At 37.9% G+C, this 561,275-nt stretch overlaps 56 protein-coding genes, 3 long non-coding RNA genes, 1 other non-coding gene and 3 pseudogenes across 93 annotated transcripts in view; 40 read left to right on the plus strand and 23 right to left on the minus strand.

Annotated features, from left to right (window-relative positions):
• The first annotated feature begins 3,739 nt into the window (after positions 1-3,739).
• Positions 3,740-31,745, plus strand: LOC131789682 (uncharacterized). Of its 5 annotated transcripts, none has more exons than XM_059106836.2 (23): positions 3,740-3,793; positions 5,593-5,786; positions 12,582-15,361; positions 15,761-17,007; positions 19,471-19,548; positions 22,031-22,213; positions 22,921-23,037; positions 23,129-23,221; positions 23,458-23,634; positions 24,342-24,392; positions 24,494-24,603; positions 25,209-25,288; positions 25,383-25,501; positions 25,888-26,006; positions 26,399-26,499; positions 26,580-26,653; positions 27,325-27,462; positions 27,988-28,574; positions 29,242-29,325; positions 29,451-29,518; positions 29,764-29,909; positions 30,269-30,443; positions 30,594-31,745. In XM_059106836.2, the coding sequence occupies exons 3-23, from the start codon at positions 12,880-12,882 to the stop codon at positions 31,040-31,042; spliced, it is 6,678 nt and encodes a 2,225-aa protein (XP_058962819.2). In that variant the 5' UTR covers positions 3,740-3,793; positions 5,593-5,786; positions 12,582-12,879; the 3' UTR covers positions 31,043-31,745. The 5 variants fall into 5 exon arrangements, with proteins under 5 accessions (XP_058962819.2, XP_058962820.2, XP_066017162.1 ...); XM_066161065.1 differs by lacking the exons at positions 3,740-3,793; positions 5,593-5,786 and adding exons at positions 9,535-9,691; positions 10,501-10,568; XM_059106837.2 differs by lacking the exons at positions 3,740-3,793; positions 5,593-5,786 and adding an exon at positions 9,534-9,691.
• Positions 31,746-32,094: 349 nt separating this feature from the next.
• Positions 32,095-46,419, minus strand: LOC131789703 (polycystin-2-like protein 1). 2 transcript variants are annotated; one of them, XM_059106875.2, is made up of 19 exons: positions 46,301-46,419; positions 45,433-45,773; positions 43,254-43,367; positions 42,233-42,286; positions 42,046-42,119; positions 40,961-41,115; positions 40,582-40,680; positions 40,174-40,309; positions 39,554-39,642; positions 38,903-39,302; positions 38,652-38,711; positions 38,438-38,559; positions 37,765-37,984; positions 35,708-35,841; positions 34,727-34,844; positions 34,251-34,453; positions 33,762-33,909; positions 33,391-33,594; positions 32,095-33,194 (listed from the first exon to the last, which is right to left on the minus strand). In XM_059106875.2, exons 2-19 carry the CDS (start codon positions 45,755-45,757, stop codon positions 33,141-33,143), a joined length of 2,709 nt encoding a protein of 902 aa, XP_058962858.1. In that variant the 5' UTR covers positions 45,758-45,773; positions 46,301-46,419; the 3' UTR covers positions 32,095-33,140. The 2 variants fall into 2 exon arrangements, with proteins under 2 accessions (XP_058962858.1, XP_066017265.1); XM_066161168.1 differs by lacking the exon at positions 46,301-46,419 and having other exon boundaries at positions 45,433-45,913.
• Positions 46,420-52,101: 5,682 nt separating this feature from the next.
• Positions 52,102-61,191, minus strand: LOC131789692 (V-type proton ATPase subunit S1). The gene is made up of 10 exons (XM_059106854.2): positions 61,064-61,191; positions 60,007-60,130; positions 59,381-59,594; positions 58,156-58,243; positions 57,583-57,611; positions 57,399-57,484; positions 55,913-56,196; positions 54,973-55,023; positions 54,445-54,649; positions 52,102-53,749 (listed from the first exon to the last, which is right to left on the minus strand). The coding sequence occupies exons 1-10, from the start codon at positions 61,171-61,173 to the stop codon at positions 53,543-53,545; spliced, it is 1,398 nt and encodes a 465-aa protein (XP_058962837.2). The 5' UTR covers positions 61,174-61,191; the 3' UTR covers positions 52,102-53,542.
• A 710-nt stretch (positions 61,192-61,901) lies between these two features.
• On the minus strand, positions 61,902-64,131 carry LOC131789723 (trichohyalin-like). Its single transcript, XM_059106896.2, has one exon. The coding sequence runs from the start codon at positions 64,012-64,014 to the stop codon at positions 61,969-61,971; it is 2,046 nt and encodes a 681-aa protein (XP_058962879.2). The 5' UTR covers positions 64,015-64,131; the 3' UTR covers positions 61,902-61,968.
• Positions 64,132-67,648: 3,517 nt separating this feature from the next.
• LOC131789738 (uncharacterized) lies at positions 67,649-70,109 on the minus strand (annotated as a pseudogene).
• A 615-nt stretch (positions 70,110-70,724) lies between these two features.
• Positions 70,725-121,977, minus strand: LOC131789730 (synapsin-2). 3 transcript variants are annotated; one of them, XM_059106905.2, is made up of 12 exons: positions 121,440-121,977; positions 120,889-120,949; positions 119,450-119,541; positions 118,906-119,062; positions 118,520-118,609; positions 76,858-76,920; positions 76,112-76,254; positions 75,499-75,573; positions 74,820-74,925; positions 74,159-74,300; positions 73,425-73,448; positions 70,725-72,055 (listed from the first exon to the last, which is right to left on the minus strand). In XM_059106905.2, exons 1-12 carry the CDS (start codon positions 121,658-121,660, stop codon positions 71,952-71,954), a joined length of 1,278 nt encoding a protein of 425 aa, XP_058962888.2. In that variant the 5' UTR covers positions 121,661-121,977; the 3' UTR covers positions 70,725-71,951. The 3 variants fall into 3 exon arrangements, with proteins under 3 accessions (XP_058962888.2, XP_058962890.2, XP_058962889.2); XM_059106907.2 differs by having other exon boundaries at positions 73,415-73,448; XM_059106906.2 differs by lacking the exon at positions 73,425-73,448.
• On the plus strand, positions 83,147-88,466 carry LOC131789731 (metalloproteinase inhibitor 3). The gene is made up of 2 exons (XM_059106908.2): positions 83,147-83,425; positions 86,988-88,466. Exons 1-2 carry the CDS (start codon positions 83,314-83,316, stop codon positions 87,575-87,577), a joined length of 702 nt encoding a protein of 233 aa, XP_058962891.1. The 5' UTR covers positions 83,147-83,313; the 3' UTR covers positions 87,578-88,466.
• LOC131789732 (metalloproteinase inhibitor 4-like) lies at positions 91,098-94,580 on the plus strand. The gene is made up of 2 exons (XM_059106909.2): positions 91,098-91,303; positions 93,766-94,580. Exons 1-2 carry the CDS (start codon positions 91,171-91,173, stop codon positions 94,302-94,304), a joined length of 672 nt encoding a protein of 223 aa, XP_058962892.1. The 5' UTR covers positions 91,098-91,170; the 3' UTR covers positions 94,305-94,580.
• On the plus strand, positions 95,632-98,981 carry LOC131789734 (metalloproteinase inhibitor 3). The gene is made up of 2 exons (XM_059106911.2): positions 95,632-95,793; positions 98,272-98,981. Exons 1-2 carry the CDS (start codon positions 95,679-95,681, stop codon positions 98,808-98,810), a joined length of 654 nt encoding a protein of 217 aa, XP_058962894.2. The 5' UTR covers positions 95,632-95,678; the 3' UTR covers positions 98,811-98,981.
• On the plus strand, positions 100,571-104,403 carry LOC131789736 (metalloproteinase inhibitor 3-like). The gene is made up of 2 exons (XM_059106912.2): positions 100,571-100,795; positions 102,840-104,403. The coding sequence occupies exons 1-2, from the start codon at positions 100,687-100,689 to the stop codon at positions 103,376-103,378; spliced, it is 648 nt and encodes a 215-aa protein (XP_058962895.2). The 5' UTR covers positions 100,571-100,686; the 3' UTR covers positions 103,379-104,403.
• On the plus strand, positions 106,373-107,076 carry LOC136278029 (metalloproteinase inhibitor 3-like; annotated as a pseudogene).
• Positions 108,383-112,292, plus strand: LOC131789737 (metalloproteinase inhibitor 3-like). Its single transcript, XM_059106913.2, has 2 exons — positions 108,383-108,593; positions 110,737-112,292. The coding sequence occupies exons 1-2, from the start codon at positions 108,485-108,487 to the stop codon at positions 111,270-111,272; spliced, it is 645 nt and encodes a 214-aa protein (XP_058962896.1). The 5' UTR covers positions 108,383-108,484; the 3' UTR covers positions 111,273-112,292.
• Positions 115,282-118,174, plus strand: LOC131789733 (metalloproteinase inhibitor 3). The gene is made up of 2 exons (XM_059106910.2): positions 115,282-115,467; positions 117,541-118,174. Exons 1-2 carry the CDS (start codon positions 115,356-115,358, stop codon positions 118,098-118,100), a joined length of 672 nt encoding a protein of 223 aa, XP_058962893.1. The 5' UTR covers positions 115,282-115,355; the 3' UTR covers positions 118,101-118,174.
• A 2,128-nt stretch (positions 121,978-124,105) lies between the features above and the next one.
• On the plus strand, positions 124,106-140,365 carry LOC131789724 (uncharacterized). Of its 4 annotated transcripts, XM_066161616.1 has the most exons (15): positions 124,106-124,179; positions 124,567-124,770; positions 125,984-126,110; positions 126,254-126,337; positions 127,173-127,294; positions 127,691-127,776; positions 131,317-131,468; positions 132,592-132,747; positions 133,188-133,329; positions 134,523-135,642; positions 136,141-136,515; positions 137,030-137,115; positions 137,692-137,772; positions 138,076-138,148; positions 138,867-140,365. In XM_066161616.1, the coding sequence occupies exons 2-15, from the start codon at positions 124,618-124,620 to the stop codon at positions 138,978-138,980; spliced, it is 2,871 nt and encodes a 956-aa protein (XP_066017713.1). In that variant the 5' UTR covers positions 124,106-124,179; positions 124,567-124,617; the 3' UTR covers positions 138,981-140,365. The 4 variants fall into 4 exon arrangements, with proteins under 4 accessions (XP_066017713.1, XP_066017711.1, XP_058962880.2 ...); XM_066161614.1 differs by having other exon boundaries at positions 134,523-136,515; XM_066161615.1 differs by having other exon boundaries at positions 124,127-124,204; positions 134,523-136,515.
• LOC131789725 (uncharacterized) lies at positions 128,221-130,700 on the minus strand. The gene has a single exon (XM_059106899.2). It carries the CDS (start codon positions 130,552-130,554, stop codon positions 129,739-129,741), a length of 816 nt encoding a protein of 271 aa, XP_058962882.1. The 5' UTR covers positions 130,555-130,700; the 3' UTR covers positions 128,221-129,738.
• A 1,222-nt stretch (positions 140,366-141,587) lies between the features above and the next one.
• LOC131789711 (major facilitator superfamily domain-containing protein 12) lies at positions 141,588-148,534 on the plus strand. Its single transcript, XM_059106883.2, has 10 exons — positions 141,588-142,201; positions 142,828-142,936; positions 143,323-143,434; positions 143,909-144,027; positions 144,311-144,403; positions 144,807-144,899; positions 145,594-145,767; positions 145,936-146,039; positions 146,469-146,602; positions 147,183-148,534. Exons 1-10 carry the CDS (start codon positions 141,672-141,674, stop codon positions 147,275-147,277), a joined length of 1,563 nt encoding a protein of 520 aa, XP_058962866.1. The 5' UTR covers positions 141,588-141,671; the 3' UTR covers positions 147,278-148,534.
• A 1,674-nt stretch (positions 148,535-150,208) lies between these two features.
• On the plus strand, positions 150,209-160,493 carry LOC131789696 (major facilitator superfamily domain-containing protein 12-like). 2 transcript variants are annotated; one of them, XM_059106857.2, is made up of 10 exons: positions 150,209-150,860; positions 155,578-155,686; positions 155,865-155,949; positions 156,126-156,298; positions 156,697-156,789; positions 157,252-157,344; positions 157,770-157,943; positions 158,575-158,675; positions 158,859-158,995; positions 159,766-160,493. In XM_059106857.2, exons 1-10 carry the CDS (start codon positions 150,334-150,336, stop codon positions 159,837-159,839), a joined length of 1,566 nt encoding a protein of 521 aa, XP_058962840.1. In that variant the 5' UTR covers positions 150,209-150,333; the 3' UTR covers positions 159,840-160,493. The 2 variants fall into 2 exon arrangements, with proteins under 2 accessions (XP_058962840.1, XP_058962841.1); XM_059106858.2 differs by having other exon boundaries at positions 155,865-155,943.
• Positions 160,494-178,099: 17,606 nt separating this feature from the next.
• LOC131774098 (metalloproteinase inhibitor 3-like) lies at positions 178,100-179,037 on the minus strand. Its single transcript, XM_059090114.1, has 2 exons — positions 178,887-179,037; positions 178,100-178,419 (listed from the first exon to the last, which is right to left on the minus strand). Exons 1-2 carry the CDS (start codon positions 179,035-179,037, stop codon positions 178,100-178,102), a joined length of 471 nt encoding a protein of 156 aa, XP_058946097.1.
• Positions 179,038-186,842: 7,805 nt separating this feature from the next.
• Positions 186,843-187,780, minus strand: LOC136278237 (metalloproteinase inhibitor 3-like). Its single transcript, XM_066161727.1, has 2 exons — positions 187,630-187,780; positions 186,843-187,162 (listed from the first exon to the last, which is right to left on the minus strand). The coding sequence occupies exons 1-2, from the start codon at positions 187,778-187,780 to the stop codon at positions 186,843-186,845; spliced, it is 471 nt and encodes a 156-aa protein (XP_066017824.1).
• A 5,163-nt stretch (positions 187,781-192,943) lies between these two features.
• Positions 192,944-194,069, plus strand: LOC131789654 (metalloproteinase inhibitor 3-like). Its single transcript, XM_059106806.1, has 2 exons — positions 192,944-193,094; positions 193,768-194,069. The coding sequence occupies exons 1-2, from the start codon at positions 192,944-192,946 to the stop codon at positions 194,067-194,069; spliced, it is 453 nt and encodes a 150-aa protein (XP_058962789.1).
• A 5,964-nt stretch (positions 194,070-200,033) lies between these two features.
• LOC131789744 (metalloproteinase inhibitor 2-like) lies at positions 200,034-202,895 on the minus strand. The gene is made up of 3 exons (XM_059106921.2): positions 202,802-202,895; positions 202,510-202,636; positions 200,034-200,473 (listed from the first exon to the last, which is right to left on the minus strand). The coding sequence occupies exons 2-3, from the start codon at positions 202,619-202,621 to the stop codon at positions 200,112-200,114; spliced, it is 474 nt and encodes a 157-aa protein (XP_058962904.2). The 5' UTR covers positions 202,622-202,636; positions 202,802-202,895; the 3' UTR covers positions 200,034-200,111.
• A 3,545-nt stretch (positions 202,896-206,440) lies between these two features.
• On the plus strand, positions 206,441-216,100 carry LOC131789721 (major facilitator superfamily domain-containing protein 12). The gene is made up of 13 exons (XM_059106893.2): positions 206,441-207,398; positions 208,185-208,290; positions 208,449-208,554; positions 209,053-209,183; positions 209,716-209,808; positions 210,940-211,038; positions 211,675-211,848; positions 212,426-212,529; positions 213,221-213,330; positions 213,616-213,708; positions 214,124-214,198; positions 214,287-214,361; positions 214,863-216,100. Exons 1-13 carry the CDS (start codon positions 206,848-206,850, stop codon positions 214,922-214,924), a joined length of 1,779 nt encoding a protein of 592 aa, XP_058962876.2. The 5' UTR covers positions 206,441-206,847; the 3' UTR covers positions 214,925-216,100.
• Positions 216,101-216,174: 74 nt separating this feature from the next.
• On the minus strand, positions 216,175-218,245 carry LOC131789704 (metalloproteinase inhibitor 3). The gene is made up of 2 exons (XM_059106876.2): positions 218,071-218,245; positions 216,175-217,046 (listed from the first exon to the last, which is right to left on the minus strand). The coding sequence occupies exons 1-2, from the start codon at positions 218,180-218,182 to the stop codon at positions 216,523-216,525; spliced, it is 636 nt and encodes a 211-aa protein (XP_058962859.2). The 5' UTR covers positions 218,183-218,245; the 3' UTR covers positions 216,175-216,522.
• A 3,266-nt stretch (positions 218,246-221,511) lies between these two features.
• Positions 221,512-231,952, minus strand: LOC131789700 (beta-2 adrenergic receptor-like). 12 transcript variants are annotated; one of them, XM_059106867.2, is made up of 4 exons: positions 227,156-227,379; positions 226,329-226,514; positions 223,509-223,618; positions 221,512-222,916 (listed from the first exon to the last, which is right to left on the minus strand). In XM_059106867.2, exons 3-4 carry the CDS (start codon positions 223,565-223,567, stop codon positions 221,989-221,991), a joined length of 987 nt encoding a protein of 328 aa, XP_058962850.2. In that variant the 5' UTR covers positions 223,568-223,618; positions 226,329-226,514; positions 227,156-227,379; the 3' UTR covers positions 221,512-221,988. The 12 variants fall into 12 exon arrangements, with proteins under 12 accessions (XP_058962850.2, XP_058962848.2, XP_058962849.2 ...); XM_059106865.2 differs by having other exon boundaries at positions 226,329-226,653; XM_059106866.2 differs by lacking the exon at positions 227,156-227,379 and adding an exon at positions 226,770-226,873 and having other exon boundaries at positions 226,329-226,653.
• A 4,654-nt stretch (positions 231,953-236,606) lies between these two features.
• LOC131789698 (metalloproteinase inhibitor 1-like) lies at positions 236,607-238,280 on the plus strand. Its single transcript, XM_059106861.2, has 2 exons — positions 236,607-236,877; positions 237,504-238,280. The coding sequence occupies exons 1-2, from the start codon at positions 236,760-236,762 to the stop codon at positions 238,070-238,072; spliced, it is 687 nt and encodes a 228-aa protein (XP_058962844.1). The 5' UTR covers positions 236,607-236,759; the 3' UTR covers positions 238,073-238,280.
• Positions 238,281-240,514: 2,234 nt separating this feature from the next.
• LOC131789709 (metalloproteinase inhibitor 1) lies at positions 240,515-242,240 on the plus strand. Its single transcript, XM_059106881.2, has 2 exons — positions 240,515-240,808; positions 241,191-242,240. Exons 1-2 carry the CDS (start codon positions 240,700-240,702, stop codon positions 241,790-241,792), a joined length of 711 nt encoding a protein of 236 aa, XP_058962864.1. The 5' UTR covers positions 240,515-240,699; the 3' UTR covers positions 241,793-242,240.
• A 1,591-nt stretch (positions 242,241-243,831) lies between these two features.
• On the minus strand, positions 243,832-250,928 carry LOC131789714 (major facilitator superfamily domain-containing protein 12). The gene is made up of 9 exons (XM_059106887.2): positions 250,270-250,928; positions 248,561-248,672; positions 248,238-248,334; positions 246,913-247,802; positions 246,628-246,720; positions 246,085-246,177; positions 245,691-245,962; positions 245,107-245,222; positions 243,832-244,355 (listed from the first exon to the last, which is right to left on the minus strand). The coding sequence occupies exons 1-9, from the start codon at positions 250,815-250,817 to the stop codon at positions 244,201-244,203; spliced, it is 2,376 nt and encodes a 791-aa protein (XP_058962870.2). The 5' UTR covers positions 250,818-250,928; the 3' UTR covers positions 243,832-244,200.
• A 1,089-nt stretch (positions 250,929-252,017) lies between these two features.
• On the plus strand, positions 252,018-252,089 carry Trnae-uuc (transfer RNA glutamic acid (anticodon UUC)). Its single transcript has one exon. It is a non-coding gene; the product is annotated as a tRNA-Glu (tRNA).
• Positions 252,090-252,885: 796 nt separating this feature from the next.
• LOC131789720 (sister chromatid cohesion protein PDS5 homolog B-like) lies at positions 252,886-273,525 on the minus strand. Of its 2 annotated transcripts, none has more exons than XM_066161378.1 (37): positions 273,243-273,525; positions 272,452-272,646; positions 271,351-271,437; positions 271,172-271,266; positions 270,688-270,814; positions 269,864-269,944; positions 269,077-269,217; positions 268,315-268,430; positions 267,735-267,829; positions 267,176-267,282; positions 266,900-266,938; positions 266,244-266,305; positions 266,045-266,134; positions 265,353-265,466; positions 264,930-264,962; positions 264,770-264,818; positions 264,233-264,281; positions 263,761-263,897; positions 263,160-263,387; positions 261,769-262,053; positions 260,910-261,280; positions 260,538-260,661; positions 259,906-260,040; positions 259,717-259,786; positions 259,520-259,631; positions 258,747-258,873; positions 258,193-258,240; positions 257,935-258,006; positions 257,430-257,489; positions 256,710-256,816; positions 256,029-256,151; positions 255,423-255,638; positions 254,943-255,065; positions 254,781-254,835; positions 254,523-254,555; positions 254,337-254,423; positions 252,886-254,222 (listed from the first exon to the last, which is right to left on the minus strand). In XM_066161378.1, exons 1-37 carry the CDS (start codon positions 273,339-273,341, stop codon positions 254,193-254,195), a joined length of 4,122 nt encoding a protein of 1,373 aa, XP_066017475.1. In that variant the 5' UTR covers positions 273,342-273,525; the 3' UTR covers positions 252,886-254,192. The 2 variants fall into 2 exon arrangements, with proteins under 2 accessions (XP_066017475.1, XP_058962875.2); XM_059106892.2 differs by having other exon boundaries at positions 254,337-254,426.
• A 1,714-nt stretch (positions 273,526-275,239) lies between these two features.
• On the plus strand, positions 275,240-284,146 carry LOC131789749 (DCN1-like protein 4). Its single transcript, XM_059106925.2, has 9 exons — positions 275,240-275,354; positions 277,216-277,336; positions 278,009-278,091; positions 278,186-278,262; positions 278,903-278,994; positions 279,724-279,832; positions 280,967-281,071; positions 282,411-282,513; positions 283,190-284,146. Exons 2-9 carry the CDS (start codon positions 277,257-277,259, stop codon positions 283,258-283,260), a joined length of 720 nt encoding a protein of 239 aa, XP_058962908.1. The 5' UTR covers positions 275,240-275,354; positions 277,216-277,256; the 3' UTR covers positions 283,261-284,146.
• Positions 284,147-284,444: 298 nt separating this feature from the next.
• Positions 284,445-298,250, minus strand: LOC131789748 (SWI/SNF-related matrix-associated actin-dependent regulator of chromatin subfamily A member 5). Its single transcript, XM_059106924.2, has 23 exons — positions 298,118-298,250; positions 297,135-297,227; positions 296,259-296,419; positions 295,931-296,031; positions 295,243-295,343; positions 294,882-295,061; positions 294,309-294,464; positions 294,074-294,205; positions 292,837-292,905; positions 292,279-292,388; positions 291,695-291,831; positions 290,549-290,913; positions 290,168-290,300; positions 289,611-289,756; positions 289,313-289,435; positions 288,526-288,639; positions 288,191-288,304; positions 287,842-287,964; positions 286,767-287,018; positions 286,166-286,258; positions 285,623-285,742; positions 285,279-285,398; positions 284,445-284,872 (listed from the first exon to the last, which is right to left on the minus strand). The coding sequence occupies exons 1-23, from the start codon at positions 298,172-298,174 to the stop codon at positions 284,789-284,791; spliced, it is 3,084 nt and encodes a 1,027-aa protein (XP_058962907.2). The 5' UTR covers positions 298,175-298,250; the 3' UTR covers positions 284,445-284,788.
• A 118-nt stretch (positions 298,251-298,368) lies between these two features.
• Positions 298,369-303,222, plus strand: LOC131789750 (uncharacterized). 3 transcript variants are annotated; one of them, XR_010716126.1, is made up of 4 exons: positions 298,369-298,634; positions 298,834-298,963; positions 300,697-301,301; positions 301,426-303,222. It is a non-coding gene; the product is annotated as an uncharacterized lncRNA (long non-coding RNA). The 3 variants fall into 3 exon arrangements; XR_010716125.1 differs by having other exon boundaries at positions 300,697-300,964; positions 301,198-303,222; XR_010716124.1 differs by having other exon boundaries at positions 300,697-303,222.
• Positions 303,223-303,708: 486 nt separating this feature from the next.
• LOC131798780 (NACHT, LRR and PYD domains-containing protein 12-like) lies at positions 303,709-349,849 on the minus strand. 3 transcript variants are annotated; one of them, XM_066160947.1, is made up of 2 exons: positions 346,691-349,849; positions 303,709-304,649 (listed from the first exon to the last, which is right to left on the minus strand). In XM_066160947.1, the coding sequence occupies exons 1-2, from the start codon at positions 349,796-349,798 to the stop codon at positions 304,557-304,559; spliced, it is 3,201 nt and encodes a 1,066-aa protein (XP_066017044.1). In that variant the 5' UTR covers positions 349,799-349,849; the 3' UTR covers positions 303,709-304,556. The 3 variants fall into 3 exon arrangements, with proteins under 3 accessions (XP_066017044.1, XP_066017045.1, XP_066017043.1); XM_066160948.1 differs by lacking the exon at positions 346,691-349,849 and adding an exon at positions 328,005-331,345; XM_066160946.1 differs by lacking the exons at positions 303,709-304,649; positions 346,691-349,849 and adding an exon at positions 326,601-331,352.
• Positions 311,768-319,705, minus strand: LOC136276944 (SWI/SNF-related matrix-associated actin-dependent regulator of chromatin subfamily A member 5-like; annotated as a pseudogene).
• On the plus strand, positions 321,690-324,493 carry LOC131798782 (uncharacterized). 2 transcript variants are annotated; one of them, XR_010716127.1, is made up of 4 exons: positions 321,690-321,925; positions 322,127-322,256; positions 323,761-323,835; positions 324,071-324,493. It is a non-coding gene; the product is annotated as an uncharacterized lncRNA (long non-coding RNA). The 2 variants fall into 2 exon arrangements; XR_010716128.1 differs by lacking the exons at positions 323,761-323,835; positions 324,071-324,493 and having other exon boundaries at positions 322,127-323,505.
• Positions 332,588-341,283, minus strand: LOC131798781 (SWI/SNF-related matrix-associated actin-dependent regulator of chromatin subfamily A member 5-like). Of its 2 annotated transcripts, XR_010716123.1 has the most exons (10): positions 341,131-341,283; positions 339,283-339,441; positions 338,948-339,054; positions 338,276-338,376; positions 337,339-337,470; positions 337,067-337,134; positions 336,417-336,526; positions 335,815-335,951; positions 334,811-335,077; positions 332,588-334,185 (listed from the first exon to the last, which is right to left on the minus strand). XR_010716123.1 is itself a non-coding variant. In XM_066160949.1 (4 exons), the coding sequence occupies exons 1-3, from the start codon at positions 341,185-341,187 to the stop codon at positions 338,356-338,358; spliced, it is 237 nt and encodes a 78-aa protein (XP_066017046.1). In that variant the 5' UTR covers positions 341,188-341,283; the 3' UTR covers positions 337,580-338,088; positions 338,276-338,355. The 2 variants fall into 2 exon arrangements, 1 of the variants encoding a protein (XP_066017046.1); XM_066160949.1 differs by lacking the exons at positions 332,588-334,185; positions 334,811-335,077; positions 335,815-335,951; ... (2 more) ...; positions 337,339-337,470; positions 338,948-339,054 and adding an exon at positions 337,580-338,088.
• Positions 341,375-345,243, plus strand: LOC136278194 (uncharacterized). Its single transcript, XR_010716240.1, has 3 exons — positions 341,375-341,632; positions 341,834-343,520; positions 343,757-345,243. It is a non-coding gene; the product is annotated as an uncharacterized lncRNA (long non-coding RNA).
• Positions 349,850-351,815: 1,966 nt separating the features above from the next.
• On the minus strand, positions 351,816-353,252 carry LOC131789659 (enoyl-CoA delta isomerase 2-like; the record flags this gene model as incomplete). The annotated part of the gene is made up of 3 exons (XM_059106808.2): positions 351,816-352,390; positions 352,886-352,999; positions 353,118-353,252. Coding segments are annotated over 3 exons (405 nt in total), but the record flags the coding sequence as incomplete, so codon positions are not given.
• A 1,943-nt stretch (positions 353,253-355,195) lies between these two features.
• LOC131789650 (RNA-binding protein 26) lies at positions 355,196-367,823 on the plus strand. Its single transcript, XM_059106803.2, has 18 exons — positions 355,196-355,514; positions 356,706-356,824; positions 356,941-357,149; positions 357,932-358,454; positions 359,073-359,513; positions 359,806-359,982; positions 360,833-361,143; positions 361,344-361,493; positions 361,605-361,697; positions 362,326-362,463; positions 362,859-362,933; positions 363,121-363,183; positions 363,328-363,432; positions 364,151-364,255; positions 365,224-365,439; positions 365,542-365,628; positions 365,874-366,056; positions 366,614-367,823. The coding sequence occupies exons 1-18, from the start codon at positions 355,456-355,458 to the stop codon at positions 366,713-366,715; spliced, it is 3,156 nt and encodes a 1,051-aa protein (XP_058962786.2). The 5' UTR covers positions 355,196-355,455; the 3' UTR covers positions 366,716-367,823.
• Positions 367,801-373,781, minus strand: LOC131789651 (tumor suppressor candidate 3). Its single transcript, XM_059106804.2, has 11 exons — positions 373,680-373,781; positions 372,569-372,738; positions 371,431-371,548; positions 371,226-371,308; positions 370,843-370,900; positions 370,480-370,620; positions 370,186-370,275; positions 369,981-370,044; positions 369,395-369,469; positions 368,736-368,826; positions 367,801-368,012 (listed from the first exon to the last, which is right to left on the minus strand). The coding sequence occupies exons 1-11, from the start codon at positions 373,761-373,763 to the stop codon at positions 367,997-367,999; spliced, it is 990 nt and encodes a 329-aa protein (XP_058962787.1). The 5' UTR covers positions 373,764-373,781; the 3' UTR covers positions 367,801-367,996.
• A 440-nt stretch (positions 373,782-374,221) lies between these two features.
• LOC131789710 (zeta-sarcoglycan) lies at positions 374,222-380,940 on the minus strand. The gene is made up of 6 exons (XM_059106882.2): positions 380,786-380,940; positions 377,909-378,130; positions 377,677-377,778; positions 377,385-377,592; positions 376,424-376,620; positions 374,222-376,114 (listed from the first exon to the last, which is right to left on the minus strand). The coding sequence occupies exons 2-6, from the start codon at positions 378,092-378,094 to the stop codon at positions 375,947-375,949; spliced, it is 861 nt and encodes a 286-aa protein (XP_058962865.1). The 5' UTR covers positions 378,095-378,130; positions 380,786-380,940; the 3' UTR covers positions 374,222-375,946.
• Positions 380,941-382,154: 1,214 nt separating this feature from the next.
• On the plus strand, positions 382,155-391,529 carry LOC131789660 (protein qui-1-like). Of its 2 annotated transcripts, none has more exons than XM_066161497.1 (7): positions 382,155-382,465; positions 384,058-384,542; positions 384,733-384,935; positions 385,011-385,341; positions 385,861-386,594; positions 387,141-387,353; positions 387,477-391,529. In XM_066161497.1, exons 2-7 carry the CDS (start codon positions 384,068-384,070, stop codon positions 390,924-390,926), a joined length of 5,406 nt encoding a protein of 1,801 aa, XP_066017594.1. In that variant the 5' UTR covers positions 382,155-382,465; positions 384,058-384,067; the 3' UTR covers positions 390,927-391,529. The 2 variants fall into 2 exon arrangements, with proteins under 2 accessions (XP_066017594.1, XP_066017593.1); XM_066161496.1 differs by having other exon boundaries at positions 382,155-382,399.
• A 507-nt stretch (positions 391,530-392,036) lies between these two features.
• Positions 392,037-401,497, plus strand: LOC131789739 (NACHT domain- and WD repeat-containing protein 1). Of its 2 annotated transcripts, none has more exons than XM_059106915.2 (7): positions 392,037-392,257; positions 393,859-394,364; positions 394,993-395,195; positions 395,399-395,732; positions 396,332-397,059; positions 397,283-397,495; positions 397,968-401,497. In XM_059106915.2, exons 2-7 carry the CDS (start codon positions 393,917-393,919, stop codon positions 401,274-401,276), a joined length of 5,235 nt encoding a protein of 1,744 aa, XP_058962898.2. In that variant the 5' UTR covers positions 392,037-392,257; positions 393,859-393,916; the 3' UTR covers positions 401,277-401,497. The 2 variants fall into 2 exon arrangements, with proteins under 2 accessions (XP_058962898.2, XP_066017554.1); XM_066161457.1 differs by lacking the exon at positions 392,037-392,257 and adding an exon at positions 392,301-392,476.
• Positions 401,498-403,934: 2,437 nt separating this feature from the next.
• Positions 403,935-415,239, plus strand: LOC131789661 (NACHT domain- and WD repeat-containing protein 1). Its single transcript, XM_059106811.2, has 10 exons — positions 403,935-403,954; positions 405,500-405,608; positions 405,835-406,327; positions 406,766-406,968; positions 407,059-407,392; positions 408,147-408,871; positions 409,308-409,520; positions 409,823-411,523; positions 412,443-413,267; positions 413,863-415,239. Exons 2-10 carry the CDS (start codon positions 405,558-405,560, stop codon positions 414,658-414,660), a joined length of 5,343 nt encoding a protein of 1,780 aa, XP_058962794.2. The 5' UTR covers positions 403,935-403,954; positions 405,500-405,557; the 3' UTR covers positions 414,661-415,239.
• Positions 415,240-416,596: 1,357 nt separating this feature from the next.
• LOC131789679 (protein diaphanous homolog 2) lies at positions 416,597-435,512 on the plus strand. Its single transcript, XM_066161122.1, has 27 exons — positions 416,597-416,771; positions 416,908-417,099; positions 418,479-418,586; positions 419,428-419,558; positions 420,214-420,352; positions 420,942-421,066; positions 421,310-421,415; positions 421,599-421,709; positions 422,098-422,216; positions 422,706-422,822; positions 423,310-423,425; positions 424,330-424,394; positions 424,616-424,732; positions 424,815-424,839; positions 426,386-426,744; positions 427,270-427,486; positions 427,727-427,854; positions 428,242-428,310; positions 428,694-428,780; positions 429,084-429,236; positions 430,149-430,278; positions 431,464-431,588; positions 431,923-432,087; positions 432,563-432,631; positions 433,113-433,188; positions 433,741-433,848; positions 433,949-435,512. Exons 1-27 carry the CDS (start codon positions 416,724-416,726, stop codon positions 434,185-434,187), a joined length of 3,444 nt encoding a protein of 1,147 aa, XP_066017219.1. The 5' UTR covers positions 416,597-416,723; the 3' UTR covers positions 434,188-435,512.
• Positions 435,513-436,978: 1,466 nt separating this feature from the next.
• On the plus strand, positions 436,979-438,477 carry LOC131789678 (uncharacterized). The gene is made up of 2 exons (XM_059106830.1): positions 436,979-437,204; positions 437,795-438,477. Exons 1-2 carry the CDS (start codon positions 436,979-436,981, stop codon positions 438,475-438,477), a joined length of 909 nt encoding a protein of 302 aa, XP_058962813.1.
• Positions 438,478-439,322: 845 nt separating this feature from the next.
• LOC131789690 (solute carrier family 25 member 43-like) lies at positions 439,323-443,470 on the plus strand. The gene is made up of 6 exons (XM_059106851.2): positions 439,323-439,687; positions 440,051-440,297; positions 440,474-440,604; positions 441,079-441,120; positions 441,684-441,818; positions 442,572-443,470. Exons 1-6 carry the CDS (start codon positions 439,409-439,411, stop codon positions 442,749-442,751), a joined length of 1,014 nt encoding a protein of 337 aa, XP_058962834.1. The 5' UTR covers positions 439,323-439,408; the 3' UTR covers positions 442,752-443,470.
• Positions 443,471-444,755: 1,285 nt separating this feature from the next.
• On the minus strand, positions 444,756-447,926 carry LOC131789691 (ubiquitin-conjugating enzyme E2 A). The gene is made up of 6 exons (XM_059106853.2): positions 447,774-447,926; positions 447,554-447,634; positions 447,448-447,473; positions 447,246-447,335; positions 445,924-446,012; positions 444,756-445,277 (listed from the first exon to the last, which is right to left on the minus strand). Exons 1-6 carry the CDS (start codon positions 447,815-447,817, stop codon positions 445,149-445,151), a joined length of 459 nt encoding a protein of 152 aa, XP_058962836.1. The 5' UTR covers positions 447,818-447,926; the 3' UTR covers positions 444,756-445,148.
• Positions 447,927-449,219: 1,293 nt separating this feature from the next.
• LOC131789689 (cyclic GMP-AMP synthase-like receptor 1) lies at positions 449,220-450,560 on the plus strand. Its single transcript, XM_059106850.2, has one exon. The coding sequence runs from the start codon at positions 449,270-449,272 to the stop codon at positions 450,542-450,544; it is 1,275 nt and encodes a 424-aa protein (XP_058962833.2). The 5' UTR covers positions 449,220-449,269; the 3' UTR covers positions 450,545-450,560.
• Positions 450,561-450,825: 265 nt separating this feature from the next.
• LOC136277999 (uncharacterized) lies at positions 450,826-458,366 on the plus strand. Of its 2 annotated transcripts, none has more exons than XM_066161057.1 (3): positions 450,826-450,911; positions 452,631-453,514; positions 454,282-458,366. In XM_066161057.1, exons 2-3 carry the CDS (start codon positions 452,728-452,730, stop codon positions 457,635-457,637), a joined length of 4,143 nt encoding a protein of 1,380 aa, XP_066017154.1. In that variant the 5' UTR covers positions 450,826-450,911; positions 452,631-452,727; the 3' UTR covers positions 457,638-458,366. The 2 variants fall into 2 exon arrangements, with proteins under 2 accessions (XP_066017154.1, XP_066017153.1); XM_066161056.1 differs by having other exon boundaries at positions 450,837-450,911; positions 452,590-453,514.
• Positions 458,367-460,800: 2,434 nt separating this feature from the next.
• Positions 460,801-469,016, plus strand: LOC136278084 (uncharacterized). Its single transcript, XM_066161317.1, has 4 exons — positions 460,801-460,889; positions 464,276-465,278; positions 466,212-466,271; positions 466,610-469,016. The coding sequence occupies exons 2-4, from the start codon at positions 464,330-464,332 to the stop codon at positions 466,642-466,644; spliced, it is 1,044 nt and encodes a 347-aa protein (XP_066017414.1). The 5' UTR covers positions 460,801-460,889; positions 464,276-464,329; the 3' UTR covers positions 466,645-469,016.
• A 5,460-nt stretch (positions 469,017-474,476) lies between these two features.
• LOC136278175 (cyclic GMP-AMP synthase-like receptor 1) lies at positions 474,477-475,725 on the plus strand. Its single transcript, XM_066161573.1, has one exon. The coding sequence runs from the start codon at positions 474,568-474,570 to the stop codon at positions 475,723-475,725; it is 1,158 nt and encodes a 385-aa protein (XP_066017670.1). The 5' UTR covers positions 474,477-474,567.
• Positions 475,726-476,000: 275 nt separating this feature from the next.
• Positions 476,001-483,962, plus strand: LOC136278174 (uncharacterized). The gene is made up of 3 exons (XM_066161572.1): positions 476,001-476,099; positions 477,742-478,820; positions 479,348-483,962. Exons 2-3 carry the CDS (start codon positions 477,839-477,841, stop codon positions 482,584-482,586), a joined length of 4,221 nt encoding a protein of 1,406 aa, XP_066017669.1. The 5' UTR covers positions 476,001-476,099; positions 477,742-477,838; the 3' UTR covers positions 482,587-483,962.
• A 1,144-nt stretch (positions 483,963-485,106) lies between these two features.
• LOC131789681 (cyclic GMP-AMP synthase-like receptor 1) lies at positions 485,107-488,979 on the plus strand. The gene is made up of 2 exons (XM_059106833.2): positions 485,107-486,810; positions 488,277-488,979. Exon 1 carries the CDS (start codon positions 485,436-485,438, stop codon positions 486,798-486,800), a length of 1,365 nt encoding a protein of 454 aa, XP_058962816.1. The 5' UTR covers positions 485,107-485,435; the 3' UTR covers positions 486,801-486,810; positions 488,277-488,979.
• On the minus strand, positions 488,951-498,077 carry LOC131789680 (ufm1-specific protease 2). Its single transcript, XM_059106832.2, has 15 exons — positions 498,000-498,077; positions 497,698-497,902; positions 496,340-496,434; positions 495,512-495,725; positions 494,572-494,831; positions 494,382-494,469; positions 493,755-493,906; positions 492,877-492,997; positions 492,287-492,388; positions 491,516-491,554; positions 491,337-491,413; positions 490,165-490,468; positions 489,805-489,868; positions 489,208-489,268; positions 488,951-489,089 (listed from the first exon to the last, which is right to left on the minus strand). The coding sequence occupies exons 1-15, from the start codon at positions 498,039-498,041 to the stop codon at positions 489,003-489,005; spliced, it is 1,911 nt and encodes a 636-aa protein (XP_058962815.2). The 5' UTR covers positions 498,042-498,077; the 3' UTR covers positions 488,951-489,002.
• Positions 498,078-498,128: 51 nt separating this feature from the next.
• Positions 498,129-500,156, plus strand: LOC131789729 (uncharacterized). Its single transcript, XM_059106903.2, has one exon. It carries the CDS (start codon positions 498,144-498,146, stop codon positions 499,740-499,742), a length of 1,599 nt encoding a protein of 532 aa, XP_058962886.2. The 5' UTR covers positions 498,129-498,143; the 3' UTR covers positions 499,743-500,156.
• Positions 500,157-503,778: 3,622 nt separating this feature from the next.
• On the plus strand, positions 503,779-510,361 carry LOC131789702 (iduronate 2-sulfatase). The gene is made up of 6 exons (XM_059106874.2): positions 503,779-504,212; positions 505,386-505,474; positions 505,868-506,375; positions 507,479-507,676; positions 507,990-508,107; positions 509,492-510,361. The coding sequence occupies exons 1-6, from the start codon at positions 503,792-503,794 to the stop codon at positions 509,784-509,786; spliced, it is 1,629 nt and encodes a 542-aa protein (XP_058962857.2). The 5' UTR covers positions 503,779-503,791; the 3' UTR covers positions 509,787-510,361.
• A 3,697-nt stretch (positions 510,362-514,058) lies between these two features.
• LOC131789713 (iduronate 2-sulfatase-like) lies at positions 514,059-519,838 on the plus strand. The gene is made up of 6 exons (XM_059106886.2): positions 514,059-514,487; positions 515,495-515,583; positions 516,039-516,546; positions 517,429-517,626; positions 518,113-518,230; positions 518,895-519,838. Exons 1-6 carry the CDS (start codon positions 514,082-514,084, stop codon positions 519,166-519,168), a joined length of 1,593 nt encoding a protein of 530 aa, XP_058962869.2. The 5' UTR covers positions 514,059-514,081; the 3' UTR covers positions 519,169-519,838.
• A 4,551-nt stretch (positions 519,839-524,389) lies between these two features.
• On the minus strand, positions 524,390-529,629 carry LOC131789707 (espin-like). Its single transcript, XM_059106880.2, has 6 exons — positions 529,177-529,629; positions 527,057-527,209; positions 526,859-526,950; positions 526,474-526,571; positions 526,066-526,140; positions 524,390-525,733 (listed from the first exon to the last, which is right to left on the minus strand). Exons 1-6 carry the CDS (start codon positions 529,507-529,509, stop codon positions 525,435-525,437), a joined length of 1,050 nt encoding a protein of 349 aa, XP_058962863.2. The 5' UTR covers positions 529,510-529,629; the 3' UTR covers positions 524,390-525,434.
• Positions 529,630-529,694: 65 nt separating this feature from the next.
• LOC131789722 (uncharacterized) lies at positions 529,695-535,140 on the plus strand. The gene is made up of 2 exons (XM_059106894.2): positions 529,695-529,866; positions 532,778-535,140. The coding sequence occupies exons 1-2, from the start codon at positions 529,811-529,813 to the stop codon at positions 533,238-533,240; spliced, it is 519 nt and encodes a 172-aa protein (XP_058962877.2). The 5' UTR covers positions 529,695-529,810; the 3' UTR covers positions 533,241-535,140.
• Positions 535,141-536,457: 1,317 nt separating this feature from the next.
• On the plus strand, positions 536,458-556,615 carry LOC131789728 (inositol polyphosphate-4-phosphatase type I A). 2 transcript variants are annotated; one of them, XM_059106901.2, is made up of 35 exons: positions 536,462-536,796; positions 537,404-537,468; positions 537,890-537,977; positions 538,483-538,573; positions 538,740-538,803; positions 539,076-539,114; positions 539,838-539,919; positions 540,404-540,522; positions 541,465-541,578; positions 541,680-541,759; positions 541,857-541,908; positions 542,926-542,967; positions 543,047-543,084; positions 543,698-543,751; positions 543,874-543,951; positions 544,665-544,722; positions 545,016-545,118; positions 545,421-545,525; positions 546,108-546,216; positions 546,387-546,433; positions 546,749-546,803; positions 547,163-547,223; positions 547,898-548,006; positions 548,516-548,565; positions 549,206-549,290; positions 549,415-549,521; positions 549,748-549,816; positions 550,313-550,436; positions 551,767-551,834; positions 552,156-552,205; positions 552,849-552,989; positions 553,452-553,549; positions 553,876-553,988; positions 554,642-554,796; positions 555,450-556,615. In XM_059106901.2, the coding sequence occupies exons 1-35, from the start codon at positions 536,679-536,681 to the stop codon at positions 555,583-555,585; spliced, it is 2,967 nt and encodes a 988-aa protein (XP_058962884.2). In that variant the 5' UTR covers positions 536,462-536,678; the 3' UTR covers positions 555,586-556,615. The 2 variants fall into 2 exon arrangements, with proteins under 2 accessions (XP_058962885.2, XP_058962884.2); XM_059106902.2 differs by lacking the exon at positions 545,421-545,525 and having other exon boundaries at positions 536,458-536,796.
• Positions 556,616-556,973: 358 nt separating this feature from the next.
• On the plus strand, positions 556,974-559,515 carry LOC131789717 (E3 ubiquitin-protein ligase RNF14). Its single transcript, XM_059106890.2, has 2 exons — positions 556,974-557,327; positions 558,108-559,515. Exons 1-2 carry the CDS (start codon positions 556,974-556,976, stop codon positions 559,161-559,163), a joined length of 1,410 nt encoding a protein of 469 aa, XP_058962873.2. The 3' UTR covers positions 559,164-559,515.
• A 630-nt stretch (positions 559,516-560,145) lies between these two features.
• The window catches only part of LOC131789718 (uncharacterized), a 6,186-nt gene continuing 5,056 nt past the window's right edge, over positions 560,146-561,275 (plus strand). The window contains exons 1-2 of the mRNA XM_059106891.2: positions 560,146-560,551; positions 561,061-561,239. Of these exons, the coding sequence (XP_058962874.2) occupies positions 560,188-560,551; positions 561,061-561,239 (543 nt within the window). The 5' untranslated portion in view covers positions 560,146-560,187. The remainder of the gene's footprint in view (positions 560,552-561,060; positions 561,240-561,275) is intronic.

Below are 561,275 nucleotides of genomic sequence, written 5' to 3' on the forward strand. Positions count from 1 at the left end.
ATGACAATTATCTAACCTGCGTCACATTCCACTCTGCTTGATCCGTCTAAAACTTTTTTTATCTCCTGGTTCTAAGTGATAACATTGCTCTGCCATTTAGAAACTTTGAATCTTATTCTATAAGTTAAACCCGGTGTAAAATATTCTTTTTAGCTCCGCGCATTTTTTACCAAGAATTTGCAAATCAATTGTAGTTAGTTCCACGATTAAGTTCATATTGCAAAAGCGAATAGTAAAAATTTCCCCCCGACTTCGCCTGCTCTGCCTCACATCCTTGATCAAGAATAGATCCAAGGGTGAAAAAAAAAATGATTTCTTTCGCAAATTATTACAACCTCTTGCTCCCAAAATGAGAGTACAAGGCAACTGTGTGCCCGGTTTGGGGCTCTAGACATCTTTAGCTGATCAGCCACTACAACTATATAACAAAAGACGTGCCTCGTAGTGGTAAAGCAACGTATGTCCGGTCCGTTTAGCGGTTTGTTATCACCATTTTCAGCGGTAAACGACGATTAAGATAAAACTCTTTAAACAGCGCATTAAGCTCGACCTCTGCCTACACACGCAACTCCTATCAAAAACCACACAGCTGCATCAGGCCTGAGGTAGTCAATCAATTCAAAAAAAGTCCATTAAACAATCAGATTACGAACTCGAGATTTCTATCGCCTTATAGTTGATGAGGGAGAAGCTCGACTCGACCATCACGCAAGGAAATCAAGGTGAATAATCTAATTGTTTTAGTAGAAAATGATTATACAGTGTTTCATAACTTTACAACAAGACAGACTCGTGTTTACCTTTATTTTGTTTACAACCGCGCGCACACTTTTAAGCGACTCTCCCAACTCATGAGCCACCATGGAATAGATAGCGAGAGGGGCAGCTAATTAGACTGCAGTATTTGTGAAAGAACGTGATTTGATTTATACCAAAAGAGTATAGGTGAGTCGATTAACATTTTCACCGAGATTAAAAGCTTATGACTTCAGGAATAACTGCGTGAACATGTAACTGAAAAAAAATCAGGTCTAAAGTGAAAATTTGTGATTGCAGTATCCGTAGAAGTAGGAGGGTCATTTTCCATGTGTTTCCTATTTTCATGATGCTCACATAAAAAGATTGCAAATGATTAGAGTGCACCCTTAATCGTGTTAACGAGAAAACAAAGCTAAAGCTATTGAGTTTGCCGCCATGTATTTGACCCCACTTCCGGGTTTCAACTGTATTCTTGGAGTAGACTGCGTGTTGTATTTTATCACATAAATGAATCACGCTCTAAATCATGCAAAGTGTCCATTTTAAGATCGCGGTAAAGCTGTGTCTGTCGTCGATTACGGGAGTTGAGGAGCTGGTGATTAGGAGAGTGCATCGCGTTCAAAACATATATTCCTAGTACTTTCTCCTAGACAACTCGACATTTCGTGGTGGGAGTGAATTGGTTGCATGGTGAATGGCAAAAAAGAGGGCCGTTTACGATTCAGTGATATGAACGATATTATCAACCAGTAAATACGTATAAACATATTCAACCAACAGCAAGACCTTGAATAAGACAACCCTGTTTCGTGTAAGTTCGGCTACTTTTCATTGCCATTCTCTACAGAAAACAACAAGAAATAGCCAGTTTTTTTAAAAATATCTTGGAGAATGTGAACATAGAGGGTAGAAAACTTGTTTTCCTTTCTGGAATCCTAAATTTCCTCCCTTCAAATATTTAGCGTAAGATATTTCTGACGCCGTACGGCACACTTTTGTAAATGCATTCAGGCCATGGTACTATAGCAAACTTTCACGTTGCAATACACTAACAACGTTGTGAGAATCTAGCTGCCAATCAATTTGGTATTTGACTAATTACCAGGCCATCCAAAGAAGCGTGCCTGGCTCAAAGAGACCGATAAGCTGTAATCACTGTGACAACACGGAAATGACCCAATTGAAAGTAGATTTATTGAGCTGTTACAGTTACAGGATTAGTTCTGAAGATGTTATGCGGTGCGAGTGATGATATGCAATGATACCGTAAAGTTATTTGCGGGGAATGCACATGAATGCCTGTACAGGAATAATTATAGTAACATATCGAAGGTTCGAGCAAGACGGTCAATGTAGATTAACACCGAAGACTGATTTTGATGAATGTTGCATGCAGTTTCTATCACGAAAAGACCTTAAAGTCAAGTGTGTCTAAAATTGTAATTGAATTAACTCATCTATATAAAAACCCACACCTGGGCATGGTTTCGGCTCAAACCGCCTTCGTCTACGCTGCGAGAGGAAACCATTTCCTTTACGTGTGGAATCTAACGGCAGTCTGCAAAAAGATATCGTAGCAATTGACCAGTTTGGCTCAGAAGATGTGAAGCAATCAGTCAGTAAGTGAATTGTGTGTATTCCCAATGGTGTGTATGCGTGTGTGTGTGTGTACGGCCGGCGCTTTAAGAGTGCTGTCTTGAAATTATACGTTGCAGAGCAAAACAGTCCAAATCGATATTTCTTCGCATACGGCGACGATAAAACGTATCGGTGACTGCTCCGATCGATTTTTTCTAGCCTTTGAATTTTGGGAAGCCTTAGATTCTAATATATACACAGAAACAATCCAAAGGAAAGTCATTACGTTGCAGTCTTTATACAAAAAGGTCAGAAAACCCTGAAAAAAAATAAACGGTACATGCACCAGAGCTACTTATAGTAGACTTAAAGTCCATACTCATCGAAAAAAAATTGTGCGACTAAATTTTTTTAACTATTGAAAGTCAAGGAGCATTGTAAGCAGTACAAATAACTTTATGTAAATGCTTACAACGCGCAAACTTTAAGTTGAGGTTCAAAAACAGGGTTGCCATGTCGACAGAGTGGAAAATTGAAACCAACTCTTGTAGCATGTCAAACAAGATCATGTGAAAGTAGTTTTTGTTTAGAGCCTGAAAATTTAGTGCCATCTCGAACAGCATGATAAACGGTAACACGACAACATACGGCTGCCTTAGAATGGTCACACGACTCTAAGATTGTATCAACAGCTTTACAACTTAAAGCAATCTCGGACAGCATGAACAACAAAACCACATTGGATAACAACTCAGTAGCTCATATCTGAAAGGTTCCAACCGAGGTTTTATATCCAGACTTGAAATTTGAACTTTTTTTTGTACAGTTTAATCAGGGATTTTAATAATATTTTCCCATAAGCGGCTCCTAATGGAGTTAAAGGTGGCTCTGCCCGAAAAACGGGCCGTATCGTGGGCTAAAGTAGTCTGCAAACATACTTATGTCCCGTTATATCGCCTTAAATTTTGAACCCATTACCCCAGCTCGCTATCCAGTTCTGGAAAGAGACATTTGATGATCGTTCTATGGCTAATAAGACTTTTATCTTTACAAGTACATCGCTCAAAGGCCTATTGATATTATGTTAGTTTTTATGCGGAAGTATTTTACGCAAGAAATTGCTTTCCGGATTGTTGTAAGATCTCCGAACACATGGTGGCAGAGATGTGCCAGTTTTGGTTAAATCCCTACTTCTTTTTAATTTTTTCGGAATAAGTCATGGCGTACCATTACACTTACGTCATTATGACGTCATGTAAGCCTTTTATTTGTTCCTTAAAAATCCCTGTGATGCATCACAATCACAAGCAGAGATCTGTCAGTAACTTCAATCTGGTCAGTCTGTGTAAACCTGTGTATACCCTAGGAGTCTAAAAACATTCCTTCGCTTTATTAAGCTTCTAGCAAAGTGTTTGGCCACAATCACGACTTCATCAGTATCGGCTGAAAATATCCGGTAAGTAACTTGAATGCAATTTAGTTCAAGCAACAAAAACAATGGAAAGTTATTGTAATGTAATTTGTTAGGTTGGGTATCTTCTAATGAGAGTAAATTAATCGCAATGACTGTTGCCACTGGAGTCTCTAGTGGCTGACATGAGCTTGTTACAAGTTTGTTTGGACAAAACGGGAGCAGAAAACTGTTTTCTTCCAGCTAAACTCCATCTCTTCAAGTGTTGCGTAGAGTTGAACTTAAAAATATGCGGAATTCGACTTTACTCACGAACTAATGATGCGCACGTTTCTCATACAACAAAGTTTGGTGGAACAGGCGATATTACACTTATAGGGCAAATACTAATTTAACTGATGAACCCTGAAGAGTGCGTATGTTGTGCTGCTGGCGTTTAAAATGATAAAGGGACTGGTTCGTGGGATCCCTCTTATGACACATTGTACTGCACACATGTCAACGACTAGCCATATTGCTTTTTCGTGGGAACGACCATAAGTTAAGCAATTAAGAAGTTACATCCAAAGAATATAGGCTCAGAACTACCTTCTAAAGCAAAGTTTTAAAACAGTTACTCGCTAAAGCACTGCTTAACAACAGCTTAACTGTGTGATTGGTGGTACAATAGGATTTTATCCAAAGACTTAGCTAAGCATAATAAGCAGTACTACACAGACGTGCTATGTATTTGATTCCAATGACGTGTAACGCCCAGTTGGTGCAGCATTTATAGACTTTCGACTGGTGACATATGAAAGAATTGTTCCGATATGGTTTTCACTGAGATACCGAAATCAGAGGGGCTTAAGTGAGAACCATCTTGCACAGCGTGGTGAAAAAAGCAATTGGGAAAGCAGTGCTTAGGAACTTTTAGTAATTCAACCCTCAGTTTGATTTCACTGTGCAGCGCATTTTGATTTTCCGTGAAAGCGCAGTATTTTTTCCCACAAACTTTGTACCCAAGACCTGCCATGATATCTTCCCAGGGGACTGCTCCAAGTTTACAAACTCTCTTTATAACAGTACACCTCTCATAGCTCCAGAAAAACCTTTTAGTAAGTTATTAGCTCCTGAATATGTTCTAGACCTTAGCTATTGGCATAACTTAGTATACATGCTTTTTCACTGTGGTCGATAACTTGGCCTGACCAATGTTTCGTGTTGGCAACCAGGATTGTTTACGCGAAAGCCATTGTCTGGTTAGACGTTAGTCTGCTTCCTTTCCTTTGTCTTGTGGAAGAATAAACACTTTGATAATACGATTAGCGCTTTTAAATTGTGGCGTGACGTGGTCTCCAACTAAACGAAAAGCCTTTTTTTATTTCAGGGATTTTTATTCTTGACTCGCCGTTGTGATCAGAGCTATGCGAAAAAGATCGGCAAACAAAAACAATTCTTTCATGCTTTGGTCTAAGTTAAAGAAGCTATTCAAACAGAGAGATTGAACTAATAACAAGATTTCAAACTGATTTTAAATTAACTTAGCGCTGTGGAAAATCCGATTGAAGATTCGTAATTAATTCTTCTCTTTTGATGAGACGCCTGAAACATGAATGATCGTGGGTAATTGGTAGCGCTTTACACGAAAGTGGAATTTGTTTCAAATGTGTGCTGGCGACAGCGTTGAAATCAACACGCTGAGCCAAAAAAACAAACACATTTGCCTCTGGTGACAATTTCCTTTCTATTACACCTTGTTTACAATCAAGACTTGTTAAGAATCGTGGTGTTGGTCACCAATAGCGATAACAGGATTTAAAGTTCGTAAGCTGTTTATAATTTACACGTTTTTTTTCTTTCAGCACGCGTTAATTTTCGACAACAGTTCTAAGAAGCACACGTATATTTTTTTGGACGTGAAGATCTAAGGAAGGAGGGAAGGTTGCGCGTTGCTTAATCGGAGTGGGGAGAGGGACTGCCTTGTTGCACAAACGGCCGCAGTGTTATGTCGTGCGACCTGATGGTTTAAGAATTTGCAACGGAAACACGTTTGTTGGTAAGCGCGCGCGTGTAGGTTTGAAATAATCCACGCATTACCGGCTAAGTGAAGGGCATAAATTGTAATCCTTTGAAATCGCGAATTCAATGAAACATCCTGATCACGTTCTACAAGAAAGTTATGACATAACAACTCCTTAACGTACCGAAAAACTGGAAGCCTTTCTCTGCAGTGTTTCACAAGTGAATTATTACAAAAAGAGGTTTTAAAGATTGAGGATCAAAACGTGTTTCTTAAGAAACATTCAGTCCTGTTCTGTATGTTCCCAAACGTGGCCACCAGCCAACGTCAATAAGCATCTACCTTGTTGGCAGGGCAAGGGATATTGTCAAAGAAATTAACATGCGTGCCCAGGTTTTTACCTGATTGGTTATTTAGCCTTTAAGCCTTTAAACCGAAAATTAGTAACTGTTTCTAAAGGTTTCGATTCCGAGTCAGTCGGGGAGAACGTTATTTCTTGGAGTGTTCTCGTTTGGCTTTCTTTGATGTACAGTGCGAGTCAGTCAAGTTTTTTTCTCGTGCCTGGAAGTATTTATTTAAAACTTTTGGGCCTAAAATGTCTGGTTTTAAGCTGGTTAAAAATGTTTACCAAGAGAATTGACTTATCTTTTCAATCGGTGTTATGTCTGTTGATATTACCAGCTTGAGCTTCGAAAGTGTCTAGGGTCGCTTTGTTTAGTGATTGGTAAGACTCGTTACAAATGTGTCTCTTTCTCAACCAGTGACCATCGCGACTTAGTTGCACATGTTTTCCCGCCCTTGAGCCCTTTGGGTTCTTTCGAGGTCTCATCTGATCGGTCCCTTGTCGTAGCTTGACCCAAATCTTCATTTTGAATGACTTAATCGACACGCTCACTATATGTATTTACCAAAAAGATAATAGGGCCGCGAGGATAGGGTCATGGGATGAGAGAGGCTTATGAATTTGATTGGTTAAGAAAGTGGCTCGAGTTTCTTGACTAATCACATAACGGAGTAAAGCGAATCCGAAGCGTTCTAGGCCGATTACTTTTTTGAACTCTTGAAATAGCTCAGTCCATTTGTGTACCATCTTACCCATCCTTGATGTTTTTCGACTTACGTATCATAGAACTCAGCTTAATTTTTCAACATCAAACAACGTCAAAACAAGCTGAAATAGAAGTGTTCAAGATACCTTTTCGAAACATTTACCGCATTGGGTCAGCAAAGCATTAGAAAAATTTAAGACCAAGTACAACACAGATCTGAAAATTACTGGGAACTTCATTTGTGATAAGGCTTGTTGATAGAGTACCATTAAAAAAGCCTGAACCTCGAATTGCTGTACCGTTATAGAATTCAGGGGAGCTCTTACGAAGATAAGAGTATTCACACATGAGCAGAATTCCGATCGAAGCGGCACGATGCGCTTAATTCTGGCAAATTCGACTGCGAAACCGATGACTAATTCGTTATTTTGGTACGCTGCTTGACGAAGTCCAACAACTGAAGAGTGCTTGTTCTAATCCGAGTGCTTTATCCAATTTTGTTGGTATTTGTCTTCTTATTTAGGCGATTCCCTCTTACAGCAATTTTTTTTAATTCTAAACCTTTTTTAATCTACTTTCTGAGATAATTCAATCATTTTAGAACGAAGTGTTTGTCTTTCATGATACTTCCAAGTAAGTAAACAACAAAATGTTTTTTTATGCATTGTTATGGCTGGTTTCGCTTCAGATTTGTATCGCAGGGAAATGAAATAAAGACAAAAGGCTTCTAAATTTAGACTGATACAACTTGAAAGTGGATTACTCGCAAGTTAGAGGCAAATTGAGCTTAAAACATGTTAACTCTTCAACAGTATTTTGCACTGACATGGAATCAAGTCATCTCTTTGGTAATGTAATCATCGGCACAAGGAAATTGGAGAAACAATCTTTTTGCAAAACAGATTATTGTAAAGCTGCGCATGACAAAGTCTGGAAAGTAATTTGTTTATTTAGCTTGCCGGTTTACGGATTATTTTCATCAGAACAAAACTACTTAAGGCGATAATCCGTACGCGATGTTAGACAATGACTGTCGGGGAAACGCAAAATTTGTTTTGTCCAAATCCCACTTATAGGGGCAAAAGTGTGTCCTTGACTATAAACGAACAAGCTTTGTAGAATAAGCAATTAATTTGCTGGCTTTAAGAGGTGGGATGGCGTAAAAAAAAAAAAATTCAGGCCTCAGCAACTATCTGAAGTACTTGAAATGTAACCGCAACCGAGATGAGCGCCCTGATACTAATGTTTGCGTACATCTAGTGGCTTGAAGCCCGTTTTGGAAGTCTTAACTTCGTACGTACATAGTTGAGGTCTTTGATGCGACTTTATGTTGGGTTCAGAAACTATGATTCCTCCTGAAGTCTGCGGGAAATCACCACGCTCTGAGTGGAGCTTTCTTGTTACATGAAAAAATAAAGAAAAAATTCCGCAAGGCTTTCACATGTTTTGTAAAAGATCAAGAAAATTTAAACTGTGTCATTTTTGCCATTTAATCTCTAAAAGCGTTGCATCAAAGGGTGTAAGTCCGGAGTTTGTGACATATCCTTCCATTCAATTTTTTTTTGGATCCCTTCCATCTATTTAATCAAACACTTCCTGGTTTTCATACTTTTGACAAGAATCTGTGGTCATGGTCACATTTCAAGGAGTATGAAGTTCCTGCCATTTCTCGAATTTGTACAAACTAAGACGGTTTTTTTTTGGCTTTTCCTGCCCTGATATCTCCAATCTTCTCCTGCACTGTCTGAAGTCGCGCTCAAAATAGACAACTTCAGTGCCCTGTTACATCTCTAAGTTCCGAAGATATCAATTCCCCGTTTCATGCAAAACATAAGTGTCACTGCGCAACAAAGTTTCCTTAGACGGTAGTTTTGTTTCAGCGGTTTATCAGCTGTGAGTTCATAAAGCACTACGACGAATTCTTTATAACTCTAAGATTTGAGCAAATAGCCGTGGAAATAAAGACGTGTAAGCTACGAAATTCTGTTGAACATCGTTGCAATTCCCTTGACTTGTTATCTGATTGGCTGGCTGCCATCCAGAAAACTATAATAAGACAAACACTGTCATGAACGAAATAGTTCAGTGTACCCAGAATTTTTTTTTTCTATCATTTTTTTATAATTACGTTGTAGGGGAGAAAAGATTGGTAATTTAACTCAAGAAAATTCTCGAAATTTTAGCTGAATTGCCTAAAGGATTATATGTGATGCATACAAGGCTCTACTTAGAACGTGATTTTAGTGTCATCTCTTGCGGAAACTAAGGAAATTGCCTTCAAACTCGATAAACAGAGTAAAGCCCTAAAGTAATCAGTCGTTACAGCAGAAAAACAACAAATAAGTAAGGATGAATCTGAAGGAAGAAAATTGTTCATGACGACGAGAATTAGGATGTACTGTGAATAGCCAGTAGCAAAAAAAGTAATGCTAACTTTTTAAGAGGAGGAGACAAAGACATGGGTTACAAAATACTCCTCCGCATTTGGGCCGTTTTTTTTCCGGTTTATCAGAGTTTCATCTATCTTCTCATCAGGACTTTCCTATTATTAGTCTGTGATCTTCTGTCGCAACACACGTTTTCAATTATCTGTTGCTATTTTAAGTGCTAGAGAACTTTCCGAGCTATCAGCAATTTGATATTGTTTCAATCAACGACCTGATTCTTGAATTGTCTCATGCGAGGGGGTCGTTCGCCTACACAAAACACAGACACCAGCAAAAAGTATGTTTGAAACGCTTATTTGGCGACTACAAAAACGTTTTCAACACGAGAGCCTTTTTGCGGGAAGGTGGAGCGCTGTTGCTTCTTGCAAGACTGGAACACTTTCGTTACCTTAGATTTACCACCGAAGCCATCAGATCAGTGGGTTTTAACTCATATTGGAAAGAGGTAAATAGTAGATCTTGGATTTTATTCGATTTGTCGCCAGCTTGGCTATTTTCAGCTTTCGCATTAGCATCTCATTTGACCTAAAGAACTTGAGACGTTTAACCATATTTAACAAAGGTATGCTTTGAATTTGCATGGTTTTGTGCCAAAGAAGAGCTAGAACTTTCCAGCTGAAGAGGCTGTTGCTTAACAATAGTAGGTTTCATTTGCGCATTTGATTTCTCACCTTCGTTCATAGGTGCCTTAAAATGATACCGTTTAGCTTTTTTCCCAATCAAGAAACAGCCACGCTTGCGATGAGATCTGTCCATGGCTCATCAATTTAAGTTTTTAACAACTCACCTCGTCCCCTCCGTAAAATGTCAATTGTGTTGCAGCCTGTCTTTAAATGGTTATCGCTTTCAACTGACAACAACTCGTTCAAAGGCTGAAGCGTGTTCTTTGGACATCTTTATCTTGAAAGTTAAGAGATGGAAGGAAATCTTGTCCATGGGGGAAAAAATATCGCAATGAAGACGCCATGAATTTAAAATTCTGAGCGCGAGCTTTATTTAGACGAGAACATTTCGACTTTTCTATCATATCGTTAAGGGAAAGTTCAGCTACGTAGTCAGAAATTTGCCTCGCAGAAATCGGATGTATGTATAACACTATCTATCTATCATTCGCGAAAATCCTGTTTGTCGATTATTCACTCTCATTTCAAAAATATATCAAGAATTATTTGTTCTGCCTTAAACGCTTAATCTTAATGGAATATCTAGATTACGTGCTCGATATAAAGATGTTTTTACCCCATTTTGTTTTAGTTGGCGTAGAAATCTCAGAAAAAACAACATCGGATGTTTAGCTGATGAAGAGCGCGGAAAAATAAATGGTCGGTAAAAACGCTGTTTCAAAGTAACCATGATTGTTTCCTAATTGTTAAAACGTTTTTAGAAAGTTATATCTTATGATTCACGTTTTATCTCTCAATCTAACTACTGTTGTCGGATTAAACAATTATTTGAAAGGAAGAAAAAAGGACAAGAAAGACGAAACGGGCAGATACAATCAATTGAAACGTCTGGTGAATTCGCGCAAGTTTTTACGTTTGGTCAAATTACCATCACGTAGATGAACGAATCTAGATTTGATTAACAACTCGCGTTCGCGGGTGACCTACGGAAAGTGACTTCCACGCGTCTTCCACGCAAGCGTTCGCGCACGTGTCCAGAAGTATTTTAGCTATCTGGCAATGTTTTTCGAATGTTTCCGTTTTCAATGGCTCACTGTTGAGCTGGTTAAAAAAAAACTATCGCTCAAGTCACGGATAAGCCAAGTGCGCAAGGTCACCGCACGAGTAATTATGCAATCTCTTGTTAATAAATTAACAAAGGGAAAACCACAGGGAGGAAGTTTAAAGAAAACAAATATAGTAAAACAAATAAATTCCCAAGTGTGGCTGTACTTTAGGTGGTTTAGTAAATTTAGCGTCACGCTAGCATTGCGGTGGTGGTGGTTTCACTCACATTTTTTTCACAACTCGAGAAGCATCAGTGGCTGAGAGAAAGACAAAATATGCATGTTAATTTTGTGTAATCAGCGGGCTAGCAACGCGAAACTTAATACTGACGCGACAGCTAACGAAAGAAACACAAGCTGTCCAGGGTCACTTTACTCGATCGATAACACTTTGAGTTAAAGTTTAACCTTCATTTGGCGGGAATTTTTTTTTTTCCTGAAATGAAGTTTAGGAATTCTGCGCAAGATATGACTGACGGTCTATCTCTGCAGCGAGTATGTTGAGTGAAAAGTACGTAGTGGTTAGACTAAGGTCTTCGCTCTGCTTTCTCTTAAGTAACCTCTCGGAAGTGGGAAGCCTTGTCAATAGCATTTTTACTTAACTAATGTTTTGGTTTGACGCCTACTAAAGGAAAATAATTGGTGCGTCGCTTCATTGCATTTTTCTGCCACACGAGAAAAACTCAATGACTGCAGTAACAGCTATATAGCAATTTTCCTGTGCATTCGCACTAACTGTAATTTTTTTCTTTCTATTTCTGCCAACGTATTGGTCTCGGGTATACTTTTGTTTTGCGTCTGTGTCCTTTTCTGTCCCTCATGAAAAGTTTAAGCCACTTAGAAGAAGGGTCGCGGTTAAGAATCCACAAGAATTTCCGGAAGACGAAGACCCTTCAATAAATAGTGATTGATTAATAATAAATCCTCTAATTAGCTCAGCTTTTGGGCCTGCCGAGCAATCAGGACGAAGAATAACCTTTTAATTAAGTTATAATGCAGCATAGAACTTCAATTGTAATGAAAGGAGAATTCGGTTTTTTTCTTTAATAAATCTTTAATCAGGGCAGCAAGAGAGAGCGATTGGTCTTTAGAAACAATACTCAGCGCTTTAAGTGAGACCCAATGAAAACAAAGTACCTTTGTCTTTCAATAATAATAGCTTTGACACCTTTCTTAAATGCTGCAAGTGAACAACTACAACTGAGTCAGTCAAAACATTGTTTGGTCGGATAAAACACTCTTGGCAGTTGTTTGCATTTAGGCGCCTGAATGCTAGCTTAGCTGGCTGAAACTTTTGGGAGATTGTCTGTGTCTGCATTTCCGGTGGAACTTTTGCACCCATGATTAACTCGCGAGTCATTAAACTTGCCGAATTAACTTGGTAAATCTGTTGAGTTGTTAAGTCTTCGGTTGAGCAGATCGGGCGCGCACACAGTCTGTGTTCACGGTTGTCAATCAAATCGCGTTCGAGGCTGGTGTCGTGTTACAGTCGGCCCGTAGCTAATTTTAGCGTAGATAACTTCACCATTAAGGGTAATTTTGTGTATGCGTGAGTGCATCTTGCCCTTTAAGATTGTGACATATATTTTTTTTGTTTCCCTCGAAGGTTCCTGACGTCGAGGGAGCGATTTACATGACGTTGGAGTGCGTGGAAGTTCGATCTTTAAAGACGTTTTGTTGGTTTACCTGTCGAATCGTTTCGCAAACCTGTTTGATTTAAATATGCGAGGGAAGGAAGTGTAATGTCTCGGAATCTTGAGCATTGTTGGTCGAATCATTGCGTGTCGCTCCGCAGATCTGTTACTGGGAAATATTGCAGTGTTTGGAATCTGTGTGCAACGAATTTTACCAACTTTCGCTAACATCTGACGGTGCAATTGACGATCTATAGACTGTAAACGATCATGTCTTCTCGCGCGACACAATTTGACGCCGAAACAGGGAGACCGGGTGCACGGAGCGCGAGCCAGACGCGCTCTAGAACTGAAGGAAGGTACGAAAACAGCAGAGAAGGGCGAGGGTCTCACAGAGCTCTGATAGGAACTAGTGATGTGGAACCAACGGAAGTGGGCATTTCGCACAAAAAAGCTTACGGGAAGACAAGTGAAAAGACTCAACTGCGAATCTCTAAGGCGCGCACCCATGGTAGTCATGTTCCTACTTCAACGCTAAATGAGAGCTCGCAGCAAACTGTGGACTATGTTGCACCGCTCTTATCGGGAAGAAGCACGCAGGATCATTCTCTCAAATCGAGCTCGAGTCCTTACGCTAGTTCGGGAGCAGAAAGAACGAAGTTTATGGATAACATTCCAGGGATACCAGCAAATGAACAGTTGACTCAGCGAGTCGACCGGGCCGGCCGCACGCTATTTCCGCCCCCTTCAGTCTCCAACTATGGACAAAATGTTTCTTATCCCCCTGGTCTTTCATCTGACGTGAAAAGTTTGTCTAGGGACCCGAACAACACAAGTGATTTGGTTTTCAGCAAAGCTCCAACGAACAGACACTCCAAGTCGGCCCGTATTAAAAGCCAAGAGGAAACAGAAATGCAATGGAATGCGACCCAGGAAAATAGCTATCGTCCTCGAGACGATCAGAGAGACAGACCTGCCGTGAACGAATTCCATTATCCGCGAACGTCGCGTGGAAGGCGTAATAAAGATGGCGCTAGTGTTGTTTACAACGATTTAAAATTTTCGGGATCGAACCGGCAAAATATTTCGCGACGATCGAACTCTACCTCTTATTCTGAGTCACCTACGGACAGCCAGGGATCTTCTACAGAATCTGAAAGCGATATTAGTTCATCTCCCGACACTTCGCTTAAACGCAGACGGCGCATTAGGCGAAAGCCGTCCAATAAGTCGATTGGTTCAAGTATGTACGGCGAAGACAATACCAGCGAGTCAGAAAACCAGAGCATCAGTGAATTTTCGGACACGAACAGTGGAGCGCACTCTCGTGGAAAAAGACGAGCGCAGTATGCGTCCGAAGAGCTAATTCCTTCGTCTTTTGTTAGCTACAAAGAGCAGCGAAGTGCTTCTGGCAACAAAATCCGATCGAGTAGTTTAACATCTGTAAGTTCTCTTGAGGGAGCAGGGATTACAGGGGATTTTTCTAGAATCCAGTCACCGCTGATGTCCCCGAAAGGGACGGGCATTGCCAAAGTGAGAAAGGTCCAAATCCGCTCATTTACTTCATTTGCCGATAGTCATCTTTGTAATAAAGAAAACCAACCGCAGAGGAGAAGATCCCTTGAAGAAAGGGATCCTAGCTCAAAGAGCAAAGGAAGAGCACAGACTGAGGCATCTGAGAGAGAACAGGCTAGGGTAAGACCCTCCATGACCAGGCAAGGATCAGAGTCACCGTCTCTATCCAGAAACCCATTCTGTCTCAAATCAAAGCCGTTAGGGCGGAAAACAAGTAAAGATTCACTCTTAAGTGATAGTGAAAGTAACCATAGTTATGATAAAGGGAATGTGAATTCTACTTTTGATTCAGGTGTTTCAAAGGAGGAAGAAGAGAGGTGCAATTCAGCACCTCCAGCACCTTCAGAAATTGTTACAAGGGACACTAGAGAATCCAGATTACATTCTAGTGTACCTGACAGTGGGCTACCTTCATCAAAAAGTGCATTTGTTCCTATTAAACCCAGCAAAAGAACTCACATGGACCATGAACAAGATCCATCATCAGGGACACCTGTCACATTTGCGGACTTGAGGCCAGAGAAAGGTGTTTTGAATAACAAAGATGTTATATTGCAGCCTGTGCCACGGCATGGTAATCGACCACTCTCCATTGTCCAAGAAACAGATGAATTTGTGAACCTTCAAAATGAGGATGCTTATGTTGCTGAAAATGTTGAAAAACTTTCCAAAAAGTCACATCTAACCAGGAGCCCCCCTATAAGGACTTCTCAGGACCATGCAAGAACATCGTCACCATCTCATGACGACAACCTGTCAAAGTTGCGGAGATTGTCCTATGTAAGGGCGCAGAAAAATGCTGCAGAACTTCCTATCCACTGTCCAGATTTAACTACCATGCAGCCACCAGACATTGATTCTAATTTGGATTCATCTCCTCTTTTAGAGAATTTTCAGTCTGCTGCTCAGTCTGTACAGAGGTTTAACACCTATCCAAATAATGATACAAGAAAAGCTCTAAAAGAGTTTGATCCAAGTGACCCTCATGAGATCATGCAAAGTACTAGTTCTCCTGTGGTGGCAGAAGGGGATTTGATTACTTTTGATGATGAAAACGGTGATGTAAAAGAACCAGTGAAAAAGAGAAAGAAAAAAATTTCTCGACCTAAAATACCAACTATTTTAAGTGGTGAAGCAAGAGGTATGGTTGAGGAGAGTGATATGTCTTACAAGAAAGGTATGTCCAATGTAATTTTATCAATACCAAGTTATTGATTTATGATTTATGTCACATCTTTCCACAATTTAAATGCATTAGCAAGAAGGGACAATCACTAGTTAAATTCCCAGAATTAAAAGGGAGCACCAAACTAGATAACCAGTAATTTTAGCTGATGATGCCACCAATCATTACTGTGATGAATGTATGAATGAAGAAATTTAAAAATGGATTGATATCCTTTAATTACAATTTGGGACACGACCACTTCAACTCTCTTCATGAGAGATCCTCAACTTGATTTTAGCAGTTCTAAGCATATTTGCATTGAGAAATCTTCAATGGTGTGGTTTGCATAATATTGAATAACACAGTAATGTAGCAGTCATTATCACTGACCTCTCCTTTCTTGCACAGAACTTTCAGACCTGTTTGATGGGTCAAACAGAGATACCATTGTGGCCCATGAAAGTGAAGAAGACAGTACTCCCAGGGCAGCTTCTGATGCAGAGGGAAATGAAGCTGTAGATTCACTTCACTTCCCAGGCAGCAAAAAGCTTGACAAAGGATTACCTGGTTCTTTGTATGACACCAAGAACACTGTTTTTGATGATGGCAGCCAAAAAGTTCCACCACATAGGAGACAATTGAAGAAAAGGGCATCTCTTCCGTTGATCAAAACAGAATTCTACCAGGATGAAGTGAACATTGTTGAAGAAGCACCCAAACTTGATGTGGTGCAAGAATCACCTAGTTTACGGAAAGCAGAAACAATCACTGATCTTAGTTTGGACCAGATGCCACAGCACCTTGGGGTAATCTCATTCAACAGTGCTGATATGACTGAGTTTCAAGAAGGCAAGGGTTTAGAGAGCTGCAGTCCTCCCCTAGGGTCTGTACCATCACCGAGTCCCAGCCAAATAAGTTTTGATGCACTTTCTTTGACGACCAGTGGCTTCAGTGAAACACATTCTGACCAAGTTAGTACGGGGGATCTGAATGTTGTGGACACCTTTCTAGGCATGGATGCTACAGGCAATATGAAGTCCCTGGATTCCTGGCGGTCCCAGAGTGACCCTAGCCATGGCACCCAGTTGGAAGACACAATTGCTGAGGCAGAGCTGCAGGCACATCGTAATAGCAACAGTGAACCTAATCTTTCTGCAGAGAAATTAAAGGAGGAGGCTGAGAAGTTGGCTAAAAGGGTAAATGGTGGAAGCCAGGGTGAAACCATCCCTAAGACGCATGTCATGACAGAAGGTGATGATGATGATAATGATGATGATAAAGACACTTTGTTGGCGGAATTGAGTCCAGATGATGGATGCTATGATCTGGAAAAACCTGAACGTCATACTAAACTAGTACCGAGAACAAAATCTGTGACAGGGCCAACCCCACATGCTTCACCAAGGCCACAAAGAGCAGCAAATTCTTTAGCTGTGGAAAAGGCTCAGGTGAAACTCAACAAACTCTCAGCAATGGAAACAATTATGGAAATGCCACATGCAGAACCCGCCATAGAAAAACCCAAAGTTGACAAGAAGCGAAGCCCATCAGTTGAAGGGAGCTGCATCTCCCCCAATTCTCCAGGGGTTCAAAAAGAGGACAAAAGAAAACTGTCAGTACCAAAAGAACCAGGAAAGTCCCAAAAGTCTAAACATGTGAGTACTGTGTTAATGGTTTTTGTTGTACATTGTGCACTGTTTCTCAGTATTTATGTTTTAAAATGCATTGGTTTGTTTTTGTTTGTTTGTTTTTCATGGAAAATTTGAATAGAGGAAACATTTTCCCATTAAAACAACCAGTACTGTGCTCAAGCACAGCCTAGCAGCCACAAGAGACCAACTTTTGTCAACTGATAAACTTTGCTTTCTCAAAGTGGTAACATTTGGGAACCTAAGATTTATCTGATGAAAGCCTTTCAATACTCAGTGATTTTTCTAAGAGTGCAGTCTTGGCCATTCAGGAATAGCCTGTTTAAATGAAGTTTTTGCAAGTTTTAGTTAGCCCTTTATTTATTGAGTTTGGTTTTTATGGGATTTGGGAAGTTGCATGCCAATCTTTTAAGTTCAGCATGTGAGGAAATTTACATTTCAGTAGTATTTTCTGATGCAGTTCGCAGTGTATGTTATGATGATTTTAGTTTTCAATCTTTCCCCTTTGACGTCATATGCCAGTCAAATGTTTATCTGTTTCCATGGCAATGGACAAATGAAAGGTGCAAATGTCAATTAGACAACTGACAATTTTTAAAGACTTTTGTAGTATAGACATGTCATTTTTCATGATGTTCTCTATAGATCACTTAAAAATATTTATCATCACTAATTTTTGTCTACAATGAAGGTTTCTCCTAAGTTATCCTCCACCAGTGTTACTACTCATTATAATGTACACTTCATATCTGTGATTTGTCTGAAAGGCAGGAATTTGTGAGCTTTTGATTACAATTTGAAGGTCAAAAGGAAGCAGGTTTAACCTGACAGAATGACAATGCAGATTTCTGCATTAGTTTTGTCATCTGTTGTGGCAAACTGATTAGTTTGTGTTTTTCCACGGTAATTTGTTGATGGTATTGTTACCCAAAACATATCAACACATTGTTGAATTAAAAGTGAATTTAGTCTTAAAATGGTCGGGAACACTTCTTCAGCTGCAGTTCATTTGATGTAGATTTGATGAACTGAATCTTCATACTCCAAAAATGTTAGTTATTTCATAACTTTACCTCATCTTTTTTGTTGCCAACTTTTCAATACAATCCAGGGGGTACAAGATTAGCCAACACTCATTCAAGCATGAAACAAACACAGTTGATAAAGACAGCAAAAAAGGGAAGAGGGCTTTCAAATGAAAAGGCTGCTCTAAATTTAGAACAGAACTTTGTCTGCACACTTCAATTAAGAACTTAATAGCTCAAATTAAGACACTGTTGACTGTGTGAATGAGTTGAAATTAAATTGGATCTTAAGTGATGGGAGGGTTTGGACCATTTGTGAGTGGGAGCTAGATACATTGAGATGATAACGTGGCCTGTTTTTGAAGTCGTGCTGATTAGTCATCAAATATTGTATGAATTTTGATTGATGATGTTGATATTGATTTCCATAATGATTAAATATCTCCTTTCTGTGGTTAGGGTCTTTGTGTCAGCAAATAATAAAATTTTGTCTGTATCTTTTCTGTGTCCTGCATGTGAAGAGGTGGATTAAACCACTGGTATGAAATTGAAATTAAAAACTGTAACTGTTGAAATAAGGTTTTACCATTAACCCTTGGGATATGATCGGTTTCATGTCAATGTTGTCACAATGGACACTTTGCTGATACCTTCTAGGCTGGATGAATATTGTACAAAGTTTGTAATGTTAACAAAATTAATGCAGATAATGAATGGATGCATATGATATTCCTACAGGGGTTTCCATTCAAATACAGTTTAACAAAGCTCTGACTGAGAAAATGCCTCTCATTCATGTGGAGTGCATATAAACCCTAACTAGCTCCCTGACTGAAGAGTTCACATGCCTGGATCCTGCTGGTATTCCAGAATAGTCTCTGAAAAAAAGAACAAAAAAATAAAACACTCAGAGCAGCTGCATTTTCTCTCATTAATTGTTTCTCTTTTCCTCAGAAACATCTTTATTTTTGAAGAGGTGATTTGTAGCAAGATATGGCACAACCTTTTTTTGTTTGGAAAGCACAGATCCTAATGATCACTTGCACAACTGTACTTTCTATTAATCATAAATATCTCATGTATGAGAACATACAATGTCATGTAGTTTGGAATCATAGCTGTTTCACAGAAAAACCTTCCAGGACAAAAGCTTTTGATTGATCTAGGTTAACTTACTTGTACATCACATTTATCGTACAAAACCTGACAAATCAAGCAGACAAATAAACAAACAAATGATAACAAAGACAACAACATGAAAACAGTTTTTACATCACTGAATATTGCTTTCTTTGATTTCTCAGACTAGCTCAACTTCATAACAAATCCACAAGAAAGATTTTTAAATGAAAGAGTTGTCTTGAAGGCATGTTATGGAAAGAGTTAAAGGGAAGAATAACCATAAACAGTAGTAATAGTTTATCACTTTTGAATTTCTTTTCAGGATCTGAGAGCCCATGTACTGAAGAACTTGGTTGATACTGAGATGTCCTATGTACAAAACCTTCAGTTTCTTGTTTTGGTAAGTTGACTTTTTGTTTGCTTCTCTGCCATATGTTAATGTTAGAAGTATACATTGATACATTTTCACTATGTTGAATTAGGATTTGCTTTTATCTTCCCAACATTGAAAAGCCTTAGTATCAAAGCTACTGAGTTGTTTTGAATTCTCTTTTCGTCTCATTTTCATTTTTCACACTTCTGTGTACTACCTTGTAAGAATCCATGGGTGTAAAATTCTTTCTTTGTACACTTTCTACTCTTACAATTTTTAACCCTTAAACTCCTAGAAGCGATTAACATGTAACATCTTCCTATAACATCCAGACATTATCCAGCCAATAAGTAATGAGAATACTGAAATTTATCAGGTAGAAATTGTTAACTTGATTCACACCAAATTCTTGAAACTAATTTACAAAGAAAATTGTAGCAATGGGGAGAATTAAAAATTAGATCCTAGGAGTTAAAGGGCATTAACTATGGGTTTCAGGCTTTTTATGGAGTTGATCCATGGCGATGAAAAATAATTTTAATTCAACAACAAATATTGTTCACTTGCACTGAGTCATATCACTAGTAATTAGTACTTTTTTGTCCTGAAAGAAAAAATTGATGGATTTTACAGCTAAGTCTTTGGAAAGTATGGTATTTACATGTTTGTAAATGCATTTCCTGCATGGGCCATTTTGAGAAATTAATTTGCAACAAATGTACACGATGCAACAAATGAAGTTTTGAATAGAGTGAATTGCATGAAAAGAAAAGAGTTTTTCCTCGAATTTTAAGTTTTACAAGTCTGGGTATTCTTTGAGATAAACAAATCATGAGAAGAGAATGGTGCTTCTTTAGTTGGCCTTTTGAACCTACAAACAGATTATAGTTTAATTAAGACAATTTAACATCTAAATAATGCCTCTGTGCAAAGAGATATCACAAAACAAGTACCAAACTCTCCTAAAGTATGTGTGTGTGTTTGTATTAAATAATGGGATACTCATAATCTTATGATTATCCGGTCTTTATGAATCCGCTAATTGCACTTATCATGGGATGCGTTTCAAGTAATTTTACTAAGAAGGTCATGATGGGTCTGAAGTGTGTTACCCTATTTTTAGATAGCAAGTTGTATTCCAAGGCATAATTAGTTCTTATAATTGACTTTGCTGAAAATTTTTCTGCAATTGCAGAACTTTTGGGCGCATGAAATAACCGTAACTGATGTCTAAATATAATCTTAAAGTTTGAATCAAATGACTTTGAATTGATTCCAAGTGGGCCAAAATACCACAGATGCCATTCATTGTCGAACACTTCAGAAGATGAAAGAAAAATAGTATTGTATTGCAAATGGACCAAAATTGAAAAGATTGTTAATGTGTGCATCAATTAGTCGAATCTCTTTTTACTTAAGTGGTCATGCAATCATTCTTAAGAATTCTACTCCTTTTGAGAAGTTTATCAAATAAATGGAAACAGTAGATCTTCATATTGGTGAACTAGAAGAATAATATTGTTTTCTTGTTATGTAGGTACCAAAGCTATAATGGTTTATTGTCTATTCTGCCCAGTGCATATAACTTTCTCTCTGTTTACAGAGAGAGATCATTGTCTCGTTTGTTTCCCCGCATGTTTTAATTTCCTGTTGACATTAACAATCCATCTTTGAATTTGTTTTGAATTGTTTTTTCTGTCATCTGTTGAAACAACAAGCTGGAGAGTGCTAAAATGTCTAAATCAATGAAAGGTGCTGAAACAAGGAGAATGGATGGATGAGAAAGTGTTGCCATTTATTCAACAAGTTCGTTTGATTGAAGTATTGTTAGATACGAATAAACTCATTGAGGGCCAGTAATGAAAAATGCACATGGGAGCTTGCATGCTTTGGATATTTTCTCATGTAGATGTTGAAATTTGTACAGATCTTTTCTGTGAATGTGTGTTACTTTTGTGAAGCTATATTTGCTCTTTTTTTGTTTTTTGTTTTCTGGCTTGTAAGCATTGATAGCTATGTTAGCCACTATAAGTTTATACAAAAGATCTAGAAAAGGATGCAGGAAGATTTTTCTCATGAGTAGAGTGTGACGTGACAACAAATTACAAACCTGAACATGCCCTTCCTTGTTAACACTCTGCTGTTTGAACAAAATATGTTTAAGAAATTTGATATTTCAAAAAATGCAAACACAACAAAATTATTAATTTGCAAAATAAACTCCCACAAAATTTTCATACAGCAAAGCCTGTAATTTGATCTGTGAATAGCTACCCTTGGTTTTGACCTTGAAGAGTGAGTGAAGACATACACAGACCTAATTGAAATGTCATAATTATGTCAAGTTTCATGTAGCATTATTAATTAGTGGCAAAGCATCTGATAGTGGTTATGGATTTGAAAACTTAAAGTCAAGGCCCTCTTTCCTTTTCACTTCACTTGTCACATTGAAGTTGTTTTAAATACTGACCTCCTTCAACAGTCTGCATTTGTTCTTTTTTGACAACAGAGCTATTACAAGGCATTAAAGAAGCAAGAAAACTCTGGGATTGTAGAGCCAGCACAAGTTGATGAAATGTTCTATCAAATCCCTGAAATCCTGTTGTGTCACGAGTTTTTCCTTCAGCAACTGCAGGCCAGAGTTTCTGAGTGGCATGACAAGCAGAAGATTGGTGATATATTTGTTTCATCTGTAAGTACCTCAACTGACCAAAACACTTATGGGAATCAATATTTTATGGCTTACAAGTTAAACCAATTCAGTTGCAAAGGGTATATAAAGATATGTAGGCATATTAGACTTTGCCAAGGTCCCACCAGAGTCTCTCTATGAGAAAGCCAGAAACATCAAGTTTACCAGGGAAACCTGAAGTCAAGTAAAGTGAGGGGCAACTTGCAACTTTTCAGGAAGAGCAGTAATACAATGTACATCTCGCCACTTAATGTAATAAGGGAACAAGGATAGTGCAGTTAGAACACTTGCCTCCCTCTGCTTTGACTCATGGCATCACATGCTGGTTAAGTTCATTGTTGCTTCTTGTCCCAGCTCTGGGAGGTTTTCTCTGACTTTTCTGGTTTTCCTCCATAAACAAAAACAACTCTCCAACTCCAATTCAACCTGTAAACAGTCACTGGTTAGAGCTGCTAGTTTATATTTATGCCACATATGCAGTTGTACCTGGGTGAACCCCTTCCCCGTGTGTTGGCATAAATCCTGGCAGTGTTGGCCAGACTTTTGCTCAGTTGTACACTATTACTTTCTTGGTTGTACACTTGTGATGACTTCTTAACTCTTCCTCTTTTGAATTGAACAATTTGTATCAAAATAATTGTAATTAAATCATCTATTTTTAAGTAACTGAACACTTACAAGTATCTAATTTGTTGGTTTATTTTCAGTTTACCAAGTGTTTCCTGGTTGATGCATACAGTGCATTCATCAATCACTTCCTTCAAGCAAGAGCTGCAGTGAGAGTAGCAACAGTAACCAGACCAGCCTTTGTGCGGTACATGGAGGTACTATAAATTTTTTTTTTTTTGTTACCAAGTGTTTTCATCATGAATCATGTCATTGTTGTTGAAAGAGAAACTTTTTTTTTCATTACAGCAATGCTCACGTGAGCATAAAGAAAAGCTGACCCTTCAAGACCTGATGATCATGCCTGTTCAGCGAATTCCACGATACGAACTTATACTCAAGGTAAGTACGTAGAGACTCTTTAAAAATGTGTGTATTATACATGTCATGACATGCAGTAGCTAGAGTTTTGTTCTCCAGGTCTTTGTAGAAGAGTGCGTAAACAGGGATCAAATTTAAATATAATTATTTAGCTGTCAAGATTGTTTATCAAACAAGCATTTCAGGGTTAGGGCTTAGTCCAAACATTCTGCATTCATTTAGGTCCATGAGAAACATCTTTTCATTTGCTGTTACAGGATATGATAAAGCATACACCACATGATCATCCTGATCATGGAAGTCTTCAGCTTGCCCTGGGTGAGATAAAGACACTAGCAGACAGAATGAATCGAGGAGAAAAAGAGGTTGATCAAGCTGAAAGGGAAGCTGAGAGACTCCGTGATCTTGAGGCAACTATTGAAGGGATGACAAATGTAATTAACTGGCTTTGTTTTCATTCATGGCAATATAATGCATTCTATGCAACACACTATCATTATTTTGCTTCTTTAGTCCTTGTGTTAATGCTTTTATAGCCCCCCTTTCAGTTAAGCTTCTTGTTTGACTAAAGCCTTAATGTTCTAAAAAGCTCTCCCCTTTTGATCAGCCCCCCTCTCTTTTCCCTTTCTAGATAAACAACCCATAATAAATAAACACAAGGCAATATCATAATACTGCTATAATGACATGCAAATGGGTATACCATAATATTGCTGTTGAGAAGCTTATTAGAGTGTTTGTGGCATTGTTGTCTGAGATGTGGTGCCCTTGTGGCTAATGGACTGGACTTGGGATTGAAAGATCTTGGTTTGAACTCCTGAAGGATGTTGTGTTGTGTTCTTGAACAAAAGGCATTTCTTTCAAAGTGCTTCTCTTCACCTGGGGTTTGTTTTATAAATTGGTCATGGCAAGCTGTGAGGTAATCTTGATAAAATGCAGGGGTAGGGAAGGTGGGTGTAACTTGTGATGAACTAGTTTTCCATCCAAGAAGAGAAGTAATACCTTTAGTTGTTCCATGCTACAGAAACCAGGATCTTCTCTGGGCACCTTTTTAAGATGTAAGGACTGAAATATTTTTTGTGTGAGATAGTTGTACTGTGAAGTGTACCCAACTTGACAAAAAATATTATTCTTTTTGCAGTTGGTGACCCCAACTCGTCGCTTAATAAGGCAAGACTTGGTGGCTGAGGTGGTGAGTAAATTATTCCAGACTTTTTGTCCTTTTTAGCAATAAGTATTCACCATGTTGAATACAGTACTTCTTCAATTTACAATCTGTTATTATCTTAACAGAAAGGCACAATAACAAAGAAAGACAGGTGTTTGTTTCTTTTCAATGACCTGTTGGTATGTGCAACAGTCAAGCGGAAGGCAAATGCTCTCAGGAGAGGCTCACTAAGCATGTAAGTAGACAAACTACTTCTTTATGACACATGTAATAGATCAATGTGTGCTTGGTTATCAGCTGTGTAGGAGTCATACCTGTACCTATAATTAACCCTGTAACCCTTAAGAGTGACTGGCATCTGATATCTCCTTACCATATCACCCCTGAATCAAACATTAAGGTCAGGAGAATGAATGAGCTGATCACCCACCAAAGAAGATCTTGATTGTTAGACAAATTCTCAACGTCAGCATCTTAGGAAATGATTAGAGAATAGTATGGAGAATATGCATACTGATTTTAGGGTGTTAAGGGCTTAAACCATTTTTATTGGACAGTTATGTGTTATGCCTATGCAATTGGACTACTATTCAAGTGTCATGCTTGTGAAATTTGACCACAAGTGTCATGTGCACAAGCTCTCATCTAAACCATTTGGTTCACTATGGCTAGAAAAGCAACTTTTGTGTTCCTTTTTCTGATTATGTTTACTGAAAGGTATTTTTCCTGAAAATTTTGTCATGGGTAAGAAGAGTTTGAACAACTGGACAGAATATTAATTTATTAAGTTTTTCAGCTTATTTTATTTGTTCAACTTGCACTGCTATTATTGTTTGTTAGATTTTCAGGTTCTGGTACTGAATTTAACAAGTACAAACTACTCTGGAAAGTTCACCTTGATGATGTTGAGATCTACAAATGTAAGTGATCAGTTAACCACCAAATACATTTGATATTCATAACTTTTCGGACCATGTTTTTTAACATTATTTGTTTGTTTAAACTTTTATGTAGCATCTCCAGAAGCACAGAGACGGAACAGTCTGGAGAGGCAATTGGAGAAGCTTGACAATGATATGTCATCGCTTAGTAGAATCAGCTCCATAGCAGACACCCTGACAATCGCACACACAGTAAGTGCAGTCACATATTAAGTTTATGAAAATCAGGGAGATTTCCAGTCAAACTATAGCAGACATATCAGAACATTGATGGTCAACACATTTACTTTGTAGCTGATGTAAGAGACACAGTAACCTTTACTCCCAAGATCTGATTGTTGATTCTTCCCACTAGCTGCTATAAATTTCTCTTTAAATTGGTTACAAAAATTTGATATTGAATCAAGATGAGTTTGAGTAGTCTTGTTAATTGTTTTATGGATAATGTGTGGATATTATAGGGAGAAGTTACATGTCACTCACTTCTGAGAGTTAAAGGGCCAAACAATGTAGACCTTAGTTGGAAAGGTTTACATGTTAGTTGTACTAATTATTTATTTTTCTTTTGTGCCTCATAGGTTTTGGATGGGGCTATTAGAGAACTCATGAATGAAGTAAACCGGCAGATTTCAGAGAAGCAAATTCCACTGCAACCTCCAACTTCTACCAAGCTGGAGTTACATGTCACACGAGCAGAGTCAGTGAAAAGTTAACTTTCTTTATGTAACTGTGTGAATGATAAAAACTTTGTAAATAATTTAATGTATGACGTTTCTACACCTTGAAAAAAAATTGGCAGTATACTTTGCTCTGCAAGAACCTTTCATATTTTTACAACTTACAAAATTTTGCGAAGTTTATTGACCTTGTGGATAGCTCAGTACTTCTTGGAGTTGTATTATCAAATGCTGTACTTTAGCTTGGTCAGTTGCTTAAATTTTTTTGAGTCTTCCTTTTCAATTTTTTTTTACATTTGATTTCATTTTTCTCCTGTTTAGGGTTTTAAATAATTTCTTCTAGATATTTTAATATGTAATTTTAATTTGCTTTACCATTTTAGTACTCAAGACAGTTCTTTCTTTTGTATAGGGACGATGGACCTGAGGAGAAAGATTTTCAGTTCTTGTTCTTGGAAACAGAGATAAAGAATTCTTGGGAAGCATACTTTGAGGATGCAAAACAGAAACTTGGTAAGACCCTCTAAAAGGAAGGACTTTTCAATGGGAACACACTGACTAATTCTTTTGGATATATATATATTTTTTTTCAGCATATGCCAAAGACACATTTCCCCCAGAGTTTCAGTATTGTATTCCCATCAATAAAACAAGGAGTGGGATGCAGGTCAGAGTTAACACATTTCTTTGAAGATTTTTTTTTTCAAAATCTTTGTAACTCTCACATCCTAGAGGGATAGTTGATTGTTGTTTTTGTTTTTTACCTCTTTTCGTTGTTTTTGCAATTTTGTAAGACATAGTTTGATGCTACACTGGTTTGCAGATTTAGTGAATCTGCAAACCAGTGTAGCATCAAACTATGTCTGATTGTCCACCTGGTTGCCGTGTGAACTTTAATATATTTTAATTTTGTAAGAGTTGTGCAGAAGGTTATTGGTTTAAATCCAGTTTGGAGAGCTGGATTCTTTCTTTTGTCTCACTAGGCAGCTGTAAGTTGGTGGTCAGGAGTTGAGCTTGTTTGCTGCCGGCTGCAAGTCCTCTGCCCTACAACTTGATGCATTTTATTCAGTTGTATCAGTTCAATGTCTTGACTGCATTTTGTGGGGAGTGGTCAATTAAAATTATGACTATCCTAATTAACCAGTTTCCACAAAACAGACAGATCACATCAAACTGACAAGTACCTCATCACTTGCCAATGATGTTGATTATAATGATTTGTGCTCTGGTTGTTAGAGACTGTCACTTGAGCTGACAACAGTGCTTTTCAACACTGAACTCATGTCAACAGTCACGCCACACGAGAGACTGAGATTTTTTTACAATTATTTGTTCTAGTTCACTTGTTCATCACCAAGCCAGGTACCTCACATGCTGGACAGAGGAAATCACAACGGCTCTGGAGATGTGTGGGTTTGTAACAGTGATGGTTATGTTGGACAAGTCTGTATACTCAGAATGGGTACGCAGATTCAGGTGAGGTCCTTAGCCTAACTTCAGTACTCTAATTAAAACATTTACTTCTTTGGTATAAAACAAATATTGTAACTAATTTTTTTTGTGGGATTTTTTCTGACTGTGTGGTAAAATCGAAGGGAACGAACTATGATTTTGAAAACTGTTAGTAAAAGTAGTAAACTTGAAGTTTGCGTTATTTTAACAAGCTACATTATTGTTAATTAGTGACTCAGACACTATTCATAATGTAAGGGCTCTTTTTAGGCGGGCTTTTGAATGAGCCGCGTCACAATTTCAAACATTTTGATAAAATTTAACAATGTTGCAATTCGCAATCCGGTTCAATCTGCTTAATCCTCGACCATTCGGGCCCATTTCAAATTAATTCTTTTCATAGCCGCATTTTTATATCTTACCAAATTAATATTTTGTAATTCCCTTCACGATGAATTTTTATATTAATCATTGCAGCAAACGGCTCATAATGTCAGTTTAAAAGTGTTTAACATAGCTCACCTGTTATTACTGTGTTACATTCTACAGCCGTTTGGTTCAATCACTGTGTGCATGTCGAGAATTCTCTGCATCTCTCCTGTGTCTGGGACGAAGTTCAGCGGCTTAGAAGCTCTCCAGTCTGAAAGCGACACAAAATCCGACACTCATTCTATCTCTATGGGAAGCGAAAAGAGCAGCAAAGCGAACACAACGCCAAAAATTTCTCGTGCCGGTTATGCGAGCGACGAAGATGTCACAGGACCTCAGAGCATCATGGCTTTTGACAGCAGTTCCGAAGACGAGGAGGGGCTGGGGCAGGAGAGTTTTCTTGGCGGGAAATTCAACGACGCAAGCTCTCCGTTTGACGTCGACGGCCGACTCAGTCCCGAAGGAAGCAGTCTAGGAACTACCGGAAGTGCGGACGGGTTGGACAGCAGTCAGGATGAAAATGTGTTTGAGTTTGAGGAAAATTACTCGAGTGGTGACGAAATAAAGGAGAAAGGATCCCGAAAACAATCGAAGCGAAGAATGGGTTCATCTCGTACCAGCGAAGATCTCAAAGACAGCTTGTCTGATATTGTGAATTTTGACACCGATGAACCATGTACAGTTTGGCTTGGTACAGAAGATGGATGGTTAGTCTCCAGACCTTTTTCATAGCCTTCTCTGTCTGAAATTTATAGCTCATTTTATTTACTAGATTAAAATAAGGAAAAAAAGAAGTTGTCACGGAATTTCACTGCTTGGAATGTCACTTAGGGCATTTTCATATCGTTTCTATCATACTTCTGATGATGAGAGGTTTTGAGAAACACTTTAGAATAAAGAGTAGCGATATAAAAACATGACGTTTCGGCGACGACATGTCACCATTATCAAATGCAAATTATAACAAGATAGTGAACGTTATATATACAATAGTAAGTGACAAATTACATTAGAATAAACGAGGCGGGAATAAACAAAAGAATGGGAAAATATTTTAAATAAACAGTTTCGCTGGAATGGAGTCATTTTGAGTGTTCAGAGTCGGTCTCTTTTTCCTTATCAAAAGCATCTCGTAAATAAGGCACTCAAATTTTCCGTGGCATTTCTTTAAGATGGTAAAAAGGAGACGGACAGGAGGAGGCAGTCACAAAAACAACGGATCGACAGGCAGACAAAGGATAAACAGAAAAACTTTCACAAGCACACATCATCATCATCAACAGCGACACCCAAACAACAACTGAGACTTATGAGAAATACAAATTATCATCTAGGTGTTATCCGATTGATTCTTTCTTATGTTCTTTCTCCCAGTGTTTTCGTGTATCCGGCGAAGGAAGCTCAGAATAAGAAGTCGAAATTAAAGCTACAGCATTCCGGATCAATTCAGTGCATTTTGTAAGTACTTTGACTTTTTTTCGTACCATCGAAAATTCATACTGAGTTAGTCTTGATATCAAGTTGGGTGCATACTGTATCAAAATGATTTGGAATACAAAAAAAATGCGTCATTTGTCTTTTAGGTATGTTGATAATCAAGTCTTCATTTCACTGTCAACGGGTGACTTGTACATTTACAGAAGACAACCTGGTAAGATTTTTAGTGGTTGGTAATTCCACTTACAAAGCATGATTTAAACAGGCTGCGGGTTAAAATTGATAACCAGAAATAACTGGAAAACATGAACACTCTGTCAAGCGCCGGAAAAGATGCGGCCGGTTTTATAGGGCGGGAAAATATGAAATCAGAGAAAGGACGCGTTTGTTTGTGATGTCTCTCTACACGACCCTTTAGAAAGGGAGACAAATCTAAATACGCGTCTTTTTTTTCTACAGGCTGTGCATGGGAGGTTGGTTCTCCTGTAATGCTTCATATTGGGGAGGCGGTAGGAGTCTCATGTATGACGGCCATCCATGGTCGATTGTGGTGCGGTCTGGGATGTAATGCTGTCATTGTCAACACAACCACTTTGGAAGTCGAGGTAGGACCTAGTTCGCTTTTAAGTACTCAGAATTTTGTACTCAGGTCAATTTTTTGGGGGCTAAACTGTTAATTTATAGACTCACTAAAGCCGTGCGTCTGTGTATAGAGATGAATGCAAGTGGTCAGTGTTTCCTTGAGCCAATCATGCGTACTGTCTCGTTAAACGGTTCCAGGGATCCTTGCTTGTTGAGGTCTGACCTTCCCGAAGATTGTTTAGATAAGTTTTTAACAAGACTGCTGTAAAGAGCTTAATACTCTACATAATATTTTGTGTGAGACTCGGGAATTTTTGTTACTCTTCATAACCCTCAGACAATTAAAAATCGCGAAACTCGTTTTCTTTGGACCTTTTTGCAGACTTCTTTCAACTGTAGCCTGGATAAGGACCGCAGTGTGTACCGGATGGCAAGCTCTGGTATGGGTGTGTGGATTTCACTCCAAAGCTCCGCTGCCGTCAGGTTGTTCCACGCCACACGCTACGAGTGTTTAGCTGATGTTGATGTGGCTCCACCCGTGCACAAAATGCTTCAAGGTAAATTGTGTTTGAGTTAAGGACAATTTTCAATGGGGTGTCGAAAGTAATCTGGGATTTCTTCGGTTCTCCTTTAATTCGCTTCATGTTGTTTGGTAAAGCCTCTAAAACGATCAGCGGTGAAAACTTTTCTGTATTTCTACACGCTAGGTTCCGATGCAATCATCCGTCAGCACAAAGCAGCTTGTTTGCGTGTTACCGCACTCCTTGCTTGCAAGGACCTTTTGTGGATTGGCACTAGTGCAGGCGTAGTTTTAACATTACCGCTGCCAACAATAACCGCTAGCACGGCTTCTCTTCGTAACTGCCCATCGGCGACAGCCTCCTTCCATGGACATACGGGACATGTGCGTTTTCTCACTGCTGTTGAGGCTCCAAAGGAAGGAGGACAAGACAACACCAATGATAAAAGTTCCAACAATACCATAGGCACTTCTCCATCGAAAACAAATGGTGCGCTTCCACCTGGCACTTCCGCTGGTCGAGAAGTGTTGATAATAAGCGGCGGTGACGGTTATGAGGACTTCAGGACAAGCTCCGCTAGTGAATCCGCTGGACGAGATGACAGCACGAACCATCTCCTTATTTGGCGTGTGTAATCAGTTCGGATGGAAGTCGTGATACCTAGCCCTTTCGTTCGACAGGATGTAGTGATGTATCGCTGGCTAATTAGACTTGACTTAATTAGTCAACAAGAATGGAGGATTATTGCTTCCTTTCAGGAATTATTAAAACCCAAAGAGGCGCTTTCTCAAAGCCAAATTTTTGCCACATGCGTCCAAAATTTGAACGTTATCTTCTCAAAAGAGAATTCAGAGAATATCAAAAAAGTTTTTCAATAGATGACTTAAAAGTAATTTAAATTTTATTTTAGATGGTTGTAATCATCGAGTTTTAATTTTTCTGCCAATTTTTCATGAGATTTGTTTTCGGTAAATTATAGACGCATTAGATTTCTTGCGTGTTGATGAATCTTGCGTATTTGTCGAAAGTAGCTGAACCGTGGACAGAAGAGTGTTACTCAGGTAGTTCGAAACCGGGACTTCTTAAAATAATTCAAAAGACACCGGATCACAGCGACAGAAGTATTTTTATAAGGCAGTTAATATTCTGTCAACTTGTACATAGCTTATCGTAAAATTTTGTGCAACTAAAGTGAACTTTTCCTGGTAACTGACGAGAAGAGGTCGTAGTAATGTTATTGGAGGCTGATTTTGTATATTTGTGCCAATTTTTCCCGCGGGGACAATTATGTAAAAGTATTTAGATGCAGCTGTGAATAAAAATTTTGATCAAGAGGAAGCTGAGCGTAGATGTCCTCTGCCAATTTGAAAGTGTCACGATTTCCTAAACAGACTTACGTCTAAGACTATGCGTTTGTGGAGAATCATAGAAAATACTAACACCCGACCCCCCCGCACCCTAGCTATTTTCGGAGCAAACAGCAACCGCTTTGCCATGGGAGGACTGGGTACGAGACTAGTATACACCCTCCGTGGATTACCTCTCCTGAACATTGAGTTTAGGAACTGATTGGGTGAGAAGCGCAAGTTTTCTTAACCAATAAGACAGCGCAGTTCGGCAAAAATCAAATTACCTTCGATACTTGTAAGAGAGGCAAAGACAAATAAATCAACGAACCATAAACCGCGACATTTAAAGCTCCTTTAATGAGCAATTTAATATGTGTTGAAGTTTAAGAAAGACGTCCAGCCTATAAACTATTTTCAATCAGCTGAGAAAGGCTACTCCTACACTGCCTGCAGGTGGGTGCAGTTTATTGCGATAAATGGCGTCATCAGTTAACTGTTATAGATTATTAACGGATCAATAAACCCAATCAAAACCCGTCAAGTCAATCTTTCAAGATGAAACCCTTTTCTGAACATGTACGAGACAACGGCAAATCTTCTTTTTCTAAAACAGTCTCCAAAGACGACTTCATGTGAAATATTCAAAGCCCTTCATGCAAAAGAGTTACTTGCTTGAGTGTAACAAAACAACCAACTCGTTAAACCTTCGTTTCTTAGTAATGTTTGACTTAGTCACTTCTACGCACAGAAGTTTGTCTTTAAAAGCCAATCCCACGTGCAAACCTCGTGGCAACAATATAACACCAAAGTGAAGAGAACATTCGACCTTCGTGACCCTTCCTCTATGTTTTAACCTATATACAAATCTACTGGAATTAAATTACCCTCGATGACGATCCTAAAGTTCATATGGCTCTTACGAATATAATTCATTTTAGTCACAATTTCACACTTTTAATTCTCTGTGTAGGATAAGAATTGAGCGGAAGATGAATGAGGGAAGCCTAGGGAGAGATTCGTGACCACCTTTACAGAGAAGAGGATCAAAAAAAAATTATTGTGGAGACAAATAAATATTACGAGACCAAATCTTTCACTGAAAGGCATGTCATTTTGGTTACAGAGAAAACTTTCCAATTAGAATCGTGTGAAATTGTGACTGTTAAGATCGATGCATGAATTGCACCGGAACACATATGGCAAATGAAAGCGAAGACAAAAACAAAAAGCTCTTCATTGTGAAAACAAAAACGATGCTTGAATAGCGGATGAGCTTTTAGTGACAAATAATTAAATCTATACTCTATACATAAGGGTTATCTTAATATTTAAAGACTCATCGAACAAGCTTCCTTAGTGGTAAACGCTTCGTTCCTTGGGAACTCTACACATTTGTGTGTTCGTTGAACACGGGTGGGACTCCATCGCGATCGCGGTCCTGTAACGATAGAATCAAACAGTTAGTGATCAACATTGCAATTCCTTTCACTACGTCAAAACGATACCAAACAAACTGCTAAGAGTAGATGTAAATTAATCTCCGAGAGATATCAATTCGTTGCAATACCACTATCGTAGAAAAATATTTAAGGAAAATTCTGAGGACAAACATGAGTGAGAGCTCAACTACTTACATGCATCCTTGAGCCAGCGGAGGCCTGGGAAGCTCGGGACAAGGATCCACGGCTCGATTTTGCCGTGGGAGCCCGGGAACCAGTGGGGCTGGTCTCGCCGCGGTTCATGGATGCCTCGCTGTCCCAGCGTTCCAACTCCTCTCGTACCAGTCTTTCCATCTGATCTCGTTTCAAGTCGCGGTCACTGCGCTCACTACGATCGCTCTGTAGTAAGTAAAAGTGCGGTGCATCAGTGAAAAAAGTTACAATAGGAAGAAAGTTATTAAAAATTAACTATTCTCAACTAGAAAGACTCTAAAATACGTAACTTCAGTAAGGTATAAAACACAAAACAAGTTACTTTGGGGAAAACTGACTCGATTTCTACTTACATCAGCGATCGAGTCAAGCAGTTTAGCCATGGTTTCCCGTCGTTTGAGCTTGGCTTTCTCCATGGCCTCGAGTTTGACGAGGACTGCGTCAATCTTGGACACGATGCTGCCAATGGAATGTTCCATTCGGTCCACTCGGCGGCTAAGACTGAAACACAAGTAAAAGCAGGTTTGTTACTGACAAATCTTCCGAAACGTACTAGGTTTGGAAAGTTTGACATTTGGGCCGAAGTATTCTTGCTTACTACGCTTGCCACCACAATTGGGAATAATCTTTACGACATGTTGGGCAAAATAGAAAAGATTTCCAACGGCCAACCATGGAAGACTTTTAATGATGCAAATCACAAAACATAAAGCAGATCCTCAAAGGCAATCCTTGTTTTGAAAGGGATGTTTCCCCGGTAGCTCTTTACTCCCCTATATCGTAAACGTTTCCCCTAACACTCGTAGCTTCCAGTACGAAACCTTGGAGGCTCAAAAACTTACACATTGAATTCCTCATAAGACACTCCGCCTCCTCCAGCACTGGGTCGAGCGATAGCTGAGCCTGCGCGCGCACTCAATCCACCAGTGGATCCCTCATCATCGTCGCTGTCATCGCTGCTCACATTGCTGTTTGCACTCTTTGGTCTTCCACTCTTTGTTTCCTTGGCCCGCTCCATTTCCTCGATTTCTTCGTTCAGTTCAGCCTGCCAGCGAGAATAAATTAATACAAAATAACAACCATAAACCCTTTTCGCAGTGGTTGCGTAAACGATATTTCGATTGAGTCGCGAGATCGGAATATCTGAGCAGTAAAATAGGCCAATGAGCCAACGGAAATCCGTAAAATTAAAAAGCGCAGGAAAACGCGTGGGTCTCAGTACCCATGGGTTCTAGTCTTGCATCTGATTGGTGGAAACGCAAACTTTTACAAAATATTGCTTCAAAGTGCGTTAATCCTTCACAATTGAGTTTCTGACCTTCTGTCCTTCCAGATCTTCTTGCATCTTCCTCTGTTCTTCTTCATCCAGGATTCTGTCGCCGTCTAAATCGTACTTGGCAAACACCGCTTCGATTTCTGCATCAGCATGGCCACGGCTAAGAAAAGACGACACAACAAAAATCTATCTAACATTTCTGGTATAAAAGTTGGGTGAATTAGGATGTTACCCCTCATTTCAACCTTTGTAGTGACTTTCGTTCTGTTCTTCGATTCACACTGTCTTAAGTGTAAGCATTGGTGAGATAGCATTTCGAGAGTTGCAAGGCGATATTTTTTCTTTACGTAAAATACACTTCACTAGTTATATTAACCTCGTGACATTTTTGGAGAATCTTTCAAATTTCAATTTACAAATTACGAATTTACAGTCAAAACAAACACGTATTTGACATATTGCGAGAATAGGACATATGGCTGGAGAATTCTAGACCTGTTCTCATAGTAACCCCGTTTAATTGAGAAAGGAATTCTAAAGAGGTGGTGTTTTCTTGAACCGTTTCCATAGGGAAAGAAATGATTCATTACAAAAGAAATGAAAGCAGTTAAAAAGGAACTTGAAAATATAACTAAAATAAGATAGTCAAGATTCCAATTGCTTCACAACTTCAATCAAAGAGGGCGATCTTAATGACTGTTAGAGCAATAAAAATTTCACGGCATAAATGCGGCATAAATAACCCTAAGCAACTTTGAACATTTTCACAATTCTTAAGCCTGTCGAAATAACGTGTAAAGAAATTACGTAATTTTACATGTACATGTTGTACAGAACGTAAGAGGTTTGATGTTGACACCTGTAACAGAACCCCGCTTACTTGGATATTGTAAAGTAATTTTAGAATATTCATGAAGAGCTTCCAGCGAGGCTCTACATAAATAACTATCCACAGAAAATAAATATTAGTGTCCACTGCAGAAGATACAAATTATCAAGGCGTTAAACATCGGTTGTGCTTACGATTTCAAGTTTGCTCTCCACTCTTCGAAATCGAGCTTGTTGTCTTGGTTTACATCGGCAGACTTCAGTGCTTTCTGGATGTCGAGGATCTTCTCGCGTTTGAAGGACAATTTGTCCAACATCTTCTGGTATCCCTGAGATAAAAATAAACAAAAAATTTAGAAAGCTGAAACCACTGCTCGTTTTGTACTCCTCAGCACTCGCAATATCTACCAACCACGACTCGCGGAAAAACTAAACGGCTACAGAAAGTTGTGGCTGTCGAATTGGTCCTGAAGCATAATTTCGGACAAAAACAGGCCACCGGGCAGTCATTGATGGCGGCAACCCGGGGTGAAAAGGAGGCGCATGTTAAGCGTCCAATAATAAACAAGAAACATTTTACCGTTTACTTAAAAAAAGCCAATAAAAGCCGACTTGCTCTACGGTTGCTCGGGAACGCTGCACGCTTGACTACTCTGTCAAAAGTATGACATGCATAAAAAATGACATTATTTACAGAAAGTTACACTTCTAAACACCTGTGCCTCTTTATTCCCGTTAATGTTTTACCATTTGCAGGGGATAGCGTAATGAAAATATTCTTACCGAGGCCATTCAGTTTCGTGTTGAGCCAACCCAAAATTACATAAAAAGACGCGAAATTCATAATTCTCTCTTTTTTGGTTACAGTCACGGAATAGAAAAACAAAAACTTGATTTATAACTCGCCATAGAAGTTATTGTGCGTCGGAAAAATCTCTCACGGCGCCAAACAAAAAGAAGCAAAATACACAATAAATGAACGAAATAAATAATCTTTTAGGAAGCAGTGCATTCAACGAGAAAGCCAGACAGCTTTATTTATTATTAACAAAATGTCTATAACCCTTGGTTGAAATCGATAAACTGTAGACGAGTGGATCTGCTTGTAAAAGGAAAGGGAAAAAACGAAGGAAAAAGAAAAAACAGAACCAAAAAAAAACAAAAAATCGAGGGAAACAAAAGAAGCTTGATACGTCCTTAGATGTTCTCATAGTTTTTTTTTTTAAATCACAAACGGAAATTTAACCTACGCCAGAACCACATTTACGTATGATTACGTAACCATTCTTCAATCGTTCAATCGCGCATTAGTTTTTATGAAATAACCGCTATTTTTACAGTTTGTATCGTGTGCATAACCGGATAAAATTACAACCAAGTCAAAATATCAGAAAAAGCAAGGAATGGCAATATTAGGAATGTTGTACAGAATACTTCTAATTGATTCTTCAAAATGATTTGCGATTTGCAAAATTTAAAGTACTTCACCGATTATTTTCTCTCTTTAACTTTTCTTACGAGGAAAGAGGACAGGAAGAAAAAAATTACTCTTCGAATTCAGTTCACTCACCCTAAAGCAAAATGCAGAAAACGAAATCTTACGGACCATAATCGTAGAGTACCCACGAGTTCAACTTTGAAGTATTAATTTGACGACAAGAGAAAATAGACCCATTTAAAGCATCCAATTATGTGCATTTAGAGTAAGTATAGTCACCTTAGCACAATCTCTTAATCTTTTCCGGAGAATTTTGCTTTTCATCCCTATATTGAAACGCCTCCAAGTGTTCCTTTCTCTTATCATTTGCAAGAGATGTAATATTACATAATCAAACGGACTAACGTTATATACGCTGATTTGCTTTTTTTTTTTTTTCGCGGGTTCCCAGCGCCGCCAAAACGATAGTGCAATACGAGAAACTCAAAATATTTGGTTCATTCTCGGCCTAGCAACCTGCTATTAGCACGAGTGACTTAGAGCAGAGGAAACAAACAGTCAAAATAATAGCTTTAAACAAAGAAAAAACTTCACAGGTTCTTATACCGTGGTAAACCCCAAAACAGGAACAGGGGAATACAGACAAATACCACAAAATCCCCGGCAAGCAAGTATCTAAGGATGGGGTAGTTGAAAAATTTAAGCTACATCACTCACGATGCGAAGGAGGTGAGTAAACTTTTAGGTGTCAAATTATGATAAATAATTATCGGCTACCACAAAAAAAAAAAAAAAGAAATTGTGCACCATTTACCTTCTTGAAGTAGTCACCGATCTCGAACTCGCTCTTCTGGTTGGCGATGTTTGACTTGACTTCAGCGTAAGTATCATTGATGATGGCCAAGAACATGTTCAGCAGGACGAAGAACACGAAGAACACGTAGGTGATGAAGAAAATCGGTCCAAGTACGCGGTTGGCTGCCTCGAGGGCGTGGAAGTCAAAGTCACCAAGGATAATACGGAACAGCGTAAAACTAAAATAAAAATTCAGAAAAAGCCTTGCGTTGATTCAAAACCGTCTCAAAACACAAATTCTTAGAGAAAAAAAAAGTGGTAATTCGCTTGTGTGACGTTAAAAAGTGCATCAGATCATAGAAAGTATTAGTGCGCGTAGGAGATTGCATCTATAGTTGCCCATCACTAAATACGCTTTTCCCAGTTTCAGTGGCACGATTGCGACTCCCCATGGAAGGGATGCTCATCCATCACATCACCCTTTTGGGTGGAGAGGGGAACTGTAAGCGTTAAATGTCATGCTCAAGAACACAACATAATTTACTGCCCTGTGCTCAAGCCCAGACCTCTGGATCCAGAGCCCTGCACACCAACCACAAGGCAATCGTGGCTTCCGCGTCGCACTTTATGGTAAGGAAATGTTTCTCGCGCGCCCGCCCAGTGGAAATTTGGCAAAGAAAATCATATCTTACATGGCGTCCTCGAAGGTGCTGAAGTCCCGAACTTGAGTACCAAAGACCAGGTAACCCAGCTGCGCGTAGGCGAGAAAGATGATGAAGAACATGACAGCAAAGCCACCAACGTCTTTGGCGCACTGATGGAAAGAAGAAATGTTTAGAGTCAAGGTCTACGAGATAGGTTTCGCTGTGAATGAAGTAGTAAAACTACAAAAGAATATCACCATACATTGTTTAGCGTTGCTGACAACTGAGTCATGGTCTTGTTGAAGCTGATGTACTTGAAGACCTGTCAAAAAGATACAAAAAAAAAATCAACTTAAGAAAAGGTTGCAGGTATTATTTACAAGAAAATGCTGACCAAAGCGTTAAGCCCAGGAAACTACAATGTCGACAGAAAGGGCGAGAAAATGCGTCGCCGGAGCAATGTGAGGCATAAAATTGCACTTTGCTTTCGGAAGCCATCACGAAAGCACCCACCTTGATCCAGGCGAAAAACACAGCCACGGCGACCATGTTGTTGAACTGTGTCTGCCAGAAGCCGAGAGATTCAAAGTTTGCATACTGATTGTTGTTTGCCAAGAGCGTCTCCAACAAGTCGCCCACTTTGATTGCTCGGTAGACGTTGAAGACAACTGCTACGTATCCAAGGAAGATCACAATTACATCCAGCACGTTCCAGAAACTCTTGAAGTACTGCAATTTGTGTTTCGTGATCTCAAGGATTTCTTCTATGGTGTAGTATACGATAAAAAGGATGAAGATTCCCTCGCAGGCCATCACAAAGTAATCGAAATCGGTGACGTAACGAATCAGCTTCACTGTGCGGAAGTTGAATGATGGGATCACACCTCCTGTGGCTGGGAACTCCAATACCAATCTGGGAGGGGCGAAAGGGGAAAAACTTGTTATTGGTGTGGGTGATAAAATAAAATTTCGAGCGCAATGTGGAATAAGTAAGCACTAGTATATTTTTCAGAGACTAGCGTGTATCGAGATAACGCCCTCTTTCTAACGGATATTTCTTCGCTTTTCATAACCTGCTTGCTAGATAGTATATTAGCGAATTCGAGTCTAAATCACTCATGGGACTGAAAGGATTAAAAACCTTCAAGGGCAGAAACAACTTACTTAATGATGCAGAACAAATTGATGTTGGCATTGTAAACGGTGAAGTCCATAAACACCGCTCTTGTTCCGCGGTCAAGCCACAGGTTTTGCTGGAAGAAAATTTCAATTTTAGAGCTCATTTCGATTGCTTGTTGTGAACTAACACCAAAGTAATTACTACAGCCAATCAGATTAAAAGAAATATCACAAGGAACCGATGAAAACTCAAAGTAGAAACAAGCAATCTACTTGAAGCGCGGGAAAACACACGTGACCAGGTAGCATTTGTTTTTTTAAATTGCATCTGATTAGCTAAGAGGTGGTGCGTGTTTTCTGGACCAATCATAGAGCTAAAGGAAGCCAACCGAAGCATCGCTACTCTCCCCTTGATGAGCTGCTGATTCACTGCAGCCAAGTTTTTGGCCAAGGTTGTTTTTATATAATTCCTCTTTCTTACATATGTCTAACTCAACAATCAGGCACCTCTGACTTCCAGACATGAGCAAACCTCTCCATTTTTGTCAAAACTTCATCTATACTTCCGATACCTTTTCCAGGATTTGAAACTAAGTTACTTTCAAAATTTCCTTGCACTTTCAAGAGTTCGACTGTTTTTAAAAACTCTGTTTGTGACTGCTTACCTTTAAGTCGGCAATCTTCGATTTTGTGGCTGCCCTTTTTGGTTCCAAAAGCATTGTGAACCCACCTCCACTGTACGAGGTAATTCTCCCCCAGTGTGATCGACCGTCTAGTTCTTTCTCTGTCTTGTATTCCCATCTGTGTTAGAGAAGAGGATGTTTGATTCTACCTGTAAGGGCTATCTTTCTCAAAGCTTTACCACTTCCTTCTTAAAATTGTGATTGTATACTAAATAAATACTATGTTATTGATTGATAAATAACTTAGAATTTAGCTATAGCTCTTTGCCTACCCTTGTCTAAGTGGAAATTAAAATTTGGAATGTTGGTTTTTGGAAAGGAAAATGTGAGAACCCATTAGGAAAAGGATGTTCACGTCCTACATTCACTGTACAAGAAGAGATCACTTACGCAGATCCATTCCCCACACCAAACGGGTCTTGGTCTTCTATCCCAGGGGCGTAGGGTGCATAACAGTCCTTGATAACACTCTTGAAATCATCATGAACACTGAAATCAATAAACACAAGAAAATTGCACAATCTGATGAAGTACACATTTCCAATTCAAAACATTGTTCCCGAATTGAACACACCTTCAAAGGTATAAAACTTATGATGATTGTGGCACAATCATCATATGTTAATCACAATCTTATATGGTTAAAAAAATATTCTTAAAATGTGATCTTAATTGTTCTGATTTGGGAAATATATGGTACGATCATTAGATATTTTATCATTTACAATTTTATTGCAAAGTGATAATAAATAAAATGCACTGCACTTACACACAAGAATCGTTCTTCACTCGGAGTTGTCTCAGGCGTGGTCGTCCAAGGATTTTATTCTCAAAGTAAATAAAACCGAGATCTTCTTGTGATACATTTTTGCCATTGTAGTACTGTTCCCAGTACAATCCATCTGCTAGAGGGCCATCTGCATACTACAACAATGGAACAAAGAACAACTTAACCCTGACTAAAACCTAACTTCTCTTAACAACATCACCCAAGGTGGGTTAAGATAACCCAGGGTTAGTGTGAAATCTGATTTCAGATTTGAAAGCTTAAATAAAAAAAAAAATTCAGTACCATTCCTTTTGTCTACAATTTGACAATTGGAAGTATGCCTTACATGAATTTAAGAACTTATCCAAAAAAGGCTTTTGAACAAAAGGAATAACAAAACTCAATTAAAATTTAACCCTGGGTTAGTGCTAATTGGACCAGGCCCTGAATCACACAGAAAGGTAATGAGAATAAAGGAAATGATGACCAAGTAAAGAAGCTCTTGAAGTTTATACAAATTCTCCTTACCAGCACCTTAGGAAATATATGAAGAAGATTATGCAGAATATGCATACTGATGTTAAGGTGTAAAGAGTTGTAGGCTGGGGCAAGGAATTCATAAGTAATTACCTTTGATATAACACATGGAATCAAATCATGGAAGGTGACTACAATAATCTATAATTTTGGACAAACTGTTGAGACAACTAAGTCAAATACAAATTTATTTTCAATCCAGACTCATGCATCCCATTATTCCTGTAAACTTTCCTCTTTCAATGTTGTTTCAGCATGCCTTTCCTTCCAAAGCATATTTTCATGACAGATATAGCAACATTATCTGGTGTTGGGGATTTTAAATTGTGCCCCTTCAACAACACTGCTTAGTAAAACATTTCTCTCTTGAGTTCATTGATTCCATAGTAAATAACACAAGCCATGAGGAAAATAAACAAACTGATATGGAGAGAGAAACCAAAAAAACATGTGAAGTAGTAGAATTACACATCAGAGTGAGGAGAGATCAGAATTGACGGCATGTAATAAGATTGGGAAAGGAAGGAAAAAGAATTGAAATTATTTACCATCCAGAACTCCTTCATGGTTGTAATGTCCTTGAATGTATTTCTGTTTGACATTGTGGTCTCAACAAACAAATCTGTGTAAAAGATTGTATATAAAACACATTAAATTTTTCACAGACTTGAGTCAGCCAACAACAAAATTATTTGAAATTCAGGAAATCTCTACCACGTACACAAAATGACTCACCTCTCATGACCTTGGTGAAGTAGTACATCGTTGAGCTTGTCATTCCAAAGGTCACTGAAAGACAAGAACACTTTTCTGTAAGTTTTGACCCCTTCCCATTCAGATTGAAAATATAAAGGCATACATGCATGTGAAACAAAACAGATTGGACCAAAGGATGAGAAAACGAATAAGGAGTTGATCTTTCTGATCATCAGTAATTAGACTTATTGCAGAAAGAGAGGTTGCAAAGGATGCAGATTCTAGTTTAGGAACTGCTCTCCTTCCATCAGCCTCCCCAGTTTGAAGTAGCGATAAAAGAGGTAAAGGCTCAGTCCCTGTCAGAGTCTGTGATTGCATTAAACCCACGAAGATCAATTCCTCACAAGTTCAGATATAGTAAATTGCCTTTTAACCTTTTAAACAGAGAGTGATAAACATCAGTATCATCCCTGAATCAAACATTAAGGTCATGTTCATAAAGAAAATGAAAGAGAGGTTAAGAAGCTCTTGATTGTAAAGCAAATTCTCCTTGTAAGTAACATAGGACAAATATAAAGGATGGTAAGGAGAACTTGTCAACTGATCATGGGGTGTTGAGGGTGAAAGCCTTTCCAACATCTGACTTGATATCCTGTTGAGAATTTGTTTTCCAACTTGAGTTGACAATTTAACTTTGTGATCAGATCAATACATGATTCTCCATTCCAGCTCTTTTACATTTCCTAGTAAATTATTTGATAGAATTTCAATTCATGTTAAGAAAACACACTCTAACTGATCTGTTTGTCAGTTCTCCTTGCCAACAGTTATATAATGTATTGACAATGCAAGAAGAACATGCACGCTAATTAATCACTTCAGAGTGTCAGTGAGCTAACATGCAAGCACTGGTCAACAGATCTCACCAAAAAGCAAAAGGTTATACTCAAAAAGTCAGTGATAAAACAAAATTTCTCAGATGATCAATATTTGTGAAAGGAAACTTGACCAGCCATCATAATAAAAATTACAAGCCACACAATTTTATTTTTCAACTCACAGATGCAGAGGATGGTGATGAAGACTAAATAGATGACCAGTTCTCGCAAGGTTGTTTTCACATGTGCCTCTGAGCCAGAATCAGTATCCTCAGTCTGTCTGGTTCTCCACAAACCTAAAAGACAACAAAAGAAGGGCTAAAATTAACATCAAAATTCTACTGACAAGTTGGCCATGCACAGCTGCCTGAACACATCCACATCTAGCATGTTAAAAAAATATCGACTTTCTGTTTTCTGCCAGAACCATTGCTGAGCTTTGCAGGATGCATTTGGCTTTAAAACCAGTTATTTAGATATATATAGGTAGTATTAAGATTATTTTTTTTTATCACTCCTTGATGCAAAAAGCCCAAAATTATTAAAAAACCTGTTCTGTGTCATTTCAAACAAATGCAAATTTCTGTCATATCTGTCTTTAAGTGGTAATGATCAAGAAAGGACTCCTTGAAAAGAAAATATTTCAAACAAAAAAACAGCAAATATTGAGGAAATGTTGCTCTCTGAATTAAATGAAACAATTTTGTGTAACTGTTAGAACATGAGAAGACAACCTGCTGTAGCTGTTTAACCATTCCAAACTAGTTCTTATGTCAAGACAGCTGCTGCATTTTTACATATTGGCGAAATCGGGAAAAAATACAAAAATAAACATTTTTAATTAACTTGACAAAAAAGCTCTGACTATTTTCATATCAATAACCTTCCCGATAACTTTGAATGGATTCTTTTACATCTCCAAGCCTTGTTATGTATTTCAATTCCCTTTAAAATTTCCCACATAATACAAAAATGGTAACTACAATAGATTATTATTATTTGTTATTTTCATTACAAACAAAAACTAGAGTTCCCGTATTGATTCATACAAACTGCTGATTCAAAAACAAACAAAGTAAAGTCCTATTTTAGAGTAATATTTGGAAATATTTCCTCTGGCAGTTTTCCCTCTGACCTACAAGGTTAGGTATAATGTGGCGATCGTACTTGGAATTCATAATAAATAGATCTGCGAAGTAAACATCACGGGCTCAATGTTCAAGGCAGTCTGTGTTCTAAGTAATGTTTATCTTAGACTACCGTTTAAATGCAGAAAACCCGAATTTTAACCTCTTCGCGGAAAATTCCAGACTTTCGTGGAACAAAGTTTATTAGATTGCAATTAATTCTTTTAAGCAACGGAAAATGGGAGCTTTTTGTTGAGCTCATCAACGGTTATCACTGAAAATCGAACACTGATCTCTGTTAGGTAAAATCAATCCGCGCGAGAGCACGATGTCCAAAACACAATCAGTTTCAAACGGATAAAACGGGATCTTAATTCAAAGCCACAAAATTTGACCAAACGAGTGCGATTTTACGGAAAATCAAGTACCATAAATAATTAATTGCAGAGAAAATTGCCGCTGAAATATGAAAACCTATCAGCGAGGTATTTGACACAACAGGATCTAGATTCTGATCGCAAACTGCGAAAAATGTTTCGGGCCTTTGAAATATTCCAATTCGTCTAAATTACGATAAAAGTTTGTACAGATTATAGTGGAAACCTCAGTCGCCATAAATAAACGTGGATATAACTTACAGAAACGTGTCTCTCTATACTTTTACAAAACGAAGATTTTAATTTAAATTGGCATGAATATCATTTGCAGTCTAAACACCTGTCCCCAATCTTCATTAAAATTTTACGTTCTGGCGAACCGAATATGCGACGAAACGAGTTAGACCCTTTCAGGGCTTTTCTAAAATGAGAGGGACTAATCGAAGAAACAACCAAAATCTAATAAACAGCAAAAAAAAACCGAGACAACAACTTCTCAAGAGATTGTGTGCTGCAACGAATGTCGATTGATCGCAAGCCGCGCAACCTAATTCCAACTCGAATTTTCTGCAATTTTTTAACTACAGTTCTCATCTTCCACTTGTCTTCCCCTGGGAAAACTCCTTTTAATATCGAAACAAGACTGAAGTACAACATACTTGACAAATGTCCCCAAGAGAAAAGAAAAATACTAGATGAAATCAACCATGGAAAATTACCAAATTACGTGACATTAAAAGTGCAGAGCTCGTAGCGGGCAGATCGATCAAATCTTAAAACCATACAAGTTTCGGAGAAAGATATGATCACTTTGGCGAAAGAACATCACGTTTCATGCTTTAAAAAACATTCCTTACCTCGGACAATCCTTTTAAACCTTGTCCAACAACCGACAGGGACGTTTTTCGTACCAGGAGCCCGTACATCCGTTGGGACACGACCTTGATGGTTTACAGGTTCGTGCTCCATAGCTGAAGGAAGATCGACGGCTGCGGAGGCCGGCGCGCGAGGGGAGAAATCAATCTCATCGTGTCCTCCGCTCAGTAGATCGTCAGACCATGCGTTTCGAGAATGAGAAGATGGCGGCCTGTTGTTCTTCTCGTGCATTTCCAGTTCATCTCCAAGACTAGCTTGCGATCCTATTCCGCTACGATTCCGGCGCTTTGCAGAGCCTCCACTCATGTTTAAGTTCGTTTACCTTTTAATATCAAAAGGATAGGGAAATCTGTTGAAATAACGCTGTGATACAGCGCGAATTCAACTAACGAGCGCTTCCTCTCGCGAATTAACGCCAAATGCAGATCTAGCAACCTTCCAACCGTTCGCCGATAAGGGCGATAAATATTTCATGTTCTACGCAAGTGAAGGAAAGTATGTCAATCAAGCGTGCTAATTAGGTTTCTATAGTTACGGCTCAGGAGAAAATTTTCGCAAAATTTACTAAAATTGCGCAGTTTGTAGAATTATGTAATAAAAACTTCCCTGCTTTACAAATTGGCTCGTTCAATTTTCAAATCGGAAGCACTATTTTTAATTTTTTTCCGATGACTGAGATAAAAGTTTAATTTTGCACGGTTTTCAATCGAGTGGTCGAAAATACGGAAAGACCACACAAAGGCCGACAAAAAACAACAAGATGAAATAAGAAACCACACGAAGAAATCATAACAGATAAGGAAACCCTTTAAATGTTCACGTATATAAGACCAAAAATGGTGACCTTACCGAATCTTTAAAAGGCAAACCCAAGTGATGAAGATGTAAAAAAGGAACGATTTTCGTTACCGAATTCACCTGTGTCGCAGCTCAAATAAGGCAAATATTCCTGTGTTTTAAAGCAAATAATGAATATTTTATGAAGGCAGCGAAATGGGAGTAACCGATTGGTTGTTTATGCTGACAACTTTGGACAACAAGGACTTCTCACACCATTGCGAAATAAGACGACTTTTTAAACAAAAGTATTATTTTTTGAATAAACCAGTGCGATCAAAATATGATGTTATCTGATAAACTGGAACGTTCTAAAACTTTTTTAAAGCCCTGAAACAATGAGATTTTACTCATAACAAGCCGTATTTTCTTCGAACAAGAATATCGTTAAGGCTACCGTTATTATCAGAGTAATAATAGTAACAATGAAAATAATTTTTCCTTTCCGGTATCTAGTTTTAGCGAAAAACAGGACAATATTACAAAGTGAAATTGTCAGATACAAAAGCTTGGTTTGACAGACGCCATGACTATGGATAATTCTGTTTTAATTTTTGTCTTTCTTTTTGTTTCATAAAATTCCTTTTTTTGCCCCTATGTAAGCATGATCGAAGGATTATAAAAAAAAACAAGTTCAATGGAAGTTATTAGCGAGCGAGTTTCCCACAGATTTAACCGCAAACACGAAACTTGGAAGAAACATGAGCTATTATGATAACTACGCACACACTCTTGATTCCATCCTTGCGAAAGCTTATCGGAAGGAGGAGATCCTATTTCATTGTCTTAGTTACTCGACAAAGCATTGACGTATTTGGGAAAATTTCAGCTGAATAAGAAATTAGATTCGTTCGTCACTAAAACGTTGAATTGACACTCCCCTTCTGCCAAACTATCTCCGAAAAAAAAAAAAGCATTGCTGAAGGGTGGTTTTTTATCGCTTATGTCTGGCAGCATTTCACATTTTATCACTTCTTTTTAATCTTTTAGGCACGACCCTGGGATTCCTGGGAGTTTCAGTGAAATATTACGAGCGGGCGGTAAGAACCCATTCTTCTTGAGAACAAGAAAATCCCCAGTTCGCATGGAAATAATAAATAAACCAGGCTGGCAGAAATTAAGAATTATAAAAATGTGAACAACATGCAATCAATAAACTCTTCAGATAAGCTTCAAGTGAAACAGGCAAAAAGGAAATCGCTTTAAAATTTCGAATTCTGAGGAAAACACACCATAACTTCGTCCATTTACAACGGAATTGTGGGCGATAATTCATTCCTGCGGTCGATAAATTGATCCGACGAACTTTTCGCTGTGGGTGAAAAATGATGGCATAGTGAGCCCTCATTATGCTGGAAGGCGGAATACCTCCCCTCCAGATGGTGTCAAGACTGAACTCAAGTACAGAGAACTGAATACGATTCAAGATTCTCATAAGCTGGAAATAACAACACAACGAATAACTTTGTAGTTTACGCCCGTCCTCTACTTTAGCAATACGGTTCAACAGCTCTTTATTACTTAAACACTTTGAAACGTATACAGGTGTGATTGGCAATTTTAATTTCGACAACTTTGAGCCACGCCACAGCCTTTCTAAAATTTAAAATAATCAATAGCAAGTCCTTCAACTACGTTTGTAATTTCCAATCCATCTTTTAAAATAAAGAAAACCGCACGTATTGTTCGGTGAGGCGCGGAAAAACTCTAAACAATGTAGCGGGTCCGAACGATTACGACATCATACACATATAAATAGAAAAAAAAAATAGCCTTTGAATCGGCAATCACCTCTCATACAAATTGTTAAGGAAAACTAAAACGCAAACAAATCAGAAGAGTGTAGGTGTCTTTACAACCTCAACAACACAAGTAACATAAAATTTGGAATGGTTTCAAATTCAAGTTCATATGAGGTCATGTTGTTTCGGGAACAAGATTTTCCTTTAATGTTCTTAACGGCAGCCCAACTCAGCAATTTTCTTTGACATACCACCTGCTAACCAGAGCTAGAATATTAATTGACGCACTGTTTAGCTTAGCTTTTAATTAAGGCGAAGAGAAAATTTTTGACAGTAATTTTCAGCTTTAAATATTTCAGCGCAGTCATGCTGGTCGTTGAAATGCGTACTTGCGTCGCGATTATATCTGTCAAACCAAGCGCTTCGTTCAAACTCACGTCCAAGATTAAATTTAAATCTTTCTGCTATGTGGGCTTGTACAGGGAAGTAACATCTTGAGTCTGGCCACAATTTTCACTTCAGAAAGAAATTAACAGCTTGACAGGAACATCAGATGTAAACTGGACGTGTTTCTCGCCTCCAGAAATATGAATAAATTAAAAGGATTAGATTCAAATGCGTATGAAAAAATAGCACGTAGATTGTAGGTAAACCCTTATATCCTTTCCATAATGTAATGAACACTTTCCAGAAAACGTTTTTGTGATAAAATGTGAGTTTTATATTTAGGACGGGAAATGTTTAGGGAGACTTAAGTTTGGTTTGAAGCTCTCTACCTAAAAAACTAAAAGGTTTTTCTAAATGGGTCGCATTTTGCATTCAAATCCACCACTTTGATATCATATGACACATGAAAACGATCATTTTAACTGAAAACATAGAAATGTGCCTAACTTCATGTTTTAAATTTAGGAGTGTGTTAGATTAAAAAAACGACATGTGCTTGAGTTTCAAATGAATGGAAGCTTCAAAATTAAACATTTGTTGATCTAAAAATATTGAGATGAGACTATTTGCATATGTCACTGAAAATTCAGGTTGGAAAAAAAAGTACAAAAAATTGTCAAACAAAATATGTGAACGTCCACACCATAAAAAAAATTCTTGTAGATGTTATTTTTTGAGGACAAAATTTGTTCTTATCATCCAGTGGCTTTCCAATCTAGCTAAACCTGTTTCAATTAATAAATGTCAAGGTTTGCATACAGATTAATCAAACTCATGTGTTTATTTTTTTGCCAAACTTTATGATGACATAGACATTTACACATTGCAGATCCTTATAGCTTCATAAATACCGTTTGATAGACTGAATTTAAGAAAACGGAATCCTGTAATGCCTCCCTAGTACCTAGCTTCTTTGCCTACTCTGGCCACAAAATATAGGCCAATGGATGAACAGACCTGACGGAAAGGTGACTGCAGAAATTTAGTGTGTCTACTGATAGAAAATTTAAGAGATTTGGTGAGGTTAAGACTAAAGGCATCACCAGGCTCCAACCTGCAATTGCTTTGGTCACCATGACAAGTAGAAAAAAACTTCTGGTCATTTAAAATTTACAACTTATGTTTCTTCAGGGATTATGTTGGAAGCTGCGGTATTTTGTTTAATTAAAGTTTATAGTCTTAAGGAAAAAGAAGATAAACATTTCCATAAAATAACATATACTTTTGAGCAAACTGGGCTATTAAATTTTAATTTTAATTTTTTTTAATTTTTCCTTTTTGGCCTAGTAAAATTATATTTCTAGCCATGGTTTTATGATCTTTGGTTACTGCTACTTGGAAAACTTGTGCATGCTGTCCTTTAGCAACCTAAACCAACAACACACCATCCAAATGTCCTTCCAGGTTCAAGTCTGAGCCACAAACCAAAGATATGAGATGTAGTTAGATATTTGTCACTGAGATGACCAAAAGTTAAGTTGATGAGTAAACAATTTTTAGGGAAAAATTAAAAGCTTTGTAAGCTAATGATAATGTGGCTCTCAGCTGTCTATGCCCACAGCCAAAATATTTTTTGGACATGATTTTACAACACAGTAAGCACAAAATGAATTGGGCAACAACCAAAATATTTCATTAAACAGATGTGACAGTTCAAAACTTGGTCACAAATAGTTGTCCTTAATGTTTTGAGATATCAAAACACAATCAAATTGTTGTTAACAACATTAGAACTCCCACTTACCTGCATTTCTTGGCCAATGAATAGTAAAAAACTAAATTCGAATTCTGTATTCACTAGGGTTTGATTTTTTTGCCGATACCTCAGATGCCGATCCACAGGTATGGAGTCATGACCTGTTGTTAACAGACAAAATGGTTAAGAGAATTGCTTTGAAGCTCTCTGCCTGAAAAAAGCATACTACTTTAAAACGAGCGTAAAATAGATCTCGAAACTCTCATCAAATTATCTAACCCACTAGACAATATAGTGAATTTTCAGAGGGAAAGAAACTACCAGAAATACAGAAATATTAAAATTTCCCACCTCTAAGATGGCCGCCATACTTTCTCTCAATAAAGATACTGGACTCTACTGATTGTTAGCCTCGATATGAAGACACCACCTGATATGAGCCCACGGTTTAATTATCCGCCCCATTCCCACTCATTACGACATTCATCTCAAGAACCTTAGTAAGAGTACTCTATTGGAAGAAGGACTGAGGTTAGAAACAGCTAGCCTGCAGAACAGGCGCAATTTTTGGCGTTTTTGAGGCGAACGGAGGCAAGTGCAAGGCAAGCATGAAGTCCAAGTCACTCACAAGGGAGGAGCAAAAAGAAATATATTTAAGGAATTCTGTGTCCTAAAGCAAAGGAGCATAGTCAAATAGTTCTGGAAACTGACGAGATAAATTCATAATGGGGAGAAAATTTAAAAATAGGTTGTGTAGGGTAGTCTGAATCAGCAAGAGGAGGTATCCAATGACAGTGGTCAAAATCCACATTTTGTCTGCAATCCACCTGAATATGGCCGTAGAGGTCACTGGGACATAAGCCAGATTAATGCTGGACCATGCTGGAATTCCACTTAAATCCCAAATAGGCTGTGGATATATAAAAGGAGACACTCATGAAACCCAGTTAGACACAATACAAATTGGTTTTATCCAACAATCTGTTTCCGGTACTCATGTTATTTCCAGGTGCCGTCGACCCTTTGACCCAGAAGAGTACCTAGCATCTGATACCTCCTTCCAATGTGGACTGCAATGTTAGCCAAGAATGACACATTAAGGTCATGAGAATAAAGTAAATGATCACTCAGTAAAGAAGTTCTTAACCCTTTAACTCCCAAGATCTGGTTGTCAATTTTCCCCTCTAACTGCTACACATTTCCTTGTAAATAAGTTACAAGAATTTGGTGTTAGATCGAGATAACAACTCCTACCTAATAAGTTTGAGTATTCTCATGACCTGTTTGCAAGATAATGTTTAGATATTACAGGGAGAAGTTACATGTTAATCACTCTTGGGAGTTAAAGGGTTAATTGTTAAAAAAATTCTCCTCATCAACACTTTAGGAAAAATATAGAGAATGGTATGTAGAATATGCATGCTGATGTTAGGGTATAAAAGGGTTAACTGGATTGGTCCATGGGAGCTTAAACCAATTTAAATACTATAAATTTTCTACGATGTGAAAGAGCAATAATAATGGAAAAAATGACACCTGAGCAATACTTAGCTTGGTCATATGACAAGAAACTTTTGGAGGGCTTTTCATTTACGTGTTGTTGGACAAATCCAACCTAATCACAAATGAGATTGGAACTAGTTACTGCACTTTTCATTTAAGTGATGTAGGATCAAACCAAACTGATCACCACTGCAACTAGAACTGGTTATTTTGGAAAAAAAAATTATAGGAAGCCAAAGAGAGCTGTCACAATTTGTATAGTTTTGCATCTATTTGATGGTGAGGATGCCACAAGTTTTCAGAACCAATTTCAGGGTAGAGAAAAGGAAAAAAAGAACAATCAGTGCAATCCCACATAAAAGTCAACACTAAATTTAAAAAAATTTCTCTCATTCTACACAGAGATGGTAAGAAACAAACCAAAACACTGCAATAGTCCTTTTATTTTTTATCCTCATTTCATGCAATCATCATAGGAAAGTTAGATACAATGCTGATTTGAAAAGCACAACTACATGGACAAAACTGATAGAAACTCATCAAGCAAATAGCTCACTTGAATTAACACATTCACTTTAAATTTATATTTAGCATGAATGCTTATGTTGATAAGTCATTGATTGTAAATTAAGAGCTAGAAATATCCAAATATAATTACTCAGTAATCCAGATTACCACAAGGGAGAAAACATTTTTTGTAATACAAAACATTAATTCAAAATATAATGCAAACTTCTCAAGCTACCTGTTTGAAAACTTTTGATTAAATTATTTTTGTCATAGATCCTTACGATGACCTTTTAACCAATTACTAATGTGACCAAAAAACTATCAGTCACCAAAAGTCATGAATAAAGGAACTTTTAAAACAATATTCCTCATCGCTACTGTTATTTGACATGACAAACAAATTTCCACTATTTGGAAAGCAAAATATTGGCAGATGAAATATTTTTCCCACAAAAAGCTTCTCACCATCTCCCATCATTGCACATTGTTAATTGAATAATTGAATTAATCATTAATGTCTCAGTTACTTTATTTAACATTTGCCAAAATTATGACAAAAAGTAAAATTCTGAGCCACTCAAGAATATTTCAGCCTTAGCCTGGGTCATGTACACAGACCTTCCACAGCCAAGCAGTTAAGGTAGGACCTGGGTACAAGATAACCTTAAACCTTCCCATTCCATGATCTGATGGACACTTCATAATGATATTTTGGGGGGGGGGAAGGTTGAGAAAATTTTGTCAAGGAGGAAGGGGGGAGGGGTGGGGGTCAATACTTTGATTAGGAAAAGACAACTTAATTAATTTTTCAGGCTAGGGCCTAAATAAGCTGAGAAATATTTCAAGATAACTTAATTTTAAATACTTATATTAACTTGAGTAGTAATATGTGATCATGTCATTTTGGTTTCAGACAAGTACCTACTGTAGTTAAAAAAAACAAAACCCATGTCTGATGGGGTGGGGGGTTTTGTGTTTTGCCCCCCTAGACTGACCCCCCCCCCTGATCTGCCAAGAGATTGCCGCAAACACTTAGCATGATTCATGTTCATGATCATGATTGTTTAAACATTTCTCTCTTCCCACTTGCCCAAGTTATTAAAAAAAAGAACTTGACTGCACAATGCAAGACTCACAATTAAGAAGTGACCAGAACATTTCCACAAGACTCAACTAGAAATGCAGCACCTCAAAAATTTAAATTTAATAATTGAAAATGTAGTACCTAAAGTTGAAAATTTTGTTCAACCAACAAAAGTCTGTCAAATAATTCATCACACTATTATCAAGAGGGAACAGTAAACTGCATTTCAAACTATCAGCTGATCTAATCCACGTCAATGACTTCAATTTTGTCTAACCAGTTGCAACGTGGATGGTAGGACCTTTGGGATCATCAAATCGGTCCATTGTAGTCAAGCTGAACATGACAAGCACTGCGATAAAGAGGATGATCAGAAGAACACCCGTCGTGATCAGCCCCATAAGAATAGGGATGTTGAAGAACCCTGTACAATCGTAGGCATAGGAAAAGGTGCCGTTCTTAACATTAATTGGCTGAACCTGTAGGGAATGAAACAAAATGTTTGGTTGACAGATAGGTTCACATTTACTGGAAAAATACATGGTAACTTGGATTTTTACAAGGTGGCTCTTTGTGCACCACCAAGTGTTGATTTCATTGTATGAGGAAAACTGGAGAGCTCATTCATTTATTAACAACAAAACCAACTCCATTTATATTTCTGTGTTTAATCATCATTTTTCTTCCAGAAGTGATAGTAGACTACCTTCCTTTAGCAGTGCAGAATGAAAACAAAGCACATCAATTGAAAGCCCATCAACACCTGATCATTTTTTTAAGGCTTCTTTATAGCAATTGTTAACATTGAATTAAAGCAAATCAAGTGGTGACAAAAGTCAAATTCATTTTAACAACGTAAAGGATGTCACCTTAAAAGAACAAATTCTCACAACTAACAGAGAAAAAAAAGGAACATCAGCTGTCTGGAAGTGATTCAGGAATCAAAGAGTTCACAGATGACAGTAAAACCCTGTTAATACATGTAAATGCCATGAAAGTAAGGGGGCACCTGGATTGACAATGTTCATAAAAAAATGATCCTTCATGGATGGTGTTTAAATTCCATTGGGCAAAAAAAGTGGTCATACTGCATTAGGTAGGTGGTAATATTGCACAGTGCATGGCTATCCATAATTGGACTGTTTTTTAAGCTAGAACAAGTCATCAATCTTACCTGAAAGTTTTTGAAGCTGATTAGGGTCTTGTTGTGTTTCATTGTCACACTGACACAACTGTATGAATATTCACTAGGAGCTGTCAATACTCCACTTGAATTGAATGTGAAGGTTCCCTTAATTTCTTGACCACTTAATGTACCATCAATTTTTAAGGTTGCATCAGTGCATTTCCATTCAGATGCATTTGTAGTAAAGGTAAAGCTTAGAACAAAGAAACACATGAAACAAGTGTTAGAGGTTCAATGTACTACAAATACACTCTGCTGACCATTTCACCACCAGGAATGACTAACAATTACATTCTCCCAACAATTCATTCAACTAAACTGTCAAACAGATAGTGCTTGTAAATAAAAATTGTGTAATACATCAAATAGGAGGTAGTGTTTGAATTCAGAATAAAATTCTCAAGATACTTAACATCAGAAAATAGGAGACAATTATCTTTAAACGTTAAGAATTGATTCCTCTCATCCCCAGGAATGATTTCAAATCTCAAGAACGAGTATTTATGTTCTTCTTACCTCAGATCTAATGTTTTAACTCCTTTAATACCTTTGAAAATGATTGTGATACTGTTAACAGAAAGAAAAACACTTTTTGTCACTATAAAAAATTTACTTAACTGCCCACAAACAAGCAACACAGCAACACAAAAATACCGTAAGTTGCAAATGGCTTACAGACAAACTGAACTATTCAAAGGTAATTTGATATTATCAACTGAGTTAATAGCATAAATTGGCCACCATAAAGAGCTTTTTAAAGCTGACATTTAGAGTGTTAGCCCTTCATCAGAGCAAAGAGCACTGACCAAGGGCTAACACCTGAAATGTTACCTTTAAAGCTCTTTATAGTGGCCAATTTATGCTATTAACTCAGTTGATGATATTAAATTACCTTCTTAAACTCTCCAACCAATGCAGTACCACAGTTTCTTAAAAAACTTACCCCCTTTATTCATTTGAACTATGTGACAACTGCAAAGAGTTTACTTGCATCAAAAAAGACTATGCAAAGGGCAAAGGATTTCAAAACACTCCACCAGAAAAAACTCCACCACCTCTGAACAATCCTCTTAGGACTAGTACATGTAACTGTAACTACACTATCAAATTACACAGTGAAATAACTATATCATTAAAAAATTTTGGCTAAAAGGACCATTATAACATAGCTAGTAAATTTGTGTAATCAAATTCAATTGCACGAGCATGCTTCATATTCCTATTGTACACACTCATGACGTCAGCAAACAAATCCCTTGAGAAAAAAATTTTCCATCAGGTTGAAAATGTTATAAAACAATTGGTTCATACGTCAGCATGCGTTCATCAAGATATGAAGCACGTGGAAAGTTTGGAGAGCATGAAAGATGCATAAGAGTTGTTCGTGGCGTAGCCGAGAGCAACTCTAGCTTCCAATTGTTAATTAATAGACACAAAAGTTTATAACGCATCATACCTATCACTTGTATTAGCCGCAGTACAATCCTTTTGAACATCAAAAGTTAAGTCCTCTGTAGCATTGCTGAAAACGTTGTGAGTGGTGCGATTCACCAATATTTCAAATCCTTTGAAGTACAATAAAATGCAACCAGCATCAGCAAAAAGACTCCCATTTATAAGTTTATTCTTTCCGGCTGCTTCAGGTACACTTCCCAAATCTTCCACCTCCAAAGCTCGTCGGAATCTGTCGTGTGATTCCTGTTGCCACTGTTTCTCTAATAAAAGTCTTTCATGAATAACCTTGAAAGAAACAAAATCATTACAATGTTGACCCATTGATGTTGCTGTTTAATTTAAAAGTGTTTTTAGAGCATTTTCAAATGAATAGCAAATTCAAAGTAATCCCCAATTACTTTGGTTTTGCTTCACTTCACTCTATAATTGGTCTAAAAAAGTTAATCTTATACCAATCCCAAGGTGTTGGCTAAACTTTTCCTATACTTTAGGCAGTCTGGTAGGTTTTACTTTGAATTTTTGTAAGCTACCAAAGATATTTCCCTTTCTTCTAATTGCCAGTTGTTATTAACTTTAGTTTTGGTTTAACATCACTCAATCAAAAAGCGCTATAATTGTTTCAAACCAGTGTCATTTCTAGTTGACTCTGTTCTATCTGTGTCTTGTGTCAGTCCCTTTGGGAAAATAAGATAAGGGTTTATCTTAAGATCTCTCAACCCTTTAGCTCCCAGGAGTGATTAACATGTAACTTCTCCCTATAATTTCCAAACATTTTCTAGCAAAACAGGAGATGAGAATATTCAAACTTATCAGGTAGAAGTCATCAACCTGATTGAACACCAAACTCTTGCCACTAATTTGCAGGGAAATGTATAGCAGCCATAAAGGAGAATTAACAACGATATCTTGAAAGTTAAAGGATGTAGATTACTGAATTCTGTGAAAGACCTGTAATAATTGGATTGAGATGTACCTCTACAACCACAAAGAGTTGAAATTATTACATTCCCTTCATTTTTATTGTTTGGCTGCTCACTAGGAACTTTGTAAAACTTATTTACCTATAGAAATTTTGGTCATGACAAACCACAAACATTTGTTTGGACTACAAAAGACAAAAAGCCGCAGCCAGTTTGTACATTGCATTAAAAAAATTTTTTAGCATATTCGTGTTGCTTCTCTTGAGTGGATTAAAAGGCACCCTCTTGGACTGGCTGATCACAGGCCTCAATTTCATGCAAGAGCCTTGAATCCTGTTGGCTTATTGAAGTCCCACAGGCTGACTTGCTTAGGTCTGGATGCCATGGGAAGATTTGTAGTTAAAGAGTGACCACTTGATCAAAGCAAAATGCGTTAATACAAATAAGAACTGTGGGCAAAACCTTGTTTCAACAATGGATTTTGTTACCCCATGACAAATATCCGTTCCTAAGATCGATTGAACACACTTAAATTGTCGACTGTTATTACTAGTTATTTAGTCTTACCTCATTTGGAGAACCTGCAGTCATAACACATGTATATGGCAAATCTGTGGATGACATCTGACCACTAATGGCCCCAATCAGCTTATCTGAAAAAAGAAAAGGCAGAAAAGTTCTCAAACTTAACATCTAACAGTTACACTTCACCAAAAAGTGAAAATGTAAAGAAATACATGTATTGACTTACCATTCTGTATAAACATCTTTGCAGGTTCACTGGGGATGAGAGAAAAACATGACATGTTGAACAGATATCTACAGTGAGTATGTAATGATAAATGTATGCATGTGGATGTACAATAACTGTTTTTAATCTCAAATGTACTCCAAATATATCCAAATGTGTAATAATTGTAAATTGCAATGATGATAACAATGTTTGACCCCTTGGAGCAACTTGCATCAAATTTCTCCTCATAAATATCACCCCTGAGTAAAGGAAATGATCACCAACTAAAGAAGCCCTTGATTGTTAGACAAATTCTCCTAGTTAGCACTTCAAGAAATGCATGGAGAACAGTAAGGAGAATAAACATACTGATGTTAGAGTGTAAAGGGTTAAGTAAATAACTAAATAACTTCAGAGAAAAGTGAACAATTTATTAGATGTAGTTACCAAAGGTATAGCAGTTTTTTTTTTTTTTTTTAGACAGATTGATAAATTGTATAAAATCTTCATAAAGCAAGTTGTCTTAGAAGATGAACTGGGGAACAGTAAAGTGCAAGGGAAAGGGGGAAAGTTTAAATAAGATAGACAAACCTTGAAGATGTTGGCATCAAATGAAAGATGAAAACATTGGTCTTTTCCTTATCCAGTGAAAATTCTGTAATATCAAACTTTCCTGTTTCTGTTTGAGAGATAAGAGGTCAAGGAACCATCAGAGAACTCATTAATAGAATAGATCAACCTTTTAACCCTTTAACTCCCAGGATCTGATCCTTAATTCTCCCCTCTATCTGCTACACATTTACTCATAAATTAGTTAGGAGAATTTAGCATTAGATCAAGTTAACAACTTCTACCTGATAAGTTTCAGTATTCTCATCACCTGTTTGCTGGATAGTGTAAGGATGTTATAGGGAGAAGTTTCAAGTTGATCACTTCTGGGAGTTAAAGGGTTAAATGCAAACTGTATCATCCACACCATACAAGGACAAAGACTACAGACAGATATCCATCACATTAGAAGGAGATTGGTTCAAAGCCCAAATTCCTTTACCTTCTTCTTTCCATGAATGACCAAGACAAATTTTTTTCCTTAGACTACAGATCGATGTTCATTAACTTGCAATGAGAATGGTTCAAAGCCTAACTTACTTTATCCTTTCTTTCCATGAATGACCAAGACAAAATTTTTTCCTTACAATTAATATCAATACAATATCTAGCAGACAAATGATGATAAGAAAGAAAATGTCAAGTAGGAGATTATTAGTTGATCCAATACCAAATTCTCTGACTTGACATAATAAGAGTTGTATGGCAGACAGTAAGGAGAATTACTACACATAGAGTAAAAAGGTTAAATTCAAGTTACCATTTCCCCACCACCATAACTGCCAGAAATAAAATTAAAATTGCCAGAAAAATAGGGAACAGCTAGTTCATAACCTGAATATTTTTTTTCAACATTTAATTGCTTTAAAAAAATATCTGACCCAATTAAACTCAACAAAAAAAGCAATTAAGAAAAAGTTAAAGCTTTCTAAATTACAGCTAAACACAAGTTATCAAATCACCAACCTTAGCTGCAAATTTAGCCCACAAAACTTTTCAATGCCCCATGGCAACCAAAATGGTTGCAGCTCAGATGTAAACACACCCTCTTCATTTGTTTTTCATTTAATAAGTCAAATACCCACTCAATGCTATACCATGACAATTTATATCTAACCATTGGTAAGGCAGCACATGACAAAAAGGTTGGAAATGGGAGAAAATAAATTAAAACATGGGCAGACACATTCCAACCCATTAACTTTACCTTCTGGATTTAACTCCTTCACCAAACCACTTGCCATTTTTCTGATCAGGTGAAGCAACTCATCATTATTCCCACTTGATGAGGAAAGATCTACTGATGGTAAGACAGCTGATGAGTTGGCAGCTTCCATGGCAACTTTAAGGTTGTAAAATGCTGTGCCTTGGTTTCCAGTGCTGTACGCATCACCATAGTGACTAAGATCATCTATACTCAACTGAAAAAATATAAAGAAATTATTTGTATGAGAATTATGCATATACATACATACATACATATGGTTGTATCTACACCCATTTTCAAAAACATTGTAAAAAATATATGAAATATATGCACCTTTGTTTTCTCATCAAAAAGTCTCTTTCTGATGAGAAAACAAAAGATATTTATATTTCATGTATATTTTCAAATTGCAACATTTTTGAAAATGGGTGTATGTGTATATACCGCTTAACAATTTAACAACATATGTTTAACAATATAATTAGTTTAACAATTAAGAGCGTTTCCAGTTGGTGATCATTTCCTATACTCTCAAGACCATAATGTTTGACTCAAGGGGGATAACAAAGGGAGAAATCGAATGCTAGTCAGTCTTAGAGGTTAAAAAAGCCTAATGATCCACTTACCCTATCCTGTAGAAAGACACAAATGATTTGCGGGGTGTTGAATAGTTTCTTGAGATATTTATCTTGAAAATCACTTTGCTTTACTGTGTGCCCTGCCAGTACAGGTGAAGAACTAATAACCCCTCTGTTGGCAAGATAACAAAGACACATAATTTGCAACTGCTTTGAGACCATTCAACTTTAAAAAAAGCACTCTAGGCTGACATCATTTTGAATACTGTGGCAAGTGGAAAGAACTCAATAAGTTAAATAATTAGAAGCAAATAATTAGCTCAATAATTAGAAGCAAAAGTTGCTGATTTTACAACCTGTCTTCTTGCAGTCAAGCATCAAACTGTTACATTTTGACTATTTCAGTGCTGTTAATAATGTAAAGTTTAAGTAAGACAACAATTTGTGTACAAAGCTTTCAAATCTTTTTCTTTTAATAAGCTTTTCAACCAAAACATAAATTCATGCGGCCATATCTCATTTTTATGGTTACCAAATCTCAAATTTGAAAAAGTTGGGTTGCAAGGCCTACATAACCAGTATAGCTCTACGTGCATATAGGCTACCGTAAGAAGGTTCTTAATGATGCAAGATTTATCCAACACTTATGTAATTGCAAACGATGTAGAAAGTTACAAAGTGAACTTGCCTGTCTCAAGAGACTGATTCAGAGAGCTCTCAATTTGATTCTGTTAATATTTTTTAATTTCCTAAATGCACTTGTTCGCTAAAATTTCTTACCACAAATTAATCATGTATTTAATTTACAGGAAAACACTCATAAATACAATCTACATTCTAAATTGAGTTTTGTCTCATCAATCTTAAACAAGACAAAGAAATGACTCAGTAAAGTTTCCTCATATCAAATCCAACTCAAAAGTCATAGCATACATCTCAAATTTCCCAAACGATTTCGTTTTGATCCAAACACATGTCTATTCTGCCAAAATTTGTCAAGTTTGAGTTTCAATTTTCCAAATTATAGAAATTCGATCGAAAAGCCCCTTTTGAAAATTGAATGGATACGGTGCAATCGGTAAATAATGTTCTTTCGATTCCTTACCTATCTTTAGACCATATAAAAACGGGAACTGGTAAGGAAGAATCAGCACATAAACATCCTAAAAACGAAATAAAAACACTCCACAGCCAGAGGGACGACGAAGCCGCCATCTTGCCTGTCTCATTGAAGGCACGTGATCTTATTAGCTCATCGCGCTTCCGCTGACCAATATTTCAGTTTTTTTTTCTATTTTTTATTTCCAATTTTGGGGTTCGGGGGGGGGGGGGGTTGGTGGTGAAAAAATTATTGATTAATGTGTACAGAAGAGGCTTTCTGCGGAAATAAGCTATTCTCATACGTACCTTTCGGCTGTATTCAATCGGTGACGTCCACTTACGTTAGCGCAATTCTCAATTCGAAATTGTTTAAGTAAAACGACATTATGGAGCACAACAAGTGGGTTAAGTATCTATTGCGCATTTGCAGGGCTGAATCAATGTCAGTATCAGAGAAACTGTGCAAATACCCCTCTCCTAGCTTTACATCAACCCTAACTTATTATCAGTTGACTGTTATTGGATATTGGATTAGGGGAGGAGTAGGTGAACATTTGCTCAGATAGTGATATTGGTCCGCAGGACTTCAAGTCCGTGTTTAGAGCTGAAAAGCGAGTTGAGTTAACGGCTTCTCCTTTGCACTCCATATCTAGTAACTGTGGAGTAACAATTTCGGCCGGGATCCCTTTGGAAATTTAAAGGCTATAAAAGTTTAAAAATGTGAGGACGCCAGACAAAAGACAAAGACAAGAAAGGAAAAAAAGACAACGAAATCCGGAAAAACATATTATTTAAGAAATTTATTTAAAAGAAAAAAAAGGAACCGCAAGCATCTGATCTGAAAAATGTATTTTCTTCCCATAAAAGAGAGCTCCAAACATTCATTAACAACGTACCGAGCCTGACATGTCAATAAGGCGTAAAAATGTGGCGTACTCGGGCATTCGGATCGCAAATGCGTTCCAAATTCATCGCTTGCCAAAGCAACCGCGACGCTTCCCGCCTTAAAATGGCGGCTTCGCCAGCAGCTTTTTCTCGATATTTCATTTCTGCTTCTATGTCCTCTGCAGCCATAAATGCGTCAGATAAATCAAACGCATTCTCTTCTTGAGACCTCTTTTGTTCTAATTCCTGATAATAACGCAATTTTACCGATAAAGGCTGTTCTCCTGAAGGAGGTTCGTTTGGACTAGACTGCAAATTTTGTGAAAATGGATTTCGCCCTTGTCCTCGTTTTCCAGGCGGCAGCATGTAGTCGAACCTTGCACTGTGATTCTGACTCACAGCTTCAGTGCTACGAATTCCTTCCATTTTTTCCGGTTTTTCTTGACGGTGTTTATTCGTTGGCGGATCTTTGAATTCCATTGACTTGAGAGGTTTTGCTTCCCCGCTCCGCGGCTCGGATGCAGTTGAAACGCGTTTCTGTCGCATGGGGCGCCTCTGCTTTCTTCTAAACGCGTCAGTGCGCGTCAGACTTGAAGCTGATTCTGAACGCATTAAAGAGTTTCCTTTAGCGTTCTTTTTCTTTAACGAGTTTATGCCTGAGGTCGAAGGAATGGCTTCTTTAGCTAATTCAGGAATGTAGTATTCCTCGGAATCTGTTTCACTTGCTGACCCCATGTTGTAAAACGAATCACCACGAGTCTTGAAGTCTTTATCATTTTCGTTTCTCATTGGTACATCAGGTGTTGCTACTTTACGCTCAACTTCATTTTCAGAAAATTTTTCCCCTTGCGACAGCTTTTTCCACAGATCTGCGGCTAAATCGGCCAATTTACGTTCTCTTCTCGTCTTTTCGGGATCGCTGAGGCGAAAATTCTGGCTTTTTGTTTTCCCTTCTGCCTGCTGAGGAAGTTTTTCGGACACTTTTCGCTGAAGTAGTCTTTCGACTTTCGTCTCATTTACTGACTCTATTCGCTCGTGGATTTCTTCGTCTCTTTGAGAAGCTACTCTAGGGGGAACATTAGGTAGTTTTCGATTTTGTTCAAGTTGCATACCTCTAAGCTGTTCAATTGATAATTGCATGTCTAAATCACCTCTGGAACTTATCCTTCTCTCCGAGTTGTACTTTTCATTTCGATAGTGAATGCCGGGCGATATTTTCCACCTTTCACTTTCCTCTGTTGACATGGTGCGTGCAACCGAAGCATTGCTGCGTAAAATGCTCAACTCTTGTTCCAGTTTGGCTCTCTCTTCCAGAGCGCACGATAGGCGCATGGAATATTCGTCCAGCTTTCTATTTTCTTGCTCGACAGAGTTACATAAACTGTCCATGGAAAATACCCTGTCAGCCTTATTTAATCTAGGCCTTTCTCGATAAGGTACTTCTTGATACTCGTTTTCAATTCTATCCATCGGTGGATTTTGGTGGAACACTTCGTCTTTAGGTCTTTCTTGATTAGTCATTTCCTGATGTCCATTTTCAACACTAGTCATTGGTAGGTTTTGGTAAAACATCTCGTCTTCCACACTAGTATCGACTTCATAAGAAGGCAGCTGGCTGGAACTTGAAACTCGGCGAAGCCGCATCGAGTTGAAACAAGCTCTTCGTCTTAAATCTTCATCAGCGCTTGAACGCCGCCGAGTGGAGCCTCTTTCTTTCTGTGCGGCAGCGCTTTCATGAGAGGGTTTTGTGGTATCATCCAGCACTGATATTCTTCCCGTATCGCTATGTCGCCGTTTATCTTGCGTTGTCAACTTTCGTGCTTTGCTTTCGCTTGATGCCCGATGAACTTGAATCTTATGTTTGGTACTTGTGTCTGTTTGTTCAGTATCGGCTTCGAAACCTTTGTTTTCCAAGCCCAAATTTTTGCCAGACTCTTTTTTCTTGCTGCTTTTTTTGCTTTTGTGTTTCGGAAGAGGCAGACCGTTATCTGTTCCTTCGGATTTATAGCCTGACTCTAAACTGCTCGTGAACTTCCCAGCGTCTTCAAATAGATTTTCTGTCGATGACATTGTGAATATCACAGTGAAACAAAACTTTCCTTCATCACTTCGTGCAACGGCTGAAAAACAGGAGCTGGTTTTCAAAAAATAATTTTTTTTCTTGAAGAATTATCTCATAAATCATTTAAAAACATAAAACTACGGCTCACTTTTGCAAAAACGTGCGGTTAAACCATTTACCGGTACCTGCTGTCTTTATCGACATCAGCTATTTGGTATTTCACTGTTTAATGTGTATATGCCAAGATTGTGTATACGTCACAAGTTATAATCTGTGATATCAAAGCAAATCAGCCAGTTTAATCAACATATCTTTTTCAGAGAGCCATTTTAGTGCCAGCGAGTCACGACGCAAGACTCTTTCATTGCGCGCCAAAACCATATTGTTCGAGAAATGATAAATCTAAAAATAAGATTTTAAGGAAAATTCAGATGTTTTTTTAACCACCTGCTAACCTGAGCTAATAAGGCCTGTCAGGCGATTAAAATTAAAACTCTACTGTAGTTTGTCTTTGTATTTTAATAGAAAAAGTGTAACTATCGTTTCGAAAGCTGGGATTATTGAGCAGTTTCATGCTCAAATTACTTTCCTTTACATGAAAATCCTCTTTAGGTACAGGTTGAATTTGGCCATGAAAATCGACGAGCACACCCGAATGAAAGGAAGGAGAAATGGAAAAGGGGAGAAATTTCAGTTTATGGGTAACTGGAGATAGCCACGACAGAAACTATGAAAAACTACTGACAATGGTAATCTCTTCCTCAGAAAGATATGCCTCCTCTATTTAAATGAAAAACTATGGGACGCGGGCGAACGAGGCGAACTGGGGACTGAGTCAAAAGGAGGCGGTCGCCTTTTCACTCCTTTCCCATCATCCTTCAGTTATGATGGGAAATGCTGGTCATCATGAACGAAGGGATGCTGGGATATGACCAGGATGAACGAAAGAATACCATGTAAGGGCGACGCTTGATTTTAAGTTTGGACGCGAGCCAGAAAAAAAAGACTGGGCCAAGATCATAGAGTAGAGGCTTGCGTTTAACTTTCTCAGTAAATGAAGTAGAAAGTTACATATATAAACGTATAAACGTATTGGACTTGTCCTGTTCGTCTTTTCTTTCTATTAAAAAAGTTCCTGACAGTTTTTGTTTCGAGTCGTGCAATAGGATTTATTGAAAACAGCATTTAATGTTATTTCCCTTAAATTACCCAATGATTTCCGACAATACTAGATCCAGTCTACTCTCGTTCAAAGATATCAAATGCATGTGCTTCACTGTTGCGCTTTTCGCTCGTTCATCAAAGTACGTAAAATTTTGAGGTGTGACTGAATGCTACATATAAAACAAAACTGGAAGGATTTCTGTAACATGTAATTATGTTACAAACCACTCAACTCAATGAGTTCAATTGAATAAAAGGAGAGGAAAGGGCCACTAAGTCAGGCTTTAGTTCCTTCTTAATCCGATCAATTTATCTCTGTCGTTCCCCCTGTCATTTTAAATGGATACGCACAGCATCCATGTGACTCAAAGGGTGGATTTCTGTTGATCCTCTATTGAAAATATTCACACCCTGAAAATGCAATACATAAGAAAACCTCAATCAGGATCAAAATTGTTGTACAATCGATGGACGATTGCGAATTAAATTTGTTTTTTCACTATGCTTTTTAATTACTCCAACAAAAAACATGAGATTAAAAAGGACATTAGTAACATAACGATAAATTTGCAAATGAAACTCATCTTAGGCCATATTCTGTCTGGAAAGCTAGAGGCTTTTTTTAAAGAAATAACACCAATTCATCGGGCCAATTAATTTAAGTATTTCTTCACACCTAACGTTGGCTATGATTGGCGTCCTTTGTTGTAAATCTACGTTTCCACCGGCCAAGTCTGACAGGTGCATGTCTTGTTTACAGTTTTGGAAATTATTCCCAACATAGCCAAATAACTCTAAGCTGTTTTATTTTTGTTCTCCTTTAGCAAATTTTTACCAACCGTGATAAAACTTTGGACGCTTTAGTAAGTGCATGTGATTCCACGAAGAGAAATCATTTAAATCCATCGTCGATTTGAACTTCACCAGTTGTAAGTTTACGTCTAGTACGGTCGCTATGGTGTCAGTGATTCTCTATTTTCTTAAACGCCAAGATATCGAGATCAACGTAAACTGACATTTTCACCTGGTTGGTAATCAGTTGTTGAAAGCTCCGAGAGCTCACGGTACCTAACAGGGGCTTTGTAACGGCACGAAAAGGTGAGGAGATTAAATAACAACTTCTGTGAGCAACGCACTGAAATATTCAGTGCATCATGACCGACCAGGAACTTGAACTAGATGACACTCAACTCAAGCTTCCACATTTGATATCCCGAGAATCTGAATGCGATCGGCGTTTTGATACTTATAAGGAGGAGGAGATGGTGAACAGATCTGAAGACACCAGTAAACTGAAGGCATTACCTGAACTCGACTTTGGTGTGAAGAAATATGCGAAGGTGGTTACATTTGAAGATGAAAAAAAAGTAAGAGAAAATCCTGAAGTTGCAGATTTGGCAGTTTTTAAGTTACCAAAACTTCATCTCTCCGCAGGATCAAATACAGGTCTTCAAACCGGAGAAGAAATTGAAGAAAATCCTCATTTGAATAAAGACGAATTTTACACTTCAGACATTAGAGGAGACACAGAGAACCACCATCCCAAAACAGATGAAGCTAAAAATTTAAATGAAAGTTTTCCGCGATTGCTGAAAAACTACGAATTCCAACGGGATCTTAGATATACGCAGTGCTCGCAAAAACTCTCACGCATGAAGTATTCCTATTTTCAAAGGTTCCCTTCGCCTCCGCCTTTAAATAAGAGAGAGAGATTGAAAATGGAATTGGAAAAGATGAAACCGAAAAAAAAGGAAAAAGCCCTCGAGCCGGGGAGCCTGAGAACGAGGGAGGAATACACCAAGATTTTTATATCACTGAAAAAGGTTCAGAAGATGTTTGTGGAAAAGCATCACCTCTCGTGTCGCCCTTTAGCTAATTCTCCGTTTTTTATGGATTGATTGACAGAATGCAGAAATCTCATGTGCAGCCGAGTAAAAATTTACCATTAAATAGAAGAGGGATGCTCCGTCCAGCTACCGTTCAGCAAACACAGCGGTAAAACGTCGGGCATGCGCGAGGGATCAACGTTAACTGCCCGCGCCAATTTCCCGCGGAAAAATTTCAAAGGAAACAACAGCTTTCTCGCAAATTAAGCGATAGATGATTGAAATGTTTACAGATATCTATAAAAGGAAGCAAAAGTAGGTAGTAGGTAGAAGGATAATTCGATACTTTTCAAACAGAAAGCTGATCTAAGTATGGGTATCTTGTTGATTTACCATTCTGTTTAGAGCTTTACCTGAAAAGACCAAAAAGGTTTTACACTTCTAAAACACCGTACCTTACTGGCTTGAGTAGTTGTTTGTTATTCGTGTGAGAAAACTTGGTTCTGACAGGCGTGATAGCCCTGAAAGCTTTCTAGAAAGCCCACATTATGGATGTTACAAAATCCGCACATGCGCAGATGTTTGATCGCTGTGTTCGTTTCAGTGTGAAGCATGCTGACTGAGGATAAACTATCACATGCTGAGCTTTGTGAATTTATTGAAATAAAGTTTTAATAAAAGTTTACTTGTCGCTCTGAAGGCGTCTATTATTTGAAAACTTAAAATATATAAATTAAAAAAGATTTTGATCATTTGTTCCTAGTAATTAACATGTACAAGTTTCCAGACTAAATATAGATGAAAAACAGGAAACATAGGTGGCACCTATGTGTAAACAATCGAGATCCTGTAAATTGTTCGTTCCCTTGACAACCTACGGTGCAAATCGTGGCCTTTTTTCCTAGACAAATGCACTTAGTTTCCTCATTTTAATTTTGTTTTACGCTTGGGATGTGAATGGCGATGCTTAAACGCTTTCATTTTCCTTTGAATCTCAAGTTCCTGTTGATTCATTAGCTCTCGATTTTTATTTTCTGGTGATCGACACGGCTTCAAGGGCGATCCCGGACGCTCAATTGATGGCTCTGTTAGCGAAGGAAAGTAGGAGAATTTTGGTCGAGCAGTATGTTGCAATGAAAGTCCAAAAGAAGAGAGTTTTCGCTTGTCCGTAGACTCGCTCAATTGCCTAGATATTATCCTCGTTTCTCTGATCTGCTTTAACATAGCTTCTTCTCTCAAGAGTCGATCGATTCTGAGCACCTCGTTGGTAAGTTTATTCAAGAAACCACGAGGAATCTCAAAGCTCTCCCGTAAACCTAACGCAGCACTCCAACTTTCCACTGGCCGAGCGTTTCCGGCTGGCTTTAAAGATAGCGGGGGTAAATGAAAATGGGTTCCTCGCTTTTTGTCTGTCCTTGTTTTGATCGCTTTGCCTCGTCCACTCTTACATATGTCGTTTTTTTGAGAAGTTTTGTTTGATGATGAATCTTTCCTCGCGGTTGTTTTAGACGATTCGTTCATGTCCTCAGAAAATTCTATTCGTCGATTCAAGTCCTCTACGTCGGCGCGGATTTCTGCGCTATGTCTGTGCTTTTCTTTATTACATATTGATGGCAGGAAGGGTTGTTCCTTGTTGGCAGAAGTTGAACACAAAGCCATCCCTCTTTCTGACGAAAATCCGGTCTGATAGCTTGCTGTTCAAAGTACGTTTTAATCCTCTGTGAAGAGAAAACACATACCGACAAGTCTTGGTTTACTGTAAGTTAAGTGTCGTAGCAACTCCAACTTTAATTTCTGGCGTATTCTTAGTGTGCTTAACATATGTCACATAGTTTTTACGCGAAAATAATATATGGCAGTTTATGAAACGAACGCAGCAGTCTGCAATTTAACTCCGCGCTCGAATTCATTGCCTTCAGTAGAATTTTATATTTTGCGAGCTTTACATGCCGCTTTTTTCGTTTCGTGTGACTATAAACATGTCAAACTACAATGAAATAAATTAGTTCAACCATTACCTCCTGTAGTTTCACCTGCCTCTGACGTTCTAAATCTATAGTTAAGTTCAGTATTCGAATTCAAGTTGTTTACGTTCAGTTTGATCGACTGACAATATTTTTATCAGTTTTAAACTTGAAGACCCAAACACGAACTGCTATCACAGGCTTAAGTCCGCCCTAACATTTCCACACCACCGAACAATTGATTTGTAAATTGGTCGCCTGAAAGCACCGCCTTTTTATAATCCATTTGCATTAAAGAAAGGATAATTCTATCGTCATGAAAAATTCATGAAAGTAATGACAGATTTCACCAAACTAAACCAGTTGAATGTTTTGTTAGATTAAGTCTTCAGCCAGTTTTCTCTTTCATTTGCAAAATGCTTAACCCTAACCATAATATTTACTCTTCGTGAAACATCTTTTCTAATGAAAGCCAGCCATAAAAGTCTTAATAAAAACAAACGATTTATGTTACGAAAACAAAACGTTTATTCAATGCGGAAAAAAAGCCCTTCAAAGTTCTTTGCATATTGCATTTCAAACAGACTGGTGAATTTTGAAGTAAGACATGTATCATCTTCCTAAAAGGGTTAACGATAAAGTTAAATTTCCTCCAGACACACAGTCCTTCAATACGTGACCATTTTTAATTTGAGTGAAGAAAGCATTTCAATAACTTGCAACGTAAGTCTGTTAATTAAAAACAGAGATCGCCAGTTTATAATTCTATTGTTGATAGACGATTCTAGCCTAGACATTTTTAATTCGTAATAGAAAACAATGGCCTGCGTTTTCAAGCCATTATTGAAGAAAACAGGACTGTTAATAACTACATCTATTTGCCTTCATCTAAGCTACATCACCGGCGAAATTGTCAGTCATACATAAAACCCCTAAATAAATTAAACCCCGAGGCGGTCGTAAGCTGGTGTTGACAAACACCAAAAGGGAAAACCATGGAGATGCGAGTTGTCGTACCTCATATATTCACATTTCCCAGAGGACTTGACAGTGGATGGAAAAACTGAGTCTTCTAGTCTATGTTTGGTACCTGTAAATGCTCTTTTTAACAGCACTCATCCACAAATTTTTCATCAAAAATTAATGACGTATAATGATATCCTCTTAAACATTTGTCACGAGATTTCCATTCAGATTCCTCTTCGCTGTCTATCACCAGAAGAGCTGAATCGAAATGCGCTGCTGAAAGATGACATTTCGTTATATATTTTACGGGCTGACTATTGATCCTCGTGTTACAGTGAATATGTGAAGACTAACAAAAGTTTGTATCTAGTTATGATCACACCATTCCAAAGAGTAATTCAAGCTTTTTCCGGCATGAAACATTTAATAAAGGGTTAGGTTTTTCAAATTTTGTAAAGTGACATTTTTCGTCAACAGATTGTCAAAATTCTCGGAGGACGCCAATTCACTTGAATACAATCACTAAACATCTTATCAGTACCTCGAATCTGATCAGTAAGTTCCATTATTCATCTGCATTTGCGGAAACTTTCATCACCCTGTTTTTGTGCAAACTTTGTTGATTGTTTATTTCGGAATCATCTTAGTTTTCAGGCATCCGCGTTCTCAGGCTAAGGAACCCGTCCTCTCTCGCGGGAAGAGGAGAGGAGAACCTGGGAACGAGGTTGGGTTTTCAGGGTTATCAAGCAATTAGTGGATGAGGTTCAGCATGATATCTGCAAACACTACACATGCAGCACGGGAATATGCAATTTATTGACTTATTGAGTCGTTTGAAATGAATATATTTATTTCAAACTCCCATCAAACCTACGAACTGACTTGTCCTAGCATTATGAGTTATTGAATTATATAAATAACAAGAATAAAAATCCTAAAGGTCAAATAAATTTATAAAAATTATACATTATTCAAATTTCGATTCGTATGCCTAGCAACTTTCGATACATTTTATTTTTACAATAGTGTCCTCAACAAGATATCATCACTATGAATAAACGTTCTAGAAATAATTACAGTCAAATTCAGCGAAAAGGAATTTTCACTTTCTCTCAGACTAAGAGCTAAAAAGAGGAGAAAAGTTTCAATCGAGTTTCATTAAAACAATTACCAAAATGATCACGACGGCCGGTCAGGACTAATGAAAATATTACGACGGCCAATCAGGACTAATGAAAATATCACAAGGAGCCAATCAGAAGTAAGACCCCACCTAAAGCGCGGGAAAACGCGGATGACCAAGCATCAATGGTTTAGTTTTTGAGTCTGATTGATTGGAAAAGTGGCGCGAGTAGTCGGGACTAACCACGAAGCAAAGTAAAGCAAAAACTAAGCAATCCTGGATTTTTATCCAAAGCCAATAGAAATCTTTGTTATGAGAATAGGACTGAGTGGATACAATTTAGCAATTAACCTTACGAGTGAATTCAAATTGGCCGAGCTCGAGCGCTCCGCTAATTTAAAATCATTACGAGCTCTATTATATGTGTACTGTTCAAAAGAAATGAGCCGATTGAAATTTTTTGAAATCACTAATTTCTAACTGGATTTGCTGTTTTTCAAATTTAGGCAATTCTATTAATTTCCTTGTAGCTCTTTAAAAAAGTGATGTGATCTTGTCAATAAGTGTTAGATTGTTTAGTAAATTGCCAAGATAGCCATACGTCCTGACCAGAAAGTTTCATCCACTTCTGTTTTAAAGCTGAAGCGGAAAAGTCTGCTTTGTTAGACGCATTCTATTATTTTGATTGGTTAGCATTGATTGTTAGTTAAATCCGATTGGCCGTGCACACTCAGCTACTACGTTAGGAATTCATCACGCATTGGCCAGTGGCACCATCGTTAGGAACATTTATAACAGCCTAACAATCCGAGTTGAACAACCGATGTGCCGGTATACATAAATTGAGTTAAGTAAAACTCTTTACACACATAGCTGCGGCTAAATTCAAACAATAAATAATCCTAATCAATAAAACCACTGAACAGTCCATTTTTCTTTTTTTCCGTCTTTGTTGCCCCTTCTGAAACTGTCGGCGCGCCGGGACCCCCGATAACTTTAAAAGCACCTGCAACAGAAAAAAATTTCACTAAAAAAAATCTATTCATTCCCAAACAAAAAGTAAAACAACCCCTGAGATTAACACCTGTTTTTCTTGTTTTTACTCGATTCTGGGCCGAAATACACCACGGTAATTATTACACCTATATTCCAAAAGTTATTTTAATTTTTAAGACTAATCATCATAGCCAGATTGCGTTCCAATTGTGTAGCATCGAGAGGGGACTGAATCGACAGAGAAAGTGACGTCGTAGTCTCCTCTTCAAATTTGGGTTGTGCGAGCCGAACTGAATTATTATTTGAAACAGCTTGTACTGAACAAGCTTGCTTCATAGATAAAAAAAAAAAAAGCTTCTCTCTCTTTTTTTTTAAGTCCGCTACTCTTTATCTTGGTCGAGCTTTCTCTTCTGGTATACAATAATCTTGTAACGGTAAACAGTTCTAACGATGAAACGTTGCTAAAATGATCAGACGTACTTGAAGTAGAGGGGCAATATTTTAAATGATGCAATTTCGCCAAAATTATAGGAATTGAATGAAAACAAGGACAACGTTTTTTACTTGTCCAGGACTTTTTAGGGGAAAAAAATTGTCCTTGCGAGGTGCGTCGACATTCTTAGTGCATCAAATGAAAAAAATCATTTGGTTTTGTGGTCTTAGAGGTTTACGCATGCATGTACAATGCCAAAAGAAAAAAGCTCAACAATCATAAGAAATGTAACATTTCCATGATGTATTAGCTCGTTCATCAAACTAAAACCTCCTAAAAGTAAGTGAAGCAGTCAGGGAAGTGAACAAGAAGTGAATGATAGTGATGTTAGCATAGGAAGGGAGGAGAAACAAAAGAATAACAGTCGATTGCTTGTGAATCATCCATTCAGTTCTAACAGAATCAAGACAACCGAAGATTAATGGAAAGCTCTACCGCTCGAACAAATTGCCTTTTAATTGAACAAAGAGTTGGGTAAAGTCAATTCTCTTTCTCTGTAAAATAAAGGAAATTAACATAACAGCATAACAAAAGTCGAAAAAATAAAACATGTCAGTCATATTGGTGCTTTTGAGTCCCACTCAGCGACACGTTGGACTATGTGACGTCACATAAACTAACGATCTCGTTCATAAGGATTCCAAAGGGACAACATAGTTTAGCTACATTGGCAAGCGTATGACATGACTTCCAAAATAACGGTGCTGTTAAAACTCGCCAGCTATGAGTATATATCTGATTCCATATTTCCATCAACCAACTTTACATTTAAAAAACTCTTTAGTTCAACAATCAGTTAAAATGGCAATTTTTCCCGCAGCGCAGATGTTTTGAAAGAGAAATAGAACAGATTTAGTGAAAGGAAAAGATTCTCACCGCTACTTACAGGTACCGTCACTTGCCCGTTCGCCTGAGAGCCAGGAAGTAAAAGGAAGAGAGAAAAGAAGGAATGCAAAAGCAAAAATGTTAGATAAACAAATTACTTCGCTCTACATAAGAAAAGAAAAGATGAGAATTGCACCCCAAGTAAATATTAATGATAAATCACTTCACAAAAAGGGTCACGTCATTCCAGAGGAAAATAAACAAAGGAGAAAGAAGCAAGAATTAACATGTAGAAGAAATTTCAAGTAAAAGTTCGTCATTACTCTCAGACACATCTTGAGACACAACAAGAAAACCGCTAGCAAACTGAGAGGTCAACTTCTTTTTAAGAATCCTTACCAATTTTTAAACTAGATGTATTATGCTTTGAGTGATGGGCATAGCATTCGCACTTGAAAAAAATTTTTTCATGCCTTGCACGCTAAAGGAGTTTTCTCACGCTTCCCTACGGCCTACACGATTTCCTTCCACTTGTTCGAGACTTCGTGTCTGCTACATGTCGTGATTTGCAGTGGTTACGTGCTGTCCCGCGTTGAACACAGCTTGTTGATACTTTCCCGCTCTTAGCACGGGTTATGTGACTTTCACCTTTTAACATATGCTGCACGTTTCCTGCCCTTGTATTTTTTCCTCTTCTTAGATTTAGATTAGATTTTCCGCGGTTGGGGGTGTGACCAGTCGACTTTGCTATTAATTAAAGTTGTACGCTAATTAAAAGACAAGATGTAAAAGCACCTGTAAGCGCGGCGCCCGTGGCGGTACTGGGTTCTAGAGTAGGTGGATACTCTTTCTCCATTCGCGCGATCACCAGGTCAGCGATCCTCCTCTGGTCTTCATCTTGTGTGTCACTGAAGAGTCGCATGGCGGTGTCATTCACCTTACAGAAAATTTCAATAGAGTGAGAATCGAGTGCAGTGTGTTCAATACGTAGCACATTAGATTATCCTGGTTTCTGTAACATGAAGGATGTTTATAAAAACTCGATTTCATCGCGGTTATTCATAGTAGTTTTTTAATGAACTTCTGTGCTGCATCAGCGGGCAAGTGAAGCACTTAGTTAGATATCAACAGCAAACTGGGTCCATTTCTTTCTGCATCATTACTTACCACTGCTGATTCTAGCGGTAAGATGCAGGATGTGTTTTATATTCGTACCTTATAATGGCCCAGCTAGCTGCAGACTCTCTGTTGCTCTATGGCAGAGCATCGGAACGCAGAACCAAAGATCTAAGCTTCGATTTATCATGGGGACTTATAATTTTTATGTCTTGTGCTCGTGACAAGACGAAGAAAATAACCACAAGAGCTGACAACCCGATTCTCCTCGACAGAAACACACTTACAAACCACAATCCATAGAGCTCGAAACGTCAGCTTTTCAAATTTCTCAAGTTACCTCGATGATGTAGTCCTTGTTGTCCTTTCCTACAATAACCTCCACACACATAATGTCCAGGCCACCTCCAAACAGCTGACTACATTCGTCAACCCACTTCTTATACCTGCAGCAAAAAGATGAAAATTAAGAAAACTTTTGTAGAAAAACCTTGCGAGCAACAGTACATGTTGTTGCGTTTAGAAACGTCTGAAAGAGGAAAATCTTTCAGACAAAGACTGAGGCGCAAAACGAGTTTACTCCGGTACACGCCCCTGCCCTGAATCGAAAGTATATCCACAAAATTTCTTTCTAGTCATCGGGCACGAATATGATGATTGCCAACGACGTCCGAGCGTGTTACGAAAATCTCCAAGGTCATCCCGAAGAGTTTTGACCTGACCTCGTCTCCAGTGCTCTCCCCATTAAAATCGAGAGTTTTTGGGAGAAAACAGGATCATTTAAAAAACTTCTTTCTTCTCCAAATGTAGGGCCTTTTCCTAGTTTTCACAAATGTTAAATAGGTTCATCAGTCCAGGCTTAAATCGCGCTACTTTTCTCGTAGGAGTCAGAAAATGACCAGCGAGCGTGAGCTGGGGTGATTTTTTGAGCGGCAGGAAAAAGAATCACGCTCGAAGGGCGAAGGATAGCAACACTACCCAAGAAAGCAAGATTGACCTAAGGTCATTACAAATGATACCTGTCGGTGATAGCTATTTCCTCAAGGACAGCGGACCCTGTGTTGGTCTTCCAATTGTCCGAAATGGATGTTCGTCTTTAGGCAGAATATAAAATAAACACGAGTTAACTGCTGATCTGTGGTGATATAGTGTCGGTAACATTCTGTTAGCGTTACATAATGTACTATTTGTACTCTCAAGTTCAATTTCAGTTACCAATGAAACCTGTCGTTTAAAGCAACGGCAATCAGCACAGGTGATACTGATTTTTTTTCCCTCAAATCCAATGTTCGTCATGCATTTCCTTTCTTCACACCCGGTGCTAGTATTTTCACCTTAGTGCACAAAGGTACAATTTTTACGGTTTCACGTTTGCCCTAACATAACGCAACGCAAAACAAAACCTACATTAATCTCGTTCCCAGGACTCACGGCTTCTCTGGTGGCAAAGACTTGGTAACGCAGACAGCGAAAACGGCGCGCAGTTTTGGCGGGAAACATTCAGCTGGTCCGAATACCGTTGAATTTGACAAATACTCCGCACTTCTTTACGCTCCAGTACAAAACAAATATCATTGTCAAACTTGAAATAGCTGAAATAAAGAAGCTAAACAACAAACCAAAAAGACTTACTTAAAAGCTCGGTAGTGGGTACCAATTTTCTGAATTCTAACGTCGCATTTGCCTGCAATAAAAGGTTCAGTTGTGGCGTACGTATCCGTCAAGGCTACAATACTCGCGATATCCTGGAAGCTGCGGTGGTTGTGAACACAAACCTAAACAGGAATATGATGAACTCAGCTGGTTTCATCATAAGATGAGCGAAAAAGTCCGGCCATATCGGACAATATTTATGTCGTATCCACAGCCTGGGGTTTGTATCTCATTGGTGGCAAAACGGAAGGTACGTGGGGACAGGGGTGGGGGGAAAGAGCAGACTACTGTATAGGAGTCTGGGGTCTACTGAGGTAGCGTTAATCAGCGTTACAAACTCTCGAATGGTTAGCTGAGCCATAGTGTTTGATTTTTTTATTTCGGTAACGGTTGGAAAAAAGGTGTTAACCATCTCCACCTCTTCCTTTCTTTCGCCAGTGACCATTCCATAACTTCCAAATATTTATTATTCAATCAAAACAATCTAAAACGAACAAATAAAAAAATATTGGGAAATTTTTGGAGGCGTCATAATCTGGAAAGGATCTGTCACTCGTAGGACTGGTGCCCACAGATTTAAGGATTTGTCTGGCAGACAGACAGTCTAGCAGACTGGTGGTACGTGGTTAAATGACTGATTGCGAAATACATGATGATGAAAAATTGTCTAGTTTGTCTAAGTTTGATGAATTATGACAACACTTTTAAGAAAAAACCTTCCTTACCTTGCCATATCCACCATTCGCATGGCCAACCTTCACCACGACGGGAAATTTCGGAGTTATTAACTGCAAGCAGAAGGAAAAACGTCGAAAAACAGTTTTATCAATCTTTAACCAATAAATAGTCACTATTTAGTCACTATTTTTAGTCTGTAAAAATTAATCAATATTGCAAATCTCCCAACTAAATTAACAACACACCAAACGAATATTAGGGAGTGAAAAAAAAGCAGTGAAAAAATTTTTAACGCTGATGATATGTTAATATGAAAGTAAAACTATAAGTTTATAATTTTTTGATGGATCATCCATCATGCTACAACACTTTCCGCACTTAACTCGCCACTGACCACTGATCCGATGGTGCTAATTTAAGAGTGCTAACGTAAGCCCTCTTATCTGCCGACGCCTAGCTTCGCTTTTGGTCATTTTATCCCAAGCTCAGCTCCTTAGCTTATCTTCACCTCAATATCCATCGATCTGCCTTTTTCCCGTGTGAATTTTTATTTTTTTTTAAGGTTTTAAGCTAATTTCAGATATTTGTTTTCATAAGCGTCAACCGCTCACTAGACTTCTAGAAGCTGTAAATCAGCTCTCATCTTTGGACGTGGACGCACAAGAAAAATCTGAAACAGCCCACCCTGACTTTTCGCTAAATTTATCTTGGAAAGAGCTGTGAATAGAATGTCTGGGTAGTTGAAGATTCAATGTTCTTCAGATTCTATGAACTGAAAGCCGACCGGAATTTTCGTTAGCACAAAAGAAATGTATACATATCTATAGATTGCACTTTAACAGCCGATAATGTTATCGCAAACTGCCTTCTAATCGTGAACGGAAACTTGCTCTACCGCACGTTTCTATAAGCCTGTCAACATTGTAAGCCTCTTTCATAGCAAACAACTTAAATAACTTGGGGTGTCGAAATGGGTGGTCGGATATACAGACAAAGAAGGTATGGCGATAAAGCTTCTAATATTGAATTTCCTAGCTGTGCTGAAAAAAGAACTCTGTAAAGCAAATTTCAGAGGAAACTGGGGTAATCCTGAAAATCTGGTGAAATTCTGTGAGTTTCTAAACATGTGTTTTCTGATGTTACTTCACGTGTTTTTACCACACGCTTAGAACAGCGTATAGACAACAAAAGAACCTTCTCCTTTTTTTTATCCTCTAATAACATTGAAAATAGCTTATACTTTAATCCTGTTCGCTTATCACTTAAACAATGGTTATTCTATATCGGTGTTTCATATTTGCAAAGAAAATAATTTGTTTATATAATGTGCGTTAAAAAAAAAATTAATGCATTTTTACGTCTGAGTTTACACATCAGGTACACGAAGCGCGTTGAAGCATGCATGCATATTAGTTTAAGTCCGTTAATGTATTTAAAAGATTTTGTCTTGGTTTTCATAAGCGTCAACCGCTCACTAGACTTCTAGAAGCTGTAAATCAGCTCTCATCTTTGGACGTGGACGCACAAGAGAAATCTGAAACATCTGCATGCATATTAGTTTAAGTCCGTTAATGTATTTAAAAGATTTTGTCTTGGTTTTTTAGACTATTATATTTTGTATGAAGTAGCCATTTTGAATTTGGTTAAACCATACAGCAGCATCGCGCACGCATGCAGTGAATCCCAAAATTATCGAACAGAACGAGCAAATATTTCCTCCTACCCCCCCCTCCCATTTGGAAAGAGGGAGGGGGGTGGGGAGTGGGGAGTCGGTTCAAAGCGAAGGATTAAGCCTACTGTAAAATACCAACATCAAAGTTTATTTAGTATGACTGCGTAAAATTCATTGAAATCGAATTGCACTTAACTGTGTTTTAAAATCCTCACCGCGATAACGTTATAACCTTTTCAAGTTCTGCAAAATATGGCCTACAGCGCACAATTTCAACAAACAAGCTAAATTCAAAACACTTCTGTATGTCTTATGCAGGAGGCCAACACAACGATTTAAGTTCTCTTAACAACTTTGACTTAATTAATAGTAAGCAGATGGAAGAATTCAGCTTTTGATCATCGTTTCACTCCTAGTTCAAAATTTATAACATGAGATCCAAAGAATCGAACGCGGAAATTATATTCACCTGGAAACGGTTTGCCGGGACAGGTCAATTACACGTATTAGAGCTCTGTTTTCAAAACCTTTCATGCGCTATTTCGAAACCAAATGTTGCCATTCTTGTCAAGTTTCGAATATTTCATCAATACACAAACCCTTATTTCATGATCAGTTTGCGGTGGTATTTAAAACTTTCGTGGAAACAAAATTACGCCATGCTAAGATTCACCAGAGCTTTTTTTCAATTCTGTAACTCGCTGTCATAACAAACCCTTGCCTGTAACCAAAAACAGCCCCAAACGCTCTTTGGAAAGGCTGTAAAGTTAAGCGGGATTGTGATCAACACAGTTTACTACCGATTTCCCAACGACTATATTGTGCGGATGTCTATCATGGAAAATCATTCCACTCCCGTAAGAGTCATCTTTTAGAGATGAGCTCATTAGAAATAGTGATTAACTTTATTTTAATCGAATTAAAATGACGCTTAATTTTAAATTTAATCAAAAAACACATTTTGTAAGAAACACTTGGATTTGACTCATGCTACGGGCAAACTTAGGATTTTCTTTGTATTGTGCACGTGAAAAAAATTAAATTTCTTTAATATTCAGATGTAAATAAAATTATGAGATGATTATAATGTTTGAACTGCTGGCCTGAGTACAAATATCACTATCTGCAGGGAGTTTCAGTGGTAGGAACTTTCCGTTGTATTATTGCCTACCGTGATTCTGTCCTAAATGTGGTTTACATGCGGTTTGAACGCGGTTTGCTCGCGGTTTACGCGAGCAGGCGTCTTCTTTCTCGGTCTGACTATCATATCCGCCCAAAATTTGAGGCACGTTTCATGGATGGAAAAGTTTCAAGCGAAACCTAAAAGATTGGTTTCTTACAGCGTCAATTCCACAAAACAATGAAGGGAGATTTCTTGCATTCAGCATTCATAGCGTCACTTTAAAAAGACATGGAGAAAGCTTTATTTCAACAGAAATGTTATCATAACAACGTGGCCGATTTGAAACAAATCTCCATTAAGAAAGAGCCAGTAAATCTTCGGCAAGAATGTCAATAAATCCGAGGAATTCTCGTCATTGTGAGTAGTGCACAAAATACTTAAGTTGTCATGTTGGAGTTCACCAGAGTTTGTCTTCAAATGGTTTTTTGTCGTGCGGTGGAGCATGGTAATGGTCAAAAAAGGGCGTGACCGGACAATAGGATTCTTAGCTGTCTAACTGACCTTGGCTATTTGGCTGAATTTTTTCATTTATCTTGTAAGAATTAAGTTTAGATTTAGCTTAAGCTTATCGGCCCAATACTATACGATTAATTAATCACATTTATAGGTATTAAAAATCAGGAAGTTTTAGATGGCAAACCTTCTTGAGGTTATAAGAGCTGTCGTAAGACAATGAAATGACGTGAGTTTCTTAATTTGAAAAACAACCACGTTTTGAAAACTAGAATACATTCCCTCAACTCTCTTACAATTTTGTAACGAAATTTCTGGATGATACAGCGCATGAAACATTTCAGTTCTTGCAGTTTTGCACCCCTCTTTCAAAGTGGCGGACGAAACATACCAAAAAAACGTGACTATAGAAATGGTATGCAAAAAGTATTCAGCGGCAACAATCATTGCCCACTGGAAATCACAGACTATCTTCATGTCACAAAAACTTAAAATCAATAATTTGGAAAGGAAATATCTTCTTAAGATTATGAAATACGACAATATATACTAACACAGCTTGGCATAAATTTTAGTTGATAAACAGAGGAATGTAACTCATCTCTAAGCCTTAAGCTTCTTGAAAAAAATAAGCCCTACGCTTCTAGAATAATTACAGTGACTTCATGCAAGCACACAAAGATATATCACAATACTTTAACGATTTGGTTTTGACTTGAAACGATAAAAAGAGGAGACTTACTTATCTCTAAACCTTAAGCTTCTTGAAAAAATAAGCTTAAAACTTCTAGAACAATTCTAACAACTTCATGCAAGCGTATATCCATTTGCTGGTGGGCAGTTGGATTCAATTACATCAGCGACGAAGTAGCCATTTTCATATGTTTTAAACGGTTTCTCTCGCATGTTTACTTAGTAAATAATTGGCACGATTTTGACATGATATATTTCACTCATGCCTTGTGCATTTGTTTTGAGAGAGTGGATATTAGAGCAAATACGGATAGAGCTAATTGGCTCACATGTATATTCGATTGTTCTAATTTCATTTCAAACTGCAACATTAGATAAGACTTGAAGTAAAAATTTAAGAGTGTCATGGGAGCCAATGGTTTACCGCAAACAAGTTTCAATAAAGATAACTTTAGATAAGAAAACAGATCTAATTAAAGGTGGTTAGGATACAAACACCGAAAAATTCAGAGTTTAAAGCCAAAAAATGCGCGATATTAGCAAAGAGTGTATAATATTCATCTTTGTTAACAGCCGTTGAAAACAGCAGTTACGCGCTTCTTTCAAACACAACATTTCACTTTATCACCCCGACAGTCTTAAAATAATCATCGTTATTATAAATAAATCAAATATTTGGCATGGGGTCTGATACTCCTTACAACTCATTGAGCTAAAAATTGAAATTGTTTTGAATTATTGTGAAGCTATCTTTTGGCTGTAAAAAACGGAAGCATTATCAATGCTACATTTAGAATGAAACAAAAGCGAATCAACTTATACAAATCTATTTGGAGACGATATAATGCAGTAATTTCGAAGAGGAAAATTGACCAAAAGCGGGTAGAGGTGGACAAGTATGTGACCTAGTTTAAAACACAACAAAAAATTAACTAGAATCGTCTCAGAGCAAATATGTCACATCAAAATCTTTTTCAATATCTAAGTGTGATTTATAGCATAATACAACATATAAGCTGCACTGAAATGATATCGTTTACGCCAAAGGATTCATTATCGGTTTATAAGGCTGCCAAATTTTTCTATTTCCTTATTTACAATCAGGTTTCCACCAATTTCTGTCCTAAGCCATCCATGAATTTCCCCTCGTTTTACTCTGGTCGCTTCTATAATTTTCCATCCCATGAAACTAATATTTAGTTGTCTCCTCTGAACGGAAGGTAATATTGTTCGGAGCAGTGACTAATTCAAATTAGTATGATTAAAAAAAAAAAAAAGAAGAAAAAAAAAAGAAAAAAGAGCCTTTTTCCGCTTTGCGGCACTAAAGACTCTTAAAAAGTTCCGTTCAGTGGGGTTATCACTTTAAACAGATTACAAAGTTCAAACGAAAACATTCCGTGGAATCACTCTCGGAAAAAAACCGCTAGAGTAGTTCATGGTTCGACCGCCCAAATTGCTCCAATGAAATAGGGCTGAACACCACACGCAAAGATGTAATGTTTTTCGCCTTCCTCCAATTACTTTCGCTATCATTATACAACTAATGGTCTTGATAATGTGTTGATGCACGAGCCAGTTTGAATAATTCCAGGTTTTAAACACATTTCACGTTTTTGGTCTGTTGTTTGAAAGAAAATATCAAGGAATGATCATATTCTGTTCCAAACAAATTGAAATTAGGCCGTAAGCGAATGACACGTGTTTTCCAAGTTAGAAGATGATCGATTGGAGTAACAAATCCCGAAGCGAGAGAGCGATAAATTCCCATTACAGTTTTCTAACATCACACCAAAGTGAAAATCTTGTGAAAACGTGATAAATTTCAATTAGTAAACGCGCTGGCTACCAAATAACCACTCGGAAACCTCCTTGGAAAATGCGAAATATGTTATCAGCTACAAATACTTTCAATGCTTAAGGAAAAATTAATCTAAACAAGTCCTTAGCAAGGGGTCACGAGAATCCGTCTTTAAAATTCCACAGCTATATGTAAATAACTACCTATGCCATCAGATGCTACAATAATAATTGAAAAGAATACAACATATTTAGGAAAAAACAGAACTGTTAGGATTGAGCGAAAATAATAAATCGCGTTATATTGTAGATTGCTAATAGGAAACTACTTGATATTGGTCATGTTTTTGGCTCTATTTTCTCATAAATTTGGCTGGAAATTTTGTCCGGAAAAAGAAAATACGAAAAAAGCCATCTCAGTGCGAGACAGCCCCGTGTGGTCGATGAGGCGTGACTTTGTCCTGTTCGCTGAAAAGTATTTTTAATGCCCAGTGACATCATGAGTTCTCGAAGAGGGCTGAATTTTTTTGTCTTCATAGACGCCCTATATCCGGTTACCGTACGACTCAAAGCGAAGTTTGCCGCTTGCAAAGGAAACAGCTCAAATAAGTCGTTATCGGCTGGGAATATATAGCTTTTAGCGGACAAACAACTTATTTACAGACACCGGTCGGGGTTTGGAAGCACGCTCTGGAGAATTTAACGATGGGGTACCTTCTTATACTATTTTTCCTCAGCAACGCATTTATTTCTGTGTGTCGTGCTTGCTCGTGTTTGCCGAGTCATCCTCAAAATGAATATTGCAACTCTGCTTTCGGTGAGTAATGAATATTTTCTGTCATTAGTAGGGTTACATGTCGTGTGCAAAAGCCTGCATGAAAAAGCTTTTGAAAACGTCAGCAAATTTTTGCAGAAGCACGCTGATAAAATTCAACATTTCGGCCATTTGACTTCTCCACTTGTTTCAAACTACGTATTCATGCATCGTGATTTTATAGGAAGAAAACGTTTCTCTGTCCGCAGTCGGCTACCTTTAAAGATGAAATCCAAGATGAAAGTAAAGATGAATGAACGGCTTTATTGAAATGAAATGGAAAGATGTCAGTGAAGTCACTTACGGGTGTTTATTACTTTCAAGATTCACAATACATTTGATTGCGTGCAAAATATCATTACACGTTTGTCATTTCTTTTCTGTGCAAAACATAGCAGAGCGGTTTTTAAGGTATTAGCTATGAGGTAATAATCAGGTTATGAAAAACGAGTGGACCTTCTTTAAGAGATTTTAATACCACTATTATCGCTAATACCATTGACGAGGAAATTAAAGAATTCAGGTGGTCGGTTACGTTTTCTTCCGGTGTTGATTCCGTCGGCCTCGTTGATTCGCTATCATATTTGATATTGAATCTCAACTCGACTTTTTCTATCTCTCTCTCTCTCTCTCTCTCTCTCTCTCTCTCTCAGACTATGATGGATAAGAGTTTTACGAACGGAAAATTGTCACTACGGAGGTATCTCTGAAAAAATTCATCCAGGGCATGACATAGCGATAAATCCCAAGATAAGTTTTGACAAACCCAAAATATTTGTCATGGATACACGAGCGGCGAAGGTTAAACTCGTTAATCTGAACATTCTTGTTTTTACGACGAAACCGCAACGTTGGCAACGACGAAATCTTCACACTAAGAACAGCTTGAACACAGTCCCAGACGGCAGACAAAACAAACAGAAATATTCACGGCCGAGGTTTTTTTTTTTTGAAAAAGGACCTTCTGCCCTGATTCACTGAGAGCTACTTAACGCAATACAGGAAACTCACGCAGGTTTGGGGTTGTTGAAAAAAAACAAATCACGAATCTTTGAAATGTTTTTAAAGAATTGAGGAAAATTTTATTCAGGATGGCTCTCTACGAATGACGATTGTGAAGGAGAAAATTTTATAGAGGATGAATAATGACAAATATTTCTATTTAAACATCAAAGTTTTTTTTTTTTAGTCACGCAAAAATTCGCATGTCACGTTAGCCTGTAAAACCCGTGGGTAGTGAGTTTTATATTGAAACAGGCGAGCCAGGAAAAAAAAAAGCGTGTTTACAAAAAAGATGAAAAAGCCGGTAACGATCCGTGCTGTGAGACTGTGATCATGCGCCAAATCCTCCCCTTTTCCTCTGGGTATTGTGTAATCTAATTTGAACCTTCTATTAAGTCAGATGTCGCGTCGTTGATGATAGGAACTGTGAAAAAAAAAAGCTCTCACACTTCGACACATGAAAGGAAATGATTGATAAAAAGAAGTATAACTCTTTTTGAAATCGCTCTTTTAGTTTTTTGAACCCAAATGCAGACAGTTTTCTCTGGATTCATTATCCAACATACAGCGTACATTTCCATAAAGTATGTCAGAGGGTGGCCAATTAATTTAATTGAAAAAGTGTTTCACCTTAGCCCGTTCGTGTTTCGCGTATCTTGTGTTTTCAAATTCCGTAATCTCCATTCAAGATCGGATTGTGCAATCTACTAATAAATTGGATTTACATTGTAAAGTATGGCTACTAAAGCACTAAACTCCTTGATGCAAATTAAAAACTAACACAAGGGTGGCTGTAAGGTGTTTTAAACATTACATAATGGCCGTAGACTATCCATGTTTCAAGACAATTCACCTTTCTTCTACGTTTATCAAATATCTTCGGTCACAGTTAAAAGACTAAACCTTACCAAAGGAATTAAACAAAACATTAAAATCGTTTTCGACGAAAGAAATTCATACCACTTGGAAGACAAGAGGGCTCAATTTTCAAGCTAGGAATTAATAACCGTTTGCGAGTTGGCACTGCACTAGTTGCGAAAGATTAAAACTTAATACTATTCCTGAGACTTAATCCCCAATATTAAAGTTAGCATTATATCTGGTATAGTTCAAGACGAGCTATTGTGATTCACGTCGGTTTGTGTCACCTGCTGCTAAGAGAAAGTTCTGCTCTATTTTTCATCACAATGTCAAATCTCATTTAATTGCATCAGTGAAGTTTTCTCAAATACGGTAACTGCATATCAGCTTGAAAAGTATTGATAAGTCTTAAATTCTGGCTTAAGTGTAATGTCTACCAATCTTTGACAAAATGCTCAGAGTCGGCAGATTCTCGGACTTTTTTTAGAGGTTCATTTTAGTTTGCCTCACGACGTTTCATTCAATAGATTGACCTTTCAGAAAGAGTTATGCGCATGTGACGATGATGTGCTTAAGCATGTTCACGAAAAGAGTCCATTCGGGGGTTTACATTTAGGTGTATGACCATCTTCAAATCCTTCAGCATTCTAGACTGTTAACATGCACAAAGCGGTTTGAACTCTGTGGTTTAGGATTTGATATCAAAAGCTGCTCAGGAGGTGCATTTCCAAATGGTGCTGTTTGTTATGTTCTGCATGGTAGTTCTAACCTTCTGCAACATTCACTTGGAAGCTTCTGAGCAGTAATTCGATATGACTGCGTGTTGTGCTGTTCAACTGCAGTAGCTCTAGCTTATGGCGTCTGTAAACTGTGGAACCCTGGTGTTTAGGTGAAAGCAACTAAACAGTACTCTCATTGTTTTTGGTTCTGTGACTGTGTGTTGTGCTGTTCAACTGAAGTAGCTCTAGCTTACAGCGTCTGTAAACTGTGTTCTCATTGTTTTTGGTGATGTGACTGTGTTGTGCTGTTCAACTGAAGTAGCACTAGCTTATAGCGTCTGTAAACTGTAGAACTCTGGAGTTTAAGTAAAAGCAACTAAACAGTGCTCTCATTGTTTTTCGTGCGATTAAAAGGGATTTTAACTTTTTTAGTTTGCGTTTGGAACCTAGTGAGCTCTTCTTTCAAGTAAAACTGTTTATTACGTTGCACAAAGTGTTCTCACTTTTCAGTTTGTGGGTGAAACCCAGAGTGTGACCATTTGAATCAAGGTTAATGGGTAGTACTATCATGTGGCGAAAGTTATAATGTAGAGTAAGGCAGTTATAAAGATATAGATTAGATATGTAATATGTAAAACAATGAAAGTTTGAACCGACCATGAAGCAAGCAACCACTGCATGTGATCATTTATGACTAGCTGTCGTTTCCATATGGACATTCAACTGCGCAAAAATTTTTAAGGGTGCACAATACATTGCGGGCAATCAAAGGTCTTCAACGTTCCATCACTTGCCGCGGGTCAAGGTGATGGGTTCTCGACCTTGCCCCCGAGGGCTTTCCTCTAGGTTTTCCGCTTTTCCATATCCAACCAAACCCTGCACGAAAAATACAGCTGGGCCTGGAGGCAGGAGATAAGGAGCCATTTTGTGGCTGTGCCGTGGCTGAAATACACTGAGTTGCTATTTTTGTTTTGTTTCGACAGTTATTCGAGCCAAAGTCCTTTCCGAGTCCACAGAGCAACCTCTTCAGACAGAACCACCAGAGACAGCCATTGAGGAGGACATCCCAGCAGAATTCATCCAAGAACAAGTGTACACTTTGAGGATACTCAAGATATACAAAGGAGCTCGAGAAATCAATAAAACAGAGGGTGTGGAAGTGTACGGCTCACGGCGTCGAACTCTGCGTGCAAAGCTGTACACGCCGGCACGCGCGTCGTCGTGCCACGTGCCATTGCGCAACCGCACCGTGTACCTTTTGACGGGGCAGATACTCCACAATAGGCTGCGGACTGGAGGTTGCAAATGGAGGACGGAGTGGTCGCTGATAACGCGCAAACAAAGAGCTGGAATCAGACGCTTTTATGGAGAGAACTGCATGTGTCAAGTGGGGATGTGTTTCGGTAGCAACTGCGATAAAATGCTCAGTGGCTGTGAAAAAGTCGAATGGAAGGCACCAATGAAAGAACATTGTAAAAGTAAACACTCCTACTGCATGAGGGACTGGAGCGGTGACGCATGCGCCTGGCGGGTATCGGATGAGTATAAAAGATGCCTAAAGAAAATACCATGATGCATTGCAACCTGAGGACAAATGTTCGTCAACTGGAAAAGGAAACTCAAACTAATCATATTGCTTCAGTGTCTTCAATAAGAGCAATGGTTTCAGTTAACATAATTTACTGTTAAGCGTTCAGTTGACTTCCACATCCCTGTCATGCGTCGAGCATTGCAAGTAGCACTTTGTCTGTACATAAAATTGTGTATTTTTAAATGGTTCACTTTGTATTCGCGTATGAAACGCATATGCCAAGACCATCGTCTGGGTCTGGGGCGAATCGCGAAGGTGATTTCGCTGTTAATTTACGTTAACATATCTCTTCAGCACAAAGAAAGTTCAGAAACTGCTCAAAAATAGTACTTTGCTTCCAGTTGGTCATCGTTGTCCAAAATTCGATCCGTCGTATCTCCTACTCGTTAGGTAATAAAACCAGTGTTTGACAAAACATCTTTTTCATCGACGCGATCCAGGAAAATTGGGTTTAGCGCGTACAAGCACAACTAGAGGCATGCATTCAGATAATTGCGTATTTCAATTGAGCGTCGTGAACACAAAGAAAAACAAAAAACAAGTAGCTACAATGACCAATCAGATCAAAGGAAATTTTTATAGGAGCCGATGAGAAATCAAAGCAAAGTTTTCGGGACCAATCACAAAGCGAAGAAAGCAAAACCACTTGCAATCCCACACTGCCTTCGGCGCTCAATTGAAAATTGCATTTTATTCTTTGTTTACCGAATACATGTTAAGAATGAGTTCATTTATGAACGCTTACTGTACGTCGTTTAAAAGACGAATAAACGCTTTTGGTCATGTAAATTAGTCAATAAAAAAGATTTAGTAAAGTCCAACTGTATTGCATAGTCTGAATATATAAAATAAATTCGGCGAGTATAAAACACATTGAGGAACGATATGAGCGTAGGGATATCGATTTTTATCTAGAAATGAAGCGTTTGAAAGTGAATTTCAATTTCCTCGAGAGAGGAATTTGGCGAGAAGACGAGGACAGGCAAGTTTATAGGTTATTTTCAAATGCCTGCGGAATTCAGAAAATCTTCAGTTGAAAGACAGAGGATGGGAATAGTCGTGTTTTTAAAGTCAGATGTTGACAAACTTTGACTCCCACATGTCGGGAATTCTGGCCAGCAGACAAAAACGTGTACGTAAGAAGTTTGGATTTCTTCATAATCCTATCAACAACACCACACTAATAATAAAAAAAACATAAGCTTAAAGTATTTCAGTGCCTAAACCCAAAAACCTTCAAGCCCTAAAAATTTCTTGAAATAGCAATGCTAATGTTCACTGATGGTGTGCCCCATCTGTTGAGCCTTGGAAGAAATCGTACTCATTCCGATAGTTTAGCGTTTTTCCAAACCTCTGATTCACACCAAATCAGCTTCTTGAGCTTTTCGACAAAGAGAAAAGCTGTGCCAAAGTCAGAGGGCTTAGTGTTTACCCAAAATTTATCCGCTGTTTAGCAAAACCGAGTCATAATTCAATTTAAACTTTTATTTACTACCAATCATTTGCGTTAACAAGACTAGTTTACAATTAAATTATGCGGCAGACACTCCATTCTAGACTAAACACAGTTGGATGACACCATTTACATGCTTCTGATGACACCCAATACCAAACTATTTGTTGTGTCTTTTAGAGTTTCCTTTTATAAAATAAAGTAAACAAATTAAGTAAGCCGGAGGGCAATTCAAGGTCACTGTTGGCCCAAAAATCGTGTTACCTTTCCAATGGAATCTCAAAACTTGACACCAACTTTGAAGATACGACTAGAGACGGTCATTTGGAGCCATCTCCAGCGATACAGATGGAAAAAAAGTCGAAAATTGAGGAATTGGGAGATATAAAAACACTTTTAGTTTCTTGTGATGAAATATTTCATCTTACAAGCTTAGAAGTACTGACCCACACTTTCGGAGCTTAACACGGAACGACTAGGAGCGTTCAAGGAAGTGATTTGTCTTACAAGGAGCGTGGGAAAAAGAAAAAAATTGAGTTCCCAGGAAAGATGGAACCCCAAACCTTTGGGGTTCCATGATGCTCATGTGGCATGGAGGGTGGAATCCGAGGGTCTGGGGTCCGATTTCTCGTGAGCACTCGGGATTTTTCCTTTGTCATACGCTCGTTACGAGACAAATAACATCTTTCTTCATTCCACTACCGAGATCAAAATGTTCCATTGTTCTTAACCCTTTAACCTTCAAGAGTGACAAGCATCGTATTTTTCCAAACAATATCTCCCCCTAAATCACACATCGAGATCACGAGAAAAATGGAAATAATGCAAACTAAATAAGCCCTTGTTTTTTTAAACAAATTCTCCTCGTCAGCACGTTAAGAAATGTAGAGAGAACAGTATGGAGAATATAAATACTGATGTTACTGCATTAGGGGTTAATCTATTGCCTAGAAGTATTGCGGCTATTTCTGAATGTGGTGCTATTGTCTTCCTCATGAAACACCCTCGTGAAGTTTTCCAGACACTGAACTAGTTCTTAGTTGTATTCCTGGATGGAGAGAGACTCATGGAAAGCTACCGTAAATCCATGAATAAGCGCCCCTCCTGTAGCCCAAAAAAGTGCGTCCTCTCTTCGAATGAACGCCACCCATCCTCCTTTCCCTTTTTTATAGACAAATGATCACGTTCGTCAGTCTAGTTGAGCGTGTAATTGCAATATTGGAAATGCAAATGTATACAATACTTCTTTCAGTTTGCAAACACGCCGGTTTTGGAAAATAAGAAAGGGTCCCAACTGTGCCGCTGTATAATTAAGTAAGTATAACCAGATAACTCAAGATGATGTAAATTGCCACCATAAAGAGTTTCTGGAGAGTTTCAAGATGTTTTATCACGAAAAAAAATAGCATCGGGCTTCGATTTGCGAGAATTTAAATTACCGTTTCCTCCCTACCCCGTCCCTACCCCTCACCCCTTCCCTCCTCCCCCCCCCCCTTCTGAACTCAAATTCGAAATAAGCACCCTTAGCGCTAATTCAAGGATTTACGGTAAGACTTATCCAGTAAATAAAAGGTAAAGAGTGCTATTAAAAATACAAGAAAACTTTGAAATCATAGTTTAAATGATAGACATGCAGCATCAATCACCAAACATGGTCAATAGTCAAGACAATTAACGAGGGTTGCAAAAAGCGCCAATCTCAGAGATAAATTCAAGTTTCTTAAAAACTTTGAGATTGTAGTTCACCTTCACCAAAATAAGCAGAATTGGGTCACTCAAGGTTGTCCTCAAGGTTGCTTAACAACGTACGTGCAGAGCTGACACTGTAAATGTTTGCATGGCGGCCGCCTAACTGTGTGTCAACACCTACCGGGACAGGAAATACGTGAAAAAAAAACACGTCTTTTCAGTCACCCAGTATCTTTACGGAATTCGAACGTGCAACTTCACTGATTTTTTTAGAACATGAGCAGCACTAATCATCCAGTTTGACAGTTTAAGTAATTTGATCGCATTACGTCACATGCAGACGTGATTTCACGATGTTCCTACGACTATATGAAGCAGTACCTCTCAGCTCCTCGAAGCAATTCTAAGGTCCAGTTTTCCACACCAGATCAGTATGCACTCGACTATTCATCGCGTCATTTTATTCTCGTGCGCCGCTTTACTTTGTACAGCAGGCCCCATTGAAAAAGAAGACACTGCAGTCTTTCTGAGACATCCACAAGAACAGTTTTGCTCAGCTGATTTTGGTAAGTCAAGATGTTTCATAGAAAAAAAAGTTGTCGAATACATGTAAAAAAATAGTTCGTGGCTCGTATGACGAGGCCTTTTGTTTGGGCCGAGGAACTCATCAAATACCTTTCAGAATTTTCAAGTGAATCCGTTGGGCACCGTGCTCAAAGTCTCGAAATGGTAATAGTATGGCTATCTACCACAGACGAACTCCAAACCGCACGTTCCCGAGTTACATTTATATACACACAGAGAAAAAGAATTGTTGAAATAAACAAGTATCTGTAAATTATTTGATAGCGAAACAACGCAGAAAGGGTTCTCCGTCTAAACGAAGTAACGTTGCGATCTTTCAAGGCCAACTTTATTTTTACAACAGGGAAATTTGCCTATAAACAAAATGAAGCTTTGATATAACACTGTTTTAGGCTATAAAAATACAAAACAGATAAGACCAAATCTGTTAAGGATGGCAAAGATTAAAAGGATTGTAAATGATGACTTTGAAAAGATGCACAATTCTTTTAAATTTCTTTCTTGATGAATCCTAGTTTGCCCGAGCAATGGGAGTTCGTCAGAAGGGTCAATTTAGTTCACACAATGATTGTGCATGATCTCTCATGTAATCTAAAGCGGATACACGACGAATACGTGATTTTTGAAAAAAGTGTTAAGCGGAGCGTACATTTTCTCGGAAGTATCGCCCTTAAACGTTGCGTATTTTGTTAAGAAACAATATTTAAGATATGCATTTGGAAATTATTATTTACAATTGATGGAAGTAAAAATATTTGTACTCGTTGGAGGCCGGAAACAATTTTTTACGACGTTAATTTCTGTAATCTTTCGTGACTTGTGCATGGGGGGAAGGAACTTCACAGTACAATAGAAGGTTCGCCCAAAATGACGCCAAAACTAAACCCAGAACAAAAGCTATGAGCCAGACGTTGAGCGCAAAAGTGGAGTAAGCATACATTTAGCAGCATATCTTAATCACAACTGTACAATTAGCATTTTTCTTTTAACCCTTTAACTCCTAAGAGTGACTAACATCTAATTTCTCCTTTCAATATTTCGTTCTTGTATCAAACCGTTGAGAAACGTTGATCATTTAACGCTTGATACCCCTTTCAGCAGGACTGACGTCTTTAAGAATTCTTTTTTTGTTCGAATCTGTCGCCTGTGGAATAAACTACCCCTTAGTTTAAGGGAGTCAAATACCTTGTCGATCGTTCGTAAGAATTTGATGGCCTTTTATCATGATAAATTTAACGTAGATTTTTTTAAATTTTACACTGTACTTTACTAAATCATTAGTCCACTTATAATAATTTTATTTTAATATTTTTAAGGAGTCTTGTATTCTGTTTTAAGCCTACCTCAGATTTGTCATTTTACTTGTAAATCAGAAACTTGATTAAATATCACCCCTGAATCACACAGTAAGGAAACAAGAACACAGGAAATGATCACGAACTAAACAGGCTCTTGATTGTTACACAAATTTTCCCTGTCAGCACCTTAGGAAGTGTATAGAGAACAGTATTTAGGATATGCATGCTATTGTTAGGATGTAAAGGATGTTCGGAAAATTCACTGTTTATCAGTAAAGTTGCGCATAATAGATTTTAAGATTCTTCTTATCACATCTAAAATACTTCAAAGCTTAGTTCCAAACTATCGTGAGAATTTAATTTCTATCTTGCCTGTTTCACATTATCAATTCCGTCGCAATAATAATGGCACATTGCTTGAATCTCCACGATTCATAATGGAAAAGACTATGGGGGACCGATCATTTACAGTAGTGGCCCCGGTCCTATGGAAAGGCCATCCCTTGCCAATACGGCAGACTAAAAGCGTTGATTCTTTTAAACGTTTACTTGAGACTTATTCGTTTACTTGAGACTTATTCGTTTTCCAAGGCATTTTTGGTCTCTTTAATTCTTTAACTTATGTATACTTAGCTCTGCTACCACAGCATTGAGCACTTTATGCCAAGGTAGACTCTACCCCCACATTCATAGATATATATATATATATATATATATATATATATATATACACATATATATAATTTATTAAGTTATTATTATTTGTATTATAGTTGTTGTAACGCACTTTTGATAATTTATATAGAAAAGACACACTATAAGTAATAAATGTTGTTGTTTTTGTTGTAGAGGGTTAAGATATCTGCTTAGGATTTAAAATTTCTTCAATTCTTCTTCTTGAATGATTCGTCGAACCTTGTAGAGTCGGTGTTTCAGAAGTAAACCAAACGCGATATGTTTGTTAGACATACTTATCACCCAGGCCACTTGCACCCTGGGAAGTTCTCTCGGGTAATCCCCGAGGAAGTTTCCGTTGGGTGCGATCAGAGAGTTCTGCAGTAGACAAACGAAGGAAAACGCACAAAGTTTATATGAGAACAATATGAAGTGTCAATGAGAACTGAAAGACATTCTTTGCTTTGCAGCGGTTCGAGCCGAGGTCTTGCCGAAGAACCAGTCAAGAGAAGAGAACCACAAACAAAGTATATTCGAACACGATCTTAAAATTTATCAAATTTACAAAGGGCAGGAGAAATTCCCGGACATCACCATCAACATCACTGCAGATAATGGTTCTTTCGTAAAAGCCTACAGTGTTCACGTTGGGCTTCGAAGCAGCACTGAGTATTTCCTCGCTGGAAGTATCAAGAAAGGGAAGATTCTGCTGAATCAGCGTAGCTGGATTCAACCGTGGAAAGAACTTACTAGCGAACAGCGTGAGGGAATTGAGAGATTTTACGGTCGAAACTGCGAGTGCCATATTACACCGGCTTGCTTTGGAGCAACTGACTGCTTTCAGCCCTTGAAAGGATGCCAGGTCTCCCACGATTATCACACAATGCAACAATTCTACCAGGGCTGCGAATGGCGTTACTCTTACTGTATGAAAAACAGGGAGGCAACCGCATGCTCATGGCAAGAAACCGCTGAGTATAGAAACTGCAGAGACAAAGTTTTACCTTGAAAACTGACAGCAAACAAACAAATTAAAGATTTAAAAAAGAACAATGATGTAGGTAATTGAGGAACCATCAAAGGTTTCTCGTTGAAAAAGTATAAATATTATCTAACATATGGCCGTCTTGAATCAATATGACTTTTTTTCCACCTACAAAGAATGTTAATCATATGCAGCTTTGCTGATGTTAGCTGTGAGCAAATAATAAATGAAAATGCTGATATTAATAGTAAACACACCAGTAGCTTTCTTGCTCAACACACGAAATGCCTGACAACTGAATAAATTCAAAATTCTACGCAGAAAGTACGGATTTCATTAAAAAAAAAAAAGCGGGGACAGGAGTTGATTTTTCTCTACTGTGTGTGGTAACCTGGTAAACTCTTCCAGAATTCTCCCCAGATGCCTAAAAAAATTTTGACCCTGGTTTATTTACGATTACGCTCGTATTACTCAAAGGCCGCCCCGAGAATTTTCCAGCATTTCCATCAACATTATGATCAAGTTTTCTAGAAACCCAAAACAGTTTCGAACAGTCATGCACCCGGTTTTGTTTTCATTGCAGTCTGGAGTAAATTACGCTGTTTGTTTAGAGTTATATCCGTCTAGACTTTTAATAGTTCATGGTTCAATATTGCGGTCTCACATTTGGAAGATAAGATTTTAATGAGTTCTTCCTACATCATGATGCACGGTCGATGGTCTGGCAAAAGGCATGAAAATTTTCATTTTAATCGATCATAAATTCGTTCCGTTATCAAAAATCGGAATTTGAGACCGTTTATTGGTAGTGTCGACAAGAATTGATCCTCGTTATCGGATTTCTCACGCAATATGGCAGATATTCTAATTTTAAGCTATAAATCCCTTTATTGAAGGATCAGTTTTCAAAAGAATATATATCAAGGATTGAAAAGCCGGAAAATCGTCTTAAAACCATCTATTTTGAAATAGTATTGGAATTGCTATTTTTATTGCTACTTTACCGAGATCTGGTCAAGAGTTTGTTGACATTTGGGTGACTGTCGTCAGCAAAGAAGCATTGAAATCAGCACAATTGAATTCACATGTTGTACTTAGGCTATTTTCTCCTCTAATGGTATTGACAAAAATTCGCACTCATTTTATTCTTTCCTACATTAAAATTGAAATAAATGGACTAATGGGCGTTTTTTCTCCCAGTCATCGACGCGGCACACGGCTTTGCGGCGTGGCGCCAAGTACAACATGCTCCAATTTCAGCCAAAAAAATTATGGCTTCATGCTGGTTCAACTTGCTATATAAGTGGCAAGACAATTTTCAGACGCAGTAATTGGTCATTGAGGCCTCGGAGTGTCAGCAGGAGTTTGCGTTCCTCGATTGAGAAATTAGAAAGAGACATGTCTCATCTATTTTATATCGTTTTGCTACTTGGTGCAGTGAACACAGTTGATACGTTACCATGTTCTTGCCCCGAGAGACATCCACAAGAGGTTTTTTGTAGTGCGCATTTTGGTAAGTAAAGCCCTTACTCTTGAAATGTTTTGAGAACTCGGACATTTTACAAGAGTGATGATTGTTCCTCCTAACTAGTTGAGACTAATAGGATTTAAGGTTTTGATCATCTTGATTGTTCTATGGTTTTCTGGACTCTTCGTGGTCTCTACCTTGGTTTTCATTCGGTTTTATTGACTTGCTTTTCTTCCTCCTGGGTTAACTATTTCTCCTCTTTTTGAATTTATCTTGGTAACGGTTTTCAGTTTTGTCCAGTTGTTTTTAGTTTTCGTCGAGTCTTTCTATTCAGATGAAAATTTCTATGAGAAACTCTTATGTCCCACGTATAAACTTGATTATCTTGAAAAGTCAATGGTCGAGTTTTGTTAAAACTGCAGTGCTGCGGAGCCCTTTTTTTGCGCCGATTCCCAAGCCTTTCTTCCTCACGGGAGTCCAGACAGCTAAAGTCAACCTATTTTCGGGGCGACTTCTTCGAGCGGTTGACTCATCAAATTCAAAGTAACGAAAAAAAGGTACTATTATTGGAAATCTTGAGAACCTTTTGGTAAACCTGTCTCGACTTTAAAAAACGTTTTGTTTTGTTTTTTTATTTTTTTTGCATAGAGAACTGGTAAGACCGCTAGTTCGAAACAAAAATCCTTGGTAAAACGATTTCAAACTTCTTTTATGTACCGCGACCACAAAACTTAAAAAGCCAAGAGCAGTCCTGTAGTTACCCAACTGATTCTTAAAAACCAGGAGCCTTAACATACGAACTGCTTTAGTTTCGAAGTACAACAAAAAAAAACCCCGACAAGGGTTTACGTCATGTCTGGGTTTAAGGGTAAAAACGACATTTTCAAAGACTTATTTCGCACGCCATATCTGTTTTATTTTGTAACTAGTGTATATGACCATCTGTACTTCTTGCAGCTACATGCACACTTGAAACAATCCAATAACTTCAGTTTTTAAAAGAAATGATGAAACCTCTAAAGTTATTTTTCAGTTTACGTTATGAAGGTAATAACCTGGGGTGTGTTAGAGCAAATTTTAATCAGTAAGTCTTTACAAGTCGAAAGCACTCGTCATCGATGAAGCTCTTACTTAGCAGAATGACTGCCTTACTTGAACTTTTTCCAAGACTTCTCTTGAGCTTATTAAAGCACGCCCTTTAAATCAATGATATTGTATCCAACAGCGAAATCGGAACTTTTTCTAGGATTTCAATCTTCAAAAGGGACTAATATTTTTTGTTAACCCCAAGCTCGCCACAAAACAAGCCTTCTGCATGTTTTCGACGGAATACCCAATTTCACCTCAAGCTGCATTCGCTTTCAACGTGCAAACTGGTGAATTTTAACAGGAAGGTATTACCAAAACACTAAAAATCAAATGAATAATCACATTGAAACAACAAAAAAACTGTCAGAGATTCGTAAAAACTCTATTACAAACGGGGAATGAGGACGAATTTTAAATAAATGAGGTCATTGGCCACAACAGCCACCTTCTTTAAGCTTCAGGTTTGGAAACCAAATCAAATCCTTTCCTGTTCACACTTACTTGAGAAAATATTTGCAGGGCTTTTCCAAACAAAGTTAATTTATCGTTTACTATCACATTATTTTTGGCCGGAAAGAGCATTTGTTTAATTAGTGAGGTTAGGTCACATGTTATCCTTAGCAATTCTCTTAATTTCCTCCGTATTAATGTACTCTTAAAAATTCCTGAAGGCATAAATCAACAGAAATTCCACCCAGACAACAAAAGTTGATTTAAGAGCATTGGAGCAAAGTTTTTAATATTGGAATGTCGAAAGTATTCCGGATTAAATCGGAAAAAATAAATGTCTATGCTCCGTTATTCGAAAAGGAAACTCGGTGCTCCCCATCAAACATCAAACGCGACACTACAACACTGCGATTTGGTCACTCGCGTTTTCCCGCGCTTTGGGCTGCTGCAGTTTGCTTGTTTTAACTGTGAGTTCTGATCGGCTCTTCGTAACATTTTTACCTTGTTCTGATTGGCAGCTGTGGTTACTTTCTTTCGTTTGAAGTACACTGTGTAAGACTCTTGGTCGAAAAAGCGAGTGTGCGAAAATAAAATGGTGGGGTCAGCGTTTGTGGGACAACCGCGCGTGCCGTTTGTCTAATGCCCGCCCGCCCTACGCTTCTTATGTAGTAAACCTTGCCTGACAATCCAAAGAGTGGCTGCGAAGGCGAAAGCGCGAAGGAGACTGACTGTTTCTGGAGAGAAAAAGAAACTGTGGTGCTGTGTCTGCGGGGGTTATTACAAGATCATTTGATTTTATCACTTGTATTGAGATTCTAAGGATAACATTTCGAGCTTAAGCCCTTCATCCAAGCGAGTGGAGGAATTGTGGGCTGTGTGTGGTTCATATACAGAAAGATGGCGCTACAATAAAAAAAATAGTTTCCTAGTTACGGTGTACTAGAAAACATTGTTACTATCTGTATTTTTCCTTCCCATGTCTAGTTATCCGAGCGAAGGTTTTGTTTCAAGAGGAATACCTCGACAATTTTACTCGTATCTTCGACCTCCGCATCCTGAAAACATATAAAGGAGAACACCGACTCCATGAGATGGACAGCGTCAATGTTTACGGCTCGAGACAGCGAAGCCTTTTTGCCAAAGCTTACACCTTTACTCTTGATAGCCTGTGCGGGGTCAAACTGAATAACAACAAAGTGTATCTCATCTCAGGCCACGTCAGGAAAAGAAAGCTAGAGCTCAATCAGTGCCACTGGAACCAGGAATGGCCTCAAATCACTGTGCGCCAGCGTCTTGGGGTACGGCGGTTTTACCGAGGAAACTGCGCTTGTCAGATCTCGCCGTGTTACACTGTGTTTTGTGACAAGAAGCCGAAACTAAAGGGGTGTGGTAAGCCTTCTGGAATCGATCACAACAGCTGCGAATGGGGTCATTCCTACTGCATCCAAAATGCTGAGAAAACCGCATGCTCTTGGCGTAAAACCAGTCACTACAAGAGCTGCATCACCAAAGTGAAACCATAGGAACTGAACAAAGAACATACTATTTGCAGAAAAACTACAACGTTAGTTTTAGACTTTTAGAAAAAAAATAACGCACAAAATGCCGAGTGTGGCTGATAGATATTTTCATTAACCTAATGACGTTTTTCTCGATCTTTGTATCATGAATGGCAAATTTTTGCCAAGATTAAACCAAACATTTTTAAAGGAAATCTGATTGAAAAAGTCCTCCCAAAAATGTTTTCCAAAACAATAACTGCCAACGTGAAAACCACGGCCAAGGCAGGAACTGATACTATGAAGAGAGGTCTAGGTAAGGTCTTTACTGGAGCTTACACGTTGACCTGCCAGGTCTCGAACCAGGACCTCTCGACCCGGGACCTCTCGACCCGGGACCTCTCGACCCGGAGTCCAGTGCAATGAGCATTAAGCCACTTCGTCTCTTACTGATACTATGAAGAGGTGAGGGTTTATCCTCTGGTCCTCCTTCTGTCTTTATGTTTCTACGTTTCTCTTTCCATCCGTTCTTTTGTCCGTGTATTCCTCTGTTCCTTTGTATATTTGTTCCTATTTTTCCTCTCAGTTTAACCGTTCCTCGTTTTCTATTGTCCTTGTATACTTTTAATCCTCTGTTCATTTCGTCCGAGCTCTTTTTATACCTTATCATGTTCCTCTGTTCTTCTCTTGCCCTATTCTCATGTTCCTCTGTTCCTTTGTTTCACTGTTCCACCATTCCAGTGTTTTACTATTCCAATCTTCCACTATTCCAGTGTTCTACTATTCCAATCTTCCACTATTCCAATCTTTTACTATTCCAATCTTCCACTATTCCAATATTTTACTATTCCAATCTTCCACTATTCCAATCTTCCACTATTCCAATATTTTACTATTCCAATCTTCCACTATTCCAATCTTCCACTATTCCAATATTTTACTATTCCAATCTTCCACTATTCCAATATTTTACTATTCCAATCTTCCACTGTTCCTACTGAATTTGTTCTACTTCTACTTCCATACTCCTCTGGTCTAAAAAATGTTCCTCTTCTCTTTAACTTCCGTGTAACTCTGCTCCAACTATTTCCCTTTCCCACTAGACTTCTCACCATTTTTATCGCTGTTCCTAATATTCTTCTGTCGCTCTGATCCAAACAGTCAAACTGTATGCTCACTGTCCCTTTTCCACTAGACTTCTCACCATTTTTATCGCTGTTCCTAATATTCTTCCGTCGCTCTGATCCAAACAGTCAAACTGTATGCTCACTGTCCCTTTTCCACTAGACTTCTCACCATTTTTATCCCTGTTCCTAATATTCTTCTGTCGCTCTGATCCAAACAGTCAAACTGTATGCTCACTGTCCCTTCATAACAATTTTCTTCTCTTCTCTACTTCGGTGTAACTCTCTTCCAACTCTTCCTCTAGACTTCTTACCGTTCTTACCGAAGGCCGAAAGAAAAGTCTTACTAAGGGACCGGTAGACAGGTCATTATTTATCACCTGTGTAGGGGGGGCTCGGAAGATTTTCGGTCAATTTCTATAGCACCCTCTTTGTATTCTGTTGGCGACGACTTACCTCCTCCCGCCGCCGCCGCCCCCCCTCCCCCCCGAAAACCGTGTGATCCCCTTCCCAGAATCCTCCGAGTTCACACTTTCAGAGGAAATACTGTTTCGTAACACATATTTCTGCTTGCTTACACGTTTCAGTGACGCATGGCATGGAGCTTTCGTCCGCTGCACCTGGCTCTGCGGGATATCACCTTTGACACGCGCTGATGATGTCAGTATATAAGCAGAAACTGAGCCAGCTATCAGATACACGAATCACTCTTTTTAATCCTCAACAAGCGAGGCAAAGTAGAGAGTTGCAGTGTACAACAACGACACAAGGAGAGAATGTCCTTTATCGTTCATGCTGCTTTGTTCCTGGGTTTCGTGGCTTTAAGCCAGGCCTGTACTTGTAGGCCGCAACATCCCCAGGAAGCCTTCTGTAATGCGGGATTTGGTAAGTTGCGAATCATTCACTAGACTGTAAGACAAAGGTGTTTGAAATTCCATGGTAAAATGTAACTCACGGCGCCCTCGCCTTTTCTTGCTCGCGCACACATGGTGCACTTCTCAAACAAAATATTGACTTCCTAGTAGTAAAAGAACTGTTTTAAGGGCGTCCTTGAAGAGTATATTTTATTTGGGCAGAGTTTTATGCAGAATCTAATCGTCCGCCGAGTTCATTTAGCGGGTCAACTTTTCGACTTTCGAGTTGGCATGAAACAGTTGTATTTCTTTTGGATTCTTCACCGGTATATATACCGCGAAAAAACGCTATAAATTAGCAAAACTCGACCATTGACTTTTCAAGATAATCAAGTTTATACGTGGGACATAAGAGTTTCTCATAGAAATTTTCATCGGAATAGGAAGACTCGATTAAAACTAAAAACAACTGGATGAAACTGAAAACCGTTACTCAAGAAGCTAGAGTTGCCCTCGGCTATTGCCTCGGGCAAGTCTCACGCTTCTTTCGTGCTCTCCAAACTTCCCACGTGCTCCATAACTCGATAGCGCACGCTAAAACATGAACCAATTGTTAATTGGCGTTTCAACATTTCTTCTATGTATCATCGACACTTCCTGTCGAAGATGTGTACTTTCATCTCAAGATAAAACAAACAGCCCATTTGTTTGCACAAACAACCTCTAACGTCCTTTCTGATTGCTTTTTGGGCTTTGTAGATTGTTCAAAATATTTATCCACTTATGAACAAAGCACATAATCCTTCCGTTGATGTCACAATATCACGAATACGTACTCGCATTTTAGAAAGAGTAGCATCCTTGAGTAAATTGAAGCTCAGATCGGAGCGCTCACACAGCAGTCCGTACAAGCATCATTGTAATTGATCGGTTCAGAGACCGAGAGAAAGAATCTTGTGAAGAACTTGAATTACTCCGCAGGAAAGGAGAAAACCAAACAAGGAAAAATCACTCGATTTCCTATTGAAATATGAACCGAATATTGGAGTTGTTTTAGCAGGCTTTGCGGGTTGCTTTGATCTCCACTTTATCAATCATTATCTTCACCGGGTACGTAGCTTGCGTGCTGCGCAGAGGGAACTTTTATGTTTTTACAAAAGCACTGATAGTGTGGTCAGATATGACGTGCATGCTATGTTCCCGCCTTAGAAATAGCTCCGATTCTTCGTTTTGCTCTGTTTAACGCAGTCACCATTTTTCGCTTCGATTTAAACGCTGATATTACCCGCATAATTTGAACTATTGGTTTGTTCTTGGGACAAAATAACGTTTCTAATCATGCGTTTTGTGAGGCTTCCTCCAGTGCTGGCAACTTCTGTAAAGGTACTTCAAGTTTAGCTGCGATAGCCTCCACTGAGAACGGAAATTGTTTTAGAGTTTGAGGTTTGGAATTTTTTGCGAGACCTAAATTTCTCATGTCGAGGTCAAATCACGAGAAACACTGATCCACATAGTTCAACTTTTAAATATCCAGTTAGTAGAACAAGAGCTAAAGGAATCATTTCCATTTGCCGCAAGGCACGTTCTTCTGAACTACATTATCAATCCTGGTTCCTGGTCATGTTCACCTATTCAAGCTCCTAACAATACACTGATACGAACAGAGACATTTGCACTACCAACTACTTTGGCTGGTGCACATTTTCGTTGAAAGAATTTCGTGATTTGATTTTTTTCTCCCAAGTTTCCGAATTCTTATTACTAGTTTGCCAAGGCAGATCGAAAGACTCCTGAACATGTTGCATTCTCATATACTGACCCAGTTTCACCCAGCCCCCTTATGATACGGCAGAATGTTAGTCGCTAACCATTACAGCTGAAGACTTTTCTTATTAAACATATCTTTGGATGAATTTTTCGTGTTTAGAATTGTGCTTAAAGATAGTTTACTGAAACTGTTTTATATAAAATACTTCTAATATCCTAATAATCACTATTTCTATTTTGACTGGAAGTAATTGTGTTCATTCGGTAAAAAGAAGATACGATGAACCTAATTCTTGTTTCGTTTTCAGTGATACGTGCGAAGATTTTGTCCCAAGAAGTAGAGGGGCACAAAAAAATAATCGGTATGCGAATCCTGAAGACTTACAAGGGAGCGACAGCACTAAACAAAACCGAGGGAGTTCGGTCTTATGGGTCCAACCAGGGAAGTCTTTTTGCCAAGGTCTACACTTTCAAAAGTAGTGCCACGAGGTGTGGTCTTATCGGGATTCAGAACGGCAAAAGGTACGTCATGTTCGGGTGGTTTGCCAACGGTAAACTTTGGGTGAGCTTATGCAATTTTGTACAAGATTGGTCCCAAGTCCTCAAGCGCCAGGCTGTACGTGTGGGAATCAAGCGCTTCTATGGGCAAAACTGTGATTGTCAGCTTACACCGTGTCACGGCAGAGACTGTGGAAAGCTCAAAGGATGTGCTTCAAACTATCTGTCTCCTTACAGGAACCCTTGTGAGTGGGACCACTCCTATTGTGTGAAAAACTCCAAAGGGACCGCGTGCTCCTGGTACGAAACACCAAAGTACAAGGAATGCATGGCTAACCCCCGGCCCTAGTTAGACTACTCAAAATTTTTGTGCGAAAAACGATAACGACCTCGAGACTAATAACTCATCTTTAAATAGAGAGCATGTGTAACAAAACATAGAACATAAAAATTTACCCTAACCTTTATCTCCCAAGATCTGATTGTTACTTCTCTCTTCCAGCTGCTTGTGAATTAGTTATGAGATTTTGGTGCTAGATCATCTTAACAACTTCAACCTAATAAGTCTTAGTGTTCTCATCATTTGTTTGCTAGATAATGTGTGGTAATTATCAGGAGAAATATCTTGTTTATCACTTTTGGGAGTTAAAGGGTTAATGATTTCGAGTCTTCCGCGAAGATTACTACCTTTGTAATTAGATCATTTGATCCGCAGGCTGTATTTCTAACATAAAACAGTATTTTTCTCTTTTAATTGTTCCTAAAAACCAGGTGTTGATAATTTTTTTATTTTCTAACAATAGACATATATATATAATTTTAGAGACAAATTTGAGCACTGATTACCCATAAAAATGAGAGAAGATATGCTTTCAAAGTCAAAGATTTAAAAACACAATGAATACTTGTTTACAAGCAGTTTCGACGACAATAGGGAAAGACAAAATTAACAATCATGTTTCCCTTCCAGTTTTCATGACATAAAAGCGAATTTTCTCAGAAGAACAACCAACTAGAATTAACTAACGTAGTATTTGTTAACTATGAGACCAATTTAGGTTTATTTTTAACATGTTTCATCAATACTCGATGACAGTTGCCATTTTATATGTGCAATGTATAAGTTAGTTCGACGCGTGAATGATACATCGCAAATTCATGCTCAAAGGTTTTTCTGATTTTAAATAATTGAATTAGTCCTAAGTCTTTCAAAATATTGTAAAATTATCTCCTGATAATATCCATACATTATCCATCTCTATTTAAAGATGAGTTATTTTCGGGGCGACTTCTTCGAACGATTGACTCATCAAATTCAAAGTAACGAAAAAAAAAATATACTATTATTAAAAATCTTGAGAATCTTTTGGTAAACCTGTCTCGACTTTAAAAAACGTTTTGTTTTGTTTTGTCTTTTTTTGCATAGAGAACTGGTAAGACTGCTAGTTCGAAACAAAAATCCTTGGTAAAACAATATCAAACTTCTTTTATGTACCGCGACCACAAAACTTAAAAAGCCAAGAGCAATCCTGTAATTACCCAACTGATTCTTAAAAACCAGGTGCCTCAACATACGAACTGCTTTAGTTTCGAAGTACAACAAAAAAAAACACGACAAGGGTTTACCTCATGTCTGTGTTTAAGAGTAAAAACGACATTTTCAAAGACTTATTTCGCACGCCATATCTGTTTTATTTTGTAACTAGTGTATATGACCATCTGTACTTCTTGCAGCTACATGCACACTTGAAACAATCCAATAACTTCAGTTTTTAAAAGAAATGATGAAACGTCTAAAGTTATTTTTCATTTTACGTTATGAAGATAATAACCTGGAGTGTGTTAGAGCAAATTTTAATCAATAAGTCTTTACAAGTCGAAAGCATTCGTCATCGATGAAGCTCTTACTTGGCAGAATGACTGCCTTATTTGAACTTATTCCAAGACCTCTCTTGAGCTTATTAAAGCACGCCCTTTAAATCAATGATATTGTATCCAACAGCGAAATCGGAACTTTTTTTAAGGATTTCAATCTTCAAAAGGGGACTAATATTTCTGTTAACCCCAAGCTCGCGACAAAACAAGCCTTCTGCATATTTTCGACGGTATACCCAATTTCACCCCAAGCTGCAGTCGCTTTCAACGTGCAAACTGGTGAATTTTAACAGGAAGGTATCCATCCCCAAAACACAAAAAATTAAATGAATTTACCACATTGAAACAACAAGAAACTGTCAAAGATTCTTAAAAACGTTCGTACAAACGAGGACTCAGGGCGAATTTTTAATAAATGAGGTCATTGGCCACAACAGCCATCTTCTTTAAGCTTCAGGTTTGGAAACCAAATCAAATCCTTTCCTGTTCACACTTACTTAAAAAAATATTTGCAGGGCTTTTCCAAACAAAGTTAATTTATCGCTTATTATCACGATGGGACTCCAATTCAATTTTTGGCCGGAAAGAGCATTTGTTTAATTAATGAGGTTAGGTCACATGTTATCCTTAGCAGTTCTCTTAATTTCCTCCGTATTAATGAACTCTTAAAAATTCCTGAAGGTATCAATCAACAGAAATTTCACCCAGACAACAAAAGTTGATTTAAGCATTGGAGCAAAGTTTTTAATATTGGAATGTCGAAAGTATTCCGGAATAAATCGGAAAAAATATATGTCTATGCTCCATTATTCGAAAAGGAAACTCGGTGCCTCCCCATCAAACATCAAACGCGACACTACAACACTGCGATTGGTCACTCGCGTTTTCCCGCGCTTTAGGCTGCTGCAGTTTGCTTGTTTTAACTGTGAGTTCTGATTGGCTCTTCGTAACATTTTTACCTTGTTCTGATTGGCAGCTGTGGTTTCTTTCTTTCGTTTGAAGTACACTGCGTAAGACTCTTAGTCGGAAAAGCGAGTGTGCGAAAATAAAATGGTGGGGTCAGCGTTTATTGGACAACCGCGCGCGCCGTTTGACTAATGCCCACCCGCCCTTCCGCTCATCACGGTGGCCAAGTCGGTGTCTGTGGGATTTGAACCCTTTTCATAAGTAAACAGTTTCTTTTGTTCCAGTTAATGTACAATGTTGCTCAACAAGTGCTTGAATAAGTCTTATTTTAAACCTGGAACTCAATAAATCTCAGTCATCCCTAGCGATGTTGCTCAACGCTTTCTTGGGAAGTAACGCGTCTTATGTAGGAAACCTTGCGTGACAATCCAAAGGGTGGCCGCGAAGGCGAAAGCGCGAAGGAGACTGACTGTTTCTAAAGAGAAAAAGGAACTGTGGTGCTGTGTCTGCGGCGCTTATAACATGATCATTTGATTTTATAAGTTGAATTGGGATTCTAAGGATGGCATTTCGAGCGTTAGCCCTTCATCCAAGCGAGTGGAGGAATTGTGGGATGTGTGTGGTTGATATACAGAAAGATGGCGCTACAATAAAAAAAAATAGTTTCCTAGTTACGGTGTACTAGAAAACATTGTTACAATCTGTATTTTTCCTTCCCATGTCTAGTTATCCGAGCGAAGGTTTTGTTTCTGGAGAAATACCTCGACAATTTTACTCGTATCTTCGACCTCCGCATCCTGAAAACATATAAAGGAGAACACCGACTCCATGAGATGGAAAGCGTCAACGTTCACGGCTCCAGACAGCGAAGCCTTTCTGCCAAAGCTTACACCTTTACTCTTGATAGCCTGTGCGGGGTCAAACTGAATAACAACAAAGTGTACCTCATCTCAGGCTAAGTCAAGAAAAGCAAGCTAGAGCTCAATCAGTGCCACTGGAACCAGGAATGGCCTCAAATCACTGTGCGCTAGCGTCTTGGGGGTGCGGCGGTTTTACCGAGGAAACTGCGCCTGTCAGATCTCGCCGTGTTACACTGTGTTTTGTGACAAGAAGCCGAAGCTAAAGGGGTTTGGTAAGCCTTCTGGAATCGATCACAACAGCTGCGAATGGGGTCATTCCTACTGCATTCAAAATGCTGAGAAAACCGCATGCTCTTGGCGTAAAACCAGTCACTACAAGAGCTGCATCACCAAAGTGAAACCATAGGAACTGAACAAAGAACATGCAAAAAAAAACTAAAACGAAAGAGAGGGAGAGAGAGACAAGAGTAAAACACTTTAATATCAGCCAATTCACTTCGTTAGTTTTAGACTTTTAGAAAAAAAAAACACAGACAAAATGCCGAGTATGGCTGATAGATATTTTCATTAACCTAATGACGTTTTTCTCGATCTTTGTATCATGAATGGCAAATTTTTGCCAAGATTAAACCAAACGTTTTTAAAAGGAAATTTGATTGAAAAAGTCGTTCCAGAAGTGTTTTCTAAACCAATAACTGCCAACGTGAAAACCACGGCCAAGTCAGGAACTGATACTATGAAGAGAGGTAAGGTCCTTTTCGCCCACCCACCTCCCCTCGGCATTTCATCAGGCTTCCCTGAGAATTCAAGGTAGAGAGGTACTGTGAGATGAGAGTGTTTTGCCCAAGAACACAACTCTATGCCAGGTCTCGAACCAGGACCTCTCGACCCGGGACCTCTCGACCCGGAACCTCTCGACCCAGGACCTCTCGACCCGGAGTCCAGTGCAATGAGCATTAAGCCACTTCGTCTCTTACTGATACTATGAAGAGGTGAGGGTTTATCCTCTGGTCCTCCTTCTGTCTTTATGTTTCTACGTTTCTCTTTCCATCTGTTCTTTTGTCCGTCTATTCCTCTGTTCCTTTGTATATTTGTTCCTATTTTTCCTCTCAGTTTAACCGTTCCTCGTTTTCTATTGTCCTTGTATACTTTTAATCCTCTGTTCATTTCGTCCGAGCTCTTTTTATACCTTATCATGTTCCTCTGTTCTTCTCTTGCCCTATTCTCGTGTTCCTCTGTTCCTTTGTTTCACTGTTCCACTATTCCAGTGTTCTACTATTCCAATATTCCATTATTCCAATATTTTACTATTCCAATCTTCCACTATTCCAATCTTCCACTATTCCAATTTTTTACTATTCCAATCTTCCACTGTTCCTACTGAATTTGTTCTACTTCTACTTCCATACTCCTCTGGTCTAAAAAAATCCTACGAGTCCCCTCAAGCGTTAAAAAAAAAATGGCCCCTGACGTTTCAGCACAAAACATGCACGGCAGATGACATGACAGGAATGTGACAATTAACTTCATGTTTTATAAAGGAAGTGAGAAATAGGACGCTTATTTCACACTTTCAGAGGAAATACGGTTTCGTAACACATATTTCTGCTGCTTACGCGTTTCAGCGACGCATGGCACGGAGCTTTCGTCAGCTGCACCCGGCTCTGCGGGATATCACATTTGACACGCGCTGATGATGTCAGTATATAAGCTGCAACTGAGCCAGCTATCAGATACAGCAATCACTCTTTTTAATCCTCAACAAGCGAGGCAAAGTAGAGAGTTGAAGTGTACAACAACGACACAAGGAGAGAATGTCCTTTATCGTTCACGCTGCTTTGTTCCTGGGTTTCGTGGCTTTGAGCCAGGCCTGCAGTTGTATGTCGCAACATCCCCAGGAAGCCTTCTGTAATGCGGGATTTGGTAAGTTGCGAATCATTCACTAGACTGTAAGACAAAGGTGTTTGAAATTCCATGGTAAAATGTAACTCACGGCGCCCTCGCTTTTGTTTGCTCGCGCATACATGGTGCACTTCTCAAACAAAACATTGACTTCCTGGTAGTAAAAGAACTGTTTTAAGGGTGTCTTTGAAGAGCATATTTTATTTGGGCAGAGTTTAATGCAGAATCTAATCGTCCGCCGAGTTCATTTAGCGGGTCAACTTTTCGACTTGAGTTGGCAAGAAACAGTTGTATTTATTTTACATTCTTAACCGATATAAATACTGGGAAAAAACGTTATGAATTTTCAGAATGCTCATAGAATCTAAGTGAAGAATCAACAAGCTCCACAGTTTCATGATTTAAGCCATAATAACACCAGAGTACAAGCGTTATCTAGGCCTGTTTGTGATAGACTGTGCACCTACTGAATTACAGCAGTTCTGAAAATTGTGTAACCTGCAGTCGAACTCAGTAGTTTCAGTTAGGCGATGCATTCAAAGCCACCCAAAAAGCTAACCCATCAGCAGCCTTCATCACTTCAAACGCGCGAAGCATTCGATACTTAAAAGAGGAAATTGGCGTTTCAACATTTCTTCTATGTATCATCGACACTTCCTGTCGAAGATGTGTGCTTTCATCTCAAGATAAAACAAACAGCCCATTTATTTGCACAAACAACCACTAATGTCCCTTCTGTTTACTTTTTTTGTTATGATATGCGGTCGCTTTGTAGATTGTTCCAAACATTTATCCACTTATGAACAAAGCACATAATCCTCCCGTTGATATCACGGATACGTACTCGTGTTTTTAAAAGTGTAGCATCCTTGAGTAAATTGAAGCTCAGATCGGAGCGCACGCTCAGCAGTCCGTATATGCATCATTGTACTTGATCGGTTCAGAGACCGAGAGAAAGAATCTTGTGAAGAACTTGAATTACTCCGCAGGAAAGGAGAAAAACCAAACAAGGAAAAAAACAATAACTAGATTTCCTATTGAAATATGAACCGGATATTGGAGTTGTTTTAGCTGGCTTTGCGGGGAGTTTTGATCTTCACTTTATCAGCCATTATCTTCACCGGGCACGTAGCTCGCGTGCTGCGCAAAGGGAACTTTAATGTTTTTACAATAGCACCGATAATGTGGTCAGATATGGCTGTAAAAACGTGCGTGCAATGTTCCCACCTTAGAAATAGCTCCGATTCCTCGTTTTACTCTGTTTAACGCAGTCACCATTTTTCGCTTTAAACGCTGATATTACCCGCATAATTTGAACTATTGGTTTGTTCTTGGGACAAGATAACGTTTCTAATCTAGCGTTTTGTGAGGCTTCCTCTAGTGCTTGCAACTTCCGTAAAGATACTTCAAGTTCAGCTTCGATAGCCTCCACTGAGAACGGAAATTGTTTTAGAGTTTGTACTCTGCTATCACTCTTTGTGTTGGTCATTGCGAAGGTTGAGGTGAAATTTTTTGCGAGACCTAAATTTCTCATGTTAAGGTCAAATTACGAGAAATACTTATCCACATAGTTCAACTTTTAAACATCCAGTTAGTAGAACAAGAGCTAAATGAATCATTTCCATTTGCCGCAAGGCACGTTCTTCTGAACTACATTATCAATCCTGGTTCCTGGTCATGTTCACCTATTCAAGCTCCTAACAATACACTGATACGAACGGAGACATTTGTATTACTAAGACTAAGATCTCATAAGCGATTCTCCTTTTTGGCTGGTGCACATTTTCGTTGAAAGAATTTCGTGGTTTGATTTTTTTCCCCCAAGTTTCCGAATTCTTATTACTAGTTTGCCAAGGCAGATCGAAAGACTCCTGAACATGTTGCATTCTCATATACTGACCCAGTTTCACCCAGCCCCCTTATGATACAGCGGAATGTTAGTCACTAATCATTACAGCTGAAGACTTTTCTTACTAAACATATCTTTAGATGAATTTGTTTTTCGTGTTTAGAATTGTGCTTAAAGATAGTTTACTGAAACTGTTTTACATGAAATACTTCTAATATCGTTGCTTATAATCATTATTCCTATTTCAGCTGGAAGTAATTGTGTTCATTCGGTAAGAGGAAGATACGATGAACCTAATTCTTGTTTCTTTTTCAGTGATACGTGCGAAGGTTTTGTCTCAAGAAGTGGAAGGGTACGACAGAGTAATTGGTATGCGAATCCTGAAGACTTACAAGGGAGCGACAGCACTAAACAAAACCGAGGGAGTTAGGTTTTATGGGTCCAACCAGGGAAGTCTTTTTGCCAAGGTCTATACTTCCAAAGATGGTGCCAGCTGTGGCCTTGACTGGATTAAGAACGACACAAGGTACGTCATCTTCGGAAGGTTTCGCAAGGGTAAACTTTGGGTGAGCTTATGCAATTTTGTACAAGATTGGTCCCAAGTCCTCAAGCGCCAGGCTGTACGTGTTGGTATCAGGCGCTTCTATGGGCAAAACTGTGATTGTCAGCTTGCACCGTGTCACGGCAGAGACTGCGGAAAGCTCAAAGGATGTGCTTCAACCCATCTATCTCCTCGCAAGAACCCTTGTGAGTGGGACCACTCCTATTGTGTGAAAAACTCCAAAGGGACCGCGTGCTCTTGGTACGAAACACCAAAGTACAAGGAGTGCATGGCTAACCACCAGCCCTAGTTAGACTACTCAAAATTTCTGTGCTAAAAACGATAACGACCACGAGACTAATAACTCATTTTTGAACAGAGAGCATGTGTAACGAAACATAGAACATAAAAATTTGCCCTAACCTTTATCTCCCAAGATCTGATTGTTACTTCTCCCTTCCAGCTGCTTGGAAATTAGTTATGAGATTTTGGTTCTAGATCATCTTCACAACTTCAACCTAATAAGTCTTAGTGTTCTCATCACTTGTTTGCTGGATAATGTATGGTAATTATCAGGAGAAATATCTTGTTTATCACTTCTGGGAGTTAAAGGGTTGATGATTTCGAGTCTTCCGCGAAGATTACTACCTCTGTAATTAGATCATTTGATCCGCAGGCTGTATTTCTAATATAGAACAGTATTTTTCTCTTTTGGTTGTTCCTAAAAACTAGGTGTTGATAATTTTTTTTGTGTTTTCTAACAATATATATATGTATAATTTTAAAGAGAAATTTGAGCGCTGATCACCCATAAAAATGAGAGAAAATATCTTTTCAAAGTCATAGACTTAAAAACACAATGAATACTTGTTTACAATCAATTTCGACGACAATAGGGAAAGATAAAATGACAATCATGTTTCCCTTCCAGTTTTCATGACAAAAAAGCGAATTTTCTCAGAAGGACATCCAACTAGAACTAACGAACGTAGTATTTGTTAACTATGAGATAATTTCAGTTTATTTTTAACATGTTTCATCAATACTTGATGACAGCTGCCATTTTATATTAACGAACGTAGTATTTGTTAACTATGAGACCAATTTAGGTTTATTTTTAACATGTTTCATCAATACTTGATGACAGTTGCCATTTTATGTGCAATGTAGAAGTTAGTTCGACGCGTGAATGATACGTCGCAAATTCATGTTCAAAGGTTTTTCTGATTTTAAATAATTGAATTAGTCCTAAGTCTTTCAAAATATTGTAGCGTTGAGTCTAAGTTACATTTTGAATAAGTAAGAATAAAATTAGTTCAAGACAAGCTGTGACACATGTTGATTACGATATCTTGTTTTAAAAAGAGTAATTCTGTTCCGACTGTTGAAAATTTACTGTCATTCACAAATTTTTTTGTAGCTTTTATGTGAATGTCAATTGACTCAAGGTCGTTAAGCCAAACCACAGTGATCACAATGACCAATCAGAACAAAGGAAATATCACAAGGAACCAATGAGAATTCACAGAAGAAACACGCAAACTGCCTTAAGCGCGGGAAAACAAAAGGGGCAAAGTCGCAGTTGGTTTTATCTTTGTATCTAATTGGTCGAGAGGGTGGCGCGAGTTTTCAAGACCAATAAAAGATCGTCCCGAAGCGAAATCAATACATTTCCGGAATACTCTCGAAACTATGTTAAATACTGTTCTATATATACTCTGACACGGAAGATCACATAATACGACCGGCACATAATTCTGATTACCTCGTTCCCGAGCCATCGAGAGCTCAAACATGAAAGAAGCACATTGCCTGAGGCGCGAGAACACGCGAGTTACAAGTCGCGATTAGATTTAGTTTTTCATCTAAATGGCTGAGAGCTTAGCGCCAGTTTTCTGGACCAATCACTGGACGCAATAAAGCAAAACAAATACAATGACTCTTCAGTTAATGAGACAATGCTCCCAGCGACAACGTTATGCTTATAGGAGCTGGAGAAGAAACATAAATATGTAGCAAAGCGCGAACCAGGAAATTAGGAATTATCATTTGTTTGTTATAATCTGTACCACTTGTGATAATTTAAGGTTATGTGTGAAGTTACGCGTTACAGTATTTTTAAGGCAAAATTGACTGAGACGACGATTCGTAAATGTGTTTGACTTTGGTAATTTCCTACCATCCACGTTCCTTATTTACAAGATTAGTCGGTACTTCTAAGTAAGACTAAAGCTATAACCTGAGCTTAGCCCCTTAACTGGGCACAAAATAGAAAGAACTGAAGCGATTAACACTGAGTTGAATGCCCTATATGAACTGTAATAGCTAAATCGAATCTTTTATTAACGCGCACTTCTGACCCAGACAAAATAAACCACGGTGATGGTCCGATATTTTGGTTGAACAGAAGCAAGTTGTCTCAAAGTCCCTTAAATACTAACGCGATATTTTTAAATATGCCCGAAATAAAGAAGCCATGGTCCAGTTTATGAAATTCTCAAATAATCAGTTTAGAAATGTTAGATTGCAAAAACAACAATAAAGAAAAAAGCAAAGAGATTCGCCGCAAAACGACGCATTCATACCCAAGGTGGCAAGATTACTAGCTTGCTACCCACTCGGCGTCTTCTTGTAACGATTACGTTAGTCGTTTATTGTGGGTTTTTAAAGCAACTTTGTTTGTTCACTCCCCTACTTAACCTTTTGACCCTGAGAGTGACTAGTATGTAATTTCTCCTTACAATACTAACCATGAATTACACATTGAGGTAACGAGAGTAAAGGAAATGATCACCAACTCAAGAAGCTCTTGATTGTTATACAAAATCTTCTCGTCAAAACCTTTGGAAATTAATAGAGAACAGTATGGAGAATATGCACACTGATATCAGGGTGTAAAGGGTTAATTCTTAGCTCAAGCTTGGCTCCAAATCTATTATTTCTATTTTCAATTTCAATTTCTTTAAAACACTTTTGACATTACGGATCATGCAACGCATGTCAGTTAGGAACCTTGTGTATGGCTTATTGTGGTAAAGAGTTCATCTCAGGCGGTAGAGCACCCGACTGCGAAACTACATGGAAGGCGTAATTTTCGACCTTTCAATGGAGTTTTAAATCGATATTTTGGTGTAACATAGGAAATTTGTCCCCATTTAGTTTCAATTAACGATGCAATATTTTTAACTATGACCACCTGTATCGAAACTATGATAGGCACGACAGCAAATCTTCAAGGGTTTCTTTGTTCTTTGCTAGATGAAGTTGCTAAAACTCTCTCCTTCTTATACATTTCACCAAAATTGTTAAAAAGGAGGAACTTTTATACGATTTTTAATTTTGTAAATGTTGGTGTCATCACAAGGGGAAACATGCAATCTGTTGGAAGGCCGGTGTAAATTTGAAGTGACGAGAGAACCCATCACGCAAATTATTAAAACTGGACTGACTTCTCTTGAACGGAAAGATTCATTAGTTTGCGGCCTTCAGAACCACTTCTATCTGCAGAGAGGAGGAAGTTAGATACATTTCAATCATTACCGGGGCACTATTTGTGTGGTATTTTGTCGGCATTTTGAACCACTTAATTAAAACTGCTGGCGTGTTGCAGAATGATGCCTGTTGCAAGTCACTGATAGAAGTTATTGATAACCTCTTTTTTCCTTATTTAGCTTTTAACAGGTAGTTCACGTTCCCACATGCATTTACATCGTTAAAGTTTGAATTTGATTTTCAAGTGAAGCAACTTGACGTTAGCAATGTGAATTTTCAGTGGTAAAAAGGCGTGGTAACCGACACGGAGAACTGAAATAACTGAAAATGTTAAATTCTGTATATGTCTTTACAGTCCACAAAAATGCAAGGTACAGCTACATTATGACACACACCTAAAACGAAATATGGATCCTCAACCACTTCCTAGAAAGAAACTGCCTGGTAATATATACTAAATCGTAGTAAATTAAGCAATTTTAAAGTTGCCAACTCTCATAAGAAATGACTGCAATCATTGTGTAGTTAATCACAGTTCCATTCAAGTCACTGAGCTCATGAGAACAACTTAGAACTTTCCTTGTTTGGTTTGTTTTTTCGTTTATTTCACTTTCAGTCCCTGACATACGTCATCGTCTGCCGGCGAACTCGGCATAATTAGAGGCAAATATTTCATGTTAGACTTCACTTAAAAGATAGACTAATGAGATTAATCTTTTGGCCGGATTCATTAAAATAATCCAATAAATTTTATTGGAAAAATTGAAAACTTTTCATTGGTAGATTACCAAGATTCCTTTCTAGAGTATACAAGACAGATCTTTTGGTCAGGACATCAGAAACAGGTTGAGGTACGACGGTGACAACTGTGCTGTGTTCTGAAGTAAAAACAGGGCTTCCAATGGCAGTGCTTCTCTTCTTTTTTACGATCTTCCTTTGTGTAGTGACCATAAATGAGGCATGCTGGTGCACTCAAGCTCACCCGCAGTCAAGATTTTGCAGCGCAGATTTTGGTGAGTACAGGTGATATCCTTTTATTAGCTACCCACATTACGTTCAGTAATCATTTTAAACCCGTCATCTACATTCACAATTATTTTCATGCGCATTTTCATCTATCTATCTCAAGGTATACCAGTGCTCCCAACAGTTCAATCAAATCTTGACAGTATGATTTATATACATGTACTTATTGACATTTTTAAATTTATTGAATTTCATTAGTCATGCCCTGTGTTGTTTGTTTTACTAATGTGGACGGCAGAGACTTTTAATATACAAGCGCAATCAACCCAATACGAGCTTTGCTCTCATTGGTGCGAGGTGTGGAAATGAAAAAAAAGACCTATTCCTATACTGTTGGATGATTGAAATATTCGGACAAAACAACTGAATCTTCGACTGAGTGAAATTACCTTTTTCTAGAAATGATAACAGTACAACTTTTTAAAAGATTATCCGTTTTACTCCGTCTTTCAATTTAATCTTCTATCTCTTTATAAAAGTTCTTTTTTCTTCTAACTGGAGGCACGGAGGGAAATGAGATCTTGTAACTTGGCAAATATACAAATATTTTGTCCACAGAATTCATAAAAAAAAACACATTGACGACACTAACAACAGGTTATTTTCCAAGACTGGAGAAAACTTAATACTGTTTTGTTATTCTAGAACAGGATTGTTGCATCTTGATCTTCACCTCGCTAATACCGTTTGTAAGATAATTCGTCCAGTTCTGTCGCTGTCGCAACGGAAAGGTTAAGAGGAACGATGTGATAACAGAACAGAGGTTAAGGCGTTTTGCCAAAGACCTTATTTAAGTGACAATGAGCCACAGAGCTCGAAACATGGTTCACGACAGAGCGGCAATTCAAATCGTCGGTTGCCCCCTTAAATGTATTTGCGTAAGCCCAATGCAAAGATCCGCTGAATTACCAATAAGCTCGTAAGAATTCCCGTCATCACCACGATTTTAAAATGGCCGGAAGGTTCGAAAACACAAATCTGTGATCACAACAAAATTTACAGGAGCAAATTCATTTCTATGGCCCTATTGAGGTTTTCAAAATATAAACACAAACAACAGCAATAACAACAATGACGAGCCGGAGGTAAGTATGGTGTGATATCTGAGGTTAAGGCGATGTGCCAGAGGCCTTATCAAAATGGCAACGAGCCACAGAAATCGGAAATATTGTTAAAGAGAGAGCAGAAATTCCTAGTGGTCGGGATGCCCCCTTAAAAATAATTGCATAAGCCTGTGATCACTACAATGAAAAAGAAGCTTATGAGAAACTACATAATCACTCAATCTCTAAAATGGCTCATCGTTACTTCACAATTAAAAAAACAAAACAAAACAAAACAAAACAGAGGAAATACAGGATTGGGGTTGTTTTAAAACAAAAAATGAAAGATACTTGATGTAGCCAATAGCACCTGGGTGAGCCGTGAAATGCCACTTATGTTAAGATTTTAGATTTGTATACCCCGGCCGCCGGATAATTAACAACAGTGACACGAGAATCAATCCCGATCCATACGCTCTCTCGCACTCAAAAACTCGCGGACTCTCTCGTTGTGCGCATTTTCGCTGCTCTTCAAGGTTCCTTAATTTTCGACCTTTACGCATCGAAGCTGTAACTTGTAAACTGCTGACGATTCATTCGTGACGGAATTCAGAAAAATTATCTCTCTCACATTCTGCGGCTCATTGCCAGCCATTAAAAAATGATCCTTGACCAAAATAGACACTGCGTTGAGTGAGATGTTAATTGAGTGTTCGGTGTTTTATGCCCATGAGGAGAAGGTAGTCAAGGACACAGATCTTTTAATCGGATATGGCAAACATTGCATCACGAAATTCGGCTCGGTAGTGGTTTAATAATTCTTTCCTTCCTTCAGTGTGGGGGATGTTACAAAATTAGCTAAATTCAACGTTTTTTTATAATTCTTGATTCTTCTTTGCTTGCTTGGTTAGCTCAAGTGCGCTAAATAGACTCCCACAAACACGAGATGTTTTGTTAATGATTGTCTAAGGAAGGTTACGCCCACCCTGTTAACGTAAAACATTTCTGACTTTACAGCCATTCGCGCTAAGGTTTTGAACGAGTCTTGGGACAACAGCAGCAGAATTTATACCCTCAAGGTCTTCAAAGCCTTCAAGGGGGGCAAGAAAATTGAACGCGTTGCCGAGATGCAAAGTGATACGGGAAAACGCAGGAAAAACGTTGTCCAAGTCACAACAGAGCTCGACTCAGCCGCTTGTGGCGTACGCCTTCAGATTTCTAAAATCTACATCCTGCTCGGCTACGTAGAGAACCAACACCGAAGACCATACAAAGGAAAGAAAAAGTTGACGATAGAATCGTGCCAGTGGCACTCGTTATGGAACGACACCACTGCTCAACAACGTCGCGGGCTCAAGAGGATTTATGGAAAATACTGCCTGTGTAATATTGACAAGTACTGCTTCAAAGAAAGACCAGAGCTCTGCAAAGATTTGATTCAAGGATGCCACTTACAAGGAAGTGATGATCGCATGAAGAATTGCAGAGCAAAGCATTCTTACTGCGTGAAAGGCCGCAAAAAATGTAGATGGATCGCGCCTCAAAAGGCCGATTTAAAAAAATGCATGAGTGCTTGAAAATTTCATTTAAAAAAAAAAAAGTGGTCATCATTTAGTTCTTTAAGTTGTAAACACACAGAGAGCGACGAATAGATCGTGTATTGGATCTAAATTAGAACTAAGCTTTTGTAAATAGTCTATAAGTCAGGCTTATTGTTACGGTTATTAACCAAATAGGAACAGACTCGACAAGAAATTGTTGCTTTACAGTATTAAGACAAACCACTTCTAGGAGGGGATTTCAATCGCTGCAATAAAACTGTACTCAGTTTGAAAGTTTATGCTATTGTTTTAACTTATTAAAATAACGAAGAACTTTTGATGCACAACTACCAAACCACTCCATGTCGCCGAGATAAATTTCGTGTAAAGCCGTAACATTTGATACTAAAAACTACTTTATCCCACCATGAACAAATTTAAGAAGTATCACTCACCATTTCCTTGTAGTTTGGATAGTACGCTTGCTCGACTAATGGGAATTCATCCTTTCCCAGTCTCTTCTGAAGCTGAATTAGTTGAGCGAACTGGTGACGAGAGTAGAGAAAAAAAGACTTAATGATGAGGAAAGACTTTTAAATGAATAGCTGCAAGCATTTGTTTAGCTTGATTGTAGGCATTTAAAAAGAAAACAAAAAAACAAATCTTTACGCGTGTTTGTTACAGGAAAACCCGAGGTTACCTAAACTACTTATCAGAAAAAAGTCTTTCTAACTAAGAGGGTAAAGCGATCGTTCAAAATCAACCCCAAAGCGCACAATCCTGCTCCCTTTTTTTTTACATTAAATTGAACATTGAAAATAAATCTATAATGTTAACTTACCACCCATGGTTTCTCCGCGAAGTTGTAAATCGATGTGAGCGAGTTCACGCTGGGAACGTTGCCAAACTGTAATCCAAGGAGAATGTTGCGATAGTCTTCTTTGGGTCCAACACCTCGCACACTTTGTCGAACGAGAACGAAGTCGGGGCGAAATGACCTGGAAACAAATTGGTGAAAATCAAGTTCCTAAACCTGGTCCGGTCTCTTATTTTCAACAGATGAAGTGACACTTTACCCGCCTCGATTATCATTTGCAATCTGCGGGTCAAAGTAATATCTTGTAAATATTTAAGAAAATGAAAATAAAAGAGTGAAAAGAGTAAAGTGAAACAGACGGAGCATGACTGAGCCAATCAGGTGCTAAACTAAAACCAACTGCGACTACGTGATAATCACTCAGGTTTTCCCGGGCTTCGTTCATTGTTTTTACCTTGTGTTTTTATTGGTTATCGTGAACTTAGCTTCGGTTGCCATTGTAATTACTTTATCTGAGGTCAGTTTTACAAGCCTCAATCGAAATAGACTCTAAACTACGAGTGGTTACCTGACGACAACAGTGCCTTCGCGGTACACTTGGATATCCACCATTGTGCCACTGTCAGAGTAAGAAGCCAGATTCAGGTCTGCGAATTGCGCCTGTAAATACAAAAACAAAGAGTATTAAAGAATTTCATTCTCAGTAGACCCTTGCTTATTTTTATTCTTTCATCTCGGTGTTTCTTCAATCTTAAATTGCAAACCTAAAATTACAAATTCTAGCTAAAAATGTTAACCTCTAAACGCTACAGAACTTTGTCTTATCACAAAAAATAGCACCGCTTATTTTTGAATCGTCGAAGAGTTTATTCAGCCAGCTTTTTTTTCAGGCCAAATATCGTCGAAATTTTATTTGCAACAAAATTGATAAACAGGAGCAAAAAGATTGTAGGGGAATTTGACCGTAAAAGATTTAGGCGGGAAAAGTAACTCATGCAGTTCCCCTGCTGACGCGGGGCTCATTGAGAAGGCGCGAGTTCACAGCTCGAAACCAAATATGGAAATGTATCCTTCCTTATGATTGGATGATATCTATTCTAAATAAAATCCTCTTTTTCAGTGCCATCTTCCCGTTTGCATTTTCTCTTCAAATCGAAATATTCTGTTTATTCGGTCTCTTTTATCGCAGAGAATTTTCACGTGTTTGACTACTCGCGTAATAAATAAATAAATAAATGAAATGAAACAAAATGAAAGATTTAGAAAACCACAGACCATTAGTTTCTCTGAATCAATCACAATTTCTTCAGAGATGACGATATATCAGTAAAATTTAGACATGCAAATAGGTGCGAAAAGCTCGACTTATTAATTTTTCACGGGAAGAAATTTCCTTTTAACCTCGCAATGGTTTTCCGATCAAATCAAATCACACCCTAGCTAATTCAAGGCAAGATAACTTTTTTTTAAAAAGATGTAAGTAAAGGTTAAGCAAAAAAGATCTTGTTGCGAGAACATTTAACATCGCAGATAAGAATGCAAAAAGAGCGGGAACAACATGCTAATTTCTATCATCTCCTCACGTGCGATTGTCAAAAGTAATCACATTAAAAGCTCCAAGACAACCAGCGTAATGTTTTCTAATTCCTTTTTCTGACTCAGTGTTGCAAATGACATCTTCGTTGATTATTTTGGTTCAAAAATAAACGAAAACCACAACCGCTATGCGAGTGGCGATGTCAGTTCGATTTGCTAAACCCTGACACGAAAATATTGTCAATTAACAATCCGTTGGGTTCAAAACAATCGCTGCGAATTTAAACCTCAAGAACACCTAATATATTGAGATGGAAAAGGCATCGAGGGCGCCGACATTAAATATAAAACGTAAACACGACAGTTTCGCTGTGTCTGGAGAAATTTAGGTTCTCCGCGTGTGGTCGCTCGCGTATCATTTGAGTACTTTACAACTTCAATGTTGAAAAGGTAATATGGATTTTATCAAACCTGTTCAACTCGAACGTCATAAACTCCTCCATGTAGTTGTCGACCCTTAAATATCTTTGCCCTATAAAACGACAACAAAACTATTAGTGTAGGCAAAAAACCAATACCGAACACAGAGTAAATAAATTCTTACAGTGCATTTCATTTTTTCTGCGTGATATAAATTAGTGGGTTCTTTATATTGTTCCAGTCGTGCATTACATTATCCTGTAGTTTCTTGGAAAATTTTTCACACCCGGAATGCTACATTTTTTCTGATAATAATTCTAGGTTATCTTTATCAAATTCCGTACACAATCATGAAGCTGAGTCGTACACAACCTTGGATTTGCAGTGTTAAATAAAATGTCTCCTTGTTCGAAATACTCAGACAGTGAGAACCATTGAACAGCATAGAAATCCGTTTTGGGGTGATTTAAATTGAGATTAACTAAAAATTTTAATCTTTGATCTTCGATTTCTAATTCTGTTCATAACGAAACACAGATTATACAGCGATTAATTTCAAGGAATCTTAAAACAGCTATACATAATACTGAGTTGTCGCTTACCAATCAGTATCGGGAGAATCGATAACAAGAAGAATTTTCATCTTTTTCGCGGCAGGCGAGCCCCTCGGTGGCAAAGGCGAAACTTCTTCTTTTGAATCATGCTTCGGACTCGAAGGCGAAGTAAAATTTGTCGTCCGCTCCTGGCTATCCGTACGAGAAGGGCGTAGGTTGCTCAAATTCACCCCGCCTGATATCTTCAACTTCTGCAAAAACTCCATCATTCACGCAGTCACCACACTTGAGCTTTGTTTAGAATCCTTGAAGACTTGTAATGTAGAAGATTACTCAAAGAATTTCTCAAAAAACCCGCTTCGAGCAGAGAAATTAGTTTCTATTCTTCCTTCACCGCTCAATCTGTTATTTCCGTTGGGTTCGATTCTTCAAATCGATAATTTTTCTTCCTGTCGAACACGGAACGGACCTTTCAAAATTCCGTCAAACGGCCAACTTGTAGTTCGGTGTATTACCCTAGCAATTGCTTGGGCAAAACCCAGGAATACAAGCGTGTTGTGTATTTTTTAAATATTCAGACAACTCTCAACCGGTGCACCTGTTCCACGAAATCATTGAAGGACAATTCTATTGTTTGCCAACCAATTGACGACGGTGACCAATTTATTGCATATTCTAATGCAAAAGCAACAAACGAATCCTTTAGGGCTTCCACTGGAAGGAAAACTCAGCATGAACAAGCTTTTGTGGCAGATTTTAGTAAGTTTTTTAATTGGGTTTAATGTATTGGTGCTATTTGGAAACCTTTTTCGCGAACTATTCGCAGAAAAAAATATTTAATTTTGCAACTGTCAAGTAAGAAAACAAACAGTACCCTACATGGAAATGAAACTTCAACCAACTAATTAATTTATTGACTAGGTACACTTTTATTTTGACGCCACGATATAGCACACACTGAAATTTTATTGCAGTTAATTGTCAATTTCTGTATGTCGCAGGCAAGTGAACTCTTTGGACTTCAGATTTTCGCGGAAATCTAATGTCTTATAAAGAATGCGATTATCTGATTTCTAAAAACTCGTACGAAAATTAACTTTTACCTTAAGGAAAAAAAAAAAAAAGGACCACCTCTGAAACATGAACTTTGAACACCCTAAAATCTCGACTTTTAGAGACAGAAAAGTAAAGTTTATGCTATCCGAATGAGGCCTCCTTGCCACAAAGTCTGCACAAATAAAAAGTTGTTCATCAAATGTTTATTTTTCGTAGAATTATATTCAAAATCACGCGATGTGTACATGAGTGCAGAAGGCCAATGAAGACAAGTTTTGATGTTCGAACAACGAAGAATTATATGCAATTTTCGTTTTAAGCAATGTTATAAAGACATTGCAGCTTGCAAATGTTCGCCGAGCAAAGGTCTCTAAATTGACGGCTCCAGCTGCAAATAATTTCTTACTTGCCAAGGTAACCAAAAAAATTGCCTGTAGCAAATGAAGCCCGATTGGTGCGTTGCTGAAAACATTAGATGAGCGTTAAGAATGAAAAAAAAAAACTCAAAAAGCATCACGAAGACAAGCAAGTTTTTCCGCTTAACAAATCTTCATTGAACGATCTGACTATTCATGTCCCTGGAAGACCCTGAATATTGTCGACAACCTAAGGAAAACAAACTGCACTGTTAGGATTGCATTAATGAAAAAAATGAAACTAAGAAAAGAGAGGAAAAACAAAACATTGAATATCTCACCTTTTTTAAATTAAATAAAAAATTCAATTTTTAAGAGGACCACTTTCTGGTGAAAACCACTTTCGGGTGATTAGTGGCTTCCTCCTAAAATATTATTTATTTTATTATTATCTATCTCTGAGTTGTTATTGAATTATTTTTTTTCTTCCTCCTCTGAAATCAGGCTCAGATTACACGGCCATTTCTTTTTGTTCTCTTTGTTCCCTGATATAAGTTCCCATTTTCTCCTTCTTTCCTCCCTTTCCTCATTTCTACTTCATTCCCATATTTTGGCTTATTTCGCTTCTCTTCCTAAGAACAGTCCTCAACCCCAGTAGGAACGTCCAACTGAAAAAGGAAACTTTACATTTTTCCAGAGAAAATAAAGAGAAAAGAAATCGTGTAAAGGAACTGGGTGGATAAAATTGGATGAATTCTTACACAGCTGAAACAAATATTTGAAAAAAACCTCGCTTCAGCCCGTTGTGGTTGTTTTCAGTTGCGTTACTGACCTGAGAGTCACGCCAGAAGCTGTCACGCCAGTAGACTGCCATTAACGATCAGTGGTTTTCGCCTCCAAACTTGCCAGTAATGAACCATTTAACATTTAAATTAATCCAAAAAAACATTGTAGAGAAACGATGTCTAGAATTAATTCTCAAAAGACAAAATTAAACATAGTTCACCCAGCGATTCACACAAGTCGGGCAGAGCGCGCCGACTTGCATCGAGAAACGCGTGAAATACATAGCTGAATAGCTCAAGAACCTCTACAATTTGGTTACAGTCCTTCAAAAACATTAATCTCTTAAAAATCCAGAAATATTTTTAAAGCTAACCTTTGAGGCAGCTCTGATGTAAAAATTTTTCCGCTCAGTCTGGAAATGTGAAGATACTGAAAATTTGCCGCCGCGTTTGACTAATACGTGACGTCACTTCCTAGAGTGACATGTGGTGTAGAGATCACTTTGTGTAATAGCGGCACTAAGGTCATTTAAATATACTACACGTGAAAGGGATTTTCATTCACCAGTTTCAAAGCTCCTCAAACAACAGGTGCATTAAAGTAGCTGAATTATTGGTAGGACGTTGATATTGATAATTAAATCTTGTTAAACCAGCGGTTCGTAATGAGGTCTAACAAGTTTGCAAGACCGTTCGCCATGTGACGCGATCATCAACTACACTTTCAAGGCATTCCATTACAAAGAGAAGTGCTGTCTTGAAAAACTGTTTTGACATTTAAAAATAACCCTAATTAACCACTATAAAAAGAACAAAACGGGTGGTGGATAGAACTATACAACTAAAGAAATGTCAATTTAAGCAGCCCGACATCGAATCTCGTTGAGATATTTGTTTTATTAAATATTTTCCCAATGGTTGTAGCTTGAATCGCCTTGATCATTCGCCTTGATCATTCGCTTTTCTTCTCAAGTTTAGATTATGCATCGTTGACACTGAAAATCATTTTACGAAGTTACTGCAGCTAAAATGCCAACTCTTGACGACATAATTGAGGGCGCTACTAATAAAAGCAAACGGCAACTGCAAGAAGCTTTGCTGGGGCTATTGAAAGGGAATCCAGACATTTTAGATTTGGTAACGAAATCAAAGACGAAGACACTGCAGGACAAAAATGAAATTGTAAGTTTATTTTTATGATTGTACATAACGATAAGAAACACCAAAAGCTTAAGCTTCAGGAAAGCTTTGCCTTGGAACTTTTACAAGGGTATACTCCTAATAGCATCAGTATGTATATTCTCTATAATGGTCTTCATACATTTCCTATGATACCGACAAGGAGAATATGATTAACAATCAAGAAGTTTCTGCGTGGGTGGTCATTTCCTGTATTCTCATAACCTTGATGTTTGATTCAGCTTTTATATTATAAAGAGAAATTAGATGCTGGTCACTCTATGGGGTGAGTTGGCTAACCCCCGTTGAACCTGCTAAGAAATTTATATGTAACTTCTCAAATGGAATTTCAGTGCATTATTTAGCAGTTGTGAGATGAGAATAACTATACTTATCAGCTTAAGGTGATTTCTTCATGAAAGACCAAATTCTCTTAATTTTATTGAACAAAAATGTATAACAGCTAGATAAGAGAACTTCTAATCAGATCAGGGGGATCAGAGTTAACTCTTTGATTTTCATAATTTATTGTTATGTTATTCTCTAGTTGTTTGGTAAAAAAAGCTGTGGTTATTCATCATGGTGAATAACAATAAAAGCTAAGTTTTTCATATGTCTCACAATGTAGTCACGTGTAATGTAGATTGCAACATTTCAACTGCACACCACTCGTCTTCTTCAGGCAATGAGGTTGACTGGTCATGCGTGATCTTATAAAGCATGATGCTCTGCTGTGATTAGTTGTTTTTTTTTTCAACAGCTCTGATTGGTGCATTTCGATCCTTGCTGTTTCACACAGTGATTTGCTCCCTTGGTGGTCCACTGTCGCACAACTCTCCTGTTGTTGTGTATTTTGATTGTGGGCATCCACACTTCTGGAATTTCTATTCCACTATCCTTGTTGATGTTGTTAGGGTGAAGTCTTATATGAATTGCCTCTTTGAACCTGCGCATGTAGTAATTAGGGTCATGATCAATAAAATTTACTTCTACTTCCAGAGTGGCTTGTGTCTGGTGTTGTGGGCATCACACGTGACTACATTGTGAGACAAATGAAAAACTTAGCTTTTATTCTCTTGTTGTTGTCAGTCAATTCTGCAGACAAGAACTCTTCTCAGGACTACTCTCGCTTGGACAATCAGGCTACATGATCATGTTTTATTTGAAGTAAAAAAAATGTCACCTCTGATTTGTATTCTATTCACAAAATCTGTAGACTGCAAGATGTGCAAATGAGCAAGATGCACAATTACAGAGAAGCTCATCACTGTCCCACCCGGAACTTGAAAACCAACTTAACCGGTCTCCAAGACCCAGATATCAGTGGCAGTTGTCTGACAGTGGTGAGGATGATCAATTTTTTTAATCAATATGTTGATGATCAGTGAGCACAAAAGCTTGTGCTTGAGCCCAGAGGCCTGTTTAGGCAGCGCTTTTTCTGGTTTCCTTAGCATGAAGTAACTTGGTGTATTACTACTCCCACCAGATGGAATGCCAATCCAGCACATTGTTACAACCCCCCTCCCCTCCCTAGCATTTCATCAGGCTTCCTTGACAAGGATGAGTAAAGGTAGGGTCCTGCTCTCATTTCACATGCATCAAAAAGGAGACATAATGCATCATGAAAAATCGAATGAATAACTTTAAGGTTCAGGACTCATGAAAAGCAAAACATTCACAGCTCACAGGTTTTAATTTTGTATTTTCACTGGTCACAAAAATTTTTAACACCCAATCCAGTGTCATGCAATAACCCTTCTACCCCCTTCTGAAAAGTCACCAGTACCAATTTATACTCCTGGGTAAAGAGAGGCAGCATGAAAGTCAATTTTATTAGCCCAAGAACACAACTCGGTGACCTGGCCAGGCCTTGAACTTGGACTCTCAACATGGAGTCCAGCACACTAACTTTTAGCCACCCATGATTAACTGACATGGACTGATTAAATCTGTAGTGACTGCATGCTTTGTTCTGAGCCAGGGAAAGGCTAGAAAACTCAGCAAATTTCCAAGAATTAGATTTTCATCTTGCAATCCCAAAATTTGAGCTTTTGAAATGAATAAAACATGTTCATTTCTAAAACACTATGAAAAATGTTCAGCCAAGATTATCTATTATAATTTTTGTTTAAAATGATCAACTAAAGGAAAAAATATCATTGTTTTTCAAACCATTTGAAGGTACATGTAAATGTAATGTGTAACTGTAATCTGCACTGAAGGGGTACAAAGAAGGGTCAGGTAGTGATTTTAATTAGAGTTTAATATACCAAAAAATCTCAGAAACTACCATGGCATTATTGTGGTCATTTTTGATCCATCCTTATGCCTTGAAAGGTTTTGAAAATTACATTTACTTTCTGCTGTTGCAATTTCCATTTTTTTTTTTACATTCATTCATTTAGATGATGGCATAGACTCTACATGGACTGCCACTACAAAGCACATGTCACCTCGTGAACTTAGCAAATGGCGCAAAGAGCTTTATTCTATTTACACTGGATATCTACCTTGTGACATTACAAAGGTAAAGGGTTAAAATTTATTGTTTTAAACATCAACATTTAACAGTCTGAGGGTTGGTGTTATAAGTGCCAAATAGTACCTTGGAAAATTACAGGCCTCAGAAAGTTTTGACCGATTGCAATATCATTACAGCCTTAAGTTATAATTAATCTTGAAGTCTAGCATTTTTTTTAAAGTCTGTTTGTTTGGCATGTTTTGTTATAGATTTGGGTCTGTAGCAAGGGTAGCCAAGGGTAACATTGAGTTATGGTTGTGAACAATATTAGTCTGTGTATCATGTCCTGTCTGGTTGGGCACACAATCCTATGAGGTTCCTGCATCTTGGGAGTCTCAGATTTGACCAATTACCACCCCCACACCCTACAGGTGGTACTTTAACATTTCCTTTCTTCCATAGAAAGAGCTAGTACAGCTGTTTGGTGAAGTTGGAAATGTACAAGATGTTCATTTACAGCCATCAAGAGGAGGAAATTACACTTATGGGTGTGTATGCTTCTTTGATAGACAATCGCTTCTTGTCTTCAGTTTGATTGAAGTATTCTTAATCTCTCTCCAACTGATTAGTTCTGAGAAATCACCATGCACTGACAACATCACCCAAAATTGATCAAATCTCAGTGCAGGGAATACCAGGCTCATTCATCCTGGATCACCCCCTTCCAACCCCTTTGAAAAAGAAATAAAAACCAAAACAAAACCTGGCTATCATTGCCTCTGTCTGAATAGCATTACTAACAAATTCCACTTTTCCTTTACATAGAAGTTCTTCTTCTCACATTCCTTTGTATTCACTATGCCATTGAAAGAAAGGAGACAAAAATTAAGTTGTTCTTGATTTTGCTGCAGGTTTATGTTTCAGTTTTTCAGTTTCTTTGACTCCATGAAATTAAAATAATTCTCTCAATAAATACATTATAAATTGTCGCTGCTTTTATTTAAGGAAAAAAATCATTTAACACACAGGATTAAAACAAATAAGGACTTCAGAAAAGCCAGGAAAAGACTTACTTCCCTAAACTTCTCCAAATTTCTTTGATTAAAAACAAGCTAACAAAAAATAAAGTTCTTGGAAGGTGGAAACACCAATGTTCACCAAGGGCAACCTTTTTTTTACCTCCAGTTACCCACGGAGGGTCACACAGATTACAAAAATGATATTTATAACTATCATAACTGTTCAATTCAAGTGTGAAAAACATTTCCTATCTAGAAAAACAATGTCTCACAATGCTGGAAATCATGTCTCACAGGGTTTAGAATTTCAAATGTTTCTTTGGGAGCTTGCCCCCAAAAACCCCAGAGGGACATGTTGCTTTGAGACAAACCATGTTTGCTATGCAAGCATAATTCAATTCAGCTGCCTAATAAGTTCATTCGTGTACTGTATCACATTTTCCAATGACAATCTTGGCTCTGGATATTTGTACCGCAATGGTTGCACCCTTTGTAGTTTCTTTTGCTGGTAATAAAAAGTCAACACAACTAAAGTATGTTTCCTAATACTATGCAATACTTGAATTAATTGAATAATGACAAGTAATTCAAAGTGGGATTATACAAATTGCTTTACCACACTGTTGTGGTGTAAGGTATATTCCAAATGGAACATTTTCAAAATGGTAACAGATAGGTCTGTGTCTAACGCACCTTGCCATCTTAAAATTAAAATTATTGTAAACATTTGTATTATGTCAAAATCTTTTGAACATAAACATGAATTGAATTGATTTTAATCTGAAATTGATTTTTATCTGAAATTGAATCAGTATTATGCAGATACCAAGTACAGCCTGAGTGTTGCTGGGGTACAATTCTAGTACAAATAAGAGATATTTAGATTCTAGGATAAGTTAACTTGGATTTCATGAATTAACCTAAAGTTGTTGGTGAGATACTCATTAAATAGATATCTTACAAATTGATGAGCAACACAGGTTTATACTGGCTCACTTATTTCCTGTAAGAAAATCTCAAACTCATAGTTGCACTTGTCCTAAAGTACTGTTCCAATCTGAAGCTGAAATGGTGTTGTGTGGAAACCAAGAAAATAATGCTAGATACACTACTGAAAGTGAAAGACAGTAATATTCCCACAAAACACTGGCTGCATGAAAAGAAAAATGCATTGGTAAAACATAAAGATCCACATCCACTCTAATAATTGTTTCAAATCCAATCAAGGCCAGTCCAGTGTGAACAAAGCCTAAAATTTATGCCGTAAGGACAATTTTAGAAGACAAATTGTACATAAACTCTGATATGTTGAATGTTGACAATAACTGTCTCTTAAAAATATTGTAACTCTCTGTATTGTCTCTCTACAAGCCTTCTGTATAGCTACTCTACCCCACTCCTCGCTAATTAGCTAAACGGTATTAGATGTTAAATTTGCGATTTTTAGTAAATAAAGAAATTATTTGCTAGAGAAATGTTACCAAATTCATTCTAATACAAAGAACTCTTATTTAATGCGCCTTTGGCCATCCGCTTTGGTCGTCTTAGAAATTCGTCGATTGCTCGAACACAGTGCTTCCAAGTATTCACCTTTTCATCAGATGCGATTGCATACACATCAAACACGGTTTCCTTTACGAAACGAAGGCGTTCGGGATCAACTGCCTCCTTCCCTCTCGTGCCTGTACAATTCCTGTTTTCTAACTCATTATTTTCGAAAATATGTCTCAGCAACTGGACTGCAAAGTTGCCGATTGAGCAACTTTTGCATTTGATCTGGGTAAGCTCATCAGTAGAGATGTATTGTTGCGGAAACGAAGGAGGGCGCCCAGGAGGTGCGACGTCTTGTTCGTTGTCCGAGCCGGGCGAAGAAGCTCCACTGGAAGGAAGCGGTTTTACAGGGTTGGCAACCATCGATGGTGTGCTTGAATTTAACGGCGCTTGAGGCCGTGTCGGGGTGTTAATGGGGGTTGTGTTTTCCACGCGCGGGGAGGGTGAAACGGAAGGTGGCGGTGCTCCACTTGGGAGTTGTGTGGCGGATGAAACTGGTGGCTGCTCAACTCGCGAGTTGTCACTGCTGCCCAGATTGGCTGGTAGAGGGGCTACCGTTACTGTGTTGGGAATGGCGTTTTGGATTGGAAGGGAGCTCTGAAGCGCTGGGAAGAATGCAAACAACTGCTCCATGCCTCGCATTATTTTGTTCTGGTTGTGAAGAATAGTTGCTTGGTTCACCATTATGGCGCGTTGGTTTTCCAAGATGGCGGAAAAACGATCTTGATTTAGTGATTCATTTGGTTCCATGGCCATATTTTGGACTCTGTCACTTGTTAGAACCGGTCAGTAAATTAACTCTGTTGTGGTAGATGGACGTTACGGGTATTCACACCGGTTGGAAGCGTTTATGACGTTGTGTTTTGACAACTGCGAGTAAAATGGCGTCCACGAAAGTGAATCGCGAGTAAACCCGCGTGATTCGATGCTGAGCTACCACGCGTCTCACGTGGTAACGCGCAAACGAGGGCGGAACTCAACGTCACGCAATCAGACAGCAAAGGAAAGTGGATAACTACGAATCTTTCGGCAGTGAAAATCCTTTTTAATTTATATATTTTTTATGTTTACTCCATTTTTTGCCGAAAACTGTTATTTAACCAAATTAGAAAACAAGAGAAAACATTTTAAAAACATTGTTCAGAAGGAAAAAATAGTCAGTGGTGCCTGGTGACAAAAATTTCAACATTCTCCATCTTTTTTCATCCCTCATAAATTTTTCTGCCTCTATAATGCAACCATGACTTTAAAAAGATTATCTGAATTATCATTTCATTCCAGAGTCATTTAAAAATTAAATTTATAAAAGTTACTGGTGAACCTTATACTCTCAAATTCCTTTATTGCCAGCCATGCAATGCTTCATCAACTTTGCAGGTATAGAAGAATTAGCTTAACAAAAACAAAATTGGTGGTAAGCTAGCCAAAACAGCTAAGCTAATCACTGTGATCCTATTATAAAAGTAATCACTCTAATCCTAGTTTTATAACTGTAAGCTATGCTTTGTTTCTCCACAGCTTCATTAGATATTGTACACTTGATGAGTGCCATGATGCAATTGCATTGCTCCATGGCCGTCTCCTTGGCAACAGCACCATAACAGTAGAGTACGCATCTGAGACTAAAGGAAGAATGTCATGTGATGATCCAGATGATGTACCTCATGGCAGTAAGTGATCTTTTAAATTTTTCATCCCATGCAGGAGATTCACTTGAAATTTAGAAAATCTCTCATGCAGTTGCATAAAGGAGCTACTTTGTGCCCAATTTTTGGGTTGTTTTTATGGAACAGACAAAATAAATGGGAAATTGGAGGACAGGAACTGCAAAATGCTAGGTTGGAAAAAGAAATAAAATGGGAAGAATAAATGATATAGGAATGTTCAAAATTGGTTACACAAAAAGGTCTCATGCAGTTGTATTAAAGGAGCTATGTTGTACCCAATTTTTTTTAAGTTGTATTTTTGGAATAGACAAAATTACTGGAAGATTGGAGGAGAAGAATTGCAAAATGCTAGTGTCAAAAAAGAAATAAAATGGGAAGAATGTACAAAATAGGAATAATCAAAATTGTTACACAAAAAAGAGAAAGTGAAGAAAAATTTAAAATGACCATCAAATGAAAACCATCAGAAGATAAGTTCAGTAAGAAGGGAAAATAAATACATATAAATGTATATATACACCCATTTTCAAATTGTTGCAATTTTAAAAAAAATTTATATGCCTTTTGTTTTCTCATATATATATATATATATATATATATATATATATATATATATGAAAACATCAATTGGAAAGGTGAAACCAAAATGGAATAATACAAGAACAGTTACAGTTGTAAAGAGAAGGTTGACATTGATTTAAATATGACCCAGCAGGAGGGATACAAGAGCACATTAGTTTGGCTAGATGAAAAATAAGACAATCAAAAAAAAAAAAAAGTAAGAGTAACTTTAAAAGGATAGTATGCAAATGGTAACAATTTTAAGGAGAAGGTTGTCACAGAAAATGACCAACATTAGGAACTTAACCTAAAATTTTCAAGAAATGCAAGCCTTAAGGTACCAAATTGAAAGGGTGTCACTAAGAAAAAGTGTACAATCTAGTTCTAAGATTCTAACTCTTAAAACCTACAAACTCTCATGCCTTGGGTGTGATTCTCATGCCTGCCCTTCAAAGACTCTGATCTCACATTGGCTCATACCTGCCACCCAATTTCTCATGCCTAGCAAATTATAAGGGAAAGTTATTTGACTTATTTCTTGATTGGTCTGCTACTTTCCTCATAGAGAGGGACAGGCTTTTGAGAGATGACTTCCCAAGACCAGAACAATATCGCTCTATGTCTGAGGGGGAATCTCAGGAGAAAATGGTTCTTTGGAAATTGCGTTGTTCTGCAAGGAGGCAGAAGACATCAAGTACAGGAAATATGATGGATACACAAGGTATTTTTCCTTTTCCAACTGTAAAGATGGCTATGTCTAAGGGGTCAAATGCACTAAAACTTGTTGGGGCATATCCACAGTTTGTGTTGCAGGAGGTGACAATGGCAACTTTGTTAGCTATTTCTGGATGAGATGCTTGTCTACTGCAGTTAGGGTCAAGACTCTTGACAATATTGACCCACTTTTGTGTGTTTTACTTTCACAAATTTCAATCAAAAAGATGTTTTTTTCAAGATGGAGAAGATCCTATGCACAATAATTTCTAAAAAGACAAAAAAGCATTAAGACATGACTCTAAGTGAAAGTTAAAGACTCCTTACTCAGATAATAGGCTTTGGGAAGTGACTTAATCAGCACTTTCATCAATTATAAAATTCATTAAAAATTTCTAATTCATATTTTAATCCTCTCAAAGAAGATAATTTGATCTACTTCCTCAGAATGTGACAAAGAAGAATCCCTGATAAATGCTCTTCAGGAAATAGTAAAGAAAGTAAGCAGCCTTCCAGGTGACACCTTAGCCTCGCCCTGTGGATCCGAGGGCACTCCTTGTTCACCTTGGATTATGAAGGAGATAAATGGGTGAGCTAAATTTTAGTGGTGGATCTAGGGAGACAATCTGGAATAATGTCCTGACACCCCCCCCCCTCCCCCCCCCATAGATAGATTTGACTGAAACTTAGGCTTTTCCAATAACAAGATCCCCTATCACCTCTCAACTTGAAGAATTAAAAAATCTAATTATCTTGAAAACTTCATAGGCTTGTTAAGCTTATCAAGAACTCGTGTGTTTTCTGAATCTTAGGCAGTCCTGTCATTAACTCTATACATATTACATATCAGTATTCATTTTCTTCGTACTGCTCTCAATACATTTCCCTAAGGGACTGACAAGGAGAATTTGTATAACAATCAAGGGCTTCTCAAATCAGTGATTATTTCCTTTATTCTCCTGACCTTTGTATTTGATTCAAAGTTGATCATGTAGGGAGAAATGAGAAGCCAGTCACTCTTAGGGGTTTAAGGGTTAAGGGTACATATTGATGAAAACTTAAATTGAAATTGTCATAAACAGAGTGTTTGTAAAAAGATTGCCTCTGCCTTAGCTGCAATTAAAAGAATGAGCTATCTTGTTCCTTTAATTGTTTTGAATTGATTCGTCTAACAGCATAGTCCAAGTAGATTTTGATTATTGCAGCGTTGTTTGAGGCAACTGCGGTTTTGGCCTTTGTGAAAAAATACAGAAGCTTCAAGACCGCGCAGCCCGTATTATATTGTATGCAAGCAATGAGGACGATATTGACGAGCTGTTCCAGGCACTCAGCGGGCGAACTTAGTTATCAAAGACTGATAGCCACCTCTGTTATGATGCTCAGTATTTTATATGGATTGATCCCTGAATATCTACAATCTCCATTTATATTCCGAAATGATATTACTTCACACCGACTGACGATGCTGATAATAAATTATTGGTTGTTCCACAACCCCGCACCAACTATTTGAAGAAAACCTTTTCCTGCAGGGGTGCTATGTTCTCGAACAGCCTTTCCATGAACTTCGAGCAACAGTTCCTTTATGCGAATTTAAAATTAAAGTGCGTCATTATAGCTTTGAATGAGACATGGCATCCCAGAAATGCAGCTTTAGTGATATAATAGGTTTTATTCTTGTAATACTGTATTAATATATTATAATATATTAACTGAAGGATTTTATCGTCTATTAATTAAGTTATCTATCTATTTATCTGTGCTTGTTTTCTCTTAATTCAGCGGCGGTGAACATCATATGTCCAACCAACAGTCAGTCGCAACACACTTTACCGAGGAGGGTTTACAAAGCCGTAGGATTTACGAGCACAACGTGACTAACGGGACGAATACAGAATGTTTACAAAGCATGGAGTTGACAAATCATCAGGAAGTTTTTCAACACACGGATAACCAACTTATCTCAGGAAGACCTTGTGAAGCTGACGCACTGCATTCAAGAAACTCTACACTAACGTTCTCTCCACTCAAACGCTATGATTCAGTAGGCAGCCCTGGTATGAGAGTCTCTCAGGGAAGGTACTTCTCCCCAAGCAGCTCTGATGAAACATCATCTCCAGGGAGGTACACTTCCCCGATAAGCCAAGATTTTACTCCTTCTCCGACAATCTATACATCTCCAAGCTGCCCAGATGTGACTCCTTCGCCAAGACGAGGTGATACCTCACTCAGTGAAGTAGAAACCAGCGGCTCTTTCAGTTTCGGCTCACTGTCGCTAGAGAAACCCCTCAGGCAAGATTGCAATAACTGCCATGAAGAGATCACAAGCAATGTATTAAATTCGATCCACGCGGGAAGCACACCATCTCCTTGCCCCTCGTGTGCGTCTTCTTTGAATGGCATGGAACTCTGCTCTTTTGAATCTGATAGGCATTACAACGAACTAGGGCCAGAGTCGCCAGTGTCTTTTAAAGTACCCCATCAGGATCAAACGGGTGCTGCTGTGTCTACCATAAATGGAGAAGTAGTTCAAGATTTTAAGGGTGTATCACCACGACATGATCAAATAAAGGTTCATGATACCTATGTTCAGATAGGTAAAGAATCAGATTCAGTGCCGACAAAAACGCCTCCTGTTCAATGTCTTCCACGAGAACATCCTCTTAAAGTTGAGAAGAACACTTACCCGGCTTCTTTGAAACCACTGTCCCCTAATAATGCAACGGTTCCTCTTTCATCCGTTCCTGCTTTACTTCCGGCTGAACTTGTGTCTCCCGCGGGCTCAAGCATAGTGGGACCGCATGTATCACCGCCAATCGATCCTGGTAGTGGATCGGATCCTCCTACAGGCGCTACTGCTTCATGCACACCAGAGCCTGTTTCTTCTTCAAACTCAAGCACGGTAAGACCCCTCATGAAACAACAATTATTCTCCAACCCTTCCCATGGGCCTCATGAGCCCCATGGGCCACCCCAGCGTATTCAACCAATGCCGGTAAGCATGGCTTCCAGATTCCAACACCCTGACTTTCCGAGGCACCAGTCGGGTAATTTGATGTTTCCAGGATGGAATGCTGATGCTTTTCTTCAACAGCAGCTTCTGGCGTCGAGGCTGCCGTTTGGACCACCATTTTACGCAGGAATGCGTGTAATTCAACCAAATAGTCCAATATCGTTGCCCTTACAGGAGCTCCGAACTTCTCTGGGGCGATCCAACAGGGGTGCAGCAGGGAGGGGACGATCATTTGCACCAAGATTTCCCAATGCAAATCTTGGAAATATTAGAACTCGTGGCGAAATTGAGAATAGTGAGTTACCTTCAACGACGATCTTGCAGGAAACCTCTTCCGTGAGGAACACTTCAGACACACCTGAAGATTATACTCCCACTTTATTTCAGAATCAGAAAACCAAACTTGAATCAGCAAACATCGACCCTTTGCCGCTTTTCAAGAGCACACCGTATTGTAGCCGTAACAAAATTGACGAGGAAACATCTTTGACTCAAAGTCCAGGAAGCAGTAATTCTCCTCCGGACGGAAGCTGCTTTGATGGTTTGGCAAAAGAGTCGAGAGAAGGGACTGAGTTTCGACGCTTTACACACGTCCGTCAGGAGGCTGACGATCAAGGAAGATTCAATGCTAAGGATGTGAAGCGAGTTACATCTTCAAGCGGCACCTTAGAAAGTTTGGAAAACGAGATGCAAAACTCTGATGTGAAGAGCTTATCTCCAAGTAAAATGACACAGAGTGAACTGCGTCTCAAAGACCAAAAGGTGAGTTTTTGAGAGATGTTTCCATTTGTCAGTGTGTTAACAAACTGAAAGCGAGGGACAAATAGGTCGTTGGCTGGGAAGTGACGATTACACCTAACCGTTTTCGCCTCTGACAGTAGTATACTTATTCTCGACATCGTTTTTATCCGTTTCTTTTGGTGCTGACTTAGAGATTTTGTTTGAAAATGGAGAGCTTTTCTAGTCGGTTGTAATCTCCTCTGGTTGGGTTGAAGGCTTTAGTTACTTTAAGTCTTACAGGTAAACTTTAAACTTCCCACTTTAAATTTTCGCGTAAGAAATAAAAGTACTCTTCTTTTTTGGAAATTTTTCTTTCTCGACAAAACACAACTGAGTATTCTTAAATCATAGTTGGAATAATGTCCGTGACAAAATTCACCTGCTTATAAATGGAGGTATTAAAAGAGTGTTACAGGAGTCTTATTTGTTTGTGTTGTGTTTCAGCGTTTCTAATCTTTGTAGCCTTCACCTTATCCAAAAGTTTTCTTTGTTTTAGAATGAGTTGAAAAGGATCGTCCGTGAGAATGAAACAATGCGTCGGAACATAGACTGGACGAAATCCAGAGGAATGGCGGGTAACAGGTATCCCAAAAAAAAAATTGGAAAGATTGTCAATCTGTTTTCTCTTGTTGTTCGCTGTGGTCTCATCGTTAAACCGAAAATTCGCAACACACTGGAGCTCGAATCCTCACTAGGAAGTTAGAGCATTTTTGTTTAGCGCTCTGGACGAATCTCTGTTCATTGAATTTTTGGTCGTTGTTGTTTTTTAATAAGAGAAATTTTCAATTGAGTTTCGAAAGCAACCCGAATTGCATCGGTTTTGCTTTACTTCGCTCTGTGATTGGTCTAGAAAACGCACGCCACTCTCAACCAATCAGATACAAAACTCAAACTAATCACGACATGATCACCGGCATGTCAGTGCCGACAAAAACGCCTCCTATTCAATATCCTCCACGCGACCATCCTCTTGAAGTTAAGAAGAACAATTACCCAGCTTCTTTAAAACCTCTGTCCCCTAATAGTGCAACGGTTCCTCCTTCATTGGCCCCTGCTTCTCTCCGGAATGAACTTTTGTCTCCCTTAGACCCAAGCAAAACAGCGCTTAACGTCTTAACACTGCAACTTTATGAATGTAATTTTTGTGTGAACTTTTAGGGAAGGAGAAAGTCAGCTCAAAGAAGAAATTAGTGTTAAAGAGCTCTTTTTACAAAAGGAAAAGGAAATATTTGTCTTAAGGTACAATATTACAAGAATCACATCTGTTTATTTTATACTCGAGTCTTCTTAACCCTTTTACACCCTAAGATCAGTTGGCACATTCTCCATACTGCTCACCTTACATTTTCTAAGATGCTGACAAGGAGAATTTGTTTTACAATCCATAGCTTCGTTAGTGGGTGATCATTTTCTTTATTCTCGTGATCTTTATGCGTGATTTGTAAGGAGAAATTAGATGCTAGTCACTCTTAGGGCTATTGATAAAGTTGACTTTACCTTGTGACGGGTCTTTTCTCTGTTTTACTTGTTACTGCTTCACAGAAATCAAGAGCAAGAACTTTTGTTTGAAAGAGAAAAGTTAGAAGCTGCCTTTGATCAACAACTAAAGAAACAGGTTGGTAGAACGAAGTTATTGGTCGGTTATTTACACGAGGTCTAACCCGAACCACGGTTTTACACAATCAATGGGCCTCAGAGGCTTAAAAGGGTTGATTTTATTGATTTAATGTCCTTCCACTGTTAGCTTTATGCCCTCTTGACGCTGTTCACAAAAATTAAATGTTCAGATAAAAGGTTCAGCTAAATTGATGGTTGTTTTGGCTACACGGCTACACTTTGTTCAAAAACTCAGACCATGTAGTCTCAGACATCTGAATTTGCTGAAAATGATATGTGTGGTCTTTTAACCTTTTAAATCCTAACATCAGTATTCACGTTCTCAATTCTTTCCTCTTTACATTTACTTTGGTTCTGACTATGAGAATTCGTTTAACAATCAAAGCCCCCTAGGTTGGTGATCATTTCCTTTATTTTCGTGATCTTAATCAATGATTCAGCAATATTACAGTAGGAAGAAGTAAGGTGCTGGTCACCCTTAGGGTTTAACGAGTTAATGAACTGTACCAATTTGCTAAGGTGAACAACCGGAAGTCGTCTGACCCTTGTGTTTGCTTCCGTCTCCTTGGAGAGATTTTTTAGAGTTATATAGATTGTCACGCAACACCGCTGTATCTTCAACCCACGTGAGTCACGAAACTTTTCAGCGTGGCGGTTTAAGACAGGCGAGATACTACATAATTATACATTATTATTATTTTTTTTTTCTGTTTCAGCTCGAGACAGAACAAAAGATTGGTAAAATAGAGAACAAGATTCATCTAGCAAAATTGGAGAATGAGCTCCTAAGACTGTACCAGGATCTCTATGGATACACTGTTATCTATTAGCGATGTATTTGCTGCCTTACGCACTATGGCACGTTGATTGCATCATCTTACACTGTTCGAAATTGTCAAGCATAGAAGTGATGAGGATAAAGCAAAATATCAATTAGGAGATTATTAGTTGATCCAAAACCAAATTCTCCAACATAACACCATAAGAATTGAATGTCAGACAGTAAAGAGAATTACTAATGAGATATTGGGAGTTAATGGGTTGATTTTCATTTGCTTGTTGGTATTGTGCTTTTTTTCGTTTTTGTTGACTTGATAAAATATGCGGCACCTATGCATGTAATTTATTCGTTTGAGTCTTCCTTCAATACTCTGTATTTCTCTTTACTTTGATTGGCTGAACAACGATGAAACCATGACAAGATGACAGCATATGTGTTGGAAACTGTTTCCCGCGTTTCATTTTCGAAGCGCTATGTGAGTTACGACATTGTTGAATCATCTTGAAATCTGAGGCCTACATTTTTCAAGCTGGTCAATGGCAATTTATCTAAATTTCTTCACTCTAAAACAGCCTTGATCACTTTCAACACACTCTTGCGTTTTCGTTGCGAGTTAATCCCGAGAATATATTTATGTAGTTGACGATTAAAAACGTTTTTCGTAGAACACGTTCGAAAATTGCACATTCACAGGGAATCAAGAAAGTTAGAACGTTGAAAAGTATTTTCATAAATCTATTTTGCAGACCCATTGTTGTGGGACGTTAAGCTTGGCCATATATGAATTTGTTTATCGTTGTTGAAGTTAGAAAAATGTACGTTCTTTTGGAACTCGAGAAGGTTAAGAAAAACTCGTATGAAGAGTATTTTTGGTAGAATAAATCTATTTTTGTGGGAGAGTGTTTTTTCGATTTCACTGTAGTCATGACAACCAATGGGTCAGTGCAGTAGTTTCTCCCCATTAATCTTTCAGTCTTAACTACTCTTACGGTAGAGAAAATAATTGACCTTTATGGATAGCTTTTCCTATAGTTCCTCATATTCAAGACAAAAGACCCCTTAACCGGAACGTGCCAATCCTTTCCTGAGTCATTCTCCTGTGGCTGTTTAGATGACGAGAACGCCTTGACTCAGCAAACCTGGCTCTGTATCAAGTTCCAGCACGTGCTCCTCTTGCAAGTAACACTGGCTGGAGCGTCCACAGCGCTTGTCAGTGCTTGCCAGTTTCTGATGTTATCATAAGCAGTAGCGCTGAGGGTTCACGTCAGTAATGGATACGATATGGATATGCTGTATGTTTAATTTCTAGTGATCGATCTCGGCTTGAATCAGAGATCAAAAGTAATGATCCATAAATACCACGTTTTTTTAAACCTTTGATCTCTCAAGTCCGAGAGAGATAAAAGTTAATTTTGTTTTATCAACTGATGTAAATTGGCCGTCATAAATTAAATAGTTTACAACTCGGCTAAGAAAAAGTTTGTCGTCTTTGTCCTCCCGGGTTGATTACCGCCTCGTTACCGGGGCTCTCTCCCTCCCTGCTCCCGGCCCCCGCCCCCGCTCAAAAAATAATGTAAGATCATTCGAACCCCTGGAATCACCTTCCTGTGATGTAATCAGAGGAAGAAGAGGGGAAAAGGAATTTCCTAAGATTATAAATCAAGGGCTTTGGCGTTTCTCAAGTCGCAAATTTTTCCAATCTCAATCTCTTAATATCATCTATCTTTAATCGTGTTGACATCGTTCATTCAGTTCGGGTCAGTGTTCTTACCAGAGCGATGTGATTACGTAACATCCATACGCAACGTAAAAGTCTCGTAAACAATCGCTTTGATCGTCTTTGCAGAACAAATTTGATTGTAGCTTTTAGAAAGTTATATATACTTCTTTTAAAAGAGAAAGTTAAAATCATTTTGTGATCAATGAAGCTTTTTGACGCGTAACCTTATCCTTTCACTGGGGCCCCGTTTCCGCTGCACGTCTGATAGAATTTGATACGATGGTGAAGAGAATGACACCTTTGACTCGACAAGGGAATGATGGGCAGATTGATTTGTCATCCTTACGCAATGATCTTCATCTGCTGAATAACGATCACCTCGCACGTGCACGAGGCGCGTTTTCAGGGAGCAGAGGAGGGGCGGAAGGTTAAGTTTGAGAGGGAAACGGCTTTCAAAAAGAACAAATGGCTAAAACCCGTTCGAAATAATTAACTTATACTTTCTATATTGGTCCTCTCTAAAACTGTATAATTTCTACAGAGTTAATGAAAAAAACAAAAAACGAAAATTGCAGAGTCACGCAGGATGGTGGGCAATTCAATCCAAACCCATGTATCCGCAGGAAATTCTTCATAGCATATAAAAATCAATCAAAACGAGAAGTACAGAGGAGGAATAAAAATATATTTTTTCCTCTATCTCCTTATCTTTACAAGCAATACTGTCGAGGCGTGTTACAAATAGTCAATTGCAAAACAAACATTATTGCTCAACGTCAAGAAAACTTTCTCAACAGGTAATCTACTGAAAAGCGCATCGCTACATTTTCACGCAGAACCTTTTGACCGATGTTTTTTTTTTGTTATTGTTTTTGTTGGTATTTGGGCACGTGAAGCCAATTGGCGCAGAACGACAGAAGGTGACAGAAACACTTGAAAGAAGGTCGTACGCTGTCTGAGCAGTGCATTAGCAGATATCACTCATAGTTGAAAGCATAACAACATAAGATACAGACTGAAATGGGCGTTCCTCGATTATTTACCTGCTTACAAAAGCCAGAAAATGCTTCGAAGCTCAAGGATCGCACTCCACTGCGCCAAAGAATCTCATACTCCACGGGCCATCTCTTCAACGACTTGTGCTCCGCTGTTTGGTTCACTTACTTTATCGTATACTTCAACAAAGTTGTCGGACTTTCCACCACGGACACTGGACTTCTCTTCCTCATTGCTCAAGGCGCCGATGCTATTCTTACGCCGTTTATGGGCATCGGCTGCGATCGAATCGTCATTAAACGCTTCGCGCCTTACGGTAAGAGAAAGACTTGGCATTTGTTTGGCACGATTTTCGTGGCAGTCGCGTGGCCGTTCATCTTCAGTCCTTGCTTAGCATGCTCAGAAGATAGCCCCAAATGGCTCCCACTTCTGTATTACTCGGTTACAGTGGTAATTTTCCACGTCGGTTGGGCAGGAGTGCAAATCGCGCATCTTTCACTCATTCCAGAGATCGCCAGACGACCCGGTGAAATTGTTGAGTTGAACGCTGTCAGGTAAAAGTGATATTAAGCAGGTCTTAACAGGCTGACCGTTGACCGTGATTTTAATAGAATTATCGGAAAAGGTTCTTTTTTCTCGATATTATATCTGTACTTTTTTGGGAGAAAGTAAATCAATCTCAAAAGTTCGTCTCCAAAATAAAATCAAAGAAATCAAAATAAAGATTTTTTTGCCTCTGTCTTTTTTAGTTTTCGCACGAGAGAAATTTTTTGTAGCTGCAGCTGTGATTTCAAAGATGTTTTTGGACTTCCCTGCCCCTGTTTCGTAAATTAAATTTGAAAATCCAGCATGGTCCAGATTGTAAAGTTTTTAAGTGAAATTTTAATTGAACATTTATAGCCTCCCCCTATTAGCGCTTTCTGTTTATAAACAAACAATCTTCCAAGCCTTTGCTTTCAGACTAAACAGGTTAGCAAAAGTTAAGATTAAAACAAACAATGAAGGCCAATGTTAACATGGATAATTTCAATTTTGTCAGCCTCGAACAAAATTATTCAAAAGCAATACAGCTCATGCTAATTGTTGTTTGTTCCTTTAAGCGGGTTGATAATCTCAGAAAGTCCTTTTTTTATCATCAAAGTATTCACATGTAAATTTGTGCATTAACGTCTGCTTTCAGATCTGGTTTAACTTTTGTATGCGGCATCTTCATCTACGTGGTAACATGGATCCTGCTAGGACAAGCGAGCGAAGAAGGCATCAGCCCTAACTTAGCCAAAGAATTCACGGTACCATGAAATTTTGTCACTTACTTTTCTTCAAAAGAAATTCCAACGATATTTTTTGTACTAAAACACTCCGGAATCTTACGTTCAGCGCAAATTTCCAACTAAGCAGGGTTTGAGAACGCGCATACGCCATAAAAAGCATCTTTCCTGTTCGAGTGTTTGTTTCAACCTTTTGCGCTGTAGCAATATCCTGTTTTTTGCCCCTAATTTTTTTACTGTTATTTTTCATTTTTTTTTTTAAATACTTCTCAACAGTTCTCCCTGTTAATGATATGTTTAAAAGATTTTTAGAAAATTTTAAGAAAATACACTGATGGAAATATTCGATAGAGCTGACGAAGTCATAAACGTTTTATTATATTTACAGCGTTTCTATTTGATTTCAGCAACTCAGCTTAATTGTTGTAGCGATTGGATTTCTGTTTTCTATCGTGTTTCACTGGGGAACAATAGAACCAGCTACTTCAACAACTGGCGAAAGGAAGGAACTCACAGAAGGTTAGCAGTTGTATAAAAATTGTACTTTCAAGTTATTTCTTTGAGAAGAGGGAGGGGGCTTTCGCTTCCTCTGATAGTGAAACATTTTTTGCACATTTTCTTTCCTCTCAGTTCAGTTTCGTTTTCATTGATTGAAATCCTCAGCGATCCAGCAAGCAGTTCCATGAAATTCAGTGGATTAGAAGAATTTCGTTCTGGTCGAACTATAGTCTTATGTCAGCCAGAACTTCTAGCTTTGAAGGAGCTAATTGTCAGTTGGGTCCTTAATCTGAAATCTTAAGCAAAATTTGTTCAAATTTCAATCTGCTTTATTCTTCCCTTTCCTTTGTCCTCTTTGCTCCCTTTTGGTTTCCTATTTCCATTCTTCCGTTTTATTATTTTATCAACTCAGTATTTTCTGTCGACAAACGTTAGTATCACACGCCCCACAAAAACAAGCTTTTATGTAATTGTGTATTCTCTGTTCTAACTTAGAACCGCTGGACGAACATTCATCTGATCAAAGCCTCTGTGTGGAGATTGTGGAGAGAGACGCCCCTTCACACAAACCCAAAACATGGCGGCAGTGGTTCAAAGATCCTCAATTTTACGCGGTGAGATGGAGCTTCCACTACCTTTCCGCAATTGGCCGATGGAACCCACGCTTGCACAAATTCAGCCAATAGCAAGCTAGACATTAAAATCAGTCGAAACTTGGTTGCACGCGTTTTCCCGCTCTCCCGCACATGGCGGGAAACCTCTTGTTTACTAGAAAAACGACTCGCCCTTGCGCATCAATGCATTTCAAAAGTCAAGGTCTTTTGTGAAATGTGTCAGTTTTAATAATGTAAGCTGTATTTGCCCATGCACTGACCAACTGATGTGTTTTTCTTTCAGATGGGCGTCGTTTACACCTGCAGTCGTATCACAGTGAATGTTTCCCAATCCTATTTTCCATTCTACTTGACGGAGACGCTTCACTTTCAGAAAGTATGTTTAAATGAACATCTTTCGTAATTCCACGGTTCAGCTGAAAGGGTATAATCAAAAAAGATTAAGCAGAATTTGTTTCCTCTTATACTCAGCACAAAGTTCCATTAGCTTTTGCTTACCCCAGGCCAACTGTAAAAACGTTACTCGATTACAGCTTTCAATGTTTTCCACAAAACAAGTAGAAACAGCATGGAGACATTTCTCGGTCGACAATAAACTTTTAGACAGATATCTTTCCCACAAAAGCCGACGACGAACTTCAGAAACTTTAAACTTGAAGTCTGAAGTCTGAAGTCTCTTCATTAACGGGCTTTTATACTTCAACGCGTCCTCGTTTCTTTTATAATTTTCTCTTTCATTTTTAACTATAGTACGTCTTTCTCTCAATTTCGTTTTGCAGGAGGCCATCGCATATTTTCCTCTGGTCATCCTGGTTACTGGTGCCATTTCAAGTGTTCTTGTAAAGAGAATCAGCAAAAGCCTGGGTACCAAGGTGAAAACTTAACCATTTACACTCTAAAATCAGTATGTATGTTCTTCTCATTGTTCACCATACATTTCCTTTGGTACTGAAAAGGAGAATTTGTTTAACAATCAAGAACTCGGAATTCAGTGATCATTTCCTTCAACTAGTGTTTAATTCAAAAGTGTTAAATTGTAAGGAGAAATTAGATGCCAGTCCCTCTCAGGGCTATAAGGTTAAATCAAAGTCTGTCCCACAAACAGCCACACAAAGTTCAATTGTTTTTAACTCCACTCTGACGAAGGGCCAACGCTCGAAACGTCAGCTTAGCAACTCTTTATGGTGGCTGATTTACATGATCAACTCTGTTAATAAAACTAAGTTATCTTGTTATACTTTCCCACCGACGTAGCATCACAGGTTCATTTCCCCCTGTTTTCAACTCAATTTGACTTGAACAGTTCCCATTCTATCTTGCTGTTTCAAATCAACCAATTCTGAGAGAGAAATCCAACCTTGACTCACAGTGATCAGTGCATAGGAGGGCATATTCTTTCTTTCATTTTCAACCAAATGTGTAACGCAATTTCCGGGAGTGGAAGGGGACAGTAATGATGAAAAGTCCTCAATGATACAAAAAAAAAGCCATCGTCATAGGAAAAATATCACTTTACTTAATTGACTGAGGAATTCATTTTCCTTCTGTTTCTTTGCCTTTTTTCAGTGGACCTTCTGTTTAGCCTGCGCAATCGTTCTTGGCGCATGCGCTTGGTTTTATCTTCAGACAATCTCGGGCCGAGAGGGGGTGTACGCGGCGGCGTTCATTTTGGGCTGCGGAAATTCTGTCATGCTTGTGACTGTGCTGTCTATGACCGCTGACATGATTGGAATCGATAAGGTAAGAGAAAAGGAATCTCCAACGTGCTTCAATGTCGTCTTGCACGACTTACATAGTACGCAGAGAGAAAACAGAGGAAGAGGCTTTGGAGAAGAATCTCTTTTGGACAAGATAGTAGATTAAGTAACAGGTTTTTGTCTGAACAAGTTTTTGTCCCTTTTCCTCCAGGCCTCCGGAGGCTTTGTTTACTCAGTAATGGGTTTCTTGGACAAAGGATTCGTGGGTGCGGTGGTGCTTGTGATTCAGACATTTTATCCTGATAGTCCTGACGGGTATGTACATTTAATATCTAGCGGCGATCAGGTCCTGATTTTTAGCGATGCGGTAAAAGCGTTTTTTCGCTTTTTTGAAGCCTCGAATTAGGCGAGAGATTTAGCGGGGGTTGGCAAAATGATGGGACCATATACCCCTCGCAGACCTGTCACCAGTTTGCGTTGCTCGAGGCCGCAAACTTTCTTCCGAGTGGGAAAAATTTAGTGCCGCAGTGCTATGACAGAAAGGGTATGCTCGCGGGCGAATTTTGATATTCTACCAGTTTTACTAACTACGTAATTTAACTCATAACTTGTCAGCGAGAACTTTCTACCTTTGACAATTATTCACCACATTGGACTTGAATGGTACTTGCTATTCTCTTCTGAACTAGCCAATCAGTGCGCGCGAAATACACTATTCACTTGTGTAGTACATTTCTTTTTCAGGGTGATATGTGAACAATGTGGCAGTTATGTGCGCCTTGTATTTACCTTAACGCCAGGAATATCAGCTGTTATTTCCTTGGCAATCGTTGGTCTTTGTTTCAAGTCAAAACTTGTCTTGTCCTGTCGGCCAAGAAGTAAGTTACGACCCGTTATACTTGAACAGTGGGCTTTTATCTTCTCTTAAATGCAACGATGATTAATTCTCACACATGAGACGCTATGAGCTTAATGATATTGTTAATTAGTCAAATTATATATATAATTACACCCTATCTGATCAATATATTGATCAGATGGGATATTAATTAAGTAGCATAATGGTTACGTTTGGAAAGATATGGTTTTTTTTCTAATTTTTTTTTTTCACGACCCACAAGCAGCTGAGTTTCAATCCCCAAAGAGTCATTATTTAGCACCTTGGGAAAGGGGCGGAGGGGGGATGGGTTGGGGATTTAGGTTGTTCCACAATAAAATTCACCCGATCCCCCAAATGCTCTGTTATATTCTTATGCTTCCCCCCCCTGTTAATGGCAGTTAATTTGCCATCAATTTTCCTAAGTCATCTCCTTTATACTCTATTAGTCCTCCGTACCCCCTGAAAACAAAGTGACCCCCCCAGCCTCCACGACCTCGCCCCCCGGAAATAAATAATTACTAATTCCTTAAATAAGATTTTCCTCATTTTCTTACTTGAAGTACGTTAACTTTTCACAGTTGAAAAAGCAGATCAGAGCACGCAAACAATACCCGTGGAATGTCTTGCAGACCTTTACGAAAAGATCGCTGAACTTCCTAGTTCTAACGTTTGAATGAGAAGTGGCCGATGGGAGGCGCAACAATGCTGCACTGCCATAGGGTTGGCTAAAAAAAACGATGCAGTGAAAATGATGGTTTGAAGGTCCTAATCTCAAATTTTTTGATGATGTTATGCAATCAATTGCAAGAAGCTGAAATGAAGATACAGACAAAGATCAAGATTGAGTTTTCGTATCTTAAGGGCCACGCTACAAAGAAAAAATTGGAGTTTTAAATTAACTTTCTTTTTGAAAATGTTTGGTTATATAGACAAAGAAACGCTATTTAGATGATGCGGGATTTCATTTATTTATGTTGAACACGCAAGTAGTGGTATTTAGTGTAAACCTAAGATAAAGCTTTTCTATAAGTTATATTATTGTTTAAAGCTATCAAAAGTTGAGACCATCGCCTTCTTTTCACCAGATAATTTATATCACATTCCATTCACCACTGTAGCAGGCCAAGGGCTGAACTTAGGAGGCTGAGGAGGGAGTAAGATGCTGTTACTGAAGTTGTACGAGGGAGGGGGGGAAGTCTCCCGCGCTCCATACCCTGCCAGTCTGCTTCCCTCGCGTTTGTTAGATGCCTAATAAGCAAACAAGCGAAAGGATGAAATTTTGGTTAAAATATTGACCCTAGAATAACATTTTGAGAACCATGTAGTCTGCATTATCCTTTGTTAAATTCCAACATAACCCTGCAGTATGTCGCATTTGAGAGCGCATGATAGCTATAAAAGAAAATTTGGGGAGTCCACGAATCTTCTTCTATTATACAGGGATCGAAAGTTGTCAGCACGTGCACCTTCCACGTGCGCACCTTGCATAACATCTGTTCATAACCATAATAACATCAGGCAAACCCCTTAATAACATTAGTGAAAATATTTGGAATGTTACATAAAAAAGCATGATGTATCCCAGAACTTTGTGACAGCTAAAAGCTTACGTGTTTTTCCGAAAAAAAGGGAGGGCCTCACGCAAGCTTTCCATGAATTATTTCCGTTATCTTAGCTACACATATCCTAAAAACCTTTTGATTTTTCTTTAAAAATTTCGTTTGGAAGCATCCCTTATCACGGTCGGAAATGAGACCAACAGGTCCGCTGTGTACCGAAACTTCACTGTTTACTTTTTGAATTTGATCACTCTCACCCTCACGCGCTAGTCATAATACGATCCTATGGTTCTCAATGTCCAAATTATCTGTAATTTTATCCCAAAAATCAACCGAAATAATTATAATCTCGGACCTCACCGACACAAAGTGCCCCCAAAACGGAATATTTATCTATTCTGTAGGTTCTCCTTGTGCATATAGATGTGACAAAATTATGATGAGTTTTATGGCTACCACTGACAGTGCTGAACAGGTTTTAGTTTATCAGCACTAAACGTTCCCTGTGAATGAAAATATAGATATTTGTGTTGAATTAAAAACATGTTGTTACTGCATAAATTTCTTTTAAGTCTCCTGTCATCTCTGTATTTGTTTATCTGATGCAAAAATTATTTCGGTCTATCAATATTTCCATACTTCTTGTCTATAAATGGTTCGATTTGTCTTTCTCTTACAGCTACTGCCCTCATTGTCACTACGTGGGTGAGAACAACTCGTTTGCAAATGAATTGCGGCCTTGCCATGCGAAAACAATGTCTTCGTGCTCATTACTGTCCACATGACAACGCCGTTGGAATTTTTAACGTCATTCACACGCCCTATCACACCATTACTGACAAACACAGCTCAGTCTGCCCTCTGCGGACAAACCACAGTTGGTTTTTTTAATGTTAATACCAGTATGTCTAGTTGAATGAAGTGTTTTCCGCAGGCTATTTTTTCTGTGAGTTGAAAAATGTAAAAACTGTAAAAATGATCACATGAAAGCACCGTGCATGACCCAAAGGTCGAATCGGCTTCATTTAAATGTAAGACTACTCATCCGGCCGATTTGGCTCTCTAGGAAATCGGCATGAGTTTGCTCCTAATATTTCTTGCAACAGTGCCTCGTGACGAGGAAACTCCTCGATTTGAAAATTAAAATTAGAAATTTAAAAAGACATTTTACTCTACTAGATCGGATCACGCCACCCTTCACTCGACCCGATTTTCCGTTCGATGTTATCTTTATGAAAATATTATTTATGTCAACAGAGCGAATCATACGAGCAAGTTTGTTTGTTGACCTTGTTCAGTTTGACCTTAAAAATGCTCGTGACAGTAAAACCGGAAAACCGGAAAACGCATTTGTGCTTTTCGGAAACTCGTTTCTAGCAATTGCGAAAATTCCGAAAGGATTTCAATAAGAAAAAAAGGCCTTCCCTGTAGGAAATAAAAATGTTGTGCATGCTGTTTTGCAATACACCCCTTAAATCATGCACAATGACGTTTACACTGTTCGTAGGACTAGGATTTGCAGGAACCGCAAAATATTATTTTTTCTACTGTAAAATAAAAATTTTCTTGTTCTGAAGAATCGCGATCACAAATCTATTTTTACGTTGTAAACACAGTAAATGAATAGAGAAGTCTATCATTATCTATTGTAGGGAGCTGATTGATCTTCAGAGTAAATATCAAATATTCTTTGTTTTTCGCTAAGGCGACATAAACAACAAAAAAGCCAGAGAGCTAAAAGCAGTAATTATTGCAAATTCTAAAATCGTGACGTCTAGATGTCTGCGTCAAAACAAATTCGAAGTACTTTCCGAGTAACCTTCTGCCAGAAATGCGTAAAAGGGGTTTTCATGTCACCAAAGCTAAACACACTCAATTAACCTGGTGTACTTGGCTGTGGATATCATCGCTACCCTGGGATCCGCCACATGATTGGTTTTGATTTGATGTCACTCTGACAACTGTCAAACTTTTTATGGAAGAACAATAGGTTTATGACGAAGGTTTCCAAATTTAGCAAGTGAAATCGTAAGCGGCTACCTTGCTCGAACATTAATGTCACATCGAGTAAAGCCGGCGTTGCAGTTGCTCCCTAGCAAGTTCAAAGGCGAAGATCGCGCAGGACCGGCTTTCATCTTCCTTTTTAAGAGGATAGCGGGAGAAAACTAAAATGGTGTGGATTTGCGGACGTAATAAACCGAGCCAAAAGCTGGTACACAAAGAAGAAAGAACTTCACTGAAACAAAAGATCTGCTATGGAGTAGGGCATGTATTCAACGATCTTTGTATTCAAGCGTGGTTTACCTATCTTATAATCTTTTTCAACAAAATCGTGAAAATCTCCGCTAAGGGAACTGGTCTAATTTTTCTCGCTTCTCAAATTGCGGATGCGATTTCCACTCCGTTTATCGGTTATGGCTGCGACAAGAGTCTCTCGAAGAAAATCACCAAGAAATACGGCAATAGAAAGATCTGGCATTTATTCGGTAGTGTTGGAATCGCGCTGATCTGGCCGTTTGTGTTCAGCCCGTGTTTAGCTTGTAACGAGGATAGCCCTGACTGGGTTCCGGTGGCATACTATGGAGCCTTCGCAGCTCTATTCAGTGTTTGTTGGCCTATGGTGGAGATAAGTCATTTGTCTCTAATGCCCCATGTTGCCAAACGGCCGAAAGATGCTGTAGAGTTGAGCGCTATAAGGTAAGTACATGTGAAATTCTAGGGGCAAAAAGTTGCTCGCAAAAAGCAGCAGGATTACTAGGATTTTCATCGTAGGTGGTGTTACATGATGCGATATTGTTTGTCTGGCTTTTTTCCAAGCGTCATTGTCACTCGTGTTCGTTACACGAAAAAATATTTTTTTCATCAAGGCCTACTCGAGGTTTTTAAACAAACATTGTTGCTGGCATTTCACACGTTCTGGGGAAATCTTAAAAAAGCCCTAGAAAGAAATATGTACTAAGTAATTCCTTCTTTCATTTCACTGATTTTAACCGCGCGGTGGTTCAAAATTGTATTTGTCGTTATTGCATCATCTATTGTCGGTGGGTTTTCCTTTTGCTGAGCCACCGAGCGGAAAAAGGAAACAATGGATTCAGGTGATCGAACGCAGATGTCTTGTGACTTCCGAATGATTTTAATTTGAAAAGAAATGAAAACTTGTTTTCAGGGGTACTAAATATGCCTTTTACATCCTCTGAAATACGCGATCCATCGTTCTTCGCTTTCGATTTCCATGCGAAATATTTTGTACATGTTGTTCACATCTAAACGGAGTACTTTGAACTTAAAGCTAATATACATAATGCAACCTTCGGAACAGATAACAATTCTCAGCTCATTGGGCAACTAACTGGGCAGTGATGCTGTTAGACTTTAATTTGCAAATTCAAATCCTCTAAAATTTATTTCAGTAATATAAATTCACATAGCATAAGTTCTTTCTGATCGTGCACGAGGCTTTCAAGTTTGGTCATTAAAAATACATCGAAAGCGTGTTTCAAAGGTAAATATGTTTACCTGGGTTTAAGCACCTCATGAGCCCTTCATTCATATTCAAAATTATTCAGTAAAGTTTTTTCGTTTTTAAAACGCTTAGTTGTTTTGCTCAGTACAGCTTCCTAGGAGCCTTCATGTTACGTTTCCGCTCAATCAGGGAAAATTCATGACAGCAGATAATCTAAACGCGTTGAAATCGGAAGAACGACAGGATTATAAATGATGATCACCATTTTTTTTTTTTTTGCATCATGTAACTGAGTGACCTTTGTCGGTCGTGAGAATAATATCTTGTTGTTCCAGATTAACACATGCACGCTTTCGAAAGTAGAGTGAAATCTAGGCCCTCCGAACAAGCTAGTTCGGTTCAATTAAATTTGGCTGTAATTTCATGTGAGTTTCGGGAAAATGGCGTCAGCCTTTGAATCACCAATCCACCGAATTGGCATCTTTGCTTAGATCACTACGCACGAGAAGTAAATACTTGACACCAGATGCAAAATTTGCCGTCGTCGATAAGCGCATTATTAGAAAGAGCGTCCTAACATCTGTGTGCGTTCGATTATTTCTTCAAGGTTTATAGATATGGGTCTCTTTCTCGTATGCGCCAATTTGTTCTTCGTGAGCGAAGTTTCAACAATAAGGTTGAATGAGGTTTTGTGCATGCTATTCAAAAGTTAGAAAGCCAAACTATTTTCATTTATTACTATAATTTTCTTAATTGAATTGCAAAATGCTTAGGAATTAATGTGTTAATCCTTGTTCTTAAAAGATGAAAGGCCCTTTATTCCTTAGCTGCGCCAGTTTAATAATGATCAACCTTAACATAATTCCCCCTTTTCCTAGTGAAACTGTGTTTTACGTCATGTTAGTCATCAAGTGAGATGATTATGTCACCCTCAATGCAGTTTCACTCAAACAATTTTTCGTAGAGGACTATCTGTGCTATTTGCCGTGACGTAGAGTGCCGAAATTACCTCCAAGTAACGCATGTAAATACCTCTCTGTCTTATCGACTCCAGAATATTTCATTTCAGTCGATAGACTGAATGGGTCATGGTTTATATTTACCCTTTAACTCCCAGATCAAATTTGTAATTCTCCTTACCGTCAACCATACAATTCTTATAACATTAGTTCAGAGAATCTAGAATCGCATCAACTTATTTCCCCCAAATTGATATTTTTCTTTATTCTCATCACTTATCTGGTTAATATTGTATTGATATTGTAAGGAGAAATTCTGTCTTGGTCAGACGTGGGAGTTAAAAGGGTTAAGTCACCTGATTTACGATCGAAACAGAAATAGAAACTAAAAAAAATTAATTTAATCGAATTAGGTAATCGCTACATATTTCAGACTTCGCATTTTGTATAAAAACATGAGCGCCTCGGAAACCTTAACCTTAAATGGGAATCATCTGTATCATCTTAAGACACAAGACTCTTTCTGTAATCTTAGTGATCTTCATGATCTTACATTGATACGATTTACCTCGAGATCCTCTCTTGGCAAACCCTTCATGGCGTAGGAGGAGGGGGGGGGGGGTGGAATTCTTTGTATAACGCCATTTCCGGAAATATCATTTTCCAAGGTCTGACCTAACTTCGTTGAAACGTTTTCGTTTTTGATTCGTGTCATGCCTATGAATTTCTTAAGTTGTGAATAGGGAATTTCCATGAGAACTTTATCAATTGTCCCGTCTCTTTTGTGCATACGCATTCTCGACATTCACGGTATTTTTAAAACTCGCCTTTTTAGGTGCCGTGTCTGGTTAATCCAATCCACTAACCCACAGACGTAATAAATAAGGAACCCTCTTCCCGACAAACAGTCAATGAGAAACGACAAACTTTTCTGCAAGAGAGGGATTGTTGATGAATTAATGCACCGAAATCTTTAAATTTAATTTCGAGGAAAGGTATACCCTGTCAAAGGAGAATAACGAAATGGGTCGTAGGGGTTTTAAATGGATTAAATTGCGGTTATTTTCCCAACGTGATGGGAAGAAGAACTGCGGAAACACCTCACGGAAACGTTTTGAACTCTAAGTTTAGAAGCATTTCAAAGGATTAGAGAAGTTAGTGCGATTCGTGATCAAGGCAGCATTATTCATCAGCGCCCTAGCACTTACTGCATGTGCTAAAGCGAGAAAATTCAAAGAAACAACCGAAAACATACGAAATTGCGGAATTTAATGTCGCTCGAATGTGTTTGACTGCAATAAAATCACAAGAGAAAACCAAATTAATTGAAAGTTGTAAAGAAATTTAGAATATTGGTTTTAACACACGGTATGATTTGGGAGGAAATCCGGAGTCTATATACTCTCGGTGACAGGAACCTGACATCGGAGACACATGTACGTGTCGGTAATATCAAGTTTTGTTCTGATCATGCACTCTCCATAGGTTGTTATTTTAAGAATATACCAGAATTCCTTTTCTTTAACTATTTAATACCATCAAGCTACCACCCTCACTGCAATCGTCAGGTGATATTTCCGGAAGGTATCAGTTTATTTGGTTAGTGATCCACGAGAGACTGAATTCTTCAAATTCAATTCAACACTGTTCTCTTTATTTGCTGATGCGTTTTAAGTTTTGTGTACTGTTGACCATAGGGGGATATTGTGCAAATGCTTAATTAAAGGAAAAATGCACCAAAATTTTTGTTTTGTTCCGAACAGCTCAGTTGGAGATGAGAGTCTTTATAGTGTCTCTTTGGTACGGTCTCAATCGATCCCCATGACATCTTTAACCCATTTAAAACCCACGAAACACCAAGACAATTTCTGCTTACAATATCAAGCAGTCAAATGATGGAAATGAAAAAAGGATTATTAGTTGATCCAATACCAAATTCTCCGAAGTTACATCATAACTATTATGTGGCAGACAGTAAGGAGAATAACTAATGAGATCTTGATAGTGAAAGGGTGAACTGTTCTTTTTCGAGACTCTACTTTCACTGGTCGCTTTGACAACAGTTCTCTTCGTCACATAATATCTTAACCCAAATAGCGTGCTCTTATAACTCTGAAGTTGCGGTTTGACCGCTAGGCTAGCGTTCTTTGTTTTGAATCCAGCTGGGCACAAAGGCAGCTACCAGACTTAAATTAAATTCTTACGAGAACGCTAATTGTTCGTGTAATTTTAATTTATTTCGTGGCTAAAAACGTTTTTCCTTATGCCCAATTGAATAACAAAACAACATTTTATGCTTTTCGAGCATTGACCAACAATAGATCAGGCCGTGGTTATTTGAAAGTTGGATAAAGACACCCACCGGATAGATTTCCATCCGGTTGATAGCGCTGTATGTTTTGTATACTCTTATCCGCAGGGTTCTGATTTATCTGTTGGATAGCTTTATTTGCCCTATGAATAACTGAGCCCAGGTGTTGAGTCTTTTTCGATATTAAAATATTCCACCACTTCATGATCTAGTCAAGATTTACCAACCAAGGTTTTTGTGCTAAAAGAGACAGTCTTTTTTTGTTGTTGTTGTGGTTGTCGTTGGCGTCCTTTTCAGTGCTATTTTTGATTTTGCTCATACTTGTAAAAGAGATAAACTGGCATAGCTTAGAAAAAAGATATAAAGAGATGATCAACCTCACATTCTTGATAGGGGGAGGGGGGGGGCGGCAAAATCCTGAGAAATTTTAGTTGGGTTGTGGCGTCAAGGCCTTATAAACCTGTTAAAGACAAAACACTTTTACAAATTTTGACTCATTCAGCAGATTCTAAATAAATATTAAGATTTTTTTTGCTCATGTAGAGTGTGCATCGCCAACACTAACAACTTCTTAAAGCCTCCTGTCAACACATACTCAAGTTATGAAGGAAGAGCCTTTGAAAGCAGTTGTGGTGAATAGAAAGAAGTTAACCCTTTTCCTATGTCCTTTTGTTCTTTCAGATCTGCACTCAAGCTAGGATGCGGCGTTTTTGTGTTTGTAGTAACTTGGATCCTTCTGGGCCAAAACAGTGAAGAAACTGTCAACGAATCTGCAAAGAAACAATTTACGGTAAGAACCTGAAATAAAATTCAATTTAATTAAATGTCCGATGTGGTTTTCACTTTCGACGAACAAACACTGGATAGGTCCGTGTTCCATGAACATTAAAAAAATTGTCTTGTTTCTTGGTTTGTTTGCTTGGTTTGGTTTGTTTTGTTTCTCCAACTCGCTTTTGTTTCATTTTCAGTATCAATCCATAATCGTCATGATAACTGGAAGCTTTTTCGCTTTTATTTTCCACTGGGGAGTAGAGGACGTCGATCATGGTACAGGTACCCCCAATTCTATTCACTTCAAGACTTTCGGAATCCGCACTTCCGGTTATCAGATGTGAAAACTAGAATTTTGACTATTCGGATTTCTACGTTTTACGACTGCAGTCTATTTGTGTATGTTCTGTGTTCTTCCAAATGAGGTAATTTATCTCCAAAATGATTTCTCTTTTCAGCGGAAGATGAAGAAAATAAAAAACAGTCGCAAAATTCTTCAGCCGACGCTCCACTGTGTAAGGACTTGGAAAAACAAGCCCTTGAGATCGAGCTTCAAAAGCAGGAAAGACAGAAACAGGATGACGTAAAGAAAACCTGGATGAAATGGCTTAAAAATCCTGACTTTTATAAGGTGAGAGCGTTGGCTCTTTGCTTTGAATATCAACGCAGAGAAAGTTTACATGAAATTAAATCGGGGCATTTTCAACGGTGAACAAAACCCGAAAACAAGTTAAGAGGAAGCGCTCGGTAATCAAAACGCTTGCAAAGAAATTAATGCAAAATCTCTTTTTCGTTAGAAGAAGTCAAATGAAGAACATTCCCTCTGGGGGCTCTATCAAGGCCATGAAAAGTGTTCTCTGTAGAGAGATTGTGTTGTTAAGTTATAAACACTTAAAGCTGCAAATGCGACTTAAGATTCGTGGCCTGGATGGAAACCATTCGTCGTTCGAGACTAGGACCCTTAATGGTGATTTTTCGCTGACACCAAGTTTAAACTTAGCTTGTATTTTTTTCTCTTTACCTTTGCAGATTGTTATAATATATATGGCGACACAGAATGTGGTAAATTTAAATCAGTCGTACTTTCCTATGTATCTAACAGAAACTCTTCACTTCCGAAAGGTAAGATAATGATGAGATCTGGATTGTGACTGAGTAAATTACTGGAAAAGTTTGCCTTAATCAGGCTGTTCGAAATAATTGGAATGTTACTAATAGTTAGGCAAGGTTAGACCAAAAAAAAGGTAACAGAAACATTTAACTAAGAAATCTCTTAGGTTTTCTAACCATTTACCTAAACTAACAGGAATTCGAAACAGTATGGGTTATTTGTTAGGAAAAGCTTACAAAATGTTTAGGAGGGGAAGGGATGTGGTAGGGGGTGGGGGGAAGGGGTGTGGTAGGGGGTGGGAGGAAGGGTCATAATATAGACTGACTCTCCATCAATGAAGTGCAACAATACTCTTCATGGCTTGCTTCATGCTACAAAACGCGGTAGAAACTCTGGTGAAATAGGTCATTCAACCAGAGTGCTAGACGTGAGATTTTGTAATAAAGTTAACTTTCTGTTTTATTTTCAATCAGGAAGCCATTGCTTACTTCCCATTAATGATCCTCATCAGCGGAATCCTTATGAGCACAGTGATAAAGAGACTTAACAAGTATTTCTCGAACAGGGTAAGTTGATGAGTGAGATTCTCCTCACTGCTCTTTTTGGATCGGTATCAGTACTTTTGGGAGAATTTGATTGCCTATCCCCCGTTCGTTATCTTTAAGCTCGAGTCAGAGTTTCTGCTTCCTTACCATCTCTGCAATAATTTGCCTCTCTATCTTCAGAGAGAATGTAAACCAAGGACGCAAAAGGAGGAACCTTAAATATATTAATTTAGGACCCCTGGAAACACTTCGGCGTGGCCTTGGTCTCTAAATTATTTCTTCCTAACTCGTTTTTCCATCCCCCCCTAACTCGTTTTTCCATCCCCCCGTTCTTATCAGACCTACAGATCACAAGGTTTTAGGTTTATGTCAAAAAAAAAGATGGTAGGGTCAACTAGAATGTATGTACAGCCAAGTAACATCGCTAAATCACGGTTTCCACACAGGTTTTGTTTTGTGTTGGTGCAGTCGTTGTCATTGGCTGTGCCACGTGGTTCTACTTCACGCCTCAGTCAAAGAGACAAATGATCTACGCGCCCACAATCATCATGGGCTGTGGAAACTCCATGATGCTTGTGACGTCTCTAGCCATGGTAGCAGAAATCATTGGTGACGATAAAGTAAGTGTGTGATCTGCCTTTTCTTTCCACCCAGAGCTTCCCGTTTGTACACATGGCACGACACCATTCCGCAATTCTCTTCGATTCAGAAACGTGGATAATTTGCCTCAGGAATTTCCGTTGGTGATTCTACTTTGTTTTTTTGCACAGGGAGGGCAGCCAGGAAATTGCACTAACAGTTCTACGTATTAAAACTTTTATATCACCATGTTTTCCTCTCCGTCCCCGTCAAGCTTTCCACTATTTTCCATCCGTCATCCACCCTTTCTGGGATGAGCGTAAAGCCCTTGAAGGCCAATCTGGTGAATTTTCTCCTTGATATCTGGATGTTTCACCCCGCTATTAATACAACCTTTACTACTTTGCTCCATGAAATTTTGCAATTTCGCCCCCACCCTCCCAGTTCGTCCACAAGCTTATTATATAAGATCGGATGGACGTCTTATGGTCGATTTAGTGAGGGAGAAGGAGGTGGAGGGAGGAGGGGGGGGGAGTGAAACATACATAAACCTTCTGAAGGGAAAGGGATGTAAACCTTCGCATCCATTCCAACTAGAGAGAATCACACATATTTCTTCCATGGTGTGTAGCAGTACGTGTTTTTCTGACCTAACCTTTGTTCGCTCTACAGAAATCTAGTGGTTTTGTGTACGGTGTGTGCGCTCTTATGGATAAAGCATCGCTTGGTTTTATAGTTCTTGGCCTACAAGAATATTATCCCGAGACACAAGGGTGAGTTGATTCATTGGCCTTTTCAGATGTGATTTGTAATACTCCCTTCAAGCAGCTATACATTCCCTTGAAAACTAGTGAAGAGAATTTGGTGATTTATCAAGATAACCTCCTGTATTTAGCACTGGACTCGTTACATTTCTATTCGTGGCGCATGTTTAACATAGTTTCTGCTATTTCCAGGATATGTGGCGAACCTTGTGCCCAGTACCTCAGAGGCGCCTTCTCGGTATTCCCTGGGATTGAAGCGCTGCTTGCTTTCTTGATTGTAGCTCTTTTGTATCGTAAACCTCCCACAAACATTAAACGACGAATGACAGGTAAGTACAGGGAATGGAACTCTTTCAACCAGTGGGTTGCATCGCATCTTAACCTTTTCACCCAAAGAGTGACTAACATCTTATTTTCCCTTGCGATATCACCCCTGAATCACACATTAACGTCACAAACAAATTCTCCTTGTCAGCACCTCAAGAAATGTATGGTGAACAGTATGGAGAATATGCATACTGATATTAGGGTGTACAGGGTTAAAGGGTGTTGTGTGAGCTAAAAGCAGTTCTGAATGAGAGGAGGAGATTAGCTTTCATTTAACGTGAAATGCATCGTCAAGGAGCAGTTAAAGGCATTTTCTGTCATCTAGGGGTATGTCACAGTGTTCTATAATCACGAGTTATCGTTGACGTGACCAAGAAGGCCAAGAGGGGTGTAACGTTTTAGTACTCTCGTTGGTGACGCCTTTAACCACGTTCAACAACTTTTCGTTTCCACGGGGTACACATTGATTGCCAGAATTTAACCTTCTACACCTCAACATTAGTACGCATACTCCACACTGTTCTCTATACATTTCTGTTAGTGCTGACAAGGATAATTTCTTTCTACGATTAAGAGCTTCTACAGTTGGTGATCATTCCCTTCATTCTCGAGACCTAAATGTTTGATTCAGGGGTGATATTGTAAGGAGAAATTAGCTGCTAATCACTCTTAGGGTCAAATGGTTATGAATACAAAATTCTCCTATATAAGAGCTGTATTTCAAAATTTAGTTTTATTAATTTCCTGATTTTCTCATTTTTTTTTTTTTCAGTTTTAGCTAAAGACGTGTACACAGATGATATCGACCTAGAACAATTGCCTTATCTAAAAGCGACTGAAGTATAACGCTGCAATTGACGCTCCAACCATCCACTTTACTTCCGGTTCACGTGATCGGACCGTGTTAGAATATGATAAGCTCGTGCAACTAGAAAAGCAGGAAGTGATTGTGAGTGGCGTAGACGTGGACACAGACGTAGCTCCTTGATATTGAATAACCAGCGAGGGAACTGAGAACTAGTATTGGAAAAACATTTGAACTGTCAATGGTGACTTACTCGGTTTTTCGTTGTAGAAAAACCATTTTCATAGTTAATCTTCAAATTCAAAATTAAGATTGTTTAAATATATGTAATGAAGTTTATTTATACAGTGCAGAGAACCTATAACAAAATAGTGACACCTACTTTCTGTAAGAAAGTAATTTTTTAGATTCAATTAATCGCTGATTATTTATACCATGAAATCAATGTAATCACATACTCGACGTGGTTGGGAAATTTTTAAACTCTAAGGGCTTTTAATTAAGGAAATGCTTACATCAATCAAATATAAAATAATATAATTATTTGCTACTTCAAGCCCTTATCTCTCGGGATATTCAGTTATAACGATGTTATTTGTGTTCGTTTGGTTTTTTTGGCCATTCCAGCTACCTTTTTATTTTGAAAACACTGTTTTCAGAAAACGTTTCTTAATAAACTGAAACGGGTTCTTCAACTTTCAGAGTGAATTATTTATTTTATGACAACTGTCTTCGGTGTATCACAATCATTATGACTTTGGAAGAGCTTCTCGCTGGTGCTTTAACCCATTAACTCTTACGAGTAACCAAGACAGAATTTCTCCTTACAATACCCATACAATATCAACCAGATAAGTGATGAGAATAAAGAAAAATATCAATTTGGGGATAATTAGTTGATCCAATACTAAATTCTCTGAAGTAGCGTCATAAGAATTGTATGGTTGACAGTAAGGAGTATGACAAATTTTATCTTGGAGTTAAAGGGTTAAGAAGACGCTAGTTTAACAACATGTGGTTGGTAGCCACCGCGCTCAATAAATCGAACCGGAACAGTTAGTTGTAAAATATATTATCATTAATTCATATCTCGTACTGTTACGGTTTTTTTCCTTTTAAGCTTTTAACTTCTACGAGTGACTAGCATCTAATTTCTCCCAACAATTTCACCGCTGAATCACACACTAAGGTCATGAGAATAAAGGAAATGATCAGCATGGAAAGAACCTTTTGATTGGCAAACAAATTCTTCTTGTCAGCACCTTAGGAAATGTGTAAAGAGCAGTATGGAGAATATGCATACTGATGTTAGGGTGTAAAGGATTCAACTAAAAGCCACTCTCTTATTATTAAGCCTTGGTATCCGAGCCAATGTTTCATCTGCCTTTTCAAATGATGAAGGCTAATGACAATTGAGTTTATACTTGGAAATGCACATACACACACACACACTCAACGCGAAAGAAAGACAAATTTTCCGCTTCCAATTTCCCATTGATGACATATTTGACTGAAAACCATAATCTTACTAAAGCTATTGATAAACTTGGTAAAATGCTGCTGACCTGCGTGGATCTATCATGTGCGGCGCCGGGTTTTGTATTTCAGCGTAACATCTTGTCAAACCCCACCCTTATTGTTATTTGTCTCGCTTAAGGTCTCACCTACCAAAACTCCGGTTGGATAGATTCCCTTAAAAAATTTGTAATTCTTCATTTGATCGGGATGAGATCATACTGAAGCAATAAGAACTACATGTGCTGTGAAAAAGCTGTACCACGCTTCCTTATTAAATCACGGTTTATTCACTTGATTTAACGATTTTACCTCAATGCTTCGGTTAACCCCCACTCACAACTTTCGGCTTATTCGAAAGAGACACTACGGAAGCCGAGAAGGGACAATCCAAAATATTTTGTAAATCCGAAAAAATATTAAGAATCGATATCACTTAGACAAATCGCTTTTGAAAAGTTTGTCAAATCGAGAAAACAATTATGAATCCTGGTTTAATTCATTGATCCACAACTAACTTTCATGGGATGCAATTAAGGGTTCATTGATAGAGATACCGAGAGATATCAGCAAAATCCAAAGTTTAAGTGAGACAGGACAACAGACTGAGAAAGGAGAAGCGACGGATAATGACGGATGGGTCTTAAAGTGTTAAATAAACACACAGAAGAAAATTGTTTCTTTACATAACGAGTGCATGAGAGAGGAAAAGTATCAGCAACAAAAGAATCAGATGTTATCACCGTTCTAATCCATTTTCAGCTTATAAATGCGATGAGGAGACCGAAAAACAGCGATGGGTGAATCTTATTTCATGTGTCACCAAATCTCTGAGCTTGTATAATAAGGCATGTGATGTAGCTGCCGTGAGAATTTATTGTCTGATCTGGAGAGATCATTTGTTTCGAAAGTTTTCCAAAGCCCCTATTTATGAGATATCTCTCTGTTTCTCTTATCAGTGGAACTTCAATTTCCCGCTGAGGTGCATTCTACTTTTAAATGTCTTTGCATGGGTTTGTGTTCACTAACTGATTAAGAAGTATAGCCATCATCATAGATCGTTCACACACGTTTTCATTTGGGGTACCTTCCCCTCCTCTGCTATACCCCACGAAGCACTAAAAAGACTCAAAGTGTTGTATTCGCTTTATTCCCAACATTTGATAAAATAAAGGGTTTTACAAACCGCGTCAAAGAGCTAATGAACCATTCTAGAATATAATATCTCCCAGTATTCGCTTACAACCGATCGTGCGAACTTAACTAACAGTAACAATGATTAACATTTGTTACTGATCTTGTGGATTAGTTTCAACGTATTTTTACTCCACGGCTCGAACCAGTCACACAGCATGATTTCCAATTGCCCGTTGCTCCTTCTACCGGTGAGGATATATTTTGTTTTGGCGTATTTGCGCTTAACGTTAAGGTAAACACCACACAAGGATTCAAGGGCTGGAGTTTTCAACTGAATTATTTCGTTTTCGTTAAACGATCCCTTGAAGGTATTCAAAACTTTGACTGTGTAGCTCGCAGGGCCAACTGACCAAGGGTCATCATCATCAGAAATCCTTGGTATTGAACTCTTTAAAACCTTGGCTTTGATAGCTGTTGTAATGAAATTAATAGTAAATACAAGGCTTGACAAAGTCAACGAAGACTTCGAAAACAACTTAAAATATAGGTGGTGATGAAAATTTGAGAACAATGTACATATAGGCGGTTAGGCTACTAAGTAAGTTTCAGCATAACTGCGTCCAAAAAGACCTTTTTTAATCAGGCTGCCATAAAGATTTCACGGTTTATGGACCATTTTCCTCCTCGGTGAAATGTAAAGTAGAGTATTGCCAAGCCGACCGAGTCAATAAGAAAGATTTGAACTAAACATTTCGAAAAAAATTATCTCACCGAAGTCTGCATCGCAAAACCGTTGCTTGTTCCAGTATTCAAAATCATCTCCTGTCCAGTCTACGGATGGTGGTATCGTAGGAACTGCGCATGAGCACCCTTCACTTAAGGTTACAGCGCACAACAACAGCGTCATATAACAGAGTATGGAAGCCATGATAACTGCCTTGTATTATAGAAAAAAAATATTAACAATTTCTCACTTTTCCCATAAATAATGATTATACTGACAGTGGTAAGAATAACAACGTTACTAATTGCTGTTTGACTGAACTTGTTATTAAATAACGACTAGTCAATATTCTTCGGCGTTTTATCTCAAACAAATCATTTTACGCGAAGAAACTAATTATAAGTTTGTTTGTTTTTTTTTTCTTTTTTCCAAGCAAGAAAAGGGATCTCGTCTCTTGGTTGTCACTTTGTTTGAGATGTTTTGCTTCGATTAGGACATGAAATGGACGAAACAGTTCCGGCAAAACCAAACGTTTCTTCAATCACAAAGGCGTTCAAATGAATAACCCACGAGTTGTATCAATCATTGTAAGACAGCGCTAACTTTGAAGGAAAGCCTGTTTCCTCAGGTATAGTAGCCATTGCAACAGTCGTTTAGATCTGTGGAGGTCCAAATTAGCTCTACATAATGTGTTTATTCGAGTGTACAATCTATGTGAATATTCCAGCATCTGAATTTTTGGAGGAAAAACTAAGGATCACCTTCCTCTTAACTAGAATAAGACAGATGGTAAATTTTAATTTCATGATACTTCTTCGTCTTGTAACAAGTGTCTGATTTGTGCTGTAATCACAATGTTGCTTTTTTTAAGGTATACATAACTTAATACAATTACTATTTTGGCACAGGAGTGTTAGAGCAGTACTTTTTGTCCGATCATCTCAGTTTTCATTAATTTTTAAAATACAGTCAAGCTAAACCTATGTGTAAAATTATGACTAGTGCTAAGATGATCAGTCGAGGTTGTATTTTACAAAGAAATACTCGATAAGTTGAACGCTTACGACGAAGAAAGTAACGGAAATAAGACCTGAAAAAAATTCAGGCCTGTACTGGATTTGAACCCATAACCTTTGTGATACCGGTGCAGTGCTCTTTCAATACCCAGTTGCCTTGTTGTCTTAGTAGTGCTCATTACTGCGAAGATCGCTTTTTATCGCGATTCATTTTAAATCAGAGCAAAAGAGAATAGATACCGTATTTCTTCACCTATAAACCGAGACCCTAAAAGTTAGAGACGTTCCAACAGACTCGTGTTGTCCAAAAGAAAAAGCAAAACCATTGGCTATAAGCCGAGAGCGAAATTCTCGATTGTAACCGGCCATTTGAGTGAGCGAACCTCGCGGAAAAAATTGGGAAATTGTTCAATGAACACACAAGCTTACGGATGAGAATAAACACAAAAGAAAAAAAAGCGAATCAGTGAAGATGTAAATACTACTGCGCGACTGCAGAAACACAACAATACTCTCAGTTACTATAACCTGACAAACGTTTCAATCGAGTATCTCTTTCGGTTTTGACAGCAGAGAAACCAAAAATTTCAATTGTAATGTGAAATGATAGGAGTTTTTGCCGAGTTGTGTGAGATCGAATTTCAGCGGGAAGCAAAGAATCTGATTGGTGGTCGGAAATACGTTGTTGTCATGACAATTTTAAAGCATGCCACGGAAAGAGCGCTGCAGTCACGGAATTTACGGTTATTTGGCATTAACACTATATTTGTGTTTGTTTTCGAATCCCAAACCCTCAGTTATAAGTCGAACCCTATTTCTTGTGAAAAAATCTCCCAAACTTTTGTGTCAAATACTGAAAAAATCGCTCGGCTTATAGGTGAAGAAATACGGTATGCAGATTATCTAATCATTTCCTTTTTAGATCAAATAAGAATCAATGAAACTCAAAGCTAAGTTTGTTTTCAAGGTGAACCTACCTGATGTGTTCTGATCGATCTGGCGGCCTGATTCCTGACTGATGGCGAGGGCGTATAACGTGTAGTAATAAAATCAAGTCACAGTAGGCCTCAAGAAATTTTCTGGAATATGCGGCTCCCCACTGGCTGTCAATGATACATTTACTTTTTTAATTGTCGTTTTTTTGGACCACACTTGGTATCTGGGCAACCGAGCTCGAATCACGTTCACCGTACTCGAATAGCAATTCAAGTACCATTTCAGGATCAATGCTGCCATCTGGGCACCAACACGAAATCGCTGGAGTACAACGAGGACGTTGACCGATGATGTTTACATTGAATCGTATCAAAGGAGCACAAGTGCAGAACGTGGCTCTACGAAATTTCAGTCAATATTTCAATTGATTTTCTTATCGTAATATCTTTTGATAACACAAAGAAAAGTAGAAAACAGAGAGAATAAAGCGTGGGAAAGGAAGAATGCAGCCAACAGTATTTGATGATGGGTGTTCCGAGCGATTATTTGGGAAATTAAAAGAGAGAGGCACAAAGAATAATTCTTCAAAGACCTGCACGAGTGCAATTTAGTCTTCGTCTGGTCCTCTTTTATCCAAAACTTCGTTTAGTGTTTTATCACGAATTAAAGAAAAAAAAACAGAAAAAAAAGAAACTTTTGCCATACATGACTCACCTTAAGCTTAAATCTTACCTAGATACAGCTGTTTACGCTTACAGTACCGCTCGCGTATAAGTTAACTGCGCAGACGAATTTCATGCGCTCCGACGCAAGGTAGTCAGACGCGTATGTACGATTTTTTTGCGCGCACGGTCGAAAAAAATGCGTGATTCATGTGCCTTTGTTATTCAGTGCTATAAGTTTCCTTTGTATTTCATTGTTGTATGAAACAAAGGACTTCTTGGTTTGAAAAAGCGGCGAGTGGACAACGGAAAAGTTACCTAATGGAAAAAGCTATCATGTTACACTCACGCATGTCGTGTCGCTTCGCCAATTTTTTGGATAACGAGCAATAGCAGTAGATTTGCTTGATTTGAGTTGTTGATGAATCAGCTGGGAAGGAAAATTTCAGTTACTCAAAGTATCGAAACACGAGTTTCATTGAGCGAGTAACGAAACAAATACTTACTAATATGCTTCTCAATGTATGCACTGCGATCCCTAAGTGTTCACGTCGCGGAATGTAAACAGTTTGATGTTTGCATCGCAGGTGATAATTTTTTTTTAAACTTCAAACCTACCTCGATCATCTTCGGTGAGGATCAGAAGGAAATAAACTTTTTAAGAATGTGAATGGTGTTCTGTTTATTCATTGCAATCGGCGCTCGCTTCAGTGTTTACGCACCGAAATGTAAACAGTTTCATTCCACGCGCCGGCGAGTCTGAAACAACTTGAACTACATGTATACTGCAGTTAATTTTTCCGTTCCATTTTTTCGAGCAATTTGGTAAACATTGATCGGTGATTCGACAAATATTGAAACAAAAAGCGAATCCGGTTTCTCATAAAAAATTTGCATACGAGTCAGAGCAAGACGTACTCGTGACTGGTAATCATACTGTAACATAACACCATTAAAATAGGCAAGTAGCACTTATTAATTTTCGTATAAATAGCGAGATGAATAATCCAGTTTTTGAGAACAGCATGTTCACCGATGACGAAAGCTATGAAATAAGCATTCGTGCTTGGGTTTGCGTTCAGAACGGGACAACTGGTTACAAACGGGCGCCTCAGCTGATTCTACCGAATTACAATACACTGAGAATAAGTTTATCTTGAACAAATTCCCAAGCCGTTGTGACGGATGTTTCTATGTACGAAGTGAGAAATAGTTCTTTTGATAAATGAATTCCGTTGGAAAATGATAAATCATTTACATATTCCGATCACGAAGTCGCAATGGTAATAACATTAATGTGTAGAACAACAATTAGCGCGAACGTTTCAAGACTGTACATTTCTTAACCGTCCCCAGCAAAATCAGCAAAAATTACATGGTCTGAGAACGGAAACCTCGACGGCAAGCTATTTAAATTTTTTAAAACCTCAGCGTACTCACATGTGTTATGCTGAAGTTGAGAGGGGTGCCGCAAGAGACGATAATTGCATCCAGCCATTCGTAAAATGCTAATTTAAATATAAATTATTTTTTAATGGGCATCTTAGCACTACTGTCCTGCCTGCCTAAGGTCCTTGTTACTGCGGCATTCCCACTAAGTGTATCTTCCCTTTTACGTTCCTAATTACATATTTGTGTTTTTGCACGCACATTTTTCTAATTGTTTTCGCATCCTTTTCACTCACGGCGATTTGTATTCTGTTAGATTTTTGCACATAATTTTGCTTTGTTTAATTTCATTCGTAAAAGTTTCTCAGAAAAAAAATTGAACATTGGAGTATCAGAGTGCATTATTTTAACATCGATTCCTTCACTGCGATCATCGTTTACTTTTTCCGTCCTTCGTGCTCGCAAGTCACACGACAAGGCTTTAAACAGGTTGCAACCAAGGATTGATAACCCCCTGGTCGTTTGTGACTTGCATGGTGCAAATTTTTAAAACCTTCAAACGATCGACTTAAGTAAACGAACTTTTTAAGATCAAAACTGCAGCCGATGGAGCGCTCTGTGGAGTGGGTTTAACACTTTACACCCTAATATCAGTATGCATATTCTCCATACTATTCCTTATACATTTCAATCAAGATGTCAATCAATCAATGTTTATTTGTACACATTCTTGCTCAAAAATAAATTACAACAATGAAAATATTAAAAGTAAAAATTAGAGTACTGGCTGCCTGGAATAACCATGGTGGCTAGCGAAACCAGGCAGCCAAATCTCCTTAAGTAGGTGATCAGCAACTTAATTCTCCTGACCTTAATGATAAAGAGAAATTAGATGCCAGTCACAATTAGGGGTTAGAGGCTTAAACCTTCATGAAACTTACATCCTGGTTGATAGATATGAGGGCTCTCAGTTGAGAATCAGTCTGTGCAACTGGCATGAGCCATAGAAATGTGATATGGAGGAACAAATCCGCGACGCGCAGAAGAAATATTGATTGTTGTTACTGTTATTTAAGTTGCCTCGATCGGTTGTCAGCGAATGATGGGAAATACACTCTTCAATTTTATGTGTTGGGAATAAAGCGTGTATACACCATAAAGGCTCTTTATCGTCTTTCAGGGTGAAAAAAATAAAAAGTGTAAAATGAGAGTTCGTTCAGTGATTCGGGACAAGATGTTGCACTGAATTAGAAAATTGGGTGCCGAAAGTGATAAGTTCACGCGGTTTAGCTGCATGTTATCAAATTTATCAACGGTCTAAGTAACATTATGATTCTCCGTCATTTCAGTTTTAGCAGTGGGCAATTGGAAGCAGAAATCTTGTTTCTCTTTCGCTTTCGAAACATATCAAACTCTTTCCCCAGTGCGACGAACATTTGTTTTTCTCGGTTCCAGGTGTACGCAACCACTTACCCCACGTAATGCGCATGCTCTCCGTTACGAATTTTCAAAATGGCGGACAGGTCAAAGAGGGAAATTAAAAAAACAAAGTGATTTTGCAATGAATTCTCAACATACACCCTCGTTAGAAAGGCGAATCCACGGAAGAAAGATACAAAACTGTATGATATTGAGATCGATATGATATTAAATCGAGGGCCCGTTTAATTGCCTTCCGCCACGATTATTAGCTTTCTTGACAGCTTTCTGAAGACAGAATACTTTCTTTCTGAAGACTTCTGATATGCGGCTATTGATTATTACACCTCGTATACCTGAGTGCTCAAACACTTTGTTTACGATTGTTGAAAGGACCGACTCATGGTTCTCCGTCTTCGTCTTGACATTGTTTTGAAATAGTATAGACTAGTAAGCTGAAACGAAAAATTAATCAGGGAAGTTCACGAAAAATCCAGCAAACAAGCTTTAAAAAGGCATTTATTTAGACTTCATACTTCAACGAACTTCACAAATCTTACTTGTTTATCTTGTAAGTAAACGATGGCAGATTAATTCCCGGAGCGCTTTCTGAGTTTCCCGATCCCTCTCCTACTGCTTTCACGCTTACAAAACAGGAAAAATCAAAAGGAGGAAGATACAGCTGTTTTTAAACGCCATTTGACGAAGGTAAATCTGCTTTTTGTTCGACACTTTACTTTTAAAAACAAAGGAAATTTGTTTCTCTTATTGATTCTGGCGGTACATTTTTAATTTGCGCCTGCGTAAAAGAGATATCACCCGAGACCCTTCGCTCGGTCGTGTTTTGATCAAAAACGCCTTGTTAATTTCACGCAACCGCTCGGAGAAAAGGTAAAAATGACGAGGGAAAAACTTAACCTTCAAGTTAGAAAATTAGCGAAATAGAAAGCCACAATATTATAGTTTAATATTTCAGAGGTACATTGAGTGCTTTTTCCGTAGAGAATCCGCACGATGGTAAAACATTGGAAAATTTCACTCGATTTGAGTGGGGTGTTGAAGTGGGCGTGGTCACTACATTCATGTTAAGACTATTTGTACCCCATGAGTTTGATATGGTAGGAAAGAAAAAGAAAAGTAATCAGACTACTTGATCAAGCTAAATTTTTTGTTCAAAAATTTAAACAATTCTTGTCTACGGCACTGACGCTACGACAAAGCAGAATGAATTTGCAAACAAGTACATCTTCCAGAATCCAGATCTGTATGAAGTTAAAAACGGGTAAAACTGAGTAAGAATGAGGAAAATGAACGTTTTTGTCTGACTCGATCAGAGTGATTGAGTTAAAATTTGAACGCCGGCCGAAATACCTCTTCCAAACCCTCCCCGCGGACGGTGATATCTTCAAGAGGTGGAACTCACTAGATCTCACAACAAGATGCAATTTAGGGTTCATCGGCAGAGATACCGAGAGATATCGGTAAAATCCAAAGCTTAAGTGAGACAAGACAACCGACTGAGAAAGGAGAAGCGACAGATTATGACGGATGGGTCTTAAAGTATTAAATAAACACACAAAAGAATATTGTTTCCTTTCATAACGAATGAGAGAGGAAGAGAATCAGCAACAAAAAAATCAGATGTTATCACGGTACTAATCCATTTTCAGCTTATAAATGCGATGAGGAGACAGAAAAACAGCGATGGGTGGATCTTATTTGATGTGTCACCAAATTCTCTGAGCTTGTATAACAAGGCATGTGATGTAGCTGCTGTAAGAATTTATTGTCTGATCTTAATAGTGGAGAGATTATTTGTTTCGAAAGTATTTCAAAGGCCTCTATTTTCGTGATATCTCTCTGTTCCTCTTCTCGGTGGAACCTCATTTTCCCGTCGTGGCGCATTCTACTTTTCAATGTCTCTGCACGGGTTTTTCTTCACTAATTGATTAAGCAGTCTTAAGAAGTATAGCCATCATCATAGATCGTTCACACACGTTTTCATTTGGGATACCACCCCCCCCCCCCCCCCCTTCTCTTCTGCTACACCCTAAGAAACACTAAAGAAACTTAAAAGTGTTGTATTCGCTTTATTCCCAACATTTGATAAAATAAAGGGTTTTACAAACCGCGTCAAAGAGCTAATGAACCATTCTAGAATATAATATCTCCTAGTATTCGCTTACAACCGATCGTGCGAACTTAACAAACAATAACAATGATTAACATTTGTTACTGATCTTGCGGATTCGTTGCAACGTATTTTTACTCCACGGCTCATGCCAGGCGCACGACATGATTTCTAACGGCCAGTTGCTCCTTCTTCCGGTGAGCAAGTATTTTGTTTCGCCGTATTTGCGCTTATCGTTAAGCTTAACATCACACATTCCTCGGGGTGGAGTTTTAAACCGAATTATTTCGTTTTCTCTAAACGATCCCTTGAAGGTTTTCAAAACTTTGACTGTGTAGTTCGCACCGCCAACTGACCAAGGGTCATCATGATAATCAGGAATCCTTGGTTCAAACTTCTTTAAAACCCTGACTTTGATAGCTGTTGTAAGGAAATTAATAGTAAATACAAGGCTTGACAAAGTCAACGAAGACTGCGAAAACAACTTGAAATTTAGGTGGCGATGAAAATTTGAGAACAATGTACATATAAGCGGTTAGGCTACTAAGTAAGTTTCAGCATAACTGCGTCCAAAAAACTTTTCTTAATGTCTGCGATAAAGATTTTATAGTTTTTGGAGTATGCACCTCCTCAGTGAAATATAGAGTAGAGTAATGCCAAGCCGACCGAGTCAATGAGGTAGATTTAAAACTAAACATTTTGAAAAACTTATCTCACCGAAGTCTGCATTGCAAAACCGTTGCTTGTTCCAGTATTCAAAAACATCTCCTGTCCAGTCTACAGATGGTGGTATTGTTGGAAGTTCGCATTGGCACCCTTCACTTAAGGTTACAGCGCACAACAACAGCGCTATATAACAGAGTATGGAAGCCATAATAACAGCCTTGTATTAGAGAAAAAAACTTTAACACTTTCTCCCTTTTCCCAGAAATAATGATTATAACGACAGTGGTAAGAATAACAACATTACTAATTGCTGTTTTACTGAGCTTGTTATTAAATAACAACGAATCAATATTCTACCAGCGTTTTATCTCAAACAAATCATTTTACTCCCGCGAAGAAACTAATTATTAGTTATTTTTCTTTTTTCCAAGCAAAAAAAGGATATTGTCTCTTGGATATCACTACGTTTAAAATTTTTGCTTCGTTTAAGGCATGAAATGGACGAAACAGTTCCAGCAAAACCAAACGTTTTTTTTGTTACAAAGGCGTGAAAATGAATAACCCACGAGTTGTTACAATCACGGGAAGACAACGCTAACTTTGAAGAACAGCCATATGGTTTTCTTAGATATGGCAGCCATGACAACGGTCGTTTACTGATCCGTGGAGGTCCAAATTAGTTCTACTTATTGTGTTTATTCCAAAGTACATTCTACATGAATATTTCAGCACCTGAAGTTTACTTGGAGAAAAAATTAAAGACCGCCTTGGTCTTGACTAGAGTAAGAAAGATGGTCAATTTTAAGCTGGGAAATTCATTGGAGAAAGATATTTCTTCGTCTTGGAACAAGTGTCTGATTTGTGCTGGAATCACCAGCTTTGCTTTTTTAAGGTATACGGAATTTCATACAATTTCTATTTTGGCTCAGGAATGTCAGAGCAGTAGTTTTTGTCCGATCCCCTCAAATTTCACTGATTTTTAGAATACAGTTAAATATAAGCTATGTGGAAAATTCTGACCAGTGGAAAGATAATGATTCGAGGTTGAACGCTTACGACAAAGAAAGTAATGAAAATAAGACCTGAAAAAAATTAATGCCTGTACGGGATTTTAACCCATAACCTTTGCGATACCGGTGAAGTGCTCTTTCAACACCCAGTTGCCTTGTTGTCTTAGTAGTGTTCATTACTGCGAAGATCGCTTTCATATTCATTGTAAACCAGAACAATCAAAACCAAGGTTTTTAAGAGGTTCCAACCAAGGATTGATAACCCTGGTGGTTTGCGACCTACACAATTTTTTTGAAAACCTTCAAACGATCGGCTAAAGTAAACGAACTCGTTAACATCAAAACTGCAGCCGAGGGAGCGCCCTGTGGGGTGGGATTAACCCTTTACATCCCAACATCAGTATGCTTATTATATTCTCCATACTGCAGCAGTTCTCTAAACATCCTAAGATGCCGACATGGAGAATTTGTCTAACAATCAAGATCTTCTTTGGAGGGTGATCAGCACCTTTATTCTCCTGACCTTAATATTTGATTCAGGGGTAATAATTATGCTAAGAAGAAATTAGATGTCAGTCACTCTTGGGGGTTTAAGGGTTAAACCTTCGTGAATACTTATATCCCCTTCATTTGATCGGGATAAGATCATAGTGAAGCAATGAGATCTTCATAAAGTTTTGAGTGTTGTTTTTCATTTCATCATAAGGTTTTTCAAGTGTTGAGATCACGCCGTTTGGTTTCGATTCTGCTGCTGAGTCATGATTTGAGAGGTCAGTAAACTGAGGCGAATGTGGTTCAGTCTGAGCGTTTGGACTAATTTCGAATGTTCTCTGGATTTTCATTTAGTTGTTATGATAAAAACATAACTATGATGAAATTAATGCAACTCTCTAGGCCGCCATTTTACACTCACGTGACCCAAGAAAGGTCGTTGACAAGACGGAGATATCTTCATGAAGTGGAACTCACTAGATCTCACAACAAGATGCAATTTAGGGTTTATCAATAGAGATACCGAGAGATATCAGCAAAATCCAAAGTTTGAGTAAGAATTACAACAGTCTGAGAAAGGAGAAGCGACGGATAATGAAGGATGGGTCTTGAAATGTTAAATAAACACCAAAGAAAATTGTTTCCTGTCATGACGAATGAATGAGAAAGCAAAGTATCAACAACAACAAAATCAGAAACCACGGAACTAATCCATTTTCAGAATATAAATGCGATAAGGAGAAAGAAAAATATCAATGAGTACAGAGATCCAAATTCTTTGAGGTTGTATAATAATTCCGTGAGAATTTATTGTCTTACTAGTGGAGAGATTATTGTTTAGAAAGTTTTTCAAAGGCCTCTATTTTCGTGATATCTTTCTGTTTCTCTTATCAGTGGAACCTCATTTTTCTTCAGAGATGCATTCTACTTTTAGTTGTCTTTGAGTGGGTTTGTCTTCTCTGGTAGATTAAATTAAAGTAGTTTTAAGCATAGATAGTTCCCACACGTTTTCACATGGGTTATTCCCCCGCTTCTAAGGAGACGTCATTACAGTGTTGTACTTTCTTTATTCCCAACATCCGATAAAATAAAGGGTTTTACAAACCGCGTCAAAGAGCTAATGAACCATTCTAGAATATAATATCTCCCAGTATTCGCTTACAACCGATCGTGCGAACTTAACGAACAGTAACAATGACTAACATTTCTTACTGAACTTGCGGATTTGTTTGAACGTTTTTTTACTCCAAGGCTCGAACCAATCACACAACATGATATCAAACGGCCCAAAGTTTTTTCCACCGGTGAGGAGGTACTCGCCGTTAACGCTAAGGTGAACACCACAGAGTCCTTCATTGGCTGGAGTTTCTAACCGAGTTATTTCGTTTTCGTGCAATGATCCTTTGAAGGTTTTCAAAACTTTAACTGTGTAGCTTGCAGGGCCAACTGACCAAGGGTCATCACTTTCAGAAATCTCTGGTCGAAAACCTCTCAAAACCTTGGCTCTGATAGCTGTTTTAGGGATAAAAGGCTTGACAAAGTCAACGAAGACTTCGAAAACAACTTGAAATTAAGGTGGCGATGAAAATTTGAGAACAATAAAAATATAAGCGGTTAGGCTACTAAATAAGTTTCATCATGATTGCGTCCAAAAAACCTTTTTTTAATGGGTACGATAAGGATTTTATGGTTTATGGACCATGCTCCTCCTCGTTGAAAAGTAAAATAGAGTATTGCCAAGCCGACCAAATCAATGAGGTAGATTTGAACTAAACATTTTGAAAAATTATCTCACCAAAGTCTGCATCGCAAAACCGTTGCATGTTCCAGTATCCAAAAACATTTCCTTTCCAGCCTGCGGTTGGTGGTATCGTAGGAACTTTGCATGAGCACCCCTCACTTAAGGCTACAGCGCACAACAACAGCGTCATATAAAAGATTACGGAAGCCATGATAACTGCCTCGTATTATGGGAAAAAAAAACAACAACAATTTCTTCCTTTTCCCGTAAATAATGATTATAACGACAGTGGTAAGAGTAACAACATTACTAATTGCTGTTTGACTGAGCTTGTTGTCAAATAACGACTTGTCAATATTCTACCGACGTTTTATCTCAAAAAAATCATTTTACTCCCGCGAAGAAACTAATTATTAGTTTTTCTTTTTTTTTCTTTTTTCCAAGCAAGAAAAGGGATCTCGTCTCTTAGATATCCGCTTCGTTTAAGATGTTTTGTTTCGTTTAGGACATAAAATGGACGAAACAGTTCCGGCAAAACCAAACGTTTCTTCAGTCACAAAGGCGTTCAAATGAATAACCCACGAGTTGTTACAATCATTGTGACAACAGCACTATCTTTGAAGGAAAGCCTGTTTTCTCAAATATGGCAGCCATGACAACGGTCGTTTGGAACTGTGGAAGTCCAAATTAGTTCTACATAATGTGTTTATTCGAGAGTACAATCTATGTGAATATTCCAGCATCTGAATTTTCGGAGGAAAAATCAAGGATCACCTTGCTCTTAACTAGAACAAGAAAGATGGTAAATTTTAATTTTAAGATATTTCTTTCACTTGTAACGAGTGTCCGATTTGTGCTGGAATCACAATGTTGCTCTTTTAAGGTGTGTAGTACTTGATACAATGTCTATTTAAGCACAGGAATGTTGGAGCAGTAGTTTTTGTCCGATCCCCTCAAATTTCACTGATTTTTAGAATACAGTTCAAGTTAAGCTTTGTACAAAATTCTGACTAATGGAAAGATAATGATTCGAGTTTGTATTGTACATAGAAATACTCGATGAGTTGAATGCTTACGACAACGAAAGTAATCAAAATTAGACCTGAAAAAAATTCAGGCCTGTACGGGATTTGAACCCATAACCTCTGCGATACCGGTACAGTGCTCTACCAACACCCAGTTGCCTTGTTGTCTCAGTAGTGTTCACTACTGCGAAGATCGCTTTCATATTCATTGTAAACCAGAACAAAAGAGAATAGATATGCAGGTTATCTAATTTTCCTTTTTAGACCAAATTAGAATGAATCAAACTCAAACCTAAGTTTGTTTTTAAGGTGAACCTACCTGATGTGTTCTGATCGATCTGGCGGCCTGACTCAACTGATGGCGAAGGCGTATGTCAGATGCGGTAATAAAACCAGGTCACAGTAGACCTGATGAAATTCTGTGGAATATGCGGCTCCCTATTGGCTTTCAATTATACGCTTACTTTTTCAATTACTGTTTTTAATAGAAAATAATATCTTTTAAATAATTGTTGTTTTTTTTTCTAGCATAAGACTCATTCATATTTTGCAGTTGCCATTTCTCATTCCTCCCACTGAAGGCACCACGTCCATAAGGGATCATCTTCCTTAGAAATTGTCATTTTGAAATCTATGGCCCTTTTTCCGTGACCTCTTTCTGTTTCTCTTATTAGTGTAACCTCATTTTTCTCCTAAGGTGCATTCTACTTTTAATTGTCTTTGCATGGGTTTATCTTCACTGTTTGATTAAATTTAATCAGTTCCAAGCAGTTAAGACAATAAGGACCTCAAGCAAATGAAAACTGCGAAAGAAATGAGGACGCGGCCAAGAGCTAATGAATAGAACAGCAATTAGCGCGTGCGTTTTAAGACTTTGTACATTTCTTAACCGTTCCCGGCAAAATCAGCAAAAATTACAGTCTGAGAACGAAAACCTCGACGGCAAGCTATTTAAAGTTTTAAAGAACTCAACGAACTCACATGCGTTATGCTGAAGTTGAGAGGGATGCCGCAAGAGACGATAGATACATTCAGCCATTCGCAAAATGTTAACTTAAGATATAAATTAATTTTTTTTAATGGACATTTTCCTCAGCACTACCGTTCTGCCTGCCTGCCTAAGGTCCTTCCTTGCTTTTTTTCGCAAAAACTTTATCACAGGCAAGTCTGCAAGTCTAAAATGTAAAACCAAATTTTAATTTAATAATTACTAACTTGAATTTGAAAGGGCGGTTTTGAAATATTACCGCAAGCTGTGTTGACGTGCAGATAAATTGCCCAATAAAAAGCGTAAAAATCGTCAGAAAAAGTTTCTTTAAAACACAAAACTTAAAACATAAATCATTGGAAACATCATACACACGAGAAAAGCTAATTTTTCATTAAGTTAAAACTGTATCTCCGAAGAGCAAAAAAACTGCTTCTTGGGGATTTACAAGCAACCAAATAATTGCAAGTAAGTTCCTAAAACGTTTCCGAGACGTTACCAAGCATCTTATGTCCAAAGCTCTCCTCTCATGTTAATTGAGTCTCCCAGTTCAATCAGCAACAATGACTGAGGGGGGTGGGAGGGGGAGTGAATAGTAAAAAGAAAACCCTTCGTCAAAAGTGAAACCACCACCTTGATAAACCTGGTTATTGTGACGACCACGTTATTATTTGAAGATATAAATGGTTTTTATGTTTCTCGCTCGTCTAAACTCACAGGCTTATTCTTGTTTGCTGGAAATAGCTTTTGCCATAACTTGGCAACAATTGTGGCCGTTTATTTGCTAACAACTTGACTGAATTACATTTTATAAAATAATTCAAATAGTACGCGCGCTCTGATTGGCCATAAAACCATTTTACATGAGCGTATGTAAACACGGTTTTCGTTCCTCTTTCATTAGTTATTTTATAAAAGAAATGTAAAATGGTTTCCGTATTTACATAGCCTGATGTAAACACTTGGGAGGTTGGGAGAACACTCGATAAGCTGGAAACCACTCCGCTTCGCGTCGTGGTTTCCTACGCTTATCTTGTGTTATGTGCGTTATGTGGTGCCGAAAGAGACGATAAATTTAGAATAGGTGACCTTAAAACATTTCCACCAGTTGGTTTCACAGGCAGATAGATTACCCAATGAAAAGCGTCAAACTCTTTTACATTCAGGATGACGTCATTTTTCGCATAAGATAATCTCTCTGCCCCCTTACCCTTACACTTACCCCCTCTCCCTTAACCTCACCCCCTCCCCCCTACCCTCGCCCCCTCCCCCATTCCAACCCAAGAAACGATGACGAGCCTTTACGAGTTATGCACGCTTTATTCCCACCATCTGATAAAATAAATGGTTAAAAAAAACCAGGTCAAGAGCTATTGAACTTGCTTAAATTGAATATCTTCCACTATTCGCCTGCAACCGATCGAGCGAACTTAACTTAAAATAACAATAATCAACATTTCTTCTGGGCTTCGCGGATTTTTTTCCTCGTATCATCTTTCCAAAGCTCGTGCCAGTCACACTGCCAGATTTCCAGCTGACCTTCGCCTTTTTTACCCGTCAGGAGATAAGTTTCTTTGACGTTAAGCTTCACCTTACAGAAATCTTCAATTCCATCGGTTGGGGTTTTGAGTTCAACAATTTCTTTTTCATCAAACGTTCCTTTAAAGGTTCTCAAAACTTTAATTATGTAGACCACTGTGCCAACCGACAGAGGGTCGTCTTCATCGGATATCTTTGGTTGGGACCTCTTCAAAATTTTGGCTTTGATAGCTGTTGAAAAGAAATTAAAAGTACCGCAATAAAAATGTTGTACAGAAAGTGACTTTTCAAAATCGCAGCCACGTGGTGCGTCGTGGTGATGCGCGAGGAGCGAAGACTTTGAGCGCACAAAACAACACGGGAAAGTAGTGTTCTACAAACAGTTGACCATTAGTGATTGTCGGTAGCATGGGTTGTTTATGTGGCTCGAATTAAAATGCAAACAATGGGAGAGTAAAGGGAGTTTTTATGCCGCAAGGAAGTGGACAGACCACTAAGAAAGTTGTAAAATGGTGCGTACGCGAATTGCCAGGTTACTCTTTAAAATTTACAAAAGCTTTTTTAATGGCTGCGACAAAATTCTTTTTTTATTTTTTTGGAGCATGCTCCTCCTCTGCGAAATGGAGATCAGATTAATGCCAAACTGACCGAGTGAATGATTTTGATTGAAACTAAATGATTTCAAAGTAGAATCTCACTGTAGTCTGCGGCGCATAAACGAAACTTGTTCCAGTACTCATAAACGTCTCCCTCCCAGTCTTCCGGTAGTGGTGGGGGTAGACACGGACACTCCTCACTTAAGGCAACAGTGAACAACAAAAGCGTTATATAACAGAGTATGGAAGCCATGATACCTATTTTGTATTATAGAAAAAATATTAGCAAAGTTTGGAATACTTTGTACAAATGCTTACCTTTACGAGGGCGATGGTGTTGCGATTTTCAGTTTTTGTCGTGACGCCTGAGATCAGTTATTGCGGTCCGAAATCTACGCTTTTTGTAGGTGTGGGTGGGTGGAAGCTAAGAACCTTGTTCCCTCTCAAAACAATTCGAGGTAAAGAGTAGGTCTCTATGAGGCAATGGATTTTACGGCTAGGAGAGGAAAATTTTTACACTTAACTTTCTCCACAATTAACGAATGAAAATTCGACGCTCATAAAAGCCCCGTTTTTCGTGCATGACACTCTCTATTTCTCTTATCACTAGAACCTCATTTCTTTGCTGAAGTACATTCTATTTTTTAACTGTCTTCGCATGGGTTTGTCTTCACCGATTGATTAAATTTAATCAGTTTCAAGTGATGTAGGCAAAGGGACCTTAAGCAAACCAAGACGACGATGAGAAGTTGGCCAAATTAAAGATCCAATGGGTGAAACAATATCTTAGCACGTGCGTTTTAGAATTTTGTACATTTCTTATTTATCCTCTGCAGAATAACAACGTGAAAACACCAACATTTGCGCGTCCTGTGAACGGAAACCTCGACGGCAAATCATTAAAGTTCACACTTGATATGCTGAAATTGAGGCGTGGCGCCATAAGAGACAATAAATACATACAGCCATTCGCAAAATTCTTACTGAAATTGTATTTTTGAACGCATTTTGAACGTGTTTTTAGAATGCACTTTGAACCCGCTTTGAACAGGTTTACATTGATGCGCCCGATGATTAATAAGGGGTCTCGTGCCACTCTATTCTTCGACGAAATGCAGAACTGAAACCATTCGCGACTCGCTGGTACTCCTCCTGTGAGATACGATTTTTTTTCCTGTACGTCTAGAACACTGAATACAGATCTGGTAATCTATGTTTAAGAATTTGAGTGGAAACAAAGATTCTTCACAGTGTACATCTTTACCTGCGCTGGATACGTCATTTGTCGTTCGTTCTCGTTGTATTAATCCTCAGGGATAAATAGTGGTATTATCAGATGTACGTAAGACGCACTGATATTCTTACCTTAATTTAAAAGCTCCTGCCTGTCATGAACTTCCGTTTTCTCAAACGGTTCGAACAAATAGCGGCTAAGTCCTTTTGCAACTTTTTCCCTTCTCTTTCACGTTCCCAACTACTTCTATCGCGATAAATTCCCCATTTTAACTATGAACACAGGTATAGCGAACGTCTGAAGTCAAACAATTATGTAATATCTCAGCACTGAGATATTAACTTTTTTCACGACACCTGTGTTGTCGTTATAGTATATTCCTTTACAGTTATCATCTCTGAATAGCTGTACCAAAACGCGACCTATTTACAGGTTGAGCTCATTATTTTACAGCATGCAGTTCTTTGAAAATTGTGTTTATCAATCAAAAGTCTATTTAACAATTACCTATTGCCTAAGTGCAACATCTACGTTTAAGCATTTTTCTTTTTAAACTCGTGGATACTCTTCAACGGTGAAGCGCCAAGCGATTTTCAATGCTAAGAAGTCTAATAGTAAATTTTGTAAAATTTGCCGCAGGATTGAGACAACAGTAAATCAAAATTTTGATAAGAGTTTTCGACCTCGTGTTGACAAGGGCTGTCTCAGGTTTGAAACTTCTTGAGCGACTGAGAATTTTTCCTTAAATTTGGTTCATTAAAAGCGAAGAGGGAGACTTTCATAGAACTCCGAGAGACATCTTTTTTTTAAAAAATACATTAGGTAAGGAGGAAGCTACCATGATTTGAGTAATTTCAAACTCTCGAAGTGTCGATACCATAATTCTTCCGTCGCCAGTAAAAAAATCACGATACATTCTTTACCTTTCCTTAATTTGTATTATTACTAATACTGATTTTCACGAAAAGCCAGAATTTCTCTGACCTGTATCTAAACATGATATCCTCACCTTGCGCAGTGAATAAATCATTTACATCTTCTCACATGAAGGTAACAATGTTGATATGGCAACCTTGTTTATCAACGTAGCGTTTTTCTTTTCACTGAGAGTTTTTTGGTTTTGTTTTTTTGGTTTTTTTTTTGACACTATTTTTACACCATAACTATGAGCTTCAGTGGTGTTCTATAATTGAGGAAATATCAGTATCTGATATGCGAAAAAAAGTACACAAATCACTCAAAAACCTCTCTCATCTTTCCGGTACCCTCCTCAATTGATGCCGATTGAATTGAAGACTGAATTATCATAAAAAAAGAAACCTCTAGGAATGAGTTGCAAGGCAACGTCTCGGCAACGTTTTGGAACTTTCTGGAAACTATTTGGTTGCTTGTAAATTCTCAGTCAGGCATTCTGTTCTCATCTGAAGTTTATTTTTAACGTATTTAGATTTAAGCCTTCCTCGCGTGTATTATAATTCCATTGATTTGTATCTTAAGTTTTATGCTCTAACGAAACTTTTTCAAAAGGTTTTTACACTTTTTCGTCGGCAATTCATTTGTACGTTAACACAGCTGGTGGTGTCGTCTTAAAATCGCCGTTTGCAAATTGACACTTATTAAATTTAGGTTTAGTTGAATTTGATTTAAAATTCACATCTTCGACCTCCTCAGATGGAATTTTCGCGGCGAACGAAAACGTCGATGCGCACATGGTTATGTCTACATTATTTGAAACTGGTCAAATTTAATCAATCAGTGAAGAGAAACCCATACGAAGACAATTAAAAGTAGATTGCACCTAAGCAGAAAAATGGGGCTCCATAAGAGAAACCGAGAGATTTCATAGAGAAAAAAAAAGGGGGCTTTAACTTTCATAAGGGAAATCTTAAAAGTGCGACGATCTCCTCCTCAAAAGCGAGGTTACAATATATGAAATGAGTGTAATAAATTTTACAATATTTGCCTTCATGTTGGAGTTATGGGGAGCGGTAACTGAACAGATATGATCATAAATTGGTCTCATGCCGGAAAGAAAAAAGGATGTTATTTTCTTAAAAAAACGGTAATTAAAAAAGTAAACACAATATCGACAGCCAATAGGGAGCTGCATATTCCAGCACATTTTATCAGGCCTACTGTGACTTGGTTTTATTACTGCACCTCGTTGATGAGTTGGGTCAGACCGCCAAATTCACCAGAACAGATCAGGTAAGTTGACCTTGAAACAAGCTTAGCTTTACGTTGTTATGATCTCATTTGATCCAAAACAGAAAATTAGATAACCTGCATATTTATTCTCTTTTGTTTTGCTTTGATTGGTCGAGTGAAGAGGCTATCAAAAACAGGAAAACTTTCGGAAGGATACCAGGTTAGCGGAATAGTTATCTTTGAACAACAATGTTTTTGGTACAATCCTAACCTTTGTATTTTCTTTACATCGGCATAACGGCCGACTTCAAACGTTACTTGTTATTTGCCCGCACATTTGGGGCCTGTTAAAAACCGAAAAATTGGCCGAAATTTCCACTCGTAAAAACTAAGAGAAAATAATGGGCTCAAGGTCCCTTGCGAAAATCAGATCAATATGTCGCTAGAGAAAAACGCTAGAATTCTGAAGATAACAATCCCATTCGATCTGGAGAGTGAGGCCGCTAAGATCTCTCATAAAATCAAAAATTGATAGAAAAACAACAACAACAACAACGAAAAAGACCAAAACCGAAAAATCGTTAGATTTTAAGGGAAAACAGTAATCTCAGTAATCTTAATCAGGATTCAAAATCTAATGTCACTTTCTTGGTGGTAAAGTTATGTGCACAATAGATTAGAAGAGACTACAGACTCTTAAAAACAGATTAGTAAGCGCTTGAGAAGAATCTGATTTGTCTACGGTAACTCCGTCCATGCAACGCTGGGCTGGTGATTTGAAATTGGCGTCAGTGCTTAGCATCCGAAGTGATGCGTTCCATTACTATTTGAAAAAAGGTCAATAATTCAACCTTTTATCTCCTACGATTGACCAAGAGATCATTTCTCCTTACAATATTAATACAGTATCAAGCATAGAATTGATGAGAATAAAGAAAAATATCAATGCGGGGATTGTTAGTTGATCCAATACCAAATTCTCCAAATTGACATCATAAGAGTTGTATGGTAGACAGTAAGGAGAATTACAAATAAGATCTTGGAAGTTAAAGGGTTAAAAGTGATGAAACACGTTGACTATTCTGCATTGTCTTTGTCGTTAATTTTGAGAATATTTGCAAGCGTTCAACTCACCATGTATTTATTTTTAACCCTTTAACTCCCAGACTAAATTTGTAATTCTCCTTACTATCAACCATACAATTCTTATAAAGTTAGTTTTGAGAACTGAGTATTGGATCAACTAATTATCACCAAGTTGATATTTTTCTTTATTCTCATCACTTATCTGGTTAATATTGTATTGATATTCTGTCTTGGTCACTCATGGGAGTTTAAGGGTTAAGATACGACGTCGACTCATTATCTTTACACGAGTCAGACTTTCGCACATTGCTTAAATTGAACTGTAATCTCAAAATCATCCCTCAGGTCGATGAAGTAATTTTGACGTTCAAAAACGGTAAAACTTGAAGGGATCGGAAACATTCCTGTGCTGAAATAGAAATTGTATCAAGTTCTGTAATAAAAATGTAACATTTTGTTTCCAGCACAAAGCGGACACTCGTGACAAGACGAAGAATCGTCTTTCTCTGATTCATTCCTTAACTTAGAATTTACCATTTTTATACTCTTTCAATTTAAGGCCAAGGCCGTCCTAAATTTTGCCTCCAAACATCAAGGTGCTGGAATATTTATATAGATTGTACTCTAGAATAAACATTATATGAAAAACAAATTTGGACCTCCACTGATGTAGTTTGTTGTCGTGGCCGCCATATCTAAAAAAAAAGTCTTTCCTTTGAAATTCACGCTGTCCTATAGTAACTGTGATAATTCGTGGGTCATTCATCTGGGCAAAACGTTTTACACGAAGTGATATCCAAGTCGGATATAACCAGAGAGACAAGATCCATTTCCTTAGTTTATAAAAGAAAAAAATTAAACAACTAATGTTATAAATATTGTAAATAATATTATAAGAAGAGCTGAAAGAATTGATAATATTTTCTTCTGTAATACAAGACTGTTATCATGGCTTCCATACTCTGTTACATGACGCTGTTGTTGTGCGCTGTGGCCTTAAGTGAAGGGTGCTCTTGCGCTGAGCCGGTACCACCATCAGACTGGAAAGGAAATGCTTATGAGTACTGGAACAAACAACGATTATGCGCTGCAGACTACAGAATACAGTTCAAGTTAAGCTTTGTACAAAATTCTGACTAATGGAAAGATAATGATTCGAGTTTGTATTGTACATAGAAATACTCGATGAGTTGAATGCTTACGACAACGAAAGTAATCAAAATTAGACCTGAAAAAAATTCAGGCCTGTACGGGATTTGAACCCATAACCTCTGCGATACCGGTACAGTGCTCTACCAACACCCAGTTGCCTTGTTGTCTCAGTAGTGTTCACTACTGCGAAGATCGCTTTCATATTCATTGTAAACCAGAACAAAAGAGAATAGATATGCAGGTTATCTAATTTTCCTTTTTAGACCAAATTAGAATGAATCAAACTCAAACCTAAGTTTGTTTTTAAGGTGAACCTACCTGATGTGTTCTGATCGATCTGGCGGCCTGACTCAACTGATGGCGAAGGCGTATGTCAGATGCGGTAATAAAACCAGGTCACAGTAGACCTGATGAAATTCTGTGGAATATGCGGCTCCCTATTGGCTTTCAATTATACGCTTACTTTTTCAATTACTGTTTTTAATAGAAAATAATATCTTTTAAATAATTGTTGTTTTTTTTTTCTAGCATAAGACTCATTCATATTTTGCAGTTGCCATTTCTCATTCCTCCCACTGAAGGCACCACGTCCATAAGGGATCATCTTCCTTAGAAATTGTCATTTTGAAATCTATGGCCCTTTTTCCGTGACCTCTTTCTGTTTCTCTTATTAGTGTAACCTCATTTTTCTCCTAAGGTGCATTCTACTTTTAATTGTCTTTGCATGGGTTTATCTTCACTGTTTGATTAAATTTAATCAGTTCCAAGCAGTTAAGACAATAAGGACCTCAAGCAAATGAAAACTGCGAAAGAAATGAGGACGCGGCCAAGAGCTAATGAATAGAACAGCAATTAGCGCGTGCGTTTTAAGACTTTGTACATTTCTTAACCGTTCCCGGCAAAATCAGCAAAAATTACAGTCTGAGAACGAAAACCTCGACGGCAAGCTATTTAAAGTTTTAAAGAACTCAACGAACTCACATGCGTTATGCTGAAGTTGAGAGGGATGCCGCAAGAGACGATAGATACATTCAGCCATTCGCAAAATGTTAACTTAAGATATAAATTAATTTTTTTTAATGGACATTTTCCTCAGCACTACCGTTCTGCCTGCCTGCCTAAGGTCCTTCCTTGCTTTTTTTCGCAAAAACTTTATCACAGGCAAGTCTGCAAGTCTAAAATGTAAAACCAAATTTTAATTTAATAATTACTAACTTGAATTTGAAAGGGCGGTTTTGAAATATTACCGCAAGCTGTGTTGACGTGCAGATAAATTGCCCAATAAAAAGCGTAAAAATCGTCAGAAAAAGTTTCTTTAAAACACAAAACTTAAAACATAAATCATTGGAAACATCATACACACGAGAAAAGCTAATTTTTCATTAAGTTAAAACTGTATCTCCGAAGAGCAAAAAAACTGCTTCTTGGGGATTTACAAGCAACCAAATAATTGCAAGTAAGTTCCTAAAACGTTTCCGAGACGTTACCAAGCATCTTATGTCCAAAGCTCTCCTCTCATGTTAATTGAGTCTCCCAGTTCAATCAGCAACAATGACTGAGGGGGGTGGGAGGGGGAGTGAATAGTAAAAAGAAAACCCTTCGTCAAAAGTGAAACCACCACCTTGATAAACCTGGTTATTGTGACGACCACGTTATTATTTGAAGATATAAATGGTTTTTATGTTTCTCGCTCGTCTAAACTCACAGGCTTATTCTTGTTTGCTGGAAATAGCTTTTGCCATAACTTGGCAACAATTGTGGCCGTTTATTTGCTAACAACTTGACTGAATTACATTTTATAAAATAATTCAAATAGTACGCGCGCTCTGATTGGCCATAAAACCATTTTACATGAGCGTATGTAAACACGGTTTTCGTTCCTCTTTCATTAGTTATTTTATAAAAGAAATGTAAAATGGTTTCCGTATTTACATAGCCTGATGTAAACACTTGGGAGGTTGGGAGAACACTCGATAAGCTGGAAACCACTCCGCTTCGCGTCGTGGTTTCCTACGCTTATCTTGTGTTATGTGCGTTATGTGGTGCCGAAAGAGACGATAAATTTAGAATAGGTGACCTTAAAACATTTCCACCAGTTGGTTTCACAGGCAGATAGATTACCCAATGAAAAGCGTCAAACTCTTTTACATTCAGGATGACGTCATTTTTCGCATAAGATAATCTCTCTGCCCCCTTACCCTTACACTTACCCCCTCTCCCTTAACCTCACCCCCTCCCCCCTACCCTCGCCCCCTCCCCCATTCCAACCCAAGAAACGATGACGAGCCTTTACGAGTTATGCACGCTTTATTCCCACCATCTGATAAAATAAATGGTTAAAAAAAACCAGGTCAAGAGCTATTGAACTTGCTTAAATTGAATATCTTCCACTATTCGCCTGCAACCGATCGAGCGAACTTAACTTAAAATAACAATAATCAACATTTCTTCTGGGCTTCGCGGATTTTTTTCCTCGTATCATCTTTCCAAAGCTCGTGCCAGTCACACTGCCAGATTTCCAGCTGACCTTCGCCTTTTTTACCCGTCAGGAGATAAGTTTCTTTGACGTTAAGCTTCACCTTACAGAAATCTTCAATTCCATCGGTTGGGGTTTTGAGTTCAACAATTTCTTTTTCATCAAACGTTCCTTTAAAGGTTCTCAAAACTTTAATTATGTAGACCACTGTGCCAACCGACAGAGGGTCGTCTTCATCGGATATCTTTGGTTGGGACCTCTTCAAAATTTTGGCTTTGATAGCTGTTGAAAAGAAATTAAAAGTACCGCAATAAAAATGTTGTACAGAAAGTGACTTTTCAAAATCGCAGCCACGTGGTGCGTCGTGGTGATGCGCGAGGAGCGAAGACTTTGAGCGCACAAAACAACACGGGAAAGTAGTGTTCTACAAACAGTTGACCATTAGTGATTGTCGGTAGCATGGGTTGTTTATGTGGCTCGAATTAAAATGCAAACAATGGGAGAGTAAAGGGAGTTTTTATGCCGCAAGGAAGTGGACAGACCACTAAGAAAGTTGTAAAATGGTGCGTACGCGAATTGCCAGGTTACTCTTTAAAATTTACAAAAGCTTTTTTAATGGCTGCGACAAAATTCTTTTTTTATTTTTTTGGAGCATGCTCCTCCTCTGCGAAATGGAGATCAGATTAATGCCAAACTGACCGAGTGAATGATTTTGATTGAAACTAAATGATTTCAAAGTAGAATCTCACTGTAGTCTGCGGCGCATAAACGAAACTTGTTCCAGTACTCATAAACGTCTCCCTCCCAGTCTTCCGGTAGTGGTGGGGGTAGACACGGACACTCCTCACTTAAGGCAACAGTGAACAACAAAAGCGTTATATAACAGAGTATGGAAGCCATGATACCTATTTTGTATTATAGAAAAAATATTAGCAAAGTTTGGAATACTTTGTACAAATGCTTACCTTTACGAGGGCGATGGTGTTGCGATTTTCAGTTTTTGTCGTGACGCCTGAGATCAGTTATTGCGGTCCGAAATCTACGCTTTTTGTAGGTGTGGGTGGGTGGAAGCTAAGAACCTTGTTCCCTCTCAAAACAATTCGAGGTAAAGAGTAGGTCTCTATGAGGCAATGGATTTTACGGCTAGGAGAGGAAAATTTTTACACTTAACTTTCTCCACAATTAACGAATGAAAATTCGACGCTCATAAAAGCCCCGTTTTTCGTGCATGACACTCTCTATTTCTCTTATCACTAGAACCTCATTTCTTTGCTGAAGTACATTCTATTTTTTAACTGTCTTCGCATGGGTTTGTCTTCACCGATTGATTAAATTTAATCAGTTTCAAGTGATGTAGGCAAAGGGACCTTAAGCAAACCAAGACGACGATGAGAAGTTGGCCAAATTAAAGATCCAATGGGTGAAACAATATCTTAGCACGTGCGTTTTAGAATTTTGTACATTTCTTATTTATCCTCTGCAGAATAACAACGTGAAAACACCAACATTTGCGCGTCCTGTGAACGGAAACCTCGACGGCAAATCATTAAAGTTCACACTTGATATGCTGAAATTGAGGCGTGGCGCCATAAGAGACAATAAATACATACAGCCATTCGCAAAATTCTTACTGAAATTGTATTTTTGAACGCATTTTGAACGTGTTTTTAGAATGCACTTTGAACCCGCTTTGAACAGGTTTACATTGATGCGCCCGATGATTAATAAGGGGTCTCGTGCCACTCTATTCTTCGACGAAATGCAGAACTGAAACCATTCGCGACTCGCTGGTACTCCTCCTGTGAGATACGATTTTTTTTCCTGTACGTCTAGAACACTGAATACAGATCTGGTAATCTATGTTTAAGAATTTGAGTGGAAACAAAGATTCTTCACAGTGTACATCTTTACCTGCGCTGGATACGTCATTTGTCGTTCGTTCTCGTTGTATTAATCCTCAGGGATAAATAGTGGTATTATCAGATGTACGTAAGACGCACTGATATTCTTACCTTAATTTAAAAGCTCCTGCCTGTCATGAACTTCCGTTTTCTCAAACGGTTCGAACAAATAGCGGCTAAGTCCTTTTGCAACTTTTTCCCTTCTCTTTCACGTTCCCAACTACTTCTATCGCGATAAATTCCCCATTTTAACTATGAACACAGGTATAGCGAACGTCTGAAGTCAAACAATTATGTAATATCTCAGCACTGAGATATTAACTTTTTTCACGACACCTGTGTTGTCGTTATAGTATATTCCTTTACAGTTATCATCTCTGAATAGCTGTACCAAAACGCGACCTATTTACAGGTTGAGCTCATTATTTTACAGCATGCAGTTCTTTGAAAATTGTGTTTATCAATCAAAAGTCTATTTAACAATTACCTATTGCCTAAGTGCAACATCTACGTTTAAGCATTTTTCTTTTTAAACTCGTGGATACTCTTCAACGGTGAAGCGCCAAGCGATTTTCAATGCTAAGAAGTCTAATAGTAAATTTTGTAAAATTTGCCGCAGGATTGAGACAACAGTAAATCAAAATTTTGATAAGAGTTTTCGACCTCGTGTTGACAAGGGCTGTCTCAGGTTTGAAACTTCTTGAGCGACTGAGAATTTTTCCTTAAATTTGGTTCATTAAAAGCGAAGAGGGAGACTTTCATAGAACTCCGAGAGACATCTTTTTTTTAAAAAATACATTAGGTAAGGAGGAAGCTACCATGATTTGAGTAATTTCAAACTCTCGAAGTGTCGATACCATAATTCTTCCGTCGCCAGTAAAAAAATCACGATACATTCTTTACCTTTCCTTAATTTGTATTATTACTAATACTGATTTTCACGAAAAGCCAGAATTTCTCTGACCTGTATCTAAACATGATATCCTCACCTTGCGCAGTGAATAAATCATTTACATCTTCTCACATGAAGGTAACAATGTTGATATGGCAACCTTGTTTATCAACGTAGCGTTTTTCTTTTCACTGAGAGTTTTTTGGTTTTGTTTTTTTGGTTTTTTTTTGACACTATTTTTACACCATAACTATGAGCTTCAGTGGTGTTCTATAATTGAGGAAATATCAGTATCTGATATGCGAAAAAAAGTACACAAATCACTCAAAAACCTCTCTCATCTTTCCGGTACCCTCCTCAATTGATGCCGATTGAATTGAAGACTGAATTATCATAAAAAAAGAAACCTCTAGGAATGAGTTGCAAGGCAACGTCTCGGCAACGTTTTGGAACTTTCTGGAAACTATTTGGTTGCTTGTAAATTCTCAGTCAGGCATTCTGTTCTCATCTGAAGTTTATTTTTAACGTATTTAGATTTAAGCCTTCCTCGCGTGTATTATAATTCCATTGATTTGTATCTTAAGTTTTATGCTCTAACGAAACTTTTTCAAAAGGTTTTTACACTTTTTCGTCGGCAATTCATTTGTACGTTAACACAGCTGGTGGTGTCGTCTTAAAATCGCCGTTTGCAAATTGACACTTATTAAATTTTAGGTTAAGTTGAATTTGATTTAAAATTCACATCTTCGACCTCCTCAGATGGAATTTTCGCGGCGAACGAAAACGTCGATGCGCACATGGTTATGTCTACATTATTTGAAACTGGTCAAATTTAATCAATCAGTGAAGAGAAACCCATACGAAGACAATTAAAAGTAGATTGCACCTAAGCAGAAAAATGGGGCTCCATAAGAGAAACCGAGAGATTTCATAGAGAAAAAAAAAGGGGGCTTTAACTTTCATAAGGGAAATCTTAAAAGTGCGACGATCTCCTCCTCAAAAGCGAGGTTACAATATATGAAATGAGTGTAATAAATTTTACAATATTTGCCTTCATGTTGGAGTTATGGGGAGCGGTAACTGAACAGATATGATCATAAATTGGTCTCATGCCGGAAAGAAAAAAGGATGTTATTTTCTTAAAAAAACGGTAATTAAAAAAGTAAACACAATATCGACAGCCAATAGGGAGCTGCATATTCCAGCACATTTTATCAGGCCTACTGTGACTTGGTTTTATTACTGCACCTCGTTGATGAGTTGGGTCAGACCGCCAAATTCACCAGAACAGATCAGGTAAGTTGACCTTGAAACAAGCTTAGCTTTACGTTGTTATGATCTCATTTGATCCAAAACAGAAAATTAGATAACCTGCATATTTATTCTCTTTTGTTTTGCTTTGATTGGTCGAGTGAAGAGGCTATCAAAAACAGGAAAACTTTCGGAAGGATACCAGGTTAGCGGAATAGTTATCTTTGAACAACAATGTTTTTGGTACAATCCTAACCTTTGTATTTTCTTTACATCGGCATAACGGCCGACTTCAAACGTTACTTGTTATTTGCCCGCACATTTGGGGCCTGTTAAAAACCGAAAAATTGGCCGAAATTTCCACTCGTAAAAACTAAGAGAAAATAATGGGCTCAAGGTCCCTTGCGAAAATCAGATCAATATGTCGCTAGAGAAAAACGCTAGAATTCTGAAGATAACAATCCCATTCGATCTGGAGAGTGAGGCCGCTAAGATCTCTCATAAAATCAAAAATTGATAGAAAAACAACAACAACAACAACGAAAAAGACCAAAACCGAAAAATCGTTAGATTTTAAGGGAAAACAGTAATCTCAGTAATCTTAATCAGGATTCAAAATCTAATGTCACTTTCTTGGTGGTAAAGTTATGTGCACAATAGATTAGAAGAGACTACAGACTCTTAAAAACAGATTAGTAAGCGCTTGAGAAGAATCTGATTTGTCTACGGTAACTCCGTCCATGCAACGCTGGGCTGGTGATTTGAAATTGGCGTCAGTGCTTAGCATCCGAAGTGATGCGTTCCATTACTATTTGAAAAAAGGTCAATAATTCAACCTTTTATCTCCTACGATTGACCAAGAGATCATTTCTCCTTACAATATTAATACAGTATCAAGCATAGAATTGATGAGAATAAAGAAAAATATCAATGCGGGGATTGTTAGTTGATCCAATACCAAATTCTCCAAATTGACATCATAAGAGTTGTATGGTAGACAGTAAGGAGAATTACAAATAAGATCTTGGAAGTTAAAGGGTTAAAAGTGATGAAACACGTTGACTATTCTGCATTGTCTTTGTCGTTAATTTTGAGAATATTTGCAAGCGTTCAACTCACCATGTATTTATTTTTAACCCTTTAACTCCCAGACTAAATTTGTAATTCTCCTTACTATCAACCATACAATTCTTATAAAGTTAGTTTTGAGAACTGAGTATTGGATCAACTAATTATCACCAAGTTGATATTTTTCTTTATTCTCATCACTTATCTGGTTAATATTGTATTGATATTCTGTCTTGGTCACTCATGGGAGTTTAAGGGTTAAGATACGACGTCGACTCATTATCTTTACACGAGTCAGACTTTCGCACATTGCTTAAATTGAACTGTAATCTCAAAATCATCCCTCAGGTCGATGAAGTAATTTTGACGTTCAAAAACGGTAAAACTTGAAGGGATCGGAAACATTCCTGTGCTGAAATAGAAATTGTATCAAGTTCTGTAATAAAAATGTAACATTTTGTTTCCAGCACAAAGCGGACACTCGTGACAAGACGAAGAATCGTCTTTCTCTGATTCATTCCTTAACTTAGAATTTACCATTTTTATACTCTTTCAATTTAAGGCCAAGGCCGTCCTAAATTTTGCCTCCAAACATCAAGGTGCTGGAATATTTATATAGATTGTACTCTAGAATAAACATTATATGAAAAACAAATTTGGACCTCCACTGATGTAGTTTGTTGTCGTGGCCGCCATATCTAAAAAAAAAGTCTTTCCTTTGAAATTCACGCTGTCCTATAGTAACTGTGATAATTCGTGGGTCATTCATCTGGGCAAAACGTTTTACACGAAGTGATATCCAAGTCGGATATAACCAGAGAGACAAGATCCATTTCCTTAGTTTATAAAAGAAAAAAATTAAACAACTAATGTTATAAATATTGTAAATAATATTATAAGAAGAGCTGAAAGAATTGATAATATTTTCTTCTGTAATACAAGACTGTTATCATGGCTTCCATACTCTGTTACATGACGCTGTTGTTGTGCGCTGTGGCCTTAAGTGAAGGGTGCTCTTGCGCTGAGCCGGTACCACCATCAGACTGGAAAGGAAATGCTTATGAGTACTGGAACAAACAACGATTATGCGCTGCAGACTACGGTGAGATTCCATTTTGAAATTGTTTAGTGTTAAATCAACCTCATTGGAAGAGCATGCTCCAAAATCCTTTTTTTTTTTAACGCAGCCATTAAAAAGCCTATTAAAAATATGACGTCGAGCGTATTTGAAGACTCCAAAGAGTAACCTGGCATTTGCGGATGCCACCATTTTGAAACCTACCTAGTAACCTGGCCGCTCACTTAAGACATAATACTCTTCAGATCATTATTTTTTTGATATCTTTTAACGATGTATTTGAACAACCTAGACCTGCTCAAACAGACATTCTCTATTCCTACGACCATCTTTAATTTGCTGTGACCAGAGCATCAACTGTTGAGATTTTGCGTGTATAGCCAGCTGGGTTCTGAGCTGTTCTCAAAATGGTTGATAGCATAATCAGCTAAATATTGTTATCTCCTTTCCGTACAATTTTCAAAGGAATAGGTTTCATTTTCTTTAAAGATGCACAAAATCCTATAGAGCTAACGCAAATTTGATTTCAATCGATGCTTGCCTTGTTCACAAATTGTCATCGCCAACTTTATTCCGGCAAGGTCTCAAATTAATGCTTCGTTATTTTTGCTACACCCTTCCTGAGTTGCAGGAATTTACTCGTAGACCCATTCCTGTGCCTCATTTTACTACGGTACTTTTATTTTTCTTACAACAGCTATCAAAGGCAAGGTTTTGGAAAGATCGGATGACCCTTTGTCGGTTGGCTCAGTGATCTACAAAATCAAAGTTACGCAATCCTTTGTAGGATCGTTTGACGAAAAAGAAATTGTTGAGCTCAAAACCAAGGCCGATGAAGCGCAGTGTGGTGTACACCTTAACCTCGAAGGAACACAAAACATTTACCTCCTGACCGGTGGAAACAGCAATGGTCAATTGGAGATCGAGCTGTGCGGCTGGTATGAGCCATGGAAAGATGATACCAGGGAGAAAATTCGCAAAGCCTTGAAGAAATGCTAATCATTGTTACTGTTGATTCACTTCGCTCGCTCAATTGTAAGCGAACAATGGGAGATATGGTGTTATAGAATGGTTCATGAGCACTTTGAAGTGGTCTGTAGAACAATTCATTTTGTCAAATGTTGGTAATAAAGCGAGTACAAAACCTAACATCTCTTAACTGTTTCTTGGAGTAGAGTGGGAAGTGGGGGGGGGGGGAAGTATCTCACGTGAAAAATGACGTCAGCCTTACGCTTTTCATCGGGCAATTATCTCCTCATTAACACAACTGGCGGTGATGTTTTAAAGCCGTCTATTGCAAATTAACACTAAGTTAATGAACTAACTCACAGCTTAGACCTCCTCGGATGGAGCTTTTGCGGAAGAAACGTCGATGGTGATGGCTTCATTACTTGAAACTGATTACCGTATGATTCGATTTTGCACCCTCGTTCTGGTAGGCGCCCCCTCTGAAGTCAGCGCTCTCCCACCCTCCCCTCCCCCCCCCTGCATGTGCATTGAAATAAACCGTTAGGTAGTTCATCTTTATTTAATTGCTCACTTTTAAAAAGCCTCATCACAAATACATTGGTCTTTGTATCAGTCTCTCACTTATAATTATTATTATTATGGTTATCATTATTATTATTATTATTGTTATCATCATTATTATTATTGTTATCATCATTATTATTATTGTCATCATCATTATTATTATTGTTATCATCATTATTATTATTGTTATCATCATTATTATCATTGCTATCATCATTATTATTATTGTTATCATCATTGTTATTATTGTTATCATCATTATTATTATTGTTATCATCATTATTATTATTGTTATCATCATTATTATTATTGTTATCATCATTATTATTATTGTTATCATCATTATTATTATGTCCAAGTGAATTCACTCATCCTTCAAACGAATAATCTCATCTTTAGATTTTGCGGTGATTGCCTGGCTGATCGTTCTAGCCGGCAGGAAGGATCCAGCGAAAACAAATCCGTTTTTTCAATATTTTTTTATCAACCTATATATAACTAGAAAAAAGATACTTTTGAATATCATATCACCGGCTTTTGTGGTGATAGAGAAGATCATTATAAAAATCTTCAAATATCTATTGTTTGAGACAGCTCATCATCGATGCTTAACAACTTTTTCTAACTATTTGAACTTAAACTGTAACCCTGATCAGCTGTTTCTCGGAACTAGCCTTAAAAATGGTAAATTCATTTGAAAAAGGTGTGTGCATGACTTTGAATATTTGGCTATTCCAGATTACCAGTCATCTTTCTTTTCGTTTTTTCAAAGAATAACTAATTCATACTGAAATGACGGTTGGGTCATCAAAGTTAACTTTGTTTGCTCACTCTACCGTTTTGCAAAAAAGAAATAAGCGCCCTGTCCCTAAGTACCGAAAGACAAGTAAAAAAAGTAAATAAGCGCCCCGGGCACTAAACCGGGTCATGACAACAACTGACAATTATAAGGAGGTTTCTGTAGGGATTGATTTAGCACCGTTAAAATACTTCCAATTGGTCTCCCTATTACGATTGGCTGATACCAGTATTATTCACAAATATTTGGAAAAATAACTAATTTACAGAAAATACAAGCTATAACGATCTGAACTTATAGATAGGCTACGTTATGATATGGCTACTCAGAAATGATAACTGTAAATTATCATACGTTTTGGGGAATAAACTAAACACCTCTGTGCTAATACATTGTATGTGTTCGACTTAAAATATATCACTAAAACCAGTGTTCATATATGAAATGGCGATTTTATTGTAACAGAAGGAATAAGGAACATTCCTATACAAATAGCCCCCAAAAATACCAGAATAACAACGAGCACTAGTTCGTGATGGGGAAGGGGAACGCAAGTTTCTCACATATTATTAGAGCTGCATACCTAAACCATCCAATAGATTAGATTGATAAATTTATATACTTGAGACGCAATCGGAACGAGAAAAAACTAAACCAACTTGTAAAGAGCTAAAAGCCGGGAACCTTTATTCATACCAAGTACTAAACACACTGAGTATTTTATTACAACCGATGACTCACTTGAACGCGTTTAAAATTCAAGGTGCCATACCAACCAACAATAACTACATAGTTTACTGAAAGCTCCAAAATCAGCAACGCCATCGTACGTTGGTGAAGTTTTAGGCGACAGCTGGTTGCTAGCCATTGGCGGGAATTAACAAAGTATGGCTCTTGTCTACCACACTGCACACGTCAACTCGGCCCGTCCAAAAGTCTCTTTAGATTATCATTTGTGGTCAATCTCATTTTACATAGAGATAAAATTGTAGGTAAGACCAGTTTTAACGTAACAACATCAACAACAAAAATGATGATGATGATGATGATCGTTTATTCAACCTTCTTGCAGTAGAAACTGAATTACAAGGCGGGTCATAATTTACAAATACTTCTACATTATGCATACATAGAACTATTTTAGATATCAATTAGATATAAATATTAAATATTGTGTAAACATTGAATACTATAAGTAATAAGATAAATTGCAGTTAAGTATATTACACATGATTCTGATATTTAATAGTGCAAAAATTTCCAAATCTAATAGATTTTGAGGAGGTAGGTACAGACACAGTTCTTCCTGCCCTAAGGGCATATGGTCTTTAAAATTGACATCGCGGTACTAAATTTCGTAGTAGGTCAGAAAGTAGTAACTCCGCTTAAGGAAAGTGACGCACGCGTCCTCCCTCCTCTGGCATAGATTAATTAAGCCTGACTTCTTAAGCACGTCCTCATAACTCATAAACGGGAAAATGATTTTTAGAGCCCTCTTTTGAACCGACTCAATTTGATCACTCAAGTACTGCGTGAGGCCAGCCCATACAGGACTTGCATACTCCAAGACAGATCTGATGATGCTACAGTAGACCAAGATAAGCTGCCCATCAGTTAAACCACACTTCTTAAGAGCATGTAACCTCTTGTTTCCTTTCTTTGCAATATGAAATACATGCTCGTTCCACGTTAAGTTATCTGATAAGTGTACCCCCAACAACTTGTAACAGGAAACCTTTTCTATTATAGAATTACCAACAGCTAAAGGGGGTGGCGAAAACGGGCAATACTGTAAAAACGTAATGCACATTTCTTTGCACTTCTTGCTGTTGAGAACCATTCCCCTAGAGAAAGCAAACGAGTAAATTTCGGACACAGTAAAATTCAAGTATGAAGGAGAAAGCCTAGGGACAAACTCCATAACTGTAGCGTCATCTACATATTTAACTCTATTTTTACAATAAAAGGCCATACTGTTCACAAGGATACAAAACAAGATAGGGGCCAATTTAGTTCCTCGGGGAATTCCGCCATTCAGCTGTATTGTTGGGGACAGCACCGTCCCCACCTTCACCCACTGTTTCCTATTTGTGAGGAAGGCAGCAATCCACCTCATCAAATGTGGGTCCACATACAGGTTATCCAGTTCATTCAGTAGAGCATTATGATCCACAAGATCAAATCCCTTAGAGAAGTCAGAAAAAAAAAAAAAACCTGACATACATCTCACCACGGTCAATCGTCTCCAAAATTGTGTGAAGTAAATATACCAATGCCTGCGTGGTAGATCTTCCTGGGAGAGCAAACTGTTTACTGTCCAACAAATAGGAACAACAATCTTTATTTCTCCCAAAAGTCGAACCCAACCGTCATTTCAGTATGAATTAGTTATTCCTTGAAAAAACGAAAAGAAAGATGACTGGTAATCTGGAATAGCCAATATTCAAAGTCATGCACACTTTTTCAAATGAATTTACCATTTTTAAGGCTAGTTCCGGGAAACAGCTGATCAGGGTTACAGTTTAAGTTCAAATAGTTAGAAAAAGTTGTTAAGCATCGATGATGAGCTGTCTCAAACAATAGATATTTGGAGATTTTTATAATGATCTTCTCTATCACCACAAAAGCCGGTGATATGATATTCAAAAGTATCTTTTTTCTAGTTGTATATTGGTTGATTAAGTTCAGGACATTCAACAATGAAATGTCACCTCCCCAAAACTACCAGCTCTCCACAATAGACACTTTTCCCTCTCCTCAAGGAAGGTGATCGTTGCGGAAAGGTCTGATTGTATAAATTATGTAGAACAGTCAAAACACCTAATCCCCGTTACAGGTGTTACAAGTATGTCAAGCGTGTGCCTATTGACCTGCATAATTTACAACGTACTACTTTACATACAGGTTTGTCCTTGTGACAGAACATTAAATCCGAGGTTAAGCACCTTCAGTTCAGAGCTCAGGGAATTTAAAGTAAGGGCCTTTAAATCTACTTAAGTTACATGTTTTATCATTTTCTTGGAACCTAAAAATTGAGAAGAGGTAAAACTGAAAGAAGGAGTGTGTTGCTTTTGATAAATGGCTGATTTTTTTTAATTGTATGCTAAACATTTGCATTTGTACCGCCTGAAAATCTGAATATCAAACAAAGGAAACTAAATATTTATCAGTTATTTAATTCAATTTTTTCCCGAAAGAATTTTCGTTCGAAAAAAAAAGCTGCAGAACGTGTCATTATCAAAAGGCGAAAATCGTCCTAAAGTGTCCGTCACTCTATAGGTTCTTTAATATGTCTTCAACTCAAGCAATCCCATATAGTTCTTGAGATTTATCAGTGAACTATTTTTTGAAGTGCATCCTTTAAATATTTTTGGATTCTCATGGTTCAAGTACATAGAGGATCTTATTTCGCAGGAAATTAAACCATGTTCTAATTCAAATGAAGCATTCTTTAACTGATTGCTAAATTAGTCATTGGTTTTTCACAGGGCACCACTTGAGCGACGTGAAGCATGGTCAGCCCTATTCTTGTGCCTCTTCTACTGTTATCTATCGCTGCTGTTGGTAAGATCTTTTAAAACCCTCTTTTATAGCACACTGATTATTTGTTCCTTTGCATGTTACCAGTGGTAACGGCACAAGATTTTTTTTCCATAAACGTTAAAGTTCTTGCAAATTTGATTTCAATCGCGCTTGAATTTCTACTGTTTTCCCTCCATCAAGTCATTACCAGTCTTCACTGGCAGTAGGGAAGGATCAGGCATGGAGCGGAAAGCTTAGCCACCTGATTCTTGCCTAGTCCCCTTTGCAGCGGTTCTTAAGGATGTCAAGCAACACTCTCACCAACCAAGGAGACTAAGTCCGAACCCACTGCACTGCTCACAGTGTGGTGGTTGAACACAAACCAGAGATATTTATTCTGTTACCGAATTTCCCTCATCCAGGACAGAGTGGTTCCCCAGCACCATGTAGCGCACGCGATGCCCGAGTCCTCCACACTGAGAACGATAGAACGGCCAGCGGTAACAAATGGGAGTAAGTAGGTTCTGTGCCAAATAATCCGAACGAGGAAGTAAGAAAAAAAGATTGTAGAAATAGATGCGAACAGATCTGTGTGCAAGAGAGAGAGGGAGGGCCTAGCTTCAACAGCTGGCCTGGCTGCGTTGCTTTCTCGTCCTGGGTACATTTAGGATGGGGTACGCGCTATTGCTATGGCTGGGACCAAAAGCCTGAATGGTATGTCAGCTCAAGGTACCTCTCTGGTTTGTGTGAGGAATAATAATAGTTTTCGAAGCGTATGAGCATCCAATCTACCTCTATAATGCTTTTGGCATGCGTAACATTTTCATGCGATATAAACTAAATCCTCAATTATTACCTTGGCCTGAAAAATTAACTCATTTTAGTGAGACGAGTATGTAGCGTTTGTATTTGACCTATGATTTCATTCAAAATCAGACTCTACTTTTTAAAAAGTTGGTGCAGGGCTGTGAAGGAGCCAGTTTGTTTTAGGAATTCCTCAATCGCCATCGGTAAGAAGGATCCAAAATTATCTACATCATTTGCGATTCTATATGCGGTGCTACGTCCAACTTACTCCAGAGAGAAATGAACTAAACACAAAATCTCACTGATTGATAATTATTCTTTATTTCTATCGCCTTTTGCCTTCATAAAATATTGATTAACAATTCTAGAGCGAAGCAAATTCATTTTTGCTGATTCACACATTTTTCCTGCTCTTTCTTGTAATAATTTTCGAGTGTTTTCTGTTTGTTCTTGCCTACATTTTGAAATTCCACATTCCAGCCACATCGGGTAATGTGAAGGTCTGCATCTTCGTTTTTTTCTATTTTACCCGTTAAGAGGTAAACATTACCCAATTCAAGGTCCATTCCACAACCATCTGTCCTCGTCCAAGCTGTACCACTCCGCACAGGCCCTTGAATGGTCGCCATCGTAGGCGTCACTTTATAGAACTGGGCACCTTCTTTGAAAATATTTTTTATGTCGAGTGTATAGATTTTCCGGCTTCCCAAATCTGTGACTTGAGTAACCTTAGCTCTGATGGCTGTTAAGTGAAGACAAAAGCTCCGTGTTAAAAATGCTGATTTGTCTCAATAACAATTTCCTATACATTCAACGATATCAATGCACGGCAAAATGACAGCTGAATTATGATGATAGCCTTCGTTTGGTTTCCCAAAACATTTTGCAGAATCATCCTTTAAATGATATACCGATAAATTCACCATCTGTATTACTTTTTTTCTCTAGGAGCGTTTTTTTTTTGTCTAGAGCGTAGCAGCTAGACACCTTGCATGAGCGGTAGGAGATTCAGTAGTGTACGTATTGGTGTTATGGTTTCTGTGAAGTTACCGTAAGTGACAGGTTAAATGAAGTGAGCGATCATCGCGTAACATAATATGACAAGAATGCGCATCCAGTGACATGGCGGAACCACTTGGCTATTTTGTCGTAAGATCTGTCGGAAATCCCTATTTGGTGAGCGAAACTCCTTGTGACAGAGAGATATTCGGGACCGATTGAATTCGAAAGAGCAAACGTTTCGAGAAAACTTATCGTCGTAGAAAAAACATGCGTTTTTAGATTGTCGTATCTCAAGGAGGGCCTGAAGAAGCGAGGCGTGGTTATTTCGGAGAGTACACCAGTATTTTATAAGTTATTGATACTGAATACATTTCCGATCATACGCACCACACATTTCACCTTTATAATTTACCTTTTGTACTTTGTGCATTTTCACTTTTCCTTTAATCGACACACAGTCAGAGCTAGACGACCAGTGTATTTGTTAACAGATTTCACGACTTTACTTCTTGCAGGAGTATCTACCTTTCAGCTGCTAAAAACATTGCGTAATTTGTGTTTTCCATACGTTTTAATTTACGATTCTTTGTGTTCGTTTGGTCTCCATTTTATTTTGTAAGTTTAAAATAGTAACGCCTCAAAATGATTGGAATTTCGTCGCGAATTGAACCCAAATTGTACCTATCTATGTTTGACAGAATTAAATATTTTACGGAAATCTTCGTGTTGAATTTTTCCTTTTTTCTGTTCCCATGTTTCCAAAAACTTATTTCAAGTTTAGTTGTATCTGCTATTGCGTTAATATTTGCACAATTTTTTCCTTCGGCAGTCATGATCTGTTAAGTTGAGAAACTCTCTCGAGGATCGACTTGCTTAGAAAACTCGGATCTCATAGTTTCATCGTCACATAGTTTATCTAAACAATTCCCTGAAAAATACCGCACTTTGGTACACCAATACACCCATTGATATATACTGAACATATCTACCAAATAGACTGAGAGTGCAGTACGACTGTTAGCATGTTGTTTTGTGATAATACATTAATTTTAATTTGGATTAGACACACGTACGCAGTGCGGACCTTTTTTTAACCTTTGCGCGATCCTGCACTTTTCTCTTGCCTTCGACTTGAAATGTCATGATTACCTCTTAACACGATCAGTACTCGATTTGACGGTTCACGAAGTCAAGGTCGGCTCGTAAATTGCCACTGCCAGAAGAAACTGTGCGTAACGACAAACTCATATTATTAAACTTCCTTTCTACGGAGTCTTTTATCGCAACTAGAAAAAGTCAGACTTTAAAAGAAAACTTTGTTTGCTCATTTCTATTTCATTTTAAGCGGAAAGTTTACCACAAGTCTCGATATAGTTCCGCTACTTTTTTTTTCTGGCCAGCGGTTCAAAAATATCGAACCTAGTCTCGTTATGTCGTAATGCACGAAGTTTCGGTGGTTTGCCGCATGTTCAGGAGACAAGGGCGTGGTTGGAAGGAACTGATTGTTATTTCTCCTCTCTCGTTGGTATACATTTCGTTGTAAATTAGATACGAGAATTTGGTTTAAGATCACGATGACAACTTGTACGTGATCAGTTTAAGTATTCTCGTTACCCGTTTCCCAGGGAACGAATGAATATCATAGGAATAAGTTATATCTTAATCACTTCTTAGAGTTTAAGAGAAAAAGGATAGGTTACCCGGAATAAAAGCAGAAATTATTGACTAAGTGAATTGGAAATCAAAACTTTTTAAATTATTGAGGTAGCAACTCACCGAAGTCATCTCTGCATAAAATCGCCATGTGAGTTGTCTTAGCGCAACTGCACGACTCGCTAAGGGCCACAGTGCACAAAATCAATGTCGCATAAGAGAGAATGGAAACCATTTCTGCCGTCTTTTTCTATGGAAAAAGAGCACAGTTTTCTTTGTTTGACGGAATTGTGAACTGCGCGAGAAGCTGATGGAAAAAATGGAACAAGAGGAAAAGAAACCACTTTTTCTTGTAATATCAGCTTAGCAAGTTCTGCGAGACTTGAACGATGAGCTTGTCTTGAGATTAACTTACCTGACTTGTTCTGGAGAACTTGCCTGCAAGACTCAACTGATGAATCGTAATGCCCCAGTATTGGTCATTTAGGCAATTTAAAATATGAAATTTGATAAAGGATACTGGTCTCTATTGCTTGTTTTTAGTGTTTACTTTCTCATGTAAGTGTTTTTAATGAAGATAATTACTTTCAAGTATTTATCCATTTCTTCTTTCTTTTTTGTACCGAGGAAGTCGATTGTGAAACTTGGTTACGGTGCTGAGTTGTATGTTATTTGTTATAAATTTCTTCGCATTTAGTCGGCAAGCTATGGTTTAGTAGGGCTAACTACAAGTTGCTCAAAATTTTTTTTACTATATAAACATTACTTTTTCGTGATCTATGAAAATTATACTTCTGAAACAATATACATGATTGATTTTATAATTCTTGCATTTATCCTTCAAAACAACTCACAGAAAGGAAAACTAATTTTGAATCACTTAAGTCGTCCGTTTAGCTCCACTTCTAACAACGTTCTTTGTTGTCTAGACAACGATCTGTTTATGACTGATCGAGAACTGATCAACTCAGTGAACACGAGCAAACCAGATCTAAACAACTAACTAAAATCTTTATTTTCAGTTTAAGAAAGACTACAAAGCAACTACAGTCCCCTCCAAAAAATTCGGTGTTTTATTTTTGCTACAAGACCGTGGCGTCACTAAGGATGGCTAATGAATCATATTAATTTGGGTGATTGAGGAGCAGACCTCGGACGTGCCAGTACTACATATTATTCTTCAGGTTCCACCTACGCTGATGCGTTCATTTTTAAAAGTAGACATTTTCATTAAAATAAAAACGACATAGAAACTTATCATTTAACTACCTACTCGCGCAACCATTTTGGTTAATATCAGTAAAAAGCCTTAATTTGAGCGTGATGCAAATCACATGCAGACTTGTCGCATGGCCTGTGAATAAAACCCTTTACGGTGGAATGAGGCGCTCTTGTGTAGCGTGTGTTAAATTCTTTCGAAGAAAATCAACAAATCGGTATTTTTCCAAACATTAATGTCGCCATTAGAGAGTGGCAGCTTAAAAGCAACTTCCAATCGAAAACAAAGCAAACAACAATATTTGTATTTATGTATCTTTTTGCCATTAAGCTTGTATGAAAAGTGAAATCGATCAGTTAGTGAACTTGGTTGCTGTGCTAAGTTGCGTTTCATTCCTTTTTGGTTCTCTCTGATTTGATTCGTGTATTTTTGTATGCTGACTCAATTTCAAAAATGGCAACTTTTGAACTCTTGAAAATTCTATACATTTTGCATAATTTAATTTCAGAAAGTTTTTCTTTCCTCCGATAAGCGAAACATTTGAAACGAGTTACACAATTTTCAGTAGATAATTCACTGGCTCTTCCAAACTACTTAAGAAAACCTTCAAAAAAAATTTTATTTGAATCATTAAATCAACCCTTTTAACTTCAATTTGTGCAGGGGTCTTCATCGATTGTCAAGGCAACGATCTTTTGATGACTTGAAATCGAATAAATACATGAAGAAGAGCTAGAAATAACAAAACAAACGACATCACTTTTCTTTCGAAATCTAAGGAAAGTTCGAAATAATCTTATAATGATTCTCACGAAATTACCGTGTTTCTTTTCGTGGCGACACCGTGACGTCATCACGATTAGCGACCACATCATTTAATTGGCTTATTAGAGGGCTTCTCGTTACTCTACAGGCGCCATACATACTTACAAGTTTAGAGAAATGCTATAAGTTTTTACCCACTTAAAAGTACAAGAGAGTAGATAATTGTATAGCCTGCTCACGGAATCCTTTTGGTTAATGTTGAAAAAAAACTTTGGAGTTTGACAGAAAACAACTGAGTACCGGTCGGCCTGTGAAATAATCCCCGTTTTACTGGTTTTGACTTTTTTTTTGGTAAAGCCACGTATCGGTATTTCTTCAATAATCATCGTCACCACTAAGAGAGTAACAACTGGAAAGCAAACTAGATCAATTGTAACGTTAACTGGCATAATGGTTCATTCGAAAATGATACGAGAGAAGTCAAGTAAAGCTCGACAGCGAGCAAAAGCCACAAAATTGTTGCGCATAAGCATAATTAGTTAACGGTATAATTTTTCTGTCTGCGTATTTTAGAACTTTATATGCATTTTCTTCCAAATTTATTTTAGTGTGCTTACGCTCATCAAAGAAATTATTACAAAAGTTCGCTTCCCTATTTACTTTCTATTTTAATTATATTGCCTTGAAAGACCACCAAGAGCTTCTAAAGTTATATCTAATATAATGTTCGGCAAGAGTAAGCAATTTTAGCCATTACAATGACACGATGATCACAAGTCTCTTTCAAAAACAGACAAATAATCAAAATGGTGGATTAATAGATCAGTGGGGGTACTACATACTTTTAAAAACGTTACACATAGCAAGAGATATTTATTCCGACTGAGGAACAAATATGAAACAGAACGAAACTAGATAAATGTAATTTTGATAACAATTAGTACATTTGAAGGAACAAATACAACTGCGAGATGTCGTGATATTTTGGCAAGCTGAAATGACGAATTTTTTTTAAACTATTTGAACTCAGTTACACAACGAATCTTTGGAAAAACTTCATTATACTTGAGCTATCTCAGTAACATTTTGACCCAAGAAAGCTGAACAGTTTCAAACTCAACCACTTATGAATTTTTGCAGTTCTTTGAAAAAGGACCTCGACGATGAAAAACTCGATTATTTATAATTATTTGAACGCTTTGTGCTTTGAAAAGAAAGAGCTCTAATTTTAACAAGCTAGCTTGAAAATTTGTTGGAATGCTCCATGGAAAATTGTAAACTTCTTTTCAGCGTATTTGAATTCAAATTAACCATTTATTCTCAAAGCCGCGTATGCATGTTAAAATACTTTTTAATGAATGCGAAACAAGAGCAATTATTCAGTTTTAGAGCGAGTATTGAAAGAAATAAAAAACATCATAGAAGGTGATTTAAGAAAATTTCCTTCGCTGGCCCGAGAAACTTAGACACCGATGACTAAAACTAACGATTGAATCGAACTTTTTGGAACGGAAATATTAACCAAATTAAAGTTTGTTAGTAAATTTAAATAGAATTATGATTCCAAATATGCAAAGGTAGTAATTCTTTTATTTAACGGGATTGTTAAACAGAAAAACATTCAGAAAAATTTATGGTAAGCTACGGTTACATCCTGATCAATTTTACCTTTTTTCTCTCATTTTCGCTTTTCATTTTGCTTCGTAAACACTGCTGCAAATCGAATTGTAAATCAAAACAATCAGTCCCTCCAACTGACTGGCTTCGCTTCGTTTCGTATATTTTTAAAGTTTACATGATTGACGTGGATAAATATGCTGAAATTCTAGCATTCTAAGAAATTTTTCATAGAACTTTATATACAAAATGCCCAAAACTGAGAGAAAAAAAATCACTTTGTAATGAAACTAGTGGAAGTTTGAATAGTATTGTAAAAAAGAAATATAATTTACCAAAACAACTCATCGAAAATAACTTAATTAGCGTCTGCAAAGTAAATATTTCATATACCGCAAAGCTCTTGGAGCAAATAGAATGAGAAGTTTTCTAACCACTCGCAAACAGAGGTAGAAAATTGATTTGGTATTTCTTTTCTGTCTAGTGCGGTTTCCAATCGCAAAGACATGAGACTTTCTCGCAAACGTGTTTTCGTCCAACAACAAAATCTTAACAAGTGTTGGTCATAGCTAAGCCAATGTACTGATTATATTCTTGAGATCCCGCTAAGAAATTCGAGAAACTATTCTTGGACTTCCCTTGGCGACTCCAACCTACGTCAGTAAATGGAGGACTGATAGTTGTTGTGATCCCACCAAGATATTATGAACAGTTTTTCAACAGCCGAGCCACAAAGATAAAATGATTTTCATTTCCTGTTAAATGCTGGAGCACGTAATCAATTCTGTTCTGTAAAACGGAGGCTATAAATCTGATAATTTTTGCCGTCATAAAGCCGAAGAAACCTGGCACTATGAAGCATGGAAAGCTCTCGTGATATTACAGTTGCGTCGAGTAACAATGGCGCAGATGACATCATTGAGGAAACTTATCCATGCGCTGATGCCGATTCAGGGTCTATCAGAAACCGTATCGCCTGTAAGACAGGTCATATACTGAATAACCTTACGTCGAGCGTGTGGTATAGCTATGCATTGCTTTATTTTCAACACGTTGCTGGTTTGTCCGCCGTCAGTGTTGGCATCATTTTCTTCATTTCTCAAACACTAATGGCAGGAAGTTCGCTTTTGATTACTTTGGGCCGCGAGAAACGCTTATGGAAGTATTTTTCCCCGTATGGAAAACGAAAAGCATGGCATATTATTGGATCAGCCGGTGTGCTGTTCTCGTGGCCTTTCATCTTTACACCGTGCTTGTTTTGTGAAAATAATAGCTCGCATGTTACGTTAGGGGCTTACTATCTGCTATCTGTGGCTTTGTTTTCGATCTCTTGGCCACTTGCTGAAGACAGTTATTATTCACTTATGACTGAAATACGAGAGGAAAACGGCAAAGATACCGAAGCGTCAAGGTATGTTGGTGACAAATTCTCGGGTTTATGAACATAATTTTTCATAATAAGCATCTCAAACAGCACGCATTGTTGAAATTATACATACTACTTTTTATCGGCCCTAATTTGAGAGACAAATTCAAATCTTATCCATGTTAAAGCCTCGTGAATCAAGTACAGTATTGTAATTCCTTTGGTGGCATGCCAAAACATTCTTGTCTAGTTTTCCTAATATTTTTTTCTCGGAAAAATCTAAGAGCTTTGTTTCGAAAAATGTGATTACTGATCATTCAGCATCCCATAATTGACACAGTTTCAATAAACAGCTGGAGCTCATGGATGTCACCCGGTGACATCTCAAAGACTTATTCTTGATGAACTCTTTTACAAAGTCGAACAAACTTCGACACCTTTCAATGCGAAGAGATACAATAGATCTTTTTTGCGCATGTTCCATTCAAGCCGCTTGTCTATGCTAAAAACGAGAAGTTGTCATCGAAAAACGGAGGTTTTTGAAAACGATGATGTGACTGCTTGGTGAATCTTGGGGCGAGAAAATAGGGCCTCTATTATACACTCGCTCTATGATGAATCTAGGTGTTTCTGCCACCAATGATCGTTGTAGTGTGGACAAAGAACATAACATACACTTTCTAGTGTGGACGGAATACTTTGAATGCATTTTGAGAGAGAGCCCGCCTTTTTAAACTTTATCTGACGTAACGTTGAAGGGACTTTACCGTTTCAAATTCCTGTAAACCCACTCTATTTAGACTGTCATGGATTTAAATTGCATTTTTATAGATCCATTGTCCGCGTTTGCAAGGTGTGTCTCTATATCTTATTGTGGATTCTGCTTCAAGAGAGTACGGAAAGTAAAATGAATTCAAATGTTAGCGAGCAATTTACGGTAAGTATTACCCTTAAAACTAAAATGGAATTTAGATTAAGGCTTTATCGGTGAAACGTTATGAGGTTATGAGATTTACAGGATGATAAGAATTTTATTCACTAAATGGCTTCAAGCAAACATTTTTTGATATGAATCATGATCATTTTATTCTTTAGCGTTTTGCGATCATTCTACTTCCGGTTGGCTTTCTATTCGTCTTCGCTTTCCATTTAACGGTGCTAGAGCCCAGACCTCAGATAGATGAAGGAAAGCTTGATGAAGGTACTTGCACTTTACCTACTGAAACTCTCGCTGGGGGTCTGGAGCACAGAATGTACCGGTTTACAGGCCCTCAACGCGCACACCTGGACATACAATTATATTGTTATTCCCTCTGAGCGGGAGGCTAACCTTTGCCACTCCCCCTCCCCCCTAAAATTTCATAGTTTACCAAATATAGCCTTTAAACATTCGTGGTTTACGAAAGACTCTAGGAAAATCTCATTCAGTGAAGAACAGTCAATACATTTTGGAAAGGGGGCTAGTAATTGTACGGAAGATTCATGTAAACGTGATTACACCAATAACATTTTTGACGCTGAGTTTTATATTGAAATAATTTTTGCGAACTTTTATTCTTAGTGAGAGTTGCACAAAATTTTTTTGTACGCAAAGAGCATTGGGTAATAATAACTGTTTAATTGCCCCATTGTAACTCCATATACTCATTAGTTTCCTTATTTGTTTGTTTTTTTTATTCGTTTTCGTTTTTTAATGTAGAGAAAAACTGTGGGAGATCAACTGCAGACGTAACTTCTCGAACAACGATAGTGAACCACGAACCGACAGGAATGAGAGAGGGGCCAAAATTAACTTGGTTCGAATGGCTGAAAGAACCTTCGTTATACAAGGTAAGTAAAAATATGAGATTTCACTTTACAGTTCACCAGAAGCGTTATCGTTTATACTACTTTCCCTCATGAAATATCTAGTCAATTTAAAGAATGAATTCTCAATCATCTGGATCCATTAATTCAGTGGTAGAAATTAATCTGCTTAAGTGTGTCAGACACAAAAATTTTTGATCTCAGAAGACATGATTATAGGGGTTGAAATACCAGTTTCCAAATTCTATATTCATTTTAGTTTTAATATACTCAACTTTGCTTAAAATGCTACATCTATTTTATCCTGATTATTTGTTTTATTTCAACTTTTATCCGTATTCACACGAGCACACAAGCTTTGTAATTTTATCTTTATCGCGTTTAAATAAAGGTTTTATTCACTTCTTCACTCACTAATAATATACGGAAGGACGTGGTTAACATTTCGTTAGCCTTCTTGATCAAACACGTCAATACACGGTGTTTTTTCTTTCATTAGATTTCCTTGATTCCATAAACTATTCGATTATCGTTTTCCTTCTTTCCTTCATTATAGGTTGGTTGTATCGTCGTTTTTTCCAACATCACATTTCGGATCGTTCAGTCATACCTTCCGCTGTATGTCGTCGAAACGCTAAACTTACGAAAAGTAAGCAAAAAGTGTCGTAACAGTTATGTTGTAAAGGCCATAGAACAATTTTCAATTGTATTGAAAGTGATCTGGCATTGCATTGATTAGTTTTACGTTATTTCGTTTTGTAATCGGTCCAGGAAACTCGTGCCTCTCTCGTAATTTATCCAATTGGATGCAAAACTAACACCAATCACGACTTGCATTGGTCGCCCGTGTTATTAAAGCGCTTTAGGCAGTTTGATTGTCTTTACTTTGAGTTCTCATCCGCCCCACAGGGTATCTTCCTTTTCTCTGAATGGCTGTTGTGATTACTTTGATTTTGTCTGAACGAAACTCAGTAGAAAAGTTCTTCAATTTAAACGCACATTACATCGTCATTTGCTGCATTATTCTACAAAATGAAGATATTTGTATAAGTAATCACATGACTTCGAGTGCAATTTGGAATAAATAAGCACGAGTAAATTTGTGGTCTTTGAAAAAATTTACTCGTGCTTATTTATTCCAAATTACAGGAAAAAATTATGTGATTACGTATTAATAATATACATGAAGAAATACGAGATATTATTATATTTATGCAGAAGAAAAGCGCGCGCATCAAGTGCAAAAATAATTTATTCAAACCCAACAAGTGACATTGCGCGTTCGGTCAAAACAACCGCGCACGATCAAAACAACAATATACAATGATATTTTCACATCTTCAAGGTGCAAAAAAGTTCAAAGTCAGGCTAAACAGTTCAAGGAATTGTTCAGTCTGGTTTGTTACTTCTTTGCTCCGAATTAGCCCCCTTCTGCATTGAATTAATTGTAAACTGCATTTATCCTAACCAATCAGAACTGAGTAATTTTTTCATGTATCTTATTGAGGACGAAACATGCGACTGTAGAGTGAGAAATTATGATGTTATGTTTGCTATCGAGCTACAATAGGGGAGTGGAAAAGGATTCAACTTTACTGGCAGGTGAAGGAGTAGAGAATTATAGACCCTGCACCAGCATTTGATGAAAACCAACAGTTTTATCCGTTGGAGAATAAAAAAAATAATTAGGAATTCAACCAAGGAATCTCTCTTTAAGTCCTCTGATGTAAATGAAAATATATTTCAGTCATGTATTTGCTTCTACCTTTCTTTGTTGTAGGAATCTGTTGCCTTTTTCCCCCTCATTATTGTGATCAGTCGTATTGCGACCGAACTAACTTGTAGAAGCTTCACAGATAGACTTACAATGACACCGAGGGTAAATCTTTCTTTGTTCTCATCACTCGTCTGCTTGATATTGTATTGATATTGTAAGGAGAAATTCTGTCTTGGTCACTCATGGGAGTTAAAGGGTTGAGCGAAAGCCCTACTATGATTATCGGACGAGAGCCTCATGCCATCTCGCATACGGTCACAGCCCGGTTCTCACATATTATAGGGTGTGCCGTGATGATTCTGACTTTCAACTAATCAATAGTTATGTGTACTTCGGGGTCAATTGAGACTTTAATTCCGAATCAGAACATATTAATTCATAATTTACGCAGAGCAGCGTATATAAAAAGGCATCGCTAGGATAAAGGGGGGGGGGAGTTTCTAAAGAAACTGCAGGGCTCCGTCGGTGGGGATATTTCAAGATAATTAAGTTTATTAACTCAGCTGATAATGTAAATTGGTCGCCATAGAGAGTCTCTTTAGCAGATATTTCGAGCGTTAGCCCTCTGTCAGTACGAGTAGAGGAACTGTGCGCACTGCGTGTTTTTATGTGAAGAAAAACGGAGATATACTATTTTGGTCATGCATGAATACTGGAATAGAATGACGGCAAAACACGTAGCAAGACATTTTTTTTTAACGGACCTCAGTTCCGTTTACTTTCTATTTTTCCTCACAGGTTATAATCTTGTGCACAACTTTTGCAATATTTGGTACCAGCATATGGTTTTTCCTACAGTCAGCATCTAGAACCTCTTCTGTTTATGTGCCCACGATTATTTTTGCTGGAATGTCCTCGCTTATCACCATGGTAACGCCGACACTTCAATATCACATCACTGGAAATAGCAAGGTAAGCGAACCCTTTTAAATCAAGATAAAACGGAGACCTCTTTTTTGTCTCAAAAGTTTAATAGGCTTAAATTACTCTGTTTAGTCATACCAGTTTCGTTTTCCAGGCGAAAGAAGATATTTCATTCGATTAGTTAGATGAGCAATTTTTAGAAATTTCGACATCACAGAGAGTTGCTTCTGTATATTTGTTAGTAAAGAATCATTCACTCTTTATCACTTTGGGAAGGGGGGGATCACATGGTTTTCAGGGGGGGACGGAGAGAGGGATCAGTCGTCACCAACGGAGTTCTAATTAACTGCCAATGATGGGGGCCATAAGAATATTACAGAGCCCGGGGGGGGGAAGGTAAATCTCATTGTGACATGACTGAAATCCTCCAAACCCTTCCCCCCCCCTCCTCTGTCCCTTAGAAACAGTCGCTGAATTTGAAAGAGATTCTCTAAAGACGTGATTAATCACCAAACGAGTAAAAGGATGGCTTAGTGGAGAAGATGTAAGGTATAAAAAAGATGTTTAAAGAAGTTTAAACGGCGACCTAAAGAAACTGTTAGCTACGAATTCTATTTCTTTTCAGGAAGCGGTTACATTCGTTTCTCTAATTTTTGAATGCACGGAGAGGGTTCTTCTTGGAGGGATTGTGCTCGCAGTCCAAACATCTTTTCCCGGGAACAAAGACAAGTAAGCAAATAACAACTTCCCAAATTAATTTGGAAAATTTGTGGAGAGGGCGTAAATTACAAGAGTGTTGAAGCAGTCCTCAAGTTAGAGAAAAGAAGAACTCGTCACCAGTCTCATTCCGTCTTGTTTCGTTATTTTCCATTCTTTCCCTTCTCTTTGAATTCTTAAATATTTTGTCGGCGTTTTCTCCATCATGTTTGGCCATTTTCCTCCCTTTTTGCGTCACTTCTTCCTTCCTTTCAATTCATGAGGGCTACAAATCTGCTGTTTAAAGTGTCGATATTTGTTCTTTACTAGTGCTTTTTGACAACCTTTCACTTTTAAGATCTCATTAGTAATTTTCCTTACTATCATCCATACAATTCTTACGCAGTTAGTTTGGAGAATTTAATATTGGATCGACCAATAATTCATATTTTCATATATTCTCATCACATGTCTACTTGATATTGTCTTGATATTGTAAGGAGAAATTATGTCTTGATCACTCTGGGGAAATAAAGGGTTAAGGCCTTCTTTAACTTTTTGCAAGTGGAATTGTCCGAATATGTCTATTTACAAATCATAACCCACCAACCACATTTCAGAACTGAACTTTAAGCCGGAGATGTAAAGGTTTTCGTGGGTTGCTCCTTGTGTCTATTTCCGAAATTTTATCATAATATGCAAACGATTATTTCTTGTAAACCAGATCAGTCGGTGAATATCTGCGCGTTGCCTTCCCAGCAACCTTTGGTTCCTGCATTTTGGTTCCCCTGCTGATAGCTACAGCGTCTATGAGCTCAAAAGACTCCAATGAAGGTATGATGCAAAACCCAACATGATGGCGCGCTCTAGACTTTACTCTTGATGAAGTGTTGTGGGTTTATGTACAGCATTAAATGATCTAAATGGCCACCAAACGACCACAAACAAGCGAAACAAAAGCTTTCAGACATACTACATGCAATTGGAGCAAAAACATATCTTCCTGCGGATATCACGCTATGGAAACAGCATAGTAGTGCCAGTAATGAATACCTATATAATTGTTATTTTAACTGTAAAGTAGGTGTGTAATCTTCAACAATATTTTTGATCTTAAAGGTCCGATGCTAACTATTACTGCAGCAAGTCCCCGAGAGGAGATTGAACCGATACATACCAGTCAGCGGTTGGAAAACTGTCTTGAACGTCTTGGTATGTGATTTTAACATATCACGCTCATCTCGTTCCCAGATCTTCCCAGTGAGATAAATAGTGAAATCATTTCGCTGCTTGGAAAAGCAGTGGCAAAAATATACTACATACCAGCCGCCTTCATCACAGGTTTCCGCTATGCAGAATATGTGCGAAACGCATCATGGCGGGCGCGCGAAAACAAAATGATATCGTTATTGTGGTGGGAAATATCTGGCTTCGTTTTGGCTTTGACGAAAACGAAGACTCATAGTGCATTTGACCGAGGCTAAAGCCAACAACAACCAGTTTTACACAAGCGACTTTTTCCTCATTTTCTTCGCTTTCCTTGTTTTCCTTTATTTTCATTTTTCATCTTCTTCCGCGGTCATAGATTAAAAGCTTAAATGTACTTTACTGTTATTTTCATTTTCAGTATGTTCGGAAACATCAACTCCACCCGTATACATCGAACGTGGCGAAAGGAGGCGAAACAGTGCGGAGATACAAAGTTAGCTGGTTGATAACAAGCATCTGTTCCGAATTACAAACTGTTTACAGAGAATTGATTCTTACGTTAATATTTTTCTTTCTTAAAGGTTCCTTGTCAACGGCTCTCCCGTCAGATGTCGAACCTGAAGCGGAAGCAAGGTCTCCTGAACAGCGGGATCGAGGTTTGTACTTGTTAGAAATGGGGTGTCGCAATTCAAGGTCATTTTGTGGTGTTGTTGGGGAAGAAACGATCCTCACGCATCACCTTTCTCCGCCCAGGAGTATAAATGGGAACCTGAGAAACTTAATGAAATGCAGAGGGAGCCTGTAAAGGGATATAATTTTATCCAGAAGCGGAGGCAACAATATGGTCACTTTGCGGTTTAGTCTCGCAAACAGACGTTACCTCTCACTTTGATTGGTAAATCTAGGACCTTTCCTCTTTCGATATAAAACTGTCATCTACACCCCCTCCCCCCTAAGAATATAAAACTGTTGTATACACCCCCTCCCCCCTCTCCCCCTTCCTTTCCTCACTAGACCTTTGCTTCTCTAATTTTTCTCAATATACTTTAAAGGTGGTTAAAACTGTGTAACTTCGAGAATTTACACCTAAATATTCTGTTTGGTCATACTTTTATGTGTGAGATTCACAATGTCTCTTTCTTTTCTTCCTTTGACAGATATCGAGGAAGTCAAGCGAGCATTAGACGAGCTTCATCGACTTCCTTCCACTGATTTGTAGCCTTTATCTATCCTTGCAGTATTTTACGGGATTGTAGAGGCAAATTCTTTGTTGATTTCAACTTCGTGTAATCGTTGTTGGTCTCATTACCAACAACTGCTGCCAGGAAGATTAACCCTTTCATTCCCACGAGGAACCAAAATGAATTCTTCTTTACACCATTGATACTTTTTCAGTCAGAAAGGCGATGAGACAAAAAGGAAAAATATCAACTGCATGATAATCCTAGATACAACACCAAATTCTCTGAGCCAAGAGTTGGTATTTAGATCGTCGGAGTGAAAGGGACCATATTTCTTAGGAGTATTTAACTAATCAAAAATAGCAATACGCATTCGTTTTATTTTGCCAAGTCTCGGACTCTCCTTGAGCCAAATGAAAGGAAATTAGATTATGCATGCTGAAAACATCCGCAGTTTCCCTGCGCAAGCTGTTATCCATTACACATATATTTAGCATCCATAATTGACCAGTTCCAATTTGGCGTTTTCTTACTCCTACTGGGAGAGAACTCAGTAGAGAAGAGCCCTCAGTATATATTCAGTATGTCAGAAAACATTTCGCAGTGTAACGTTAGACTTACTGAGCGAAACGTCTTAGTTATTTCAGACAAAAGAACATCAACCCATGTTCTCTTCGCCAAACCAAATAAAACTGCAATTAGGCAGATTTGGTCAACCAAGACAAGTTAGCTGACAAAGACTGTTGGCACTCTCCCCCCTCCCCCCAGCCCCGTCCTAGACAGAAAAAAAAGTTTTATCACCAATGTATTTATCGATTGAATAATATGCAGTGATCTCTGATAACATTGAAAACGCCATAAATATTATCTAATAAAATAGCTCGATCCTTCTCTCATGGAATTATTCATCTGGAAGGCATTTCATTGCCTCGTTAACCTTTTAACTCCCACGAGTGACCAAATGAGAATTTCTCCTTACAATATCGATACAATATCAAGCATAGAAGTGATGAGAATAAAGAAAAATATAAATTCGGGGATAATTAGTTGATCCAATACCAAATTCTCCAAATTGACATCATGAGAATTGTATGACAGACAGTAAGGAGAATTACTAATAAGATTTTGGGAGTTAAAGAGTTAAGGGGACAACGGCTCCGAAGATCAGATGTTTGGAGCAAGTATTTATTTTGAAGAGGTGTTTTTCTTTCCCCATCTTCTGAAACGCAATTTAAGGATCCACTTAGCAAAGGAAGAACACATCAAAACAAAGAAGACAGAGCTGAACTCGAGGTTAAAAATATTTAATTAAATGATCATCCCATTACCTATGGATTCAAACAAGAAACACTACATATAACATATTACAACACGTCACAATACCTAACAATTAAAAATAAATTTTACATTAGTTTCCTTTTGCTGTATTTATTTTCTTGAGGCGGACTGACACATAGATTTGGCGCGGTTTCACGGTGCATGACCTGATCACATACCGGTCGAAAGTTCAAGTTGTGGTTTCCCTTACGAGTTGGTGATTTTGGTCCTCGGCACGTGATACGTTCACGTCCGATCAGAGAACGTGTTTGAATTGGAAGGTATCAAAAAAAAGAGTTTTGTAAAACTGTTAAGTTACTCATGGGAAGCCGTATCCTCGGCGAGCACACTGCTGGAAAAGTCCTTGTCCTCTTCCTCGCCAGCCACATTTTTCGACGCCATTTTGATCACGATAACTGTAGCACCGATGATATTTTGCTCTGCACATCCAGTGGGGGTCAAATCCATCACAGCCAAGTAGAAGGCCACCACAGTTTGCGAAGCAAAATCCGATCTTACACTTACATCCTTGGCTATATTGCATTTCCACACCGGCTCTCTGTTCAGGAGTCACCTCGGTCCACTTCTGATGGAAGTTGCAGAAGCTGGTGTACAGATTTCCGTCTAAAATCTTTCCGAAAAGGAGGTATTCGGTATAAGGCTGGAGCTGCACTCTACACGACGAGATTCGAGAAGGTGTGTATAGCTTGGTCAATGACTTGTTTTGCACGTTTGCATGGCCTTTAAAGATGGAGATAATTCTTAACCAGTAGACTTGATAATTTCCGCCTCTATTTGGCATGGCAGCTCTTATTGATGGACCCACGACCTTAGCGCGCAAAACTAACGAAGCAAAAACAACACTTGTGAGAGAGGGTAAGAAAGAAAAGTTTGCACTCCAAAAAAGTTGCAACTTCAACCGAAGCTCTACCTGGTTTCTGTGCTTGAAGCTGTTGGGAATGTTAAAGCTCACCCAGGTTGGAACACCAATATTTTAAGATATGCGAAGGTGATAGAAACGCTCTCATGTTAGGGCAAAATGTCATGAAGGAGTCTAAAAGCAATTTCTTGTTACCGTAACTCAAGCGTAAAGTTCCGAGGGTAGCACTTAGAGGAAGTGTGAGTGGAGGTATTCTGCCGAAGGCATGCAAACCGAGACCCTGTTTAAGGCAAGATCTTGTCATTGCGCTGCCCCGCCCAAGAAGAGTAACTTTCATGGAATGCAGTATATCGACCTCATGAAGTTATTTTTGGCATATACGGACGGAAGTTTTAGAATTGGATCTAAAGACACTTGCAATTATAGCCGCATATGTAAACTTCTCGTAACAGAGGTCATCCGTGGATGTCAAACAGTCACAGATAAATGTTCCAATATCATCGAACAAATCTTTCGGCATTCGCAGGAAAATAGAGAAAGGAAAATACCCATTCATGCAACATAGACGGTATCAAATGTACAATGTAGTACATTTCATTTTCATTTTTCAGCTCTTCTTGTGAGTAAACAAATACTTTTTCTTTGTTTTTGGCTCAATCTAAAAACAGAGTGTTCTGGTGAATCCCTGTGCATGAATTTTGTACAAAATGTTGGAATGAAACTTGTCAGATTTAGCTTGACTTGACTGAGCTTGACATAGATTTAAAGCATCAAACAATCGCTGTTGTCATGTTTATAAAACATTCACAGCTAAAACGTCTTACAATAATTTCCGAAAAGACTATATGTATGTTACCACGAGCATAAATGAGGATTATTTGAATCGTGTCCTTCTATCAACTAACAGAGCAGAGAATTCGCCCGTAGAAATGAACCGGCTGAATACTGGGCCAAATAAGCACAAATTACTTGAAAAGATGAACTTACCGAATCCACCAGCGTTACAAAATTGTTTTTGAGGATGTTCCGGCATACAGAAACAGGCGAAGGAAGAGGTCACCGAACAGACGGTTATCAACAGGAACAAGAAAACGGCCATCTTCCTCTCTTAGTTCAGTGTAGCTTTTTCAAACCAGCTGGAAATTGTGACCTTCTGCTGCTTCGTGATCGCATTTATATACCATTTCCACCTTAGTAACAATGACAGGGTTGCTAACCGAGAGCGGTCAATAAATGCCGTATCAAAGTATTGTGGAATGATATCTTGAGGGCGTGTGGATCTACAAGGTCAAGAAACGTCATCGCAATAATTACTGAAAACATTTCGCAATGATGAAAATATGAAAACAAAGGAAGAAAAACATGTCCTTGGTAACACCACAAAAATGTATAGCCCACTGCAACTAAAAAAGGTGCAAAAACCTTCATTTATCCTTTCTCGAAACGATGCTATGACTGGCTTTGATAGCCACGATCAGTGACAACGTTTAGATGTTCTTCAGTTCTTTTTTGAGACAAAATTTCCAAAGTTTGATTTACCATTTATGGAATTTTGTCTTTTCTTGTTTTAAGAGATGTTTTTACGTGAAAAAATTTCAGACGCGTAATTTTTAAACCTGGCGGTAGACTTAAAAGATAGACCAACCTATGTCAAGCAGATCCTTGCCTCTTAACATATCTGAGTTGAGTTATTTCCTTCAGTAAAGGAATTTACTACCACAGGATGCTACTTGAAATGTTCTATATGGGATTGTTTCTGGTTTTTATCTCTGTTTTTGTAGTAAAAAATAGAATTTAAGGGAGTGGTTGTTTATTGAAGTACCAAAGCATCACTGAACTAATTTGAAAAGCCGTAACTATGACCGATCTCTACTGCGCCTTTATGGAGCGATGATCTTTGTTTTCGAAGTCTGAGAAGCTCGAGACAAGATTTCGCATTGAGACAAAAATAAAGAACAGAGGAATTAGTTTAACCTTAGAATCAAACATACGAAAACTTTTTTGCATGATAATACAAATGCATTGAGCTTTCCGGATAGCGATGTTGCAACTCATCTCAAACAAACATTTTTGTTTCCAAGACATCCGCCGGTAATTTTTAGTTTCCGTGGAGATAAAAGACGAAAATTATTCTTATCATCAGGATAAAAAGGTCGAAAAGAATGGCCATTGTCTTTAAATAATAACAAATTTGCTGCTTTGGAGTGCACGTAATACACGCACGTTGTCAACCCGAGCTTTAAGAACTGTAGGTTAGGTGATAGAAATTCCATCTTTCTAGAAACTGGTCCGATACCGTAACTTGCTTCCGAAATGTTTTGTGGTTGCGCAATCTGGATAAAGAGTAATACTCAGTAATATTAAAAGATTAGTCTACAGACGTAGTGAGGGTGCCATTTTTGGATTTTGGACAAGCCTCATAATTGAATTACTACCGAAATTTTACGTCACGGGGATGTCACTGCAGAATTTTGTCACTGATCTAAGCGATTTTAGACCAAATTTATTTATATGGCTGTCTGGAGTTCTGAATTTTCGCTTCTTTGAGGTTTTGACTTTGGGGGAGCTTTGAGGCCGCAGTAACCTTCAATGCTATATCCTTGAACCGCAGAGAGATTTTCACCACGTAACTCACGCTATGTTTCTCTCTGGAGAGACAATTATTCATGCAAGGTATATCAGTAGAGGCCATCTCCCGCTGACCTTAGGCAAGTTACGTAGAGGCTTTTACGTGTACGTATTATTGTAACACACACGATGATGCGTGTATTGCGCCTAAAAAAAGATATACTGGGGTCATAATGTATCTGCCAGTGTAAGACGGTAAAACTGAAACGGAGAAAAATGTTCGGTAATGGGGTAACAGACAAAGGGATCTTTTAAAAATGAAGAGTAAAGTTCTTTTAAGCAGAGACTTCGGTTATGTAGGAAAACGAAAACAGACGATTCACTACCTTCACTCTTACTGCTTACATAATCAACATTAGTGTAGGTGATGTGACTAAAAAAAAATCCGTCACAAATATGATTCACTTTTTCATTTTAACCAAAAATGCAAGCATTCTTTATGGCAAAAGCTGTAGCTGAAAGGCGGAAGTCGAATGATACTCCGCACGACTGAACTTTGATGCAAATCAATGTTCTAGGATGGAAATTTCTGATCAATTCCCCTGTATATGATAATTGTATTTCCGTTTTTCGTTTGCTAAAAGAAGACAGCAGATAATTGTTTAAAATCCCGTTCTCCATTGCCTAAATTGGAAATTTCAATCGGTCTTGAAAAAAACTGTAAAATGTTGACACATTTTCTTTTGAAATATTTCCGCACAAAGGAACGGTTGACATGTTTTCATATGGAAATGTTTGTCATCGGTTAGAGGGTCAGTTTCATTCGTAGAAGGTGACTTTAAGTTGTTTAATGTAAGAGAAGACACGAAAAACAAGTTCCATGCATGGTAATTGACAAAGACGCTGTTTCATTATTTTGCTTCTTTCGATTTTGTTCAAACGCCAATGAAACGCGACACACCAATTTTCTTCGACTAAATATCCTTAGGCTGAGGTCATTCGCAGCCTTTACAGGGCGTGAAATTAATTTTTTTTTTCTTGGCTCCTAAATTCTTCAAGGTGGTAGCCAATTAAAAAAGCTGGTCGCCATTTTCAAAGACAAACAAAAACTTTTTTTGGCCGTTAGCGTTCTAGATAGACCCTCCAAAATTAAGTTAGGAAAAAGATCTTTAACGTGCTACAAATTGGACTCTATGATGGATAATATACAACGTTCAAGCTCACCTAAATCCAAGATGGCATCTAGTCATCGATTTAGATGTATGTGCTGCGTGTTTTGGAAACAAACTTAACGGGGAAGTTTGCAGCGGCTTTATCTTTCTAAGGATATGATGAAGCATTCTAGTCGCCAATTTGGCGACTAATTTTCAGGATTTGGTCGCCAAAGTGAAAAATTTAGTCGCATTGGCGCCTGTATCAGGCGCAATTTCACGCCCTGCTTTACATAGTTCAGCCAAATAACTTTCGCTGAAAAACGGAGGAAGATAATAACATATACAGTCGATGGAAGATCCGAATTGAGCAGCATGACTAAGTATAATAAAGCACTCTGCTGCTTGTGATCCTCAGACGGAAATGTCAGTTTTTCAGGAAATAACTGAAAAGGAAGGGATTTCTCTCTATCAAAGTAAAAGTTTTGTTTCCTGTTGTTACAGAACGCTTTTAGGTTTAGAAAAATCAAAATAAACTTTCGAACTCCGCCTTCATTCTTCTCATAGGTGTAAATCATTAGCATGGAAATTGATTGGGAAACGCTGATAATTTATGTGTTATTTACCAAGATAATGTAGCATTGCAATTAGCAGAGAAAATTTGAGCATCTGCATTGTTTTCAGTTCATTTAATTCTACAGTCTTCACACACAGATATTCCCAACCATGAAATAAGGAAAGCTGCTTGAGTGACAAATCTAGTTAAAACTAAAAGGCTTCACTGATATGTTTTCAAACAAGGTTAAGTATTCAAAGATTATTTAAATATTCTATAATATACTTCTACAATTTTACAACATTTACAATTACGATGGAAAAATTGATTGAAATCAGTTACATATATTTTTTCGTTATTATCAAAGATTGGCGAAAGTTTTACCACTGTACAATAATTACTTACATAAATAAAGGGAAATAGACCAGAATAAATAAATCATTAATTTTTTTAGACTGATCTGTTCTTTACATTGAGTTCCGTATGGTTCCGCCATTTTGAGTTCCTTTTCTTTTGTCTGAAAGGTTTTAAAATGTTCGGGCGAGGTTGAAATGAAGAAGGAAGCTCTTCGATTTGTTTCTTGGAAAATTTCAGATCTTCTTGCGCCTGTGCAGTGTATTTCTGAAGTTATCAGCATCTCTGTTCCATTTGAAATGAAGAGAGCTGTCTTTTGAAGCAACCACAGTGTGCAAGCTTGCTTATTTCCCGCTTAATGTCCTGTTTGAGTAATCCATAAACGAGGGGGTTGAACGCAGAGTTTGCAATCAGCAGTAATTGTTGCGCCTGTTCCACGTTCTTTGAAGGAGTTGGACAAAACGGCAAAAAATTGCACACGCTCTTAACAGCAGTTAGGGAGTAACAGAGAATGTAAAATGTTACCACAAAAACGATGAAAGCGATGGAGTTTCGAGCCCTGTTTCCTTGGCGCAAGGGCGGCGTGTTTTCAGTTCCTGTTGTGGTGGAGTCATTGTAGCGTAGCTGCTTCACAACTGCAGACCGCTCGCGGACATGTTTTCTGGCGATAAAAAGCAACTGTATCGTGGTTAGCAGCAAGCTTACCCAGGGAATGAGCTCAAAAACGATCGCCGCTACAAAGGTGAAGTACCTTATACCGTCTTTCGTTTGTATAAGAGTTAACGGCACAAAACCGGCCACGAACGGTAGAATCCAGGCCATGCTGATGAACGCCAAAACACAGTTTTTTGACATGAAACTGACATAAACAAAGGGTTTGACTATCGCCATGTAGCGGTCCAATGCCAACACGCATAGATTGGTCACAGATGCGTACAAGAATACCCACTGAAAGATGGCAAGCAAAATGTGATGGCATCCGTTCTCAACGTTAGGTAAACAGAAGTATAAACCAGGATATAAACTCAAGCTTACTCCAAGATCTGCCACGGACAAAGACAAAAGAAACCAATTGGTAATGCACTGAAGGCGTGTTTTCGAAGCAATTAAAATGATGATGAAGATATTGCCTGTGAAAGCGAGGGCAGTCAGAAGCCAGCCCAGGACAGTAAACCATTGAGGTTTTCCTGAGTTGTCCAACATCCTGAACCCAAACAGAAAGGCAAAATTTGGTTAGTTCTTTGAGACAGGTGGCCCAGGCTTGTGTAGGAAATTAATTAAACCAGTCTTAATTATATATCACTTAAAACGAAACCCATTTTTAAAGGATGGCTGAAACTCGTCAAACAAAAACAAAGCTAAATTAGCATGAAGCTCAATCGATCGATGATGGTCGCCAGAAATAAAAACCCTAGGGTCTCATCAGGAACCGCAAATTAGGCCCAAAAATTTTCATCAGACAACTATTGAAAAAAAAAAAAAAGCTATGGATCGGAAAAATCGCCGAGGCTGCGATTCAGTTAAACAGGGGACCGGGATAACGAGACCTTTAGGCTGGACAAGCGAAAAACGAAAACAGTAAACCGTTCTTTCGTGAACAAAACCGCAAAGAAGTTTCTTTAATTTGGAGCAAATACCAAGGACCGATCTTAAAACGGCCGTTTTTAGTCATTCAGATAGCGCAGCCAGAACTGCGAGGCAAACTGCTTGCCGTCTCATTACACTGATGCGAAAATCACACTTAAAAAGATGAAAATTAACGAGAATATGGCTATGCTCGCAAAAAAAGTTCTTACTTCAGGTTTGTCAAGTTGGCCTGCTCGGTAACATTCAGGTGACGAGACATTCTATTCATCCGGTGAGGTTTAATAGTGTATCGATGTTTCTCAGACAGTGGAGGCTGTATCTTGAAACAGAATCGTCAAATATTAAGTGGTGCTATTTATTGTACTGTCTTTGAAATTATGGAGGCCAAACAAAGTGGGTGACATTTGCGTCTCACATTTTAATTAAAACGTGATGCAATATTATTTCGGGTTGGTGAAAATTTGACTATTTGAACATTGACTTACTTTGACTGATAATTTCCTTCTGTTGTTGGTCATTCTATTAAAAATTTTTCATATTTGTTTGTGTTTCAAAGGTTAGTTAATATAGCAACCTGTATTGTTTTCAATTTAGTTATAATAACTCGACATCAAAGTGGAAAAATATGAATATCAGATCCTGATCAAAGTTACAAACCAAGAATTAGTAATGTAACTAAAAATTATAGTTCCTATCTATCTTATCTAGCGCGCATTCTCCTCAATAGCTACAAAAACATCTGCTATACACTTGTATATCATTATACAGAAGGTATTAAGTAGTAAAGCTTCGTGTAGTTTGACCTCTCCCTCCCAGCTAATGTAAAAAGAAGATACAACTATCTTGCACTTGAAAAACACTGGTGATTAAAAATTTTAATTTTTCAATCATCTTGCTGTCATGTGAAATATGCTTATCGCGGGAAATTAATATTGCCTTCTATATTCTGTCACTTCTCATTTTGTGCCAACTCACGTTCCATCATTAACAACATTGATATGACACTTGACTCATGAGGAAAAAACCTTTTTCAATTTTCCTTTTCTTAGTTACTAATGTTACCGCTTCTAACCACGTCGCACTTACAGTAATGAGACTGGCACAGGCTCTATTTTTCTTAGTTTTACTTACACCGTAACATAAAGATTGAGTTTCTATTGCCAGAAAAAAAACCATAGATACTAAGAGCCCAAGCTGATTAATTTAAAAAACAAGCAGTCCTATTTGGTACTCACAGAATACTTTGTTCCCTCTATCCTTAATGTACGGTTAAATTTAAATTCGACCGGGTGTCTGATTATCATATCGTAAGATCCGCATTTTGAGGTTAAAAACTAACATATAAGTTAAGATGAGGAAATGATGTCATCTATCAGCCTGTTAACAGCTGTTGCAGGCGCTTGGTCGGTGAAAGGGAGCGATTTTATAAATGGTGCGATGGTAACGGAGGAGTGATAGCGACAGAGGTTTGGGTCGAGACCCGACCCAAACCTCCCCCGTTTTTTCACTTCTCCACCACTATCGAGTCGTGGATAACGACTTTGGGGATGCGTCCGTGAGCAAGAGTTAACTACGCCCAAAATAGAAGTCTAGAAACTACTGTTGGAATTATATGCGACTTTGCCAGAAATGAAGTCTTATCTGACATTTCTGAAGAACCACAACTAAGGAGATGTTACTTAATGCGGATTTTTCCCATTCCCAGTTCCCTACTTTCCGTTTTCTATTTTCCGATCCTTATTTTCCGGTTCTACTTTTTCCGTTCCCTATCCGCTGTGCCCATTTTCCGTTCCTGGTTTTCCATTCCCGATTTCCTTTTCCATCCCTAATTCCCCATTCATCATTTCTCATTCCCTAATTCCCATTCTCCTTTCGGCCATTTCGTTCCAAGACACTTCACTTCAAAACTACGTCACATTGTTCCACTGCGAAGTCTCATCTTATCACAAAAAAGTTTCATTCGCCAAAAACGATCTAAGAGAGTCGGACACAGAAACTTTCCGAATTATTACAGTACAAAGAGCTTTATGTAAAAAAATTACGTAAGACCTTTATAGATAGTTCAGCATTTCAACCCCACACAACATCGGACAAGCACAGGTCCGAAAACACGTTACAGCTGCGTGTAGATGAATACGATGATCATTAAATAACTGTGAATATATGAAAAACATTTATGTGTAATGCGGATAAAGACGTGATTGAGCAACAGTGAAAATAAGGCCTGAAAAAAAAAAAAAAAAAAATTCAGGCCTGTCTGGGATTTGAACCCCGGTGATACCGGTGCAGTTTTCTACCAACTGAGCCAATAAGCCAACTGGGAGCTGAGTTCTTTGGTTTCAAATACACCTGAATAAATACTACAGATAAAAACGTGATTATGAAAGCGATCTTTATGAACGCTTCTTGATTTTCAGTTATTTATTCATCACTTCACGGGTTTATTGCAGGCCTGAATTTTTCTGTTTTTGGTTTTTTTTTCAGGCCTTATTTTCACTACTGTTCAAAAAGTGAAGTTCGCTCTCATATTTACATGATGATTATTATAATGCACGAGTAGGCAATTATGACACTCCGACTCTCTGATGAGTATTAAAAGAAAATCCCTCTTCGAATTCTAGCAAGAAAGTTCGTAATATCAGAATTGGAACGATATCACTTCGTAGTGGAACGAGGTGACTGTATATCGAAACGATCTAACCGAAATTTGAAAGGAACTGACCTCGAATGAAAAGACCATGGAACTAAAGACTAAGTGACCGTAAATCCCTCATTTCAGAAACTATCCGAGGAAAGAAGAAAATTATTCCAGAGTCTAAGGATCGGATCAGCATTTACGCTACATTTTCAATTTTCAGGGACGTTGACGGCTAACGTCAACAGCTACGCCATGGCGATCTAAGGACCCTTTGAAACACGAATTCACTCTTCGCTCTTTCATTCGACGTCATGCAGTCATCTTTATAAAAAAAATTTCCAATCAATATATAAAGAGAACGAGATACAATTGCGAAAAAAAAGCTGCGCACCTTGTTTCAGTTTGATGTAGTCAGTGTAGCGAACTCCACAAGATTTGCCAAAATTTACAACGCAAAGTGCACGGTCGGTTATTATTCTTCCTCTTCTTCAGGGAGTCGTCGTAATCCTCGTGATGAAAATCAACACCGACTGTCGCCCAAAGTACTGTATAATGTTTCCCGTACCGCGAAAACTGTCTACATGAGAGAACATTAGTGAAGTTTCATTTCCGATGCGCCTAGTTTAAACTGAAGAATATCCAGAGATGGAACTCGAAAAAACCCAAACCATGTTCTTTTGTATAAGTAAATAAAATTTGAGCCTTCTCCGATGTGTCTAGGGAATAAGGAAAAAATATCAGAGCTGTCAGTCGCAAAAGATCATTTTGAATAATTTCGATTTTGAACAGTACTTTAAAAGGTAAATCTATTTCAATCTACTGGCGAACTTACCTAAAAATTTGTGATTTTCGTGAGCTTTATCTAAGCTCCTCAGCCATGGCCAGACTGTTTAAAACTATCAACTTTGCACAAAGGCTCTGCGTGTTCACTCCGTCTCAAGCAATAAAACCGAATATTTAATAGAAAAGAAAACATTCATATTTGCACAACAAAACGAGCAGATACAAACAATTTTCAGTTTCTTTGTTTCTACATTATTTTGCTTTTCGAACTAAGACAGTAATAAAGAGTGCAAAAGCCGTTTCATTTCTTTGCCATGTTGATATGCTACATGCACGTTGAAATAAAATCCTCGCTTCATCGTGATATTCAATTATCCTACTTATTTTAGCTGAAACATAATTCGCAATATATACCTTACAATATTTCTTGAATACCTGAAATTTTTAAGCCCATCCAGAGATTTTCTGGAACCGTAAAATCGCTTTTGTTTTCGTCTACTACCGTTGAAATCCTTGCAAGTGGAAGTGATTAATGTTTCAGCTGCACTGCTGTTTTAAAAACAAAAAAATTTGATCACGCAAAGGGATCCACTGCAAAAGGGTAAACTGCGTAGGATGGGTTTTGCTTTCGTAAATGTCTCATCACCAAAACGTGCTACAAAAGTAAATTCCTTTTTTTTTACATGTAAGTTTTAATTTTTAAAACGCTAATTGATGATAATTTGCATATGTATACCGAGATCTAATAATAACCAGCAGGGCTCTTGGTCAAGCCGATCAAACAGTTTACCATAACGCTCAGCCGAGGCCGAGCGCTATGGTAAAGAAGCCTATTAGGCCTATTAATTTTTTACCTGCTCCATAATTGCTTTTTCCTGTCTCTGTTTCTTATTCCCCCCCCCCTCCCAAAAAAAAAAAAACGTTTAACAATCAAGCTAAAATACAGAAAGCTGAAATCTGTGAAGAGAATCCAATCATAAAAACCAAACTATTTTTTCAAAAGAGTGAAAAAAGCAGTAACATTCCTTCTATAAAAGTGTTTTGTCTCACAAACGGTCACCCTTTCATTTCCGTCAGGGAGGATGAATCCAAGACTGCGGCAAATAAGTAAAATATTCATAGTTCACTGCTTTCGTCTGTTTGTCAGAAAAGTGTATTTTCACTTAACAACTCATGTTTTTTGACAGCTCTTATGCAATCGTCGCTTAAGTGATCTTGCAGTAGTAGTAGTGAACTTATTTGTATTCAGATCACGAGCGTATTAAGACACATGCCAATTTATCTGATAATCACTTAACCATCGATTAAGATCATTCATGTTTCAAGTTTTTGATGGTTTAGAAAAGAAATGGGCTCTATACAGCTTGACAGTGATGATGTTCAGGGTATATACTACAATGACGACAGATCTTTAGAACAAAGTAAAAAAGGAAAAACAAGAAAAATACAGGTGAAGAGTCGTAAGGTTGAGACATAAATGAATGTTGTTGTGTTCATGGAAAGTAAGTTACACTTTCGATTAAGAGAACAAGCTTCGTCAAAATGGTCATTTTTGTCGTTTATCAATTGTCGTTTATCGGAAAGAAAGTGAACTTATGGGTAAGCGTCACACGCCGAGAAATAAGCTGAAAAAACAACGTTGAGATTACTATAAATTAACTGTTGAGAAAAATCTCAAAGCCATTACCCGTTATACCATTGTGCGTATAAATTACCCAGATCTGACAATACTGCATTTTTCAAATTGACTCTTCAGTATCACCGAAAGCTTTCCTCTCATTTAATAGGTTCGTTCTCGTTTTTTTTGTTGTTGTTCATAAACTGACGTAAGTGTCCTGTGATTGAATTTTTTTTTCCTCAAATCAGGCATCGAACTGTCATTCAAAGAAAACGGTATTATGGAAGTCAATGCGGCCTGCTTTTTCTAAAAACAAAGTAAGATTTTTAAATATAAGAATATAAGTCGCAGAGTTCAAGAACTAATGACGCTATTCGAGGCATATCCGGTTTTTCAACAGTGATAATTTTTTAAGAAATTTGAGCTAGTCTGGTCTAATATTTATTCCAACTTCCTGTTTTCTTCCTAAGGAAAGATGGAAAATGCTAATGATGAGATAAAAGATCATATCCTGTGGCCGGTAAATTTAAAGAGTTTTTTAGAACTTGCTTTAAAAAAGATTACGCACGGATGTAGCCCCTTTTTTAAACAGAATAGACTTCAATACGATGGAAAATAGAGAACTATTTTTGTCGAACTGAAGATTCTGAAATTAAAGATCAAAGATGAAATACCTCAAAAGGTGATAAAATAAAAATTAAATAATGCAGTGTTATAAAGAGTACATTACTCAAAAAAAGAACGAAAAACGCTTGATACATATCGAGACACATGAAATATTTTGAGATGGCTTTCCGAAAAAAATTGCATTCAGAATATTGTCGAATCCCTTTTGAGTAGAAAAAACAATATTATTTGCTTTACAGGTGCTTGAATACATAGCTTAGTGGAATGAACTTGAAAATGAACATCGCTACCGGCTTACTTATGACTGAATTCAGAACAATTTTTATCTATTTTCAGAAAATCGCATGAGCTAATTACACTCGTGCCGACGTATACTTTTGGAAGCGGAAAGTAGTCGAAAGACTTCAAAATAAAACCCTTTACTGTCGAAAGCTGTTCTCAAGTTGTTGCTGTTTGATTTATTTTAAGGAAAACTCACTAATGAACGAGGAAGAAAACTTCAGAACTTACCAAGGACAAAGTCTGTAAATGCACCTTCCCTGATTTGCTTCATACAAATTAACGATGCCTCTAGTGTACAATACAATATCGAATCTTACATCTCATAAGCCCACGGGTTCATTAACGCAGGAAAGTGTGATGTCATAGCAGATATCATATCGCAAATCAAAGAAAATAAATAACTGTAAAGGACGTGTGGTAAAGTATCAGACTAAAACGTTTTGATCTTGTCTCGCCACTGAAGATAAACTTAAACTTCCTCTCTAGACAAGAAAGGTTTGAATATGAAATTGTGTTACAAATAGCACAGATCAAAAATGAAATACGTTGGTTTTGGAAGTCATTTTTAACTTTCGAACTATTGTTTGAGAGGAATCCAATTTTTGCTTGGATTTAGGTTAGTTACGTGCTGTGCCGATTTGAACAATAAAAAATTTTAGACAATGAAGACTGATTAATACATTAAGTTGACATGTTTAGCAGAAATAATTAATATAACTTGTTTACTACCCAATATTATCATTCATTTAGAGATACATTCATTGGAAAATAACAAGAAACTCATGTAACGACACTAAAATGTTGAACGCTTGACATTAGAGCGGGTAAATACGATAATTTTTTTGAGAGACCTATTATAGTTTCTCCACCAGCAGTCACGGATTCACTCCCCTTCTTGACTTCCGACAGTCTCCCATGAAACAATAAATTACACTCGACACGTTTCTATTGCGTTCGGTCCTTGCCTAAAATAATCTTGAGCCCCCGAAGTGCTTAATTTTAGCTCTCAACCTTTATTTTTGCTTCCAATATTTAGTTTCCGTTATTCAGCGTAATTTTTCATCGTTCAACTTGAACAAACAACATCCATCTTTAGAAAGGATGAGAAAGAACTCAAAACTGAGACTCGAAATTTCAACATTTTCATCGCTCAGTCTTAAAAAATAAACTCTTACTTTTCCACATGAAATTTCAAACATTTTTATCGCTTTCGCAACCATGAACTCAGGAAATACTTCTTCTATGTAGGACCAGATGAAAGCTGCTTACAGCAAAGCGGAAAAGATCAATAAAAACCTCTGTTGATACATGACCCAAATATTCAAGTAGATAAAGTAATATTGACGGAAACAATCCATAACTATATAACACCGTCACGTGCATGTAAGAAGACTTTTCTTTCTGAGTCAACAACATAGAAAACTAATAATCAAGGTTGTTTAAACAGCGGATCTGAAAAATCTGCATGGTGTAAATCTTTACCAAGGCGAGATAATCCATTTCCGTTGCTCTCTCGTCCCGTGAATGCGAGCCCGCTGACACCACACAACGTTGTCAAAAATTCGTCAACGGACCACTCCTTTGAAAAATCTTAACTGCGTCCCAGGTTTCGTCGGTCTGCTTGCAAACTAATTATTCTACTGGACCCGTTCAGTTCAAAACACTACACAGACTTAGCATGCAGGCTAAAGCTGCACAAGTTCGCACGGAGCCCCACTGTTGTGGTTATGTGAGGGGTACAAACTGTAATCCCAGGCCTAATGTGGAATTGTTCTAGCGGGCTATTTTCATTGAGGAGGCACCTATGTACACGAATAATTTTTCCGTCATTTTCGTATTTGAGCATTGCACATACCTACCAACGTCGTTGATACTCTGGTCCACATCATTTTTTGAGTAGGCTGAATTGACTCCTGCTCGAACGACCGTCATAAAAAAAGAAAGAGGTTCACAATTCCATCTATGTTTTAAGTTATTTTCCACTTTGCAGAACTACCTTCAACTTTCATATAAGAACTCATTGTGAGAGACTGGTTCGCTGTAAACCCAATTAACGACAAATCAAGACAGCGAAAGAAGATAATAAAAACATCTTTCCTTCGACGCGGCGATTTATGAAAAAAATATCGACTTTTGGTCTTTTAAACTTGTGCTTATACCATCTTTTTCCGGCTCCTTGGTCCGTCCCCTTGCAGGTGAGCTAAGCGATATTGTTTACATTTATTTTCAGGCGAATTCAAACGAGATATTTACCTCACCGCTGACGTCATAAGACTTTGACCCAGTCCACGCCCAGTCACTGGTTGTTAGTTAAGGGGACGGTAATAGATTGAAATGCTTTTGCCAAAATCGGACAGCGGACGAGCAAAAACTATACCTGATCACTGAGAGATATGGCTATTAAAAATGTAATTGCTAGATGCTGATAGCTTAGCAATTGTGAAACAAAGCCCAGGTCCATAACAGGCAAAATAAACATTCAACTGCTTTACCTCGACCGATGGCAATCGTCCCAACTTTTCCCAGAGGACCACATTACGTGTTTATACTGAGATCTAGATGTTTCTCAAGCTCCAGTGGTCGTGCCGCGGTGTAATGTGTTCCAAGTATTATCCAATCTGAACGTGCTCACAGCTCATAGGCGTAGGACACGCTAACAGTGCGTACAGGGTTATAGAATTGGTCATTATGAAAGCGGGAGCTTTTGCAACGGAAGTTTGCGAGTTGACGTATTTTGAACCGAAGTTATTTTTAAATTATGGGGAAAAGTAGGACAGGAAGTCGTTTAGCAGTTATCCGTGTTTACTTCGAAATCGTAGACTACGTGATATTCAATGTTGCGATAACTCATCAATTTTTGCTGTTTACTGGAAATGGCGAACAGAAAAAAAATTTAATATCGTGCCGTTTTCTTTCAGTTGTTAAAATTCTTACGAATGACAATAATTGCACCAGCTGAAAACTGGGGCAATGCCTGTTATTTTAATAAAGAAAATTGGAAGATTATAGGAGGCGGAAGTGGATGTCTTTCTAACTACTGGAGTAAACATGACCTCTTCTTCCGCTTTGATGGAGCGAAACGATTTGTTGACATCCACAGTAAGTGTATAAATAGAGACAGCGTAGTCCAGAAACAAGCAAAGCCGAAGGAACTAAGCGAAGAAGAGTCCTGTGTAAGACCTGTAGGGAATCCCTGGACGGATACAAGGACAAAACATGTCATTTGCAATCTCTATCGGTTTTATATTTTGTTTCAGCTTTATAACTGCCAGCCAGAGCTGTATGTGCCGGTTTAGAGGACTTCGAAAAGACTTTTGTGCCGCTGCCATCGGTAAGCAATTGCAGTACAAAAACATGGCTACTATTTTAGTTCAATTTTGGTTGGGTGAAGTTCTTGGTCACAATTCAAAGAAAGGCGTAAGAGATTTTTCAATATATTTTACTTTTTGTTTTTTTCCTCTTAGCAAACACATTAGTAATGTATTTATATTTAAAATTTTATTGTTATCGACATATGTAAAAAATATAGAATTATAGATTCCATTGTAAATAGATTTTAGCCCTTGAAATAAAGATATAAGCTTGTTTGTTATTATCATCTATATCACTATTATTATTTTTTTTTTGGCATTTGTTCCACAATATGCACTAGCCACCCTCGTGTTTAAGTTTAAGAGCTCATGTTCTTTTCAAAATTTAGGACTATGATTTCTTTCGATTTTTTTAAACAGTCATGAAAGCCAAGGTTACGTCCAACGCTACAAATGCCATCCATGTCCAGTCTGATAATGACACATTCAGCCTTTATTCTTCTTCTCAAGTCTACAATCTAAAAATTGTTGAAGTTTTCAAGGGTAAAGAACAACTTAATCAGCTGGCAGGATTCATACCATCTATCAGAGGCGAGAGCCCAGTGTATACAGTTGAGCTGCACACCCCTCCTCGGTTTATTTCATGCAGCTTCCTGCTCCGCGAAAGTCAGGAGTATCTCCTGTCAGGCAGACTAGACAACAACAAGTTAAGTTCCGAATTTTGCGATATCCGTCTGGAGTGGGATGATATCACGCCAAGGCAGGAATATGGTGTTAGGGTAAAATACGCCGAGGACTGTTATGATGGAGGAATTAGAGTCCATAACCAGTTTCAAGACCAATGGCCGTAATTTGTATCGCGATTCATAATTTCTGTTCGTACTGAAGTGCTAGAATCGTATTTTTTTAACTGTTGTTGTGTGCAAAATTTAAAAATTAGGCCAGTGAATTGTCAAGGTCTAGTTTTATTAACCAAGTTGAAAACTTGTACCTTCTTTATTGCGTAAATTGCTACTAAATAGTTGTATATAAAGTAGACTTCACTATTTGCATTAATAAATTGTATAAAAAATCTTACACCTTCTCGCAACGTTGTCGTGTTGCTTGTTCGTTTGATCTTTCCATCTGAGTTGACTGATCTGTTTTCTTTAAAGCCTTTGAAAATCGTTACAAAAATACAGGTCAAAATCTGCGAGGACTGGCGTTTAACGGTTATTTCACTTAACATGTTTTGGGTGATTTCAACTAGCGAGTTTCTGCCGCTCTCTGGTTTCGAAATTTGCGCCTTGTTCGTTGAGTTAGTATCAAACAACTAATCTCATCGATATCAGGTAAACCTTTTGATTGGTAATCTTGGAGTGTGATGGTTTATGTGTGGGTTTTAGCTGGGATAGACAGACGTTGTTTAAGTTGAGAAATGAACATTACAGAGTATTGTTGGAGTTAAAGACTATCTAAACAATGATGCGAGGCTGCCTTATTTCTTTTTTACGACATATAGCGGAAATGTCATAGAAATTCGTTCTGCTTTGGAGATTTTAGGTAAAGCACTCGGAATGTTTACATACCTAGTATATGGATTTGCCGAACTACAATCTATTTGTGGTCTTCTGGATACTTATTGGAGACTTATCACTCTAAGTGGTTCCTATTGTTTGTTTCGTAGAGGAAAGATGGGATCACACGATCCCCTATTTGTTTTCCTTTCATACATCAATAAAGAAATTAAAACTCCCCGGAAAGCTTAAGAAAAATGAAATACCTTATTTAGGAAAACTATTTCGAAAGCATGTTTTCATTTCCAGGTCTTCAATTACAGCGTAAGCTTACATGATGATGTGATGATGTAAAAACAGTAACTCTTCCCTCTCGATTTACCAGATTCGCATCTTTCCACGATTTGTTTTCTTGCCAAATAATGGCTGTTACGCACATATCAATCAATCCCGCAGACGTCTTACTTAGCAGATCCACGTCTGAAAGCACGAGTGTCCGTGACTCAAATGTTATCAAATCGCACACGTCCATACTGATCTTCGAACCTATTGAAAACTCGGCGTCTATTTGGGCAGCACGGGCTGAAAAAAAAGTGACCTTTCTTCCTTTCTGTGTTTCAAATACTTTCAGCTTGAGCGTGTGAGCATGATGGAATTCGCATTATCTTGCTTTTATGGCAATACAGAAGGATACCTAAGAGAGAGGCTTACTGTTGTATAAACACATCAATAGCTTTTAAGAGTCTCGGAAGAGTGTCAAATTAAATACTTGAGAAGGGAAATCTGTACAGATTGGCGGTCAGTTTACAAACATATTCTAACGCAAATGATCTTGTAAACCTAAAATTACAAATTTATGATATAAGAAGACTGACGAGAGAGAATCCCGTGTTTTCAGATTGTTTTCACGCAGAATTCCTCATACCTCTAGCAGCAAAATTAGTGCGTTTCGCTGCATGTCACAAGTGCCAGGAATGTATATACATTTTTAGACAAGAAAGTCTCTTTCTTAATTAGGAGTGGTCTTGAAAAAAACTATTTTGGCTCATCATTGGTATAGTACATCAACAGCAGTGTGTTGTTCCAGCTGTTTATGTAATTTAGGCCACATAACTCTAAAATGAGGGCGTGATGTTGTCATCGTGGACAGGAGTACGTGTTGCAGAATTCAAATAACATTTTTAATTAGAGCTGAATTGCGGTCAGATATGGAATTAGCAGACGTGAATAAGAACATCTGTTAACTATTTACTTCCCTGATCAAATTTGAAATTCTCCTTTCTGTCAACCATTCAATTCTTATAATCTTAGTTCAGAGAATTTAGTATTAGATCAACTAATTATCCCCAAATTGATATTATTCTTTATTCCCATCACTTATCTGGTTGATATTGTATCCGCATTGTAGGGAGAAATTCTTTCTTGGTCACTCATGGAGATAAAGTGTTTAAGACAGCTCGTGAAACAGCCACAATTAAGCCAAACTATTGTTAAAGCTTCTAAAATAGCATATTAGCAAGCGCCAGAAAAATAGAACACAAAAACACAGACTCCCAGTTGACTCTGAACGGAACGTGCCCTCGGATTAACTTGGATAAATTCTGCTCGTTGGAAGAAAGTTAAATGTACCGGACGTATAGGCTGTGTTTTTCAGCAGAGTGGGAGTAGGCCGAGGGTCAAAGAATCCAAAGTTATATTCAATTGTGTTCTTCTTACAAATAACTACTTCAAATTAACCGAAACCAAAATTAACCAAATCAAATTGTATATGAAACTTAGTCCATGAAGTGATGTGAAATTTTGTTTATTTTCTTGAAAACCGACCTAGATTGCGCCATGAGTTTTCCAGCACTTATCCAAATGATAGGAAATCCTCTCAGAGACAGTGCGAGAGAAGCAATTAATCCACAATCATCGATCATGGCGAAGATGCAAGTGGGTTTCCCTTGCGACTGAAACGTGCCATCCTATCCAAAAATGCTTGATTCAGGAAAACGTCTTTCATGTGCCTAATTGTGTGACATAACAGCGATAAGAACAGAGATCGGTTTTGTTTTCCCGTAAAACGTGCCTTCCTGTTTGAAAAGTTAATTGTACTAAAACATTTGACATATGCGTCACTGTTTTTTCGGTACTTCGTAAGTCAATTTACTCAGGTAAGCAGGGTTAGTATTTTCAACTGGGTGAATAACGTAGATTGGCCTCCGAGTTTAAAAGCTGACGTTTCGAGCGTTAGCCTTTTGCCAGAGCGAAGCCCCTTAAAGTGCATAATAGAAGACCACTAAATCTATTTTAAATTTTTTTTTCTCGTGAATACAATTCAAGGTCACCATTTGACGATTAAAAAAAATAAACAATAGCGCTTGAAATACATCCCTAAAATTTTTGTCTTTCCAAAGGTCAGGGAAAAACCTCTCAACACACGTGTTACCAAAGACTCAATCTGACTGCGTGCGCGTGAATGATTTGTCACGAGCTGGAATTTCCCCGGAAGTCAAACAGCGGTTAACAATTGCATCATCAGAAGTATTTACGTAACAAGTTTGACATCCTTCCGTAACCCACCCACACAACTCCCGTTGGTACAGGAATCACATAAGGACGGACTTAACTTGTTTCTGTCAGGCAGACGTGATTCATCAGCTGAAGTAACCACACTCTTACTGAACATCAGCGGACGAGAGTCAGAGCAGAAATTGTGAGCCATGGAAGTTCATGCATGTCTCTTGGTGGTCTCATACTTATTGGCGTCCTGTCATGCCGGCCTTATTCAAAAGCCTGTGTTGGAGCATCCTCAGCAGGTTTTTTGTAAAGCAGACTTTGGTGAGTTTTGCGCTTCATTGAAAATTTTAAGAGATCATGGTTCTGTTAAAGTAGCAATGACCATGTGTCAGTTTAGGGTTTATAGGGATCCCAGGCTCTTGTTTTATGTTGCAATATTCAATCGACAGCCGGCCCGGTTGAAAAGGGTCCTATGACGGATTTGAGTTCATCATTCAACTTATAAGGATTCAAGAAGGAAAGCTTAAGTTTTGGAGCTCAACACCAGGGATTCCTGCCACAATTTTATTTGTCTTTCAGAATTGTCTCACCCAATTAAGCGTTAAATGGTCAATGAAAAATTAGTTTCAAATTGTCGGGAGAACTGAAAAAGGAATCAAAGAAGCTTATGTGTGGCATACCATAACAAGAAAGTGGTAGATCAAGGCAGATGAAATTTGAATAAGTTTAAAAGTTACGAACCTAAATTTGCACCAAACTTCTGTAATAATGTCGCTTAGCTTTGAAAATAAAGAAACAGGCGCGCGACCTACGCTGATTTGCTTATGAGCCCGCGATTTTGGGGATAAATATCCTTTGAACTGGCGAAGTTCAATGCTGTAATTTGTTATTTAACGAAAGGGTCTACATATTGCAAAGTTTTCACGACACTATCTTTTCCATCACAGTTATACGTGCCGATGTTGTGTCGGGACCTGAAACAGATCCGGAAGGTCACTATGAAGTTTTCAGCATTAACATCACGGAAGTCTTCAGAGGATTGTCACGCGGACCTGCCCTGAACGCTACCAAACTTTACACTCCCGGTAATATGTCGACAGAGAGAGTGACTGGCCCTTATGGGATCAGAGCAGGCGTTGAGTACCTTTTGCACGGCGAAATTTTGAAAGGTGTAGGAATGTATACGAGATTCTCCTCATTGCGGAAGGAGTGGAATAATGTGACCCCACAAGAGAGAGAAAAATTTCAGTATTATGAAGCCGGATGTCGTCAATGTCAGTTGAAACTGTGTGGTGAAACCGACCTAGAATGTCAGAAAAAGTTGCCCGGATGTGAGATGAAGGCAAATCAGTTAGCCCCCTGGCAGTTCTTGAAATCGTTTTGCTGGCATAGGTATGAGCACTGTGAAGTGGATGCAACTGGTGAGCAGTGTTACTGGAGGAAAACAGACGAACCGAAAGAATGCGAGGAGAGCAATCCTTCTTCCATAAATAGCTTTCAAGGCGTCGAGGCATGAAATATGAGCAGATGGGAAAAAAACTTGTACCTTCAAATGAGACTTAAAAATAAAATAAAAATACGATATTATTCGGTGCTTATAAATTGCCAGTTCAATGTAAACTTAGATATACCTTTCTTAGGAATGATGTTAAGTTGTATCAAATAGATATCTGTGAGAGCTGTAGACATCAAAGTAAATCAATTAAAGCTTTTAAGACGAAGAATACTTCTCAAGATTCTTTTTTATGATCGATATTGACAGCCAAGGGAACTGTGTACAACTTTAAGGAAAGCAAATATGAAAACTCATATCTTACCAATTGGGTAATATCACGAATGCATAGAAATACGACCATAAAACAAAACATTTCTATTTCTCGGGCTAAAATCTTTGATCGAGTTTTGTCTCATCCGTTTATCACAGCAACTCTTGTGGGAAAAGGTCACCCGTTTACCTTAACTCCTTCCATCTGAACTCAGGCGAAACCTCTCGTAGCATTAATTATGAAGATGGGGAATGAAGGGGGTGTGGTGGAGAAATCCGTGTGTACTCATGACACTCATTCTGAAAGGGGTGGGGTGGGGAAATCCGTGTGTACTCGTGACACTCTCATTGTGACATGATAATGCTTACGATAATAATCTTGATTATGATAATGAAAATGATGATATATAACAATACATGACATCATATTGGATGAGTTTTGAGTGATAGCATGAGAAAATAACGGTGATAGATTTCGTTTACATTCCTCGGATTCGCACTTTTTCGCAATCTGAATTTCTAGTTTTGTATCTTATTGACTTAGAAAAAATATTCTCACGGGAACCTCAATCCCTCCTCCTTTGCAATGAGGTCTATCGCCGTCTTTTGAAACGGGTTTGTTCTCAATGGAGCCAAACACTGATATATTGGCCATTATTTAATCTCGAAGAGTGTGAAATTAGGGTCAAGTAAGGATATTTATTTAAAGGTCCGGGTTTTATTCTGGGTTAGAATAAAGTCACCCATCCAGGCGGTAATCAGTTTCTATAACATGAAGCCACTAAGAATATGAAGGGGATGCCATTTTATTGCAAGGTTGCACCCCAGCATTTCCGAAACAGTTCCTTGGCTCCCATTAACACACGCGGGTGGAGAGAGGCGCTTTGCGTAAAAAGTCTCGCCCATGGATTCGTCCAGGTCTCGAACCCAGACTTCATGACCCGGTCTCTGTATAGATTGGCGGTCAGCTGGTTACTAACACAAGTGCCATATGCATATTAATTCATAAAGACCTAGAATTGGGATTTTTTTTTCTTGTTTACGCCTAAAGGATTTCGCAAACTTGTGGCAGCCAAAATGATTCGTCTCACAGCCTCAAGTGCTATGAAATCTCTATTACTGAGGCAACAGTTAGTGTTATCGAGTTACAAAAGCTACGTCAATTATTTGTTTTGCTGACCGCCAATAGCTCTTTTCTACTTGAAGAGAAGTGCGTTATTCCGTCTGTTTGCAATTCAATACGGGCCAGACAACCCTCAAGTGGCTTTTGTGGTTGTTGTAGGCGGGAAACGGGTTTCAGAATAAAAATAATTGGGGCTTGCTTGTAACTGAATTGTGGTCAAATATGGAATAAGCGGACGTGAATAAAACATAAAGCTGTCAGACAAATCTTTAATTTAAAACCTATATAACAGCCTATTTATAAGCTTTAAAAAAATCAGCAAAAACACGGAATACCAGTTGGCTCCGATCCGAACGTGCCTTCGCTTACCTTTAATTTATTCTGCTCGTAAAAGAATCCTAGAGTCCAAAGACGTAGACTGTTTTTACGTAGGAAAGTAGGCGGGTATATGGCACGTTTTGTTGACAAAACACCAAGAGAAACCCCTTAACACACTCAGAGCTGAGTATAACTAAATGAAAACATGACAAGACTGTTTCAATGTTTCTCTATAAAAAACCTCTCTTCAAATGAAATTGGGTCTTTTTCGTTTTTTGTTTCTTTAAGTGGTTGGGAAAGGACGTGACTTCCTACTGAAATTCTAATTCATTTTACCATTTGGCACGTGCGTGACTTCGTAAACCCCAAGAAACTTCTGCCAAACGAAAGCATTGGGGAGAACGATCTTTTTTCCTTTGGCTTACACGTTTAAAAATATCAAACTTACAAAAATATCTGGCATTTCTGTGAACTTGACCTTCATGACTTCGTAACTCCATACGCCGTAGTAGCTAAGCCTTTAGCATATAACAGCAGATGAATTCATCTTGGTTTTTTCTTTCTTTCTTTCGAGAAAACAATCTGTGTTAATCAAGATATCCGTCTTGGATAAATTGCTTGAATAACTTCCGTAAAATTTTTACCAGTCTAAAGAGGCACTGAAATCCGTATGAGCGCGTCGCTTAAGGTGTAAATTGTCTCCATCCAAGTGGAGGGCTTGTCCCAACCTAGAATGTTCGGCGGAAGTCGGGTAACAGTCAACATTTGTATTTCGAGTTATGATATTTTCGTGTCCACTTTAAATTCCTCACGGAATCCGCCCACCCAACTCCCAGTTACACAGGATATAAATATAGACGAACCGTCGCTTTTCTCAATCAGCCAAAGGTGATTCAAGAACTTCAACAGGCGAAAGTCAAAACAGAAATTAGAAGCCATGGAAGTTCACCCGCGTCTCATAGTGATGTTATGTTTGATTGCATCTTGTTATGGAGGTATCATTCAGTCGGAACATCCCCAACTAGCTTTTTGTAAAGCGGATTTCGGTGAGTTCATAGAATTTTTGAAGATCCTTAGAAATCATAATGCTTTTAACAAGTTGCAACTTAGAGTTGTAGATCAAAAAGTTCGCAACTGAGAGAAAGCACAACTTGAAACTGTCCTGGTTAGATTGAATTTGGACATTTATGTGCATGTTCCAGGATGGTAAAAGAAAAAACATTTGACTTCGGATTGTGCGTGTAAGTTTTCACGTTTTTCAATGGGTTTAGAGAAAAAAAAAAAAAAAAAAAGGAGAGAGAGAGAGACAAAGGAAAGTGTCAAGTGTCGGAAATGCCATTGTTTATTGACGTTACCGGTATTTTTTCATTATCTAATTATTATTATTGATATCATCTAATTTTTATTATCATTATTATTATTTTACAGTGATACGTGCCCACATCGATTCGGGACCTGAAACAGAGGGTAACTATTTTGTTTTCAAGATAACCATTAAAGAAATTTTCAAAGGGTTGTCGCTCGGACGTCAAGGTAAGGCCTTCGGTTTGCTGGAAACAGAATTCAAGACGAAACTTTACAGCCCCGACGGCAGGACCTCTGATAAAGTGACCGGACCATTTGGGATCAGAACGGGAGTCGAGTACCTCTTGTTTGGGGATATTCTGCACGGCGGGAGGCTGTTTACGAAATTCTCCTTTCTGCGAGAGGACTGGGACACGGTGACTCCACGAAAAAAAGCAAACCTTCGGGGGTACTATGAGGCCGGATGCCGTCAATGTCAGATCAGGCCATGTGGTGAATCTGACTTGGAATGTCGCAAAAAGTTACCCGGATGTGAGAAGAGAGCGACCCAGACTCCGTACTTGTATCAATGGACGCTTCTATCGAGGTGTTGGAAGCAATTTGAGCACTGCGAGGTTGATGCAACTGGTCTGCAATGTAACTGGAACGAAACAAGGGAATCGAAACGATGTAAGGAAAGAAACTCATTGCCCCTTCCTTTTAGAGGCAATTCATATGATGCATAAACAGCTGAACTTGACCTAACTATTATCTTTAAGTGAAACTAATTAATTTGTAGTTTTGCTCTGGTATTTTTTGAAGTTATTATTCACTGAGTTACTGCTTTTAAACATTTTATTGTAAAACGTGTTAGAGTTCTAGAATAGAGATGTTTGTATTATTATTATTACTATTATTATTATTATTATTATTAACTAAACAAGCACTTTTTGCAATGACTTTGTCAGTCAAACTAATGGTTTGATTCTTTAAATAACAAAAAAATGTTACCCAAAGGAACAAACTCGTCCATAGTGACGGTATAGAGATATGAGTAAACAGTGGCTAACTCCTTTGTTGATTAAAGCTTAAAATTCAAAAAACATTTTCTCCAAGGTCGAATCACATTAAGCATTGCAACTTATAACTTCTAGACTATTTGTGCACTTCAGAGTAAAGCGTTACTTAACATAATCCTCCGTCTCGAACTGAGAACATTGGTCAATTTGTATCTTTCATGGGATCACTTATCTAATCCGTGCGGGCAAAGGTTATCTATTTTCCGTGAATGAGTCTGTCTCCACACAGGGAGCCCCTCAGAGGCTAGGGGCGTGGCGAAGCGTGTTCGTCTTCCGACAGGCAGAGCCCTTCAGAGGGAAAGGCTTATGAGGTCCGCAAAGGTCACAACATGATTCCATCCACCTTCGCGGATGTCCTTCGGGAAAAAATTCGTACGCGCGCTAGTTTCATTAAAATCCTAGCAAACTATATATCAGAAGAAAGAGCGGCATTTCTTTTAAGGAAGTGTCAAGAGCCGGTAAGGCGTGATACGACCGAAGGTTCTTCTATTGAATTTATCGGGTAATGGATGCCGCAGCACGAGCAAAATGGCTACGCAGTCTTATTCACAAAGCTTCAATCAACCAAAGTAGGTCGGGCTTCTTCGATATTCTGATTGGTTGTCTAGATATCGGAATCTAAAGTTGGAGTAGCTAAAAATATGCGAGGCGTGTTGCGTAAATGGACGCCACGGGACAAATATTTCAAATATCAAAATACACACTTTCTTTTGTGTTTTGGCGAAATTTGACGAAAATCGGTCAAATCGATATACCCTATAAATTCGCTCAAAGCGGTTGTAATCCTCTAAAAATCAAATGCGAGATTTTAGCTCATAAAGGTTCGCAAACAACAAGCGCCACGCCATGAGATCATCTCGCCTCCTGAAACCGCAAACCAATAGGACAAGGGACCTGCCGGCGTCATTTACGATGGATCAAGATTTCCCGGGAAAAGTAGCCCATCGCAGACACGTTTATTTTGTTATCTCGATGGCTTAAAGAGCGTTGAGGAGGACGATACAATAATTAGCAAAGTTGCCAAAAGCAAAGGAAAAACCAACGGCAAAAATGGAAAACCGGAAAATGTGCTGAGGAGCGAGACAACGAATCGTCATACAGCTTTCAAAATTACGATTCGAGGAAATATAGATTGTTAATATTTTTGTACTGGCTGGTACTTGCATACAGAAAAAGGAAACCTCGTTTTCAACATCATGTATAGCAATTTTTGGTTTGACGGCGACTTCTCTGTTCGAAATCTGGATGCCAGCGTGGAGCTCCGCTAGTACCAGTCGCTTTCTCAAAAGATTTTCTTTTCTTTTCTTTTCTTGACAAAATGGTACTTTCTTTCTTGTTTTTTTTTTTTTTTTTTCCTTCCACTTTTGATTTTTCCACGAGCAAAGATTTTTCCACGAGCAAAGATTTTTCCAAAGAGATTCCACGTGTGAATTTTGTAAAGTGCACGATGTAAACAAAATATGGAAATAACATGAAAATCGAGCCTCACCATAAGCGGCTGCCGCGAAAAATCCCCAGGGGATTCGCCCACGTCCCAGATTATGACGCCTTCCTGATTTACTAACTTTTATATGAAAATACGTTTTTCTTAATAACTCGGGTGCATTTTAAAGATTTCGGAAAATGTTTTTATGCAAATGTTAGGTTGAATGTTTGAATTCTGTGTAGTCAAATAAAAGAAAAATAAATTTTTTCGGCCTCTGAAGGTGGGAAGTAACCTTAGACAAAAAGAAAAATCTTCTTAATAGCCGGGTTCTTTATTTACATACAGCTATTTCATATTTACAACGAGACAGCCTATTTAGATAATAGCGATTTATTTGGAATATACCGTTATATTCCTTCTAAGCCTTCAAGAGCTGACCTGGAAAAAGTGTTTTAGTATAGCAAGGACTGAGCAAGACTAAATTAGAGAGTAAAATTACTTCCAACTTAGAAAGGCTATTGAACCTTGCTTTATACTAATATAAGTTCAAAGTTAAGAACCAGGGAGACGCAGACGCTTTTTATTAAATTTTGCAAGAGCTATCATTTCTTTCCCTTCTCTCTTCTCATTTTCCTTCATCCTCTGCCTCTTAACAGACAGCACGAGCTGCTTTATCGCCGTCATCTGTAACAAATTCGTTCTCTTTGTGGTCCCCATCAACATCATCCATTACAGCGCGGTTTTCGTAAGTATGAGAGATTTTTGTAATGTCTTCTGTCTGAACTGAACAGTCGGCGGTGTGAACTAGAAGGAGTAAGGTGCATTCAAAATATTACTAAAAGTGTAACGGAATTATCCTATCTCTGGAGATAAAGAAATTCAGATTGGCGCAAAATAGGTACATCGGGTGATGTTTTTGGAAGGAAGACTTTTCAGGACTTTCAGGAAATGTAGAGGACGTGGTGAACCCCAGCAAGGTCCCATTAATCTCTTACGGGATGCCCAGAAAAAGTAATTATCCATGACAACAAAAAAAAAACCTGGTATGCCGACAAGTGTTCTTTGGTTGGTCGTATTAGTAAGAGCTCTTACTGGGTCAAGAGGGGATAGAAAGCAGCCGAGTCTGAAGAAATTTATATGAAGAAACACCTGGACTCTTATTCAAGCATGTTGTGGTGACGACTAAATGTTGTTTACAGTAACAGGAAGTCCTATCGTTTTCTCTTGTAGTAGCCCATTGTAACTGTACTCGAGCAGTGGTGGCCCATGCAGCTGGAGTTTATCGTGATTTCTACAGCATTAAGTGACCAGAAGTATTTTAACTCCCTCCCTGACAGGATGCCAGTTTACCGCCAGGCTACCCCCAGCGCTTCATTAGGCCTCCCTGACAATTCGTCGCTACCCAATTATACTCTTGAGTGGAGATAAATACTGTGAGAGTTACGTGTTTTGGCCAGGAATACCAGACAGTGACTCTGACTGCAACTTATGGCTACTCATATACTCCAATCTCTTCCAATTACTAAGTAAATCGTGTGCCATTTACTTGACTTACCTACTTTCTTACACTTCATGGTGGCCGGAAGGAAAGCAACCACAGCTAAGAAACCCAGTAATGACGCAGCGCCTGGTACCACAGAAAACGCGTATCGGACATACTCAGCGGTGGCTCTGCCGAGATACGTCAAGAACGTGTTACGTCAATACTCATTAAAAAAGTTATATGGTACGTGTTACTTAATTCCGTGTTACGTGCTCACGTGTAAAGCGTGAAGCGTTAAGTAGTAAGGGTTACGCGTTCAGCGTTTAATGTTATGTGTTAAGTGTTGCGTGGTACGTGAATCTAGATCCTAAACTCGAGCGGCCCGGACAATGAACACGTGTAGGACTTTGTAAACTCTCATCAATTATTTAAAGAATCCTAACGGTTGGTCACTATCACTTTCACTTCGCATTTTTTTTTTACAATTCGATTGAATGGGCGGATAAATTGACAAACAAATAAATATTAGAAACATTGCTGCTGCGTCAGTGGGAGGAATAACTTAGTTTATTTACTGAGTTGATAATGTAAATTTCTTAAGCTGACATTTCGAGCGTCAGCCCTTCGTCAGAGATGCACATGCGTGCATCACTCACCTGCCGGTAGGAAACAATTCCTGAATAACTAAAATAGAAGTCCCACAAGCCACCTTGGCTAAAATGCTCATCGACGCAAAGACGAACGCACCGGACTCTTTATTGTCTCCAACCAGCTTACCAGCCAGAGCCAATGACGTCACGTACATCACAGAACTACCGCATCCTACAAGGATCGCAGCGCAGTAGGCCGCGTTCTTTCCCGATTCGTCTTGAAGGTAAAACCAAGCTGAGGATCCTACCACCAGAGAGGCGGCAAAGCAGTATGTCCACTGTTAAGAGGAGTGGTTGAGTATGCAAATTAGCATGGCAATCTACTACAATCCAATGCAAAGTTCTAGGCTCCCAAGCTTTAGGTTAATAACCTACTTATTTTGGTGTCATTACCACTCACTTTGTCTCCAAGCATTTTGTCGAGTTTCTTCGCGGCTAAGCTCGAAATTACACTGCTGAGCAAGATCACTAGAGGGAAATAAGCGATGGATTCCTTCAAGAGAAAAAGGTATATTCATACTTTTAATCATTCTGTAGATCTTAGAGGAACTAAAACGAAGATGGATGTAATGGCATAGCGGACTGCCTCTTTCTCACAGCTCATAATACTCCCCAAGGCCTTTCCCCTCACCCTTCACTTCGTATCCGTCACTCCTTATTATGTCTCGGTCCAAATTATACATTCCTCTCACTTAGTTTCGTACCCGGATCTGTGTAACTAAAATATCAAGTTTGGCCGTGAGAGGTCTGGGTAAGAGGATAACTTTCCCCCAAAACGTCCTTCTCCCAACACCCCTGAACTCTACCTCCGCATCCATCACAACTCATGTCTTATTCCTAACCACAATTTAACAAAGCCTTATCTATCATCCTTTCCTCCTCCTTCCATCTTTTCTTATTTTACTGTGACAATAAAGTCGAGGAATAAGAAAGTAACGATTACCTTTTCAAATCCGAGGGTTTCCGTCAAATAAAGTGGAACGTACGAAGAGCTGACTACTTGAACGAGGCGCGCACACATGAAGGCAAAAGAGATCTGTAAAAAAAGAAAAAGCGAGAATATTTTTTGATGCGATCAAGGTTGTTTATTAAATGTTTTCGGGCAGACCCCTCCTGTTATTTGAGATAAGTTACCACCAACGTTTATCCAATTAGACGTGAATTTTTCGAGCCAAGCTCTCCGCAGCCTGATACATTCTTATCGATTGAAAACACTTCCCATAATTACCTTATAGAACAGTGGAGTTTTGAACCAATAAGACCAGGTCTTTTTAGTTTTACTACTCTTCGTTCCCTGATCATTCAATATCTCTATTATAAAACTGTCTCCACTGAAACTCGCATCAGTCGTCTTGGAGAGCAAGCCTCCGCGGCTGCTATAAGACGAGAGGGACCTGTGTTCAACGTAGAAAGAGCTGGATTCCATTGCAATATCATCCTGTTTGGCAAAGTCGAGTTTTTCTGTCTCGAGGTTTGATTTGGTATGGGAACTTTCGAAACAGTCAACAGGATAATAATTTTCTGGCGATGAAGCGTATCCTTCGCTGGCGTCGCTGCAATCAGATCTGTTACTCTGACGTTCAGCCATCACCTGCACCTCATTTCCGTCCTCGCTGTTCACTTGATCTGTTTCTGGCGAACTTGCTACACCATTGTCACTTTGTTTATCCTGGCTTTTAAAGGCAGGATTTGAGAAACTAAATTCGTTTGTTATCCTATGTTTTTCTTGCGTTTGAAGGTCACAATTCTCACCAGAATCTCTAGCAATTTTTTCACGATCAAAATCTAGCTTCTCGTCGGTACAAAAAGCCGGATTTGCAAAGCTAAATTCGTTACCATTCAAGCCTTTCCTCAAATCAGTCACGTTCCATTCAATGTCTCTTTTTACGCGCGATTCACTACCCTTCTCCTGGGTAGTTTGAAGATCTTTATTATCTTCACATTCCTCTTGTTTGAGTTCCTTGGGTGTGGCCTCAGTCTGTACCCAATTCTCCTCAGGAGCTTGATCGAGATCTTTTTCTTTGTACATACAGAACACCCCAACTGTTTTATCAGGGAGAGGCAGTGTGGCGCTTAGAATTCTCCGTCTCTCCCCACCCGTGAGGCTGCCGAAAGGACCTGGAATGCGTTAAAAGACATCACGTGTTAATTTGAATTTTATTTGATGGACGTTTTATCTTTCGGAAAGAAAGGATTCTAGAGGATTCTCACCGATGTACTTTTCAGTATACTAGAGCATTGTGCGTCAAATATTCTTCTTTTTTTTTGCTAATCTGGAACTGAGATTTTTCTTTGATTATTCCCTATTCATCAACAGCTAACAACCCAAGAACAAGTTCTGTTCACAAAAACGCAAACCCGAAATCGCATTGGGATCGGATGAAAAATCAAAGAAGAACTGGAACATACCTTGATTAGAAACATGTGAATTAATGATAAAAGATCAGCTCTCTGTCATGCAAATGTAGCTCTCTGTCACGCAAATGCTGCTCTCTGTCACGCAACATTTGCGTGACAGAGAAATGGACCAACTTTCTTTTTCCGTTGAATTACCTTTTTTGTTTTCCACAGGGGTGGGAGGTTCTTTGGTTCCCAAGTGAAAAATTAACGAGAAAAAACAACCTGTCCCTACCACAATCACCGATATTTCCTGAAATAAAAAGGATCTATGGTGAGTTTGGATTCTACATCACCGGCAAATTTATTTTATTTTTTTTTAGTTTTAGAAATGCTCCGGTTTCTACTGTCTCTAAAATGATCTTTGAGAATAAAGCAAGGAATTCATATTATTTATTAATTTATTATTTATGTAGACAAGTTCACATATTTTTTTAACAAGGGGAAAATGTGATTTAATTTCTTAACTAAGACCCCACCATAAAGTCTTTCCACTGACTAAAAGAAATCTTCTCATCTCCGCCATCGGTTTTGAGGACGATCCAAGTGATGGCATACACGAAGATGCCGCTGAGAAATGTAAAACCGGATCTGAAAGAAACCAAAAAGAAAAATTGACAATTTATGGTTTAATATTGAGCGCGATTCACTAAAAGGTTCTATGAGGGTCTCTAAGGGTAATGGCTTTTACGGCAAACGGTTAAAATTTGACCATTGTTTACGGCTCACGGCTAATCTCTCACTTACAGTTTAAAAAAAAATACGGTTAACTCTTTTAAGGACTAAGGATTATCATTTGTCCATTTTTATGCACGACAGGTAATTGTTATGTCTCTTTTTTCGGTTAACCCCATTGATGCTTTTGATCAAAACAATGCCTCAAAGAGGAGGATAATTTTTTTAACAATTAATGAAGAGCTTCCTCAGCTGACGATCATTTCCTGTATTCTCACGAATTTAGTGCTTGACTTGGATGTTATAGTGTGAGGAGAAATAAGATGTTTGTCACTCTAAAGACTCAAAGAGTCAAGAGTGAATGAGGTTGAGACACAGCGTCTACCCTACCCGACATAATTTTTTCGGATGGGGTGGAAGGGCGGCAGCTAATGTTTGGTTTATTATCAAATCAATTTACCAGCTGTGTAAGTTGTTTATCGTCGCGGAGGTTACATCCGTTTTCAAACAGATTTAAAAGTCTACTGGAAAGCCCGCAAATGACGTAGCGGCATCACAACACGGTATAAGTGTCAACATTCCACGAATTGATTTGCAATACGTGAGGTCTGTGGAACATTCATGAAGGTCATTAAAATACTGTAAAAACATTGGCCGGATTTCCCGCGAAAAATAAGGTTTGATTTGAAAATAAATGAGTGGGGGTGCACTATACTCTCAAAGAATTCCATTAAGTGGTCTTAACTCATTGACCTCCAGGAGAGTGATCAATAAACAAAATCTCCTCACTTTTCAATGAGGTTATCACACAAACAGGTTATGAGCACCAAGTAAATCCTCAACTACCCAAGTTTATATAATTTCCTGTGTCGTATTTGTGGTTTCCCGGTATACGAAAAACACCTCTGCTCGAAAATTCGTTTTGCAAAACCAGCCAGTCGTTTCCCGGGTGGAAATATTCATGATCGTTTCAACCTCAATGATCAGTTGGAAAAAAATCAATTGCGTGAATTCCTTTAAAAAAAAAGTAAACAAACCCCATGTGGGTTTCAAGTTCGCGATCATCTGAGTAATACACGTATGTATGTACTGGGTAAACGTGATTAAATCAAGTTTTATAGCAACGTCCAAAATAGTCTCTCACTTAATTTTTGTTTGTTTGAAATTTAATCCCAAAAGGCCGGCTTTGCTGACATAGGATATAGTTTGTTACGTTATGTAATGCAAAGTGAAAATGTTTAAAAGTCTCTTTTGCGGTCGAAAAATCAGTCGCTTTTCACTCAATATCTGATCAGAATTCGCCGAAATAAGGAAAGGAAAGGATAGACGAGGTCTTTCTTTAGCTCTAAATTTTGCGATGCGCCATACAATTGGTTCATGTCGTAATGGATGTTGTGAGATTTGGGTACATTCTGTTACCTAATCAAATTACCGGCAAATATGTGTATAATCTATTTCTGACTACTCCTGAAAAGGATGCCAGTTGAAAGGAAAATCGACAATATTTTCCTACCTTAAGCCGTGTAATTCCACCATTTCACTGGGTCTTTTAGCAATCTCCGGTATTAGCGCCAGATGAGTGACTTGAGATAAAGCCCAGCCAATGTTGTGTACAATCATGATCGAGCCATAGTAAATGCCCATAGTCTGCTCGGATGAATCCTCCCCGCAGACAAAACACGGCATCATGAGAAATGGAAATAATCCCGCCACTAGAACAGTCCCGAGTAAGTGAAAGCTCTTACGTTTACCGTAATATCTTGAAAGAAGAGGGAACTTGTAGTTGTCGCAGATGTAACCTACACCCAAACATAACACAGCGTCCACAGTGCCGGGGATGATCCACAGAAAGCCAGCAGTTCTGTTGGACAAACCAATAACTTTTGTTTCGAAAATTATCAAATAGGATATCCATGCTCCAAAAACAGCATCGTTGAGAAAGTGTCCAACCGTAAAAGAAAATTTTTGAAAAAGTGGAAGACGAGATTTTGCAACGCGAGAAGGTCTATTTTTCCTTGATATGTCGGTTGTTGAACTTAAGTCAGAGCATTTTTGTTCCATTTTAAACTATTTTCTTCCAAGATACACAACAAGACCAGAAAAAAATTAAACTATCATGAGGGTTAAAAGCGCGTTTTGTTGTCGGATAAACATGAGATGAATATTGCGCCACCAATGTGTTACCGTCAAATGCTTGAAGTATTCAAGTCCAAAGTTTTAATGAAAGCGCGTTTACATGATTGTTTATACCGGTTCAAAACAAGCACTCATACTGAAACAGGTCAAAACTAGTTCGTAACTAGTATTACTGCAAAACATGCTGTGTTCATGTTAAGTGTTGAGCTTAAGTAAGCTGTGAGAGAGCTGTCGCTTCATTCGAACCGCGATATAAAATGTTGTAACTTTTTATTCATGGGTTGCGGCAGTTTTTTGCGTGAACAGATTTACTCTTTCTTTTTCTTTACTTCTAGTTTTCGTTTGTGTTGGTTTTTCGATAACGCGCTGATAGAACTCAGGAAAAACCGTTGACCCTCACGACCTCAAGAGTATGTTTTTCGCTTCCTGATTCCTCCCACTCTAAAACATTCTCAATATAAATTCTCCCTACTGCCTTTAATATATTTCTTATAATTCTGGCTTTGAGACTTTAATTTTTGATCAAACTATGTTCCCTGATTTATATTTTGTCTGCTTGTCACTTTGAAAGTGAGACAGTTCACTGATATTGTAAGAAGATGCCTTCGCGGTTACTCTAAGTCGAGAAAGTGTTCGCTCAGGAACCGTTCATCAAATACAGAAGCCTTCTTTTCGTAAAGGAAATCAGTTCTGAGAGAATGGGGAATGGGAAATGGGAAAATGGAGAATGGGAAATGGGAAAATGAAGAGTGGGAAATTAAGAATAAGAGAATAAACCTCTTTTTTTTCGATTTATTGTTTGATATGGGGTATTAGACATTTTTCAGCGGTGATTATCGTTTTGTTCGGACAAAAAAAAAAAATTACCCTCTTTGGAATTGAAATTAATTGACATTCTCAAAGATATTCTTTTCGTTACTCGCTTAGCTTCAGATAGTGACATGATATACATTGGGCGCCATATAAGAAAAGTCTAAAAAAAATCCGTTTTCCACATTATCACCCCACTGAATTTTCCTATTCCCCATTCTCATGTTAGAAACATTTCGACGCAAATATTTGTCAGACTTTCTGTCACCTCTTGTGAAAATTCCTTGATTAACTTCCTCCTAAACGAACGTTAAATCCCATATGGTCTAGCGGTTAGGATTCCTGGCTTTCACCCAGGCGGCCCGGGTTCGACTCCCGGTATGGGAACGGACAATTCTTTTTATATACTTTTTCCTTTTTTTTTTCCTCTTTTAACTCATGCCTCTATTTTGTTCATCTTCTATAGCTCTTCCTTGCAGTTATTTTTAAGGCAAAGTGATACTGCTGATCTATTGACACATTCACTGATTCGATCACGTCATAACTCATCATAACTATATTGTTCTTTCCAAAAATATCCCTCATATCATCTCGACTATGACGCCAACAAAAACCAGTTTCTGATCAACTTTTGCTTGTATTTTACCCAAGTTTTCGATGACAAAAGTTTTAGTTGGTGTTACTGCATGACTGACAAAGCAGCGCCAGTTCCCTATCGCCAGTAGTGGAACGTTTCGCATGTACTACTACTCGGTTACTCGCTGACAGAGCAAAATAACGAAGCCACGCTCACATAAAAAAAGTCTTACTTTTCCTCCTAATGAATTCTCACGTCACGTCTTGGTAACTTATGTCGGAGGCGTTTGCATGACGTGGACGTGTTAGATGTGCGTAAATATGGCGCCGAAGTTGATCTCTCAACAATACTCGGCTGATCCCAGCAGCCGATTCCGCCGAGGTCCTGGATAGATCAACGACGTCGGCTTTAATTTTACATTTTTAAACAGCTCGGCATCAAGGCAACTCAGGGATTTGGAGCAAATTTTGAGCTAAGTCTCCGTTGTTTTGCGCATCTCTCAATGTCAGCAACTCGCATCATCGTACAATCAGAAGCACCGCATGTGCATTATGCAAAAACCAAACTCGTGCAGCTCTACACCCAAATAAAGGAAAAAACAAATGACACTTTTAAAATTCCTTTAATTAGGCATAAAGTTACACATCTTACAATTCACTGAAAGGTACACTGCATAAATATCGGGAAAATCTCGAGTTAATCAAAGGATAAAATCAGGTTTTCAAGGTTTAAGCCAAGGCGAAAATTACGCAAATTCTAAGTAAGGCTATTTCACACTGTGCTAAGTCATAGGGTGTTGGAACAGTACAAATGCAATTCTAAAACATACGTCCGAGCAACCTCTTTCTAGTTTATGGGGCTAGGACAACCTCTGAGATAATTCGAGTCTCATTAGAAATGCTCTCGAAGTAAAGCCTCATAATCTTCAATCTGATTGACCTAAATATGGATATGTGATCTATACTTTACAGATTTCCTCCTGACGTTCAGAGATTAAATCTTTTGAACGGGCAAAATATAAACTCACGAGTAGGCCAAGCCGAAATAAGGTATTTACTAATAATCTTCACTATTCCTAACTCTTTTGAAGACGGTTGCTTAGGTGTCAGCACAAAAGCCAACCCATTCCTATGGCAACATAATAATGTGTAGTGGTAGCTTGCCATGAAATACAACTGCGTACTGTCAAATAGTATTCAGAACGCTGATGTGTAGCGAATGGATATAATTAACTACCGGATGAAAGATAAATACCGAACAATGTTCGTGATAAAACTGTCACAAAGAACTGAGAAAATCTCTCTTTCCATTCATTTCATGCTCCCTTATTCAGCCGCTTCAAAGAAACGCTCCTTTCACTGCTAAGAATTGGCCGATGGACTTTCTTCGACAAATGGCGCGTCATGCCGAAGGAGTACCGACAAATCCCGATGTTTGGCTCCAAGTTCTTCGCCGCATGGTTTCTCGTTTTCCAGGTCATACTCACTGTCCAAACCAGCATGTCACAAAGTAACCATCTGGCCAAGAGCCGAAAATTTCCGAATCAAATGGACCAATGAAAGCGCTGAACGAATTCGTCGCAAGGAAAACAAAGCATAGCCAGAACACTTCAATGAGCCGAAGATCAGGCGTTCTGCATGGACATGTCACTGATTGAGGTTATCACCTAGCTCAGTTCATCCCAGGTTTATAATCAGGTCTCCTAACGGACACTTTGTTTCAATAACTTCAACAAAATTTGAGTACTCATACTCTGCTTGTTCGGTAATTAAAGTTGCGTTATGCTCTGCCCTGAAGAGCCTTGTGGTGAAACATCGATGGCTGTACAATGGAAGTGAAGATGAACTGAACTCGGAAGATCCTCGAATTGATGTCTATGTACAACGAAATAGTTTACGATTGGTTATTTAATTTTATCTTCTCTTACTGATCTTTCTTTTCACCTGAAAAGGATAAAAAATGATAACTCCACATTAAAACAATTCATTTTGAAGTTAACTGTAAGAGAAAAAAAAAGACCAACAACTATGCAGTATTTGATGAAGAACAAAACTTACAACTAAAGTGGGCTCTTTTCGCTTGGTTGGCGGAGACGCTGATTCTTTGCTCTTTTTAACTGGACTGGAATTTGATTCCTCGGTGTCCTTCTGTGTGAAAAACCAATTTTTAATAACATGGAGTAAATTTTAAAACATATGTGACAAACAAAAGGTTATACAACCAAAAAGTCAAAGAAGACGCACCTTTCTTTTGGCTTTAGATGAACTCTTATCTGTCTGTAGAATCACCAAGAGATTAAGTTAACAAAGAGAAAAACCAGCACCTCTCGACGAGTGATAACGCTAAATTTGTCAGCATTAGACAACCATTGCCTGAGGTTACACTTAACAGGATTTAAATCCTTAAATTTTATCTACAGAATCGTTACTGCGAGGAACAGAAGGAACGTCCCTAACAAAAAAGGATAAAATACTTTCACGATGAATTTAATGTATACTTACCACCCCGTTTACTTCATTTCGTGATTTCGTCCTGGAACTCTGCTGTGATATTTGTCTGTACATAAAGAAGGAAAAGAAATGCTGAGCTTTAGTGGCTCTGATGAGCCGTATCATTTACTCTGTGATGGGACACACGCTGGCCTAGTGACCTTCACATTATACCTTGTACTAAGTGGCTTCTTCGGCGACTCCAAACTGGAGGTACCGCTGTCCTGCGTTGGCTCATCTTCGGGTAAAGCATCTAATTCAGACACTAGTCTCTTTGCGGCTCGTCCTCTTCGGGGACTGTTAGATTGAAAAAAAGACAAAAAAATATCGCAACCTACAGCTGTTGTCTAGAACGAACTTTTTTTTTATTTTAGTTAGTGGTGTAAGTTACGCTGGGCCATATCGAACACTGATTTCTTTTTTCGAAGTATAATTTTCCAAGGTGTTTTAAGTTCTTTGCTTGTTCTCCAATGTAAAGCATGACAAGGCTTCAAATAAAACAACAAATTCACCAAATGGATTTGACACCAAGATCACCAACAAAACCACTACGGATAACACTTCCTCCATTCACAGCCATTTTTCTTCTCGATAACCCTACGGGAGAACTGTTGACACACCACAGAAGCAAAACGAGAAAACAAGATCACGCACCTTGGTGATGATTTGGTTGTCGAAGATGACTTTTCTGTTGAGCGTGGACTTTCCGGCGGAGAAGCATTTTTTGGTCGAGAATTTTTACGTTTATCTGACATGTTCAATTGTTTTGCCGAAGTTTTCTTTTCTCGCTTGGTATCCTTGTCTGGGGAAGTTTTCCTTGATTTCTTTGGAGCGGATTTCTCTGAAGAATTAGCTGGTCTTCCTCTTTTCCTAGCAAAATATGTTTAAATAACAAAAAAAAAAACATAGCGGCGTGATTTTTGTTATTTGATTAAAAATTCAAAACTAACATTTTCAAGTTGAACAAACCGCCCATTTAAATGGAGAAAAAAAGAGCAAAAATTCAGAGAACGAAACGCCCTTCCGGGCAAGTTTTGGGATTTTCAGTCAGGCTTAAGGAGAAGTTTTTTTAGAAGTACTTAAACACAAATAAGTCCGAGGGAAGTTTCACATCGAATTTTTTACAATTGCAGAGTCGAATTCTAGCCTCGAAATTAGTGGCCGAGGATGATTCTAGATTGTATAGAAGTTTCCCAGAGGACTTGAAAAAGGATTGATATTGTATTCATTACCTATTTTTTTAAAAAATTCTTTTCTAACCTCACAGATGTTTGCTCCTCAGGGGGACTAGCAAACCCACTTTCAGAAGTCTCTGAGGAAGATTCTTCTCTGTCCGCCTCTTTCCCTTTCTCCTTTGAAGTACTTCTCGGACTCTTCGAAGTTCTGAATAAACAATACAAAATAATTCAAGCTTTTCACGGCAAATAAATATTCGCACAATCTTTTCGTGGGCCGTGCCAACACTTTCTTCATACGAATCAAAAGCTTATCCCTCACTCTCGGTTTCCATTAAGTGACTAGGGATAATGTTACTCCCCCTCCCCGCCCCCTAGAATGCCAGTTCATCGCAGGTTACCCCTCCCCCCTCCCCACTTCCAATTTTTTCAGGCGTTCCTGGCAGTTGGCCGGAACCCATATATACTCCTGGGGTCGAAAGGGTCGGTGTACTGATAAAGGAAACTGTCCTACTCAGGCACGCAACAAAATTATTCCAAACAGGGTTCGTACACAGCCCCAGTATCTCCTAAGAGTGAAGTCACACCAATTCAGGGGGGAAGTTTCTAAAGAAACTGTGGTACTGCGTCGGTGGGAGAGTATAACAGTGTAATTTCGTATTATCAACTGAGTCGATAACGTAAGGGGAAGAGTTTCAAAGCTGACGCTTCGAGCTTTAGCCCTTCGTCAGAGCGAATGGGGAAACCAAATTGAGTTCATCCTTACTTGCTTTGAGATTTCACTGGTGTTTTCTTGTCACTCTTGGCGGAGGTTTTAGATGATGACTTTGATGGCGTCAACTTCGACTCAACTGCGCTTCCCTTCTTTTGTCCCTAAATGACGAGTCATAATAAACAGTTAATACTCTTTAAATCAAGTTCTTTTTCATTAGAACGCCACACGTTGCTTACCTTGACTTAAAATTTACAAATTACGTGGGAAGCCCGTGGCAGACCAAGTTAAAAATTCGCTCGAGTGTCGTAATAGCTGTCACGTCGGACATTTTTAAAACGTGCATGACGTCTTAACTTTCGCGCGGAAGGCATTTAGAAAAGCTCACACGGGACTTCCCTACACAAACATCACTTCCCTTCTTCGAATTATTGCGGTTTAAAAATAAATTCGCAGAGGAAAGTACTCAAGTGATCTTCGTCTGCTGTTAGATTCAGCAACGTGAGACGATTTTGTTGATCAAGCGCGATGGAACAGCGATGTGCACGAGTGTGCTTCACCTCTTGCCTTAATTTCCGATTTTCACGGTAAATAAAGGTAACTAAAACTGTTTTGTTTAGCGCTTTTACCACCTCCATTATGACTATCAGTCGGCTTCAGGGATCAGTGACATTTGCAACTAACCTTTACATTTATCACAGACAGCAGTATCTCACGTAAACGCCCTCAGGCGTCTTGCTAAGGTTTAATCAAGGAAAGCTTCACCACAAATACCTTTGCAGTTGTGAATTGGAATCCTTTCGGTAAGTAATTTTTAGTGTTCGGACCACCTCCCTGCAAACGTAACACAAAGGTTATTCGTACGGAAAAAGAAAAAAGTTTCTATTCCTACAAAAAACCAAAGATTTCATGATAAAAATGCATTGAGACATCACGAAAGCACTATAAAAATTGTCTGAAAAATTATCAGACTCCTGTACTTCAAAAATCGTGTTACCATAAAAAGCATAAGGTGCTTCTCAAATCTGTCACAAAACACTTATTGAAACTGAATCCGTTGTGTGACGCTGGTGACATAAAAGTACATAACGCAACGCTCCTTCTTGGTAGCGCCATTGCGTGACCTTTACCATTTTCAGAGTCGTCAAGAAAAGCGCACCACAAGCGGATGTGAACAGAATACATTTCTGAATGAGTCCCTTGACACCTTATTCGCGTTAGCTACCATCTTTTTAAAGCGTTTACATCGTTAGCAGAGGTAAGATGTTCAAGCCCTTACCTCGGAAGGTACAAAGAACCTTTTTGGCAAAACAAGATTGCCGGGAAATTCTTTTAGAACAAAAGTGTGGACCTAGTGAAAAAAACAAACATTGACAAAAATTAATACAGTTTAAAGTTCACTGCAACGTGTTGGATTTTATGTAAAAGCCATCGACACGGGACGTCAAAAGTATGCGACGCAATGGGAAACAGAAAGAACAGAAAAAGAAAATAAACTGCGACGAGGAACAAGTAAATTACAGAGTCAGACAGCTACCTTGTTTAGGATCAGTCCCAGAGCAAGATCACAAACTGTGTAAAGATTCTGGTAAAAAAAATTACTATATGTTAGAAGGCACAAAAATCGTACTTTTCTTCATTGCAACAATCCTCAAGATATGTATTTCTGTCCACGCTGTTTTGTGCTCTTCTGAGAACCAGCCACAAGAAAAACACAACAGGACCAATCATATTTTATTCCCTTAAGTGGGCAGGATTTTTTTCTTTTTTTTGGGGGGGGGGGGGGGCCTGGCCTGGTTTCTTAGAAGGAACGAAGCGGGGATCAGTCGTCGCCAACAGAGTGTAAAGGGGACGCTATTGTTAACTGCTAATGAGGTAGGGATCATAGAAATATACTACAGAGCCTTAAGAAGGGATCAAGTGAATTTTATCTCGACACAATCAAATCCTCCAAACAGCCCTCTCCTTCCTCCCCCCCCCCCCCCCCCCACTCATGCGATAATGACCGGTCCCTTGCCAACAAAGGAAATCGTTGCAAATTTTTCTTGTTGCTGGTAATATATCGCTGGTAGATCACATTTGCGTGTTTACCTTGTTTACTTCTTCATCGTCTGGTGCTTGCGCGTCTTTGGTTTCTTTGACGTTTTCAACCAGCTTCTTCAGGAAGCTGTAGTTATCAGCTTTGGCCATAATCGGCTCCATGAAGAACCAAAGATAACTTAGGGAAATGGAAAAGAAAAAGGGCAATTTCTAACCGAGTTTCAAAGAAGAGCGCTTTTTGATTGAGTGTCGTAAGACCAAAACCAAAGTAATAACAACAACCAATCAGAACAAAGGAAAATGTCACAAAGAGCCAATGAGAACGCCCCAGGCATAATTCCCTAGAGTTTTCTACGCTCGTTGTTACAATTATAGGATGCCAAATTGAGAGGGTGCCACAAACGAGCTATTTAGACGGCGACAGCAACGAGTTCTGGGCTATTCTTAGCCGGAAAATCATGCACTTATGTCCAGAAATGCACGCAGTAATGTAAATGGCAGATTTAACGACATTTCCTCAAACTGAGTGAATGTTCATGGATTTGATGATTTTGGCGAATTTTAGTCATATTCGTCAAAGCGAAATCAGCTTGGCGGATTTGACGATATCAACAAATTTTCGCCATTTTTGTTACTGTATGCATTTTTGGAATCTTATTACACAATTAACTGTATTTTTTTCCTCCTTTACAACCCATGATGTGATGTTTTTCGAAAAGTACAGAATTTTGACATAAAATGTGATCGAAATAAATCCTCAACGGTAACAGAAGTGGCACTAAAAATTCACCCGTAGGCATAAGAAAACCATAACTAAATCTTACTCTTTGAATTGCACTAGTGTCTCGTGATCATCTTGTTTGAAGTCTGGGTGATGGGCCAGCATATGGATAACACACGGCAGAGCATACTCCGGGAGAATAGAGTGAGAACATTCTAAAAGACAACAACAACAACAACAACCATAAAATAAGTAAGCTACAAATAATGATTTTAACGTAGTGTTGTCTGCTCTTCTTACCTTGTGCCGCTGAATGCTGTTTCAAGTAATCTCGTCGTGTCTTGACGTTCTTAGTAATCATTTGTCTAACCTGAAAAGTAAGTCCAATGCAACAAACGTTAGACTCTTTTAAGCCTTGATTCCACAAACGTCTGTCAGCCGAGTCCTCGTTTTCATCTTTTCAAAGTGTTGAACTTTACAGTACTTTACCTGTGTTTTCCTTTCCTTAACAGGTTCAGGTGCTGCCAGCGCAAATATCCCCAGATATTCCAGAGGAAGTTTTAGTACATCTTCAGCCTTGTGAAGCTTCTTGGTGAACTTGTCACGCACCTCATAACAAGGGTCCTTCAACAAAAGAAAGCACAAAATGACACATGAAAATGGATCATTTTTCTTCGTCCTCAGGCAAACAATTCAATCACAACCACCGGCAAAAGCATCAAGGTTAGTTTTGATAGAGTAGAATCAAGTCCCGTTTAATTTCAACATTGTTTTGGATCAACCATCGCTATTGGACTATTTTTTACAATTTTTCAATGGTTTTCAGATTAAAAACTTTATACTGTGTTAACGACGACTAATACCCACTCCGTTCCCCATAAAAACCACGAGACTCCACCCAAAATCTCCCGGGCCACCCCACCCCCAGGGGACAAGTAATGACTGGTGCATAATGGATACCTTTCACCCATCACAAAATTATCTAGAGTTATTGTTCGCACAAGCTTCATGTTGAAATTGCATAACCCCTCTTCTCATTCTGCACAACAAAAATATCTACCTTGCAGCATTAATCACTCAGATGAACGTCTCCGATCTCAATCCATACATTCAAATTTTACCTGCATTACCAATGAGAGCCGCTGAAAATTTTCCAAGGTTATGTATTCAATGTAATGGGGTTCCTGTGCAATCTTGATCATGCCACAGGCCGCTGCCAGTCGAAGTCTTGAACAATCAGCAGCTCTTCAGACAGCAGTAAGAGAACAAGAACAATGAGTTTATTTAAATTGATGCAGAGGCTTAGACAAAAATATAGAGTCCTGCCAGCTAATTTTGCGTGATTGTTCCTATGTATTCCAATTTTATGCGGAAAATTGGCGTGCTACTAGTCAAAATTGATATTCTAGCGCATGTTCAACGTTAGGCCACTGTTCTACCATGAATGTTTGGTTCGAACGATAAAATCCCCCAAATATTTTCCACATACTTACTTCACGCAACCCTGCTGTTGTAAGTCTCCTTTATGGGTGAGCATACTGTCCAACAATCTAAGCACAGGCTGAACGGACGACTTGTGGTTTCCCTGCCGGCCTCGCAGCCACTTCACCAGCAGACGTATACCTTTGATCTTCGTTTGCGTTTCTTGAGTAACATCCCTGTCTTCACACCACTCCCCTTCACTTTCATTCGAATCTACCATCTCCCCCCTGTCTTTCATCAAGAGTTCCTTAACGACAAAATCTCTAACAATGGCTGGCCTTTGTGTCTCGAACAGAGATGGCGCTAAAAGTGCGATCTCACCAAGAGCTGTCAGTGTAGTCAGTAAAAGAGGACAATCGTAGCTCAAGGAACTGACAAGATTCTGCGATAAAATTGAATTATAATTTGAAAAACTGTTATGTCAATCTGCATCTAATAAAGGGCTTGAATAGAAATATAAGTTCGAGTCCAATAGAGCTAACTGTACCATCAAAGTACTCAAACCCTGGGGCACAGTGTTTTTCCCCATACGGAACTCGTGCTAGCGCGTGACTCGCGTTAAAAAAAAAATAGCGTGGCATTTTTTCGCTCGTACTCCGCGGTATATTTTTCACGCTCATCATCTTGCGCATCGATTTGCGAAAAAATAAGCAGTACATTTTTTTTAAACGCTCATTATCTTACGCGTTATTTGTGAAAAAACAAGCGGCTTTCTTTTGCCTCATCATGTATAAATACTGATATCTATGGGCACACCATCACAAAAAAGCTGCATGCCTCGTGCCAATTAAGATTGAGATGGAGACATCAGCGAATCTGAATCACAATGACATTTTGAGGTACATGTAGACTCTTTTTAAAAACACTTACTGTAAAGACACGATCAAACGGCTGTGAAGAAGCAGCAGAAATCTTTGCAATGGATCTCAGCGAGTGCTTGGCTTGGCAAGGAGTTCCCTTTAATGCTAATTTGGACAAGACTGGATGATAATAATTGGCCAATGACTTGTTGACTTTTTCAATTCCATCTCCAGTCAAGGCCAGCATCTTTAGTGAATGATCGACTATTTCTTGATCTTTGTTTTTCAGGAAAACCAGCAGCTGTTGAAAAGTGTCGTCATTTTGAAACTGGGAAGGAAATACACCAGCCAGACCCTGAAAAAGATTCCGTAAAATTTAAGCTTTGACTGTCCATACATAACCCTTTGATTCCAGAGAGTGACTTACAGCTAATTTCTCCTTACAATGACACCCCTTAATCACACATTAAGGTCGCGAGAATAAAGCAAATAATCACCAACTAAAAGAGCTCTTGGTTGTCAAACAAATTCTCTTCGTCAGTACCTTAGGATAGAGAGAGAACAGTATAGAGAATATGCATACTGATGTTACGGAGTAACGGGTTAAGCGTGGGAGAAACAGTGACCTAGCGACCTGGGCCGAGTTGTTCAAAGCTGGGTTAAGATAACCCAGGATTAGCGTGAAATTTGATTTCAGATCTGAAAGCTTAAAAAAAGATCCAGCGTAATTTTTTTTGTCTACAATGTTGTGACTACATGCTCTAAAGAAAATAGAGAAATTTATTTCAAACAGGCTTCTGAACAAAGGAATTAAAGAAACCCGGAATAAAATTTAACCTTGGGTTAGCGCCAATCAGCCGTCCAACAACTGAGCCCTGGTGTGCAGGGCGCTTCCTGTCAGGCCACTGTCTCCCACGCTTAACCCTTTTACATCCTAACATCAGTATGTATATTCTCCATACTGTTCTCAATAAATTTCCTAGAGTGCTGACGAGGAGAATTTGTTTACCAATCTAATGCTTTTGCAGTTGGTGATCATTTCCTTTATTCTTGTGACCTTCATGCGTGATTCAGGGTTGATTTAGTTAGGAGAAGATAGATGCTAGTCACTCTTGGGGAAAAAAGAGTTCAACGTTATATATAAGAGCAGTTAAACGTCAAACACGTGCAAGTAGGCAGCCGCGCGTCAATTTCCCGCGCAAAATTTCAACGGAAAACATAAGAAACGACCGCTGTCACGCAAATTCGCGCCAAAAAAAATTAAAAATTTGCCGAAATTTGTAAAAGGAAACAAAACTAAAGAAAAGGAAAAATCGAGACTTTTCGAACAAGAAGCTCATTAAATTACGGGTAATCTGATGATTTAAACCCTTCGCTTTAGTTTGTCTCTAACACAGATTAAAAATTACAACGTTCGCATATGACGTTTGACCACTGTGTTCAGAAAACCACTCGTCTCACCAATAACAGTGCCAGCCCCTTTTTCCCGACAGGTTTTATCCCAGAGCTTTCGTGCCACTCATACTCATCATCCTCATCATCAGCAAGCCCTTCAATGGCATCTTTCACCAACTTGAACAGCGCTTTGATGCAATGTTCATCCACAAGAAGAGGAGCGGCACGATCAAGGAGTGCTTTGAGTGTCTCTAACACAGGATGCTTGGACCCAAGCCTAACGACAACGTCACTCTGCCAAAGAGAAACGAGAAGCAAAATGAAACTGAACAAGATGACATATACATTAGCAAAAAAATGTATTAGATGAAAAGTTTGGGAACATTGATCTATGCTTCACAAATCCACAAGTAGTAACAACGGTACATTGTAATGTTTCCATGTGTAACTCTGTTAACCTCGAAATTTCGCAAATAAATAAGTAACAAGAATCATTCATTACTTGTTACCAAAGATTAAAAACTGTAAGAAAATGCAACTCCTTGATAATCACATGACCAGCCAACACAGGTCACCCAATCATTGGTATCTTATGCTAGTGTTCCTGCTGTTAAGACCCTTTTGATGGAGTAACATTAACTGGTTCGACTCTATTAAATGTACTTACCACTGCCTTGAAAACGTTTGAACACCCCACATTCGGGTTAACACATGTCTTCAGTAGTTCTCTCAAGGAAGGTTCTTTAATCATTCCACGCAGTTTTTTTAGATTTTCTTGAAACTTAAAAGCATCTGGGAAAGCTCCTAATTTGAGGAATACAGATCACGACTTCTGTTAGAAAAAAATATACTTAGAACACAAAAATAACCCAACAGATAGTTGTATGTTCCTTAACCCTTTACCTATAATATCCACACATGATCCCACAAACAGGTATTGAGAAAACTCAAACTCATCAAGTAGAAGTTGTTATCTTGATCTAGCAATAAATTCTCATAACTGATTTACAAGGAAATGTGTAGCAGGTGGAGGGGAGAATTAACAATCAGATCTTGGGAGTTAAAGGGTTAAATGACAAGACATAAGTAGCTTCTTGGCTCTTCTCTGAACACTTTTTATTACTCAAGAAATTACTTACTTGCAAGGGAAATAATCTTTGAGAACACCAGTGTCTCGTTATCCTGTGACTGTGAAGGAAAAAAGTGAAGAAAGAGTTAAACCTATCACTCTAAGGAATTACATATCAATTCTCTCCACTGCCTATGAAACATTTTTCAAAATTACAGCTTTGAGGATTTGGAGCTGAATTAAACAAAAGCCTTAGTTGATAGAACTTGTTCTTCTCATCACTTTTTTGCTTAAAAATCTATTAATATTGCTATGAGAAGTTTCTTTTTGATCACTTCTCGGAGTAAGAGCATTTAACTTGTAGAGGGCTGCCCTAATAAGGACTGTAATAAGGTCTTCATCCAAGCATGACATAATCTTTGTGCTAGACAAAAGGATGTGGCAAGGTACCAGGGGTTGGAGGTGGTTCCTTGTTCAAATAAGTCATGGAAATCAAAGGCCTTGAGTAACGTTTTTCAAATAAATAACAGGGCCAAATCGCTTTGTGAAGAAAAATAAAAGTAGTATAGAAAATAACAAAAAACAAAAGGTCATTGAGAAAGTTTACCTTCTCTCCTGTTGATAACTCAATCAGATCTGCTATGTCTGTGCGTACCCTGAAAAATACAGGAAGCATCATTTTGCTATAGTAGTGTTTCAAAAGCTGTTTTAGCTACAAAGATACTGATGGGCTCAACGTTAGAACAACATAAAAAAAAATAGCTCACCTCTGCTGACAAGTCAAAATTCCATGAAAAGCACTACATAGTAAAGGAGAGAAAAGAACTGCCTGTAAATAGTTCTGCTTTTAAAAATAAATATTGAGATTTAACAGCATGTAGATAAGTAAGGAAAAGACAACTACTGCTCACTTGGCACAAGAGAGGAGGAATAATGGAAGGCTGGAAGCAACAAATACACAGATGGAGGAAGGGACAAGAAGATTGACAAACCAACACACATACATATATAAGGAAAATAACAAGCAGAGGGAAAGAAAAGGAGTGAAGAGAACAAGGAGTGGAGAGGTCAAAAAACAAAACAGATTAAAAAAAAAAAAAAAGAAGAAGAAGAAGAAAGAGATGGGATCAAAAAGGGAATGAGGGGGCAAGTAACTTGATAAAAAGAGATACAATAGACACAAGCTTTACCTCACTGCTGCTTCATCAAGTTTGCAATAAATATGCAGCAATCTTTTCATCTTTTGGTCAGCTTCTAAGCTGACTGGCACTAAGCATCCAATCAGAATCCTTTCCACACAAAGTCTTTACAACATGACAAAAAAGAAATAATATTTCAGTATTTTGACAAACCCAGAGCCCTCCTTATGGAAAATGGATAATACCATCAGAACAACCATTTTCTGCTCCAAAAATGTAGAACATTACAATGAGTTATTCAAAGCAGTTTACCTGTGGAAATTGGCCTGGAAAATTATACAAAGCACACTGTTCATAACTATTTTTTTTTTCTGTTTTGTTTGTTTTATCCCAACCTGATAAAGCCTTGACTGAAGCATTGCTGAAGTAAAACATACAATCATTTGGCATAATTTATTGCTCTTCTCCTTGTCTAATAGTGCAGTTTTTGTTTGAGTATTAGAAGTAAACCAGGTTTGCTTTGGTTTTTCTTTACTAAATGATGTGATTTGGTTAGAAAACATGCACCACCCTCACAAACCATCAGACACAAAGCTGAAACCAATCACATCTTAAGAGTTTGCTTTTTCCTGTGATTCAGGCAATCTCTATATATGCTAGGTTAGTGATTACTTGGGTTTTAGTTTTATTATGCTCAATCAAAAAACTCTCCATCCCTGCATGTTCTAAGATAGTTCTATTACCTGTTTTCTGGAGTGTTAAGGTAATAGCAATGAAGTAACTTGCTTGGAACCCAAGATAATTTCTTTGCTGCTGTTCTGTTTGCAGTAGCCCTGAGGATAGAGACAAATGAGATGCTCATAAACAACTTATTGACATGAAAACCAGACAGAGACACTTGCTATTAAATATTAAGCAATTAACAATTATTCCATAACTGACCCTGTTGTCATTTTCTTGTATAATTTTCCAAGACACATCATTGCTTCTCTCCTGACATGCCACTAGTTCAATCAGGAAACAACGAAGATAGACAAGTTAATAGTCATGAACATGGAGTGGAAAAAATGAGCATAAACAAAACTGTGCAGCATGCATAGTGAACTTTTTCTTGTTTTTAGTCCATAACTACATGTGTGTCAATAAGGAAATTGATCACTGAATCTGTGTATGAGTCAGTCAGTCACTTTGTCGACCAGTCAATCAATCAGTAAGCCAGACTGCCAGTCTATCAGTCAGTCTGTCTGTCAGTTAGGCAACCAGTCTATCATTCAGTCAATCAGTCATTCACCTCATATGTAAGTCAGTAAGTTACTCCATCAGTCTATCAGTTAGGCAGGCAGTCAGTCATTCAGTCAAACAGTCATTCACTCCATCTGTCAGTAAGTCCGTCAGTCTGCCAGTTAGACAGTCAGTCAATCATTCAGTCAAACAGTCATTCACTCCATCTGTCAGTCAGTAAGTCAGTCAGTCAGTCAGTTAGTCAGTTAGTTAGGCAGCCAGTCAGTCAGTTCACCACTTAGTAAGTCACTCAGGGATTTGGTGCAAACCACTTGGCCACTGCAATTAAAACCTTGCTACTGAATAAATGGAATTACCTTCTTATCTCTTGTTCTCTCACATACATCATTGAGAAGCTATGAAAATAATGATAAAAAAAGAATAGACACATAAATATTGCCTGAACTTGCTGACAAACAGTTTTGTTTTATACCAATACACTTAAACCAGTTGCATATATGTACCTTGGCAACACTCTGACTCAGTAATGACCAGATAATTTCACAATCATACTCAGGACAAAAGATTTCATTAAATAAAAACACTGCTTCTTTTCTTTCCTTCAGACCTTCTCCCTGCAAAGAGAGTATTACCTGATCAGAGACACCACTGATATTTTCTGCAGCTGCATCACAGATGGTAATGACCACTTCTTGTCGAACCCTCTCGTCAGGGTCACGTTGTCTTTCGTGAAGTTTATCTATAGTGCGAAAAGAAATCATGAGCTCCTTTAAAAATTAATTTGTTGAATTGACAGAGTTTGCATGGAATTGCAACAGAAATACTGTTGAACTGTATTTTCTAAACGAAACACCTTTGGGATTTGTTCCCTATAAAGAATATTACAAGTTGTTTAATAAAGTAGTTGAGTTTGTAAGATTGTAGTGTTCTTTCAGTTGGTTAAATTATACTGTAACAAAGGAAACTAACTGCAATAAATTGCATTACATTAAATGCAAATGGTTATCTCACCTAAGCAAACATTACATAATTGCCAAACAAAGGTCGCCAAATTGTGGACCTTTGCTACAAATTCAGTCACCATAAGATTGTCTTCTTGTCATAGCAACCAAAACATTAACACTTAAAGAGTGCTGGTGGAATGAACACAATGATCACAAAATGAAGTCTCAAGAATGTTTTCAAACTCACCACTTATATCTGCGACCAAGTCTGGGTGATTTTTCAAAAATTCCTTGCATCTTTTTATACATTCCACACGCACATCCACACTAATATCCACAAATCTAAAAATAAACATTAAAAAAGAAACAAGTCCAATGACCTTTCAAGCAAAAATATGCTCACGCCATGTTTTTCTACTCTTTTCTAGAAACAAATTTCAAAGACTCTTCCAAGACTCAGATTGACTTTTCCAAGACTCCAAATTTCACCTTAAATCCTTCCATTCCTAGGATTTTGAAATCAATTCTCCCTACAGTCTACATAAATTTCTTTTAACATAAATTCTAAAAACTTAATTGCTTGTGTTAAGCAGATTTCCAGTCCTGAAAAATGTCAAAATAAAATTCCAGGACTTCCCAGGTTTTCCGGGAGTGTTATGAACCCTCATAGTAATATTGTTACACATAGCTATCCCCACATCACCCTCAAGGGGGAAAACTAGTTCAACCTAGGTCACTCCTGAGCAACCTGTCACGTGTAACTATAATTTGGATTGGATCAAATGTTTTTCCTCCTGACCACTTGAAGCTAAAATCAGCAATTTCACCTTCCCAAATAGGAGTTCCACAAAGCTTTATTTTGAGTTGCTAGTTCAGAGTCCTGTTCAGAAAACATCTGGCCAAGTAATTCAGTCACTGACAATCTCTCTTCCACATCCTCACTCTGCAAAAAAGATTTCACCCCCAAATGCAATTACTGCAAGTACTGCTAAGGCTACCAGACAAATTATGTTAGCTTTGTATCATTAAAAAAAGTTAAAATCAAGCATTTTGCTGAATCCTAGGATTTTGTTATATAGAAAAAACTACTTTCTTTAAAATGTAACAATCTACAGGACATTAAGACTGTGGGTGTAAGCACCTTTGACCAAATCTAGGGCCATTTTGACTTAACTTCAATTTTCCTTGTAGCCTCCAAAGAAAATGGTCTTCAAAATAGCTCCAAACCATCTATTACTAAACTCATTGAAGCAAGAATTACAAAGGGAGTCACTAAAACTACAAGAAACAAGATGCCTGAAGGCATCAACGTGGGACATACAGGTCATCATCTACAATCACTTAAGTTTTACATGGAAAATGATAGATTTAATTCTGACTCTTCAAAGTAGAGGAATGAAATCGCAAGTCAACAAGACAGGATATTATGTGAGGTCACCCATTCAAATAGTAACCTCAGCCAACAGGGCTTAATTTCAGTGAGAAGTACAAGCACGTGAAGAATTTCCATATCTGACCACACAAGCATCCCACATAATAACTACTTACAGACTTCTCAAACAGTAACAGATTACAAACAAAGAAATTACCTTCAATTTAAACTCCAGCTGAGGAACCACAGAGAGCAGAACACTTGGACAAATTCTGTTCAACTCCAAAATAAGGTCATAAATGTTTTCTGCTAAAATACTGTCTGCTGTCTTACCAAGAGCTAGACTGCTGTTGAAAAACTTAAAAAATGTGGACCTGATTATTAAAAAGGTTCATTCGTTTAACCTATTAATTAATAGATTGATGACTCTCTTGAATGCTTGCATTGTATAACTCTCTCCTGCTCAGTGCCTTAATAAGCTTCTGTGTCACTGCTCTTTCCTCTTCTGTCATCTACACCCCCCTGCCCCCTGTTTCCCCACCCCAATGACCCACCATCAACCACCTCCAAGGAATACATCCAAACACTACCTACAAACACCGCTGGATTGGAAATCACATCTTCTGAAGGTTAAAATTCCCTATACATTCCTCTAAACATCTCATATGGTACCAAAAAGGAGGAGTTGTTTAACTGTTAGGAGCTTCTTCAGTTGATGATTGCTTCCTTAATTCTCGTGACCTTAATGTTTGGTCCAGGGGTGATGCCATAAGGAGAAACTAGATGCTGGTCACTTTTAGGGATTAAAGGATTAAATGTGACACAACCACAGAAAAACTTCAAAGAGGTTTCTTTTAAAACCTTTTTACAATTAACATCTGTATCCCAATCTCTACCTTCCTTGGGATCCTTTATTAATAGAGACCATTAAAGCTCTGTTCAATTCTTGCTCAAGAGCACCACAATGTACTTTAGTATTATTGATAAAACCAACACCCTCTCACCATTTGCAAGTATGGCTCTAAAGAAGATGAAGTTCTCTTGATGAACTCACAGGTAAGTTTATACGCCACAACATTTTCACTCTGGAGATAAATAAAGAGTACTTATCAAATCATAATCAATTTTAATTAGTTATTAGCTATGAGTAATTAGTTAATAATTTAAAAACTAATAATAACATAACCTGAACAATAAATTTTTGGTTAACCCTTTAACTCCCAAAATCTGACTGTTGATTCTCCCTTCTGGCTGCTACACATTTCCTTGTAAATTAGTTATGAGAATATAATGTTGGATCAGGATAAAACTTTTATCTGATAAGTTTGAGTATTCTTATAACTTGTTTGCTGGATAATGTATGGATATTATTGGGAGAAGTTTCATGTTGATCACTTTTGGGAGTTAAAGGCCGGTTAAGTTAGAGAGTTTTTTTTTAAAGCTGGAATTTTCATCTATGGAGAGTAAGTATTTTAAATTGGAAATCATTCATTTGCAAAAATTTCAAGAAATGTGAATTAATGAACCCACAGCACTGTGGATAATACTATTAACAGTTCTCATCTAAACCATTCAAATAAATCTTAGACACAAAACAAATGATTATAAAAGTGACAAAATAAAATAACTATTTAAAAATTCCCCAATGCAAATAAGAAAATTAAAGTAAATTACATAAAGTAAAGACAAAAAATCCATACAGTTTATGTCCAAATGCATTTAACTATGTTACAATGAAGTTGACTTAAATTCGATTACTTTATTAAATAATTATTGCTAAATCTGACAAGTTAAAAAAGGGAAGGAACTGACCAGAAATAGAGCTTACCTTTTGTGGTTCAATGATGTTGACAAGTACTGTGTCAAGAAGCTCCTGAGGAATTGAGTCCCCTTCTTGTATAATAGGACACATCACATCCAGCATAAAATTCTGAATTTTGTTTGAATGGTTTTCACTAAAAACAGGGTTAAAATGACAATAAGTAGGAATAAATTGAAGCAACTGTTAAACTCCTGTCATCAATTATCAACCCTATATGCTGTGACCATTAATTTTGGGTTGCTAACTTCTCTATTCCCGCCTTCCATTCAAACCTTTCACTCCCAGAAATGATGAACATTCAATTTCTCCCCACAGTATCTGTATGTTATCCATCAAACAGGTAATAGGAATAATTAAACTTAAAAGGTAGACATTGTTATCTTGATCTAACACTAAATTTTTTCAACTAATTTTTACATGGAAACACAAAGCAGCTGAAGAGGAGAATTAACAAACAGATACAAGTCTACACTGAAAACATTTTACTCACTTTACAACTTGGAAGAGCACTTTGAATAACTGCAGTATAATATCTTGAAAGTCCAGCTCAAGGCAAATATTGAATGACTTAACCAATGCTAAACTCTAAAACAGAATGAAATAGTGCAAAATTTACTCCCAATATAAAAAAAGAACAAACTACAACAAAGAATGTTATAATCCACACACCTCTAAAAGATAGAAGGATTTCTTGGATAGATTAGATTTGGTATTTCCAAGGCCTTTTAACTGATTTGTCATCATAAGAAACACTGCCTGAAAATAAAAAGCGCCATTTGTTGGTTAGGAGTAAAGTTGCATGAATACTGTGTTATATTACCTTACCTGTCCAGCACCACTCACATAATCCCATAGAAAACCATGATAAAAGCTGACATGTGTAAGGCAGAGCAGGTTGTAGGCCCTTACACAACTTTGTTGCCAAAAAAAATTGTTTAATATGAACTTAAAGGAAACAGAAATAGGAATTATGAGTTTCTCATCCTGGCTTGAAAAAAATTTATAGCAGTTTTCACTATAGAATCTCTTTTGTGGTTATTCCATGAGTGCCCTTGTCTATCACATCCTATTTACAAGTCAGTTGAAACAAAGCTTTTGAAAATTTCAACACCTAGTAGTCATACCAGGCCAGAGGGGAGAATAGTTAGTTCTTATTCATAATGTACAGATCTCACTGTGCTCAGTCTGTAATTCATGACCTTGACTCAAATATTTTTGCATCCAGTCAATAGGTAAATATCATGGGAGACTATCTTGCACTTAAGTTTGAAGGGACAAATTCTCTTGCTTTCAGATGGTAAAAATGTCTGCAAGGAACTAGTTTTATTTTGTGGGATTTTTCTCTGCTGGAACTTATTTTTGTGGATCAATTTTTTTTTGCTATCTTTATCATTACATCTGTGCTAAATCTGCAAATATTGAAACTTGAAACAAACTTTTATAAGGATATGTATCAAGACAACAGAGGAGAATTTGCTTGCTGCCTTCAAGCCCTCTTTCTATTGGTTGAATCACTGGCATAATAATAACTGCAAGATGTTGAGAACAGTTTTTAATCATGAGCTTGAAGCAAATGATTTGCAAATTTTTTAAGAGTTCTCCCAATATCCCAAGTCGCTTATTACAAAAGTAAACTAATAAAAAGTGGGGCTGATGCTTTTATAAAATCAACTTTATTTTCCCCGAGTTTACCAGTGCAATTAACAATAGCTCCTTGACCAATCAGGGCCCTCACAATGTCTCAAGTTATTTCATAAAAGGCTTTATTACCTTTAATTGTTCTTCATCATAGGGAGCCTCTGGAGCATGGATCCTAAGGATGTCAGCAAGGCAACATGCAGCATGTGCCTTGACATCTTTATCTCTGTGTTTGAGAATGAATGGGCTGACAAGAGACTGTGCAACTGTCCCATATTTTTCTGCTCGATCTGTCTGATCTGCATTAGACAGTTCATGAGCTAGATTCTATCAAATAAATCAAATTAGTAATACATATGAACATCCATTTTCCTTTCTTTTCCTTAAGCATCAGTTAAACCGTTTTTCCAGTCAGTGGCAGATTAATAATTCCACTAAGTTTTCATACTCAAGTTTAACACCTTAACAAAACAAGGGGTATGACTATCCAATGAGCTTCATAATCAGAGAATTTAGAATCTGCCTATTTACAGCTCATGTGAAGCTAATAAATCGATCATTTTAAGTTTGTCTTAATCAGGCCATTGCAAGATTTACTGTATCGAAAACAAAAGTCAATAATAAATTTAATTTAGTCCAATTTGCCTGATCACCCGTGTGAGGACGATTTTTTGAACGAAAATGAGGAGCTCTCGCAGTCGATTAGCTAAAAATATCAATTACGATTAATTATTTTACTTAGGTGCTTCTTGAAGCTGCACGATTCAAATCAACCAGTCTCGTTTCGTTCGTTTACGGTATTCTCGTATCTTGTATCAAAACAAATATTTATAAACCCGCAATCTCCCACAAAATTCACCTGTGTGTCGTGGTGTATACGCTTGCCGCTCATTTTAGTAATTCCTAAGGTTACCTACACTCACCTTGAGTCGTTTAATAAGTTCGTCTTTACTAAGTCTCTCATGCAGGTCCGTGGCAGCGGCTCTCTTCCTAGGCGAAGAACCAGATTCATTGCGAGGCATATCGAGTTGGTGCTGAAATTACTTCGAGCTTTACGACCTCTGGCCTCCTAAAATCTGTGTAAAATTGTTCACTGGAGAGTTTTTTTCCAAACCTAGACTACAGACGTCTCTATCTGTGGTAAAGTATCGATTATTTCCTATGATAATACAACTTTCATGGTGGTGTTTTGTCCCCTTCTTTCAATCGAACACTTTGAACCAATTGGCGCGAACAGCCCATAATAATCCTGTCGCTGACATCTGTTTTGGAGATGAACGCGGGCCTGCGCTTAGAATTTTCAGATGAAAAAAATCAGACTAAAAAACAACCCTATGAAATATTCGGCTCCCCAATTGAAAAAAAAACCGAATATTTTGTTACCCTCTCTAAATCCTTTATTATTTATGGCAAATAACCTGCAAAAACGATGCACGCAGTGTAACGAACCCATGGGAATGGAGGGACAGGGGGGCCGGGAGGGTAGGGATGGAAGTTCAAGGGTATTCTTTATATATAGACTGTTTCCTTACTCGGAACTGATTAGATCAAGTGACCACCACAAACCGTATAATATTAAGCCAAGCTTTAATAATTATTCGATCTAAAAGAAATACATTTATAATTCGCAATTAGAACAAACGCAAATCAAGTCTTTATCTTGTAACTGAATTCAAAAACTTCAATATAAACTTACTTCTGTGGCGGGTCGTTACAACAGTCTCACTTTACGGGTTAGCAGATTCTCCAGGTAAGCGGATTTAGAGACAGAAAAACGATAACAAAATAACTTCTTTCTCACTTCGATTCTGCTGAAAAACTGACTTAAACATAATAATCTAACGCTTTTAAATCAATCTATTGAATTAATGTCAATCACGATTCTTGTCATCGAATAAATCTGTCAACACGAGGCAACGCCTATTTATTAAACGAAACATAGACATAGACGAGTTTGCGGAGTTCAAATTTGTCCTGGACGGTATGTTAATGCTAGAGTAACTTATGAAACCTCAATACATTCCGTTGACCATTAAAATCTCAGTCTTGGCCTTGAACCCACTGTTCTGGCTTACTTAGTTCCCCTTTCTCATCAAGGTACACAGCAAGCTCAACTACTTAGCCAACCCGTGCATTTACAAAATTGATCATCTTTTAGGACAATAATGACAGAAATCTGTTTTATCTTCTTTTCTTTTCCTCTTTATATTATAGACTTTAAATATAAATACCAGGAAACAACTCGATTACATGTAAGACTTCACCAGACTTCGCCCTGAATCACATTATGACGTCACAAATCTTCATCAATTTCGCACAATTTCGCAGAAATGAGCTTTAAGAATCCAACTTGTCTAGCGGTAGAGGAAACATGCCACGCCGATGTGTTTTTTCATTTTCACTGCCTTTGCATTCTTCATCGAGAGAACACTGTGCGCTCTAATTTTCTATCGACCTCAACCAATATTGATGAAAAAATCAGATGAAGAATTCGAAGACGACGAACAATGCTGCTCATCGTCTGATACCCGAAGAAGTGCCGATGAGATATCGATTGACGCAGAGGACAATGAAACAGGTTTACCATAGCTAACTTAATTATAAGTCAGGTCATGACGATTAGATTTAGCCACAAAAAACCCAAATTCCACGCAATATCTTGCAATTTCGTTTAGTTTTTAAATTTTTCTTAAGAAAAAAGCCAAATCCTTTTCTCAAATTTATCTCGATTTAAGCTGATCTTAATCTCTATCAGTCTAACTATCGACTTATAAATTACACTATCGCACATAGCAAAAATTGTGACCGCAAAAGGTTGTATCAAGAAGGGCGAATTTTCTTTCTTTTACGAAAAGTGGGGGTGGGGATACTCAGCCAAGGAAGGCTTATTGTTTATATTAGCGCTATACCGAGGCCATAGCACGTGCACAAACATGGAGCGCGGCTACAAAGTCTACCCGGGAGAAACTCACCTAAAGAAGGACGGAAAATCAGGGAGAGAAAATACTGGAGACTTTTAATGCCCTGAATTCGAGGTATTTTCCTCATGTCGCAAATATTTAAGCTTATCTTTACATATGTAAGGCTCAAATGTCAGTTTATGGTAACATTTTGATTCCCTAACATTAACAATAGTTGCATACTTGATGGACATGTTCCTCGAGAGCGTGAGCAAGCGATGGAGTTTGATTCTCTTGACCCCATTTTAGCAATCGTTTCCGTCCATGTGTGTCGCGGAACTCTGGGGCTGTTTATACAACTACTCGAGCTATATCTTCAATTGATAGTCTATCAACGACGAGTAGAGAAAGACAGATTGATTTTTCTTTTGATGTAGGAATCAATGCATGAATTTATATTCTTACGCCAAAGTTCGTATGGTATATCGCGAGGCTTTTGTTCTAGGGTCTGCGTTTTTGACATATTCTCGTCCATAATCTCTGAATTGTTTTCACTGCTGATCCATATATGTTAGAGTGTAACTTCATGTTCATCGGTTTTAAAGGTGATATTTTACAGCTAGGTGATATTTTTTAGCTAGCGATATATGCCATGAATTTTTTCCAGGTACTAATCTATGAAAGCTTTATCTGTAATATTTTGCGCTTATTATATTATGGTGAACTTTAAAGCCCATTTAAGCGGCCTGCCTTTTGCTATAAGTCCATTTAATTGACCTTGTAGCTTGTTGAAAGTATACTTCATCGAACTTTAAATGGCAATATTTTTTGCAAATTCAGTGGTTTTTTTAACGACATGTATCATCGCAGAATGATGTCTTAACCTCAAACTATTTCTTTGATTGAAAATGTTGCATAGATTTGGAAGGGATAGCCCCAGTCACATTCTGGTGGGCAATTATTGCAATAGCGGCACATAATTGGCTTGGCAAAGTATTCGGTTTTGTGATAATCCTATAATTGCTTTATCAGGATAATACTTAATGTGATCTTTATTTAAGACTTTTTCTGACCACCTTCCTCCATAGGCATATTCAAATATTTATTAGAGACATGTACTGGATCCTGTCAAAATTGGACAGGTTTGCTTGTGCCAGCAAACTATGAAAGGGATCTTTTGAAAAATTTTAGTGGTGTTATGCACTTAGCTAAGTATATGACCAGGTCTACCATGTTTTGAACTACTTTATGCTTGTGTAATGAAATATTGTTGCTTGCCTCATGATGATGTCACATTTTATGATTAATTTCAAGGATTCCAATACATACTGCTGGCTTTTATAGGTGATGAGATCAACTTGATTCATGTCACTTTTTAAAGCATTAGGCTTTGTTTTGATTGGCTGGTATTGAACAGCTGTGATTGGTGTATTTCAAAGACGTGTTCCCTCAGAAGGTTGCTGGGGCACAGTTGTCCTACTGTTGTCGTGTTTTTTTATTGTTGACAACCATGCTTGTGGGATTCTACTCTACTGTCCCTTTTCATAGTATTAAAGTGGTCATCTTTTATGGTGAAGACAGTGGAATAGAAATTCCACAAGCATCAATCGCAACAATCAAGGAATACAACGAAAAGTGAGCTGTGCCGTAGTAAAGGTGCACATCTTGTAATGAACCAATACAGTTGAGCGTAATACCTGATAAAGAGATGTGTATCCAGTCAACCCTACTCCCTGAAGTTACTGACAATATCCAATCAAAAAGTTGTGATTATTGTTTCAACTACAATAATAGTGAGTTTATCGAAAATTTCAGTTCATGCAAGTGCCCAGTCTACAATAGTAGCTTTTCAAGGAAATGAAGCAAAGGCCAAGTTTTAAAAGTACTCAATATTATGAGGGGATCCTAGCATGTGGTGTGTATTGTGCATAGACAGGATTTTCTCTGGTGAAATATATATTTTTCTCTTTCTGGCATTTTTTTCTTTATTTAACAGCTAGCACAAGTGGTATAAGCTCAGAGATAGTTTCAACAGAAATGCCACCGAGGCGGAAAAGAAAGACCACCACAAAAGAAGAAACAAAGCTCAAGAAACAGAGAGAAGACTGTGTAACAAGGTAGGCATAATATCAATTTGCTTTTAAAACTCTTTAACTCCCCGATCAAATTTGTTATTCTCCCTAATGTCAACTGTACAATTCTTGTAATGTTAGTTCAGAGAATTTTGTATTGGATCAACTAATTATCCCCAAATTGATATTTTTCTTTATTCCCATCACTTATCTGGTTGATATTTTATTGATGTTGTAAGGAGAAATTCTGTTTTGGTCACTCGTAGGAGTGAAAGGGTTAAATACAACTTGAGTAACTATAGCTTAGAGTTTTTATTTTTTATCATATTCCTGTTTCCAAATTTTCTTGTACATGTACTACCTCCTACTGATGCAGCATACTAACAGTTTCTTTAGAAACTTGCTCCTGTCCAAATTAAACTACAACAAATATTGTCTCTTATTTATCTCAAGTGGAGAGCTTCAGGCTAGCTGCTTGATAAAAATTGTTCTTGAAAGCTGCCCAGATACACATTTTCACAAATCAAAAGCCAAGCAAGCTTTTTCTGTTACATAATTAGTTCTCATTCTAATTTTTTCACAGTGTTACTTTTGATCTTTACCTGTGAACACTCAATGGACCTAATTAGACAATAAGCTTATTCTGATAGTTTGAAACTAATTTTCAGTTACCTGTCTGATGCTAATGATGTTTATGAAACATTTTTGTTTCTCCAGTATAAAATCTCAAAGTTTAACTGAAGACTTAGGAAAACCCTTTTCTCTGAGGCGATGTAGAGCATGGTTTGAACATTATGCAGGTATTTTAAAGTACCCTTGATTGTTGTGAATTACCTTTTGGACACTGTGATACCTCTTCGATTTGAGATGTTACTTTTTTTTCCATATTTGTAGGTGAAGATGAACCAGACACAATTGGACCTGAGGGCGTTGAAAAGCTTTGTAAGGACCTTGGCGTGAAACCAGAGGATGTAAGATTGCTCTGCTTCCTTCAGCAATTGTCTAAAATTGTGCATTTTCTCCTTAATGTAGTTGAACCTCTTGTAAGCAGTCATCCATAGGAATCCAAAAAACAGTCGTAACTAGAGCAGGGTGCTCTTATTATAGGTGACCAAGCAATGAAACAACAGACTGAGTCTGTTCACTTATGAGAGCTTTTATCTTGTTAGCATAAAACTTGCAAAATGTAAATATGCAAAAATTTTGTTGTACTTTGATATTGAAAATCACTAATTGTAGCTAATCCATAAGGGTTTAAAAAATTCCCAGAATCAATTTAATTTGGCAGAGAAGTGTGCAAATTAGACTGTTTGAGTGGTCACTGCTAAGAGCAGTCGCAAGAAAGCCTCAACTGAATCAGATATTTAAAGAAAACATGTTTCCATTGTACAACACGGCATGATGAATAAAATGATAGGGAATGAAATAAAGATGTCCATTATACATGGAAACAATTCAGGTTGAAGAACTTTTCACCCACACAGATTAGTTCCCTTTAGCTTGTAATCTGTGGAAACATCATGGTATACATGATGAGCAGCCACCTACTATTTCTTTTTTAACTTCAACTCAAAAATAGTGGTGAGTTTTTTCTTACTTTTTTATTTACAGACCGTAATGCTTGTTATAGCATGGAAACTTCAGGCAGCAACAATGGGATTTTTTACTTTTCATGAATGGAGCAAAGGAATGCTCTCAATAGAGTAAGCAGTTCAAGTATTTAATTCTATAAACCTTTAATTCCCATGAGTGACCAAGACAGAATTTTTCCTTAAAAAAAAATGAAGAGAACCAAGAAAATTATCAATTAGGGGATTATTAGTTGATCCAATACCAAATTCTCAGAAGTAACATCAGAAGAATTGTATTGCAGTTAGTAAGGAGAATTACTAATGAGATCTTGGAAGTTAAAGGGTCAAGATTACCTAATAGAGTAGTTTTGCCTGTCTTTAAAGTTCCTTAAACCTTTTAATCATTTATCTCCCAGAGGGGATCAACATGTAACTTCTCCCTATAATATCCATACATTATCCAGCAAAAAGGTAATGAGAGTACCTAAACTTATCAAATAAAAGTTGCAATCTTGATCTAACACCAGATTCTCATTACTAATTTACAAGGAAATGTCTAGCAGCCAGAAGGAAGAATTAAAAACCATATCTTAGGAGTTAAAGGGTTAAAGCCACTATTTTTAACATTTTAACAAGATTGGGAGAAAAAATGACAATTTTTTGAAAGCCTGAATTACACCATCAAAATGTCTTTTGAACAGGGCTCACCTGTACTTAGCTTGAAAGGGAGCAAGTGGATGTAACCTTTCAATGAATTATATATTTACTTTTACCAATTTACCTGGGGTATATAATCTCTTTAGCAAATAAAAGTGGAAGTGAATTAGCTACATGTATTTTTGTTGTTGTTTTTTCGGACAGATGTGATTCTACAGCTAAACTTAAAGCTCAATTAAATGGCCTAAAGTCATTAACAAGGGACAGTGCAACTTTTAAAAAGATTTACCGCTATGCATTTGACTTTTGTAGGGTAAGTTTGAGATTCTTCTTTTTGTCTGGTGTAGATTTGTTGCATTGCTGTTGATCTACTTGTCAACATTTTGCAATATTCATAGGCAAGTACCTATTGATAAGAAGTGTTAATAAAAAAAAGCCACTTAATTTTGACATTGGCTATTAATGAAGTCATCAGTTCCCTCATGAGCAATTAGAACCCCTTCAACTCTTATGACTCACCTCAGCCTAATTTCTCCTTACAGTATTATTCGTCAATTAGGATTTTTAGTTGATCCAATACCAAATTCTCTGAACTAATATCAGTAAGGATGTAAGTAAGGAGAAATATCCAGCACTAAGTATTTGGACACAGAAAACACCACTTTTACTGTGAAACTTAAAGGTGAACGCATTAATTTGTTTCTGACAGGACCAGTGGTGAAAATTTATTCAAAGTAGCTATGCAATTTCTTAATTTCAGCTATAACCATGGAAATATGTTTTATGTTTAGCAGAGAATATGAGGCATTTCACTGCCTGTATTTTTACTGGCTGTGAAAGATCTCGCATTTTTTGTTCAACAATCATCAGTTGGTTGGAAATGATTTGCTATTTGATCAGTAATGAAAGAAAAACTTGACAAATTGGTTTTTGTCTTGTTTTGGTTTTAAATATATACCAGTATAGGTGCTTGATATGATTTAAAAAATCATTGGTGAGAGTGAAGGAAAATGTCTGTGGCATGTTGAGTAGTAAATCTCAGGTACTTTGTTGCCTGTTTTTATACATGCTCTGAAATATCTGACATTTATTATTCCATGTGTGTGTAGATATCAGACATCCACTTTTTTCTATGCTAAATTTATACAGACTGTAATTCATCTGTTAATAAGTATTATTTAGTGTGTGGATGATCATCAAATGGAGCAAGTAACATGATTCCTGGTACTCTTTGTGTCTTTTCCACAAGCTCTACAGTATTATAGGTAGTTATTATTGAATCAATTATCAGGTAGAACTGAGGAAAATACTTGTATATGTTGTAGACAAATGATATTCAATACTTAACCCATCAACATGTACTGTTACTATTGCATTTGTTGTACCTTGGATGTGATGGAAAGAAAAAGAGCCATAATCCTCTTCTGTTACTTTCTCTTTCAAACAGAATCAAGACCAGCGCACATTAGACTTAGATACTGCTGTTACAATGATTCAACTTTTGCTCCATGATTCATGGTCGTTGCTAGATGATTTCTTACAATTTTTGCAGGTAGGTAGGTTATCATGCAATGTTGCTTTATCAGCAGCCTATTTATATCATTATTTCTTTTTGGAACCCACCCATAAATTTTTGGGCAATTCAATGGGCTACTTTATGTCATGTGGTGCAAAATTGAAGGACAGTAATCATGCAATAACCCTCATCCATGTGGATATTTGCCCCCAATTATTCCCGTTGGAAAGGAACAAAGCCAGAAGAAAAAAGGCAGCCCAAGAGTTTCACTTTTTCATCTTTATTATTATACATGGAAGAAAAATGAACTAATTTTGTAGACTCAGGTGAGAGGGATGTGAAAAAGCAAATCTCAAATGCTGCTTCGCAAAATACCAAAACGTCAACAAAATTTGCTGTCCACATGCAGTATGAAAATTAATGGGAGGGCTAGATAAAACCCCTTCTTGCTTTCTGGTATGTAAGCTGGTAATGTCTTTGGCTGATATACTGTCCTCAAAATTTTACATTTGTCCTTGAGGCCTTGTTTCTCAGCAAAATATTCATTTCCAGATAGTATCTTAGCCATGGACACCATCAGCTGACATAGCAGTTGCCTGAGGGTTTTTTTTTTGTTTGTTTGTTTTTTTTATTAACTTACTGCACCATGCCTTTTGAGGAAAAACAAGAATTGTGAAGTTAGAAATATTAATCAGGAACACAAGAGAAAACTGAGATACATTTTGTATGGATTTGTTAAGTCTTGTGCCTTTAACTCCCAGAAGTGATCAACATGTAACCTCTCCTTATATTATCCATATATTTTCCAGCAAATGAGTAATGAGAATACTCAACTTATCAGGTAGAAGTTGTTGTCCATTGACACCAAATTCTCATTACTAATTTACAAGGAAATGTGTAGCAGGTAGAGGGGAGAATTGACAGTCAGATCTAGGGAGTCAAAGTGTCAAAATGGTACACAATCAGGTCCTTAGTTTTGTCAATTTTAGACAAATTGTTTGTGTAAAGAACTCCATGCCAGACATGGAAGATACATGACTATCCAAACTCCTCAATTTCTAAATGAGTATGCCTTTGTGCCTTTTTCTCCTTAAACTTCTCAATATTCTGTTCAAATTGATTGAACACTTTGGAATTAAGTGATTTGGCCAGTTAGTTTAAAACAACTTTATAAATTTTTTTATTGATTGACAACAAAGTTTTCTTTATGAATGGAGGCTTACGGCCAAAAAGTTCTGAGTTGTGGCAAGTGGCCCAAGCCTTGGACTTGTCAGCTGTTACAGTGACAGGAAAAACCCCAACTTTTGGCTTAATTGATCTGGTCATGTGGCTTTCTGCTCACATTTATTTAAAGATATTTCTTTCTCTCTTGCAGAATTCAAAATATAAAGTTTTAAACAGAGACCAGTGGTGTAATGTGTTGGAATTTAGTCGATCAATACTTCCTGATTTGTCAAATTATGATGAAGATGGTGCCTGTAAGTTTCACATTTTCTGGATTTTTGTTGTAGTTAAAGCAACACAACTGTAAGGCAGTCAAACTCTCAGGGTACATGCGGGTCCTGGGAAACCTGGAGAGTCCTGGAATTCTATTTAAACATTTTGCAGACCTGAGAAGTCCTGGTAAAAAAGACCACCAGTCCAGGAAAGTGCTGGAAATCTGCTAAACTCAAGCAATGAAGTTTTCAGAATTTACGTAATAGGAAATGTGTGTAGATTATAAGATGAATGAAAGGGTTTAAGGACAAATTTGGAGTCCCAAAAAAATCAATCTGAGCCACAGAAAAGTCCTTGAAATTTGTTCCTCAAAAAGGTTACAAACCCTGTACTCTGTGTTTTAGTCCTCTCTAGCCTGTAACCTCTTGTTAAGGCTGGTGCAATGAGGAAATTAAGACCAGGTCATTAACCTTTGTTTTTAAGCTTTACACTTTCTCCTCATGATGTCCTTTTCCATACAGGGTGTAGAGTAAACTGTTAACATGTGGCATGAAAATTTATAGGGAGTGTTATCTTGGAGATTGATGATAAGTTGTTCATGAGCTTTGCTGAAAAAAAAAATGAATGGTCTTCTAATTATTATTAGAACCAAAAAAAAGACAATCAAATTTTGAAATTCTTTAAGACTGATCAATAACAATTTCCTTTTTTTTTTAGGGCCAGTTCTTATGGATGAATTTGTGGAGTGGTATCATCACAAATACCCTCCTCAATCGTCTTCAGCCTGAAATTGTCCATTTTACAAGAAACAATTAATACAACTGGAAAAAACACGGCAATTTATTTAAACTCACAAAAAGTGGAATGCTGTTGGTTAAAGACAGAGTTTCATAAAAGGGCCTGCTGCTGCAATGCTTGGCAGATAATGACTTGATGTGTCTGCTTGGCTCATGAAAAGAAGGAGAAGGGAAAAGAAAATAACACCAAGAATATTAAAAACAAAGCGTTGATCCAGTTTGTGTTTTCTACAATAGCAAAGAAAACTGAAAATGAATATAATTGATAGGAATCATTAAATCAATTGGTTTGATGGCAACTATGGCTTGTTTGAGTTCACATACCAACATTTTGCAATGCCAGCAAATTGAAGGACTCCATTGCTGCTAAAGTTCTAGATACAAGATAAAGTTTCGTTTACAATGACATGAAGCTCTGCCTTCAGAGCTTTATATTTCAGAGAGCACCTTTCAACTCTTGGAGTGCTTCCCAATTATTAAATATCATTTATTTTTCCATTCAATTTTTTGCAATCAGTTGAGACAATTTAACATAAAATCACATCAATATTAGCAAGTTTGGCTTTGAAATGCCTATTTTTTAAACCTGACCACCTGATGAGGAAGTAAGCAGTGGAACGAGAGATTTATATGATTGGCATGGGCAATGAATGACAAGACAATTTTCATTTTTGAAGACTAAAAGCCCTTGTCTAAGTGAGGCTAACAAGTGTTAGTAACACTTAACTTGTTGGTTCTTAATATCAGGTCAGTTAAACAAGTCAACACAGAACAATAGAGATGCCTTACTGTTTATTGGGAAGTCCCAAGTGTATAAGTTGTTTGGTGTTTTTTGTTGCCTAGAACAAAAGTTTATAATTAAAGACCAGTTTCTAGACCTGTGTGTGTTGAAGTTCTTCTAGTGGTTTGTCTCCTCTTTAGGAAAACTGTTGCGCAAGTAGTGCACAGCTAAAAATAATACAGATCTGGGCACTGAAATTCCAATTATAAACGAAAGCTTCCAATCCCTAGGTTGCGGGATAGTTGGGCTCCAGAAAAAGTGATAGCTTCAAGGAACAAATAACAGTGACTTTTCTCTCAAAGTCGTGGCTTTGGTACGCGAGGAATATTTTGTTTGTTTCCGTTTGGAAGCGGAAAGATGGTGTTATTTCAACCAGCTTAGATCACTCATAATCTGTAAATTAATGAGGCACCTTTATTACGTTATTGACAATTAAAAATCTTGGATAAACATCATCCTTTATGCGCTAACTGAAAAAGACCCAATCTTGCTAAAGGACACATCCGACTTGCACCTTGAGATTGATACCTGGAATAGCGAACTAAAAAATCGTGGTGAACTCGATAATTACTTTCATAGAGGAAAAACTGACGGCGCTAAACGATACAAGTAGACTTTTACAAGTTTGCTATAATACAAGTGAGATGGAAAAATTCACCAATCAAAAACGGATTAAAGCTTAATATTTTACAAGATCATTCCCTCTTTGTTCTGATAAGAATTCAAGATGTCATTTGTCTACTGTTTCTTCTTCTTGCGACCTCTCCCATCAGGAGTGCCATCGGCCTTTCTTTTCTTTTCATCCTTGTTCGGCGTTTGAGCCTGCGATGGAAAAATACGAAATAAGTCACAATAGTAGATGCACAAAGCAGTTTATCGGTATATATAGTACTATAGAAGGGCGCTTCACACTCGTTTTTTCCTTGTAGCTCTTACGTTTCAAGACTCAGCGATTAATTATCAAACTTTCAGCGATTAATTATCAAACTTTCAGCCAATCAGAGAGCACTGACACAGTCACGTGGCGCACCAAATTAATCCTAGTTTTTCATTGGTCTAGCAGATGGAAACGCTTCTAAGTTCGTCATTAGCAATCTGGTCTAATCCCTTCGCGTGTTTCTATCCTTTAAGCGGAAGGTAGATTAACGGGTGACAAAATAAGACTAAGGCTTGTCGATCCTTCACTCCTTCATATATTTCATATCAGAACCCACAAGGTGTCACCTACCTTGGGTGTCCCCCCAGCAGCCTTTCCTCGTTTCTTTCTCTCTGCTTTTTCTTTCTCCTCAAGTTCCATCATCTCTCGTTCAATCAGTGTTATCAGCGTGTTACAACGGCGCTGAAGCTCCTGTAACGACAACAGTCGTCAAAATAAGTTGTAGCCTTCGAGCTTCCTTTTATTACTGCTGCGACACCAGCGTTTCTTAACCCACAAGAAAGTCTGAGTGCTTGAGTAAAGCGAGCCCACGAAAGGTCTGGCACCAACCATGAGATTATTAGTGCCAGGCCTCAACTCGTCTCAAATCTTCCTAAATCTTAACAAAAATAAAAGATCGAGAGCGTTTTCCACACCTGAGCTGTCCTGGATTTCAGGAACCAGTCAAACCGGAACTGAGGAGCACTTCTACAAGCCATTCTCAGTTCTTCGTACACGTTCTCCTTGTCAAACCCGAGTTTGTGCAGCATGCAAATCTAAAGGTCAGAAATAGACATTAATTACTTTTCAAGTTTGCATTCAAGTAGGGCAAATTTCAATCACATGTCCAAATTAATCTATTATCGCATTTATTTTATTTCTCTTTGATCAACAATTGGCTCAGAAATTTCGAGCCATTCTCTCGACCAATCACACCTTAATTTTTACAGCATCCAATCAAAAGGCACTCTTCTTTTCGTTGCCTTCTTCCAAGAAGTTGAACTGTTAGCGAACAAGATATCAGTAAAATTTGTAGTTGGTTGAGCAAAGGCCAATCTCTTACAAGTGTCAACCGAATTAAAGAAGAAAGTTAACAAGAATAGAGCGAACGAGCGAATTTACCTTGGAGATGGCGAACGTTCTTGTGCCAACGTAGCACAAACTTATCTAAACCAATATAAAGAAGCTTTCTTACTAACCAGGAAGCGATCCTCCTCTTCAGTGTAATTCTTTCCTTTGTTTGTTCCGTATGCGATCCTCATCTGGTGGAATGGAGAGCGATAACGCGCCATCTGTAACGCAAGGATAAATTTCCAATTAGATGTAGAAAGTTATCTAGGATTGCATCTGGGATTGCGTAACTTTGTTATCCCCGATGATTCGTCTTCAGAGGAAACTTGTACCATTCCTATAATAATTGGCTGCCTGACTAAAAACCCAATCCCGAAGCGGTTATTAAAGTCTGCATCTGCCGCGTAAATAGTTTTCTAAATAACACGAAGAAAAACACACAAAAATAGGGTACGGAAAGAGAGCGGTTTGGACTGATCGTCAAATTGCATCTATAGACGTTCACTCTTTGTCTTCAGTTTTTCGGATTACATCCTCAGGCTTAAGGTGAAATTTTAAGAAGCTTTAGAGAAAAAATTGCGAACATTGCGTGCAATTTGGTAAGACTATCCTTTACAGACCAACCCAATCTTAGATCACAACGTTGATGCAACAACTTTCGGAAAACACGTACTGGAATTCTTAACAAACTTTCAAATGTTGATTCGATCGCTTTGATGAATTTCTTACCTTGGCCTCCAGCGCTTTCTTTATGCTGATTCGCCGCTGAATCTTGGCTTCACCTCGTTCAATTTGTGCCATTATTTTCTCGATATCGGTCATTTCGTCTTTTCGCTCCCAAAACACAGCGGAATATGCCCGCACTTCATCTGGAGTTTTGCCCTCAACTTCCTGGCAGATGTTGTCCAAGTCATCACGACCGTACTTCTCACACGCTTTGATGAACTGGTTAAACTCACGCTTCGACCAGTTTGTAAAGCCCTAGATTCAAACAGAATAAAATAGGTAATATTTAACTATTAAGAAATGCAGGTTACGAGATGATGAGTTACATCATACAAATAATCAGACCCAGGAGCATTGCCGCGCTTCAAATTCTCTACGCGTTTGACATTCGCTTCATGTTCCCATAGCTGGACCCCTAAAACACTTTTCCAGCGCTTTGCAACGCTTACATATTTCCATCGCTTGACTGACACTGATTACATGTTTTCCGCTCTTGACACCGGCTACGTGTCTTCCCGCGCTGGACACTGTGTACAGCTAACCTTTTCCTGCGCTTGACGCTGGGTACGCTATCCTACGCATGGTGCTAGCGACACTTTTTCCCGCGCTCAACACCTGTTACATGTTATTCCCACGTAACACTAGTTATACGTTTATCCACCCCTGACAATCCTTACACCTAATATTTTCCCGCGTTTACAACTGGTCACACGTTTTCCCACGTTTTCTCCTGTGCTTGACATCGGTTACAACTTTTCCCGCGACTGACACTGGTTACATATTTCCCGCGCTCGGCACCGGTTACACGTTTCCAGCAATATACCGATGGTTAAAGTTATTCCGCGCTAACAAGGTTGGATGTTATTTCGCGCTTGACACCGGTTATATGTTTATGCGTTCGACTTTCTGAGATTGGCACCCATTTTACTTCTTCGCTGCAAAGTGTTCACTGCATATTTCCCGTGCTCTGCGAGAGTTACGTGCTTTTTTCTCTTCATTGGATCGTGAAATGGCAGCTCCGGCAGTGATTACTAGTCTGAAAAAGGAACAGTCACAACGAAAGACAAATAAAAGATACCTCTTGGAGGAGCTGTTCTTTCTCGGCAGCTTCCTCCTCATTTAGCGGCTCAGCATCATCTATTAACCGCTGTTCCTCCTTCTGTCTCTCTGCTCCTTGAGGGTCTTCAGGGTCTCTCGGAACCTACACAAGAAAAACATTGTCAGGTGAGCAAGAAAAACGAGGTACCACCATGTCAATGGACATACTCTGATGGTTCCTTGAATGCGGAAGCTCACGCTGAGGTCATAACATGACTATTCATGTGAGCCCCTAAACTAATAGCTAGTACTAATTTGAGTTCGAAGGTTCCCAAAGAGAAGAGGCTAACACTTAGGTCATAAAAGAACTCTTTATCTGAGCCCCTCACCTTGTAGCCAATACTCTTCCTGTACGCGTAGATCTCTTTGTCCAACAATTCAAACAGCCTCGGTGGGAAGAATTGGTAGTCCTGTACGTTAGGCTGCTTTGGAGGTCGCGGTGCCTGAAAGAACGAGAGCAGAAACATTTAAAAAATAAATTATGAACATTTTCGAAAGCTCAGTTAATTCAAGCCTTCAATATTGCTTGAAAAACGTGTTCAGTTGCTGTGACATTCAACAGTAAATGTTGAACTGAGTAAGACCACTAAGCTACCGCAATCCCCAACACAACTAAATCATCAAATTTATACAAAAATTCCTAGTTTACTCATATTTTTCCCACCTTTGGCGCCTTTGGTTCACTAACTCGCAGCATTTCCCTGAAGTAAGCGTCAACAGCATAGTTCGCTTTACGTTCTCTCTTAGGCGGCTCAATCCAGTGCGGGAAAACGCCAGACTGAAAGAGATCAAACAAACCAAACTCAATAAGCACGCTTTCAACAGCGTGTCCACTGACACCAAAACCAAAGCAATCACAACGGCTAATCATAGCAAGGAAAATATCACCAGGAGCCAATGAGAACTCAAAGTAAAAACAAGCGAACTACCTAAAGCGCGGGAAGACGCTGGTCGCGATTGGTTTTAGTTTTGAACCTGATTGGTTAAGAAAGTGGCGCGAGTTTTCTAGGCCAATCTTGTAACGAGATGGAGCAAAACCAAATCAATCCCAGATTACCTTCGACACTTAATAAAAAATTTCTCTGATGGAGCAATTTTCAGTTACTAGGTCGAAAGACTAAGTCCAAGACAACTTTTATTCTTTACTCCCTCCGATGACAAACCTGAGAAATTCTTCCCACCGTCTCCACCAAAACGATGAAAAACTAAACAAATCGCCACTAACCCACTTAAGAAGTTCACAGATTTCCACTTAAATTTCTTGTTGGACCCTTGAGATATTTCGTCTTGTTTTCATTGGCTGTCCTGGTTGTATGGTTTTAGTTCTTACCAGGAAACTGCATCTTTTTATGGAAATTAACCATCGCATTTCTGTTGCAATTTTCTTATCCAGCAGTTAGTTCTTATTGTTCGCCCTAGTTTTGAGCACGCTCCTAAATTAATTCTCTCACCTTACGCTTTTCTTTGTAGTCTTCGCCCTCAAAATGGAAGATGCTTTCTGCTGGGGCATCCATGGCCAGTTTCCTCAGTGAGCTCTCGCCAAACTGCTTCATCTTCTCAGCAAGCTCAGCAGTCTTAAAAACAAACACAACAGCAAAATTTTGTTACTAAAGAAAAACAAATTCTTGACCTGAAATCGTAAACCTCAAATCTTGCTCGTAGCTGATTAAAAAAAATATTTCTTTATTCGACGACAGAGCCTAAAATGAATCATCTGTCTTTATCTGTTTATTACAAAAGACACATCACCTTCTTCTCTCCTTTCTTCATGATGGCATCGATGTCTTCGTCTGTAATTTCTTCATCTTTGGAGGCAAACACTTCATCTGCACCGTGTCTGATCATGCTCAGCATCTCATCCTTGCTGACCTTAAGACTAGGATCAACAAGTCGACCTAGGGAAACAAATAAGTTGAAATTTCATCGCAAGTGAGTAAATAAAAAGTGGGTAGCGCAGGACTGTGATAAGGAATTTCCTCTGATGAAATCTGTATCTCTTTTTTAGCAGCAATTAGCAGCCAATGTGATCAATCCACTGGCATAAGCTTAACTTTACTCATATAACCCTGTTAGTGTACAATCAAAAATGCTACAAACTGATTGGCTATGGTACTTCCTTTCATTTCTAAAAATAGATTCCTTGTTGCCATGTGATTGTTTACTTCTATGTGATAAGCTGAATCATGCACGCATTTTGATAGTTACTAAACTCTTACTCATTTACTTATGCTGTGCATTTTAAATTATGCTCTATTCTTTAAAGTTTAGCCAACTGAACACTAGAGGAAGCAACCACTATGTCTGACCTTGTTGGATAACAATGGCATCAAGTCTGAGTTTCATTTCTGCTCGTTCCACAATCCTTTCTTCAACAGTGCTCTCTGTGATGAACCTGAACACGTGCACCTGCTTCTTCTGTCCAATACGATGGGCACGATCCTGTAAGCAGAGAGAAAGATGTTATAAAGTCTTGACTATATACCAACCCAATGACATGGATGTTTTTGTTGCTGTTGTTGTTCATCGCAATATGATTATAAATTCAAGAAATTATTTCCAAACATTGTCTTCTTTAAGATTAAAGTGTACCCATTTGACGTCTTATTGACTTAAGATGACATCAAGTTAACTTCCTTGATGTAAAGTTTTTGTTTACCAAATCAAAATTCACATATACTGCAACACACCATAGCCTGCAGGTCTACTTGAGGGTTCCAATCACTGTCATACAAAATCACAATATCTGCTGTGGCCAAGTTGATCCCCAGACCTCCTGCCCTGGTGCTCAACATGAAAACAAACTTTTCACTTCCAGGCATGTTATATGCATTGATTGCTGATTGTCTCTCCTCATGCGGTGTCTGTCCATCCAGACGGCAGTACTCAAATCCTTTCCACAGACAGTAATCTTCAAGGATGTCCAGCACTCTGGTCATCTGGGAGAAAATCAGAACTCTGGAACCCTCCTGTTGAAGCCGAACAAGCAGCTTGTCTAACACTCTCAGCTTGCCACTGTTGTCTACAAGATGTTGATCTGTTGTGTATGGGGGACCTTTTGGAAAATCAATCCATCAATCAGTCAACTAATTCACCCCTAACAATCTAACTTCAGTATCTAGGTTCTTCATATTGTTCTCTTTACTTTTCCTACAGTACTTATGAGGAGAATTTGTTTAACAATCAAGAGCTTCTTGATTTGCAATAATTCACTTTATCTTATGACCTGATTGTCTGATTCAGAGGTGATATTGTTGTGAGAAATTAGATACTTATCACTTTTAGGGGTTTAAGGGCTGATCAATCTATCAATTAGTCAGTTGGTCAGAAAGTCTGTCAGTCAATTAGTTGTTGGATCACTTTGTCAGTCAGCCATACAATCAGTCAGTTCATCGGCCATCAATAGGACAGTTGCTCCATCAGTCAAACAGGTTCCATCCGTCTGTCAGCACGGAAATCAGTTAGTCTGCCAGTCAATCAGTCAGCCTGTGCTTGATACATTGGATAGTTACTTTGTCAGTACTTAAGTCAGAAAGTCTGTCAGTCAGTTAGTCAACTACCATTTATCATCATTAAAAGAGTCAGTTGTTAAGTCAGTCTGTAGGTCAGTTAGTAAATCTCCCAGCAGGCCAGCCACTTGTCATCAGTCAACTAGTCAGCTGGGCTTCAAGTCAGTCACTCAATCTTTTAGATTACTAGCTGACATCACAAAGCCTCTCAGTCTGCAAGTCAATATAAAAAGTGTTCCTGTCCTTGCACCTCTGTCAACCTTCCAATCTTATCACATCAGTCAACACAGAGACCATAAGCACTTTGAATCTCACTCTTCTACATACCAGGTTCTGCTCCATCAAACAAGTAAGGGTGGTTTGTACACTTTCTTAACTGCATCAGAATGTTCAGTAGTCGCATCTTGTCTGATTTCCCTGCTCCATTTACCACATCAATATCCTTCATCAAGATCTTGGTGTACCTAAATAGGCAATAGTAATAACAATGATTATTGCTATATACTTGTGAATAATGCTCATCTGGGGCTTTTATTTTCTCGGTTGAGATAGGTAGGCAGATTTTAATGCTACCATCTTGCAATTTGTAGTGTTCAACGATTTTTTAAGCAGATTTCAGATTGGGTGTACTTTTGGCTGGTTTCCATTAAAAAGTGACCTGCAATTAACCCCTTGACCCTAAGAGTGATTAGCCACTAATTTCTCCTTACAATATCATCCCTGTTCTAAGGAAATGATAACCAGCAAAAGAAGCTCCTGATTGTCAAACAAATTCTCCTTGTCAGCACCTCAGGGAATTGTAGAGAACAGTATGGAGAATATGCATACTGATGTTGGATGAACATGTAAAGGGCAATTAAATCTACAATTTTATTGGGAATTATTTCAAAGAACATTGAAGGAAGCAGTACCAATATCTTTGCATCTTTGTGAGTCCTACATAGATCTTTGTCTCCTTCTTTGGGAGAAGTCGTGTTTCAACATCAGCCTTGAGACGACGCAATAGGAATGGTCTTAGAACCTATGATAAAAAGAAAAACATTTACAATGAGTGTTTTAACATGTTGGGAAAAAAGATATAACAAGTCACCTTTTGACAACAATTTTATCATACCACACACTATTTAATGGAAAAGTATGCTAAAAATACCTAATATAAGCTGAAGTATGTTGCATAGCATTTTTGTTAGAAACTTAAAACCTTATACATCACAAATGAGCAGCCAAGTTCCAAAATGAAACAAAAAAGAAAAAAACAGGAAAGCAGAAAGTTTGAAAACAATATGGAAATGAGGGCATCCAAGGTCAATTTCAGAATGCATTGGAGGACAACTTTCATACATATGTTATTCAGGAACCATGTATGGCATACATGTATGGATCCTGGACAATACTTAAAACAATATGAAATGAGGTCACAAAACCAAAGTTGTCTCCTTAGTAGTTATATCATATCATGCAGTACTTACTGAATGAAGACGTTCCACAAGTTGTTTTTCTTCCACAAGGGAATTGGTATTGAACCAAGCATCAAAATCCTAGGACAAAGCCCCAAAACAAATTACCGTAATTTCCGGTCGATTACCCGCACGGCCGATTACCCGCACCGGCCGATTATTGCATACGGCGAAAAAAAAAGTCAACGGATTACCCGCACCGGTGGATAACCCGCACGTTGTTATTCAACTTTTTCGGTGGCGAAAACGTGACATTAAGGCGATACATTTCAGTCTTTCGATTCAGACATGTGCACAATTCTGTGTCAATATCAGCTTATACTTTATTGATTGATTATTGCTGCTGCTCTATTACCGATTTCATCGGCAAGAGTTATTACTCTAAGCTTATAATCAAACGTAAAACTGTGACGTGGGCGTTTCACAGCAGGCATTTTAACTTAATTGGTGACTCGTGGATACACTTATCGCGAATGATCGAGGTTTATAATTCTTATTCAGTCAGTTACCTTTTTATAGCATGTAGGAGCGTAATGAGCAATATCCATTGTTCATTTGTCGTTAAAATACTTTTTCAGCGCGAAATTAGTTAAGTTTCGCACCTATTATTTTCAACATTCTGGTGATGCATTTGGGATTTAAAATTACTGTCGGCAATTTCTCAAAAAAATCGATATCTCCTGTTCTACTGGGCCTAACAAGTCCCTTAAAACGGGAAAATTCTCTTTAGCTCAAGCTAGTGAAAACTGGAAATTTGTTACTGATGCGCCGGATATCCTTGGATTATTTTTGTCACCATCAAGGTTTTGTTTTCACGCGTGCCGATAAAAATTTGTTTGTCACGCAACTAATTATGCGTGAAATAAACTCGAGTTGGCATCATGTTTTCGTGCCGCTTTGTGGCACTTTTGATACAATAAAATTCATTTGAGAGGTGGAAACGCAGGTAGGTGAGAAATTTTTTCAATTCAACTTCCAGAAGAATTTAAAATTGTCACATAACCCGCACCTCCCTATTACCCGCAGTGGCGCGGATTTAATGCAAAATCAACAGATTACCCGCGGGTAATCGACCGGAAATTACGGTAAATGATGTCCTTAAAATTAAAACCATACTAGGCAGCAGTTACCTGTATTTATTTCAAGTACTTGTATGCTCCTTCCAAAAATTTTGCTGTGTTCTGAGCAGCTTTAGTGATTAGTCTTACAAAAATAAATCATGTGGTCTTTTTATACAGGAGCAACTTACATCAGCCGAGCTAAAAACATCTGGCAATAGAAAGTTCAGCAATGACCACAACTCATGAAGATTGTTCTGCAGAGGAGTTCCTGTCAAGAGCAACCGATTTGAGGAACGGAGTTCTCGCACAATTTCTGAGAGCTGGAAACAAGATGAGAAACATTGTGATAATTCATTAGAGCACAACCACAAAAACTGAAACCATAGAAGTAGAATGTGGCAACCACACTTGGTAGATACATACTTTAGACTTCTCATTCTTAATTCTGTGTGCCTCATCTATGATGATATACCTCCAGGCAAACTTCTTAAACACTGCTTTCTCTCTTATCACCATTTCATAAGATGTTATACAAGTGTCCCACTCTCCAGGGAGCATGGTGTCTCGGATAAAAGCTGCCTGAAAATGTACAATAGTACACCACATCAGCCATTTGACCCATAGGAGTGATTAGTATCTACTTTCTCCTTACAATATCACCCACTGAAATCACTAATAAAAGCGACAAAAGAATAAAGGAAATGATCATAAACTAAAGAAGCTCTTGATTGTTACACAAATTCTCAGTGTCAGCACCTTGGGAAATGTATAGAAAACAGTATGGAGAATATACATACTGGTATTAAAAATTGAGATGTTCCAGACCTTTGGTGGATAAGGAAGGGGGGGGGGGGGGAAAAGAATGCCATACACTTCCCAGTCCCCCACCCAAACCTAGCTTGGCAAGGTCTTGATTTACTTTCCCTTTCTTTTTTTCCAGCAATTTACCTCCAACTCTAAACTTGTTCCTAAAGAACACAGACGTATTTAACTCACCCTTTGCTCTTGATTGCCAATGAGACAAACAGCTCGGATACTCGGACACCACCTTTCAAATTCAGACATCCAGTTAGCTAGCGTGGACTTTGGCACAATAACAAGATGAGGACCTGCCATTTCTCTAAAATGCTTCATGTAACCCAGCAAAGAAATGGTCTGCAAAGTCTTACCAAGACCCTGTTACAATAAAAAATGAGGTAATGCCTTTAAAGCCTGCTGGTGAATTAGCCCAAGAGCTTATTTTGTTTTTTTTATCAAGAAGAAAGGCAAAATGTTATCCATCACAGGTTGTCCTACCAAATTCCTCAAGGGAACTCATGACACTCACAAAAAAGAAGGATGTTAACAATTTTCTCACCATCTCATCAGCCAAAATTCCATTGATTCCGTTCTCAAACAATGAGATAAGCCAGTTGAGACCTCTTAACTGATAATCTCTCATTTCCCCATTCTTGATGTCTACCGGAAAATACAAAGCCTTTGAGTTAATTACTGCAACATTTCATAACACAGGACTTCTGGAGCAGAAGTGTCATGACAAAACATGTTGGTAATTAAGCATTTTAACTCCCATGAGTGACCAAGACAAAATTTCTCCTTTCTACATCTATAAAATATCATGCAGGCAAGTGATGAGAATAAAGAAAAATATCAATCATGGGATTACCAATGGATCCAATACCAAATTCTCCAAACTAACATTATGAGAATCATTTGGCAGACAGTAAAGAGAATTACTAATGAGATCTTGGGAGTTTCAGAACTAGAGTGGCTCTGAAAAAACTATTTTACTTTTATGCTTCTATTGAGTCTTTGAACTTGTGGCTGATTTACTCACACTGGTATGATTTTTTTTTGCTCTTGTTCTTTAAGCCAATACAAGCAAGTTTTTTTGTTCTTCTTTGCGAGCTTAAATGTCTGTAATTACAGCATTTTGAAAAATTGTGTTTCAGTACAGATGAACATGATGAGGAAATTGTCTAAGTGCTCCTTATGACCAAAGAGGTATGTTTTTTCACCTTATCTAACAGGAAAATTTCACTTACAGTGTGGATTCTGATCAAAGTGAATCACAGATGTCTGTGAGTGTTTATTTTGACTAATCAGTTCCTCATCTTCTTCTTGCTCCGTGCGCCGATGGCGATGACTAAAAAATTAAATAAGTTTCAAATTGAGACAAACAATCCCAAACTCTGCAGTTAAGAGGAGTTCAATCACTTCAAACTCATTCAAGCTAGTGTTAGCTACAAAGTTTTCAGTGATGTGCCAGTTATCTTAAGTTTCTTCAACTTTCAAAATTATTGACAGCCCTGCAAATCTGTTGTGAAAAGGAGTAGCATGTTTCATATAGTCCATTTTCAGTCCAATACTTACTCCCCACAGTCAGATAACTTCCTTGATCTGCTTGGAAACTGAGGTGCCTTCATTTTCAGTGGACTTGTTGGCTGTTTCTTTGATCTTGTTGTGTTCATGAAATGAGCGAAGATCTCTGTTCGTTTCAGCAGGTAATTAAACCTTGTGGCCTTGTCCCTTTCCTAGAAAGTACCAAAAGGCAATTATGTATGGGTCCTGAATTTCCAATTAATACCAAAAAATTGTTACCATGGTTATTCCCTTTTACTAGAAGAAAGCCTGTTGATCATTTCTTGTTTCACAACTCCTCAGATAAAAGAAAATTAATAGAAAATTTTACATTCTTTTATTAATTAACTAAACTTAAGCATTTTCATACCTTTCCTTAGAGATTTTATTGATCTGTTTCACATCAATTTAAACTTCTCCAAAAAAGGATTGGAATACAAAAAGGGAAAAAGTTCTCTTTCGCTGATTATTACAAATGAGGTAGGCATTGGAAAGGTAATGAACACAGAGTCAGTCATATTTGGTCTCAAAACTGACCAAAAATTTTTCATTCAGCCTCAGCTAATTTAGCCCATCAACTTCCCAAAGTAATTAATATGTAACTTCTCCCTATAATATCCACACATTATCTGGTAAACAGGTAAGAGAATACTCAAACAAAAATAGAAGTTGTTATCTTGATCTAACACCAGATTCTCATAACGAACTTACCAGGAAATGTGTCCTAGCTAGAGGGAAGAATTGACAATCACAACTTGGGAGTTTAAGGATTTATTTGTCACATATGGTTAGCAGAATGTGTCTAGAGTTCGAGTCCAATTTCTAGCTTTTATTTCAAAACTAGATTGAAATTTAGTCATGTCATGTAGCTATTCAAGCAATTCATACCAGTTTTTCTTCATATTCCTGTGAGGCACCTTTGAGTGGTCCAGGTTGTGCTTTAGGTTTGGGGGCTTTTTCTTCACCTGCTTCATCACCAGACTAAACAAAGATATTAACCCCCAAAAAAGTTATCAAACTATAAACTTACACAGAAACTAAATTATCTACCTTCAATGAGTGACACAAGAAATGTCAGATAACCATTGTTTTATAAGGAAACAAACCTCTTGAGAGAATCAGTGACTTGAGAAATAAGCGATTTCTTTACTTCGTTCTAATTTTATTTATTTATGGTACACCTTGAGATCCATGATGAAATCTCCTTACAACATCAGATTGTTACAAAATACTTCTACAAAGATAATGAAAAGTGAATGATATATTCAGCTTGAAGACTGGCAAGTTGTCTTGATACACAAGTGGTATAGCTCCATCGTAATAACATTAGAATGAAACTATAATGATTCAATAACTAGGAAACAACCCGCGATGGGTTGAAGTAAAGTAATTCTGAGGATACAATTGTCTTAGTTCAAGTTCAATGGCCAAATCCAGGAATCCATTCACAACCACTAAAGATAAATTCCCCGGTTTCAGGTGATGCTTTTAACACGACAAAAGCTTCTGTTACTAAAGTTATACCAGGCAAATATGCGCGTATGGAAGTTTACTGTTTCACTTTTGATAGAAACAAAGACTTTCTTAGCTCCTTGGCCTGTCAAAGCTTTGTTTAGCTGCGTAAATTTCAGGTCTTGTGGATTATAGTCTCAATCAAAATGAAACATTTTTTTACTGGGTTAGGATCGAAAAAACTGACACACTCAATTCAATAGAAGTGCGCTGGATACATCCAGTTGAAATGCACATGGCCTTGTTTGCATGCGCGAAAGAATTGGCGTGACTTAAGATCATTTACTCGTGAAATCAGCCAACTCTAACTTCAATTCCGGTAAATTTGCCCCTAAAATGAGCCATCCAGTAACTTTTACCTCTTCTGGTGTTGTACTTTCGCTGCTGGACGATTCTCCTTCGTCGTAATTAGGCATGTTTCCCGTGGAAGAGAGAAAAATTACTTTCAAATGGGATAGCTGAAAAGCCGGGAAGATGATTTTTGGCGGCACACGAGAGAGGCTATTGATTAGCACCTCGAACTGCACTACGGGATAGTCTAGGGCCTAAGTCCTACCGGCTATAGGTACGCCCGAGGAGCACTAGTAACGAGTTTTCCAGTCGGGTGATTATCAAATTGTCTCAGATTATTATTATCAATTTGGCGGACTATTCCAGTGACACCGTCTGCGATTTATCAACAATCAAGCGACGTGATTGAACCAGACATGAACATTATAACATGCTTTACATGTGAATAATACATAATTGAGTTTAAATCAAGGAGATTTCGCTAAATTTTGTACGGCTGTTTCCTTCACTCTCGTCGATCTTAAGTTTCTTGTTCAGCAGAGTTTTAGCTCAACTCTGTAGCCGCTAAGAGCAACGCTTGCAAAGGTAAACAAAACTTAGACACCAATTTTTTATTTTTACAGTAGCTTAAAGCCTCACTTGAAACTATTATATCATTTTGATTCTCTGTTTCCAAGTTCAAGATAAATAGAACTGAAGCTCTCAAAGTGAAGGCAGACAACAAGGTTATTTATTTACTTATCGTACACTACAACTCTTTTTCAATCAGCTCTGTTTCTTGTAGGGACTGTCAATGCTTTTATTGAATCAAAAGACGACTGCCAGCCGACACATGGGAAAAAGGACTTGTGATGGAAGTTTTCTTGGAACAGGTTGACAACAGAGTTACAGTAACGGCTGCTTTTTCAAATAAGGTAAATACTTCAGTTATCTGCCATATGAAGTGGAAGCAATGTGCAGATGACCCAGCTTTAGTTTCAATTATTTCTAATAATTTTACATGGTAACAAGACCATATCCCCTTCACCCCTTCACCACAGGTCAAAATTAGCTTCAAAAGATATGTTCCAAGTGATGACTGAATATTAATTTTTCCAGTCTCTAAAATTAAACCATATGAGGTTTCAATTTAAGAAGTGTTTTACTGAAAATGTATTCCTACTTGTGAACAATAACTGGTAGGGTCCCAGGTCTAGATTGCAATAGACATGGGACCAGTGCAACTTAAATTTTCTCACTAGTGACCTAAGTTTCTTGTTTAGTCTCCACACTTTGGTTGGAAAAATATAATTCCCTTACCTTTTCAGTTCCAAAGGGGAGCCAAACCTCAGAGCCTTGAATTTTTGTACTTAGAGGCTGTACAAACCCTTACTTCAAGGAACTCATTGGTGAATGACAAAATCATAGGTTACATACTATGACCCAATGTGATGATTACCATCAACACCTGCATATACAACAGGCTGTGAAGATTCCTACCGACCTCTTCTGTGAGCCAAAAAGTTAAAAGGGAGGGGGAGGGGGAGAGGTTTCCACCCAGGGCTTCAAGGTTCTCTTCTTTGCTCACTATAAATAGCTTAAACACCATTAAGAGCTTTGTTTTTCCTCACTAAAAACAAAATTTTCTACTGGCAAAAGCTGATAGGTATTATTTTGGATTTTTAATAGCATCTGACTGTAAATATAGGGAATCCATTTACAATTGTAAAATTTTGTCATTCATTTTATTTTTCTTAAAGGACCCATTTAATGAACCTTTTCATAAAAATCAAAAAGGTCAAACTTTGCCTAGAGAGCCATTCCCCAGGGCGTGAAATTAACTTTTTTTTCTGATAGCCACTTGGCTCCTAAATTCTTCAAAGTGGTAGCCAATTCAAAAAAAGTTGGTCGCCATTTTCAAAGACAAACAAAATCTAGATAGACCCTCCAAAATTAAGTTAGGGAAAAGATCTTTAACGTGCTACAAAGTGGACACTAGGATGTATGATATACAACTTTCAGGCTCGTCTAAATCCAAGATGGCATCTAGTTATCGATCGAGATGCATGTGCTACGTTTTGGAAACAAACTTAACGAGGAAGTTTGCCGCGGATTTATCGTTGCAAATTTATTTAATTCACTATATCTCTTAGTAAGGTTATGATGAAACGTTGTAGTCGCCAATTTGGCGACTAACTTTCAGGATTTGGTCGCCAAAGTGAAAAATTTAGTCGCATTGGTGCCTGTATTAGGCGCAATTTCACGCCCTGTTCCCTCTCCCAAAGTAATGTATTGCCAATTGTTTAACAGCTCTTATGCAAGCCGTCCTGGCCAATCTTTCAGCTTCACCAGGAACTCTTTTCAACCTTGATGCACTGTTTTTGTTGGGCCAAGAGAGAAAATTTAAGGAATAAAGCTTCAAGGATAAAGCTTAAAGATGATGTATATTACAATTTTTAAATAATTATAAGCCCTTTTCCTAGGGTCCTTTAGGAAAATGAAATGAATTACAAAATGTTTCCAACTGTGGATGAATTCTTGACATTTAGGGTCAGTAGCTTTTGATCACCTTTTTTGTTTAATAAATTGGGTTACTTGTCCCCTTTTGATTTGTTTGGTCATTTTTGTAAGTTCTCAAAGGTTACCAAATCTAACTTAATTATTACAGATTCTAGTGGACACAAAATCTCTCATCAAGCATTCCTACCAAGAAACACTTGACAATGCCAGCAATGGAAAATGGATATTATGTCTAAAATATCTTGGAGATGATAAAGTGTTAGACACTGAAAACAAACTGGCTTCAGGATGTTATTACTTGATTTGATTATTATTGTCATTAATATTATTGTTGTTTTGAGGTTGTATTTTTAAAACAGATAATGTTGCATTTGCTGTAAACTTAAAGGAACTACATTGTTTCACTCTCTATGAAGGTAAAATGTTACCCTCTTTTTTAACTGCTTTTTGTCAAGTTTTTTAACATAGATTTTTTACCCTTTTTCATCTTTAATACCTCTTGTGAGTGATATTCTTTCAGTTACCTTTGGTTTGCAGTCAGTTAATGATATAATAATAGCAGACCTAGTGTCCAGCAACACATTATTAACATCCACTACATGTCAGTGTACTTACCCCTTTACATTGTACTTTCTTGAAAAATAAACAGTCTTTAGATTGTTTGTAATAGAGACCTTAAGCAAACCACCATGGCAACAGCAACAAAAGCATGGCCAGACAAAGGATTCAATGGGCACACAAATAGCTCAGTATGTACATTTTCAAATTTTATTTATTTCTTATCTATTCTCTAAAACAAAACCACATAAATCACCAAAACTTGTGTGGGCTAAGAACAGAACCTCTGATGGCAAATTATTTACCTCTCATTGTTTAGAACTTGATCCTGCTCTCTTTTGTTATGACAAAGATGATGTCTTGCTCTGTTAGAGAGGGTAATCACATCCACCATCCATTTAGTGGACATTTTTGTCAGCTTGCCATCCTGATTTCTGAAGATCCCTAAAGATTTCTGTGATTCACTCTCCACTTAGCTGGCTTTTTATCTAATCAACATTAGTTGAAGACTGAAGAACACACCCTTTTAAATTTAATTTTTTAAAAAACCCTTTTTTATTTTGTTTTTATTTGTGGGAATTTAAGAAGTAGGTTTTACATTAGTTTTGAAAGACCAAATATATATTTCACACTCAGGCAACCCACAATTTATACTCTCTTAGTAGGGAAGGAAATTTGTGAAGCACCTCTGATATTAAATTTTTCTTTCTGTGAAGTCCTCACCACAAATTAATGTGTATTTTTTAGATGGAAAAAATCCACTCTGAAATATATTTCTGATTAATTTTTATTTCAAATTATCAAGTTTTCTTACTGTTACAACAATCTTCATGTAAAGCCAGATTAATTTCTTCTACCTAGGAGGGACGTTGATGTTTTTAACTAGTTTGTGATACAGACTTCTTTTGTTGTGTCTGTGAAAGGTTGCTTCTCTTATCCTTTTGGTACTATTTTCATGGCTGGTTTCACAAATCTGGGATTCTTTGTAAATATTTTAACAAATTTGAAGTTTATGTTATTGGAAAATACTTTTTGATAATTTCTAAATTAGAAACATATTTTGCTTTTTGAGTCTACAGCATTTCAATTGATAGTATGGTTACAGCATCAAGAGCTGAGATGAACAACTAAATTAGTAAAGGTTTTTTAAACTAGCTTTTATGAGGTGCTAAACAGAGCAACAAGACTTAGATTGCACTTCCTTGCAAGAATTTTGAGTTTTCACCCCATTGTCTCTCCTCATGTTATTAGCTAGAAGTTGTTCATTTAGTTTTTTCCATCCCTAAGATGACAATATAAATTCTCTGCACTGTTTGTTATACATTTATTGGAATTTTAGCTTTCAGAATTTGGTGTTAGATCAAGCAAATACCCACAGATGTTAACTATTATTTTTCTCATCACCTTTCTGCTTAACAATGCATTGTATTGTTAGTAGAAACAATTTATTGAACACCTCTGGGAGTGAAAGGGTTTTTATTGTGGAGGGGGGGGGAGGTTAACCTAAATATATAACTTCTCATTTTTATGTAGACGCAGTCATTATGTTGCTGTAACATGCATTGAAATGAGATTAAAAGATTAGTTTCATTAAAATGCTTGGATGCACAGGAATTGTTATTACTTGGTTTTTTAGACCAGGATTGTACAAATTTTTTAATTCTTCCTTATTAAGTGTTAAGAAATGATATAAAGACCTGAAAATATTACAGGAAATAAAAGGAAAAATAAAATGGGGGAGAAGAAGTCTCTACTATTATTCCTAAGCTGCAACAAGTGGTTAATTCCAGGTGGAAATCTTTATGATCTTTTGCTTCTTGTTGTTCTTTTTACTTAAATAATTCCTCTCTGTTTCCTGATCTGATTTCTTTTGTTTAATTATTAGTTTATTTTGACCCTCAAGGTCTTCTGATCTCATAAACATGAGATCAATTACATTTTCATTAAATGTTCCACCAGACTAAGTTTGGCCAAAATTTTAAATAGGAGGATAAAAACTTTTTCACATTCATTTCATGTCTGTGACAAATTACACTTTGTAAGGTATTTCATCATTGGTTTTAGGTGTGGAGTGGAATTCTGTTTTTTATAATTGGAAGGAGAAAATTAATAATATGGAATATGAGGAGGGTTTTAAGAGGAGTGCTGCATACCTTCCCTTACAATTTTTTGACTATACCCTTATCCCCTGTTCAGGGTTAGAGGATTAGATCTTCTCTACTGGACTTGAGGCATTTTTCTTAGGTAAATTTACTATATTTTTGTCCAATATTGATAAGGCTACATTTCCCCTTTTCTCATGGTTTTTCACTTTGGTTTGATTATTTTAAAAACAAAATGTAGCCATTCTTTAACAAAACTGCAACCAAAAAATAACCAATTTAGCAAGATGTTTTATCTGAACATTAAATTATTGTGAACAGGGTAAAGAGGGTGGATGGCTAACTGTGGAATGACAATTACTTCATTTCATAAACCCTCTTCTAGAGAAAGCCTGAAGCCCACTGATTGGGTGAAACCATGGTTTGGGTTACACTGTGTTAATAATAAATGGCCCTTTGAGTCTAACCATTGGGGCTCAACGCATCACAATGAGTAAATATCTGTTTACAACATTTATTCTACACTGATAAATGTGGTGGTTCTGAATCTATTAACAAGCACTGGTAAGTTAAATTGTCAACTATACGTTGAAGCCTGATGCCTCATCTTCAAATTCTGCTGTGCAACTTATTGACATTTTCATTCTAAAATGCTAGTAACAGTCCCAAAATGGCACATTTGTTAAAAAAATACACTAATATCTACAAAAAAAATGCAGAAACACCAAAAGATTTCTAAAAATTAGTATGATAAAAAATCTCGCACCACTAACCTATAATAAAAGCTTTTGACTAAGGCACGACGATTTGAGTTATAATTGTTTTTTGCGGTACCACTCGAACCGGATCGTTGCGATCGAAAAAAAAAAGAAAAAACAGCCAAAAAGAAAAAAACAGGTGTTCTACCAAGCAATTTCTACTGTATTTACTCATCTGATCGCCTTACATATTCAAACATATCTAAACAGGTGATCAAAACGTAAAGAAAGATGGAGAGAATTTACAATCGAAACTAACCAATCATAAAATGAGAAAGTTTCCTGAGAGGTCCGAGATTTGTTTGTTTTCTCTGCAGGAAGCTTTGTGTTTTTACTTAAATCTAATTGGTTCGTTTTTAAAAAAAGTTTGACATCCTTTGTTCTCAATAAACATGTTCATTGGTTCATTTTTCTTCATTTCGATCCGGTTCAAATAATCTCGCTGCTCTGAGCACTTTACAGATTAGTTTTACATTCATTCACGCGCTGAGTCAATGGGTTGAAATTATCACTGAGTTACCTCACTGCTATTTTGAATAGTAAGTGGTTCAAATAATTTCTTTTTAGTTTTTAATTGGAATTGCTGAGGCCTAAAGAATTAGCTCACACTTAGACTGACTATTGCTTAGTAAATTACGTGCCTTTTGCTTACCTGCTGCTGTGATGTTTGTATTGTATGAGAGGTTTAACGTGTGTAGCTGACAGTTGTTGTTGTTGTCGATGGCGTCAGCCAAGTGCTGTGCTCCAATGTCTGAGATGTTATTGTTTGAGAGGTTTAACGTGTGTAGCTGACAGTTGTTGTTGTTGATGGCGTCAGCCAAGTGCTGTGCTCCGATGTCTGAGATTTTATTTATTGAGAGGTTTAACGTGTGTAGCTGACAGTTGTTGTTGTTGATGGCGTCAGCCAAGTGCTGTGCTCCGATGTCTGAGATTTTATTTATTGAGAGGTTTAACGTGTGTAGCTGACAGTTGTTGTTGTTGATGGCGTCAGCCAAGTGCTGTGCTCCGATGTCTGAGATTTTATTTATTGAGAGGTCTAACGTGTGTAGCTGACAGTTGTTGTTGTTGATGGCGTCAGCCAAGTGCTGTGCTCCAATGTGTGAGATGTTATTGTTTGAGAGGTTTAACGTGCGTAGCTGACAGTTGTTGTTGTTGATGGCCTCAGCTAAATACTTTGCTGCTTCATCTGTCAATTGATTTCCTGCGAGGTTTAACCAGCTCAGTTGAGACTCCCTACATTTTAACAGTTTACCAATCTCAAGACAACCTAATGGACCAATGTTATTGTTTCTCAAATCTAAATGTGAAATTTGTTGAACATTAATTACATTTACTAACGAAGAGCAATCAACAGCTGTGAGGTGACAACGAATAAAATTTACACAATTAAAGTTCATTTGTTGAAGTTTTCTCTGTGCTTCTGACTTCATTCTGCTATTTTCGTTGAAACATTTAATTAATGTTACTGCTAATTCTTGTTCGTCCTCAGTCGGCCAGCAGGTTACTTTCCTTTGCTCTTCATTCTCTGTCCACTGTTCGTTGTAGTCTGCGCTTTCTCTTTCTTCAGTTTTTACAGGAAGAAGGTCCGTGATAATTTCAATTGGTAGGTGAACTTTATCCTCCATAAGTCCTGCCAGAAACTGAAAAACCAGCTGCCATTTGCCGTTCTTAATGTTCTCGTAAACAAAGTTTCTTAATTCTGTTTCATTCAAGTCGCTCGCCAAGTGCATCGCAGCGAAAAACTCTTGCATTGTTAGGTGAATGAAACAGAATTGCTCCTCGTCTTCTAACGCGGCACGACGATCGGGTAAGCGATGAAAAAGAGCGCTGTCTTGCATTCCTTGTACTTCCTTTCCTCCGAGGATCAGTTTTCCTTCTTGGATTCCTTCAAACGCCACTCTTCCTAGTTTCTTGAATTTCTCCTCCACCGCCAAAGGCAAATTATCTGACAGATAGTTTTTGCGGGTGAAATGTTGATCGCGGAATTCTTTCGTGTGTTTGAAATAAAACACTTTAACCGCAATCTTGTATATCGTGGTTAATTTGGAAGGCAGGGTAACACTGCCGGAACTTTCGAACTGCATTATTTCTGACAGACTTGAGCACATGATGAAGCTGTTCACAGGGATATAACAGAGCGAAAGTAAGTTCATGTTGCTGCTGATGTGTCGCCATAGCGTTTCGCCTGCTTCCTTGTCATCTCCAGCGAATTTATCGATATACTCTTTAATTTGCTCGGTTGAGAAGCCAAGGATTTCAAAGCTTTTGTCGAACTTCAGATGTGCGATGCCTGATAAAGCCGTAGGTCTCGTAGTCGTTACAATTAAAGCATGTTTAAGAAGTTTTCCGGTCACAAGCCACTGATAAAGAATTTGAAGCGGCTTTTTATCTTCAATGCTTCTGGGATAAGTGGACGCCGCGGTTATGCTTTCGTTATGTTCGATTTCGTCGAATCCGTCAAAAAGCATGAGAACACCTTCAGGGTTCCTTTGAAGGCGATTCCAGACCTTGTCATCCATGTGACGTGTAGGGTAATACTCGGACTGAATCAACAGATCCTTGAGGCTAAGGTTTTTGGCCGAGTCGAATCTTCTGAATTTTACGAAGAAAGCAGCATTAAAATGGACCTGGGCACCTGATGTCGCTTTGAAATCTTTATTCAATGCCCAGTCTCTGAGAAGTTTGATACAACATAATGTCTTTCCGATTCCGGGTCGACCGACGATTAAAACTTTCTTACTTTCCACATCCAGAAGGTCTTGCATGCTTTTCGGTTGTGAGTTTTCGTCGCGCGACCTTGGATAAACTTTGAGTTGCTCCTCTCGGTTTTCAGTAAAGTCATGCGTTTCTCTGTTCTGAATTACCACCAGGTTGGTGTAAATCTGATCGAGAGTCAAATTTTTAGCTGTTGAGTGGTCGCCTGGATTACCTACAAAAGGTGATTGGAGTTCTAAAAGTTCTTCGGTCTCTTCAACAATTATTTTCTTTGTGCTTTTGATGAATTCTTGAAACTTTCGTCCATCTAGGAGTCGGTTGAGACTAAGATGGGTTGTTAGAAACTTCGAGTCTTGCATGAAACTCCTTTCAATGCATGCCCGTGATAAAAGGTAGACAGTTTCAACCAGAATGCCAGCGACAAGAATTCCATTCACCGTAAGGACAGCGTACATCCAGAATGTTTTCTTTTCCGCTCGTTGATTGTGACAGTAGTGTAAAGTAGAGTTTTGGGCGTTGTCAGATGAACTCCTTGGCTGAGTGGTTCCATCGGTTAAATAACAGTTAAACTTAGAGGAAAACTTCAAAGGATAAAACAACTGTGTTTGTAAGATGATGAAAATAACTCCTAAAACAATTCTTATCGATAGTTGAGAGCAATAAGCGATAAAAAGCTTGTTTCCAGTGGATGACGCAGTGTCTTGGTCGCGCAGCTGCCTCTCTTGATCACCGTTGCGGTTACCTCGTGACAGTTGATCGACTTTGGATCTCACTATTTGGGAGTAAATAGCGCATACAAGTGCAATAAGGACAAAATTGATGATCACGAAGCCAAACATAGGAAAACCAAATTTGTTGTGCTGCTTCATATATTTCTCGTAACATTCTCCACGGACGACGTCGACGTTTTCACTCTTCGCTCCGCCACAGCGGAAATCAAACCTGGACTCGCTGTTTTCCATGTCGACGAATATGGCAAAGAATATTACACTGAGCAGGATCCAAAAACCCACTGCCACATAGTGGACTTTGTTGAAAGTTTTTGGCTCCAAATATTCTAAAACCTTTTCCATTGATACTGTTAGTATCGTTACTCACTTTGTTAGAATGCTGATCAGCACTGGAGCTGTAGTAAACATCTAATGCAACCTTGGTCTATTTGTAGCGCATGATACTGAAAACTTGTAACCGTCAAAAAGACAATGGGTTCTCTATGCAAGTTATTGTTCTACATAAGAGACAGATGTCAGAAACTGAGACGGTTATAGATATCTGCATCAGCGCCAGGCATCAAATAACAGGTTTGCCTTTAATGGCTAAAGGGCGCAATTTTTTTTTCACATAACCACTACATTGTTCATTAAATTCACACTAGTGCAAATTAGAGAATTACCTTCCCCGAATATTACAGATTTCTAATTCACAACTGAAGTATTTCCCTTTCGTAAATTACCGATTTGAATTTATCTCATGAATAAAACTTGTTCATTTTGTGTCGTTTCGCAAATCTGGGTTATCTCATGGTTAACACGACACGCCATCTGACAAGTCGTATAAGGAAAAGGTCTATGTTTCCATTTCCACTTGGCATGGGGTAAAATATGGACTGGACTATTTTAAGCATGAATCATCTTTCAGTTGCTACACATTTCCCTTTTTGTATGTGACAAAACAAGCGAAGAAAAAGCGCGATGTCGTCATAAATGGTTTCACAAAATAGGGTGTTATCCAGCTGTCAATGAAACTCATGACATATCCAAGCTCCAGACGATAAAATTTTCCAGGCAGAAACGGACTTCTACGTTTTGCCGACGGAAAACATGGGCAAGCAACAGTAGTCGCCATAATTCCACTTCGCAGGTTTCGTAGGTTTTTACGCAAGAAGTGATTGGCAGTGGCCCGGGCAAATTGGAAACAGGCCGAGGGGAGTCGCGAGGGATACTTCGTCGCGTTTTCTGGTGTTGGTGATTGACTCCTTTGTTTGCGAAATAGATAAAATCCATATTTGCGCTTTCTCATATTGCAAATACAGCAGTATTTTTGCTCGATTCGAGAATATGGATTCCTCTTCGAAATCGTTTGCTGATGATTTTACAAAGTAAAGGTATAAACTTTAAAATTGCGATAGCGCTTGTGAATTCTATGCGCTGCTAGGTTGAGGGCTAAGGACCGGAAATTCTGTAATCTCGTCTGATAAGATAAATGACAAAAGAAACAGAGATAAATTTAGTAATTACATACTGTCTACAGAAAAGGAAACGTGAAGCAACTGATGATGCACAAGTCGACTCAAAAGGCGCACGCATAACTCAACAGAGGAGGATCGTAAACGCGATATCTTCAATAAAAATTTAAGTCCAGTGTTTACAAGGCAGTTTCGCTTTCTCGTGACAATGAAGAAACACCCAGCGCTGAAATATTGACTTACCAAAAACCAGTCGAAAAGCCGATTAAAATAATTTGTTCGATCAAATAAAAGCTCCATTAACCAGTAGTGCTCACTATTACAACCACCTCTCACCCCTCGTTTTTTATCTTTCTTTCGCTTAGACGAGCGTTAATTAGTATGCATTAATTAGCTGTCAAAGTAATACAAATTGAAAGAGGAGATTATTGCCCACGTTTTGTTATCATAAGGTCATTGCCGCCGACTCTGACATTTGCAGCGCTACTTTTGAATGGTAGCTTCTTGCAAAACTGTCAGCTTGTCGAACATTGTGAGGAAATTTCCTCCTGCGTTTGTCCATACGGCATGGGAAGAACTCAAATAAAGAAATGTATGGCACCTCCACTCTCTTGCAAGACGCAATTTTCAGGAAACAAAGACTCCCTCGATGTGGCCCATCGCAATCAAATACAAATAGAGTTGTTTATCGATAGCCCAGCAAATACAACAGTAGGTGATATAACATGTATAGACAGAAACGTTATCGTTGTACATTTCCTCACAGCCCGCACACTTTAACTTTATCTGTCAATTCGGTTTTTTCCTAACTTTTTTCATAATATTTTGATTTGGCCTGCAGTTGGTAGACTTTTGTCACTCTGACTGTTTCAGAAATTGGAAAGATATTTCGTTTCCTCTTAAGTCAATGGAAAACATCGAAGTCGTTTTGTTATTGTCTCTGAGAGGGCTTTCTGTAATTTTCGAAAAAGAAACAAAATGAAAGGATGTTATACGTGAGATTAACTCAAATCGGTAAATTGCAAAAGGAAAATACTTCATTTGCGAATTGGTAATCAGTAATTTTCAAAAAAAGGTAATTCTTTCATTTGCACTTGTGTGGATTTAATGATTCAATGCATCGGCTATGTGAAAGAAAAATTGCGTCCTTAAGTCATAAAAGGCAAACCTAATATTTAAAAAATTATCCAGCGTTGAAGCTGTGCTGTTTTGATCATCAATTTTGAGGATGGTGTGAGGTTTTCTAGCTAATTCCAAAGTGGCTTAGTGAAGAAAAACTAATGCAAATTAAATTGCAGAATACAATAAATTGCAGAATAGTCAGTCGAAATAGTCTGAGAGACTATGATCCTTTAAATCCTAAGAGTGACTCGTATCTAATTTCTCCCTACAATATCAGCCCTGAATCAAACATTAAGGTCATGAGAATAAAGGAAATGGTCACCAGGGAAGGAATCTTTTGATTGGCAAACAAATTCTCCTTGTCAGCATCTTAAGAAGTGTATAAAAACAGTGTGGAAAGGAAATTGTAACACATGATTGATTCAAGTCACGATCGGTTGAGGTTTTGCATCTTATCAATTTTGAGGGTGGTGTGAGGTTTTCTAGCTAATTCCAAAGCAGCTTAGTGAAGCAAGACTAATGCAAATCAAATTATTCTCGACTACGTCGTGAAAATACTGCCCTGTTTTGATCAATGTTATTCATCTTATCACGATCATGAAAGGTGTCAGGGTCTAGAAATACGTTAGCATGTCCTTTGTTGTTTGGTGGAAGCTCTATGCATTTCTGAGCCGAAAACTCGCCAATTAATTGCTCAACTTAGAGGTCATATATCCGAAAATATTTTCAATGAGATTTGACAAACAGCTTCCCAAGATCTAACCTCACCCTGAAAACCATGTGATCCTTCAAAAATCCTTCACCCACACCTCCCCCATTTACAGGTGATAAATGATGACTCCTCCCTTGTTTAGCCATAATTTTTCTTTTTGCTCTTTCCGATTTTCTTTGCTGCTTTTTTAAAGTTTCTTATGGCAACATTGTTGCAGCCAACTGTGTAAATAACAGAATAGTCAGTCAGAATAGTTTGAAATACTATTAATCCTTTAAACCCTAAGAGTGTCTAGCACCTAATTTCTCCCTAAAATATCACCCCTGAATCAAACATTAAGGTCATGAGAATAAAGAAAATGGTCACCAAGGAAGGAATCTTTTGATTGGCAAACAAATTCTCCTTGTCAGCACCTTAGGAAATGTATAAAGTACAGTGTGGAGAATATCCATACTGATATTAGGGTATCGGTGTAAAGGGTTAAGAAAATGGACGACGTCTTCCTTTTTAAGTCTTTTATGAGGTTGTTGACAGACTTGTCAATTCTGTTGCAGCAGTTTCTATAATTAAATTTATATTTTTAGTTTTCAAGAAAATTGTCCTTAATCTGAACGCAGACTTGTACAATTTTTCACGAAAATATATCAAGGAAACGATAGTGAAATTTTCATCGTAGGGTTAAGGTCTGGGGCTTAGTACTAGGAGCAAATATATCCAGATCGAACTGATTCAACGAGGTATAAAATTTAAGTATACAGCCAAGTTCCATTTCGGCGTACCAATCAACCTTTTTCTGGTTAGATTTGAGAGATGATGAGTTGAGCAATTTTGTTTGCTGTAGCGTTTATATTTGCATGAGAAATCAACTCTATTTTTATGGTTTGCCAATCAGTAATGTAGCAACCTTCCTGAAATTTTTTTACCCCATAAAAGTTTGAGCATAACCTGAAATACGAGTCAATTCTACGCAATTGAAGCGGTTATTTCTTTCTGCGGTCAAATTTTTAACTCGAAGAAAGAAAATTTTATGTCTCTTTTTAAATGTCATCCTTGTTAGTTTGAGCTCACTTTGTTTTGGGCATTTTTGGAAAATGTGTCATTTAAGTTTTTCATAGCTCGCATTCAATCCTTTTCTAACCACAACACTTTGTTTATTTTTGCCTCTAGGTTTTCTGATGTTAACGCCTCAGTCCACTTCGTGTTTTATACCAGGATGGCTACTGTCTCTGCAACACACTCGTACGGTCTTTAAGTGTCTGAATAAATACAGGTAAACTGCCTGAAGTAATTAAGTGATACTAAAACGCTGACGATTTTGAGTTTCAACACTTGCATTTAATTACTTTTTTTCGACTGAACATACCACCTGTAAAATAAGATTAATAACTATTGACCGATTAACGATTGAATAATTTGCGAAGAGCGAATTTAAAAAAATCCTTAACATCGTTTAAAAAAATCCTTAACATCGACAATCGTGGTTGACTTCGATAAAGCTCTAATTTCAATCCGGCAAGGAAATGAAAGCTGGGCTACAATTTGGACTTTCTCTGCATGAAAGCCATAACGGCCTGCATACACTCTTCTGAAAGCCAGCGTTCTTCAAGTAAAGTAAACTCCTTTTCGTTGGCTCCATGTAACAAATCGCTGAAAAAAATCACGTATTAACTGCTTGGACAACAGTAGAGCCTGAAAAAAAAAAAAAAAAAGAACAGATCACTTTTTGAATGATAGTGTAAAACATTGATTGGTCGTCTGAAATAACCCATCACACGAGGCCCCTACCATCTACAGTTAAATATAAATGATTGTGATAAAAATTAGAATTGATAAATAAAATATGGAAAGTCCTCTCCTATCTTCATCACTATGATTATATGTTACAATAAAACTTGAGTAAAGCAGGATGCCTTTAATTGTTTTCAGGCTGAAGGGAATACACATAAGAACACTGAAGTTTTACTCTCAGGCTTCTTTCAACAATTTATTGAGAGAAGCCATATGGCTGGGAATATCTTTAAGAGATTACACAAAAAAACCCCTTCCCCCACCCCCTCCCCCTCCTTCAAGTAGCATGTCTCCAAATGCTACAGCAACTCCATTGTAGAGGGCACCCTGCTGTGAAATTCTACAATTCAATTTTCTACCTTGGGGGGGGGGGGGCAGCTTGGCCATTGCTTGTATTCTGTTCTGAACTTCTTCTGTGAACTTGTCATGGGAGAAAACATCTGTAACCAATCCACAGTCTCTTACTTCAACTGCTGTCAGTTTGCATCCAGAAAGCAACATTTCATTGGACTAAAGAAGACGAAGAATTCACGGTGTAATTTCACAAATTATGACAATAACTTAAGATATGCTCTTCAACTCAACAACTTAGACAAAGGTTTCAACAGAAATTAGAGGTAAGTCAATGTACTTTTGCAGGTCCCATTATCCTAGAGAACACAAATGAGTAATATCTTTCAGGTAAGAACACTGAAGTTTTACTCCCAGGCTTCTGTCTACAATTTATTGAGAGAGGCCATATGGCTGAGAATATCTCAAAGAGATTACAAATAAACCCCTTCCCCCACCCCCCTCCTTCAAATAGCATATCTCCAAATGCTACTGCGACTCCATTGTAGAGGGCACCCTGCTGTGAAATTCTATAATTCAATTTTCTACCTTGGGGGGCAGCTTGGCCATTGCTTGTAATGTTCTGAACTTCTTCTGTGAACTTGTCATGGGGTAAAACATCTGTAACTAATCCACAGTCTCTTGCTTCAACTGCTGTCAGTATCCGTCCAGCAAGCAACATTTCATTGGACTAAAGAAGAAGAAGAATTCACGGTGTAATTTCACAATTAAAACAATAACTTAAAATATGCTCTTCAACTCAACAACTTATACAAAGGTTTCAACAGAAATTAGAGGCAAGACAATGTACCTTTGCAGGTCCCATTATCCTTGGGAACATAAATGAGGAATATCCTTCAGGGCTTTGTCCTAGCTCCATAAATGGTGTGTGAAATGTAGCTTTATCTCATGCATAGATCAAGCCAAACAGGCCCATGATTGTTATTGATATTCCCTCAGCAGGTCCATTGACTGCAGCAATCAGAGGCTTAGGGAAGTCCATAAATTGTTGTACAAAGTTCCTGTCATAATGGTAACAACAAAAAGTCATACTTGATTTGCATGTACAAGTAAGACTAGTGTGTCATAAGATAAGTAAATATTGCATAAATGGAAGACAATGAACTCCTAATTTCACAAGGTTATTGCAGAAAAAGATTTCCAAAGTGGATGGTAAGGCCCCTGTTCTAATAAAACAATCAGTGGATCAAAAAGAAATGAATTTTAGTCTCCACCCCATAAATGTTTTGTTCGGTTTCATTTACATCAGCTGTTCTGACTTAATGGTTTGAGGTAGTCAATGATGAGTTTGAGGGAGACTTAAATATCTTCTATCTATTTTTTAACAGTAACTGCTCCTTGACTAAAAGGGTTCATAACAGCAGTTTTCTGGACATCTGTTACATAATGTTAATTCTTCAGCTTGGACTCTTTTGGAGTTCAACAGACTTTTAATCAATGGGCATTAAGTGACTGTCCATCATGGCACGCACATGGTGGAGAGTCGCTTAATATGGGTGAGCTACTTCCACAAGACACTACATGTATGTGAGATAAAGATGCATGATGCCATACTGAGGAATGAGTACTAAATCAAAATTCACATATACTGCTACACACCATAGCCTCTCAGTCCGCAAGTCAGTATGTAAATGGTTCCTGCCCTTGCACCTCTGTCAACTTCCCAATCTTATCACATCTGTCAACACAGAGACCATAAGCACTTTGAATCTCACTCTTCTACATACCAGGCTCTGCTCCATCAAACAAGTAAGGGTGGTTTGTACACTTTCATAGCTGCATTAGAATGTTCAGTAGCCGCATCTTGTCTGATTTCCCAGCTCCATTTACCACATCAATATCCTTTATCAAGATCTTAGTGTACCTAAATAGGCAATAGTAATATCAAAGATTATTGCTATACACTTATGAATAAATGGTTAAGAATATATGAAAGTCATATATTTGAACTGCGGATAAAGACGTGAATGAAAGTGATCCTCGCAGTAATGTGCACTACTTAGGCAGTAGTGAAAATAAGGCCTGAAAAAAATTCAGGCCTGTACGGGATCCCGTACAGGCCTGAATTTTTTTTCAGGCCTTATTTTCACTACTGCCTAAGTAGTGCACATTACTGCGAGGATCACTTTCATTCACACTTATGAATAATGCTCATCAAGGGCTTTCATCTTAGTTAATTTCATACTACAATTTGGTTGAGTTAGGTAGGCAGTTTTTAATGTTACCATCTTGCAATTTGCAGTTTTTGAAGCAGATTTCAGATTTGGTGTACTATTGGCTGGTTTCCATTAAAAAGAGACCTGCAATTAATTCCTTGACCCTAAGAGTGACCAGCAACTAATTTCTCCTTACAATATCACCCCTAATTCAAGAAAATAATCATCAACTAAAGAAGCTTTTGACAGTTAAACAAATTCTCCCTGTCAGCCCCTCAGGGAATGTATAGAGAACAGTATGGAGAATATGCATACTGATGTTAGGATGTACATGTAAAGGGCAATTAAATCTACAATTTTATTGGGAATTATTTCAAGGAACAGTGAAGGAAGCAGTACCAATGTCTTTGCATCTTTGTGAGTCCTACATAGATCTTTGTCTCCTTCTTTGGGAGAAGTCGTGTTTCAACATCAGCCTTGACACCACGCAGTAAGAATAGTCTTAGAACCTATGATGAAAACAAAATTATTCACTATGAGTGTTTTGACATGTTGGGGAAAAAAGATAACTGGACATTTTTAGACAACAATTTTATCATATCACACCCTGTTTAATGGAAAAGTATGCTGAAAAAAACCTAACAAAAGCTAAAGTCTGTTAGCATTTTTGTTAGAAACTTAAAACCTTGTACTTCACAAATGAGCAGCCAACTTGCAAACAAAATGAAATTTTGCACATCACAGGTAAGCAGCAATGTTTGAAAACAATAGGGAAATAAGAGCATCCAAGGTCAATTTTTTAACACATTTGAGGACAATTTTCATACATATGTTATTCGGGAATCATGTATGGTATACATGTATGGTTCCTGGATAATACTTAAAACAATATGAAATGAGGTTTACAACACCAAAGTTGTCTCCTTGGCAGTTACATCATATCATGCAGTACTTACTGAATGAAGACGTTCCACAAGTTGTTTTTCTCCCACAAGGGAATTTGTGTTTAACCAAGCATTAAAATCCTAGGAAAGAGCCCAAAACAAATTAAATGATGTCCTTAAAACTAAAACCATGCTAAGCAGCTAGTTACCTGTACTTATTTCAAGTAATTGTAAGCTTCCTCTAAAATTTTGCTTTGTTCTGAGCAGCATAGGTGATTAGCCTTACAAAAATAAATCATTCAAGTTCCCCAATACATTTAGTCTTTTTATACTGGACCAACTTACATCAGATGAGCTAAAAACATCTGGCAATAGAAAGTTCAGCAATGACCACAGCTCATGAAGATTGTTCTGCAAAGAAGTTCCTGTCAGGAGCAACTGATTTGAGGAATGGAGTTCTCACACAATTTCTGGAGCTGGAAACAAGATGAGAAACATAGTGTTAAACCACAGAAGTAAAATGTGGCCACCACACTTGGTATATACATACCTTAGACTTCTCATTCTTAATTCTGTGTGCCTCATCAATGATGATATACCTCCAGGCAAACTTCTTAAACACTGCTTTCTCTCCTATCACCATTTCATAAGATGTTATACAAGTGTCCCACTCTCCAGGGAGCATGGTGTCTCGGATAAATGCTGCCTAAAAATATACAATAGTACACTAACTTAGCCCTCTGACCCTTAAGAGTGATTAGTATCTAATTTCTCCTTACAATATCACCCCCAAATCACACATAAAGGTCACAAGAATAAAGGAAATGATCACCAACTTAAGAAGCTCTTGATTTGTATACAGATTCTCATTGTCAGCTCCTTAGGAAATGTATAGAAAACAGTACAGAGAATATACATACTGATATTAAAAATTTTGAGATTTTCCACACCTTTGGTGGACAAGGAAGGGGGGGATGCCATACACTTCCCTGTCCTCCACCTAAACCCAGCTTAGCAAAGTCTTGATTCACTTTCCTTTTTTTCCAGCAATTTACCTCCAACTCTAAATTTGTTCCTGGAGAACACAGACATGTTTAACTCACTCTTTGCTTTCGATTGCCAATGAGACAAACAGCTCGGATAGTCGGACACCACCTTTCAAATTCAGACATCCAGTTAGCTAATGTGGACTTCGGCAAAATAACAAGATGAGGACCTGCCATTTCTCTGAAATGCTTTATGTACCCAAGCAAGGAAATGGTCTGCAAAGTCTTACCAAGACCCTGTTACAATAAAAAAAAATTAGTTAATGTCTTAAGCCTGCTGGTGAATTAGCCCAAGAGCTTATTTTGCTTTTTTTTTTTTTTAGCAAGAAGGCAAAATATTATCCATCATAGATTGTCGTAACAAATTCCTCATGGGAACTCAGGACACTCAGAAAAAAAAGTGATGTTAATAATTTTCTCACCATCTCATCAGCCAAAATTCCATTGATTCCATTCTCAAACAGTGAGATAAGCCAGTTAAGACCTCTTCACTTATAATCTCTCATTTCTCCATTCTTGATGTCTACCAGAAAATACAAAGCCTTTGAGTTAATTACTGCAACATTTCAAAGCACAGGACTTCTAGAGACAAAACATGTTAGTAATAGCATTTTAACTCCTGTGAGTGACCAAGACAGAATTTCTCATTTCTATATCTATAAAATATCATACAGGCAAGTGATGAGAATAAAGAAAAATATCAATTATGGAATTACCCAATGATCTAATACCAAATTCTCCAAGCTAACATAATGAGAATCATTTGGCAGACAGTAAAGAGAATTACTAATGAGATCTTGGGAGTAAAAGAACCAGAGTGGCTCTGAAAAAACCCTTTTACTTTTATGCTTCTATTCAGTCTTTGAACTTGTTGCTGATTTACTCACACTTATATGTGATTTTTTTGCTTTTGCTCTTAAGCAAATACAAGCAAGTTTTTTGTTCTAGTTTAAAGGCTTGAATGTCTGTAATTAGAGCATTTTGAAAAATTGTGTTAAAGTACACCTGAACATGATATGGAAATTGCCTGAGTGCTCTTTGTAACCAAAAAAATATGTTATGTCTCCTTATCTATCAGGAAAATTTCACTTACAGTGTGGATTCTGATCAAAGTGAATCTCAGATATCTGTGAGTGTTAATTTTGGCTGATCAGTTTTTCATCTTCTTCTTGCTCTATGCACCGATGCCGATGACTAAAACATTAAATAAGTTTTAAATTTAGACAAACTCTCCCAAACTCTGCAGTTAAGAGGAGTTCTATCCCTTAGAACTCATTCAAGCTAGTGTTAGCTAGAAAGTTTTCAGTTATATACCAGTTATCTTAAGATTCTTCATCTTTCAAAATTATTTACAAGCCCTGCAAATCTGTTGTGAAAAGGAGTAGCATGTTTCATATGGCCCATTTTCAATCACATACTTACTCCCCACAGTCAGACAACTTCCTTGATCTGCTTGGAAACTGAGGTGCCTTCATTTTCAATGGACTTGTTGACTGTTTCTTTGATCTCATTGTGTTCATGAAATGAGCAAAGATCTCTGTTCATTTCAGCAGGTAATTGAATCTTGTGGCCTTGTCTCTTTTCTAAAAACCACAAAAAGACAATTAGAGATCCTGAATATCTAATTAATACAATAACATTGTTTAACCATGACTATTCTCTTTTACTTGAAGAAAGCCAAGTTGATCATTTCCTATTTCACAACTCCTCAGATAAAAGAAAATTAACAAGAAATTTTACAAACTTTTATTAATTAACTAAACTTAAGCATTTCATACCTTTCCTCAGATATTTTATTGATCTGCTTTCCATCAATTTAAACTTTTCCAAAAAATGATTGAAATAAAAAAATGAGGGGAATTTTTTTTAAATTGATTATGGCAAATGAGGCAGGCATTGGAAAGGTAATGAACACAGAGTCAGTCATCTTGTTGTCCCAAACTGATCAAACATTTTTCATTTAGCCACAGCTTATTTAACCCATCAACTTCCAAATTGATTAACATGTAACTTCTCCCTATAATTTCCACACATTACCTATTAAACAGGTAAAGAGAATACTGAAACTAGAATAGAAGTTGCTATATTGATCTAACACCCAGTTCTTCTCACTAATTTACAAGGAGATGCATCATAACTAAAGGGAAGAATTGGCAATCAGAACTTGGAAGTTTAAGGATTAATTTGTTCAATATGGTTAGCAGAATGTGTCTTGAGTTGGAGTCCAATTTCTAGCTTTTATTTCAAAACTAGGACTTGTAGCATGATCATCACGCCCATTCAGGGTTGTTCAGAAATATTTGAAAATATCTTGATCAGCAATGGACAGATTGTTTTCAAACTTGTCATTTTGCTTCTCTGATGATTGCAGTTTAATAAAAAATAACTTTGTTGCCTTTTGGAATAATGTAAGAATTAAAAAATATTAAAGATACTGGAAAATATACCCAAATTATAAATGTAACGCGTAACATCTCATTTGCATAAACCCGAAAATAAAGGTAAATTTCGTACTCAAAACAACATCAATTAGAAACTTCCATTATGCTCATTTACTGAGTAGGGCTCAAATACACCTTATGCCAAGAGACAGCGTTAAATGTTCGTTTTTAAAAGAACAGGAATAAAAAACTTGAAGACAGTCGCTGTTGTTTGCTTGTGTAACGCAGCAGATCCAACAGAGCTTTGCATGGTACATGTGCGGGTCTAGCGTCTTGAATATACGCCTACAAAGAAAGTTGATTCGTCTGAGTAAGGTTCAAACACTTACTTACCCTCATCTAAAGTAACTTTTAAAAAGAGCTAACTGCAAAGAAGAAATAAGTGATTTTTGGTTTCGGAAACGATGTTATTGTTTATTTTTAAACACGGAAAATCAAACACCACTTACCTGCAAAAAGGCCTGTATTTCAGCTTTTACTTCACCTCGGTTGCTGAGACAACTCCCAAGCAAAGTTCATGTGTTCGACTACAAATCCCCAAAGTTTTACAGCCATACATACAATACAAACGAAGATATTCAAAGCAAACTAAATCGGAAACCTAAATTCACTCTCGCTTTGTGTTTATCAATGTGTAACGATCAAATTTCAAGCCCGCTCTACATTGAAATCCGCACAAATAGCGCTCGAAAACGCTAAACTTCGCCTGATTTTCTCGTTGAAATCAAGCAACAAACATCGAAGGTCTCCTATGTAACCTCTCCTCTATGTCTGCAGGGATTAGGCAAGAAAACATGACATACAAACTTGATGTAAAAAAAGTGCGTTTGTTTTGGCTGGCACTGTGCGGCATGTGTGTGGAGAACTAAAGAGAAAGAGGAATAACATTTACAAAGTCCCTGTAGATGTCAATGAAGAAATAATTGCTTCTTTGTAAATCTAGAGATAGTTGAAATATAATTTTTTTTTGTAACTCAGCCATTATGGCCAGTGAAATCTAGTGATAAAGTCAAATGCCACGCCCGCAAAGGATTGTGGGTAATCAGTTATTAAGCTTTAAAACCGAACAAACATTGAAATCTTCACTAATTCTTTTTAGAACGTAAATTAGCAAGTATATCTAGCAAATAAAAGTATTTTTGGCATACTTTTTACATTTCATGAAAATACCCTATGTTACACATTTGGGCATGATGATTGTGCTACAAGTCTAGATGGAAATTTAGTCATGTCATGTAGCTATTCAAGCTGTTCATACCAGTTTTTCTTCATATTCCTGAGAGGCATCTTTGAGTGGTCCAGGTTGTGCTTTAGGTTTGGGGGTTTTTTCTTCACCTCCTTCATCACCAGACTAAACAAAGATATAAACCCCCCCCCCCAAAAAAAAAAGTTATCAACCTATAAACTTACACAGAAACTAAATTATCTACCTTTCATGACTGACACAAGAAATATCAGATATCCACTGTTTCATAAGGAAACAAACCTCTTGAGAGAATCAGTGACTTGAGAAATAAGCGATTTCTTTACTTCGTCCTAATTTTATTTATTTATGGTACACCTTGAGATCCATGGTGAAATCTCCTTACAACATCAGATTGTTACAAAATGCTTGTACAAAGATAATGAAAAGTGAATGATATATTCAGCTTGAAGACTGGCAAGTTGTCTTGATACACAAGTGGTAGAGCTCCATTATAATAACATTAGAATGAAACTGTAACGATTCAATAACTAGGAAACAACCCGCGATGGGTTGAGGTAAAGTAATTCTGAGGATACAATTGGCGTAGTTTAAATACAATGACCAAATGTAGGAATCCATTCACAACCACTAAAAATAAATTCCCCGGTTTGAGATGATTCTTTTAACACGACAAAAGTTTCTGTTACTAAAGTTATACAAGGCAAATATGCGCGTATAGAAGTTTACTGTTTCACTTTTGATAGAAACAAAGACTTTCTTAGCTCCTTGGCCTGTCAAAGCTTTTTTTAGCTGCGTAAATTTCGGGTCTTGTGGATTTTAGTCTCAATCCAAATTAACCATTCTTACCTGGATAAGATCAAAAAAACTTAAGCACTTAAATCAATAGAAGTGTACTGGATACATCCAGCTGAAATGCACCTGGCTTTGTTTGCATGCACGAAAGAATTGGCGTGACTTGAGAGCATTTACTCGTGAAATCAGCTAACTCTAAGCTCAATTCCTGTAAATTTGCCCCTAAAATGAGCCATTCAGTAACTTTTACCTCTTCTGGTGTTGTACTTTCGCTGCTGGACGATTCTCTTCGTCGTAATAATGTCTCAAATTATTATTATAAATTTGGCGGACTCTTCCAGTGACACCATTTGCAATTTACCAACAGTCAAGCGACGTGATTGAACCAGACATGAACATTATAACATGCTTTACATGTGAAGAATACATAATTGAGTTTAAATCAAGGAGATTTCGCTAAATTTTGTATGGCTGTTTTCTTCACCTTCGTCGATCTTAAGTTTCTTGTTCAGCAGAGTTTTAGCTTAACACTGTAGCCGCTAAGACCTACGCTTGCAAAGGTAAACGAAACTTAGACACCGATTTTTTATTTTTACAGTAGCTTAAAGCCTCACTGGAAACTATTATCTCATTTTGATTCTCTTTTTCTAAGTTCAAGATACATAGAACAGCGAAGCTCTTGGAATGAAGGCAGACAATAAGGTTATTTATTTACTTATTGTACACTACAACTCTTTTTCAATCAGCTCTGTTTCTTGCAGGGATTGTCAGTGCTGTTATTGAATCAAAAGATGACTGAAAGCAAAGCATGGGAAAAGGGTCTTGTGATGGAACTTTTCAAATCAGATTATTTCTCGGAACGGGTTGACAACAGAGTTACAGTAATGGCTGGTTTGTCAAATAAGTTAAATACTTTAGTTATCTGCCATATGGAGTGGAATCAATGTGCAGATGACCCAGCTTTTATTTTCCGTTATTTTTAATAATTTTACATGGTATAAAGACCATATCTCCTTCACACCTTCACCAGGGTTCAAAATTAGCTTCACAAGATGAGTTCCAAGTGACCACTAAATATTATTTTTTCCAGTCTCTGAAATTCAAATATAAAGGTTTCAATTTATTCCTACTTGTGAACAGTAACCAGTGGAGTCTGGGGTCTAGATTGCAATAGACATGAGCACCAGTGGGACTTAAATTTTATTTATTTACTGGCAACTAAAATTTCTTCTTCAGTTTCCACACCTTGACTGGAAACATATCATGCTCTTACCTTTTCAAGTCCCAAAGAGGAGCCAAACCTCAGAGCTTTGAATTTTTGTAGTTAGGGGCTATACAAACCCTTAATTCAAGGAACTCATTGGTGAAACACAAAATCATAAGTCACATACTATGACCCAGTATGATGATTACAATCAACACCTGTTTATATAAAAGGCTGTGAAGATACCTTTTGATTTCTCCTGTGAGTCAAAAAGTTAAAGGATGGGGGGAAAGAGAGGTTCCCACCCAAGCCTTCAAGACCTTTTTTTTGCTAACTGTAAATAATTTAGACACTATTAAGAGCTTTGTTTTTCCTCACCAAAACCAACATTTTCTACTGGCCAAAACTGATAAGTATTATTTAGGATTTTTAATAACCACTGACTGTAAACAAAGGGAATCCATTTACAATTGCAACATTTTGTCATTCACTTTATTTTCCCAAAGGACCCATTTGATGAAGCTTGTTATAAAATGAAAAAAGTCAAACTAAGCTTAGACAGCCATTCCCTCTCCCAAAATAATGTATTACCAACTGTTGAACTGCTCCTATGCAAGTGGTCATGGCCAATCTTTCAGCTTCACCAGGAACTCTTTTCAATCTGGATGCACTGCTTTTGTTGGGTCAAGAAAGAAAATTTAAGGAATACAAATTCAAGGATAAAGCCTTAAGATGATGTATATTGTGATTTGTTAGTAATTATATATATCAGACATTATATATATCAGACCTTGTTATAGGCCCTTTTCCTAGGGTCCCATAGAAAAATAGAATGAAAGACAAAATTTTTGCAACTGTGGATGAATTCTTGATATTTAGGGTCAGTAGCTCTTGATCACCTTTTTTATTTAATAAATTGGGTTACTTGTCCCCTTTTGATTTGTTTGGTCATTTTTGTAAGTTCTTAGAGGTTACCAAATCTAACTTAATTATTACAGATTCTAGAGGACACAAAATCTCTCATCAAGCATTCCTGCCAAGAGATGATTGACAATGCCAACCATGAAGAATGTAAATTATTTCTAAAATATCTTGGAGATGATAAAGTGTTAGACACTGAAAACAAACTGGCTTCTGTATGTTATTACTTGATTTGATTATTATTGTCATTAATATTATTATTGTTTTGAGGTTGTATCTTTCAAACAGATAATGTTGCATTTGCTGTATACTTAAAGGCACTACAGTGTTTCACTCTCTATGAAGGTAAAATGTTACCCTCTTTTTTAACTGCTTTTTGTCAAATTTTTTAACATAAGTTTTTTTCTACTATTTTCATATTTAATACCTCTTCTGAGTGATATTCTTTCAGTTACCTTTGGTTTGCAGTTAGTTAATGATATAATAATGGCAGACCCAGTGTCCAGCAACACATTATTAACATCCACTACATGTCAGTGTACTTACCCCTTCACATTGTACTTTCTTGAAAAATAAACAGTCTTTAGATTGTTTGTAATAGAGACTTTAAGCAAACCACCATGGCAACAGCAACAAAAGCATGACTGGACAAAAGATTCAGTGAGCACACAAATAGCTCAGTATGTACATTTTAAAATTTTATTTATTTTTTTATCTATTCTCTCAAACAAACAATATAAATCACCAAAATTTGCATGGGCTAAGAACAAAACCTCTGATGGCAAATTATTTACCTCTCATTGTTTAAAACTTGATCCTGCTCTCTTTTGTTATGACAAAGATGATGTCTTGCTCTGTTAGAGAGGGTAATCACATCCACCATCCATTTAGTGGACATTTTTGTCAGCTTGCCATCCTGATTTCTGAAGATCCCTAAAGATTTCTGTGATTTCACTCTCCACTTAGCTGGCTTTTTATCTAATCAACATTAGTTGAAGACTGAAGAACACACTCTTTTAAATTAAATTTTTTAAAAAACCCTTTTCTATTTTGTTTTTATTTGTGGGAATTTAAGAAGCAGGTTTTACATTAGTTTTGAAAGACCAAATTTATATTTCACACTCAGGCAACCCACAATTTATACTCTCTTAGTAGGGAAGGAAATTTGTGAAGCACCTCTGATATTAAATTTTTCTTTCTGTGAAGTCCTCACCACAAATTAATGTGTATTTTTTAGAAGGAAAAAATCCACTCTGAAATATATTTCCGATTAATTTTTCTTTCCAATTATCAAGTTTTCTTACTGTTACAACAATCTTCATGTAAAGCCAGATTAATTTCTTCTACCTGGGAGGGACGTTGATGTTTTTAACTAGTTTGTGATACAGACTTCTTTTGTTGTGTCTGTGAAAGGTTGCTTCTCTTATCCTTTTGGTACTATTTTCGTGGCTGGTTTCACAAATCTGGGATTCTTTGTAAATATTTTAACAAATTTGAAGTTTATTTTATTGAAAAATACTTTTTGATAATTTCTAAATTAGAAACATATTTTGCTTTTTGAGTCTACAGCATTTCAATTGATAGTATGGTTACAGCATCAAAAGCAGAAATGAAGAACTTAATTAGTAAAGAAGGTTTTTGAAACTAGCTTTTATGAGGTGCTAAACAGAGCAACAAGATTTAGATCGCACTTCCTTGCAAGAATTGTGAGTTTTCACCCCATTGTCTCTCTTCATGTTATTAGCTAGAAGTTGTTCAGATTGTGTTTAATTAGTTTTTTCCATCCCTAAGATGACAATATAAATTCTCTGCACTGTTTGCTATACATTTCTAGGAATTTTAGCTTTCAGAATTTGGTGTTAGATCAAGCAAATACCCACAGATGTTAACTATTATTTTTCTGATCACCTTTCTGCTTAATAATGCATTGTATTGTAAGTAGAAACAATTTATTGAACACCTGTGGGAGTGAAAGGGTTTTTATTATGGAGGGGGGGGGAGGTTAACCTAAATATATAATTTCTTGTTTTTATGTAGACGCAGTCATTATGTTGCTGTAACATACATTGAAATGAGATTAAAAGATTAGTTTGATTAAAATGCTTGGATGCACAGGAATTGTAATTACTTGGTTTTTTAGACCAGGATTGTACAAATTTTTTAATTCTTCCTTATTAAGTGTTAAGAAATGATATAAAGACCTGAAAATATTACAGGAAATAAAAGGAAAAATAAAATGGGGGAGAAGAAGTCTCTACTATTATTCCTAAGCTGCAACAAGTGGTTAATTCCAGGTGGAAATCTTTATGATCTTTTGCTTCTTGTTGTTCTTTTTACTGAAATAATTCCTCTCTGTTTCCTGATCTGATTTCTTTTGTTTAATTAGTAGTTTATTTTGACCCTCAAGGTCTTCTGATCTCATAAACATGAGATCAATTACATTTTCATTAAATGTTCCACCAGACTAAGTTTGGCCAAAATTTTAAATAGGAGGCTAAAAACTTTTTCACATTCATTTCATGTCTGTGACAAATTACACTAATTTGTAAGATATTTCATCATTGGTTTTAGGTGTGGAGTGGAATTCTGTTTTTTATAATTGGAAGGAGAAAGTCAATAATATGGGATATGAGGAGGGTTTTAAGAGGAATGCTGCATACCCCCACTCGCAATTTTTTTGACTATACTCTCATCCCCTGTTCAGGGTTAGAGGATTAGATCTTCTCTACTGGACTTGAAGCATTTTTCTTAGGTAAATTTACTTTATTTTTGTCTGATATTGGGAAGGCTACATTTCCCCTTTTCTCATGGTATTTCACTTTGGTTTGATTATTTTAAAAACAAAATGTAGCCCTTCTTTAACAAAACTGCAACCAAAAAATACTCAATTTAGCAAGATGTTTTATCTGAAAATTAAATTATTGTGAACAGGGTAAAGAGGGTGGATAGCTAACTTTGGAATGACAGTTACTTCATTTCATAAACCCTCTTCTAGAGAAAGCCTGAAGCCCACTGATTGGGTGAAACCATGGTTTGGGTTACACTGTGTAAATAATAAATGGCCCTTTGAGTCTAACCATTGGGGCTCAACGCATCACAACGAGTAAATATCTGTTTACAACATTTATTCTACACTGATGAATGTGGTGGTTCTGAATCTATTAACAAGCACTGGTAAGTTAAATTGTTAACTGTACGTTGAAGCCTGATGCCTCATCTTCAAATTTTGCTGTGCAACTTATTGACATTTTCATTCTAAAATGCTAGTAACAGTCCCAAAATGGTACATTTGTAAAAAATACACTAATATCTACAAAACAATGCAGTAACACCAAAAGATTTGTAAAAAATTAGTATGCTAAAAAATCTCGCACCTCTAACCTACAAGAAAAGCTTTTGACTTTGAGGCACAACGATTTGAGTCATAATTGTTTTTTGCAGTATGTGTGAAACTACTCGAACCGGATCGCTGCGATCGAAAAAAAACAGCCAAAAAAACAGGTATTCTAACAAGCAATCTCTACTCTATTTACTCATCTGATCGCCTTGCAATCTCCAAAAAAATATCAAAACAGAAAGCAATTCCGTGTAACAATCTCAGGCGATCAAAATGTAAAGAAGCATGGAGAGAATTTTGGATCGAAACTAACCAATCATAAAATGACAAAGTTTCCTGAAAGGTCTGAGGTTTGTTTGTTTTCTCTGCAGGAAGCTTTGTGTTTTTACTTCAATGTTATTGCTTCGTTTATTAAAAAAAGTTTGACATCCTTTATTCTCAATAAACATGTTCATTGGTTCATTTTTCTTCATTTCGATCCGGTTCAAATAGTCTCGCTGTTTTGAGTACTTTACAGATTTCCTTTACATTCAATCACGAGTTGAGTCATTGGGTTGAGATTGTTACTGAGCTGGTTACTTCACTGTTATTTTGAATACTAAGTGGCTGAAATTATTTCTTTTTAGATTTTATTTGAAATTGCTGAGGCCTAAAGAATTAGATCACATTTAGACTGACTATTGCTTAGTAAATTACGTGCCTTTTGATCACCTGCCTCTGTCATGTTTATATTGTTTGAGAGGTTTAACGTGTGTAGCTGACAGTTGTTATTGTTGATAGCTTCAGCCAAGTGCAGTGCTCCAATGTCTGAGATGTTATTTTGTGTGAGGTTTAATGTGTGTAGCTGACAGTTGTTGTTGTTGATGGCTTCAGCCAAGTACTGTGCTCCAATGTTTGAGATGTTATTGTATGAGAGGTTTAACGTGCGTAGCTGACAGTTGTTATTGTTGATGGCTTCAGCCAAGTGCTGTGCTCCAACGTGTGAGATGTTATTTGCTGTGAGGTCTAACGTGTGTAGCTGACAGTTGTTGTTGTTGATGGCTTTAGCCAAATGCTGTGATCCAATGTTCGAGATGTTATTGTACGAGAGGTTTAACGTGTGTAGCTGACAGTTGTTGTTTTTGATGGCTTCAGCAAAGTACTGCGCTCCAGTGTCTGAGATTTTATTGTATGTGAGGTCTAACGTGTGTAGCTGACAGTTGTTGTTGTTGATGGCTTCAGCCAAGTGCTGTGCTCCAATGTGTGAGATGTTATTTGCTGTGAGGTCTAACGTGTGTAACTGACAGTTGTTGTTGATGGCTTCAGCCAAGTGCTGTGCTCCAATGTCTGAGATGTTATTTTCTGTGAGGTTTAACATGTGTAGCTGACAGTTCTTGTTGTTGATGGCCTCAGCTAAATACTTTGCTGCTTCATCTGTCAATTGATTTTTTGTGAGGTTTAACCAGCTCAGTTGAGATTCCCTACATTTTAACAATTTACAAATCTCAAAACAACCTAATGGACCAATGTTATTGTAGCTCAAATCTAAATGTGAAATTTGTTGAACATTAATTACATTTACTAACGAAGAGCAATCAACAGCTGTGAGGTGACTACGAATAAAATTTACACAATTAAAGTTCATTTGTCGAAGTTTTCTCTGTGCTTCTAGCTTCATTCTACTATTTTCGTTTATACATTTAATTAATGTTACTGCTAAATCTCGTTCGTCTTTAGTCGGCCAGCATTTTACTTTCCTTTGCTCTTCATTCTCTGTCCACTGTTCGTTGTAGCGTGCGCTTTCTCTTTCTTCAGTTTTCACAGGAAGAAGGGCAGTGATAATTTCAATTGGTAGGTGAACTTTATCCTCCATAAGTCCTGCTAGAAACTGAAAAACTAGCTGCCATTTGCCGTTCTTAATGTTCTCGGAAACAAAGTTTCTTAATTCTGTTTCACTCAAGTCGCTCGCCAAGTGCCTCGCAGCGAAAAACTCTTGCATTGTTAGGTGAATGAAACAGAATTGCTTCTCATCTTTTAACGCGGCACGGCGGTCGGGTAAGCGGTGAAAAAGAGCGCTGCCTTCCATTCCTTGTACTTTGATTCCTCCAAGGATCAGTTTTCCTTCTTGGATTCCTTCAAACGCCACTCTTCCTAGTTTCTTGAATTTCTCCTCCACCGCCAAAGGCAAATTATCTGACAGATAGTTTTCGCGGGTGAAATGTTTATCGCGGAATTCTTTCGTGTGTTTGAAATAAAACACTTTGACCGCAATCTTGTAAATCGTGGTTAATTTGGAAGGCAGGGTAACACTATCGGAACTTTCGAACCGCATTATTTCTGACAGACTTGAGCACATGATGAAACTGTTCACAGGGACATAACAGAGCGAAAGTAAGTTCATGTTGCTGCTGATGTGTCGCCATAGCGTTTCGCCTGCTTGCTTGTCATCTCCGGCGAATTTGTCGATATACTCTTTAATTTGCTCGGTTGAGAAGCCAAGGATTTCAAAGCTTTTGTCGAACTTCAGATGTGCGATGCCTGACAAAGCTGTAGGTCTCGTAGTCGTTACAATTGAAGCATCTTGAAGAAGTTGCCCGGTCACAAGCCATTGATAAAGAATTTGGAGCGGCTTTTCATCTTCAATGCCTTTGGGATAAGGAGAAGCCTTGGTTTTCTTTTCGTCATGTTCGAATTCGTCGAATCCGTCAAAAAGCATGAGAACACCTTTAGGGTTCTTTTGGAGGTGATTCCAGACCTTGTCATCCATGTAACCTGTAGGGAAATACTCGGACTGAATCAACAGATCCTTGAGGCTCAGGTTTTTGTCCGAGTCAAATCTTCTGAATTTTACGAAGAAAGCAGCATTAAAATGGACTTGGGCACCTGATGTCGCTTTGAAATCTTTATTCAATGCCCAGTCTCTGAGAAGTTTGATACAACATAGTGTCTTTCCGATTCCGGGTCGACCGACGATTAAAACTTTCTTACTTTCAACATCCAGAAGGTCTTCCAGGCTTTTCGGTTGTGAGTTTCCGTCGCGCGACCTTGGATAAACTTTGAGTTGCTCCTCTCGGTTTTCAGTAAAGTCATGCGTTTCTCTATCCTGAATTACCACAAGGTTTGTGTAAATCTGATCGAGAGTCAAATTTTTAGCTGTTGAGTGGTCGCTTGGATTACCTACAAAAGGTGATTGGAGTTCTAAAAGTTTTTTGGTCCCTCGAGCAATTATTTTCTTTGTGCTTTCGATGAATTTTTGAAACTCTTGTTCCTGGAGTTCTTCAGTGTCTCTTTCAGTGAGTGGCATAGTTTCGTTCGTGCCATTCAGGTGTTGGTTGAGACTTAGATGGGTTTTTAGAAACTTTGAGTCTTCCATGAAACTCCTCTCAATGCATGCCCGTGAAAAAAGGTAGACGGTTTCAACCAGAGTCCCAGCAACAATAGTTCCATTCACCGCAAGGACAGCGTACATCCAGAAGGTTTTCTTTACAGCTCGTTGATTGTGACAGTCGAGTAAAGTAGAGTTTTGGGCGTTGTCAGATGAATTGCTTGGCTGAGTGGTTCCATCGGTTAAATAACAGTTAAACTGAGAGGAAAAATTTAAAGGGTAAAGCAACTGAGTTTGTAGGATGATGAAAATAACTCCTAAAACAATTCTTATCGATAGTTGAGAGCAGTAAGCGATAAAAAGCTTGTTTCCAGTTGATGACGCAGTATCTTGGTCGAGCAGATGATCGACTTTGGGTCTTACTATTTGGGAGTAAATAGCACATACAAATGCGATAAGGAGTAAATTGAGGATTACGAAGCCATAGACTGGAAAACCGAATTTGTTGTACTGCTTCATATATTTCTCGTAACATTTTCCACGGACGGTGTCGACGGTTTCACTCTTCGCTCCGTCACAGCGGAAATCCAGCCTAGACTCGTTGCTTTCCATGTCGAGGAATACGGCGAAGAAGATAACACTGATCAGGATCCAAAAACACACTGCCACATAATGAACTCTGTGGAAAGTTTTTGGCTCCAAATATTCTAAAATCTTTTCCATTGATACGGTTGGTATCTTTACTCACTTCCCCAGAACGCTGATCAGTTCTAGAGCTTGAATAAACAGCTAATGCGGCCTTGGTCTATTTGTAGGGCATGATAGTGCTTTTATTTGATTGGCTTTTTTGGAAACTTTCAACCGTCAAAACGACAATGGACTCTTTATGCATATTGTTGTTCTACATAAGAAACACTTGTCAGAAGCTGAGACGGTTAGAGATATCTGCATATGTGCCAATATAAGGGACCTCGCTTTCTCCCACCCCCTTCCCCGTGCTCATTTTCAGTCGCTTTGTCTTCTCCTTTTTTTATTAAAGTCGCTGCTGAGGCCCTGAAGAAAAACTCATTGTGCCGATGTCGCTTATTTTGAAGGTTGAAGACTAAATACCGAGTTGCTAGGTGTGGATATTTCATCTGCGTGGTAATTGTTTGGGGAGGAAATTGTAACCCTTGGCTGATTTAAGTCACCATTGGTTGAGGTTTTGCATCTTATTAATTTTGAGGGTGGTGTGAGTTTTTTTAACTAATACCAAAGCGGTTTAGTAAGGCAAAACTAATGCAAATGAAATTATTCTCGACTACGTCGTGAAAATACTGTCCTACTGTTATCATCTAATCACGATCATGAAAGGTGTCAGGGTCTAGAAATACGTTGGCACGTCCTTTTTCTTTGGCGGAGGCTCCATGCATTTCTGAGCCAAAAACTCACCGATTTATTGCTCAACTTAACACGAAGAGGTCATACATCCAAAAAATATTTACGAAGAAGTCAGATAAACATCTTCCTAAGATCTACCCTTACCCTGAAAACCAAGTGATCCTTCCAAAATCCTCCACCCACACCACCCCCTCCCCCCTTTTTTCAGGTGACAAATGATGACTGCTTCCTTATTTGGCTATAATTTCCCTTTTTGCTCTTTCCGGTTTTCTTTGCTGCTTTTTTAAAGTTTTCTATGATAACATATTTGCAGCCAACTGCATAATAGAATAGTCAGTCAGAATAGTCTGAAAGACTATGTACCCTTTAACCCCTAGGAGTGACTAGCACCTAATTTCTCCCCACAGAATTACCCCTGAATCAAACCTTAAGGCCATGAGAATAAAGGAAATGGTCACCGGGGAAGGAATCTATGATCTGACCAGCAAACAAATTCTCCTTGTCAGCACCTTAAGAAATGTATAAAGAACAGTGTGGAGAATATGCATACCGATGTTAAGGTGTAAAGGGTTCAGAAAATGAAAGACGTCTTCCTTTGCAAGTGCAGAGGTTATCGACAGACTTGTCAATTCTATTGCAGCAGTTTCATTAATTGAATTTATATTTTTAGATTTCAAGAAAATTTTCTTTAAGCTGGGAGCAGAGTTGTACAATTTTTAACGAGAAAATGTCAAGGAAACGTTAGCAGACTTTATATCACTGGGTTAGGGGCTTAGTACTAGGTGCAAATCTATCGAGATTGAGCTGATTAAACGTGGTTAAAAAATTCAACCGTATGGCCAAGTTCCTTTCAAGTGTATCAATCAACCTTTTCTGGTTAGATTTAAGAGATGATGGGTCGGGCAATCATGTTCGAATGAGGAATCAATTCTATTTTTACGGTTTGCCAATTAGTAATGTAACAACCTTCTTGAATTTTGTTTTACCCCATAAAAGTTTGAGCATTACCTGAAATATAAGTCAATTCTACACAACTGAAGCAGTTATTTCCTTCTGTGGTCAAATTTTTTACCCAACCAATGAAAATGTCATAGTTTCTTTTTGAGTGTTGTCCTTGTTAGTTTGAGCTCACTTTGTTTAAGGTATTTTTGTAAAATGTTTCATTTAAGTTTTTCGTAGCTTGCATTCAATCCTTTTCTAACCACAACACTTTGTTTCTTTTTGCCTCTGAGTTTTCTGATGTTAATGCCTCAGTCCATCTCGCGTTTTATACCAGGATGCCTACTGTCACTGCAACACACTTGAGCGGTCTTTACGTGTCTGAATAAATACAGGTAAACTGCCTGAAGTAAGTGATACTAGAATGCTGACAATTTTCAGTTTCAACAAATGCATTAAATTACCTTTTTTTGACTAAACATACTACCAGTAAAATAAGATTAATAACTATAGACCAATTAACAATTGAATAATTGGCAAAGAGTGAATTTAACATTTAAAAAATCCTTAACATCGATCAGCCAATGTGACAAACATCCCACCCTTCTATCACGTGACAGTTTGATGGTTTTGCGGCCACTTGACTGATCTCCTTCACAGCCGTTTTGCTTCAGTGACATCCCCCCATTCCCTTCCTCAAGAAAAAATCAGCTGCAAGTAAGACTACTTGATTGGGTGATTAAAAGTAACACCAAAACTTTAACCTTTGCAGCTCATTGTGGTTGAGTTTGATAAAGCCCTAATTACAATGTGGCAAGGAAATGAAAGCTGGGCTACAATTTGGACTTTCTCTGCATAAAAGCCATAATGTCCTGCATACACTCTTCTGAAAGCCAGCGTTCTTCAAGTAAAGCACACTCCTTTTTGTTGGCACCATGTAACAAATCATGGAATGAATCACGTATTAACTGCTTGGACAACAAGAAAGACTGTTAAGTGAACAAAATAAAAAAAAACGGAACACTTATTGAATGATAGTATAAAACATTTATTGGTCGTCTAAAATAACACTTCACTCAAAACCCCTATTGTCTACAGTTAAATGTAAATGATTTTGATAAAAATTAGAATTGATAAATAAAATATGGGAAACCCCTCTCCTGTATTCATCACTACGATTATATGTTGCAATAAAACTTGAGTAAGGCAGGATACCTTTTATTCTTTTCAGGCTGAAAGGAATATAAGTAAGAACACTGAAGTTTTACTCTCAGGCTTCTTTCAGCAATTTATTGAGAGAAGCCATATGGCTGGGAATATCATTAAGACATGAAGACATTACAAATAGACCCCTTCCCCCCCCCCCACCCCCTCCTTTGACAAGCCTGTCTCCAAACACTACAGTGACTCCATTGTAGAGGATGCCCTGCTGTAAAACTCTACAATTCAATTTTCTACCGGGGGGGGGGGGTAGCTTGGCCATTGCTTGTATTCTGTTCTGAACTTCTTCTGTGAACTTGTCATGGGAGAAAACATCTGTAACCAATCCACAGTCTCTTGCTTCAACTGCTGTCAGTTTGCATCCAGAAAGCAACATTTCATTGGACTAAAGAAGAAGAAGAATTCATAGATCAAGCCAAACAGGCCCATGATTGTTATTGATATTCCCTCAGCAGGTCCATTGACTGCAGCAATCTGAGGCTTAGGGAAGTCCATAAATTGTTGTACAAAGTTCCTGTCATAATGGTAACAACATAAAGTTATACTTGATTTGCATGTACAAGTAAGACTAGTGTGTTGTAAGATAAGTAAATATGTATTGCATAAATGGAAGACAATGAACTCCTAATTTCAAAAGGTTATTGCAGAAAAAGATTTCCAAAGTGGAAGGTAAGGCCCCTGTTCTAATAAAACAATCAGTGGATCACAAAGAAATGAATTTTAGTCTCCACCCCATAAATTTTTTTTTCAGTTTCATTTACGTCAGCTGTTCTGACTTAATGGTTTGAGGTACTCAATGATGAGTTTGAGGGAGACTTAAATATCTTCTATCTATTTTTTAACATCAACTGCTCCTTGACTAAAAGGCTTCATAACAGCAGTTTTCTGGACATCCATTACATAATATTAATTCATTGATTACTTGTAATGTATTGGGACAGCTTGGACTCTTTCGGAGTTCAACAGACTTTTGATCAGTGGGCATTAAGTGACTCTCCATCATGGCACGCACATGGTGGAAAGTCGCTTATTATGGGTGAGCTACTTCCACAAGACACTACATGTATGTGAGATAAAGATGCATGATGCCATACTGAGGAATGAGTACTAAATTAAAATTCACATATACTGCTACACACCATAGCCTGCAGGTCCACTTGAGGGTTCCAATCACTGTCATACAAAATCACAATATCTGCCATGGCCAAATTGATCCCCAAACCACCTGCCCTGGTGCTCAACATGAAAATAAATTTTTTACTTCCAGGCATGTTATATATGCATTGATTGCTGATTGTCTCTCCTCATGCAGTGTCTGTCCATCCAGACAGCAGTACTCAAATCCTTTCTATAGACAGTAGACAGTCTGTTGTCTACAAGATGTTGATCTGTTGTGTATGGGGGACCTTTTGGAAAATCAATCCATCAATCAGTCAACTAATTGACCCCTAACACTCTAACTTCAGTATCCAAGTTCTCCATATCAATCTCTTTACATTTCCTGCAGTACTTATATGGAGAATTTGTTTACTTTATTCTTATTAGCTTATTGTTTGATTCAGAAGTGATACTGATGGGAGAAACTAGATACCTATCACTTTTAGGGGCTAAAGGGTTGATCAATCTATCAATCACTTAGTCTGTTTATATAGTCAGTCAGTCTGTCAATCAATTTGTCAGTCAGCTCGACAACCAATCCGTCCATTGGCAGTCAATTGGACAGTTGGTCCATCAGTCAACCAGTTATTCAGTAGGTTTGATCTGTCTGTCAGCACAGAAATCAGTTAGTCTGCCATTCAGTCACTCAGCCTGTGCTTGATACGACTGATAGTTACTCGGTCAGTACTTAAGTCAGTCAGTCAACTACCATTTATCATCATTAAAAGAGTCAGTTGTTAAGTCAGTCTGTAAGTCAGTTAGTAAATCTCCCAGCAAGCCAGCCACTTGTCATCAGTCAACTAGTCAGCTGGGCTTCAAGTCAGTCACTCAATCTTTTAGATTACTAGCTGGCATCACAAAGCCTCTCAGTCTGCAAGTCAGTATATAAATGGTTCCTGCCCTTGCACCTCTGTCAACCTCCCAATCTTATCACATCAGTCAACACAGAGACCATAAGCACTTTGAATCTCACTCTTCTACGTACCAGGCTCTGCTCCATCAAACAAGTAAAGGTGGTTTGTACACTTTCATAGCTGCATTAGAATGTTCAGTAGTCGCATCTTGTCTGATTTCCCAGCTCCATTTACCACATCAATGTCCTTTATCAAGATGTTAGTGTACCTATAGAGTAAATAAGCAATAGTAATATCAATGATTATTGCTATACACTTATGAATAATGCTCATCAAGGGCTTTCATCTAGTTAATTTCATGACTACAATTTGGTTGAGTTAGGTAGGCAGTTTTTAATGTTACCATCTTGCAATTTGCAGTTTTTAAAGCAGATTTCAGATTTGGTGTACTATTGGCTGGTTTCCATAAAAAAGTGACCTGCAATTAATTCCTTGATCCTAAGAGTGACCAGCAACAAATTTCTCCTCACAATATCACCCCTGTGTCAAAGAAATAATCACCAACTAAAGAAGCTTTTGACAGTTAAACAAATTCTCCCTGTCAGCACTTCAGGGAATGTATAGAGAACAGTATGGAGAATATGCATACTGATGTTAGGATGTACAGGTAAAGGGCAATTAAATCTACAATTTTATTGGGAATTATTTCAAGGAACAGTGAAGGAAGCAGTACCAATGTCTTTGCATCTTTGCGAGTCTTGCATAGATCTTTGTCCCCTTTTTTGGGAGAAGTCCTGTTTCAACATCAGCCTTGAGACGATGCAATAGGAATGGTCTTAGAACCTATGATAAAACGAAAAACATTCACAATGAGCATTTTGATATGTTGGGAGAAAAGATAACTAGTCACCTTTTGACAACAATTTTATAATACCACTCCCTATTTAATGGAAAAGTATGCTCAAAAAGCCCAATATAAACTGAAGTCTGTTACAGAGCAGTTTTGTTAGAAACCTAACCCTTTAGCTCCCAACATCTCATAAGCTCTTCTCCTTACTGTCCCTTTACAATTCTTATGATATTAGTTTGGAGAATTTGGTATTGGATCAACCGATAATCCACCAATTGATACTTTTCTCTATTCTTGTTACTTGTCTGCTTGGAATTGTATTGATATTGTGTGGAGATATTCTGTTTTTGTCACTTATGGGATTTAAATGATTAAAAAAACCTTATACATCACAAATGAGCAGCCAAGTTGCAAACAAAATGAAAATTTTGCCTATCACAGGTAAGCAGCAACATTTGAAAACAATAAGGAAATGAGGTTCACAAAACCAAAGTTGTCTCCTTGGCAGTTATATCATATCATGCAGTACTTACTAAATGAAGACTTCCCATAAGTTGTTTTTCTTCCACAAGGGAATTGGCGTTGAACCAAGCATCAAATCCTACGAAAGTGCCCAAAACAAATTAAATGAAGTCCTTAAAACTAAAACCTTGCTAGGCAGCTAGTTACCTTTATTTATTTCAAGTACTTGTAAGCTCCTTCTAAAATTTTTCTTTGTTCTGAGCAGCATAGGTGATTAGTCTTACAAAAATAAATCATTCAAGTTCCCTAATACATTTAGTCGTATTATACAGGAACAACTTACATCAGACAAGCTAAAAACATCTAGCAATAGAAAGTTCAGCAATGACCACAGCTCATGAAGATTGTTCTGCAAAGGAGTTACTGTCAGGAGCAACCGATTTGAGGAACGGAGTTCTCGCACAATTTCTGAGAGCTGGAAACAAGATGAGAAACATAGTGATAAATCACCAGAGCACAACCACAAAATGTTAAACCACAGAAGTAAAATGTGGCAACCACACTTGGTAGATACATATCTTAGACTTCTCATTCTTAATTATGTGTGCCTCATCAATGATGATATACCTCCAGGCTATAACTTATTAAACACCACTTTCTCTCTTATCACCATTTCATAAGATGTTATACAAGTGTACCACTCTCCAGGGAGCGGGGTGTCTCAGATAAAATGCTGCCTAAAAATATACAAAAGTACACTAACTTAGCCCTTTGACCACTAAGAGTGACTAATATCTACTTTCTCCTTACAATATCACCCACTGAAATCACTAATAAAGGTGACAAAAATAAAGAAAATGATCACCAACTAAAGAAGCTCTTGATTGTTACAAATTCTCATTGTCAGCATGTTAGAAAATGTATAGAAAACAGTACAAAGAATATGCATACTAATATTAAAAATTTTGAGATGTTCCAGACCTTGGGTGGATAAGGAAGGGGGGGGGGGATGCCCTACACTTCCGTGTCCTTCACCCAAACCTAGTTTTATGTACCCAAGCAAGGAAATGGTCTGCAAAGTCTTACCAAGACCCTGTTACAATAAAAAAAAATTAGTTAATGTCTTTAAAGCCTGCTGGTGAATTAGCCCAAGAGCTTATTTTGCTTTTTTTTTTAGCAAGAAGAAAGGCAAAATATTATCCATCACAGATTGTCCTAACAAATTCCTCATGGGAACTCAGGACACTCAGAAAAAAAAGTGATGTTAACAATTTTCTCACCATCTCATCAGCCAAAATTCCATTGATTCCATTCTCAAACAGTGAGATAAGCCAGTTAAGACGTCTTCACTTATAATCTCTCATTTCTCCATTCTTGATGTCTACCAGAAAATACAAAGCCTTTGAGTTAATTACTGCAACATTTCAAAGCACAGGACTTCTAAAGACAAAACATGTTAGTGATAGCATTTTAACTCCCGTGAGTGACCAAGACAGAATTTCTCCTTACTATATCTATAAAATGCCATGCAGGCAAGTGATGAGAATAAAGAAAAATATCAATTATGGAATTACCCAATGATCCAATACCAAATTCTCCAAGCTAACATAATGAGAATCATTTGGCAGATAGTAAAGAGAATTACTAATGAGATCTTGGGAGTAAAAGAACCAGAGTGGCTCTGAAAAAACCCTTTTACTTTTATGCTTCTATTCAGTCTTTGAACTTGTTGCTGATTTACTCACACTAATATGTGATTTTTTTTGCTCTTGCTCTTAAGCAAATACAAGCAAGTTTTTTGTTCTAGTTTAAAGGCTTGAATGTCTGTAATTACAGCATTTTGAAAAATTGTATTAAAGTACACCTGAACATGATATGGAAATTGCCTAAGTGCTCCTTGTAACCAAAAAAATATGTTATGTCTCTTTATCTATCAGGAAAATTTCACTTACAGTGTGGATTCTGATCAAAGTGAATCTCTGATATCTGTGAGTGTTTATTTTGGCTGATCAGTTTTTCATCTTCTTCTTGCTCTATGCATTGATGCCGATGACTATGACTAGAATATTAAATAAGTTTCAAATTGAGACAAACTCTCCCAAACTCTGCAGTTAAGAGGAATTCAATCCCTTAGAACTCATTCAAGCTAGTGTTAGCTAGAAAGATTTCAATTATATACCAGTTATCTTAAGATTCTTCATCTTTCAAAATTATTTACAAGCCCTGCAAATCTGTTGTGTAAAGGAGTAGCATGTTTCATATAGCCCATTTTCAATCAAATACTTACTCCCCAGTCAGACAACTTCCTTGATCTGCTTGGAAACTGAGGTGCTTTCATTTTCAATGGACTTGTTGACTGTTTCTTTGATCTCATGGTGTTCATGAAATGAGCAAAGATCTCTGTTGGTTTCAGCAGGTAATTGAACCTTGTGGCCTTGTCTCTTTTCTAAAAACCACAAAAAGACAATTAGAGATCCTGAATATCTAATTAATACCATAACATTGTTACCATGACTATTCTCTTTTACTTGAAGAAAGCCAAGTTGATCATTTCCTATTTCACAACTCCTCAGATAAAAGAAAATTAACAAGAAATTTTACAAACTTTTATTAATTAACTAAACTTAAGCATTTCATACCTTTCCTCAGATATTTTATTGATCTGCTTTGCATCAATTTAAACTTTTCCAAAAAATTGATTGAAATAAAAAAATAAGGGGAAAATTTTTTTTAATTGATTATGACAAATGAGGTAGGCATTGGAAAGGTAATGAACACAGAGTCAGTCATCTTGTTGTCCCAAACTGATCAAACATTTTTCATTTAGCCACAGCTTATTTAACCCATCAACTTCCAAATTGATTAACATGTAACTTCTCCCTATAATATCCACACATTACCTATTAAACAGGTAAAGAGAATACTGAAACTAGAATAGAAGTTGCTATATTGATCTAACACCCAGTTCTTCTCACTAATTTACAAGGAGATGCATCATAACTAAAGGGGAGAATTGAGAATCACAACTTGGAAGTTTAAGGATTAATTTGTTCAATATGGTTAGCAGAATGTGTCTAGAGTTTGAGTCCAATTTCTAGCTTTTATTTCAAAACTAGATGGAAATTGAGTAGCTATTCAAGCTGTTTATACCAGTTTTTCTTCATATCCCTGTGAGGCACCTTTGAGTGGTCCAGGTTATGCTTTAGGTTTGGGGCCTTTTTTACACCTCCTTCATCACCAGACTAAACAAAGATATAACCCCCCCCCCAAAAAAAGTTATCAACCTGTAAACTTACACAGAAACTAAATTATCTACCTTTCATGACTGACACAAGAAATGTCAGATATCCATTGTTTCATAAGGAAACAAACCTCTTCAGAGAATCAGTGACTTGAGAAATAAGCGATTTCTTTATCTCGTCCTAACTTTATTTATTTATGGTACACCTTGAGATCCATGGTGAAATCTCCTTACAACATGAGATTGTTACAAAATGCTTGTACAAAGATGATGAAAAGTGAATGATATATTCAGCTTGAAGACTGGCAAGTTGTCTTGATACACAAGTGGTATAGCTCCATTATAATAACATTAGAATGAAACTATAATGATTCAATAACTAGGAAACAACCCTCGATGGGTTGAAGTAAAGTAATTCTGAGGATACAATTGTCGTAGTCCAAATACAATGACCAAATGCAGGAATCCATTCACAACCACTAAAAATAAATTCCCCGGTTTAAGGTGATGCTTTTAACACGACAAAAGCTTCTGTTACTAAAGTTATACAAGGCAAATATGCGCGTATTGAAGTTTACTGTTTCACTTTAGATAGAAACAAAGACTTTCTTAGCTCCTTGGCCTGTCAAAGCTTTGTTTAGCTGCGTAAATTTCAGGTCTTGTGGATTATAGTCTCAATCCAAATTAACCATTCTTGCTAGGATAAGATCGAAAAAACTTAAACACTGAAATTAATAGAAGTGTACTGGATACATCCAGCTGAAATGCACCTGGCTTAGTTTGCATGCACGAAAGAATTGGCGTGACATGAGGGCATTTACTCGTGAAATCAGCTAACTCTAAGTTCAATTCCTGTAAATTTGCCCCTAAAATGAGCCATTCAGTAACTTATACCTCTTTTGGTGTTGTACTTTCGCTGCTGGACGATTCTCCTTCGTCGTAATAAGGCATGTTTCCAATGGAAGAGAAAAAATTACTTTCAATTCGAATAGCTGAAAAGCTGGGAAGATGATTTTTGGCGGCTCACGAGAGAGGCTATTGATTAGCACCTCGAACTGCACTATGACAATTCCTACCGGCTGGGGGTACGCCCGAGGAGCACTAGTAACGAGTTTCCCAGTCGGGTGATTAACAGATTGTCTCAAATTATTATTATCAATTTGGCGGACTATTCCAGTGACACCACTTGCGATTTATCAACAGTCAAGCGACTTGATTGAACCAGACATGAACATTATAACATGCTTTACATGTGAAGAATACATAATTGAGTTTAAATCAAGGAGATTTCGCTAAATTTTGTATGGCTGTTTTCTTCACCTTCGTCAATCTTAAGTTTCTTGTTCAGCAGAGTTTTAGCTTAACACTGTAGCCGCTAAGACCTACGCTTGCAAAGGTAAACGAAACTTAGACACCAATTTTTTATTTTTACAGTAGCTTAAAGCCTCACTGGAAACTATTATATCATTTTGATTCTCTTTTTCTAAGTTCAAGATACATAAAACAGTGAAGCTTTTGCAGTGAAGGCAGACAATAAGGTTATTTATTTACTTATTGTACACTACAACTCTTTTTCAATCAGCTCTGTTTCTTGCAGGGATTGTCAGTGCTGTTATTGAATCAAAAGATGACTGAAAGCAAAGCATGGGAAAAGGGTCTTGTGATGGAACTTTTCAAATCAGATAATTTCTCGGAACAGGTTGACAACAGAGTTACAGTAATGGCTGGTTTGTCAAATAAGTTAAATACTTTAGTTATCTGCCATATGGAGTGGAATCAATGTGCAGATGACCCAGCTTTTATTTTCCGTTATTTCTAATAATTTTACATGGTATAAAGACCATATCTCCTTCACACCTTCACCAGGGTTCAAAATTAGCTTCACAAGATGAGTTCCAAGTGACCACTAAATATTATTTTTTCCAGTCTCTGAAATTTAAATATAGAGGTTTCAATGTATTCCTACTTGTAAATAGTAACCGGTAGAGTCTGGGGTCTAGATTGCAATAGACATGAGTACCAGTGCGACTTAAATTTTCTTGCTGGCAACTAAAATTTCTTCTTCAGTCTCCACACCTTGAGTGGAAACATATCATACCCTTACCTTTTTGAGTCCCAAAGAGGAGCCAAACTTCAGAGCTTTGAATATTTGTAGTTAGGGGCTATACAAACCCCTACTTCAAGGAACTCAATGGTGAAACACAAAATCATAGGTCACATACTATTACCCAATGTGATGATTACAATCAACACCTGTTTATATAAAAGGCTGTGAAGATACCTTTTGATTTCTCCTGTGAGTCAAAAAGTTAAAGGATGGGAGGAAAGAGAGGTTCCCACCCAAGCCTTCGAGACCTTTTTTTTGCTAACTGTAAATAGTTTAGATACTATTAAGAGCTTTGTTTTTTCTCACCAAAACCAACATTTTCTACTTGCCAAAACTGATAAGCATTATTTAGGATTTTTAATAACCACTGACTGTAAACAAAGGGAATCCATTTACAATTGCAAAATTTTGTCATTCACTTTATTTTCCCAAAGGACCCATTTGATGAACCTTGTTATAAAATGAAAAAAGTCAAACTAAGCTTAGACAGCCATTCCCTCTCCCAAAATAATGTATTGCCAACTGTTGAACTGCTCCTATGCAAGTGGTCATGGTCAATCTTTCAGCTTCACCAGGAACTCTTTTCAATCTGGATGCACTGCTTTTGTTGGGTCAAGAAAGAAAATTTAAGGAATAAAAATTCAAGGATAAAGCCTTAAGATGATGTATATTGTGATTTGTCAGTAATTATATATATTAGACCTTGTTATAGACCCTTTCCCTAGGGTCCCATAGAAAAATAGAATGAATGAAAAAATTTTTGCAACTGTGGATGAATTCTTGATATTTAGGGTCAGTAGCTTTTGATCACCTTTTTTGTTTAATAAATTGGGTTACTTGTCCCCTTTTGATTTGTTTGGTCATTTTTGTAAGTTCTCAAAGGTTACCAAATCTAACTTAATTATTACAGATTCTAGAGGACACAAAATGTCTCATCAAGCATTCCTGCCAAAAGATGATTGACAATGCCAACCATGAAGAATGTAAATTATTTCTAAAATATCTTGGAGATGTAAAGTGTTAGACACTGAAAACAAACTGGCTTCTGTATGTTATTACTTGATTTGATTATTATTGTCATTAATATTATTATTGTTTTGAGGTTGTATCTTTCAAACAGATAATGTTGCATTTGCTGTATAGTTAAAGGCACTACAGTGTTTCACTCTCTATGAAGGTAAAATGTTACCCTCTTTTTTAACTGCTTTTTGTCAAATTTTTTAACATAAATTTTTTTCTACCCTTTTTCATCTTTAATACCTGTTCTGAGGGATATTCTTTCAGTTACCTTTGGTTTGCAGTCAGTTAATGATATAATAATAGCAGACCTAGTGTCCAGCAACACATTATTAACATCCACTACATGTCATTGGACTTACCCCTTTACATTGTACTTTCTTGAAAAATAAACAGTCTTTAGATTGTTTGTAATAGAGACTTTGAGCAAACCACCATGGCAACAGCAACAAAAGCATGGCCAGACAAAGGATTCAGTGGGCACACAAATAGCTCAGTATGTACATTTTCAAATTTTATTTATTTTTTTATCTATTCTCTGAAACAAAACAACATAAATCACTAAAATTTGCATGGGATAAGAACAGAACTTCTGATGGCAAATTATTTACCTCACATTGTTTAGAACTTAACCCTGCTCACTTTTGTTATGGCAAAGATGATGTCTTGCTCTGTTAGAGAGGGTAATCACATCCACCATCCATTTAGTGGACATTTTTGTCAGCTTGCCATCCTGACTGCTTAAGATCCCTAATGATTTCTGTGGATTCACTCTCTTGTGTTTACACATTACTTCTAATCACAATCATCCTCTCCATGGTAAACTCCCCTTTTTCAAATTCTTGCTGGACATAATAACTGTTCAATCTCCACTTAGCTGGCTTTTAATCTAATCAACATTAGTTGAAGACTGAAGAACACGCCCTTTTAAATTTAATTTTTTAAAAAGCCTTTTTTTATTTTGTTTTTATTTGTGGGAATTTAAGAAGCCAGTTTTACATTAGTTTTGAAAGACCAAATATATATTTCACACTCAGGCAACCAACATTTTATACTCTCTTAGTTGGGAAGAAAATTTGTAAGGCACCTCTGATATTATGTATTAGTGCTGTGAAGTCCTCACCACAGAGTAATGTGTATTTTTTATAAAGAAAAAATATTATTTATATTTTTTATTTATATTTCAGATTAGTTTTTTCTTTCCAATTGTCAAGTTTTCTTATTGTTACAATGATCTTCATGTAAAGCCAGATTAATTTCTAATACCTGGGTGGGATGTTGATGTTTTTAACTAATTTATGATACAGACTTCTTTTGTTTTGTCTGTGAAGGGTTACTTCTTTTATCCATTTGGTACTGTTTTTGTGACTGGTTTCACAAATCTGGGATTCTTTGTAAATATTTTAACAAATTTGAAGTTTATTTTATTGGAAAATACTTTTTTTATAATTTCTAAATTAGAAAAATATTTTGCTTTTTGAGTCTACAGCATTTCAATTGATAGTATGGTTACAGCATCAAAAGCAGAGATGAAGAACTTAAGTAGTAAAGAAGGTTTTTGAAATTTGCTTTTATGAGGTGCAAAACAGAGCAACAAGATTTAAATCGCACTTCCTTGCAAGAATTGTGAGTTTCCACCCCATTGTCTCTCCTCATGTTATTAGCTAGAAGTTGTTCAGATTGTGTTCAATTAGTTTTTTCCATCCCTAAGATGACAATATAAATTCTCTGCACTGTTTGCTATACATTTCTAGGAATTTTAGCTTTCAGAATTTAGTGTCAGATCAAGCAAATACCCACAGATGTTAACTATTATTTTTCTGATCACCTTTCTGCTTAACAATGCATTGTATTGTAAGTAGAAATAACTTCTTGAACACCTGTGGGAGTGAAAGGGGTTTTTTGTGGGGGGGGGAGGGTAACCTAAATAAATAATTTCTCATTTTTATGTAGACGCAGTCATTATGTTGCTGTAACATGCATTGAAATGAGATTAAAAGATTAGTTTGATTAAAATGTTTGGATGCATAGGAATTATAATCACTTGGTTTTTTAGACCAGGATTGTACAGATTTTTTAATTCTTCCTTATTAAGTGTCGAAAAGAAATGATATAAAGACCTGAAAAAATTATAGGAAATAAAAGGAAAAAAATGGGGGAGAAGAAGTCTCTACTATTATTCATAAGCTGCAACAAGTGGTTAATTCCAGGTGGAAATCTTTATGATCTTTTGCTTCTTCTTGTTCTTTTTACTTAAATAATTCCTCTCTGTTTCCTGATCTGATTTCTTTTGTTTAATTAGTAGTTTAATTTGACCCTCAAGGTCTTCTGATCTCATTAACACGAGATCAATTACCTTTTCATTAAATGTTCCACCAGACTAATTTTGGCCAAAATTTTAAATAGGAGGCTAAAAACTTTTTCACATTCATTTCTTGTCTGTGACAGTTTATGCTTTGTAAGATATTTCATCATTGGTTTTAGGTGTGGAGTGGAAGTTTGTTTTTTATAATTGGAAGGAGAAAATCAATAATATGGGATATGAGGAGGGTTTTAAGAGGAATGCTGCATACCCCCACTCACAATTTTTTTGACTATACCCTCATCCCCTGTTCAGGGTTAGAGGATTAGATCTTCTCTACTGGACTTGAGGCATTTTTCTTAGGTAAATTTACTATATTTTTGTCTGATATTGGGAAGGTTACATTTCCCCTTTTCTCATGGTTTTTTCACTTTGGTTTGATTATTTTAAAAACAAAATGTAGCCATTCTTTAACAAAACTGCAACCAAACAATACTCAATTTAGCAAGATGTTTTATCTGAACATTAAATTATTGTAAAGAGGGTGGATAGCTAACTGTGGAATGACAGTTACTTCATTTCATAAACCCTCTTCTAGAAAAAGCCTGAAGCCCACCGATTGGGTGAAACCATGGTTTGGGTTACACTGTGTAAATACTAAATGGCCCTTTGAGTCTAACCATTGGGGTTCAACGTACCACAACGAGTAAATATCTGTTTACAACATTTATTCTACACTGATAAATGTGGTGGTTCTGAATCTATTAACAAGCACTGGTAAGTTAAATTGTTAACTGTACGTTGATTTTGAATAGTAAGTGGTTCAAATAATTTCTTTTTAGTTTTTAATTGGAATTGAGGCCTAAAGAGTTAGCTTACACTGAGACTGACTTATTGCTTAGTGAATAACGTGTCTTGTGTGAGATGTCATTGTATGTGAGGTGTAACGTGCGTAGCTGACAGTTGTTGTTGTTGATGGCTTTAGCCAAGTCCTGTGCTCCAATGTCTGAGATTTTATTGCTTGAGAGGTTTAACGTGTGTAGCTGACAGTTGTTGTTGTTGATGGCTTCAGCCAAGTGCTGTGCTCCAATGTCTGAGATGTGATTGAGTGAGAGGTTTAACGTGTGTAGCTGACAGTTGTTGATGTCTTCAGCCAAGTGCTGTGTTCCAATGTCTGAGATGTTATTGTGTGAGAGGTTTAACGTGTGTAGCTGACAGTTGTTGTTGTTGATGGCTTTAGCCAAGTGCTGTGCTCCAATGTGTGAGATGTTATTGTGTGAGAGGTTTAACGTGTGTAGCTGACAGTTGTTGTTGTTGATGGCTTTAGCCAAGTGCTTTGCTCCAACGTGTGAGATGTTATTGAGTTTGAGGTTTAACGTGTGTAGCCTAGAGTTGTTGTTGTTGATGGCTTCAGCCAAGTGCTGTGCTCCAATGTGTGAGATGTAATTGTCTGTGAGGTTTAACGTGTGTAGCTGACAGTTGTTGTTGTTGATGGCTTCAGCTAAATACTTTGCTACTTCATCTGTCAATAGATTTCTTTCGAGGTTTAACCAGCTCAGTTGAGATTCACTACATTTTAACAGTTTACAAATCTCAAGACAACCTAATGGACCAATGTTATTGAAACTCAAATCTAAATGTGAAATTTGTTGAACATTAATTACATTTACTAACGAAGAGCAATCAACAGCTGTGAGGTGACAATCAATAAAATTTACACAATTAACGTTCATTTGTTGAAGTTTTCTCTGTGCTTCTTCGTTCATTCTGCTATTTTCGTTTAAATATTTAATTAATGTTACTGCTAATTCTCGTTCGTCTTCAGTTGGCCAGCAGGTTACTTTCCTTTGCTCTTCATTCTCTGTCCACTGTTCGTTGTAGTGTGCGCTTTCTTTTTCTTCAGTTTTTACAGGAAGAAGGTCCGTGATAATTTCAATTGGTAGGTGAACTTTATCCTCCATAAGTCCTGCTAGAAACTGAAAAACTAGCTGCCATTTGCCGTTCTTAATGTTCTCGGAAACAAAGTTTCTTAATTCTGTTTCACTCAAGTCGCTCGCCAAGTGCCTCGCAGCGAAAAACTCTTGCATTGTTAGGTGAATGAAACAGAATTGCTTCTCATCTTTGAACGCGACACGACGGTCGGGTAAGCGGTGAAAAAGAGCGCTGTCTTCCATTCCTTGTACTTCGTTTCCTCCAAGGATCAGTTTTCCTTCTTGTATTCCTTCAAACGCCACTCTTCCTAGTTTCTTGAATTTCTTCTCCACCGCCAAAGGCAAATTATCTGACAGATAGTTTTCGCGGGTGAAATGTTTATCGCGGAATTCTTTCGTGTGTTTGAAATAAAACACTTTAACCGCAATCTTGTATATCGTGGTTAATTTGGACGGCAGGGTAACACAACCGTAACTTTCGAACCGCATCATTTCTGACAGACTTGAGCACATGATGAAGCTGTTCACAGGGACATAACAGAGCGAAAGTAAGTTCATGTTGCTGCTGATGTGTCGCCATAGCGTTTCGCCTGCTCGCTTGTCATCTCCGGTGAATTTGTCGATATACTCTTTAATTTGCTCGGTTGAGAAGCCAAGGATTTCAAAGCTTTTGTCGAACTTCAGATGTGCGATGCCTGACAAAGCTGTAGGCCTCGTAGTCGTTACAATTGAAGCATCTTTAAGAAGTTTCCTGGTCATAAGCCATTGATAAAGAATTTGGAGCGGCTTTTTATCTTCTTTGTCTTTGGGATAAGGAAAAGCCTTGGTTTTCTCTTCGTCATGTTCGAATTCGTCGAACCCGTCAAAAAGCATGAGAACACCTTCAGGGTTCTTTTGGAGGTGATTCCAGACCTTGTCATCCATGTTACCTGTAGGGAAATACTCGGACTGAATCAACAGATCTTTGAGGCTAAGGTTTTTGTCCGAGTCAAATTTTCTGAATTTTACGAAGAAAGCAGCATTAAAATGGACTTGGGCACCTGATGTCGCTTTGAAATCTTTATTCAATGCCCAGTCTCTGAGAAGTTTGATACAACATAGTGTCTTTCCGATTCCGGGTCGACCGACGATTAAAACTCTCTTACTTTCAACATCCAGAAGGTCTTGCATGCTTTTCGGTTGTGAGTTTTCGTCGCGCGACCTTGGATAAGCTTCGAGTTGCACCCCTCGGTTTTCAGCAAAGTCATGCGTTTCTCTGTTCTGAATTACCACCAGGTTGGTGTAAATCTGATCGAGAGTCAAATTTTTAGCTGTTGAGTGGTCGTCTGGATTACCTATAAAAGGTGATTGGAGTTCTAAAAGTCCTTCGGTCTCTTGAACAATTATTTCCTTTGTGCGTTCGATGAATTCTTGAAACTTTTGTTCTCGGAGTTCTTCAGTGTCTCTTTCAGTTAGTGGCATAGTTTCGTTCGTGCCATCCAGGTGTTGGTTGAAACTTAGATGGGTTTTTAGAAACTTTGAGTCTTCCATGAAACTCCTCTCAATGCATGCCCGTGAAAAAAGGTAGACGGTTTCAACCAGAGTCCCAGCAACAATAATTCCATTCACCACAAGGACAGCGTACATCCAGAAGGTTTTCTTTACAGCTCGTTGATTGTGACAGTCGAGTAAAGTAGAGTTTTGGGCGTTGTCAGATGAATTGCTTGGCTGAGTGGTTCCATCGGTTAAATAACAGTTAAACTGAGAGGAAAAATTTAAAGGGTAAAGCAACTGAGTTTGTAGGACGATGAAAATAACTCCTAAAACAATTCTTATCGATAGTTGAGAGCAGTAAGCGATAAAAAGCTTGTTTCCAGTTGATGACGCAGTATCTTGGTCGAGCAGATGATCGACTTTGGGTCTTACTATTCGGGAGTAAATAACACATACAAATGCGATAAGGAGTGAATTAAGGATTACGAAGCCATAGACTGGAAAACCGAATTTGTTGTACTGCTTCATATATTTCTCGTAACATTTTCCACGGACGGTGTCGACGGTTTTACTCTTCGCTCCGTCACAGCGGAAATCCAGCCTAGACTCGTTGATTTCCATGTCGAGGAATACGGCGAAGAAGATAACACTGATCAGGATCCAAAAACACACTGCCACATAATGAACTCTGTGGAAAGTTTTTGGCTCCAAATAATCTAAAATCTTTTCCATTAATACGGTTGGTATCTTTACTCACTTCCCCAGAACGCTGATCAGTTCTGGAGCTTGAATAAACAGCTAATGCGGCCTTGGTTTATTTGTAGCGCATGATAGTACTTTTATTTGATTGGCTTTTTTGGAAACTTTCAACTGTCAAAACGACAATGGACTCTTTATGCATGTTATTGTTCTACATAAGAAACACTTGTTAGAAGGTGAGACGGTTATAGATATCTGCATATTTGGCAATATACGGGACCTCGCTTTCTCCCACCCCCTTCCCCGTGCTCATTTTCAGTCGCTTTGTCTTCTCCTTTTTTATTAAAGTCGCTGCTGAGGCCCTGAAGAAAACTCATTGTGCCGATGTAGCTTATTTTGAAGGTTGAAGACTAAATACCGAGTTGCTAGGTGTGGATATTTCATCTGCGTGGTAATTGTTTGGGGAGGAAATTGTAACCCTTGGCTGATTCAAGTCACGATTGGTTGAGGTTTTGCATCTTATTAATTTTGAGGGTGGTGTGAGTTTTTTTAACTAATACCAAAGCGGCTTAGTGAAGCAAAACTAATGCAAATGAAATTATTCTCGACTACGTCGTGAAAATACTGTCCTACTGTTATCATCTAATCACGATCATGAAAGGTATCAGGGTCTAGAAATACGTTGGCACGTCCTTTTTCTTTGGCGGAGGCTCCATGCATTTCTGAGCCAAAAACTCACCGATTTATTGCTCAACTTAACACGAAGAGGTCATACATCCAAAAAATATTTACGAAGAGGTCAGATAAACATCTTCCTAAGATCTACCCTTACCCTGAAAACCAAGTGATCCTTCCAAAATCCTCCACCCACACCACTCCCCCCCCCCCCTTTTTTTCAGGTGAAAAATGATGACTCCTTCCTTATTTGGCTATAATTTCCCTTTTTGCTCTTTCCGGTTTTCTTTGCTGCTTTTTTAAAGTTTTCTATGAAAACATATTTGCAGCCAACTGTATAATAGAATAGTCAGTCAGAATAGTCTGAAAGACTATGTACCCTTTAAACCCTAGGAGTTTACAGAAACAGAATTAACAGAATTACCCCTGAATCAAACCTTAAGGCCATGAGAATAAAGGAAACAGTCGCCGGGGAAGGAATCTATGATCTGACCAGCAAACAAATTCTCCTTGTCAGCACCTTAAGAAATGTGTAAAGAACAGTGTGGAGAATATGCATACTGATGTTAAGGTGTAAAGGGTTCAGAAAATGAAAGACGTCTTCCTTTGCAAGTGCAGAGGTTATTGACAGACTTGTCAATTCTATTGCAGGAGTTTCATTAATTAAATTTATATTTTTAGATTTCAAGAAAATTTTCTTTAAGCTGGGAGCAGAGTTGTACAATTTTTAACGAGAAAATGTCAAGGAAACGTTAGCAGACTTTATATCACTGGGTTAGGGGCTTAGTACTAGGTGCAAATCTATCAAGATTGAGCTGATTCAACATGGTTAAAAAAATTCAACTGTATGGCCAAGTTCCATTCAAGTGTATCAATCAACCTTTTCTGGTTAGATTTGAGAGATGATGGGTTGGGCAATCATGTTGAATGATTGAATGAGGAATCAACTCTATTTTTACGGTTTGCCTATCAGTAATGTAACAACCTTCTTGAATTTTGTTTTACACCATAAAAGTTTGAGCATTACCTGAAATACGAGTCAATTCTATACAACTGAAGCAGTTATTTCCTTCTGTGGTCAAATTTTTTACCCAACCAATGAAAATGTTATAGTTTCTTTTTGAGTGTTGTCCTTGTTAGTTCGAGCTCACTTTGTTTAAGGTATTTTGGAAAAATTTGTCATTTAAGTTTTTTGTAGGTTGCATTCAATCCTTTTCTAACCACAACACTTTGTTTCTTTTTGCCTCTGGGTTTTCTGATGTTAATGCCTCAGTTCATCTCACGTTTTATACCAGGATGTCTACTATCGCTACAATACACTTGAGTGGTCTTTACGTGTCTGAATAAATACAGGTAAACTGCCTGAAGTAAGTAAGTGATACTAGAATGCTGACAATTTTCAGTTTCAACAAATGCATTTAATTACTTTTTTTGACTAAACATACTACTAGTAAAATAAGATTAATAACTATAGACCAATTAACAATTGAATAATTGGCAAAGAGTGAATTTAACATTTAAAAAATCCTTAACATTGATCAGCCAATGTGACAAACATCCCACCCTTCTATCTCGTGACAGTTTGATGGTTTTGCGGCCACTTGACTGATCTCCTTCACAGCCGTTTTGCTTCAGTGACATCCCCCCATTCCCTTCCTCAAGAAAAAATCAGCTGCAAGTAAGACTACTTGATTGGGTGATTGAAAGTAACACCAAAACTTAAACCTTTGCAGCTCATTGTGGTTGAGTTTGATAAAGCCCTAATTACAATGCGGCAAGAAAATGAAAGCTGGGCTACAATTTGGACTTTCTCTGCATGAAAGCCATAATGGCCTGCATACACTCTTCTGAAAGCCAGCGTTCTTCAAGTAAAGCACACTCCTTTTTGTTGGCACCATGTAACAAATCATGGAATGAATCACATATTAACTGCTCGGACAACAACAAAGACTGTTAAGTGAACAAAATAAAAAAACAGAACACTTATTGAATGAAAGTATAAAACATTTATTGGTCGTCTAAAATAACACTTCACTCAAAACCCCTATCGTCTACAGTTAAATATAAATGATCAAGATAAAAATTAGAATTGATAAATAAAATATGGGAAACCCCTCTCCTGTATTCATCACTATGATTATATGTTGCAATAAAACTTGAGTAAGGCAGGATACCTTTTATTCTTTCCAGGCTGAAAGGAATATATGAAAGAAAACAGAAGTTTTACTCTCAGGCTTCTTTCACCAATTTATTGAGAGAAGCCATATGGCTGGGAATATCCCTAAGACATTACAAATAGACCCCTTCCCCAACTCCCCCCCTCCTTTGACAAGCCTGTCTCCAAATGCTATAGCAACTCCATTGTAGAGGGCGCCCTGCTGTAAAACTCTACAATTCAATTTTCTACCTGGGGGGGGGGGGGGGTAGCTTGGCCATTGCTTATATTCTGTTCTGAACTTCTTCTGTGAACTTGTCATGGGAGAAAACATCTGTAACCAATCCACAGTCTCTTACTTCAACTGCTGTCAGCTTGCATCCAGCAAGCAACATTTCATTGAACTAAAGAAGATTAAGAATTTGTGTTGTAATTTCACAAATTATGACAATAACTTGAAATATGCTCTTTAACTCATGTTATAAAAAGGTTTCAACAGAAATTAGAGGCAAGTCAATGTACCTTTGCAGGTCCCATTATCCTAGGGAACATAAATGAGGAACATCCTTCAGGGCTTTGTCCTAGCTCCATAGATGGTGACTGAAATGCAGCTTTATCTGATCCACAGGTCAAGTCAAACAGGCCTGTGACTGTTATTAATAATCATAGAAGTTGATTGTACTTGATTTGAATGTACAAGTAAGATTGGTGTGTACTAAGATAAGTTAAGATGTATTGCATAAATGGAAGACAATTAACTTCTAATTTCACAAGGTTATTACTAAAAAAAATTTCCACAGTAAGTGGTAAGGCCCCTATTTCAATAAAACATTCAGTGGATAACCAAGAAATTTTAGTCTCCACCCCATAAATTTTTTGTTCAGTTTCATTCATGTCAGCTGTTCTAACTTGAAGTTTGAAGGTAGTCAATGGTGAGTTTGAGAGAGACTTAAATATCTTCAATCCATTTTTTTAACATCAACTGCTCCTTGACTAAAAAGCTTCATGACAGCAGTTTTCTGGAAATCCATTACTTAATATGAATTCATTGATTGCTTGTAATGCGTTGGGACAGCTTGGACTCTTCTGGAGTTCAACAGATTTTTGATCAGTGGATATTAAGTGATGTACAGTTCTAGGATAAGGCTACTGTTTCCAAGATTTGATTGGTTCTTGTGCTGTTTGGTTGCTGTGATCTACTGCACTACAGTGAAATTGTGCAAACTCAATTCATTTCTTTTCTGCTCTATTTCAAAGTTTACACGACTGAAACTTTTATGGAATAAATTTGTTATCATGATCATCATTGTCATACTCATACTGTGCTCAGCCTGGAGTCCAATGTGCTAACTATTTGGTCTCCACATAACTCAGTGTTCTCCAGAGATTTTGAAAAACCAGGCAGAAAAAATAAATGCTGGCAAAGGTTAATATCTAATTCAGATCATGACAGATGTTTAACTACTTTGCCTAAATAAAGCGGCCAGCTCTTTTGGGATGAGTACCGATCCTGGTGCTTCAGGAGAATGCTGGTAGCCTACAAGAATGAATGATTGGGGAATCTGAGATAAAAGGAAAAGACATTGGTCCGCTAACATACTTTATACTTTCCGTACGTCATTTGCCATCTTTTGAGGACCCTCAGGCGGAATTCTGATAAAGTTTCCCAAGTCATTTCCACAATAGTAATATTCTCCAAAAGGCCCATGTATGTTTTAGTCAGTTTTTTAAAATGTAAATATGGTGTCTAATGACTCCATTTAAGCTTGCCGAGAGACAAAATGGTTTGCCAAATCCCTGAAAGTTCCATTCTTGATTTTCCTTATTTTACCACCTGTTGCTAACCCTTTACTTACTTGTCGGTGGTCTGTCGGTGGGGGGAGCTTTTTCTCACAATTACCATAGTCTTAGCTCAAATTCAATGGCCAAATGCAGGAATCCATTCACAACCACTAACCATAAATTCCCCGGTTTGCGGTTACGATTTTAACACGACCGAATTTTCTATTACTTAAGTTATAAAAGGCAAATGTGCGCGTATGGAAGTTAACTGTTTCACTTTTGATATAAACAAATAGTTTCTTAGCTTCTTAGCTAGCCTGTCAAAGCTTTGTCCAGCTTCTTGTGGATTATAGTCTCAATCAAAATGAACCATTTTTTACGGGGTTAGGACTGAAAAAACTGAAACACTTAAATCAATAGAAGTGCCCAGGAAAACATTCAGTTGAAATGCTCATGGCCTAGTTTGCATGCGCGAAAGAATTGCCGTGCCTTGAGAACATTTACTCGTGGAATCAGCTGACTCTAAGTTCAATTCCGGTAAATTTGCCCCTAAAATGAGCCATTCAGTAAATTTTATCTCTTCTGGTATTGTACTTACGCTGCTGGTCGACTCTCCTTCGTCGCAATAAGGCATGTTTTCAGTGGAAGAGAGAAAAATTACTTCCAATTCGAATAGCTGGAGAGCCAGGAAGATGATTTTTGGCGGCACTTGAGAGAGGCTCTTGATTAACACCTCGAACTGCACTATGGGATGGTAAGAAATTATACCTTGTCACCAGTCTCTCACAACTTTCTCTCTCCAATCCTCGTGGGCAGAAACATGGCGACTTTCATCGCCAAGTCCCTGTAGTAGAATGTGTCTTTATTCGAGAACCATTGCCTTTGTTTATGTATTTTGGAACCAGTTGATTTACAAATTTGATACTTAAATAGATAAGCGATATCATGGAACACATAAATTGTGCGTCGATCGTCAAAACACCGTCATAACTTTCGAAGTAAGGTTGACTGAAGTAGAAGTTTGCTTTGGGTTGTTGTCGAAAGAATAGTTTAATTTTGAAGTACACCTGGATCCACGATGCAAATCAAAAGCGTGGAAGCCTTAAAATCTTGGCTTACAACTCGTTTGGAGTCAGTGTAAGTATATATTCAGAGGAAAGCCGAACTGTATTTCGTAGACATACTAAATACTAACATTAACGACTCGTGCATGATGGCTCAAAATTGTTAAAACTGTACGATAGATGCCTTCGATGGGAACCTGGTTATTAAGTCATTTCAGAGTTGATTTGTCTCGCTGATGTTCAATTTCTATGAAGTATTGCTAACATTATTAGGCAATCTTTTGACGTTTATTAGAGATTAGACTTAAGGTTTCTTTCTGTTGGCATCAATAACTTAATTAGTTTTGTTAATTCTCTGACCTCTAAGAGTGACTAGCATCCAATTTCTCCTTACAATACCACCCCTGAAACACACATTTTGTTCACAAGACTAAAGATGATCACCAACCAGAGAAGTTATTGATTGTTCAACATTTTCTCCTTCTCGGCACCCTGGGAAATGTATACAAACAGTTTTTTTTCAGTATGGAGATTATGCATACTGACAAGCGGGTTTTTACTAAAGGGTTAATGGTAAGTTATTGTGTAGTTCAGAAAGCCTTGCCTTGTTCAAAAATGAAAGATTACTAATGATTAGAAGATCAGAAACGTATTTTTTTGTTGCTTTAACCTGATCTTAAGATTGACTTTTGGTAAGATTTCCATACAGCTCCTACTAATTCTGCATGCAGTTCTTGGATAAGGAAAGCAGTGGCCAAAACAGCACATTATCTTATGTAATATGGCTTTGTTTTAGCATAGTATGTGGTTATACAGAAATCTTTCCTAATTTTTTATGCCATTATCCTAGTAGTCTTATGGGACATCTAAAAAATTGAAAATTTGACTTAATATTGAAAATGGGACAAAAGCATTCCTCTGTGGTTTCTTAGGATGAATCAGCATGCTGTTAACCCTTTAACCCCCAGATCAAATTTGTAATTCTCCTTACTGTCAACCATACAGTTCTTATAATGTTAGTTCAGAGAATTTTGTATTGGATCAACTAATTATCACCAAATTTATATTTTTCTCTATGCTCATCACTAATCTAGATGATATTGTATTGATATAATAAGGAGAAATTCTGTCTTGGTCACTCGTGGGAGTTAAAGGGTTAAGTGATATAAATATAACCTTAATTTGTACCAGTTGGCAGAAATTTATTTGGTTTTATGACATAACCTTTGGTTTATTACAATTTCTCTCCTTATAAATGTTTCAGTTGTGATGCTGATCCAGCGGCTCTGGCCAAGTATGTTGTTGCTTTAGTGAAAAAAGACAAGCCTACAGAAGAACTCAAAGACATTTGTGTGGACCAGTTAGAAGTTTTCCTGTCTGGAGGTAAGATTCTCACTCAAGATTCTCTATGGAAAAGGTTGATACTCCTAACAATTCGAATGGATAATTTTATACATTTTTTGCAGAACCAGTCAAATGAGACTACTTCTTTTTTTCAGAAACTGGTACTTTTGTGAACACGCTGTTTGAAGCTCTTGCCACTTCCTCTTACATTCCTCAACCACTTGCTGAACCAAATCCCGCACCAATTGCTAGCTCTGCTCCTCTGCCAAAAGCTGTTCCTTCACAGTCAGCCCCAAATTCAACCACACCACAGGAAAAACCCAGGAAGTCATCAATATCAGAGGACTCACGAGTTCTAACAGAGGTAATTAAACATCTCATGTGACCTTTGTGCTCAACCCTTTAACCCCCAAGATCTGATTGTTAATTCTCCCCTCTAGCTGCAACACATTTCCTTGTGAATTAGATACGAGAATTTGGTGTTAGGTCAAGATAACAACTTCTAACTGATAAGTTTGAGTATTCTTATTACTTAGTTACTGGATAATGTATGTTTATTATAAGGAGAAGTTACATGTTGATCACTTCTGGGAATTTAAGGGTCAAAATTGTGATCAACATTGTGAATGTAATTGCTAGTGGATTTGTGTATAAGCTATTGTATATTTTAATAGCTGACTTAACCCTTTCATTCCCAGGAGTGACCAAGACAGAATTTCTCATTACAATTTCAATACAGTATCTAACAGACAAGTGATGAGAATAAAAACAATATTAATGGCAGATAGTAGGGAGTGAGAATTACTGATAAATCTTGGGAGTGTAAGGGTTAAGAAAGTTTGTTAAGGGTGATTGACAAAATCTTCATTTCAATTCTAGATTTGACTGGGTAAAATACCTTATTTTTCAGTTTATACTTCTGTAGTTAAATTTGGTGTTAGTTTTTTCATGTATTTGGTATCAACACTTGATTTTGGGATGGGTAGAATAAGGCCTGAAGGACTTTTGATGCCCAATCACATGCACAATCTCCTTGGGTATCAAAATGGAATAAAGTACAATCTTGAGAGGAAAATGTCAGTAGTAGTTCATCAGAAGTCACTTACTAGCCTAAGGTTTTTCCCCTTTGCATCTCTTCAATTCCAGCCTTCAGTATTAGATGATGATGACAGAGATTTTAAGAGAACAAGGAGAACCACAGATTCTAGCGACAAAATTACCAGCTCTGTGGTGTCCAGCAGTGGTGACAGATCTCGTAAGCGAAGGGGTGATGATGAAAGCAGATTCAGGGGTGACTACTCAAAGTTTGCAAAAGAGGAATCTGGTGGAATACGACATGGAGATTCTGAATCTCATGATGATCAGGGCTCCAGAAGTAAATCTGATGGTGCACATTATGACAATGCAACTTATCCTATTCCGAGTGCCATGCATCGTGAACGAAGTAATAAGCATTTGGATGGCCAGGATGGGTTAATGCAATCTGGCTTTATGAACTCTCATGATGATTCAAGGGGAAGGCGTGGCAGTCCCTCTTGGGATCGAAGAGGTGGTAGGATGGGGAGAGGACGATACAGAGATAACAGATTTAGAGATGACCGCTTGAGACATGGACGAGAAGAAAGAGAGAGAAGTGGTTCCAGAAAGTCTCGTTGTAGAGATTATGATGGTATGAATTCATTTTTTTTTTATTATTTTCTGGAAAAAATTTGTGGCTGTCCTCTTTTACATTGTGGGAATGCTAAGGTATAAAGGTTAATGCACTTGACTCTTGGTCAAGACCTTGCCAGGTCATTGTGTTGTGTACCTGAGCAAGGCTCTTTAACCCCTAAGATTGACTAGCATCTAATTTCTCCTTACAACATCACCCTTGAATCAAACATTGAGGTCATGAGAATAGAGGAAATGATCGCCAACTAAGGCAGCTCTTGATTAATAAACAAATTCTCCTTGTCAGCACCTTGGGAAATGTATAGTGAATAGTGTGCAGAACATGGATACTGATATTAGGGAGTAAAGGGTTAACTCTTATGGTATCTTTTTCCCCTTTGAGTATAAACAGGTACAATTTACTAGCAAACTGTTGGGAGAGTCTGACAGAATAAACAAATATATGAAATAGGGGGTGTGATTTGATTTGAAACCAAATATTCATAACTAACATTATAAGAAATGTTTGGCAGAGAGTAAATTGAAGGAATTACTTTCGAGATCTTAGGAGTGAAACTGTGATAGGGTTTTGAGATTGCCTTGGATCTGAAGTGTGGTCCTTTTTTTTTCCTCATAGAAAAAGGATTTTGCATGCGTGGGGAACTCTGCCCTTTTGATCATGGAAATGATCCAGTTGTTGTCCAAGATGTCCTTCCCCCAGGTATTTTAGGCTTTCCAGATGGCCAACCCATCCCACCTGCAACATTACCAGGCACTGCTGGTCCAATACCAGGGAGCTACCCTGCCCCACACCCAGCCCCACATCCTGCCCCAAACTCACAACCCCCTCCTCCCGGCACCACTGGTCCTCTACCAAATGATGTTCCCAAATCCAAAGCAAGCCAGGAAGGTCCTGACAGCACTGTACCTGTGAGTGGTCCAAGACCAACAGCCCCAAATAGAATGGTTCCTCCACACAGCCAAGCCCCAGTAATACCAATGCCAACAGTTCACATGATGCCAAACCCTATGTTAAGGCCACAGGCACCCCGTCCTCAATTTGGTAATCCATTTGAAGGTAGGCCCTAACATACTAATTATGGTAATGAAATTATTTGATATTTACACCAAACTTTGCTTCTTCCTAATTTATCTTCCAAATCATGATAATAATAACAATGAGGAAAACAAATTTTGTTATATAGTAGTAATGATGATCAATTATAGTGGCATTATATAGCAGAAACAGTTGTAAAAATTATCAAATGATCATGAGAATCCAGATGGAAGTTATCAGCTTAAGTCATTGAATTAAATGAAAATATTAAGATGTGCATTTACCTCACTGTTCTCTTAATTTTGAACTCTAGATTCCTACAATCCAGAACAGCCTCAATTTGACAGGACACCAGTGTGGATGAGACTTGGCAATGGCCGTCCTCCTCACCCTATTCCCCCTCATGGAATGTTTCACCCAAACATGGGTGGTATGAGGTCAAGGGAGCTTTTAGCAGTAACTCCAAATCCACCTCAGCTCACTGTTCAAGGTAAAATTTTTTCAGTTCATAATGGTAACTTTTTCCTTTTATGAACTTTATAGTTGGCCTTTGGTCATTTTGATAGTCAGAGCCAAGGAGACTTATTAATATCCGGGGTTATTAGTTAGGGAAGGCAGGGAGTGGGGGACTTTTTTTTTTTTTTGGTTGAAAAATGTAAATTATCTGAAACCAAGAAAATGCAATATTTAAAGCAGAAACTGCCAGTAAAACAGGCTTTCAGATAAAGGTATATTTTGAACTAAAATGCCTTAGGTTCTGGCCTACTCATGGCTTAAATATGTTTCTCATTGCAAAGGTATTTGCACAGCATATTCATAGCATGATCATCATGCTCCTGTATTTTAATTTTCAAATTTTTGTTTGGAGGAAGGGAAGGAGGAGGGCTTATTAGAAATATGAAGCTCTTAACAGAAGGCTTCGTAGAGAAGGGAGATTTCACAGAGCTTTTGATGTATTAGCCCTTAACACAGTAACATCAGTCTACATATTCTCCATACTGTTTGGTATACATCTCCAAAGGTACTGACAATGAGAATTTGTTTAGCAATCTAGAGTTTCTTCTGTTGGTGATCATTTGCTTTATTCTCATGACCTTTATGTTTGATTCACTGTGATATTGTGAGAAGCTAGATGCTGGTCATTCTTCATGGTCATACTGGGATTTCTAGATTCTAATTAGCAGACATTGCTGAAAAGGAAGGTTAAGTTGTGTTTTAAACCTACTCTGCCTTCATCTTGGCCATGTAATGAGTTGAAAATTGAAGCAGCTGCTCAGATGAGGAATCTAAAGAAGGAGGCTTACTTTTTGATAAAATTTGTGGTTTATTCTCTCTGATAGTTTCCAACATGTCTGCCCCTGGACCAAGGATGCCCACCATACCTGACAGAATAGTGATCCACTCAGATAATGCCCCTAATCCATCTCAAGATCACCAGCCACCAGCTCTGAAGCAACCGTCTGCCGTGCCACAGCCAGGTGTGATTCAGGCTCCTGGCAAAAAAGATGAAACTGCTCCAGTCAAAAGTCGACTTGGCTTTCCCAGGAAGTTTAGTGACACTCTGGAATTGAAGAAGATTCCTCGTGAATTAAACAACATTGCAAAGTTGAATGAGCATTTTCAACGATTTGGAACCATCAGGAACATTCAGGTGAACTTAAATACCCTTACTCTCTTGGTTTCACATCAGACAGGAATGTACTTGAGACTTGAGGCTTTGCCCTGCAAATTGTGTCAAATGAGGATGGTTGCATCACTGAGATTTGGCTAAAATTCACAGATTCTGGACAAAAGTTATCAAATGCTTCAAAATCTTATGATTTCTTTTTTTCCTAACTTGTGTGTTTACAGGTTTGTGCCTTTGGAGATCCTGAAGCAGCACTCGTTCAGTTTTCTCATCACCAAGAATGTAAAGCAGCTTATTCTTGTCCCGATGCTGTCCTTGGTAACAGATTTATCAGGGTGTTTTGGCACAACCCTGACAGGAACCAGAATAATAAGGTATACCATGGCTACATGTTCTAATCTTTCAGATTATTGTACTTCCAAAGTTTTTCAATCAGGGAAATACTTATTGTTGACTGTGGGTGATGTCTGAATTGTGAATTTCAGGATGGAAATTCAAGCAAAGAAGCCACACCATCCAGTAACTCTGGATCGGCATCTGCCGATGGGGAATCAACTGCAAAGGAGGACTCTATTAAGGTTTGACTTGACAAAAGATTATCACTTGAATTTCAGAAGGCTCAGTCAAAATTGAACCTGATGGTCTGAGAAGGGTACAAAATTTTTATTGATTGACACTTAACTCTTTAACTCCCAAGATTTGATTGGCAATTCTCCCTTCTACCTGCTTCACATTTCCTTGTAAATTAGTTACAAGAATTTGGCATTGAATCAAGATGACAAATTCTACCTGATTAGTTTAAGAATTCTTGTCACCTGTTTGCTGGATAATGTATGGATATTATAGGGAGAAGTTACACATTAATCACTTCAGGGAATGAAAAGGTTAAGGGCTGGTATAATAGGAATCTTAAGGGTCTCTGGGAATCTTAAGGGTCTCTGGGAATCTTAAGGGTCTCTGGGAATCTTAAGGGTCTCTGGGAATCTTAAGGGTCTCTGCCAAAGGCAACAAAACACACTTTTTCTCACAGAGGCAGTCATCAGTAATAATTATAATTCAATTTTTTTCTGCAATTACAATATGCATTTGTTAAAGATTGTTTGACATATGACACATTACATGGGAATGTTAGGACAGTGGAAAACACTTTTGAATTGCAGTTGTGTAATTCTGTAGTCATAATATTTTATCTTGATGTTTTCACAGCCTGCCACTGAACCTAAGGCAAAACCCACCATGTTTCAAAGTGGGAAGACAACTTTCTCAAAGACTACAAAGGCTCCTCCTGCTCTTACACCTTCTGGTCCAGCTTTGAACAAAAGGCAACAGGTGCTTCAAAAACAGGTTAGAGGCATGTTACCTTCCTTTCTACAGCAAATGGACAACATCCATCTGCAGAGCTTTTCAAGTAACAAGACCACTCAGATAGTTTGTACACAGTTACAAGAAGAGAAATTTTATGCCTGGCTTTGCAGATCTTAACTCTTTAACTCCCACATAAAATTTGCAATTCTCCTTACTGTTAATCATACAAGTCTTATAATGTTAGTTTGGAGAATTTAGTATTGGATCAACTAATTATACCCAAATTGACATTTTTCTTTATTCTTATCACTTATCTGGTTGATATTGTATAGATATTGTAAGGAGAAATTCTGTCTTGGTCACTCATGAGAGTGTAAGGGTTAAGTATAAATTAACATACCATCCTGTTTCTGTCTTTTTTGTTTAAATGACAGGAAGCTATGAAAAAGAAGCTTGAAATTCAGAAACAAAAGCAAGAACTGCTTAACAAGCAAATTCAAGAACAAAAGGTATGAAGCTTAAAATATTAATTTTACTGCCTCACTCAAACAATCACAGCATACTCAACAGTTACTCTTGGTTTCAAGGCTTTTCTGTGTTATGTTATTGTAAGAAAATAATCATTACTTCAGTTTCATATAGTTGTTAAATCTCCTAATCTCCACTGATAACACACTGTGTTTGCTCTCTTTCCAGCTTTTAATCTCCAAGCTGGAGAAGAAAAACTTGAGTGCTGCAGAGAAAGAGTTGATAATGAAGGTTAGAGACTCCCTGCTCAAGGATGGATTTTCATGAAGTCCTTTTATCACATTTAATTTGTACCTTTTCATCACTTTTGTTTGAAGAACTTGCAAAGTTAATATTTATATCTGGTTTTTTTTTTGTTTTGTTTTTTTTAAACAGACCATCAAATCTCTAAGTTCAAACATTGAAACATTGAAGAAAGAAGTGGAGTTAACAGCAATGGCAGCCAAATCAAAAGAGAGTCCTTCACAGGCAAGACAAATTGTAAGTAGACACTCTGAGTTGGTTTTATCAAGGACCCTTTTTTGTAGTAACAGTCAAGTCCAGCAGAATTTGTCACATAGACACACAGTCTTATAATGAACATGTTATGGGATGATTTTTATTCATCTCTCATCAGCTGTTCTTTTTAATGATAATGTAAAATGAACATCTTAACCCTTTAACTCCCAAGATCTCATTAGTAATTCTTTTTACTGTCTGACATACAATTCTTATGATGTCAGTTTGGAGAATTTGGTATTAGATCAAATAATAATCCCCTAATTGATAGTTTACTTTATTCTCATTGCTTCTATGCTTGATATTGTGTTGATATTGTAAGGAGAAATTCTCTCTTGGTCATTCATGGGAGTTAAAGGGTTAAAGAGTTTCCAAGGCTGATATTTTGAGTGTTAGTCCTCTGTCTACTCACTCTGACAAAGGACTGATGCCAGAAACATCAGCTTTAAAAGCTTTCTTAGGTGACCAATTTACATTATCAACTTATTTGATAAAACTGGACTATCTTGGAGTACTCCTGCCTTACACAGCACCACAGAAATTTGCCCCCTTCTTAATGGTAGTCTATCATGGTCCTGAACTCGTATCCATTCCAATTACATATTTCAGTCTCAATACCAATGAATTGGATCATTAAATCATTAGTACAAACTACCAAAATATTGTACAGTTAGTAATCAAGAACTTTTTCTTATTTCAGGCTCAAAAAGCAATTCTTGACCAAGAATTAGATCTCATTACCCATCAAAACACAGGAGAAGACACCACAGAACTGAAGAAAAAAGTTGAAGAACTAAAACAAGAGGTACTATACCTATTCACTTAGACAGTCAATGTGGGACAATGTACTTAACCTGTTAACTCCAAAGATCTGATTGCTAGTTCTCCCTTTAGCTGCCCCACATTTCCTCTTAAATTAGTGAGGAGAATTTGGTATTAGAGATAGTTAACAACTTCTACCTGATAAGTTTGAGAATTCTCCTCACATATTTAGATCACATAGATTAAATCCAATTTTGTAATTCACGTTTTCAATATTATTCAATTTATATGTTTATTATTTTTATTTAAAATTGTTATTTTAGGTACATGCAATTCAGCTCCCAGCTGCAAGTTGCACTTTTTTCAATAAACATATCTATCTATCTATCTGTCTGTCTGTCTGTCTGTCTGTCTATCTATCTATCTATCTTTCTATCTAACTATCTATCTATCTATCTATCTATCTATCAATCTATCTGTCTGTCTGTCTGTCTATCTATCTATCTATCTTTCTATCTAACTATCTATCTATCTATCTATCTATCTATCTATCTATCTGTCTGTCTGTCTGTCTGTCTGTCTGTCTGTCTATCTATCTATCTATCTTTCTATCTAACTATCTATCTATCAATCTATCTCTGTTCGTGGTATAATGTTTGGATATCATAGGGGGAAGTCAAGAGGTTTATCACTTCTGGGAGTTAAAAGGTTAAGCACTCAGTAAGTCTGCTGGGGTTTCAATAGAAGCAGGTTACTGGTGGTTACTGCTGCCTTTAAGACCTCTTACAGCCATCTGTAAAGCCTACAAGCTGCTTCTGTCTTTGGGTTTTTAAAATTATTTAAACCCTTGAGTCTATGAAAAATACCTGAGTGTGATTGATCCTTGTCTATGAAACACATTTACATGAAGAACATTATTTCATAATTTTGAATATCAAATTGAAAGCCAAAGAATATCAAGCTACTTCATTATATAAAATCATCTTTCTTTCACTTTTTCCTTTTTTTCAGGCCAAATCTCTGGGATTGTTAGACCCACCTAATAAAGGGCGTGGCAGAGGTGTAGTTAGAGGTAGAGGCAGAGGAACAGCTGCTAGAGGCAGGCCTCTGCCAAAAACAACACGGGTGTGGACAAGAGAGAGTGCCACCCTAGATCACAGACCCAAACAGATTGTTGTGAATGAAGTCACACCAGAACAGAAAGAGGACATCTCAGAACACTACAGTGTAAGTTTTTTTGAAACAAAGTGTTCAATAACTTGGTAGCTGTATGTTTCCTAACATTGTTGTTAACATCAGTCCAACCCTATATATATTTTTTTGTGACAGGAATTTGGAATTGTTGACAATGAAGAATATATTGAGGACAAGAATACACTTCACCTGACTTTTCGCACAAGAAAAGAAGCAGAAATCGTAAGAATAAATATTTCTTTCTTCTTGAAGCTGTTATAGTGTGTGCTCTTTTTCGCAGTTTGACCATGGATAAGTAATAGCTGGAGCAAAAATTATCTAAAGAAAATGGGAATAATTAAACTGTGTTGATGGTAATGCAGGAAAGTATCTCAAGAACTTTTCAACAAGCAAATTCCTGTCCTTCAAATTAACTGTAAACTATTTCACTTCATGGCAGTGTACTTACTTCTGTTTTGTTGTGTTAGGCTTACAACAAAGGGAAAATGTTCAAAGGAAGAGCTCTGAAAGTTTCATGGTTTCGTGCCTCAGTCCCTCCTCCTTCTCCATCTACAGCTGTTCCAACCACTCCCACCACACCCACAACCCCTACCACTCCAACAACACTGAGGAAAGTTGAGGAAGAGCTAGGACTTTTTGATGCAGAATTTGTAAGTTGATGATGGCTTGGTTGAAGCACTTTGAGACTTTGAGCATTTTGCTCTAAATTCCTGTTAGTTACCAGTCCTGGGGCCCATTTCTTGAAATACCTGGTAACTTAACAGGCCCAAAAAGCTGATTCTTGTGTCTTTTGTTTCATTTAATCTCCAAAATTGTCTGTTTAACCCCTTTACACTCTATCATCAATGTGCATATTCTTCCCACTGTTTTTTTTGTATATTTCCAATGGTACTGACAAGATGAATTTTTTGATAATCAGGAGCTTCTTTAATTGGTAATCATTTCCTTTATTCTCATGACTTTTGCATTTGGTTAAGGCAGATACTGTAAGGAGAATTTAGAATCCAGTCACTGTTATCAGTTTTTAGTACATTTCTTTTGTTACTGACAAGGATTCTTTTGATAATGATCAAAGCTTCTTAGGATATCGATCATTTCCTTTGTTCTTTTGACATTAATGTGTGCTTGAGGGGTGATATCTCGAGGATAAATTAGATGCCAGTCACTCTAAGGGGTCAAAGGGTGAACAGTTGTGTTCCCTTTTCAGGGAAAACATGAATTTGATCCTGAGACAGATGAAGCCCTCCTTTTGGGGGAAGACTTTGATGAGGAAGAAGAAGAAGAAGATGAGCGGTCATGGAAAAGATAGTTACAGCATGCATGACTTTGAATGGAAAAATAGGACTATTACATGTTGTAACTTAACATTTTGTGATATGGATAGGAAAGCCACTCTGCTATCTTCCAGAGTAACAGTTTATTTATGTGAGCATGCCACATAATTCTGTAACCAAATTGAGGTACTACTCAAATTTTAGATGAAATGTAGTTATCTTATGTTGTTATTGCTATTTTAATTTTATTTCATGTTGTTATGAACCATTGTACAGTGAAAAAGTCATTAACTTTAGAAGAGTGAAATGATTCTTTAAAAAAAGAAAAATGAAAAGAACTTCTACAAAGAGAAAAGAACAAAAAACAGTTGCTTGACTTCAAGCTTCTAGAAGAAAATTATTTCCCTTGTGGAAAAAAAAGTGAACGAGACAAAAAAAAAATGTTTTGCACTTCTGACAAAAAAAAGTAAAAAAAAAAAAAAAAAAAAAATTCTCTCAAAAGTCAATAATCAATGTGATTGTATGGAGACTGTGGTCAAAGATTTGTGATGAAAAGCCTGGAAAATGCTTGACATTACAAGGAGGAAGAATGGAATGGAAAACAGTTTCTTATGGACTGAAGAGGAACTGTCTTAAAGATCTTGCATCATTTGCAGGCAAGGATATGCAAGGTCAGTGTTTGTAATTTTTCTCCCTTAAATCATGGTTCTTGATATTATTCACTTGAAGACGGTAAGTCTAAAGACAACCCGTATAACCCAACGTCAGTAGGCATACTCTCAGGCAGGTTGTCATACAATTGTATGCACCCCAGTTTGTGAAGGGTTACTCAAGGTTTCACATACTGTCTGTATGAATAAGCAAGTACATGTGATTTTCCACCAAGATCTCATTAGCAATTCCCCTCCCTGTCTGCTGTACATTCCTTGTAATGTTAATTCTAAGAATCTGGTGTTGGATCAACCTTTAATCCCCTAATTGATAACTTTCTTTATTTTCATCCTTGTCTGCTTGATATCATATTAATATTGCAAGTAGGAACTATGTGTTAATCACTTATGAGGGAGAAAAGTCAAGTATCATATTATATAGAGTACTGTGGAAGAATTAAACAATTGGAAAACGGAAACCAAAAACTTTTATTTCACCACTTTCAAAGATGTTAAATTGCCTAATAGGTTGTACTGCAGTTTACAGATATCTTTTGTAGCGAATGTTTTAACTTATTTTGGTAAAGAAGAAGGAAAGGTTTATTTTATATCTAGCACAGCAATGCCCTAGGAGAGTGAAATCCTTCAGTGATGGGACTCCTGACTTCACTTTATCAAGAAACTGGAGGAGAAAAAAGAGGTACATACATCTTAGTCAACAATTGAGTATCACACAACAGCATGCGCATTGGAAGGAACAACTCAAAATAATATAGGTATGTTTAGATTAAAGTCTGCAAACATGGTTATAATGCTTTAGATTCTTCTGTATTAGTGAGGTATATTTTGAACAAGAAATACAGGTCTTCTTTTCTTGTGTTAACATAGTCTCTCTCTTTCTTAAGGATCTCAGTAACTTAACAGGCCTGTAAAGCTGCTCTGTTCTCATTCAAGATGGGGGTTTCAAAAGTTTTGAAAATTATTCAATTAAACCATCAAGTAAAGAATCGAAGTGGACTGGTTAGGGTGCCAGAACCAGATTCTTTATTCTTTAAATTTTGATTTCAAAATAAGGCTTTGGGCCAATTAATTTACAGGGATTTTTGAGAAACAGCCACAGAATTCTTCCACCCACTCAACCCCCCCCCCCCTTCCTTTGTATTGAGAGGAGGTTAAGTAAAATGGAAAAAGTTCTCCATTGCTGAGATACTATTTCCTGTGACAGAGAGCTGCCTTTTCCAACTGGTGGTTAATTAACTTTTAAATTCATGAAGAGACTTGTATCAAGTATTGCTAATGCAATGCAATGCAATTTCACACTATTGAATCTAAAACCACTGGTTGCACTTGACAGCAATTTTCCAAAGAACATGGTTGAAACTGCACAATTTCTTGGATTGATTACCTGTAAGGATATCCATGGTACTTGGAACGAAACACAGACAGCAGCAAGCTGAAGAACAACACCACAAGACCCAAACCAACCATAACTACAACTGAGAAAGAAGATCCAACCTTAGTTCAATATGGTTACAATGTGAGCATGTATGGAAAACTACAAACTGAATCGAAGGACTTCAGAATTGAAGGACTACAAGAACCACTCTAGTCTGTTCCAGGCATTTACCGGTAGTTGGTAAAATGGAGCAAAAATTTAACAGTGCCATAGTAGCAGTGGAGTGAAAAGGTCCAAAGGTTTAAATCTGGGCAAAGAAGTCCAAAGGTTTAGATCTGGGCAAGTAAAACACACTCTTTAAGCAACCCAAAACTCCCTTGGTTCTCACTTGTCCAAACTCGTGCTTTGTTTTACTAACTGAATGCATAGAACAAGCTAGAACCACTCAGAATAATCGATATTTCTTCATCTCCTTCAAAGACACTGTCAGCTATCAATTCCAAGCAATACCCACTGACATATATATCAATTCTTGGTGAACAAACAATAGTTATTTTACCAATGTTCCTCCTCACATTTTCTCTCTGTTTCAGGCAACAGATTAACAGTGTATGAAAAGATTTTACTGGGACTTAAACTTCAAAAGCAAAGGCAGTTAGAACACTTACTTCTACGTTTTCCAATCTCTTTGACTTCAAATGCCTTCTCATTAAGAAGAATCATTCCAACAACATACAAGGCATCTTTGAAAATGGGTCAAGGATTAGGCCAAGATATAGCAAAACTTTTTAAAAAGTATTTTAAATATGAAGTACATTCCTTTTTTTTAACTCACAGTGAATATCAATTAAACTGATGACTCAAATAAAATAAAACAGCCATACTTCTCTAACAAAATAATTAAATTAATTAAAACCCTTCTTCAGCCACACTAGAATTACCATATTAGCATCATAGTTGCAATCCCAGTTCTGGTGTTTCCTCTTGTTATACCACATTATGGTAAAAACTCCAAGAAAGAGGAGAACAAAAGTAGCTATTTTAAACCCTAATTATGTCAGGATTTACAAATGTTCCTCTATAGACATGGTATTGGTTATTTCTAGGAACCACATATTATTCAAGTATTCATTCATTTGCTAAATGTTCAAAAGGTTTCCTTTGAAGTTCTGAAGTTTTACAGCTGATTTAAAACCTTTTCTCACTTGTTGTTTATTTAAAAAAATACATTTATTTATTGCTACAAAAGGATACTCAGAAAAATGACAATATGAGTTTCAGCAACAAACTGTGCTTGACTGCTGCCATGTATGTAGCTCTAAATAAAAAAACAATATGTTTATATTTTCATTTAATACCACCTAGGAGAAGTGAAATAAACTTTCATATGTTTAAATCTCAAACAATGAGTGTATATCAAGATGCATGACTTCTTTACCATCCATCACTTGCAACTTACCACTTGTCCTGTTTGTGGATTCTTGTGGGCATAAGGAGGTCCTCGGATGTGATTCCACATCTGACCAGAAGTCATGACAAATACCACACACTGTTTAAGGACAAAATGTTTTGAATTTTTTTAAAATATTTCAAATCTCACTAAGTTTAAGCACAATTGCAAGCAATTAAGTTTAGGTTTCTTTTCGGACTCTCAAATGACAGCAGTGTCATAATTTGATTAGACAAAAATTACATGATTTGCGGAGTACATTTAGATGTTTTCATGTGAAAATAAAAGGAACAAAATGTTTACCAGAGCTCCAATTGCCCAGTATGTCTTGTTGTAGAGGAACTCCAAGTTTTTGCGTCGCACATAGAGTAGTCCTCCAATCAGAACTACTAGCAAACCCATTATCACAGCACCCATGTAATTGGGTGGACGGAATACCCTGATCTGCAAAAAACACCAAACAACAATAAATGTTTATTTGATAAGTAATAACACAAAAAGAAGGTTAACAGGTTTTACCACTTATCTAGTTTTGAATCAACTAATTTAAATGCACACCATAAAAATACTACTACAACAAAAAGTTGTAGCACAGAAGCAACATGATTACAAAAACTTGTTGTTCAACATGGATAGTTAAGACAAGTTTATGGAAACCACACATACATTAACATCTGTGCGTTCTGCTACCCATCTGGCCAACTGTTCTGCAGAGAAGCCCATTCTACCATGAAAACAACAAATGTTTAAGTGAACAATCAAAAGTATGTAAAAGGGTCACTGATACAAATGAAGTAGAAGAACTAACATAATGTATCCTGTCCATTACAATCAGTCCCTCAAAAATTTAAAGGGGTTAAGTTTCTAAAGAAGCTGTGGTGCTGTGTCAGTGGGAGAGTATAGCAGGGTAATTTACTACTATTAACTAAGTTGATAATGTAAATAGGCCACCATAAAGAGTTTAAAAGCTGACACTTCCAGCATTAGTCCTTCATCAGAGCAATTGATGCTAAATGTAATCAGTTAGCATTGCAATGTAGATATTTTACCTTTGAATATCATAAGTGTCTGCCTTTTTGGGTTTTCCTTTTGGTGGAAAGTGCATGAACATTGGTGCAGAATTCAATCGCAGCTATAAACAAAAAAAACAGTGAGTTGTGTCAAGACACAAAGAAGCTCCAAAGTTTTACTGCAACAGGGTGGGTACCATTTGAAGTAATAACTTTGAAAAATTACTTAAATGACTAGTCTTACCGCACTAAATACATCTGGACCTTCATCAAAATCAACAACTGCAAAAAACACTTTGTTGGAATACTGCTGAGAATAACGCCAAGAGTTGGCAAGGATTGTAAACTCGTTATTAGCTTCTCTGTTGGATGAAAAAAGAAAAACACAGTTTAGAACTACAGCAACAAGATTTAAACCTGTGTCATTAACACTTTTCATACCCTAACATCAGCATGCATATTCCCTACACTGTTTTCTAAACATTTTCATCAATACTAACAAGGGGAAACTTGCTCACCCCTTTCCCACGATTTTCTACTCCAATATTTCTGTAGTAGTCAGTTCTCCTTGCTGTCTCTCATCCATCTCATTAATTTAACCCTTTAATTCCCAGATCCAATATGTAATTCTCCTTACTGTCTGTCATATTATTCTTATGATGTTAGTTTAGAAAATTTAGTACAGGGTCAACTAATTAGCCCCAAATTGATATTTTTCTTCATTCTCAACACTTATCTGGTTGATGTTGTATTGATATTGTGAGGAGAAATTCTGTCTTGGTCACTCATGAGAGTTAAAGGGTTAAGCTGAGAATTTGGATTCAAATCAAACAATTGATACTCATGCATTCTTATAATCTTTCTGCTTGTTACTGCATTGAAATTACTTACAAGTTACTCCTTGGAATTAAAGGGTTAAAAATCTGAATCGACAGCTTCTTTAGACACTGTTCAAATTGGTTATTCTCATCACACCATATCCCCTTGATGATACTCATGCATTCTTGTCACCTTTCTGCATGTCACTGTATTGAAATTACTTATTAGTTACTCCTTGAATCATAGTATTAACAATATGAATCAACAGCTTCTTTAAACACTGTTCAAATTGGTTATCCTCATTACTTTAATCCTTTAACTCCCATGAGTGACCAAGACAGAATTTCTCCTTACAATATCAATACCACATCAACCAGATTATAAAGTGATGAGAATAAAGAAAAATATCAATTTGGGGATAATTAGTTGATCCAACGCTAAATTCTCTTAGCTAACATTGTAAGAATTGTATGGTTGAAAGAAAGGAGAATTACAAATTTGATCTGGGAGTTAAAGGGTTAACCCTATATTCAATGTTGATAATGTAATAAGAAATTACCTACCTACAAATGGTACATTGTCTGTGTGGTGCAAGAGCTGTAAGCATAAGGATGACAGAGTAATTCCTTGGTGATGCTCGTAAGTATGTTCTGTATTTGTCTCCATTTAATCTAATGACTGGCTTCCTTTGGTTCCAGTCCATAAGCTGTTTGACTCTAGTTTCCAACAGAGACTGAAAATTTAACAGAACAGTAATTCTCAGAACTAAGTTCATCATTGAGTTCTCCTGTGTGTCTAGGCACATGAGGCCTCGACCAAAGATCAACTTTGATCTGTGTCAGCTACCATTCCCATCAAGAGTAGGCTTTTCATATAAATGTTTGGTTTCTCATTGAGATTTGTTCCAAAGAGGGTTTGTTGGTTAGGCAAAAAGAAAAACTTGGAGAGACCAAATAATTTACTGAGGTACTTTTCCAAGAACTGGGTCAGTCAGACATTGAGAGACTTATAATTTTGAGGGGTTAGCCTTAATACCAGTATGTACCAACTTACATGTACTGGCTAACTTGTTGGTCATTATAAGGAACCATTCACCTCCAAGAACAATGTGAAAAAGATAGTTTTGGCAAAAGATTTCAGTTTAAAAGCAACTTTTGTTCCAGAAAACAAGTGACTGTTAATCAGTTAGGTATATTTTAAATAATTAAATTCAACTTGGAAACTATGAGAGCAAATTGACAAATTTGCAGGGCTAATTAAAAAATTGCACATCAAAAAAAAGAAAAATTTACAAAGACGCCAATTCATTTTTCTTTTTCCCAGCTCGTTCTCTTGGTTATAAGTAGATAAACCGTTCCTGGGTTCAAAACAAATTGGAACAAAGCAGTTTTAACTCACAGAGTGACTATGATTATCACGAGTGAAAAAAGCTTCAATTTACAGGGTTACACAGCTGAAATATGGAAAAATAATTTCCCGAAACGCTGAAAAGTAAAATTATTCAATAGCCTTTTGTCAGGGGCTCAATGCGGCATCTGTCAATGAAAGCAGGTTATTGACAGGAAGGCTGCAAATTCGGTCAACCGGATCTAGCATCTGTGTTAAGCGTTTTCGAAATATTTGATAACTTGGGTGATCTTTCTTAACTTTTGTTCATTTTAAAAAGTTTCTTACCTCTTTTGAGACTTTCTTCTTGCCATAACAGTCTGAAAGGCCAAGTATAAGTGCTAAGAGAAGCAGCCAACCGCGAGACGCCATGTTGGAGCTTCCAAGTTGGTAACCAGACCCCGTGAGTGTACTCCGATACTTGTAAGGGAGGGTGGGGTGGGTGCTAAGATTGGCGATTCTCAGTGTATCACTGCAAAATTTCAACATAGCCTCCTTTAGTAATTCTGGTTCAAACCACAACAGAAATAGCAGGGTAAAAAGACTCGGGAAGGAAAGCAACTCATGAAAGTGTTTTCAAATAACTTTCATCATTGGCTGAGTTTTGAAAGAAAGGCAGTTGGTAAAGTGGAGGGCAGATGGGGGAGGGGGAGGTGGGGGGGTGGTTGTCAACAAAGATATTTAACAGTTCATAATAAGGGGTGCAACTTTGCTGCCTGGTTAATTTAGTTTAGTTTAATAAAGTAAAGCTCTAGTGTTGACCTAAAGAAGAAACACTGTTAGGAAAAAAAAAAAGTAAAACAGAAAATGTAAAAAAGAGGAAACACTAATTGATGTTAGCATACCCAACCATTTATTGACAGCGTTACGTTACATTTAAGGGAAAGGCCTTAATCAACAAATATTTCAAGGTAACTACAGTGAGCTTGCAACATCTAGCCAGTTTCTGCTTGATAAATATTATAATTCTCCCTATAAAAAAAGACACTGTCAGACAGGCAGAAAATACAGAAAAAGAAAAACAAGAAATAGATTAAAAGAAAAACAAGTAATAATATTGCCAAAGGATTTGGTAATGCCGTATAAAATTCATAACAATTTTACAAAAGAATCTATAAAAGAATCCTTACAGAAAAATTACAAAACCATCATGGAGGAGAACTTAGATATTTCCATCATGAAATTAATAAGCCTAACAACAACATCAACACACACATTCTAAGCAAATTCCTATGTATTTTAGAACTATACATTTGCTGTAAATATTTCACAGAAAATGCCATTAGATAGCAAAAAGTTACAAAGATTTACAACTATTATCTTCTCTACTTCCATGACTGAAGCCTAAAAGTAATCAAAGTTACTTTTCACACCATCTCTATCCTAATAAATAATAGAATAACTTCCCCGATAACTACTTTCAAAAATAAGCATTTTTTAGCTATCAATGGTTTAACAGAACTTTGATGAAGTACCCTTGCACATTACTTTTAATGTAAACAATTCCTCTCTTCTTTAAAAAGAGATGCACACTTAAAACATAGTCTTTATCATGCTGAGGATAAAATACCACATCTCTACCAATAAAGTTGGATAAATAATGAAATTCTCCTTTTCACTAACACAAAGTGAGTAATATTGATTACAAAATGGCACCCAAGCAGCTACAAAGAAGTTGCAAATATACCAACAAACCTGGCTCAAAATGCCACTAGAAAATATTCTCTTAAAAAAATTGCCTTTGAAGTATTAGCTCTAACATATTTATAACAGGAAAAGGTCTTATGGTAAAAGAGGCCGGAGAAAAAATGCCCAAAGCTTTTATCATTATACTTTTGCAAATACTTCAAAGCCATCCAACCTAGATGCTTAAAACTGTTTCCAGATTATTCAAAACTATAACAAAATTTGAAAACATGGTTGCCTTGTACACACTGTTTTAACTCTGAAGCTCTTATGAGTGACCAAGACAGAATTTCTCCACAGAATATCCACACAATATCAAGTAGACAAGTGACCGCGATAGAGAAAATATCATAGGGGATTATTAGTTAATCCAACACCCAATTCTCCAGGCCAAGATCATAAGAGTTGTAGGGAGGACAGTAAAGAGAAGTATGAATGGAATCTTGGAAGTGAAACAGTCAAAGACTTTTAGAGTCATTTTCTTATGGCAAAAAATTCAACTGTTATATTTATAAATCTGATTTCTTTCATCCAATGGGTGTTTGGTTTCTCAAGCTTTGCTATAGTTTTAATCAGTTTGCAACAGGACTTTGAAACAGGACGTGTGATTGTCAAAACACTTTTTCTTTTTGCAGTTTTTTGATTTTGTCCATCACTCATATGATTACAGCCTGAATTGGACTCAAATGAGTCCTTATTACAATGTCAGTTATTATCTGTAATCCTGATTACAGCTATCAACCCAGCTTTAATAAAAAATTAAACCATTCTTACTGCCATGTTTAGGCAAGTCGTTGGAAGACACCATGACATGATCCATAGGCTCTTTGCAAGTCACATGGATTAAAAAAAGTTTACTCCAGAACACATTAATCACAAATACTGGCACTGCTTTGGCAATGGCTTTGAGCTGCTGCTAAGAAAATCTTTCCATTTTTACAAATGCAAACTTCACGGGCATTGGCAGCAGGTGAGCCACCGGACCCTGTGTAAATTTTTAGATTTTTAAATGACACATCTTCTGCATCCAACACAACCTACAGAGGAAATAGAGGAAGATCAGTTTTTTTGGATTTTCAAAAACTTCCTTCATGTTGATGGAGACCAGTAAATAATACCCAAACCCTTTACACTCTAACATCAATATGCATATTCTCCATACTGTTCACCATACACTTCTTTAGGAGAATTTGTTTAACCATCAAGAACTTCATTCCTTTATTCTTGTGACCTTCATGTTTGATTCAGGGGTTATATTGAAAGGAGAAATTAACTGCTAATCATTCTTTGGGGTCAAATGGTTAATTAATGAGATAAAAGACCAAGAAATTTGTCAGTAGTTATACCTTTCCACTCATGGATTTAATTGTCACATCCTGTAGGCTTGAAATTCTTACACTGCCAGCTGCAGATTTAAAGCTCATGCCATCTGGAGCATCCATGTGCAAGGACCTTGTCAAGGAAGCCAATCGCAGGTCTTTCTTGGGAGGGGCCCGAAGACTCTCAGTCTCAACTGAACCACTGAAATGAGCTCCATTTGGACCTAAAGCATCAAAAGAATATCTATGTTATAAAATTGTGAACATACCTACTTTTTTCCTTAATTTTTTTGGGAGGAGCAATATGTGCAGAGGCGAGAGTACTCATCTGTCATCCCTGCGACTCATGTCCCATTCCTGCACCTAACATCACAAGTAGATTAAGTTTGTCGTTGGTGACCTCCTTACTTATAGGCTTTCTCCCCACTCCTTCAGTTTTCCTCCCTCCACAAAACCCAACCATCAAAAATCCAGTAACACCCTGGAAACTATCATGAAAGAACCAGGCCCTACAAACCCCATCACTAAATTCCAATTCATTTATCACTTTTTTTATTACCTATTTTAGAGGGTCATATTCAAAATGATCTGTTACAAGCCAAGAAACCTAGGCTAATGATCAAAGAAAGGGCTCTGTTGCTTCAAACTTTCATGCAAGAATAATGTGAAAGGACAAACCTAAGTATCTTCTTAACCCTTAAACTCTTATAAGTGACCCAGACATAATTTCTCCTTACAATATTGATACAATATCAAGCAGACAAGTGATGAGAATAAAGGTAAATATCAATTAGGGGATCATTAGTTGATCCAATACCATATTCATTGAACTAATATCATAAGAATTGATAGGCAATCAGTAAGGAGAATTACTAACAAGATCTTGGAAGCAAAAGAGTTTACAGACTAATATTACAAAGGTCCTCCATGGAACATATAATCTCTAAACCTTAAACTAAGAACAGTTCAGTGGTTTCCTCAGACTTACTTGAAAATTCCAACTTATCAGCTGCAAAGACAATTTTATCTTTGTCAGCATAGAGTATATTTTTTCCTTGGTCTGTCTTTATAGAAAACTTCTGGTTACGGGCCACGACTTCATCATTTCCTATAAAAAGTTGACCTGTAATATTTCCATCTGAGTTGCGGGCGTTTACAGTCACATTTGCCGTGGACTGAAGAGTAAGTTCAGAGTTCTGAAAGTGAAGAGTTAAAATTAGGAATATGTCAGTAACTCCCATGCAATGGCTACGTGGCTCATTGACACAAAAGTACTTTACCTGTCTTGGTCGTATCATGTTTGCACGCAAGTCTTTGACAAATTCTGCTTCGCCGTACAGTTTCAACCCTTGATCAGTTATTCTTAGTTTGCCCATACCATCCTAGAATAAAATGAAATAAAAAAAATTAAGCAATAAAACATAAAATTTCCACATGGAGGTTTCCTTAAGAAGAAAATGTGAAAACATTTTTGAACATTGTTGAGATAAAAGAAAAGACTTAAACAATTACCAGGTTGAAGTCCATAACTCTCATGACCCAAATGACAAGAGAAAGATTTACAATGGTAATGACCAACAAGACCAGAATAAGGAAGTAGATGAAGCGTTTTCTCCAGCCGTAGATACCAATCATGTAAACTACAGTTGCTGGGTCTTGGTTGTTCCAATCAACTTCCTCTGTCTCTCGTGACGGCATTTTGAACAACCTTCAGCTTTTACAACCTAGAAAGAACTAAGCAATGAGGAGTTACATTAGTACATAACTCTTACTAATCAAGTTCAGGTTGTTTAAAGGTTAGTTAGTGCTAACCCAAGGTTAAATTTGAATCCATTTTGGGATAGTCTTCTCTATTATTTTTCGAGCATCCAATAATCAACTTCTACTCAAGAAGAATTATACTGAATTTTTTGTTAGAGCCTTCAGACCTGATATCAGATAATCCACACTAATCCTGGGTCATCTTAACCCAGCTTTGAACAACCTGGCCCTGTACTGTAAGTTTAGGACAGAGCCAAAAAATACAAGGTTCCATAACTTATATCACAAACCATGACAACAAGGTTAGAAGATAGCTATTTTATCTCTGGGTTCAAATAGAGGAGGAAAATCTCAATTCAAACAAACTTTTGAATTTAGCAAGCCACAAAGCAAAATACAGCCCACTGATTGGCCAATCAAAGCCCATGTACTGACTGAGAGATGTATAAATAAGTCTGAATTTTTCCTTATTTTCCTACTTCCTCTCCTCGTCATGCCAGATTCTAATGCTAACAATAATTATGGCTACAAATGTTCTGTTGAGTCCTTCAGAGTTCAAGACTTTGTATTATAAGTAACAGACCTACAGCAGTTTTTCTTTTATAATTTATGGCCCATATGAAGCTCATAAGTCAAAACAGGAAAAACAAGGATCTGCAGCCTATTGTACAAACTAAGGAGACAACACTAACCTACTAACCCCTTAGAGTGACTAATATCTAATTTCTCCTTACAATATCACCCTGAATCACACATTAAGGTCACAAGAAAAAAGGAAACAATCACTAAATAAAAAAGCTCTTGATTGTTAAATAGATTCTTGTTGTCAGGCTAATAAGACATTTATCTTATCTCTAATATGCATCTCTCAAGCTCAGGAAACAGTTTCTGGGTTTGTCAAACAGCTTCAATTATCTGCTTAAAAGTGAATCATTTCTACATCCCTGTTCAGTCACTGACATATTTTAACAAAACATATGTTAACATGTCATAATCAAATTTCCTAAATTTCCCACTAATAACCTCTCTCAACAGAAAAAGAAAGTATAGCAGAACATCTTTTCAGAGCAGGTGCCCATTTCTTGAGAGTCCCAGTACCTTTACAGACACAAAGTAATATTTTTTTAATCTTATTCAAGAAAATAGAATGTAGATTTTAGCTTAGGTACCACTCTACTCTATTTCACTTCCTGATATTTTAATTGTATACATTTCAAAACTGTCAATATCTTGATTGCTAATGAAATGTGAAGAACAAAAAATCTCCTATCCAGGCTTTAAAAGTTACTGGGTCTTTCAAGAAACAGCCCCCCAGGAGTCAATGATTTTGCAAATCTTAGTCTCTATTATCAGCATTTTTACCAGTCATAAAAATTTTTGCTCATTTCTGAAGAGGGCAAATATACCCAGCCTCTACATGAAAGACTCTTTTAAATATGTTTATTGTCCATCTGAAAAGAGTAATTACTGATCAAAACAATTCCTTTTACCTTCATCTTTGAAACCTAATATCTAAAGAATGCGAACAAAATTTTAAAAAAATCTATGCCACAGTCCGCAATTATCACCTCTGTCCTTCTATTTATGAGCTACATGATAATATTTCCTGTGTTAAACACCCCTATTCCCATTTTGATACATGGTTTTCAGCTATAGTAAGAGTTGATTCCTACCAATTACAAGCTTCCCTACCGATTTGCAAGAAATAACAAGCATTTTTAACAGCATGAAATAAGTCATGATACCCATCCTATATGTAGGAGGTATACAATTATCAAAGTTACAACTGCTACACTGTGAAATTAGTGAAAAAAAACTTGGGTGTTGTGAGAGGAATCTCAAATTTAGCTTTCAAATGTCCTTGACAATTAATTGCGATACGTGTTTACATCGATTTATGCAATTATTAAGCTAATGTGCTCAGTTATTTTCAAACTCGTGATGAAATATTAGAAGAAAATTTAGCGTACCTCTTGCAAGGAATTCAGAAATTTATCCGATGACAGTACGGCAAGCAGGAGAGATAATGATATCTTTAAGCTTTTAAGCGACTTAACGTGTGGCTTAGGTGTACACGATATGGAGATATGAAGAAATGTAAGACACCCATTTGTATAACGTTGAACCTAATATTCGACGAAAGTAATTCCCTAATTACAAACACTCCGTCACGAAATTAATTGATATAGTAAACGGCGATAGTTTTCTTCCAGAGCTCTAGGATACAACGAAGCTTCAGAACATTTAATTTTGCCCACGGTAACCGTTTTTGCGGTTACCGTGGGCAGAACTTTCCAAACGCACAGCATCGAATTTTCAAATTTGCCTCATTCGAAAACTCTATGATACGCACGTACTCTAACTATGTAACGACAGATTTCTTTCGGACACATCGACTTGTTTTGGTTTCAATTACGTAAAAGAAGTCCAGAAAAATATCAAAAAACTTAGTGAACTACACAAATGTTCTCTGCTTCAAAATGAAAGATGACAAAAAAAATCACTCATGCAACTCCGATCATTGAGAATGGAAGCAATAGATTGGGAAAAATTGAAAACTGCGCTCTCACTCTTGTCACTAACTCACAAAATCGACATAACATAACACTAAACTAAAATTTTGCTTACCTAAATGACACTTGTCTCGTCAAGAGCTCTTGATGTAAATGCTGAAAACAGAATACAGCAATAGACTACTGCGGTAGGAACTGTAAACAATCGTTAGGGAACGAGCGACGCGTGAAGAATTTTTGTGGTTTGCGAGGCTACCAAGCTAAGTGGAATTTCGCGCCCTTTGGAATCTTGTTTCCGGAGATCGGGGAGGGGGTGATATCCTTACTAACACAACTTAAGTGATGTTTGGTTTTTTTGATAGGGAGATACCCCTGCTGAAACAACATCGTCCTTGGAAGCCTGTTTATAAATACGAAAAAAGGATGAAATTTTGTCCTTCCTTTTCGTTGGTAAACAGGCGTAACCCGCTGGCGCTGACAGAAACCTCTCTTTGGCTTACACCTCCCGTGAGCGGACAATAAGCAATGGCTGAGGCTTGGTCTCAGAGGAGGGGGGGTTTGACTGCACTTTGACAATTGGCAGAGATACATGAAGAAAAATTTATTCCATCTGATTGGCTGAGAAAAGTGTTGTTTCACTAATACTACACACAAGAAAGATAAAACAAAGCAGAAACTACGTGGCTCTGTGCAAAAAAAGTAGAAAACGTATTTTTATATTGGACGACCGTTGTTTAAACCGAAAGCACAATGATATTTGTAAGGTTTGAATGAATCATTTTTGCATGTGACCCGCGCACTTTGCTTTCTGCGTAGCTAGGAAAAGCTATCTCAAGTTCATTTTTCATGTGTTTCATTTGTGAGTAATCACGTGATTTTTCTCGTGCAATTTCGACAAAATTAGCACCCGAATTTTTTTTTTCAAATGCTTTAAATCGCACTTTTCCTTTCGACTCGCGCTATTTCGTTATTCTTTGAAAAACTCTCTTGTGCTTCTTCTCTCAAAGTCATGTGATTACCTGTACAAAGACTACAAAAAAGTATAGGGTCGAATGTGAAAAAGGGAACAAGCACGGCTGTCATATTACCTCTGTAAAGTTAATTATTACACTTCTTCATCTTAATTTATTTATTCTTATTTAGAGTCTTACCAGGGGCCAGCATTAATTTCTACTAAGAGCGAAATGAAACGAGTAAATCCACAGTCAAAGCGACGTTTTTACAACACCGTGAGAAACTAGATAAAGAAGCAGCTCATTGCGCACGGTATAAATCATTGGCAAGAGATGACACTTCATCACTCTCACCAGCAGATGGATAAATTTTATCCTGTCATCTTTTGCTGAAGTATAGTAATGTATAAAGATTAACTTGCATAAACGTGTTATGAAATAAGACACTTCCGTTACAGTTGAATGCAAGGTTCTGAAGCTTTCAGCACAAGGGAGAAGCTTCTTTGTAAATCATTAGACTTGCGTGAAATATTTTCTATTTTGTCCGCGTTCCTTAGCTTATTTCACGTTGCCAAGCAATTTACTCAGAATGAATATCCTTCAATTTCATGACATCCATGTTGAGAGAGGACAGTTCCTTGACATAGTAAAGAGATCTGGGTAGAACTTCATCAACTCATTATAAACAACACTGTCGAGTTCAACGCCATGGAGAAATAGAGAAAGCTGTTATTTTAACATCTGGAAATGAAACTACACGTTGCAACAGTAGACTAGTAAGTACGGCTCAATCCAATGAAACCTTTCTGGTACAGAGATCTCATACTGAGAACCTGAAAACAGTAAGTATGATGAAAATCGACTGAATTTTACCTTCGAACCTTCGCAGCTTCGCCTTACGTTGGGATTGTAAATAGAAATTTCAAACCTTATTAAGTTTTTCTTTCGATTATGGCAAAAATTTCGTTTTAAGTTGATAGTGACCTGTTTCAATTCAGTGTAGTTTGCATGAAGATGCGAAGCTCGCATTTAATAGGAAGCGTAAGTTGTTATCCTTCTCGACCTGCGGAGGAAAGTTAAATAAAACTAAAAAACGTACCCAAACTGACATTTGCTGTTCGTTGTATGAGAAGTTAAAACGAAATGAATATCACGAATATTGACCACTACAAAGACAAAATTGCCTCATAAACTCAAAGGAATCTTTTATCCCAGGAATAAGGAATGCCTTGTTCAAGACGAAACGTTTTTAACAGCTCTCGCGAATGTAGAGAGGAGCTAGAATATTTTATGTACTCAATAATCGATAGAGTTAGCCACGCAAGTTGTAACGGTTCATTGAATTCTGTCGCGTATGACGCTACAAGACCTCTTAACCTTCAAAATTAGCAAGTAATCGTTCAGCCTCAAAATTATTCCTTTCCCTTAGCAAATGGCGGAAAAGAAAATAGTGTAAATGTGAGTAGATCTGTGTGGCCTTCACACCATCCAGCTTTTAAGGGTCTTCGATTTTAAAATGCCGACGATCATTAAATCTATCGCTAGCCTGTTTGTGGGCCAATATAAGTGATATAGCTTCACTTTTTCAAATTTAGTAATTAAGTTATTTTTCATAATAAACTTTCTTCGCAGTGGAAAAAATTTCGCCGATCAATTTGAATCAATTGTCGCAGTAAACGTTTGTGAACATTTTTTTTACCTGGAGTTCCCAGTTCATATGTCAGAAAAATTTTTGAAGTTAATCAAATTTTATTTTCAAAGTTGTATACTTAAATGAATATGTAATTATTCTTAAAGAGAAAAGCTAATATAATGTAGACCCCCCGCTTGTGATCTTTGTTTCAATGCACGTAAATTCGTTTTCCTTAGCGCTGTTATCTTTTCATCCCACGCACAAAGCTTTCTCTCAAACTGTTCAGGTTTTTATGATATTCAAATGAATGCAAGAATCGTCAATAACCCTGAGAAACGGAACCGGAAATACACAACATCGCGGGGTATTCTTAGCTTCCTTGTCTCTTCTGACTGACTGTAATTGGGTGATGTTTTTCTAAGGGGAGGAGTGTTTGCGTGAGAAAATGTAACCACTGTTACCATATTTTAGATTCACGCGTATTTTTGACAAATATTGCATAAAGCAATGGAGGCCTGGTCTAAACACTTGAGGAGTCTCGAAACTTTTGCACACACTTTCGAGAATTGTTTAAGCCCCCCCCCCTCTCCCCACGCGTTTAGAAAAGGTTGTTTCAATACGGAAAAGTTCTTGATTGCTTGAACAGCTCATATCATAATCATGCTAATCGTCTTTCAACCTGGTTACATTAGATTTGAAATAATAATGAAAAAACATTTTGTCCAGAGCATGACGAGATCAATCCAGTTCTAATTATTCTCTCTTTTTTTTCTCTTGCCAAAACGTATCGTAATGGCACAGAAATCGAAACATGGGAATCATTGTTTCGAGAAAGAAGAAAAGTTCTCCAGTTTTGACGCAGCCCTCGTTTGTCACCCATTCACCTCCATCTGACCATTTTTCAGCGAACGAAGATCGCAGACAGCATCTCTGTGACGTCATACAATTCGATAGCGATGATGAAAATGAATCGGATTTCGAAAAAAAGTTGGAAACGAACGAGAGCCAAAGTGACTTGCAGACACAGAGAAATGATAAGATTTCCAGTGAAAGTGAAGTCGACGACCATCCCTCGGGGTCAGCGGCTTCCGTAAGTTCCAAGAAGACTGACAAGGAAGATCCAGGGGCATGCGCAACGAGAAAAAATGAAGAAGATCCTTCAAATGAATCTACGGAAGTTGAAGAGTTTACAAGTACTTGGAAGAAAGCTCTCCTAGATGACCTAGATATCAAAATCTCTGACAATGTAAAGATTGTCAGGATATTTACAAGTTCAACATTCACAGGTACTGGCATGATCAGTTAAAATATCAGTAACATTAACCTGTGCATGGAGAATAACGAGCTCGTTTCCATGATCATGGGAATAAGGTCAGAGGAATCAAAGAACAAAGCAGCACTTAGTAAACTTAACTCATACTTGAGACTACGTTTATGGAATTGGATTTCCAGCTTAACGTTTTGATTGCTCTTTAGATACTTTTGTGGAGCGCAACATATTAATGGAGCGAGTGTACCCCCGACTCAAGTCCTACTGTCAGGGGAGAGGATATGACTTTCAAGTGGTGGACATGAGATGGGGAGTCCGTGACGAGTCCACTGATGATCACATGACCACTGAGCTGTGCATGAGAGAGCTACGCGCATGTCAAAAGCTGTCAACGGGACCCAACTTTATCGTAAGTTGGATTAGAGTTTCAAACGCGGTATTTCTCTATAGGTAAGTAACCCGATTTGTATCACTTTACTTTCAGACTTTTTTGGGCCAGAAATATGGTTACCGTCCTTTTCCAGTCAATATTTCTGCCTCTGAGTTTGAGAAGCTCCTTGGCACAGTTGAAAACCAGGACGATGTTGCGTTACTGAAACACTGGTTTTGGCGAGATGACAACGCAGTTCCCGCCCAATATCTCCTGCAGCCAATCATGTCACTGCTGCCCCACTACAGAGACTATGCAAATGAGGAGTTACGTAAGAAGGCGTCGGCCGAATGGTGGACAGCATTTGAGAGAATGCGGGTTGTTTTGAGGGCAGCCGCTGACAATGCACTTGAAGAGGCAGACCGACACAAGTATCATATGTCAGGTATTGCGCGAGCTGCCTCAGTGCCTTTATTATGTTTTGCTGATATGGTATGCCTTTCTGTCACACCATCCTGTAAGTGCCCAAGCAAAAGGGTTCGTCAAAGAAAAGGTTAGGTCTCACAAACCCTGTACCCCCCCTAAAGTGGGAATTCATACCAAGCTCTACAGCATAAATAACTAGGAATGAGAGGGGGTTAATGTCACTCCTAAACAGATGCAATTCCTTACGTCGTCCCTTCCTAAACACGTCAGTTTGTCCGAAAATTTGATTTTACCCATTTAAACTCCTGAAAGGGTAAGGGTCCTGGGAGATTAAATTTTCTTGCCTCAAAATCCAAACACAACACCCCTCCCCCCCCCCCCACCTCCCTTCGCTCCAGGGCTCTCCAGTCAGGGTGCAGTGCGCCATAACTATATTACCGCCTCTTCAAGTAGCAGAGGGCTGTTCCGTAAAAATGCCACCTTTCAAACAATCGACGAAATTTTTTTTATAATATGAACTTTAACGTATTCCTTATAGTGACAGAAGATGAGATTCGCCGAGGGATAATAACAGCTACAGAACCAGGGAAACACTGTTTCTGGTTCAAAAGAGTCATCACCGATCTGCTCCAAAATGCGCACGATCCTAATGCTGGTAAGTTCATGGATAAGCCTTACGGAGCCGACAACTCCGCTATTGACGAGTCTGCGCAAAAGCTGTTGGAAAGTTTGAGAGAAAAAGACCTCTCAGCGGCCTTACCAACAAAAAACGTAGTTCAATACGATGTCAAATGGACCAGTGAAGGTATTAGCCCAGAATCGTCTTCAGAGCATGCGCAATATCTTGAAAAGCTTTGTGCCGACGTTTACAATGTTTTAACCGGAATGATTCAGGAAGCTATCAATGAGAAAGAAGGCGACGCGAGAGAAGACTCACTAAATGAAGAGATATTACAGCATGCGCTATTCTGCCAAAAGAAAGGCCTTGCTTGTCAAGGACGAGACGATTTTCTTCAGTCTGTGAAGTCTTCTTTACTCGAGCGCAACGACAAACGCACAGTTATTCTACATGGAGAGTCAGGTTGTGGTAAGACGTCAGTTTTGGCCAAGATGGCTGTGGAGGTCAGAAATTGGCTGGAGGACGACTCCGCCTTTGTGGTACTGAGATTTATCGGGACCTCTCCTGAATCATCCAGCATCAGACTGCTACTAAGAAGCGTCTGTCAACAGCTATGCAAGATCACCAATAATGATGCAACACAAATACCCGAGGTTAGTGTCTACTCTATATCATTGACCTACAACCATTATAAAGGCATAGTAATAAAGAAATTAGCCTTTTGAACACTTTTTTCCTTGATCCTTGATTTGATATTTCTAGGATTCCAGTAAAAATGAATAAATGAAAAAAGAGCACCTTAGGTTTCATGATTATAAACGCGCAAAGGGAGCTATGGGGCAGCCTACGTCAGGAGCGGCTGAGCTCGCGAGATTCGTGCTGGCGAACAAAGTGAGCGTGTGAGGGGTCTGTGAAGAGGCTGGCACGATAAAATTCGTGCAATGAACGAGCGAGTGCATATCGATTGGAATTCACGTTACGAATACCTCTCGTCAGTTCTTTTCGTTCTTCCTCTCGCCTCGATTCTCTCCCACTCCCCTGGCTCTTTAGCTCGTCTAACAAAGTGAGCGCCTGGAGCAGGCTATTCCACTTCCTTACGGGGCCCTCGATACACATTTTTTAAGACACAAATCATTCATGACATTCACAACATTACAGAGCGTACTTTTATTGTTAACTCCTTACCAACGTAATTGCAGGAAATCATGGAGTTGTTGGAGTTCTTTCCAAAATGTTTAGAAGAAGCTTGCGCATTCCGTCCTGGGGTGTTGATTCTCGATTCCCTGGACCAACTACACGCCGATGAAGGAGGAAGACGTTTAGACTGGCTACCCGGAAAAATACCCGATGACTGTTACTTGATTATGTCTACCTTACCTGGTTCGGAATATGAGTGTCTACCACATTTGAAGGTAGAGATAGCTCTCTCGTATGTTACGTAAATAGTATGGATTGTTTGTTATTGTAGACAACAGACACATTAATGTTTTAGTCTAGTTTTCAAGCTCTTTAAGTACTATTTTTCTTTTCGCCAGAATATATTTCCAGAGCGATGTTTTAAAGAGATACCCACCATCCCCTTGAATGAGGCAGCTTGCATTTTGGAGTGTTGGTTGAGGTCAAGTAATCGCGTGTTGATACCTTCGCAGAAGGAAGTGGTCTTAAATGCGTTTCGGGAGTGTCCATTACCTTTGTATCTGAAGCTGTCTTTTGACCAAGCTATCCGCTGGAAATCTTATACACCAGAAGATGAAGCAACATTAGCCTCTGGCGTGAAAAACGTCATTAACGACTTTTTAGAACAGGTTGAGCGACGTCATGGCAAAATCCTCGTCAGCCACGCTTTAGCTTACATCACTGCATCGAAAAACGGCCTCACGGAGCCAGAGTTAGAGGATATCTTGTCACTGGATGACGAAGTCCTCGATGACGTCTATCAGTACTGGACGCCCCCATTTCGCAGACTTCCTCCGCTATTGTGGATTCGTATACGTTCCGACATTGGAGACTATCTCGTAGAAAGAGGAGCAGATGATTCCCGAGTGATATACTGGTACCATCGCCAGTTTATCGAACTGGCAACTGATCGGTACTTAGGTGCTCGGCCAGCGGATGTTCACTCAAAACTGGCAGACTACTTTTTGGGGAGGTGGTCAAACGGTGCTGAGAAACCTTACATTGATAAAGATGGAAACACAGTGCTCAAAGATAGGTTGGTGGCCGGACAACCCTTGATGTTCAGCAACGATGAAGAAAAGAAGACAGTTTTTAACCTACGAAAATTGAATGAATTGCCTTATCATCTTTTACAAGCAGGCAACCTTGAGAATCTAAAAAAACACGCTCTTTGCAACTTCGAGTTCCTTTTAGCTAAGCTTCGTGCAACTTCTTTAGAATCAATCCTGAACGACTTTACCGCCTCGCTTCTTCTGCATCCAGATGATGAAGACCTGGTCGCTTTGGAGAAAACGTTGCAGCTGTCATCTGCAGCTCTCAAAGCTGATGCTAATCAGCTGGCACCTCAACTTCTTGGAAGACTAATTCCACTGCACAATCAAGCCGAGCTCACTGGCATTAGCCTCCTGCTACAACAGACGTATTCCTCATCGGTCCCTTGTCTGATACCAAGTGACAAATGCTTGACATCTCCGGGCGGACCACTCATTTCGTCCCTGAAAATACCAGGCAAATCTGTCTTCAAATGTTGTGGTTTTAGCTGCGATGGGAAAACAGCGTACATTACGTCTTCTTTTTCTCAACCACTTCATATTCAGATATTGAGCGTGAATTTATTGAATGGGAAAACACTCAGACGAGTGACTCTTCCAGGATCGCTGGGGGTAGGAGTCGTGTGGGTCGTTCAGGGAAGCAGTATCAACGAAGATCTCCTGCTGTTGGTAGGTTCTACTGACATTTTTCTCATTAAGCCATCAACGGGCCAAGTGCTCCAGAAACTCGCAGCCCTCGTCAAGGAAAGAATGTACAATCCAATGCCTCCTGTTTCGTTTGTGGATAACGAAACTAGTGTCATTGCCATAACAGACAAAGACATCAAGATATGGACGGCTGAAGATGGAAAAGTTGCACATAAGATTGATATTGGCAAGATTCCCACTGATGAAGAGTACGGCACTATAGGAGCATCAGGGTGTCACGCAGTCTTCAGCCTCCACGGTTCTAGAAGTTTCACAGTGCTCAACTGTAAAACGGGAGAGAGGGTTCGCGAAGTTAACGTGTTCAGCGGGGCGGGTGCATGTTTTGTGGGCGAAATCAAAGTTACCTCCAAAGAGCAAGTGGTCGTGACATCCTCGGAGAAAAATGGCCTTCGATTGTTTGACCTCCATACCGGAGATTTTATCAGAGAAATATCTCAGTTTAAAATCAACAAGGGCCTACTTCGGACCCATATTACAGCAGACGGAACAAAGGCTGTGAGTGTAACTGACTACGAGATTTTGGTGACAAATCTGGAAGATGGAACAGTTTGCAAAACTTTGAAGAGTAAGTCGTTCGGAACGCTTATTATTCACGTTAATTTTTTCACAAACGATGGAAAATTAGCCATCTCCCTGGCTCAGGATGACGTAATCCGTATCTACAACCTTCAGCAGGCTCTCAGAGAGGGCACCGAAGACGTTTCCAAGCCATCATCTTACAACAAGGCCGTATCTTCAATTGATTCCATTAACTATCTAAACACGGGAACAGATGCAAGACATGTAATTGCGACAGCCACGGTCAACAACTCCAACCAAATTGCTATTTGGGACACTTTGACTGGAGTAATGGTGCGAGCGTTGAAAGTATTCCAAGAATTGCCACCCAGTACGATAAGAATTTATGGAGCAAGTCGTGCCGTTGGCTATATTCACGATCAAGAGTATCTTCATTTTAGAGTTTTTGATTTGAAAGAAGGGAAGGTTGAAAGAAATCTGCAGGGCAAAGCGTCCAAAAGAACGGAAGCGTTTGGGTTCATTGACGAGAACCACATCATCGCTTTCTCACGCGGAAGACGTAACCTCAAAGTTTGGAGCATCAATGATGGGAAGCTCACAAAGCAATTTAAGTTTGGACAAAAGCATCGATTCGAAGACATGCTTATCAGTAGAAGCGGAAGAGTAGCAGTTTGTAGTCAAATAAGCCCAACTGTTAGCCACGAGGAGGGTACCTTGCCTCTCTTTGCCCTCAACACGCAGTCAGGGGAACATAAAGTCTTGGAAATTGAGAACACCCAGCTAATGCTTTGGAATGGGTGCTTATCAGACGACGGGAGCTACCTCGTTAGTCTTTCCAAAGACTTCAAGGCATTGCTGTGGGATTTCACGAATGGTACTTTAAAGGGTAACCTAGTCGCAAATGAAGAAAATCCAACCGCAATCTGCACGGCCATATCAACAGCAAGCAAAGTGGTCCTAACCGGCCAAGGTGATGGGGGTATCACCGTTTGGGACATTGGAAATGGGCGTGTCCGTTCCACGATGGAATGTGCAACCGTTGATTCCCTTTTTGTCGCACAAGATGGCAAAGTGGCATTTTCAAACTATCGGTACACAAACAGCAACATTGATGCATGGGATCTAGAGACAGGCTCGAAGCTGGCCACTTTCACTTCAGATTGGAAACCAGAACGAATTACAATATCTGGAAATCGTCTTGTGGTGGCTAAAGCAGATAAACCAGAGCTGTTGATGTTCCGAACACATATTCCTAGAAGTTCAGAAGGTACCAAGCCTGTTGATTCTCCATTTAAGGACTGTCCATTGGAAAGTGTTCTGCAAGCTGATCAAGACTTGGTTCATGCTCGAGAAGGGGACGAAGATGAGGATAGCGAAGATGATTTTGACAAGACTGATTTTCAAAAAACTGAGTTCACAAGAAAAGCGGTCCATGCAAAACCCAACGTAATAATTGGTGGCGGTAGCTCGGTTTTTGCTTCCAAAAGTGTTTTCATTTCGGAAAAAGTTTACCGAGACAACTTTATGTGAAGCTTCCATAGCAGAAGTAAAGTTTGCTACGTAATCGGTCATGGCAAAAATTTGACGTGCAGACCTGTAACACGTTAGTCCTCCTTTTTAAATCGAAAGGGTCTTGCATAGATTGCTCTGGTTAGGTCGTTTAATAGTTAGGAAACTAATCTTATACCCAAATCCTACCGTACAGCTTAACTAAAAGGCGTGGAAGGTCTGGGTATGAAAATATTAGGAAATTACATGGTAGCACCTTCGAATTACGTAGACCATACGAAGCGTTCATTTCCCTAATTTTAAAAGAAATACATTCCAAAAAAAATCAATGCTACGGAGAAAGTTAAAGATAAACCGTACACAGCCGCGCTTAAACGCATCACTCTAAATATTACAAGAAAGGAAAATGCAAATCGTTTTGTTCTAACTTTACGACACTTATACGATCGAAGAGAAGTTATACCTCAATTTTGCATAGGTCAATCTATTGTATTGAAAAATCCAGCGACAAAAGTATATGAACATCGCATTTCGTGGATTTAGTGAGTTTTCGAACAATCTAATCGAATTTTTCAATAGGACTTGCTTCTAATGTAATTAATGTTCCATTAAAGGATTAGAAACCCACCCCTTTTGTAGACTTTCAAACCAAGTCCTATAAAGTCATGCAATGAATAATCATGCTTCGATCCCTCAAACTTCTACTTGCTGCGGTGAAGTTTGAAAAGAAGTGAAGTTTTTACCATTGTTTTACTGAAGAGGTGAAAGAAAGCTAGCATCGTCTCCTTCTACACCTTCATTGCATGCTGAGAACTTAAGATTGATACTACTCACCAGATTTTCTTATTGGGTATGAGATCCTACAACTTTTAGATCCATAGCTGTCCTTATAGTTTGTTGGTAAATATTTATCAAAATTTGAACATCCCTCAAAAACACGCAATTTTCAGCGTACAAATACAATGGATCTGGCAAGTTTCGCTCCAGACAATAGCGCACGTTTCTAGAAGCAGATATTATTATTATCTATGACGCCAATGCTAATAACCTTGATCCAACTCACTGAGCAAACGGAAAATCTTGTCAACTTATTATGCCCGCCTCGTGACATTAATAACGCAAAGGCGTCGCCTGACGAAACAAGCTTAAGTCATCTTTGCTAGATCAGAGCTCAAGCAAACTTAAGCTGCCAATAAATCGACGTATATTGACCGCTCTGAGGATTCTTTCAACTGTGCTGCGAGAGGAAACCCGTAGAAATTTTGTGTCGTGACATGGTGTACTCCTGCATTCCGAGGGCACAGAGGGTGATCTTAACATCGTGTCGCCATGGTGTCAAACTCTGATGACAGGTTTACATTACTTATTTATTCACTTCTTATAATCATTAAATTCGATTCGCGCTTCGAACTTAGAAACTGAGACTTACCGCTAGTGGGTTATTTAGTTGTTGCTGTTGTTGCTAAAAAAAAGATCATCGTTTGTTACTACGCACGGTAATATCGGAGAGAAGTCTCTTCCATTTAACGAAAATGTCAATTTTCAAACTTGAACATTGGGAGCACATGTAGGTAAGCGCCTAAAACCTTCTCTAACGGACACTTCGCCTTTTTATTTGATTCTTTACTACGAATGAGCTCTAACTTAAAAGATTTGGTTATCTTGCTGAACAAAGCGTCAATAAGTAAAAAAAAAACACTGGCACCTCTCGAAAACGGACACGATGTCGAAAATCTCTTCTTGAATAAAGCACAGAATTACAATTATCTAATTCATGATTATTGAGAAAATTCAAGGGATTGAAAATTGTTTTATGGATCGGGGTAATTTTGTGGCTTTATACGTTTCGTGGTTTTGTATTTCACTAGTAAAAAAGTGGTTTTACAATGAGTAATCTTTAATTGAACCTACAACACCTGTGATCGCTTTAAAATTTTCAAGAATTAATCTACATATTCATCACATGTTTACAAAAGTAATAGCTGCTGGGGTTAAAAATGCAAATTAAGCAAATTAAAAAATCAGTTCGCAGCAAGTCACGCATTGCGTTTAATTTTTCCAAAAGAAGAAAGAGAGGGAATAACGCACTCATACCTTTGTCTCTTGCATTAAATTTGTCACAAGCTCTTTGGGTTGGTGTACTTATTTTAGTAAAGTACGCCCCACATAACAGGTTGTAGTTGCGTTATTTTCTGTATAAAACTTACTTAGAGGTTGATTTATAACTTTCATCACAGTCCTGACAAATCTGTTGAAAACATCTCGATTTGTCGGTCAAGTTAGAGGTTATCATACCGCCTGACAATGCCGGGAGCGCTGTTTCTGCGAGACGAAAGAAAAAATTAACAGTAGAACATAATGAAGTATTTTCATGTTACGTTGCTTCTAAACTAACATAAGAATCGCATGTATAAATGGACTTCCAAAGCCACCTCAACCGAAATTTAGTGTTTTAGACACAAACTCATGGATAAAGTGACCGTGTCGCTTTAGTTCAGCTCTTTATCAATAAAGGGCAAAATTACTGAGCGCTGATTGGTTGAGAGAGAGGGCATTTTTTTCTTAATCGACGGCATTTTTAGTAATCAAGAGAGGGCATGATTACCTGTTAATGATTGGCTAATCCGTTGCATTGCTAATCCGTTGCTTCCCAGATAAAAATAGACTGCGCGCGTGATTTTCCTTCGTATAAATTTTGCCCTTTATTGATAAACAAGTAATCCCATGAGACCTCGTACTATTAAGGATTAATTGCACTTGAGTTTTCAAAATTTTCCAAATTGCCCTCGTCGCTTCGCGACTCGGGCAATTTTGGAAAATTTTGAAAACTCTCGTGCAATTAATCCTTAATAGTACTTGGCCTCATGTGATTACCTATACTAATAACGACTTTATAGTAATGATTACATATGTGGTCATCGTAACCGAGAAATAACTGAAAAATATATTTCAGCTGCTGGTTTAAACTTCAACGATAAGTTTCCTCCAAACACAAGCGTCTGTCAAGAACGATGGGTGTTCTTCTGTCCAAAAAGAAAAACAAGGAGCGACATGGCTTCCAGGTAACGGAAGATGAAAACTCCGAGTCTCAGAGGAGTTCCGAAGACGAAAAGGAGCCGAAAAGTGACGATGATCATTCCGATAACGAGGAGAAGGACGAAAGTAAATCTGACCAGGAAGAAAGCGCCAGTGAAGACAATGAAGACAAAAAAAGCAGAAGCAGTTCTTCGGCAAGCAGCGAGAAAAGCAAATCATCTCAAGAAGATGAAGGTGTTGAGGAGGAAAAAGACGAAGACATCGAGGTAGAAGAAGGCAGTGTTAAAGATGTCGTCTCGGCTCGGACTGAAGTGAACTTAAGTTACGAGAAAAGAGTGGAGAAAGCCCTGGTTGGTGATATGAATTTTGAATATCCAGAGCAAGCGAAAATCGTGAGGATCTTTACCAGCTCCACGTTCACAGGTATTTTTGTTTCGCATTGGTTCATAAAATAGTTCAAGTTTAGACCTGGGGATAATATAAAAACAACGAAATCATCCTTACAGGTGACCTACAAATGAAGAAATTGCGAAAAGCACATCCTGCAAAAATTCATGCATCGACAGGATTCGAATCCGAGCTAAGGAGAGGCTTTATTCAAAAGATAAATTTTCGAAGACTACAAGACTTATTTATATATAGTTTTTAGCCCTAAAGAGTCTGGGATCACATAAAGCGGGTATGTTTATTCTTGTCAGTTTTGACCAACGTACGTTTCGCAGCGCAGATCAGCTAGAAGGAAAAAACTGATTGAGAGCTCTACATCTAGCGATTGGGGTGCTAGTTGTGCTAGTTCATATGTTTTGCTATTATGGGCTAGAGAGCTCCACGGACAGAGGGGTCCGTGGAACGTTTGTGCTTGGTTTAGCGGAGACGATTATACAGTGCATGACATGCGCACGTAAACCTAGTTATTTCGTTGCCTTTCTTTGCAAAATATTGAAGACTTTATCAGATTTGCTGCTTATAAATTTCAGAATCCTTAGTTTCATGCAAGGGAAAGATAGTAAAGATCGAACTTATTGGCTTACGGTCTTTATTTTACTTTTAGACACTTCAGTGGAGCGCAACACATTGATGGAGCGAGTGTACCCCCGACTCAAGTCCTACTGTCAGGGGAGAGGATATGACTTTCAAGTGGTGGACATGAGATGGGGAGTCCGTGATGAGTCCACTGATGATCACATGACCACTGAGCTGTGCATGAGAGAGCTGCGCGCATGTCAGAAGCTGTCCACTGGACCCAACTTCATTGTAAGTTAGAGTAAGGAAAAAAATAGACCAATGAGCTCTCGCAAAAAGGATCATTTTTTACACATTGGTAAGTTTGGTACCAATAAAAAGCAAAATAGCATGTAAAGATTTTGCTTTTTAAAGGCAGTTTTCAGACCAACCGGTTTTGAAATTTTTTTGACTTGTGTGATTGCAAATACTTTTTTATTTATTTTTTTTTTCAGACGTTTCTTGGACAAAAATATGGTTACCGTCCATTTCCTACGAAAATAGTTGCCTCTGAGTTTGAGAAGCTCCTTGGTGCGGTTGAAAATCAGGACGATGTTGCGCTACTGAAACACTGGTTTTGGCGAGACGACAACGCGGTTCCCGCCCAATATCTGTTGCAGCCAATCACATCGCTACTGCCCCACTATCGCGACTATGCGAACGAGGAGTTACGTAAGAAAGCGTCTGCCGATTGGTGGACAGCGTTTGAGAGAATGCAGGTTGTTTTGAGGGAAGCCGCTGACAAGGCTTTGGATGAGAAGAGTGAACGGCATAAATATCACATGTCAGGTATTGATATGACTCAGGAACACAATTATAAGTTCTTAGCATATTTTGACCTCACCTGTGATCTGCTACTGAACAGACGCACGGTAATAAGGAATTCGTAAATGAGATCATCCTCGCAGGTGAGCCGTAACTAACCCTTTAACCCCCAGAAGTGATTCACATGTTACTTCTCCATACAATATCCATGAACTATCCGGCAAACAGGTAATGAGAATACTCAAATGTATCAGGTAGAAGTTGTTACCTTGATCTAATACCAAATTCTTGCAACTAATTTACAAGAAAATGTTTGGCAGCTAGAGGGAAGAATTAAAAATCCGATCCTGGGAGTTAAAGGATTAAAGAAACTGCAGAAAGGAAACATGTAAATATTCAGGAAGCCTGAATTTTTTCAGGATACTTTTCTGTCATTTCTTTCATCGCTGCTTACCTGCCAGGATTATTTCTTTACCTGTATGATTCAGTTGAGGTTCTGAGAGGTGACCCCATCGAAACATCCACAAAACGTTTTGACGTAGTTACGTACGTTGATCACATTGAATAACTCTTATGGCCATAAAATACCTTATTGTTATACAATTATTTGTGTCCTTTCATAGTTACCGAGGACGAAATCCGAAGAGGCATCATAGACGCTTCACATCCTTCAAGCCATTGCTTCTGGTTTAAAAGAGTCATCACAGATCTCCACGACAAAATTGAGAGTAAAAGCGCTGGAAAATTCATTGATAAAACGTGGGGAGCCAATTCATCGATAGATGAAACTGCTCAGAAATTACTTAAGGTTCTTCGGGAGAACGATCTTCCTCAGGCGTTATCAAGCGCAAACATTGTGAGTTATGACATCAAATGGTCTGAAGATGGCGTCGACCCATCTACCTCAGAAGAACATTTTCAGTATATAGAAAAACTTTGTAAAGATTTCTATGATACCTTGACTCGGATGATCGATAAGGGGATTGAGGAGAAAGAAACATCTGGTGTGAGAGATGCGTTTGCAGAGGAAGTATTTCAGCATGGTTCGTTTTGTCAGAAAAAGTGCAAATCATTTCATGGTCGTAAAGAGTTTTTGGAGGCTTCGAAAAACGTCCTAGCGAATCATGAAAATCAAGCTGTAGTGCTCTATGGAGAATCAGGTTGTGGAAAGACGTCGATTGTGGCGAAAATTGTCTCCGAAGTTAAACAGTGGCTTGAAGACGACTCTGCTATAGTGGTTTTACGTTTTATTGGTACCACACCCGAATCGTCTGGCATCAGGCCCCTTCTAAGAAGCATATGCGTTCAGTTGTGTAGAGCGACCGATCAGAATACTACAGATATACCGGAGGTATGGTTGGCAATTATTTTACCTATATTTGGAAGGGACGAAAAGATTATTGGTGTGTTCATGAGAAATTAGAATTGTCAGTTAATTCCGTAATATATCGATATATATCACGAGGTTAACATCTATGTGAAGTCAGCAATAACGAGAATAAGGGCCTTACTTTGTTTAGGTCGAGGAAAGAAAAGGAAAAAAATTATTTAAAACTGTTCCATTCTATGTTTAGGACATTAAATCCCTGAAAGACTACTTTCAAGAATGCCTGAAGAATTCGGCTGAAAATCACCCCGTTGTTCTGGTTTTGGATTCATTGGATCAACTCTCCATAGATGACGGTGGCCGGCAAATGGACTGGTACCCAAGACAGTTACCAAGCGACGTGTACGCCATTCTTTCCACGTTACCAGGCGAGGAATATCAGGCCTTACCAAATCTCAGAGTAAGTTGAAAGCAGCATCCGGAAAATTCATGCCTTTGTTCTTTTCTTTCCATGTCAATAAATTTGGATACTAGGACTCCTGTAATTTGGAGTCTTTATTTAAAAGTGCGTAACTGTGTTGAAAAACATATTTGTCGTGTTAAACGCCTCCACCACAAAGATAAGTACCGTATTTCACAACTCAACCATTTATTATTTTTTGTTAATCACGAGGTCGCGTAAAGTCACATGACCATAACGTCACTAACTCAATGGCACGCAATGCGTGCAAACAAGATAAAAAATATTAACAAAAACAACTAAACAAAATTAAAGCAACTATCTGTTCGCTTGTGCTTTCCTCGCATAAGCTTCTGCACAGAATCGAATATAATCTTAAATGCTTTCTGTTTGAGCTTTTACCGTAAGTCTATGATATATTTTTTTAGTTAGAAGCATGATTGTATGGATTCTTTTTCTTTGCACATGGTAGACAATCCTTCCGAGTGAATGTTTTTTGGAAGTACCAAAGATTCCTCTTAATGAAGCAGACGTCATCCTTGACAATTGGCTCAGAGCAGGTAATCGAACAATCCTACCAAAACAGAAAACCTATGTCATGGAATCTTTTCAGAAGTGTCCCCTTCCATTGTACCTTAAGCTGGCTTTTGACGAAGCCCTGCGATGGAACTCGTACACTCCTTTCTCCGAGCTTTGCCTCGAGCCATCTGTGCGGGAAATCATTGATGACATGTTCAGCCGGGTTGAAAGACGACACGGGAAAGTTTTGGTCAGTCATGCGCTGGCCTACATCACAGCATCCAAGAACGGCTTGACAGAGACTGAATTAGAAGACTTGCTCTCGTTAGACGACGAAGTCCTTAATGATGTCTATCAGTACTGGACACCTCCAGTGAGAAGACTTCCACCACTGCTGTGGATTCGCATTCGGTCTGACATTGGTGACTATCTTATTGAACGAGGAGCTGACGGCACCCGGGTGGTATTTTGGTATCATCGTCAGTTCATCGAGGCTGCAAGGGAAAGATACTTGGAAAGTGATCAAGCTACTAAAATTCACGCCATTATGAGCGAATACTTCCTCGGGAGGTGGTCTGGCGGAATCAAAAAGCCATTTCTTAACAAAGAAGGCAAAGAGATGTCCATGGACAGATTGGTCCCAAAGCAACCATTGATGTTCGACTCGAGTGAGGACAACGAGATCTTTAATCTTCGCAAGTTGAGTGAGCTTCCATTTCACTTGTTTCATTCTGGAAACCTGGAACAAATGAAACAAGAGTGCCTTTGTAACTTCGAATTTCTTTTGGCAAAACTGAGAGGAATCTCTCTACAAGTTCTTATGAGTGATTTTTCGTCTTTCCTTGACGCAAAACCGGAAGATAATGATGTGGATCTCCTTCACGAGTGCTTACAACTCTCTGCTCATTCACTCTCCCAAAATGGTAATCAACTACCCACACAGTTGATAGGCCGCATGTACAACTTTTTAGAGAGACAGGAACAGTACCCTGATGTGTACAAGGTCTTGAAGCAAGCGCTGAATTCTTCGACAGCTTGTTTCCTTCCAAACAGAAAGTGTCTGACAGCGCCTGGTGGAGCACTGCGTTCTGCCATCGGGTTAACGCAGCTTGGCAGCGATGTCATCAGCATGGCTAAAGATAACCGCACTATTGCAGTGTCAAGCCAAACGTCGGATGGCCTTGTTGTCAGAATCATTGATTACGTTAGTAATAAAGAAGTGAGAAAGTTTACTCTTCAACAACCGGTCGAAATGTATAGCACAAATTTTAATCAAATAAGTCAGAAGAATCCTGATTTATTGCTGCTCGCTGGATCGCATAAAATCTTCCTGCTCAACACACTCTCTGGACAAATAAAGCAAGAATTTCAAGTTTCTGATGACGATTGGTTTTCTTACAACCCTTATGCTCCAATTTCATTTGCTGATGATGAAAACTTGCTGGTTGCTATCTGTCCTGATTCACTGAGGGTATGGCAGATAGAAAATGGTACACTTCTCCACACCCTACCCCTGAAAGGCGTCAACACAGAAGACGAAATTGGTGCCATAGATGCTCGTGGAAGCTTTGCGGTCTACAACGTCCGGGGGACAAACACGGTGCACTTCATCGATTTGAAAATTGGCCGAGAAGTGCGAAAGATCACCATCTCATACCCTAAGAGTAAAGGTTCCAGCGAAAACGTCTTTATCAAGGAAATCAAAATAACATCCCTTGATCAAGTGGCTGTGATCCCATCTTCATTTGATAGTTTGCGACTTTACGATCTCTCAGCAAACCTGATTCGTGAACTAACAAATTTCAAGATGCAAGAAGGTCTTCATCGAATGCAGATTACCGATGACGGCACGAAAGTCGTGACAGCTGATATGTATGAAATCTGTATTCTGAACCTGGAAACAAACGAAATGGAGAGATGTCTCAGAAGTCCAATTTTTCGGATGCGAATTTACACACGTGATGGAATCCACATATTGGCGGTGGGACAAGACAACATCCTACGTATCTACGATAAAAGTCGAGAGGAAGATGACGAAAACCAAAAGGATACTGCTCTCAGCACAATACAAGGCAACACGATTGCTGACCAACTCACAGCCATTTCGCCCAGTTTTGATCAACGTCATGTACTAACATCAGCTGTTATTCAACTTCGGAACGAGCTAGCTGTCTGGGATGGGCTAACTGGTAAAAGAGTTCGCCGTCTAATGAATCTTACGGTGTTTCCGAATCCCATTCGCATGTTCACCGCCACCCGCGCTGTCGGCTTCATCTACGATCAGGAAATCCCACATTACAAAGTGTTCAACTTTGCTGAGGGAAAAATTGAGAGAAATCTGGATGGAAAAGCATGTAAAAGGATGAACGCGTTTGGATTCATTGATCAAAGACGGATGATCTCGTTTTCTAGAGGAAGGCGATTCGTCAAAGTATGGGATGTTGACAGTGGCAAAGTGCTGGAGGTGGTGAAGTTCAAAGAAAAGCAACGATTCGAGGACTTGTTGATCAGTAATAACGGCAAAACGGCCGTGTGTTCACTAGCAAGCCAGATGACTCAGCATCGCGACAAAGAACTACGCTTGACTGTTATTGACACAACCAGCTTCAGCAGCAAGAACCTTCTGTACAAAGGCGAACAGTTAAGTCTTTTTAACGCACGGATATCAGATGATGGAAACTATCTGGTCAGTTTAGTGCAATATTCTCAGCCACTACTCTGGAACCTCCAAACTGGCCAGCTGATACAAAAGCTGTTTGACCCGGACGCCTACGAAACGGCCAGCACCGTCGCAATTTCGGGAGCATCGATGACAGCCATAACTGGAACGGGTGACCAGAAGATCAAAATATGGAGCATCGAAAGTGGTGAGGTCTTGCGCTGCATAGATACTTCGCCTGTCCTCGAGCTTTTTATTTCACCAGATGGGGAAGTGATCATTTCCAAATCTCAAGAAACAAATGGCTTCGACGCCTGGGAGACGAAGACTGGGAAGAAACTTGCCTCGTTCACTACTGACGGTTTCCCAAATCATGCGAAAAGTTTTGGAGACAGGCTTGCATTGGGACTTGGCGAAAACCCTAATCTGATGATTCTCCATTTGCATCGTCCCGCACTGAAAAACAGAATGGAAGAAGAGAACTTACAGTCTCCATATGACGGTCTACCCGTGGAAGCAACCGTGGAAAGTTTCCAAGAAAAACCTACGCGTGATGACGGCATTGATGATGATAAGGATAATGATAACAGTTCCATAGCCTAGAAAACCGGTTCGGATAATCTGGGATGACTTATTAGGTAGTAAAACTGAAGGACTAAACTATTTCTAGTATGTTAAGTTCTTGCGTGTTGTTACTAGCTGGTGACGTTTTTCTTCACCACAGACGCTTTGAAACGTTTCAAAAGCAAAACATGATTGATTGATATTACCAAAGCTATATATTCACAAGGATTATATTATTTTTATTTCAGTACCGTAGCACCTGTAGCTGCTTACTATTACCTCTGAAGAAATAATAAATCTCTTCATTTTCTGTGATTTTTCACTAGTCTTCTTTTGCGTTCGATATTTCATGTTATGTTTTCTAGAATTCAATTTATTGGGGGATATATTGAAAAAGCAGGCCATGACTCTTCATTAGCCCTTTCACTCCAAAGATCTGATTGTTAATTCACCCCTTTAGTTTCAAAACATTTCTTTGTAAATTAGTGACGAGAATTTGATGTTAGATCACGATTATGACAACTTCTACCTGTTAAATTTGAGTATTCTCATCACCTGTTTGCTGGATAACGTATGGATATTATAGGGAGAAGTTACATGCTAATCACTTCTGGGAGCTAAAGGGTTAATTATTCCCTTGTCGCGGTGACGAACGTTCAAACAATTGATCTGTCAAACGATAGCCAGTCAGCGCTTATCAAATCGTTTTTGTTAGTTCGGCCGTGTTATAAATTGATTGCTTTACTCTTATCAAACGGCCTCCTCACTTATTTCCCAGTCTCTAAGGTCTTCTTTAGCCCGTACGGCAGCTTTCTTTTAGAGTGATTTATAAAATGAAAGTTTTTCCGCTAACACGACCAAAACAAAGCATTTGGTCAGGAATGCAGTAGCACGGTACTCCAGGAGATGGGCCAAATGGCCTACACTGTCGCAGCTTATCTCAGTTTCTGTAGCTTAGAGCAACTTAGATTATACTTTTCCTCCACGGGATGGGATGGTTGTCGGTCGCATGGCATTCCTCCCACCCCTCCCCCCCCTCCTCTTCCATCCCTAGGCTAGGATTTCGTCACATTTCTCGGTTAATTTGCCGTTAGACCACCTTGTCGCACACTGTAATAGATTATGTTCAATTATTAAGTGTGGTCTGCCTGTGGTAATACCAAAAGCCAAACGAAGTAAAAGTTCCTAATAGTAATTTTTCTTATTCCCTGCCATACTACTCTTGTGATGTTACTTCGGAGATTTTGGTATTGGATCAACATTCCCTCAATTGATGTTTTCCTATATTCTCATCACTTGTCTGCTTGATATCGTTTTGATACTGTAAGGAAAAATTCTGTCTTGGTCACTCAGGGGAGTTAGAAGGTTAAACTAGTGGAGTAGAAGCAGTAGGTGGTAGGAATAGCACAGTCTGAAGCAATCGCAAGTCTAAACATGCAAAATTTTTAACATCGTCGGCCATAGGACGAGAGAATTCAACGTTGATCTTTCTTTCAGCTGAACAAACGATTTCTTCGTACCACTTGACGATACTTAAAGCTGATGTAAAAAAAGTACAAAACGATCACTCAAGTGTGGTTCTGCGACACTTTTTCGATTAAAAAGGCGTCGGTCGGCCCAACCCTCCATTCCGCATTCGTTGAAAGATCAATATCTTCGCAAGACGTTTGCGTTGTGCTTTTGAAGAATTTCTCGTAATTAAAGGGTTTCATATGTTATGTTAGCGGTCATTAGTGCATGTAGTGTGTTGTGTTCATGGCGTCGAGGCGTTGTAATTCATAAGTGCATTTTATTTTTGATGATTACAGCTTGAGTTTTCTACGGCTCCCTGTGCACACCCACAACGGTTAACAATAAGTTGAAACAAAAGATGTCAAATCGTACTGTTTTAATTCAATCTTCCAACCATAATCCTAGTAGTGGTTGATCTGTCTTGATCTACTAATGAAAATGATGGTGTAACCACAAGTTTTTTTTGTTAGCACCGAATCTCGACCTTTCCCGACATATGGCACCGAATAAACTATCTTTAATTCCGGCTTACAACACAAGATGGAACAGCAAATTCGTATCGCGTTTTATTTCATATTTTACAAACCGTGACGACTAATATACAAATAAGTCTTTCGTGACATATTCCTGTTTTAAATTGTTTTCTCTTTTGAATGTTAATGCTACGCGAAGAGGTTTCTCTTTCGTAGTTATCAGGTGCACGTTGGCGCCAGAAAAACTGCAAAGTTGTAGAAACAGTGAACTAGACCATTTAAGGACAAGCCCATTATTTAAGGTTGGTCTGTTTTTTTTTTTTCTTTTCTTACACCGCCTGGAAGTGTTTCGAGCGAATGCTTCATTCACGCTATGTTGACAACGATATGGAAATCGACGAAGTATTGAAGATTTCGGCTGTCGATTGAGCTTAAAACACGATCCGCGAGCTAAATGATCACGAGGAACTTAACTGACAACGCTCGAAGAATGCTTTTGCTTATAACGAGGACACAAATCATCAGAAATGTTCGACGAGAAACCGCAGTGATAATGCTGTCGAAAGAATTGTGTTTTTATTCGTAGATAGTGCGTTTTATGGTCTTCTTGAATAGATTAAAAGTTACCTGTCTTCGGCGGGAAGATTGTCACAAAGAATTAAATCTAGTTTCGTCACTTTTTTTCTTTTCTCTCCCAATAGAAGAAGAAAGGCATAGATCAGGGTAAATAAGGTAAAAACTGTTTTTTTTTTTGGGCTTTAAAATAATGCCCGAGGTTGTTTTGAATTTATCAGTAACCATGAGTACCGTTTCTAACATATAAACTTAGCTTATTTAATTAAATCACCTATTAAATACTTGAAGGATGATAAATATCTTATAATTTCTGTCGAGTTGCACTAAATTCGTCTTTTCTTTAATCTTTCTTTTTTTAACAGAGATCACGCAAATGTATAACTATAAAATTAATATGTCGATGAAACAGCTAACGTTAAATCAAAACATCGGGAAAATTCCGAGAAAACGAATATTTTCTTCGGGATTGGTCGGGTTTTTCTATTTACGATTGAATTTCCTCGCTGTATGACCCGTTTTTCAAGAAGTTTTGTCGACTTTATTTTTGTTACTTTCGCATGATGTTATTTGATCAAAAAGGCTTAGGCGTTGTATAATCACTTTTAAAAAACAATTCAAAGCGTCTGTGATTCCCGCGAATTTCATCGAAAGCATAATTATCATATATTGTTTTTTGTGTTTTTCACGGCTAAAACTGGCCTCGACCCTGTAGTTCACATTCCACAGCCACCTTCACTTCTTCAAATACTTCACCACATTCAGTTTTAATGATGTAAAGGGGAATCAGAAACTCCCGCCCAGATAATGATTCACGATAAAAAGTCGACAAAACCTTCTCGTCCCACTGAGGAATTGGCAATCATATTTTCAACGAAATTTGATCAACTCCTCCTTAATATCTTTGTTGATGCCTCAAACAAATTTTAATCGATTAATGCAAAGGGGACATTGCGGAACAGAAACTCAGTCGGCGAAGTTAAAAAGAGGAGGTTGTAAGTGTCGATTACTTACCCTTGAATGAATGATGGAGACAGAAATTCTCCTTACAATATCAATATAATATCAAGCAGACTCGTGCTGAGAAGAAAGTGAAATATCAATCAGGGGATTGTTGGTTGATTCAATACCAAATTCCCCAAATTAACATCATAACAATTATATGGCAGACAGTAAGGAGAATTACTAATGAGATCTTGAGAGTTCAAGGGTTAAGGGGGGTAATCTAGGGGCATGTTTATAAGGGCAATTCATTTCTTTCTCGCGCGAAACAAAGGGGGGGGGGGCTGGTGTGTATTTATGCAGAAAGGTCATTTGATAATATCGTTGTTATGACTTTTATTAGTTAACAGTATTTAAGATCATACCTCTTGAAGCTCATCGATAGAGTGGCTTGTGCCATTCGTCGCCTTAACTCAGTTCTTAACTTTTTAACTCCCATGAGTGACCAAGAGAGAGTTTCTCCTTACAATATCCAGAGAATATTAAGCAGACAAGTGATGAGAATAAAGAAAAATAGCGATAAGGGGATTTTTACCCGATCAAAAGCCAAATTCTCCAAACTAACATCGTAAGAACTGCATGGCAGAAAGTAAGGAGAATTACTATTGAGATCTTGGCAGTGAAAGGGTTAATAACGATTTTATACTAATGGTTACATATGTGGTTATCGTGACCGAGAAATAACTGAGAAATATCTTTCAGCTGTTGGTTTGAATTTCAAAGGCAAGTTTGTTCCAAACACAAGTGTCTGTCAAGAACGATGGGTGTTCTTCTGTCCAAGAAGAAAAACGAGAAGCGACAGAGCTTCCAGGTATTAACGAAAAAAACTTATTCAAGTATACTGAGATGGCTGTAGTTTAACTTTAGAACAGCGATATATCAGCTGCGTGTTGTCACCCCTAAACCGAAGTGTTTTAAATAGAAATTCTGACCAAAAGAGGAAAACAAAGTGCACCAAGAAATAAGTTTGGGAAGGACACGGGTGATATCACTGGAGATAACTCTTGGTTTTGTTTTATTTTATCACTCGTCATTAGGTCAGTGCAGTTCCACAGGACGAAGACCAAGCGAGAGAGGAGACCGCTGGCCCAAGTGATCGGGAAGACCCCTCGGGAAAAAGAAGGAACGAAGATGACTACTCCGAATCTCAGAAGAGTTCCGAAGACGAAAGGGAGCCGAAAAGTGACGATGATGACTCCGAGAACGAGGAGAAGGACGAAAGTAAATCTGACCAGGAAGAAAGCGCCAGTGAAGACAATGAAGACAAAAAGAACAGAAGCAGTTCTTCGGCAAGCAGCAAGGAGAGCAAATCATCTCAAGAGGATGAAGAAAAACGGGAAGGAGTTGAGGAGGAAAAAGACGAAGAGGTGGAAGTAAAAGAAGGCAATGTTAAAGATGTCGTCTTGGATCAGACTGAGGTGAACTTAAGTTACGAGAAAAAAGTAGAGAAAGCCTTGGTTGGTGATATGGATTTTGAATATCCAGAAAAAGCGAAAATCGTAAGGATCTTTACCAGCTCCACATTCACAGGTATTTTTTCTTACCATTTCGTGAAATAGTTCATGTTTTGATCGGAGATGATATACAAACAACGAAATAATCATTACAAGTGATTTACAATTGATTGAATTGCATAAAAAGAATCCTATCAAAATTCAGGCTTCGACGGGATTTGAATCCGCATTGAGGAGAGGCTTAATTCCAAAGATGAATTTTCGAAGACCACTCAACTTATTTAGTTTTTAGACTCAAAGAGTGTGACATCATATAAAGCGGGGGTAGTGCTTGGTTTAGCGGAGACGATAAGACAATGCATGAGATGTGCACTTGAGCTTGGTTATTTCTTTGCCTTTTTTAGCTAAATTTTATAGACTTTACCAGAGTTGCTGCTCATTAATTTCAGAATCCTTCGTTTCGTGCGAGGTAAGGATCGAACGCATTGGCTTACGGTCTTTGTTTCACTTTTAGACACCTCAGTGGAGCGTAACACATTAATGGAGCGAGTGTACCCCCGACTCAAGTCCTACTGTCAGGAGAGAGGACATGACTTTCAAGTGGTGGATATGAGATGGGGAGTCCGTGACGAGTCCACTGATGATCACATGACCACTGAGCTGTGCATGAGAGAGCTACGCGCATGTCAAAAACTGTCCACTGGACCTAACTTCATCGTAAGTTTGATTCGAAGCGAGATGCAGAATCCCTTGTATGCTGCAGGTGATTATCCTAGAAGCACGTCTCACATGTTTGCTTTTCTTCAGACCTTTCTAGGACAAAAATATGGTTACCGTCCTTTTCCAGTGAAGATTCATGTCACTGAGTTTGAGAAGCTCCTTAGCGCAGTTGACAACCAAGATGATGTTGCACTACTGAAACACTGGTTCTGGCGAGACGACAACTCAGTTCCAGCTCAATACCTGTTACAGCCAATCACATCACTGCTACCTCACTATAGAGACTACGCGAATGAAGAGTCACGAAAGAAGGCGTCTGCTGAATGGTGGACAGCGTTTGAAAGAATGCAGGTTGTATTGAGGGCAGCCGCTGACAAAGCTTTAAAAAATGAGAGTGAGCGACATAAGTACTATATGTCAGGTATGTGGTAACGGTGTTCACCTCATTAACATCCTTTCATATTGTCCAATCAGAACAAAGAAAATATCACAACGAGCCAATCAGATCTAGAAGTAAAAACCAAGAAATCTGCATTGATCGCGGGAAAACTCGAATTAATCATTAGGCTTTGGCATGGGATTTACATCTGATTGATTAAGTGGGTGGCACGAAATTTCTTGACCAATCACAGGGCAAAGTGAAGGAAAACTAATAAAATCTCAGATATATTTCGGAACACAATGGAAGTTCTGACTGATCAATATGTTGCAATGGTACGAGTCCGTTCAATAGCTCACTTTTCCTTCGGCGATGAAGGATTCTGGAAGACTTACCAGACAAAGATTGTAAGAGGTTGTTTTTAGATGGTTCTATCAGTTCTACTGGATTTCCAAAGAAGGCTTACTCTGCTCAGTCCATACATATAGCTTATATAGACTTCAATACTCAACTTAAGATAGAAAGCGATTCACCTAAAATAAGCCGTCCCGTTTTTCCTTTTGAAACATAGTCGCTCAAAACGTGTAGTCCGATAGCTCACTTGTATTCTCCAAAATTCTCATCTGTTCTTAAATTTTTACTATTCCTAAGCAGTCCAGTGGGTTCAGAGATTCTCCTGGAGTGCAAATTAGTCCCCTTTCTTAGCATTACCTTGAAAACAATGGATAAAATATAAGCGAATATTTACTCGTTTTCTTTAGCGTATTAAAGTGCCTCTTTTCTTTTCTTCCTTTAGTGACAGAGGATGAAATTCGACGAGGGATAATCGACGCTACTGGAAGGGACAAGCACTGTTTCTGGTTCAAGAGAGTAATCACTGATATCGGTGATTTTGTCGCACATCCCAACGCTGGAAAGTTTGTTGACAAAACTTGGGGAAATCCCTCGTCGGTCGATGAGTCGGCGCAGACGTTGCTAGCAAACCTCAGAGAAAAAGATCTTCCCGAGGCGTTGAGCAATAACAGCATTATTCACTATGACGTCAAATGGCATACTAATGGTATCGATCCGAGTGCTTCACAGGAGCACAGGCAATACATTGAGAAGCTTTGTACGGATTTTTATGACACCTTAACTGACAGAATTGAACGAGGTATCGCGGAAGACCAACTAACCCACACAGAGGATCTCTTGATTGAAGAAGTGTTCCAACATGGTTCGTTTTGTAGGAAGAAATGTGAGATGTTTCAGGGCCGAGACGAATTTTTGACCGAGGTGAAAGACACAATCTTGCAAAAACGAATTGCGGTGTTGCATGGGGAATCAGGTTGTGGGAAGACATCTTTGATGGCTAAAATTGCCATGGATGTGAAGAAATGGCTCGGTGGAGAATCGGCTACAGTGGTGACTCGATTTATTGGAACAACTCCAGATTCGTCCAATGCAAGATCATTGCTACACAGTATCTGTCAACAAATTTCAAAGGCTAATGTGGATTCCCAGGGTGCAACAGTGCCGCAGGTGAGTGATGTTTGTAAGTAATCCGGGATTGCATCTGTAAAGTTTTTCTTTTCCCCAACACCCTAACCCTAACCCTAACTCAATTATCACATTACAAATTAAAGCCAATCGCGATTGCAATTTTGTGGCGTCTCTCTCCGCTTATAAGTACTTATTTTGGCTTCTCAATGGCTCCTTACGGTAACTTTATTTGCTCTGACTGGCTTTGATGATTACCTAAGTCTTTTTCGAAAACCGCTCCAATTGTTTTTAGCTCTATGTAGTGTGGAGTGGTTTTAAATGGGTCATCTAATGTTTACCTCATTAGTAACCATTAAAAAGAGAAGGCACTGCTCACAAATTCGCAAACTATAGCTGGCGCTTTCCAGATTCCAAGTATCTCAAAGAGTTACACGAAATTCTTTAACAAAATGGGCTAATTAATTTTCTTCAATAGGATATGAAGTCTCTACTGGAATTTTTCCCTACATGTTTGAAAGAAAACGCCTCGTCGAAGCCTATCATCTTGGTACTGGACTCCCTGGATCAACTGTCGGATGATGACGGAGGCAGAGAGGTGGACTGGGTGCCCAAGGAGATACCGAAAAATGTTTATATGATTTTGTCAACACTTCCTGGAGAAAAGTACATTTGCTTCCCCAAGCTTCAGGTAAATGCCCGCGTTTTAATGTAGAATGTCCTTGATCCCATTAATAAGAAGGTTTTCGTTAACGAGCTGAATGCAATTGTTTAACACTAAAGTTGTGAGAAATCCAGGGAGACCTACGCAAACTGCCAACCCCCGCAGGCTATCACTTAAGTAACTTGGTACATAACAACCATTTATTTTTGACCTTCGAAAAAAAGAAAATATATTTTTTAATGTCAATGATGTCAGTTCATGCTAGGAAGTACAGCCGCACATAACGATCTCTCACGTTATTCAATAATGTTAACTTTATTTAACTCTAGGAAAAATACGAGGCCTCTGTCCTTCTAGAAGTTCCAAAAATGCCTGTTGACACAGCGAAGCAAATACTTAACAACTGGTTCAAATCAAGTGGACGACAGCTGCAAAGTGAGCAAGAGAAGATTGTCTTGGAGGCCTTTGAAAAGTGTCCGTTACCTTTGTACCTAAAATTATGTTTTGATGAAGCCTGTCGATGGAAATCCTACACGACTCCAAGTGATACCAAACTGACACCATCTATAAAAGGAATAATTCATGACCTTCTTGACCGTGTTGAGAGACTTCACGGTAAAATCCTTGTAAGCCAAGCTTTAGCATACATTACAGCGTCTAGGAATGGGTTGACAGAGCCCGAGCTAGAGGACATCTTGTCCCTGGATGATGTGGTCCTTAATGATGTCTATCAATACTGGACACCACCTATTCGACGGCTGCCTCCTCTACTGTGGATTCGAATCCGATCCGACATTGGAGACTACCTCATTGAACGAGGTGCCGATGGCGCTCGAGTCATTAACTGGTATCATCGGCAGTTCACAGAAGTTGCTCACGAGCGCTACCTTGGAGACGAACAAGCAGCAGTTGGGATCCATTCAAACATGAGCGAGTATTTCCTCGGCGACTGGTCAGACGGCGTGAAGAAGTCTTACGTGGACAAGGAGGGCAAGAAAATGGCCGTGGATCGACTGGTGCCCAAACAGCCGCTTATGTTCGATGTAAGTGAAGAAAAACCCATCTTCAATTTGCGCAAGCTGAGTGAAGTACCGCATCACCTTCTTCATTCCAAACAAATTGATAAGCTCAAGAAAGACACGTTGTGCAACTTCGAGTTCCTTTTAGCCAAGGTCCAAGGTAGTTCTGTGGAAGCAGTGCAACAAGATTTCAATGCCGCTCTTACCCTTCATCCAGATGACAGGGAGTTTGACCTCCTCCAAAAATGCTTCAGTTTGTCAGCACACGCACTCAGGCAGGATCCTCGTCAGCTGTCTGTGCAGCTCATAGGTCGCCTATACAAGTACATGCAAAAGCAAGAATGCCCATTTCTGAAAAAGGTGTTAATAGCTGCACATACTCCATCTGTACCTGCTTTCATCCCCAACCAACAGTGCTTGACACCCGCTGGTGGCTCTCTGATAAATTCCATATCAAACGAGGAATTCCACGGCGGTATCGAGCATGTGAATTTTACGAGTGATTCCAAGACAATCGTGACATGTAATCGAGGCTCAGAAGGACTATGTTTGCTTTACGTTGATGTGAAGAGTGGCAGGAGGCAGAGAAAGGTTTGCTTCGACTCTTCCGATACGGATGTAAACACATGCTGGTGTGCAAAGATAAGTAAAAAGAACGACGATATCTTTATCGCATCGGGGTCCTCGGCCAATATGTACCTTATCAACGCGAGGGCGAACAAGATTTTACAAGAGTACAAACCCATGAAGGATCAAGGGAACTGGTTCCGAGTATTTCCTTCCGTTGCGTTTGCCGAGGATGATAAGCTGATTGTTGCCCTTGGGGATTCCGGTGTGCGAATCTGGGAGACTGCAAGCGGTAAGCTTCTTCATGACGTGAATGTCAAAGGCATCAACGTCGAAGAAGAATTTGGATCTTTGGACGCGAACGGAGGACTTGCTGTTTATTGCGTTCGCAACACAAAGACGGTTCACGTTCTAAATGTGAAAACTGGAGAGGAAGTTCGCACGGTAGGTACACTTTAAACCCTCTTGCTTCATATTTGAGAATTTACTTTAAAGTTCGTGACCGTGAATAGACGACGGTTTGCGGTTTGGCTGCAAAGGGCGATTAAATTGATCAATATTTGCCTTCAGTTCAATTTGCCAATCTTTGTTTTACCACTGGATAGATAACGGTGTTAGGCCTGAGTGGAGTCCAATTTGGTCTGTAATCATACGAGTTATAACAAAATCAGACGACCGCGCAGCGAGAGTCCGATTTATTTATCACGAGTATGATTACCGACCGAATTGGACGACACGAAGTCTTATTACCAATTAATCATAAAAATTACATTTCTGAGAAAAGAAGAGAAGCTAAGTTGCGAAAGAAAGGGAAATTTTGTATTAAAAGACTGACAAACGAGGCGTAGATTGTTTAATGTCGTTCTAAAATTGACTACTTTGACAACTTTGAATGTGATTGGTTGAATTAAACCGCAACTTTGAATGTGATTGGTTGAATTAAACCACAACTTTGAATGTGATTGGTTGAATTAAACCACAACTTTGAATGTGATTAGCTTATTGAAATGTCCGATAACAAGCTGTCCGACTTGGCAAGTTAATTTGTAGAAGAGTTTTTAAAACAATCACAATCGAGGAAATTGTAATTTTTATGATTAGGATTAGAGAGCCTTGTCCAGGTGTATGCTTGTCTTTCCAATTATCACTTAGTTCTCATTACCTCCGACTCTAATATTGCCATAATTAAGTTGGTCATCGCCTGAAACGTCAGTTTTAAAGGTGCCTCCCCCTCGACTACTCTACTTTACTTGCCCACATAGTTCTAAATATTTGCAGGCACCATCCTACCATATCACGACTTAGTTAAATTCCAGGAACTGAATATTGTTTTTAGGATACTTACTCCAACATTCACTTTCAGATAAACGTGGCGTTGGACAAAGAGGAGATCCGAGGGGAGATGCAAGACACGAAGGTAAAAGAAATCCACCTTACTTCCAGAAAGCAGTTACTTGTGGTATCAGAAGCCTCTGTTAAGTCACAGCTGAAGGTCTACAATGCTGAAACGGGCGAGTACGTTTTAGACCTCAAAGAGTTTGGAATCGGTTACAACAACCGCCTCATCGTAACTGAGGATGGAAAGAATGCGATAGCTATCAGAAACAATTATGAATTGGTGAAGTGGGAAATTCACACGGGCGAACCTACCATCGTAGCGAGGTTGCAACCAGCATTTGGTACTTATGGACGTAATGGAGATGTCGTGGCAACTGCCGGATCAGATGGAGTTCTTCGGGTCTACGATACAAGAGAAAATGTTGATGAGGACGAGACGGATGTCACAGCTACTACGGCAGGTTTTGCTGATTCAATATGGACGCTGACAGTTGCGGTAGATAACCGGCATGTGATTGCCAGCTGCACTGTGAAGATGATGCCTGAAATTGCCGTGTGGGATGCTCTCGCTGGGGTCAAAGTCCGTTCTATCAAGGCTATGAACTTTCCTCAGCCACTGCACATGATAGACGATAAGGTCGGTGTTGGTCGAATGGCTGTTGGAGAAGCTACAAAGGATCACTTTGATCACTTCAAGTTACTTGACTTTGGTCAGGCGAAAACGACTCGTGTTTTGCAAGGGAAAGCCAGCAAAAGACTGAATGCTGTTGGATTTATAGACAAAAAGAATTTCATGGGGCTGTCACGTGGCAGACGGAATTTAAAAGTTTGGAACGTTGACACAGGCAAGGTACGCAAATATTTGATGTTTTACGTTCTTTTTATTGCTATAGAAAATCAAATAGTTGGTTGGTGACAAAGAAAGAATTATGAACTCCTCTCTTTACTTTACAGAACTAAAACTTCAGCACCTCTCTTTTTTCTATTCACTGTGTTCACACAACGTTCATGAGATAGCTTCTCACAGCAATATGCAGGACCTTTGTCGCATATAAACCCTTTTATGGCCTAGCTTACTAGCCAAATTCTCAGTAGCTCAGCGGTATAGCACCGGAGCGCAAGCCCCAAAGGTCTAAGGATCGATTACCAAAATGACCTCTCTTCCAAGGTTGCTGAAATAAACGCACTTCGAAACCCACCCAGTTAAGCTCGTAGTCAGTGCATCATTTATCTCCTTGGCTCAAGACATAGCTTCGGTTTGAATTACACTGTTTTGAAATAGTGTAATTAACCCCATACCCCGCCCGCCAAGACAAAGAAACAATACATCAGAGACTACGAACTACTTAGAAAAAGTTCCATGCCCTTACCGTGACTGGTGAAAATTAGGTGGATAATTCTTATGCCGTAAGCTGTTGGTCAATCAATATTTGTTTTACCTGCAGGTTGTTAGACAATACAAACTTGGCCAGAAGTATCGCCTTGAGGGAATCTTAATCTGCAAAGATGGCAGCACGGTGATCTGCTCTCAGGCCAGCTTCTACGTCGAGCAAGAAGATCAAACAGTTCCCCTTTTGGTTTTTAACACCAAAACACACGGGCACAAGACTATGGAACCCATTAAAGACGAGCAGTTGGGATTGGATGGTTCAGCTATCACTGAGGATGGTAAATACTTCATCTTGCAGCTTAAAAACGACCAGGTAAGTGCAATATGGAACACGGAAACCGGCAAGCTGATGCACACCTTAGAGGAAGGCTCAAGTGGGAGGAATATGGTCGCAATATCATCGAAAAGCATGCTCGCCTTAACAAGCCACGAGAGCCTTAAAGTTTGGGAGATTCAAACTGGAAAGCTGGTTCACGACCTCTTTGCCACGGACATCGACAAAATTTATCTCAACGAAGAAGGCACAATCGCCATTACCACTGATTCCAAGGGGTATCAGCCCCCATCCTTCGAGGCTTGGGATCTGATAAAGGGCAAGAAGCTCGCCTCCTACACCGTCGACACAAATCCGTCTGCAATCTGTCCTCTCAGTGATCACATCGTCTTCGCAGCACCAGCTAGTGTTACAGTTACGACGCTCAGATTGCATATTCCTGGAAGTGAGGAGAAGAAGCCAGCGCTTTCCTCGTATGGCGACCACGTAGAGCTGAGCGAATTTAAAGGAATGATGGGTCCCTGTGATCCTAATGATGATGACGACGACGAAGATGATGATGATGGCGATATTCAATAAACGCAATATGACTCTAACGTAATCTTAGAATTTTAAGTCATTCGTTCTACTCTTCGTTGCATGCAAGTTCTAAATGCTGTACCCAGATCCTAGTTGCTTGTTTGGAATTGCCCTAGGCAAGCAAGATGTTAGTCGAACTGTTAAATGATCTACCAGTTTTTCAATCGAGTGGCGAAAACATTACGGGATTGCTTGGACTAAACTATATCACGCATATTATAATGCAACGCAGATCTAGAGGCAAAAGAAATTTAAGATATTGGACGATGATTACGACGTATTTATCAATAAACCACGAGAAGCTCAGTGCTAGTATTAGTTACGGTAAACTAAAACTGAACCTGAAACTCAGTGAATGATAGAATTTTGTTCACAAGCTTCTGTTTAGAGATTGAGTAGATTCTTAGTTTTCACCAGAGAGATTGTGCCAGGTGACAAAAAATTCTACTTTTTACTAAATTAAAATTGCTTTGTGGTTTTCAGAAAGATCACTTCCGTAGAAGCTTTCGATGTCAGTTAAGATTTAAAAAAATGCGGCTGAGTGTAATAAATCTGAGGCATTTGCCATTAAACAGAAAAAGCCGGTAAGACTTCTCATAACATTTTGCACGTATCTTACTAGAAACATACGCGATAAGGCTGCACGCAAAATAACGAATCCAACACAGTATTTACGTTAATTACCAACTTAGTTCATAATACCAAAATATCTTGATACACCGTCCTACCGACGCAGCACCACAGTTTCTTCAGGAACTTACCCCCTTTATTCACAGCGGTCAAAAGTCGGGCATGCGCAGGGGCCAGGTATGGCCGGCCGCGCGCCAATTTCCCGCGGAAGATCCGCTGTCGCGCGAAGTATGCGAAAGAAAAAAAAACAAAACGTTCATGGGAATCTGTAAATAAGGGTAAACGGAAACTCAAACTTTTCGAACATTAAGCGATTCAATCGCAGGTATCCTGTTGACTTGCCACTGCGTTGTGAGTTTTATAAAATTAGGTGCGCAGTTTTAAAGTAGCTAGCTGGTGGAGTTGTTCATAATTCCTTCATGAAAACTCGGTCCTGACAACACAATCTCAACCTTTGCACATGCGTTCACGTATGACCGCTGGGTTAACAAACCCAAACTTAGCTTGTGTATCTAACAATTTTTCGAGCCCACGATATCATTTGAGTCAGCAGAGAAGTTAAAACGACTCCATCGCTTAGAATCGCCATCTGTACACGCGAAAGATAATTAAACCTGAGGTCATTATTTAAGTATTCATACCGGAAGGAAGTGATCGCATCGATTAAGATAAAACCTCGAGGTAATTTCAAGAATGCTCAACAAAAATAGATCATCCGTACCTTTCTCTCACACTCTTTTTGACCTCTTAAGAGTATTTTTTGTAGATTTTATGGGCTGCCGAGCGTGATTTAAAGAAAAAGTCTTTCTCACTGATGTATGCCACGGAAATTACGTGCGCCCTAACAAAGAACTACTAAGTTGTAAGCGGGTTGAATCGCTATAAACCCGGAAATTCTGACGTTAACACAGCACGATTCATTTTTTTTTCATCCAAAAAGAATTTGTTCTAAGCTTCTTTTGTAAAGATAAGAATAACGATTGTCTCAGAAGAAACTTCTTTTGAACTCATTAGACCAGGAAAACATTGTTAGGTTGGTCACGCGACACTGTTCAGTGTTGCGTGACTTAAAGAAGTATGTCAATAACGAATAAAAATGGTCACTTTGGATCAGAAGCAACGGTAAATTTTATAATATTAGAAGAGAACTTAGCTTTTCAGGATCCAGAGCTCATGTATTTGCAATAGTAGGCGAGCTCAAGAGATAAAACCATTAAGAGTTTGTCACGCGAACGTTCCGTTGCACCCGTAGTGACTCACGGGAGGAAATAGCGGAAGTTACGCATGCGTAAATTGTGGTCGTTATTTCTACTTTTTTCAGTCTTACTTAAACGGAGACTTGTTTGGGCTACAATAAAGCAATCAGAAGATGTAAAAGCTCTATTTTTGGAACAAGAGTTTTCGATCGTATTGTTTTCACTACTGGAAGCAGGATGGGGGATAAATTGAATCCAGCTCCCAAAGAAAGTGGTGGCGGCATTGTAAGTTCAGTCAACATCTAATGTTGCTTATTTTCCTCAGACTAATCGTAAATTAAATTGGTGACTTTCGCGGTCTGTATGGTCTAAATTGCCCTTAAAGCTGCAGTGATTATTAACGCAACCGATTATTTTTTAGCTGAATCGCATCACGTCAATGCGAAAACAGACAAAGAAGAGCAAGGAGAAAGATTTCAACGGCCATAAGATGAAGGAGCGTTTGAAGAGCACTCAGGAGGAACCGCTGTTTGACCAAGACATGGAGGAGGAGATTGAAAGAATCAGGCATTTATCGCCGGAGGAATTCAACAAAATGTTTGAGAAAATGCTGGTACGTCATTATTGAAGATCGTCTTCAAGTTAGCACCTTTCGCGAAGTTTCAAACTATGTTTGCAATTGTGATAACACACCGTAAATTCCGGTCCTTCGGGCGATGCGTTATGCAAATTACTTTCGAAATTTCTGGGGTGATTTTTTTTGTAGCACTTACTCTAATCACAAACAATCAAGTTTTATTGTAGTGGCTCAGACGTATTAATTTCTTAATATCCTCATTTTTTTAAGCGGCAAAAACGTGGCGCGGCATTATAACTATTCACCTCAAAAATATCGCCCGTATTTTCGTGCATGTGAGCATTTAAAATAATATTGGATGTTGCTAAATTTTAAATGTCTGCTCATTAGAGCTGATATTCAGAGAGATTAAGCTAACTTCAATATTCAGGATAAATTACAAATTATCTTTATTTCATCTAAGTCTCTGCATGGATAAAATTATCATATTGCTGTGTGTTGAAAAACTAAGTCCGTTTAACCGTAATTTACGTTTGCAACTCTCCATTACTTTGTGTAAACAAGTAAATATATTCTGCGACTGATGTTCAAAGGTTTGATCGATAGCAGTGTCATTCTTCAATGCAAGGCACGTACCAAAAAAAAAATTGCCAAGTTCTGTATTGAAAGAATATAGAATGTTTTCTAGAAGTTGGTGGCTTTACCGTTTATGTATCAGATGCCTTTTTGAGGCTTTCTAATGACTTGTTGTTAGAGAGGTATTAACCCACAACGGCCATTAGGCTACAAGGTCATATAAGATATCTGCTTACATAAATGTATCATTTTATGAAGTTGTACATAATGTCACTGATAGCTTTTGTTCTTTATACAACATACTTTTAAAGACAACTCCTTGTTAAATAACTTAATGCCAAGCCCTGTCTTATTTGAATTTGCCCTGTCATGTATTACTACTGAAGATAAAATTTTTACATATGTCAGGAAGTTGTTATTACATAGCACTTAGAAGTGCGCCAGATATATGTGATATCTGTGAGGTCCACCATTATTTTGTGAGTTTTGTTTTTGTGAGGGTTTCGGAAAAGAAAACTAGAGAACTTTGTTTACCATTTTGTGAGTGAGGCAGAGAAATGAGGAGTTATAAGCACTCCAGATCTACAACTTTTACATTTAACTCAAATTTCCAAAATTGGTCTGCCACTGGCAGCATTAAACATGTTGGAAAATGTATTAAATTAGTGATACAAATTTTTGGATGAAAACGATTTTTGGTATCCCTCAAGCTCACTGCTGCTGAAGTGGGTTTATCATATGTCAGTGTAGTTCTTGATATTGGATGACCTCGCCAACTCTAGTTAAACGGTTAATACTGATCTGAAAAAAAAAACTGTTTCTCTCTCTTTGATATATAGGAGGACATGAACCTGTCAGAAAATCTACGGGAACCAATTCGCAACAGAGACATGGAAACAAAGGTGGATATGTTGTGCAGCTTTAAAAGGAGACAAATGGCATCACAGGTAAAGTGATAAATGAAAGCAAGTAATGCTGACACACTGCATGCTTGAATGTACATGAGCATGTTGTTTCATTATTAATAATTACCTTTACAATTTTCTCAAATGTGATTGGTGCATGAGCTGCTTTATTTTTCACTTTTCATTCTGTAAAGTTGTAATCCAACAGTATAATCAGTCAGGTGGCTGTGATCGAACGTTTTTTTCTTGATCCATTTTGATTAATTGGTAACAGGACTTTGAGTTGTCTAATTCTGTTGGAATCATACTGGTAATTGACAAATTAGTCTCCTGCTATGTGATTATCTGACTTTGTTAATCACCTGTATGATTACAGACTGAATTGGACCCCACTCAGTCTTATTACCATTAATAATAAAGGTAATACAACTGAGTGGAGTCCAACTTGATCTGTAATCATATCAGTGGTTCACAAAATAAGACAATCGCAAAGAGGGAGCCTGATTAATCATGAGTGTGATTTCATTCTGAATTGGATGACACAAAGTCTTGTTACCAATTAATCAATACTATGACAAAATTTGAGAAAGAAAATAGACATCGCTTATATTTTTTCATAAAAAAAACCCTACAGTTAACTCTGTGAAATGCATGACAACAATGTGTGCTCATGATGCATACTATCCATTTAGACAAGCATGACGTCTCAACTGTAATATTACATTGTCCAATTACAAGCATGACATGTTCACTGTCCTCTTAGTACTTAAAGCGGGCTGGTGATAACCAATCGCATTTGAGTATTTTGTTACAGTTTTGATTAATTGTGTAAACGTGACAATATTTTACGATGATTATTTTCTTACATTCTTTGCATCTGAAGAAAACTTCACATGCTGGGCTGACATCACCAGATGATTATATAAAGGAACTCAATAAGTCAGACATGTCACCTGAACATCTCTTGAAAACACTGCAGTCTGTGCGAGTGTCACTCACAGGGAGACCACTTAGGTAGGCTGGTTATCCTGTGCTCTAAGTAATTCTTAGTTTGTCAAAGTAGTTGAGTGGTGTTAAGAACTCAATATGGCAGAAAAAAAATGTACATTTATTGGAAATGAGCAGGTTATCTGTTTGATGACAGGTGAATTTTTCCCTGGTTATAAGGCATTGAGCCAATCACATTTTTTGAGGGAGAGGGAAGGTAGTGTCCTCATGGAAAACAAAACGATGAAATGTTCATATTTTATAAGTTCGACCATACTTTACTTTTGAGGAGACTTGCATTAAAAATGTAGGATGGTTGTTTTTGCTTAATTATTTTGGTTGAGAATTTAAAACCAACCCCTCAAAGTTGTCTTTACAGCAAGTCTATTTCCCCCTCCCTAATCCTTAACCCTTAAACTCCCAAGATCTGATTGCCAATTCTCCCCTTCAGTTGCTACACATTACCTTTTAAATGAGGTATGAGAATTTGGTGTTGGATCAAGATACAACTTCTATTTGATAAGTTTGGGTATTCTTATTTCCTGTCTGCTGGTTAACTTATGGATATTAAAGGAAGAACTTACATGTTAATCACTTGGCTAAAGACTGAAAGCTAAAGTGTTCATGAAATCCCTGGCTTGATCTTAAGCCTTTATGACATTATCAACTTCTTAATTGTTAGTTGGATACAAGAGTTTGGTGAAGAAGGGCTCCAGTGCTTAATCAAACACCTGAGAGATTCCTGTTCAAAGGAAGGAAACATTGATAAACGAATACAACACGAGTGTGTGAGGTGTTTGAAGGCCTTCATGAATAACAAGGTACATGTAATATCAACATCAAACAAGATTCACAATCATCAGTTTGTTAGAGTTGGTGACAAAGTCAATTAAGGAGTTGGTTGTCATTTGAATGTTAGAACCCACATGGCCATCAGTATCACTGCAAAACTGACCAATCAATTTTCATGGACCAAGGTATAGTTATTCAAAGGGCTGATAACCTTATGCAAGAGATAAGTTGCTATCCCGAAGATAAGTGTCAACAAAATGTACTGTGCTATCTACTGAATAAGGATTTATCCAATCAATGGTGTTATTCACCTTTCAAACAACCAGGGCATGATATGTAACATCTCATTGACAAACAACTCCTGGTTTAAGGCTGATGATGCCTTCCACTCAGAAAAGTCAGGCATGTTCCCAAACAACTGACAACAGGAACATTTCTTGACAAGCATTAGGTTAATGATTAGACTACAAGATAATCTGCACCACGAGAAACTGATATTTAATTTTAATTCTATGGTGGAATGCAGTGGATTTATTTTTCTACCCAACCATGCAACAATACACATCACTTTTGCTCAAAAGAATCTCCAGTTTTCTCAATCATTCCTTTGCTCAACAGTATGGTCTCAATATGATGTTAAAAAGTGACGACGGCTTGGTTTTGCTGGCGAGATCAATGGTTCCAAGCTATCCCAGTATGATGGCTGATGTTGTCAAGGTGGTAGCTGCAGTGTGTCTTGTCAAGTAAGTCAATCCATACATACAGGAATTTGTTCTAGAAATTGGTCAAAGAGGGTCCAATAGGCCCCATTCTTTGATTATTGGGGGACCCCTGTCAAAAAGGGACCCAAATTAGGGGGTACTCAAAAAGGTGTTGGTACTTATTTGTACAGGGTGTATTGTTGTTAGTGAGAAAACAAAGAAGAGAAAGGCAATTGAGATGGTAAAAGGCAGTAAGTTAAACTTTACTTGCACTTTTGTTTGCAGACATGATAAAGCCCTTGAGGCAATCACTCGCTGTGGAGAGCTTGAAAAACAGGGAAGATTTGTTAAGCTGGTCGAAGCACTCGATGACGATCACACAAATCTAAAGGTGAAACCTCTTACCTATATGTTCATTGTTTGTATTTCTTTGTTAGTAAGAGTAGTGTTTTGTTGAGTGCCATGTAAATCCAAGTTGATTTTCATGGCACTCAACAAAACATGGCACTGACCCCTTCACACTTTCAAAGATTCATGATTGTAATCAGATTTAATTTGTCCATCATTTCTTTAGGTTGCTTGTGTACAACTTATCAATGCCCTTGTCAGTACTCCAGATGAATTGGATTTCAGATTGCATTTGAGAAATGAATTTGTTAGGGAAGGCTTGAATGAGCCATTACAGGTATAGCAAGGAGAGCTTATCAATCTGTCTAATTGTGTGTGTTTCTGTCTCTCTTTGTTTGTTTGTTTGTCTGTCCACCTTCTACAGGTTTATCTCCTATTTTTCTATCTTATTGATAACTATCTCTGTTTTCATTAGTTATCTACCTCTGGTATACTTGCCCTTCATTGATTTACTTGCTGTTCAACTCTCTATTATGGGTTGGTTTACCTCTGTGCCTTCCTCTCTTCAGGTCCATCAATCTGTCTTTCCTGTCAACTGTTCATCTATCTTTTATACTGGTCTGGTCTATTTAACTGTCTTCCTCTCTGTCTCTCTGTCTGTTTAACAACCATTGCAACTTCACCAGCAGTTTTATAAATTGATGTTTTTATTTGATATTTTTTAGGAGCTTAGAGATTTAGAAAATGATTTTTTGAATGTTCAGTTGGACATTTTTGAAGAACACAGAGATGATGACTCTGCTGAATTCCAGCAGAGATTCACCGACATAAAAATAAACTTTGAGTATCCTTCACATTTCAGTATAAAGCATAACTAGGGCATGAATAATGGCCAAGTGTCTGCTCAAGAAAGAAGTACCATACCTCTATTTTGTTACAGTCAAGAATTTTGTGTGTGTTTCACTGAACTTGTTAAAAATAGAAGCATTTAAAAATTAGATATCAGGTCTGTGTTCATGTTATCCGAGATAGCTAGAGAGCCACAGAAGGAAATTAACTGATCATTGGTCTTCATACCTTTAACTTTTGCCTTGAAGCAAAAGGAAGACATGTGAATAAAAATTTTTGTCTGAAGTGTTTTTTAGAGCAAGCTTTCTGGCCAGTTTGACATGACTTTTGAACTGTATATGAGAAAACATAAAAATCCTGTAAGGTTTGAAGACAAGCCATATCTAAAGGTCTTGTCTTTCTCCTCACATTTGGTTGAATCAAGATTGAAGATTGGTAGTCTCTTTTAAAAAACAGGGTTACAATCACCTTAACTTTCTATAAGGGATCGAAATGAGATTATACAGATAATAACAAACCTCATTCAGGACACTCCATCAGAACCTATGTTCCTCTCCATTCTCCAGCACTTGCTGCTCATCAGAGATGATGTTTATGCCAGGTACTGTCTCTGTGAGGATTTCAGTTGTTGAGCCCAAGCCTTGACGAAATTAAGCCAGTCAAGTTGTCAATCCAAATCTATTTTTGCTCAGACACAACCCATTTTCGGTGGGACATATATTCATTGTTTCATACCTCCGTAGGAACCCCCCCTCGTATCAAAAAAGGTGCTTTTGTTGTACATCAAGCCTCAAACTTGAAACAGGAAAAGTGATGTAGGCATATTTAAAACCTGAACCATGCATAGGAGTAAATCGATGCATTGTTTTTTTAACACATATCTTGTATTTCACATTATAAAGTGTTCGATGCTTTTACTAAGACTATAAATTGATATTTACATTTTAAACTCATCCGTTTACAAATTGATAATGAATATTCATGTCAATGGATAGAATGCTCTTTGTGAAAGAGTGTTTTCTTCAAAATGCACATTTCTCAACTGAGCTATATGGTTGGTTGACTTTTTGCCGTTTTTTTGTTCACAGACCTCAATACTACAAATTAATTGAAGAGTGCATATCTCAAATTGTCCTTCATCGAGGTGGAGTTGATCCAGACTTTGGTCATAAAAGAATTGATATTGATGTCGAACCCCTCATTGGTGAGTTTCCTCTTGTTTGTTTGTTTGTTTTGCAATTTTCATTTTTTATGAGTGGATATGAGAAGCGTAAGCACAAATAGCATGGGAACTCCAGGGCATGAAATTAATTTTTTTTCTGATAGCCACTTGGCTCCTAAATTCTTCTAAGTAGTTGCCAATTCAAAAAAAGTTGGTTGCCATTTTCAAAGACAAACAAAACCTTTTATTACGCTGTCATTGTTCTAGAAATTAAGTTAGGGAAAATATCTTTAACTTGCTACAAAGTAGACACTAGGATGGATGATATGTATCCAAGATGGCATCTAGTTATCGATCGAGATGCATGTGCTGCGTTTTGGAAACAAACTTAACAAGGAAGTTTGCCATAGATTTATCTTTGCAAATCTTTTTAATTCACTATATCCCTAGATAAGGTTATGATGAAACATTCTAGTTGTGAATTTGGTGACCAATTTTCAGGATTTGGTTGTGAAAGTGAAAAATGTAGTCACATTGGCACCTGTATTAGGCACAATTTCACACTCTGGACTCTTAAGTGTAAATTTTGTGATGTTAGCATGGTTGTAAGAGTCTGCAGAGCATTCATTGTATTAAAGATGGCAGAGAGATTGTTTTACACATGAGATCAGTTGGGGGGATGTCTGTGGGGATGACAGCCATTACTGAGCAGAACATGTACTTCAGAATAGCTCAGAAGTGGAACTACTGGCAATTCCCTCTTAGGAACTTACTTATTTCTAGAGGGTAGTAATTAAATATCAAGTTTATTCTTCAAACTTAAACTTGACCTGTCAAAAGTTGATTTTAAAATTGTTCTCTTATCTGTTCATTGAGTAACAGGCAGGGAACTTGACAAGGAGAGAGTAGAATGTCACAATTGTGTTCATTTTTGTATTTTCCACAGAAAATCTGGTTGAAAAAGCTCAGTATGAGGAAGCAGCTGAAAAATCCATGCAGCTGGAAACTAAGGTTTGTAGACAGGAGAGTTTTTTGATCTTGAGTAACTTCATTTATTTAAAGAAGTTGAAATTTATTTAGTTTCTTTTACTTTATTGGAGCTAACATTTAGTGATGGTGCATGTGAACACTGTGGGTCAAACTTTTCTCAACTATACTAATGCTGCTAACACTGACAGGGTAGGTCTTCTTGTATTAAATGACTTATCATGCAGTACAATTTCATTTTTTAGCTGGAACTTGAAACAACAATGCGACAAGAATGTGAGGCTAAATTAACTTTAACGTCAACAAATTTTGAGACCAAGATCGCTGCCCTGGAGAAGGAGCTTGCTGAAGCACGTGAACAGGTTCAATGATAGTCATTTTATTTTGGTTTTATGCACAATGGTTATTATGTTATGTTAATAAAATCATTTTTTTCTGTTTCAGGCTAAGCGAGGTGGCCCTGTAACAGGTAGGCATCTATTTATCTATTGTTGTGCCCATGCTTTTAAGATGAATCAGAGAGAGGAAAAAAGCTTAGTCCAAGTGCTGAATAGCTTCCATACTGTTTGTTATGAGTAATTTTTGAAATTTTTTAATCTTGCTTTAGTTGTTTAAATTCTTAATAATTTTCATAACAATTGAAGCCTCTTTCTCTTCAATAAAAATTAATTTTTTGATTTTAATGCTCTGTCAGAAAAGTTCATGTGCATGCTGTATTACTACAAAGTGTCAAGTTTCTTGTTAAAACTGATTGCCTTTAGCCTCTTCTTACTTCTAAAACTGGAAAAAACTTGGAAGACTAATTGACTGAATAATAGGCACCATAATGATATTTCAACTAATCAATTAAATGAAGTGATTCAGTGAAATGTAACAATAACTGTCAGTAGCTTTCCACTACTGTCTCTTGCCTGAAACAATAAATTTAACATTTTTGTTGTCTAAATCTATCTTAAATTTAAACTACATTACTCTAATTGATGAAACTGTTACCTTGAATCTTTGCACCAAGTTGATTGTCAATAAACCCTGATTTTCATTAATATATTTAATTTTCATACAACCAAAGAAATTTTTTGTGTTAAGTTATACTAAACTTAAATCATAAATTGCTTATTCTAAAAATTAATTTTTGACTTGTGTTGTAATCTACATTTTGTTATTAGTCAGTCAATCACAGCCCAGAACTGAAGGTGTTGCTCCGCCTTGCTCTCGAGTTTTTATGATCCCTTCATCATCCTCCACACCCCCTGCACCGCCTCTGCCTCCTCCTCCGCCTCCTCCTCCGCCTGCCCCACCCCCGCCTGCACCCCCTTTTCCCCCTTGGGCATCTCCTTCATCAGCAAGTAAGTTAATTCTTCTGGATGCCCACATGCTAATCTTTCTTTGTTAGCATTGGTCTTGTGAAGTTTTTAGTGGAGAATAACCCTAACTAAATTGAGTAAGCTGAAAAACATAAATTTTTGGTGACCTCTTCATGTCCTTTGTGAAGAAAGACAACCTGCACCACACCTTCTTGTTAAAACCTTGAAGGAAGCTGGTGTTAGTTTATTACTTTGTATACACTCCAGAGGTTCTGAAATATGATTAGAACATTTAGAATATACTCAACAAGGTTCTACAAAATGCAGTATGTTGCCATGGCTTTCAGAGAAGGTCATTTTTGATTTCACACGTGATATTTAAAGAAGCTTAACCTAAATATGTCTCTTATTTCAAAAGGGAATTTATCAGCAAAATAAATGAGATTTAAACAAAAATGAAATGTAAGGAAGGTGCATTTCACTCACTTAAAACTTTAAAAACATTAATTTTAGCCTGTTCATAAATTTTGAATGTATGATTTAAAAAAATGACTGAAACTGTTGAAGTTTGCTTTCTTGTGGAAAATAGTAGATCCTAGTGGGTCAGAAAATATGTTAAATTAATACGCCAGCTACTTCTTGTTTGAATTTGTTTGTTTTTTGTTGTCAACAATTTAGATTTCGAAAATAATTTATTTTTCATCATTTCAGGTGGCCCCCCTCCACCCCCACCACCACCGGGTGGAGTTGCACCCCCACCCCCACCCCCTCCTCCTCCTCCTCCTGGAGGTCCACCAGCCCCTCCCTTGCCCCCATTCCCCGGTGGGGGTCCGCCTCCTCCTCCCCCACCGCCACCTCCTGGTGGTGGTGTACCACCTCCCCCACCACTTCCAGGTGGTGGTCCACCACCACCACCTCCACCCCCTGGAATGGGTGCACCCCCTCCACCATTTCCTGGCATGGGTCCCCGCATGCCGTTTGGGTCCTCTGCTCATGTGTTACCTCCTGGTGTTGCTCCGAAGAAGAAATATAAACAGGACGTGCAATTGAAGAGAGCAAACTGGAATAAGGTTTGTGCCGTCAGCTGGCCATTTTCCTTACCATTGTGGTTTTCACCAGCCTGCTTGGCTGTTTTGTGGGAAACAAAGCCGCAAGAGGAATGGGAAGGAGCATGAGAAGTTCTCCATTTGAACTCTCACTTATCATTTTCGCTCCTCTGTCCTCCTAGCATATGTCGAGCGCTTGAAGACGGGTTGTCGTCTTATTTTGGTATTCATTGTCATTTTTTGCCATAATTATGTCAGTCACTGATTTTCTATCGTTACAACCCCGTATCAGTCTTTTCTCGTTATTTTATAGAAGTAAAAGTTTTATTTTACCTACTTCATGTAAGAGAATAGTGTTAACAAGGCGTGTCCCAATTTCCAGATACAATTCTGTGGGGCTATATATCTCATTTAGTAGAATAAAAGCGAACACGAAAACCATTAGTTGTTGCGACTGCAAGCTGTTGCTTCCAGGCCAACTCATGGACATCACATGTCAGTTTGGTCAGGTGATCGTATTAACTCTGTGCTTTGATCTCCATTGCTCAGATTAACATGAACAATTTCACAGAAAATACATTTTGGGCAAAAACGAAAGAGGAGAAGCTGGAGAAGCCTGGACTATTTGATGAGCTGTCGAAGGCGTTTGCCGCAAAAGGCGGTCCGAGAAAGACAGAGAGCGGTGACGGAATGGAAAAGAAAGCAGCGGCTAAGAAAAAAGGCAAAGATTTAAAGATTATCGATCCAAAAAGCGCACAGAACTTATGTAAGTGTCGTAAATGTTTTGTCCTAATTTTGTTGTAGTTTACAATGTATATAACGTGCCCTCTGGTTGGGTAGCAGCTTCTTCAACACGAGCTCTGATTGGTTCTGTAGTATTTCCCTGTTATGCCGTCTGATTAGTTACCCAGTGAGTTAGTTGTACCGAGGAAGTTGATGGCCTGTTTCATCTTCTGCTCTGGACTTGCATCTTAATTAGTAAAGATATGCTTTGTTCGTCTTGCAGCGATTTTCCTTGGCTCACTTAAATTAGCACATAAAGAGGTCAGGAAATTGATCATGAACTGTGATCAGGTGGTTTTGACGGAAAGCGCCGTAAACTCACTGCTGAAGTATCTTCCATCGCCCGATCAGGTGGGGCCAAGAAACGAGGGAGTAGAAGGGAAAACGAACGAGGGATCGAACAAACGAACGAGGGACCGAACAAACGAACGAGGGACCGAACAAACGAACGAAGGACTGAATAATAAAACGAGCGACCGCACATACAAATTAGGGACCGAACAAACGAACGAGCGACCGAACATACAACCGATTGACCCGCCGGCTAAACGAACATACGAATGACCTACCGATGAAACAAACGATTGACCGACCAGCGCCCGGTGATTGACTGACCTGTCGATGAAAGAACGAGCAAACGAGTGAACTCTTCGTCTATATAAAAGTGTTTCCAATATTCAAATAAAGTAGATAGAGGAGTATATCTAAACTCTCAGCGAACTTTCTCTCTCGTTTTAGATGCAACAGCTCGGAAATATGAAGGAAAGCTTCGACGATCTCAGTGATCCTGAACAATTCGTTTGCCTGGTAGGTTGTTTCAAGGGATCATCGTCTGGAAACTTTAACGTACCTTTGTAGCTATCAACTTCACAAACTCACGTCAAGGCATGTAACAAGAGCTAAACGCGGGTAAATAAACGCCCTTTCTTAGGCGCGGGAAGATGTTGCAATTCGCAGTGAAGGGTGGAAAGTCATTTATTGGCGGGAAACTCGCGCAGTCTGCTTGATTTATTTCATTCTGATTGCTTTTTAAAAGGATTGCTATTTTTCGATTGGCGAAATAGGCAGGATTTTTGTTTTCCGAGTAAATTCAAGGGCTTCCACCTCAGAAGTGTTACTATGGTACGGACCAGTAGTTTTGTTCTAGACTGGTTTGAAAGCTTGACTCTTATTTTCTGTTCGATTTCCAGCTGAGTGGTATTAAAAAATTGGAACAAAGATTGAACATGATGCTTTTCAAGAGGAAGTTTCCTGAAGAAATGCAAGATATTAAACCGGTAAGTTCTTGCCCAGAGCTGAAAATAAGAAAAGGAAATCTTTGCGGCGCTGAAAAACCAAGATTAATTGAGAGATTTTTAACTTGACTTTGTCGTTATTACAGTGTACCTAGAATGAAGAGAAGGAAAGCGCACTTCTTGGCCTCAATTTCTCTAGGGAGAGGGAGGGACGATTCGAAGGATCGATGTAATTGACAGCGTGAAAACTATCGTTTTTCTCCATTAGGGGAAATGTCAAGGTGATTTAGAGTAGTCGGTAAATACCATTTTGTACAATTTCTAATCTTGTGTTTCTTTTCGCAGAATGTTGTAAATGCAACTGCCGCATGCAGAGAAGTAAAAACTAGCCCCAAATTTTCCAAGTTCCTTGAACTTGTTCTTCTCATGGGCAACTATATGAACGCTGGATCTAGAAACGAGGGATCGATGGGATTTGAAATGAACTATCTCACCAAGGTGAGCGAGCTTCATGCAGACTTCATGTTGTTTTCTTTTTACTACTAAAGAACCCTACGCATTTTCAACTTGAACTGCCAAGGGGAAAACGGGAGAATTCCAATCACCCGGCAGTAAATGGCTTAGAGGGTTTTAAGGGACATGCCTGTTCGTACGAGTTAAGGGAGCTTGTTAGCTAACGAGGCTCTTCTGTTCTTCAACGTAACATTTAAACACCAGTATCAAAGCAGCGGGGAGCGCAGTGGCTCAGTGATTAGTGCACTGGACTCCAGTGGAGAGAGGTCTGGGTTTTAGACATGTCTGGGTCATTGTGACGGTGTTCTTGTGCAAGGCACTTTCCTTTCACAATGCACCCAGGATAAAAGGGTACCGGAGAAATATCAGAAAAATATTTTGAAGTGCTGTAGGGTAATTTTGCGATGGACTGGCAACCCATCTAAGGGGTGGGGTCGTTTTACTCCCAGTCACTTTATGCTATGGAAATCGGGATAACATCTCCGCTTTAACGCACGACCTGGCTCGAGTAAAGACTTTTACCAAAGCCGCATTGAAGAGGTTTGTTATTTTGGGTCTCTTATTAAGGCGAGGTGACCTTCGTATCGTATACCGGCATTATTTTCAGTATTTTACACCATCCGTGTAATAGGAGTTGGTCTGGTTTGCCCTCTTCCCTTAGTGCAGGTGTTTCACGACGATTTTATTAACAACACTTGCGCTAGGAAGAGGACCCAAAACGCCTCACTCTTTCGGGAAAACTGCCGTACATTTTATATTTGTTTAAAATTTTTAGCGTTGAAGTCAATTTCTTAATTTTAGGAAGCTGTTTATTTTCCTTTGTACTTAGCTCTGTAATCCTCTTGGTAACACAATGCTTGAGTCGACTGATGTTTTACATCGTTCTCTGTTTTTCAGTTGAGTTCAACTAAGTCTGTGGACGGTCAGTTGACTTTGGTTCATTTTCTGGATGACACGATAGAAAAAAAATATCCCGAGATTTCGGGTTTTGAAAAGGAGCTGACACACGTTGAACAAGCTGCTAGAGGTGAGAGGTCGCTTGTCACGTCACGCAATTCTTTGGTTAGGTAGGCGTGTCATGCAACGTGACAGCAAAACATCTTCCAAATAACCCTTTTACTACCAAAATCTACTTAATTCTTCTCTCTGTCTGCCATACAACTGTCAACATATTGCCTGAAGTTCGGAGAATTTGTTATTGGATCAACTAACAATCCCCAAACTGATATAATTATTTTCTTTATTCTCATCACTTGTCTATTTGATGTTGTATTAATATTTTAAGGAGAAATTCTGTCTTGGTCATTTATGGGAGTAAAAAGGGTTAAAGGAAGGTGAAAGTAATGGACTCTTCCCCGGTTTAATTACCTGTTACGTTCACGAGTGATGTTGAACAAAGAAAATAAAGGAGTCAAGTTAAGAGCTTAGAAAAATCGGATCAGTATTAGTATCTGGGTAACTGCCCACCTACCCCTCCCTTAACCCAACACTAACCCTTACTTGTTATCAATAGACTGTTGTTGAGTTAGGGGAGGGGTAGGTGGACAGTTGCCCAGATACTGATATTGATCCGAAAAATCCTAGTTAAAAATAAAAGACGTTCACAGGTTCGTCGGCCAAGTTAAATTCGTATGATGAGTAAATTACAACATGATGACTTACAATAGGGTTAATGAAAAGTCGTTTCAAATGGGAAAACTTGAACATAACTGAATGTGGATCAGCTGCACGTTTTATCTGTGAAAAGAGTATTGAATTGTACCTTAAGCTTGCCGACTCGATGTTCCGATTTACCGTTTAAGGCGCCATATTGAAATGGTAAGATGGAGGAAAGCCTGATACAAAAAATTTCACGAGGGAGGCGGGGGTAAGAAAGACAAATTAGTGAGGGGGGAGGGGCTTAGGTAAAATTTCTTCGACCCCACGCCCCATCCCTCCTTAGTTTTCACGCTCCAGGCTTTCCTCGATCTCACCAATTCAATATGGCGACCTCAACATCTAGATGTTAAGCATCCGCTTGCAATAAAACACTCCTGATGTGCATGTTACTCAGCCTTCTGCCGAGCTCCTTAAAATTTTTTGTCACAGAATGTGGGATTTCAAAGCGTGCAAAGTGGAGATGTCTTGATGCCAGTCCTTTGATAATCAGGCTGTTACGAAGTGTTGTCCTGGTAGAGTTTTTTTTAACAATCATTTTACTCTCCATGTTTAGTATCGGAGGAAATTCTTCAGAAATCAATAAACAGCATGCAGGGAAACCTCAAGAAGCTCGAAAAAGAATTGGAAACCTATAAACCGCACAATGATCCAGAAGACAAGTTTCTACCGGTCATGGAGATATCCTTTTCTATGTGACCTTTGTTGTTGTAGTGTTAATATTGCCATTTGCCGCTGATATCTTGCGCCAAATTTTTCATTCGTAGGGCGTTTATCTCATAAAATTCATAACTATAGACCCATAATAATTATGAAAATCATGTTTCACCGTTGCGAATTCTATTTTATGCGTGTTTGTCGAGAAGTATAATTTTTTTTTCTTGTTCCCGAGAGATTTTAAGCACAACACCCCGATCAACGGGATTTGCAAGCGTCGAACGTGGAGATAGATCCTTGTAATGAATTCTTGGATGAAAAGAGATTGTTTGCGAGAGATTTCTTTGACAATACTCACGGCTTTTATAAAAGCGCCAAAGACCAAATAGATGTCCTGGTTGAGATGCACAAAAACATGACCACAATGTACAAGGAGCTGGTGGAGTATTTCTGCTTGGATACCAAGAAAACTTCCTTGGAGGAATTCTTCGGTGACATCAAAACCTTCTTAGACTGCTTTGAGGTAAACGAAAACGGACATTTTGCTGGTTAGTTTCCAGTACTTTTGAGTCCTCGTGCTTTTATTGTATTAGATAATAGATGAAGGTCGAGAACTTAGTGAAAACGGAAAACTGGAATTTGGGTGGGTTGGAGAATGGTTTGAATGTTTTTTTTTTTTTAACAAGTGTAACGCGAAGCGTGGTAACCATTTTTTTTCCACATTAAGAATCCAATATGCAAATGTGTCACTCACTCACTCAGGTGTAGACACTGTAGTAGTTAGTCGGCCCGAACTCAAGAATGCCCGAGCAATCTCACGAAGTGAGACCGGAAATACCACGGGGTGAACTTGAGTTCTTTTAATCAATCTTCACGTTGTACACGCGAATTTTCATCTTCAAAATTATTTTTGTGGTTTATTATTTGTGGCTTGGTGAGTTGTCTTCTTGCTGAGTTATCTCAGCTGAAGTAACCTATGTTATTTGTTGATATTGTAGAACGCGAAAAAGGACAATGCAAAACGAAAAGAGAAAGAAGAAAAAGATAGAAAGGCAAGGGAACGAGCGGTAAGGTTTCGTTCTTTGTTAGAGCGACATGACTCTTGTTATACTTTCTTTGAATTACTTTGTCTTTAAAATAAGACGCAAAAGACTTCACTTTCAGGCAGGCTTTTGGGTTTTTTATAGGCCTGAGTTCCCCTCTCATCGCTTCTAGCTCAACAATAAGTTTCCTAGTTTGTTGACAGCCGTTTCACTGCGCGATGCGAGGGTGTAGCGTGAGGAACCCTCGCGTGTTCGCTTTCGCTGTCGCGTTTGCGTTTGTTTCCGCGTTCGTTTATGCGTTTCCGATCGTGCTCCTGGTATTCCACGCGGCTCATATTTTGCTCGCGCTCTGAACACTATTAAAACAGAAAGTCTTTGAACAGACCATTTGTCTCTTCTTGGACTTCGAAAGGTCTTGTACCGCTGGTGAGTTTGATAAACAGTTGCCTCAGAAGTGTGCTCGCACTGCCTGAAGTTCTAAAGAGGTTTATTTCTTGCATTTCAGGAAAAAGAGAAAGAAAAGAAGAAGAGAGCGGAGGCTGAGAAATCCAAACGAAAGCCTGTTGTGGATATAAATGCAGGTTTGTGGCAAGCTCGTGTTTTCGCTAGAATATTGTAGCACCACTTGGCAAACTGGAAAAGTGATTGATTATCATAAATTTTCCGTTCTTTGTCAATGTGAACAGTGCTAACTGTCTGTGTTTCACTTGCTTTCCCGCGCTAGGTACATGTTACTTGTTTAGTTCCGTGTCCCTTAGCCTTTTGACATGTTATTTCGCTTCTTTTCCCTTGAATACTTTAAATTCCTCATAAATGTGTTAAATGTTGTAGTTGACTGTGGCTTTTATCAACCTTTTTGACTTCAAACATGTTAATGATAATTCCTGTACCAGCTTCCTTAGACGAGAAAATCTGGACTTTATCCCGAGAACCCCACACTGACGAGTTCGTGTGTTCTTAAAAACTCTTTTGCTGTATAATGTGTTGAAGTTGTGAGGAATAGTTACATTTTCATCAGTTCAGGGATTTCTGATATTGAACTCGTTGCTTCCATCATCTGGCGGCATTATTATTGGTTATCTTTCACCCCTTGAAATAAAACGAAAACTGAAATATTTTTTTCTTTGTTGCAGATGACGATCAAGAAGGAGTGTTAGATGGTCTCATGGAGGCGCTCAACACAGGATCTGCCTTCAGAGATCCGACCCGACCCGCGCGCAAAAAGGCGGGAGGTAAAAAAGGTAACACATTCTCTTTGCAACGCAAGTGACATCTGTAACGCCAGCTTTACCGTCACGAAAATGTCACGCACATCACTAATGTTCTCTTCCATCTTTTCAGCTCGACCTGTGGACTTACGCCGGTCACGGACTCGCACAAATATACCTGTTCAGAAAATAATGGAGGCTCAAAATGCAGTCGACGGGCAGCACAATGCAGTAGATATTAATATCGATGATCAGCCCGTCGCTCCTTCTAGACGGAAAAAAGATGACAGGCGAGGAGGAGGAGGAGAGAAGAGCGGGGAGGGCCTTGAAGATGAAGCGCAGGACATTTTGGAAAGATTAAAGAAGTTATGAGCGTTTCAAGATGAGAGGAGGTTTTTCGTGGGACAGTGCATCATGTATTGTACTCTAAGTGTAAACAAAAACTGCAGCCCAGGCAGGAATTTCTCCTATTTGTTTTTGAGAGTTCATTGTGATTTAAACCACGATGTGTTAACTGCTACTTTGGGTAAAATGTGTTTTTAACGCTCATCGAAGCGATGGCGAAAAATAAGAAGTGAAGATGATTGGAAATGTTATGAAATTCGATTTCACGAAACACGGAAATTTGTTTAATTCCAAACGACTGACTGCAAGGCTGATTGATGCTGTAAATGCAAAAAAAGTGGAAAACGTGTAACCTAACAATGTGCGTCACATTCCGATAATCTTAAAATGTATACTGCTTCTGAGAATCATTTATTTCTAAGTTTTCATCATTGCAGTCATGTACAAGGCGTAAACGCCGATAAATTACGTACCACGTCGTCTATGTTCCAGTGTACAAAAACTTAAAGAAAAGAGTCAAAAGCTTATGTAGCTAGTATGTTCTTCCTTACTTGCATACATATAACATAGCAACACTAATTTTGGTTTCCAAAGTGATTTGCCGACATAGTTTTAATGTCTTATGGTGAACATTTTTGGTTGCTTGTTCAATATTCAATAATTACTTTAAATTGACACACCAAACTAGGTGAAAGCGGAATAGAGTGTATCATATCTAGGCCGGGCAATGTGAAATGTACACTATTAATCGTGGAGGGGTATAGTTTGGTCTTGTAAGATTCATTTAACGAATATTTGTGTAAGGGCGGAGCCGTAGGGGGATCTTCTACAATCCTCTCACCCACCTGAATTGACACGTCTCCGTAATCCTTGAGTTTTTGCTTAGTTTGGTATATCAGAGCCACGGAAAACTTTCTGTTTTTATCAGTTGCTTAGCTCTTTGAATTTTATTTAAAGAGTTATGAAGATAATTTGAAAATAAGGACAAAAAATGGTACATTTTGAAAGAGGAGCTTAGGCATCTTTATCACTCCTTGCGTTCATGTGAAATACGTGTTGTGCAGGTCGCATCGCGTGATTTTATGTCACGTGCCTGTTCTCCTCTTTGTCGAGTCACGTAACGAGTGTTCCCGGTATTACGTAACGACCAACGTGGACAGTCTGCAATAGATTGGGTTGAAACAACAGCGAAGCACCGATGATTACAAACAATGCTTCTCAATTGAAATATTTTCGCTTATGTTGTAAATGTACAGCAATTCCGTAAATTTTAAACTCAAGTGAGTCTTGTATTCCTGTACAGAGGTAAGATTGCATTAATGTAGAATATGAATAAAGCAAAAACACGATAATTAATGAATTGTCTTTTGCTGCAACGAGCAGTTTAAGTTCTTAAACGAGGTTCTGAAATCACGATTTCCGTTTTTATTTTATAAACCTTTTGACAACCAGGATCTACAGGGGGCTGTAAGGCGTGGAGAACGTAGGAAACCCCCACACTCGATTAGGATTTTTCACGTAGATCCTAGTGTATGTTTCGAACATGTTCGTGTATCCTATATACTTTTTAAAGTTTCATACATTGCAAAATAGCTGTCATTTCTGGTTTGTCTAGTTTTCAATTCTACTGAGAAACATACATACCGAAGTATATATATTTCTCCGGTTTTTTTATTAGCACCTTGCATTGCCGAATTATCGAGCGCTAGTTAATTTCTTGAGGTGTTTATTAGGGTGAATTAGAGTGAATTTGCATGGGCGGACAAGACAAGCCATTTAATATCCTTGTTTCCAATCATCTTTAAGTTACACTTCTAGACGGCACGGTCGTAAAATTGATATCCCCAGGATTCTGTCTATTTTAATGCTTTTCCGCCCTCTGAAAAACAGAATTTTCTTTGATACCGACTTAGCGTTGCTGATACATTTGCACAGCTCGGTATTCACTTCGACACTTTGCCTGGTTAGATTGCGTGACGAGCTTGTTCGCTCAAAGGTTTCCGACCACAGAGTTAGGGTGAGGAGATCAAACACCCCCAAAAAAAATACATACACCTACAAACTTTCAGATCAATTAGCCGTTAATTTCTTTAATAATCAATTAATGCCAATTGTTTACGACGGGGGGATTCCCTTATTAGGGTACTAAAGCAGATTATTGGTTAATTACGTTAGTGACGTCAGTTATTATGTAGTTTTCGTCGTATTTGTACGCGAGCAACACAATTTTTCGTTCTTTCTCCCGGACTTGTCACTTACTTGTCTCGAGCACAGAGTTGTCTCAATAAATTGACCGGATTTGACCCTCAATAAATTGACCGGATTTGACCCTCAATAAATTGACCGGATTTGACCCAAATGTAAGTACTTGATTTTCTTAAAGCGAGGTAATGGTTTCAGTTTATCATGCACAGCAGATTAAGGCCTGGCCGAAGGTAAATTTTGCCGTAAACCATTCCTGATGAGATGTCGATTTCGAAGCTACATCCGGATGCGAAACGTTCCAGAATGGATTGACTGAAACCAGACACTCCTAGAGTTTCCTTGTGAAGTCTTCGATAGAGAGGGAATTGAAAATTTTTTTCTTAATTTCTTTTCTTTCTCCACCTTTGAAAAGAGGTCGTACCGAGCCGATGAAGGCCTCAAGGTCATGTAGGCCGTGAATGAGGCCGTGTGAAGGTCATGGGGCGTTTTCCGATTACTCCGCACCAAAGCGGGCGGCCTTCGAGAGAGAGAAAGTCGCGCCAGGGCCATATATGTTTATTAATGTGTCATTCTACCTAAGAAAAAAGGCTTTTTTTCACTTTTCTCTCTCTAGATGGCCGGACAAAAGAAGAAACTTCACTTCGTGGAAAATTTTGGACTGAGTGGTGCTGCAGCAGTTATCTCCAAGACAGCAGCCGCCCCTATTGAACGAGTGAAACTTCTTGTTCAAAACCAGGATGAGATGATAAAGGCTGGGCGACTGGATACACCTTACAAAGGCGTCATAGACTGCACTGTCAGGACCTACAAAGCAGAAGGAGCTATTTCTTTTTGGAGAGGTAAGTACTTTGTATTGATATTGTTGTTACTTTTCTTGTTTGCTGTCGCTGTTTTTTTTAAGCAGCTCTTCTCTGATGGCAGTTGATGTGAGATGATCTGAGGAGAAATTAGATGCTATTCATTCTTAGGGGCTAAAGGGTTAAGATTTTGGGAACATGTACCAGAATTTCACAGATCAGGGCTTGATGTAGACTAAAAATATTTTTGGTGGGCCTGCATAGAGGACTTCACAGCTTGCTGTCGGAGGAATTTGTCAATTGTTCTCTCATTGGAATACCAAAGCCATGATCAAGCTTACCTCCTATTCCTGTTACCTGGGCTTAATTGGAACTTAAATGACAAGATTTTTTTATAAATTTTTATTTGCAAAATAACCAACACTCCAATTTACCAAGGATATATGAATTGTGGGACAAAGGACCACTCTTCAGATATATGTCTGCTGAAATCTTCTTTTTCCTTCTGTTACTGATTTATTTGATATAAAATTTTCCATGTTTTCTGCTTTATCAATGTATTTGTCACTGATTGATTTGTTTCTGCCTTGAAAATAAGTTGTTGGTAATATAACTTGTTTTCTTTATATCAGGTAACCTCGCCAACTGCATTAGGTACTTCCCAACCCAGGCTCTCAACTTTGCATTTAAAGACCAGATCAAAGCCCTTTTCAAGCCAAATAGAACTGACTCTTATGCTGTAAAGTTTAGCAAGAACATTGCTTCTGGCGGTGCAGCTGGAGCTATGTCATTGCTCTTTGTGTACTCCCTTGACTACGCCCGAACTCGTCTGGCAAATGATGCTAAGTCAAAAGGGACTGAGCGCCAATTCAATGGCCTCATTGATGTTTACACAAAGACACTGAAGAGTGATGGCATTGTTGGACTCTACAGAGGCTTCGTGATATCTTGTGTTGGTATCATTGTGTATCGAGGTTTCTACTTTGGCTTGTACGACACCCTGAAGCCAATGCTGCTGGGAGATGATGCCTCACTGGTGCTCTCATTCCTTCTGGGTTATGGTGTGACTGTTAGCTCAGGCCTAGCTTCATACCCAATCGACACCATACGCCGACGCATGATGATGACATCTGGGCAGGCAGTAAAATACAAAGGCTCCATTGATTGTACCATCCAGATCTTGAAGAATGAAGGCTTCATGTCCCTGATGAAGGGTGCCGGAGCTAACGTCCTGCGTGGCATGGCTGGAGCTGGTGTGTTGGCTGGCTTTGACAAGCTTAAGGCGGTGTACATGAGCTGGCGTTTTGATGACTGAGATCCTGATTTGGATACAGTTTCAACTGTTACAAGATTGAAATATCCTGCTTTGTAAAAGACACTTGGTTATCTCCTGGACAGTATCTAAACTACCACTGTGTAAAAATAATGCTGGACTGACACTTTGCAAGATAAGAGTTCATCTCATTTTTTGAAGATGTATATTTTCTAAAAAGTAAAATCAAGTTAAAACTTGCATTTTGTCAGACCAGTTTCTGCACTTAATAATGACATGGTCAAGACTTAATAGACATGTTTTTGGTGAGTGAGATAACCATTTGTAGGAGTACCAGTGGGTGCAATAAAAGTTAATGGAAGAAGTTGTTGTTTAAATCCTCAAAGGGGTTTTTCCTTTTGGAAAATTAATACTGTCATGCTTCCTATGTTGAGAATTTTCAATCAAGGTGATAAGTGAAGATCATAGTTTCAAAACTCAATTTATAATTACACTTGACCAAACTGAAGCCAAAAATTTAATAAAAATATGAAAACAAGATTTGAAAAGAAAATTGCTTTGATCATGCCTGCTCGAGCAGTTGAGCCCTGATTGAAGAAGAAAAAACTGTTGAAAAATTTGAGGCCATGCAAGTCTATAAGTGAAATGAAATTCACTTTAAACTTATTTCGTTGATGAGCAAGAACTATGGACCGCCTCATTAAGAAGATATTTACAGACAAACTTTATCATTAATGATACATATATATTAAAACCTACTTTTTTGTTACCCAAGAAGCTACCGAGTATCCTCAGATGTCTTTTAAACTGGGTATCCTGTGCCACAGATATAATCGAGGGAGACCTGAACCCTAGGTTCCATTGTCCCACGCCACTAATAAACAAAAATGGCGGCTAAATTAGCGCTTTGCTGTTACTACAGTTCTATGCTCGAAGTATTTCTTGGAAAGTGTTTTGAGACTAATATTTGATAATGGTGAAACCTGCAGAGGATGAAAGGTTAACGTTTTTGCAAAGTGTTTTCTGTGGAGGAATTGCTGGCGTTCTTTCAAGAACCGTGACCTCTCCGCTCGAAGTTGTGAAAGTTTTATCTCAAGTTGGAACCCCAGAAACTCGTTTTGGTTTTTTGAGAACTTTTAATAGGATTTATCGTAGTGAGGGTTTAAAGGCCTTCTGGAAAGGAAATGGTATCTCTTGTCTACGGCTGGTTCCTTATAGTGCAATACAAATGGCTGCCTTCCACAACCTAGTAGTAAGCGATGGTACATTTTCAATGCTAAATGTTCCTAGGATCACTTGCTTAAAGGAAACTGCAGGGAAAGATATAGGACATGGAAGGTGCAGAACCTCTTACATAGGACCCCTTCCCCTTTTGTTCCCGAGAATTCCCCCCCTACCCTCAACACAAATAAACTCATACTGGTGTTTGCTGCTCAGCAGGTCATGATTTTTGACATTTGTGACCTAGAACAAGGTACCCATTTTAAATGGGTACTCTGAGATTTTAAGTACGTATAGTGGTCCCTCCCCTTTATGCGATCATCAATGTTACATTTGAATGAAATGTGCTTTGACAATGAAAAAAAAATTGTTTGAAATATTACCCAATTTTCAGGCAGTTTTAGATGATGCACACATGCCTAGTAATCTAAATGCTAAAAGTTGGATGGTAGCCGGTTCAGGGGGTAATCTAATCGCAGCGCTGTTGGTGTACCCAGCTGACATGCTTAAGACTCGACTTATTGTCCAGAATGTTAATCCTTCCTTATCAAACTATCGTGGAATCATACATGGTTTTCGAAAAATCTGGAAAACGGAAGGATTTGTGGCATTATACAAAGGATTATTACCAACTTTTCTTGGTGAGTACTTGGATGTATAGACATGTGGCAGTGAAATTTGAACTTGCATGAAATTGAACTTGAATTTGTGGAATTTATCTAAAAAAATGAGAGTTCATCTTGAGTTGTGTTGCAATACAAAAGCTTTAGTATATTTATGGTTTGGTGAATTTGAAGTATATTGTGTTTCTTTTAAGGTGTGATTCCTTTTGCTGGAGGTTCATTTTTAGCGTATGAAATTCTTGACAGTTCAATTGCAATGTCTCCCAGTGATCTGACCCCAATGTATATGTTTGTCAGCGGATGTCTGGCTGCTGCTGTTGCTAAGGTGGTTTTTCTTACTTACTTTTGTTGTATTTTACTGGAAAAAGATGAATTTAAAGTTTATATTATTGAGTGTACTTGAAAAATGTAAGAATTAGCAAGGATTAGTTGATGAACTCTCTTCATGCAGCCTAGTCCACGCAGTGAAGGTTTTTTGGCAGACGTTTTCATCTGCCTTTTCAGCCACTGTGGTTATTTTTTATCCAACTGATCTTAAATGTTGATTGCTACTGATCTGAAATGTTGTCTTTTTTTTAATCAAATTTGTTCAATATTTTGTCTTTGGGAATAAGCAGTAGTCACATATTTTGGTTTTGTTTTGCTCTGTACTCAAGTTTGAGTCCAAAGAACTTCCCTCCAACTTTAGATTCATGCATCTTGGTAAACTGTGACTTTTTTCATTATCAACACAAGCTTAATCACCTGTACATGTGCAATTTCATAAGTGATAAATATGTGACATTTATTTGTTTTTCAGACATTGTCATTTCCCTTTGACACAATTCGAAAGAAAATGCAGGTATATGTTTGAAGTGTTAAATTTCAGCCCAAATTCAGATTTGCAAAATACTTTTCAAATCAAGTAAAAATATGTTACCATAATCTAAACTAATATCCCTTTACCATGGAGGTTTAGAATTTCTTCAAGACCACACCTTTCTCTGTCACTATGATAATTAGGTAATTACGTGTTTTGAAATTTCAAACCTAAGCTATCAATTAAAAATTTTTCTGCATTTTGATGGTGAAGATAAAAACTTTTTAGAGTATATGGAGCAGCAGAATTCTCCTTTAACCCTTTATACCCTAATATGAGTATGCAGTTTCTCCATACTGTTCTCTATACATTTCCTTAAGTGCTGACAAGGAGAATTTGTTTAATAACAAGAGCTTTATAAGTTGTTGATCATTTCCTTGATTCTCACGATCTTAATGTTTGATTCTGGGGTGATAATGTAAGAAGAAATTAAAAGCTGGTCACTCTTAGGGTAAAAACATTTTCAGTAAGTGAGCAACTGCTTTTAATGCAGAAAATCACTTTTGAATTTGTGATGTATGTGAAGTCTTCTTTGTTTCTGACAGGCTCAAAGCAAAACTCTGCCAAATAATGGTGGTGTGGATGTTCAATTTAAAGGAATGACTGGTGCACTAGTTCAGACAGTAAAGGTAAATGGAATAACTGGCTTGTGGAGAGGTCTGTCAGCTAACTTGTTAAAGGTGAGATATGATAAAATTTCATGGTTCAGGTTGCCTTGTCTCTTGCTGTACTCATGACCTTTGGCACAGTTTTTCCCCATTCAGACCTCCTGCCCAGTAAATGACATTTATTATTAATATATAGCAGGGTAGTCCCTAAGTAAATCTGAGGGTTCCAATTTGGTGCTTATTTAGTCCGTATGTTTCCATACAGACTGTTTCCGCAGAAATAGTCATGAGCAGTGTATTTTTAATAGCAAAAGCCAAAAAATTCAAAATAAACAAGTTTGCTCCAGGTGCCATATGACAAACTACTGACTAACATTTTTAGCTTAAGTTGTACTGGTGTATAAGAGCCCTTAGTTGTTTGTATATTGGGCTTGCTGTGCTCAGTCCATGCTGCCACAACCTTAGGCCAACATTTCCCAGTACTGCTCTTGTGTCCAGTTAGTGAGAAGTTAGTATGATGTTAAGTCTGGGTGACCTGGTGTCCTTCTGGTTGGTGCACAGGACACTAGGTCAAGGTATCTAGGTTCCAGTTCTGCCTAGCTCATTGTGTTGAGATCTCTCTCCACCCAGGGGTATAAATGGGTGCCAAGGAACATTTTAGGGAAGCCTGATTCTGATACCCCCCTTATACTGAAGAATGACCTGTGATAGGCAAAAATATGTGATGGACTAGTGCAAGTGGCAATACTCGGAGTCACATAGTAACATTACCTTTTTTAACATTTTTGAGTTTTCCCTAACTACAACCAACTTCTTTTTGTCTAGATTGCTCCAAATGCTGGGATAATGTTCCTGTCCTTCGAATACAGCAAAAGAATATTTCTGTTCTACAATGGCTTCACTGAGTCACCATTTTCTCATGTTCCAAAACTTTACGTTGATCAGAGCATGTCACCAAATGAATTACGTCATCATGCTATGAAGAAGAAAGGGTACAATAGATGACACAGGACAGTAATTAAGAGCTCCAGAGTGGTTAGCCTGTGTTGGATAGTTTTGGTTGGAAAGAATTTCACTATTACTAACCTTCTTATATGAAGATTCAAGTTTAGAAAGAAATTTCTCTCAATATGTTTTTAGATTTTATGGTGATCTCAAAGAATTGTAACTGTCATGGAATGCTCAGTTCAATTACAAAATTTATTTCATTGAGCACTATTTCACTTTCTGTTGACCAAAAAATATTGGTTGAGTGGTAGTAATATTTTATCTCTTTAATCTCCTTATACCACTTACAGAGTGATTTGCCATTTGAATAGAGGTACAATTCAGAAGAAGTTCCTTTCAGCCAACTATACTAATCATAGATTCCAGTGTAGATGGAAAGTACCCTTTAATTTTTCTTTTCTGGTAATTTAGTCACATCAGAAAAGTATCTGTCTTAGTGAACTTAGTCATTCAACTTTGAAATTTCTTTAGTTGAGTGTTGGTTTGGTCAAACAAAAATAAGAAGGAGTGGAAAGAATGTCTCTCATCTGCAACTCATTCCAGCTAGTTTTGTTTTAATATTTTACTGAAATGAAAATATACCCTGGGAGTATTGTCTGCCAATGGATAGTTGATTGATTTAAACTTGTGTTAATAAATGGAATTTTAAAATTCTAATTACTTCACAACAGAAAAATTCCAGCCATAAGGCATAATGGGTATTGCAATAAAGGATGGTTGCAGCTTTAACATGTGTGTGCTTTCTTGGTGAGAATCTGACCACTTTGAGGACTAGTTTCCAAACATTAAAACCTGTCATGTACAGAGCAAGCCCTTCTGATTCACAATACAGCTTCTACCCATTAACCTATTAAGCTTTTAGATTGACTATCATTTAATTCTCCTGACATTATTTGTCTCATCCCAAGCTTAAGACAAGGGGTTTACTTTTGTTACAAAACAACTTCCATTCATGTACTGGCAGTGTAAGTACAAGCTTAGATCAATGGGGTTTACTTTTTTCAAGACAACTTGCATGTATGTAGTGCCACACACCAAAGCCAGCAACAAGACAACTTGCATGTATGTAGTGCCACATACCAAAGTCAGCAACAAGACAACTTGCTTGCATGTAGCACCACATACTAAAGCCAGCAACAATACAACTTGCTTGCATGTAGCACCACATACTACAGCCAGCAGCAAGACAACTTGCATGTGTGTAGCACCTCATACTAAAGCCAGCAACAAGACAACTTGCTTGCATGTAGCACCACATACTAAAGTCAGCAACAAGACAACTTGCATGTGTGTAGCACCACATACTAAAGCCAGCAACAAGACAACTTGCTTGCATGTAGCACCACATACTAAAGCCAGCAACAAGACAACTTGCTTGCATGTAGCACCACATACTAAAGCCAGCAACAAGACAACTTGCATGTAGTTCCACATACCAAAGCTAGCAACAAGACAACTTGCATGCGTGTAGTGCCACAACAAAGTCAGCAACAAGACAACTTGCATGCATGTAGTGCCATGAACCAAAAGCCAGTAACAAGACAACTTGCATGCCTACAATGCCTCATACCAAAGCCAGCAACAAGACAACTTGCATGCATGTAGTGTCACATACAAAAGCCAGCTCTTCCGATTCACAATACAGCTTTCTACCCATTAACCTATTATCCCCAGCCTTACATTGACTAACATTCAATTTCTCCTGACATTATCATCAGAGAATCCAACAACTTGATCATGAGGATTGAGAAAATAAATTTTTAGATTTTTAAACAAATTCTCACTGTCAGTACCACAAGAAATGTATAAAGAATAGTATGGAAAGTTTGCATTCTGATGTTTGGATGTAAAGGGCAAAGCTAATGCTTTTCCCAGTTTAAAAATCTTACTCCACAGCTAAATTAAAGATGCTACTTGTCTTGTCATGTCAAGAACTTTGGACAAGGGGTTACTTTTGTTGGAAGACAACTTGCATGCATGTAGTGCCATAATCAACAGTGCAACTGCAAGGATATTAGTTTATTTCTGTGTATTTACACCACTTTTAACATAATGAATCTAGTCCATGACAGGCACAGAATATCCAAACAATCTAGGCCTTATTTCTAACAAAACAAAAAACAATAATTATGGAGCAATATTATACAAATCTCATTAATGTTAAAGTACTAAAAAGTTTACATTTATGATAGCCTACACCATATTATGTTGCTTCCGTTTGCAGAAACAATACTCTGCATCAACTGTTCAAAGTCGAGTTGGAAATTTTCTGCCTTTTCTATACATACTTTTGTTCTAATAAAAAAAAGACACACACATACACTAACAAACAAATAAAACCACCACAAGCAATTCACAAACAAAAAGGCCAGAGTAGAAAACAGAACAAAGAAATTAAGTTGACTGCCAGCTTTGCTCTACAATTGCAATGACTTTTTTCTCATACTCTCGTTTGTTTTCTTGGTAGAGTTGGGCAGCTAAGCTGTTTGCAGGACTATTTGGATTTGGCTCATCTAATAATGACTGCAAGATAAAAAGCACACAGATACATATTATGTATATAACACCCTTAAGGGCAGTGTTGACTTTCAGAGCTGTCATTAAGAGACAATACCTAGCCAAAACCAGCCTCTGGTCTGCCACCTTTAATAATTGGCTAATTTCACCTCACTGAACCAAAGTTGATGAAAAAATTATACAAGTGTTGAGATACTATTGAAGAAATTTACATGGCAGCCATTTACCAATTTTGAGCAGAAATAAATGAATGGTGATTATGACAGTTAACCCTTTACCTCCCATGAGTGACTGAGGGAGAATTTCTCCTCACAACAATAATACAATATCAAGCATAGAAGTGATGAGAATAAAGTAAAATAAAAATTAGGGATAATTAATTGATCTAATACCAAATTCTTCAAATTGACATCATAAGAATTCTATGGCAGACAGTAAGGAGAAAGACTAACAAGATCTTGAGAGTTAAAGGGTTAAACAAAATGGCAGCCATTTTGTTTAGTTAACAGAAAAGCATAAAGACTTATTTATCTGGGACAGCTTTAAGTAAAGCTTTTCACTTTCAGGTACCATCTTAAAATAGTCCAGATTGTGTATTATTTATTTAAAAATCATTTACAATAGGACTGTTTGTCACTTATGGGACACAAACCTGTACTGAAGTAAGAATTGCTGCAACATCATATGTGGGACTCCATCTGTTTTGAAGAATATCTAAGCAAATGCCTCCATCCGCATAAACTGAAAGATATGTCATTGACACACACAGTCAATAACTTTCACACTCTAAGGTCATTAAAAATACATTGACGATCTTATATGTGCAGTCTGAAGCCTGGATTGGGTGGTCTCAGTTCAAGTAGTGATATTATGTTCTTACAGGCTCAAAGGGAAAATTACAAGTTAAATATTGGGAGTTGAAAGGTCAAAGGTAATAAATACCTCTTACCAACTGAGTTTGAGGTCCATATTGTAAGTTATGGACTGATTCATTTTATCTGCTCAGATTTATGATCCAAATGCAAAGTGCACAGTCCATAAACCTGAGCAGAAAAAAGTTGGTTTGTAAGTTACAGTATGGACTCAGAAAACTGGGTTAGCAAGATATTTGTTTTATCTCTGGGTTCAAAGAGAGGGAGAAGATTTGAATTCAAACAATTCTTATTCATTTAGTGGGCAACAAGTGAAATATGGCCCACTAAATAAACCAATCACAGTGCATGTACTAAATTTTGAGTGGATAATGACTTCCGCGCAGTTTGTCAGTTGTTGCTCACTGTTACTGTCAGTAGTCCTTTAAAGCACTATGCTAATCGAGATGATCAGCCTACACTATGAAATGTAAATTACTGGAAGCTACATAGTCAATGTACAGCATTGGTTGCCACAGACTAGCATTAATTGTCGCAGACCAGCATTGGCAAATTACATAAACTTACAACACACATGATGTAATACTACATTCATACATATTTACTATAGCATCTACTGATTGATAAGTGTTGTTTAAGAGTTAAAAAATAGGCTGAGGTTTGTCACTGATGAGGTACGTCATAAGAATGTCTTATCATTTGTCTCACAATGTTAGAAACTCATGACGCAGATGAGTCATTAGCGCAAAAACGAAACTGCAACTGTACTCTTCTTTACAGTGCCATTTCTGTGCTAACCTCATATGTCACAATAGTATCACAGATTGTAAAAGTTAAATTTGTACAATACTGATGTTTCAATGATACAAAGGTAGTATTAGAAATGATCTTATAAAGTGTTCAGAGCCACCTTACATTTTGTAAAGGAAAACCAGTCTGTGTGGTCTGTTACGTCACTTGGTGAAATTTATTTAAGTCGTAAGATTGTTAATAAAAAAAAATACGACCAAAAATATGACCTGTTTACAGTCTCAATATAAACGAATTAATGACTACACGACCATCTCTGGAAGCGGGTCTAAGACTATAAAGCAACTCTTACCGTTGGGATGAAACATTTTTGAAATAAATTTAACAGTGGGTGCTTTATTTGGGTATTCTTCTGTGAATTCCATGGTTAGTCTAAAAGTTCCTGTGGCGAAAAAAAACGAGAATAATACGAGAGGTGAAAACAAAATTGAAATTTTATCGTGTACAGGATGTAATAATGGGAGGAAAGCAAAACGGTTGGATTGAAAACAAACCTCCTTCAAACGGAGTGTCGTCTGGTCTGGGTAAGAAACAAAAGTAAAGCGTTAGCTACTAGCCTGTCTCTGATGATTTGGCGAAATCATTCTGGTCTTCACTTACCCGAAAATCACCGCATTCCATAACATTATATTGTTTTCTGTCGGAGCACCGGTAACTCCAGTAGGGGGATCGTCTTGAAGTCTAGGAAATATCGAAAGAGATGAACCCACCGTCAACAAGGACACGTTCAACACGAAACCATCTTCACAACCAAATTTGCGGGAACAACTGGCCCGTGTGAAAAGAAAGACACTTAAGATAGCGAGAGAGGGTCCCTTACTTTTTAAAGTCTCTCATTAGACGTCTTCTAGCCGGGGTTGTCATACTAGATTTTGGTTGAATAACAACACAAAATTCACTGACTTGTAGTTCACTGGCTCACTGCAATTTGCGATCGAAGTAGCGAGACGTGTGACGTCATCTACCGTGTCATCGTCTTATGATGCAATTCAGTCCGCTGACCGGAATTGTAACTGGAAAAAAAGTAACCGGAAGTTGTCTGTTTTTAACAGCGACTGAGTAGACATATTATTTGTTATTATTAAAGAGAGAGGAAGATACCATGATCTCTTTTCAATGATTAAGATCTGAGTATATCTTCCAAACCTTGGTGCACTTTTTTTTGCCATCTTTTCTTTCCCAGTTAGGAAACTTTCGCTCTGGGACACCTCTATGCCATTTTCGTTCAAATATTTATTTTTGGCTTTTGAAAAGAGAGGATACTTTATATCATCTCTTGCTTTTTAACAGTTACCCTTTCTCTTTCCTGTCGTTTGACTTTCCTTCCAAAAATGAATTCGTATCATCACAGATCATTTACAGTAAACAAACATAGAAAAAAAATCATCATTCTTTTTTTTATTTTATTATGTAATGATCTCAAATTAAAATATTTATCTGGCGTTTTTAGTTAAATCAGTTAAAAGTTGCATATGACAGCCTAAACAGAAACACTTCAGGCAATAATTTCGGCTTCCATAATTTCAAAGGATGTAATCCGATCATAGGATGGCAAAAAGCAAGTTCTCTTCTTTTCTCAAATCGAAAACAATTTTAAAATAGTGGGAAATGAAGTCTGTTGAATTTGATTATTGATACACTTTTAAAAGCTGATGATGTGGGAGAAAATTCATACGAGTAGATTTTATCAGTGCGACTTACCAAGATAGATCTATATTTGTCATTTCGAGATGAAAGACTGAAGAATAAATAGAAACTCTGAAAATCGCACAACGATAAGTAATTCACTGATGTGTAACTTTGATGCATCGTGGGACCTACCAAGTATTTCTTTCTGTCCGTCTGTCTGCAATACTCTCTGGAAATTATTTTGAAGTTATCGCAATATTTCCTTCAAATCAACGCAGGTAATGCGTCTGCTTTTGCAAACAATATCTCTATTTAATTTATTTATCATTTTCAGAGACTCTGTGTAAAGTGCTTTCTGCATTTTCTCAAGCTGTGGCTCAGAGATAGAAAATAAGCGTAAAGTTCATAACAGGAAGAGAACCGAAGGGGAATTATTTTGATGATCTCTTGTTATTCCATTGAGCAGAATATTATAACCAGAGGAGCCAGCGTTTTATGATACAGCTTGAAGGCGCGACGCCAGTGCTTAAAATACCCGTTATTGTGGTCATTTGAGTCTCCCAAGCTGGTTAAGTCACGTGACCACGTCACGACAGGTGCAAGGTGTTGTACAGTTGCTGTTTACACGCGGGGGAAAATCAACCCAAATTTTAACTCAAAATAGCTTTTCTTAGCGTTTATAGCGAAATGAACGCGTTCAGGACAAGGAGCAAAAAGGGGGATAGGAATGGAGATCAAAGGAGCCATATGCGACGATTTCCATCTGATTCTGACCTTTACAGGAAAGTCTTGCACAAAAAAGCGATGTCGCATGCAAATCTGCATAAAAAGTTCGCTTCGTGTACTCAGTTAAACAAACTGCCGTCGTTTCAGCAGCATCAAAACTGCAAGGAATACAAATATGAAGAGAAGCTTACTAGCGAGCTTAACAGGTTTTATTCCCGTCGGGTCAGGAAGACAAGAGCTCAGGTCAAACGAAACAAGCAATTGGCTTTTTCTCTCGCGTTTAAAATGTTGATTAATGCACAAGTCGTTAACAATCGCTTTACCGTCGGGGAAATTCTACGTAATGGGACAAATTATGGTGATATGGTGGAAATAGAAGGCGATCGCTTTGAATTTGGTGTCCCTGTGTACCTTGATGAAAATGCAAGCTTTTCCATCCATCGCGCCGAAGAAGATGGCTTTGTGAGACTGCAACTTGATGATTGTGAAACTTGGCAAGATTGTCTTGACAACGATGGATTCCTATCAGCAAATCTTGTTAGGTCAAAACTTCACTTAACGATGAAAAACACTTTAAAATCCTTCAAAAATAACATCGAAGAAGGAAGCGATGAGTACCCAAGTGATGTCCAGGATGTGGAAGTTTTCTGCGAAGGTTCGACCATAGTTATGCAAATAAAAGAGATAAGTGGATTCATAGCCGTAGAGTTGATACCCACGCTTGTAATATTACGGGAAAATTTGGAGTGGTGTCGGAGATTTTCCAAATCCGCGCCACCATCGTTTGTTGTCGGTAAGGCGTGTCCTTTGCCTTTGAGCGACCCAGAAACACTTTGGCAATTGTCATTTTTGTCAGCCGAAAAGAAGAAATTCTGCACTTTGGGTACAACAAAATATTGCTTGTTTTTAACATTGGCTGAAATAAGAAGACGAGACAAAACTCTGCAAGATTTGTCGCTGTGCCATTTGCAAACCGTTCTTTTCCAAGTTGGGGATGCGATCAATGATCCCATGAAATGGAGCAAGGATAAGATAGGCGAGCGTTTCTTGGATGTGCTTCGTTGTTTGGAGACATTTTTAGAAAATAAAAACTGTCCGCATTATTATATGCCAAATAATAATCTATTTGCGAGCATGAATGCCGTCACTATTGCTACTCTCAAGGACAGAGTGAGGAGAATGATGAAACCAACTTGCGTGGCTTGTGGTGTGGCGACAATTTGTAAAAGTGACTGAGGTCCGGGGAGGGAAAATAAATGGCCATTCGTGGCCACTCGCGTTTACTAGTGGTCATTCAGGGTGATTCGTGGCCACTCGCCTTTACTCGTGGTCATTTACGGTTATTCATGGTTATTCGTGGCCACTCGTGGTCCCTTTTGTGTACCTGCAGAGGCGATAGAAAATCTTGTCTTGGCTTGTTGTAATAAAACACCAATCCTAGTCGTGAGAAGAATGGGAACAAAAGGAGTTGTTCGTCTTATAGGGAATTATGGGAATTTCGTTTTATAGTTTCTTTACGGCAATCAATCGCGATTCTCGCAAGCTGTTGTTTCCAACTTAGCAGTGAATGTTGCTTGTGAAGTGTATAACCATTTTTAAACTGGTGAGTAAAACGCAGTAAACGTTGGTTCTCTAGGAGGGAGCGAACAATGGGCATCTAGACTTTGAATGAAGCGACAATTTAGGATTTCAGACCGTGTTCTGACTGCGAATTACATCTCGGTTAATAGTTTAAAGAAAGCCAGAGCATTGTCTTAGTTTAGTCGTGCCAGTCTGTCTGACACACATAGAGCCGTTGTAACACAAATATTTGCTCCGCTCTAGTTTTTATGTGGTATGATTAATGGCTGATTCATCCTAAATGTCTTCATTTCAGTGTCAAAATAAACAACTTGTGATCGATCACGTACGTTCTTAGTTTGTAATATAAAAGAAAGTGCACCATGCTTTAGTATCTACTGCTTTCATTTCGTTTGTGCTTTGATCTTAAGAGGACACAAGACGAACCACACGGCTAATTACGAGTGATAATGCTATTTTGTTAAAGTTGGATTGAAAGAAAGTAAAATATACTGTATTGGCTATCTATTTCCGCTTTTGCTTTCGGTAACATTTAGGGACTTTCCCCTGGAATTCTGCACTTTTGTGAAACGTTCGTTTGGTGACCTTATCCCAAGTTGTGGTGGCTGAAAATAATCGAAATTCGTGTGAATGTAATGACATATTCAAGAAATATCATAAGCTGGCAATGGAAATCTTTGCTCTTCCTTCACGAGGGGAATATCATGATCACGAGTGCCTATTAAAATGAGATGATTAATTATTGAACGTGAGGACTTATATTCCCTGCAGAAGGAAGTAAGCTTCAAATTGTTATAAGTACACTGTAAAAATTTTGGGATCACGAGAAATGTGCTCATCGTACATTTCGAAGGCAGAATTTGTTGCTTGGTGAACTTTGAGATTTCGTGACATAGCGATGACTTAATTGTTTGGACCGACCCTGAGGACTGCGCGAATTTTCTTCACGTAATAAGACAGCAGATAAGTTTTTGTTTTGTTTTATCTTGATTGGCTTCGTTTTGTACTAATAGTGTGCAAAGAAAGTTAATACCAAGAGAGAGAGAGAAATGGGTATTACGTGATAACGTGGTTTTTTATTAGGTAATTCAGTGTTAACAACTGAGTTTAAAAAATGGGCTAACGCTCGAAACGTCAGCTTTTTTACCCCTTTAAGATGGCCAATTTACGTTTTCAACTCAGTTCTCAACGCCTAATTACCTGCTATACTCTCCCACCGACGCAGTACCACAGTTTCTTTAGAAACTTACCCCCTTTATTCATCGGTTTTTTATCAACTGAGTTGATAATGTAAATAGTTTCAAAAGCTGACGTTCGAGCGTTAGCAATTCGCCTTCGCTCTGCCCAGGGGCTTATTCGCGAAACTTACGCAGGAATTGTTATTTCCAGCTCCTCCTCCTGGTCTTTTAACTCTTTAAACCCTAAGAGTGACAAGCATCTAATTTCTCCTTACATTATCACCCTTGAATCATGCAATAAGGTCGTGAGAATAAAGAAAATTATCAGCAGCTAAAGAAGCTGTTGATTCCTATACAAATTCTCTTTGTCAGCACCTTAAGGAATGTATAGGGAACAGTATGGAGAAAACCTTTATTGATGTCAGAGTGTAAAGAGTTAAGGTACTGATTATTAAGGTTTGTTTCCGATAGTGTTTAAGTGGTAGTGTTTAATATAGTTTGAATGCCATTTGTTTTTTCTAGATCTTTCCTCGGACTTCATCAAAGTTGCACTTTCTTTGCAGATACGATCTTTGGTTGATTGAATATGCTTTGGTTATAATGGCACCATGTAAACGAGACTATGGTTATTAGTTGAATGTATGCTCCAAATTCTCTGGTATGGCATTTAGTCCTGAGCAACTGAATTTTTTTAAGTTCGCTTCTGTTGTACTGGATGAGTTTCCAGTCGCTCTTCGTCAAGTCTTCATCCACATGTGGGACACTCGCGTCGCTTCTCCGCCTGGCGTCCCAAAATGGGACGACTCCGTGACCGTTCTAAACATTCTCCTCGCTAAAGAACCTGGTGCGAGTAGCATTTTGAATAGATCCTCTAAGGAATGGGACTGCACAGCTCTGTTCAAAGCTACTCTGTTTTCGCAAACCTTTGCAATGCGAGACCGCAAGACTGGTGGTATGAGCACTTTGAGTAAACTTTACGTCAAACCCCGTGCATCGTCTCTTGACACGTTTCATCCATCTGTTATCAGCCCCACTGGAGACTTAGCAGAGACTTACGCTTTAGCATTGGACCAGCTGCGCTTGCTACGAAATGCTCATTGCCATTCATTGAACACTAGAGTAATGGATAAGGTTACTTTTGATCGCCACATTACTTTGGCAAAAGAGGCACTCACTGCACTTGGTCAAAGTACCACAAAAGTCGACGAAATCGGGAGTTTAGGCGAAGAAGACTTCCCGACTTCAAGAACTCAACAATTGGAAGACGAATTGAAGAAAGAAAAAGATAACGCGATCAGATTTGAGCAGATCGAAAAACATCTCTACAAAATCCAGTCACAAGTTTTGGAGGTCCAAGCGCTAGCGGCAGATGTATGGTCAGGCATGAAATATTTAAGTGCAGACATGTCAGTAGTGAAAGAAGTCTTACTAGCAAAAAAATCAACTGGTAAGCTAAATTAAAAGCGTTTGCTCTTCTATTAAACTTATCCTTTAAATTAAAGAGTACCTTGCAGTCTTGCTCGCCAAGTTTCCACTAGACCTTGGATTGAAAATACTGATGTCAAAGCATACTGTCCAAAGAAAAAACAAACTTTGCGGAACAAATAGGAAATTGTACTTTCATAGCCGTTAGAAAGGAAACAATTCATTTGTGAATAATTTTTTTTATCGTTGTACAATTATTCTAAAACGATAGTTCCTACTCGTGCGTACTAATTGATCACATCCTTTACCATTCCAACCATTTCAAACGACAAAATTTAATTACTTTTCATTGAGGGTGTTTTGACAATATACAAATTGCCTCATATCCTTTTGAGGGACAAATGACAAATGTCAGCTATGTTAATAAACGAATTTGTCTCTACGAAATTAAGAGATCCTTGCTGCTAAGAACACTACTGAAACGAGTAGTTGAAAATAAGACCTGAAAAAAATTCAGGCCCATACGGGATTTGAACCCATGACCTCTGCGATACCGGTGCAGCGCTCTACCAACTGAGCTAACAAGCCACCGTCTGACCTGCACTGGTATCGCAAAGGTCATGGGTTCAAATCCCGTACGGGCCTGAATTTTTTTCAGGTCCTATTTTCAACTACTCGTTTCAGTAGTGTTCTTAGCTGCGAGGATCTCTTAATTTCGTTTCTTCCCCGCAGTGCAAATATATGAATTTCATATATCTAAAATCATCATTGAATTTGTCTCTCTTTAAGGTCTACCATTTCCTGAGTCGTGTATCCCTGATAAAATCCCACACTTCGTTGGTCGCAAAGAAGAGTGCAGAAATATTTTGGATCAGTTAATAGATGGATCCACTCGACTGGTTGATGTTTGGGGTCCACCAGGATTTGGAAAAACCTCTGTGGCCATTCACGTCGCGCATGCGTTGCGAGAGAGGAAGATTCCGGTGTACTTCACATCCCTTCGTGGATTGAAAACCAGAGATGATTTGGTCTCAAATCTACTTGGTATATTTGAAGACGCCAAGGAGGCACTTCACGTATCACCCTCTGACCGGCTCATCCAATGTTTACGGAAGTGGCAGTCACCTTTTGTCCTTATTTTGGATAATGCTGACGATCTACTAGAATCTAGAGATACTCAAGTGAGACGAGATGTCCTGAGGCTTATTGAAGAGTTCCAAGCCAAATGCAATCACATAAATCTTCTCGTCACTTCCCGTGAATCCCATATAGAATTAAGTCACAAGCTCCCCATTCATCTGGAGAGAGTTGGTGTTCTGGATGAAGCTTCTTCGGCTGAATTGGTGAACACATTGCTATCAGAGGTCTCTGAAAGTGACTGTAATTGCATAATGAAGGAATGTGGGCGAGTTCCTCTGGCCATGAGATTGATGTGCGGTATTATAAAGGATGAAATTGTTTCGGTCAGTGAACTTTTTGAAGAACTGAATAATTCACCTCTGATTGAAATTCTAGACAACGAAAGTTATTCCGATGATTGTCGTCTGAAGAAGATAATGAACACATCTTTTCAAAGGCTACCCTCTAACGAACAAGAAGCATTTGTTTCCCTCGCTGTTTTTCCAGGTTGTTTTGGAATGGACGAAGCCCAGGCTGTGTTGAATTTGAAACCCGTCCTTGAAGCTAGGAAAATTCTTCTATCATTGAAACAAAAATCTTTAGTAGACTGCAGCGACGATTTTGGCAACTTCACAATCCATTCTCTTCTGCGATCCTTCGTCGAGGATCGTAGAAGAAAGGACGAAGAAATTCAAAGACATTACGCTGAAGCGCAACTTCGTTTTTGCAATTATTACATTTCTAAATTCAGAGAGGCCAACGAAAAGTTTTTAACCGGTTCTTCGAATGACGCATATAAAGCCTTCCACAGTCAGCGCGAGAACATCCGGCTAGCTCTTGTTGACGGAAGTAAAGATGAGGATCTTTATTCCAAAGTCGTCGAAGTATTGTCGAAAGCCGAGTTATTTGTCTATGCTGTACTGCCAAATCAAGAGGCACTATTCGATATTCTTTACTCCACCGCAATAGAGGAGGCAAAAAAAAGGCAACGTCGAGACGACGAATGCAAGTTGCTCGCTGCCAAGTCCTTTAGTTCCTTGGGCGGGTTTTACTCTCGCCCTCGAAGTTGGGATCATTCCTTAGAAAGTGGAGATCAAAATGCCGAAAATCCTCCTCCAAAGTATTTGGTTTACCTTGGCATTCATCAGTTGCTGTCACGAAATATCGACGACGGCATATCGTCTCTCATAGCATCAGTGAATCATCTTGGTAATGACAATGACGAAAGAATTCTCAAAATCCTTGCCTATCATGTACTCGCTGTCTGTTACAGAAAAAAGATGGACAAGGTAAAGGTATCCGAATTTGAAACCTTGTGTGCGAAAGAATGTGAATTGTCTTCATGTTGTCCTGCGTTTCTAAATCTTTTTTTACAAAACAGCCATCAATTGTTAGAAGTAGAAGTTTGCTCTGAAAATGATTTAGTGAATGTCATCGAAAAAGATGTATTCTTTTTCGTAGTTATGGCTGAATTGTTACCGCTACTTTACATTGAACTCGAATTTGAGCAGCACATGGTAACTGAACTACCTTTAATGACCAGACACCTCAAACGATTTCACAAAGTTATTCTTAAGCTATTTGATGAAGGAATTCTTCACACCAGGGTGGTTGAGGCTTGTTGCAATGCGTTATATAATTCAAAGTGTTATCAGGAAGCTGCTGAAGGCTTTCAAAGGATAACGGACAGACTTGAAGTCCTTGGAAGCACCAGCAGAAGTGCATATCGAACATACCTTTTCCGTGGCTTAGCGCTTAGTGAACTGGATAACTACGAAGAAGCTCTTCACTGTTATAAGGAAACGATGGCTATCGCAATGGAACATTTAGATGAAACTCGACGTGAAGGAATTTACGACATTACAAATGTTATCGAGGCTCTGGAGCAACTCTCAAATTGCTTGCACATGCAACGCTGTCTAAACGAAACTGCTACTGTTAATCAAACCGACGATTTCAAATCCACCTTTGAAAAGCTGAAAAGTATCGTTCAGTCAGAGTTAGTGAATGTTGGGAGTAAGAATCACGATGAGCTTGCTACTTGTTTAAAGACACTCGCCGACTGTCAGGTTTCGATGAGGAACTTGGCTGAAGCGCTCGATTCATTTCAGCAAGCGATAACCATAAGAGAAAAGTACTGTGATGATCAGGCAAAATTAGCATCATGTTTACTTTCTAAAGGAATTGCGTATTTTGAAGTAAAAAACTACACCGAAGCTATTAAAGTACACCAAAGTGCTTTGAATTTGGGAATTTTGAATTGCAAGGATACAGCTATTATCCACTGTCACCTTGGAATGAGTTACAGTGCACTGGGTGAATTAAGAAAGTCTCTAAATGAACATCAGCAGGCCCTAAAGCTCTTGAAAATACATTTCGGAGACTTCAAACTGACAGCCGCAACTCTCAATCATATTGGAAATGTGTACTTCAGAATGGGAGAGTATGATGCTGCTGAAGAGAAATTTCAAAATGCTGCCGACCTTATGGCAGCACTATTTAAAGGAAAACATGTAGTTACCGCCAATGCGCTGTCTAACCTCGGCGACGTATATTTGGCAATGGAAAAGTACAAGAAAGCTTATGACTCTTGTAAACAGGCTCTTAACATTAGAATGAAATTACTGGGCGAGCATGAAGATACAGCTACCAGCTTTCACTCTTTGGGATCTATTTGTTCCAAGATGAATGATAGCAGAACAGCTGTCTCGTGCTTTCAAAAAGCGTCAGAGCTCAGACAAAAGCTTCTTGGAGATCATTTAGACACAGCCCTGAGTTATCACCGCCTGGGTGAGGCGCAGATGCTTAAGGGTGATACTTCTGATGCTTTAGATTCCCTGCAAGCTGCCTTAAGTATCAGAGAGAATACTTTGGGATTTCATCTTGACACGGCTGCGACTTTAGAGCTGCTAGGGCGCGCTTTTGAAGCCGTCGGACAACTTTGTACTACTAGAGCGCTTCAAATTAGGAGGCATTTACAGTTGAAGCAGGAAAGGAACACGGACGATCATTGCGCTACCATGTAAAAGTAGCCTCTGGAATACTATTTAAAGGTACATACTGAAATGCTATTCTTCTCTTTTGCTCACGACAATTTTATTCCTAACAAGTTAGTAGAAAATCTTCAGTAATTTCCATGTTTGTGAAAAGTTAAGACATTCAGAGCATCTATCATGTGAGCTGACAGAAGTTACGAATGAAAATGGAAATTTGTTCTTTTTTTATTTGAGGAGAAGTGGTTGAGAACACTTATGATGCTTGTTGACTTAAGCAATGAACTGAGGTCTGAATAGATTAATTACTAGACTTCTTTTGTCAGCGAAAAGGTTTTGAACGTAAGCTCTTAATTTGTCACCTTTATTTACCGGCCTAAGTTTCCTTAAAGAGCCATTTTTTAGTATCGTCCGTGGTCCAAAAGGACCACTTAGTATGCTGATACTCATGGGTTTTTGTATCTAAACTAAGCTGGCTCTTTATTTTCGACAGCGCTAACCTACCAGACCATCATTTTCTTTTTGAGAGTTTTCCTTAGTCACAAAAATCAGTTTTTGGAGTTAAGGCCGGAATTGACCGGTCCAGCCGACAGTGTGGTTAGTAAGGGAATTTTATGCACGAATGGAACAGTCTAGCCGATAATTGCTGACCACCAACTCTAAATTTCTCTTGAAACTCAGCAAGTAACGTGCTAAAGTATGTTAAGCAAGGCTTTCCAGCCCTACTTTTCCAGAGCGTTTTACACCTGTGTAAAAAGAGTGTCGGAAGGAACCGAAAACATTCTTTGATCTTACCTTGTTATGGAATAAATTTTCCACTTAAACAAAATTTGACTTTTGTAGTAATCCTTTGAAGGGATGAAGAATATTTTCACAAAGGCAACTCAAGCCAGATTTTTTTCGTTATGTCGCTGAGAAAAATCCCCGTCCATTATTGAATACCTCTCAGTCTGATGTGTGAAGCCTCTGCCTCCGCATTAGAACTACAATGAGTGGAAAAAGTCGTTGGTACGCCTCTCCCTAGTAGGTGGTAGATATCCCCCCCTCCAAAAAAAATAAAAAACATACAGAAACCTTGTACTTCAAATCCAAATGAGTTTCTTTGAAGAGCACTCCCCCCCCCCCCCCACCACCTCTCCCCAATGTTACCTTTTGGTAACTATTTTGTTAATACACTAACGCCAGCACCAGGAAACATTGAAATGGGGAGATAAATGAGAGTTATGGAAGAATCCTCTTTTATTTTCTCTACGTTGGTCCAACACCAGTCAAGGTCTTCGGGGACGCCACTCTTGGTATATTCGAAGTTCAGCTTAAACAAGAAGCTGTTCTAAAGAAATATTGTTTCGTTCCGTGATGATAATGGTAGGGGCGTTTTGGCATGTAACGAGCTCCTTCCTGTTGTGACTGATATTTACCACGACAATCTGCTATCGCTACAATGATTCCTCTCTGATTTTACCCGATAACTCAATAAACAATTTTCGTTACGACCCTCTGAATTTTGCAAAGATTGTTACCCTGCTAAGGAACGCGAAAAGAGGAAAATTTGCATTATTCCATAATACACGGCTGCAAACGACCAAAGGAAATGGATAAAGCATGCTGGTTCACTTCTACAGTTTGTATCATCTCAGCCTCAATTTCAAAAGCCATGATATTAATCGTTGGAAGCTTATTGCCACAACTTAAATGAAAAGGCCCCCTTCCAAATTGGCAACTGGAAGAAATTCTTGCCTATACGCCAGAGAAAAGATTAACTCCATGGCTATAAAAGCGTCCATACTGCGACCACGCCCATAGGCAAAAGTCTCTCAGCATTTAGCCACTGTCAACGAGAGTGAGAGCATCGAATATTCTTGCATGCAAATATTGATAAGGAAATGAAAGTCAAAATGTAGTTCTTCCTCGGTGCTGCCGAAGATTTTGTGGATGTTGTCAAGAGTTCGTCCTCTTTGAAAGAAGGGTCACTTCAGAATTACTCGTGATCATTACATAGTGAGGGTAGGTGGACAAGTTCCTCTGGTCTTACGATTAATGCGCTGTACATTGGAAGAACCAAGTTTTTCTAGTCACAAACTCTAGAAGACTTACCTCTCCTTGGAGTCTTGGACAACAAACGTTTTTCTAACATCATTAGCACGTGTAATGAGAGGCTTGCTACCCAGGAAGGAAATACGTTCGTGTCAGTGGCTGCTCTTTCTACTTCCAAACTTGCTTTCGACACGCTGACTCGTGCAGTCGAGTTCCAAGTATTCTATAAAAAATGGAATTGGGATCTGCCAGAGGAACACTTTCTGTCTAAAAGACGCACAGTTATACGTATCCTCGTGAGAAAAGTAGAGGTACTTTTCTTGGCCCTCGTCAGCCACGGTACTCGGCTGACACTTTAATTCCAGTTTCTATTTCTTTTCTTTTTTTTTTGGGGGGGGGGGGGGTGGGCGAAGAATTATTATTATCCTCTAATATTCTTATTCCATCTTTAAATGGTCCAGGCCGCTTAGAAGCATCTTTTAAACCGTTCCGGTTCCTTCTTTACCTTCAATGTCCCATATCAGATTTCGAGAAAGTAAGCAAGATTGGATTGGTTTATCTTTGCTAGCAAGCAGGGGACTGGTTGAAGTGAAAGTCGAAAGCAAATCGAACTAGCACTAACGATTGAATTTTATCACTAGCGATTGACATTTTAGCACTAACGATTGAGTTTTTTCACTAGCGATTGATATTTTTGGCACAAATAGCTCCTCGTAGAAGAGACTCTCCTATATTTTGTCTCGGCTTGTCCTGGCCGCAAGAAGAATGGGAACAAAACGATAATTTGAGTTAGCAATGACACGACACGATCATAGTATACATTCCAATTCGTTCGTGCTCTTGCATCCTTCACAAAAAACATCATCTACATGATCGCCCAGCCAGTCACAAGACAAGACTCAAAGTCGTTTGTACAATCTTTTGCTTTTTAAAATTAACTTCCTTCCACACATCACACAACAATTTTTAGACTTTGCCGCTTCAGTCTAAGTTACAGCGGGAAGAATGACAAGAAAGGTTGTCTCAAATACTCGATCCATTGCTGTTTTCCGACGTATTTTCGCAATTCTTCAGCGGGAAACCGATGCAGGCGCGTACCAGCGGTGTCTCGTAGCAAACTAAAATTTACATAATATGCGTGCGCAGTCTTCTTCGCAAAGCAAGCAAATTGAAATGCACGTTTTTACTCATGCACGTTTCCAACCTCGCAGTGAATATCGCTTGTAAAGAGTGAAACCCTCTTCGAAATTGGTGAGTAAAATGCAGTAAACTGTGGCTCTCAAAAGAGGGAACTAACATTTGGCATGTGTAGGTCGTTCCGCTCGAGAATGGAATTCGATCTTCCCGACGAACAACTAGTGTATCGAATTACAAAGATTAAAAGCTGTCATTCCATTTTTTAAATTTCTTTTAGTAATGTTTGTAGATATTTGTTGACCGTGTTATCAAAACAAACAGCTAATTCAACCGCTAGAATATTTATTTTCTTAGGAACTTCTGCGATCAAAAGGGAAACAATTTTGTTATGTAATACACACATCGAGGGCAAATATTTGAGGCAAAAAGTCAGTTGTATTTCGTTACAAAAATTCATAAAACACTAGTTTTATTTAAGATACCATTTTAAAGAACCCTACACAACTCATAGATAAGACGACATATACATCGGGCGCAATGACTTCGAAGTTCGGGCTGAACGAATTTTAGAATTTCCTTATCAATGGTTGTGATTCTGAGCCATTCTCCACATAGAAAGAAAATCAAACTCATTCGTCTACAATTAGTCTCCTCAAAATTTAATTTCAAGTAATTTTACTACGGAAAGCAGACTGAAACTGTTCTATCTCCATTAGACCCAAATCAAAGAGGAAATGATAATATTTCAAAGAGGGCTCCTCTATTTGTTGTTGCCTATCTGGACTTTGCCCTCTGTGATAAAGTTATAAAGTGTAGGTTGTCTACAAGGAATTGACACAGGATTGGGTTAATTCCAAGGTAGCTAAAAGCAAATTTTATTGGGAGAAAAAGTCAAAATGCGGGAGAATGCGTGGAAAATTCACTAACAGTAGCATTAAGTTTCATGTGAATTTTTTTCAGTAGAATTGGATAATGCAGTTAGAATACGTGAAAAAATGCAGGTTGTTTTCAAGGAAATGGCATGTGACTGAGCAAAGTCTAATGTGGCAAAATGGAATTTGATTGGTAAAATACAATTCAAGCATGTGAAAAAATGCCTAATATTCATGTAGTGCAATGATTGGGTATGTTCTGATTGGACTTTGGACATTGTTTTGATAGTACATGATGGAATATAAGTTGTTTTGCATGTGTGTTGTAAGAAAAAGAGCGGAAAAACACATTTTAACTTAAAAATTATACTAACAATGAAAATAAATGTGAACTTTTCATATCCTTATAAATCTTGACCTCACTCGACAAGGCTCTTGCAAAGGCTTCAGTCATAACACTTATCACATGAGCCCAAAATTCCTGGTTAATGTCATTCTTTGTGCACAGCCCCCTGATTCCATGACATCATTTACAAAAAAAAAACAATACTTGAATGCTGTGATTGGTGCATGATATCCAAATACTGTGATATGATTGGTGCAAGGTACATACCCTTATGCAGCAATCTGATTGGTGTAAGATACATACCTTAATGTGGCAATCTGTTTGGTGCAAGATACATACCCTAATGCAACAATCTGATTTGTGCAATATATATACCACTCTACTTGCTAACATAGAGTTATTTCTTAAGATAAAAAGAATAACTCAAAAAGAAGATATTAGAGATTTTTGAAAAGATTGAGAGATTACTCCCTCAAATTAATGGTGATCATAAAAGAATGATCCACATCAATTTCATTTTAAAAAAATATTCAAGATGATGAAATTACAATACAAAAATATACCAATATCCAAATCAAAAAGAAAATTAGCATTTTATAGGCACTATTGGAGAGAGATTCAAAAGTTAATTGGGGATAATATCAAAACAATTATTTGGAGATAAATTTTTGTGAGTATTGTTTATCCCACTTGTCAAATAGAGGACACATATTGATGAGGATGTCATCAAGAACCCTGAGCTGAGTCAAGTAATCTTGATTGTTATATGATTTGCCTCATGAATGATCACAAATCAACCAGTATTTTTTCATATGATATGTGAGCAGAACAATATGGCTCAATTTTTTTTCTGAAATTCTTTATTTCACTTTTTAAGTCTTAAGCGATACAGAGATATGTATCCTGCTATTGTGCCTGATACAATAAGACATGCTGATGACAAATTACATATTACATGTAAATTCAATTGTTTGAAATATTTATATGCTCTCCTGTATAGCCAAAAATTTTTATGATAAAATTGTTACAAGGATTTGATCTCATTTAATTGATTTTTGTCAATATTTTTGTCTATATGATTGAAATGGAAAATTGTTTTAGTTCTTTCATAGATATATTTTATGATATATAAAATTAAAGTTTCTTGACTAAAATATTACAATAAATGCCTCCATGTAAAACTCCACTAATATTTGTATCAAGGCAAAAGTTTAATCAATGTCCTGGCAATAACCTTACATTATGAAAAATATTTATATCAATCCATTTATTATTTGCATCTTGACGATTTATGAAAATATTTGTGATTCTTGTTCCCTTTGTGTCTGACATTCTTATTTGTAAAGCAGCAGCGCCTCCCTTATAACTGTCTTTGAAATGAAACTCGTACAAGCTGCCTTCTTGAACAGTTAATGCATTATTGTTTATGCAGAAATAAGCACTATTTGACATTAAAACATTAGCTCCACTCAAAACAAATTTTACTAATGTCAATTTGTTGTGTGCTAGGTTATGACAGTAGTAAAATCTTCTCATGACAGCATCTTCCAATGTTTTCTTAGTTACCAGATTGTTGTCATTAACAGCATTTTGTACAATCAACTCTTTTGTCATCTTTACTTGAATTTTAAACTCAAGAGTGTCATTTTGTAGGTTATAAACTCTGTCCCAAACACTTGTTGAGACATCATTGTGATACCCTTTAACACCATAGGTTGTGACACAAACTTGAAAATCTTATGTATAATTAATACCAGCTTTATTTTTTAAAACTATATCATGAATTAAATGGGAGTCATGTTATTGCATTTATGAAGATGAATCATTCTTCAGCTGTGATCACTAAACGTATCAGTTGATGATCTTGAACTGTCTCAATACTACTGGTAGCAGATATTTGGACTGTTGAATGGTCAATTGATGATGAAGGGAAATATATATTTAAAAAATGACAGTATATTCGCTAGTTTGTAGTTGTAACATATTCAGACCTACATGACTGCTATGAAACCCTTTGCTTGGATCAAGATGAAGTTTTATCTCATAAGTCTTTTTTTTACTTTGGGAAAACCTTTCTTAGTAATATGAACACCTGTGATGTAATCTTCGTCACTGAATTCAGAAGAAGGGTTATCTGTGAGATATTGAAACACATTTGTAACGTTTCTCTTCTCAGTTTTTTCATTAGAAATGGTAATTGTACATTAAGCATCTTTTGGATTGCTCTTTAACTTTTTTGCGGACATTATAAATGCTACATGTGCATTTTCCCGTTTTTTCAGATGTGATCTTCAGTTGACATTGATAACTGAAACCCACTTGCTGTATGCTCCAAGATGCAAGCTTTTACTCCTGAGCAACTGAACTTTTTCAAGTTAACTACTATTGTGGTAGATGAGTTTCCAGCCAAACTCCGAGAAACATTTATTCAAATGTGGGACCATTGGTATGCTATTGATGCTTCTATCCCTAAATGGAACGACTCCAAAAATGTTTATGGCATACTCATCAAAAATGAAGGTGGTGTAAAGGAAGTACCAATGTTTCGCAAACCACTTAAAAAATGGGATCTTACAGCCCTATTCAGAGCCACTCTGAATGCAAAAACCTTTGCTGTGAAAGAAGTGACAGGTGATTTGTTCACTTTAGATGAGAAATATGTCAAACCACGTGCGTTACATTTTGGAACTTTTCACTCACATGTTGTTAACCCAAAGGATTTTAAGGAGACTATTGCTTTAGCATTGGATCAGCTCCGCTTGATTAGAAACTCATTGTTTCATTCTTTAAGTACCAAATGTGTTCAAAAGGAAACCTTTGATTTTTACATTAAATTGATTAAAGATGCATTTACTGCACTTAAACAAAGCACTGCCAAAATCGAAGAGATTGGAAACCTAGGCGAGGACGACTTTCCTACTTCTAGACAGAAACAATTGGAAGATGAATTGGAGAGGGAAAACGATGTGGCCATTCTGTTTGAGCAGATAGAAGATCACCTGTACAAGATCAAGGAAAATGTGACTAAGGTGAATACTGATCTACCAGTTGTGAAGACTGAACTGACAAGAATCAATACTGAAATGAAGAATATCAAGACTGAACTAGCAGGTTTAAAGACTGAAGTAATAAATATCAACACTCGCATGATAGACGGAATGTCTAAAATAGAGAATGAACTGAGGGGTTTTGAGGAGTTTTTGAAGAAGTTTCGGCCATACATGCAGGAGTCAACTGAGGAATTTGTTCTCATGAGAAGAGAATCTCAAAAGGAAAATTCAAACAGTAAGTATCTTTGTCAGGGTAGGGTATATAATTAGGGGCGGTTCCAGGAATGTTTTTGGAAGGGGGTTTAGCCTCTCCCTTTTCCTCCTCCTTCACTCACAGTTACACACACACACTCACACCCACCCACACGCAATTGTTTTACATTTTACGTCCAATCTACAGTTTATTTAACATAATATCCTCTTAACTTCCATGTTGCAGTTTTGACAAAAAGGGCTACAGTCCTGAAATTGTTGCATTGTTTACATAAAAGCAAAATAGGTTGGCAGTATAGTCAACGCCTCCTGATCATACTTTTACAAAGTGTATTTCAGGGTTTTTTATTTGAGGTTTCTCTATTCCCATTTCGTTGAAAAGGAGGCTGTAAGTTCTTCACGTAAGAGACCTTTGCTTAATTAGTAGTCATAAACCAAACAGCATACCAAGTGTAAGCAGAATGTTGCTAGTTTAGAAACATGTTTTTCGTGTGCATGGGGAACAATGCTAATTAATTCAGAATGGGGTTTGACTACTGAAATTGACAACTCCGCAAAAGTAGAATATTTGACCCTGAAACATGTGGCAATTATGATTAAGCTGACGTAATTTTTCGACCCAAAAAGTCAAAAATCAAACTCAAACGATGCCTTATTATTGTAATCTTAGCTTAAATCTACCAAGCTGTTACATTTGTGAAACGAGTTTGGCTCATGCCTATGTTTTGCTTTTGATAATATATATGGTGTGTCTTAAGTTATGAAATCAGAAGTTCATAAATCACTCCACTAAACCATATTCTGGGAATGTTTTGGAAATTCAAGACTTATAGTGGAGAATCCAATTTTTAAATGTGGCTGTCTAAGGCTTGCTGCTCGATATTATTGTCTTGGCATCTCTACCCCTGGTGTCATAAATTAACAATACAATAATCTGTATCCTATCTCACTTCAGACAGACCACAGAAGCCTGCTACCGAGCATAACGAGAGCTCTGTAGCTCAACCTCAGACAGGTAAATGTCTCCTTACTGTATTACTGTACCTACACTTGCTACTCATCAACAACCATTCAAAATTATTATGTTATTCAAAGCGTTAAGTGAAAATTTTAAAAAGTTAATCACTAAAATGCTATTAATGTTGCTTTAGCCTTTCTGCCCAATTTTTTTAATTACCGGAGAGATAGTTTTTCATCAGGTAAGTGTTTTGTCGTAAAGTTTGCTCTCCTCTATCTTTCCTTTGTTGCTCATGTTAGTCACACATGTGAACCGTCCGCTATACTGTTTACAAACAGGAGTCCTTCATAAAACTTTCCTCTATTTTCTTCAGTTTTGCACATTTTCCTTTCTAGATAAACTACCTCGGCAGTTTACCGGAGATAAGTAACCAATGGATAAGTTGAGGCATCTCATCACTTGCAACCAAGTGGAAGGGCATGTGCAGCGATCAGTTAAAAGTATATTTTCTTCGGTGATAGTAGCACTATTTTCTAAAAGGTTTTGGGCATTCTACCAAACAGTTTAAGAACAAGTCTCTATAAGAATCAAACGTCTTGGGAAATGAAAATATTAAATTCCCCTTCAAATTTTGCATGCAGTTAGGCACTCAGGGGGGGTGCACAAAAATGCCCTTTTTAAAGGTTGCAGCACTCTTGTTTAGCCATGGTAACAACGGCTGCTTGTTCGAGGCCTGGGGCCTCATTTTCATGCAAAAACGTCGCAAAAAGAAAAAGAGTGAAATGTTTATTTCTTTATCTCAAGCTAAATACAACACTACAAATTGGCACTTCTTCTTCTTCATAGTGACATCATTCGTCTTCACATTGATTCATTCAATTTTCCCAGGGAGTGAATGTGAACACACCAATAGATTATTTATCTCAGTACAGTTTCGGTCATTTTTGTTGTCGGGTGAAACAGGGAATTTCTCCAAAAGTACACCGATTCTGGAACTGAAACTACCGAAAATGAGATATTTTCTCTTTTTTCAGTCTAAAACGTTCTTGACTGAAGAATATTCGGAATTTTTTTCGGGGAAACCACCCGTTAGGAATATTTGAGGTAATTAAGCTGTAGAATTATTGTAAATACACACATATGTAAAGCCTGGTTCACACATGGATTGAAAAGCAAATGGAACGCAAATGCAGATGCCAGCGAGTTCACGAGTCCAATGCAAACGCAAGGAAAGCGACATACGCCGCAAGCGCAGTGGAAGTCTATATCAAATATTTCCGATCAGACTAAGCTTTTGTCGCAGACTTTTACTGGCGCAATACGTTTCATCGTCCGTTTTTGTTTACAGAGTTCAGAGGGTAAATGTATGCTTAAACTTTTACTGAATAGTTCAAGAGCCAATTTATTACTGCATCGATGTATTTGCTGTTTATGTTTACATTCTTTCGTAAAATATACTGTCCTTTAGGCCCGCTTCTCTGGCTGCATCTTTCCAAGAAAGGCTCTTTTTTAATTTTTCTTAAAAATTCGGAAACACTTTTATCGTAAAGTGCAGGAAATATTCTCACGCTGCACAAGTTTTTCTTTCGAAATGTCGCCATCTTGTGGTGGCATAGAGCCAAAGGAACCTGTGTTTTTCGCCTTGTGTTTGTATTTGCGTTTCCAATTCACAGTGGGTAGCAAATGCCAATGCAAGCTCAAGTAAAGGAACATTTCTTCAATTCTTTGCGTTGACGCTTTCTGTTTTTTCATTTTCATTTGCATTTGTGTTTGGGTATTTCACACGCGTAAATCCTTGCATTTGCAGCCCATGTGAAGCAGGCTTAATTGTTTGTAAGAAGGAAACCACCGGAGGGCCTCGTCTTAAAATGAATCTCATCTCAAAAGTTTCCTCGCAAAGTCTCAACAGCCTTCAAGGAGAATTGATTCTTTTATCTCTCGTTGATTCTCTTGGTATATTCTAATCACAGTTCGATGCCCTCCAAGTGGTTTGTCTGATAAATGTAACGATAGGACTTTTAGTTATCAACTTTTTATTCTAGCTCTAAAAATATGTATAAAATTCAACGTAGAAACTGCGAGATTTTTCTAAGTTCAGCAATGCGTAAATGTTACTAGTTTCAATACAGTCAGCCGTAAACAGTCGTTATTAGATCGTAACTATAATTAGTGTTAAACTGTAACCGTCACCTGTCATGGCCTTTTGTGTAGTTGTTATCCCCCTGAGCTTTTTGAAAGTACAGTGATTAATCTTGTGAAAAGGGAAATTTCTGCTCAACCAATCGTTGTAGTAGATTACGTGATCCTTTAGATGATTCATAGCAACACCTAATCCTTTGTACCTTAGGCTTAAATAGAGCTGTTTTGTGGAGCTCTCTTTGGTCAAAAATAAGAAGGAAACCGGTCAGCTTAGTGGTGCTTGCAGAGTAAATCTACGTTGGAGCCAACTTTGTTGTTGTTAGTCATTGTCTCGAGGACAGTCAACAGCCGTAATAGATTCCGACCTTCACGCAGCCAGTGAGTGCCCCCCAGGAAAGCCTTTTCCTACAAGAAGTTTTTCGGGTTGTTCCCCGTCCGTCTGTCCGTTTATTTGTGAAGGCAAAAACCTGTTTTCACCTAAATAGAGAATAAAATATGGGCACGCGTGGATAAGGAATTTCTCTTCGAGTGTTTAACTTGAGTTATTATTTTAACTCGAGTATTATTTTAAACACGCGACCACGTATTGTTTTGTCTATAGTATAAACATAATAGCCCTTTATTGACGAGAAGAGTCGACTTTGTCAAGGAATAAAAGTAAAAGGATCGACAATCCCTGAATAACAATCGTTAAGTGCGTGGGCGCACTCAAGATGTAAACGTGTTGAATCACTAGCAAAACAAACAATGGACCTAATTTTAAATATACAAAATTCTCAATTATCAAGTTGATCCTTACGGACAGAAGAAACCCAAGGTTTCACCTCCCAGTTTAGCCCCAGGGGTTTGAATAATTAGTACGATACTAAATTTAATATACATTAACCAGAAAGGAGACTGTCAAAACAGTTTGACGCGACGTTTAGCAATTGGAACAGTTGAATAATCTCTCGTTTCGTTAGTTTTCCCTAAAGTTACACCCGTCATGCCGCCTGCTTGAGATGAATTTTTCAAGTTTTGATGCGGGCGATTCAATGGCTTCTCACGTGTGTGACAGAAAATCCAGAACAAAAGGATAACCAACAACAAGGTAACTTGCGCTGAGGATAGGGGAAGTTTTATTGTTTTAATTTGTGTGAGGTCCCTGCAACTTTTGGCAATTTTGTTTGCTTACATGGAAACTTCGGAAACTTTGTAAACCGTCAATATTTTTTTCACCAGAATTGATTCTCCAAGAAAATGTACGTCCAATTATAAAACTAAACTTCACTAATGTCCTCTTGCAGGTAAGGAGCAGGTATACTCCTTACACCCTCTGCCCAGGGTAGAGGGTGTAAGGAGTATACATCACTGGGACCCAAAACAATCATCATCCCCGGAATTCCCTTCCTACCACTTCACCTACGTTCTACTTTAAGCTACCCTACATAGGCTACTTCTTTGCTATCACTCGAAAAAAAGATCCGCCATTTTATTAAGCACTATTGCAATGACTTGGATATCAAACTGGCCTTCTCTTCCTTCAAAATCGGTAACTTCTTTGGTGTGAAAGACCCTGTCCCTGACTGGCTCCGTTCACGTGTGGTTTATAAGTTTGTATGTGCTGGCTGTAATGCCTGTCACGTCGGTGAAACCTGCCGGCATTTTTCCACACGTGTTAGAGAGCACTTAGTCATTGACAGGGCCTCTTACATTTTCTGGCATCTGAAAGATTCTCCACATTGTCGCGCTTTGTGTTCTACAGATAACTTCCATGTTTTAGATCACGCCTCCACCAGCTTTCAGCTTAAGATAAAAGAGGCTATTCATATTCAAAGAGAACAACCATCTTTACATCAGCAATTACACCATGTAAATCTAAACTATCTTTTTAATTCTCACACTTTTATGCTTTTCCTCTTTCCTTGTTGTGACAGTGACAGGGCCTCTGACATTTTCTGGCATCTGAAAGATTCTCCACATTGTCGCGCTTTGTGTTCTACAGCTATGTGAAGTCGATATTAGTCCATCTGAACCAAAAACAGAATTGTTACGTCGAACAACCTTCAACCTTCAGAAGGGATTTCCACTGTCAACAGACTTTAATTTAAAGGGTTCACTGCCGTAAAATAGAAAAAAAAATGAGCAACTTTTCCACAGACCGCTCATACTTTAGGTCGATTTCATCCCACGCTTTTAAAAATTCTCCATTTTAAAGATTCCCGCTTTCAAAGATTCCTCATTTTAAAGATTCCCGCTTTTAAAGATTCCCAATTTTAAAGATTCCCTTTTCCCATTCTCCATTTCCCATTTCCCCATTCTCCGTTCCTTATTTTAAAGATAGCCAAAGATTGGCCAGGTTCCGTGCTCCAAAATAAAACCCAATAGTTAACAAACCACTTGAAACCATTCGCATGCGATTTGTGCGACGTGGGTTACGTCCAACACATTTTGGTCATGGCTATTAAAGCGAGCGGTCTTGACTCAATTAAGCGAGGATCAAAATTTGTACAAATAAAAAAAACAGTTGGAAAAGTAAAAAAAAAAAATAAATAACAATTGGATGTGTTGGGGGGTGCGGGCTTTTGGACACACAAACACGCGCTTTTTTGCCTTTGTCGTTAGTCATTGTTAAATCAGCCGCTAAATTGAATGATCGCCCGTCAATAAGAAGAAGACAGCTTTATATACCCCACCAACTGTTTTGAATTAGCTGTCACATTAACAAAAATTGCAAACGCCTTCGGAACGCACAAAGTTTTCTAGTTATGTACGATGCCTAGTCGTCGGTTCTTAAAAAGACGTTTTCAAGACTTGATGATGTTTGTTGAAGGGCTTCTTAGGCTTATCTTGTATTTTGGGTCTTCTTAGGCTTACCTTTGTATTTTGGGCCACAAAGAGCTGTAGAACACGATTATTAGGAGGGTAAATTTCAAAAGGAATCGATCAATAAGTTTGGTGATCGAGCTGTATTGTTTCTATCAGATTTAGTAAGATTACTCTATCTCCGGATGTTACCAACATTAGGAGGCAACAGTTCAAAAAATCAATTTCGCCCATATCTCAAAGTTAGGTACGTCTCAATGGAAAATAAATCCCAGCATACTTCGTTTGGATAAATATCGACTTATTTCCGCCAAAATGCTGCTTTCGAAGCACATAACTCGAAGCGTTGCGTCACAAACTGAAAAAACCTGGACCAATAAAAAGTACCAGATCTTGAAAAACATCATCGAAATTTATGTTGTCAGCAATTTGAACAATTCTTGACCATTTATTTGCACAATGCGACAAAATTTTACCATTTTTTAAAAATAGGTCAAAAGTAAGCCGTTGTTTAACTATGTGCTACACAAAATAATTAACTGAAATCTGGCTTTTGGAAGGCGAAGTGAAGTTCTTTTGGATCTCCAAAGGTTTTTTTGGGGAGATGATTCAGCGTGATTTAATCACATTTTTAAGTTTGATAGAATGTACCGATGCGACGGTGCCGTCAATTAACCGAAAATGTATACATATCAAACTCATGGGGTACAAATAGTCTTAACATGAATGTAGTGACCACGCCCACTTCAACGCCCCACTCAAATCGAGTGCAATTTTCGAATGTTTTACCATCGTGCGGGTTTCTCTACGGAAAAAGCACTCAATGTATCTCTGAAATATTAAACTATAATATTGTGGCTTTCTATTTCGCTAATTTTCTAACTTGAGGGTAAAGTTTTTCCCTCGTCATTTTTACCTTTTCTCCGAGCGGTTGCGTGAAATTAACAAGGCGTTTTTGATCAAAACACGACTGACCGAGTCACTAGGCCTTTAGGCACAGCTAGCTGTACCATTGGGTAGACAGCAAACTCTCATCGATTTTTTATTATGTAACGATAGGTTTTTCGCACTACTAACTGGACTTAAGCGAGAAACGCAACAATAACTTGGGAAAATAGCTTGGTGTAGACCATTTGTAGCGGGAACAGAAAAACACGTCACGGTTTCCTGACACGGAGAGGGAACTTGCTACGTACGTCAAGGATTAGACAGCGTTTGGTTCCACAGTAACTTTATATTAGTTCATGTTGACAACCGACATGACCTCTAGCGTACTCAACTTCATGTAATCGCCACGTGGTCGTCTACGTAATCGAAAAAGCTTTACGATACAAACGCACGGAAGAATCACTAAATTTTTCCGTAACACTTTAAAACCCTCATTCATTGCTTAATTCGGCTGATCTGGCTCCCACCTTGTCCGACTTTAGCTGTGTTCGTTAAAGTAAGTATAGACTTCAACCAGATATTTGCTCCAAATAATGTGAGCGGGTAGTTTGAAATCACTGATGATCTAAACTGAAACTTGATTAATCATCATCATAACTCCCCCTTCCTATTTCGGGGTGCACTCACTACCTAGGTTCTATTGGAATGCTTAAGCACTAACGTATTTTTGTTTTAATTCAAGGACAGAAAACAAAATTTCGTGGGTCGCGAGAAAGAAAGTGGGGCAATTCTAAGTCATTTCAAAAATGAAGATACTCGACTGATTAATGTGTGTGGTCCACCAGCTTTTGGAAAGACGTATTTGATCACAGAGGTGGCACATCAGCTAGAAACACCAGTCTACTATGCATCTCTTTGTGGCATGACCAGAATAGATGACCTGAGGGTGCTCAGTATATTTGCTGGCAGGAATTTGGCATTTCAAATCAACTTACTACCCTACGATTGGCTCATTGATTGCTTAAAACAAGTTCAGGGACCATTTGCCATTTGCTTTGCTTCTTGATGATGCAGACGACGACGAAAGTCACTATGACCAAGGTGAATACGAGGTAGCTGTCAAAGCATTTCAGGAGAAGGGAAGCTTTAGTGGAAGACCAACTCACGGATGAAATCTTGCAGCTGATTAATCTTGTCTGCGAGGATCTGAGTGTAGGCGAACTGGACTGTGACTAACAGTCATGGGAAGACACTGTGACTGAAACACGTGCGAAACTCCTTGATCTCTGCTCAACCCAGTTTGCAACGCTGTTGTAATAGAGTTCAAACCAGCAGCATCAAACACAGACTAAAACAATTCTCCTTCGCCAGAATTTGACCATACCCAGAGGATTAGTAGTATGGCTAATCGATGTCTTCAACATTCAGTGACTTGTTTGACTTCGACCCAGAACCTGAACTGAGATTTTCAGATACCTATGTAGGTTAGTTTAAAGACACGATCAAGAAATAACAAACAATTTTCAGCAAACACACTTAGGTTAAAAGGTACCAAAGAAAAACAAATGTCCCTCGGTAACACTTTCCTTCGTTGGATTTAGCTTTGTTTCCTTTTCATTCATGCATGTTCATCGAAATCCGTCGAACAGGAAATTATATGTTTTGAAGCAAGGGGATGTCATGATCTAACACGACATTCTAGGACATAAGAACGAACCGTAGAAGACAAAAGTTTAGAGCCTTTCGTTAAACTGCCATTAACAAGAAAGCCAGGCAAAAAGCCTTGGGAATATTGTTTTTTGAGTTCACTTGTTTCACTGATTTTACAAGTTTACAATAATGTAAGGCACCAGGTGAAGTAACGAGTCAAAGTTTCTCTGTCTTGGAAAGGTTAAAAACGTTACACGAGAATTGAGACTTTTTTTTAGAACTGGATTACAACCTTAAGCTCTTCAACCTTTTTCGTCACGAGTATACGGCACAAGCGTTTGGTGGTGTTAAATAAAGAAGCAAGGGAAAATTTAAATTACTTTTGATGCTTGGACGTCGTCGTTGTCGTTGTCGTAGTTTTTAAAACGCTTGATTGATTGATTGATTGATTGCGGCCTCAAAGCGCAAAGTTTCTAACAGGAAGAGAAACGAAGGGGAATTCTTTGGATGATCTCTTGTTATCCCAATGAGCAGAATATTAAAACCAGAGGAGCAAGCGTTTTATGATACAACTTGAAGGCGCGACGCCAGTGCTTAAAATACCCGTTAATGTGGTCATTTGAGTCTCCCAAGCTGGTTAAGTCACGTGACCACGTCACGACAGGTGCAAGGTGTTGTACAATTGCTGTTTACACGCGGGGAAAATCAATACAAATTTTAATTCAAAATAGCTTTTCTAAGCGTTTATAGCGAAATTAACGCGTTCAGGACAAGGAGCAAAAAGGGGACTAGAAATGGAGATCAAAGGAGCCATATACGACGATTTCCATCTGATTCTGACCTTTACAGGAAAGTCTTGCACAAAAAAGCGATGTCGCATGCAAATTTGCATAAAAAGTTCGCTTCGTGTACTCAGTTAAACAAACTGCCGTCATTTCAGCAGCATCAAAACTGCAAGGAATACAAATATGAAGAGAGGCTTACTAGCGAGCTAAACAGGTTTTATTCCCGTCGGGTCAGGAAGACAAGAGCTCAGGTCAAACGAAACAAGCAACTGGCTTTTTCTCTCGCGTTTAAAATGTTGATCAATGCACAAGTCGTTAACAATCGCTTTACCGTCGGGGAAATTCTACGTAATGGGGCAAATTATGGTGATATGGTGGAAATAGAAGACGATCGCTTTGAATTTGGTGTCCCTGTGTACCTTGATGAAAATGCAAGCTTTTCCATCCATCGCGCCGAAGAAGATGGCTTTGTGAGACTGCAACTTGATGATTGTGAAACTTGGCAAGATTGTCTTGACAACGATGGATTCCTATCAGCAAATCTTGTTAGGTCAAAACTTCACTTAACGATGAAAAACACTTTAAAATCTTTCAAAAATAACATCGAAGAAGGAAGCGATGAGTACCCAAGTGATGTCCAGAATGTGGAAGTTTTCTGCGAAGGTTCGACCATAGTTCTGCAAATAAAAGAGATAAGTGGATTCATAGCCGTAGAATTGATACCCACGATTGTAATATTACGGGAAAATTTGGAGTGGTGTCGGAGATTTTCCAAATCCGCTCCACCATCGTTTGTTGTCGGTAAAGCGTGTCCTCTGCCTTTAAGCGACCCAGAAACACTTTGGCAATTGTCATTTTTGTCAGCTGAAAAGAAGAAATTCTGCACCTTGGGTACAGCGAAATATTGCTTGTTTTTAACATTGGCTGAAATAAGAAGACGAGACCAAACTCTGCGAGAGTTATCGCTGTACCATTTACAAACCGTTCTGTTCCTAGTTGGGGATGCGATCAATGATCCCATGAAATGGAGCAAGGATAAGATAGGCGAGCGTTTCTTGGATGTGCTTCGTTGTTTGGAGACATTTTTAGAAAATAAAAACTGTCCGCATTATTATATGCCGAACAACAATCTATTTGCGAGTATGAATGCCGTCACCATTGCTACTCTCAAGGACAGAGTGAGGAGAATGATGAAACCAACTTGCGTGGCTTGTGGTGTGGCGACAATTTGTAAAAGTGACTGAGGTCCGGGGAGGGAAAATAAATGGCCATTCGTGGTCTCTCGCCTTTACTAGTGGTCATTCAGGGTGATTCGTGGCCACTCGCCCTTACTCGTGGTCATTTACGGTCATTCATGGTTATTCGTGGCCACTCGTGATCATTCGTGGTCACTCGTGGTCCCTTTTGTGTACCTGCAGAGGCGATAGAAAATCTTGTCTTGGCTTGTTGTAATAAAACACCAATCCTAGTCGTGAGAAGAATGGGAACAAAGGGAGTTGTTCGTCTTATATGGAATTACGGAAATTTCGTTTTATAGTTTCTTCACGGCAATCAATTGAGATTCTCACAAGCTTCGCAGTGAATATTGCTTGTGAAGTTTGGAACTTTTTTTATACTGGTAAGTAAAACGCAGTAAACTTTGGTTCTCTAGAGGAGCGAACAATGGGCATGTAGACTATAAATACAGCGACAATTTAGTATTTTAGACCGTGTTCTGACTGCAAATCACATCTCGGTTAACAGTTTAAAGAAAGCCAGAGCATTGTTTTAGTTCAGTCGTGTCAGTCTGTCGGACACACATAGAGTCGTTATGACACAAATATTTACTCCGCTCTGGTTTTTATGTGGTATGATTAATGCATGATTCATCTAAATGTCTTCATTTTAGCGTCAAAATAAACAACTTGTGATCGATCACGTATGTTCCTAGTTAGTGACACAACTGAAATATAGTGTACCATGCTTTTGTGTCTCTTGCTTTTATTTCGTTTGTGCTTTGATTTTAAAGCTATTTTGTTGAAGTTGGATTGAAAGAAAGTGAAATATACTGCGTTAGCTCTCTATTTCCGCTTTCGCTTTCGGTAACATTTAGGGACTTTCGCCAGGAATCCTACACTTTAGTGAAACACTCGATTAGTAATCTTATCCTAATTTGTAGTGGCTAAAAATAATGGAAATTAGTATGAATGTAATAACATACTCGAGAAATGTATCAGCTGGCAACAGAAATTTGCTCTTCTTCCACGAGGGGAATATCATGAGCACGAGTGCCTATTAAAATGAGATGATTCATTATTGAACATAAGGACTCATATTTCATACAGAAGGAAGTAAGCTTCAAATTGTTTAAGGTACACTGTAAAAATTTTGGGATCACGAGAAATGTGCTCATCGTACATTTCGAAGGCAAAATTTGTTGCTCGGTGAGCTTTGATATTTCGTGACGTAGCGATGACTTAATTGTTTGGATCACAATCAACCCTGAGGACTGCGCGAAATTTCTTCACGTAATTAGACAGCAGTTAAATTGTTGTTTTGTTTTATCTTGATTGGTTTCGTTTTGCACAAATAGCGCGCAACGACAGTTAATACCAAGGGTAAGCTAGAATGTCCTGAGCCTAGAAGTTTTAGGATGTTGCGCAACGCTCCTCGAAGCTGGGCAGGAGCGTTGCGTGACATTCCAGAGAATAGCCGCAAGGCGCAAGTTCCTAAAGAAACTGTGGTGGTGGGGGTGGGGGTGGGAAGGGGAGAAATGGGTATCACGTGATAACGTGTTTTTTTTATCAACTGACTTGATAATGTAAATAATTTCGATTCAAAAGCTGACCTTCGAGCGTTAGCAATTCGCCTTCGCTCTGTCGAAGGGCTTATTCTTGAAACGTACGCAAGATTGTTTTTTTCTAGCTCCTCCTGCTGGTCTTTTCACCCTTCGATCCCTAAGAGTGACAAGCATCTAATTTCTCCTTACATTATCACCCCTGAATCATGCAGTAAGGTCGTGAGAATAAAGGAAATGATCGGCAGCTAAAGAAGCTGTTGACTGTTACACAAGTTCTCCTTGTCAGCACCTTAGGGAATGTATGGGGAACAGTATGGAGAATATACATACTGATGTTAGGGTGTAAAGGGTTAAGGTACTGATTACTAAGGTTTTGTTTCCGATTGACTTAATTGTTAGTGTTTAATGTAGTTTGAATGCCATTTATTCGTTTAGAGCTTTCTTCGGACTTCATCAAAGTTACACTTTCTTTATTTTGCAGATATGATCTTTGGTTGACTGAATATGCTTTGGTTATAATGGCAAGATGTAAATGAGACTGTGGTTATAAGTTGAATGTATGCACCAAATTCTCTGGTATGGCATTTAGTCCTGAGCAACTGAACTTTTTTAAGTTCTCTTTTGTTGTACTGGATGAGTTTCCAATTGCTCTTCATCAAGTCTTCATCTACATGTGGGACACCCTCGTCGCTACTACGCCTGGTGTCCCAAAATGGAACGACTCCGTGACCGTTCTAAACATTTTCCTCGCAAAAGAAGGTGGTGCGAAGAAAGTAGCAATGTTGAATAAATCCTCTAAGGAATGGGACTGCACAGCTCTGTTCAAAGCTACTCTGTTTTCACAAACTTTTGCGATGCCAGACGGGACTGGTGTCAGGAGAACTTTGCATGAACTTTACGTCAGACCTCGCGCATTGCCTCCTGGCGCGTTTCATTCATCTGTTACTAGCCCCACTGGAAACTCGGCAGAGACTCACGCTTTAGCACTGGACCAGCTACGTTTGTTACGAAACACCTTTTGCCATCAAGTTACTACACGAAAGATTGAGAAAGCAACCTTTGATAGTTACATAGAGCTGGCTAAAGATGCTTTCACCGCATTGGGACAAGACAAATCTAAACTCGATGAGATTGGAAACCTAGGCGAAGAAGAGTTTCCTACTTCAAGACTTCAAAAGCTAGAAGACGAACTAAAGAAAGAAAAAGATGCTGCCATCAAGTTTAAGCAGATCGATGATCATCTCCACAAAATCCAGTCTCAAGTAAAAAATTTGAATATCGACCTGAACTCCCCGCTGAGAGATATTCTCTCCGACGTGAAAGATGTGATGACTGACACGACAGATGTAAGGACACGAGTGGAAAATGTTGGATCAGACGTGAAAGATGTGAAGACACAAGTTGGATGTGTCACGTCAATTGGAAAAAATCTGAAAGCAGATGTAGAAAGTGTAAAGATGGAAGTAAAAGATGTCAAGACCCGGCTGACGGAAATCCAGTCAAATGTACAGGATTTAAAGACGAAAGTGGTTGATGAAAGAAAAACTATGAAAGCAGAAGGTAAGAGTGAATACCAGGTCGGTAACGCAAGGCTTAATTACGCTAGAAAATGTAACAACAAATCGTAATGACTTCACAGACCAAGTAAAACTCTCAGAACTCAGGTCAGAAAAAATGTTTCCGGCTTAAAGGCCAGGCATAAAATCAAAGTGACTCAAGTGGATATATCGTGTCATGAATGTAATTGACCCAAACCCCAAGAGTAAATAGCGATTGCACTGATAGTCAATGATCCTGTGATTCCAGGAAACAGAATTAAACCGTCATCCCTACAAAAGTCTTCCGCCACGAAAGTTGCACATGGAATTCCGACATTGCTACTTCAAATCTTTCGCATATACGCGAGTAAAAACGGTTATGGGTTCCTTTTCCCTAAGAAGTCGTGCGTTACTAAATTTGAGTTATCATAAAATTATTCCTCTGGTGAACATAAGTGCATGCGAGAGAGGATGAATCACATTTTGTTGCAGGCTACGTGACCATGTTAAACCTTTATTACCAAACAATTTCTTTTGTTCTGATTCAAGGGTATTCGACTCCCAAATCCTGGATACCCAACAAAAAAGTGCACTTCGTGGGTCGTAAGAGGGAAAGTGCAGAAATTCTTGGTCATTTTAAGGATAAAGATACTCGCCTTATTAATGTGTGCGGTCCACCAGCTTTTGGAAAGACGTGGTTGATCACAGAGGTGGCACATCAGTTAGAAACACCAGTCTACTATGCATCTCTTCGCGGCATGACCACAATACATGACCTGATCTCAAGGCTGCTCTATATATTTGGTGACAGGAATTCGGCATTTCAAATTAAATTACAACCCTGCGATTGGCTCATTGATTGTTTAGAACAAGTTCAGGGGCCATTTGCTTTGCTTTTGGATGATGCAGACGAATTACTGGACTGTGGAGATGTCAAAGTTAGGAAAGACGTGTTCATTTTAATCGGAAGAATCTTGCAGTGCAATGACGTCAAGCTTCTCATCGCTTCGTATGAATCACTTGATGGCGAAATCGATGACTACGCTATCCATGTGGATAGAGTAGGTGTGCTTGATGAAGTTGCTTCGGTTGAGCTGGTGAAGACCTTACTGCCAGACATCTCAGACAGCGACTGCAATAAAATTGTGAGGGTAGGTGGACAAGTTCCTCTGGTCATGAAATTGATATGCAGTACAGTGAAAGAACCAAATTTTTCTGTTGACAAGCTTCTACAAGCTCTGAAAGATTCACCTCTCCTTGAAGTTTTGGACAACAAGCGTATTTCTAACATCATCAACACCTGTTATGAGAGGCTTGCGACCCAGGACAGAAATACGTTCGTGTCATTGGCTGCTATTTCCACTGGGTGTTTTGGGTTAGAAGAGGCAAGAAGCGTTTTAAATTTGAAAACTATCCAGCGTACAGAAAGAAGGATTAAGTCACTGAAGCGAAAATCATTGATAGATTGCAGCGAAGATTTCCAACACTGCACAATTCATTCCCTTTTCCGGTCCTTCATTGAAGAAAAGAGACAAACTCATCAAGAAACGGAAGATTTGTTTAAGAAGGCTCAACGTCACCATTACATCGACAATCTCTCCATTTTTGAAGCGAATAATGAAAAATATCTCACAGGTCGTTCCAACGAAGCACTTGCTGCATTTCAAAGTCGACGTGAGAAGATCATTTCATCATTTCGTAATGGAGCAAAAGATGATGAGCTCTATGACAAAGTTGTTGAATTACTATCAACGGGAGAACTGTATCTTTATACTGTGTTAATAAATGAAGAAGCGCTATTTAAGGCGATTTATGATGCGGCACTGGAAGAGGCAAGAAGTAGAAAAAGGTCAGTTGATATACAGAATTTGTTGGCCGCCAAGTCCTTTGAGATGTGGGGTTGGTTCTCTCGGCAACGCCATAGCTGGGATTTCTCTCTTTATAGTGACGGCAGTTGTGTTGCTGATTGTCCAGTAAAGCTTCTTTGTTACCATGGCATTCATCAAATACTGTGCGGCAAGCTGAAAGAGGGCATGCTCCGCTCGCTTAACACCTGTGTTGAGCGGCTAAGCGAACGCTGTGATGAAAGAGTTCTGAAATCTCTTGCTTTGGGATTGCTGGCCCACTGTCAAGAGAGAGAACAAGGAAACATAAGCAGGCCTACGTCAGAAATGGAAAATTGCATATCATTGTTGTTTTCAAGAATAGTTGACGATGAAGTCTTATGCTTAGTGCGTGCAAGATTATTGATCATTAGTGATGTAGGAACATGTGAACACTTTGAAATACTATTTAAGACAGCCATGAGCATAGCAGAGATCTATGGCCGTTGTCACGCCGACGGTATTGGACAGCTACATCTTGGAAAGTGGTTGACGGAGTTCTATCAGTTATATGACAGATGCACTACAGAAGCTGCAAACTTATTCATGAATCTCTTGGGGTTAGAATCAGTGACTTCTGTTCCAATTGCCTCACTACCTAATTATGAAGTAATGCAGGATTACGAAGTAGTTGTACAGTGTATCAATTCATTATCGCGTATGGCCTTTGCTGGATTAAAGCCTTTTGGCGACCGTAGTAGCTCTCAAAACATGGTACGTGTTTTTACTGTTAAATCTTCCCTGTTCCTGACTAAAAGCACTATAGAAAGTAATTTGAAATCGCACGAAATGGTCCCTGGAATAGATTTCAAAGAACTTGCAGTAACGTACGAAAAGTTTGGCGTCCTCCTAGAACACGTTGGAGACTTGAGTGGGGCAATAGCTTCTTACGAGCAGGCAATACGATTGAGGAATGAACATGCTGGTAACCCTGTGAGTATAGCTGCAAGTCTCATAAGGATCGGATTTGCTTACTTGCAGATGAACAGCCTTGATGAGGCTGGAAAGGCATTTCAAAGGGCTTTGGAACTAAGGAAATCGTCAGGACTGGATAACTCGGAGAACGTCCTCATTTACAATTTCCTCGCTGTTGTTCATCAGTTTCGTGGCAACCTTTCTGAGGCCCTTGGAGCACTTCACGAAACTTTAGTCCTAAGCGAAAAACACTTAGACGAGAACTTTCTCACAGCTAGCACTTTGCAACATGCGGGAGCAATTCATACTAAGACAGGTGATTTTGAGGCTGCCAAGGAGGAAATTAAAAAAGCTTTGGAAATGCTTACCAAGTTGGGTCATACGGGAACCAATTTTGCTCTCTGTTGCCTTAATCTTGCTTACATTCATTTTTGTTCGGAGTGCCAAACAGACTTAGTCTTGGCTCTTGAGTTCTGCCAAAAAGCTGTGCACATATTTATAGAGTCACTGGGTGAAAGCGATATCACAGCTAAAAGCTTGTATTTGGAAGGACAGATTCATGAAAAGATGAACAATAACCAGTCAGCGATTGAAGCTTTTCAAAGAGCGTCCAGGATGATGTCAAATCTGTTAGGCGATCACAAGGATACAGCATGCAGCTTCTGTGGTTTAGGAGCAAGTCACTATGACCAAGGTGAATACGAGGCAGCTGTCAAAGCATTTCAGGAGGCCGCACGCATAGGATCCAACATCCTAGGAGGAGGAGGAGTTGAGCTAGTGGAGAGCTATAGACGAACAGCATTCACATACTATATGCTTGGTGTAGCACAGCACAGACTGGAGGACCTTCGTGGAGCTCTAGCATCTTTACAAGAGGCCTCACGACTGAGAAGGGAAGCTTTAGTGGAAGACCAACTCACAGATGACATCTTGCAGCAGATTAATCTTGTCTGGGAGGCTCTGAGTGCAGGCGAACTGGACTGTGACTAACATTCATGGGAAGACACTGTGACTGAAACACGTGCGAAACTCTTTGATCTCTTCTCAACCCAGTTTGCAACGCTGTTGTAATAGAGTTCAAACCAGCAGCATCAAATACGGACACAAAGAATTCTCCTTGGACAGAATTTGACCATACCCAGAGGATTAGTACTATGGCTAGACAAGGTCTTCAACATTCAGTGACTTGTTTGATTTCAATCCAGCACCTAAACTGAGATTTTCAGACACTTTTATAGGTTAGTTTAAAGAAACGATCAAGAAATAACAAACAATTTTCAGCAAACACACTTAGGTTAAAAGGTACCAAACAAAGACAAATCTCCCTTGCTAACACTTTCCTTCGCTATATTTAGCTTTGTTTCCTTTTCATTCATGCATGTTCATCGAAAGCCGTCGAACAGAACATTATATGTTTTGAGGCAAGAGGACGTCGTGATCTAACACGAAATTCGAGGACATAAGAACGAACCGTAGCGGACGAAGGTTTAGAGCCTTTCGTTCAACTACCATTAGCAAGAAAAATTTTTTATATATCTGGCGTTGATCAATTTTGAAAACTTATTTTTATGGCAAGCATTTGTACTGAATTTGTTCTGAGGAATTTAAGCCACATTTTCTAGTTTTGAATACAGCCGTCTCTCAGTGCTAGATGTAGCTCAGTCCAGCTGCACTAGAATGAGCCAAGTGATTTGTGGAGTCCCATTGAGTAATGTAGAAAGTACATTAAGCCTGGAGAAAAGCCTTGGGAATATAATTTTTTGAGTCCACTTGTTTCACTAAATTTGCAATGGTGTAAGGCACCAGGTGAGGTAGCAAGTCAAAGTTTCTCTGACTTGGAAAGGTTAAAAACGTTACACGAGAATTGAGATTATTTTTTTTAACCCGATTACAATCCTCAAGCTCTCCAAACCTTTTCGTCTCGATTATACAACACAAGCGTTTGCTGGCGTTAAATAAAGTAGCAAATGAAAATTAAAACAACTTTTGATTCTTGGACTCAAATTGCAACCATTTCGGTTACCGTCTAGTGAAACAGTAAACTTGCTTTCGACACGCTGATATGCGCAGTAGAGTTCTAAGTATTCTGTATAAGAGGGAATTGACATCTGTCAGAGGAACACTTTCTGTCAAAGTGACGCACAGTTTTACGTATCCTCGTGAGAAAAGTGGAGGTACTTTCCTTGGCCCTCGTCAGTCACGGTACTCGGCTGACACTTTAATTCCAGTTTCTATGTTTTTCTTTTTCGGTGAGGGAATTAAGGGGTTAATATTTTTTGTACACAAATTTTTTATCACAGTGTGAGCGAGTTATGTAGGAATTTTTAAAACGCTTTCTATCTTCTGATGTTCTCAGTCCATCTTTGCTTTTAGATCTAATTGGTCTGGGCCGCCCAGGAGCATCTTTTAAATTGAAAGGAAAGAGAAGCTTATAACTTCTGCCGGCGTATAATATTAGTAATATTATACGCCGGCAAGTGCAGTAAACAAATGCTTAAAAAAATTCAGACTTCGCTTGTCGAATACTCATGCAATCGCACTCTTAAAGTGCGTAAATGGACAAAGTAATTGGCAAAATCGTTCCTTTTAAGAGTACTCCAGGCTCGGTTCCCAGTCAGCCATTGAGGAAAATTTCTTATTTCATACGTCCCTCTAAGGGAACGTGGCTGGAAAGCTTTCGTGTAATCCTTGCTTGTTCCCTCGCGTGTGACCCTCGCGCATTTTTTTTCTCGCAGTGTAAAAAAATTCTTCTGAGACTTCATCAGAGCAAGAAAATGTAACCATCCCCATATCTCATAAAAGTTCAAATATTTTTCGTGGTTTAATCAACAAAGATATAATTACTGGTATTTACTCTGCAAAAACTGTCACTCAAGTGCAATCGTAAAAAAAAAAAAAAACATTAAAAAAATCGTTCGGTTACAGACAGTCGTTTACTTGTGTTCTGGAAAATTTCAGCGAGCCTCCCCTAACAAATATTTGGTTATTATCTTGTTTATTTTCGATTTTTAAATTTTTTTATAATTATCATTTCCCGTGTGAAATTGTCCTTTGGCTTAGTTGGGGTGAAACGATGTGGTTTGATTGCGGCCTCTTTCAATTTAACGCAGTTTATTTTTAGATGTGATTTTAGAGAAGGTTAACAAGTTCAATGGGTCTGAAGTGAGCACAAAATTTATAAAATATGGCGTAAAAAATAGAAAACACTTAACTTCATTGATAAATCACATGGGTTTATCGCTAATGTCATCAAAAAGATGAAGCCATGACAGACCCTGACAAGTAACGTCTGAAATGCTCGTGTCTTCACGTCAAACTAATTTACTCGTGGCAGACATATTCAGAAATTGTTGACAGCCTTCGGATATGAGTAAAGAGCACTGGAATAGAATTTCTCGAATAACTTCTTTGTTGCTATAGAAACTTTTGTGTAAAGGCGACGAGCCGTGACAAAACCGCTCAATTCATTGGTCAAAAGCTTTTCAACATTGAAAAGGGAGCTAATCCAAAGAGCGTTTTTTACCGTCACCTTATTTGCCGAGATTATCTGGATGGCCGAGCAAAGGAATGCATTTTGCATGGGGCATCTCACAAAGACGTGCTAGTTAAAATTCCTGTTTTCGAGAGACATTCATCTGAGCTGTTCGCTAGAACCGTAATCAGACCGGAAATATCTGAAATTTGTGTGTTTGGCGTGATAACAACTTGCGCACCACACGAACTGGCCCAAATTCACTCACGCTAAACTTTTCGCAAACAACTGCTACGTTTGCTCGCTGAGGCAAACGCGTTGGAAAACAAACAGTTATACTTGGCGCTGTTGGATTACCACCGAGCGAATGTCGAACGCGCGCGAACGAAAGAATAGGGGTGGCCAGATTTTCGACGAAAACAGCAACGGAATCAAAGATCCGAAGTTCTTGAGTCCGAATTCCTCGTCGAAAAGTCTCGATGTGTCCTCTGCTTCGGACAACGATTCTTGGGCCTCAGAAGATTCGTACCCAGACGAGCTACCCTCACCGCCAATCCAATGGAAATCGGAAATTCCTTGGACGCCTGATCGCCGCAGAAGTTCTATCAAAAAACCTCAATTTCAACTCGATCCAGTCGCGGTTCAGCTGAACGAATTCTACGAGAATCGCGTGCGGATAAGCTTGGAACGCAAGGAAATCTGCGAAGAAATCGCCTACAATGCAGTGCACAAATGTTTCCGTAAAATCCAGATGGTGGATAACCGATTTCGCGCTAATAGCGTCGTTTCGCAAGGAATTCCATACGATGGATTACAAGCTGAAGAAGCCATTCAGATGGACATGCTTGTACAATTGTCCCCTGGAAGAAGTTCAGCCATGTACACCGCCTACGATGAGCGGACGGGCGGAATGCGCGTCCAGCCGAGCTCCGAAGATTACTCCGTCTGGGAGGACTGCATAACAACCAATGGCTTTTTGTCGGCTGGAAAGATCAACTCACTGCTTAGAAAGTACGTCAAGAAAGCTGTGAAGATTTTGAACTTTCATATCAAGGAGGGTCGCGCAGATAAACTGCCGAAGAATCTGAGTAGCATCTCGGTCGAGAAAGGACCGGTCATTCGAGTGATTGTGAATAAAGACATTTCGGTCGACATTTTACCAGCGTTTGTGATTCCCGATTCTCGTTCAGATCCGTCTCGCAGAGATTGTCCATCTTCATCGCACGTGGTTTGCAAACCGCACGTTCAAAACGAGATGATTTGGCGCCTATCATTTTATGTGGCGGAGAAAAACCGCATCCGAGCTCTTAGCGAGGGATGTCGTGTACAGCTGTTACGAATCTTGACCGAAATTCGCGACAATGAGGATCAACTGAAAAAGCTTTCATCGTATCACGTCAAGACACTGCTGTTCCACGAATCTGACGTTTATCCGGACTTTCACGAGTGGAGCGCGGAAAAAATCTCGCGCCGTTTCTTTGGCTTGTTAGAACGACTGAAAAAAGCGCTGAAAGAGGGCAACCTACCACATTATTTCATGCAACCGCCAGATTTCAAGCAAGTGAATTTATTCGCTGATCTCGACGGGAAAACTTTGTCAGACATGTTGGACGTTGTAGAAGACATTATGGAAAACCCAATGGGTGTTCTTAGGACTGTGGGTCGAGAGAGAAGACAGACAATGTGGCCTTGGGAGTTAGGCCTGTTTTTACCCGCGGGACTGACCTCCTAAAGTGGGACAGGTAAGTCTCGCCGCATATTTCAACTGTTTTCTGTTAAGTTGTTGGACGCAATTTCTTTCACACGATCTTTACTCAAGGTCAATACCAACTCTAATCTAGTTTTCAAAAAGCTTTTGTCTTTTTCTGCAAATGTGCCAAACGCTTTTGCTGAAATCATTTAAAGGCTTACGTAATTAAGTAACGATGCGTTGTTTTAGCTGCTTTTCAAGACTTCGGTTAGTTTGCTTGCCAGTGCAATGCAATTATTGACATATTTTCGCGGAAAAATATGAGTTTAATAACAACTTAACTCGCTCGATCATTTGATGCAAAAAAAAAAATTCTCTCTTTTTATCATCCTCTTAAATATCATGGGTATTTCATAATGATAAATTTATCTCCGGTTGAAAAAAAAAAATCATTAAAAACAGATGGTTAACTGTCGCGCCAGATAACGATAGTTAGTGACGTCAAAAAGGGAAGAACTTATTTATTGTATCGCATTACGCCTTGCAGTGAAATTTCAAGACGGAAATCGAAATTCCATTCGAACGCCAACATTTGACCTCTTTATAATCTAAAACAACACAGATCTGCAAAGAATAATACTTCATACATTCCTTTAAATGTTTTAACAGTTATTTAGCAGCGGTTTGCCATCGGTAATTATGGTAGTTTTGTCTCAGCAGAAAGACTTTTTCGTAGATGTCTTCAAACTTACGAAGTGCTATCATGTGATATTCACTTCTTGTGCTATGAATAGTACAAGTTTTAAGTCAAGCAATTAAAAGAATCTAAGAGCTCTTTTGACGGTCAAAACCATCGTCGTTGTGTAATAAAAAAATGATCCGGGCGCTTAGATCATCACTAAAACACTTTTGCTCCAGTAGGTTCATTAAGGTTTTCTCGAGTACAGAATGTTAACCTTAGCATGCTACAGTAACCCAAGCCTGGCGTTAAATCGGAGAAAGTGATGCAAATTGCCAAAAATTCATTATAATTCCAATAGCTGCTTATTAAATGAATCAGAAATTATTTTAAATAGCAGCTCATTTCACCCAGCATAACATCACATCCTATGAGCAAATATTTCCCTGACAATCCACTTTACTAAGAAAATAAACCAAAGAACAGTAATTAATTAAATCGAAAACTATGACATTCCTGTCTAATTCAGAATGCGTGGAATGTTGAATGCTCCTCAAAAACTTCACCAAAGGTATTTAATGATAGAAGGATAAGTGATTAAAGGAGCTTTCATAAATTTTATTATTCAACACTTTTGCAAGGTAACTGACGACAGGGGTAAATAAAATAAGCAATTTGAAGGTTTAACATTTCAAAATAGGTTTCTAAAATAGGTTTCTATTTGCATAAACTCATGCAGTAACGCGCGTGTCGTGCTGCGCGCCTCTCGCTCGTAAATGCTTGGCGTGAATTAATGCTGTACATTCTAAATACCATTGTTCATAAATTTCCTTTTTCAGAAATCCATTTTTAATGACCCTCATGATCACAGCTGGCTGGCGAGAAACCAAATCATGACACTAATCCGCCTTAAATCAAGAGTCAAACCAGCATGTGTGAACCGGATCAACTTGATGGAAGCCACTTCAGCGAGAGTTGGGAACTTGACGAGTTCAAGAAATCGTCGGAGGATTAGGAAACAGTCCAGAAATACTTGACATTAGTCAAAATGTTCGCGCTTGGAAGTATTCAAACTCGTTCACCTAAAGTCATCAAGTCACGTAGAGCGTAAAAACTATGCAATCAAGAAAAGTGTGTCACACAAGAAACGAGCAACAAAGTCGATTTTCAAAGGTTTTTGTTGTCCTTTTTACGCTTCACGATTCCAAGTTACCGCGATTTCGATCGAGTATTGCATTTCAGGAAAGTTAGCCAAGAGTCTTTCGCCTGTTTGCCAAAAGCATTTTTGTGGGGTTAATTTTTCTTGAAAACAGATTGTAAAGTGTAGAAGTTTTGAAATTTGTTTGCCGCAACAAAGAACACTTTAGCAACATGCATCTTCACGGGTTTTTTTTCCGGAGTGAATCGGGGTGTAACTTCAAGAATAAGGCTACTCTAGGATTTCTAATAATACATTATTTTGATGTTTTATCATTTTTCCTATCATGAAATCCACTGATGGAAAAATAGCATAAATTCCTCGTAATAAATTATTCAAAGATACATCTTTTCTACTGTTTGTGTAATCAAATCATATCTGGTCTCTGAGGCATACACATGTTATAATGGACCTGTTGATTCCAGAAGTCAGGTCCTTTCCATCCACACCACCCCTGCAAAAAATTATATGAACAACAAAATTATACCAGGTATCAACAGGCCCCTCCCAAATCTCAAACAATCCTTGTCCAAGGTCACCTGTATGACAAATAAATTCCTTCACAAACTCACCTTGTCTAATATGACTTTGAGATCTTCCCCACCAGTGTAATGCGGATCTAGAATTAAGAACCTGCACGGGATAATAAAAAATGATGAGAATCTCCTTTTCCACAAGACAGAATATGCAGAACACTCATTATCCCCTTCAGTCTTGTGTTATTCTAAAATTAATTTGTCATTGAAGGTTTCGCATCCTTCATGGTAGAGCGAGAATTCATGGCTTATTAATAATAATACTTTGGAGAAAAATAGAAAGCCAGTTAACAAAATTCATTATTGCCATAATCACCACATATTGAGATTAGATGATCATGAAGACGCAAAGATTATTGATTGTTTCTTGAGCAGGAATGTTTGAGAGAAACATGCTATGATTTTCAAATTGGAGGAGACCATAACAAAAGGCTCCTAGATTGTTCCCGATAGACTGATAGATTCTCCTGTGTCTCCTTGCGAAACACACAGAGAATTTGATTTTGCATCAAGTCGCTCAAAGCTTTTTTCCCTTAACCCTAAATTTCTTCATTAGAAAATAAAAAATCAAACTTGTGGGTGGTGTTAAGCAATACACCAAACTTTCTTTGAAGTAATTAATAGCACACTAACCTTATGTCCCCTGTTTGATCATTAAAATCAACCCCCAGAATGGTATGTGCTAAAACACCACCTCCTGTTTGACAAAGCAAAACGTAAAATGAAAAACAGTCAATGAGAAAATACTCAAATAAGTGTCTTGCTCGCCCCATTAGCCCTTCAACTCCCATAAGTGACCAAGACAGAATTTCTCCTTACAATAACAATACTATATCAAGCAGAAAAGTGATGAGAATAAAGAAAAATATCAGAAAGGGGACTATTAGTTGATCCAGCACCAAATTCTCTGAACTAATATCATAGGAAAAGGATGGCAGACAGTAAGGAGAATTATTAATGACATCTGAGAGTGAAAGGATTAAGTCAACATACCAATCATAATGGGAGTTCCTTGAGTCTGAAAATGATGCAACAGATCTCTCCCTTTGGTGCGCATCTCTGCTCCAGTGCTGACAAACATAATCTTTGATGTGACTCCCAAAAGATGTTCCAGGCACATGCTGACTTCAAAGGAGCCTATCCATTGCCGAGAACCCACAAACTCCTTGCCTTTGTCTTGGAGATCAACAAGTGCTTGTTGAATTTCCCGATGGCTTGGGACAGACTTGGATGTGTAGCCTTGGTGAACAAACCAGGAAGCAATGGTCTGAAGTGATCGGTATGCACAACCCCACCCCTGAGCAGAACAAGAATATTGTAGCAGTCACTAATCGCTAACATGAACTTCTATTAATCCTGAAGAACTTCAGCTGATAGGACACCACTGGGGCTACAAAGGGTGTCCCCTGATTAGAGGTGTCCCTTCAATGAAGGTAACAAATACAAATATTTTTGGTTAGGGGTATTTTTCGGGTGCAACCAAAGTCTGTGTCCTGGGAGAGGCCGTGTTCCCTGAATGCAAACATATTCCCTCACAGTTCAACTGTTGGTGATAAAACACCATGGTTATGAGAACAAAGGAAAAGGTCACTAACTAAAGATGCACCTGGTTGTTCAACAAATTCTCCTTGTCAGTATCTCAAGAAATGTACAGAAAATAGTATGGAGAATATGCATACCAATGAAAGGTTGTGTAAGAATTTCTGCTACATCTAGTTTTCATTTCCAAAATAATTTTGGCTCATGATTGTAGTGTTGTAAAATTTGAGGTGCTCACAACTGGACAAGTTTAATAATAGAAGGGTTTATTAAAAGTATTCAAAAATAGCACCCCAGTGGTGAAATACATGTGAATTTACAAGTATACTTTAAATATTTAAAAAATACGAAAATCTTACATTTGACTTTAAAATTAAGAGTCTAAGGGGACTGGGAATTACAAGAGTCAGTAGTTATATACCAATGAAAAACGCTTAGGTTTGCTTGACTACAAGAACTGGGCGTTAGATGCCATTGTTGGAAAGAAAGATTTTTTAAAGTTTCATCTTACATCCCTGTGCTTCTATAATTTCAGAGGAGTAACATTCCAACCACCAACATAACCCCCCTCCTCCCTTCCCAAAAAAACTCTCAACTGCCAGCAAGTCTTGATTTAAGACACATACATCGTCATTGAAGTTATCCTGCATGTAATGGTGATAGGAATATGTTCCATCAACAACTGCTACAGTACCACAAATCCCTGGAAATCAAAAGAAAGTAAACACTTTTTCCATCAATGCACTCTGATGAAACAGTCTAATACACAATTCAATAAAAATCAATCAATCAAAATTGAGCATACCTCCCACCAATCCAGTGTGAGGATTTGTCAAGTAGATACCTAGATTGCATAGAAAAGAGAAGTGTGTTCCCATGAGTGACCAAGTGAAAATTTCTCCTCACAATATCAATACAATATCAATCAGACAAGAGAATAAAGAAGATATCAATTAGGGCGTTACAAGTTGATCCAATACCAAATTCTCTGAACTAACATCATAAAAATGGTATTGCAGACCGTAAGAACAACTAAGGAGATCTGATTTAGCTCAAATCCCTCAAAAAAAGCTTTTAAACCATCACAGTATTTTTAGATTTTTTAAGTGTTGAATATTTCTCCCACCCAAACATAGACAAGGCAGATATAATCTAATCAGCAAAGAGGCCCCCAAAATACAAGAGCCTGACCTGGTTTACTAAGAGTATGCAAAATAGAAGAAATGCTTTTCCTCTTCAATCTGACATAAGTTCACCTCAGGTTGACTCCCCCTCCCTCCATGCAATATTTTTTCCAGGTTTCCCTTATTGGTTTTGAGGCATTTTATAGAATTTTCAATTCATCTATAAACATCTACTAAAATTAATTATGCAGGGTAGAAATCTTCTTGGGAATTGGTCTTTGTTATTGTTCCTTTCAACAGATACCAAATTGTGTTGTCCATCTCCAAACTATTTCATTCCTTTGCAGGAAACTGAAAGACTTCAGTTAACAAACTTTGGGAGTCCAATCAGTTCTCTTACAAGAAAACAGTTCATTACACCACTTCCAGTAATAACTAAAAAACTCACAAACCTTGCTGCCTCTCATTTTCAAACTTGTATCTGTTGGAAGGTCTCATAAGAGGTCTGTTTTCTGGCAGAAGAAGTCTTTTGTGAAGTTTCAATCTGTATGATACTGCAAAAAAAAAGTCTATGTCACAACAAGATGCATACTCTCTTAACAACCTTTTAGGATGAAATTTCTTGAAGTTCAAAAGATTTGAACAATGTGATCATGTGGATTTCTTGAATGAATGCTCATTTTGGTATCATTTTAGTAGTTAATAAAGAAAGATGTCTTTTGTCTTGTCACAAGCTTGGGACAAAGAAAAAATTCTGAGTCCCCATGAGGAATCGAACCTCAGGCCTTCAGATTCTGTACTTCAATGCTCTACCACTGAGCCACAGAGAGTTCATGGTGAGCGAGGTCCATTACAAAGTTCATAATTATATGACACGTGTCCTGCAGACTGTTTGCATCAGCAATGTCAATAGCAACTTCAAATTGGATTTCCTTGTTTTTGCCTTGTTTGTAACTGGAACTAAGAAAATACAATGAAAGTACACTAGTTTAAAACCACTGTGACCCAAACTCATCTCAAACTACCAAATAATTGAACTGACCAAGTTCATCCTCTTCTGTTGGTTCATCATCTCTTTTAATGCTGGGATAAACAGCAGTCACCAAATGACATAACCCAGGAAGCTTGAAGTGATGCACTTTAACAAGAGCTAATGAGCCTCCCTAAAACAAGAAGTGTAAGGAAAGATTGTGAACTCAGTAATGAGCAGCTTACTTTTCTTTAGCTACTCTCTATTATCTTAAACAGGAATGTGTCTTCCATTTAGGCTTCATTTTTCATTAGAACTCCAACTTTAGCTTTCCCACTCCCTAGATCAAACTATAGATTCTCCCCACTGTCTCACCCACACTTCTGATAATTTCAGCAATGAGAATTTGTTTTTAAATCAAACAATATCCCCTTGTTAATATTTTCCTTGAATTTTCATCACTGTTCTGCTTGAAATTGTACTAATATTATAAGGAGAAATTCCATTTTGGTCACTCCTGAGTTCAAACGGGGTTGAAGGAAGATGGTGAATATCTACCACAATTGAAGCACAAAGGAAAGTATTTCGTCCCTCAACAAGAATTTGAACCTCAGACCTTCCAATTGGCTTCTCTTAAGTTTGAATTCTAAGTTTAGATGGGAATCAGATTTTTCCTTTGTCTTACCTTTGATACATGTTTGTTAATTTCATCTTTGTTTGATTAGCAAGCTCAAAAATTTCTCGTCATTCTTAATCTATTTCTACACAACTCAAACTTAATGTTAAAATTATTCAATTCCATTTAATATGTTCATGTTAAGTCCAACGTCTTAATACAATATACTCTAAACAGAACAGAGCGGACACAATTCATAAAATATCTTTAGATTTAACTCAAAAATACATGACTGAGTTCATTCCAATTGGCAGAAAGAACCACTTAACCATACCTTGGAAAACTGTGCCATAATTGAGGCCATCTCTCTAAGCTGATTGCACATGGCAGAAATAAATAACTTTGGCAGACTTTTCAATGGAGTGTCCCTTGATAAATTTAACACCACATCAAGCGCCAGGTTGTACTTAGTTTTTGACTTTGTCTCTATGAAAACAAAGTAAAACATTCAGGAAACTTCTCACAGGCTTGGTTTTAATTTTGACTATTATACAGTGACATTATGATTATCATTTTACCACATTAAATCTCTAAAATATAGAGCTTTGATAACAATGTGCTTATTGACTGAGTGGAAGGGCTGTAGGGGAAACATTTAGCTTGAGTTCGGACCAAGCAGAGTAAAGTGCCCGTGTATCATGACAGAGAGCCAAATATTTTCACATGCAGCCTACCCTAACTCATCAATAAGCATTTTATTATTTGACTGTCACTCTTCTCTTTGTCCTTTTTTCTTTCAGCTCACTTGGCCATGATGCCTTCTACAGCCCTGCCCATGCTAGTGGGTACAGCCCTCAAACCTGGTTTTTTGTCAAATGTTTTTCAATCTCAGTGCATGAAGCTGTTTGGGTCATACAATGATAATAATAACTATTGATTTGAATACAGCATGGGGTGTCACCTTTCTTGTATTGGATAACTGGCACAAATGTTTCATGATCCCTGATATTGTCTGTCAGCTGAGATAAGTATCGTACATCCAGTACATCCTAGGATAAAGGAGAGGATATGATTGTGAATGGAAAACCAGTGCCACATGACAACATCTGTTTCTACACTGGCCTGTATATAACAAAAGTAAAGCCTCAAACCTTAAGTTTCACGGAGCCAGAAGGAGGAGCAGGCTTTGCACTTTTCTGTTTTCCTTTACTCTTGCCTGATCCATGTATACTTTGCAATTTTTCTTGTCCTAATTCAATCCTTTCCAAAAGTGATTCACAGCTTATTGACTCATCGCTTCCACTATCCACATTCTTAAGCAACAATTTACAGTCTTTTATATGGAAGGCAGTTGAGGTTGAATCTAATTCTTTGCAAGACTTTTCAATATTCTTTGCAATTTCTGACATACCTGTGAGAGAAGTAAAAAAAAAATTCTCACTTTTCTTTCAAATATCCTTATAATTTTATTCCTGTTTTTATCTTAGTTTTTCTCCCTATAACTTTTCAGTTCTTCATACATCAGGACATTTCAAGTTTGCATATACTCCACTCTACTCTTTATTTTAAAAATTTATGGCTATTAGGTTTGTTTGATCAGGAAATATCTTCACACTGATGGAAAGCAATCATGGTAAGTAATGACAGGGGTCAAAATGACAGTCGAGCAATGGACAAAACCCAGTCATATTTAGGTTTTCCCTGGCCAACTCCTTGGATGGCAAGACATTTTGTCTATTGGTTTACAAATGAAGAATTTAATTCCAAGCTAAATTCAGGTTGTAAATATGGCCATATCACTTTTCCTGCATTGAGTTTGAGACTACATGTATGATGCAAGAGTGGTAGATATACCACTTTTTTTGATAAGGAGGGGGAGGAGGGGAGGAGGGAATTATTTAGATATGACATCATGGACATTTGTCTGGGCAAAAAAACAGTTTTGTTTGGCGCCAACTGGACATTGTTTCAAGCCTTGAATGATCATCATTTACTGTCCCCTATTGAGTTCACAAAATAATCATGATACTTTGAAAAAATACTGATATGTCATGCTATAATAGGGATAAGTCAGCCATCTTAAGAACATACCATTTTGATCTCTTGAGACAGATAGAGGTATGTTTGCTTGAACTCGAAAGCAAATCCTCTTTTTCTGAAATTCTTCCTGTATACATGTTTCTTGCCATTCACACTCAGACACTGATTCAAGATCCTTGTTGTAAATAAAACACTTTTCTCTTTCACCATCACTGGTATTTATGTGCTGGAACAGTACAAATGGACTGTTGGTTACTGAATCATCCTGTGAAATATGAAAAGTTAAAATGTAAGGATGTATCTTAGTTGTCTACTAATAATTCCCCTAGTTGATATTTTTATTTTTTTCTTGTCACTTGTCTGCTTGACAGTGTATTGATATTGTAAAGAGAAATTCTGTCAAGGTCACTCATGGGAGCTAAAGGGTTAATTAAACCTTTTACTCTTGGGAGTGATCAACATGAAAAGTCTCCTTACAAATTTATTTATTGTTCTCTTGTGGTTCATCTGATTGTCTGAGCACAAGATAAAAGAGTTTGAGATTATCACTGTAACTAATGTTTTTGGAATTGAATCCAAAATCAATGATGAAAAACAATGGAACACAAAGGTTTCATTTTAGCCCTTTACACCCTAACATCAAACTGCATATTCTCCATACTGTTCTCTGAGTATTTCCTAAGGTGCTGACAAGGAGAATTTGTTTAGCAATCAAGGGCTTCTTTAGTTGGTGATCATTTCCTTTACTCTAATTACCTTAGTGTCTGATTCAAGGGTGGTATTGTACGAAGAAATTAGATACCAGTCACTGACTCTTACAAGTACGTCTATACTTCTAAATTGAGTTCTAGAAAATATATTAGAGATTCATAATCTCACCTTTGAACATTTCCCATCAAATATTCTTTTAACCTCATCAGGTTCGAAATTTGTTGGTTTAACACATGAATAGTAAATTCCTACCAGATTTATCCCTATAAGAGGAAAGAATCAGGCAGAGTTAATAATAAAATAACAACCATTACAATTTTTCCTTCTTTACATAGAAGCTACATGCCTTCCCCTATGGTCAATGCTAATATATGTAGGTGGCTCAGTCTTCAAATTTAATTTTAAATGAAGGTACTATTAGAGTATCCTAAATTACATTACATTAATAATTATATAATAACAAAGAAAATTGTTATCATAAACAATAAAATAAGAAAGAGGGAGAACAGCTTGGTGGATGAATTATGTAGAATGGTAAGGACTTTAATATGTGTTAACAATTACTTTGAGGAGAATTTACTGAAGAAAGATATTATGTATGTCATGAAAGGAATTGTACCTAGTAGTAAAATTTTTATTTTAAATTTGAATGATTCTTTTGGAAATTCCCTAAAAGAGGATACCAATTCTTGAGAAAGCATTTTTACATTACAAGGTTTGAGGGTTTTAAATTAAATTAACTATACAACTATGACAATTTGTTATTACTGATGGATTGAAAAGCTTAATAAAGAACAAAGAGAGGCCAGTCAAACAGTAGATGGCTTCATGAATTGTTGGTTGGCTCACTAGATGAAAAGAAGGGATTATGAATGAATGGTTGGAAACATAATAAAAAGGGTTAATAAGACAGGCAAGATGTGAATTGATGATGGGTTAAGAAAAAAATTTAAGCAGACAGACCAACAGACTGTGTTTTGTGTTGTTCTGTGCTACAAGAAACTACATTTTGGAGGCAATTCTATGAGCAGTAAAATCACTGCATATTTAATTAGCCCAATGACAAAACAAAGCAAGCTATCAATCGTAACATATTGTAACAGACCAACAGAAAAAGGTGATATTTCAGAGCGATTGCAATGGGCTAATGCCAGAAACTTCAGCTTTTAAACTCTTTATGGTAGCCAATTTACATTATCAACTCAGTTGATAATACTTCATTACCCCAACAGACATACAGACAGACAGACTTACAGATGGACAGACAGACTTACAGATGGACAGACAGACTTACAGATGGACAGATAGACTTGTAGACAAATGACCAAATGGATGAACAAATGAATAATTTGATAAGACTAGCAAAATAATTTGTAATTTATCTATACATAAGACCCCTGAAATAAAAGAAAAATTAATTCTGTATGATATTCATTTTAAAAAAACTAAGTCTGTCATGTTCATGGCTGTGTGCGTTAATTAAGGTAGTAGAATATCACATGCAGATTACAACTTAAAATACAAACCGTTTGGAATGAGAGAAAACAATTCTGATTTCTCACTTTTCCAGTCAGGAATTCCTGGATACCCTTTCTTAGCTGGAGGATGACTTCCTGTACAAGCCACACATCCTATTATGCGAATTTTATTTAGGAAAACGTCGCCATAAAGATAGCAAAGAAAATTATCGTATTTTCCTTCCTCAAGATTCTTCGTCCGTTGAAGCAATTTCTTGAAAAATAAAATATACCAGATATTTATCTCAGATATCAAAATTAATAATACTAGCTATAGACATCGAAAAATTAACGAAAGCTGATATTTTTACCTGTTTTATCGAAAAATCGATAAAAACCTGCATGTCCGCCATGTTTTTTTACGGTAGCCCGCGGTATAAAACTTGCGGTTTTTATCCTAACCGTTATAGAGGTCATGTAACGTTAATATATTATTTGTTTTTCTTCTTCATGAGATGATCAAAGCATCTTGCTTGAACAAAGCTTGTTTTGCCATTCCTAAATTCTCTGAAAAATCGAAAATTATCACAGGATCTTATACCAAAGGGAGAATAAGTCTACTTAATATTTATGGAAAACTTATGGAATCGAAACATCGATGGAAATTTTTTCCATTCTTCTTCAGCTTTTGTAAACTCGCGGGCATCTGCAGACCCGACAACAACAGACTGGTCCAAACGGTTCATTTGTGTCATCCTTTAAAAAACATTTCATCAGCGATACATGCTGCGGAAAACTTTGTAAGTAAAGAGTCCTCTCCCCTTTCATTTTCTCATCAAAGGGAAAGGACATTGATACTGAGACATATTCTTGGTCATTTCTTGTGTATTGGTCATAGGCCAAATACGTCCTTTAAAGGAAGTAACGTCGAAACTGAAACAAAGGCCGGTTGTTGCAGAGTGAAAGAAGTGAGTGACTCGTTGGATGAAATTGGGAGTGTTAGTCAGATAAAAATGACAAGTGTAAATCAAAGAGACCCCTCTACCTATCACAAATGTGGTGATGTCAATCGAGATCAAGAACTAGAAAATCATCAGCATTGTGGTAAAAATACGAGTACTTTGGAACTATCTGGTGGATTTTCGGAGTCACCGTCTGAACAACAAGTACACTGTCCCACTGCTCCTGCTGGTGATGATGTGGAAGACAGCAATTTATTCACAATGGACACTGAGAGATCTGAATTGTCTCAAAGCTTTACAAATCAAAAAGAAACTGATAGAAACCGTGATAATAAGCCACTTGCCTTGGATGCTCTCACTGACCAGAAGCCAGGTGCAAAATACAAACAAAGAAAGGGAGACAAAAGAAAGGGAAAAGAGCAACTGAATGCATTATCAGACGTTGGCAATGCAGATGCTGCTGGTGCGTGTGTGAACAGACACAATGTATCCTTGTCCCAAAGAAACAAAAGGCCTAAAAGGATACAACCAAACTTTTTCTTGGCTGTGCGCATTCATAATCCTCAGATACATGCTGGTATCAAGGTTATCCAAGACTCGATTGTCTCACACAGTAAGGAACTGAAGCCAGCCTTTGTCTCCTTGGCAACATTGCATGTTACCCTCATGGTCATGCACCTAGAGGATGCTGAAGAAATTCAGAAAGCAGGAAAAGTATTGCATCAGTGCAAGACATCTTTGGAATCCATCCTGGCCAAAAGTGATGTGATGATAAGATTCTCTGGTCTTGGCCACTTTGGACATAGAGTTCTCTATGCAAAACTTGAGGAAGAGGGAAGTGACTTTTTGAAATCAGTTGAGGAAATTGTGCGTGAAATATTTACAAAAGAAGGCATCCCTTCAACTGATTCTCGAGAGTACAATCCTCATATGACTGTCATGAAGTTAATACGCCATAACCAACAGTTGAGGAGGAGTGGGGTCAGGAAAATCCCTGAGGAGAGCTATGCAAGCTGGGTCGACTTCAATTTTGGGGAAGAGCCAGTGACGGCTTTGCACTTATGTGCAATGGGTGAGAAAGATACAGATGGGTTTTATAAGTGTATGGCAACAATGACATTTGCTGATTCAGATGAAACCTCTTTCAGTTGAACAGAAAAGGCAAGGACAAAGTCAGTAACATGAAAGGGAAGTCAAAGAAACACTTCACAATAATCTTGGCCACGGTTTGAACTAAGATCTCACCATCCAGAGAACAGTGTTCTGGCCATTAGGCCACAATGTCTGCCATAGAGCACATTAGGATAGTTTAAAATCAATAGGATTCCGTCAGTATTGCAAAAATTCATTTTCTTAATTAATTATAAATCCTAGTAATTTTATCTTTACTCTCAATGATATGCCTTTTTAATTTACACTATTTTAAGACTGAGCAGGTACAAGACACAATTTAATATACAGCAAAGAGCTCACATCAAATGGTTTATTTTTTCCCATGTGTATGATAAACTGATTCTCTTTTATAAAATTACATCACTGAACCAAAAAATATAGAAGAGGAAAAGAAAGATTATCACAACTCTAGGTCTTAGACTGAACTAATTTTATTCAGTCACTCAAGGTCATTCCTCTGAAGTAGAACCTGCGAAACTTTGCCTTTTGGTTGTTTGTCTCATGAAAATGTAAATTTTGAAATAAGAAAGGGTGGGGGGGGGGTGAGTAAGCGGCAAAATATACACCTTGTACTCCTTGTAGTTACCCATAGAGTTCCTTTAATATTATTAGAATTATATTTTTGAGTATCTGCTAAATGTGCACTTCCAAAAATTGTTCCTTTACCTACAATGAGAATTGTTTTACATTTATTTGTTTCCTCTTAATTATTGAAAGCCTAGCCCAGTTGCATTCTGATAATCCTATCATATTCTATGCATAGAAATTATAAGTTGTACTTTCAACTGGAAAAAAATTATTCATACTACCGTTTAGTTTCCCATGAAATGAAACCTGGGACATTAATTTCAAAATTTAAAGACCATCAATCTTTTTTTTTGTATTTTTTACAAATTCCTTTGACACCCTTAAAACTATCTTAAGCAATTCAATTGCATGAAAAATTTTTCCTTCACGATATTTCATGTAAACAATCATGGGAGTATCCACTGATAAAAATTACAGGGGTATTTGTTGTACCTCAAAAGGGGGTGAAATTTGTAGGTTAGTGTCATGTAAGGTATCAATTCTTGAACAACTACTATAGAGATTTTTGTTGATTTTTCAGTCCTTTTACCCCTCAGTGTGACCAGCATCTAATTTCTCCTTACAATAATGTTACTAAATCATTCAGATCATGAGAATAAAGGAAATGATCGCAAACCATAGAAGCTTTAATTGTTCAATTAATTCTTCTTGTCATTACCAAAGGTAATGTGTAGAGAAGAGTAAAGAGATTTAGGATTCTGATGTTAGAGTATAAAAGTTTACAGGCCTTTGAGGTTATCAGTCTAAAATAAATTAAGGAACTCAATGAATGTTACCTTCTTGTGTAAAATTAATGGGATCATGTGCTTTTGGTAGCCTCTGTCTAATTGTTAGTCATTGTTTGATCAAGATATTAGTTGATAGTCAATGGTTGGCTGATAATAAGTTAAAAGTGGGTTATTTTTTTGGCAATATTTGGTTGATAGTTGGTTCAAAATTGGCAAATAGTCAGACAAAACTACTAGAAAATAGTTGCTAGTCAACTAACGGGGGCGAGTCTAAGATTTTCAAAAGGGGGCACTATGAGTGCCATAGGTGCGAGCTTTCCAGGGGAGTCTAGGGACATGAAGATGCATAGTTCCCAATTGGCAGCCTCCAATTCACCGCACCCATGGCTCAGCAGCCTATTTGTTGTCTACAATGAAGATTTGGGCCACAAATGATGCCGGTTACATCTTGAAAGTTGTCTGATAATATTTTTTAGAACCTTTCTTACAGTGAGAGTTAGTTTTGATTTTTAAAAACTCAGTTCAGCACTGATATTAATTTTTGATCCAGCTAAAAGGGGGAGTGGTATGGGCCCCCTCCCCCCCCCCCTTGGATCTGCTACTGACTAACACAGCTTCAGTTGTATTGATGTACAGGTATTTGTAGTTGGCCAATATCTCATGTGACATTTGTTGAGTGTCAGTCAACTATTGGCTGATTCTCATTCACTTATTAGCCAACAATCAGCCAATGATTTCCTGACTGTCATATGACTATAGGTTAATCCTTTACACCCACAAGTGACTAAGACATAATTTCTCTCTACAATATCAAGCAGACAAGTGATGAGATTAAAAAAAAAACAAATAAATTATACAATTCTCAGAATGTAAGGAGAATTGCTGATGAGATCTTGGGAGTGAAAGGGTGAATTACAAAGCCATTTTTGATTGAGTATCAACTGAGATACCAATCAAACATTTGTCCTTGTTCAAATAATTTAACACCAATTTAAATATGACAAGATTTCCTTAGGGACATCATGTTGCCTTAGGTTTTGTACAACACAGTTTTTCTTTATTGCCATGCGGCAAAGAACCCTTAACTTAGCAGGGGAGTCATTCATTTTGAATACTAACAGATTAGAGATGTCTTGGCTTCGATCTTCCATGTTCACATTACAACAGTGAGTGACCAGAAGCTGATGTCCATTTGGAGAAATTGTACAACTTGTGTAATTGTCTGTTCCTTTCCTATGATCCATTTGTAAAAGTTCTTCAGCATCAAATTCAGCCTCCTGCTTTGAAAGATTGACTTCATGCTTCAAAAAGACTGCAAATTGTCTCTTATTAGAGTCAGTTCCACTTTGGGGAATCACAATATAGTTATCATAAGGCGATAGAAAGAACTCATACACTGAAGATGCCAAATGTCCTTCAATGTTCACTTTCTGCAGAAGATTTCCACAAGTGTCCCAAATTAACACTGACTTACAGTCTTCAAAATCCATCACTAATTGATTTTCATCGTTTGAAGGCATTTTTATTCGTTGACCACTGCACAGTGCAAAAAAGAAATTTCCACTTTTAGAATATTTTGCGTCAGCTACAAAGTGATAGCCTTTGAGCTGTGTCTCTGCAATAACTGTGAAAGACTCCACGTCGATGAAAACCAGACCAATGAAAAACACGTAGGAACCTCTGCCTATGATTGCTATACTCTTCTGATCAGGGCTAAAATCAAGCAACTTCCACGAGAATGGATGATTCATTAACTCCATTTCATCACTTCTGATGTGACGCACACAATGGATTTGAAAACGATTCCGCTCAGCTAATCTCTTTTCTTCGACTGCGATTTCCAACAATATGAATTGCCCGCCATTTAAAATTACACCGAGCCAGTAGCGACCCCTCCGCAACGCTGACACTTTCATGAAGTTGACACTCCCTCCCCAATGAAAATTATTGCTATTCTGTCGCCTACACTTGTCTAATATCAGTTCCATTTCTTTGTGGAGCTTTTCATCTTTGTGATCGGAGTCAGGGCATGAGAACACAAGAACACAAATTCGAAAATCTTCCAAACGAGCGAAAACGTTCAACAGAGGATAATCGCAAGTCGCAGTTAAATCGCAAACAATTTCAAGCACAGTGCAACGAAAGACCAAGTTATAGGAAAATTCACTTTCAATATCTCCGCTTTGCAAGTTCAGAAATTTTAAACAGACGTCGACTCTTCTCGTAGCTCCTGGTGAATAATCATCCTCCAGCCGATCCGAGGTGCGTACAATAACTGCAAGGTTTATATCTTCGCGTATTATCCAAGCAACTTTGTCGTTAGTTTTGAAGTAAAAAGGAACTTGTGCTTTAGCGAGAAGTTTTACTGTTCCCTTGTACTCGACGTCCTCCATGTTTGATCGCACTTACTTCACACCAACTACTTATTAAAGCGTATTTAATACCTATTCCTGAGTTGCGTAAACGTTTCCTCCACCTACTTCCATATTGGGAACGTTTTACCTTGATATTGCGACAGCAGAAAACATATGTTTTGGCAAAATTACAACAATTGAAAATGATCAGTTACAATTTTATTCGCCAATATTATTTCCGGTTACACCATTTCTAAGTGCATATTTACGTGACCGTCACGCCAACAATCTCATTTCCAGGGCCTCTCCCCTTTGCCTCCCATGTATTGTCTTTCCAGTGCCGGGTACAACCATCAACATGGAACTTAGACAGTTTCACTTTGCAACTTTATTAGCTGGTTTTCCTAGCTTTCTCATGACGTATTTAATGATCTGTACATCGGATGGATTCCCTCAAGATAAAATGAACGTTCTTTTTATAGTAGCCGACGATCTGAGACCAACGCTAGGCAGCTATGGGAATACTGTGGTACAGACCCCGAACCTTGACAAGCTCGCACAACGTTCGATTCGCTTTACCACAGCTGCTTCGCAGCAAGCTGTTTGTGCTCCCAGCCGAATTTCATTCCTTACTGGCAGGAGACCGGACACAACAAAGCTTTTTTCCAACGAAAAAGCTACCTACTGGAGGGTGAATGCTGGAAATTTCACCTCTTTACCACAACACTTCAAGGATAGTGGTTATTTTACCGCTTCCGCAGGAAAAGTCTTTCACCCAGGTATACCAGAATGTGATAAACCGCATGTTGCAGCCACATTTCGAGCGAAATCATTTCTCCATGTTCTAAGTTACACTTTTTGCGCATTCCCATTCCAACTAAGTTACACTTTTTGCGCATTCCCATTCCAACTTTCGTCTTGAAGTTGAGTTGGCTCCCAATTTTATTTGGGCCTGGGTATCCTCCAACTGTATTATTCCACAGACTCCTAATAGAACAGATGCCCAGATTCCAATATTTACATCTACCACGTAGAACTGGGTGAAATATCAGAATTTTTCCTGTTTCTGAAACAAGACGTCTTCGCTGCACGCAGTATAAAGAATAGCACCGCCGTATTTATTTCTTTAACACTTCAATCCCTGAGAGTGACTCGCATCTAATTTCTTCTTTCAATATCACCCCTTAATCAAACATTAAGATCATGAGAATAAAAGAAATGATAATAAACTGAAGAACCTCTTGATTGTTAAACAAATTCTCCTTGCCAGCACATTAGGAAATGTATAGACAACAGTATGGAGAATATGCATACTGATGTTCAGGTGTAAAGGGTTAATGGTTAACCCTAACATCAGTATACATGTTCTCCATACTGCTATATATACTTTTCCTAAGGTGCTGACAAGGAGAATTTGTTCAGCAATCAAGAGCTTTAGTTGATAATTGTCTCCTATATTCTCATGATCTCGAATGATTCAGCAGTATCATTGTGAGGACAAACTAGATGCTGGTTGCTCTTAGGGTTTAAAGAGTTAAATTACCTACCTACCCCAGCATATGTAGCTATATTACCGAATACTTTTTATCCCTGTTGATGAGGTGGATCGGCAAAAGCTTGGGAGCTTATTCAACAGTAGCTTAAGGCTTCAGCTCAAACCATTATGTATAATTATGAAATGGTACTGTAGGATAACTTGCAACAGTCACATAAAATTTCTATTGTTTTATTCAAGAGAAAAATGTCAGCATAGAAACCACAGGTTTTATACCAATGCTTCCCTCAATTGAACATTTCATTTTGTGTCCACATAATAAACAGATCTATCATATTGTGTTACTTACATCAGATAATATCAACAATGGAAGATCAAATTTTTATCCATGCATGGCATATATATTCTTTATAAATTTAAATCAATATTTACATTGTACCCTGGTTGTTTGTTTCAGGAAGAGCATCAAACTTTACAGATGATTATCCATATAGTTGGACCATTCCACCTTATCATGCTTCAACTCACACATACAAAAATGCAGCGGTGAGTTTGTTTAGAATTACGGAATGTTGGAACCCTCTATAAATAGGACTCCAAATATTTCTCAGGAAGAGGAAGGAAAATCATTGTTATCTTTATGTTCAGAGGCATAAACTGGTTGTATCTCTTGATAACATTTGTGGCAGGAACAAAGACCTTCATAAGGATTCTTCATGTCTGATGTAGCAAAAAATATTGCTGCAATCCTTCACCTTGTCTTTTCAGACCTCAAGGCATCAAAATGTCCTGTAGGTTGCTTAATATTCCCTCAAGAAGAGTAGTCCTGTCTTGATATATTAGATTACTAATGACCTTCTAGTTACACTATTATTCACAAATCATTTCTGCACACTTTCTTTCTTTCTTTATTTATTCATTTTTTTGTCCTCTTAATAGGTATGTCCAAGTGCAGATGGTAGACTACACACCAATATTGTATGTCCTGTTGATGTTGAAAAGCAACCAGAGAGAACATTGCCAGACATTCAGAGCACTCAATATGCTTTAAATTTCTTAAAAAATCACACTGATTCAAACAACAACAATCAGCCGTTCTTCCTGGCTATTGGCTACCACAAGCCACACATCCCTCTGAAATTTCCCAAACAGTTCCTTGACATGTACCCCATAGAGGAGATTCACGTAGCAGCAGATCCCCTTCTTCCCTTTGATTTGCCGCCAGTGGCATATGAACCATGGACTGATCTGCGATGGAGAGATGACATTGCAGCACTAAATCTGAGTTTCCCATATGAACGAATGCCAGATTTTTATGCCAAAAAGATCATACAAAGTTACTATGCTGCAACAACTTATATGGACAGTCTAGTCGGACAGTTACTCATAGCTTTAGATGAGTATGGTCTTACTGGCAATACAATTGTGAGCTTCATTGGAGATCATGGTAAGATAAAGGATTGGGCCTCTTTGGTTTTTAACTTCATAAAGGGAAAGACAAGCTTAGAACTAATAACTTTATTTTTGGGAAATACTGCTCTCACAGATTGCTCATGTGACTGTTGTCTCACATTATTATAAATTATCCATTGTTATTATTTAACCTTTCACTAATTTGCGCGTATTTCACCCTTGAAAACCCAGTGGTGATTAACATGTAACTTCTCCCTGTGATATCCAACATTATCCAGCACACAGGAATGACAATACTTTAACCTACCAGGTAGAAGTTATTGTTTTCATTTGACCCCAAATTCCTGTAACTAACTTACAAGGAAATGTGCAGCAGCTAGAAGGGAGAATTAACAATCAGATCTTGGGAATTCACCCTTTAACTCCCATGTGTGACCAAGACAGAATTTCTCCTCACCATTTAAATCAATACAATATCAAACAGACAAGTAATATCAGTTAGGGGAGTATTAATTGATTCAATACCAAATTCTCAGAACTAACATCATAAGAATTCTATAACAGACTTTAAGGAGAATTACTAATGAGATCTTGGGAGTGAAAGGTTTAAAGAATTAAAAGTGATCCCCTAGGAGGATTAGTAGTAGAGATTTAAAAAAACCTTTTTTGTTGTCCTGCCAAAACAGACTTGCCTGTCAGCCAAGTAGTATTCACTCATTAAAGAGAGTGAATCTGACATATTTCCTTCCAACTTAGAATAAGGGGACGGAAGAAGGGCCATGGACAATGAATAGGGGAACTAATAATCTTTTTTTAGACAATCTGCTGATTCTAACTGGTTTTTTTATTTGTTTCATTCAGTGTTTTTGTTGATACTGATCTGAATCTTGTGTGAAGCAGGACCACACTTTTGCTTCACTGTTCTTGCATACATGTGACCACTGAATAAGTTCTGCCCTCAAATAACCTCCCTATGGACGAGTAAAAAGGATTTATTTCTTATCAGTGCCCCTGCACTTTCACTTTGTTGATACATGTTACTAGGAACAGGGACACTGTCAACACTGCAATTTAATAAGAGAATTCACTGTATGATTTAAATTGAAATTATTAAAACCAAAAACTACTTGATTGCAGGTTGGGCATTGGGTGAACATCAGGAGTGGTCAAAGTTCAGTAACTTCAGAATAGCCACAAATGTGCCCCTTATGATCCATATGCCTGGTGTAACTGACAACAGAGACCATGGTGGCTCAGGAATTGTATCTGATGCTCTTGTAGAATTAGTGGACTTGTTTCCAACTCTTGCAGAACTGGCTGAACTGAAAGTGCCAGGTAAACACCTACTTCTGATCACCTGAATAGATTATGTTTAGTTATATAGACAAGTGGTTCATAATGCACCAACCAATTTAAGGCCTCAACATCCCTCATGCCCCCCCCCTTTTCCAAGCAACCCACTGGTTCTTCCAAGCAACCCACTTTGACTGTCATCTCTGCCGAGGGGTGGGAAATTTGAACCCTGCTTGGAGGAGATAATGAACATCAAGATTTCAGGAGAAAATTTTGAGAAAGAATCCTTGTAAAACTGACTTTACAGATGGTTATAGGATCAAAAAACTATTTGAAGTTCTTAACCTTTTTGCAGATCTTTGCCCAGATGACTCATCAAACATCACTCTGTGCTCAGAGGGTCTCAGCTTTGCTCCTCTTTTGAAGAATTTAAGCATGCCATGGAAAAAGGCCATCTTTAGCCAATATCCAAGGTAAAAACAAAGATTCATTTTGATTGATTTAGCAGTAAAATAATACTACTGTAAAAATGCCTTTCCAAAAAGATAATGAATCAATCGTCATATTGAAGGTACAGGAAATTGCAGCAGACTCAAGGTAGTTCAATCCTTTTCCTTCGAATCCTTTAGTTCAATCCTACTCTCTTGATCAGTTTTAAAATAAATTATTTAAAAAAATTATTACAAAATTAACAAAAACCAATGTTTTTTAAAATTATGAAATAAATAAAAGACGACAAAAAATTATAAAAAAATTTTAAAAAAATTGTTAAAAATTTTAAAAAATGATTAAAAATAATCATAAAAATTATTTAAAAACAAATTTTAAAATTTTATCAAAAACTGTTTAAAAAATAATAACATTTAAAATTCATTTAAAAAATTAATTTAAGAAGTAAAAATAAATTTTTAAAAAATAGTTAAAAAAATATTTGGAAAAAATTTGTTAAAAACAAATTAAAAAATGTCTTGAAAATTGCTTAAAAAATAATTGAATTTTGATAAAAATAATTTGAAAAAATTACTAAAAATAGTTAAAAGAAAATAATCAGAAAATTATTAAAAAATAAGTTTTTAAAAAAATTAAAAACTGTTAAGAAATTAATTAGAAAAATTTTTGAAAAAATTTTATTTAAAAATTAACTTAAAAACAATTTATAAAATTTGAAAATTTTTGAAAAATAAAAAAAAAAATTGTTAAAAGTTGTTTAAAACATTAATGCTGCCATTGCGGGCATCAATCGTCATGTTGAAGGTATAGGAAATTACAGCAAAGACTCAAGGTAGTTTAATCCATTTCATTCTAGAAGTAAAAATATAATATTAAAATATAACTTCTGCTTAAGATTTTTGAGATATTAGCCAGCCAACTGGTTGCAAAAATGTAGAACACAGAGGTACGTGTATCTGCTAAACCCAACTTGGGTGTCATACTGATCTAACACCCAGTTATTTCACCAAATTAAAAAGGAATTGAAGGGAAGAGTGTGGAAAATTAAATATTTTGAATGAAAGGGTCATAGCTCTCTAATTCACTTTTTTTAGTGCTTAACCCTCTGACCTCTAAGAGTTTTAGCATCGAAATGTCTCCTTACAATATCACCCTTGAATCAAACATTAAGTTCACAAGAATAGAGGAAATGTTCACTAAAGAAGCTCTGGATTGTTAAACAAATTCTCCTTGTCAGCACCCAGGGAAATGTCTGGAAAACAGTAGTGAGAATATGCATACTGATGCTAGGGCGTTAAGGGTTAAAATTAAACCTTTTTGTGTTCTATTTGTTTTTATTATTGATTTTGGATTCAATTCCAAACAAATAAGTTACAGTGATAACCTCAAACGTGATCTTCTGCTCAGGCCATCAGATGAACCACAAGAAAACACGTGCGAGCCTAGGCCTTCTGAGATTACAATTATGGGATACTCCATGCAGACAAGTCGTTTTCATTACACTGAGTGGATACAATATGACCATGAAACACAGAAGGGGAACTGGTCGAACAAACATGCCAGGGAATTGTACATAGATCCTCGGGATGACCTGAACGTTGCTTCCTTACCAGATCTGTCAGATCTGGTCCAGGAGTTGTCAGATCAACTGAGGAAAGGCTGGAGAAATGCTTTACCGGAGAACAATTACGTTAATGCATGAATTACTCATTGTTTTACAAAATGGAAAGCTTTCCCATGCATTTTTTTCAGAAAATAATATAATTTCTACACTAAAAGCTAACGATCAACTGTAAATAAACGAACGTTTTTCCGATAATCAATTCCAAGAATGTCAGAAGCAATAGAATGACTAGGAAATGTATGCAAACAATGTAACTCAACAAGGTCATTAGTTTCTAAAGAAAGTATTTTGCTGTGTTGACATGAAAAAGAAACAAATGGTCTGCTTTTTTCAACGTCTGACAGAGGTCAACGGTACACCAAGCAGGTAGCCAGAAACTTGATGAGGTTGCGTTATATAACAACAGGGGTGATGTGTTTCAGGGAAATCCGAGCAACCCTAACCATCTCAAACTGCTTAAAATCGGGCTGCGGAGCGAGCGCACAGCAAAGAGAACAAAACAGTTTTATAATAATTTATATTTAGAGAAAAAAATTAAATTGACTGAGAATAGGAAACCACGAAAAGAACAGTGACATTTGAAACATTGTGTGATAAACACAACTTGCAAATCTCGCAAGATGCATGTAGCTTATAAATTCTCTAACATTACCGCACTTACAAGCAGCATCCTTACGAGTCCCAAACGCGAAATAGATCGAGTGAATCAGCTATAGGAACCTATGACATGCTGGTATTGATTTGTTCCGATTTCTTAGAAAGATTTCTTGGAGTGGAATTTATTAGAACGGAAGAGTCTTTATTTTCATGATATTCGTGTTTGATCAGAAGTACTGTTGACAAGGCCAACCATTGTCTGAGATACGACAATCAAGTCATCTTTAGGTAGTCATAGGATAACATGACCTTAATTCACCAAATTGACATTTTCCTTTTGTATCATCAATGATATTTAACAGCACGTATGACTGTGTGAAAACTTTGAGGCATGTTATTCTTAACAAACAGAGAAGCCTCGACTGTGCTCTGTTCTGTTATAAAGCACGCAGGAAGCGGCTAGAGCACGAAAGAAGTGTAGGGAGAAACACGAGACGAAGTCCGTTAAATTCCCCAAGCATAACTTTCAATTTTCAAAACAAACTTTATTTCCAAAGCGAACAACAGTGTCGTCAGCATGCGCTATACTCGCATAAAGCACCCTACAATAAGCCAATCAGAATCCCTGTTAGAATGGTTCAAATAATCTGATTGGCTGTACAAGACTAAAGCTGTCAAAAATGTCAAACTATCAAAGTTCACATTCTACGATACTTTACAAACTAAAATAGTTCGGAAGGTCGAATTTAACACTTTTGCCTAAAGTTTTTAAGCCTCTAATACAGCATCTTGAAGTGAAATGTTCAGTGAACTTCAGCTGAATTATGGCTCATAAAAACACGCGAGTCTTTTCACTTGACGAGGTAGAAAACAAACAGTTCAAGGCAAGAATTTTTTGAATGAACGACAGCCGAATTCACCGGAACATGAAGATCGCTCGGGATGACAGCGCCGCAAAACTCGGCATCGGAAAGGATATCAGAGCAAGCTCTTACTTTTCACTCGAAGGGTGGTCGATGTAGTTTCTGAGGCTTGCTTTACTGTGATGACCGGAGATCGCCATGATGAACTTCAGCATGATCATATACGCTCAGACACCGTCATGATTAGTATGAATTTTAACATTTATGCCAGTTGTATTATATTTTTCATAATTTCTGTTTTGTTATGTTTTGTTTTTGAACACTGAACTTTATATACTATACGAGTGTTAGCTGTGTTTGATTTTTATTACCGTACGTAAGCTTGCAATCTAACTCAGTGTGAAATCTTTAAAACTCGGAATGTCTATTTTGTTTTTCCTTTGAGGATTTTCGTATCTGCTCACGTTTTAATAGCGTAAATTACGGCGCCTGGTATGTTTACAAACCTTTGTTTGGTTCTTCTGTTGCTACTTGCCGGCTCGCTTGTTCCGAAATTTCACTTTCAATTATCAGAAAAAAGCTAAAAGGAAGTCCCGGAAAAGGTTTAAAATAGTACAATTTGGCAGATGGCGTGACAGCTTTAGCTCAGCTCTATGCTCTATACTTTCATAGAGCACACTCTTTTAACCAATGACAGCGCGCGTTATATCCGAATAATTGAAAATATAACATGGTCATCTGCCATATTTATATAGAATTTATACAATTAAATAAATGAGATTGGCCTGGCGTGTGTTATTTCTTGTATTTTTAAATAAAAATTGCTATTATTAAAAAGAAATCAAACCTTTCTTATTTGAACACCAACCAGAAACCCTTTTCTTATTGCCTAATAATGTTTACTTTTGTCTCAGCTGGTTCCCTATGCAGAGTCATTTGATGTTCATAGCATGTCTTGTACCATGTAGTATAAGACTAAAGTGAAATGCCAAAAAGTAAAATGCAAAGCAGACTGTGTTATGAGTAGTTGTTGTAAGTATGATCTTCTAGAAATTTCCAGACTGCTAAGTCATGCAGACTTACATAGCGTAGAACTTTCCAGAACATTTCATCAAGTCACGTATTTATTATGTAATACTACTAAAATAGTTCTTGTGTAAGCTGGTGTGTGTGATTCAAAGGAGTGTAGCACAAATTTGAAGTACAGAAAAGTTAAATGTGAGGCAAACAGTATCAAAAACTGAGCAATGTCGACTAAATATGCAAGCTGTACCTCTAGCCGGTTGTATTTTCCAAGGCCCTTAAGATCCTACCAGCTATGGCGAATAGCCATCTTAAACCACCATTTCTCGAATGCAGAACGTTTGTCTACTTTACGTGGCCTGAACCTTTGCCTCGGATGTTTTTTGACGGCGTTTGAGGTTTGCTAGAGCTCTACCTTGACCTTTGGCGTTGGTTAGCCTTTCAGTGTTCACGTCATCTTAGACGTGGGTTGCTGTCGTGCTTGGTATTGGGCTTATTTTGGGGGCCATGGTGTTAGCTAAAACCGTGGCCACCAAAACATCTTTCTCACCATGCTCACAAAATTTTCAAATTTTTTACAACTTGTTCCTATGCCCGGCCAAGCCTTTATTTATGGTAACTGGCCACCGTGTAGCCACTAACTATGGCTTATAAATACAGGCGTTTAGTTTTAACTTGTAAAACTACCTGAAGAAGTTCACGACAGCTAAAACAAACGCGTCGGAGAATAAAGAAGTTTTACAACTACCGTTCACAAAGTGCTAATCTCTAGATCAGTTTTAAAAGAAATTATTTTAAAAATTATCTCAAAATTAGCAAAAACAATTTTTTTGAATTATGAAAAAAAAAAATAAATAAAAGACAATAAAAATATTGAAAATTTTAAAAAAAATTATTAAAAAATAAATAATCATCAAAATTGTTAAAAAACAAATTTAAAAAACTGTAAAAAAATGACATATTATTCAAAATTCATTTAAAAAATTGATTTAAGGAGTTAAAAAAATTTTAAAATTTTTAAAAAACAATTAAAAAAATAATTTGAAAAAATTTGTAAAAAACAAATTAAAAAAAGTCTTGAAAATTGTTTAAAAAATAATTAAAATATTGATAAAAAATAATTTGAAAAATTATTAAAAATAGTTAAAAGAAGATAATCAGAAAATAATTAAAAAGTTAGTTTTAAAAGAAATTAAAAAATGGTAAAAAAAATTAATAAGAAAATTTTTTAAAAAAATTCAATTTAAAAATTAACTTAAAAACTATTTACAAAATTTGAAAATTTTTGAAAAATAAATAAAAAATTGTTTAAAAGTTGTTTAAAACATTAATGCCATTGCGGGCATCTAAATCGTGGGCAATTTTCAAGCTAAATGCTTTTGTATTGTACATGATTTTGAATTTTTACGAAATTTCGCATATTCATTTTATCAATTGTATTTTGTGAATTAAAAATTTTTTAAAAGTTGTTCAAAAAAATAGTTTCAAAATTATTTAGAAAATAATTTTTAAAATAATTAAAAGAGAATAATTTAAAAAAGTATTAAAAATTGACGAAAAAACAATTAAAATATCAATTAAAAAAATTGAAAAAAGATTTTAAAAATATATTAAAAATGATCTAAAAATTGTTCAAGAAATTTGATTAAAAAAATTTTTTAAAAATTGTTTCAAAAAGAATTAAAAAACTTATTTTAAAAATAATTGAAAAAAGTAATTAAAAATTATATGATAAACTATTTAAGAAATTATTTTAAAAAATAGATTAGTTAAAAAATAATTTTAAACAAATTTATGAAAAAATTAATTAAAAAAGTTGTTATAAAAAAGTTGTTATAAAAAAGGTTGTTGTAGGTCATTCCATGTTTTGGTGCGTACGCTTCAATCAGCATGAAACCTAGACAGTTTCACTTTGCAACTCTATTATTTCTCATAACGTATTTAATGATCTGTACATCGAATGGATCCCCTCAAGATAAAATGAACGTTCTCCTTATAGTAGCCGACGATTTTAGACAAGCGCTGGGCAGCTATGGGAATAATGTGGTACAAACTCCGAACCTTGACCAGCTCGCACAACGTTCGATTCGCTTTGCCAAAGCCGCTTCACAGCAAGCTGTTTGTGGTCCCAGCCGAATTTCATTCCTTACTGGCAGGAGACCAGACACAACAAAGCTTGTTTACAACAAAAAACTTACCTACTGGAGGGTGAATGCTGGAAATTTCACTACTTTACCACAACACTTCAAGGATAGTGGTTATTTTACCGCTTCTTCAGGAAAAGTCTTTCACCCAGGTATACCAGAATGTGATAAACCGCATGTTGCAGCCACATTTCGAGCTAAATTATTTACCCATGTTCCGTTACACTTTTTGTACATTCTCAGTCCAACTTTCGTCTAAAAATTGAGTTGGCTCCCAATTTTATTTGGGCATACCCGCCATTCTCGACAATGAAAAAAAAGGGTGGGTATCCTCCAACTGTATTATTCCACAGACCCCTAATAGAACAGATCCCCAGATTCCAATATTTACATCTACTACGTAGAACTGGGTGAAATATCAGAATTTTTCCTGTTTCTGAGACAAGATGTCTTTGCTGCACGCAGTATAAAGAATAGTATCGCCATTTTTATTTCTTTAATGGTTTTACCTACTTTTCTCATTAGTATTGTCTACCATTAACCCTTTACGCCCTAACATCAGAATGCATATTCTCCATACTGCTTATATATACTTTTCCTAAAGTGCTGACAAGGAGAATTCGCTCAACAATCAAGAGCTTCTTTATTTGGTGATCATTTCCTTTATTTTCCTGATCTCAAATGAATGACTCAGCAGTATAATTGTAAGGAGAAACTAGATGCTGGTCACTCTCAGGGTTTAAAGGCTTAAATCACCCCCAGTATATGAAGCTGTATTACTGAATACTTTTTATCCCCGATGATGATGTAGATCGGCAAAAGCTTGGGAGCTTATTCATCAGTAGCTTAAGGCTTAATTTAAAACCATTATGTATAATTATGGAATGCTACTGTGGGATAACTTGCAACAGTCACATAAAATTTCTTTTGTTTTATTCAAGATAACAATGTCGGCATAGAAACCACAGGTTTTATACCAACTCTTCCCTCGATTTGAAAATTTCATTTTGTGTCCACATAATAAACAGATCTATCATATTGTGTTACTTACATCTGATGATATCAACGATGAAACATAAAATTTTTAGCCGTGCACGGCATGTATATCCTATATAAATTAAAATAAAAATTTACATTGTACCCTGGTCGTTTGTTTCAGGAAAAGCATCAAACTCTACTGATGACTATCCATATAGTTGGACCATTCCACCTTATCATCCTTCAACTCACGAATACAAAAATGCACCGGTGAGTTTGTTAAGAATTGCTGAATATTAGAATCCTTTATAAATGGAACTCCAAATATTTTTTAGGAAGAGGTGGGAAACTCATGGTTATCTTCATGTTCAAAGGTATAAACTGGTTGTATTTCGAGCTAGCATTTGTGGCAGGAACCAAGACTTTTATCAGGATTCTTTATGTCTGATAAAGCAAAAAAAAATTGCTGCAATCCTTCACCTTGTCTTTTCAGACCTCATGGCATCAAAATGTCCTGTAGGTTGTTTAATATTCCCTCAAGAGGAGTGGTCCTGTCTTTATATGTTAGATTGCTAATTATCTTCTGGTTACACCGTTATTCACAAGTTGTTTCTGCATACTAACCTCATGCTATTCTTTCTCTCTTTCTTTTTCTTCCTTCCTTTCTTCCTCTTCCTTCATTCCTTCCTTTCTTGCTTTATTTTACTTGGTTGTCCTCTTAATAGGTATGTCCAAGTGTAGATGGTCAACTACACACCAACGTTGTATGTCCAGTCGATGTTAAAAAGCAACCAGAGGGAACATTGCCAGACATTCAGAGCACTCAATATGCTTTAAATTTCTTAAAAAATTACACTGATTCAAACAACAACAACCAGCCGTTCTTCCTGGCTGTTGGTTACCACAAGCCGCACCTCCCTCTGAAATATCCTAAAGAGTTCCTCGACATGTACCCCATAGAGGAGATTGACATAGCAGCAAATCCCGAACTTCCCTTTGATTTGCCGCCAGTGGCATATGAACCGTGGACTGATCTGCGATGGAGAGATGACATTGCAGCACTAAATCTGAGTTTCCCATATGAACCCATTCCAGATTTTTATGCCAAAAGGATCATACAAAGTTACTATGCTGCAACAACCTATATGGACAGTCTAGTCGGACAGTTACTGACAGCTTTAGACGAGTATGGTCTTACAGGCAATACAATTGTGAGCTTCATTGGAGATCATGGTAAGATAAAGGATTGGGCCTCTTTGGTTTATAACTTCATAAAGGGAAAGACAAGCTTGGCACTAATAGCTTTATTTTTGAGAACTACTGCTCTCACTGATTGTTCATGCGTGGTTTGAAGTTGTCTCACATTATTGTAAATAATTCATTATTATTAATTAACTTCTCACTGATTTGCAATTACTTCACCATTTAAAATCCAGTGGTGATTAACGTGTAACTTCTCCCTATGATATCCAACATTATCCGGCAAACAGGAAATGACAATACTTTAACTTACCAGGTAAAAGTTATTGTTGTCATTTGACTCCTTTTTCCTGTAGCTAATTTACTAGGAAATGTGCAGCAGTTAGAAGGGAGACTTAACAATCAGATCTTAGGAGTCAAAGGGTGAAATGTGATCAACTGGGTGGATAAGTAGTAGAGTTTGAAAAAGCCTCTTCTCTTTTCCGACAAAAGCAGATTTACCTGTCAGTCAAGAAGTACTCACTCATCAATGAGATTGAATCTGACGAAGTAGGGACATGGGCAATAAATATGGGAATTAATGAAATTTTTTTAGACAACCTGCTGATTTTAACTGGGTTTTTTATTTGTTTTGTTTTCTGTTTTTTTTATTACTGATCTGAATCTTGTATGAAGCAGTAACACACTTTTGCTTAATTATCCTTGCATTCATGTGTATACTCAATAAGTTCTGCCCTCAAATATCCACGCTATGGATGAGTTAAAATGATTTATTTCTTATCATTGCCCTTGCACTTTCACTTCAATGATACATGGTACTAGGAGCAGGGAAACTATCAACACTGAAATTAAAAAAGATAATTCACTCTATGATTTAAATTGAAATGATTAAAACAAAAAACTACTTGATTGCAGGTTTTGCATTGGGTGAACATCAGGAGTGGTCAAAGTACAGTAACTTCAGAGGAACCACAAATGTACCCCTAATAATCCATGTACCTGGTATGACTGACAACAGAGACCATGGAGGCTCAGGAATTGTATCTGATGCTCTTGTAGAATTAGTGGACTTGTTTCCAACTCTTTCAGAACTGGCTGAGCTGAAAGTGCCAGGTAAACACCTACTTCTGGTCACATGAATTGATTACGTTTAGTTGTATAGACAAGTAGTGCGTAATGCACTAACCAATTAAAAGCTTCAACATCCCCCATATCTTCCCTCCCCCTTCCAAGCAATCCACTGGCATTTGACTGTGGCTCCTGCCTTGGGGGGGGGGGGGGTGAAGAATTTGAACCCTGCCTGAGTTGGAGGGGGATTTGAACTGGGACTGTCAAGTCTTTCTAGCACAATAAAAATGTTAAATACTTTCTCCTACGTCGGTCTTTAAAGGTAAAAAGTACACCTTTGTGAGAGTGGCTCAGAAGAATCAATACTGAAATTTAAGTATGAAAATATTTCACTAAGAAAAATATAAATTCTGAACGGATAATGAATATCAAGATTTCAGTAGAAAAATGCGAGAAAGAATCTCTTTAAAGCTGACTCTACAGAAGGGTATAGGATTGAAAAACTAAATGAAGTTCTAAATCTTCTGGCAGATCTTTGCCCAGATGACTCTTCAAACATCACTCTGTGTTCAGAGGGTCTCAGCTTTGCTCCTCTTTTGAAGAATTTAGACATGCCATGGAAAAAGGCCATCTTTAGCCAACATCCAAGGTAAAAAGAAAGATTCATTGTAATTAATTTAGCACCGAAATAATACTACTTATAAAACGCCTTCCCAAATAACGAATCTATCATCGTATTGGAGGCATAGGAAATTACAGCAAAGACTCAAGGTAGTTCAATCCTTTTCATTCTGGAAATTATTAAGACATAACTTCTGCTGAAGATTTTTAAAACATTAGCCAGCCAACTGGTTTTAAAAAAGTAAAGAACACATGAGGTACATTTACCTGTTAAACCCAGCTTGGGTGTCATATTGATCTAACACCAAATGATTTCACCTAATTAGAAAGGAATTAAAGTGGAGAGAGTGAAAAGTTAAACATTTTGAATGAGAGGGTCATAGCTCTCCAGTTCAATTTTTTTTAGTGCTCAACCCTTGGATCTCTAAGAGTGACTAGCATCTAATTTCTCCTTACATTATCACCCCTGAATCACACATCAAGGTCACAATAGCGAAGGAAATGTTTCCTAAAGAAGCTCTTGATTGTTAAACAAATTCCCCTTATCAGCACCTTTGGAAATGCTGAGGAACAGTATGGAGAATACGCATACTGATGTTAGGGTGTTAAGGATTCAAATTAAACCTAGGTGTTCCATTGTTTTTCATCATTGATTTTGGATTCAATCTCAAATTCGTTGATCTTGTGCTCAGACCATCAGATGAACCACAACAAAACTCGTGTGCGCCTACGCTTTCTGAGATTACAATTATGGGATACTCCATGCAGACAAGTTCTTACCATTATGCTGAGTGGATACAATATGACCATGAAACACAGAAGGGGAACTGGTCGAACGTACATGCCAGGGAATTATACTTAGGTCCTCGGGATGACGTGAATGTTGCTTCCGTACCTTCTCTATCGAATCTGGTCCAGGATTTGTCAGATCAGTTGAGGAAAGGCTGGAGAAATGCTTTACCATAGAACAGTTACGTTAATGCATGAATTACACATAATATATTTAACCCCTGTGCTTTGTAGTTGGCTTAAAGCCTTGTTTCCTAATTTGGGGAGATTCCCAAATGATCAGGAAATTTTTGCAGTAATCAATTTCCAAGAATATCATAAGTAGTAGACTGACTAGGAAATGTATGCAAACAATGTTATTCAACAAGGTTATTAGCTTCTAAAGAAAGTATTTTACTGTGTCGACATGAAAAGGAAACAATTTCAAGGTAATCCACACACCTACCCATTGTCTAAGGTCCGTAAACTGCCATAGCAAATGTTGTCGAGCTGATTACTCATGGTATTCTTGCATTAGCCTCAGTCAAAAGTCTGATAGACAAACTACAACCAGGCATTTACCCTGGATCAGAGCAAATTTGCTTCAAAGATGGGCCAATGCTTGAAATGTCAGCTTTCAAAATTTGCCATATCAGTTCACGTACCTTGATCCTTTTAACTGCAGATGAAATAGAATGTTACAGCCATGTACTGGATGACAACGTATGTACACAGAGGGTAACTTGTATCGCATTGAAGCAATATTTAATTCAAAGGTGAAATGACTGTTTACAGCTAAATAAATACAAATACAGTGGCCAAAGTTGTGTTAACATTACTGTACGAAAATTTATTTATTTTAGAGTCCCTGCGTTGATCTTTATTAACAACTGGATAAATTTATAGACAGCATAAAAAAGTTACTGCATGTGACCAAACAGACCTAAACATCTAACAGGCTGGTTTAAATAGTGATATCTAGAAATTGTTTTGATTGCATTAGTTTCTTGAACTTCTTCACTGTGCATGTCAACATCACCGTCCTTAGCAGAGACAACTGTTGTAGCTTGTGCTTTCAAAATGTTCATGATTAACATGCTCATTCTGGAAACCATTTGCACTGTCTGTCCACTGATTTTCACCATTTGAAATGTGCAGATTGTGATTAACACCATTTGGAATAAGTATCTCATAATGATCAAGATTTTCCACAACACCTTAAATTGACATAAAATTACATTTGTTTCAGTGTCCTAAGCAGTAACAGGTTATTTTTTTCCTGTTTTTGACAGCACGTTGGGAAATGTATAGAGAACAGTATGGAGAATATGCATACTGACAGGTGTCAAAAGGTTAAGCCTTAAGATCTCAGAAAAAGTTAACTCATCCCACAAAGTCTGTTTAGAATTGGGATAGTCCTGTGAGATAAAACGCATCATTCCTGGGTCTTTATACTTGCTCTGTGTGGTCTCCATCATCTAGCAATCTTTTACTTTTTCTCTGACTGGACTCTTGAATTTAAGATAACTCACCATTCGTGAAGAAATAAATGGGTAAAAAGGCTGATGTTGTTATATATGCAAAACTACTATACATTAAAAGTGTTAAGATGCACAAGTTTAAACTCGCCGCAAATTTTATCACACCGCGACGTTTTTGAAAGGGAAATGTTTGGAGATTACGTAAATGACCAAAGTATGTTTTTGCAAAAGCAGTAATATACCAAGAAAAAGTCAAGACGGACAAACTCTCGATATATTGAGCACAAAGATGAGAACGACGCCACTCTGGCTTCTAAACTGTATTTCAGTATTTACAGTAAAGCGGAAATGCACGAAAAAGATCGATGTTGTTGCCACCTTGCTTGTATTTGGGGTTAGTTATTAGCAACCGACACTGAAGACCACATGGACGATATTGCTACAGGAACTCGACAGTTCGTCAGAAAGAACACAGCTTTTTTGATGTTATCAGCCCAGCTTAGATCAAAGTAAGGGTAGGATGCGAAATAAACTACTAACCATTGCAGAATGACCAATCAGCTATTCCGTTGGAGACTCGAAAGTGAAACGGACTGACTTTTCGATCTGGAATGGCATACGGAAAATGAGTCTCAAAGGTGTTTGAAAAATTCAGGGTGAATCATGCTTAATTTTGAAGCTCATCTTTCCAAAATAACCTGCCCAGTGTATTGGTGTCCACATAAGAAATTGATCCCGAGCATTAATTGAGCGAAAAACTGCTAACTTGGATGGTTGAATAGGTCAAACTAAGTATATCGCCATCTCGACAAGCTCTGTGTACTGGAGGAAGCGGGTATTCCGACCGAGGGCAGCGCAAAGTACACCAGTTAAACTGTTGTTTTATTTGAAAACCATAGTCAGCTTCCGTATTCAACGCTTCAGACTCCAGATTAAGCGCAAAAACGAAACAAATGCGGAGAGTGAGAGTCAACACTGGACACAAAGTAAAATTTGAACGCACTACCGAATTGGAGAAACTTGAGGACCATGCGGCGAGACGGAAGTCAATCTCCTTACGAGAAGCCAATCAGATAGGGGCAATATTCTCAGTGAACCCATCAGAGCAGTGGAGGGAAGGAGAACCATTTGAAAATTTCAAGGTGGATTGCCTACGTCCGGAAAACGTCCGGCCGAAGTGCAGTTGAATTTAGGAAGGAGTTTTTAAACGGCTTTACTGGAGAGCGCCAAAGCTCAGAAGTTTGACCAAACTAACCATGGTGAGCTGCGATAACAATCAAATCACGAGTAGAGACATGATCAATATCTCCACCAAATAAGTTGTCTTCAGCTTTTTCAAACGGTTTTCTACGAAGCAGACCTGTAGGTTATGTAAATTAAATTTGTTATTGATAAAGAACTCTTAAAAAGCGTCGAATTCTGAGATTGTATGGCACTTGCTAGCTCGATTAAACTCTCAAACTATATCTTAAATACACATTCAGATGCTTTAAATTTTGGATTAGGTAGATGCATTAATGCGGAAAACCTTGCCACGTTTTCTTTCCGTACGCGCGGTTTCTACCTCAAACAAATTGAACAAAGCGATTTATTCTGCCGCTGGAAAAAACAGATCTGTTTGATTCTTCGAAGTAAAACTGTACCCCCCATTTAGTCATGGTTGAAGGAAACTCTATCTTTTTCGTTAGGTCTACTTTTTCCATTTGAACGCCCGCAATATAGAAAGCAATTATTTTACCACGTGTATTTGAAAGGCCGATCCACGAAGCCATAAATTATTAACTGCCTCGAAGGCAAATTTTGACATCTCATGTGTTTTACTTGGCACACGCTGAAGTGTAGTCCGTAATTTTGGTATACGTTGTTGCAAAAAGCTGTTAGGTGTAAATATTAAACTTATGGGCTAAGATCGTTCGGATGATGATTTCTACTAAGCAAACACTCTAACAAAAAGCATAAAGGGGATTAAAGCGAAATTTGCTACAATGGAACCTCGATTTAACGAAACTCTTCAAAGTGAAGTCCTTGGTATTACGAACGATACTCTTCAGCCCGGCTAATTTTCCAGTAAAAAGTGTATGGGGAAAAATCCTCAAAATAACAAAATCCTCGTTATAACAAACACGATCGTCACGTGACAAATACAAATGCGAGAAAATCGACAAGAATCAATCCTCGTCGTTTCTCCGTTTCTCTTACCTGCTTTAAAAAAGTAAAGACCTGTTCAGTATATGTAGCTTCATATGGACATTAAAGCACAAATGTTATTTACAGTAATCGTTCTTATCCCAAAATGCTGGGTAGCGCGACGTCACTCCACAAAAAAAGATATTAATAGTAATAATAATAATCATCATCATCATAAAAAATTTAAAGTAATTATTAACCAGTCCTCGATATAACAATTGGTTGTTTTTCTGCAAATTCGTTAAATCAAGGTTTTGGACATAACAAAGCCTCAATTTAACGAACCAATTTCCCCAGTCCCTTGCCACTTCGTTAATTCGAGGTTCCACTGTATTGAATGCTAAATTTGAATAAATTCTTGTCCCATAGAAACAAAAGGCCTGAAGGGATACAACCAAACTTTTTCTTGGCTGTGCGCATTCATAATCCTGAGTTACACAAAAAGGTCGATGGTATCCAACACTCGATTGCGAAATATGATGAGAAACTGAGGCCAACTACTATCTCCTCTGAAAAATTGCATGTTTCCCTTATGGTCATGCGCCTTGAGAATGCTGAAGAAATCCAGAGAGAGGGAAAAATATTACATCAGTGCAAGACACCTGTGGAAGCCATCGCAGCCAAAAGTGCAATGACATTAAGATTCTCTGGTCGTGGCCACTTTGGGCATCAATTTCTCTATGCAAAACCTGATGTAAAGGAAACAAATTTTTTAGAATCAGTTGAGGAAACTGTGCGCAAAATATTTACAATAGAAGGAATCCCTTCGACTGATTCTCGAGTACACACCTCAATTGAGCATCATGAAAATAGATGAGAAAAAGTTTAAGAGGAATGTGGTCTGGGAAATCCCTGAGGAGAGTTATGCTAGATAGATCAATGTCAAGTTTGGGGAAGAGCCAGTTACAGCTTTGCACTCATGTACAATGGAAGAACCGAAAGATGAAGATGGGTTTTATGGGTGTGTGGCAGTTCAGTGACATTTGGTGACTCAGATGAAAAATCTTCCAGTTGAACAGAAAAGAAAAAAACAAAGTTAGTAACGTCAAAGGGAAGTCAAATAATAAACAATAATCTTGGCCATGCTTTGAAATAGGATCTCGCCACCCAGAGAACAGCGTTCTGGCTATAAGGCCACCATGTCTGCAATAGAGTGCATTAGGGTAGTCCAAAAAGAACAGGATTCCATCAGTATTGCAAAAATGCAGTTTCTTAGTTACATATCCTAGTAAATTAATCTCTACTTTCAATAGTGTGCTTCTTTTAATTACACTATTTTAAGACTGGGAAGGTACAGGTGGGCATAATTTAATGTATATCAAAGCGCTCACATAAAATAGTTTATTTTTTTCCTAGAGCAAACTGATTCTTTTTTATTAATTATCATCACTGAACCAATAAATATCTAAGAGAAAAGAAAGATTATAACAACTCTGGGTCTTAGACAGAACTAGTCCAATTTTATTAAATCACTTAAGGTCAATCCTCTGAAATAGAACCTGCAAATATATTTTTGTAAAACTTTGCCTTTTGGTCGTTCATCTCATAGGAACATAAATTTTGAAATTAGAAAGGGGGAGGGGGGTAATAAGTATGCAGCCTATAGAGTTCCAATAATATTATACAAAATATATTTAATATATTTCCAAAAATTGTTCATGGTACGCATCAAGAAAGTATAAACATTTTCAACTTTCTGGACTTGTAGCTAACAATCTCAGTCTTCATTTGTAGCAAAAATCTGGGATAACCAGGCTCAAGGTATAATTTTTTTTACTCTATCCCAAATTAGAAACTTTGATTACAATTAGCATCCTCCAGCCAGTAAAGTTTTATCGAAGTGTTTTCTATAATCTGACAAACCAGTTACAACCAGAAGAATTTCAGTTTATTTTACCAGAAATTTACAATTATCAAATACATTTTGAGAACCTTTCCCTTAGGTGTTAATAATTTCATGTAGATAGAATATTGCATTAAGTTGTTATATTACGAAATTGAAAGATTTAGAACATTTTTTTCAAGCACAGTAAATGCAATTAAATTCATAAATCATTTTTTAAAATGATTTATGAATAAAATTAAATGAATTTTTAAATTCATAAAAGTATGTTTAAAAAAAAAACAAAGGAACAGAGTGGCCACACTTAAGTTGGCAGTCAACTTTAAATTAAGGAACATTTTTTCAGTGGTCAATTGCCAAGTTGCCACATGACATTATGTTCACTGGACTGAAAATGTATGCAAACAATGTAATCCAACAAGGCTATTAGTTTCTAAAGAAAGTATTTTGCTGTGTTGACATGAAAAAGAAATAATTTCAAGGTTATCCATGCAACAACCTGTTGTTTAAGGTTCATAAACTGCCATAGCAAATGTTATCAAGCTGATCACTGTATTCTTGCATCAGCCTAAGTCAAAAGTCTGATAGACAAACTCCAACCATACATTTGCCCTGGATCAGAGCAAATTTGTTTCAAAGATGTGCCAATGCTTGAAATGTCAACTTTTCAAAATTTCTGATATCAGTTCATGTACCTTGATCCTTTTAATAGCAGACAAAGTAGAATGTTACAACTATGTACTGAATGATGATGTATATACACTGAAGGTAACTTGTAACACTTTGAAGCAACATTTAATGCAAAGGTAAAATGGCTTTACAGCTAAATAAATACATATGCAGTGGCCAAAGTTGTGTGAACATTACCATATGGGAATTTCTTCATTTATCTTAAGAGTTTCTGAGTTGACCTCTATTTACAAATGGATAAATTTATAGACAGCATAAGCTAGTTACTGCATGTGACTGCACAGACTTAAACATCTAACAGGCTGGTTTAAATAAAGATCGCTAGAATTTGTTTCGATTGCATTAGTTTCTTGAACTTCATCACTATGCATGTCAACATCACTGTTCTTAGCAGAGAGACAACTGCTGTAACTTGTGCTTTTGAAATGTTCATCATTTACATGCCCATTCTGAAAACTATTTGTACTGTCTATCCATTGATTTTCATCATTTGAAATGTGCAGATTGTGATTTACAGCATTTGGACCAAGTTCCTCAAGATGATCGAAATATTCCACAACACCTACAATTGACATTAAAATAATACTTGTTAAAATGTCTTAAAGCAGTAACATGTTTTTTTTTCCTAATTCTTTGATCCCTAGGCTTACAATTTCTCTTTAGAATATCAAGCCTGAATCAAACATTAATGGTCATGAAAATGAAGGAATTGATCACCATTGATTGTTGAACAAATTCTCCTTCTCAGCATGTTCGGAAATGTATAGAGAACAGTATGGAGAATATGCATACTGACAGGTGTAAAAAAAGGTAAGCCTTAAGATCTCAGAAAATAGCTAACTCACCCAACAAAGTCTTTTTAGAATAGGGATAGTCCTGCGAGGCAATACCCACCATTCCTGGGTCTTTTTGCTTGCTCTGTGTAGTCTCCATCGTCAAGTAATCTTTTACTTTTTCTCTGGCTTGACACTGGAATTTAAGTAAGATAATTCACCATTCATGAAGAAATAAATGGGCAAAAATGTTGTTATATATGCAAACCTACCATTAATAAAAACTTTAAAGATACACAATTAATTGAAAACTGAGGTAACAATTTTTGGCAAAAAAAATGATTCCCACAAAAACTACATGTATTTCAAATTACAAGAAAGTATCTCTGGTCTACAATTGGCCTTACCCAAGGAGTGCTCTGTATATATGGAATTTAAAAATCTAGCAAAAACTGTGCTTGCTCTCCTATATAGATTGTGACTAACAGATCATTATCACTAAGGTATGACCGGCTAAGAAAATATTCACCTGTAGCACAGCTGTGATTTCTCAAGAACTGAACACTTTGTTCATAGCCAAGTGAGGAAGCAAGGTCACAGGGTGTTTGCCGGTACAAGTTGAAAGTACTGAAAGACAACAGAGGTTGGTTACGATCCCTTTTCAAAGAACACTGTCTCATACTGTACCTTTAAGCTCAGAGGTGTGATTAACAAGTAAATTAATCTACAATTAAAGTACATTCCTCAGCAGAAAGGTGATAAGAATAGAACAGGAAGTCAAGTAATATCTTGACAACTATAAACACCAAAAAGAATTGGAGTTCAATGGGTGAAGAGGTGAAGGGGTGACTTACTCAAATAATACACTTCAGAAGTTTGAAAGTCAAGTTAAATTGTTGTATTGTTTTGAATACCTTAAGGGAGTTCCAAATTCCTGTAACAACCTCAAACATTGAATGCTTCCACAGCGAGCAGCCTTGTGCACTGCAGTATCTCCAAGACTATCCTACAGCATTGAAATCAGTGAAGTTAGGAATCCAATAACTTACTTCAGGGTGAAAATGAAGTTCAATAGGCAGAATATAGTAGGAAATTTCAATAAATAATCTTACCTGCTTCTGTCCAGAAGACCCATTTTCCAGCAGCCATTGGAGTACATCCACATGACCAGCAAAGGCTGCAAGGTGAGCTGCAGACTGTTCAAATCTCCCTTCAGTTATATCAATGTTTAATCCACACTCAACAAGGCGCTTCACACATTCAACCTAAATATAAAAATCTTTTACTTAACTATTGGTTGAGTCATACACATTTTTGTGATTAGAAATTCGAGAATTTTGTCAGCCTTTTGACCAAACTGCTTTTTCTCTTTTTTTCATCTCCTGAGTAAAGGCCATCAGTATAACCATATCGCCTGAGAAGGATAGAAGTAGTCAAGGGTTTTGACATAGAAAATTTGCCAACTTTTCTTATGTTGCTTTATAGTAACTTTTTACTTTAAATCAACAAACTTACAAAGATATCACCCTGGTAGTAACCCTTTACACCTTTACATCAGTATGCATATTCTCCAAAATGTTTTCTATTCATTTCTTAAGGCACTAACTAGGAGATTTTGTTCCACAATCAAGAGCTAATTAAGTTGATGATGACTTCCTAAATTCTAGTGACTTATGTTTGATTCAGAAATGTCCATCTGTTTTTAAGAAATAATCAAAGAGACACTGGACTAGCCCTTAAGTCCTGATCAATTCTAATTACTGATTGACAATGAATTCCTTATTTCAAAGTTAAGGTTAGACCTACCATAACAGTTAACAACACTCAGCAACAGAACAAAAAACTTTGTTAACAACTGTAACACCCAAAAACTGCAGAAAATTATTATTATGACTCCATAGACAATTCTTAAACATATATTTTATCCATGAAGAATTGTCTGTCCCAAGAAATAATATGGTGGTGAATGGAGAATGAGTCAATAACTGCCATAGTGGATAACAATGATGTACAACGAGAAGTGTTTAAACTTTCTTCAGTGTTCATTGAAAAACAAAAAAACCAAGTCAAACACTGGGTAACTAACTTAGAATTAACTTGCAGTTCAAAATTTCTGCCTCAAAAAACAAAACTGTAGACAATTTACATTTTCGTAAGTCCTTTAAAGCGTTATTCATTCATGTAATACATGCATAAGTGATCTAAATCTTTGTCTGTTAAAATATGAAACCAATTCAAAAACAGTAAGTATCTTTAGAAAAATCGAGGGTTATTTTCGCGTTTCATGGTCAGACTACAGAAACGGGTAAAACCGTCCTACAGTAGAAAAGTTTTGTAAAGAAAGCTCCAGGCCTCATTCTGAAGAGTTTCCTGTTTTGACTAGAGTTAAATTGAACAACAAAATTCCTATAGTTTTCAAAATTTTTGTGATAATCACATTTGACTCTATCCAAGAATTGAATACTCTAGAGACAAACTTAGTATTACCCAGTGTCCAAATTTAGTAACTTTTCAAAGTTAACTGCGTTGGTACCTAACTAAAACATTTCGAACTAATGATCAACATCACGGCAACCGAGATTTCATTCAAAAGGATGTCATCACGTATATATTAGTCTGTAAACTACACGGAAATTCGTTTGGCGAAAATTTTTTAATTCTTCCTCTCTTTTCACAAGGTGAATGCGCCGTAAATTTCATCACATCGCGGTGCTATGAAAGGGAAGTGTTTGGAGATTACGTAAATGGCTGAAGTGTGTTTTTCACAAAAGCAGTAATATACCAATAAAAAGTCACGACAGACAAACTCTCGATATATTGAGCACAAAGATGAGAACGAAGACACTCTGGCGTCTGAACTGTATTTCAGTGTTAACAGTAAAGCGGAAATGTATAAAAAATGATCAATGTTGTTGCTACCTTGCTTGTATTTGGGGTTAGTTATTAGCAACCGACACTGGAGATCATGTGGACGATATTGCAATAAGAACTCTTGAGAGTTCACTTATTAGAAACAGCACAGCTTTCTTGATGTTACCAGCCCAGCTTAGACAAAAGTAAGAGTAGGATACAAAAACAAACTTCTAATCACTGTAGAATGACCAATCAGTTATTCTTTTGGAGACTAGAAAGTGAAACGGACTGACTTTTCGATCTGGAATAAATTACGGAAAATGTGTCTCAAAAGTGTTTGAAAAATTCAGGGTGAACTATCCTTAATTTTGAAGCTCACCTTTCCAAAATAAGCTGCCCAGTGTATAGGTGTCCACATAAGGAATTGATCCTGAGCATTAATTGAGTGAAAAACTGCTAACCTATCTCCTTGGATGGTCAAATAGGTCAAACTAAGAATATCGCCATCTCGACAAGCTCTGTGTACTGGAGGAAGCGGGTATTCCGACCAAGGGCAGCGCAAAATACACTCGTTGAGCTGTTGTTTTGTTTGAAAACCACACTCAGCTCCCATATTCAACTTTTGAGACTTCAAATTAAGCGCAAAAACGAAGCAAATGTGGAGAGTGAGAGTTGAAACTGGAAGCAAAATAAAATTTGAACACTTTACCATAAATCCCGCCGCATAGAGAAACCCTGCCGACCATGCGGTGAGACAAAATTCAATCTCGTTACGAGAAGCCAATCAGACAGCGGCAATATTCTCAGTAAACCAATCAGAGCAGAGGAGGAAAGGAGAACCATTTGAAAATTTTTAGTTGGATTGTGTACATCCGGGAACTTTTTGTTTTGATTATCGTTACTTCCTGTCATAAATTTTGTATCGCCGGCCGAAGCGCAGTTGAATTTAGGAGGGAGTTTTCAAACGGCTTTACCGGAGAGCGCCAAAGCTCAGACGTTTGACCAAACTAACCATGGCGAGCTGCGATAACACAGTCGGAATAACGGACTCGACCAATATATCCACGAAGTAAGTTATCTTCAGCTTTTTCAAACGGTTTTCTACGAAGCAGACCTGTTCTTCTCCGCGTACGAAATGTCCTTTTTGCTTGTTTTGACCTTTGTGTATTGTCTTCTCTCTGTTTAACAGATTCAAGCAAAGGTTCTTTTTATTTACCAGACATTGTTAATGTTTTGGATATTAGTTTGAAGGAGTATTAATTGTCAAAGTATGTTTACTTTTTCCTTTGCTTGTTCGATTTCTCGCTCGGGTACATTTGGTGTGTAGTTTATGTAAATTCAATTTGTCATTGTGACGAAGAACTCTTAAGAAGCGTTGAATTCTGAGATTGTGTGGCACTTGCTAGCTCGATAAAACACTCAAAATATATCTTAAATACACATTCAGCTCGTGGATGCTTCAAATTTTGGATTAAGTAGATGTATTTATACGGAAAACCTTGCCGCGTTTTCTTTGCATACATGCTGTTTCTTCATAATACAACTTGAATAGAGCGATTTATTCTGCCGCTGGAAAAATAGATCTGTTTGATTCTTCGAAGTAAAACAGTACGCCCCATTTAGGTATGGTTGAAGGAAACTCTATCGTCTTCGTGTCTTCTCCTTTTTCCTTTTGAACGCCTGCAATATAGAAAGCATTTTTTTTACCGCGTGTATTTGAAAGGCCGATCCACGAAGCCATAAATTATTAAAAGCCTCGAAGGCAAATTTTGACATCTCACAAGTTTTGCTTGGCATCACGCTGAAATATAGTCAGTAATTGTGTTATCTGTCGCTGCAAAAAGCTGTTAGGTGTAAATAAATTTATGGGCTAAGATCGTTCGGATTATGATTTGTACAAGGCAAACATCTCTTACAATCAAGCGTAAAGGTGATGAAAGCGAAAGTTGCCATTGATTTGTAAATTTGAATTAAAATGGATGGCATTTGAAGACATTCATCTGCTTATCAGTAGACGTCTTTCACGATGTTGCCTTCTCAAGATCCGAAAAATTTGAAAGCTTTAACTCGGTGGACTATCCAAAACCTTCAGTGAAACACGATAGCACCGAATAGTTTCCTTGATTCGCTTTAATCACACTATATCAATTTATGACAATCAAGTTTCTTCCACCATAAGCAAATGCAAATTCGTTGCTGTTCGTTTCAATAAAAATAACACAATGGAGTGTTGTATACCTGTTAAGGTTATGTCATATAAAGTTTGGCCTTTTCATAACATCACGTAAAAACACTGAATACTTATTTGAGAGGAAAATGAGAAGGGCATACTAAAAGATTAATCCCTATCCTGTTTACTCTGCAAATAAAATCTTTCAACTCCTTAATTACAAAAAGTAAATGTTCACATTTCATCGCCCATGAAACATCCAACTTTTAATGAAACTGACAATGAGGTAAACACAATCAATTTCTACTGCAAACATAGCATTGTTTCATTGGTATTACTCTATAAGTTAGCAGTGTTTCTTACTTCAAAATTGCTGTAGCAATAGTGCTGTTTTCTTAAAATCGTGCTGTTCATCGAAAATGATGTTATTTCTGTGTTGTTTCCATAGTCTGATGAGCGGGTCAGCTCAAAATAGTGTCTGTCCCTCTAATTATGTTGATCTAGAGGGGTCTTCTGATATTGTTTCTTGATTGTGTTTTATCTAGGAAATTCGCTCTTGAGTTCAAGTTTCAATATTATGTTTGATATTGTCAGTGGATTTACAAGTTATTTACAATCAAAGTTAACTTGATAGGTACTTTAAAAGCCTCGTAAAAGGCAGTCACTATATGAATAATTATCACAACATATTGGGCAAAATATCTTCATTTGCGATTAGGTTAGATTGATGAGGGATACTATGCACTATTTTAAACTACTGTTAGATGAATGGTGATAGCAAAGTAATGGAAATTCTGTTTTCAAACATGTAGGTGTCAAGTATTTATCACTGTTCTTTTATTTTAAACCAATTTTTGATCATGAGGTGTGAAATTTCAATTTTCACGGCTTTTAGAAGTGCTTGGCTGTGTAATGTTCTCTAACAGTGACACCTATTTTAAGAGTAGTCACAGGATAAGCAGGCTTTTCTTGACCTTTGTGGTTTTCAAACTTTTGTTTATAAGATCTCATGGGAGACCTCTGCAGGCTCCTCAGGAATTTGCTAACCCAACATTTTCAGTTTTGCTTAAGTTTGTTTTGTTTTATTTTTTTTTCATTGCTGATTATATTTTTATTTTGTATATAACTTTCAAAATATTTGGTGTTTCAAACCTCCCTTTTGCCTGCATCACATAGATATGGTTTTTCATGTTCTCTATAGGTCGGTCAGAAATGCTCTACAAATTAGCTTGGTGAAACTGAAAATTAATGAGGCAATTTTTGCTTCACTAAACATGATTTTGTGAACAAGTTCATTTTAGAATACAAGAGAGTATTTCCTGTTGGGTAGAAGTAATCGGGGCTGTGCTCTGGCAATGCTCTGTGGTCCCTAGCACCTAATTTTGCTCTTGGGCGACTAGAGATTCTTTTTTTTTTGCTTTTTCTTTAAAAAAGCATAAGCTTGGCACCCTGGATTCCACCATTTCAGAGCTCTGGGCTCCCTTTTATTTTTCTCAGAGCACAGCCTTGATAATTGTTTTGAAAATTAAGTAAAATGAATCAGTCCATATGAAGTAGCGATTCAATAAAAAATGAGGCAGAAAGTTTGCAATTATTTCATTCACCCAGACCTTGGAGAGAACCTAGTGTGAAATATTGCCAGAAGTTAGTGGGCACACACAAATTGACATTTGGAAATTTAAAATCAATTGGATTTTGTATTAAAACTTTAATCACAATACAGACTGGTTACTAAGCAATTCATTGTAATACTGTAAGTTATGTGCAATCAAATAAATCAATAAGGTTTATTTTATTATTCTTACAACAGAGTTCTTGCACCTCCTGGTGGGAAAACATCCATCAGTTTGTTTGGTGGTGATGCACCTGAACCACCTGCTCCTAAGAAGGAGGTAAATGCCTGCCAAGCAGCTCGAAACAAATCCAATGTCTTTGCATCAGATGGTCCTGCTCCTGCTCCTGACACAGCAGCTGCTCACCATAAGCAAAGTCAACAAAGAAGGCAACATTCCAGTGTGTTTGGTGAGTCAAGCCAACCTGCACCAGTGGCTCAACCTTTTGAGCCTGAGCCGCGAAAGCCTCACTCAGTGAATCCTCACCAGGAGGCACGGCAAAAATCTTCACTTTTTAAGGAGCCTACAGAACCAGCCAAACCTCCCCCACCAAGGAAAGGCAGTGACATCATTGCAGGACGCGGCCAAGATGAACCAGCTCATACATCAGTGAAAGTGCATGCTCCTCCTGGTGGAGTTTCTCACATCTCTTTTGGTTAATTTTCTATTCATTTAAGACACATTATTTTTTATCTTCATTCTTATTTTGTTACCATTAGTCCAGTGTACTCAGTGTTCCAATGCCCGATTCATGGTTAAATCAAAACTGTAAAATTGAAATTCATGGTCATTGTTAAGGAAACAAGGCATTTCTTTAAAAGAAGCACTTCTCTTCTCATGCAATTTTTGTCACAACAGCTCCTATCTTTTAAGTTAAGTGTAAGTATTTAAGTATTGTATGTTTTCTTCTCATCTTCTCAATTTCTTATCCCTTTCACTCTCAAGATCTGATTAGTAATTCTCCTTACTATCTGCCATACAATTCTTATGATGTTAGTTTAGAGAATTTGGTATTGGATCAACTAATAATCCCATGATCGATATTCTTCTCTATTCTCATCACCTGCCTGCTTGATATTGTATTGATATTGTAAGGAGAAATTCTGTCTTGGTCACTTGTGGGAGTGAAAGGGTTAAAGCATGTTTCTCAAGTTACTTTCAAATTTTTTTTCACCCAAGGTAAAAATTACCCCCTGGGCACTCATTTCTTTTCATTTGTTTGTAAATTATTGTTAATATCATTGTCTTTGTGAAGGGGCATTTTTTAACTTAACAATTTTAAGTACTTAGGTCAAGTATTACCTGCTGATGTTCTGTCATGTAGGGTATAATTTATTGCAGAGTTAAGGGAAGATTCAACATTCAGAAATTAAATTTTACTGAGCAATATTATGTGTGTAAAACTGTTGAACTTTGAGGCATTAAGATCATATAATTTTTGCTGACAACATATGGTGTCATTCTTAATATGTTGTTTCCTCTTGATAATGTTATGTCAACAGTGTGTTATACTTAGCAGGTACAACTGACTTATGCCTAAAGGGGACTCGTGCTTTGTAGCAACCTTCGTTAAAAAACTTAGAAGTGCCCCATTTTCTGAGAGCCTGCTTACATTTTTATGCAAATCACACCTCCAAAATATCATGTTGAGGTGAACTGTACACTTAGTAGAGAGCAGTTCTTAAGTTTGAGTGTCTTTAGACTTACCTAATTAAAGTGTTATTTAGTTGTGTATAGGTGCCATAAGTCTGTTAGCCCTTTGCGATCTTAAATACAGTAGAACCATGCTAACTTGAAGTAGATGAACTGAAACAAAATTTTGTTTTTGCCTATATTTGACCCCAGTTTTCAGTCATTTACTCTCAACTAACTAAACTTTGGTTAACCTGAACTAATTTTACTCTCCCTATGCCCAGATTTACCCTGATAACTTGAACTTTAGTCAAAATGATGGTCATAATTGTCAAACCTCCCAAACTGTAATACATCTGGCTAAACTTCTCTAACCTAACATTCTTATAAAAAAGCTCTTACAAAACAAACTAAACATTTCAAAATGATTTTTAATTGTGCAATAATGATAAAAACACGATTCCTAATTACTTATTAACTGGATAATTTAAAATTAACCAGAAAAAATCAAATCCCCTCAGGCTTGAACAGTTTGAAATATTTTCTGTTTCCCTCAGGAGTTTGAGTCAGTGTGGTTGTACTGTATGTATTTAGCAAAGTAAGAGGTAACAGTTACAATTAATATTTTAAACCAGAAAAACATAACCATTTCAGTTATAGCTACTTAAGTGTAGTTTTAGTATCTAATCTTTGGGTTTTAAGAAAAAACTTTCCCACTAGGCAATTGGTAGCACAACTCCATTCAAGGTGGCATGGTGGATATCGGATTGTATGAAGCTGTAAACCTTATGCTTGCCTATTGGAAGAAATGTGCATTCAGCTTTTTGTGTAGATTTGTTACTCGTTTGCTTGTGTGTAATATATTTAGGTGAACAACATCAGTAATTGTTTCGTGTTATGACAACATTAAATGAAGGACACTCAGTGACTTTTGTACCTTTTTTTTTTAATTATGTGAAGCGAAGTGAATCTGTAATCTTTATGTGGCATGGCTCATCAGCAATCCTAGATTAGTAGTGTGTGAAAGCTGTATGCTTTCACGACAGCTTAACGTAGTCTCCTTTGCAGAATGTCTGGTGTGTGTAGAGTTACCTTCAATACGAATATTGGGAAGAGCTGAAGGGAAAGGCGACTCTACATGCAGGGCATTGGATATCATGCAACACTCCCTCAAAAGAATTAGTTTTCATCAGTGGCTTGTTTTGAGGGGAGCATTGTGTGACATACTAAGACACAGCTGCGGAAAAGCCTTTACCAAATCTGGATCCACTGATCTTCGCCAAAGTCTCGGCAAATGTTATCTGCCCACTCTCTCCCGGCGCTATTTAGTTCATTGCATTAACAGAGTTTTGTTGATAAGCTCATTCGTATGCAGCCGAAATTCAATGGATTTTATTCTCGATCATGTTTTTCTGTAAGCCTCATGTACTGGGTCCGCTAATCTTGATAGGGGACTAGATTTTTGTAGTTACCCAAAAGCTTGGCATATCACAGTGATTGGGAAGGACAACAGTTACACCTCGTCAGTTTACCTTAACCTTGCTTCATATTACCTCATTTCCATCTGGCAAAGCTATGTTGGGCACGGAGCAAGCCGTATACATCAATCATTATATGGTCATGCTTCTTCCACGCTGTTGTTGTCCCTAAAAATCATAATCATCGTTGAAAATCCCTTCCTTTTATTAGCTGTGTTCGACATTTCCTACTCGAGTGCAACCGTTGTAAACCAAGTATGATTTTTAACCGCCTGCTGAGATGTCCACAATCGGACGGACCTGTTAAAATTCGGATGAGATCGTGTGAAATCGGACGAAATCGGATCAGCTAGACAGTCCTAAAATCATGTAGGATCGTGTACAATTAATTGGAATCGTTTCAAGTTGATTGAAATCGTCTAAAATTGCACGGAAAGGTTTTGGAGGCTCCTGTTCGTGAAAGCACCGTCCAATATCACGCAAATCTGCCCAAAATTGGACGGACCTGGGGCCCATTTCTTTAAGGTCCCTGTCCCTGTAACTTGACGGACCTGAGGCCATATTTTGACATCCAAATACAAAGAATACAGAAGTAGGTTCTCACGTGCCAACAAGTCCATTTTGTTTCTCTATCTGATAGATTTATTGTTTATTTTTCAAACTTTAAAAACCCCAATCTTGAGTGGAAGCAGAACAACTTTACAGGCCTGTTAAGTTACTGGGGCCTTCGAGAAACGTGCTCGAGACAAAATTGAATTAGGGAACTCGAATTTAAGGAGTTTGTTCAATCAGCTTGATTTAGCCAGAAATGATTGAATTTGAATGTGTTATAAGAGTAGGAAACTCCATATCTTCCGGATGTTTAAGATTTCCGGGTCTCGTCTACTGAAACAACAACTGAAGCAAAACCCTTAGGACTGGTAACTAGCCAGCTTATTGTTATGCTAAAATGGAGGATACCTCGAGCGAACCCGGATTTCCCTAAAATATGAGATTTAACCAAAAGGAACTCGCTTTTATTGCTACAAGAACAGACATTCCCTTTGACAAGGAAGATGTATTGTGGTTGAAGGAGAAAGAAGGCCATTTCTGGCAAAGGAACGAAGGTAAAATATAAACAGATGACTTCAAATGATCGAGATATTTAAAGGAAAGTATTTTTGACATCCAGAATCGTCAATTACCTAAACAGTTATGTAAATAAATTTTTTGTCTTCGCTGTATAGAATACCTTTAAATTGTTTTAATAATTATAAATGTAACCTCTGAATCTAAGTTCGTGCATTTTTGATGCCTAATTATAACATGAGGTTTACCGCGAAGCATATTTGTAATCCGTGAATTACATTTACAAGATTATCTCGTTTCAATTTTCTTGACAAAAATGCTATTGGTCCCATTAAAGAATAATTCTTGGTATAGCTCCATTGTGTCAAATTATGTAGTTTGTTGTAATGAAGTAATAAATAAACCCTTAGTTGATTTTAGAAGGAAGAGCAATATTGTTCTTGTCCAAATATTGCATGTATTCATATTATATTTGAAACGAAACCAGGTAAATGCAAGAATCAATACACATCAATCGAGATTATCCAGCAATTTTGAAATTAACATCTCACATACAGTTATCTTAATACTGTGCAGGAGACAAGAAGGTTGGCCAAAAATTTAAGATGCTTTAAGGAAATTGAATCAATGTTTTTTTTCCTTAAGTTTATACAGAAAGATGGTTTCGCCTCAGAGGAAATCTGCTGTTCTACTTCAAGACAAAAGACAAGGTTTGTATGCATCTGTGACCTATTAACCTAACTAGTCATGAAAACTGTATACCTGATTCACTATAGCTTGCTGTTAGCTTGGCAGAAAGTAAAAAACCTTTGACTTAATAAGTGATTTCATTAGTATTGTCACATTTATCATGTGAACAGCAGCAATGGCAATAATAACAACAACAATGGCACTGACTATGAGTTTGTGGGAGGTTAGGATCACCAGAATTAAGGGGGAGGCATCATGTAAGGCATCACAGCTTATCTCCAAAGGGTGATGAGATTTCAGGATTGCTTAAAATTTTCAAGATCCAAAATATTTCAGCATACCATTTGCCAACCCTCTGAAGAGCAGATGAAACATTTACTCGTTGGTTATTAACTGGTGTTTGATTTAAAACTGAGACCAAATTTTTGTGATTTTATGCAGACCTCTGACCCTGTTGGTGCTATAGTGCTTGAACGGTGCCAAGTGTTAAAAGACTCACCAACTCAGAAGAAGCATGGATTCACAATTGGTAAATTATTTCTTCCTTTATAAGTTAGGCAAGGCATGAAATTGTGCATCTTAACATAATCATTTGGAGTTTGATTTACATGATCACTATATTTGATGTCCAATGCACTTACCAAAAATTAATCTTGGCCAACCTGTCTCTAATTTCTTTCCACCTGATCAGTTTTCCTTGCTTTAATTCCAAAATAATGTCTGTGCAGGAGGTAATTAAATTTCTTAACTCTCTAACTTCCAGAAGTGATTAATATGTTACTTCTCCCTGTAGTATTCATACATTATTCAGCAAACAGGTGGTAAGAATACTCAAACTCATCAGGTACAATTTTTGACCTTGATTGAACACCAATTTCTTGTAAACAAAGAAATGTGTACTAGCTAGAGAGGAGAATTGACTGGGTTAACTGTAATGCCAAGACTGTGTCATTCAATTCTCAATTCAGTTATGACAGATTATTTTTAGTGCATGATGGTTTATCCATTGGCCATTGATTCTTTTAATTCAACAGTGTTTGATGAAGATGACACTCAGCGGTATCATCTCAGAGGAAAATCAACCAAAGATACAGAAGAATGGATGGAAAAGATAAAAAATGCCAGGTTAGTTGAATATGTCTTTGGTTATGTGTGACAATCTCTGGACCCTTGTCTTTGGACCTGCCATTGTGTCTCTTTACTTGAGTGATGGTAAAAGGGAAGGATCTGACTTAAACCTTTTTAAATTGGTCACAAAGCTCTTATTTCTTTTTCTTTATTGAATGAATAGTTATGAAAGTTTAAGAAGCAAGCTTCTTAGCTTGAGGAAACAGCTGATGGAGATTACTGGAAAGGTAATACTTGTTAAAATAGAGAAATATCCTGCTGTTGAGATCCAGGAATGTATTAATCTACTTTTCAACACTTAGTGGTTGTCCTAGAAAATTCACGCATCTTTTTCAGCCACTTACATTCAAAACAAAAATAAATTATACAATCAGACAGGGTCCTGCAAACCTTGCTGCTTCGGGAATCATTTCTCAAAGTGCTGTGAATTTTGTTTTAAGTTGTGTCTTCTAAATGCTTGAATCATATATTAACTTAAATTCTTAATTGTTTATCACAGGATCCACTTCCAGATTTTCATCCTCTAGCCCAACAAGAGGTAATTTTTTCATCCTACTTGAGGTTTTCAAAAATCTGAAGAATCTGGTTTGTAGATCATTATAAACATTTGGCTTATGTGTCCACATGAGTGAGGTGTGGCACATTTCAGAAGGAAGGGATATTAAAAATCTTGGAAGAGAGAGTGATGAAATATATTAAAGTTCACACGGCAACCAGGTGGACAATCAGACATAGTTTGAAGCTACACTGGTTTGCAGATTTAATGAATGTAACCGAAGAAGTTACAATTCATAGACCCAACGTTTCGACACTCCTGTCTAGTGCCTTCATCAGGGGTGATCTAAACGTTGCAACAAGAGGTCCTTTTCCCTTTATCAAGAGGTCCGCTAATTAGTGATCATATAAAAGGACCTCTTGTTGCAACGTTTAGATCACCCCTGATGAAGGCACTAGACAGGAGTGTCGAAACGTTGGGTCTATGAATTGTAACTTCTTCGGTTACATTCATTAAATCTGCAAACCAGTGTAGCTTCAAACTATGTCAGAGAGTGATGAATTAAAACAATCTTGTAAATTAACAAACTAGACATGGTCAGTAGTATTTTCCTATGCATCATGCAGCTACCTTATTTTATTTTGAGTTCATATTGGCTTATTTTATATATTTTTTTGTTCCAATTCGTTATTGTGATTACTGTGATTTTGGTTTTACAACACTCATTTGAAATGTGCATTTCTAATGCATTATTTTCATCAACAGCCCCTCAAGCCTGGCATTGGTCAGTACTCATCTACAAGTACAGCAGATGCTGATGAAACTCCTTTCTTGGAAATGTGTATTGGTAGGTTTAGATTAGACACTCACAATAAAGTTATGACAAAGTACTGGTATGCACCATGTGATCAAAGACTCTTAATCCCAATCATTTATTAACAAAGGTAACTTTTATTCATCTCTGACTTGAAAATAAGAGATAAATAAAATTTTATGTACTAGTGATAAGGTTATGCCCAACTCTTACACAAAGGTTGGCTGTAGTAAAATCCTTATCATATAGAGGATGAGTTTAAAAGCTGCTGCAAGGAAGCTCAGTGTTCTCCCGAGATTTTTCATTGCTCAGCTATTAAAAAAAAGCATCAGACAGCAAAGGTTGAAATTGATCTCAAATTAAGACAGGTATTTTGCTGCTTTGTCTATTTGAAGTAGCTGAATGATGCTTTAGAAACAAGGCTGGTAGCTGACAAAACACCAGCTGCTAGTGCTTTTGTAGAAAACTGGAAGTATGGACCTTAAAATTATTTAGTAAGCTGTATTTATTTTTACAGCTTGTCATCAGCTGATTAGTTCAGAGGAAGGACAACTGCCAAATGCCTTTGTTGAAATTAGAACCATGACTCCACCCTCAACATCCTGGAGTAAACATGCACAGACTGAAATAATTGAGGTTAGTTTATAGAGTGGGTTGGCTGGGAAAAAGAAGGTTTGTCTTTTAAGAATAAATTTTGGAGATGGAAAATTGAATAATTCTCTTGATTATTTCCTTAGATGTAGATGCACCAATGATGTGCATGGAAATTATGAGACAAAAATATGTATACTTGTATTTGTCTGCCTCATGACCAATTGAAAGAATTTCCCTTTATAATATTTATACAATATGAAGCAGGCAAGTGATTAGAATAAAGAAACATATCAACAAGGGGACTATTGCACAGTTGATTTTATACCAAAATCTCCAAACTGTTATTGTAAGAATAATATTGTATGACAGACAATAAGGAGAATTTTATGAAATTTAAAAAACGATCTCTGGCTAAAACTTTTAAAAATATGAGCTTTCGGCTGTTTGCGCTACAGCCTTGAACGGGTAAAATGATTGCTAAAAAGTAGACCTTTGGAATGAATGGGTTAAGCAGTCTTTTGTGTTGCTAATATGGGCTCCAAGCTAATTTTGTTTTTAAAAATCACCATTTGGAAACTTGAAATTATAAACTTTTTTCCAGAAGTAAAGGTTATCAGTTTGGAGGTTTTTAGTACCTGTGCATCTGAGGGCTTCTTCATACCTGTGCACTAAAGAGGAATATGCAAATGGTTAAAAAAGAAAGCAATAAAGTCCTGATTATATTTTACATCATCAACATATGGTGATTAATACAAAGCAGCCTTATGCATGCCTACTGATTGAAAGGTGCAAAGTAGTAGTTATGTTTTTTCTACTTGTCGTGGCAACCAAAACTGTATTTTCATGCTGGACATCAGATTTATTCATAATGCATACTTTAACTGTGTTCCCAGAGATCAAAGACACAGACACTGTGCATTGTATTTGAATTTTTGATCATATTTTGGTAATATCTTATCATGTGTTTCCTTTGAATGTCTTTAGCAAAAAATTGACCCATATTTTCTGACAACTGTGGTGTTCCCTGAGGGAACAGTGAATGAGATGACTCGTTTAAAATTAGCGGTGTTTGATGTCAGAGACAGAGAAAAAGAAGAGGTATGAGTGATCTTGTCATGTGGTGCTTGCTTTTGATGCCAATAAAAAGGATGAAAAAATTGTGCTGTTATCTAAACTGAATTTTGGCCTGTCCCTTACAGATGTCCTTGTTGGGCCAAGCAATGTGCACAATGGGAGACATTTTAACATCAGTTGATCAGAAATTGCTCTTAACTTTGACGTAAGTAGTTCCAACAAAAAGTTATTTTCAAGAGTCATGAGCCAGTAAGACTTGTTCTAATCATAGTTTGTTTATTTGTGTACTGTTTTATTTCCAGTCCTCTTGATTCACCTGATGCCTGTGGAACTGTCACAGTACTCGGATGGAAGGTGAGCATGGATCAGAAAAACAACTCTGACTAAGGCATATCTGGATTTGATGCAGTAGGGTAGAAAAGTTTCTTTCTTCAAAATTCCATTCATCCTTTTATTCATCTGTTAATTTACAAAACAGATTCCATGTTACCACGTGTCTGTCTGGCACTAGATCACAGATGATATCAAATTGTGGTAATAACGAAAATGTGGCACATTAGGTGCAGCTGACTGTGTCACTGATATTCTTACCAATGACAGTTTGTCATCTCCTGTGTTTTATTACTGTGCAGGCCAACAGCAACATGGAATCAGTTTGTTTTATGTGATAAAAAATGCAAAATGTTGTTAGAGGTGATGCCATCTATGCATCTGTCATCCAATAGTTCACAAGAAAGAACTATGAAATGGGTATTATTCAGTTTATCATCCAACCCTTTGACCCCTAAGGGTGACCAGCATCTAATTTCTCCTTACAATATCACCCCTGAATCCCACATTAAGGTCATGAGAATAAAGGAAGTGATCACTAGCATAAGACTCTCTTGATTGTTAAACTAATTCTCCTTGTCAGCACCTTGGGAAATCTAAAGACAATAGTATGGAGAATGTGCATATTGATGTTAGGGTGTAAAGGGTTAACTGCTTTTTGCTCCTTGCTCAGAAATAATTTTTTGTATAGTTATGTTGTAGACAAAACAAAATTCACCTGCAAATAAAATAATGATAATCCAAACACAAAGGCAAAAATTACGTTTTGATAATGATTTAAAAGTGGCTTGTAGTCTTTGCCAGACCAACTCAAAGACGCAGCTCTTCCATTAGTCATTTTCCGATTTTTTTTTATATATAAGCAATTTATTCCATGAGTATCCTCACTAAAATTGTCAATAGATATCGCACTGTGTAATTAATTATCGCAATTGTTATTGAAACGTTTATGTCACTGGGCGCCAAAAGTACAATTGATGAGGATAATGATGATGATGATGATGATGATGATGATTTTTATTTTCTCTATCTTCTGATCAGGTGGATGGTCGTAAATCATCAAAAAGAATTTCTCAAATTGAGGTAAAGGTATTTTTAGTCACGTATAGTGCGGTTGGTCTGAGTTATTCCCTTAGCTAAAGGAGTATCTTTGTCATTGCAGAAGGAGGATGATGTGGGAACTAGGAAAAATAGCGGAAGGTAACACACGTCAAAGCCCTAATGAAGTTCGGTTGTGGTTTTTTTTTTGTCTCTCGATTTAACCACTTAGGCTCGATGTAGCCACTTCCGATGTGGATCGCGACGTTTCGATTGAATACTGTGAGACTTTTTTTTTCAGGCGATATGGTCATCTGCACACGCGTCATCTTATGAACCGCTATTCTCTGATTGGTTGGTTTTTAAAAGCTGTGATTGGCGCGTTTCGGAGATGTGTTCTTTCAGTGGTTTACAGTCGCAAGGCTATCTTATGGTTACGTTTCAAGATCGTCGGCGTCCGTGCCTCTGGGGTTTTATTCTACTGTCTCTGTTAATATTCTTTAGATGAAGTCTTAGTTGTATTGCCAATTTTACCTGGCGTGTGCAGCATTGGGTATCAATATCAATAAAATTTACATCGTTTCAAAGCAGGCATTGTCCGCAATTGTGAGCATAATGTTTTAATAGTTGACGTGTATCCAGTCGACCTTCTCGCCCGAAGAAAATTATCCGTATGCGATGGAAAAAACCCAATCCACATAGTAATAAGCTGATGATGATGAACATAATGAAATTAGTGATTCATTTCTTTCCTTCAATTTTTGATTTCGTATAGATCTATGGCGATGGTGGAACACATTCAGAAAAGAAGTTACAGATTCCCAACCACGTAAGAATTACAAAATCGTGTACACTGTCTGTGTGCTTCAGGTAGAACAGGAATAAACATATTTAGGAGGAGTGAGCTTCTTCCTATATATATATATATATCCTTTTTCTCGTTCCTTCCAGGATGCGAGGTGTTGTTCTCAAAGTAGTGGAAATGATGGGAGAGAGCGTCCTCACTTTTAAAATACCAATTCAGCTGTTGTGAGTACTTAAAATCTATCAAATACGAGCCGCAAGCGCGCGAAGGAACGTGCGAGAGGTCTGCTGGGGTCCTTTATTAACCCTCGCGGACCTCGCGCGCGCTCTCATTGCTCGACTGCTCGAAACGCGCAGGGCTACGCTGCTTATATCGCAGCGCTTATTAGAGCCTGTCCGCAGGCCAGTCAAATACTGATTATTATGACTAAACGCAGTGTAACCATTTTGCATTACATAGACCTGTTTTGTGCAAGTCACCATGGTTCATAGAGCTCCAAGTCCGTTTTTTTTCAGAGTCGCCACTCGGCTACTTTAAATCATAAAACAGTGACCAAAAAGATTGGCTAAGTTGCCAGAATATAATATTTTTTTTAAGTCAAAGAAATAACTGATTGGCGCTTTTACTTGGAGGTTTGCGCGACATCTTGAAGCATCATACTCAGACAATCGAAGAGAAAGTGGTAATTTTTTCCATACATGAATACTTCGGAGCATTTAAAATAGTATTTAACGCAAATGTTTCTTTCAGTTTAGAATTGGATCTTGAGCACTAAGTAATTTTAAAAAACATCGCAACTTGTAACGTGACCACCAAATAGATTGTCAACTCGGCGATTCTCGCAGCAAAGTTAGTACCAAATTTCTCCTACTCGCCATGGCCACCAAAACGCTCAACCCTTTTAGTTTCGGCTTGTAAAGTACCAATTTGTTTTCAGGAAAATGTATATCGCAGAGGAGCAGCAGAAGATTCTTGAGCTTCACCACCTGGGAGATGTGAGAATTCATTTACATTTTTGTTAAGTGGTATTTGATAGATGTAGTGAAGATGTAAGTCATTTCATTGAAAAGTGTATTAGGTGGATATCAGCCTGGTAGAGAGAGCACTCATCTGCAATCGGCCCCGTTGAAAATAGGTCCAATAAGAAACGTTGATACGTGTAATTTTCCTAAGAAGTAGATACCACTAATCTTCATTTGAAGAGCGCTGCAACAGTGAACTAAGAGATGGTGTTCTCAAATTGTCTGGTTTCTAAAGTATCGATTTTAATCGAACATTTTTATTTTAGTTGAATCCTAACTGGGAAAATGCTCGGCAAGAGATCCTTGACAATCATTTCAAGCTCATCTGTGCTTACAAAGGCAATCTTCAAGAACTTGTTCCTTTACAAGGTTCGTTGTAAAAACAATACGTATTTTAAGATTGTTATGATCGCAAGTGATGTGGGTGCAGATGATTTTATTAGACTTAAGAGTGACTAGCATCTAATTTCTCCCTAAAATATCACCCCTGGATCACACATATAGCTTACGAGAGTAAAGAAAATGATCACCGAATGAAGGAGCTCTTGATTTTTTAAACAAATTCTCCTTGTCAGCACCTTAGGAAATGTGTAGAGAACGGTACGGAGAAAATACAAGCTGATGTGATGGTGTAAAGGGTTAAATTGAGACTTGCACTTCTTTGTTTTTAGGTACATTTTTTAAGCCTGCGAGACTCAGAAATGATAAGAAACTGGCTTTTATTCCAATTAATCTGCACATTCAGCGAATGAAGGTTATGCAAGACAATGAGGGAGGTACGGAGTTGTAGAAGCGTACATGTTTGGTTGCGATGAATGTTCCATTAGAAGCCCCTTTATCGAAAAAGAAATTAGTCCAATCAAAGCTGGCAAGAGGTGAAAAGAAAGAGGAGATAAAACCAGTTCCAGTTAGATGTGTAGATGGAGCCGAGTGTCGGAATAATGGAGTTGGTGCTGAGTGTGGGAAAAGTTGTTACCAGTCCCGAGGGCGGGAAAATATGTTACCAATGCCATGCGTACGACGAAATATTACCAACGCAGGCGCGCGAAAACATATAGATATTGCCACACGTTGAGCGCAAGGAAAATTGGTTACCCGCTCTTAGCGCAAAAAAAAAAAAAAAAATGTTATCGGTGCCATGCGGGGGTAATGTAACTGTTGTCAAGCGCGGGACAGATTGTAACCGGTGTTAAACACGGGAAAGCTATAGACGTCAGTGGCGGTGTTCTTAGAAAAAAAAACTATCCTTTTTTTTGTGTACTGCATTGTTGTTAAAATAGTATTTTTTTAAGGCATCTTCGAAGTCGTTTACACGAGGCTTTAATGATGAAATACAAGGTGCTTTTTTTTTTCATCAGGGACATTGTATGACATGGTCACCGTCGGTGCTCCAGCTGCTCATACGCTTAAATTTGGCCAGGGAGGACTAAGGCGACTGTACACGACACTTAGGAAGGCACAACAGAGGTATGCTTACATGATCGAGTCAGTGCAACCAACTTTGCTGGAGCACTAAGGGTATTGCATTGAAATATTTCTTACCAAACGGTTATAGTGATTCCCGACGTCTATGATATAGCTCAGGGGACCTCTAAGGGTATCAAATGGTAAATCTAACAAATTTAATTGACTTTCAGTGGTGGGGAGAGTGAAAACAAAGCTCCAGTGGTGAAACAGCTTAGAGGTGAGTGCAGGAAGCGGGGGTGAAAAGGATGGGTTGATATCCACCACAGAGCGTTAAAGAAATATCCATTTATGGGTAAACTAGCTGATTTTTTGGCTCTGGCTGCGTTCACAAAGATATCAGCGAGTTAATGTTTCAGTCATTTGTATAAAAGGGTGTTTTACGATTTGACATCATATGTTTTCCGAATTAGGAGATAATCGCAGTTACAGAGCATTTAATTTTTGTACTGATTTGTGTAGATCGGTAAATGAAAATTGTGGTTGGACTTCTCCGTCGGAAGCTGTTATAAACTCCTCGTTTGTTCTTTTGTAGTTAATTTGGAAAAATTTAAGTCACAACTGAGCCAACATTGTGAAAATGTCAAGAAGTAAGTCGCTAAATTTTGATTTCTATCTTTTACTTAAGAGAATGTTGAACGAACAGTTAACTTCTTACTTTCCAAGTGAATACTTTATCATGATTTCTCATATAATAGGGTTAGGCTTTTTTAGCGATGGCAAAAAAAAAATGTAGGAGAGTATTATTTTATTCAGTGAAATGTCGAAAATGACATTTTCGGAAAAGGAAAAACGAAAAATGTTGTGGATGCGAAAAGTATCGAAGAATTATCCGAATTTTATCTGATTTTGTATTCAGCTGTTGCCCTAATAACTTTGTGAATTTTATACTAACAGTTTTATTGCAACGTCTTAGAAATAATCATCCGTTTGTTGCTTCGTTTTCTAGGGCCATCAGATCGGGAGATGTGACAAATCTGTTGGAAACCATGTCGCGTCTTTCAGACAAGGTATGTAGGAAGGGTCACGTGCTCCATTAATTAGACCTTGCTTTGTTTTGATTGGTCGTGAAAAACTCGCGTTGTAGTCTGAACCAATCAGATCAAAATTAAAACCAATAGCGACAAGGTCACTCATTTTCCCGCGCAGGGGCTTGGTTACGTGTAGTGACTTCCGTTCTAATCAATCTGTAGTGTTATTTGGCAGAGCACTTTATACCAACATTACGTCTGTCCACCAAGGCTTACAATGAACTGGGTACAAGAAAATCAGTATGTTGATGGGTATTCTGGGAAGAATCAGCCTTCCTTTCCTGAAAGATCTATGTGCTTTAGTCAGTTCACCTTTTTATTTGGTTTTAAATTTTTTCTTACATGTACAATTTTGTTTTTTTTGTCTCAGATTAGTTAATAGATTTTAAACAAAGGAAAATCAATTAAAAGTAGATCTGCTTTGGAAATTTTAAAACCAAACTCCCGAACTCATATTGTACGATGGACCAGCATGTTATCAAAATTAGGATAAGATTGTTTCATACATACTGAACGAACGACTGTGAAAATACGTCGTTCATCCAATCAGAGGCACGAACTATCGTACTTCATAGTTTAAATCTCGGTATGAATGAAACAATTTAATTTTGTTAGTCGTTTGTGTTTGAGCCTCTTTAATTTCTTTTATGTAGGCAACGCAGTTATTGAAATTTCGTGAAGCCCCTTTGGTGGTAGAATCATTAGCGTCGCTTGAGAAAGCTGTGCCTTCTCCTAAAGAGGAAGATTCGCCTACAGACGGAGGTATACCCTAGAGTAACACTCATTCTATAAGCCGTTAAGTCCAGATAACAAGTAGATTATTGAATCTAGGGTGTTGAAAGTGTTTCGTGAATGTAACAAACCTAATAAAAAAGACAGACTCATGTTTTTACCTTATTTTGTTTACAACAGCACACAGTTAAGCCGTACACTAAACTCACCATCGATCACGGAGAAGACAGCGAGTAGCACAGCCAATCAGATTACCGCATTGTGATAGAATACCAATATATCTATACCTTTTGTCGTTGGAAACTAATCTAGTGATTAGATTTAGTTATTGTTTTATTGCACTTGCCGTGGTGGTGTGTGAGAAACGCGTTTTAGAAATGAAATCTCAGACTAAGCGTTGACCCATCCAAAACCTCATCACAATAAACCTCTCGAAATTCTTTGTTTTATGTCCTATTTGCTTCATTTTTGATCTTCCAATTGCTGATTTATTGTTGTTTTTGTATTTGTTTGTTTGTTTGTTTTTTTTTTGTTTACAGATAATTTCTGGAATGTTCAGATATTTACCAAACCTAGTGCTAAGTGCCAGGTAAAGTATCCTGGCGAAAATAATTTGCGAATTTTCTTTACCGACTTCCAAAAGTAGAAGTGGATAGAAGTGTAAATAGTGACAGTTTCCCACCTTCGAATATGAAAGCGATCTTCGTAATAATGAAGACCACGTAAGCTATAGTGAAATCAAGGGCTCAAAAAATTCAGGCCTTTACGGGATTTAAACCCATGACCTTTGCGATACCAGTTCAGTACTACACCATCTGAGCCAACAAGCCAACTGTGAGCTGGTCATTATGGTGATTCGTAATAAACTCGTGAAATGGTATATAAATAATTGTGAATATATGAAAATCATAGTTGTGAACAGAGGATTAAGAGATGAAAGTAATCTTCGCAGCAATGAACACTACTTAAGCAGTAGTGAAAATAAGGCCTGAAAAATTTCAGGCTCGTCCGGGATTTGAACCCGGCATGAAGTTTTTGAACGCAAAGTTTTCCACCTTTGAAACAAAATTTTCAAGGCACAAGTATCACATTTGCCTGAGCCCGCGTTTGCAAGCGGTCATTTGGAGCAGATGTAAGAAGTCTTTTTTCTATTTGAATGACTACTGACAATGGGAAATTCTTGTTCCTATGAAATCAAAACCTTCTCTCTTTCATTTGTCTTTCTGTAGGAACTGTCTACTCTCGTCAATCAGAGCCTCGTCATGATGCAGAGTCACATGGAAAGTATGGTTCAGAATGCTCGGCCACCTGAAGGTACAGATGCATTATGGAAATGAAGCAATTTTATTTATTTTTTTTTTTCTTTGTCCAAATTGAACGGATGTCTGATAAGTAACACAGCTCTCTTATATTTGAGTATTTTTGTCCTGTTGTATAGGAAAATCTTGGGTGGAAGTGATTTTATCTGAGGTGCATGACTTTTCCAGAGCTGTAGACGGTCTAGTGAAGGAAATCTATCTGGGAATGATATTCCTTCAGTTACAGGTACGCTTAGATTACGAAAAACACTTTCTAACCTTCTATCTCGAGATGCGATTAACAAGTAACCTCCCTAAACAATTTCAATGCGCTATTAATGAAGATATACACTCTTACCGGTATCAGCTGTAGGTACTATTTTGATACAAAACCGAATTCTCTTAAATGCACTTTAGGCAATCAGAATACGCTTAAGTTTCTCCTCTTCACGTTTCGTATCATATGATAACAGGAAGAAGCCAAACACGCCTCTCTACTGTACGAAATTCGAAGAAGGCAGGACATTGTTTTCTCTCACGCAGTAAGTATTTGCGACCGAGATAGGATGATACCCCTTGTATTGACAATAAAAACAATTTGTAAAACATTGGGCCTCGATTCTTTGTCTTGAGATCGCTTTGGTTGCTTAGCAACGCAAAGGCGCCTTCCGTTGATTATTTTGCCGCAGTCACGTTTTAGAGACTTGGAAGCTTATTAGAGCGAGGTCTGGGTTAGAGCTCTGACTGGGTCATTGTGATGTGTTCTTGGGGCAGAACACTTTCCTCTCACAGTGTAATCTCCATTCAGTAGTTGGTGAACTGTTTCCAAACCTAACAAAATGCGAGTGTGGGGGGTGGGGAGTGGGGAACCTGTGATTTACACCAATCTCATCAGGGATGATTAGGAACACTCTTAGGTCGTATCATGTTGTGAAGAGCAGATAAGCTCCGGCATTAATTTGGATCGTAAGGCTTAAAACATCTTGATTTGACTTTGGACTGGTATCTAATAAGTACTTTCCGGGTGTCTGTTCGTAGGTCACGGCTTTGGTGGCTGGGTTTGTTTGTAAACTTCACACATCATTCTCCAACGCTGTGTATCTAAAGCAACTTGTTCAGATTGGGTTTCTGGCACATTTTGAGAGTCTTCTTACCACAAACGGTATGAAATGCTACGGTTTTTTTTTCATTTGGGATTTTACAGATAAAGTAAGGAGAAAGCCCTCTGGGTATCATTAATCTCATTTCTCTAAATATTGACGACATTGGTCATTTCTTCACTCTCCTTTATTGATCTTGAGCCCGTGATTTTTATCGCCAAGCATTTTGAATATGGCTGCCAAACATCTGCGCATGTGTGAACGTTGAAAAGGCTAAGAGGTAACTAAACGCCGAAAATTGGCGCGCGGCTGGCGAAATTTTACCAATTTACGCATGCCCGACGCTTGCGCACTGAGGTAGCAGTGTAATGTCTTTAGTTTGGATAAACCTGGAACAGTCATATATCAGAAGTAATCAAAAAGGCCAGTAAGAGGTTGTATTTTTTAGTGCAACTAAAGAGAGCTAGGGTTCCCTTACAAGACCTAGTACTTTTCTACACATCATGTGTAAGATCTGTAACAGAGTACGCGATACCTGTCTTCTATAATGCGCTTCCGCAATATCTGAAGAATGAGCTTTTACGTATTGAGAAACGGTCAATTTCCATTATAACTGCGGGTGATTGCGCGGTTGCTCAAGATTTAGGAATACGACCCATCTTAGAACATTACGAATTTCTATGTCAGAAGCTTTTTAAAGGTATCTTAGACAACCCTAGCCACAAGTTAAAGGCGCTTCTTCCACCCATACATAAACCCAGCTATAACTTCAAAAATAAGCGCCAATTTAATATGCCACGCCTTCGCACTTCGAGAACGATGAACACTTTTATATTTGCTATGGCAAGGAGGTTTAATGGCTAGATTTTTATCGATACGATATCCTTTATTTTTGTTACGGCACGCGTGATAATTATAGTAATAATAATGATAATGATAATGTAGATACTTTTAATTAATTTAAATTTATTTTAATTAGTTTACATTTATAGCTAATGTATTTTATTTAATTTACTATTATGTTATTATATTGTAAATTGCTGGTATAATAAGACGTGTAATTAGGTTTTTGAATTTTAAATTTTAAATTTCTTGGATTGTAAAAATGTGTAATTCAGCCCTCGGGCTGCAAATGCATTTGAGATTAAACTATCTATCCATCTATCCAAACTGACTTGAACCCCCATTTTCATGGCCTTTCATCTTCTTACTCTCCGAATGGACAGATGGTTTTTTTTTTTTGCAATAGATGTAGGTAGCTGAAGTAACATCCGTGTTTGTTTACAGATGAACGGAGATGGCCTACAGTGATAAAACCAAACTCATCTCTCATTGTGACCCTACATCTACGATATACGTTATATCACGTGAATGTTTTTTTTTTGTCTCTAGGGGATGAAATGGGAATGCTGGAAGACGTGTGTGTGAGCATAAGTAACCTAACGTGCGTCAAATTTAAGGTGACCTATCAACTTTGTTCTTGTCGTTGTATCATTGCAAGACTTCTTTAAAAGAAAGTTGGTGAGAAATATACTCTCAAACCAAGATGCGAAAACCCCTGCAAAATGCTACATTCTGTCGAAGGAAGGAATGTACAAAGGACATACTTCCATGGCGTATAAATCTTTCGAAAGGATAGATAAAAATTAAGATTTTAGATGGAGAATACAGATCTTAGGCATAAATTTATTACTGCCTAGCTTTTTCTTTATTCGATTCTCTCGATTGCTAGATTAAGTGAAGCGTACCGTGCCTGTAGTAAACTATTGTTTTTATTTTAGTTCAAACTGTGTGACAGAGAAGATGAAATCCCAACTTTAAGTGGGAACAGGTAAGATAAATTTTTTGCTGCGTTTGCTTATAGCGGAGCTCGCAGAGCGTAGTCCCAAAATTATACAAAATAGTAGTAACCCATCAAGCCGAAAAAATTTGGATGTACGACCGTACGACCGTACAAGGTGCTACTTTTAACATGCGTGGTCAACTGTACCGCGGGCACGCCAACGCCACGGCTTTGTCCAGTAGTCCAGTGGTCGGTGCACTAGGCTCCGAGTCGGACGACCCGGGTTCTAGTCCTGGCCGGAGCAAGGCGTTGTGCCCTTGAGACGTGCGGGGAAAAAAATGCGAGCTCCGCTTTTAGGCTTGGCTAAATCTATATATTAGTCAGCTCAGAATGTTTCCCGTGGATCTGCGCAATGAAGACACAGTCATCGCTTAGTTTCGTGGATAGTACCAATTTTTGTATTTCCCTCTGTCCTTAATGGGCCAATCGGCGCTAGGTAGGTAGTAATAGTAGAAATAGCGTGATTGTGTCTCCCCACCCTAGACAAACAGTTACATATTTTCCCTCTATAGTGTGATCCGTACTCTCACGCTTCTCAATGACTTTGATATCAAATACAAATACACTTTATGAGAGATTCTTATTAAACTCTTAACATTGCAACTACACGAATTGAGTTGTTCTTTATTAGGTCTTATATTCAAGTGAACGTGTCACTTCCGCCTGTCCACTTCCGGAGGCTGCCACGTGACTTACAGGAAGGTCGTTTAGTCAAGGTCATTCCAGTGCTCTTTACACAAGGCATCAACGAACACGCTACATTGGCCGAAAGGTAACCTTTCTATGGGTGATATTTAATGTCTCCTTAAAGAGATTTTAGATTGTGTAGATGGCCGGTTGTGAGAAAAAAGAACCTGACCAATTCAAAGAATCTGTCATAAACTCTACGGAGGTTATGGGAAAGAAGGGTCCAAGAACTTCAGTATTAAAGCTGATTAAAGCAGTCGGTAACGGAACTTGCATGATGTGCAAGAGGAAAGCAGTCACGCAATCTCCCAGCCAATGGATATTCTGCAGTTTTTAATCTCTTGGCAGGATGATATGCAGAAAGGTGCAGTGTATAGCTTAATACGACTCAGGAAATCTCATGCAGTGTATTAATAATGATTGGAGCCAAAAACGAACTAGATTTCCATTTTCCATTTTTTTCTGGGAACATTTATCGAAGACATCCACAGCAAAATATCTCATCCTTCTTAATATTTATGTCATATTTTAAAAATTCCTCTTCCAGATTTGGAGATACCAGTCTACAAGAAAAGATCAATGGAGATAACTATAGTATACTAAATTTTTACCTTGAACAGTTCAAAGACAAGTTTCCCGACGCAAGTAAGTTGTAAGACGTTTTGAGAATTTTGGTCAACCGCAGAAATGCCTGTCTAATGAAACCATGTCATCTGTTTTCCCTTCTGTTTTCCTCTCACCCCCCCCCCCCCACTTCCATCTAACCACTTCTTAACTTCCTTAATTTCCTCACTCTCTCCCTAATCCCACTCTTCCATGACCCACCCCCCTCCCTCCCCGTTCTTTTTTGTCTTGTCCCTTCCTCCCTTCTCGGCCGCCTGGAAAGTATCTTCTTTGTTGATATTTAGGATTATTGAGTCAGGCATTTGATTCATTTGATGTCTTCCTTTTTTTAATTCCAATCCTACCAGTTGCCTCCAGAAGGGAAGGTGATCATAGTGTGGAGCAGCTAATGAAGTCCTTGAAATCAAACATTGAAAGCAGACGAGGGAAGAATGTGGACATTCTCCTCATCAGCGAAGAGGTACAGCGTATTAGAGTGCATTTTCATTGAGTTTCGTAAAATCAAAATAAAAGGTATCACAACGGCCAATCAGAGGAATGGAATTATCTAAAGAAAGCGGTGAGAACTCCAAGTATAAACAAGCAAATTTTCTGAAGAGGTGAATTGCTGAGATTGGCTGAGATTGGCTGAGATTGGCTGAGATTGGCTGAATTTAATTGGCTGAGAGGATGGCGCAGGTTTTCTGGACCAATCACATAGCGAGTTCATTGCTTTCGACACTCAATTGAAAGTGGCTCAGTATCTCATTTTACAGTGGCCTGTGGGCTATGGGGGGGGGGGGGGGGAAAGGGGGGAAGATCACGATCGGATCGAAATGTTTAAGATTTGGCGGGGTTTGTTTTGGATGTGGCCTTGGCTTAAACCATTTACACCCATTCAGGAATACAAACGGATTCCTGCGAGCGGTTAAGAAAACCTTCACGAAAAATTGGATCGAATTGGCATCCGTGGATTGTGAAGGTGGCTACATACTCTTTGTCGCTTCATATAAGGGAAACTGGAATAAGCTACGACCGAAATCCTCGAGTGCAAGATAGACTTTTGTAAAGTTAGAACTGGGTCTAATGCTTCCCTATAACGATTTATAACAATTCTCTCTTCCTTTCCCACAGATTTGTTGGAGGTTGAACGGATGCCGTTTCATGAGTTGTAAAAGCGCAAAAGACCGAACAGGAATGGGAATCACTTTGGAGCAGTGCATGATCCTCAAACGGGAACACAACATGGACTCACAGTTTTTCCAGCAGGCCTTAGACGCCATGAGAAGGTACCGTACAAGGGCGTTTCTCGCGGAGAGTGCCAGGGTCCATGTGTTTCCCCTCATTTAAGAAAGTAGTCAGACTCCCCACCATCCCTCATGTAAAATTTTGGTAAAACTTGCAACCGACGTTAGAGTACCTCAGGGTAATTTTCAACTGAATGTCAAGAGTAATCTGGGATTGCTGTGGTCTTACGTCGATGTGCTCTCTGATTGGTCTAGAAGACTCGAGAGGCCCACCATCTCAACCAATCAGACACTTCGCTTGAACCAATCTCGACAAAGTCGCTCCTTTTCCCACGCCTCATGAAGTTTGCTAGTTTTTTTATATTAGTTCTCATTGGTTCCCTGTGAAAAATTTCCTATGTTCTGATTGGTCCTTTTGATTACTCTGGCTTTGGTTTTAGGACAAATAATCCAAGTTCGCTTTGGCGATTTCATTTTGCGAACAGAACTAGAAAAAGAGCACAAATTTTGAATAAATAAGGTTGCTGATTAGCGTAACAAGTTTTCTGTCTCACTATCCGTTTTTTGAGGCCTGTATTTCCTGCTGTTTATTTTTTGACACAGGTGAATTATTTGCAGGATTAAAACTTCTTTACCTCTTTATTAACTACTCAAACACTGGGTAAATCTAGTTTTGCTGCTTTTGTGTTTTGTAGTGAAGGGACGAGACGAGAGAATACATTCAAGAACACTGGAATACGAAGATATGCCTTCAATTCGTGGCAAGTCATGGCTTTGCCCAAACTCTATCGACCCCCAGACGGTACTTACGGAAAAAATGTTCAGACTTGATAACAAGAAAGTGGAAAACAAGTCATGAGGAAAAAAAAGACTTCTATTTCTTCTAATCAATGCGTTATTCATTTCACACAATTTTCTCGAACTAGAATGTCATGCGTTCTTCTCGAACGTTTTGTAAACTTGTTACGCTATGCTCTCTTTAAATGGAGCAAAGGTATGATACGAGATATCATTAACCTTTCCAGCCTTTGAAAATGAGCATGCTTGGATTGTTCTATCTTTTTACAGAAATATATTTTTTACTCGTGATAAAAGAAAACTTTTTAAATATTCCCCCCCTTTGATGCTTTCGAATATTTGCCTGTTGCGTCTTGAGAAATGAATTGGAAATTTTTTGTTCATTAATAACAATTATTCACCGACACTATGGTAAATAATTGTCTTAGCAAAGACTTAGTATAGACTACACAGCAACCAAAAAATGAATTTTCTGTCAATACACCGAAGAAGGAAATTAAACTCTTGACGCCGGATTTTTTTCCCCTGCTGCTCGTAGGGGAACATTACTGGCTAAATACTTCCGAACCGGGCAATCAGCGCGCGCGGAAAACACTATTCACCTGTGTGGTAAATACTAATTTTGATTAACGCTGGCGTGAGGCAAGAAGTAAATTAGGAGGGTTTACTAAGAAATAAAACATTTAAGATTCTAAGTAGACACAGAGGTTGCAGTGATTTTCTAAATTGCAAAAATTTGTACATATCTCTATTTTCTTAACTTCCAAGATAGGTTTTGGGCGAATGATTAAAAACTTGTGGAGGATGTGAAAATTCATCACTCTAAGTTTGTATTCCAATAATGTTTGGAGAGTATTCAAAAATAAAGATTCAATTTTATGAATAATAATTCATTCTGCAGAAAGCGGAAAGTAATTGAACTGAAGCCTATTTTCATTTTAACTGTAAATGCGCAGGAAATTATAATATTAAGGAAAGGTTCCGAAAATGTAACTTAGCATGGTGGTAACAAACTATGATGAGGCTACTATTGCAGAATTATGAATAAAGAGAAGTTATTTCACTCAAGATGTGGTCATTGAATCGAAAACCCAAAAGCCATACCTTTCACGGTAGTACATAACCAGTACGGCTAAGGAACTGGTCATTGGCCTACGTGTAGCCTTACCCTCCCCCTCAAGGTGAAATGTTTCTCCATGAGGGTAGGGTAAGGCTACACGAAAGCTAACTGATCTTAGTTATCGCTTGGTGGTGGTAGTGAGTAGTGAGGGGTGGGGGGGGGGAGATCTGGTTGTACTATCGGATTCCTTCTCCCCTGAGGCTCTTTAGTGTTCAACCGGTCTCCCTGTATTAGTAGTCAATTTCCTATATTCCCCCCTTAAACTTGTTATGAAGAGGACTGGGATCTAGGTTTGAACAAAATGTCCGACGGCGAGCAGCAGGAGGATGAATTACTTGCCTTAGCTTCAATTTACGACGAAAGAATCTTTAATCAGTCATCAGAGGAGAAGGGAGGCCAGTTTAATGTATTCCTGGAGTTGCCTAAACCTTTCAAACTGAAAATACAATCTAGATCTCTACCAAAACATTTTACGAGGAAGGAGATCGAAGCTTCCAAAAATACTGCAGACGCAGCGCAAAATACCAGGAACTACGAGATATTAGAGGCAGAGTACCTTCCTCCGATTGTGTTGAATTTTAGATTTCCTGAAGATTACCCTTCGAGTAGCCCTCCACTGTTTACGTTATCATGCAAGTGGTTAACTGTCTTTCAGGTATTACATAATGAAGGCTTTTTTGGGTTTGTTTCGTCTTAGGTGGAAATGTATTGGATCAAGAGAATATAAGAAGTCTCAGCGTTTCTATAAGCTTATTTGAATGTATTAGTGCGGCTTAGAGGCTATCACATGAGTGAAATCATTTAAAGTTTACCTGACCAAAGACAAGGATTATTTGCGATTCTCACTCGAGTCTTGGTGACTCTTTATTAATTAGTTCCCTATATGATAGAGGCACTAACAAGAAGAGAAGGCTTTTGAAATATTCTTATCCTTATCCCAGCTGTTAAGATGCTGGAAAAGTGCTAGATGATTGGGATTTCATTATTTCTCAAAAATCTTAAATTTTGTTGGCCTCTGAAAACTCCTAACAGAACACATCCTTGAATTGACCAGGATGGTGGATGGTGGTGGGGGGAATTAAATAAAATTCTGAATGCCCAGGTTTTTTATGCATCCCTGATTATTGCAGTGATAGATAATTGTTCAAGATGCACACAAAAACTTGAGTTTTTGATGTACAACTTTGGTGTGAAGAATGATCTTAGCTTGGTACCAAGCAGTTGCTTAGTTCTAATCATGTTGCATTCAATACCAAAAAGTAAAGAACGCTGCCATTTGGAAATTTCCTGAAATCTGTTCCTCAGCTGGGATGTAAGGGAAACTTGGTAATCATTGGGGGGGGGGGGGGGGGGCTTACTTATTTCATGAGCTAATCAAAAGTGTGGTGAAGTATTTTTAGTAAATAATACTACTTACAGTAATTTATGTGTTTAGCTGTCCAAGTTGTGTAAATGTCTTGATGACATTTGGGCTGAAGATGATGGAGGAGAAGTAATCCTTTTCAGATGGACACAATTTCTCCTTGATGAAACTCTGGCAACGTTAAATGTTGGCAGTCCATTCCCTTTGCAGTACAAGAGGGCCCATGCACAGAGCAACAAAAAAAGAAGAGGAGATCCAAGAGCTTTCCAAGATGTTGCCTCACACAATAAATTGGTTGGTGCTATTTTAGAGTACAACCAACAAGAAAAGGAAAGAGTTTTTTGCAGCAGCTATTTTACATGTAATGTTTGCTTCAGTGAAAAACCGGGATCACTTTGCATGGAATTCCATGACTGTGGGCATGTGTACTGTGTGGATTGCCTTGCAGGCTACTTTAAGGTACAGATCGAGGATGGGGCAGTGAAAGCGCTGAACTGTCCTTCAGAAAAGTGTGAATCTCAAGCTTTGCCCTCTCAGGTTAAGCAGCTTGTTAGTCCTGAATTGTTTGCAAAGTATGACAGATTTTTGCTACAGTACAGCCTTGATGGAATGGCAGATATAGTTTACTGTCCTCGGCCCTCATGTCAGACTGCTGTCATGCTAGAAAGTGAATCATCCATGGGTGTTTGTCCACTGTGTTCCTTTGCTTTTTGTGCATTTTGCAAGCATACTTACCATGGGGTTTCTCCTTGTGAAATTAAGGGTAGTGATGCAAGGAAGCTAACAGAAGAATACTCTGCAGCTTCTAGAGAAGACAAAGAATTGTTAGAAAAACGTTATGGGAAACGAAAGCTTCAGAGGTTGTTGGATGAAGTGGTCTCGGAAGAATGGCTAGATGCTAATGCAAAGCAATGCCCATGTTGCAAAGCAAGCATTCAAAAGATTGATGGCTGTAACAAAATGACATGTCTAAAATGTCGGACATACTTCTGTTGGCTGTGCATGGCAAACCTACCACGCAGTAATCCATACCAGCATTTCAACTCTCCAGGTAGTGGCTGTTTCAACAGGTTGTTTGAGGGTATTGATGTGGATGAGGATGAGGACGATGATGACTGGTGGTTTTGAATTCACAGATTAAAATCACTGTTATCAGTGAATCAATAGCATTCCAATTTCTGTTCAAAAAATTTCAAAGAACACCTAGTTAGATTTTGTTTAAAATTTTCATTGATTACCTTTGTAGAAGATGAATTAATGGTAAACTAGGATGTAAGATTTTTTTCCTTGGTTAGCTGTAGAATAGAAAAAATATCCTAAGTAAGAAATTGAATAAAAACTGCAAACAGATGTATCAAAAATGGTAGTTCTTCCAGCCAGATTGTTGCCTGAATTTTTCTAAGATACATGATGAGTTGCATGTAACAAAGGCTATGTAAAAAATGTTTTGATTTCATTAAAATTTAATTTTTTCTTTCAATATGAAGATGAATTCTGAAATATTCACCACTATATCCTGAGACAGTGATTGTAGATTTATCTTGTGGGAGAGGGAAGTCCTTACGGTTCACTTACATAAGTTGGAGCATCATAGAAAGCAGTGTATCCAGTCTTATTGCTATGTTCACTGGCCCAGAAATATGAATGGTGTGTGGTCCTGTCATGCAATGCGCTCTCCCAGACACAAGATTAATAAGAAGAAAGAAGAAGTCTAAAATTTTGATGGTTGCATTTTTCTGGACTTTGGTATGCTTAGAATTTCATAAGTGCAACATGGGCTGTCATTAAATTTTCAAATATAGAATAAGACTGTTTAGAAATCAGTTTATAACCTCTTTTTCTGTAACTATGTAAAAACACACCTACTGGTATATGAGTAAGACTTACCCTACCTTCCCCTACCAAATTTTGTCCCGTTGTATTTAAAGAAAGGTGTTATAAGTTAATGTAATTTTTCGTTGAAATATAAAAAGGGGACGATTTAGGACTGGTTAATCAACTACGCTTAGTTGACAAATGTACCGGTCCTCCCCTCCCCTGCTTCATTCAATCATGAAGTGAGTGGGACCCAGGCTCTTTTTGTCAGCACACTCCAGTGTTTGTATGAACAGATTATGTAATCGAACATACGATCTATCCAATTTTTCTTAAAATGCCGGCTAGAAAGTTAACGGTTTACGTTAGTATGGCTGTAGGAATAACTGGACTGTCAGTCTTAGGAATCATTCTCCAAATTCGGCGAAAGAGATGTTCTGAGCTGCACACGTTTAGTTCGATGCTACGACAACATTTAGAGTACTGCATATTTTCCCTCTTCGGGACGAGAATGACACGAAAGTTGGAAAAAGACAGCATCAGTTTCATCCAAGTACAAGAAGAAACGTTGCTTAAGATTCTTAAGAGCAACGCTGATACGGAATATGGACTAAAGTACAATTTTGGTGGCATTAACGACAAGGCCAAGTATGTCAGTCAACACCCGCTGACGAGATACAAGCACTACGAATCTTATATAGGTAAGGCGTGTTATCATAAAACTACAGAATTGAAAAGATCTGCGCATGTGTGTAGAACTGCAATTAATATAATTAGATAAAGCAAAAACAGTTTAATTTTTTTATATGATAAGTTATAGACTTTTTGACTGAATGAATGAGTGAATGACTAATTGACTGAACGATTGATTAGATAACTGTCTGACTTACTGATTGATGGATTAACTGCTTAAATGATTGACTTAATTGCTGCTTGACTCTGTGACCCAATGACTGACTGATCAACTGACTGACTGGCTGATTGACTGACTGACTGACTGGCTGACTGATCAGCTAACTGACTGACTGAAGGAGAAAAAGACATGCTGTAAGTAGGAAATGACAAACAAATTTACACACTGCCTGTCCTCACTGCAGTTCCATCTCTTCCATGCAGGGGACAATCTTGTCAAATTGGAGTCCTCAACGTACCTTTTAGTCCTAATTAGACATTTCATATAAGAGTGAAATGATGTATCTTATACTTACAGAAAAGATCTCTGAGGGTGAGAAGAATGTTCTCACTGCAAAGGACCCTTACCAGCTGGGTGTCACCTCTGGAACCTCGGGCAAAAGCAGTCTACTTCCAACTACGAATGACATCCCTCGCATCTTTTTCACCAATGGTGTACTTGTTGGTATAAATACTATGTTTGAGGCCTATCCTGGGGTAAGAAACCAATCAGATGCCTGGGGTGTGAAACAA

The sequence above is a fragment of the Pocillopora verrucosa genome, chromosome 14 (genome assembly GCF_036669915.1).
Source record: "Pocillopora verrucosa isolate sample1 chromosome 14, ASM3666991v2, whole genome shotgun sequence".
In the NCBI taxonomy this organism is placed as follows: Eukaryota; Metazoa; Cnidaria; class Anthozoa; order Scleractinia; family Pocilloporidae; genus Pocillopora; species Pocillopora verrucosa.

Coding starts and splice junctions, on each gene's coding strand:
- LOC131789682 (XM_059106836.2), top strand. CDS start 12,880: ATGTCTTCTCGCGCGACACAATTTGACGCCGAAACAGGGAGACCGGGT. Junction 15,362..15,760: donor TGATATGTCTTACAAGAAAG/GTATGTCCAATG, acceptor TTTCTTGCACAG/AACTTTCAGACCTGTTTGAT. Junction 25,289..25,382: donor TGATGTTGAGATCTACAAAT/GTAAGTGATCAG, acceptor ACTTTTATGTAG/CATCTCCAGAAGCACAGAGA.
- LOC131789703 (XM_059106875.2), bottom strand. CDS start 45,757: ATGAGTGGAGGCTCTGCAAAGCGCCGGAATCGTAGCGGAATAGGATCG. Junction 42,120..42,232: donor CTTCACCAAGGTCATGAGAG/GTGAGTCATTTT, acceptor TCTTTTACACAG/ATTTGTTTGTTGAGACCACA. Junction 34,454..34,726: donor AAGATCTGGAAGGACAGAAG/GTCAGAAACTCA, acceptor TCTCGCTGGCAG/GCTGAACTGAACGAAGAAAT.
- LOC131789692 (XM_059106854.2), bottom strand. CDS start 61,173: ATGGCGGCTTCGTCGTCCCTCTGGCTGTGGAGTGTTTTTATTTCGTTT. Junction 57,612..58,155: donor TTGATGCCAACATCTTCAAG/GTTTGTCTATCT, acceptor TCTCATCCCCAG/TGAACCTGCAAAGATGTTTA. Junction 56,197..57,398: donor CTGCAGGTTCTCCAAATGAG/GTAAGACTAAAT, acceptor GTTTCTTTCAAG/GTTATTCATGAAAGACTTTT.
- LOC131789723 (XM_059106896.2), bottom strand. CDS start 64,014: ATGTCATCGACAGAAAATCTATTTGAAGACGCTGGGAAGTTCACGAGC.
- LOC131789731 (XM_059106908.2), top strand. CDS start 83,314: ATGGGGTACCTTCTTATACTATTTTTCCTCAGCAACGCATTTATTTCT. Junction 83,426..86,987: donor ATATTGCAACTCTGCTTTCG/GTGAGTAATGAA, acceptor TTGTTTCGACAG/TTATTCGAGCCAAAGTCCTT.
- LOC131789732 (XM_059106909.2), top strand. CDS start 91,171: ATGCACTCGACTATTCATCGCGTCATTTTATTCTCGTGCGCCGCTTTA. Junction 91,304..93,765: donor GTTTTGCTCAGCTGATTTTG/GTAAGTCAAGAT, acceptor TTTGCTTTGCAG/CGGTTCGAGCCGAGGTCTTG.
- LOC131789734 (XM_059106911.2), top strand. CDS start 95,679: ATGTCTCATCTATTTTATATCGTTTTGCTACTTGGTGCAGTGAACACA. Junction 95,794..98,271: donor TTTTTGTAGTGCGCATTTTG/GTAAGTAAAGCC, acceptor TCCCATGTCTAG/TTATCCGAGCGAAGGTTTTG.
- LOC131789736 (XM_059106912.2), top strand. CDS start 100,687: ATGTCCTTTATCGTTCATGCTGCTTTGTTCCTGGGTTTCGTGGCTTTA. Junction 100,796..102,839: donor CTTCTGTAATGCGGGATTTG/GTAAGTTGCGAA, acceptor TTTCGTTTTCAG/TGATACGTGCGAAGATTTTG.
- LOC131789737 (XM_059106913.2), top strand. CDS start 108,485: ATGTCCTTTATCGTTCACGCTGCTTTGTTCCTGGGTTTCGTGGCTTTG. Junction 108,594..110,736: donor CTTCTGTAATGCGGGATTTG/GTAAGTTGCGAA, acceptor TTTCTTTTTCAG/TGATACGTGCGAAGGTTTTG.
- LOC131789733 (XM_059106910.2), top strand. CDS start 115,356: ATGGCAGTGCTTCTCTTCTTTTTTACGATCTTCCTTTGTGTAGTGACC. Junction 115,468..117,540: donor ATTTTGCAGCGCAGATTTTG/GTGAGTACAGGT, acceptor CTGACTTTACAG/CCATTCGCGCTAAGGTTTTG.
- LOC131789730 (XM_059106905.2), bottom strand. CDS start 121,660: ATGATGGAGTTTTTGCAGAAGTTGAAGATATCAGGCGGGGTGAATTTG. Junction 119,063..119,449: donor GAAGGCACTGTTGTCGTCAG/GTAACCACTCGT, acceptor ATTTGTTTCCAG/GTCATTTCGCCCCGACTTCG. Junction 74,301..74,819: donor ACAAGGACTACATCATCGAG/GTAACTTGAGAA, acceptor ATTTTCTGTAAG/GTGAATGACACCGCCATGCG.
- LOC131789724 (XM_066161614.1), top strand. CDS start 124,618: ATGCCAACTCTTGACGACATAATTGAGGGCGCTACTAATAAAAGCAAA. Junction 127,295..127,690: donor TACCTTGTGACATTACAAAG/GTAAAGGGTTAA, acceptor TTTCTTCCATAG/AAAGAGCTAGTACAGCTGTT. Junction 138,149..138,866: donor ATCAACAACTAAAGAAACAG/GTTGGTAGAACG, acceptor TTTCTGTTTCAG/CTCGAGACAGAACAAAAGAT.
- LOC131789725 (XM_059106899.2), bottom strand. CDS start 130,554: ATGGCCATGGAACCAAATGAATCACTAAATCAAGATCGTTTTTCCGCC.
- LOC131789711 (XM_059106883.2), top strand. CDS start 141,672: ATGGGCGTTCCTCGATTATTTACCTGCTTACAAAAGCCAGAAAATGCT. Junction 142,937..143,322: donor ACTTAGCCAAAGAATTCACG/GTACCATGAAAT, acceptor ATTTGATTTCAG/CAACTCAGCTTAATTGTTGT. Junction 145,768..145,935: donor ACATGATTGGAATCGATAAG/GTAAGAGAAAAG, acceptor CTTTTCCTCCAG/GCCTCCGGAGGCTTTGTTTA.
- LOC131789696 (XM_059106857.2), top strand. CDS start 150,334: ATGGTGTGGATTTGCGGACGTAATAAACCGAGCCAAAAGCTGGTACAC. Junction 156,790..157,251: donor AAACTCTTCACTTCCGAAAG/GTAAGATAATGA, acceptor ATTTTCAATCAG/GAAGCCATTGCTTACTTCCC. Junction 157,944..158,574: donor AAATCATTGGTGACGATAAA/GTAAGTGTGTGA, acceptor TTCGCTCTACAG/AAATCTAGTGGTTTTGTGTA.
- LOC131774098 (XM_059090114.1), bottom strand. CDS start 179,037: ATGGCTTCCATACTCTGTTATATAACGCTTTTGTTGTTCACTGTTGCC. Junction 178,420..178,886: donor TTTATGCGCCGCAGACTACA/GTGAGATTCTAC, acceptor TCTTTTCAACAG/CTATCAAAGCCAAAATTTTG.
- LOC136278237 (XM_066161727.1), bottom strand. CDS start 187,780: ATGGCTTCCATACTCTGTTATATAACGCTTTTGTTGTTCACTGTTGCC. Junction 187,163..187,629: donor TTTATGCGCCGCAGACTACA/GTGAGATTCTAC, acceptor TCTTTTCAACAG/CTATCAAAGCCAAAATTTTG.
- LOC131789654 (XM_059106806.1), top strand. CDS start 192,944: ATGGCTTCCATACTCTGTTACATGACGCTGTTGTTGTGCGCTGTGGCC. Junction 193,095..193,767: donor ATTATGCGCTGCAGACTACG/GTGAGATTCCAT, acceptor TTCTTACAACAG/CTATCAAAGGCAAGGTTTTG.
- LOC131789744 (XM_059106921.2), bottom strand. CDS start 202,621: ATGGTTTCCATTCTCTCTTATGCGACATTGATTTTGTGCACTGTGGCC. Junction 200,474..202,509: donor TTTATGCAGAGATGACTTCG/GTGAGTTGCTAC, acceptor TTCACTTAACAG/CCATCAGAGCTAAGGTTACT.
- LOC131789721 (XM_059106893.2), top strand. CDS start 206,848: ATGGAAAGCTCTCGTGATATTACAGTTGCGTCGAGTAACAATGGCGCA. Junction 208,555..209,052: donor TGAAGGAAAGCTTGATGAAG/GTACTTGCACTT, acceptor TTTTTAATGTAG/AGAAAAACTGTGGGAGATCA. Junction 211,039..211,674: donor GACTTACAATGACACCGAGG/GTAAATCTTTCT, acceptor TTTTCCTCACAG/GTTATAATCTTGTGCACAAC.
- LOC131789704 (XM_059106876.2), bottom strand. CDS start 218,182: ATGGCCGTTTTCTTGTTCCTGTTGATAACCGTCTGTTCGGTGACCTCT. Junction 217,047..218,070: donor TTGTAACGCTGGTGGATTCG/GTAAGTTCATCT, acceptor TTGCTTCGTTAG/TTTTGCGCGCTAAGGTCGTG.
- LOC131789700 (XM_059106863.2), bottom strand. CDS start 224,603: ATGATAATCAGACACCCGGTCGAATTTAAATTTAACCGTACATTAAGG. Junction 223,619..224,534: donor TAGAGGGAACAAAGTATTCT/GTGAGTACCAAA, acceptor TTCTGTTTCAAG/ATACAGCCTCCACTGTCTGA. Junction 222,917..223,508: donor GCCAACTTGACAAACCTGAA/GTAAGAACTTTT, acceptor GTTTGGGTTCAG/GATGTTGGACAACTCAGGAA.
- LOC131789698 (XM_059106861.2), top strand. CDS start 236,760: ATGGAAGTTCATGCATGTCTCTTGGTGGTCTCATACTTATTGGCGTCC. Junction 236,878..237,503: donor TTTTTGTAAAGCAGACTTTG/GTGAGTTTTGCG, acceptor TTTCCATCACAG/TTATACGTGCCGATGTTGTG.
- LOC131789709 (XM_059106881.2), top strand. CDS start 240,700: ATGGAAGTTCACCCGCGTCTCATAGTGATGTTATGTTTGATTGCATCT. Junction 240,809..241,190: donor TTTTTGTAAAGCGGATTTCG/GTGAGTTCATAG, acceptor ATTATTTTACAG/TGATACGTGCCCACATCGAT.
- LOC131789714 (XM_059106887.2), bottom strand. CDS start 250,817: ATGGAACAAAAATGCTCTGACTTAAGTTCAACAACCGACATATCAAGG. Junction 246,721..246,912: donor AAACTCCACTGTTCTATAAG/GTAATTATGGGA, acceptor CTTTTTTTACAG/ATCTCTTTTGCCTTCATGTG. Junction 244,356..245,106: donor CATGAAGTGTAAGAAAGTAG/GTAAGTCAAGTA, acceptor TACTCCTTCTAG/TTCACACCGCCGACTGTTCA.
- LOC131789720 (XM_059106892.2), bottom strand. CDS start 273,341: ATGCCTCGCAATGAATCTGGTTCTTCGCCTAGGAAGAGAGCCGCTGCC. Junction 269,218..269,863: donor TAGAGCCATACTTGCAAATG/GTGAGAGGGTGT, acceptor ACATTTTTTAAG/TTTTTCAACAGCAGTCTAGC. Junction 264,819..264,929: donor ATTTTGACTTGTCAGCAGAG/GTGAGCTATTTT, acceptor TGTATTTTTCAG/GGTACGCACAGACATAGCAG.
- LOC131789749 (XM_059106925.2), top strand. CDS start 277,257: ATGCCACCGAGGCGGAAAAGAAAGACCACCACAAAAGAAGAAACAAAG. Junction 277,337..278,008: donor AGAGAAGACTGTGTAACAAG/GTAGGCATAATA, acceptor TTGTTTCTCCAG/TATAAAATCTCAAAGTTTAA. Junction 281,072..282,410: donor ATTTCTTACAATTTTTGCAG/GTAGGTAGGTTA, acceptor TCTCTCTTGCAG/AATTCAAAATATAAAGTTTT.
- LOC131789748 (XM_059106924.2), bottom strand. CDS start 298,174: ATGCCTAATTACGACGAAGGAGAATCGTCCAGCAGCGAAAGTACAACA. Junction 289,757..290,167: donor TGCCATTGTTATCCAACAAG/GTCAGACATAGT, acceptor TTGTTTCCCTAG/GTCGACTTGTTGATCCTAGT. Junction 288,305..288,525: donor GTGAACCAAAGGCGCCAAAG/GTGGGAAAAATA, acceptor TCGTTCTTTCAG/GCACCGCGACCTCCAAAGCA.
- LOC131798780 (XM_066160946.1), bottom strand. CDS start 330,854: ATGGAAAAGATTTTAGAATATTTGGAGCCAAAAACTTTCCACAGAGTT.
- LOC131798781 (XM_066160949.1), bottom strand. CDS start 341,187: ATGCCTTATTACGACGAAGGAGAATCGTCCAGCAGCGAAAGTACAACA. Junction 339,442..341,130: donor AAAGTACAACACCAAAAGAG/GTATAAGTTACT, acceptor TGTGGTTTTTAG/AAAAGAGACAAGGCCACAAG. Junction 338,377..339,282: donor GGAAGTTGTCTGACTGGGGA/GTAAGTATTTGA, acceptor ATTTTCTGGTAG/ACATCAAGAATGGAGAAATG.
- LOC131789650 (XM_059106803.2), top strand. CDS start 355,456: ATGCAAATCAAAAGCGTGGAAGCCTTAAAATCTTGGCTTACAACTCGT. Junction 362,464..362,858: donor AACAGGTGCTTCAAAAACAG/GTTAGAGGCATG, acceptor TTTAAATGACAG/GAAGCTATGAAAAAGAAGCT. Junction 365,440..365,541: donor ACATCTCAGAACACTACAGT/GTAAGTTTTTTT, acceptor TTTTTGTGACAG/GAATTTGGAATTGTTGACAA.
- LOC131789651 (XM_059106804.2), bottom strand. CDS start 373,763: ATGGCGTCTCGCGGTTGGCTGCTTCTCTTAGCACTTATACTTGGCCTT. Junction 372,739..373,679: donor AGAAGAAAGTCTCAAAAGAG/GTAAGAAACTTT, acceptor TTAAATTTTCAG/TCTCTGTTGGAAACTAGAGT. Junction 371,549..372,568: donor AGACAATGTACCATTTGTAG/GTAGGTAATTTC, acceptor TTCATCCAACAG/AGAAGCTAATAACGAGTTTA.
- LOC131789710 (XM_059106882.2), bottom strand. CDS start 378,094: ATGCCGTCACGAGAGACAGAGGAAGTTGATTGGAACAACCAAGACCCA. Junction 377,779..377,908: donor GAGTTATGGACTTCAACCTG/GTAATTGTTTAA, acceptor ATTTTATTCTAG/GATGGTATGGGCAAACTAAG. Junction 376,115..376,423: donor TTAAATCCATGAGTGGAAAG/GTATAACTACTG, acceptor TTTCCTCTGTAG/GTTGTGTTGGATGCAGAAGA.
- LOC131789660 (XM_066161497.1), top strand. CDS start 384,068: ATGGGAATCATTGTTTCGAGAAAGAAGAAAAGTTCTCCAGTTTTGACG. Junction 385,342..385,860: donor ACACAAGTATCATATGTCAG/GTATTGCGCGAG, acceptor TATTCCTTATAG/TGACAGAAGATGAGATTCGC. Junction 387,354..387,476: donor AGTGTCTACCACATTTGAAG/GTAGAGATAGCT, acceptor TCTTTTCGCCAG/AATATATTTCCAGAGCGATG.
- LOC131789739 (XM_059106915.2), top strand. CDS start 393,917: ATGGGTGTTCTTCTGTCCAAAAAGAAAAACAAGGAGCGACATGGCTTC. Junction 394,365..394,992: donor TACCAGCTCCACGTTCACAG/GTATTTTTGTTT, acceptor TTTTACTTTTAG/ACACTTCAGTGGAGCGCAAC. Junction 397,060..397,282: donor ATACTACAGATATACCGGAG/GTATGGTTGGCA, acceptor TTCTATGTTTAG/GACATTAAATCCCTGAAAGA.
- LOC131789661 (XM_059106811.2), top strand. CDS start 405,558: ATGGGTGTTCTTCTGTCCAAGAAGAAAAACGAGAAGCGACAGAGCTTC. Junction 407,393..408,146: donor ACATAAGTACTATATGTCAG/GTATGTGGTAAC, acceptor TTCTTCCTTTAG/TGACAGAGGATGAAATTCGA. Junction 409,521..409,822: donor TTTGCTTCCCCAAGCTTCAG/GTAAATGCCCGC, acceptor ATTTAACTCTAG/GAAAAATACGAGGCCTCTGT.
- LOC131789679 (XM_066161122.1), top strand. CDS start 416,724: ATGGGGGATAAATTGAATCCAGCTCCCAAAGAAAGTGGTGGCGGCATT. Junction 422,823..423,309: donor AGAGATGATGTTTATGCCAG/GTACTGTCTCTG, acceptor TTTTGTTCACAG/ACCTCAATACTACAAATTAA. Junction 423,426..424,329: donor TGATGTCGAACCCCTCATTG/GTGAGTTTCCTC, acceptor TATTTTCCACAG/AAAATCTGGTTGAAAAAGCT.
- LOC131789678 (XM_059106830.1), top strand. CDS start 436,979: ATGGCCGGACAAAAGAAGAAACTTCACTTCGTGGAAAATTTTGGACTG. Junction 437,205..437,794: donor AGCTATTTCTTTTTGGAGAG/GTAAGTACTTTG, acceptor TCTTTATATCAG/GTAACCTCGCCAACTGCATT.
- LOC131789690 (XM_059106851.2), top strand. CDS start 439,409: ATGGTGAAACCTGCAGAGGATGAAAGGTTAACGTTTTTGCAAAGTGTT. Junction 440,298..440,473: donor ATTATTACCAACTTTTCTTG/GTGAGTACTTGG, acceptor GTTTCTTTTAAG/GTGTGATTCCTTTTGCTGGA. Junction 441,121..441,683: donor CAATTCGAAAGAAAATGCAG/GTATATGTTTGA, acceptor TGTTTCTGACAG/GCTCAAAGCAAAACTCTGCC.
- LOC131789691 (XM_059106853.2), bottom strand. CDS start 447,817: ATGACAACCCCGGCTAGAAGACGTCTAATGAGAGACTTTAAAAA. Junction 447,635..447,773: donor CTAATGAGAGACTTTAAAAA/GTAAGGGACCCT, acceptor GATATTTCCTAG/ACTTCAAGACGATCCCCCTA. Junction 447,474..447,553: donor TGGAATGCGGTGATTTTCGG/GTAAGTGAAGAC, acceptor TTTCTTACCCAG/ACCAGACGACACTCCGTTTG.
- LOC131789689 (XM_059106850.2), top strand. CDS start 449,270: ATGAACGCGTTCAGGACAAGGAGCAAAAAGGGGGATAGGAATGGAGAT.
- LOC136277999 (XM_066161057.1), top strand. CDS start 452,728: ATGGCATTTAGTCCTGAGCAACTGAATTTTTTTAAGTTCGCTTCTGTT. Junction 453,515..454,281: donor ACTAGCAAAAAAATCAACTG/GTAAGCTAAATT, acceptor TCTCTCTTTAAG/GTCTACCATTTCCTGAGTCG.
- LOC136278084 (XM_066161317.1), top strand. CDS start 464,330: ATGCAAGCTTTTACTCCTGAGCAACTGAACTTTTTCAAGTTAACTACT. Junction 465,279..466,211: donor TCAAAAGGAAAATTCAAACA/GTAAGTATCTTT, acceptor ATCTCACTTCAG/ACAGACCACAGAAGCCTGCT. Junction 466,272..466,609: donor TGTAGCTCAACCTCAGACAG/GTAAATGTCTCC, acceptor TTTCCTTTCTAG/ATAAACTACCTCGGCAGTTT.
- LOC136278175 (XM_066161573.1), top strand. CDS start 474,568: ATGTCGCATGCAAATTTGCATAAAAAGTTCGCTTCGTGTACTCAGTTA.
- LOC136278174 (XM_066161572.1), top strand. CDS start 477,839: ATGGCATTTAGTCCTGAGCAACTGAACTTTTTTAAGTTCTCTTTTGTT. Junction 478,821..479,347: donor AAAAACTATGAAAGCAGAAG/GTAAGAGTGAAT, acceptor TTCTGATTCAAG/GGTATTCGACTCCCAAATCC.
- LOC131789681 (XM_059106833.2), top strand. CDS start 485,436: ATGTCGAACGCGCGCGAACGAAAGAATAGGGGTGGCCAGATTTTCGAC.
- LOC131789680 (XM_059106832.2), bottom strand. CDS start 498,041: ATGGCGGACATGCAGGTTTTTATCGATTTTTCGATAAAACAG. Junction 497,903..497,999: donor TCGATTTTTCGATAAAACAG/GTAAAAATATCA, acceptor TTATTTTTCAAG/AAATTGCTTCAACGGACGAA. Junction 490,469..491,336: donor AGGATAACTTCAATGACGAT/GTATGTGTCTTA, acceptor TGTTCTGCTCAG/GGGTGGGGTTGTGCATACCG.
- LOC131789729 (XM_059106903.2), top strand. CDS start 498,144: ATGATCAAAGCATCTTGCTTGAACAAAGCTTGTTTTGCCATTCCTAAA.
- LOC131789702 (XM_059106874.2), top strand. CDS start 503,792: ATGGAACTTAGACAGTTTCACTTTGCAACTTTATTAGCTGGTTTTCCT. Junction 505,475..505,867: donor ACACATACAAAAATGCAGCG/GTGAGTTTGTTT, acceptor TCCTCTTAATAG/GTATGTCCAAGTGCAGATGG. Junction 508,108..509,491: donor ATCTTTAGCCAATATCCAAG/GTAAAAACAAAG, acceptor TCTTCTGCTCAG/GCCATCAGATGAACCACAAG.
- LOC131789713 (XM_059106886.2), top strand. CDS start 514,082: ATGAAACCTAGACAGTTTCACTTTGCAACTCTATTATTTCTCATAACG. Junction 516,547..517,428: donor GAGCTTCATTGGAGATCATG/GTAAGATAAAGG, acceptor ACTTGATTGCAG/GTTTTGCATTGGGTGAACAT. Junction 518,231..518,894: donor ATCTTTAGCCAACATCCAAG/GTAAAAAGAAAG, acceptor TCTTGTGCTCAG/ACCATCAGATGAACCACAAC.
- LOC131789707 (XM_059106880.2), bottom strand. CDS start 529,509: ATGGTAAAGTGTTCAAATTTTATTTTGCTTCCAGTTTCAACTCTCACT. Junction 526,572..526,858: donor GAATTTGGAACTCCCTTAAG/GTATTCAAAACA, acceptor GTTGTCTTTCAG/TACTTTCAACTTGTACCGGC. Junction 525,734..526,065: donor AGCAAAAAGACCCAGGAATG/GTGGGTATTGCC, acceptor TGTCAATTGTAG/GTGTTGTGGAATATTTCGAT.
- LOC131789722 (XM_059106894.2), top strand. CDS start 529,811: ATGGCGAGCTGCGATAACACAGTCGGAATAACGGACTCGACCAATATA. Junction 529,867..532,777: donor TCGACCAATATATCCACGAA/GTAAGTTATCTT, acceptor TTCTTACAACAG/AGTTCTTGCACCTCCTGGTG.
- LOC131789728 (XM_059106901.2), top strand. CDS start 536,679: ATGAGATTTAACCAAAAGGAACTCGCTTTTATTGCTACAAGAACAGAC. Junction 537,469..537,889: donor ACTTCAAGACAAAAGACAAG/GTTTGTATGCAT, acceptor GATTTTATGCAG/ACCTCTGACCCTGTTGGTGC. Junction 549,817..550,312: donor ACATTGTTTTCTCTCACGCA/GTAAGTATTTGC, acceptor GTCTGTTCGTAG/GTCACGGCTTTGGTGGCTGG.
- LOC131789717 (XM_059106890.2), top strand. CDS start 556,974: ATGTCCGACGGCGAGCAGCAGGAGGATGAATTACTTGCCTTAGCTTCA. Junction 557,328..558,107: donor AGTGGTTAACTGTCTTTCAG/GTATTACATAAT, acceptor TTATGTGTTTAG/CTGTCCAAGTTGTGTAAATG.